General features: G+C 39.7%; 5 protein-coding genes across 17 annotated transcripts; 1 reads left to right on the top strand and 4 right to left on the bottom strand.

The window, feature by feature from the left end:
- Positions 1–23,723: 23,723 nt before the first annotated feature.
- WASF1 (WASP family member 1) lies at positions 23,724–92,121 on the bottom strand. Of its 6 annotated transcripts, none has more exons than XM_070449962.1 (9): positions 91,900–92,121; positions 43,563–43,723; positions 37,148–37,282; positions 32,108–32,261; positions 30,947–31,091; positions 29,318–29,490; positions 27,280–27,459; positions 25,509–26,137; positions 23,724–24,589 (listed from the first exon to the last, which is right to left on the bottom strand). In XM_070449962.1, the coding sequence occupies exons 2-9, from the start codon at positions 43,693–43,695 to the stop codon at positions 24,432–24,434; spliced, it is 1,707 nt and encodes a 568-aa protein (XP_070306063.1). In that variant the 5' UTR covers positions 43,696–43,723; positions 91,900–92,121; the 3' UTR covers positions 23,724–24,431. The 6 variants fall into 6 exon arrangements, with proteins under 6 accessions (XP_070306063.1, XP_070306067.1, XP_020755662.1 ...); XM_070449966.1 differs by having other exon boundaries at positions 29,318–29,487; XM_020900003.2 differs by having other exon boundaries at positions 29,318–29,487; positions 30,974–31,091; positions 91,900–92,120.
- A 785-nt stretch (positions 92,122–92,906) lies between these two features.
- On the top strand, positions 92,907–135,423 carry CDC40 (cell division cycle 40). Its single transcript, XM_020899997.2, has 15 exons — positions 92,907–93,120; positions 104,649–104,735; positions 111,368–111,497; positions 114,619–114,702; positions 116,152–116,291; positions 117,499–117,595; positions 118,906–119,045; positions 119,861–119,935; positions 122,155–122,200; positions 124,248–124,349; positions 125,380–125,495; positions 125,753–125,886; positions 130,858–130,934; positions 133,501–133,645; positions 134,667–135,423. Exons 1-15 carry the CDS (start codon positions 92,932–92,934, stop codon positions 134,842–134,844), a joined length of 1,740 nt encoding a protein of 579 aa, XP_020755656.2. The 5' UTR covers positions 92,907–92,931; the 3' UTR covers positions 134,845–135,423.
- METTL24 (methyltransferase like 24) lies at positions 121,533–259,578 on the bottom strand. Of its 5 annotated transcripts, XM_070449968.1 has the most exons (6): positions 253,159–253,752; positions 217,722–217,820; positions 205,720–205,859; positions 194,797–195,025; positions 145,292–145,420; positions 121,533–122,641 (listed from the first exon to the last, which is right to left on the bottom strand). In XM_070449968.1, exons 1-6 carry the CDS (start codon positions 253,474–253,476, stop codon positions 122,603–122,605), a joined length of 954 nt encoding a protein of 317 aa, XP_070306069.1. In that variant the 5' UTR covers positions 253,477–253,752; the 3' UTR covers positions 121,533–122,602. The 5 variants fall into 5 exon arrangements, with proteins under 5 accessions (XP_070306069.1, XP_070306070.1, XP_020755665.2 ...); XM_070449969.1 differs by lacking the exons at positions 121,533–122,641; positions 253,159–253,752 and adding an exon at positions 259,442–259,575 and having other exon boundaries at positions 135,905–145,420; XM_020900006.2 differs by lacking the exon at positions 121,533–122,641 and having other exon boundaries at positions 135,905–145,420; positions 253,159–253,750.
- Positions 259,579–289,966: 30,388 nt separating this feature from the next.
- DDO (D-aspartate oxidase) lies at positions 289,967–307,554 on the bottom strand. 4 transcript variants are annotated; one of them, XM_070449959.1, is made up of 6 exons: positions 307,453–307,554; positions 306,850–307,053; positions 305,273–305,448; positions 300,402–300,510; positions 298,068–298,244; positions 289,967–291,427 (listed from the first exon to the last, which is right to left on the bottom strand). In XM_070449959.1, the coding sequence occupies exons 3-6, from the start codon at positions 305,442–305,444 to the stop codon at positions 290,860–290,862; spliced, it is 1,026 nt and encodes a 341-aa protein (XP_070306060.1). In that variant the 5' UTR covers positions 305,445–305,448; positions 306,850–307,053; positions 307,453–307,554; the 3' UTR covers positions 289,967–290,859. The 4 variants fall into 4 exon arrangements, with proteins under 4 accessions (XP_070306060.1, XP_070306061.1, XP_070306062.1 ...); XM_070449960.1 differs by having other exon boundaries at positions 306,850–307,049; positions 307,453–307,549; XM_070449961.1 differs by lacking the exon at positions 306,850–307,053 and having other exon boundaries at positions 307,453–307,551.
- Positions 307,555–313,993: 6,439 nt separating this feature from the next.
- Positions 313,994–343,379, bottom strand: SLC22A16 (solute carrier family 22 member 16). The gene is made up of 8 exons (XM_020890367.2): positions 343,213–343,379; positions 339,806–340,285; positions 336,285–336,402; positions 331,314–331,845; positions 327,450–327,577; positions 325,238–325,347; positions 323,793–323,892; positions 313,994–314,671 (listed from the first exon to the last, which is right to left on the bottom strand). Exons 1-8 carry the CDS (start codon positions 343,263–343,265, stop codon positions 314,474–314,476), a joined length of 1,719 nt encoding a protein of 572 aa, XP_020746026.2. The 5' UTR covers positions 343,266–343,379; the 3' UTR covers positions 313,994–314,473.
- Positions 343,380–435,836: the final 92,457 nt, after the last annotated feature.

The following is a 435,836-nucleotide window of genomic DNA, read 5'->3' as shown; positions in this document are numbered from 1 at the left end:
TTTCTGTCAGTCTCCTGGATAAAACCTCACATTTCCACCGAGAGGGGGGACTGGAGTTAACACCAGAACCCCACCACATATCAGATTTTTGTAGTTGCGGTAATTTTTGGGGGGGGATTAACTTTTAGTAAACTGCAGATGGTTGAAGACACAGGGTGAGCTCATTTCTTCTCGTCAAATCCTTTACAGGATTGTCATTAAAAAGCCTGGAGCCAAAGGAGCTCCTCGGATATGGTGAGCCAAAGGTTTCCCCGCTGGGAGCCCCAGTGACCTTTGGCAATCTGGTCTCTGAAGTGGGTAGAAGGGAGGTCTCTCTCACATGGAATGGGCTTGGTGAGCTGAATATTACAGGGACTCAGGCTTGGTTTACCCTCCTCACCGCAGCGCTGGGCACAGTTGATCCCTGCCTGTCCTGAACCATGGCCTCCATTTGACTGGAGAACTCACTCCTGTTCCCCTGCCACTTCACTGGCTGCTCCCGCTCCCTCCTCTCAGCAGGATCTTCCTTCTCTCTCCCAACTCTAGGTGATCTAAGCCTTGGAAGGTCTCCCTCCTCTTACCTTCATTTTTTTATGTGATCTTATTTAGTGTCAGGGTTCTCACTGTATCTGCAACTCAAGACTGACATAGTCAATCACCACCTCAATGTGACCAAGTGGATGTCGATCTAACAGGCACCACACACATGGCATGCCCCAGACTGTCTTCTTGTAGCAGGTGGCTGGTTCTCCCATCAAAGTACACCCCAAAAGGAATGCTCCTCAGCCCATCCTCTGCTCCCTGCCAGCCACCAACATGCCTGCTTGGACTGTGCCAATGGCCTCTTGAGTCCTCTGTTTTTGCCCTTGATCTTTCCTACAGTCTGTTCTCCACATGGCAGCCAGAATCTTTTAAAAACACAGATCAGATCCTATCACTATCTTGCTCAAGACCCTCCAGTGCCTTTTGGCCACAGAATAGAAGCTGGAGCTCCTGCCAGTGGCTTCTGGGCCCATGTGATCGGGTGCATCCCTCTGCTCCAACCGCCTGTCAACCACCTTCCCCTTTGCTCACTCTGCTCCTGACGCACTGGTTTTCTTTGCTTCTTCACGCATGACCTCAGCACCTCACACTTGCTGCCATTACTGTCTAGATTCACTGGAATAGCTCATTCCCTCTCCAAGTTTCCACTCTCTTCTTGGAGACATCTTCCCTATTTTCCATTCTATCCCTTTATCCTGCTTTACTTTTCTTTGCCATGCTAATCATTACCTATATTATCATAGAAATCTGTCTCCCTCAGGAGGATGTGAGATTTATAAAAACAGGGACTTTTTGTTCACTGCTTTTACCCCAGGACTCAAAACAGTGCCCAGCACATGGTGGGCAATCAGCAAATATTTGTAAATGAGTGAATAAACACATGCATAAAGAAACTAACCATACTTTGTGTAACAGGGTGGCTGTGACATGTAGTGGTTCAACAGTTTTTAAATTGCTTTTGATTTTGTTGCTAAATGATTTGGCTCCTGTAACAAATCAGGTGGTAAAATAAGTCATTCTGTTGGAAAATAAACCACATCTGAGGTCAAAAACATGGTGCTCTCTCATGTCTCAGATAAAGAATGGATTTTAAAAATCTAGTTAACAGAAGAGCCCGGATAGAATTAGAATATAGGATTCTGGGTCTAGAAGGGACTTCTCTCCCCAAAGGAGATATATACTCTCCCCCTCCAAGAGCAAATCTCAACGGTTCTTCTCACCCTGTGTCCTGTGAGCTCCCCTAATACGTTTGCTCACCAAGTCATCTTCCCAAAACAAGTGCCTGTCCCAGAAGAACCCCTCTTCTAGCTGCTGAAAAATTCCCTCCATGTCATTACAGAAGTTTTAGTAGTAGCCACAACGTACTGGGTATTAGCTATTTGCCACACACTTGGCATTCACTTGTTTACTCCTCAAAGCAATCTAGTGACTTGGTGATGTTAGTAGCCTCATTTCATAAATGAAGAAACCATAGCACAGTGAGGCTAAAGGACATGTCCAAGGTTACAAAGCTGGTGAGACATGAAGCCAGGATTCAACCTGAGGTTCTGACCTCAGCATCCATGCTCTTGATCACCTGCAGGCTCTCTTCTTAGCAGACTACCTGGCTCAAATTGGGTGACTTGGCTAAGGTCACACATAGCAGGCAATGGACAAATGGGGCGGGGGGAGGGTCCAAGTCTTTGTTCCTTGTTCTCTCCAGTTGGCTTGAAAGATTTCAGTGAGATGTATCTGCCTCTTCAGAGTGGGTAGCAAGGAAGTTTCATGGTGGAACTAGTCTCAATTACTAGCTGCTAAGTTAAGGCCAAGGTGAGAAACTGTCTCACTCACCCCATAAAAGAGGGTCAGATTTAGTGTCTGGAATTTTATCTCTGTATAAGTGGCAAAGTATGCCTTTTGTATTTGAAATCTATTTTCCTTTTTAATCCTTCCTCTACAAGATATTTGGTAGTGACAACTTATTAAAAGTACCTTTAACAAGTTTTTTTTCTGCTGTTCCTACTGGATGATTTTGCTTATTTTAAACCTGGTGCAGACTGTACCTGCTATGTTCCTTAATTCTGCCACATTCAAAGACTGACTACTATGTGTGCCCCTGATGGAGTCTTGGTGCTTAAACAGTATTGCTAGGACTCACCCTCATGTCCCAATCCCTAAGCATATAAGGTGAAATTTATGACCTTGAGCAACTCAGACTCTCTGAGCTAGCTTCCTCCTCTCCAACACAAGTGTGGGCCTGGCTGGTCTCTTACTCGATGGTGCCTTCTGATTCTATATCTAGAATAATGACAGTCATTATTTATTACGAGGCACTGTGTTAAGTGTTTTATGCGCATTTCTCATTAAATCTTCACCAACATCACTATGAAATAGGTACTATTATCTCATTTTTATAGATGAAGAAACTACAGTTTAGAGAGGTTAATAAACTTGGCCAAGGTCACACACTCAGCAGGGGAGTGGCAGAGGTGGGATGCAAAGCTTGGCGATGTGCACAGACCCTACAGTCACTACCAGTAATGGGGTGGCAGAGTGCTCCTCACAGAATCATGGAGAGCTGAGGTGCACAGAACAACTCCCCTCACAGCACAGACGGAGACACTGGGGCCAAGAGAATCTGAGAGACGTCCACTGCCACATTACCAGGCAGTGGCAGAGCTGACACGAACTCTCTTCTTGCCTATTTCCTATGGCTGTTCCATCAGGTAGATTCTGGAGAGTGGACATCTCTCTCATCACAAGCTTTTGTTGGACTCCGGACCTGGCTTACTCACCTTTTGTCCAGAGAGATTTTAAAAACAGTTTGAGGAAGTGGTATGTGTCTATCACGCATTAGATTTGTACATTATTGTGCCAGACTTAAGCCTGAACCTATCTCCTATCTATATATATCTGAACCTACCTATCTCTCTTTTTCTTAACTTTATTTGGAATTTGTATTCAGAATCCAAACTGGGTCTCACAAGGATGCTATCAGTTGTCAATGTGCTGGTCCAGTTCTTCTCCACAGGAACTTTACCCACAAATCCATTGCAAGGTGGGTCTGCAGAAGGCTGAGGCTGAACTTGAAGAGACTGCATCTCCTTCCACATGCTAAGCCTAAAACACTGTTCTCCTTCACATCACCTACTGACTTTCAACTTTTAGGTTACTTTTATATTAGGATGATTCTCAGCTCTGCCTGTACATTAGAATCATCCAAGGAAAAAAGAAAAAAGCTCAATAGTATTTGGGACCCACTCACCATTGAAACCTTTGGAAGCTCCAAAACCACTGAAGGCGTTTGAGTAGGAACATGATGTGGGGAACAGTATGCTTCATCAAAGTTGTGGTCAGGTTGCTATTTCCAAAATTAACTGGAGGGAGCTTTCTACATATTTTTTGGAAAGAGCCAGGTCTTCTGTTGCTTAACCTCCCAATTTGGGGTTAATCTTGAATCACAGATTTCCAACACACCTCATTCTTTCTTTTCAGGGTCCCTTAGGGAGTTTATCTTTCATTCTGCAGTTCTCATTCCACACAGAAGAGCTTTAGGAGGAGCATGTACCTCTATACTGTTTTCTCCTTACTTTATTATTTCAAAAATATGTTTTTGTTAACATGTTACAACATTCAATACAGAGTAAAAAATGAGTCTCCCTACTTTCCTACCTCTCAGCCTTGGTTTTCCTCCCTGGAGCCCAGTTTCCAGCTCTCGGTGTCTCCTTGCAGAAATGGTTTCTGCACATACAGACAAATATTATGCACACAGATTTAGCTAAATGGCAACCTTCTAAATACTGACCAGTAACATGCTTTTACCCTCTTTCTCTTTCATCTTCAAAATTAAGATGCAGGTTCTTCTAGGTATTTTTAAGGGGGAATAAAAAGGGCAACGACAAGGTTTAGAGGATCCAGAACCTTAAGAGCTGTCAAAACCACGTTTCTGAGTTCCTTGCTCAGTAGTACTTAGAGCTTCCTGCTCTCTTCCTTTCTCTTCTGCACTGAGGGTGGAGCTCTCCAAATCTTACAGCTGCTCCCCCAGCCTCTTAGGTCCCTGACCCCATTCAGCATATTTTCCTGTTCTTCCTTCATAAAAGTGCCCTTCACTAGCAAGTGGCCCTGAATTTACAGTTGAAGTGAATGAAACAATGCTTGTGAATAGGAGGCCATTCAGGAGTGCCTAACCTCATTCGGGAATTACACAGTTCAGGGGAATTTATGATCCATGGTCACCCTGAGCAACATTTCACTTAGTAATTTAGGCAAGTGACAAGGGTCTGAGCTATAATGCTATAAGTTGGAATTCAAAGGAACGGGTAGACAAAAGAGACCATGCAAAGAGAAATGTGATGCCACTTGATAACTGACTAGGTTTGGGGAGTGGAAAGAAAGGAGTGAACAACTCTCTACACCTTAGAATCGAAGATTTTAAGCTCAAGCAATCAGAAGAATGATGGGATCACTGTTAAACAGGACATTCTTTGTAAAGGTTTTCAAAAGGCTTGTTTTGTTTTTTGTTTTTCTAGGTTGAATACTGTACTCATCGAATTTCGGAGGCAGACCAGGCATGGGAAGATCTGTGAGGTAATAGTTTGTCTCTGACGCTTCTCTGCACCTTTTCTGTTTCACTCTTCTGCCTGAAGCCATGGGCTATTCTTCCATGCGGCTGCCTGTCATATAACCCTGCCAAAGTGATGAACAGTATCAGGTGTAGGCTGATAAAGGCAAAGCTGTGCCCTCTCTCAGGAGTAGCTACATTTAAAAAGAAGACTCACGAAGAAATAAAGCCTTAAGACAAAGAAAGAGAGCACCTACAAGAGTGAAATTAATGGGTCCTAGGGTGAATTTTTTTCAGATGAACTGGTTAATCACAAGGTTAATTATGATCCATTGGGACTACTTATTTCAAAGCTTTTCATGCCTGAACAGATTTCCTAAAGAGAGAGTTCTCCACAGCCTCAGTTAAGTTGAATGCAACTGAAACAGCTTAGTGAGCGAACCCACTCAGACCAGAGCAGGACCTCAGTAATGAATGCATACAACCAACAGTCACCAATTCCAGTCTAGCTGAGTTCACCAGCGGTCTACCTAAATGAGATACTGCTTCACCTCCAGGCATCTGATGTTGAAAATATTCACTGTATAAAAAGTGAAATGGAATAATGGTGAAAAGCAAAGAGCTCTGGAGCCAGGCTATTTAAGTTCAAGCATTTACTAGCTTTGCCAATTACTGCTTGAGTGACCTCAAGACATTTATTTAACTTGCTGTGACCATACTAATACCCACCCTACAGAATGACTGTGAAGACAAAATGACGTACAACACGTACAGCACTGAGACAATGCATTGCAGATAGCAAATTCCATGAGTGTCAGCAGTTAGTGGTTTTACTTACTAATTGTAACATTTCATATTCTGATTTTGCAAGCATTCAGTTTTGCAATTAATTTTAGTTTGTTAAAATCGGACATAATAAAAGAGCAGTATCTCTGCAGTTTCTTTCTTTAACCATTTCAAGTTTCTCTCTGATGTCCCAGGGGCTAGTAATGGCATCACATATGGCAAGGGACTATAAGAAGTTAGGCTACACTCTAAATGGCAGAGATGTCAGGAGACCCTTCAAAGTCATCTTTAAATTCTCATTGCCCATCAGCATAAGATAAAGCCTTTTTATACCCTTTACTATCTACTGTCCACTGGCAGGAAATTCAGTTTAAATTCAACTCAGCCAACAACTTCTCACTTCTGGCTTCAAGCAAGCATCCCTGACAATGGAGACAAAGCAGTTAAAAAAGAAATATATTCTATATCCATGTCTTTTTTTAAAAAATGTATATGCCAAAGTAATTTTTGAAAGAGGTGGCATGCCAATATTAGTTTCTTCAGTTAAAGGAGATACAAGATCCATCTGAATATATCTCAATGAAAGGCAGGTCTGTGATACCTCAGAGCTTGGCGAAAACCGATACCACCAAGGACCTGGGAACATTAGAAGATACTGAATGAACGGGTCTTTTCATCATGAAGTGTTACTATTCTTAAAGTGTAGAGCTACACAAATATTTGTTGAATATTTATGCTAAGTGTTTTGCCTGTGTATGAAATGCCTGTCACATAAGTGTTAATTAATGTTTATTGGAATGTTGAAAAGTAGTGGTAATCTAAAACATTTAAAGTGGGTGGTTGAAAATACTTCATTTAGAAGTATTATTATTTAGATATCACTTACTCTATATTTTGGCCTTTAATTAACTAGGGTAGCTTCTTCTACAATACCATAGCAGGAAAATTTCCTATTCCATATTGTTTTAAACAATTTCTCTCTCTCTGGAGGTCAGCAGGATTCCAGGAAAGAAATATAGTAAGTTTAGTACTTTTACCTTTTAGCTTAGCTAACAAACACCAAATTAAAGCTGTATATAACCTCCAGACAGTTTGTACTGCTATTGATAGAAAATTCACTTTGATAGCATTATTTCTAGGTATGAAAATGGAGCATAGTTAAAAGAACCCCAGAGATTGCACATTTTCTTTGAGAAGACAAATCATTTCCTGCTGCAAATATAAGGCTGATGTTAGAGGTCTAATAAATCTTGTTGATAAATTACACAGAAGCACATAAAATGTCTAAAAGGTAGCTCATGCTAGGAGAATATATTAAATAAATTTACATGCATAATATATATTTTCTCCCTTCAATCAGCTTTCCAAGGAATTGAATGAAGTACTTTAACTTCAAATCAACCCCAAAATGCTGTTTCATATCCTATTTCATGTTTCCTAAACTTTTATTCTACTTCTAGAAAGTCTATACCTTATACTGGATAATGGGATATCTGGAACAATTTATCCAAAGATCTCAAAAAGCCACACATATAATAATGTGAGTTTTACCAAAGAAAAATAGGGTTCTTCAGGGTCACATTACATGTAATATGAGGGCTGGAAGAGCTCAGCTGGCCACAGTTAGACTAAGCACGATGTTCCTTACTCTGCAGCTGTGTTTGTTGAGATACCACTTACAGGCTCTCTCTCAGAACTGAAACCACAAAATAACTAAAACATCTCAAACCACAAAAATCAATCCACAATATCAGCTCTTGGGTATGAATTAAGAGGCATCCAAACTTTTAAATATTCTATGTGTATGTCAGTCGCTCAGTTGTGTCAGACTCTTTGTGATCCCGTGGACTACAGCCTGCCAGGCTCCTCCATCCATGGGATTTTCCAGTCAAGAATACTGGAGTGGGTTGCCATTTCCTTCTCCAGGGAATCTCCCCAACCCAGGGATTGAACCCAGGTCTCCCACTTTGCAGGCAGACTCTCTACCAACTGAGCCATCAGGGAAGCTCATCAATAGGTAATAAATTATTAGTGATAAACATTTTTTGATTAGCTTGTTAGCTTACTGACAGCATATAATAAGACTGTTGGGGAACGGAAGATGACTAGTTAATTTTTTGGTGACACTGGGGGTAAAGTATTATGGGTGGGACACAGTGACATCAGGGACCTGCAGAATTGCCAGCTCAGTGGACAGAGGTAGCACTGAGGTAGTTATTAGAAAGGAATATGTGGGATGGGATGAGATGAAAAGGACCTTGTGAGTGAGACAGGAAAAATTTACTGTGGGACGGAAGAATGTAAAACACTTTCTGCACATACACACACATGTTTGTGTGTGTGTGTGTGTATGCATGCATGTAGGTGTACACACATCTTTCCTTCTCTCCTACCCTAGGCTGGCCCTAGCTAGTTATTCAACCCATAGTGATCTTTGGTAGATTTTTAAAAAAATTTTATGTAGAAAATGCATATTATCTGTAGAAAATAATAATAATTTTATGATCTAGGGATATTTTGACAAATTTCATCCAAGTGGTCTCTGTGTTTATAAATGCATAATTGGGATAATGCCTATAAGATTTTTAAGAATCTGAATGTATGTTTCAACTATTAAAAAAAGCATTAAATATTAAATATTCCCTTAAGACAGGGAATTATGATTATTTTTTTAACTTTTAAAACTTAGTTATTTTTGACTGTGCTAGGTTTTTGTTGCTGCAACATCTTCTCTCTAATTGCAGTGAGAGGGGGCTACTCTCTAGCTGCGGTGCATGGACTTCTCATTGCAGTGACTTCTCTTATGGCAGAGCCACACTAGGGCATGTGGCTTTTAGTCTCCCAGACTCCAGTGCACAGGCTCAGCAGCTGTGGTGCACGGACTTAGTTATTCCGTGGCATGAAGGATCTTCTGGACCAGAGATCAAACCCACGTGTCTCCTTCCTGGAACGTGGATTCTTTACCACTGAGCTACCAGGGAAGCCCTATGATTATCTTGAATGCTGTTTTTTTCCATGTGATAAAAGCTAGGTCCCATAGCTTCCCCTCTCTTTCTCTTGACTTCTTGCCCTTTGGTCATGGTTTATCATTTGCTTTGCTTTACTTTTAGCTGTCATCCAGAAGTCCTTCTCCCCTCACCTCCCATAAAAAATGGGACGAGGTAATTTAACCTGAACAGCTGCTCCCTTGTGTTCCTGATGTTTTACTCTCTTCTTTCATAGTTGAACCCCTAACTCATCCCCTTTCCCTATAACATAGCATGATTGCTGTTGGTTGGAATCTTTAGTGCAAGGCCAACCTTAGTAACTCAAATGATTGACATGGACTAAACTATCTTGTTTAGCCCACCCTGTAAATCGCTTTCCTAGTTTTTAGCCCTTGGGGGTAGAAGGGGGGAAGGGGTAGGGGGCGCTGCTTGCTTATCCTGAGGGCTTTTTATTTTATTGTGGTAGTGTTGGAGAAGACTCTTGAGAGTCCCGTGGACTGCAAGGAGATTCAACCAGTCCATCCTAAAGAAGATCAGTCCTGACTGTTCATTGGAAGGACTGATGTTGAAGCTGAAACTCCAATACTTTGACCACATGATATGAAGAACTGACTCATTTGAAAAGACCCTGATGCTGCGAAAGATTGAGGGCAAGGGGAAAAGGGGATGACAGAGGATGAGATGGTTGGATGGCATCACCGACTCAATGGAGATAAGTTTGAGTGAACTCCAGGAGTTCGTGATGGACAGGGAGGCCTGGTGTACTGCGGTCCATGGGGTCATGAAGAGTCGGATACAACTGAGCGATTGCACTGAACACTGACTTGTAACATTATATAAATTTCATGTGTTCAACACTGTATTTAGATTTCTATATCCACTATAGCATGTTCACCACCAAAAATTTAGCATCTATCTGTTATCATAGTTGAGCCCCTTTACTCATTTTGCCCAGGGCTTTTTACCCCACACTAGACTTCCAGAAAGACTGCTAGTGTTTCTGGAAAAAAAGAGTATGTCCCTGTCTGGGCCCATCCCTTTGACAGCAAAATTGTTTTATGAGCCTTCTTAGACCAATCTGTCTATTGTCTTCTGGGCTCTACCAGGAAATCATCAACATGCCTTTCACTCCTGGTTCTGGGCTTCCAGCTCCTGGTCCAATCTACCAACCAGAGCCGACCACCTCCACCAGTGATTCCAGGCTCCAAGTTCATTCTGCCCTGCCCTTGCTGTCAGGGTTCTCACAGCAGTGAGCTGAGAGACCCCAGCTTCTCCCACTATTCAGTCACCTCACTCTAGTTTCCAGGAGGGCGTTTCTACTCCTACATCTTCTCTGAAAAGCCTCCTTGTTGCCGCATACCTTGTCCCTGTCCTTGAAATATCTAAGTCACAGTAGGAAGGGTCATTTTTTCATGAATCACACTGTTCATGCACTCATTTTAGCATGTTAGAAAGTTAATCACCTTTTCCTGGAAAAAGAGAAATTTCATATGGTTCAATCTGTTAATAATAAATGTTATCAACAGGAAAATAAATAAATTAGCCATAATCTATTAATACTCTGGCATAATACTCTGGAAGTGAGAATGAATGAGCCAGAGCTGTCATAGATAAAACTCACAAATATATTGTTGAAGAAAATGCTGCAGAGGAATACACATAGTACATCATGAGCACAAAGTCTGAAAGCTAGGCACAGCAATGCTCTATATTTCTTAGGGATTTATACACACACACACAGATGCACACACATTGTTATATGCTATGGTAATATCATTTCTTAAATGGAAAGAATTTCCAGAATAATCTTTTTAAAAAGACGAAAAATGCATAGTAGCTTTCAGTAATATTAGTGAGTAAGGACATGGGCTTTGGAGTCAGACAGACCTGGATTCAAATCTATGCTGTTACTCCTTATCGCTATGAGACATAGGCAAGTCATAATTTCTCTGAACCTTGGCTCCTTCCTCTGCAAAATGGAGATAATGCCAGTTCCTGCTTCATCCTATTGTTAGGAGGATTAAATGAGATGAAGAATGTAACCACTTACGATAGTACCTGGCACAACAACAACAGATGGCTGGTGGGAGGATGGGGTAGAAATGATAGTAATACTTTTTCTAAAATACATAAAATTTTAACACTTAGTTATTTGTAAAGGGGATTTATCTAAATGATTTACTTCTTAAGCAATCTAGATAACTAATATTTTATCTTAATAGACTTATTATACCAAGAACTGGGAGTAGAAAGGTAAGACACAGTGTCTATCCTCCAGCAGAGGTATTGTCAGTGATGCCTGTCAGGGCACCATTTGTGTTTAACAAAGATGCTACAGTCACCAAAAACTTAAAATAGAAGTGGAAGTATAAATAAATGCTTCGAACTCACTCGCCCTGCCTTAAGCAAGAATGCTTCAAAGTAAAGTGCCATTGGGGAATTTTGATTTATGATGTAGTTTTTACAAGTTGCATAACTTCAAATAGCATCCTGTAAGTCCCCGAGCAGTAGATGGGGAGCCATTTGACAGGTTTGTCATTTGCTTTTTCTCATTCTTCAGAAAACTCCATGGATGCACTGTCTTCACTTATATAAGCCTTTGTATCTATGCTTTTGAACACTTGCCTTTGTTAGTTAAAAATAACCCAGATTGTTCACAGTTCTTTTTTTGTTCTGATGTGTCTTTAAATGCAGCTGCATGCAGTTTCACAGCAAACAGTTTAATTGTGAGCTTAAAGAACTCACTTCCAAAGTTAAAATTGGGAAATGGTGCATTTTGTGTAACTCATGTTCAAGATGGAAAAATGCTGGTTATTAATTTTTACTTTTTATTAGTGCAAGAAATGGACTTTATACTAATTTCCTTTTTGTTGATAAAGGAACAAAAAAGGAGAGAGAGAGAGATTAGACCAGCCAATCTCTTCTGGTAAAGTGGTAGGTAATTTGGATCTACCTCCTTGTTGAAGGCAATTAGAAAGTTGGACAAAATATTAATAGTAAAGATATATGCTTGAAACTACTTGGGAGATAAGAAGATAGTACAAGAACTACCAAGTCAAGATCTGGGGAAATTTGATGGCCCAGTTACTTTCTCTTGGATGAGTTTAATGATTCCTGATGGAGTTATTGAGAAAAAGAAGCAGTTCTTCTGATACCCTCATGGTGCTAGGAGGATAGGAACTGGAGTCTAGAACCAGCCACAGAGGAAGGCCAGGTGAACCTTCTCACTTTAGGTTAGGATCCTCAGGGGCTGTGCCCTAGGAATAAGGTCAAATCAATAGACAGTCTCTGTAAGGGCTGCAATTCAACTTTGAAATATCTCCATTCCTAAAACTGGACTGAAGAAATCCTATACTGATTGCTGGACCAGAAAATAGCAAAAGCAAATACTCTCTGAAAGAAGGTATCATTTTTTTAAAAAGTCTCCAAATTATTCCTATAATCACAAATAACTAGGTATATGAGACAACAAATAAAACATAGAAAAAATATATATTATAAATAGGGAATACTTATCCTGATTTATTCCAGATACTGGAATTATCATACACAGACTATAAAAGAACTTTCCTTATTATTTTCAAGGAAACAGAAGACAAGATTAAAAGTTCTGACAGAAAACTGGAAACACTAAAAAAAAAATGGAAATTCTAGAAATGATAAATACATAACAGAAATCAGGAATTTATTCAATGGGTATAACAGCAGATAGACATAGATTAAGTGAATTACAAAGAAGGTCAATGAAAATATCCAAATTAAACACAAGGAATGAAAAATAGGAAACAAAGATTAAGAGACAAAGAGGAGACACTGAGACAATCTAACATGTAGGTAATTGTAGTTCCAAGAGGAAAAGAAAGAGAATAGGCCAGAAGAACCAGGAGAACTTTTTAAAGAAATGATGACTGAGGATGTTCCAAAACTTGATGATAGATATCAAGCCACAGATTCAAGAAGCCCTTCTGGATTCCAAGGAAGATAAATTAAAAAAAAAAACAAAAACAAAAAACCACTCATAATATCACCACAGAGTCTAAAAACATTAAGAGGACAATAAAGACATATTATGAGCAACTTTATGCCAATAAATTAAATAATTTAGATGAAAAGGACACAACTGAAAATCTCAGTATCTATTAAAGAAGTTACAGCTCTTAAAATAAGCCAACCCACAAAGAAAACTCTAAGCACATTTATGGTTTCATTGGTGAAATTTATCAAACATGAAAAAAAGAAATTACCAATCTTAAACAAATTCTTTCAGAAAATAGAGGAAGAAACACTTTCATAGGCCAGCATAACACACACATGAAAATCTGACAAAGGCATTCCAAAAAAAAGAAAACTATTAACCCTCCTGGAGAGAGCCTGCAACAACCTTTAATAAAACACTAACAAATCAAATCTAACAATACCTAAAAAAGAAAATGATCAACCAAAGGCTTATTCTAGTAAGGTTGATTTAATGTTTGGAAATGAATCAGTGCAATGCATCAGGTTAATAAAAGAAAGGAGAAAAATCACCAGTTCAACAAAAAGCATCCAACAAAATGCAACTCCAAATCAAGATAAAAACTCTCAGCAAATTTGGACTGGATAAGAACTTCCCTCAGTCTGATAAAAGGCACCTACAAAAACCCTGTAGTTGTCATACTTAATGGTAGCATCAAACTTAATTGATGCTTTACCACTGAAGATTGGATCAAAGCTAGGATGTCTGCTCTTAGCAGTCCTCTAACACTGTACTGGAAGTCCTAGCCAGGGTAACAGAATGAGAAAAAGAAATGAGAGGCTTACATATAAGAAAAGAAGTACACTATTTCTATTCACAAATAATATGATTGCTTACATAGAAATTTCTATGGATTCTACAAAACTAATAGAACTGGTAAGTGAGTTTGGAGAATCTGAAGGCCACAAAGCAAACAGACAAAAATAACTGTACTTTCATATATTAATATCAAACTATAAAGTAAAATTAAAAAAAAATTAAATACTGTCAAAAATAGGCTACATTTAATACAAATTTAACAGAAAACATGTAAAACCTCTACACTGAAAACTACAAAATAATGCCAAGAATTAAGAGATACTGAGAAGGCTCACTACTGAGCCACAGGAGGAATCAATACTGTTGTCAATTCTGAGCTATAGATTCAAAGCAATTCTAAACTTTCAGGAAAAACTTTTTATACAAACTGACAAGTTTATGCTTAAATTCACACGGGAATATAAAGGACCTAGAATGTATAAAACAATCCTGAAAAAGAACAAATTGGAGGGTTTACAGTACCTGACTCCAAGAATTACAAAAAGTACCAGTAATCAAAGCTGTGTGGCACTGGCAGAGGACACACAATTAAACCAATAAAATAGCACAGAGCCTAGAAACAGAGCCCCCCCACACCCCCACACACATTCAATTTGTTTGACAAAGGCAAGAAAGCAATCTGTGCATAGTTGGCTATGGCCCCAGCTGCTATTCTTCTAGATCTACTATCATGTTCTTGCAAAGGCCAAGCTTACCTATCAGTAACGACCTTTCACTTACCTTTCACCAACGATTCAGCACAGTGTGGTTAGTAACACTGGCCAATTCCTCTAACAATGTCACTTTGGTGTAAGGAATCCCCATAGGCCTGGCCAAAACTTGCTTAGAATAGCACTGCAGTTCAAGATACTTTTCAACCAATCATCCTTTTCCCTCCTTTCCTTTTACCAACCAATGGCTCTCCATGTCCTTTCTCTGGCCTCCCTCCCCTTTCTCCTTCATAGGCAGTCTCCTCAACAAATATCTAGTACATCTACTCCTTTCTTGGCATACATTATCTCAGAGGACCCTAAACTAACATAGGTGATGATGGGACTGAACTAAGAACACAAGTGGCAGGATGGAGTTGTTGACTGGCTTATTCATTACCTGGTAGGCAAAGAGGAATGCCATTCTAGTGGTACATGGGGCATGGATAATCCCTGGCACAGGGTAGTGGCCAAACTGCTAAAGATTTTACCAGTGGTGACCTGAGAAAACCATTGGTGGGTTTTGCTGGGGAGGTGATTGCACTTGCCTGTGTAATGATTCAGGCATCTCAATGAACTGGGGAGAACAACATCTAAAGACAGTGGGATTGGTTGGTTACTGTCAAGCTGCTATGATGTTCTACAGAGGAAGGATGAGAAACTGAGAGCTGTTAATAAGCCATTAAAATCTATGGGTACGATATTAGTTTGGTAGTTTACAAAAAGTCCCTTATTTCTAACTGTGGAAGAGCAGAAACAACTGAGTGGCTGACTGAAGATCTGTTCATTAGAGTCACAGAGTTCTAAAGACATTTAAATGCTCAGATGGAGGTCTGCTACACTAAGGTCAAGAAAATTTGCATGAGGGCATGTGAACAGAATGGCCAAGATGGCAAAAATGAAGCCCATGATACAGGCTTCCACTTACCAAGGCCAATAAAGCCATTTCTGCCTCTGAATGTCCAATGTGTTAGCAGCCAATCTAATTCTAAAATTTACATAGAAATACAAAAGGCCAAGAATAGTAAAGATTATCTTAAATAAAAACAATAAGGTAGAAGGGCTTGATTTCTTGGATATCAACACTTTTTATAATAACCATTAGAAAAAGCTGTGATATTGGTATAAGGATAGACGAGTGGAAAAGAATAAAGTCTATAAATAGACTCAAGTATTTGCATCTATCATTATATATCATCTGTCATTATTATATGGTCATATCATACAATCATATATCAATATAAATACCTGTGTATATTTATTTTTTGTCTGTGTTTATGTATTTTTAATAAATTGTACCTGTAAAGCAATGGGGAGATGACAGTCTTTTCAATAAATGGTGTGCTAAAACTTTATTCCATATTTTTATAAAAACTAAATGATACTTAACCTCCTATGGCTCACAAAGATCAATTTCTAGATGGATTATAGATCTAACTATGAAAGGTAAAATAACAAAGCCTCTAGAAAACAACATAGGAAAATCATACAACCTTGGCATACGGAAGTATTTCTTAACCAGGGCATGAAAAGCACTAACCATAAAGAGATTGATAAAGTGAACTACATTAAATTAGTAACTTATTTTCAAAGAGCACTATTAAATTGAGAAGACAAGCCACAGAGGAGAAGATATGACTAACATGGAAAGATACTTAACTTCACTAATAATCAAGAAAAAGAAAACTTAAACCATTACAAGACACTGCCACAAACCCACTAGAATAGCTAAAATTAAACAGAGTAATACCTGAAGCTGGCAAGGATAAAGAGCAACAGGAATTCTCAGATTGCTGGTAGGAGTATGGATTGGTACAACTTCTTTGGGAAATCGTACGGCATTACTGGGCTTCCCTAATAGCTCAGCTGGTAAAGAATCTGCCTGCAGTGCAGGAGACCCCGATTCGATTTCTGGGTCAGGAAGATCTGCTGGAAAAGGGATAGGTTACCCACTCCAGTATTCATGGGCTTCCCTTGTGACTCAGTGAAGAATCCGCCTGCAATGTAGGAGACCTGGGTTCAATTCCTGGGTTGGGAAGATCCCCTGGAGAAGGGAAAGGCTACCCACTCCAGTATTCTGGCCTGGAGAATTCCATGGACCGTATAGTCCATGGGGTCGCAAAGAGTCAGACACTAATGAGCGACTTTGACTTTCACTTTCGTGGCATTACTACTAAAGCTGAAGATATGCATATCCTATGAATTAGCAATTGCACTCCCAGGTATTTACTTAACAGAAACGCCTGCACACGAACAAGAAGCATATGTAAAAATGTTCACAACAGTATTACTTCTAAAAGCTTCAAAGTGAAAGTCGCTCAGTTGTATCTGACTCTTTGCGACCCCATGGACTACAGCCCACCAGGCTTCTCTGTCCATGGTATTCTTCAAGCAAGAATACTGGAGTGGGTTGCCATTCCCTTCTCCAGGGGATCTTCCTGATCCAGGGATCAAACCCAGCTCTCCTACATTGCAGGCAGCTCTCCCACATTGCAAGCCTAAGACATAAAAGCTTCAAATTGTAAACTAAAATATCCATCAATAGTAGAGTAGATAAATTGTGGTCTATTTATACCATGGATCACCACTAGCAATGAAAATAAATAAAGCAGTTTACATATAGTAAAACAGCTGAATTTCACAAATAAAAATTTAAGTAGGAGAAGCCATACTAAAAAAGCACATACTAAACATTCCATTTATATAGTTTAAAATATAGGCAAAATTAACATCCTTAGGTGGTATAAGTCTATACAGAAGCAAGGAAATGATTACCATAAATTAGGACTGGAGTGGAGGGAAGGGGTGATAATTAGGAAGGTCAAGAGAGAAGCTTTGTGGAGTACCAACAATATTCTGTTTCTTGACCTGGATGGTGGTTACATTGGTATTCACACTGTAGTAAGATTACTGAGCTGAAAATTTTATGCACTTTTCTGTATGCATATTTTGCAATAAAAAAGATCAAACAAACAAACAAAAGGAATGGTCTGGTGTTTGACATCAAGATGAAAGGTTTAGTATTTGCGTAGTATGTCCTTGAGTTATTTTATTGACAACTCTAAGTAATTCAATTGCATTATTCAGATTTTTTTTTTACTGAGACCCTATGCCAGACATTTCTGAGATGGTTGGTTAAGGGTTAAAAAAAAAAAAAAAGTCTATTGCTGAAGAGTTGCAGAAAATTAACCAATCCAGCAATCAAACCTAAAAATATGGCTTCATTTTAATATGCTCCAAAAAACAAAATAGAATCACACATAGTATTATACTTATTTTTTAAGTGAGTGTCTTCAAAAGAAAATGGATTCCTGCCAACAAAGTAAATAATGCAGAAGAGATAACAAGAGACATGAAAGGGATAGATAAAAAAGTCTAATTCCCCAAAGCCTCCCTCCTTGCTGCTGCTGCTTTGTTTTGAATTACAAACCTTCATGGCAGAATTATCTTTGACAGAATCCTGGGAAGAAGATTTCTAGATCTGAAAGATAACAGGGTAGCTGCGCATGTTAAAATGGGACTAGAGCAGAGATTCTGCAGGTGTAACAGGATAGAAAGAAGCAACTGCATAATAAGCTGAGGTAGAAAGAAAATCAAGTATTGCCTTAGTAGTGCCTAGTATTGCCTTAAAGATTCATCTGCATGATCTGACAATCCAGGAGAGCCTACTGGAGGGTACTTAATGAGAAAAGGGGCTCACACTAGCATTATGATGCTCTGGAAGAGAAGAACTTCAACTGGAAGTTTAATCATGGGATTAAGATACAAAGGAGATAGGTCAACCTTCCCTAGAGATATAACTCTTCCATCTCACAATACAGTCAAACCCAACTCTGAATAAATCTAGCTGTCTCTTTCTGACAACTGTCTTCCAATTGCTGGGGGGAAAAATCGCATATTGCAGACTAGAGCCACTGTAAATTCACGGGCACCAATCTCAACCATGTTTTAAACATTATATGACAATTTCCTATTTCCCTGGAAAGTTCTCTCTCCCATTTTTCACAATGACTACGTCAAACCTTCTCTACTTTTCTTAACACTGTTGTCACTTCTGCTCCCCTCTCACCCTGAGCAGTGTTGTCACCTACTTCAAAGAGAAAACAGATGCCATTAGAAGGAAACCAAATTTTTTTGGCAACAGATCTTCAAATCCTTTTACATTCATCCTTTTCTCCTTCCTGCAGGCAAGGTTTCCTTTTAAAATGTAAGATAAATCCTTCCCTCCAACCATGCCAGTAATCCTTTCCCTGTCTTATGTCCCAAACTGCATTACTTATCATCCCAAACATGCTCTTCCTCTTAATGGTCCTTATATCAGTAGGCCAGGACCCTGGAAACTATCCTTGACTCCTTCCTCTCAAATTACCAAATACAGTGTATTCCACATCCTACATGTCTCCTGAATTTATCTCACTATCTGTCTCCTCTGTCACCATCATCCCCAATTATTACCTGTCATCGACTGTACCTGCCTGACTGGTCTCTTGACTTCCAAGTGTATTTCTAACTCATATACCACTTTGCAGTTGCCAATTATCTTTTCAAAATGCTATTTTGATGTCAATCAATTCAGTCGTTCAGTCGTGTCTGACTCTTTGCGACCCCATGGACTGCAGCACACCAGGCTTCCCTGCTCTTGCTAACCTCTCTAATTTATTTCAATTTATTCCACTCCTTCATGTCTTGCAACAAGCATTTCCAGGCAAGCATGCACCCATTTCCTTTGCCTGGGAGACTGTCCACTCTCACCAACATTCACCTGCCTAGGCCACCTCAAACTGTAAATATCAGTTCCTTTTAAAGGCCTTTCCTGAGTTCCCAGACTAGGTTTGGTCTCTGTGCTATGAGCTTCCCTAATATAACATTCATTGTTCTTTGTTAATTCAACTTTATGCTCAGAAAGTAGGGCTCTGTCTATTCACTGTTGTTCCCCAATACTCAGCAGAGTAACTTCAGGCATCAAAAACTTTTGTTGAATAAACAGAAATAGAATAAATGCAAAAAGAAAAATAAAAAGAAAAGCAAACCACCCAGCCGTTAGCGAGAGATGTACTCCTCTATCTGGTTTGGTCTGGATTAAAAGTTGCCACAGATTTTTTTTAGCTTCCCTGGTGGCTCAGATGGCAAAGAATCTGCCCGTAACACAGAAGACCCAGGTTTGATCCCTGGGTCTGCAAGATCTCCTGGAGGATAGCATGGCAATCCACTCCAGTTTTCTTACCTAGAGAATCCCATGGACAGAGGAGCCTCATGGGCTACATTAGTCCACGGGGTTGCAAAGAGTAGTCGGACATGACTGAGTGACTAAGACACACACACAGATTTTTTTTAAGTTAAAAGTGTAACATTCGTGGCTTTCATAGGTAAGAATGAACTAGACACTTTTAAGTAATACTGGAAGCTGTTACAACAGAAGACAGATTGTGATTTGATGACTCCTGTGTCTTTTATATTGTTTCCAGGCCAGAAAGGTATAATTTTATGACTCTGGGAGACATCAATAGCCTTTATCAAAAGAGTAGTATTGAAACAGCTAGCCTAAAGGCAGGATAGATAAATTACAAATTTTTCAAGAAGTCTTTGAGTATTGCACACTTACACAAGAAACACATTTACACAGACTATAACGTATTCAAAATCATTATCACTAAACAAATTTATTATAGGAAAAAGAAGTATAAACATCCCGAGAAAAATGACTTCAATACATGGTCAGTAGGGTTTAAATTTTTTTTCCTAAAGAAGAAGAGTCAGGGCAGCTGGCCTTACAATAATGAGAAAAAGGTATTGATAACTAGTCTGCAAAAAAAAAAAAAGTGCCTGAAATGTTCATTCAAGGCTGGTATTCATTCTTTATTCAGAGCCTGGTTGTCAGGCTTGAAAGGCAACAGAGATTACTGATGCATTCTACAGCCAAGTCATGGAGAACATAAATAAATTTGTTCTTCGTACAGCAATGAATAAAGGGAGGAAAAGACTCATTCTTTGTATCACAAGGGCTCTATGCCTTCTGCTTGGCCTTAGTAAGACGACTTCTGTTAACTACAGTCATATGACACACTTTAGAAATATAGTAATTTGATATTTCATTTTCATTAGTTCAATGCAGCAAAGCCGGCTTTCAATTCTGATATTGCATGATTAACATCTTGCACAGTTTTATTTGCATTGTTTAAAGCAGGTAACACAGTGATCATGATTTCCAAAAGGAATTTATGGAACTATTTAGCAGCATTAAGTAATTTACCCTTGTTTCAGTTTAGAGAGGTTAGTTAAAAAAAATCTGGGGCCAAGATGAAGACAGTAGAGTGAAAAACAAACTTAAAAAAATAAACCCAGTAGCAGTATGTTTACTAAAGTCAAAGTCAAAGCTACATTTTGAAAGTCATTCATGAGAATTCCCATTAAATGAAAACACTTGATCAATTTTGCTCTCTGCCTTAACAAATTACTTCAGGAATATTAATAACTTTCACCTTTTGGCCAGAAGAGTTGATTCTATGCTTTCCATTTCCTAAATTACACATAAACACACACACAGTTTTTATGAAGCTAGGACTAGTTCTATGTCAATTCTGTTACTGAGATTAGTGGGGGAAATTTTTTTATGTAGGCATGTTGCCTAAGAAGATATGATTTTAAGAGCCTCAGTGGACAGAACAAAAAAGGAGAACTTCTTCTTTCCGAACCCATTCAGAACCCATTTGAACCCATTTGTTCAATGGTTCTGAACCCATTTGTAAGAAGAGATACTGTGAGCTGCCTTTTAACACAAGGCCCCTGCTGTCTTGTGAGTAACCTATTTGGCAAGCTTGAATAGTTGATAACTGTGATGCATAACGGCTTAAGAATCACTTGAAGACAGCCTATAAGAGAATTAAGAGAAACTGAAAAGGAATATGAACTGTAGTTATTGAGAGTTCGTGAAAATAGAGATGTGGGATTGCTGTTGAAGAAAGGGTAGGGCTTTTTAAAAGTGGAAATAAAGGGTAGAATTTCAAATTTTACAGAATCGAACTGAAATGAACATTTTTCCTATCTTTGCTATGAGCCCACGACTGCAGCCTATCAGGCTTCTCTGTCCATGAGATTTCCCAAGTAAGAATACTGGAGTGGGTTGCCATTTCTTTCTCCAGGGAATCTTCCCAGCCCAAGGATGGAACCCAGATCAACTGCATCTCCTACTGGGCAGGTGGATTCTTTACCACTGAGCCACACATATTTATAACATGGAAGTGCTTCAGAAGTCATCTCATCTGCCCAAACAGACTATAAATTATGAAAAGTAGTAGTTATAGCTTACAGATCAGCAGCTGACAGATAAATATCCCTTACTTAGAAACAGTTATAGACACACTTCCTTTCTTTCCACAATGACTAAATTTCATTCAAAACTCCACTGCTGCTAAGTATTTTCTTCCTCTTCTTCTGTTCCACCATTATTGGGAAGCGGAAGGAACAGTGTTACCAAAAAAAGCCAGAGGGACTGACAGTTTCAAGGAGGCAGAGTATATGCAGAATATAAAGATCAAATAAATTAAGGACTGAAGAGTGTTTACTGGATTTGGTAATATGGAGGTAAATGCGTGACTTCAACCATAACAAGTGAAGCCACTTATTTCTCCATGATATATTAATTCATTTTTTTTCTAACTCTAAGGTTATGCATGACCTTGTGGAATAGTAACATAATTCAGTAAGAAAAAAAAAGGTCATTATCCAGTAACTTTGATTCTTCTTAGGGTATTAAAATTAACTACTCAATGATTTGCTCCAAAAGTCTCTAGTCTGAAAGGTTATTTTGATTTTAAAGCAAATACTACATGTATGGCCTCTTCAGTCTGTGGGTACTTTCTGATCTTCTAGGAATGTTCTGAAAAACAAAAAAAAAATTATCATAAACTATGACACATACTGCCAGGATTTACAACAGATCTACTTCTATTATTAAGTATGGGATTGACATGTACACACTGCTATATTTAAAACAGATAACCAAAAAGGACCTATTGTATAGCACAGAGAATGCTGCTCAACATTCTGTAATAATCTAAATGGGAAAAGAATTTGAAAAACAATAGGTAACATGTGTATGTATAACTGAATCACTTTGCTGTACACTTGGAACTAACATAACATTGCTGATCAACTATTCTTCAATATAAACTTAAAGAAAAAAATCTTCAACCATTTCCATTTATATCACCCTTAACTTCACCAACACCAGTATCATTTCCTTTTCACTTACCTGGCCACAACTGAGCTTTACAAAAACTATTACTAGCTACTACCTTTTGACTATAGCACATCTGTAAAGACAAACTTTAAACTGTGGCATATTTTCTTGAGTTAAATTCAACACTATCTAGGTTTGTAAGGTTGGAAAGAAACCTCAAATGGCTATGGTCCAGGCAAATCTACTCAACAAAGCAAAGCCAATCTTTTTTTTTTATTAAAGCCATCAAGAATTTTTTTCTATTTCCTTACTGTACTGCTAACAGGAGGACTTAGTTCATCTTTCCTCTTCTACAAGGATTAGAGATCATTAGTTAACTGCCTAGATAACCCTCAAGGTAGCAAGTTACCAACAACCTCATGTATCAGCTACCTATTGCCACAATGCTATGTGAAATAATCCACTTCAAAAAGTAGGTATAAGACAATAAATATTTATCTTTACTCATGAACAGTTCTGGGCTGGGCTAATTTTAGCTATGCTTGCTCATCTGTCTACAGTCAGCCAGCAGGTGAGCTTGCAACTGGCTGGTCTAAGTTGGCCTCACTGGGGATAGCTCTCTGCATGAGGTTTCTGAACTTCTAACAGGCAATGCTGAACTTCTTTCACTACATTTGGCCAAAACAAGCTTCAGGGACACTCAGGGTCAAAGGAGTGGGAACAGAACCCATTTCTTAATGGGAGAAACCGGGTAAGAGGGACCCCTCTACTGATGCGATAGAGGCAAGGATAAAGATTCCAGTCATTTTCACAGTCAAATTACCAAAATGTCACTTAGTCTTTTCTTCATACTAAATAATCTGATATGGATGCTGTTTCTCCTCCATCCCTGAATCTGGACTGTGTAAATATTAACAACTAATTTTATCATTGCAAGGTGTAATTTCAAGAATGCTGTTGAACTGAAGTCAAGATGTGCTAAAATTAAAGAGCAAGTTGAGAGTTTAATTTATGAGCATAAGGAGTTGAAAAATATTGATTTTTTTGACTTTAGGAAAAATGACATAAAAGCTACCTTAAGGAAATTAAACAGCATAAGTAGCTTTTAAATTTTCTATTGACTGTTTAGAGCTTATATTATTTGATAAACTATCAGAAAGTTTTATTCAAAGAGGAAACACCCATGAACCTTTAAAATGAACCATTTATTAAAGCAGACTGTTATTCTTAACAGTTATGTAAGTTACATGGTTTATGTCAGTGTATTTCACATGGAAAATTTTTAAACTCTTATCAGCAAGCAAAATTGTATCACACAATATATAAGTAGGAAGGGGATACTGCTAAACATTCAAATAAGGCAAGTATTTTAAAACAATAAAACAATAATTAAAAAAATTCAAGCATTCCTTTAAGAGAATTCAATACTACAAGCTAAATGTACTTTCTGAGTGTATTCATATAATCAAGGCAGTGTTTCTTCTTTTAAAACACCAGGAAATGGGATAAGGCTCATTAATAGATACAGCTGCCCGCAAGATTTTTAATCTCAGTTGCTTTCTTTAAATTAAAATTCACAAAGTGCACAATTAAGATATATCAAAAAACTGAATCTGCTACTCTAACAACAGCTGTCCATGCTTAATACTTAGTGGTTTATTTGACCAAATGATGTCTTTTCAGGGAAAAATAAAAAAAAATAAGCCACTGTAAAACGTTTAGTTTGAAATGTATGCTAATATTTTTCTTAAAAATCAAAAATTATGGAGGAAAAGGGTTATTTACCTTAAGGAAAAGAAAGCAAAACACTGGAATGACCAAACATTTTCAAAGAACAAGCACCACAAAGGACATTTGCATTCAGTTTTGTAATATTTATCAATGCATTTTTTTCTTACTCCAACCAATCTACTTCATCAAATTCTGAATCATCTTCTGAATCACTGTATTCCACAGCAATACGACGGGACAGGATGGTGGCAACATCATTTTCAATGCGTTCATGTTTAGCTTCCTGTTCACGCTGCTCTTCGACTTTTCGTAGCTGAATACCTGATAGAGTAAATTCAAACATTCATTGTAAACCAAAACACTAGATATTATTATCATTATATATATTATATATTACTATTATTACTAGATATTATATTATTAGACATTATTAATCTAATAATATCAAGTACACATAAGAAATACTAACAGGAAAGTAAAAAGAAAGATCTATTAAAAACAATTTGAATGAATCATATTTAGAGAGACATTAATTCTTTTATTATGTTATCTGTGATAGTATTTGATGAAATTTACTACATATCCCAGAGGATGTCTATGGTTTATTTAGCCATAACAGTCTATTGTGCTTCCCTACTCATCATCATCTGAAGTTAACCAGGTGATACATTTTTTTCATTTGCTACATCTATGGTCAAATAATTAAACATTGTTGAGCATATTCTCCGTGGCTTTATTCTCCCCAGTACTTGAGAGAAAGGCACTATTATTCATTCTATACTGTTAGTGCCTGGCATATAGTATAACAAGTCATTCCTTTGTTACTAAGGTAGGAACCTAAATCCTTTCAAGGTACTAGTAAAGCAAGTGTCACACACCAAATGGACAGCCTTAACATGGAAGAAAATACCATTTTTAAAGTAGTTAATATACATATTAAGTATAATACAAATTTTAACTAAATTTTCCATAACATTTAAGTCTGATATTTTAAATTTCCCATTCATTACATAAACATTTTAAGATTCCCTACTAAGTATGAAGATAAAATAATGTGATAAATTTTCTTGAAAATTACTTAAAATATAAACTGACCATAGCTCTACTTTCTAAAGCCTATTTGTGCAAAAAACATGATCATCTAAAATTTTACAAATGAAGAAAATATTACTGTCTCAAATATTCAGAAAGGTTCTTAATGCTACTATTGCAATGCTTTTAAAGGCTCTTGAGAAAATACCTTTTCGTATTGCTTCCAGAAGTACACTTCTGGCGTCACTGATTACTGGTAGGGTTGATGGATGACGCTTTGGCTCAGAAGCAGGTGTAACTTGTGATGGAGGAGATGGAGGCATTAATGGAACATGGGGACCTGGGGCAGTAGATGGAGTTGGATGTAGCCCAGAGGGAGGATGAGCAAGAGCTGCAACTGTGACAGGTGATGATGGTCGAATGCCAGGTGGAGGCAAAGGAGGCGGTGGTGGGGGTGGAGGCAGCCCTTGGACTTCTCCTTGTGGGAGTGGATGAACTGGTACAGTCTCGCATACTGGGGCAGCTCTAGCTACTGGTGGAGAGGGCTGTACTAGAGGAGGTGCAATTGGAGGAGGAGCTGGATGAAGAACTCCAGGGGCAATCTGAAGAGGAGCTGGAGGTGGTGGTACTGCTGGAGCTTGCAAAGCAGTGGTTGGAGGTGGAGGTGGGGGTGGTACTGGTGGGGGAGGAGTTGAAGTCATCGAAGCTCTTAGTGAAGAAGTTGACAAGGCAGATGGAAGAGGTGGTGGAGGAGGTGGGGGGGTGGGGCTCACAAACACAGGTGTCCTGCCTGTAGCTGGTGACTGAGGACGATTTTCTATCAAACCTGTAGCAGAACTGAAATGAAAAAGAGATCCTAGCAAGTTATTTAAACAGAAAAGACTAACCACACAAAATATAAATGGTGACCAGTAATTATATCAAGGTAGATGCATTAATATGTTCCTATAAAAATTAAAAATTCTTCATCAATATTTAGAATGAAATGAAAACCAAAAGTACATTAATAAGAAAATTAGTATGTGGTGCTGTGATTTCTAATATTCTAAATGGACTGCTCACACAACTTTTATATCTATAAGCATTTTATACTTTGATAAATAAAATGCTCAATTTTATACTGTAATATGAGTCTTCATAATGGTTCAATATCTATCATACTACAACATTTTGTAGTATGCTATATGTATGCTACAAATTTGCAGCAATACCTGTGGCCCAAACAATACTGTATTCATATTGAAGCTATTAAGACTCATCATATGTCATTTCAGTTAAATCAATGACAACTAATTACAAACCACAAAGGAAATTGATGTCCCTCTTCCTTCCTAAGGATGGAACGAACATCAAATGAGTCAGTGATATAAGCTTGACTTTTTTTAACTGAAAATTGTAAAGCTGATTTCTAATTCTCTATTAAAAAATTGTAATGTGGATAACACTGGACAAAATTAAACTTCAAAAAGCTTTACTAAAAGATTATTATGAGCAATTGCTTATTCTCTCTCAAATTCTTAAAGAGTTATTTCCTCAACATCAAATCAACATTTATAATTAAATCTTTGGTTCCCATTTCTTTGTCCTTAACCAAAAAACAAAAATTCTTATTTTTATTAATATATTGCACATCATGTGCTTGAGAACAAAGCCATAATAAAACAAAACACATTTATCTTTAAATGATCATTAGCTAAATTTTCCCAAGAGAATGTGTGAGCTCTTATCAGAGACTGGCAAATTACATCCCATGGGCCAAATCTTAACTAATCCCTGTTTTCGTAAATAAAACTTTGTTGAAACACAAACATTCATTTGTTTATGTATAATCCATGGCTTTTTCCATTCATCAATGTCAGAGTTGAGCAGTTGTGACAGAAGCCATATTTCCTAAGGTCGAAAATATTTACTACAAGGGCCTTAAGGAAAAAGGCTACCGACACCTGTGATAAACACATCATGTGCTTGTTCTGACATACCTGATACAGGTGGGTATGGGTTTCGCATCTCCTGCTCCATGCATTGGTGGAGGTGGAGGAGGTTCATGTGGTCTGACTAAAACCCTTTCCTCAGCTCTAGTCAGGAGCTCACTCATCTGACTAAATGGCAAGGCAGAAAGTGAGTAAGATCCATCCATATGATCCACATATGTCTGAGGTCTAGAAAAAAATAATAAACTAGTGTTATCTTTCTTGAATTGCTGAAGTGTTTTACATGAGATATTTAAGATTTATCCTTTGAATGCCAACATTTTAACTACTTTTAGGAAACTTCTTTCAGAAATTTATCCTGCTTTTAAAACACAGAATTCTGCTCATAATGCAATCTTTCCTTGCTGATTCAAGTTATTATGATGACCTTCAGTTATTTTATTACATTACAATATAATACTAACAGCTCACAAAGGTGAAAAGTGTTACATTCATAATCTGATAAACAAGAAAATAGTTAACTTTTAGGCAAATCGTGTTCAGCTATCTGCCTCTATTTAGTTTTTTTCCTTTACAATAAGATGCTAATGACAAAAATCTAGAATATGAAAATTTTATACACCAGAATATCCTGCTGCTCTTTTAAACCTAAATGACTTCCAAATGTCTTGTGCCCAAGGGAGATAGGTCTCAATGATACTAGTAGCACAGAGATCCCTAACTACATTGTTTTTGTCTTTTTCATGTTTTTAAAGGTGTTAGAGTACTCAGCGAAGAAGGCAATGGCACCCCACTCCAGTACTCTCGCCTGGAAAATCCCATGGATGGAGGAGCCTGGTGGGCTGCAGTCCATGGCGTCACTAAGTTGGACACGACTGAGTGACTTCACTTTCACTTTTCCTTTCATGCACTGGAGAAGGAAATGGCAACCCACTCTAATGTTCTTGCCTGGAGAATCCCAGGGATGGGGGAGCCTGCTGGGCTGCCGTCTATGGGGTCGCACAGAGTCGGACACGACTGAAGAAGCAGTAGAGTACTCAGAAAATAGCTGAGTAACGTAACATGTGACTTAAAACCGATTTAAGCAAAATTTTAGATACTTTGAGCATGTGAAGATTTCTAAATGTTTACTGACTATAGTGCACGCTGTAGACAAAGTTGGATTTAAAAGATGTGTATAAAGCAAGTTAGAAATTATTATATTTACACTATTGGGTCAGCAATATCTCAATTACTTAACAGTGATTAGAAACAGATGTTTGTCTATCATTATTAATTTAAAAAATCAATTCTTTCAGCCTCTTTCTTTCAGTACTGTATATAGACAGTATCATGTATATTACTCCTAAAATAGAACAAGATAATTTATATCTATGACCTAATCATTTACAGGTATTATTCAAAAGAAAGTCTCAAGTGCTTTTCCATTGAAAAAAATCAATAACTATAAGATATATAATAATAACTGAAATCAACTGTACATAAATTTCTTCACAAAGAGATACTAGTATAATGTTTGTTAGGGTTGCATGTTAGTTAGATAGGGCCCCTGGCTACTGAGAAAGGAGAAGGACCTATTGTATATTTCTGCAAAGGGGGATGAGTGATTTTGTTTGAAAGTCCTGATATATCTGAGGTAGAAAATGTGACCCAGAAAGGAAATCAGGGGAAAGAAAAAGAACAAAATATAACCCCTTCTCAACTTCTATTTTATATATAGTGAATCAATAATATGTCAAAAAAAATCCAGACCCCCATTACTCTTGTTATGAAATTTTAACAGACTCAGCCTGAACTACTGAGAAGGACCTGAGACTTCATATGAAAGTTAAAATAAAGCTGAAGATCATCTGCTTCAACCACTTCTTTCTACAGATGACAAAACTGAAATCCAGGTACAAAAATGACCTACCCAAGATCAGACTTCAGTAGGCTCACAATGGTTAGGGTTTCAAAATCATCTCAATACTTATAGAACAGCGTCTATCAATTCAACAGTTCAGGACCTAAGACTTAGACATATAGATACTAGAAATAAAGCCAGTGTTTTATCATAAATTTTGTTAACAAACAAAAGAAAAGAAACCTTGTTTCAAAATGAGAAGCTGGGCCATTAGCAACTTCAATATGCTTATGTAAGAGATTAGCATCATCTTCAGCCAGCTCTGGACCTTGGGCCAGCTTCTGCCATTCTCTCCGCCTGTCATGAGGTGCTCTTGGCACTTTTTCTGGTTCATGAGGACGATCTAGATTTTTCTGCTATAACAGATGTATTGAAACAAAGCCAAATGCTTAAATTCTATGTTTTTAAAAAGAGGTTAAGACAATCAAAATAGAATTCTAACATCAATATTGAAAAAGCAACTCATCATAGTATAGTAAAAATAACAACAGAATAACTCATCATAGTACGGTAAAAACAAGAGAGTTCATTTGTGCATTCAGAGTTAAATGTTAGGAGTTTGCTTTTAATCCCATTTTCTAATGTTTTTTTAACCTCTACTTGGAATTGATGTATCAGATAAAAATAGTATATCTGAGGAATAAAACTTGAGGTCAGAAAGTCCTTTCAGATGAAAAAAAATTCATCAACTCTGCTCCCTCATCTATTAGTTTTTGGTATAATGAGTGAAATTTCTACCATTAATTTTTCCAGCCCAAACTGGAAACTAGTACTAAGGTTATGTGACTTGAGAAGTGACTAATTAGCTAGCCAATACCATTAGAAAAAAAAATCCAATTGCCCAATTAAACCATAATAACCATGTCACTCAACAGAAAATAGGGTATTTGAAAAATAAAACAGAAAGTGACTCAAACTGTGGGAGAACAAGTATAGAAAGGAAAGATACAAAAAAGTCAAATGCTGAAGGGATCAAGCAGGTAACATATTTGAATGGTAAGAGGTATAAGATGAGGCCTGCAGGGAACTAGATGCACATGACCATCTAAGGGATTTCAGTTCAAAAATTTAAAAACCACTGTGTTTGTCAAACAAAACTGCTTGCAAGCGTAGCCTGGGCTACCAGTCACCAGTTTGCAAACTCTGGCTAGAACACTGGTACACTGTCTAGTGCACAAAATAATAACTTGCAGGCATTATGGGGCAGTGCAGGGAAAGCAGAAGTAGCTACAGGAGAAACAGAGGGATGATAGAGACAAACTTCGCCACCTTCATAATTCTGCCTAAATCCAACTGTGCTTCTTTCTTTTATATTTCTAGTTATCATTAATATGGAATAAAACAGATCCAAGTGAATTTCATCAGAAAACAGAAAATGACAATACAGCAGACAGATAACAGGAGTTTAGTGAAAATGTTATAATCTTTTCAGGGCATTTAGGATATGCTCTGTGGTAAGAGAATATTAACTAATCTACTTTACCAATAACTGTACAATGTTCCTTCGTTCTTTTTCAGTAGAATGCCTTTCTCTTCCCTGGTCCACTTAATTCTTATTTGTTCTTTAATATTCATTACAAGCTTTGTTGAAGTGTTAATCAGGCCCATCCTGTCTAGAGCTGGTGCTATTTTGTGCTACTCAAACTCTCCATGCATACCTCTGTTAGGGTACTTATCACACCATATTTGCACCCCAATGGACTGTGATCTTTCTGTGTGGTTACTATATGGACCAAATAAAATAAAACTGTCAAAGTATATAATTAATAAAGTTGCACATATGCAACAAAACACAAATACATGAAAACTAACTTCAATTTTCTGAATTTCTTGTAATACCTTCTGCTTCCTCTTTTCCTTCCTCTTATCCTCTGTATCCTGTAACATTTTTTCTTTCCAAAGATCAAAGAAATATGAAGGATTGGTATAAAACTTCAAACCTTCTTTACCATCATCTCTGAAATATAAAATATCAATGAAAATATACATTAGTAAGACTTAGGCAATCAGAATAGAAATTTTACAAAAATTGTTTCTTCTTACATTAACAAAATAAAGCATGTGTAAAAATACTGGCAAAGTAAATCAGAATATGCACCAATAGAACATTTCTCACAAATCAGACAGGAAACTAAGGAAAATGGAAAACCAGAAGTTTTGCAGAGTTTGTGTTAATAAAGTACAATTGGACAATTTTCATCCCTAACTTCTACTGAATACAAAATTTTCTATAAGTCCTATGGGAAATTTCAATAATTACAAATGATTCTGCCAAAGATCAAAGCCTGAAAGGATAACAGAATAGAGAAATTATACAGGGTTTCTGCCAATACTCTTACTATCATCTTATCAAACAGAAAAAAAATGTCACCAAATAGTTATTCTAATAGTAATAGCTATATCCAATTACTTGCATACTGACATAGTTTCAAATAACTATCTGAATACCATTTCATTTAGGATGTGTTGTGCCTCTTAAATTCCTCATTTAACAATTTATGTGAAAGACTCAAAGAAAGGCTGATTTTTTTAAAATGGCAAAAAAAAAATTAAAAACAGATACTATATATTCATTACACAAAAATATGATGCATACAGATCAAGAGTAGATAAGAACAAGAAAAAATGATATTTATTTTATTAATGTGAGATTTTGAACTCTTTTTGTTCTCTATCAAATTAGAAATTAAAAAGACAGTAACAACTCCTTGTCCCTTTAGAGTAATCTCTGCCATTGGCTTTTCTTAAAAATATTTGTCAAAACAACCCCTTTGATTTGTATGCCAGAATCCTGGGAACTCACCTAGTGAATAAAGCAAAGGTTTTCTAAAGGTGTTGTCTACGGAGGGGTCTCTGCATTGGTCAGGAATCCAGTGAAATAAAAAAGTGTTTCGGGATTTAGCATTTAAAGTTAGACCTCTTTGAACTTGAAGTCCAAGATAAGTAACCAGTCTTATTTATTAGCCTACTGACCTGTAAGGAGTGAGTATATTGAGAGGAGGAGGCTGTTCACAAACATCATATGTCTCTTGTAATGGAATAGGCAAAGTCTTACGGTCGAAAAGCTGCTGATCTTGAATTGTAGAACTTCGGAAGGCTTTTCTCATTGTTATATCTTGCAAAGATACTAAAACAAAAATCCAACATGTATCATTTTATCTTACTAACATGATTTAACATAAGGACAAATTCACACACTGTATTTGTTTAAAAGTCAAAAGGCTGTGACTGTAGTGGCTTATGAATTAAGAACCACATTTTTAAAAATAAATGCTCTTATCATTATATCACAAATCATTTTGTGCTTTATTTTCCCAATTAGATGGACTTTAATGCAACCTCTGATTTCTAAGGCTCAGAAAGCTCTAATGACACCTGAAGCACATTTTACATTTTCCATCAAAACATCTTTTTCTTTTCTCTACTTACCATACTATCCCTCATCAACCTACATTTTCCTCTTTTTTTTCCTATAATCTTTTTTCCATCCTCCTTTATTACTTTTATTTAGCTTATACCAATAACACTAAAGGAACTGCTTCACTATTAGTGGTATTCTGGGCTAAACACAGTATTGCCCTCTATGCTATAAAGATTATAAATATTGTAACATGGACTATAAAGTTAAAATAAATCTACTGTAAAGAAAATGAAATTTTCAAGTACTGGACAATCTGTATTATTGCCTGTTTCACCTTTCTTTTATCTTGTACTATAAAGATCTCCAATTAACTACAAGTTCTTAAAGACTGAAGCTGTCTTATACATTAGTACCTCTAGTAAGTAACACAATTTATTACTTACAGTACCTCTAGTAAGTAATACATATGAGGATTTAAAATAACTTCATTTACTCATCTTCTTTTGGACTGTGCAGCATGTTTAAATAAAAATGTGCCAAAATACTAGATTCTTAACTCTTAGAGTAATTTCTTGATATTAAAAAATTAGGTGACTTTATATTGAAATATACATATTTGCATATGATTTTTAGTATGATAAACGCTTTATGCCATAAAAAGGTCAGTACTAAATAATCATAACGAGTCCTAAATTATCTTCCTCCCTAAAATAGTATCTCTTTCATCCTCACAAATAAAATACACTCAACACAAATGTTTGGATCTATGAAGTAAGTGAAGCAATAAGGCTGGCTGTGCAATAGCCACAATATGACTGCATCCCCAGCAATTCCACTGCTACCTGACTTGTAACACACTTAAAAACAACAAAATAAAATTTGAAGAAGGAAAACAAATTTTTCCACTATCACTAAAAAGTAATATAAGAGATATTTAATGAGTACAAACTATAGTGGTAGATGTTTTCACTAATTTTTACTTAACCTTTATAATAACTTAATGAGATAGGAATTATTATGCCATTTATAAACATATAAAAATAGAAAATATTACATAACTGGACCAAGATAAATTGGTTAATAAACAGTAGAGCTAGAACAGAAAATGCAGATTTGTCTGCCTTTGAGGCTAATCTCTTTGCCACAATACCATATACTGTTCCCCTGGCTCATGTCAGAAGTGGCCTCTGTTTTCTGCAATCAAAATGAACCAATTCTTGCCACTATGCTATCCCACTTATTAACCATTAAATATAAAACCTACTGTTTAATCTCCCAAAACTTTCTTAGTAAAGAATATAAACAACATGTAAAGTAATAAGCATTTCTCATTCTTCAGTTCCTCTTAATTATCATTTCTCCTTTGTTAACAGACCAATGTGACAAAGCCCCTTGCAGCTGCCAACAATGACATATTACTTAGTGTTATATAACACAACAAGTCAGCAAAATGTTTGTAAACATACTGAACTAAATATAATTGTACAGATCTTTGTTTAAAACTCAGTTTTTCACCCATTCTAAATTATTATGATAGTTCTATTACTATTTAATGGTAACTAAAAAACCCAAAATACTGATGTTACATTCTGTAATGTATTATTCTACTCACAATGTTATTTTATTTGAACTGTAATGGAGTTAAAAAATCTAGGTTAAATAACTTTGAAAATTCCTCTATCCAACATCCCCAAGACAATTTCAAATTAAGTAGTTCAACTTTAAGATTCTGAATTCTTCCCCAAAGCTCGATATAATTTTAAAGGAAATCAAATAATTCTGATAGTTGTAGGCACATTAAGAATTTTTTTAAACACTTAAAACTATCTTAAGTTATTTACTAGTATCTATATTTTCATTTTCAATTTTAATGGGAATGCTAAAGTATCTTAAAATTCAACAATATTTTGAAACTTAATGTTAATTTTTATTTCTGTTACATAAAACAGTTGCTTGTGTATATTTTAAATGAAAAGCACTTGTAACTTACATATTTAAATTATTTTATTTTTTTACACATTTAAATTATTTTAAAAAGGAATTTTGAATACAAATTATATATTTGAAAGTATGGCCATAAATTTTTTTTAAATATTAGCAGTGATTTTTACTTCACGAATTTCATGATGTGTAACTGATACACACAAACAAGTTTCAAAGGATACCACCAAGAAAAAAATCACCACAGAATGAAAGAAAATCTTTCCAAATCATAAGATTTGGGACTTGGATGCAGAATATGTATGTATAGAATTTGCATAACTCAACAATAAAAGGAAAAATAATCCAAATTAAAAATAGGAGAAGGATCTGAACCGTTTTCCAAGGAAGATACACAAATGGCCAGTAAATCATTTAAACCCTGTTTTCTTAAAAAATCAGATCACTATTTTTTTATTATTATTTTTTTACATTAAGTTTGAGTAAACTCCGGGAGTTGGTGATGGACAGGGAAGCCTGGGGTGCTGCGATTCATGGGGTCTCAAAGAGTCGGACACGACTGAGTGACTGAACTGAACTGTGAATTACATTTGACTGTAGTTTTACTAAAGGAAAAAGCACATGCTAACTATCTATTGACAATTCTGTCATAAGACTTCTGGTACAATGTAAAGTCCAGATCCAGCCCTTTGCACAAACAGAATCATTTTTGTTTTACTTGTTTTTGATTGAACTAGTTGCAGTTGTTAACATTTAAAAACAAGAGGTATGAGATAGACATCTAGATATCCCGGACAAAAAAAAAAGATCTGGAATGACCAGACTGACTTTCCCTCATTTCATGTCACCCAAATACCAACAATCCACTCCCTGTTTGTACAGTCTCTCAAAATTGTGCACTTGGTCCACTTCACTCAGAGTTAACTAGGATGAAAAACCTGGTTTTAATCCTATCCACCATTTTCTTGCTGGGTGACTTGTCTCTAAATAGCTTGTAAGCCATGAAAAGATGCTCAACATCATTAGTCATCAGGGAAATGCCAATACATTCTACAAAATAAACCAGTATTGAAAACATTATGCTAAGAAATAAAAGAAGCCAGTCACAAAAAATCATATGCTATATAATTCCATTTATATGAAATGTCTAGAACAGGCAAATCCAAAGAGACAGAAAGTAGACAGTGATTGCTAGAGGCCAGGGAGAAGGGGAAATGAGAAATAACTCCATTAGATACAGGGTTTCTTTCTGGGGTGAGGAGAATGTTCTAAAACCGACTGTGGTGACAGTCACGTAACAGAGAAAATAGAAAATACTAAATTCCACTGAATCATACACTTTAACTTTATAAGGGGTAAAACTGTAGGGTATATGAAATATACCTCAATAAAGTTTTCTTTTTTTAAAAAAAAAATACTGTCTTGGTTTTTTCTCATATCTAGACCTGTGAGCTTGTATCTTCGCATGCAAAGGAAATTTGGCATAGGAAGTATTCACCTCTCCTTATTTAGGCATTAAATTAGGTTATGTCAGAAATTGTTGGTTCAATCACTAAAACATCCTTATATTTTATATATTTGCTATATAAAAGGTAGCAAAATGACCTTTTGATTTTTCCAGTGATATCCTTTAGTATTTTTATTGCTCAAGTTGAGATAAATAACTTACAGTTAAAATAAAAATGCTATTCCACAAAAAATATTTAGAACAGAGTATTATAAGAGATTCACATTAAATAATTCTCTAGGGTAGATAGGCAAAAATTATGTTCTTAATAATTTCATTTCTCTTGGTAGAAAAACAAACAAAAAAACAAAGCCATTTGAGAAACAACAACATTCAATATATTCTATCAATGCATGAAATGTTTTACCACTGAAATTTCTACCATTATTTTAGCCTGTAATGTGATTTTTTTAAGCTGATATCCCTAGCTTAATATCTCACTATAGAACATTTTTGTCCTATATATTGGCAATTTGGGGTTTTGTTTTTTTTTTTGGAGGGGAGAGAATGTTCATTAAAAATGGGAAGTAACATTTAAATAACCAGATCAGATTCTGGTGATTCTAGCAATTTGCACATATAAAAGCATATTAAAAGGAATTTTCATTCTTAAAAAAAAAATCAAACCTAAGAGTTTCAGATAATTTTCAAATAATTTTTATTTTTAAGACAAAAGTATACAAATAAATTATAAGGGAGATACTAAGCCCACAGGTCACAACCACTAAAAGCCTGCTTGCCTAAAGCATGTGCTCTGCCACAAGAGAAACTACTGCAATGAGAAGCCTCTACCGCACGCAGGAAGACCCAGCACAGTCATAAATAAATAAATAAAAATTACAAGGGAGAAAGAAAAGAGAAAGAAAATGGAAGAAAAGTCTGGCTTAAAAAAAATTTATGTCAAAAAATGAAGAGCTATTTAATAGACAAGAAGAAGAAAAAAAGAGTAGACAACTCAGGAGAGTCATGCTGATGGCATTTACAGATAAGTCACCAACCTATTACAACATGCACAACAAAGGTCGTGGGTAAAAAATATTTGCAGTAAATTCATGTTTTTTGTGTGTCTCTTTGATTAATGGAAGCACATTTCTCCCAGCTGTTTTTTTTAAATAAATTCATGTATAATATTGTTCTTACATATATATCACTCATCCTACCTAACCAAAAATATACATGTGAAAGAAAATATGCATAAACTTACATTCTTCTTCTTTAGGATCAAGCTGTGTAACACTGACAGATAAACGGTCCACACGTTCTTGTAATGAGTTAACTCTGAAGGAAAAACTATGTGCTTCATTGAATAATTCTCCAAATATATCTTCAGCATATTTACCTAAGCAAAAATGAAGCATACACCATAAAGTTTAAAGTTATCAGAGATAAATATAAACCAATTTAACATTTAAAATGCTGCCCCAATGCATTTGATATTTATTTGAAACTAGTTTAAACTTTAAACCCTCACCTACAGTAATCTAACTGTGATAGAGTTGGAAAAAAACAAACCCTAGGAAATATGGTTTTAAATACTAGATCTACCACTTTCCAGTAGGTGACTTGTGGCTAAAATGGAAATACTCTCCTGCTTTACCCCTATCTATACACCACTTTCACTTCCCTTTATATACCTGTTAAGGGTTAGAAAGGTTATGATGTAAACTAAAAATAAATAATACATCTCTTAATCCCAAATCAGCAATCATAAACAGAGTCTACACTAGAACTGAATTTCAGGCCAAGTGACAGAATGCAAGATTCTTCATAAACCTAATAGATGATCAAATCTCAGGTATGCCCAAAACATAGATTCTGAAAATTTATGAGATATATTTTACATTTTCTCTCATTCTAGTTTCTTAAAAAATCATAAATCTAAAATCACTGTATTCCTCCAGTCATGTAAATTTCCATTATGAAAAGAATAAACCAAAATAATCCCATTCGGAAAGGAGAAATAAAAATTTCTATCTAATATAAAAGTCAGGGAGAAGTTTCAGATGACCTAGAATTTTTAAAATATTCACACGACTGAAGTGACTCAGCAGCAGCAGGATCTTCGGTTGGCAAAGGCCAACCAGTAGTTTTTAACCACTACTGTAATAATCATGGGTTTAGTTACACAAATACATACATATGCATGTATATATAACGCCCTGCCCCTTCTACATCAGCAGGCTCACACTGCATGCTTTTCTTCACTGAGATACTTATTTTGTAGATCTTCCCCACTCATTCTTCCTGGTAATCAATGTTGACAGCTTGGTGTATAGCCTTTCATATCTTTCTCCATAGTTATAAAATTCATATCCAAACTTACATACATATGTAGGAGTTTTTATGATTTTGTTTTATAAAAGAGATCATACTGTGTATGTATTTTTGGCATTTCGCTTTTCTCACCAAAATTATATACATGGGAATGTAAACTAATAATGACCTTTTTAATAGTTGCATAACATTTCATAACTGTAAAACGCAATTTATTAAACTATTTCCTTGCTAGTGGGCATGCAGATTGATTTTACGCTTGTTTTATGCTATTAAAATAATTTTGAAAAAAAAAATTCAACTGTATTTAGAATATATAAACAAATGAATACTCACAATATAAAGATAAGCCAATTACTATCTATACCTTGAATTTAAAAAAAATTGATTGTCTTCCTAAATCAAGACAACTTAGACCCAAGCATAGTGTCTAGGTTAAATGAGGCTCAACAGTAAGCTCTATAACCTATAACAGGGTACTTACATACTTATACTTACATAATGAATTCATTAATCTCACCAGTTTACATTTGAACAATGGCTGTTTTATCCCAAAGTACTTTAGTACATTATCAGTTAAATCAACAAATGTTTACTGAGGGTTCAGTAAACTGTGCCTGGTAGGTGTTATTTTCTACTGAGGACACCAAAAAATAAAACACAGAATTCCTATCCTAGAAGATTTTATAATCTTTAGGCAAAAAAATAAGAATTTTAATTTCTTTATAATTAAGAGAAAAAGGATAATTTTATACATGTTCATTTGCTCACAAATATTTTTTAAACCAAAATGCCAATGTTCTAGATCCTGGAGACACAAAAATGATTGAAGAAGGTCTCTGCAACTGACAAGTTTTGAACAGAGGGAGAAACAGACATTTAAATAAAAATGAAAACCAATTTAATAATTAAGTCCAAATCTTTGTTCCCTTAACTCTGAGGATTTGGTATAAATTTCCTCACCTGTAAAATAGAAATAAAAATATCTCCTTCAAAGAAATTATAAGAAAAAGAAGCAAAAAAAAAAAAAAAAGCCAGGGGGAAGGGCAATGGTAGAGTACAGGACAGGAGCTTAACAACAGGCAGCTCTTACTATAAAACAAGGTCAGAGCCACAGAGCACAGAGAAAGAAGCATCTAAACTTTTGGGTGTGGGATGGCATTAGAGAAACTTCCAGAGACAGTTTCTCTGGCAGATAAGAGAGGCATTACAGGTGGTAGAAAAGGCAAGTATAAAGTTACTCATTTATTCATCAAATGTTAAGAGATACAAAGATGGAAAAGATAATTCTATTCCTGAAAGAACTAAGTTTAATACACGGATCTTTAACTTACAGTCTGTATACCACCTGCAATTATATGCAGATTTCTAATGCATTTGTATATTTTGGGAAGGAGAGCCCACAGGTTTTGGATTTGTTTTTTTTCTTTTTTAAACAGATTTTTTAAATAAAGTCTACACTTCCCCCACTTCAGGTTTAAGTGCCAAAGCACTGACGTACATAAGATAGACATCTCATTTGTTCTATTTTCATGTCCCTTCTTACTTTCTAAATCTACCTCCTCCTTCTATCCCAGAGAAAGGTGAAATGAATAAAGTTCGCAATGGAAAGCTCATTGTCTATGTACCTGAATTTCAACTAAACTTACATTTATTATACTACTGTCTCTACCCAAGAAGCTGTGAGGTCTCATTATCTCTGATGTTAAAATCTAAATCCTCTCATCTAACACTATCCTCTATATCAAGCTCCACCATATATGTCTAATATCATTTGCACCTTTAATCCCTCTCACATGGAACCTCCCTGGCAGTCCAGTGGTTAAGATTGTGCATCCATTGCAGGGATCTCGGGTTGGGGAACTAAGACCCCAACATGCTGTGCAGCCAAAAAAAAAAAAAAAAAAAACTCTCATATATTTATTTTTGCCTCCATTCATTGCTTACTTCTTCAAACAAATCGAAAGGCCTTCCTTCTCCTTCCTCTACATTTTCCAAATTCTTCTGTTCCTTAAAGGCCCAGTTCAACTCACATTCATTCAGTAAGCCTCCTCTTATGACTTCACCTATGGTTACCTCTTTTCTCAGATCATCTAAAACTCATGGTTTTTAATTATATACATGCTCACACTGTTTGAAACTCACAGAATAGTTTCAGCATTCATCATATTAGACTCTTCAACTACATGGGGTGTGTTCTTTCAGGACAAAAAACATGTACCTTCATCACATAGTAAAATATTCAGTGTTATCTGTCCATTATCTACTATCTAATTAGTCTTATAAAGCCAATCTATTTATCTACCCTCTTGCCCATCTACATTGCTACCTGTGAAATTTTCTAATTGAGAACAAGAAGTAGGCTCTATCAGTTCATCTTGGCAGATCAAAGTGGCTATATTCAACAAGAGAAAGGCCCTGGGAAGAGAAAACACTGAAGGATCTCTCACATAAGTAGAGTGCCAATGGCTGTTAAATAAGACACGGGCTTCCCTCGTGGCTCAGATGGTAAGGTCAGGAAGACCCCCTGGAGAAGGAAATGGCAACCTATTCCAGTACTCTTGCCTGGAAAATCCCATGAATGGAGGAGCCTAGTAGGCTACAGCCCATGGGGTCACATAGAGTCAGACAAGACTGAGCAACTACTTAAGTAGTAGTAGTAATAATGGGGAAAATTTTGGAATAGCAGAAGAAATTTAAATAAAGCAAATTCTAGGCTTTCAGTAATTATCTATTATAAAACATAATTGTGTTCTACTAGGAAAAACAACTGAACTGGATGTATATTTTTGTAAGGAAGAGGTCAGAACAATGTCCAACCCCAAGCTACCTGAGCCCTGGAGTCAACCTTCACTACTGTGAAAGTGCTATAGCACTTTTGGTGCTAGGATTAGCATCAAGTGGAAATATGTATTACGTAGAACCATTCTGAATAGCCTAGTTTTATAAGTAGTTCAGAGATTATTTAATGCATTAATTATTATTTTAACTATTTTGGATGGAAACGGAAATAAAATCTACTCTAAGTTTTCCTGTCTTAAATAAAAATTAAACATAACTTAACCTGTTTTTGAGGACTCAAACTGATTATGAGAAACAACAGCATTAAAATGTATAATTTTACATTAAATGCGGTTACATTAAATGGCCTCATTCCAGTTTTTATGTTGCTTTTCCTCTTATGTCCCTTCTTCCTTCGCTATAAACTACACTTTTTGATTGGCTTCAGTAATGCCTACTTCTGTTATTGGCATCCCCCTTCCCCCACATTTCCTCTTTTAATTCTCTGAAGCATGAATGTTTGGAAACCACATCATTAACCTGTCTGAATTATCAAAGTAAAAGCAAACAAACCTGGAGAGGGATCAACTGGCTATTTTATGTACATGGTCTTCAGCCTGGACTTGTTTATTCTGGCTATCTTGAGGTCTTTAAAATTTAATTCCAGGTTCTCAACTATGTCAAGTGGGAAAGTTGCCAGAGAGCTTAATTTTAGGGTGGTAAACTAATGTTATACCTTGCTACAATATTTTATGCTTTTTCTCTTTTTTCTTTTTTGAATCTCTACAAACTACCATGAAAATACCTCTATAGTCTCTGATTCCAAGTCTGAAGCACTCAAAGCCTAATTTAGTTATATTTTACAATGTATTTCTATTTTCGGAGCTTGGTTACAGCATAACCATGTGCTGGCTGACATATGTTGCTTATAATGGACTGTCTATACAGACATGAAAATTCTTTACCTTTATGTTATATGAGAAATGGGTTAATACTGCAAAATTGACACTCTTAATCATTACATTAGTTCTAAATTCTATACTGAAAATACACCTAAAATAAGATGCCTATATTAGATCTAACATTCATTTTGAAGAAATATTTTAACCAAACTTATTAATGTCATTTCTATGCTCTTAACATGCATTTTAATATTAACAAGCTGATGCACCTATTTACATATAGCATATATAAATTTTAAATGAAGCTATGTTATGTTATATTATTAGAATACAACATATAAAACCAGTTAGTACCAGAAAATGACTTTAAACAATATATTAATCATATATTAATACTTTCTTGGACTTTTCTTTTGACTTGTTTCAAAAGTACACTCTATACTGAATTGCTCAAGAAAGAAACAAATAAACAATATGTTAGTGATTCACAGCCAATATCTAACCTGGAAAAAAAAAAAACACACCAAGTGGAACAAAGAATATACTTAAATTCAAATAAACAGTCTTTTAATTTACTCTTACAACTATTTCACAAGCAATGTAGAAATTTAGTGCTCTCACCAAGAACATTAAAGTACAACTTTATGTTGCTCTGGCTACATGAATATGTCCAAATGCTCTCACTTGAAACAAATCAGATTAACAAGCTCATTTTACCTTGTGCTAAGTACTCAATTATAAAAAGACAAAAGTTAATAGGAAAAGAAAAGAGGAGTCAATCCTGGCTATTAAGGACAATCTGTGTAGGTGGGTAAGGCTGACAAATCTAGGACTACTTAGAGATGATATCTAGACCAAAAACATCTTATTTTGTCTTTAAAATAAAATATAAATGTCTAATAAAAAGCAAATCCTTCAATTCAAAAGATAAACTGGGTTAAAAAAAATTTTCTAAGATTACATTTAGAATAAATGGGAAATAATTCCTTAACCTAGCAGTTCTGTAGCTCTGTTATAAACTCTTATAATGGAAACAGACTGACCTTCACCTCCTCCCTTAACCTGTCCCTCCCACTGGCCTGTATTATCTGGCCAGTCTGCTGGCCTTCTGTCTGCCATCAGGCTACAAATCAGACACTTGACTCATATGCTAATGTTCTTCAGACAATCCTCTTGACTAACCTAATCCTCGACTAGTCAGTTACTATCCCACATCTTTCACTTTTAGATATTTGATAATATAAAAATATATCCCTAGGCTAATAAGATATATAGAGATACTAGTATCCCAAAACACAAATAGCTGAAGCCTCTAGAAAAGTAAATAGTGATAACAAGCAAGCAAAAGTACAACTCTACCATCACCTTCTATAGTCCAAATCATATTTTAAAAACAATCTCAGTATAGTTCTTATGCACCATGTGATTCTGTTTCTAAAAGATTCTGTCCTTATTTCCCTTCCCCAGATCCAAGAGAAGAAATGATTCTAAAATGCATTAATTTTATTAAAATGACATTTTTTTCAAAATAATTAGATAATTCTGTACTCTTCTTATTAACTATCCTCCCCCACCCAAATTAGTCACAAGATATTGTTTTAACACCCCAATGTGTAACTCTGGTTTGTGAGTAATATTTTTAATTGATGTAAAAATACTTACTTAGGCTACTTAGTTGTCTAATTATATTTGCCAAGGAAATGTTGGTCACACATTCCAGTTCATTCTTAATTCCTCTAGGCAGTGCTGTGTGACACAAGTGCCTAGGATCAATGTTTCTTTTCACTAATGGCATCTTGAGATCGACCTTTGTGCCAGTTCACCTGTAGGAAATCATACAATAAATTAACACTTTTCAGTCTTAACCAACACAGAGTGAGACCTTATATTTCACATTTCATAATAAAATATTTACTAGTATGAAGACAGTGAAAATGGAGTCACACCTGACTAAATAAAACTGATTTAACATTTTTAATAAAAATGATTTAACATTCTTATCAATTATTAGAATGTCAATATTATATGAAACATTTTTTAAAACTTACTTTCAATGTCAGCTGCTTCATGATCAATTCATAATCATTATGACTATTATTCTCTTGACACCATTGATTTTACTTACTACAACTAGAGGTTTTGTTCTAGAAAGTTAGTATGGAAGGTTCTCTGTAAGGAATTATCTAAGAAGATTAAAGAAGCTACAAGATTAGCATCAAAGTTACTTTTCCACATAAAATGTATTAGTCATTCAATAACTCAAAAATCAAATAGTCCGTGTAATCTTCAATCTCATCAAAACCAAACAAAAATATTTATTTAATTGATCAACCTTCTTTGAATTACAATCAGTCCTTACTTCCCAGGTTTCCCATATGCACAAATTTCAGCTTCCACAGATCAGTTAAATAATACCAGTCCCCCAACAACATGGTTCTAATTTGACTTACTACACTATACTAACTAACTACATAAATACAAATTCCTTTGCAGGCACTTCAATTCACAAGTTACTGTGTTAATAAGAGAGGAATATCATTTCAGTGACCAATCATATCACTTTTTTCAAACTCTGTTGGTGAAAGGTGACTTCTCATCTGTTACTCAGTTTACCTACAGACAGCAAAGAATGTAGTTTATCTTCTTGCCTCCCAATGATAAACTCATGTGAAATTTTACAAAATGATAACTGAAAGAGAGAACTGGCCAATAATGATAAAAATGTGGCAAAGAAAGAAAAAATGATGACATTGGAGTGAAATTCAAATTGATCCAAATAAGTGGATTAACAGAAAAAAATAGCTGATTGTGGGAATGTTGCCACTACCACTATTTGAGAGACACGAGATATGCAGTCAAGAGGAATTTAGTGAAGGTAAAATTACTGAAATGCGGAAAGTAGTTGTCACAAAAATATGTCCCAAAAGAAGTAACAACAACAAAAAAACTTCACAATAAAGGAATTCTTAGTTAAGAAGAGAAGTGAAAAGCAAAAGAGAAAAGGAAAGATATAAGCATCTGAATGCACAGTTAAAAGAATAGCAACGAAAGATAAGAAAGCCTTCCTCAGTGATCAATGCAAAGAAATAGAGGAAAACAATAGAATGGGAAAGACTAGAGATCTCTTCAAGAAAATTAGAGATATCAAGGGAATATTTCATGCAAAGATGGGCTCAATAAAGGGCAGAAATGGTATGGACCTAACAGAAGCAGAAGATATTAAGAAGAGGTGGCAAGAATACACAGAAGAACTGTACAAAAAGATCTTCATGACCCAGATAATCACGATGGTGTGATCACTCACCTAAAGCCAACATCCTGGAATTTGAAGTCAAGTGAGCCTTAGGAAGCATCACTACGAACAAAGCTAGTGGAGGTAATGGAATTCCAGTTGAGCTATTTCAAATACTAAAAGATAATGCTATGAAGGTGCTGCACTCAACATGTCAGCAAATTTGGAAAACTCAGCAGTGGCCACAGGACTGGAAAAGGTCAGTTTTCATTCCAATCCCTAAGAAAGGCAATCCCAAAGAATGCTCAAACTACCACACAATTGCACTCATCTCACATGCTAGTAAAGTAATGCTCAAAATTCTCCAAGCCAGGCTTCAGCAATATGTGAACCGTGAACTTTCAGATGTTCAAGATGGTTTTAGAAAAGGCAGAGGAACCAGAGATCAAGTTGCCAACATCTGCTGGATCATCGAAAAAGCAAGAGAGTTCCAGAAAAACATCTATTTCTGCTTTATTGACTATGCCAAAGTCTTCGACTGTGCGGATCAAAATAAACTGTGGAAAATTCTGAAAGAGATGGGAATACCAGACCACCTGACCTGCCTCTTGAGAAACCTGTATGCAGGTCAGGAAGCAACAGTTAGAACTGGACATGGAACAACAGACTGGTTCCAAATAGGAAAAGGAGTACGTCAAGGCTGTATATTGTTACCCTGCTTATTTAACTTATATGCAGAATACATCATGAGAAAGGCTGGACTGGAGGAAGCACAAGCTGGAATTAAGATTGCTGGGAGAAATATCATTAACCTCAGATATGCAGATGACACCACTCTTATGGCAGAAAATGAAGAAGAACTAAAGGGCCTCTTGATGAAAGTGAAAAAGGAGAGTGAAAAAGTTGGCTTAAAGCTCAACATTCAGAAAACTAAGATCATGGCATCTGGTCCCATCACTTCATGGGAAATAGATGAGGAGACAGTGGAAACAGTGGCTGACTTTATTTTTTGGGACTCCAAAATCACTGCAGATGATGACTACAGCCATGAAATTAAAAGACGCTTACTCCTTGAAAGGAAAGTCATGACCAACCTAGATAGCATTTTAAAAAGCAGAGACATTACTTTGCCAACAAAGGTCCGTCTAGTCAAGGTTATGGTTTTTCCAGTGGTCATATATGGATGTGAGAGTTAGAGTATAAAGAAAGCTGAGCGCTGAAGAATTGATGCTTTTGAACTGTGGTGTTGGAGAAGACTCTTGAAAGTCCCTTGGACTGCAAGGAGATCCAACCAGTCCATCCTAAAGGAGATCAGTCCTAGGTGTTCATTAGAAGGACTGATGTTGAAGCTGAAACTCCAATACTTTGGCCACCTGATGCGGAGAGCTGATTCATATGAAAAGACCATGATGCTGGGAAAGACTGAGGGCATGAGGCGAAGGGGACCACAGAAGATGAGATGGTTGGATGGCATCACCGACTCAACGGACATGAGTTTGGGTGAACTCCGGGAGTTGGTGATGGACAGGGAGGCTTGTCGTGCCTCAGTTCATGGGGTCGCAAAGAGTTGGACATGACTGAGCAACTGAACTGAACTGACTGAGGGATATTTCAGGACACAAAGTGCAAAAGAATAAAATGCTGGAAGCTGATCTAAAATTAGTAGAAAAGAATAAGACAATTTGCAAGGCACAGAAAAGATGCTTATTCCACTGGCTCTGTTATTCTAAGTTATATAAGGAGAAGGCAAAGCACTGTTCAAACTACTCTTGGTAAGTTTTTACCAAGAAATAAAGCACTAGCACTATAATTCAGTTTCTAATACATTTAGAAACATTATACTAAATTATTATACTAAATTATATTAGCTTTACTTTTTTTCATTTCCTTATATGTTTATAACTAAAATAGGAGAATTTTAAATGTTTTGACAAATTTTTTAACGATCACAGAACAGCTGTAATTTTTTCTCACTGATTAATAAGATGATTTTGTATAGTTTTATTATCTTATATGGGCTTTTTTTTTGGTCCTACACTACCATACTAAACGAGGACTGCCTGTACTTACTTATTGGTATACAGTGCTTACTGAAGGAAGGCATTTATTATTTACTGAGCTTTAATAACTACCAAAAGGAAAGTTTTGTATAAATCTAATTGCATTTAAGTGTTACTGATGAACATTCTTTAAAAACAAACTTTTACATGAAATCTGTCTCCTCTGACCACTTTGTCCAGCATTTTCTCTACATTTTTAAACCTTTTTACAATTGTACAATATGAAGTTTGCTTTTAAAAAAGTATACAAAATTGTACAGCTTCAATGATTTAAACAAACATGCACGCTAACATAGGAGCCAAAACATAAGAAAAAACATAAGAAATAAAAAGCCCAGAACAGTCCCACTTTGGTCTCCTCCCCAATCACCCTTACTTCTTTCCTCCCCAAAGGTACCCATTATTCTGACTCTTACAATACACATTTCCTTGTTCTTCTTTACACTTTCACACCTTAAGCAGGTAACTCTAAACACTGTAGTTTTATTTTTATTGCTTCTTGAAGTTTATGTGTCTAGAATCATGTTATGTATTATTACTTTGTGTCTTGTCTTTTACAGTTAACATTATACTTGTAACATTCATCTATGTCACTTTGTGTAACTGTAGGGTGTTCATTTTCAATACTGTAAGATACTCTACTGTATAATTACACCACAATTTATTTACCCATTCTAATGTTGATATTATATATATATGAGTTGTTTCTGCTGCTGCTAAGTCGCTTCAGTCGTGTCCAACTGTGTGCAACCCAATAGACAGCAGCCCACGAGGCCCCCGCGTCCCTGGGATTCTCCAGGCAAGAACACTGGAGTGGGTTGCCATTTCCTTCTCCAATACATGAAAGTGAAAAGTGAAAGTGAAGTCGCTCAGTTGAGTCCAACTCTTAGTGACCCCACGGACTGCAGCCCACCAGGCTCCTCCATCCACGGGATTTTCCAGGCTAGAGTACTGGAGTGAGTGCCATTGCCTTCTCCAGAGTTGTTTCTAGTTTGAGGTTATTATGCACAACACTATGAACATTCACGTACACGTGTCTTGGTGTACACATTTCTGTTGGGAGTATACTTCAGGAAAATAGCTAGGTTAAGGACATGCACAGCTTGAACCTTAGGAGATGATGTGAAACTGTTTCAAGAGCAGCTGTACCAAAGTACACTCCTTTCAGCTGTGTAGGAGGTTGCTGCTGCTCCACATCCTCACAGCACTTGATGCTGTCAGTTTTTTACAAAAATCTAGCAATTCTTGTATGTAAGTTGTGACAGAGTACTGCAGTTTTATGTTGTCCCCAATTACTGAGTTTAAGCACCTTTTCATGTGTTTATCTTTTGGATTTTCCTCATCTGAGAAGTGTCTATCCAATGCTCTTGCCTATCTCCTTTCTGCTATTTGTTGTGTTAGGGCTGATTTGTAAGAGCACTGGCTATGAGCCATCTGAAGGTTATGCATGATGCAAATATCTTCTCTTGTATCATTTGTTATCTCACACCTTTGATGTCTTTTATGAGAAAGTGATGGAATTTATCCATCTTTTTCTTTTAAGTTTACTATAAAAGCACAGGTTTTAAAAAAATCATTTTATACACAAAGATCACAAGTATGAGCTTCTGTTTTATCTCTTAGCTTTGTTGTTTTGCCTTGTACTTTTAATTTACAATTGACATGGAATTAGTTTTTTGTGAATAGTATTAGGAAGCAGTCAAGTTTCTTATATATTATTTCAACACCACTCATTGAAAAGACTATTCTTTCCCCATTGCTCTACTGTGGCACTTTTTTCATAAGCCAAGTTGCTACGTATCCTTAAATCCATTTTGAGGTTCTACGGTGTTTCACGAACCTGCCCACCTAAAGCTAATCTCAGTGGAGCTCTACAAGAAGTCCTGATATCCAACAGGGCAAGTCCTCCTACCTTGCACTAAAGCATTCTGAATGTACTGAATTCATATTAAAATCCCAATGGTATTTTTCAAAGAAATAGAAAAAGCAACCCTAAAAATTCACATGGAAACACCAAAAACCCCAAACTGCCAAAGCAATCTTGAGAAAGAAGAACAAATCTAGAAGCAAACACTTCCTGATTTTATACTAAAAGGGTATAGAAATTAAAAATTATGGTACTAACAGAAAAATAAAATATACAGACTCATGAGAATTAAGAACCCAGAGATAAATGCAAGTGTAAATGGTCAACTAATATTTGACAAAGGAGACAAGAATACTCAGAGTGAAAAAGATATTCTTTTCAATAAATGATATTGGAAAAAGTAGACATTCACATGCAAAAGAATAAAACTAGACCCCTATCTGACACCACTCACAAAAATTAACTTGAAATGAACTAAAGATTTATATATAAGACCTGAAATGTAAAACTCCTAGCAGAAAACAAAGGGGAAAAACTCCTTGACATTGGTCTTAACAATGTTTTTTGAGGGGGGATACAAGAAAAGCACAAAAAAACAAAAGCAAGTAAGAGTGACTACATCAAACTAAAAAGTTTCTGCACAGCAAAGTAAACAATCAACAAAATGAAGAGACAGCCTCCAGAATAGGGAAAAATATTTGCAAACCATTTAATTAATAACAGGTTAATATCCAAAATATATAAGGAACCCATACAACTCAACAGCAAAAAATCCCAAAAAATCCAATTAAAACTCGGTCAGAGGAGTGAACAGACATTTTTCCAAAGACGGACATACAAATGATCAACAAGGACACGAAAAGATGCTCAACATCACGAATCAAGGAAATGCATTTTTTCCTCTTTTTTCAGAAAAACTTATACAATTTTAAAGGTTACAGTTATTACAAAGTACTGGTTATATTCCTTGTGTTGTACAATACATCCTTGAACCTGTCTTACATCCAATAGTTTGTACCTCCCACTTTCCCATTTTTATACTGTTCTTCCCCACTGGTAACCACTAGTTTGCTCTCTACATCTGTGAGTCTGCTTCTTTGTTTTTATTGCATTCACCAGTTTGCTATATTTTTTACATTCCACATATAGGTGTTATCATGCAATTTAAAACCACAATCAGATAACACCTTACAACTGGTAGAATGGCTAGTCTCAAAAAGACAAGAGATAACAAATACTGGTAAGGATGTGGAGAAAGGGGAACTACTGTAGCTGCTGATGGAAATGTAAATTGATACTTTGGAAATAGTTTCAATGAATACTATGGAAATAGAATGTGGAGTCTCCTCAAAAAAATTAAAAACAGAATTATCACATGATCTAGCAATCCTCCTTCAGGGTATACATCTGAAGGAAATGAAATCATTATTTTCGAAGAGATATATATTTGCAACCCCATGTTCACTGCAGCATTAAATACACAAGATGGGAACATCCTAAAAGTCCAGTGATGGATGAAAAGATAAAGAAAATGTGATATAAACAGTATATACCACGAAATAATATTCAGTCATAAAAATGAAGGAGCTCCTGCCATCTGAGACAACCCTGAGGGCATTGGGCTATCTGAAGTGAGTCAGATAGAGATGAACAATATATGATTATCATGTATACGTGGAATCCAAAAAAACTGAACTCAGAAACAGAAAGTAGAATTGTGGTTGCCAGGGATTGGAGACGGAGGGACATGGGGAAATGATGGTCAAAGAGTACAAATCTCAGGTATAATAAATTCTGGGGATCCAATGTATAGCATTCAGTTCAGCTCGGTCGCTCAGTCGTGTCCGACTCTTTGCAACCCCATGAATCGCAGCACGCCAGGCCTCCCTGTCCATCACAAACTCCTGGAGTTTACTCAAACTCGTGCCCATGGAGTCGATGATGCCATCCAGCCATCTCATCCTGTCGTATGGCATAGTGACTGTAATTGACAATATTGTATTATGTACTTAGAAGTTGCTGAGAGTAGATCTCGCTGGTCTCACAATAACAAAAAGAGGTAACTATGTGAAGTGACAGATGAAATAGGCAATAATCTTATGTGGTAATCATTTCACAGTATATATTTGTATCATATCATATTGTACACCTTAAATTTATACAATGTTATATGTCAATTACATTTCAATGAAGCTGGGCAGGGGGGAGACCCTGGCATACAGTAAGTACATAATGACCACTACTTCATTTGAATTTCTCAACAACATTGATTGTTAGAAGATAGACTTGATAGTTAGTACTCTCTGACCCATTTTAAAGGGGAAAAAGTGTATGGAAGCAGTGTTTGAGAGTAAAAAAGATGTTAACCAAATCTTTCCAAACTTTTTATGTGGAATGTATGGAAACAGCACTACCCTCCAAAAGAGATAAATACAAAACTAATTTTAGGAACAGTTACCAGTTAAGACAAAGAGACAGAAGGTTTAAGTTTGAAGAAAAGGATGAAAATGACTATGCACAGAGAAGTCTTCAGGTCAGAGACAGAAGCTCTCTGGAGTATAAAGGAAAGATGTGAGAAAGATGGAGAAACGGGTCAAATAAGGAAACGTTCAAATAAGATGATGTGAGTTCTGAAGATAACAAAAAACAAGGATTGTATATCTGTCAGTTGACATAGATAAACAGTGTCATGAGGCTTAGTGAAATTATTTCTAGGTCTTTTGAAAGAGTATGAGCACACTCTTTGGTTTATGATATGATCTTGAAGGTGTTAAGAGATGATGCTATGGCATGCAGAATTAAATACCAAAGTTTACCACGTGTTGTCACATAGCTAATTATTGCCAACACAGGATAATAATCTCAGTTCTGACTTTCAATTCAGTGTTTCCTTCATTATAACAAGTTGACACTTTCTCCTAAATTTTATTCCTGGACTTCTAACTAATTACTTGGAATACATAATCATTTAAATATAGTTTCATTTTTCCTTAGTTGTATTCAAAGTTTACTACAAAGAAGTTCATTTGCTACATTTTTGTCCACTCATAGTTCCATTAGATCTTCACATAATTTTTCATCTCGGCATTTCACTTTACAGAGGAATGTACTGGCATTTCAACATGTGCTTTCTCTTCCTGAACATTTTCAAAATATAAAACCAGTATCAACATTAATCCTCACTGTTAATAGTTTTCAATTCAAATTAGCAGACCTCTTTCAATACTCCTAAGCTGGACGGCATATTAAAAATCAACTATTTCACCTCTCATTTTTTAGATGAACAAATTTACTTCAGAAAATTAAAAAACTTGTCCAAGTTCACAAAATTAACATCAGAGTTAATACTAAATTTTACACTGCCAGATATTTACTGTTATACTCTTAATCTGTTAGTATTTTTTAATTCCATTTTATGTTCTTGACAAATCAGTGTTCAAATCTCACAATACTCTAGAAGATTTTCAATGGTATTTTGAAGCTCCCCAATTCCTAAGTGACTTTCTTCAACAAACAAAATACTTTCACGACCCAGAAGCTTACAAAGTAAATAAGGAAACAAAGAGAAATGCTAAAAATTTTAAAACAAAAACAATTAACATACGGCTACAGTCTAAAAGTAGGACAAGATAAATTATTAGTTATGCAGAGAGAATGAAATCAAAACAAGCTAAAGAGGTAAAGAAGACAATATTGATACAGACCTGTGGTATATTCATTGTTAGCCCCATGTAGCTAAATGAAAAATAGATAAATAATTTCAAGTTCAGTTTTTCAGTCACACTAAGCCACATTTCAAGTACTCAATAGCCACATGTGGCTTGTGGCTGCAATTACAGAGGACAACACAATTATAAAGCATTATGCCATAACTGTAGAAAGTTGCATCAGACAACACTGATGTCTATGATGGACAAAATGTCAAGGAGACCGCATATTTTAAGTCAAGGATAAGAGAGGAAAAATAAGGAAACATGCCTGAAAGAACACAAGAGTAGAACTAAAAGATAACATACAATCAAATTGAAAAATTGAACTTTGAAATTCAATAAAGAACACACAAGTCTTAAGGAGTAAATGATCACAAACATTCAACTTTAAAGAATTTTAAAGAGTCCTTATCTTTTACTATGAAGTATATGTGAAACAGGAGTACCAGACCACCTTACCTAAATTCCTCAGAAACCTGTATGCGGGTCAAGAAGCAACAGTCAGAAGCAGGCATGGAACAACTGACTGATTCAAAATTGGGAAAGGAGTACAACAAGGCTGTATACTGCCACCCCACTTATTTAATTTATATGCAGAGTACATTATGCAAAATGCCAGACTGGATAAATCACAAGCTGGAATCAAGACTGCCGCAGAAATATCAACAACCTCAGATATGCAGATGAAACCACTCTAATGGCAGACAGTGAAGATGAACTAGAGTCTCTTGATGAGGGTGACAGAGACAAGTGAAAAGGCTGGCTTGAAACTCAACATTGAAAAAACCGAGATCATGGCATCCAGTCCCATCACTTCATGGCAAACAGAAGAGAAAAAAAGTGAAAGCAGTGACAGATTTTGTTTTCTTGGGCTCCAAACCACTGCAGATGGTTACTGCAGCCACAAAATTAAAAGATGCTTGATTTCTTGGAAAGCTATGATAAACCCAGACAGCACATTAAAAAGCAGAGACATCACTTTGTCAACAAAGGACTGTATAGCTAAAGGTATGGTTTTTCCAGTTGCATACATGGATGTGAGAGCTGGACCATAAAGAGTGCAAAAGAATTAATGCTTTTGAATTGTGGTGCTGCAGAAGACTCTTGAAAGTTCTTTGGACTGCAAGGAGATCAAACCAGTTGATCCTAAAGGATATCAACCCTGAATATTCATTGAAAGGATGGTTGCTGAAGCTGAAGCTCCAATACTTTGTTCACCTGATAGGAAGAGCTGACTCATTGGAAAAGGTCCTGATGCTGGGAAAGATGGAAGGCAAAAGGAGAAGGTAACAGCAGAGGATAAGATAGGTAGATAGTATCACTGACTCAATGGACATGAATTTGAGCAAACTCCAGGAAACAGTGAAGAACAGAGGAGCCTGGGTTGCTGCAGTTAATGGGGTTGCAGAGTCGGACACAACTCAGCAAATGAACAATATGTAAAATGACTAAAGGCAGTAAAATTCTGGTGCATAGGGTATATATAAACATACATATGCATCAGTTCAGTCACTCAGTGGTGTCCGACTCTTTGCAACCCCATGGACTGCAGCATGCCAAGATTCTCTGTTCATCATCAACTCCCAGAGCATGCTCAAACTCAAGTCCATCAAGTCGGTCATGCCATCCAACCATCTCATCCTCTGTCATCCCCTTCTTCTGCCTTCAATCTTTTCCAGCATCAAGGTCTTTTTCAGTGCGTCAGTTCTTTGCATCAGGTGACCAAGGGGTTGGAGCTTCAGCTTCAACGTCAGTCCTTCCAATGAATATTCAGGACTGATTTCCTTTAGGATTGACTGATGTGATCTCCTAGAAATCCAAGGGACTCTCGAATCTTCTCCAACACTACAGTACAAAAGCATCAATTCTTCGGTGCTCAGCTTTCTTTATGGTCCAACTTTCACATCCACACATGACTACTGGAAAAATCATACCTTTGACTATATGGACCTTTGTCAGTAATGTCTCTGCTTTTTAATATGCTGTCCGGGTTTGTCATAGCTTTCCTTCCAAGGAGCAAGCATCTTTTAATTTCATGGCTGCAGTCACTATCTGCAGTGAGTTTGGAGCCCAATAAAATAAAGTCTGTCACTGTTTCCATTGTTTCCCCATCTATTTGCCATGAAGTGATGGGACCGGATACCATGATCTTAGTGTTCTGAATGTTGAGCTTTAAGCCAGCTTTTTCACTCTCCTCTTTCACTTTCATCAAGAGGTTCTTTTAGTTCCTCTTTGCTTTCTGTCATAAGGGTGGTGTCATCTGCATATCTGAGGTTATTGATATTTCTCCCGGCAATCTTGATTTCAGCTTGTGTTTCATCCAGCCCGCATTTCCCATGATGTACTCTGCATATAAGTTAAATAAGCAGGGTGACAATATACAGCCTTGACATACTCCTTTCCCAGTTTGGAACCAGACTGTTGTTTCATGTCCAGTTCTAACTGTTGCTTTTTGACCTACATACAGATTTCTCAGGAAGCAGGTATAGTGGTCTGGTATTCCCATCTCTAACAATTTTCTAAAGTTTGTTGTGACCCACACAGTCAAAGGCTTTTTTAGCATAGTCAATGAAGCAAAAGTAGATGTTTTTCTGGAATTCTCTTGCTTTTTCTCTTGCCAATGGATACTGGCAATTTGATCTATGCACACATATGTACAGCTTTAGTAAATATTGCTAAATAACTTTCCTCAGTGCTTGAACCAATTTCCACCCCACCAGTTCTTTATGAGCATTCCAGTTGTTTGATAGCCTTGCTAACTCTGGTATTATACACTAATAAGTTGATGATTCAAGACTAATCACATCTTATTGTAAAGTTTCTTGTCTTTAAAAATTTCTAAATTTTCTAAAATTTTGCCCATTAAATAAGTAATCATAATAAAATATTTAATCTTTAATGCTTTCTAGAAAGTAATGATGAGTAGATAAAACCTCTTCCATGATACATAAACAGTATTCCCTATACTCTGTAATATAAGAATTCTATAAACTCAAGAATTCTAAGACTGGCCTTAATAATAACAGAAGCAACAAAATTCGTAGCTACATTTAATTCATCTACTGTACAAGTTTAAATAATGAATAGGAATTTTATTAAATTTATATTTGTAGACATACAATTAAATTACAATGTTCATTAGTCCACAATTTTAAGTCAAGAACTTGTAAAACTTCCAAAATCACCTTTTTTATTATGTATGATTCATAGTTACATCCTCAACATTTTACAGTTTCCTTTCATTACAGGTGAAAAGAAAAAATACCAATACTGAAAAGGTGCTAGGAATATTATTAACATTTTAATTCTCTTCCCTGACTTGGACATGGAAATTTTTTGCAAATGCTATGTTGAATCAGTGAGAATAATCAATTTACATTTCTTTTGAGTTTCAGATTCATCCCTTTGAAAACATTTATTATTATTACCACTATTATGTCTTTTGTCTTATGTTTAGGGGAAAAAAACACAAACTTTATTGAGGTATAAATAAAGTACAATATACTGCCCTATGTGATAGGCAGAATTCTAAGATGTTCATTCCAGATCTCCCAGCACCTCCTACTACTACTACTTCCATGATTATATTACATGTTACAAGAGATTCTGAAGACATAATCATGTTTGCTAATCAACTGATCTTAATATACAAAGATTATATGTATGGGTTTAATCTAATCACACTAGCCCTTTAAAAGCAGTGTTTTCTCCAGTTGATAGCAGAAAAGGAAGTTAAAGATTCAAATCAGGAGGGACATTCACCATATCATTGCTAGCTTGACCAGCAAGACAAGAGGCCACTTGGAAAGGACCTGAGAGTAGTCTCTAAGACCTAAGAGCACCATTTGGCTGACAGCCAGGAATAAAACAAGAATCTCAGTTCTATAACTGCAAGGAACTGAATCTGCCAATTTGAAATGGGTTTTTTCACCCAAAGCCTCTGGAAATGAATGTAGTGCAGTTAACACCTTGATTTTAGCCTTGTAAGATGCTAAGCAGCAAACTAGCCAAGCCCACTCAAATTGGTGACCTACAAAACTGTGAGATAATTAATACACACTGTTTTAGTCTGCCAAATTTGAATTTGTTAAGCAGCAACAGAAAATTAAGTGTACATACTTATAAGTGTACAATTTTAATTAGTTTTAAAGTAGTTGTAACAGTTAAACACTGTGAAATCACTACAGTCACTCCTTGCATTTTCTTCATGCCCCTTGGCAATCCCTCCCTCCACTCATGCCTGCAATCAACCAGGCACTTGCTTTCTGTCACTATAGATTTATTTGCTTGTTATAGAATTCTATACAAATGGAATCATATTTACTCTTTTTTGCCTGTCTTTCCATTAGCATAATGATTTTTTTAGATTAGTCCATGTTGTTGCATGTATCAATAAACCATTATTACTGTTGAATTTTATTGTTCATAGTATGGATTTACCATAATTTACCATTCATTTGTTGATGGACATTTGGGTTATTTTCAGTTAGGGGCTATTATAAATAAAGTGACCATAAACTTTTTGTACAAGTCTGTGTGTGAACATATGTTTGTTTTTCCTGGATAAATAACATATATAAGTTTGTTTAAAGGGCCTGAGGCAGGGCAGGGAGAGGATAAGTGGCAGGCAAAGAGTTAATGGTACCTTTACTGCAAAAAAGGAAAGGGATTCTTTTGAGTTCCAAAAGTAGTTCTCAGGAGAAGCTGTGAACTCTCCTCTTTTGTACCTGGAAGAAATGGTAGAGGAACTAGGATTCTACAGTTTAAATGGTAACAAGGGTGATGGGTCAGTAGGCAGAGACTTAAGTCTCTTCTAAATTCTATTTTTCCCAATGTATCTTTCTTTTCAATGGTTTTATTCCGTTGCTTATATGCCTAATAAAATACAGTATCATACAGATATACTTAAAGCATTTTTAATGTATTATTACAAAGAAGCTTACATTCCAGTTTTCTCATTTACTATTATGAACAATGTTGCTTTGTCCTCTATGAACAGGCTACCTGACAAGAAAACGGCCCAACCTTAAACTGACCTCTACATAAAGACCACAGTTCGGCAAGAACCGAGCCTATTGTGAGCAGTCTTTCAACAGATAAGTACCACACGCATAAGCAAGTAAAGAGGTCTACAACAAAACACAGAACAGGGGGACCCTGTCACCACTAACAGACATTCATAAATCTAAAGTTTATTAGCTGGGATTCCCTGGTGGCTCAGATGGTAAAGCGTCTACCCGAAATGTGGGAGACCTGGGTTCAATTTGAAAGAGCGCAAGTAATGAAATTCAAATTCTAGCTGTCTCACTGATATATTTGTGTTATTATTGGGCATTTCTGTGAATATATTTTAGAAAATACATTCAGAATTGTTTTTAAAAGTAACTTGAATTATTTACCAGGAGGTGACTCCTGATCCAGCCTCTGAGTCAAATAAGCCACTGTTTGAACCAGAAACCGAGGTCCTGATAAAGACACTGGGATCTTCGAGACAGTTCCTCGAGATAAGTTTGACAAGCTATACAGGCTTGCTTCTGCTGACTCCAAAAGTCCTGAGTCCGCTGCTTGACCCCCAAGACAATGCCTTCCTGTCCTGGGCTCACTGCTATGCTACATTCCACAACTGATCTAATTGCTGGGTCTGCAGAACACTCCCCTCCTCATCAACTGAAGGCTTCACATGCTGCGTTTCTCCACTTTAAGGAAAAGACTTTCTTCAACTCTGTCAATATCTTCACCAACGACAATCATGTGTGATGCCTCTCTTTAATTTGATGACATCTAACAATCCTAAAATGGACTGACATAACACACTGTACCTTAGCTATGGACATAATGTGACTTTTAATTTTGATTATGTTTTAACTGGTTTAATTACTATTTTGGCTTACATCTCTAACTGTAAAATGGGGTTTGTTTCTAACCATCTGAAAGCTTTTAGGTTATAAATGATGGTTCAAGCTCCGACGAGTGCCACAACCTCCTCCAACTGTTACTTGGGGCCCCTGAATCAGAGACCCTCAATATGAGGGTGAGGAGAATATGTACCTCAACAATTTAGGGACGACACCCCTCAACAGCAGGAAGTAGTTATAGAACTAAAATGATGCCCCTTTCCCTTGGCAATATACTCTAAAAGAAAAAAGAGGGGAATGAGTCAATTCCTAGGTAGGTTGATAAGAAGTTCAGGGTCCCTGAGGAGGAGAAAGAGGTCTGGGGCTCTCAAGGAAGAGATAGGGGTCTGGAATTTTCAAGGAGAAAAGGACAAACATTTTTTTCTACATTCCTTAGTCTTAGTCACATATAACCCTGAGCTGATGATGATTACACAACAAAACAACTCAGCTTAAACTCTCTATATAAGGACTATATGAGGATTATATAACAACAATGCATCCTGCTTGAAGACAGTTTCTGCTTCTTGAAAACCTTCTGACTAATCCATTAGTCCATGGGGCCCCAAAGAGTCAGACACCACTGAACTGAACTGAACTGAATCCTGTTATCTTAAAATGTATATTATGGGTGTGGGTCTGGTAAGATCTTTCTGTTGTTAGTTCTAATCCTGTCATCTTAAAATGTAAATTGTGGGAGTGGGTCTAGTTAAGATCTTTACCACCTTGAGACATTCTTTTGATTCATTGTAATAACCAATTAAAAAAAGTATATGGCTCCCTTGCTAAGACTAGTGAGGGGGCCACTATTGTCCTCTGTCTGATGTTTATGTCAGAAACTTTCTCTGTCCTTTTCATACTTTAATAAAACTCTGCTACACACACACACAAAGTAATTTGAATTATTTAAAAGTAATTTGAATTTCTCAAGAATGATTACTTATGAAAAATATTTTCTTTTTGGGGCGACAGGTCCTAGAACGTAGAGATGAATTCTGCTCCAACTTCCCTATTTTTCATGATTCCTATTCTGTGAGTCTATTCTTACCTAATCACATTTTCTCATTATATAGTATTCTCAAAACAGGCAAAATATAAATTAAGATATATCAAGCAGACAGCACATGGCTTGCTTCAAAAGTCATCAAACAAAGATAAAGGAGGGAGGAATACTTCCTAACTCAATGAAGTTGGCCCAATAATACAAAAGCCAGATAAAGGTATACTAATATCAAGAAAAGAAAACTACAAATCAACACCTCTGATGAATACAGATGCAAAAATCCCCCACAAAAATTTAGCAGAATCATTAAGGTATACAAAAATTACACACTACGACAACATGGGATTCATTTGAGTCATGAAGACTGGTTCCACAGTCAAAAATCAATCAAACTGAATCCATCCCATCAACCTGCTATAGAAGAAAAGTCACATGATCATATTAATAATGTAGAAAAAACATTTGACAAGTCCAACACTTTCATGATAAATTCAGAATGGCTAGCAAACCAGGAATTGACGATAACTTCCTCAACTTAATAAAGAGCATCTAATATCTAAAGCTGGAGAAGGAAATGGCAACCCACTCCTGTATTCTTGCTTGGAGAATCCCATGGACAGAGGATCCTGGCAGACTACAGTCCACGGGGTTGCAAGAGTTGGACATGACTTAGTGACTAAATCACCACTACCACTAGTAGCTAAAGCTATTACCTACAGCCAACATCATACTTCATGGTGAAAAACTAGAAGCTTTCCTGCCAAGGTCAGAAACAAGGCAAAAATGTCCCATATCATCACATCTTACTCAAAGTCTTAGCTAGAGCAATATGACAAGAAAAGGAAAAAAATAAACAGATTGAGAAGAAGTAAAACTGCCTTTATTCACAGATAACACCACTATGTATGTTGAAAATCCAAAATAATCAACAAAAAACTCCTGGAACTAATAAATTATTATAACAAGACAACAGGATACAAGGTTAATATATAAAACTCAATTGTTTTTCAATATACTGGCAATAACAACTTTAAATTTAAATTAATATCATATAATTTACATTAATACCTCAAGCCCCAAAATATTTAGGTATAAATTTATATGAGATTTATATGAAGGAAACTATAAAGCTCTGATTTTGAAAAAAGAAAAAGAAGAACTAAATAAATGAAGCAATATTTCACATACATAGGTAGGAAGACTCAATATGGTCATGATGTTAAGTTCTTCACAACTTGATCTAAAGATTCAATGCATTTCAAATCAAAATCCTAGCAATTTATTTTGTAGCTACTGACAAACTGATTCTGAAGTTTATATGGAAAGCCAAAAGACCCAGAACAGCCAATGTAATATTGAAGGTAACAAAAATTAGTTGGAAGACTGACACTACCTGACTTCAAGCCTTAGTATAAAGCTATAGTAAGCAAGACAGTACAATACTGGCAAAAGCACAGGCAAATAGATCAATGGAACAGAACAGAGTGCCCAGAAATAGGCCCAATCAGCCAACTGATTTTAGACAAAAAAAGCAAAATAATAATAGGCATACCTCATTTTATTGTGCTTCACAGATACTGCATTTCTTACAAACTGAAGGTTTGCGGCAACCCTGTGTCATCAGATGACAGCAGTTTTAGCAATAAAGTATTTTTCAATTAATGTGTATATATATATTTTTGCACATAGAGCTATTCCACACATAACAGACTAAAGTATAGCATAAACATAATTTTTATATGCACTAAGAAAGAAAAAAATTCATGTGACTGGCTTAACTGTGATATACACTTTATTGGGGTGGTCTGGAACCAAATCCACAACATATCCAAGGTATGCCTGTACAATGGAGAGAAGAGTCTTTAACAAATGGTGCTGGAAAACTGGACATCTACATGTAAAAAAGTGAATATAAACACAGAACTTACACCTTTCACAAAAATTAACTCAAAATGAATCACAGACCTAAATGTGAAATGAAAATCTATAAAACTTCCAGAAGATAACAAAGGAGAAAATCTAGATGACCTTGTGTTTGGCAGTGACTTTTCAGATCCAGGAAAAAATAATAGATGAGCTGGACTTTATTAAAATTAAAAATTTCTGCTCTACAAAAGACATCAAGAGAATGAGAAGACGTGTCACAAATTGTGAAAAAAAAATCTGCAAAAGACTGAAAAAGAACTGTTGTCCAGAGTATATAAGCAATTGTTAAAAGTTTTTTTTTTTTTTTTAAAGAATAACCTGATTAAAAACTGGGCTAAAGATCTAAACAGACCACCAAAAAAGATACATAGATGGTAAAGAAGCATATAAAAAGATGCTCAACATCATATGTCATTCAGTTCAGTTCAGTTCAGTCACTCAGTCGTGTCTGACTCTTTGTGATCCCATGAATCGCAGCATGCCAGGCCTCCCTGTCCATCACCAACTCCCGGAGTTTACTCAAACTCATGTCCATCGAGTCGGTGATGCCATCCAGCCATTGCATCCTCTGTCATCCCCTTCTCCTCCTGCCCCCAATCCCTCCCAGCATCAGGGTCTTTTCCAATTAGTCAGCTCTTCTCATGAGGTGGCCAAAGTATTGGAGTTTCAGCTTCAGCATCAGTCCTTCCAATGAACACCTAGGACTGATCTCCTTTAGGAAGGACTGGTTGGATCTCCTTGCAATCCATGGGACTCTCAAGAGCTTCTCCAATACCACATTTCAAAAGCATCAATTTTTCAGCACTCAGCTTTCCTTACAGTCCAACTCTCACATCCATACATGACCACTGGAAAAACCACAGCCTTGACCAGATAGACCTTTGTTGGCAAAGTAATGTCTCTGCTTTTAAATATGCTATCTAGGTTGGTCACAACTTTCCTTCCAAGGAGTAAGCGTCTTTTAATTTCATGGCTGCAATCACCATCAGTGATTTTGGAGCCCAAAAAAATAAAGTCTGACACTGTTTCCAGTGTCTCCCCATCTATTTCCCATGAAGTGATGGGACAAGATGCCATGATCTTAGTTTTCTGAATGTTGAGCTTTAAGCCAACTTTTTCACTCTCCTCTTTCACTTTCATCAAGAGACTCTTTAGTTCCTCTTTGTTTTCTGCCATAAGGGTGGTGTCATCTGCATATCTGAGATTATTGATATTTCTTCCGGCAATCTTGATTTCAGCTTGTGCTTCTTCCAGCCCAGCATTTCTCATGATGTACTCTGCATAGAAGTTAAATAAGCAGGGGGACAATATACAGCCCTGGTGTACTCCTTTTCCTATTTGGAACCAGTCTGTTGTTCCATGTCCAGTTCTAACTATTGCTTCCTGACCTGCATACAGGTTTCTCAAGAGGCAGGTCAGGTGGTCTGGTATTCCCATCTCTTTCAGAATTTTCCAGTTTATTGTGGAAAATATTTCTGCTTTATTGACCACACAGTCAAAGGCTTTGGCGTAGTCAATAAAGCAGAAATAGATGTTTTTCTGGAACTCCCTTGCTTTTTTGATGATCCAGTGGATACTGGCAATTTGATCTCTGGTTCCTCTGCCTTTTCTAAAACCAGCTTGAACATCTGGAAGTTCACGGTTCACATATTGCTGAAGCCTGGCTTGGAGAATTTTGAACGTTACCTTATTAGCGTGTGAGATGAGTGCAATTGTGCGGTAGTTTGAGCATTCTTTGGGATTGCCTTTCTTAGGGATTGGAATGAAAACTGACCTTTTCCAGTCCTGTGGCCACTGCTGAGTTTTCCAAATTTGCTGGCATATTGAGTGCAGCACTTTCACAGCATCATCTTTCAGGATTTGAAATAGCTCAACTGGAATTCCATCACATCCACTAGTTTTGTTCGTAGTGATGCTTTCTGAGGCCCACCTGACTTCACATTCCAGGATGTCTGGAGAAGCTCTATATAGTCAGCAAAAACAAGACCGGGAGCTGACTGTGGCTCAGATCATGAACTCCTTATTGCCAAATTCAGACTTGCCAAGTCAAGAAAAGTAGGGAAAGCCACTAGACCATTCAGGTATGACCTAAATCAAATCCCTTATGACTATACAGTGGAAGTGAGAAATAGATTTAAGGGACTAGATCTGATAGACAGAGAGCCTGATGAACTATGGACAGAGGTTCGTGATACTGTACAGGAGACAGGGATCAAGACCATCCCCATGGAAAAGAAATGCAAAAAGGCAAAATGGTTGTCTGAGAAGGCCTTACAAATAGCTGTGGAAAGAAGAGAAGTGAAAAGCAAAGGAGAAAAGGAAAGATATTCCCATTTGAATGCAGAGTTCCAAAGACTAGCCAGGAGAGATAAGAAAGCCTTCCTCAGCGATCAGTGCAAAGAAATAGAGGAAAACAACAGAATGGGAAAGACTAAAGATCTCTTCAAGAAAATTAGAGATACCAAGGGAACATTTCACACAAAGATGGGGTTCGATAAAGGACAGAAATGGTATGGACCTAACAGAAGCAGAAGATATTAAGAGGAGATGGCAAGAATACACAGAAGAACTGTACAAAAAAGATCTTCATGACCCAGATAATCACAATGGTGTGATCACTCACCTAGAGCCAGACATCCTGGAATGTGAAGTCGTATGTCATCAGAGAACTACAAATCAAAACAACGAGAATTCCCTGGCAGTCCAGTGGTTAGGACTTCATGCTTTCCACTGCCAAAGGCCTGGGTTCAACCCCTGGTTAGGGAACTAAAATCCCACAAGTCATGTGGCACAATCAATCAATAAATACAGACACAAATATTTATATAATATATAATGTTTAGGAATACAGAGTCTGACAACAAAGGAGATGGGGTTTGAGTATGGTTCTGCCACTTACAAACTGTGCTAAGGACTTTAACCTCTCTGTGCCTCTGGGATTAATACTACCTACTTCACTTGGTTAGTTTTGTGTGAAATTGTGCTATGTCGCTTCAGCTGTGTCCAACTCATTGCAACCCTATGGACTGTAGCCCACCAGGCTCCTCTGTCCATGGGATCCTCCAGGCAAGAATACTGAATGGGTATTCCATTACTGTCCTCCTCCAGGGCATCATCCCAACGAGTGTATCAAACTCATATCTCTTATGTCTCCTGCATTGGCAGGAGGTTTCTTTACCAATAGCAGCACCTGGGTTGTTTGTAAAGATTTTGTGTAGCTGCTCAGTCATGTCTGACTCTGCAACCCTATGGACTGTAGCTCACCAGGCTCCTCTGTCCATGGGATTCTCCAACTAAGAAAACTGGAGTGGGCTGCCATTTCATTCTCCAAGGTTTCTGCCCAACCTGAGGATTGAACTCAGGTCTTGCACTGCAGACAGATTATTTACTGTCTGAGCCACTAAAATGACTAGGAGAAGGCCCAATACATAGCAAATAAGAACTCAAAGATGTTAATGATTATTTCCATGAAAAAAACTTGGTATTTCTTAAGAATTTTCCAAGGATAAAGGGCTACACTATCTTATAATCAGAACGGCTTTTTTTCATTCTAAAGAACAATATTTGGATGAAAGGGAACAGCAGTTTTCTGAATTTCTGCCTCTTTCCCTTTTGTGAACTACTATTTTGCATGACCACAGAATCCATTATGTGTGTGTGTGCAGAAAAGTGCTTTGTTGAATCTTCAGAAAAACTGTTCTGGTCTTTAACATAATAAATTATCAAATCTGAATGTTAGAGTACTATGCTCTGTTTTTACCCACACCTCATTTCTGACAACAAATGGGTAATTTTTCCATACCAAGCAATTCTCCAGTTCTCTGTGGACATCAACTGAGCATCCTACAAGTCAATTCAGTATGTAGTACGTGCACGGGTGCTCAGCTACTTCAGTTGAGTCTCTTTGCAATCCTATAGACTGTAGCCCACTAGGTTCCTCTGTCCATGGGACTCTCCAGGCAAGGATATGGGAGTGCGTTGCCATGCCCTCCTCCAGGAGATATTCCACACCCAGGGATCAAATCCACATCTGCTTTCATCTCCTGCATTGCATGAGGAATTCTTTATCCACTGAGTCACCTCAGTTCAGTTACTCAGCTGTGTCGGACTCTTTGCGACCCCCACGGACTGCAGCACACCAAGTCCAGAAGCTTACTCAAACTCATGTCCATCGAGTCAGTGATGCCATCCAAAACATCTCATCCTCTATCATCCCCTTCTCCTCCCGCCTTCAATCTCTCCCAGCATCAGGGTCTTTTCCAATGAGTCAGTTCTTCGCATCACGTGGCCAAAGTATTGGGAGTTTCAGCTTCAGCATCAGTCGTTCTAATGAGTATTCAGAACTGATTTCCTTTGGGACTCACTGGTTTGATCTCCTTGCAGTCCAAGGGACTCTCAAGAGTCTTCTCCAACACCACAGTTCAAAAGCATCAATTCTGAGTCACCCAATATGTCCTACAAGTCAATTTAATTCCAATATTAACTACTTGGAGACAGCGCAATGCCACAGGCTGCTCACTCCCACAAGACTGCCCCCAACTTCAGAAGCCAGTTAAAAGTCTTAGGCCTCCCATTTTTCTCCCCAAGAAGTTATAAATCAGGGGTTCCCATGACCCCCTCCTCGGGTTTGCTAATTTGCTAGAACAACTCAAGGGACTCAGGAAAACACTTTACTATTTTAACTGGTTTGTTATCAATGACACAACTCAAAAACAGCCATGTGGTTGCAAAAGAGTTGTACACGACTTAGTGATTAAACAACAAATATGGGCAAGGTATTGGGGAAATTTATGATCTGGAGAAATTCATGCAGAGTTTCCATGTCCTGTCTGGGCACATCACCCTCCCAGCATCTCAGTGTGTTCATCAATCTGGAAGCTTTCCAAATCATGTAGTTTAATAAGTGTTTTTATGGAGGTTTCATTACATAGGCATGGTTGATGAAATCATTTGTTCATTGATGGTTAACACTCTCTAGACCCTCTTCCTTTCTTCGAGGTTAGGGAGTAAGGTTGAAAGCTCTAAGTTTCTTAATCGAGTCTTGGTTTTTATGGTTGCCATTTAAGGGGTATCCAGGGGCTCCCTGTCAGTAGTCATCTTATTTGCATACAAAAAGATACTCAAAAGTTTTAGGAGCCTGTGCCAAGAACTAGTGACAAAGACCAACTAACTACATGTTTCTTATACCAGAAGATTACAAGGAGTAATTTTGCAATTAAAAATGAAGATTGAAAAAGAAAAATACTAGTTTTCAGATTACTAAAAGTCTACCTGCATGTAATTGTCTTCTAAAAAAGATAAAAACTGTGAAATTTTTTTTGTAAGGATCCATTCCTTGCAAATAACATTTCTCTTTGCTATTACATGCCATTTAAGGAAAGCAGAAACCTTAGTCTCCATCTTCTTATCACCTCCCACATTCCCCCAGGGCTATGACTCTCTACATTATTCTACCAAATAACAAAAGTCAAATTTGTGTGGTAATTTTTTAATAATTGTGTGTTATTACCCATAGGTATTATCCAATTCATGCAAACTTAAGTGCCTCAGCACCTATGGTAAATTAGAAATGACTGCAAATTCTTTGTAACTCTTTATTACATTATTTCCATACTCCTTAAATTTGGACTGGTTTTGTGACTTGTTTTTACAGTATCATGTGGTGGAAGTGATACTGTGTGATCTTCAAGTCTAGGCCTTAAGAGACCTCACAGCTCCTATAAATGCTCTCTTTGAACTCTTCCACAGATAAGCTCAGATAGCTATGAAGTTTTGGAGTAGTTTATTATCCTGTGAGAGGTAACAGATACACACACCCCCTACCTCCTTCTAAAGAAACGAAATTATCTTTGTATAGAATAAACTAATGAGTTGTACCACTCTGCTTTCAATTAAACCAAATCTGATAATATGATCACAACCACTGGATTGGTATTTGATCTGGAACAGATCAGGAAGATCCCCTGGAGGAGGGCATGGCAACCCACTCCAGTATTCTTGCCTGGAGAATCCCATGGTCAGAGAAGCCTGGCGGCCTACTGGTCCATAGGGTCACAAAGAGATGGACATGACTGAAGCGACTTAGCAAGCATGCAGCCACATACAAGACATAAGTGAAGTGAAAGTTGCTCAGTTGTGTCTGACTCTTTGTGACACCATGGACTATACAGTCCATGGAATTCTCCAGGCCAGAATACCGGAGTGGGTAGCTTTTTCCTTCTCCAGGGGATCTTCCTGACCCAGGAATTGAACCTGATCTCCTGCATTACATGCAGATTCTTTACCAGCTGAGTTACCAGGAAGTTCATGACAAGACACAGGGAAGGCTTGTCATGTATAAAGTGACATGGCACAAAACTCTGCCTTAGCAGATACTCCATGGAAGGCAGTGACAAATTCAAATCCTTTATTAGGTAACAGGAACATTAACATAAACACTGAAAAACTGATCACTAAAGCTGCTAATAGATCCTGAACAATATAAAATAAATCCTTATTCTGTAAGCACTAGGATCCAGGGGGCCGTGTCTACTCAGCCTCTTCGCAACCCTACTCTGGAGTAAGCTTCCATTGGCTAAGGAAATCTGAATATTTTTCTTTACAATCTGAAAGGACACTATATATGCTATATTAATTTCATCTATCTTAACATTTTATAGTGTCTAAGTTTATAAAACATTTCTAAATAATCTCATTTGAGAGGTAGCATGACTTATTGGACAGGGCACGGACTTTGGGTTAGGGAGACTAAAATTCAATCACACTAATCAAAAGATCACTAAAAGAAGTTTTAAGAACTAGAAATAAGAGAAGTACATGTAAAATTTTTTAAGTGTCTGGCAAATAACAGCACCCCAATAAATTCTATTTTTCTATTAATTTAGTAAGATTTACTAAGGACACTGATTGCATCAACTGGCTTTTGTTACATAACAAAACCACCTCAAAAATTAGTAGCTTAAAATAACCACCAATTCTGAGTCAGCAATTTAGGCTATGCTCAGCTGAACAGCTCTGCTGATCTTGGCCAGGCTCATTCATATGCTGTGGACAGCTGCCAGGTAGACAGGCTGGTCTAAGATAGCTCAGCTGGGATGGTTGTCTCTACTCCAAAGGATCTCTCGTCATCTATCTGGCTAGCCTAAATTTGACTACATATGGAAACATGCAACGCCTCTTAATGCCCAGGCTCAGAACTCACCAAACGTAACCTCCGCTGAGTTTATCAGCCACAGCACATCGCCAGGCAAACCAACACTTAAAAGGATGGAGAAACAAAGTCAAGGAGCTGCTGAGTGTGGTCATTCTGCAATTTATCCAGAGACCTACATACTGGGTGCTGTAAAGGGCTTTTAAATGCTATATACATATGTAGATATGTTTTATGTATTCAATCATTACATTAAATCATTACAAAAAGGTCCTCAAGAGAGATATAGACTATTCCTACTTTCCATGTGGGGAAACTGAAGTGTAGGGAGCTAGTAACTAGCCCGAATTATTATTACGGCTTCCCTGGTGGCTCAAGGGGTAAAGCATCTGCCTGCAATGTGGGAGACCTGGGTTCGATTCCTGGGTCGGGAAGACCCCCTGGAGAAGGAAATGGCAACCCACTCCAGTACTCTTGCCTGGAAAATCCCATGGACAGAGAAGCCTGGTGGGCTACAGTCCATGGGATGGCAAAGAGTCGGACACAACTGAGCGATTTCACTTTCACTTTCACATACATAGCAGAGTCAAAATTGGAAATCAGGTTTCCTAGGTCCTACCTAGTTCAATGTTTTTTCCATTCATCCCATGTTGTCCAGAAATTGATTCCAAGATCCTAGAGGTCCTATAACATCTCCATAAAGTAGCTTCTAAATAATGTCACAGAACAAAATATTTTATGATTTGAGATGTAAGTTTAAATCATATTTGCTTGATTTCTTTGTCACAGTCTACCTAACCTAACAAATCACCTGTGGGCAACTTTAATGAAAAACTGCTTCATGGCACAGGCACCGTTTTGTTTCAGTTTGATTCTGGGAACATTTTCTTTCTAAATGAAGAATTTATTCAATGAATCACTACTGAATGTCTGTTGTCTATGTCAGTCACTGTACTATATACAGAAGATACAACAAGATAATCAGCTTTTATAAACTATATTTAAAAACTTTCTTTTAAGATCCCCCTCTTGAAGAAGTAAGTTTGATAAGGGAAGCATTTATTTTCAGAGAAATTTCTGGGATCTACTATTTTAATGAAAATATATTCCTTTTTACCATTAAACCCTGCAATAGCTAATGGACTACCAAGTTCAACAAATTGCACCACCTGTATGTATGAACAGATATTCACAAATATGCATTTAATTATCATGGTCAGAAGCCTATTAATCCTTCTGACTCCTATCTCTATTCATCCCCCACATCTTGGTTGATTCTACCTTCAAAATATATATCTACTAATTCACTAACACTATGTTGAACCAAGCTACTGCTGTGTCTTGCTCAGAACATAATTTGCACTCATTTCATCTCTCTGCGTCCATTACTGTCTTCTTAGAGAAGCTCAAGATACTTAAAAGATGTGATTACATTATTTCTTCTGCTTAAAACCCTTCCAGCAGCTTCCCTACTCTGAATGTACTCGCTTCCCTGTAGCCTTTAGGACCTTTGCATTCTCACCTTTAACACTTCTCTTTGTTGCTCCAGTCACACCAACCTTTTCCAAGCTCTTTTCCACTGCAGGGCCTTTGTATGCACTGTTCCCTCTTGGCATCACTGGCCTCTTTTCATTTCTTGTGGCTCAAAAGGCCCTTCCAAACTTTTCTTACATAGGTCCCCTTCTTATCCTATTATGGTGTCCTATTTGTTTCCCTCATAGCATGTTTTCAATTTATAAATACATATTTACTTGTTTATCTACTGGTTATACCCTTCCTACCAGCCTGTAAGTTCCATGAGAGTAAAAACTGTTTCATTCATTACTGTACAAATATTTATCATACTGCTTGATACACAGCAAGTGTTCAATAAATATTTTTAAAATAATCAATATCTAATTTTTGCATGGCACCATATTGGTTTATTTGCCAATAACTGCAGATAGTAAAAGAAGTATGGACAAAACTAAATTTACTAGAGTAAATGAAAAGGTTTCCAGGGTCAACACCCAATGTGAAAATAAAATTTATTGCCTAAAATTAGTACTTGTTACCATCATCTTAGATTATTATGGACAGAGGAGCCTGGTGGGCTACAGTCCATTGGGTTGCAAAGAATTGGACATGACTAAGCACATACATATGTAATAAATAAAACCTAGTTTCCATGTGCCTAGAGTATCTAGGTAGGATGAGCAGTTTACCTCTTGCAGACGCAGGAATAACCACAGTACTGCTAGAGTGACTTTTTACAATAGGCTTTCCTCACCTCTTCTATTTCTCTACAGGAACATTTTTCACATTAAATACTAGATTGCTGAAATACAGAGATGGAATTTATATACTAATTTCAAACACAGTACAGTGTATTTCCAAAGACACAATTACACTGTTTCTGGCATAAAAGCAGTAACTAATGCTGAACACATTTTTAAATGATGGTTCTCTGCAAGCAGTTGAAAGAGGGAATTTCTAAGGTCAGTTACTTTAAAGTGAAGTAAGTTTAGATAGCTCGCTAAATTAAAAAACTATACCAAATAGTAGCTAGCATCAAATGTTTTTCCAACTATATTCAGAAAATATATACTTGTCTTTTAATCATGTGAAATGTTTATTGCTGCCAGTTATATAATTGGTATATGTTTCTTGAAAAAAATTTGAAAAATATTCACAAACATGAAAATAAAATTATCCCAAATCCCAGCAACCAGAGACTAAGACTTAACACTTCATTTAACAGAGACCTCTATTTTGGATCAATTACAGTATTATGTAAATAAACTCTTTAAAAGAATCTAGCTTTCTGAACTCATGACCCAACTACTTTCAGACTTCTGTTCATGCCATTCTCTCCTTGAAGGATGAACCAAATCTCAATCCACTCACCTTTAGGACTGAGTTATGTAATATCCCTAAGTATCTGTTTTATCATAAGATTTTTGTGGGGATTTAGTCACGACCATTAAGAACCTAGTACAGCAGATGTTATACAAACGGTAGTCATTGTAACAGCTAAAAAAATCACCTCTTTAGTGGATCTTTCACAGATTACTTCAGTCCTTTTCTGATGCTATTTGTATGTTACTTACATTGTAGTGTCTCATTATGAGCCAATAAAAGCCTTATATCCCTCACTAGGATCTGAAATGATTTGGGACAGGTCTTCCACAACTTTATACTCCCCACGATATTTACAAATACTTAAGGTCAATTCAAAAATATTTTTTTCACACATATTACCTGTAAGTCATCGAACTGGGAGACACAAAGATGAATAATAAGTTTTAATTTCTGCCCTCACATAGTTTATAATCTTTTAGAAGGAAACAGACATTATTAGTATAAATGACATTAGGTCCATAAATTTTTTTTTTTAAACCCATTGGGGGAAAAATATGTTTCAGAATTTACAATTTCTCAGATTTTAGAAAGGTAATATAGTATATATACTGTATTTAAGAAATCACTCAGTAAGGTCCAGGCTGGCGCCCTATGATCCAACATTATTACTTCTATTCATAGTGAAATGTATGAATATTTACTAACTGGTATAAATATAGACAATAAATAGCCTCATATCCATTCAGGTCAAATTTTAATACTACATGAGTTTTCAACTGCTGCTGTAGCAAATTACCATAAATGTAGTGACTTACACAGTACAAATTTATTATCTTTTAGATCTAGAAGTCACAACGGTCCTTGTGCTAAAGCCAAGATGTCTACAAAGCTAGTCTCTTTCCAAAGGATCCACGGGAGAATCTGTTCTTTGCCTTGCCTGACTTCTGGATGCTATTAGCTTTCCTTGGCTCCTCACCTTTCATCTTAATAATTAGCAATCCCATCACTCTAATCCCTGCTTCTGCCATGACATTTCCTTCTGACTCTCTTGCCACCCTCTTCCTCTCATAAGGACTCTTGGGATTACACTGAGCCTATCTGGGTAGTCCAAGCTAATCTCCCCATTGCAAGATCTTTAATTTAATCATCTCTGCAAAGCCCCTTTTACCAAGTAATGTAATATGTTTACAGGTTCCAGGATTAGGATATGGACCTCTTCAGGGGCCATCATTTTGCCCACCAGAGCCATAAAATTAGATTTTGGTTTTTTTTTAAAGAGAAAATTTTAGTTTTCAGAGTCTTTTGAACTTTAGAACTACAGAGAAGGAACTCTGGACCTGTATAAACAAAGGTAGTACAAGGCTAGTGATACAAGACAAGCACAGGAGAATTATAGAAATATAATGAATGGAAAAACCACAAGCAGCTAAGTATCAGGAAAAGCTCAATGAAATAAATAGCATTGGGCTGGCCAAAAAGTTCATTTGGGTTTTTATACAACATCTTACAAAAACCCAAATAAACTTTTTTGCCAACTCAATATCTGATGGGAGCCTTCAAAGATGTAAAGGATTATGCCAGGTGAACACTGGTACAAAAGGTAATTTTCAGACATTCTTGCTCTCAAAATTTTATAGGGACATACAGAACAGCAACAACAAATTCAGAGACAGGAACAATATTTGGAGAAGAAAGAGACTGTAGTTTAACTAAACTATAGACAAAAAGTAAAGCAGTAGTGAAAGAAAAGGAAAGATGAAGACAGATACAATGGGCTATGCTGCTTGTCAGGATGAAGAGTTTGTTCTTAATTCTGGAGGAAGTGAGCAGTCAGGTGGAAATAGTTTTGAGCTGAGAAATGATATGATATGACTGGTGTTATATTGAAGAAAGATTAACTTGGCAAGAGGATTGATTCAAACTGGGAAAGGCAGAAGCCTAGCAGACAAATGACTAATCTAAAGAATAGGTACTTTCACTAGGGTGATGGGAGAAGAAGAATGATGTCAAGGTAGCTGGAATTCATAAGAGATTTTCATCAACATGATTTTTAATAAAAGCAGCTACAAATTATAGGGCTTACTGTAATGTCAGGTACCATTCTATGAAAGAGTTTAACTCCATTTTATAGATAAGAAGACTTTGGTATAGAAAGTGTACCTTCTACACTAAGTATCATGGCTGGGATTTGAATCCAGGTAGATATGACTCCCGGAGAAGGAAATGGCAACCCACTCCAGTGTTCTTGCCTGGAGAATCCCAGCGATGGCAGAGCCTGGTTGGCTGCTGTCTATGGGGTCACACAGGACACGACTGAAGCAACTTAGCAGCAGCAGCAGCGACTCTAAAGTCGAAATGAATACGAACTTGTAGTGACATAATCTGAAAGCTGAACTAACTGATGTTGAAAAATTCACCATTCCACCTAAAAGTAAGCTATGATAAGTTAACAATGTATACTTAAAACTCTAAAACAAATACTAAAATATCACAGGGAGTTATAACTATTAAGCCAACAAAGGAGAAGAAACAGAATTGTTAAAAAAATTACTCGGGCTTCCCGGGTGGCTCAGTGGTAAAGAATCTGCCTGCCAATGCAGGAGACACAGGTTTGATCCCTGGTCTGGGAAGATCCCACATGCCATGGAGCAACAAGGTCTGTGAGTCCAACTACTGAGCCTGCACTCTGGAGCCCAGGAGCCACAACTACTGAGCCTGCTCACTCCAACTACTGACGCCCACGAGCCCTAAAGCATGTGCTCTGCAATAAGAGGCCTGTGCACGACAACTGGACAGCAGCCCCAGCTCACCGCAATTAGGTAAAAATCCACAGAGCAATGAGGACCCAGCACACCATAAATGAATATTTCAAAATTTACTCACGCTGAAAGAAAATAAAAAGGGAAATAAGAGATTTATGAATAGTTACAACAAAAAGAAAATAACAAAATGGTAGATTTAAACTCTGTCATCAATAATCACATTAACCATAAATGATCTGAACATGCCAATTAAAAGGCAGAAATTGTAAGACTGAATTTAAAAAAACAAAACCCACCCACATGCTGCCTATAAGAAACAATTTTAAATATGAATACACAAAGAGGTTAAAAGTAAAAGGATAGAAAAAGATATACCATGCTAAAGAAAAAAAAAAAGCTGGAGTGACTACATTAATATCAGACAAAGTTGATTTTAGAGAAAGGATATTATCAGAGATAAAGGGAATCATTCATACTAACAAAGCTGTCAATTCATCATGTATACATCATAATCTAAAATATTTACTTTACAAATAAATAGATTCAATAAAGTAAAAAGTAACAGAAGTACAAAATAATACAGAAAAGTCCATAGATAAAGCTAAAAATTTCAACATCTTTCAATCACTAATAGACCAAGTAGACAGACAGTAAGCACAGAGGTGTCTAGAAGAATACCATCAGCCAACTTGATAATTGAACTTTATAGAACATCCTATTCCAAAATAATACAAAATGCATTTTTAAGTATTACAAGTATACAAGTAACATTTACCGAGAGACCACTTTAAAATCATAAAATAAGTAAGAATAAATGTAAAAGGATTTAAATCCTACAAGGTATGTTTTCTGACCACAAACTAATTACATTAACAATCACAACAAAATGATACACGGAAAATCCTCAAATAGTTGAAGGCTAGGAAAATATATTTCCAAATAATTCCAATCAAAGACGAAATAAAAAGGGAAAAAATAGTTATTTTGAATTGAATGAAAATGAAAACAAAAGTATCATAATGTCTGAGGGAAGCAGCTAAAGCAGTAGTACATAAAGGGAAAATTACAGTATTAAAATGTCTACATTGAAAAACAAGAAAGGTCTTAAATGAATGGCCACAACTATTTTCACCTCAACAAACTAGAAAAAATAAAGCAAATTAAACTGGAAGTAAGCAAAAGAGAGGAAATAGTGAAGGTGAGAGCAAAAGTCATTGGAACAGAAAAATAATGAGAACATTAATAAAAACGATAACCCACTAGCCAGGCTGATGAGGAAGGGTAGCAGTATTGAAGTATCTGAAGAATGATAGGACTGCTATCACTATAGATTCTACAGATATTAAAAGAATTGTTCAGTTCAGTTCAGTCGCTCAGTCGTGTCTGACTCTTTGTGACCCCATGAATCGCAGCACGCCAGGCCTCCCTGTCCATCACTAATTCCCAGAGTTTACTCAAACTCATGTCCATCGAGTCGGTGATGCCATCCAGCCATCTCATCCTCTGTCGTCTCCTTCTCCTCCTGCCCCCAATCCCTCCCAGCATCAGGGTCTTTTCTAGTGAGTCAACTCTTCACATGAGGTGGCCAGAGTACTGGAGTTTCAGCTTCAGCGTCAGTCCTTCCAATGAACACCCAGGACTGTTAAGAAATACTAAAAACAACTTATACTAATAAGTTCCACATCTTACATGAAATGGAAAAATCCTGAAAAGACACAAGGTTTAGTGAACCTCACAAAAGAAGAAATACATTGTCCTTTGAAAAAAGAAAAGCAATATTAAGGGATTTATACTCCTTGACTTCAATACTTATTATAAAGCCACGCTATTCTAGGTAGTGTGGTATTGGTATGAAGATAGACAAATATCCAATAGAACAGGAAAGAGTCCAGAAATAATCCAACTGATGAATTATTTGGTCAACTCATTTCTTACACAGATGCAAAGTTGACATTCTTTTTAAATTTTTAATGGTGCTACAACAATTGGATATCACTATTAAAAAAAAAACAGATTCTTACCTCTTACCATGTACAAATGAGTCACATACCTAAATGTAGAAAGTAAAAATATAAGACTTTTAGACAAAAGAAAATTTTTACTGCCTTGACTTAGGCATAGATTTCTTTTTTTTTTTTGGCATAGATTTCTTAGATGTAACACCAATAGCACAATCCATAAAAAAAGAAATTTTTGAACTAGAATTCATCAAAATTAAGAACTTTTGCTTTTTCAAAAGAATTTCTGCTTTCTCATTAAGGGAATGAAAAGACAATTCACAGGTTGCAAGAAAATATTTGTAAATCACATATTTGATGTATCTAGAATGAAGAAACCTTTCTTGGTGGCTTAGATGGTAAAGTATCTGCCTGCAAGTCAAAAGACTTGGGTTCAATCTGGGAAGAGCCCCTGGTGAAGGGAATGGCAACCTACCCCACCTGGAAATCCTATGGACAGAGAAGCCTAGTGGGCTACAGTCCATGGGGTCTCAAAGAATCTGACACGACTGAGCGACTAATGCAAATAAAGACAATAAAATTCAATTAGAAAACAACCCAAAGGTAAACATCCAGATATTCAAATAGATACTTCACAAAAGAAAATATACAAATGGCATTTAAAAAGATGATCAACATCATTAGTCTTTGAAAGTGAAAGTCGCTCAGTCATGTCCGACTCTTTGCAACTCCATGGACTATGTCCATGGAATTCTCCAGGACAGAATACTGGAGTTGGGTAGCCTTTCACTTCTCCAGGGGATCCTCCCAACCCAGGGATCAAACCCAGGTCCCCTGCATTGCAGGCAGATTCTTTACCAGCTGAGCCACCTGGGAAGCCCTCATCAGTCTTTAGGAAAACACAAATTAAAGTCACAAGGAGATACCACTACCCATCTATTAGAATGGCTAAAACCAAAATGGCAAGAATGTAGAGCACCTGAACTCCTACCCTGCTTGTAGAAATACTATAAAATGACATAACCACTTTGAAAGACACTTTGGTACTTTCTTATAAAGTTAAACATATACCTACTGTATGACCCAGCCATTTTACTTCTAGATTTACTCAGGAGAAAAGAAAACATATACCCAAATAATGACTTCTACATGAACACTCACAGCAGCTATATTTGTAATAATCAAAACCTGGAAACAACCCAAATGATCACCAACAGACCAATAAAAAACAAATTGTTATCCACTGGAACAACGTTTATAAAACAGGATGCTGCTGCTAAGTCATTTCAGTCGTGTCCGACTCTGTGAGACCCCCTAGATGGCAGCCCACCAGGCTCCCCCGTCCCTGGGATTCTCCAGGCAAGAACACTGGAGTGGGTTGCCATTTTCTTCTCCAGCTCATGAAAGTGAAAAGTGAAGTCGCTCAGTCATGTCAGACTCTTGGCAATCTCATGGACTGCAGACTACCAGGCTCTTCTGTCCATGGGATTTTCCAGGCAACAGTACTGGAGTGGGGTGCCATTGCCTTCTCCAATAAAATGGGACAGTGTTCAGTAAAAAGTGAACTAATGATGGATATGGCAATACAGATAAATTTTAAAGTCATTACACTAAGTGAAAGCAGCCAAACAAAAAAGACTCTACACTGTATGATTCTATTCATATAGTTTCAGAAAATACACACTAACCTATTATGTCAGACAGTAGATTAGTGGTTGCTTAGGGTAGGAATTGGGACTGATGGAAGGGGTAAGGAAAGACAGGACACAGGAATTACAAACGAAGAACAGAAAACTGGTGGGGGGGGCGGGTCATTATCTTGATTGTAATGATGATTTCAAAGCATATCCATAAGTCAAAACTTATCCAATTGTACATCAATTATATTCTGATACAGCTCTCAAAAACTCATTTAATCAAATAGCAATAACCATTTATTCCAATATAGGTAATGCTCATATCCTGCTATAAATGCTTATTTGCTATTACCTATTAACAAGAAAATGATTTAAACTTACAACAGTAACATTATACTACTCAACTTCAATGTGTAAAAGAGTACCTTTTCTTTCTGGAAATGTGCAAGCAAAAAATCTTTAAGACTAATGGATTAAAACAGTGCAAATTCAGACAAGCTCAAGTAGATCAGTGAGATCTATCTTCTATCAGCATATTATTATCTATCCTATTCCTTACTTGAAAATAAATGCAGTTATCACAATAGGAAACTGGTAAGTATGTGGCCTTAACAATTTCCATCTCATCGCTAAAAGTAATCTACAAGTATAAAATAGCAGATGAATTGGGTAACTAGTCATTTGTAATCTGCCTATGTCGAAATGAAAAATTTCTCCACACAAACCATTTCACGTGGTGGCAAAGTTCCAGGCCAGTTCCCAAATCTTATTTAAGCAGTAGGGATTAATTATCCCCTTTTTCTTCTACATCACTGTTTTCCCTCTACTAGATCACTGTCATCAATATAGAGACATGCTATAATTTCATCCATCTTAAAAAAAAAAAGCAACAACAAAAACAAACTTCTCTTGGTCCTATTTCTGCCTTTGGCCATTTAATCCCCCACTTCCTGATTTCTCGGCTCTCCTTTTTGGCAAAATTCTTTGAATCAGTTCTCTGATATCTCTCCTGCAATTCTCACTTAAATCTGTCCTACTCGGGCTTTCATTTCCAGCACTGTATCAACCATCTGACTAAGGTCAATTATCTGCTATATCTGGTGGTTAATTCTGAAGTCTCTTTTCACTAAACCTTTTAACAGTTGTTCATTCCTTGAAATCACTTATTGTGGCTTTCGGGAAACCTCAAGTTCCTGGTTTTCCTCCTGCCTCCTTCATAACTTCTCTACTTCCAAATCTTAAGAGTACTCTAGGACTCAGTCCTCGACCTTTTTTCTTATCTGTATCTATATTCACTCCATTAGCAGTTTCATGTTAAATTTTCTTAAAGTAAGATACATCTATATCTTAACTTAAAAGACTTGACTGCCTCACTATAATCCTCAAATGAGGTCAATTATAGATAATTTTATCATTTGGGGAGGCAGGTGCTGATAAAAAAACAGATTCAAACAGATATAAAAAAAGTTGAAAAGAAAAAGTAGTTACTTAATTTTCAGTAAATCATTACTAGTATTACTGGTATAGGGAGTTTCTTAAAAATAATAAAGCTAAATTGATGAATACCAAAACAAATATTTTTTATTTATTCCATTTATTACATTAGAAACACCTAAATACCATACTAAATATTTCATTAAAAATGTAAATTATGACCTTATCCATGGTCGTAGTCTGAATATGGGCCTATAACAGTAACAACTTACATTAATTTGGACTTGTTTCAGAAGACTTTTTTATAACAATTATCTCATTTTATCCTAAAAAAGACTCCATAAGGATATTACAGTAAATATTATTTAAGCCAGCAGTTTCTGCTCTTAATATGACCTCTCACATAACAGGCAGACTTTTAATGAGCAGATTTAATTAATTTCAAATTAGAGAACTTAGAAATCCATCTCTACTACAAGAAATATATATTAAAATTCATGTTCAACTGATGACAGGTCATTACTGTCATCTTTCTGTACTTAGCATAAAATTACAAAATAGAAATTTAAATATTCTTTTTAATGTCGATGAAACTAAGTCCTTTATAAACATAACCATTAAGAGACAATCTTTACTTCATTTACTTCCATGACTATACTGATGATAAATATTATATTATCACTGATCTCCAACACTTGTTGACTGCCTCTATTACAAAGAAAAAACACTTAATTTTGCAAAGAAGACTATATTTATAATTGATCATTCACAAGTGAAGCATGACCCTTTTCCTCCCTTCAAGATTCCTACCTCAAATGATGTGGCAGTGCACAGCACTGCCTGCTGACCCCAGAGCAATGGTTAGAGGCATCCAGACTTATAGCAAAGCTTCTTAAAATATACCCTATCTCTCTTGAGGGCTCAAACATCAGTGCCTCCAGTCCTGAGGACTGAAGAGTGGCCCCTTCCCTTCTACTACTAAGCACATCAAGTGTCTGTATAGACTCTCAGAGTTCTGCCTCTAAGATCTCCATCTGTGAAATGTTCCTTTCTGACCTAAAAATCCTATTTCACCCTTCCAATTCCTCATTATTATCTTTCTTTGTCCTTATCAAGTCCTTGTGATCCTTTTGTTCTTCTCTGTTTTCAAAATCATCAACATACTTTTGGCTTTGCTTCCCTTCCTACCCCACTAGCATTTCAGATCCCTGTTCCAAAGAGAATTGCCCAGATTACAAGGCCTTACTTTATCCTCTGGTACCAACTGAAGGGTTATACCAGAATGATGTTCTGATATGAATACCATTATATTCATGATGATTACATCTTCTCTGATCACATCATCAGCATCCTCTGCTGTCTTTTAAATTTCCACTCAGTAAATAATGAATCAAGAATCAACAGTTTTGTTATGTCCCAGTTCATTCTACACCTTCTGTTCTTCATAAATCTATGTCCAGGTTTTGAACTATCCCTTTAAAATTAAATTTTATATAATTTAAATTTTAATTATATTAAATTACTGATATAAACAACCCTAACATCCCTGTAAACACTCAGACCTATACTCTCTGTCTGACAGACTGCAACACAATGTCTTGTGTTGGATATATTTTCAATATATCCAAAACCAACTTCGCCATCAGTAACTCCTCATTCCTCAAAGAAAATTTACTCCTCTTTTGGACTTCTCTATTTCTAATAATAACACCAAATCACTTAGCATTTGAGATCACCTTTAAAGCAAAGTACTGGTTTCTCTACAATATTAATTCAGTAAACTTCCGATTGTGTACAAATTGTTGGAAAAATAATTACATTTTCATCAAAAGGATATGTATGATACAGCCATTTTCATTCAACTCTTTTGATGGTACAATAATTTGATACATGGTTTTTACTTCGCAAGTGGCTTGAACCCTGGAACCAATCCCTAACACACACATTCAATTTTGCCACCTACGAACTAAATCAAAATAATCCCATTTTTCCTCTACATCTAGAGGATACCTGAGTCAGGAGTAAGCATGAGAGACCAGGCAGTTAGATTGTGGCTACCACTGTGAAAGACTGTGGTTGCAGACTATGCCCAAACTTTAGTTTTCATCTGATAAGTGAGAATTACGTCTCCTGCCTGGGTTGTTGTGAGAATTACATCATATGCCTAGAACAGTGCCTAGCACATAACAGATGCTCAAAAAATGGTGCTCCTGTGATTACTGGTGTCATCTTTAAGTCAAGAGCAATTTGGCCACATGGGTAACCACTCTGTTCCTTCAGGGGACTGCTAATAACACATCTTTATTTAAATCAATCTATGTCTTAAATTTTAGAATAATTCTAATTTTTATCTATTCCATGCTCTTTTAAACCAGTCAAATATTTCAAAAGTTCCAACATTCTAAATATTTTTTTTAAAAGAACAAATACAATGAATACAAAACATTTACAAATATGGTAGTTATCCAACTATATCAATATTTTAACATGAATGATTCAGATACACTGATTAAAAGAGAATATCAGAATACACTAAGAATACTAAACAACAGAAAAGACTCAGCCAAATGTTGTCTACAAGAAACTCACTTTAACTATAAAGACACAGAATTTCAGAGAATGCAGACTTCTAAGCAGGGGAGTATCTCAAGGATAAAGAAGGGCATTATAGAATGAAAAGGGTATAAACTCTCTGAGACGACATAACAATCCCTCATGTACTGGATTAGCCAAAAGTTTCATTCAGTTTGTCCTGTAAGACAGCCCTAGCAGCCGCTCAGTGGTCTTTAACTTCATTCAAAACAATTTGTTAGCTTATAATTTGACAGGTAGCTGTCATATCAGCATGCATTTTAAAATAATTATCAAAATAAGTGAATTTTTGTGTAGCCATTTTAATACTGAATATGGAAGAAAAGAGCAACCTTCTCAGCATACTATGCTTTATTATTTCAGTCAGTTCAGTTCAGTCGCTCAGTCGTGTCCGACTCTTTGCGACCCCATGGACTGCAGCACGCCAGGCCTCCCTTGTCCATCGCCAACTCCCGGAGTTTACTCAAACTCATGTCCATTGAGTTGGTGATGCCACCCAACTATCTCATCCTCTGTCATCCCCTTCTCCTCCTGCCTTCAATCTTTCCCAGCATCAGGTCTTTTCAAATGAGTCAGTTCTTCACATCAGGTGGCTAAAGTATTGCAGCTTCAGCATCAGTCCTTCCAATGAATATTCAGGACTGACTTCCTTTAGGATTATTATTTCAAGAAAGGTAAAATGAAACTTAAATGGAAAAAATATTTTCACAGGGCATGGGGAAGGTGCTGTGACTGATCAAATGTGTCAAAAGTGATCTACGAAGTTGGTGCTGAGGATCTCTCCCTGGATGATGCTCCATGGTCAGGTAGACCAGTTGAAGCTAATGATCAAACCAAGACACTAACTGAAAACAGTCAACATTATACCATGAAGCAGAAAGCCAACATACTCAAAATATCCGAATCAAGCACTAAAAATCATTTGCATCAGCTTGGTTATATTATTATTTGTTTTGATGTTTGGGTTCCACATAAGTGGAAAAAAAAAACACTGACAGTAGTTCCACATTTCTGCTTAAGTGTAAAAAAAATTTTGATTAAAAAAAAAAATTGTGACAGATGATGAAAAATGAACACTGGACAATAATGTGGGATGGAGAGATCATGCAGCAAACGAAATGAACCATGACCAACCATACCAAAGGCTAGTCTTCATCCAAAGAAGGTGATGTTGTGTTGTGTTTATGGTAGGATTGGAATAGAGTCCTCTACTATGAGCTCTTTCTGAAAACCAAACAATTAATTCCAACAAGTACTGCTCCGAGTCAGAGCAACCAAAAGCAGCAGTTGATGAAAAGCATCCAGAATCATTCAACAGAAAATACACTGTATTCCATTAGGGTAATGAAAGACTGCATGTTTCTTTGATGACCAAGGCAAACACTGTTAACAGTTTGACTGAAGTTCTGATTCATCTGCCATATTCACCAGACATCATACCTTCAGATGTCCATTTTGGTCTTAGTGAAATTCTCTTAAGAGAAATATTTCAACTGCCTGGAAGACTGTTAAAGGCAGCTGGAACAGTTCTTTGCTCAAAAAGATAAAAAAGTTTTGGGAAGATGGAATTATGAGGTTGCCTGGAAAATGGCAGAAGGTAGTGGAACAAAATGGTGAAAATGTTCAATAAAGTTACTGGTGAAAATAGAAAATGTGTCTTCTATTTTTACTTAAAAAACCAAAGAACTTTTTGGCCAATCAACATATATCTAACAACAGAGTACCAAAATATGTGAGGCAAAATTTGATAGAACTTCAAGGAGAAATAGACAAATTCACTATTACAGAGACTTGAACACCTCTCTATCAGTAACTGACAGATCCAACAGGCAGAAAATTAACAAGGATAGGGTTGAATTGAGTGGACGCATCAGTCAACTGGATGTAACTGACATTTACATAGTACTTCACCCAGCAACACAGAACACAGATTTTTCTCAAGCTCACACAGAGCAACCACCAAGACAGACCATATCCTGGTCTGTAAAACACCCTATCCCCCAAAGAACAGACATCATACAACACATACACTCAGACCACAATGGAATTACACTGGAAAGTAATACCATAAAGACAGCTGGAAAATCCCCAAATATTTTAACATCACACTTCTAAATAACATATAGGTCAAAGAAGTCTTAAGATAAATTTTTGAGTATTTTGAAGTAAATGAAAATGAAAATATCACTTGTCAAAATGTGTGGGACCTATCACAAGCAAAGTTTAAAGGGAAATTTATAGCACTGAATGCACATATTAGGAAAGATCTAAAATCAATAACCTCAGCTTCCACCCTAGGAAACTAGAAATAGCAGTATAAACCTAAATTAATTAGAAGAATTAAAAAAAAAAACAGCAGAAATCAATGAAATTGAGAAAGGGAAATCAACAGAGAAAAACCAATGAAACCAAAAGAGGGTTCTTGAAAATGTCAACAAAATTGATAATTTCTAGCCATGTATTATGATATATCACACAAAGCTTCTGTTTTGGTTTTTAAAATAAATGTGTGCCAGTCTTCAACTCGGAGAAGGCAATGGCACCCCACTCCAGTACTCTTGCCTGGAAAATCCCATGGACAGAGGAGCCTGGTGGGCTACAGTCCACGGGGTCGCTAAGAGTCAGACACAACTGAAGCAACTTAGCAGCAGCAGCAGTCTTCAACTGAAATATAAAATGCTCCTCCCATTTTGCTTAACCTTTCTACAATTCTCCAGCTTTATCTCTAGCACATTTATGTTACAAAAATTTATCAAAACAAAACAAAAAACCCGGATACAACACAACATATGTCTTATCAAGGAGTGGAAAATAAAAAAGCTTACTTTTGCAGCATAACATGAAAACATAACAGACTTCATATTTTTCTGTAGAAGAATCAAATTAATCCACTCCTTGACATACAAGGCTTTTCTTTTCTTTTTTAATGAGTTAATCGTTATAGAAAGATTAACTTATTAGAGTAGACCTGAGTAACTTACTCAAGAGAAAATAATGTCAGGAAGCTGTCTCATTAACAAACAAACAAAATAAAGCACTGCTGCCATCATCATCCAACAGATGTCATCACACTCAACACCCACGTCCTTAGAATCCCTTTAGAATCATGAATTTAAGGAGTGGTGGCTCGACAGCATAGGGTAATAGGAAAAAATGGGACTCTGAAATCTCTGTTCAAGTTCCACCTCTACCATTTTTATTAGCATTGTGACCTTGTACAAATTACTAAATCTATGAGGAGATTCAACTGGTTAGTTGCCAGGTACCAAAAATATCATTCTAACTACTTTATGTAAAGAGCACAACTTATTACAGAGATACCACAGTGCCTTTTGTAACCCAATCTCAGGACCATGGACACAGACACTGAACACAGCCAGGACTCTGTGGATTTGTTTCTTATTCTTTCTTCAAGATGCCCCTGCTTATATACTTCATACGGCAAGAAACAAAGCCAGTAACAGTTTCTCAGTTCTGTGTCTTACAGCTTCAGCCACTGGAGAGAAAACAAATTATTCAGTCCTCTGGACACCTGGGACCCAGGAAAACCTGAATACCCTGCTCAATGCACTGTCTAGAACTAGACCAATAAAGCACAAAAATGGGCAGAATTGTGACTGATCTCTGACCCCCTCTAAGCCAGTGATCTTTTTAAAAGTCAGATTTGATTCAGTGATTACCCTGATTAAAATCCTTTATGGCCTTCCCCAATACATGTACAATAAAAATCCATAACTTTCATTGAACCAAAACTTCTGTAGCCTTGCATGATCAGGCTCCTGTTTACCTCCACAACCACCTATCAAGCCACAATCCCTCCTGCTGAGCTTTAACTCTGGCCTTTTTTGGTTCCTTGAACCTACCAAGCTCTTTCCCATCTCAAAATCATTTTCCATGTCTTCTTTACATTCTCTTCCTTTTTCACATAGCTAATGTCCACCAATCTTTCCTCAAAGTTGTCCCTGATTCTCAAGGTAAACTAAGTTACCTGTTCTTGTCCCTTATAGCACTCATCACAATCCAATAATAAACGTGTGCATGTTTTTACTTTCTGACTCTTACCATACTATTAACTCCAAGAGAATCAAGACCTCTGTATTACCCTTTATTCTCTGCATCTAGCACCTAGTTGGCCCCCAACAATTATGTGTGAAATGAATAACTGGCTTTGATGAGATAATCACCCCAAATTGTCAAAATTTAGTGGTGATTTTGACAATCACCAATACCTCATCTAATACTACCTACCACCCTCAGAATTCAGGGAAGTAGGCAGTAGTAGGCAAGCAGAATTACTATTATCAAGCTACTAAAATGGCTGCTTCAGTAGTAACTTACTGGGGAAAGGGAAGAGAGTGGTTTCCAGAGAACCTGTGCTTCTACTGAGCGAATAAACTTTAGTTCAGTTAACCCTCTCCCTCCATAAAATCTTCATAAGACTATATCAAATAAGTAAGATAATATAACTATCTATACAGTAGCTTGCACAAAGAGCAAGCATGCAATGGTACTTCTTTTCCTCTCAGGAGACCATATTACCTGTTACTCTTAAATATTATTAACCTCCGAATAAGAACTTAATTAAAAACCTACAAAATACTCCAGTGTATATGAAAAACAGAGCTGTGTTTCATGACCCCTTTTCTCACAGCATCATGATCTTCCCACCTCCCTAAGAGAATTAGTTACCTGCTCTTCTGTTGCAATTATATCAGCTCAAATATCCATTTAGCTTAAAGAACAAGTACTCGAAACACAGAAATGAAGTAGAGCAAAGCAAAGCAACCAACCAAAAGAACAACAACAAAACTATCTTGTCCTCAGGGAAGACGCCTTTCTCACTCTGCCTCCAAGCACACACGTGCATGCGTGAGTGCTAAGTTGCATCCAACTCTTTGCGACTATGGACTGTAGCCCACCAGGCTCCTCTGTCCATGGGATTCTGCAGGCACGAGTACCAGAGTGGACTGCCAAGCCCTCCTCCGGGGATCTTCCTAACTTAGGGATCAAACCCCCGTCTCTTAGGTTTCCTGCACTGACAGACGGGTTCTTTACCACTAGCGCCACCTGGGAAGACCATACCCGCACTCTTGTTTCACAGAATCCAAGGTAAGGCTGCCACGTTTAGCAAATAAAAATACAGAGTTGTTGTTATTTAATCACTAAGTCGTGTCTAACCCTTTGTAACCCCATGGACTGTAGCCCAACCAGCTCCTCTGTCCATGGAATTCTCCAGACAAGAATACTGGAGTGGGTTGCCATTTCCTTCTCCAGGGGATCTTCCTGATCCAAGGACTGAACCCACGTATCCCTACACATTATCTGTCAACTCTATTCTCAGGCCATATGACATCTCTTTACCTTCATATACCCACTCCACAACCTTCACTACAATACTCTGCCTTCTAAAAAAATTTCTCTGGAGACACACTGGATATGATCTTTCTCCAAAGTATAGTTAAAGTATACCCTGACCTCACTTACAGGCTGTCAGTAAAAAACTCTAAAGAGGAAAGCAAAGAAAACCATCTTAATTCTGTTTCTTGTTGGTGCTGGGAGTTAAAAAAAAAAAAAAAAAAAGAAAACAAATGGAAACAAAACAGCAACCAATAACAACTTCTTTAAAAACCTAAAAAATCTTGCTTCCAAGAATAGGTATGTGAGAAAAAGATTAACAGTATAATCTTTTCAGAACTAGATCCAGAAAGAATAAATTTTCTGACAGAAAGTATATAAGCAGTAACATCTGAAAGGGAAAATGAACTCTCAGAACAAAGGGTTACACTTAGCTTCGAAACACCTTTGAATTTTATTTGTAACCAAAAGGAACCTCAGAGATCATCTAACTCAAACTTCTCAATTTATGAGAAAACCAAAGACCTCAAGAGGTAAAATTACTTATTCAACGTTACAAAGACGATCCTAGCTCCTTCCAGTTTCTCATACTCTGACCTCTTGCCCCAGATGATATAAGGCTGAGGAAGATCTTCCTGTCCAGAGGACAAGTTCCGAGTAATACTGTCACATCTAACACAAGAAAAATGTATTCCTAGCATTTCAAGGTAGATACTGATTTTCCCACAGAAAGATTGTTGTACACAGTATCATAGAGATTTTTCAACATTATTAACACAACTTTACAACTCTCTAATATTATTAGTCCACTCCTATAAGGCAAGTTTATTATGGGTTAAATTTGGTGAGTTGTCTGATAATCTAACCACCAAACATATTGCTTCAGAGAAAGTTAAGTTCCAAGTTCTAAACCATTTTACAAGTTAAAAATAAAATAAATTATATTGGAAGTTAAGAACTACCAATTCAAAATTATAAACTAAGTGTGATAGACTAAAACCACAAGATTCTTCAAAGCTCCACACTAAATGTCTCTTAAAATTAGGTATTGGGCACATTTACCACAGGATACAATCTACATACATCTTTTTATTAATATTTTACTGGAAAAATGAAGTATGTTAAAAAAGAATCATACACATTTCTATACTCATATAATTTAGGAATTAAAAAGAAAACCTTCAGTGTACATTTTCATGAAGTGACCTATAAGAGATAAGAAGAAATTATCATCTCATAAATGAAAGGCTGGCAACGTATACATTATGCAATCTCTAATGCAAGTTCAAAAACTGTGTGGGTAAAGGAATTATACCTGAATAGGTAAGTGAAGTTCAAAGAACTTCCCAATATATTTTTTTTCTTTTCTCTTGAGATAAAGCCGTATGCTTTCTGAATTGAAAATTTATTTGATACATCTTTAAATTTTTTTCTACACGGTACACTAAATCAATGGATATTCTTCATTCTCTCATTTTATTAGTCCAACAAAAATGAAATCTATACTATTTGCTAAAGACTATGCTAGCAATTTCAGTTGTTGTTTAGTCACTCAGTCATGTTCAAATCAACTCTTTGTGATCCCATGGACTGCAGCTCCCCCCCCACCCCAGGCGCCTCTGTCCATGGGATTTCCCAGGCAAGAATACTGCAGTGGATTGCCATTTCCTTCTCCAGGGGATCTTCCCGACCCAGGGATCCAGCCCACATCTCCTGAGTTGGCAGGCAGATTCTTTACCATAGCAATTTCAGATTTATGACAATGAGCATCAGGTCAGTTCCTATCCTCAAGGAGCTTAGAGAAGCCTTGAGTTAACTGTATTTATGAAGTAATAATGGCAACTGAGTTTCAGTTGGTCATTTCAGGATACATTAAAAATGTCATCAAATTAATTCTTAAAAAAGGAAACTATACAGTAGTAACCTTAAAAACATTTGAATAGTCTTATCATTTATATGAAATTTCACCACAAAGTAATTAAAAGTATTGTTTTGGTAAAAGTAATATATTAAGAGCAGTTTTTGCTGTGAAAATTAATTGAATTAACCCTCCAAAAAGGAAATCAAAAGCTACTAGATACTGTAATAATGAAAATCAAGTACTTAGCAATACCTTATTCTGACAATAAAGGAATATGTATAATTAAATATAGTATTATATTGATACACTCTCTGAATATATATATGGTTATTTACAAACCTGAATAAAGTAGCTCCATATCATACCTTACAAATGATCAATGTATTTTCAATGTATTACAGAGTCAATGTATTACATTACACTACAAACATCAATGTATTACAACTTCAAAATGTATTTTGAATTGTGTCTTCTGCAAGTTTTTCAATGAAAAAGGTCTAAACATTTTCCAGAGATTTTCTTTTTCACAAACTTTATTCAACACCCTACTTGTTTATTACCAAATCATGTAACTTTTCATCAATATTAACTAAACCTATACTGAAAACTACATATATGTATTAACTATTACTACTTTTTAAATTTGCAATTATTAAAAATATGGTAGATGAGAAACATTCAATTTAGAGCCATGTCTCCAAAGCAAAATTCAATGTAAATCATCCATTCTAACATGCCACAGAAAATCCTAATGAAAATTTTCACTGTATTTTACACTGAAATATTTTCACCATTTACCAGCTAAAATACGTAAATAAGTATTTTAAAATATTTAAAAGCATCATGAAAACATATTTACTTAATTTATGCATACTAGTTGGTGGCATAAATGGACTTTTCCACTTACATATAAGGAAACCAAGGCAAGGTGTCCATTTTATAAACTGCATGGTCATTTCCTAACAAGCAACTGATTCTACATCATCAAGTTATACACGGGCCACTTCCAAGTGCCATAAAACAATTAGTGTACCTTAAAACAATTGCCTCTGCAGTGCCTATGTGCAAATTCGTTTTACCAAGAGGGTTATGGCAACAATCTAAAACAAGAAAAGCTAGAAAGGGAGGATTACAAAAAAGAAAAATAAAACACTTATTTTTAGTAGCGAATTATTTATTTTTAAATAATGAGATGTAAACAGCTTTTAGCATAATAAATAACCAACAGTTGTTTCTTCCATTTCTAAAAAAATTTCATCTTTCAGGTAGATCATGCAAAATTGTAGCCTACCCATCCTTGTAGACAGAAGTTAAAAAACTGAGAAGAAATCCTCTGACAAGTAATTAAATACATGACATTGCAAGCAAGAGAATAAAATTAGATAAATTTAGGAAATGTATCATTATTTCAGTTAAAACCCCATCTTAAATATTAAATGCTTCCTTTCATTCAACCGAACCCTAGGATTAGCAAATACTCCATTACTGAAAAATAAAGATATACAAAACTTTCCTTTTTCAAAACTTGAGAAATTTGGTATCAAATATTGGACAGTAAAGAAAAACACTTTTCCTAACAGAAACTTAGAGCATAAGGGGGAAAAAAAACAGTTCCTGAGAGTTCGAAAGACTGAAACTGTGTCCATAACTATGATATAGTGCTATCAACAATTAGGAAAATTAAAGTTACCGCCTATACAAATTAAAGAACATTAGACGGGTTGCATAACCAATAAACCAATTACATCAATTCCTGGACAGAAACAAGACTTAGGTAACACGTGGATATAACATAAAAAAAAAAAATATTAAAATATAAACCTAGGCACACTTTGCATAGAAAACGATAGAATCAGACTGAATCGTGTTCAAGTATCTAGTCTAGTTGGGGATTCTTTAATAAATCGGCTATAAGATAGGTTGTGAGTCAGATGTGCTTTCTTTTTGCCATTATTCCAGTTCATCATCCGCAAGTGCAAGAGAAGGCGTCAGAGTACCGAAGCTAGGGGGCATGCTATAGCAAGGGGAAAAGAAAAATGGGAAAAGGTGCAATGGATGCTGCAGAGTTGAATAATTATTCGGGTGGCACAATGGGCGAGTCCCGCCGACGTCGGAGCTGGGTGAGCAGCTCCCTAACTCTGCCCAAGGCCCCCTCTCCCCAGAGCAGGCGTCGGAGACGACAGCCGGCTTCACCTCCTCTTCGAGCGAAGAAAGGGATCTCCGCACTCGCTTTACCGTTATGTTGTGTCTTTACAGACACAGGCTCGCGGCTCAAACACGCAAACGCACCAGCTGGCTTTACGGAGCCTCGGGCACGTAGCTCAAGCCTGGCTTCTCGGGCACCAGGTGCCGCAGGCTCCCCCGGAGCGAGGAGGCACAGGGGCGGGACGCGGGGGCAGGGGCGCTCAGGCGGTGGCACCTCAGGTGAGAACCGCAGTATCCCCGCCTAGAGCAGCCTCGAGGCGGTCCCCGCAACCAAGCGCCAGGCGCGCCCGCCGGCCGCCGGGTCCCTAGCCCCGCTGGCGGGTGGGCGGCCGGAGCTCTGGAAACCCGCGAATGGGGGTGGGGGCCGTCGCGGGGGAGGCGCGCCCATCCCCACAACCTTTGGCTGGCTAGCGCTCCAGGCGCACCTCTCCCCGTTCTTGGCCAGTGGGGAAGAGTTCCTCTCCCGGCACCCTGACCCCCCGAAAAACAATTCCTCAGAGACTCGCGCTCACCGAGAAATCTTGAGGGGCTCTTGCCTTACCCCTTCTTCATGCTTCGGCGGCGGCCGCCTGTCCCCCTCAGCTCCTGGGACTCCACCTAGAGCCTCCAGGAGCGTCAGTCTCCCGGGTGGAACCCGCTGTGGGCAGCGGCCGAGGTACCGGGCCACGGGGAACGCCGCCTGCGACGTCCGCCGGTCACCGGACCCACCGTGTGCTCGACGCGCGAGCGAACAACACCGTGAGTCGCCGCCGCCGCCGCCCCCCACCCGCCCCCTCCTCGTTCGCGACGCTCCACAACCGGACGCGGAGACCCGCGCCTGAAGCAGGGGGGAACCGCTGGACTCTTGCCACCTAATCCCCCATCTTTCCCACCAGGAGCTATTCCCCGCCAGTCAACGTCTTCCCACGTAAGATTCTCACTTTCCTCTTCAGTTCTCAGTGCCCAGGTGCAGCTGTGGTGGGAAACTCAGCCCCCACCCACTCACCCATCAGTGGGGATGAATATCGCTCTTCCCCCCCCTTTCCTGAGGCTTATATGGTATTGCCCAATCCTCAGTTTGGGGGAGGGGGACGGAGAGAACAGTGCTTGGCGGGGGAATGAGGGAAGATGAGAGCCAATTGAATGAACCAACCATTCAGGGGCGGGGTCAAAGAGGGGCCTGCCTGCCCCGCCCCGCCCCTCGGTCCAAACTACAATCCCCATCGTGCTTCTTCCGCTTCCCGCCGCTCTGCACGCCGGGAGTGCAGCATTTGACGGCCTCAAGGTATTTCGGAACTCGTAGTCTTTAATCTAGTCACATAGGTCCCGAAAGTTGTAAGCTATTATAATCGTCTCTGTTTCCCTAGGTAAATATTTCCAAATCCCGAGTTCCATTGTACTTATTCTAATACTAGTTCATCGATTGTGTTGATTGTTTTAAAATATAAATGTTTTCTTAGGAGGGGAACTAAATAATGTCTATTTCTATTACTTCAACCTGTCAGGACCTAAAGCTGCTCCTTCTTCCGCCAGGGCCTGGTCTCCACAGATTATCTGTTGCCGTCATGTCGGCTGCGATTGCAGCTCTCGCTGCTTCTTATGGTTCGGGTTCAGGGTCCGAATCGGACTCGGACAGTGAGGGCGGGCGGTGTTCCCTGCCAGCCGCGGATTCCCTCATGCACTTAACTAAATCGTCTTCGGATAAGCCCTCTCTGGCAGTGGCAGTGGACTCCGCTCCGGAGGTGGCAGTTAAGGTAAGCGCTTTGGCTACTGGTGCGCGGCGGGAATTGTCCATTTCTGCTCCAAAATCCGACAGTCACTTGTTAGACCCCGGGTTACCTGTCCCTCGATCCTGACAGGTGAGTGGCTAACGCTTGGATTCTTCTCCCTCTGTAGGTCTTTCTCGGGAGAAGCTGGGAATTGAAAGTTCAGAACAGCCCTCCACTCCCTGCTCTTGCCTCCCGTCGTCAGGAAAAGGGGATGAAATTTGAGTTTCTGGATTAGGATGTGCCCTGGATAGAGTAGGTGTAACAACATAAACAAACCTAAATCAGAACTTCCCAGACTAGAGTATGTGCCCTCGCTTTAAATGAGCAGCGGCCTGCCTTTGTTTTGTTTTGAAGTCCGAACTAGAATCTGATCCCGGCTCCACCACTTGTTTGAACTTAGGCAAGTTATACAGCCTTCTCTGTCTCCTCACCTGTATAATGGAGGTATAATTTTTAAAGCACCTACACACATGAGAGGATTATTGTGACGAAATAAAGCTTGTAGCCGAAGCTCGGTGTCTAATAAAAGTGCGCATATATAAGGCAAAGCAGTGAGAAAAGACCTTGAATTTAAGAAATAGTGTGCATGATCCCAACTGAGGAAGATGATAGAGGAGGAAATTGGGTTACATAGTTCCTTTAACAAGTGCTTATTGAACACAGGTTACTTCCCAGGAACTGTTCTAAGAGCTGAAGACACAGAGGCCAATAAGCCAGACATCTTTGATAGCTTGATGCGTTCATTTTCGTGGAAAAGGCAGTCAGTAAAATGTGAACAAATGAAGTGGTTACAGAGTGGGTAGAGTACTGTGAAGGAAAAAAACAACTCCATGAAATAGAGTTCTGTAATAGAGAATAAGGTAGGAGCTTGACTTCTCTAGATTGTTTAGGGAAGTCTTCTGGCTTTGAGGAACAGAAAACAGCCAGCCAAGTGCATAATAAGCAAGTGTTTCCCAGCAAAAGGAGGTAGCAGACCTTGAGATGGCAACGAGATGAGTGTCTTTGAAGAACTGAGGAATCATGTCTGTGTCTAGAGCTGGAGGAGAGCATCTACCAGTTGGTGGTACTGGTCCAGTAGAGCCTAATGAAAGTGGATCAGGAGTTCAGGATGTGGTGAGGGGAAGCAGTGTGCAAAAACTCCTTTCTAATTATGATGTTCCCAAATCAGGTGCTATAACTTAAGTCTCTTACAGGTTTTTAGTGAGCTATTTATGGATTTTATTTTTTAAAGGGACATCAAGTATGAAAGAATACTTAGAATCCCTCTATTTGTATAACAAAACAAACTCCTCAAACTTATACTCCTCCAGCAGCTTCCTGAGTCTTCATTCTTTTCACAGCTCAGCTCTTTGGAGCTCTCCCACTTTATCTCACTTTCTCCTCAACTCAATGCAGCCTTGCCCTAGCCTCTTGGGAAACTTACTCTCTCTGAGTAATGTCACTGGGCTTCCAGTTGTCAAATTTTGTCGTCTTGAGTATGTGCATCAATTGACGCTATTAAATAGTTCTTCTTGGAAACTTTCTCTCCCTCTGGCTTCCATGGGTCTATCCTCAGCCTTCTCTTTCCTGTTCTTTTGCCCTCCCTTTCAATGTTGATGTTTCCTGAGACTCTTAGTCCATTTTGCATCCCTCATACTCTCCAGGCCTTCAACCTGTAGTACTTCTGATCACTCACAGGTGAATACTGAAATGGTTCCCACAGACTCTGGTATCAAAACTGCCAGAATGCAAATCCTACCTCCATGAGTTACCCAAATTGTGACCTTGGATAAATTATTTAAGTGCTCTGTGTCTAACTTTTTTCTCATCTGTAAAGTAGGGGATAACATTAGTAACTATCTCATAAATCATGTGCCAGGCACACTATCCTTATCCATTCTAAACTCCTTGCTAGCTTCCGAACTATTAACCTCTCTCCCAGGATAGCTCTCAGTCACCTCCAGTCCAGTGTGTTAAAATATGAGCATTTTCTTTCCCTCAGGATCTGCTTTACCTGTTTCTCCCATTTCGATTAATGATTCCACAACCTATGCATTAGAACAGAGGGGTCTTCCTTTCCCTTCTTCCTCAGCCCCTGAAGCTCATCATTCAAATGGTTCTAACATGTCTGTTTCATTAATTTCTCTCAAATCAATTTCTGTTTCTCTATTTTTACTGATACAGCCTACTTTATATCTTCCTCACTTCTCTCAAGTGTCATTCTTGACTTTTCTTTCTCTCTGAATTTCTACTATTGGGTAGTAGGTCCTGGTAATGAATAGGAACCATTACTCAATAGTGCCTATGTTATTTATCAAATCTCTCTTTCCTTTTCTGCTACCACTGTTCAGATTCTTACAATTTTATAATTTTTCTTCAAGACAATTATAGTAACTTTCTAACTGGACTTTCTACTTCCTTCTTTCTTGTCTCCCAGTTACATACCCCGAGTTTCCCTTCACAGTGCCCTCAGAATGAGTTTCTAAAATCCAGTGTTATCATATCACTTCCTTGCCAAAGACATTCTATTGCCTGCCCAGTAATTTCTAAGTTCCTTATGTATTAATAACATATGAGGCCTGCCATTCTCCCATGATGACCTCTCCACAAAGCCCTCAAAGCCTATTTTCTTTTATCCCCCTCAAGATTTTGCTCACACTGGCCTCTCTGCCCGGAAATCCCTTGCCTCATGCCTCCCTTCTTTCCCACCCCCCAAAACTCTACTCTTGTTCAGTCTCAGCACATGTTTCCTCCTCTGTCTACCTCAACCCCCTTTCCACACTTCAGTTGTATAGCATTTGCCACATTGCTGTGACTTGTTAATTTTTTTCTTTCTTCTGGACCAGACCATAGAGACCTGAGGTAGTTGTGTATATTTGTTTTCATGTTTTCAATGCCTCTTATACAAAATTATGAGAGATAGATACGGTGAGTAAATGAATGAAAGAATAAATGAAAAACAAAGTCTTGAAAAAGTATGTACATTGAGATTCAGTGTATACTGAATGGGTGGGGTGTGGGGACATCTCTAGAACTCAGTTCAGTCACTTCAAGTTACAAGTAAGATAATCCAGGAGAAAAAACTGAATAAAGTATCAGAGGTCCATTAGAAATAGGGCTGGGGCTAAACCCCCCAGTGCTCTAGTGTCTATGATGAGAGAGTAAGGGATATTGATCATCACTTGTTTGTTAATAAGCTTTATTTTAAAAAGCTTATACCTAGTAAATTTAATGATGGGAAAATATCCAGGGGAAAAGATGTGAAGCATACAAATATATTCATCTGTAATTGTCAAGTTGTGACTAATAGTAAACATTTTGGCAAAGTACGAACTTACGCAGTTTTTTAATCTGTATCACTGAACACTAATGAGAGTTCATATATCTTATTAGCGATTTTATTTTTGAAGTTACTATTGGTTGTCTTTTGCTTCTGATGTGTAGGAGATCTTTATATATTCTGGATATTATCCTTTGTCAATTATGTATGTTGCAAATTTGTGTCTTGCTATGGAGAAATAACAAGCCACAGATATTCCTTGTTGGAGAAATTCTTTTACCAAAGCCATAAAAATATGCTCTTATTTTGTCTTTCGAAAGCACTATATATTTGCTTTTACATTTAAGCCATAAATCCATGGAATTAAATTTTGTGTATGGTGTGAATATTTTTAATAATATGGCTTTGATCTTTGTAGGTTGTTCTACCCCCTCACCTCTATCCATTTTTTTTAATTCAAAAATATCTTGGCTCTTCTTGTCCCCTGTAATTCTACATGTGGTTTATAATTAACTTGTAAGTTCTGCTAACATCCAAGTGGGATATTGTTTGGGATTGGATTGAATGATAGATCAGTTTGAAGACAGTGTTCTATCTATTCATTCATTTAGGTCTTCTTTAGATTTTTAATTTCTTTGAAAGTTTATAATTTCCTGCATCAATATCTTGAACAGTTTTGTTGCAGAGATTTCTGTGTGTGTTCTTAGTCACTCAGTGGTGTCCCAACTCTTGGTGACCCCGTGGACTGTAGCCCACCAGGCTCCTCTGTCTGTGGAATAGTGGGTTGCTGTTTCCTACTCTAGGGGATCTTCCTGACCCAGGGATTGAACCTGCATCGCATGCATCTCCTGCATTGGCAGGCGGATTCTTTTATCACTGCACCACCTAGGAATCCCCACAAAGATTTCTAGGTGCATCTTATTTTTATGCTAGTATAATAATAAATTGTGTTTTTTTTTTACATTATTTAATTTTTTGACTGATTTTACTACTTTCATGATGGTATATCAGGCAAATTCCAAGCGAAAGAAAATGGCATTGGTTGTATTAGGGTCAATAAAATAGACTTAAAATGGAAAAAGGATTACTTCATAATGATTCAAGGCTCAATTCACAAAGCGGTAAAAAACAATTTTAACTTTATGTGCATCTAATGGTAGTGCTAGTAAAGAACCCACCTGCCAATGCAGGAGACATAAGAGACATGTGTTCTATTCCTGGATTGGGAAGATCCCCTGGAGGAGGGCATGGCAACCCACTCCAGTATTTTTGCCTGGAGAATCCCATGGACAGAGGGGCCTGGCAGTCTCATAGGGTCTCAGAGAGTCGAACATGACTGAAGCAGTTTAGCACAAAATAATGTAAAAAGCTCAAACTATTTAAGCAAAAATTTTTATAACTATGAGAGAAATTGACAAGTTTACAATTATAGCAGAAGATTTTAATATACCTCTTTCAATAATTGATAGAATAAGCAAAACAATATCAGTGATGATATAGAAAATTCAAACAACAAAATTAGAAACTGTATCTAAAGGGTATAAAGGACATAGCACACAATGTAGAAAATTGTTTTAAGCACTAATAAAACATTTTTTTAAAAACTGACCATATACTAGGCTAAGGATTGGTTAAGGGCCAGATAGTAAATATTTGGGGCTGTGCTGACCACTGAGCTTCCCTATTGGTTCAGATGTTAAAGAACTCGCCTGTGATTCAGGAGACCTAGGTTCAGTCCTTAGGTCGGGAAGATCCCCTGGAGAAGGGAATGGCTACCCACTCCAGTACTCTTGCCTGTAGAATTCCATGGACAGAGGAGCCTGGTGGGTTGTAGTCCATGAGGTTGCAAAGAGTTGGACACGACTGAGTGACTCATATATAACAGGCTAGCCACATACAGTCTTTGTCACATCTTACTGTCTGTCTTTCCATCTTTCTTTTTTAAAATGACCCTTTAAAATGTAAGTATCTTACATTTATTTAGCTTGTTGATACAGAAACAGACTGTGGGCTAGACTTGGCCCAATAATTGTAGTTTGCTACGCCATGTACTAAGCCATAAAATAAATCTCAGTACATTTTAAATCATAATCACATTCTCTGACCACAATGCATCTAAGCTAATCAGACACAAAAAGATAACTATAAAACCCCCAGATTTGAAAATTATGAAATTGCACTCGTAACCCTGGGCCAGATTTTTTAGAAATATTTCTATCTTTTTATCTTTTATTATAGTATTTTTCCTCTGTATTGTTTTAAGGGCAAAACTCAAAAGGTATCTTCATATTAATTTCTATTATTTTATCGCAGCCACTTAAGCTCCCATTTTAGAAGTCTATTCATTTTCACTTTCTAGGGAAAAAAACCTATAACATAAATTGATAGTCTCTAACAATGGTTAATATTTATGTCCTGCTTAATAGTTTACAAAGTGCTTTTATATCCATTTTCTTATTTGCATAACAGCTAAGAAATGTGAAAAGGACTAAAATGTAAATAATATTTAACTTTATTCTCAAATTACTTTGAATCAACAAAAGATAACCTGTTTAAACTTATTTGACCCATAGGGTGCCCTTCACTTACTGCACTTTAATTTTCATGGATAATTGAAGCTGAATAGAAATCCTTTGTAATTCTCTGCTAATTTCAATTGCATGCCTAATTGTTACTGAACTCCTCCTGGGTATTAAAACAAGGTTGTGATGTTGTCCAAGTTTTTCTAATTAAATGTAAAATTAATAACTCTTCAGTTTCTGAAGAGTTGTTCAGTTTGTTCTGTAATTTTATTAGCAGGAACCAGAGACTGGGACCTATTTATATTTTTTATTAGTTGTCACTGTCGCTTCTTAAAAGTAGTTCTTTTAAAATTGTATTTTGTGTTTAAAACTTGATGTTTCATGGTACTCTGTTTAAAGTAATTCAAATTTAGAATATTTAAAATACTCTTAATCAGAAAGATCTGGTAAATCATATTATAAAATGGTTCTAGCAACTGTTTTCTAAAAAAAAAAACACTGGGGAGGTATGAATGTGGCTAAGCTTGTTCTTTTAAGCAGTTTATCATTAAAAGTTGAATATTAAGAGAGAAAAGAATTTAATTTCATTTTTATGCAGCTTAACTTTATGGTATTGTGTTTTGATGCTAAGCCCTATGTACTGTCTCTAGTCAGTGAAGATTTGGGTATGCTTTCTGGGGTAACGTGTATGTATCACGTAAGTAGGTGGCCTGGCTTCGGAGCTCCCTTCCTTTGTTGTTTTAACACCCTTCCCTGCCTCAGAAGCTGAAAACCCAGATTCTCATTCCCCCAGCTCCCTGTTGGCTAAGGCTTAGGGCTGTGTTTTGGGCTGAGACAGACAGATGCACCCACCTAAATTCTAATCTAAAGCTAATCCACGAGGAAGCAAAGAAAGAATATTTTAAGTGGCGACCAGTGGTGACCAGCATAATCTAGTTCCTTCAACCAGAAGTCTCGATAGCAGCATCCAGTGTTTAGTAATCATGTTTGGTAACAATGACCTTTTGTCCTCACTGGACTGGTTTTGAGATATGATTGATTTTGAATTATGATTCCATCTATATATTTACCCTGTCTTGGTGCCTGTTCCCCCAAGCTAATTCTCTACCCTTGAGAATTCGAAGAGAAACTCAAATGGATTCAATATAGTTTAATCAGCCTGTGAGTGATTCACTTGCTTGTAACTAAAAACCCTGACCCATACTCTGCCAGTGATTTTTGTTTGTTTGTTTGCTGCTAATTAGGTATCTTTAACATTGTTCGTTGGAGAAGGCAATGGCACCCCACTCCGGTACTCTTGACTGGAAAAGGAGGAGTCTGGTGGGCTGCGGTCCATGGGGTCGCTAAGAGTCAGACATGACTGAGCTACTTCACTTTCACTTTTCACTGTCATGCATTGGAGAGGGAAATGGCAACCCACTCCAGTGTTCTTGCCTGGAGAATCCCAGTGATGGGGGAGCCTGGTGGGCTGCCGTCTATGGGGTCGCACAGAGTCGGACACGACTGAAGTGACTTAGCAGCAGCAGCAGCAGCAGCATTGTTCATTGTGGCTACTTTAACTTTTTCCTTTTCTTACTTACTCTGTTGATACCTTGGGGTCAGTGACTCAAATTTGCTACTACTTCACAAAAGTGTTGTAAGGATTATGTGACATACTATGTCTACCCTGGTCTTGGCACTGATGATGTTAAATGCTCCTTTTCATAGCACTTAACCTTTTCTAGCAAATTCACTTACTTATTATATCGGTTATTGTCTGTCTTCCTTATTAGAATATAAGCTTTATAAGGACAGGGAGCTTTGTCTGTTTCTACAGGGCCTAGAACAGTGTCTGACACATAGTAGGCACTCAGGCAGTATTTACTGAATGAATACGTGAATCCAGATACTGCCCTTGTTTTTTGAAGATGTGTATGTTCCTAACTACATAAAGAAAATTAAAAGATCATCTGTGACTCCCAAAATCTCCCACCAACTCCAAACATCTGTCACCCATCATTCATTCATTGTTACTGTAGTCTCTCTTTCACCTCCTCTTTTCAGAGGCCAGTCGGCTCTTTCCCAGATTCACTCCTTTCCCACGTCTCTTCCAGAATGACCACAGCTTTTCGATTACTCCCTCATTCTTATCATATGTTTCTCCCTACTTGTGCCTTGCCTGTAGCTTATGGTGACTGAATCTTTGGCTTAGCCTTTTCTTTAAAAAGGAAAGAAACAGAATTTTACCATTAAAATCCTTCAATCTGGCTCCTTGTCTCTTATTTACTGCCAGATGTCTTAAAAGAGCAAAAATTTTACTGTCTTTTTTTTCCTAAATCTTCAGTTATACCTTGGCCCCTTGCAACAGGCTCTCCGTACTTCACCCCATTACCAAAATTGCTCTGGCCAAGGTTTTTTGTGACGTAAATGCAGAATTCAGTGGTCTTTAGTCAGCCTTCATCCTCTACTTTGTCTATGGATTTGACATTTCTTTCCATTTAACTAATATTTATTGAACATGGACTTAATGCCCTGCATTCTACTAGGCAGTAAGGATATAAAATGTAAGTAAAAGTCATGTGCAACAAATAATATATCACAAGGTCTATTAGGAGTTATGAGCAACATCTCTTGGAACTGTGGATGAAAAACATTTTTCCTGGGCCAAGAGAGAAAGTATCAGGGAAAAGAAGATGACATATTATCAGATAATGAAGGGAAATGAACAAGGACCAAAGTAACATTGCCAACAGCACAGAAAACATGAAAGTGCTGAGTATTTTAAAAAATCAGCAATTAGTCTAATAAGCCAAAAATGGGGCACATTAAAGCAGATAAGGATGTATTATAACAGACCAGGCAAGATACGATGCAGTGTGCGTTCAGAGGCAGAGAATGGAGATTGGGAGTAGGGTTGCTGGAGAAGTGTTTTGGGGAGAATCGGTAAGACTCAGCGCCTGCTCTGTTAGTGTGTGACGGCAGCGTGGAGGGGAGAGTACCTTCTGTTTTGGACACGGCGAAGTGTTTGATGCTGTGAAATATCCATATAATGAATCTCAACAGGCCGTCAAGTATGTGGATACAGAGGCCAGGTGTGGTCAAGACGACAGACAAAAATTGGGGGTGGAGATTGAAGTCAAGAGAAAGGATAAGATAAAGAGGTAGACGATTTTGAATCAGAGAGGAAGGATGTTTAAGGGAGTCAGACCGGACTGTATCTTTGTGAAGTCGGGTAACTAAGTTGCCTGCTTCAGTGAAGGGTGTTTTAATAGTGACAAAATTTTGGAACCATAACTGTGCCTATAGTATTATTTTTCCTGTCAGGTTTCTACCTTTGCTCATTAACTAGTTTGACCCTACCAGATCTTCATTTGTCTGTGACACTGCTTCTCCAGCATCACTGTCAACTTCATGGTATCCTACCTGTCCTGCAAAATTTGCCATATTGCTTTGCATTATCTTTGCATTATGTTCACAGATGTATCCTACATCAGCAAGAGGCCAGAATAAAGATGGTGGTATGTTAGGGATAGTTTCAGGGGCTAAGGACACATTTGTGTATACAAAGTCCAACTTCTGTAGCTTATATTTCAATAGAGGGAAGTAGACAGTAAATATGTTAAGTGGTGATAAATATAATGGAGAAAAATAAAGCAGGGTAAAGGGAAAATAGAAAAACCGTACAGAGACCTGAAAGGAGAGAGAATAGTCGTGTGGCTATCCAGAGAAAGAACATTCCAAGAAGAGGGAGGAGGAAGTGTGGAGACCCTGAAATAAGATTGCCTTTTGGTGAATTCCAGGAATAACAAATGAGCAAGAGAGTCTGGAGTTAAGTGAGCACAGGGCTAGGTGAAGACAGAGTTGGTAAGGATAAAGGACAGATCATGGAGTGTAAATTCTCAACCAGTTAGATTCCAACTTTTCAATTTTATGATGGCAATTTTGTAATTTCAGCTTTACTGAAATGTAAATCATATATGATATATAACTTCCTTAAAAATTTCAAAATATAACTTGAATACCCTAATTAAAGGACATTTGTTTATAATGTGTTTGATATGTAAATAAAACATGTAGCGACAGCACATTTTTAATAGTAAATGCTTGAGGCAGGACAATCCAGGAAGACATCAATGCCCTATAAAAACTACCCTTGGGAGCCATACTTTCTGAGAACAACTTGGTAACGAGCCCTGCAGGCCTCCATTCAGCTCTTACCCTAAGCGGAGAAGCTACCAGAGGGTTTAAGGGTGAAAGAGTAACATAATCTGACTAATATTTTAAAAGACTCACACTGGCCTCTTTATGGAGTGAGGTGTGGGTGGACAAGGGCAGAAGCAGGGACTAGTTCAGAGGGTATTACAATAATCCAGGTGCAAGAAGATAAGTTGGACTGAGGTGATAGTGAAAGAGGACTTTGAAAAGTGGGTGAACTCTGGGTGTCCAGAGAAGATAGAGGGTTTGCTGATGGGTTGGATGTACAATGTGGAAGAAAGGAGCCAAGGATAACTCTTGACAATTTTCACCTGAACAGATGTAAGGGCAGAATTACAGTTCATTTAGAAAAGGCTCGGAGACACCCGGAGAAGGCAATGGCAACCCCCTCCAGTACTCTAGCTTGGAAAATCCCATGGATAGAGGAGCCTGGTCGGCTGCACACCATGGGGTCGCTAAGAGTCAGACATGACTGAGCAACTTCACTTTCATGCATTGGAGAAGGAAATGGCAACCCACTCCAGTGTTCTTGCCTGGAGAATCCCAGGGACGGGGGAGCTGGTGGGCTGCCGTCTATGGGGTCGCACAGTCGGACACAACTGAAGCGACTTAGCAGCAGCAGCAGAAGGAGTCACTGGAGAAGGAAATGACAACCCACTCCAGTGTTCTTGCCTGGAGAATCCCAGGGACAAAGGAGCCTGGTGGGCTGCAGTCCATGGGGTCACAGAGTCGGACACGGCTGAAGTGACTGAGCAGCAGCAGCAGGAGTCGCTGAGGAAGGAGAATCCAGAGGTTCCCTTTTTGGATATATTAAGTTTGAAATATCTATTAGACATCCTGGGAGAAAAGATGTTGTATTGAAGCTCAAATATATAAATCCCTAGAGTTCAGGGAAGAGATCCAGGCTAGAAAATTGTAATTTATAATTGTTCATGTGGTGGGGTTACACAGGATAGACTACCAGTGATTCTCTGGTGGAGATGAGATTTTTATGTTCATTAAGTTGGGGGATGAATTTAAGAGTTGACATAGATGATAATAACACATAGATTATTAGACTTAGAAGTTTTGGACACTGTCATCCCCTTCTGTTTCCTCTGCAGTCCCAAACCAAGTCCATCCAGCTACATATCTAAGAAGGTGTGCTGAATGAAGAAGGCGTGCTTCTCTTGAATTTGGAGCCAGAAGATCAGACCTTTTGAGTTAATAAAAAAAGGACTCTCTTTTGGACTCTCTTACTTTAAGGCTTTGAGTGGTGTTGACTTATTTAGAAATTTTAATTTGTTCAGATGAGATAGTCAGTGCTTTGGAAGGAAAAACTTTTTGTTATGCATTCTAACCCCTATAACTGTTTACATTATATACTTTTATTAGCCTTTAATTATTAGAATGATTAATCATAAAGTATCACTAGTATCATAAGTACTAGTGTAATCTTCATAAAATTGGTGTTAAGATGCCTAGTGTGACCTTAATGTAATTTCTAAAATATAGTAATTACTTGTCACATCTTTAATGTTCATTTGGCGTTCTTATAGGAAGATTTGGAGACTGGAGTTCACCTTGACCCTGCTGTCAAAGAGGTTCAGTATAATCCTACCTATGAGACCATGTTTGCTCCTGAGGTAAGAAAATGTATTAGAATAAGAGTGTATTTTGCTGAAGTATTTAAATTGTTGTTGTTTTAGTTGCTAAGCCAACTCTTTTGTGACCCCATGGGCTATATAACCCACTAGACCCTCTGTCCTTTGGTTTTTCCCAGGCAATAATACTAGAGTGAGTTGCCATTTCTTTGTCCAGGGGATCCCTGACCTAGGGATCGAACCCACATCTCCTGCTTAGCAGGTGGATTCTTTACCACTGAGCCACCTGGGAAGCCCATACGTAAGTAGATAAACAGTTGGTGAATTTTTCAAAGTTTTATCATGAAAGTACACCATTTAAACTGTCAGAAAATATCTCCTGTTATATGTTACTTATATCTCAATTAAAAAAAGAAAGGAAAATACATCCTTCTATTCTCCAAAAGTTAAATAGTACACTTTCGTAAGAATATATCTAATTCTTAGATGCAGACTTAGTTAACATCTTCCTCTCAGTGTTGATAAGGGAGTGTTACAAGTTAACCATGAGGGAAAAAATTTTGGTTGATTAGCATCATTAATGCATAGTGTATTATGAAACATCTAGTGACAAATGCTGCTGTGTTAAACAGTAAAAAGAGATGCCATGCTGACGTGGTCATGGCTCAAAAATAGCCACACTGTTGATTGCTTGCTTTGAGTCAGACATCTTATGAATTCTTTTTCTTGATGATAAATGGTGATGGAAGCACTAAAAAAGCTGAAGAAAAAAAAAAAAAAAACAGAAACAGTGAAAATTGTCAGAAACCCTTTGTAGAAAAGATTAGATTTCTAGATATTTAGCCTTTGAAAAGGAGAAAAGAATGCTTGATTGATAAAATACAGATGTCAGAAAAAGATCATTATCAAAAGTAATAATAATACCAGTTCAGTAGCAGGATCTTTCAGAGCACTTTAAAGATGGAGATGAGGAGCTGTATCTTATTGGATCCTGGTGGAGAAAGAAGTACTTTTTTCATTTTTTGGCATATAGTCATTGTCCTTTTTTTTTTTTTTGGATAAGCTATTTCATGTAATTTTTGCCTGCTTAGGTTTCCATAGTCACTTAAAATTTGGCAGTGGCACCGTATGGTGCAGCCAAGGATGTCAATGCTGGTGCTCAGGCTGTTCTCTTAAGTGTCCAAGAAGCAAAAATCTCATTCTCATGCTCTTGAGAGTGGTACAATTTTATTTTATTCCATTATTTGTTAAATCCTTATCACCTGTTAAATCTTAGACTGTTTTCTAGCTCTTGGCATTATTTTAGCTGGTGCTTTAAAGAGAGGTAGTATATATATGTTTTTATTATATACATGTCTTTTTTTTTTTAAAGTATTTCAGTTTAAGCCACTGAATTCAGAAAATGAGAAAATTTGAAAGTGACATGATGTGTGACATTCTTATGTTAGTGTATTTTCTATAAAGCCTGTTTTTCTTAAATTTTTAGATCCTGTGCATAACCTAACATATTGCTATGTGATTATTTTTCAAAACTTTCAAGAAAAATTCAAAAGGTCAAAAAATTTGGGATGCTATTGACAAGATACTAGGTTTATCATTCTTGTTTTGGGGTTATCAGTCCTTTAATTTTTTGTTCTCCCCCACCCCATGTTAGGGAACCTCACATTAGATGTATAAACTGGTTTATGTTAGGAACATTTCAATGTTTATTGTCTACAATTTAAGAAAAGAGTGATGAGGCTGAAAAGTGAAGAAAAATTACAGTTTTCCAAGGAAATTGTCTGTGACATAAATTACTGACTTTGAACTTTTTGACTAGAGTCTGAGTAACTTGCCAAAGTCTGGAAAGTGTTACCAGAGCTTTCCTAGATGAAATTCAAGTTCTCATGATTTGAAAATCCATCGTTAGAAACAAGATTTAATCCCTCTGTTCATGCTAGTGTTTACCAGAGAGGATACGCCACGTGTTTTTTGTTTTGTTTTTAAGAAAAAAAAGAGACCAGACTATTTTCTATAGTGCCTCTAAAGCACTACTTAAGTTTAAGGAGAGTTTGCATCTGGTTGTAAAGACAGAAGTTTCATGAAGGTATTTGTAACTAGCAATTTTTTTTTAATGGGCAATACAGTCCACATTAACAACACGAGACGTGGGGCTACACAGACCACTTATTACCTCTTTTGTGATCTTAAATTACCTTATTTTTTTTCCATAGGTAAAATAAAGATTATTTCTGTTTACTAAATTATAAAGACAAATGAGATAATATATGTTGTGCTTAGGAAACTCTCTGGCACAGAATAATAAGCATTTAATAAATTATAGCCTTTATTATTATTTATGTTAATATTATTGACATTGATGGCTAGGTAGGCCTTTAGAGGAAAGGTTCTAGGCAAAAGGGAACAGCATGAGCCAAATCACAAAATAGAACAGTAGTGTTTTAGTCATTATTAGTAGGGGAGAACAGGCTAAGACTAGAATAGCACTTTGTACAGAAGGTATTACACAGGCTCTGGGGGCCAAGGCAGCGAGTTTGGTCTTGATTTAATAGATGAGTTTTTAGGAAGATTTATTTTAAAGGTTTGCATGATGGAAAAGAGCAGGGATGGAGACTAATGAAATAAAACAACCACTTATTACTCTATGGCAGGTACCACCCTGAAGGATTTGTATGCCTTATCTTCTTTAGCCCTCTCTACGACCCTGTGTATCCCTATTTTAGAGTGAAGAATTTAATTGTGGGATTATACTGCTTGCAGGTGCCATATTTGGGGATTTGTTCATTCTTAACAATCACTCCATGACTATGAGACCATTTAGAAGGCCACAGTGTAGTTTGCAGTTTTGACTATTATAAACTAATGAATTGCTATTTTATTTTGGATCCACTTAGAGAAAAGTGTTATTTGTTAGCTTCTCTAGACTCATATAAAGCCCATAAGCCTCAGAGAGAATGTCATACTCCTTAAAATAACACTACTTTTAAGAATAGAAGAAATATAAAAGTTTAGAAGGGGGAAATGCCAGTTACTATTTAAGATCTGTTTAAGGCTTCTGTTTAAGCCTTTAAGAAGGGCTGCTGTAAATATTAATGTTAGAATGGACTTCAGAAGTCAGACAGATAAGAACTTTTATTTTACAGATGAGGAAACTGAGGTTCAAGGTCACAGAACCACTAATAAAATGTGCTATTGTAATATTTAAACTGTGCTTATGTTTTACAAGATTGAGGTATTCTGCAAATAAAATTCAATTGCGGTGAGCTTTTCCAAAATTGTAGAAAATAATAATATACTCTTCTCATCTTAAAATTGTTTATAAATGTTTTATACATTGATTATTGCAATAAATATTCATGAAAAACTTAACAACAATCTAAGAGTAATTACTTGTTCAATAACTTAGGGTTTTTTCCTCATCTGTGAACTTATGGTTTTATTTCATATAGTCAATTTTTACTTAATGAAATTTCTTAATTCCTGTGATGTTACGATATATTACTAAGGCATGCGTGCTAAGTCGCTTTAGTCATGTCCAACTCTTTGTGACCCTATGGACCATAACCCTCCAGGCTCCTCTGTCCATGAGATTCTCCAGGCAAGAATACTGGAGTGGGTTGCCATGCCCTCCTCCAGGGCATCTTCCCGACCCAAGGATTGAATGTGTGTCTCTTAGTCTTCTGCATTGGCACGTGGGTTCTTCACCTCTAGCACCACCTGGGAAGCCGCATGCTACTAAGGCATCAACCCTCAAGTACTCTGCCTGCTAAAGATGTGAGAACCACTGCCTTATAATACATGGTCTCTTAGATTTATCAACTAATGCCTTAAATTAAAAATGCTTTTCTCCTGAGTTTATAAATAAAGCACTGCTTCACTCAGATGAAAGCTTGCTTACCTCGGAAACATTTTCTTTTTTGGTGCAATGTCTGAATTAATATTTAAATATGAACATTTTGTATGGGAGATTTACAATTGTATTTGACTACCGTGTACTTCTGTACTGATGCTGGGAAAGATTGAGGCCAGGAGGAGAAGGGAGCAACAGAGGATGAGATGGTTGGATGGCATCACTGACTCAATGGACATGAGTTTCAGCAAACTCTGGGAGATAATGAAGGACCGGGAAGCCTGGTGTGCTATATATATAGTCCATGGGGTCACAAAGAGTCGGACACAACTGAACGACTGAACTGAACAGTATACTTCAGTATTATCTGAGCTGAAAACTATTGAATACTCATACCTAATTAACTTGAATATCTATTTTTAAAAATCATTTGAATGTAAATTTACACTTAAACTTAGTTAACTACCAAAAATTGAAAAGAAGCATTTAGAAATCAGTTTTGTGTCTTTTTAAATAGGCATTGTTTTATTTTTTAATGGCTAACCAAGAATTAAAACTTGCACATTCACACAGACCAGGAACCTCTGGGAGAATAATTGGTAAGAACTGAGCCCTGCTGAATAACATTCTCTGCCTTCCTCTGTTGACATTCAATATCTTTGAGGTCAACTCTGATAGCTGCCAGTAACCAGAAAGTTAAGGAGAGCTAGAAGTAGATGAATCCAGGCAGCTGCCTATATTAGTGGAAGATTTTGTCGTTGTTGTTGTCACAGCTTAGATATTTATAAAGTCCAAGCACATTTAAATTTTCAGACTGTGTTAAGAACAGCACCACAGCTTTCAGTGGCTATGAAGTTGGGCATATCCCAGCCAGGAGTAGGACGTCAGATCTCATTGTTCTTCCAGCCTTTCAACCCTCCCTTGAAGCCCCTCAATAAAATGGTTTGATAAAAAAAAAAGAATAGTACACACACCACAAGATATACTTGACTGGAATATATGGATCTATATTCTTATGGAAATCATAGTTCTTAACACTGAGAATTTTTCTGTAAAAGACAGTTTGACATGTATGACCTGTAGAAGAATTATTCTCTTTTTGTAAAATCTTAATAAAATTAGACTATGGAAATGTACTTTGCTTTTTCAAATCAGAAGTTTACAAGCATAATGATTGGTAATTAATTATATGTGATAGGAGTAATGATATGGGCAATGGAGATTTTTATTGTTTTAGAATTTTTTTATCCCCAGAAATATCACATGCTGCTTTGCAGATGTTAACTGACTGTAGCAATTAGATCATCTGGAAAACTTAAGTTGTTTCATAATCTTTAATTTTATGAATGTTCTTATTTTTGTAATAAATTTAATAACTGAATGAAGTTAACTGTAGCTTCCAGCATTCAGCAATCTTGATTTTTTTTTTCCCCTGCATTTCCACCTATCAGCACAGGAAGAAGTAATATGGGCTGCAAAGTCTTGTCCTGTCCTACATTTTAATTTAGAATAAATAGTAATAAAATCTTTATCTATAAATTAGATATCTTAAGATTGAATCATTTTAAACCTAGAAATGGAAGTTGTCAATAGAAAGGAATATTATAGTAATTTGTTTTCTTCTAAAGCAGAAAAAATTATAAAGCAAATCTAACTTTTAAATTCAGACTTGTGTGCATAGTATAATGTTGATACATAGAGAAGACAGCATTCTGGTTCAGAAAAGGCCAGTAGTTTATATTTATGGCTCTGGAAGTGTATAATGGAAAAGGTGGTTTCTAATGATAGTGACCTAAGATGTTTTAACATCAGAATCTTTCTAACATCATGACAATTCTAACATCATAACAGTTGACCTGTATAGTTCTACTGTTTCCAAAGTAGGAAGTTCATTTTATTCTTTATTTTAAAACTGAAAAGAACTGAACTTTCCTAATACCTTTTTTAATAGCATTAAGCAAATTATTGACTCTGAGCAGGTAAGATATGTCATCTTGACTTTTTTTTCATTTCTAACATGAGAAAGAGAATACCTCTCTAACTTTCCAGAATTTGTGTACACATCAAATTAAGTAACATTTGGAAAGCCATTCTGGAACTCAAAACATTGTAAACAAATAGGTAATAATGGCACTATTTTATGTAACTTTCAGACATTCATAGTGTGACTTTTCAGAGTAGAGAAGTTGTATATACATTTGTAATGTCTTTTCCTAGGGACTTTTTCAAGCAGTTTACTTTTATTGTCTATTTGCTGTCTTCTTCCCCCCGTCAGATTCTGATTAATCTTTCCTTCATTAGTGCTTTCTGTATGCCAGGCAGTATGAAAAGTATGAGGGTTCTAAGTCTGCACCTTTGAGAAACTCATAATCAAGTAGCTGAGAAACATGTGTTTTTTTAATTACATCACCACTCCAAAAATCCCCAAATCATGGTTTAGACAAAACTATAGTGAGTCTCAATTATCTGGAGCAACACTGTCAAATAGAACTTCCTGAAATGGTGAAAATGTAGTAATCAATAATTGTATGTGGCTGTTGGGCTCGTGAATATGGCTAGAATGACTGTAGAAATGAATATTTGAATTAATTTAAACTTAAATAGCTGCATATAGAGTGAGCTGATTCCTGTCCTGTGCTATTGGCTGACAAATAGTGCTAACAAGCCGCTGACTGGTTGCCCTGAATCATGTGAGGTGAGCAGGCCCCCAAATAGGTTAACGGCCCCTTATAATTCAGAGTTGAAAATATACTGTGCAATAAATAATTCTACTCATTCTATTGAGAATGTTTTTTATTGTTTTTTTTTCCTCATAACATTGCAGTTTGGACCAGAAAATCCCTTCAGAACCCAGCAAATGGCTGCCCCTAGAAATATGCTTTCTGGATATGCTGAACCAGCCCATATCAATGATTTTATGTTTGAACAGCAAAGAAGAACTTTTGCCACTTATGGTAAGGTGATAAGAGAGTTCAAGTTAAACCTTATTAGAAATGATGTGTGTGTGTGTGTAATAATCATTTTATCTTCTGACTTTTTAAATTTATTAATCTGGATGCCTTAAGAGGGTAGTGTGTTTTCTTATACATATCTGTAAATATAGCAATGGGAAGGTGCACTAGTATTTTTAGCTGTCATTCTAAACCTGCTCTGATTTCTGAATACTAGAAATATTCTGCGGTCTTAAAAAACAGAATGTTTTCTGTTGTACTTTTTGATAGCACTTCATACTGAATGACTGTTATATGCAGATTGCTGTTGAAGTTGGTTAATAACAGGATAGAGTGAAGAGTATTCTTGCCTGGAGGATCCCATGGACAGAGGAGCCTGGCAGGCTGCAGTCCATGGGATCACAAGAGTTGGATATGACTTAGCGACTAAAGAGAGAAAGAGTCTTAAGAGTTATATTTTTATTTTCTTATGTACTGGTTGACTTCACTGTCTTTCTCAAATCTCTCTGAAAAGTTTTCTGTTGATTACTGAGGGATGTCAAGAAATGGAATGGCTACAACTTAATGTGCATACAAAGCTGGGAATCCCCTCTGAAAGAAGATGGTCTTTATAATAATGTCCTTGTTGTTGGTTCCACAGAACAGAAGTCTCGTCACTTATATCAGATTTGTTCATATTTGGTGGCACGTTTTCTATCTCTTCCTATAATCTACATCTGTAGGTTGAGAGATACATTGATTACCTTCTGCTTTGAAGAACTTTTTGGTAGAGTGGTTAAGCAAAGTAACTGAGAATGTTTTTATGCCCATTGTAGTTGTAATCTTTTTCTGTCCTATCTGCCATTAACTTCCATTATTTTAAGGGAGGGCCCCACAAAAGTTAAGAAAGCAGTATTATGTGAAATATTATGTATGCAGTGATGCTTTTTAATAATAGTTATTTTCACTAAAAAATAACAGAAACAAATTTCAAACATTTAGGAAAGAGGGAAAAAAAGGTTACCTATAATCCTATTATACTAATATGTCTACTTTTAGTGAAATTTATTCCTCCAAGTCTTTTTTATTATACATATTTGTATTATAGAGCTATAATCCTTCTAAACTGAAAATTTTGCAGCTTGCTTTTTTAAAATCAATATTCTGTCATAAAAATTTTTCAGTGTTACTTTATAATCTCAAAGCTTATTATTTTTAAGAACTATATAATACCCACTGATTGGTTTTATCTCAGTTTACGTATTTATTCTAATGTTGGAAAGGGTTTTTTTTTTTCCCCCTAGTTTTTAAAGAGTGATGTAAACTGATTCACTGAATTAGTTTAGAGGTTTAGTACAAATAGTCTTAGTTATTTATCCATAATATATTCTTGGAAACTGGTTGTAAAAAGATTGTCATATATTAAATTATATTTCACCATGCCAGGGTTATAATGGACTTAACAGGTGACAAAATTCATAGCAAAAGATTTTATACCTCTAAAATCTCCAAAAAGAGTTCAATGACATTTCCAATCCCACAAAATAAATGCATTGTACCCATTGCTTATATATAAGGGATTCCATGTAAACCTAAAATATATGTGCAGTACATAAAAACCAACCCTGTTGCATCATGAATTTATTATATCCTAGCCTACAATAAAACAAACTTATAAAGATTTTGCATATTTTTTTAAGACTTTAGAAAGAAGGGCCTTAAGCAGTAGGTTAGATAGCTTAAATCTTTAAAACAAAATAAAACAAGTAAAAAGTCAGTGCAGATACCTACAAAGTTTATACTGATACCTACTTTTCTTAAGCTATCCTATAGCAAGAGTAAGCATTTAGAGCAGTTCAGTTGGCTTTAGACCTAGATTCAGAAATAGCTTCTTTGGGGGGAAAAAAATAGCTGGTATTTTTTTGCCTCTTCCATCAAGAGAGTGGGCCAGGACACAGAATGAACTATTTAGTGAGTTAAAGACATAAAAAGTGAATGTGGGATATACCATTTTAGGCAGCCTGGAATAAAAGGAGTGGCCCTTGCAAACCTAAGAAATGTATGCTCTTATGAAAAACCTTAGAACTGAGAACCATTTATTTGAACTTAAATTAGTAAACAGGTTAACCAACCTCAGGTTTAGCGGTCTTTTTTTTTCTCCCCTCCAGGTACTAAGCAAGTATAACTTGTGTTAATTTTAAAGTTTTATCATTTTTTCATGAAAAATTCTTGTCTAGCTCCAGGTAGTAATTCCTATCTACTTGTTTCCTCTCACTCTTGTATATTTAATGTAAAGCTACAGACCTTTCTGTTACCTTCTCTGATTTGCTTAGTACCAGGGGACAAACCTTCCTGACACCTTGTACTAGGGTTACCTATGAGACATGAAGGAGATGGCCCAGGAATTCAGCATTACCTGTGTTACACTTATCACTCTGTAACTCTGCTGGGATATAGAACGAACATTAATCCTACATTTCTTCCCATTTTTAAATGGTTGTAGCAGTGTTATAATCTAAATGTATTATTTTATTTAGTTTATCACAGCCACCTTTATTCCTTATCTGGGAAGGTAGTCTCTTTTATTGTATCATCCCACTCACTTATGCTACTGTTTTGTTTTTAGCTCCCTTTTTTGGTGTTTCTCTGAGTTCTTAGTCTCTCACTGGTTTGTGTGAATTCTTTTGTCCTTTTCTTCCTTTTCCTCTTGGCTTCCTAGCCTGTTCCTTTGGGTTAATGATTCTGAATAGAAGCATGGCTCACAAAGAAGAATTGGTCCTCAGAGTATGAGTGGACAGTTGAATGTGATAAAGTGATAATTCTTTTGGAGATAAGCACAGAAAGATCCAACACAATGAAGACCTTTAAAATTATCTTGAGCAGCTTTGCCTCTCATAGGCAACTTTACAATTGAAAATTTGGTTTGCTTCTGATAGAATTATTGTTATGTACATCTTGATGATAAAAGAAGCTGTGACATTTTCAGAAAATAAGGAAGAAATAAAGTCACAAGAAGACAGACAAAAGAAGCTGTTTTCAACATCTTGGGAAGGAAACTGTAAAATGAGTAAATGTGCATAGAATTAAAATGAATTGTAAATGGAAAAAAAAATGGAGTCAGTAATTTGTACTTTTTTCCTTTCAGGTTATGCATTGGACCCTTCATTAGATAATCATCAAGTGTCTACTAAATATATTGGTTCTGTAGAAGAAGCTGAAAAAAATCAAGGTAATTTATCTGAAATATTTAATATCAAATATACATAACTATACTTACTGTTTGTAAGTTGACTTTGGAGTAAGTAAAGAACTAGTATTTAATTTAGCTCCTGATTTTTTTAAACTTGAGACAGTAGAGTGATCTAGTTTAGAACAATGTATTTATATAGTTAGTTTAGAGCTTGCTTTTGCTCCTTACTAGGTGTGCAGCCTTGTAGGGAAGAAAAGGTAGTCATAACCTATGGCAGGGAGGGTGAGTTCTTGGCATAGTGCCAACACTGTAGAACTCATTTAAGAAATGAAAATGAATGTATACCTAATTTTAGCAATTTATTTCTCAACACTAATGTAAAGCTCCATTTTAACAGAGCAGAAAAAAATATCATTGTGCATATCTGTGGAAATTGCCTTTAAGGGTTGCTTTGAAGCTGAGTTTGAATATGTGTTTTAAAACATATGTTTGTGCCTGTGTTCATTTTGTACTTATTATAAGACAAAGCATCATACTCTAAATGTTAACTTGCCACAAAGCTCATCAGCCCCTTGGAATCTTATCCGTAAAATGTTGGATAGAAAAAGAATATGCTATTTGTATGAAGGCAGTTAGTAACTCTATAGCCTATATGATCAAGCTGCCTTTGGTTTATGAGCTAGATTGTTGTAAAAATAGGATTTTAACAACCTTTTGTTATAACACAGCCTAAAGGAAACTGATTTGAATTAATATAGGTAAGTTTTTCTCTTTGTTAGACCTCTACAAGTTACATCTTTATGTAGTTAGATTCTTAGTGAACAGTGAAATTTTGACCATGGCTCTGGTAAACCTTTCTTTTTCCAATTTAATGACTACACACAGCATGCCACTTTGTACTGATCAAATGAGAATCCCAACTAGAAACATCCTGTTTTCTTCCTGTTAAGATATATGATATCAGAGGTTCAGTTTAGATTGAGTTCACTTGGAAGAAATACAGATTCTTGTGAAACTTTCTTTATATTGTTGCATTATAATATAGCGAAGCAACTAAAGCAAGGAATAGTTATTAATGAAATTTTATCTAATTTGGCTTTAAATGAGAAATTTGTTTATTCTTGCTTTCAGAGGTAAATTTTTCATTACTTAACATTATTAAATTGCTGTTTCTTTCAGAAAATGGTAAAATCTACTGATAAAGGTCTGTGATTAATTAAAAAGATTGTGTACCATGGCAGGATTACATAGCTGACTCTTTTTTTCACATATATTAGAACTTGGAAAATACTGCAGTTGAAGCAGTAGAAAGCTGCTTTGCCCAGAAGATTGAGTCTCTCTATATATAGCATGAGTCCATATGTCTTGATTCATATAGGTTTTATTTTGTTTTAAATAAATCTGTGAAAATGTGTGTGTGTGTGTGTGTGTGTAAATCTCTTTAGAAAATACCCATATTTGTGATCTTTTTTTTTTTTTTTAATGTAGGTTTAACTGTGTTTGAAACTGGTCAGAAGAAAATAGAAAAGAGGAAAAAATTTAAAGAAAATGATGCATCTAATATTGATGGTTTCTTGGGACCGTGGGCAAAATATGTGGACGAAAAAGATGTAGCCAAACCTTCAGAAGTAAGCTTTGATGTTTTTCACTGCCAGTTCAGCTGTATGCTAGATCTCAATGAAGGACATCTGTGTTAATAAATGAGGTTTCCTTAGAGAACTAAATGACTCATCAGAATTTCTTGGCCTTAGTTGACTGAGAAAATACTATAAGATTCCTTTGTTTTTCTTTGGAATAATTTTTGTTTATATTTTTCTGATTTATTTTCTTCCATGATTTTTAGCTAAAATACAGTATTGAACAATTGGTAATAAAAAATCACCTTGATAATACTATTAAGGTGCCATGGTAGTTGCTTTTCTGATACCAGTGTTCAGATAGCCTTTCTATGATTTTAGAATTGGTGGGTTTTATTTAATTTTTTTTAAATTTTAACAAAGTAGTATATCTATATATATGTTTACAGCAAAGAACAAGATTAAGAGAAAATCCTGTCTTCAGGATGCTTACTTTCTAGCTCTATCTCATATCCAATTATGTCAGTAATACACATATGCTGCTCTTCATTTATTTTGACTTCTTATTTACTATAAGAATTTATTACTATCCTATTTTCCTTTTGGGCTTCCCTCATGACAAAGTCTGGTAAAAAAAAAAAAAAATATCTGCGTGCAATGCAAGAGACCCGGGTTTGATCCCTGGGTCGGGGAGATGCCCTAGAGAAGGAAATAGCAACCCACTCCAGGATTCTTGCCTGGGAAGCCCCATGGACAGAGGAGCCTGGTGGGCTACAGTTCATGGGATCACAAGAGTTGGACACTACTTAGCAACTAAACACCACCACCCACTTCCTTTTACTGCTCTTCCCGTAAAAGTTGTGTCACAAATCTATAGTCATTGCTTATGTCCTTATGACTATTAAAAGCTGTTTATGAAGAACATTGTTTACTCAAATTCACTGTATTTCTGGTATGTACTAGATTTTCTAATTACCTCATTTTTTCACTTACATAATTAGTGTTATACATTAAATTACTCCTAGTTGTTCCAGAAGGAGAGGTTTTGTATTAAATGAGTTTAAAAGTTCAAGAACACTATGTGTTTAATGCCATTTTGTAATCTGCCAAAGAGTTGAGATTGTTATCCTAGGAGACATACTTGCAGTTATTGCTTCACCAAAAAAGTGCACTTCCTTGTAAAGAATTTATGATCAGCAGTGGCCAGGATGGGGTTCTAGAACATCCATTTTAAAAATTCACTCCTTAATTTCCTTAGGAAGAACAAAAAGAATTGGATGAGATTACAGCAAAGAGGCAGAAGAAAGGCAAACAGGAAGAAGAGAAACCTGGAGAGGAAAAGACAATCTTACATGGTAATATGTTCTTTATGCCTCTTCTTTTTTATGATAAACTTACAGATATTTACTTTGTTCTCTGTTCATATATTAATTGCCTTTACTAATCAGCTGCTGGGAATCATTATATTAAGAATTATATTGGACAGTTTGCATCCCAAAGAAATTATTGCAAACTCTTCTGTGTTGTAGAATAGCCACAGATTATTTTTTTGAAATACTAATGAACTTTTTTTTTAAGGTAGATAAAAGAGATTATGGTTCACAATCTGTTCTTCCCTAAGATAAAGTTGACTCTGGCATATAACTAGTCCCCCAGTCATTTTAACCTTTTCTTTTTAACCCAAGCCAAATTTTCTCCAGGTATGATCACAGTTCATAACTGTTACTAAATTACACTTTTAAAGAATAAACTTTGTTTTTCGGGTAAGTAGGTTAGAGATCTATATGCTCATACATATTTTGATTTGCAGAAGGAAATGCATATTCACCAAAACAAATTATAAATATTCTAGACTCTACCAGATTTATTACTAACTAGTTATATTGGGGAAATGATGTAGTGGTTACCAGACTATGAAGAATAATCCAATTCAGACAGTATTGATTACTCTAATGTTATACCACTTATCAAATATATAGGTTTCATGAGGTCATATTTAGTTTTAGTTTCTCAAGTTCTCATTTTATCTCTAAGTAGTCTGTTTAGTACTTTGTGCCTACAGCCATAATAACAATAACAGCCAACATTTATTGAGTACTTATTCTGTGCAGCATGCTACTAAATGCTTTGATACATATTATACTATGTCATTTAATTCTCAGATGTGACTTCATTGTAAATCTGATTGAAAGTAGAAAAGAGATTGGAAAAGGAACCTGGAAGGGCATAAAGGAGGAAAATAGGGAAGAGGATAGTTGATATACTTTTGTTTTAACTTCCTTTTAATCCTGTTTTGCTTCTGATTCTTTGCCAGTGACTCATAAGGCCCAAGTGTTATCTTTTCTTCTCTGAATAATTATACTGCAGTGGAGTCTTTTGTACACACTGCTAAAACTGGATAAAGGAAGTAAGAGCTTATTTAAAGGTCTGATATTCTCTGGAAATTTAGGGATTCCAAAATACTACCTCTGATTGAAATAACAGCAGTGATTTCAGGCAGTTAAATTTTCGCTGTCTCTTGGTCTTAACATCATCAAAATAGTATTACCTAAACTTTAATATGCAACGATATCCTTGTGAATTAAGTGTTTGTTATTTTAAGAATATAGATTTTATAACTACAGCTTTTATTTGTTCACTGCTTTCTTTTGCCTTCTTGTTTCAGTTAAAGAAATGTATGACTATCAAGGCAGGTCCTATCTTCACATACCTCAGGATGTTGGTGTTAATCTGCGGTCAACTGTGCCACCTGAGAAATGTTATCTTCCCAAAAAACAAATTCATGTGTGGTCTGGACACACAAAGGTAAACGAATTGGTTGTTTTTATTTGCTGTAATGCATTACTATAACAGAGAAGCCAGCATAAATTTTCAGCTATTGATGTGGGACACTCAGTATTTCTAGTGAAGATGTAGAGAAGACAGAGAGAGCAGGGAAGTCATTAAAGATAAACTGGAGTCACTTTGGAGGTGCCAATACATGTGAGTCACAAGTGAGTACTCGGTCTTCAGGGTCATCTGATTGGGCCATGACATAGGCATTCATGGTTCGGTGTCTTACCCCCTTATGGTAGCCCAGGCCTTCGCTTCCCAGCTCCTGCCGTTATCTGCTTCCTCTTGGGCACCAACTCGGTGAGTAGTAGGCTGATACTAGCACCAAAGTCTCAGTAATTTTGCCTTAGCTCTTGGGGTTATCCCACTTCAAAGATTAGACGCTCCCTGCTTTATACACTATGATAATACTTAAACTAATGCAGAGACAAGGCACTTGAAAACTTTGATGTTAATATTCTTTGTCATATTCACTATTCCAACTGATAATTTCCAACTCTTAGCAAAGAAAGGAACTGAGTAAAAGAAGGAAGAGGAGTGAGGGCATGAGCAACATGCTTGACTAAGAATTTCCCTGGGTGAGGAAGTCACTGATGAAGGTTAGAAAAGCTTAGTGTCAGTACGGGCTGCTCTTAGAATACTTCTGAAGGTTTTTCTAGGGTATGGATTTTAAAATAAAAAAAAAACCAGTAAATTATGTGGTTTAAAAATACACTGTCTTTCCCTTTTGTTGAATTTTAGCGAGATTTTGAATGCTTCTGATTGATAATTGTAATACCTTTTTACAGGGTGTCAGTGCAGTCAGATTGTTTCCTCTCTCTGGCCATTTGTTGCTGTCTTGTTCCATGGACTGTAAAATTAAGGTGAGTTTTCAGTAATAGAGTAGAAACTACAAAGCTAGTGCTACAAAGCTAGTGCTTTGGTTAAATTATTTGCTTAATTATAAATAGATCTGAGTTTGTTAGGCAATTAGAGGCTAATTATTTTCTCTTAAGCCCTGTGAATGCAGCAGTTTATGAACTGCTTCCAAACATGTTGATTCAGATATGGCTTTGTAGTCCAATTGGCTAGGCTCTTTGTAAGCTTAGATAGCTGATTAGAACATAATCACTCACTTTAGCTTTAGGCGCATGAATATTTAATCACCAATAATGCATTTTTATAGAGGTGTTGGATATGTAACTGAGTTCATTTGTTCCTCAGTACCTTAGAGGTAGAAAGGATATGTGATAGAAATCCCATTTTTAGAGAGTAAATAATATAATTCACTCTTTTTTTCTTTCAAATGCTAGTAGCAGAATTGCTCCCAGCCTCTTCTCCCACTTTATATAGTCTTGGGAAGGTCTACCTTTAGTTGATGTTCAGCAATAGTGTGTGGTAGAAAAAAAAACTGAGTTGCCAATGCATGTCAATTTGATATGGGAAAAGCCTTTTAAAAACTTAAAGCTGGTCGAATGGTTTTTATCTTTTGTATGTCTTCTGTGTCCAGATCATTATACTAGTCAATAAATATCAACCCTATAATAGTGGTCTTGGAAAGTTGATTCATGAAAATTTTATCCTTTGTAAATAATTCATGGGTAGTAACAATATATTAATATAAAGGTAGCATTTTTTGATGAGAGCAACAATTTAGGCATTTGTCTTGACTTAGTGGTTTAAAGTGACAGGCCATCAGTTTGGAGTAGCAAGACTCATTTCCTTTAACTTTCAATTTATACAGACTATGTTAATTGAGATTAAAGCCTTCTATTTGCCTAGTTAGAACAGCATAGAATTCAGTTGAGTTCATGTCTGGGTACACTTTATGTACATTTATTAGGCACCTATTATGTACGAGGGCCCGAGGATAAAAAATTACTTTGGCACTGTCCCTGGTCTTAACGGTGATCATTTCATTATGTTGTAAATGATCCTTGTAGAGGAGGTGTTCTGATGTCAGAGAGGAAGCATACCCCAATAGGAAGTGTGAGTAAGAGGTGGGGGGGAGTGTAGAGTATGTCTGAGAGGAGTAAACAGAATGCGTCGGCATCGTGTGTGCTGAAAACTGCAGGTTCTGTGACTGCTCGAGTCTAAATCTGAGCGGCATAGAGTGACTACAGTCATAACAGGGGACCAGGTCCAGACGTGTTTTTCTGGTGTGCTGCGGGAACCAAGGCTTTACCCTGCAAACACTGGGTGGCCAGGAAGTGCTTTCTGTTTCAGATCACTGGCAACACTGTCCAGGACTGGATTTGAGGCAGGCAAGAATAAAGGTAGTTTCAAAACTGTTGTATTAATTCACTTTAGATGTAATGAGATCTATGAGCTTGTTATATTTCAGCCTAGATCTTCATTTTCATAACAGCTTTTAGTATATGTGCTGCCAAAGCAAGCACTCATTACAGCTTCTGTAATAGTTAATACTTCAGAAGAGTTTAAAAAAAAAAACTTTTCAGTACCAAAATGTTATAACATGGCAGTTTTAATAAGATTTAATTCTTTTAAAGCTAGTTTATAGTATTACATAAATAGAAACTTTTCATCACAGAAAATGTCAAATACAGAAGAAGAAAATGAAAAGCACCTGTATAAGCTCCATCTAAGTTCTCTTAATTTCAGAGTTTAAAGTGTGTATGTGTGTGTGTACATGCGCATGAGTATGTGTATAGTCCAGATAGTGTAACACAGACTAATAGCACCAAAAGTGAAAAAAACAAAAAGTGACAGTGTTAGTCACTCAGTGTCGTGTTCGACTCTGTGGCCCCATGGACTGTAACCTGCCAGACTCCTCTGTCATTGGAATTCTCCAGGCAAGACTGTTGGAATGGGTTGCCGTTCCCTTCTTCAGGGGATCTTCCCTACCCAGGGATCGAATCCAGGTCTCCTGCATTGCAGGCAGATTCTTTACCATCTGAGGCAATAGCACCAAACAATGTGTTTAATAATATGTAATGCCTTGGTTAAGTTCCCTGTACACACACAGATATGCACACACACATAGCTGGCATATGACAATTGTTAGTGGTTGAAAGTTGTCATTTTATCAAAGACTTGTATTAAATTTAACGTTTCTATGTGTTTTGTTTTTTTTTTCCTCCAGCTATGGGAGGTTTATGGAGACAGGCGCTGTCTGCGAACATTTATTGGTAATATTTCTTTTCTCTCTGGCTATAAATCTGTTTGGAAAGACTTTTTAAACTACAGTAACATCATCAACAGTAATTTTACTACTACTGATTTTCTCCTGATGTGAAGGAAAGCCTTCACAGACTTGAGTGAGTGTTGAAGGAGGGGTAAGTCTCCCATATAAACAAAGAATCAGGAAGAGAGAGCAACAGAAGCTGTAGCAGAAGTGATATGAGAACTGCATTGAGGGAACCACTTGCACCTCAGCATCATAAGCGCGAGGAATACGGTGAGAGGGGAGATCAGCAGTCGAGGTGGGCAGAGTGTGAGAGACCTTTGGTCTATCTCGGGGGTCTTCGGAAGCCAACAGCTGAACGGCTCTTGCAGGAAAGCATCATGATCAGATTTGAAGTTTTCAAAGATCACAATGGCAGTATAGAGGATGCTTTGATGGGGCAGGCCTAGAGGCAAGAAAATGATTTACAAAGTTATTTCATTAGTCTGGATTAGAGATGATGAGCGCCAGAACTAGAGCAGCAGAGAGAGAGGAAAGGAACAACAAAGAGTTGAAAGCAGTGGCTCTTAGTAACTAGAAGTGAGTGTAAAAAGAGCGAGGTGGAAATCTAGAGCGACTCCCAGGTGGCTGGCTGAATGGTGGTGCCATACATCTTAGGAAGATGATAAGGTTTCAGACTCATGGAATTTGAGCTGCTTTTGAGATATTGAGATGAAAATGTCTTGTAAGCAATTAGATAGCCAGATGTCGAGCTTTGAAGAGAAGCTGGGAATTGGCTGCAAACACAGGTAAAAAGAAGAGGTTAAGAGAACTTGAAGGAAAGAACACCAAAAAGAGGACAGCTTTGTGGCAGACTTTTGGTAGATTGTCAGATTTTGCATGAAGACTGGTTACATTTCCAAATTAACTATACCGAAATGAAACAATATTTGAATTATATTGGCTCTGTTTTTAGATTTAAGAGGAAGTCCATTCTGTATTGCTTTGTTACGATTTTCGGGCCTCACTGCACAAATAAATACTGCCCGAGATGTCAGGGCAGCCCAGAAGACTTTGGGAAGGCTCTCCACAGCATACAGGGAACCGAATGTCTCCTGTGATGTAGGGGATTTGGTCCTCGTTTGTCCCCCCACTCTTGCTGCTTTTCACTGGAAAACTGAAAATTCCTACTTAGAAAGATGATAACAGCTCTGCCCAGGACTCCTGCTGTAGGAAAGGATGCCTGCATGCCATGACTAGAGGTCATCAGCAGTGGTGGTGATTTAGGGCCCCTGTTGACCATCTGTGCCGTGCACATTTTGTACAATTGTCTTGGTCATAGTGGGATAGTAAAAAATAGGAAAGTTTCTGCTTTCATTTAGTAACATTTTATTTACCCCTATAACTTTCAAAAGAGTTGATTGGTCCAGTAAGATTGATTTCTAAGCAAAGCACCTTGAAATTAATTTATTGTCAAATGCCATTTTAAAACTAAATGTAGTTAGTATTTGTTTTTAAAAAGGTTTAGTCCATGAGATGCTGGATCCATTTCTATGAAATTCAGTAATGTAATCCCAGAAATATACAATTATTGAACAGAAGCCACAATTTTCATGAACATTGGCTTTAGGTCACTTTGTTTTCATTTCCAGCTTGGCTAGTAATTTCAGCGTGAATGTTTAAAATGTCACCAGTCATTTCTCTTTCATTGGCAATAATTGGACTGTTGTGTTTCCTTAGATTCTTGACCAGTCATCAGCTTTATGTATTACATTATTAAGAGAGTGCCATGAGAGACTTTTTAAAGCAAAGTTAGATCTTTTCTCTTGATTCTTACCTAAATGTTATGCATCAGAATCACCTAAGGAGCTTTTCAAAGGGAGGGAAAACACCTACATTCTGTAGCCCACACATAACATATTCTGAGTCAGTAAATCAGGAGGTAGAATTCCAGTGATTTTGACTCACAGCGTGGCTCGGAAGACACTGTTTAATGCCGTTTCCCTTATGGTGCTTATATTTTAAATGAAGACACTTCACCTCACCTCCATTTCTGTTGTCTTTGCCTTTAGGTCACAGTAAAGCTGTTAGGGACATCTGCTTTAACACTGCAGGGACACAGTTCCTCAGCGCAGCTTATGACAGGTATCTTAAGCTCTGGGACACTGAGACAGGTAAGAGCTCACTTATACTGACACACATTCACCTTAGAAATTAGGTTTTTTAAATGGAACAATGTGAGTGGTCTTCTGTGCCAAAATGGTACCTTCTCTAACTGCTGATTCTCATATCATTGGCCATCAGCTAATACCACAAAATGTTTATAAAGTTGAAATTGAGTTGTAAAAGTAGCTCCTTCAGTATGAAATTCCTTTCCACGAAATACAGTTTATAAAGTAAACATATTGGTAGATAAGGAAATTTGAAATTTTCCATAGACTATTTAATTGATCTTTAAGTTATCCTCTACATAACCTACCATGCTGCATTGTATAATAATAGAAGCACAATAAATACACGATGAACAGAATTAAATTTAATTGCCCCAGTTTGTTAAAATGTAGGTCTAAACTTCCACGGGCAGATTGGTTTTATATATTCACAGACATATTGATTACATTAGCACATTGTGGCTAGTATAATTTTACATAATCAGAGAACCATCTTTCATCGTACTGAGTTTTAAGGATAAAGAAAATAGCTAATAGTTATTGAACACTGTTTACCAAGCATTATACTAAGCACTTATATGCAGTATCTTGTTCAGCCCTAACAATATCACTCACTATGAATTTAAATACTACTATTGTTATGGATGAGGAAACTGAGGTTTAAGAGATAACTTTTCCAGGGTTACACAGCTAGTAATGGTCAAATTGGATTTAAACCAAGGTCTTTGTAATGCTAAACCCCATACTCTTAACCTCTTTGACAGTGGTCCTCAACTCTTTACTCCATGTTTTAATTACCTGGAGAGTTTCATCTGCTCTACAATTGATGATACAGATTTACTTTTTAAAATATTATTTTTAATCATTAAAAATTCATGAAAAGGAACAATGCAGTTTGCAGTAAAGAACAAACAGGCTGCCATTTCTCCAAATTTATTAGGAAATGATCTCTTATCTCTAGATCTTAATTCCGGGGTTGTCTTTAAATGGTCAAATTTATTTTACCTACTTTAACTTGGGTCTTTGGTTTTAGGACAGTGTATATCAAGGTTTACAAACCGAAAAGTGCCCTATTGTGTCAAATTTAATCCTGATGAAGATAAGCAAAATCTCTTTGTGGCTGGGATGTCTGATAAGAAGATTGTGCAAGTAAGTCTTTTCACAATATTTTTATTAAGATTCCTGAGCTTTACATTGTATCAGGGACTGAAATAAGGAATAGTAACTTGTTTAATGTTTGTTGCTTTTAGGGTCTGCTGATGCTCTAGTCTTAGCAGAAAGCAGTAAATGTATAAAAAGATGATATTGGAGATCTCTTTTCCTTCTCCATTTATCATGATTATCACCTTTGTTTTCATAAATCTGCTCTACGTCTGTCTTTCCCCTTTCCCTTATTTGATATACAGTGGGACATTCGAAGTGGAGAAATTGTGCAGGAATATGATCGGCATTTGGGAGCTGTCAACACCATTGTTTTTGTCGATGAGAATAGGAGATTTGTAAGCACATCTGATGATAAGAGCCTAAGAGTTTGGGAATGGTAAGTTTTTATCAGTAAAAATCTGATTTATATAAAGCAAACAACTTGAAATTTTGTAGCCAAAGAGAAAGTCTGATAATACACAACAATCTGAATATTTTCACAACTGTGATCTCTGGCCTGTCGATCAAACTGGTTTAACTATTCAAGTGTCCAGAAAATGAAAATTAAAGTTAAGGCATGCTGCTTTCCATAGTCTTTAGATAACCTATCTAAAGAATATGTATTTTGAGTCATTTTTCTTATACTAGTTAAAAGCTTATATAGTGCTGTCTTACATTCTGTATTAGGTATTTTATTCATCTTTGCAAAAAGTAGGGATGACAAACATAGAGATTGTATTGCTTATGCTAGGGATTGAGTATAAGATCCTATCATTAGAAAATAAGAAACTATTTTAAAATCTCTTGATTTTTTAAACATCTGCATTTTGATTATTCAAAAAATTGCCCCAGGTCATCATCCTTATGTCCTACTGTTCATAGCCTATAATGGTAGAATACAAATGTTTTACCCGTAGAGTATAACCAGAATATATTGGTTAATTATGCTTTCCTAGAGGGGAAAAAAAAACACTTTTCTGAAGTCAATAAATAATAATGTCACTAAGTGCCTATCATAGATCATGTTTTATAATTGATTTTCAAAGTACTACATAGTAATCTTTTTGTCAGAGTGAATGTTTGGTTGGAACCCAGCTTGTTTTTACAGTTACTTGTAAGACATAGCTGAACTGTGGCTACAGTCTTCAGGGACTAGAAAGTGTCTTTCTACCCCCAGAAGTTGTTCTGCTGTAGGAAGTAAAATGTCTTAAACTACAGGCATCAGTTTCCTCCTGAAACTGAGTCTGTTTGGGGACCTGTGAAAAGTAAAAATTAGTCGCTCAGTTATGTCCGACTCTGCGATCCCATGGACTGTAGCCCACCAGGCTCCTCTGTCCATGGGGATTCTCCAGGCAAGAACACTGGAGTGGGTTGCCATTTCCTTCTCCAGGGGATCAAACCTGGGTCTCCTGCACCGCAGGCAGATTCTTCACCGTCTGAGCCGCCAGAGAAGGACCTGAGAACATCCCTGCATACATCAGGGGACAGTTTGGGTAATTGAAGATTTAATGTAATTTAACTGCAGTTTCTCCCACACTCCCTCCACATTACCTCCAGTTAATGGAGAGTTGACTACTATATACATAGTCTTCGCATTTATTCTTAAAATCTTAGCAATATTCTTAAGGTCCATGATTTGAGACTGTCTTTTAACTAAGATCTTTCCTACTTCAGAAATGATGTTACATGCTGATTAAGACATCATTTCATATGGACCACCTTAGACCATTTGTACAACAAAGTACTTAGTTTAGCTTTATGTACTCTAACAGTTTGATTATACTTAAACTTTCAGGTGTTTGTATCTTCAGATGGTATTTTCAGCTTCATTTGAAAATGTGAAGTAGTAAATTGTTAACTGTTTAAATGATACACACCAGTTACAGGGCTTTTAGAACACTTGTGAGCGTTTCCTAAATTAGAGCATTGGTCAGCAAAATATTGATTAAATTAAATGGTAAGAGGTATTTTTTTCCTTCTCAGAACTTAAGAAATACTCCTAAGAGTCAAAATACTGTTTCATTATGAATGATGACCTCCTGTAGATTTCAGTTCAATTCTCACTTGCTATTAGAACCTTCCTAACCAATCCTCACATGAGATTAGGTGCCTCTTCTCTATCATCCCACACAAAGAACCCTTCGCTTCCCACAGCTTTTTATTAATAGTGCTTGCTTATTTATTCCTCTTCTCTGACAAGCTCCTTTCTTTTTTACAGGGCGTGGGGTAACGTATAGTTGATTTACAATGTTGTATCCTGACGAGTTCTTAACCATGAGAGAAAGAACTGCCTCAACTCTCCATCTGTCTCCAACACCAGCACAATGCCTGGCACACAGACTAGATATCTAAGAAAATCATTATTGTCATAATTATTAATGATGTTACTTTTATTGAGCTCTTTCTGTGTCCCAGGCACACTAATCATTTTGCCTGAACTATTTTATGTAATAGGCAAGTAATCTTATGAGACAGCTGTATTTGCTTTTCCTGTTTTATAGATAAAAAACTGAGATACATTAAGTAGTCTACCCAAGTTCCCATGAAACTTGAAAGGGCCAGAATTTAAATTCAGATCAAGCTAGTTCTAGAGATTTTCTTTTCTGTTTTTCTCACCAGTTTTATTGAGGTATTAATAAAATTATAATGTATTTAAAGTATACAACATAATGATTTGATATACAGTGTGAAAGAATTAATTAGCTCTTTCACACTGAGCTAATTAACATATCCATCACCTCACATATTTACTTTTTGTTTTGTGACAACACTTAGTTTGTACTGTCCTAGCAAATTTCAGTTATGCAGTACAGTATTGTCAACAATAGCCACCATGGTATACATTAGAACATCAGACCTTATTCATCTTACAGCTAAGGGTGTGCACCCTTTTGCTAGCTTTGCCTAATTTCCTACTCACCCCTCCACCCATCCCCTGGCAGCCACCATCCACTGTCTATTTCTATGAGTTTGACTTTATTTTTTTTTAAAGATTGCACAAATAAGTGATACCATATAGTATTTGTCTGTCTCTGTCTGACTTATTTCACTTAGCATAATATCGATCCTCCTGGTTTATCCAAAGGAAAGTTGGTTTTCTTAAACAATATCATACAAACTAAGACTATTACACAGTTTTAAAGGAGAACAGGAGATGTAATTAGATATTGAGCATCCTGTGGTATCCTATTGCATGAGCTATCATAGGCATGTTTTCTAACAAAGGCATTTATTTTTGTTAAAATGTTTTTAAAATTTCAGAGGTTGGCACTATTCTTTTATCTTTAAAATGTCATACATTTTTGTTGGGTTTTTTTTTTTTTTTTTTTTTCTGATAATTTCATTTCCAGGCTGAAAAGTATTTGTAACATGCTGTGCTGTGCTGTGGTTGGTCACTCAGTCGTGTCCGACTCTTTGCAACCCCATGGACTGGAGGCCGCCAGGCTCCTCTGTCCATGGGGTTTCTCCAGGCAAGAATACTGGAGTGGGTTGCCATGCCCTCCTCTAGGGGATGTTCCCAACCCAGGGATTGAACCCAGGTCTCCCACATTGCAGGCGGATTCTTTACCAGCTGAGCTATCAGGGAAGCCCTATTTGTGGCATATTACAAGCTTATTATGCTGATTTATAATTTCTAATTAGAATATAATATTATTAAATAGAACTATACCTAGCATTTTTACTAGTAATTGTGAAGTTCATAGGTGTTCAGATTCTTTATATAGAGAATCTCTTGTTGTAGAGCTCATTGTATCAAGAGTCCTTGAATAAGGGATCTATTTAAATTTTTTTGTTTACTTTTCATAAAACACGGGTTGATAATGAACCTGAAGTATTGTTAACTTAATTTACAAAATACTCTTATTTTTTAAAATCATGTTATAAAATTATCAACTAATAATAAATATGAGAAGGGAAAAGCAGTTGAACCTTTTTAAGATTGAAGCTCGTCTCAATATACTTGGATCATTTTGAAGTCACTTCTCACTGTTATTTAGAGGTATAAAGGGTTTGAGATTTGATAAATCTTACTGTTCCTCAGGTTATACCAGAAAATGTTTTCCTCCAACAAAGACTGTGATTGAAGTTTTTTCTAATTGTTTACTTCTTCTAGGGTGATAGATGGATACAGAAGATCCTTACTTTAAAGGCACATTATTATTATTGTCATTGTTGTTTTCTAATTAATCAGTCTTTGAACTTGAACCATAGTTTGAAATTGAAATGGGTGCTTTATATTCTGTATTATCAGAGAAGGCAATGGCAACCCACTCCAGTACTCTTGCCTGGAAAATCCCATGGATGGAGGAGCCTGGTAGGCTGCAGTCCATGGGGTTGCTAAGAGTTGGACACTAACTGAGCGACTTCACTTTCACTTTTCACTTTCATTCATTGGAGAAGGAAATGGCAACCCACCCAGTGTTCTTGCCTGGAGAATCGCAGGGACGGTGGAGCCTGGTGCGCTGCCATCTGTGAGGTTGCACAGAGTCAGACACGACTGAAGCAACTTAGCAGCAGCAGCAACTTTCTGTATTATTCATCAGATTACATTCCCCACACATTATTCTACAAAAAACCATTTCTGATGTCTCATGAAAAGCAGCAAGATCAAAATCCTTCAGAACCACTGAAATTTTTTTTATTATTATTATCATGGAGAGTATTAAAAATGAAAAGACACTTAGAACTTTGGATGGTTTTTGATATAGGTGACTAGTTTTGAATTTTTGTTGTTTTCATTTTATTCTTTTTTATTTTGTAACTATTCTTTTATTCTCACAAGAAAAAATGTTTAATGTTTTTTCGCCTACACTGTATACATTTGGAATACTTTACATGTAACCTGAAAATAGATGTCCAGGTGCTTAATCTGCCAGAAATTATGAGATTTCTGGATGGGTTTGACCTGCTTGCAGATCCCTGTACAGCTTGCCTGCCATCTACTTGCATTGCTGAAGGCTCTTTAGCACTTGAACCTTGCAGAGTGCTAAGTGATGGTTGATTGGCAGGTAAAAGAATACTTCCCTGCAGGCCTGCCTCAGACATCTTGCTTCTGTCTACCATGGTACATTTTTAGATGAGTTCATTATTAAAGAACTTATAATAACAGATTATTTTTTAACATAAAGGGCAAAGTTAAAATCAAATCATGGTAGAAAACTAAATCATTGACACTTGTAATTATCATGGAAAGTCATTTGTATAAGTAAAAGCTTTATAATAATAGAATGTCATTTTGTGGTTTTCCTTCCTCCAGGAAGTTTCATGAAACTTTATAATTTCAAGAGCATCTCTTTTGTTTCAGAGATTATTCTTCTAAAAGTACTTTTAAAAGTTACTATTCTGATATGTTATTTTTAATTTTTAGGGATATCCCTGTGGATTTCAAGTATATAGCAGAACCCAGTATGCACTCAATGCCTGCAGTGACTTTGTCTCCAAATGGTGAGTTAGTAGATACAGTGTTTTTAAATGAGCTTCTAAGACACTGTGTGATTTCTGTTTTCAAAAGAGCCTTGACCATTCCCTCCTAGGGAAAGTCTGTCACAGTGCCATACTTGTATATTAGAAATAATCACTGATTTTCATTTATGAGTCACCTCACCCATTCTCTTGTTTTTTGTTTTTTTTTAAAAAAAGGTAAAAATAAAAGAAACAATGATTTGCAGCATTACCCGAGCATCTAAGGATTTCCATCTGAGAATCAGGGTTGTTGTTTTTTTTTCACAATTCTTCCAACAGAATCATGTTCAGCAACTCATTTGGCGATTTACTGTGAGCTGTTTTTCTTTTGGGGAATAGGTAATTTTGTTCTGGTTCCTTATATGAGCACACCTTAGCAATTCACCTGAGAAAGATTTTCTCAGGCAAAAATTAAAAAGATAAGTCTGCTTAATACTGTTTTCTATTCAGTAATTCATTGCCTTTTAAGTACAAGTACTACAGATATACTGATATAATTTTACATGAGGATATTAAAGTGGAGGACCCGATGTTTGGGCAGCATGGTCAGCAAAGCCACTGTCAGCTCATGTAGCTGCTATGAAAATAGAGCAAGGACAAGGGAGCAAGAAAGAGTTTGCTCTTCCAGTCGAAGCATCTACCATAGGCAAATCCGTGGACACTTTCCAAGTGTCCTATGATTTTTATGAGAACAACCTCACAGGGTGCCTTTCTGATAATCACCATGTTGTATACAGTCACATTTGTGCACCTACATTTCATACAGTGTATTTTTAAACCATCCGTCACCAATACTGTGCCCATCTTGAACAAAGCCACTTACCTAGTCTGACTGTGAACATTGTTAGGGTCATCCTTTATCATATCTATAATATATAGGATGCAAAGATACTGCAGTTTAGATGCTAGTGGTTTTGGTGAATCCTGGGGAGTTAAAAGCACTGTGGCCCAAATCAAGAAATGGGCAGAAGACCTAAATAGACATTTTTCCAAACAAGGCATACAGATGACCAATAGGCACATTAGAAGATGCTCTTCATCACTAACTCTTTGAGCACTGCAAATCAAAAACTACAGTGGGGTACTACCTCACACCAATCAGAATGGATGTCATTAAATAAGTCTATAAATAAATGCTAGAGAGGGTATGGAGGAAAGGGCACTCTTACACTATTAGTGGGAATGTAAATTGGTGCAGCCACTATGGAAAACAGTATGAAGTTTCCTCAAAAACTAAAAATAGAGTTGCCATATGATTCAGCAACGCCACTCCTGGTCATATACCCAGACAAAAGTGTATTTTGAAAAGATTCATGCACCCCTGTGTTCATGGCTGCACAATTCCCAAGGCATGGAAACAGCCTAAATATCTGTTGACAGATGAATGGATAAAGAAGATGTAGTACTATATACAGTGGAATACTACTCAGCCATAAAAAGAAATGAAATAACGCTATTGCACAGAATGGATGGACCTACATATTATCATGGGCTTCCTTGGTGGCTCAATGCAAGTTCAGACTCTGTCAGAAAGAACCCCTGGAGGAGGAAATAGCAACCCACTCCAGTATTCTTGCCTGGGAAATCCCATGGACAGAGTAGTTTAGTGGGCTACAGTTCATGGGGTCTCAAAAAGAGTCGGACATGACTTAGTGACTAAATAACAACAGAGATTATCATACTAAATGATATAACACATATGTGAAATCTAAAATAGAACACAAATGAATATATATATAAAACAAAAACATATTTTCAGGTATAGGGAACATACTTGTGGTTGCCAAGGGGCATGGGGGGAGGGGGTGGGCGTTTGGGATTAGCAGATACAAGCTATTATATATAGAATGGATAAACAATAAGGTCCTCTGTATAGCACAGGGAACTATATTCAATATCTTTGATAAACCATAATGGAAAAGAATATATGTATATCGGTCAGTTTGCTATATAGCAGAAATTAAATGCTACATTGTAAATCAACTATTACTTCAATAAAACTTTTTAAAAAGCATTGTGTTACTACAGCATTACTAAAATTACTAAAAGTGTTTTACTAAATTTTTTTTTTTACTTAAGTTACTAAAGATTGTTTTGATCATATCTTTGTACAGTTTTATTTAATAATCCTAGGTTTTCTCACCTGGAGTTCATCTTTCCTCTTTCCGTAGTTAACACAAATAGTCTTTTTCTCTCCATGGTTCTATTATTTACTACAAATTCATTTCATTTCATAAAATTTAGTTTTGTTTTATTAAAGTTAAACTGGGAGGTTTTATATATCCTTATTTAAACAGAAGAAAGCTTTTCAAGGAGAAATGCTAAATGATACAAGATTTTATGAGCAAAATCCCTTACTCTGTAAAATACAAATATTTCTCACTTTGAACAAATCTGTAACACTTCACAGGCAGTATGATAAATTTATTTTCCTATTGTTATATAGTAGTTGGGAACGAAATAATATTAATGACTGAACCTACTTAAATAAAAGTATTTTTAAATTTTTCAGTCTTCCTCTAAAATGTCTCATTTATTGAATTTACAGGGAAATGGCTAGCGTGCCAATCAATGGACAACCAAATCTTAATTTTTGGAGCACAGAACAGATTTAGATTGAATAAGAAGAAAATTTTTAAGGGCCATATGGTAGCCGGCTATGCTTGTCAAGTAGACTTTTCACCAGACATGAGGTAAGTTTAAACTTTCTCATTTATTCCCATATTCATATATGATGATATAAACTACTACCATACAAATAGCAACACTATACAAATCACTTTTATATATGTAACTGTATGAGAATTATTCAGATTGTCTAAATGCCAGATAAAAAACAAGAACAAATTAAGACAGTTATATTTGGCGCTTTTTTTTTAAGTTCATCATTATATCTCTCTACATTAGTTAGTTAGTTCTGTGCCCTTTAAGCACATAATGCCCTGTCCATATAGGCAATGTCTTTCCTTCTGCTTTTCTAAGCAAGGCTGTGAGGACTATAAGCACTATATTGCTATGATTTAATGAGCACCAGAGGAATTAATCCTGTATTGTGGGGTTGAAGTTATCAACTTCACTACAGCTTTTCTGTGCTAAAACCTCAAATCCAGCCTCTGAATGTTTCTCAGTCACACTAGATTTTTGAAGCCTAGAGCCTTTCTAAGAGTGAAACTCTGTATTCATTCCACTGTTATTAGCTAAAATATATGGGTATCATTTATTCAGAAATTTCTGTAACCTTGTATGTTTAGCCTGTTAATTGGCACTTAGACTCCTACCTCTGAATGAGTCTTCGACATATTCAGAAGCTTTTGGAGCCAAAAATAATTACAAAGATGGTAGAGTCTACTCCAGTTGAATGGGTCTCCATGTGTTTGCATGGTTTACATGTGTGTGAAGTTGACCCCCGTACTGTTTCTGACTGTCTTAGAGAGTGATTGTGATACTGCATTCACTGTGGCCCATAGGTCTCCCAGTTTTCCAAGTTGAAAGTAATTTTTCTCTCTTAAGACTGGTCACTCAATGGGGAGGTTTTTTGATAGAAGATTAAATTTTAGACTGCTTTATATACTACCTTATTATTCAAGTATTATACAGTCACATTGATTTTTTTTTATGTTAGAGTAAGAAATATAAACTCTTTCTCTGTTCCTCATCTTGTTTACCATTTTAAGGTGCTTGAATTATTTGAATTTATTTTTCTTCTCATTACAGCTATGTGATTTCAGGAGATGGAAATGGAAAGTTAAACATTTGGGACTGGAAGACCACAAAACTCTACAGTAGATTTAAAGCTCACGATAAAGTGTGTATAGGTGCAGTGTGGCATCCTCATGAAACATCTAAAGTCATAACTTGTGGTTGGGATGGTCTCATTAAATTGTGGGATTAATGGGATTAATCCTTAAACTATCTAGGATCATTTTTGATCCAATATTATATTTAACTATATTTAATTATTAAAGGTGTTGGATGACAACTTGATTTACAGGTTATGATTTTCTTACATGGCCTTATGAAATAGTTGAACCATTGTTTAAAAAAAAATGTAAATTTGGCCCATATAATTTCATTAGCAGTTTTGTTTTGTTCTTTATAGATGTTATTATACAGAGAATGACTTTACATTTGACAAGTGGTTATTATTGGCAGGTGGTTTGGGTTTACCCCCGTGATGTACTAAAAGGATCTTTTTGGAGATGAGAAGGAATCCCTAGTGGGTTACCTCTTCAAAAGAAAGGAAAGAACAGGGATGATATGATTTAATGTGAATCTGAAAGAAGGATAAAAACCACCCACAATTACTGTTCCTATTATTTTCCATGGGTCAATTCTAATCTTTTGGATTCAGGAGTTCCATTATTTTTTTATTACTTATGTAGTGTCTGTTTAGTTGTAAGCCAGCAATCTTCTCTGACTTGAGCATCCCTCTAATTGTTAAACAGTGTAAAATAAAAATCAGTCCAGAGTTCTTTCCTTGGCTCTCTTCTTGATCAGTATAGACAGGACTATATATAATCAGAGAATTACATTATTTTTGAAAATGGAACTCAAGAGAATGAGTTGTATTTGTATTTACTGTCCAGTAAGGACCTGGCTATACTTTCAGAAATCAGGGTCTCCTAGGTCACTGTTTCACAAATGTTACTATTGAAATACTCCTCATAGGAGATTGGATGTGAGAACATAGTTCAAAATGTCAGCTTGTCATTTCTTTGAAGCTGTATGTTTTATCTTTAAAACTAATCTGATTTTGCTTATGAATATATTCAAAAGAACTTTTTAAGATTAGAAAAATGTTAAACTTCTTTCCAAATCTTTGGGTAAAATTGACACTCTGGGAAGATGACTAGGGTTCCTAATTTGAGAAGCAGGGACTGTGATTGGTTTAAAAAAAATTTTTTTTAAAACTTCAGATTGTGAAATCAAGATAGCTTCTTAAACATAGTAGCTAATAGCACTTTAGTTTGACAAGCCATTTCTCCTTTTTTTTTTTTCTTTTTTACAAATCTATGTCAGATGTTTGAATGTAGCGTGAAATATTTCAGTGCCATGCTATAAAAGATTGGCTCAAAGCTGCTCAGACTGCTGACCTAGAGACCAGAATCTTGTTGAGTGTTGATATCCTAGGACCATTAGCTCTGAGTCCTACGCTACCAAGAGCAGTTCATGCTCCGTGCCCTTCGAACTTCCATTTTTAAACATTAAAATTTAAAAAGACCTGGTATAGATGACCAGGTGCTATAGCCACATATAAATTTCAAACGAGAAAATAAAGAGAAAAGCGGTAGAAGTATATTTTGGACACAGCACTCAAAGAAATAATACACTGCCTTGCCGCTGCCATTTCTATCTCTTGATCTGCTGGGAAAGGTGACTGCCATTTCCTGAACAGGAAAAAATTCAATCAGAAGCTTTTCTGTAGTCCCAACCACTGGTTTTAACAAATGTGAATTATTGAAATGTGATGGGACAAAGAATTAATCATACATTTGAACTGTCTTGTTCAGGACCAGTATTATGTATGTTACAAATCATAACTTCTAAATCTGAGTTTATTTTATTGTGTTTTTAACTGTTTCTAAACTAAGGAACTGTATATAAAAGTTGTCTTTTTTTAAAAAAAAAGATGGTATTTTTAAATAAAGCATTTTTGTAGAAAGTGTTATCAAAATTTTTGTTTCTCCTTTGAAGTCTCAACTCTGAGACACCAGATTAAACCATTCGCAGATTTTAAATGAGTCCTTTTTCTGGGCTCAGTTGGTAAAGAATCTGCCTGCAATACAAGAGACCCCGGTTCAATTCCTGGGTTGGGAACATCCCCTGGAGAAAGAAAAGGCTACCCTCTCTAGTATTCCTGGGCTTCCCTGGTGGCTCAGCTGGTAAAGAATCCGCCTGCAGTGCGGGAGACCTGGGTTTGATTCCTGGGTTGGGAAGATCCCCTGGAGAAGGGAAAGGCTACCCACTCCAGTATTCTGGCCTGGAGAATTCCCTGGGCTCCTTGGGGTCGTAAAGAGTTGGACACGACCAAGCGACTTTCACTGTCACTTTGATTTTTCTGGGGAGTAATGATGCTTTAAAGGTGAGTATAGTATATTAATGGGCTTATCCTAAATAAGTGACAAAAATACAAGCCAGTGCCCTCAGAGCACAGAGAATAAGTTTTAACATAGTCCATACTTATTCACTTGGTGCCACTGAGTCTTGATTGCACCTATTTTAGAGTACACAAATGTGTGGGCTTCTTTTCCAGCATTAAAAATTTCAAGATCATACTGTGACTGGAAATAAGTGATTACCATCTGGCTCTTTTTCCTCACTGCAACCTTTTCTCACACCCAGGACAGATTTCCTTCCTGAAAGTTAAGGATAGTAATGATGCTTTGGTAGAAAGTTTAATGAATATTTACATAGTGAAGCACAAGCTGGGAATACTTTGTCCTTAATAAGGAGCCAGTTTTAAGATAAGGAACATGGAGTAGTATCAAACAAGCACTTCTCTAAGTATGAAAGTATAGAGTGATTTTTGAGGATGCATTGTGAGGCTGGTTGATGTTCTTAGCTATTAATTACCTGGAAGAAAACATGGACAGTGAAATAACAAACCCTTGAATGGTAGCTGTAAGAATTGCAATACCAGCAACAATTATAGAGACTCTACTTGAAAAACACTGTTTCTCAGAATGTGAAACAGAATGTGGACTGAGAACTACCTGGAGATGGTGCCCCTTACTGAGATACAGAATTCAGAAGAAAGTAGTGGATGATTAGGGAACCATAATGAATTCAGGAATGGAGAGGGAAGTGTGAAGTGCCATCCAGGTCAAAATATCCATCAGCAGTATTAACTTTGGGTCTCAAAGAGATCTAGGGAACACTGATGCTATTCTTCATCAACAGTGCATATTTTTCTCATTTTTGTCATCTCTGAAATAGAGCTATACCTTAATGATGTGTCATAATTTAATTGGCAGCATTTTTTCTTAATGGATCATAAAATTACTGATGAAATACAGTATAGACGAGGCAAATATTAAGGGAACCTAAGAAGAAGAGAAGAGCCAAAGGAAAGAAGATTCCACTATAACACTTGGCTCAAAATTCATGTTATCAAATATTTATTTGATCAGTGGGTAAATAAAATTAATGACCTACCACAAGATCGCTCTGAGGCATCATCCCCTAGAACCAGTTTTTTATCTAAATTTTTCACTTAAGGATTTCCAAACCATGTGATTACAAATTCAGTTTCTTAAACAGACTGAAGGTTTCAAATTCTTAAACTGGTTTTCTCCAGAGCTACAGGAAGGTAGACTTCCTTGTGCTTGGAAGAAGGGGGATAGAGGTCCTTCATTAGAACCCTCTTCCATTGAGACTTTCACCCTCCAAAGGTCCCACTGCTCCAGGTATCGGCTCCAATCCTGTCCCACCAAACAACAAGCCTTATCTCTAATGCTCTAGGCCCCTGGCCCTCACTGGTATACTGAACTCTTAAGACCACTGCAATGTAGGTTCCTGCTACCTCTCAGGTTCTAGGATCCCTCTGAACTTTTTGTGTCTGCAGGTTTTTCTTTCTTGGGCATTCATATATATATATATATATATATATATATATACATAAACGTGTATGGGTATGTGCATGTGTGTATATTCACAGTGTGTGTATATATATTCACACATAATACCTACAGAAAGATCACCATGAAAATACATCCTCAATCTAGTATCTTTGGATGTTGCCACTTTGTTAGAGCATTCTAAAAACACAGAAGTATAAACAAATACAGTCTGAAACATTCTGGTTTTTAGAACCTTGGGAGCTTAAGTGTGTTACCTAAAAAGGTACTTTATCTAAGAGTACTTCACTTGATGACTGGAGAGCCATTATAATGGATTCATCTTTAATCTGGGCCTTTTCTTGTGAATCAACATATCATTTGGATTCTCTTGAATTTATCCTAAGACTTGCCTTTTATAGCACATAAATCAAGAAATTACCTAACCACCATCTAAGCCTTCTCTAATCACAAAAATCTTAGAATAATGAGATTTTTAAACTAGAAGAAACCTTAGAAACCAAATATTCCGACCTAAGATAAGAAAATAGGCCAATAAGGGTGATGAATCCCTTGGTATCACACAGCTAGTTAGCAGCAGTGTCAGAATCTTTCTCCCTTCATCCCACTATCCTGTTTCCTCTACATACTGCCACTTAATTATGTATTTTAAAATTGTCATATTTGTGTTGTGATTTTTGTGGCTTCCAGCTTGCTTTCTCTGAGGTAGTTAATCGACTGTGTTTATTTTGTCCTTTAGTAAAACAGAACCTGTAACTAAAGACATTCTAACAGCCTCTTCCACCAGAGTTAGACCAAATGGTAACTGTGCTGGGAAGGACTTTTCTGACTTCAGTCAAATAGCCTGGAGAACATAATATGCTCTCTCTCCTTTTTACTCTTTGGAAAACTACCTTAATATTTTTTGTCCTAAAAAACCACTGTGGTTTTAATCACTTTTATAGGAATGCCAGCCAGCCCCTGTCCTTGACAGAAGTAGCCTCACATCATCATACCTTCTTTCTCTCATAAACTGAAAAATATTCTCCATGGTACTGTGAGTTGTGATCTAATACACTGACTCTAAAAAGTTGTTTTCTGGGAACTGGTTTAAAAAAAAAAAAAGACAAGAATGAGAAAGGAAGACTGAGGTTTAGTATCCTAGGATAACTTCTAACAATAATTGAGCCTTTAATTATTATTATATTTATTTGATTCAATTATTATATAGCTCTCAAGTCCCCAGGGTCAAGAAAGATCTTCAGGTTAGCATCTTTAATCAGGAATGAGGATTACTGCAAGTAGTGTAACAAACAATCATGTCAAGAAAAGGACTTCTGTCTTAAATTAACCAAAATGAGAGATATTGATTCATCTAAATTCCAAAGATATTTTTAATATCAGAAAAAAGTCAATGAGAGATAATGATGAAATAATTTCACTGAAAAATCCTATGTGAAATAGCTTTCTTTATATTCATATTCAGCAATATTTATGGAGCACATTTGACCTAGCAGGTCCCATGGTAGGCACTGGGGATACAGACATGGCTCTTACCCTCATGGAGGGAAAGTCATCACATCAGGAGACCCATGAAAGTAAAAGGAGTGTGAAGCTGGGGAGAACAGAAGACACGGTGGTGGTGGTAGTGGTTTAGTTGCTAAGTCGTGTCCAACTCTTGAGACCAAATGAACTGTAGCCTGCCAAGCTCCTCTGTCCATGGGATTTCCCAGACAAGAATACTGGCGTGGCAGCACTGTTTATAATAGCGAGGACATGGAAGCAACCTAGATGCCCATCAGCAGACGAATGGATAAGGAAGCTGTGGTACATATACACTATGGAATATTACTCAGCCATTAAAAAGAATACATTTGAATCAGTTCTAATGAGATGGATGAAACTGGAGCCCATTATACACAGTGAAGTAAGCCAGAAAGATAAACAACAATACAGCATACTAACACATATATATGGAATTTAGAAAGATGGTAACGATAACCCTAAATGCAAGACAGAAAAAGAGACACAGATGTATAGAACAGACTTTTGGACTCCATGGAAGAAGGCGAGGGTGGGATGATCTGAGAGAACAGCATCGAAACATGTGTATGATCAAGTGTGAAACAGATCACCAGCCCAGGCTGGATGCATGAGACAAGTGCTTGGGGCTGGTACACTGGGAAGACCCAGAGGGATGGGATGGGGAGGGAGGTGGGAGGGGGGTTCAGGATGGGGAACACATGTAAATCCATGGCTGATTCATGTCAATGTATGGCAAAAACCACTACAATATTGTAAAGTAATTAGCCTCCAACTAATAAAAAAAAAAAAAAATACTGGCGTGGGTTGCCATTTCCTTCTCCAGATCTTCCTGACCCCGGGTTTGAACCCACATCTCCTGCATTGCAGGCAGTCTCTTGCATTGTAGGCGGCTTCTTTACTGCTGAGCCACCAGGGAAGCCCAGAAGACATCGTAGGGAAACATAACCGGGGGCCTTCAATAAGGGGGGGTCCCTGAGGAAACAATGTTTGATTTGACATCAACCCTTAAAAAATATTTTCTTGCACAGATAGCTTATTTTTATTGATACAAAATGGTGGTTTCTCATGAATGTTATAGAACTCACTTGGACTTTTGGATATTATGACACCTACCTAGGGTGAATATCTAATGACCAGAAATGTAGGACATAAAGCAGAATAGAAGCTAAATACAGGGAAGGGGCAGGGTCCTGGAGACTGCCTATTGTGCTATGCATTAATTGCTTGATCTTGGGGCAGTCTAAGGGTCTTGAGGGACGAGCTGCAGTGGAAGAGAACCACTGGGGGACTCAGGACCACAGTCATTGACCAACCTAGCTCCTTGATACATATTAATCGCATATCTGTCATATACATGCTAAGCTTCTCTATTAAAAGTCTAAATTAGAATTCAAACTTAGCAGGGAAAAAAAAAAACCCTTACTATTTCAGACAATCTTATTCCACAAAACCAGTCACTAAGACAAACTTAAAATATTTTATGAGAATATGAAGCTGCAGGTTTAACACAGCATTAGTTTTAACAGGTATTTGTTGAGAACTCGTATTTCCCTGTATCATGCTTAACAAGATATGTGATGATACTTAGTTTGCTTGATATACTTAAGGACAGAAATACAATAAAAAAATTTCTGTAATTTCTAAATTTAGGCAGTTTAAGAATATATAGAATCTTTGGGTTACAATTTCATGTGGTAAGTTCAAATACCTCTCTAAGTGTGAGAAACAGAATCATATTTTAGCATATAATTAAATGTACTGAATTCACAAAGAACCAGCAATTGGCTAGTACAAAAAAGAATTATGTTATTGCTTAAAGGCAAACATAAACTTATCTCTAAAAGAAGAGAATTATGTTATATAATTGAGCTTGTAGGTACCATTGTATGGTCAAGTAGCAAATAGAATTATCTGTTTCAATGAGGCCTTCATTTTTCATCTGGAGAAATATGATGATGAGGCTGGTTCCCTGGTATTAATAGAAGTTCTACAAAATCCAAACATGTAGTATTTAGGAAACACAAATCTTGCATGGTATTTACTATATAATAAATAAAATCTTATAGCCAAAGCAGAAATGCTTACATGAATAACTGATTTGAACTAAACACTGTAAATTCATAAATTTGCTTTTGTTCTAGCCTGATGCAAAGACTACTGGACCTTTAGTCTAACAGAAATTTGTTTACGTCTTCTTGGCTCCCTTTATTTGAACATGTCAAATAGTTACAAATATTTATTGATAACCTATTATAACTACATAAAATACAATCATTCTAAGAAAAAGGAGAACAAGAAAATTGTTTTTCTTTGACTTTAATCTCAGACTGTGACACAGACTTCATGCCTAAAGGTTGACCTCTGACTCTTTTACATCCTCATACGTCTTTTTCTAAAACAGAATCATTTGATAAGAGCATTATTAAATTTGTATTTTCAGATTAATTTATTAACTCTGATAGGAGTTAATTAAGAGATGTGTGTCACAGATATTCACATCTGAGTTCATATATCTGAAAGTCAAAGGCAAATTTGAAGCAAAGGAAATGCAAGCTATACTTCCAAGTGACTAGGCCCTCCTTAAAATCCAGGAGCCATGTGGGACCAGCCAGGGCCAAGAGTCACTTCCAAGCTTTGCAAGATCTTTTTGGCAACCTGAATATATTGTCAGAGAAGCTTTGGGGACCCCATATTTTTTCAGTAAGCTTCCATTTGGTGGACATATTTTAATTGAGTAGATTGTTTAAACCTGCCTGCTACAAAAATGATTCCCACTCTAACAGATCTGCAGGTCTGGTCCTGGTTTATTAGTAGACTTTTCTTCCCATTTACTAACCGGAAGGCAAAAATGTGTCCTTGCATTTGTCAAATGCTACTGAAGCAGCCCTGTGGAGGGATCTGCATGGGCTTTGGGATCTGACAGGCTGAGATGTGAACTCCTGCTCCACCATTAGAATAATCTAAATAACCTCTCAGAGTTTCCTTACCCGTGTAATTGGAAAACTTGGACTTCCTTATAGTGTTTGGAGAACGAGGAATAATCTATGCATAGTATTAGGCACATGGTAAGCTCAGTAAATAGCAGCTCTTGATTCTGACTGTTTGTTTTCTGCATTTTGTTTATCTTGTTTTCGTGGTGTCCCTGGCCTCCAGGGTGAGGGCCAGGGGTGCTGCCCAACATCCTGCAATGCACACAGTGGCCCTCCTTCCCTCCCCCAACAAAGAATATCCAACCCAAATGGAAATAACACTCAGGTTGAAATACCCTGGCCCACACAATAAGCATAATAATTCTAGAGGCAGGGAAACCATAGCAACAGTCAGAATATTCATCACAAATTTCAAACTATCTATGAAGGGAATGAAGGACAATCTTAGAAAAAAGCACAAAATAAGTACAAATAATTATTGAACAGGCTGCCTAAGTAGGTGGGTGTGGGTGGGTGTGTTTGTGATTTATTTTGAGTTTGTCTTTATTTTTTTCTCAACAGTATATCCATTCTTGCTTCAGATGTATATATAGATAGATAGATATAGTGTGATGAAGTCGATGTTCTGTACCACCAATCTGGAATAAATGGTAACTTCAGCTGTACAAAGGGAGCTTTCAGTAATGTTCTTAATCTTCAAGACCATGAATTAGGAACCTCATTTATATTTTTAAAAAATCATCACTACTAATTCAGAAAGTCTTATTCCCTTTTGAAGTCAAGTTAGTAAGATGATATAACTCTATTGTATTTGGCTTCTCACCTGAGGAATATTTTCAAACCACTGCAAAAAGCAAAAAAGCCAACCCAGGGAATGTTTAGAGTATAAGGAGGTAAAACAATGGGGATAAGGAATTAAGGTCTAGTAGTAATCAGTACTCTATTTTCTCCCAAAATTTCTTAAACAGTGTATGTATTACTGTTCTCTTGGGATATAGAAAATGCCAGAAGATGTATTTAATATATCAAAGGTAATAATTTGATTTATTTTTACACTATTTAATTAATTTATTTGAAATAGGATTTTAGAAAATCATTTATAGAAGTAAATGTCTAATTCTTGTAGACAGAAAAAATGGAGATCATTTAAACTATTGAGAATATGCATTCCCTGCTTACTTTTTAAAAATATATAAAATATACACAGTGTGTTTGATATTACCACACTGTATCTATCCCAGGAAAAAGAGAGAATCTGGCCCTCAGGCCACAGGCTTACAATGAATGCCAGTTGGCAGAAAGGAAAATCTCATTTAATCTTGGAGATAATATATTTTAAAAAATTATAATAATGACACCATAGGCAAGTCCGTAGTTGAGAAATCAGGTTTGAAGACACCCAAATTCTGTTTTGGGTTTGGTTTCATGGGAACAGAGGGGATTTAAGGCTGAACATAAAAAGAATCCTGAGTTGAAGAACATGATAGTCTAGTCTTTCTTACTCAGTTACAGAATTTGATGTGTCTGCATTCCCAGAAACTAGAATCAGTGGTTCTTATAAAGTCACAGCATGGCCTCAGCAAAGGTTGAGGAGGAATGATTGAAATCTACAAGGCTGTAAAGAATGTTATTGACACAGTGAACAAGAAAATCCTTGAACGAGGTGAGTGAATAGCAAATGAAAGGCCCTGTTTTAAACAGCAGGCTACATATTTAAGGATCTCATCAACCCAGGAAAAATAGAAATGTTATATAATTTCTTTTTCATGGTGGTAAACTCATGGTTTATAGATACATAATTAATTGTAGGGAAAACTGAGATAAATGGAGGATTATCTTCAAGGTTGAGGTGAGGAAGGACAAGAATTTCCACTCTGAGGCAAAAAGCATAGAGCTTGGGTTTGGGCAGATGGAGGTTGACTCCTGTGTCTGTCCCCTCAACATGTATTAACTGTTCCCCTACCATATGTCAAGCCACATGTACTACAAAGCTAATAACACAACTTCTGCCTCAAGCAAGTCACAGGCTAGTGGGAGCCTAGACAAGTAAACCAATAACTAGAATCATGGACATGTTCCCTGCTGCAAATATTTCCTTGAGTTCTTGATGAGATCCTGTGTCCTATTTCCATCTTGTATTCACCCAACCCAGAGTATAACAGCTACTTGCATTGAAAATATCTTTTTTCAGGAAAAGCTGAGGTTTAGATAAGTCTTTGTAACTGTGAAAAAGCCTGAAATCCTGTAGTTCTAACTCTTTAAGGAGGCTGTACCAGAACCGCACAGCACTGCTGTCACTGCCACTGACCTCAAACCCGGGCCAGTGGAGATGGATCTCAAAGATGAGCTGTCCAATTTGTTCGAGGACATCTTCCAGAATAAGATTTTCCAAAACTTTCCATTCTGCGCTTTCCAGATCCGCTTTGAGAACATCAATCTGTAACAAAATGATGAAATGAGATTAGCAGAGTCAGTAAACATTGTTAAAAATACCATTGCTATCAGGAGCATCACTATATAGCTGCTTCCCAAAAGAGCAGAAATTTTCAAATTTTAGAGTTAGAAGTCTTTTTCTAATGGCTACTTATGACATGATTTTCTAACCTCACTCCACACACAAATAATGAAATACCAGCCAGAAATCATGATGGACCCTCTTACTCTCTGCCCAGTGGGCATGGATGTCCAAGAAGGAAATGCTGGAGCATGTATATCTCCATGTCTGCAGTTTCTCCCCAGCAACCAATATGCTGCTTAGGGGAACTCAGTCCTGGAAGAATGGTGGCCTGTAAGGAAGGACAGGCAGAGGGCCACTGCCTATAGGAACCACCTCAAAAACCTTGACAATCCCTTTTCCTCTACCAGGTTCACCAGACTGAAAGCTAGGGGAAGAGATCTCAGCTCTCTGAATACTAGACTTGAAAAAAAAAAAAAAAGTATTAACAGTATTCCGTGACTTTTTAAAAAAGTATATGCCAATATAGCATTCTAAGAAAAAATTAATAAAACCATTCCCTGTTCATTTAATGAACACAAGTTCACATTCCAGGTGAGATGGGATACAGGATGAAAAGTAGGATGGGAGAGAGTTTGCCATTAGGTTATGAGAAGGATCTCCTTTCTGCTGGCTTTGCACAAAATCCATTAGAATAACAGAATACCAGACTCCTCCAGAAAGCAATGAAAGCTAATTACTTAGCAAATGCTTCTATATCCTGGCACTATGCTAAGTGCTTCACCTTGCAATATTCATTTACTCCTCTCAACAATTCTGCAAGGGTGTATCCCTATTTAAAGTTGAGGAAACCAGACTCAGAGAGCAACCCATCCTTGGTCACACAGTTGGAGAGACAGTGGTGAAACATGAACTGAGTCTGTTTATATGGCCCATGTTCTTAATCATGATATGATATTGAATTCCCATAAACCACAAAAGGGAAAGTGGTAAATCAGAGTTCCTAAAAGGCTTTTGGTTTGGAAAATAAGGTGCTATTGGGGAGGGAATAAGGGTCACTGAGTCCAAGTATTGTTATCAGCATCACCATTTTACATTGGAAAGCAGAGCACTGTCCGTCTTAAAGAATCACTTTCCCACACACGTTATCTCAGCAAAATAGCCCTCTAGGTAGGCAAGGATTTGGTAAAAAAGGACTTTTCTGCTGCCAAGAAATGGGGGAAGGGGTGTATAGGGGATAATTTGACCACACAGAAGAAGGCGGGCACATTCAGACACAAACTGGAATAATTAAGATGGAGGGAATCACTGCAATAGAACAAAGCCCATAGTTCCAAGAGGTGACAACAAAACCCTAAACAGCTCTTCAGGAAGCTGCCAACTGAAGTTGCCAAAGTCCTGCCCACGAAAGCGACTTTTCAGAAGGATAGACAAGAACCAAGACCAGCCCTGCCCCGGCCTCTCCTTTCTCTCACTGAGTGTCTATTTGACGAGCTTCTCATTTGCAGCTGAGACATGAGGCTTCCAGTGGTAAAATTCCTTATGTGATCTCAGAGTCGACTGGAGAAGTTAACATGAAGTTTAGATACAATTGCTCTAAGAAAATGATCTTTGCCCGGCATCCTGAGAACCGTCAGGAAAGGCTTTCACTCTCTTGCCTTGAACAGTACCTCCTGGTCCACAGGGAAATAGTGATGGTAACAACCCCAAGACTATCAAGAGGCCTTAGAAAAGGCTAGATATCCACAAACCAGCTTTTTTTTTTTTTTAATTCAATGGTTCTAAAATCAAAGAGAAAAAGTTTAAAAAAACAAAAACAATCTTCCTTTCTAAAAGGAACTGAGCAAAGGCAGGTTCCATGTGAACATACACAAGGCTGAAATAATTCTCATGACTTGGATACAACAGAGCTAATTCATTCTTTTTTCATTTCTGCTGCCCTGGTGCATCCTTGGCTTTGTTTAATCTGTGAAGTTTTAAGCAGAATATTCCTGAATTAGGATAATTAAGCTGCTGAAAGAAATATTAAATCAAAACTTCACAAAATTTTCTAATTTATACAGAAAATATTCAAAACTCAAACCCAACATTTGTTGGGTCAATTCACACAGTGAAAAACTTCTTAGGTTTCTTTATAGATTCATTTTTCACCATGACTTTCTCTGAGTTTGAATATATTAAATGTGATCTATAAATCAAAGTATTAAAGTGGCAGGATAAAGTTAATCAGCCTAAAATTGACCTAAAAACTATACCAGTGAATTATAGGGGAATATGCCTAAGATATTTTTTCCAAACATATTTTTTAAATAAGCTATCAACATACCTAACATATTCATTCCAAACATATTTTTAAAATAAGCCATTAATCAAAAGTTATAAGCAACTGGGAAAAAATAATTAGGTTAAGTCATAGCAAATATATGCTTTCTTTAGAAATTCAATTTGCATTTACAAAAAGTATTTCAAATATGACCACACTCCCCCGCTCCCTTCTGAATCCAGTGACAGAATTCTCTACTTCAATCAGAATGATATAGGTTGATCTCAATCATGCAACCCAAGGGGAACACAGAACTGAGGAGGACACAGCTCTTTCCTATCTTCCAGCCTCAGAGCACAGATAGCCAAAAGCCGTGAATAAAACATGGTTTTCTCTTCCAGTGTGCTTTTTCTATTTCTTGCCTTTTAGAATGTTCTATTACCACAACAATTTTGCAAGTGTGATTTCCATTATTACTGCATAATGCACCCAATATTATTATTATAAGGTGCTAAACATCTCTGAATAAGATATGCCACTTTTAACATTTTAATATCAGCTTTCAACAATTATGGCACTAAAAATCATGCAAATTATTATATTGGAATAATCAAGTGCCAATCCTAATACAGTTAGGTTAAATCAGGTTTCTTGGAAAAAAACAACAAAATGTTAGCTCTCTGTAAACTCTGGAATAACCAAAGACATATTCTCAAAAAAAGCAGATGAAGCAGCCTACTTAGCATAACTTCAGAGGTCCTATCAAAGTTACCTCCTTTTCTTTGTGCCAGAAATATATAATAAATCACCTTTAATAGAACTTTTTGAGGAAATGAGAATTTTAATTTTAACTGGATTAAGATGTGAGGCTATCTGACAGCTCCCTTTTCATGGGCACACGTTTATCCCGTGTTCATCCACCCAGAACTGCAAAGATGAGAGGAAAGGGGGTTGGTGGTAAAATTCATTGGCAATAACTATTAGCTTGCTAGACCTGCTATAAAAAAGTGCCACAGATTGTGTGACTTCAACAACAGAAATTTACTGTCTCAGAGTTCTGTAGGCTAGACGTCCAAAATCAAGGTGGCCAATAGTGCTGGTTCCTCTGAGAGCTATAGAGGATGCTCTGTTTCATGGCCATCTCATAGCTTCTGGTGGTTTGCTGGAAATCTTTGGCATTCCTTGGCCTCTGCATGGCTCTGATCTGTCTTCACAATGTTATTCTTGTTTCTGTGTCCAAATTTCCCCTTTATAAAGACACCAATCATACTGAATTAGGGCCCCACCCTACACCATTATGACTTCACTTAAACTAATTGACGTCTATCTTGACCCTGACCCTATTTCCAGTTAAGATCACATTTTGAGGAATTAGGAGTTGCGACCTCAGCATATGCATGTGGCGGCGGGTGGGGGGAGTAGGGGCTGTGCTATGGCTATAGAGTTTTGGCAAGGTAGTATGTGCTCCGGAGCCCGTTTCCCGGGGCCAGTGCCTCGGGAAAGTGTCTTGTACCACAGATCTAAGCGCTAGCAACTATCTGAGGGAACTGTGGGTGTTATCCTGTCCGTCCCTACCCCAGCCAACACTGAAAGTTTCAATCTTGCTAAGTGTCAAACCCCAAGCAGATCAATAAGCCTCCAAAGCCAATTAAAACCATCATCATAAAACCCCTATGCTTCAATCCCTGGGTCTTTCTCAGCCACACAACGAGGCCCAGCAGGTGCAGCTTGTCTTTGATACCTTTCTGTTCCCTAACTCATTTCTTTCCCTCCTCTAGAACTCCTTCAAGTAGTCAACTTCCTCATGCCTACACTCCCCACCTGAGTCTTCTCCCCTTCAAAAGGGCCCTCCAGCAGGGTAGGCAAATTTTGTCACATGCCTGTAGACTAGGCAGAGGGCAGAAGCGGAAGCTGCAACATCTTTAAAGGCCTGGGTTTGGAATCACCAGCAGCATTTCTGCTGCATTCTACTGGCCAAAGCAAACCACAAGCCTAATTCAGATTCAAGGGGAGATGAAACAGATGCCCCTTCTGAGAAGAGGAGCAGCATACGCAGAAAGGGTGAGATGGTCATTGTTCGTGGCCCTGTCTGCATATACTTGACCTCAATCATCGAAAAAAATATTATTTTATATACAAATCCATGAATGAACTACAGTATTACCACAGAAGTGAGCCTTAACTGGACACAAGCAATATTCCAGGAAAACTGAATAATAAAGAATGTATTCATCAGAATATTATTAAGGAAAGGACAGCAGGGAATTCCCTGGCAATCCAATGGTTAGGGCTCCACGCTTTCACTGCCGAAGGCCTGAGTTCAAATCCCTGATTCGGGAATGAGGATCCCACAAGCCACTCAGTGTGGCCCCTCCTCCCTCTAAAAAGGGCAGGTTAATTAAAGCACGGCATTTTCTATTAGATCTGGCTTTCTTTGGAATTTGACAGAGAATCTGGGATATCCAATGGATTAAGGATGACTAATAAAGAAAATTCTGAAAAGAACAAGTATATGTATAAGTCCTAGATATTATATCAGTCTACTAGAGCTACTATAACAAAACACCACAGACTGAGTGGGTTAACATCAAAAATTTGTTTTCTCACAGTTCTGGAGGCTGAAAGCCCAGGATCAAAGTGTAAACAGGTTTGATTTCTCGGGAAGCCTCTCTCCGTGACTTGCTGATGGCTGCTTCCTCACTGTCCTCACATGGACAATGAGGACATGGCCCTCTCCTCTGTGTGAGCACTCCTGGTATCTCTTCCTTTTCTTACAAGAACACCAGCCCATTCTAACAACTTCAATTAACCTTAGTTTCCTCCTTAAAGGCTCTGTCACCAAACACAGTCATATTGAAGGTGAGCGCTTCAATTTGTGAACTTTGGTGGGGAAACAATTCAGTCCATAACAGATATAAAACAGGTACTTTTGCTGTACACGATTTAGAGGCAACCAGTATCTCTTCAAAAAGAGTTTTAAAATCCACCCCTGTTATTACTAATGCAGGCTAGCTGCTGGAGAAAACCAGCAGTTCTTCCTCCATCGTTCTTGTTGTTCAATCACTAAGTCATGTCTGATCCTTTGTGACCCCATGGGCTACAGCACGCAGGGCTTCCCTGTCCTTCACCATCTCCCAGAGCTTGCTCAGACTTGCCTATTGAGTTGGTGATGCCATCCAACCATCTCATCCCCTGTCAATCCCTTCTCCTCCTGCCCTCAATCTTTCCCAGCATCAGGGTCTTTTCCAATGAGTCGGTTCTTCGCATCAGGTGGCCAAAGTATTGGAGCTTCAGCATCAGTCCTTCCAATGAATATTCAGGGTTGATTTCCTTTAGGATCGACTGGTTCATTCTCCTTATAGTCCAAGGGACTCTTAGGAGTCTTCAGCACCAGAGTTCGAAAGTATCCGTTCTTCCGCGCTCAGCCTCCGTTATGGTCCAACTCTCACATCTGTGCATGACTACTGGAAAACCATAGCTTTGACTATGTGGACCTTTGTTGGCAAAGTGATGTCTCTGCTTTTTAAAACACTGTCTAGGTTTGTCTTCCTCCATAACTAACAGCTAACCCAGTGCTGGGTGGTAAAAATGTGAGCCACCTCACATTAATTGACGGCGAGTCATAGACACTGTGGCAGCTTTTATTTTCCAAAGATGGTCTCACCATTAAATCCCATCTCACATGCTTTTCTACAATATGGCCTTGACCTTCCTCCCACCAACAGATGAAGTTGATGTTCCCTCCCCAGAGATGGCTTCTTGGGGTTGGCAACCGGCACAGTCACACCAGGCCCCACACTTAGAAGGGCTCAATATTTGGTTTCTTGCTCTGATGTTGCCGACTTGAATTTCTTAATGTGTTTTGAACAAGAGACCCTACACTTTGTACTCAGCCCCACAATTATGTATCCTGTTCTGTGATCCTGCCCTTGAATATTGATGGACTCGTGACCAGTGACTACTAAAGCATGGTAGAAGTGACTCTAGGCGATGATATCCAAGCATAGGCTTTGTTCACTGATACTCTTTCTCTTAAAAATTTTAGCCACAAGGCATGTCCAAGTGCCCTGAGGCCATCATGCTATGAGTTCAAACTAGCCCTTGCAGAGAGACCACACAAAAGAGACTCTGACTCAACATGCAGAGAGTGATGCCTGGCCAACCCCAGTTGCTCCAACCATCATCCAACTGCAACCTGAAGAGAGAACCTGAGCCAGAACCACCTAGAAAAGCCCTCCCCAAACACTGACCCCCAGAAATTGGGAGAGATCAATGATCAATTACTGTTGTTTTAAAAAACTTAAGTTTCGCCGGGTGACTCATAATGTAGCAGGAGATAACTAGAACAGAGACCAAGTACCATTTATGCAAATCTTCTTTTGAAACATTAAAAGTTAATTGCACAGTGTCAAATACTATATATTCCAAAGCTGTGACTTCTAGATTTTAATGTATATTTAACCAAAAATATTTTATTATAAAAAAAAGGAACAACAATACGGGACTTCCCTAGTGGTACAGTGGATAGGAATCCACTTGCCAATGCAAGGGACACGGGTTTGATCCCTGGTCTGGGAAGATCCCTTGGAGAAGGGAATGGCCACCCACTCCAGTATTCTTGCCTGGAGAATTTCATGGACAGAGGAGCCTGGTGAGCGAGATACAGTCATGGGGTTGGAAAGAACTGGGCACTACAGAGCAACTAAGACTTTCACTTTTTCACCGGAAGATCCCACATGCCCTGGAGCAACTAAAGGCCATGCAGCACAACTAATGAACCTGCGCTCTAGAGCCCTCAGGCTGCATCTACTGAAGCCTGGGTGCCTAGAGCCTGTGCTCCACAAGGAAGAGTAGCCCCGCTCAGCACTACTAGAGAAAGCCTGAGCACATCAACGAAGACCCAGCACAACCAAAACTAAACAGATTTTTTAAAAAGGTACAAAGTCATTGTATAAAAATTAAAGCTACAGATAAGCAAAAAGAAAAGGAATTAAGACACCTGTGATCTAGAGTTTAAAAACAGTTAACTTGAACACCTGGTATATTTCTTGCTAAACATTTTTCTTTGCCTTCAACACACACACACACACGCACAAAACACAGTTTACAGCCTACATGGGCATAATTCAGATACACATGCTGTTTATAAAATTAGAATTATACTGTTTCAAATTTGCTTTTTCATGTAACAGACCATGAATATTTTTTCAGGCCAACACATTTTCAATTAAAGTGTTCTCTCAAACAGTGTCCCTGGGAGCTTTCATAAGAACGTGATGCAGGTGAGTGAGGCCCCTGCAGGACTGAGGCAGATGGGGGGAGGAACAGACCCTCCACCTTGGTTCAACAGGAGCAGCTCCCCTTTTCTCTCTTTTATATGCTTGGAATCCTTTGCAAATTTGTGCTTGAGAAAGAGATTTCCTGCTTAAGAAAAAAAATTTTTTTGGAAGACTCCGTCTATAACTTGTGTTTTTAACAACTTTTATTTTGGTTTAATTCACTTAATCAAATCCCTCTTCTGATGGTCATTTAGGTTCTTTCCAATTGGATAATGTTGTCAACTGAGGTGTTCAACAAACTTGCAGCTAAATATTTAAGCATGTTCAATTCTTTCCTTAGAATAAGCACACTTCCAGAAGAGAAGTGGCAGGTTCAAAACATAGGCACAGTTTACACTTTTAATAATTTTACTAACCAGTAGCCCCTTCCAGTCCCTGCTCTCGAGAAACTGAGGGCAAACCAGATTGTGCTAAGACTGGGAATCTGTGCAGACAGACACACCACAAAAAGCTCCTCCACTGTTATTAGTTCAGTCATCACTGGCTTGTTTATATTATCCTAAAGCTACATGATACTCTGGAGCATTCCTAAACAAACCTATGCTTTTATGTCCCAGTGATTCACTAGAGTAGAGAAAAAACTGCACGCCATTTAAAGAAGAGAAAACAAGCAAATCAATTCTAACTAAGTATATGTTAAACTGCCTTTATATAAATTTTTATTTAAAACATTTTAATAAAAATGCTTTATCTATCGTTCTGTGTGTGTGCACGTGCTAAGTCACTTCAGTCATGTTTGCCTCTTTGCAACCCTATGGACTGGAGCCCACCAGGCTCCTCTGTCCATGCGGATTCTCTAGGCAAGAATACTGGAGTGGGTTGCCCTCCTCCAGGGGTCCTTCCCAACCCAGGGATTGAAATCAGGTCTCCTGCATGGGTAGGCAGGTTTTTTACCACTAGCACCACCTGGGAAGTCCCCTATTGTTCCATATTAAACCTTTAAAAGGAGATAGATTCTTTTTTCGTTGTTCAGTTATTCACTCATGTCTGACTCTTTGTGAGCCCATGGTGCAGCATTCCAGGCTTCCCTGTCCTTCACTATCTCCCAGAGTTTGCTCAAACTCATGTTCATTAAGTCAATGATGTCATCAAACCATCCAATCAACCTCATCCTCTGTCACCCCCTTCTCCTCCCACCCTCAATCTCTCCCAGCATCAGGGTCTTTTCCAATGAGTCAGCTCTCTACATCATGTGGCCAAAGTATGAGAGCTTCAGCTTCAGCAACCGTCCTTCCTACGAATATCCTTCAGGACTGACTGGTTTGATCTCCAGCGACTCAAAAAGATAGAAATTAATCTATCTTAAATGAACAAGAGGATTAAAAGTGTCTTTAAGAGCCTTAGACTTTAAACACACTAAATCAGGCCCAGTTATCATCATTGGCTGGCAGAAATGTGGCATTACAGGATATCTGCTACCACTAAGAAATGGGAGATAAGATTGCCCTGAATAGTATGGGAAATATGAAGGGTCACTCTAAGCTAATGTAGGACCATTTCTGAACTAATAATAAAAGAAAATAATTTTATGTAGTAATCAGCTCACAGAAGTGACCTCTACAGGGAGCAATACTCTGTAAATGAATTTTAAAGGAATTAAGGAAAACATTTATAAACAAAGACTTACTTTGTCAAATATCTAGCCTACCTCACAGGGGCTAACCTGAAGCTGCTGGGCGAGAAACTTCTGGGGTGGGCGAGGTCATATAACATGTAGCACCAGAAACAGGTCAGGGACAGAAATAGGTGAGCCAGTGACACGTCAAGAAGTCAGCAGGGATTCATGTTGATATCTGACAGAAAACAACAATATTCTATAAAGCAATTATCCTTCAATTAAAAAATAAATTTAAAAAAAAAGTCAGCAGGGCTACTGGTGACATGCAACAGAAAGGAACCAAGAAGCACAAATTTAGGCAGGATCGAAGTGGCAAAAAGGGACCTAGCCCAGAACAGAGTCAGATAGCAACAAAGACAGCACCAGGCAACTGCTTGAATTTCCATCATCATAAAAAGTTCTATTGGACAGTGCTGTTCAGAGTATCACATGCATCAGATATACCAAGCGATATTTGGAGCATCACATGAATTAGCCAGGGGGCTTGTGAACACACAAGTTCTGATTCAGTGGATCTGGAGTGGGGCCTGAGTGTTTGCATTTTCATCAGGAGCCCAGATATGGTGATGTCACTGATTGAAGGATGACACTTTGAGAACCATCAGACAAACACTTTGAGAATCACTGGACTTGACTGATGACATTGGTTGAGTTTTTATGGTTTTCAAAGGACTTGACCTCAGCTCAACTAAGATCATGTCATCTGGTCCCATCAGTTCATGGCAAATAGATGAAGAAACAACGGAAACAGTGACAGACTTTATTTTCTTGGGCTCCAAAATCACTAGAGATGGTGACTGTAGCCAGGTAATTAAAAGATGCTTGCTCCTTGGAAGAAATGCTATGACAAATCTGGATACCATATTAAAAAGCAGAGACACTACTTTGTGAAAAAAGGTCTGCTTCATCAAAGCTATGGTTTTTCTGGTAGTCATGTATGGATGTGAGAGTTGGACTATAAAGAAAGTTGAGCACCAAAGAACTGATGCTTTTGAACTATGGTGTTGGAGAAGACTCTTGAGAGTCCCTTGGACTGCAAGGAGATCCAACCAGTCCATCCTAAAGGAAATCAGTCCTGAATATTCATTGGAAGGACTGATGCTAAAGCTGAAGTTCCAACCCTTTGGACTCCTGAATGGAAGAACTGACTCATTGGAAAAGACCCTGATGCTGGGAAAGATTGAAGGCAGGAGGAGAAGGGGATGACAGAGAACGAGATGGTTGGATGGCATCACTGACTCGATGGACGTGAGCTTGAGCAAGCTCCGGGAGTTGGTAAAGGACAGGGAAACCTGGCATGCTGCAGTCCCTGGGGTCACAAAGAATCAGACACGACTGAGTGACTGAACTGAACTGACCTCAGCACAGGCTGGGTTCTCCCTCCTCTCATAAGCAGATGCAGAAAGTACCTACACACTGGTAATCTGTGGTCTGGAAAGGTATATGTTGTTTTCCCAATACCAGTTGTTTTCTTAAGTAGCATACAGTTCAGTCAGGGATTCCGAAACATATCATCAAGGTTTTGGTGAGGCTTGTAACTCCTTGAAACTGTGTAAAAAAAAAAAAATGTGTGTTTATGCCCATGAGCACTTTTCTAAGAAAATTGTAGTTCCTGGGACCTTGCCTCTGAGGTCAGTTGCCTTATCACATGGATCAGAGGAAAGCAACAGGACTCCTACTACAGGGTTTTCTTGAGATTAAAGGAGAAATGTACATAACTCACCATGCACAGCACCTAACACAGAGTATGTGCTCCTTTGGTGTGAGCTATTAATTTGATCAATTCTTAGTGTAGTCCATAATCCCTTCACGCCCCTCCCCTCAGTTAACATTATCATGTTTAAACTAACATTAAAATGGGCCTTGTCTGTACCATAGCAGCCAGGTTTGGGGAGATGACTCAGGGGTAGAATTAAAATTTAGTACAGGAAATATACAGAGGTATTTCAAACATGATCATCAAGAATCATCTCTATATAGCACATTAGCAGGTGAAGTTGAAAATAGTTTCAACTACATTTCCACCTGACAATGGGCAAAATAGGTATAATGCTTATGCCCTAGACTGGACACTAAGCTGCATGAAGCCATTAACTTGTTTTTTATAATCTGTAGTTTGTATAATTTTAAAATATTTATTTATTTGGCTGCACTGGGTCTCAGTTGTGGCATTTAGATCTTTGTTGCAACTTATAGGATCTTTAGCTGTGGCATGCAAACTCTTAGTTGTAGCATGTGAGATCTAGTTCCCTGACTAGAGATTGAACCCGGGTCTCCTGTACTGGCAGCACAGAGTCTTAGCCACTGGACCACCAGGGAACTTACTTATTTTCGAACCTCCAGCTTCTAGTCCACTACCAGGCATTATCAAAAATAGATGATAGGTTGATGGCTGAACAAATGAATACATAGACTGGTGGATGAATGGATGAATGGACAGATGGTTAAAGGGACCTCCAAGGATCCAGGTTCTGGAAGATTAGAGCCAATAGGTATATGTGAACATCTGGTCCAACTTTCTCGTTTTCTAGACAAGGAAAACTGAAGCCTAATGATTTGTCCAAGATCATAAATTAATTCATCAGTGGCAGATATTCTACATCTCAAACATCACTCTCTGCTCTGAGTCTTAGATACACCTTCACATTATACATACACACACACACACATACACACACACCCATTAACATTCATCAAACATTAATACAGCTTTGAGACAAGTCTACAGCTCTTAAGCTTTATTTTCCTTGAGACTTAAGGACTAGTGAAGTGTTTTATTTAATGACTGCTACAATATTTGAGAAAGAAGCATGATTCCTTTCTTCTCTCAATCTCTCTCTCTGCCAAGAATCACTCTGTACCAGAAGTACCCGGAAAAGCACAATCTGGTGTTTTCTAAATTTGCTTCTGATCAATACCAGCTCACCACTAAGAACATTAATACAAATTCATATCCTATAAAATGCTTTCCTCTTAGTAGAGAAAAATAGCAACATATACTATTGTTTAATCTAAAGGGAATTATAGCATGGCAGAGATATTACTTGCCCACATAACTATTCATTCTTCTTTCTCAATAACAGAACCATGATCTCTAGTTGATCACATTGCTGCCCAGATAAAAGACTATATTTCCTCGTCTCTTTTTTGGCTGTGTGGCCATGTGACTAAAATCTTACCAACGAGACAAAAGTAAAAGTGTCATGTGAGATTTCCAGTAAGTTCCCTTTAAGGCAAAGGCTGTACTTAGTGTTTCCTCTGCCCCTTTGCCTGGAGTGAGTATGTGATGGCTGGAGCTCCAGCAGCAATACTGTACCATGAGGAGAAGGATTATACCCTAAGAAGAAAGAAGAACTGGATGAAGTTTGGATCCCTGAGGACTATGGAGTCTCTATAACAAGACTTGTACTACCTACCTCTAGAATTCTCTTATGTGAAAGGAAGACAATTTTCCTACTGGTTAAGCCAACATAATTTTTTTCACATGTAAATTAACCTAATTTTAAATACATTCAACCGACTACAGTATTCTTAGCTGCTGTTGCCCCTGTTGGAAATTTTATTTAGAGTTGAAGTCTTCTGTGAAGAAGTAGTTAGTGGCAGTGAAACAGCCTAGCAACCCATGCCTGTTAGAAGTTAATTTATTCATCACTTACTGAGTTAGTAAGCAATTTTCTAATTCTGGAATCGCCACTCTTCCTGTAGATCCCCTACCTATTTCCTTCTTGTTTCCTCCTCCTACACTCCAAACCATGGCAATTCCTCTCCTTCCAGAATTCTCATGACCACTACACTGCAATCTCCCTTCCTCTCTCAGCCCAGAAATTTACAATGCATTAACAAAATGGATCTGAAAAATTACAACTTGTCAGTTCCTTTAGCCTTAAAAACTCTAGGCTTGAGTCGTCATGTTAATGAAGTTAGTACTCTTCTTTATCTATTCTATACATTTGAAATCTAGTATATGCATAAGAAGCCAGATACTGACTTATTTTGACCATTCAATGAATTCTACACATCTGTATATTTTTACTGAAAGGACAGATGATTTTCCTTGAAGAAGGAAAGCAAAACTTAGTCAGGCCTCAAGTGGAGCAAGAAGATAAAGATTTGATGCTTTTGAACTGTGGTGTTGGAGAAGACTCTTGAGACTCTCTTGGACTGCAAGGAGATCAAACCAGTCAGTCCTAAAGGAAATCAGTCCTGAATATTCATTGGAAGGACTGATACTGAAGCTGAAGCTCCAATGTATTGGCCACCTGATACGAAGAACTGATTCACTGGAAAAGACCCTGATGCTGGGAAAGACTGAAGACAGGAGGAGAAGGGGACAACAGAGGATGAGACGGTTGGATGGCATCACCGACTCAATGGACAGGAGTTTGAACAAACTTGAGGAGATGGTGAAGAACAGGGAAACCTGGCATGCTGCAGTTCATGGGCTTACAAAGAGTCAGACATGACTGAGTGACTGAACAAGTGGAACAAGAAAATAAAGATCTTGCATCTTATAATGCTTCCATAATAATATTCAGTCCAGGCAATTTTAAGTTGAATGTGTCAAATCTTTCGTCTGCAAAACAAGTGTAACATAATTAGGGTATATCAGCTTTTATGAAGCTTGAAGCTTGTTTTATTTGAGGACCCTCTTTAAGAAAAAGAATACGAAATTGTAAATACAGAATTAGGTAAAAATCATTTCTGCTTATAATCAAGGTATATGTACACGTTTCAACTCAAGTGAAAAGAGAGGAATAAGTGATAACAAACTATAAATACATGTATAGCAAAAAGCCAGAAAATAAGGCAAAAAAATGAAAAGGGTTTTTTAAAAACTTACAAGAAAAAAATTCAAGCAGTATCAGTGTTGAACTTCTTGACAAATTTATGTAGCAATTGTAATAAGGGGAGAAAAAAACTTTATACATAGAAATATCAGTGCCAACCATCACATATGGAAATTACCCCTAAAACACCCATAGAAATCTGCTAGATATTCAGATATAGATTGCATCTGAAGCTTCATCTTAGGGAAAATGTTAAGACAACAATGTAGAAATAACCATTCATTGGTGCTCACTGGATATGATTTAGAAGTCCATAACACTTGCCTTAGATGTGCCATCCCTCAAAACACAGCTTTCTATCTTATACCTATTGGTAACAAAAAAGTAATAGCCAACTTTAATTAAGCACTTACTATGTGCCCACCCAAGCAGCACACTGAGAACTTTTCATGCAATGCGCCCAACTCATCCCCCACACAAATGAAAGAAGCATTTGATTATCTTCACATTACAGATGGGAAAACTGAGGTGTAGGTAGGTCACACAATTTGTAAGGGGTAAAGCTGAAACTAAATCTAAGCAGTTTCCATAAAATTTGAGTTCCAAGACTCAGAGAAGTTAAACCTAAGGCACACAGCTAGTAAGTGGTGGAATCAGGAATCTAACTGGGTCTCTCATCAAAAACAGGCATTCTTAACACCATGTACTTATACCCTCACAATAGAGGTTAAAGAAACCAAGCACTAAATATGAAACTGTGGAGAAAGCTTGATTGACACTTCCCTTTGCAAAAATGACCTGGAAACAGGCAAGTTTGGCCTTGGAGTATGGAATGAAGCAGAGCAAGGACTAACAGATTTCTGCCAAGAGAACACACCGGTCAGAGCCAACACCCTCTTCCAACAACACAAGAGAAGACTCTACACATGGACATCATCAGATGGTCAACACCAAAATCAGATTGATTATATTCTTTGCAGCCAAAGATGGAGAAGCTCTATACTCAGCAAAAACAAGACCAGGAGCTGACTGTGGCTCAGATCATGAACTCCTTATTGCAAAATTCAGGCTTAAGTTGAAGAAAGTAGGGAAAACTACTAGACCATTCAGGTATGACCTAAATCAAATCCCTTATAATTATACAGTGGAAGTGACAAGCAGATTAAAGGGATTAGATATGAGAGAGTGCCTGAAGAACTATGGACAGAGTTTCATGACATTGTACATGAGGCAGTAATTAAGACCATCCTCAAGGAAAAGAAATGCAAAAAGTCAAAATAGTTGTCTGAGGAGGCCTTTCAAATAGCTGAGAAAAGAAGAGAAGCTAAAGGAAAAAGAGAAAAGGAAATATGTCCATCTGAATGCAGAGTTCCAAAGAATAGCAGGGAGAGATAAGAAAGCCCTCCTCAGTGATCAGTGCAAAGAAATAGAGGAAAACAATAGAATGGGAAAGACTAGGGATCTCTTCAAGAAAATTAGAGATACCAAGGGAACACTTCATGCAAAGATGGTCACAATAAAGGACAGAAACAGTATGGACCTAACAGAAGCAGAGGATATTAAGAAGAGGTGACAAGAATAACAGAAGATCTATACAAAAAAGATCTTAATGACCCAGGTAATCATGATGGTGTGATCACTCGCCTAGAACAAGACACCCTGGACTGTGAAGTCGACTGGGCTTTAGGAAGCATCACTACAAATAAAGCTAGTGGAGGTGATGGAATTCCAGTTGAGCTATTTCAAATCCTAAGAGATGATGCTGTGAAAGTGCTGCACTCAATATGCCAGCAAATTTGGAAAACTCAGCAGTGGCCACAGGACTGGAAAAGGTCAGTTTTCATTCCAGTCCCAAATAATGTTCAAACTACTGCACAATCACATTCATCTCACATGCTAGCAAAGTAATGCTCAAAATTCTCCAAGCCAGGCTTCAACAGTACTTGAACTGAGAACTTCCAGATGTACAAGCTGGATTTAGAAAAGGTAGAGGAACCAGAGATCAAATTGCCAACATTCACTGGATCATTGAAAAAGCAAGAAAATTCCAGAAAAACACCTACTTCAACTTCATTGACTATGCCAAAGCCTTTGACTGTGTGGATCACAACAAACTGGAGAACTGTTAAAGAGATGGGAACACCAGACCACCTTACCTGCTTCCTGAGAAATCTGTATGCAGGTCAAGAAGCAACAGTTAGAACCAGACATGAACAACAGATTAGTTCTAAATAGGGAAAGCAGTACGTCAAGGCTCTATATTGTCACCCTGTTTATTTAGTTTATCTGCAGAGTACACAGAGCAAAATGCCAGACCAGATGAAGCACAAGCTGGAAACAAGATTGTTGGGAGAAATATAAATAACTCCAGATATCCAGATGACACCACCCTTATGAGAGAAAGCAAGGAAGAACTAAAGAGCCTCTTGATGAAAGTGGAAGAGGAGAATGAAAAAGCTGTCTTAAAACTCAACATTCAAAAAATGAAGATCATGGTATCTGGTTCCATCACTTAATGCAAATAGATGGGGAAACAATGGAAACAGTGATAGACTTTATTTTCTTGGGCTCCAAAATCACTGCAGATGGTGACTGCAGCTATGAAATTAAAACATGCTTGCTCCTTGGAAGAAAAGCTATGACCAGGAGAACATAGGCAAAACACTCTCCGACATAAATCACAGCAGGATTCTCTATGACCCACATCCCAGAATATTAGAAACAAAAGCAAAAATAAACAAATGGGACCTAATGAAACTTAAAAGCTTTTGCACAACAAAGGAAACTATAAGCAAGGTGAAAAGACAGCCCTCAGATTGGGAGAAAATAATAGCAAACGAAGCAACAGACAAAGGATTAATCTCAAAAATATACAAGCAACTCCTCCAGCTCAACTCCAGAAAAAAAATGACCCAACCAAAAAATGGACCAAGAACTAAACAGACATTTCTCCAAGGAAGACATACAGATGGCACAAAAACACATGAAAAGATGCTCAACATCACTCATTATCAGAGAAATGCAAATCAAAACCACAATGAGGTACCATTATACGCCAGTCAGGATGGCTGCTATCCAAAAGTCTACAAGCAATAAATGCTGGAGAGGGTGTGGAGAAAAGGGAACCCTGTTACACTGTTGGTGGGAATGCAAATTAGTACAGCCACTATGGAAAACAGTGTGGAGATTTCTTAAAAAAACTGGAAATAGAACTGCCATATGACCCAGCAATCCCACTTCTGGGCATACACACCAAGGAAACCAGACCTGAAAGAGACACGTGCACCCCAATGTTCATCGCAGCACTGTTTATAATAGCCAGGACATGGAAGCAACCCAGATGCCCATCAGCAGACGAATGGATAAGAAAGCTGTGGTACATATACACCATGGAATATTACTCAGCCATTAAAAAGAATTCATTTGAATCAGTTCTAATGAGATGGATGAAACTGGAGCCCATTATACAGAGTGAAGTAATCCAGAAAGATAAAGACCATTACAGTATACTAACACATATATATGGAATTTAGAAAGATGGTAACGATAACCCTATATGCAAAACAGAAAAAGAGACTCAGATGTATAGAACAGACTTGTGGACTCTGTGGGAGAAGGCGAGGGTGGGATGTTTCAAGAGAACAGCATCGAAACATGTATATTATCTAGGGTGAAACAGGTCACCAGCCCAGGTTGGATGCAAGAGACAAGTGCTCGGACCTGGTGCACTGGGAAGACCCAGAGGGATCGGGCGGAGAGGGAGGTGGGAGGGGGGATCGGGATGGGGAACACATGTAAATCCATGGCTGATTCATGTTAATGTATGACAAAACCCACTAAATATTGTAAAGTAATTAGCCTCCAACTAGTAAAAAAATAAATAAATAAAAAGAAAAGCTATGACCAACCTAGACAGCATATTAAAAAGCAGAGACATTACTCTGCCAACAAACGTCCATCTAGTCAAAGCTATGGTTTTTCCAGTAGTCATGTATGGATGTGAGAGTTGGGCCACAAAGAAAGCTGAGCTTTTGAAAGGATTGATGCTTTTGAACTGTGGTGTTGGAGAAGACTCTTGAGAGTCCCTTGGACTGCAAGGAGATCCAACCAGTCCATCCTAAAGGAAATCAGTCCTGAATATTCATTGGAAGGAATGATGCTGAAGCTGAAGCTCCAATCCTTTGGACACCTGAATGGAAGAACTGACTCAATGGAAAAGACCCTGATGCTGGGAAAGAATGAAGGCAGGAGGAGAAGGGGATAAGAGAGGATGAGATGGTTTGATGGCATCACCAACCTGATGGACATGAGTTTGAGCAAGCTCTGGGAGTTGATGGGACAAGGAAGCCTGGCATGCTGCAGTCCATGGGGTCGCAAAGAGTCAGACATGACCGAGCGACTGAACTGAACTTCCCAAAAATGACAGGCAGGAGGAAACCACATATGGAGTGCTTATTAATCTAATCTGTCTTTGTTGAGCTCCCAGCATGTGCATGGCCCTCCTGCTGCCATTCTTGGGGGTGAAGTGAAAGTGTTAGTTGCTCAGTCACATCTGTCCATGGAATTCTCCAGGGAAGAATACTGGAGTGGGTAGTTATTTCTTTCTCTGGGGGATCTTCCCAACCCAGGGATTGAACCCAGGTCTCCTACAGTGTAGGCAGATTCTTTACCATCTGAGCCACCAAAGACAGCAATTAGGCCTGCCTTTAGCCAAAGCACCCACATTTTAGCAGTTGCAGCTTATTTTATCATTAGAACTAGTGCCCTCTCCCCTTTTGTTCCATGTATTTTTCTAGAATAGTAACAGTGTCATTATATTCATTTCATAAGTTTTGCAAGACCAAAAGGCATAACTTAGGGCTAGGGCATTTTCTTTGCCACTTCATGTTTTATAATGTTCTATACAATTTAATATAAATACATAATAAGAAGAAAACCACCATTTGCATCTGTGGAGGTTCAAACAACAGCCACTAGACTGCTGCTCCTGCTGAAGAGGGATTTCCTCCCATTAATTCTTCCCCTCCACACCAAAGATGGGTTGTGAATTCCCTTTAATTCCTAATTTCAGGTTCAGGCCCAATCAAAAGGGCCAGGTCTATAGCCAATACCACGTCACATGTCAAACGGTCCCCCCAAAATTAAATTATTTGAACCCTAATAAGCCAAGAAATAAATATATGATATTCCATCTACCTCAAGTCTCTCCATTGCCTAGAGGACAATAATTTGGGATGCTGTTTGTGTTTATAAAAATAAGACAAGCAATTGTTAAAAACTGGGGAAGTACAGAAAGATATAAAGAAGAAAAAATTGTTCAAAAACCCAATCAGAGGTGGAATTAACTATATACTTTTTGGTTATATTTCTGAGAAAAGAATTGAGATTAAACAGTAAATGTAATTCTGAAATCTGTTTCTAATGGGGAGTTTTTGTTTTTGTTTTGCTTTAAAAGACCATCTGCTTAATCCTGATGTATGAAGCCCCTTTTTTTCAGGCAAAGGCCATTTCAAGAGCTTGATTGGAACATTCTAGAGACATCTGCAAACAGCCCAAACTTTTCTTAGGCATAATTCAGTGGGCTGTCCTGAGACTTTTTGCACCATAGAAGTGAAGATGCCCCATTCAGTTTACCCTTCACAGAGTTATGTGATGAGAGCTGACCTTCCTGAAAAAAAAAAGAACTGTTGTTATCTTTTTGTGCTAATATGAGTTTAGTAAGAAATTTGTATTTTTTCATGTTTTACAAAGTCTACTGATTACATCAGGCAATCTGAATTACACAAGCAGGGAAGATTGCAAATTCAAAAGAAAGGAAGGGACACAGCACATATAGAGGAGTGGAGGAGTCATTTAAACTTTTATCAAGATAAAAGTGTGTAAGAGCTTCACTTATTTGACAAGGAGGAGGTGAAAGAAGAGGGTGTGAAGGAGAAGGAGGGGAGAGAGGAGACTCAGCTTAATCCTCCAGCCGCCATGTGCCTTATAGAGGACTTCTACTTGATATTTCTCCTTTCTAATAGCCCTAAAATCTTTTTTTATTTCTCAGTCACACAAGAAAAACAGTAGAATGGCTGTGCACTAGTTAAAGTGAAAAGATGCCTTTGTACTCTGCTATCAATAGACATGTGGGACATTTGACAGATGATCATCTTTGAAAATCACCCAAATCTACAATACACTTCCAACGGAATCAAAGAGATCAATACACACAATAGATTTTTTTAAGCCTGTGTGTTGACCCAGCATAGAGAGAGTGGAAGTAATCATGAAAGTTTTATGGGCTGTCAATGAGGGACTTCATCATCTTGCCTGAATTTCAGTGGTAGCTGTTTTTATACTTTTCAAAATGAAGTTCCTAGGATTCTCTATCCTCTTATTCATCTTTTTTCAGCCAGGAGGCAATGCAGTTTTATGGGAGCTGGAGGAGCTTTCCAGATGGCATTTTCTCAATAGAAACAAAAGAAAAGATGCCATTTACCTAACGTGTGTACACCACTTGTAGAGCTTGGAGGCTGGTCTGTTGTTAACCTGTAACCATGAACAACCTCCCTAAAATGGATGCTCTATATTTCAGAGAGTGGTGGTTTCAGGCAGACATATTTCAGGCATCAAGGATAGATCTGAATCATGTTAACAGAATGACAGCATACTGGCTACTTCTCTGAATAATGTAGTAATAACATATAAACTTGCTGGAAAACCAAAACTCTTACAAAAACATTTTACTTAGCACGTTCAAATTCCTTCAGTTACTGGTGATCCTCATACCAGCGTTTTCCATAAATGCTTAAGCGGAGACAAATGTAGTCTAATTGTCTCGTTTCTCATAAGAGAGGAAGAGCAGTACCATCTTGGTTCTTTTGAAGTGCATCACCAAATTCAGTTGAATTCCTTAGTGACTGGCTGTTTAATAAATTCATGCTGAAAACAGCTTCTTAAAGTCTTTAGTTAAGAGCACATATCCTTAATTTGTTGTTTTAAAAAACTGAGAATGAACTATTAATATATCAATTGTGAGCTTCTTGATCTATGTGCTAGAAATTGTCAACCAGAAACTTTTGAAATTGAAAAAAAATATTTACAGGGAAGGATCAAGAAAAGCGAGACCATAGTTTATTGTAAAAAAAATCTATATAGTTTATATATTTTTTGAAGTCAGTTCTCAGTTATCTATGGCGTAATTTTAAAACTCACGTTCAAAAGCAGTTATAAGTACACACTTCATAGCTAAATATCAAATATTTATTTTGAGTTATCTATAATCTGGGCTAGTCAGATCCCTGGAGGAAAATAATAAATTGTTGACAATGCAAAACCAGCTTTCATTATTTCTGGGTAATGTGACTTATTTCTCTTTTCTTCATAGACAAAAACCTAGTTCAAATTTGTTTATAGCAAGCCCCAGAGCAACTTTAAAATGTTTTAGTAATGAATATTTCTTTTAAAATCAATTATTAAATAGAGTTTCAAAATGTTTTGTGCTGTAGCTTTATTTTAGTGCAGTGGAATTTGACTTTTTAAAAAAAATTTTGTTTTATTAGAATGGTTGTTAAAAATGCAGCTGGGACAGAAATGTATAAAACAAAAAGTAAAAGTTCCTTATTCCTGCCCACATTTTAAGTTTTGGTAGAGACTGATAGATGTAATAGTTAAAATGCCAAGGCTGACTGATGTCACCCTCACCAACACTGGCTCTTATCAATCTTTTTAATACTTGCTTGCCTAATATTTCTGATTAATTATGGTTGCTCTCAAGAGATCACAGCCTTGCACTGTCCACCTTCCACAATGTTTCCAGAATTATCTGCCTAACTTAAAACCTAATTATTTAGGTCCCCTGTTTTAGGGTCTCTGCTGGCTCCCTACACCTACAAAATGAAAGTCAGCCTTCTTTATAGGGCTCACTAGGTCCCTCACCAGAGAAGGCAATGGCACCCCATTCCAGTGGGTGCCTGGAAAATCCCACGGACGGAGGAGTCTGGTGGGCTGCAGTCCATGGGGTCACTAGGAGTTGGACATGACTGATCGACTGCACTTTCACTTTTCACTTTCATGCACTGGAGAAGGAAATGGCAACCCACCCCAGTGTTCTTGCCTGGAGAATCCCAGGGACGGGGGAGCCTGGTGGGCTGCCGTCTATGGGGTCGCACAAGGTCGGACACAACTGAAGCGACTTAGCAGCAGCAGCAGCAGGTCCCTCACAGCCTGGACCTAACTTCCTTTTTATGCCTCACATCTTCCTTCTCTCCACAAATCACCTTTTGTGCCAGCCATGCTGAATTTTTTACCTTTTTGCAATTCACGATTTTCTTTCTCAAGTCTCCACCCTTGCATATATTATTTCCCCTCCCTCCTACCTCTGACAACTTCCCATTCAACTTCCAAGAGCCAGCTAAAATAGCATCTCTTCTGTGATCTCCCTGCATGTGTGCGTGCTAAGTTGCTTCAGTTGTGTCTGACTCTATGACCCTGTGGACTAGTCTGCCAGGTTCCTCTACTCATGGGATTCTCCAGGCAAGAATACTGGAGTGGGTTGCCATGCCCTCCTCCAAGGGATCTTCCTGACCCAGGAATCAAACCTGAGTCTCTTGTGGCTCCTGCATTGCAGGCAGATTCTTTACTGCTGAGCTACCAGGGAAGCCCTGTATTCCACGTACCTGGAGCTGATATCTCCCTGACCCCCCAACAAAAAGGAGCTTCTCTCTTCTGCTTCTCTTGCATTAGCACTTAGCACATTTCTAGATAATTTTTTGCACAAATGTTCATCTCCCCCTAGAGACAATGAAGGGCAAGGACCCTCATCATTGCTGCCCTTCATTGGTTCATTTTCTGATTTACAAGAAAGCCTCAAAAAGGGTTTAGTGAATACCTAAAAAGTGTTCAATAGTATCCAACAAAAGTAAACTACAACAACAGAAATCCAGGCTTTCTTTGTCTGTGGCATGGAATACGAAATATTTCAGAGTGCTTAGCACAGAACAAGCATTAACAACATATGGCTGGCTTGCACAAGGAAAGCATGCTAAGAAATTGTTGGTGGGCACATCACAGCCTCAATCAAAATGACAAAGAAGGAAATCTATACCTAAGTATTTCTCCTTCCTGCCCTCCTCCTGCTTTCCTCTCTCACCTCCTGTAACTTCACACTCACAGCATTCACTCTCAAATGCCCTCAGGCTGGATAAAGCTCTTTATTACAGAACATTCACCAAACCAGAAACAAAAATTTCCTATTTTTCCATCTGGGCCAACTTCCACTCCCTTGGTCAAGAATTATGAGACACCCACTTGAGAAACAAATAAGATTATGTGATTTAAGAATTTGATGTTTGGACAAGAACAGGCTCAGTCTTACAGAGAGAGATGCCTTTTTAAAAGATTAGCTAATTAACTCAAGTGAATCTAACTAGCAGAATGTACTGAGAGAGATTTTTTTATTGGAAGGCATTCCTGAAGTCCCTTGGACTTTCTGGGTCACTAGACCCCACCAGCCCCAAGACAGAAGAGATGGTGTCAGCAACCAGACCTCCCATTTCTAAAAGGTTGCCCATACCAGGCTCACCTGCAGGGATTTCACAGTGTACCTTCCTATAAGGTTCAGTGCTCAGAAGATCACAATTGCTCAGTATATACACTTTTGGTATGGTGAAAAGCAATCATTAAAAAACAAACTGAATTAGGGCAAGAGAGCAAGGAGGAAAAGGGTTGAGAGAAGAGTGACAGATGAGAAAGGATGTCAACATTGGGAGACTCATATAGAAGATAAAAAGCCCAAATAGACAGCACTGGACACTCACACAAAAAACCTACTGAAAAAACCAGAAATGCACCCAACTCAACATTAAAATGCTTTCTTCCTAAAAAAAGCTGAGTGTCCTATAACATATTAGCTAAAAAAAAAAAAAAAAAGCCATAAAAGATTGCCTGAATCAGAAAACCCCAGAGCACTTTTCTTCCTGAAATTATGAAAGCCTGCCGAATGGCTGGAAATGACTCTGCTCTACCCTCACTTCTCATGGTACGAGTTTCCATCCTCCAATTTGATCTGATTTCCAGGGTGGCCATTCCCCTTATAGCCACACATGCTGAGATCAAAGGATAGACAGGCTGTTATATACAAGCCTAATGTTACAGGGAGAAGAGTTGGAAAGTGCTCAAACTTCATTATATAAAAAAAAAAAAATTTCAAGGCATAAAAGCCATTTTCAGAGGAAGCCAAAACCCAAAATAGTAGCAACTTCAAACTTCATTTCACGAGCATGAGGGATGTTATACCCCTCTATGTGGTTGCCTAGGGAACAGGATTCATTTATTCTTTGCTATTCAATAATTTCTTGGAAATTGCTACCCTATATTATACCTATGATTTTTAAATCCACTCTAAATGGAAAATTCCCTCAAAAAGCCGATTTTAAGTTACAGTTCAGGAATCTTTGTCAGGAAAATGTTATAGAAAACCAAAGTTCCTATAATATATCTTGCTGTTCCGATACATTACATTTTTCTACTTGGATAGGAGCTTTTCTTATCCATAATATCTTACTCTTCATTTTGACTACTGAATGTGGAGTCTTCTTATAAATAAGTGAATTTGCCTTAATTAAATACACTTATCTGAGCAAGTCAAATGACATAAACTGGAATAATCTAGTCTGAACTAAACCATTCAAAATTATTCTGACATTCCCCTAAGCATTAATAAAAGGATATCCTTAATAACAATAATGTGTGAGAAGCAAAAAGAACAATATTTGGTTTCCTATACATGATAAATGGTTCTTCAACTTTTGTCTGTCATAGACCCAACCATGAGAGAGAAAAGCTTGGGTAAACTGCCATGGGAAAGCTTATTGAAAGTGCTATCCATGACATGAGCACATGTTTGTTTTATGTAAAAATCACACTGCTGGCCAAATCCCTGCCCCGCTACTGCCTGTAACTCTATGAGCCCTAAGTAATTATTTCACTGAGTGTGCTGGGCCCTTCATTTCTGGTTCCCTGCCTTTTAAATGAACAAAGGACATTCTGACAGTAGAACCTCCAGGGGGTAGAATATTGCTTCTGTTTGTGTCCTTTGCTCATGTGTTTGGCCTCTCCACATGTCAATTTCTACAAGAAAACTAGATGAGGTTAAACTTTATCTCCTTACTTTCCTCTTTGAAATAGCTTGCATTAAAACCCATATTATAGCTTTCCTGGTATGGTAAAGAATCCACGGGCAATGCAGGAGGCCAGGATTTGATTCCTGGGTTGGGAAGATCCTCTGGAGAAGGGAATGACTATCCACTCCAGTATTTTGGCCTGGAGAATCCCATGGACAGAGGAACTTGGTGGGCTACAGTCCATGGGGTTGCAGAGAGTTGGACACAACTTAGTGACTAATACTTTCACTTTCACTACAAAACCTAGATTAGGTAAGAAACTGAGGCCAATGGCTACAGGAGGGGGTGACTGTGATTCAGGAATTTCAATTTTCTATGCAATTTTAAGATCCTTATTGTCCTGTACCTAAAACCAGAGAGTTTGTACCTCAAACACAGACCTTCTAGAACAACCGTATCTGAAATGATAGCCATTAGCTGAATAGCAAAGTCTCAATTAACCAGAATCTAACCACAGGAAAAAAATTCCTACATGTCAGAAAGTAGGCACTTGGGCACAGTGGGGTTTAAAAATATGCCAAAATAATTTTTTTTTCTGCAGATCAATTTTAAAGGGTTTGATTGATAAGAGAATAAATTCATATAAGAAATCTTGCTTTTAAAAAACAAAAACAATTTCCACGGAGGGTCCTAAGATAAGTGCATACCCAGTTCTATCTTTTAAAACTATTGAATAATTTCAGTGCCACAAGAGTGAAGTTCAGAATGATTTTAGAGAATTGTAAAATACCTCACTATGCTCCCTCAATTTTTTATTATTAACACTATGGCTTTATTAATAACTGTCTCAGTCTCCTGTGGAATGCTGGATGGGGATGTTTGAACACTTAAGGGCTAAAGTGGGTCAAAAAAGTTAATCAACACAATTTTATCAATTTTAAACTTTAAATTAGTAATGTGCATTTGTTGTTTTATTTGAGAATTTCAATTCTGCTACAGAAAATGAGGAATCAAATGGCTTAGGTGAATTTGTAATATGTGCTAAGTACAGGTAAGTAACTTATGAGACACTGTGTGTGCTTAATCACTCAATAGTGTCTGACTCTGTCACTCTATGGACTGTAATCTGACGGGTTCCACTGTCTGTGGAATTTTCCAGGCAAGAATACTGGCGTGGGTTACCATTTCCTTCTCCAGGGGATCTTCCTGACCCAGGGATCATTAGGCATAAATAAAATATACAGATGTGTTGAACATAGGAAGGAATAGAAATGCTGAGTAAACACTAAAATTGTCACTAAACATTAAATATACATGAGGTATTAAAACTGTCACTAAACATTAAATATACATGAGGTATTAAAATTGTCACTAAACATATACATGATGAAAACTAGTCACTCAATATTTATGAAGTTGTAAATTGGTCACCCATTGGTTATACCCATTCTAGCTCCACAGATACTCTGCCAGATAAAATCCATAACTGCTCATAGACTGGCAAATCAAATCCAACAATATATAAAAAGAATTATAAGGACTTCCCTGGTGGTCCAGTGGTTGAGACTATATACCAGCAATGAACAGTGGAATTTGAAATTCAAAACACAATACCACTTATGCTAGCATCTCCCAAAATGAAATAGTTAAATACAAATCCAACAAAATATGCACAAGATCTAAATGAGGAAAGCCATCAAACTCTGGTGAACAAAATCCAGTAAGAACTAAATAAATGGAAAGATATTCCATGTTCTTGTCTTGGAAGACTCGACAGTTTCAAGATGTCAGTTCTTCCCTATTTGATCTATAGATTCAGTGTAATCCTAACCAAAATCCCAGCAATTTATTTTGTCAATAAATTGATCCTCAAGTTTAAGTGGAGAAAAAAACAATCCAGAATCACCAATGCAGCACTGACTGAGAAGAACAAAGTTGGATGCTGAACACTAGCTGACTTTAAGACTTACTATAAAACGATGGGGGCGGGGTGGGGGGGGCTTCCCAGGTGGCCCTAGTTGGTAAAGAACCCATGTATACAATGGAATATTACTCAGCCATTAAAAAGAATTCATTTGAATCAGTTCTAATGAGATGGATGAAACTGGAGCCCATTATACAGAGTGAAGTAAGCCAGAAAGATAAACACCAATACAGTATACTAATGCATATATATGGAATTTAGAAAGATGGTAACAATAACCCTATAAGCAAAACAGAAAAAGAGATACAGATGTACAGAACAGATTTTGGACTCTGTGGGAGAAGGCGAGAGTGGGATGTTCTGAGAGAATAGCATTGAAACATGTATATTATCAAGGGTGAAACAGATCGCCAGCCCAGGTTGGATACATGAGACAGGTGCTCAGGGCTGGTGCACTGGGAAGACCCAGAGGGATGGGGTGGAGAGGGAGGTGGGAGGGGGGATTGGGATGGGGAATACATGTAAATCCATGGCTGATTCATGTCAATGTATGGCAAAAACCACTACGATATTGTAAAGTAATTAGCCTCCAACTAATAAAATAAATGGAAAAAAAAAAACCCACCTGCCAATGCAGGGAGACATTAGAGATGCGAGTTTGATCCCTGGGTCAGGAAGATCCCCTAGAGGAGAGTATGGCAACCCACTCCAGTATTCTTGCCTACACAATCCCATGAACAGAAGAGCCCAGTGGGCTTCAATCCATACGTTTGCACAGAATTGGACATGACTGCAGTGACTTAGCACAGCACAGCACATAAAGCTATGATAATCAAGACAGTGTGGTATTGACAAATGTACAAACAAATAGATAAATGGGACAGAATAACAAGTCTAGAAATAGACCCCCATAAATATAGCCAACTGATCTTTAACAAAGGAGCAAAGGATAGCATTGAGGAAAAACAGTTTTTCCACAAAAGGTGTGAGAACAATTTGACATCTCCTGCAAAAAAAGAAAAAAAAACCTGAATCTAGACCTTACACCCTTGACAAAAATTAATTCAAAATGGATAACAGACCTAAATGTAAAGTAAAAAACTATGAAACTCCTAGGAGGTAATATACAAGAACATCTAGATAACCTTGAATGTAAGAATGACTTCTTAGATAAAACACCAGAGGCATGATTCATGAAAGAAGTAACTGATAAGCTGCACTTCATTAAAACTAAAAACTTCTGTTCTGTGAAAGAAAATGTCAAGAGAAGAGCGATGAGTGACAGACTGGGAAAAATATCTGCAAAGGACACATCCAAAAATAAAGAACTCTTTGAATTCAACAATAGGAAAACAAACAACCAGATTAAAAATGAGACAAAGACCATAATACATACCTCACCAAAGAAGGTTCTCATATGGCAAATGAGCATATGAAAAGATATTGCCCATCATATGTCACTTATCAGGGAAATGAGAAATAAAACAACAATCAGATACCACTATGCACCTATTAGAATGACCAAAATTTGAAACACTTTTGACACCATTGGAAAATTTTGACACCATTAAATGATGTCGAGGGTGTGGAGCAATAGGAATTCTCATTCACTGCTAGTAGGAATATATAATGGTATAGTACAGCCTCTTTATTCTGGCCTGGAGAATTTCATGGACTATAGTCCATGGGGTCGAAAAGAGTCAGGCACGACTGAATGACCTTCACTTTCACAGCCCCTTTAGAAGACAGTTTGCAGTTTCATACAATATTAAACATATTCTTTTTATAAGATCCAAAAGAGTTGAAAACTTGTCTCCACACAAAAGCCAGCAGATGGATACTTATAGCAGCTGCACTTACAATTGCCAAAACTTGGAAGCAATCAAGATATCCTTCAACAGGTGAATAGATAAACTGTGATACACGCAGATGATGGGATATTATTCAACACCAAAAAAGTGAGTTATCAAGGCATGAAAAGACATGAAGGAAACTTAAGTGCATATTACCAAGTGAAAGAAGTCAATCTGAAAAGACTACATACTGTATGATTCCAACTGTGTGACATCTTGGAAAAGGCAACACTATGGAGGTAACAAAAAAATCAGGGATTGCCAGAAGTTAGGAATGAGAGGGCAATGGGAGAGATGAATAGATGGAAACAGAGGATTTTTAGGGTAGTGAAAATACTATGTACGATACCATAATAATGACACATGTCATTATGGGTTTGCCCAACACCAAGACTGAATTACAAACTATGGACCACTCTGGTGGGGGAGGTGGATAATGTGGGAGGTTATGCATGTATGGAGGCAGGGAGCATATTGGAAATCTCTGTACTCTATCCCCAATTTTATTATGAAACTAAAACTGCCCTAAAAAAATAAAGTCAATAATGAAAGAGCAGATTACAAAATAGCATACACAGTGTAATGCCACTTTTTTCCTCATTCATTTTTATATGCTTCATAGGAGGATAATTGCTTTATAGTGTTCCTAGTTTCTGCCGTTCAACAATGTGAATCAGCCATGAGCATACATATATTTCCTCCTCCCTCCCATCTGACCCCCTCCCACTCCTCTGGGTCATCACAGAGCACCAGGTTGAGTTGAGTTCCCTGTATTGTTCGGCAACTTCCCACTTGCTATCTCTTTTACACATGGTAAAGTATGTATTTCAATATTACTCTCTCAATTTGCCCCACTCTCTCCTTCCCCTGCTGGGCCAGATGTTCACTGACAGATGAATGGATAAAGAAGTTGTGGTGTATATACAATGGAATATTACTCAGCCATAAAAAGGAATGACTCTGGGTCACTTGAACTGAGATGGACAAACCTATAGCCTGTTATACAGAGTAAAACAGAAAGAGAAAATAAAATATCATATATTAACACATATATACTGAATCTAGAAAAATGGTACTGATGAATCTATTTTCAAGGCAGGAATAGAGATGCAGACATAGAGTCTGATGCCAGGCTAATTTTATTAAAATACATATACAATAGGGAGGATAATATGAAAAAATGACTAATGTATATATCTTTGAGGTAAAATGAAAGATGATTTTAATTTTCATTCTTTTACTTTCTGTACTCTCTGTAATCTAGATTTTCTACAATGAACATATGTCATCTCCATAATTAAAAAACACTAAAATAAATGGTTTTTAGGAAAGCTTTGGAAATGAGACAGCATTTGAAAGATGAGTGAAAATTTGATTTTTTCAGATACAGAGAAATTATCAGTGAAGGGAATTGTGACTGAAGCTACATGGGATGAGGAAGTTTTGGTAACTTGGAAGGGAAATTGACTAGTTATATTTGAGCATAGAGTATCCATAGAAAAGTGGTGGAAAATGAAGAAGTTGAAAACTGAATTGAGACCTTGCACATCAGATGAAGTGTTTATACTTAATGCAGTATTAAGTATTCCCCTGTGTTCCTAGTACAGCAGAACAGACAGAGGTGGGAAAAAGAACCTCTTTTATTTAGTTAGAAGATTTAGTTATTAAGAATATTCCTTTGAACTTAGTTCACCCAACAAGGTGTTATACTTGATATGTCTCCAAAAAGGAGTCAAAGTTACCTAACAGGGTTTGAGAGAGAGAAAGATCAATTCAGAGGAATATAAATGTCAAAAGGCAAATATAGTTGCAAGTATTAAAGAGTTATTGTTATATAAAATACATTGGAAGACAATACTCACCACCCAAATTATTCCACAACAGTGTACTCAATAGTTTGTGGGGCTTATACCCAAGAGTTGGACATGGGGAAAATGACTGAATTACAAGATTTGTACCAATGGACATGAAGCGGTGAACTATTTAAAATGCACACCAATTATATTTATTGTTATCACCATAGAAAGATCAGTCCCAAGGACACTGAAGGGGTGTCTGGACATCAGATTTACACTGCTGCTGTTCTAAACACTGCCAAAATCCAATCCAGAATATTGACTCTCTAACAATTTCTGGAGTAAATGTTTGGCTTATTGGAAATACCTTCAATATCACTAAGAAAGCACATGAGCAATCAGCTCACTTCAGCCACTTTGTTCTGTCCAACTCTGTGATCCCACGGACTACAGCACACCAAGCTTCCCTGTCCATCACTGACTCCTAGAGTTTGCTCAAACTCATGTCCATTGAGTCAGTGATGCCACCCAACCATCTCATCCTCTGTCATCCCCTTCTCCTCCTGCCTTCAATCTTTCCCAGCATCCGGGTCTTTTCCAATGAGTCAGTTCTTCGCATCAGGTGGCCAAAGTATTGGAGTTTCAGCTTCAGCATCAGTCCTTCTAATGAATATTCAGAACTGATTTCCTTTAGGATTGACTGGTTTGATCTCCTTGCAGTCCAAGGGACTCTCAAGAGTCTTCTCCAACACCACAGTTCAAAAGCATCCATTCTTGGGCACTCAGCTTTCTTCATAGTCCAACTCTCACATCCATACATGACTACTGGAAAAATCATAGCCTTGACAGACCTTTGTTGGCAAAGTAATATCTCTGCTTTTTAATATGCTGTCTAGGTTGGTCATAGCTTTTCTTCCAAGGATCAGCATCTTTTAATTTCATGGCTGCAGTCACCATCTGCAGTGATTTTGGAGTCCAAGAAACTAAAGTCTCTCATTGTTTCCATTGTTTCTCCATCTATTTGCCATGAAGTGATGGGACCAGATGTCATGATCTTAGCTCTTTGAATGTTGAGTTTTAAACCAACTTTTTCACTCTCCTCTTTTGCTTTCATCTCTTTAGTCATTCTTCTCTTTCTGAAAATAGGTGTCATGTCATTTGCATATCTGATGACATGATGATGCGTATTTCTCCCAGCAATCTTGATTCCAGCTTGTGCTTCATCCAGCCCAGCGTTTCTCATGATGTACTCTGCATATAAGTTAAATAAGCTGGATGACAATATACAGCCTTGATGTACTCCTTTCCCAATTTGGAACCAGTCTGTTGTTCCATGTCCAGTTCTAACTGTTTTTTCTTGATGGGCATACAGATTTCTCAGGAGGCAGGTCAGGTGGTCTGGTATTCCCATTACTTGAAGAATTTTCCACAGTTTGTTGTGATCCACCCAGTCAAAGGCTTTGGCATAGTCAATAAAGCAGAAATAGATGTTTTTTTCTGGAACTCTTTTGCTTTTTCGATGATCCAACAGATGTTGGCAATTTAATCTTTGGTTTGTCTGCCTTTTCTAAATCCAGTTTGAACATCTGGAATTTCATGGTTCACATACTGTTGAAGCCTGGCTTAGAGAATTTTGAGCATTACTTTGCTAGTGTATGAAATGAGTGCAATTGAGTGGCAGTTTGAACATTCTTTGACATTGCCTTTCTTTGGGATTGGAAAGAAAACTGATCTTTCCCAGTCCTGTGGCCACTGCTGAGTTTTCCAAATTTGCTGGCATATTGAGTACAGCACTTTCACAGCATCATCTTTTACAAATTGAAATAGCTCAACTGGAATTCCATCACCTCCACTAGCTTTGTTCATAGTGATATTTTCTAAGGCCTACTTGACTTCCCATCCCAGGATGTCTGGCTCTAGGTGAGTGATCACACCATCATGGTTATCTGGGTCATTAAGATCTTTTTTGTATAGTTCTTTTGTGTATTCTTGCCACCTCTTCTTAATATCTTCTGCTTCTGTTAAGTTCATACCATTTCTGTCCTTTATTGAGCCCATCTTTGCATGAAATGTTCCCTTGGTATTTATAAGTTTCTTTAAGAGATCTCTAGTGTTTCCCATTCTATTGTTTTCCTCTATTTCTTTGCATTGGTCACTGAGGAAGGCTTTCTCATCTCCCCTTGCTATTCTTTGGAACTCTGCATTCAAATGGGTATATCTTTCCTTTTCTCCTTTGACTTTAGCTTCTCTTCTTTTCTCACCTATTTGTAAGACCTCCTCAGACAACCATTCAGCCTTTTTGCATTTCTTTTTCTTGGGGATGGTCTTGATCACTGCCTCATGTATAATATCATGAACCTCTGTCCATAGTTCTTCAGGCACTCTATCAGATCTAATCCCTTGAATCTGTTTGTCACTTCCACTGTATAATCATAAAGGATTTGATTTAGGTCATACCTGAATGGTCTAGTAGTTTTCCCTACTTTCTTCAATTTAAGTCTGAATTTAGCAATAAGGAGCTCATGATCTGAGCCACAGTCAGCTCCTGGTCTTGTTTTTGCTGACTGTATAGAGCTTCTCCATCTTTGGCTGCAAAGAATATAATAAATCTGATTTCAGTATTGATCATCTGGTGATATCCATGTGTAGAGTCTTCTCTTGTGTTGTTGGAAGAGGGTGTTTGCTATGACCAGTGAGTTCTCTTGGCAAAACTCTGCTAGCCTTTGCTCTGCTTCATTTTGTACTCCAAGGCCAAATTTGCCTGTTATTCCAGGTACCTTTTAAATTCCTACTTTTGCATTCCAGTCCCCTATGATGAAAAGGACATCTTTTTTGGGTGTTAGTTCTAGAAGGTCTTGTTGGTCTTCATAGAACCGTTAAACATTAACTTCTTCAGTATTACTGGTTAGGGCTTAGACTTGGATTACCGTGATATTGAATGGTTTGCCTTGGAAACGAACAGAGATCATTTTGTCTTTTTTGAGATTGCACCCAAGTACTGCATTTCAGACTCTTGCTGACTATGATGCCTACTCCATTTCTTCTAAGGGATTCTTGCCCACAGTCATAGGTATAATGATCATCTGAGTTAAATGTGCCCATTCTAGTCCATTTTAATTCACTGATTCCTAAAATGTTGATGTTCACTCTTGCCATCTCCTGTTTGGCCACTTCCAATTTACTTTGATTCATGGGCCTAACATTCCAGGTTCCTATGCAATATTGCTCTTTACAGCACCAGACTTTACTTCCATCATCAGTCACATCCACAACTGGGTGTTGTTTCTGCTTTGGCTCTGCCTCTTCATTCTTCCTGGAGTTGTTTCTCCACTCTTCTCCAGTAGCATATTGGGCCCCTACCAACCTGAGGAGTTCATCTTTCAGTGTCACATCTTTTTGCCTTTTCATACTGTTCATGGGGTTCTCAAGACGAGAATAGTGAAGTGGTTTGCCATTCCCTTCTCCAATGGACCATGTTTTCTCAGAATTCTCCACCATGACCTGTCCATCTTGGGTGGCCCTACACGGCATGGCTCATAGTTTCATTGAGTTAGACAAGGCTGTGTTGTCCATGTGGTCAGTTTGATTAGTTTTCTGTGATGGGCTTTTCATTCTGTCTGTTCTCTGATGGAGAAGGATAAGAGGCTTATGGAAGCTTCCTGATGGGAAAGACTGACTGTGAGGGAAACTGGGTCTTGTTCTGATGGGTGGGGTCATGCTCAGTAAATATTTAATCCAATTTTCTCTTGATAGGCAGGGCTGTGTTCCTTCCCTGTTGAATGTACCAAATGATCTATATCATAATCCTCCATTCTAAGTATTTGGAAAAAAAAAAGAAAGTATTTGAATATTGGCCTAAAATAATTCAAATCAATTCAACTCAATAACTATTTAATAAACAGCTTCTAAAAAAGTGTTAGTTGCTCAGTCATGTCTGACTCTTTGCAACCCTATGAACTGTAGCCAGCCATGCTCATCTGCAGGCAAGAATACTGGAATGGGTTGCCATTTCCTTCTCTTCCGGACTCAGGGATCAAACTCAGATCTCCTGCATTGCAGGCAGATTCTTTACAGTCTGAGCCACCAGGAAAGCAACTCCAATCAATTCAACCCAGTAACTATTTAATAAACAGCCCCTATCTGGGGATCAACTGCCCAGACACTGTGAGCTAGGTTCTTCACAGACTTTCTGTCATTAATGTTAACAATCTCACATAAAAGGTGCTATCATCCTCGTTTTACAGAATAAAACATGGCTCAGAGGGCTTAATTTGCTTGTGCCTTTCACACAACCAACAGCAGAAAAGGCTGGTATTAGGGTCCTTTGGTCTGAGAGCCAGTGACCCCTCTACAGGGCAACATGGCCCAAACTTCCACCTGCCCTCAGACAGCATTCAGAAAATATTATCAACATTGTTTTCCATGTAAATACCATGATCAGAGCAACTGGGAGAAACCCCCTGGATACCTAATTGGATCTCTCTAGTACATCAGAATAATGCCATAGCAAACGATAAAACCAATACAAAGTTTCTAAGGAAAGAGCTGTGCCAAGGACTTTTTCTGGCCAGCTTCTTTCTCTTCCTCAATTGCTAGCAAAATTAAAAACTGGACAGAATATTAACCATGTTTTTCATTGGTTTAGGGATAAGATAAACATATTCCTTCTGTAAAACCAAAAAACAGAAGTTTAAGTCTCCAAATAGAAATGCCTATATATGATCTTAAATAGCTGAAATCCCCTTGAAAAATCTCAAGAATGAAATTTCAATTTAAAATATCTATAAATAGCACAAAATTGAGCAAAATATTAGTGGAATGAGAAAATGAGTGAGAGGCCCTTTTGCTATCTTTATAGAATAAAATTCTTTAGGGAATAGAGGCAGTGTTCTAAAGAATAGAAAAAACATTTCTCCCTGAATACCTCATGACTCCCAAACACCACTACATTTTCATCTGACATCCTCAGGCAGCTTTCTTTTTCTCCCCCAAAGAAAAGGCAGGGACATATCTGGTGGCAACATCTCAACATCTCTGAATATTAGATGATGCATAGAATAAGAAAAAGAACATTACTGGGGAAATGTTTTCCATAATCTCACCAAAGAGCAGTAGAGGCAGCCAAGAAAAAGCCAGTAATCTGTTAACAAATGCTCTCACTGACCTCCATTCCCATTCCCAGAACAGAGGGCAGCTGAATAGCAGGAAGGAAACAAAGGAAAAAGGCCTAATCACCAGCGGTCTCCAGGGCCTACTTTCCCGCCCACCAATCACTTATGGAGTTCCCACTGTAGGCAATAAGTGTGTGCATGCATGCACACTCACTAAGTCGCTTCAGTCCTGTCTGACTCTGTGTGACCCTATGGACTGTAGCCCACCAGGCTCCTCTGTCCATGGGATTCTCCAAGCCAGAATACTGCAATGGGTTGCCATGCCCTGCTCCAACTGTAGGCATCAGGAATACAGAAATAAATGGCATATTAGATTGGATTTCTCCATTAAACACTCCCCAGAGAACATGTACTTCTTTTTAGCACTCATTACAGGATCACATTTCTATCTTTTTAGACATGTGTTAAATCTTAAGATACTTGCTTATGGAAATGTAAAATGGTGCAGCCACTATGAAAAACTGTATGGCAGTTTCTCAAAAAAAATTTAAAAATAGAATTACCATAGGATCCAGCAATTCCATTTCTGGGTCTATAGCCAAAAGAACTATAGACACAATTTTGAAAAGATATTTGCACACTCACTGTGAGCATTGTCACAATAGGCAAGAGGTGAAATAAACCCAGTTGTCTGCTGACAGATAAAGGGACAAATAAAATTGTGTATATACATACAAAGGATTATGCAGCTTTAAAAAGAAAGGATTATTCAGCTTTAAAAAGAAAGAAACATGCTACAACATGAATGACGCTTGAGGGCATTATGCTAAGTGAAATAAATCAGTCACAAAAAGAAAATTACTGTATGATTCCATTTATATGAGGCACCTAGCGTAGTTACATTTATTGAAACAGGAAGTGGGATGGTGGTTGCCAAGGGCTGGGGGAAGAGGGAAATCTGTGTTTAATGAGTGTAAAGTTTCAGTTGTGCAAAGTAAAAATGTTGTAGAGATTCACAACAATGTGAACATACTCAGCATTACTTAAAAATAGTTAAGATAGTAAATTTTCTATTGTTGTTGTTCAGTCGCGAAGTCATGTCTGACTCTTTGTGACCCCATAGACTGCAGCATGCCAGGCTTCCCTGTCCTTCACTTTTTCTCAGAGTTTGCCCAAGTTCATGTCCACTGAGTCAGCGATGTTATCTAGCCATCTCATCCTCTGCTGCCCACTTTTCTTTTTGCCTTCAATCTTTTCCAACATCAGGGTTTTTCCAAAGAGCTGGCTCTTCGCATCAGGTGGCCAAAGTATTGGAACTTCAGCTTCAGTATCAGTCCTTACAAAGAATAGTCAGGGTTGACTTCCTTAGAATTGACTGGTTTGATCTCCTTGCAGTCCAAGGGACTCTCAAGAATCTTCTCCAGCACCACAATTCATAAACATCAGTTTTCTTTATGGTACAGCTCTCACATCCATACATGACTACTGGGAAAACCATAGCTTTGACTACACGGACTTCTGTCAGCAAAATGATGTCTCTGCTTTTTAACATGCTGTCAAGGTTTGTCAAAGATTTCTTTTCAAGGAGCAAGTGTCTTTTAATTTCACGGCTGCAGTCACTGTCCACAGTGCTTTTGGACCCCAAGAAAATAAAATCTGTCACTGCTTCCACTTTTCCCTCTTCTATTTGCCATGAAGTAGTGATGGGACCAGATGCCATGATCTTTGTTTTTTGAATGTTGAGTTTCAAGCCAGCTTTTTCATTCTCCTCTTTCATCCTCATCAAAAGGCTCTTTAGTTCCTCTTCACTTTCTGCCACTAGAATGGTATCATCTGCATATCTGAGGTTACTGATATTTCTCCCTGCAATCTTGATTCTAGCTTGTGATTCATCCAGGCCCAGTGCTTAATATGATGTACCCTGCATATAAGTTAATAATCAGGGTGACAATATATAGCCTTTGATGTATTCCTTTCCCATTTTGAACCAGTCTGTTGTTCCATGTTCAATTTTAACTGTTGCTTCTTGACCTGCATACAGGTTTCTCAGAAGACAGGTACCTCAGAAGACAGGTACAGCGGTCTGGTATTCTCATCTTGTCAAGAATTTTCCAGTTTTTTGTGATCCACACAGTTAAAGGCTTTAGCGTAGTCAATGAAACAGATGTTTTTTTCTGGAATTCCCTGGCTTTTTCTATGACCCAGTGAATGTTGACAATCTGATCTCTGGTTCTTCTGCCTTTTCTAAACCCCACTTGTACATCTGGAAGTTCTCAGTTCACAGAAGGCTGAAACCTAGCTTGAAGAATTTTGAGCATAACTTTGCTAGCATGTGAAATGAGCACAATTGTATGGTGGTTTAAACATTCTTTGGCATTGCCCTTCTTTAGGATTGAAATGAAAACTGACCTTTTCCAGTCCTATGGCTCTTGCTGAGTTTTCCAAATGTACTGACATAATGAGTGCAGCACTTTCACAGCATCATCTTGCACTTCACTACAATTTTAAACAATTTTTAATTAACAAAAGACTTGTTTGTCCCTATATTTTTATTATTTAAGCACAAACCCTTGCATATAGAAGATGTTTAATAAATATTTACTAGACAGATAGATGGAGGAATGGATAAATGGATGGATGGACTGGACAGATGGGAATGTGAAGAGAAGTGTAACATATAAGCCAATAATTACTATGCCATGTAAACATTGAGAAATGGGCCCTGGATATATGAAGTGGAGAGTTCCTGCTATGGTTGGTTTTGACATAACATTTTTCACATAGAATTACTTTGTTTTATCAACCAACACCACAAAAGAGATTCACTTCTATTCAGTTGATTAATTCTTATTTTTTTTCTTTTATTTCTCTTCACTACAGTATAATCTGTCTTCTGACCTACATGATATTATAATAGAAAAATCCATTTTCTGTCACCTTTGCTTTTTATAGCTCCTCTCTTAATCCAAAAGGGTAATATGAAATAAAGCTTACACTCAACACTGCAGAAGAGGAAAGCAGGTGATAAGTTGCTTGCCTCTAGGTTATTAATCAGCTGTCCTCTGGGGCATAGTGTTATGAAGCTGTGCCATGTAATAAACAAAGGCAAAAAGAATAATCTCCATTTTCTGACTCTGAAGTGCAGGCATGTGCTATAAAACTAAATTGACATCTGTTAGCAGGCTTGTCACATGAACGGTTTTTTCCTGCAGAATCTGGAATAAATTAGATCTTAAAATAAAACTTGGAACAGAGAGGCTGCTTTACATAATTCCTTCTAATGTTGTGCTGTGAACCTATCGCACTGATTTGAAAGAGAAGTTCTTATAAGAAATGTTTCATTATCATTTTAATTGCAAAAATGTTGAATGCCACTCCATGCTAGGAAATTTGTGTTTTTAAAAAGGTCCTTATGTTTTTAACTAAAAAGTGGCAAATGAAATCTTCCTTTTCTAATATTTCACAGCTGCAAAATAAATCAGCTTTTACCTCCAACTAAAACTGTGACCACCTTTCCCCAAGCACTTGGAGCCCTCTCATGGGTGGTTTATTATGCATGGGCACCTCAGAGGCTGGCATGGCTGTGCTCCTGAGGCAGAAATCGCCGGCCGGGGTGTGACCTCACAGATTTGTTCAGGAATCTCTCCCTCAGAGGATTCATTAATATGATAGCAAGTTCTTGGAGCTCTTACTGTCAAGAGGCATTAAGCATTTTAACACACATAGAGTAAGTTGCCCAGCTGCCTGACCTAGTGAATCTGAGCTGCGCAGTGCTGTAGTGCCAAATGTAGTCACATTCCTCTGTCGACCTACTGTTAGGAAAGGAAGTAATAAAAAAGGCAACCTTTATGGGCACCTGGAGCTTAGAGCCTCCCTCGGCTCACTCAGGATTCACTTAGGTCTCATTGCCCAAAGTTTGTCAAAATGGCAAGATTCTCAGACAAATGCGCCAACTTTGGTACACAGCAACGAAGAAAAACAAATGCCAGCTCTCTGGAGGCTAATTTTCTCCATATGTGAAATTTTCCTTTTTGGTAATAATAACAGGTCCCTCGGAAAGTCTTGAAGGAGCGAGAGGCAGTCACAATGCTCTATGAAATAAAGTCCCAAATCTGGCTCCACGAATACCCTTCATTCATCTCTATCACCAGCATCAGTTTATTTTCTGAACAGTCTTCTCAAATGGCAGAGATCTGTACCGCTCACCCTACAAGAAGGAAAACTAAAACTACAGAGGCTTAGTAAGGAGACAGGGAGTGAGGCCCCAAAAGCTGACAGGCAGGCTCTGGACCCCCTTCCTGTCTAAAACATTCTGTGCACAGCAGGGGATGAGCGATTTGCAAATGGAAGGCTGAGCTTCTGAAGTCCTCTCTATCCACGGAGGCTTCTCAAATGGTGATCTTCATACCACCTGGGGTAGAATGGGGTGGGGTTGGTTAAAAATACAGATCTCCTGAGCTCCATGCCAGACTAGCTAAATCAGAATCTCTGAGCTTGGTCCTGGGTCTGACCTCTGAGTCAATATCCCTTAAGAAGATTGGATTCTCTGGGGCATGTTGCCGTTACTTTTGGTTTGTTTTCTGGAGTTCTGAATTCTAACACCGAAATCTGAGAAACCTGCAGTTACACAGGTGGGAGTTGGTCTCTGGATTCCAGAGCACTGTTCACACACAGTCTCGCCAGTCATGGCTTTTGGCCAAGGGAAACCAAGGGAGAACACATCTAAGGAAACAAAAACTGTAGCTCAATCCAGATTCACTGAGTGGTTTGAAAATCATTAAGAAGAGTCAAGACTTTTTGTTTCACAGCAAATCTGACCATTATAGATGAGTGAATATGGTAAAAAGCCAAAACTCATTTGCTCAATATTGAGTGCACAAGTTCTCAACTCAAGTTCTCAAGACGACTTGTCCTTAGGGTCCACTGCAGATTGATAGAGGAAGAACGATGTCTCTGCATTTCAAATCGCAATTCAGTACCATAAATGACTCATTACTCTTAAATTGCCACTGGCTTATTTCACAGAAACACAGCACCATCATGATTAAATATAATAGCAATTCTGCAAGATGAAGTTGCCTTCAAATACACAGAAAGATACACATCTCTCTTTGAAAAGAAAGGAATATAAACAAGTCTAAGTAGAAGATTCCTCTGGGCCCTAAAAGAATCACCTGGACTTCTACCTTTATCACAGCATATCTTGTTTCCATGCAGTTTTCCACCCAAATGTTCTTTTGAAATATCAGTGACTAAAGCCTCTGGATGCTCATGCTGCTGCTGATTAATTCCATAGTTGGTTGTAGGAAAAGGTAAATTATTTAAACTTTGATATCCTGCACATTTTATTTAGAAAGGTACCGGGGAGAAAGTCAGGTGGACAAATATATATTTCCTGAGCACTTCACTAGGTAGTCAGGATGGCGGTATGTACAATGAAGGGTATCTTGGGTACACAGTTTAGATGGGAGCACACGTCTGAGAAGCAGAGGTCCAGCTGCAGGGTAAAGCCATTTGTCATCTAGGACTCAGGCATGTCTGGGCCTTGCACTGGTATGGCCGATGACCAGGTGACATTTTCATGAAGGAGAAGAAAAAATTTCTCCTAAGAAGAAATTTGTCCCAGAAAAACAGCATGTCTAGTACAGAAAGCTGGTGCAATAGGCTGGCATAGCAAGAAAATGACCTGGAGCATAGCACAGCATCTGTGCCTCACTCCACCCTCAGAAAGGGCTCAGGCTAGAGTGAGAGGACGTCAGAAGAGCACAGAGTGGCTCGGGTTCCAGCAGTGACAATTACTGTTAATATCGTCTGTTCCTGTGTTTCTCAGACTGTGGTACAGACATTGATACTTAATGTATGGTCCCTAATCAGCAGGATCAGCATTATCTGGGAGCTTCCTAGAAATGCAGAGTCTCGGGCCTCACCCCAAACCTCCTAAGTCAACATCTACTTTTTCATTAGATTCTCCAGGTGTTTCACATACATAATAATATATGAGAAATATTGGTATAGGATATGATTGGGGGCAATATAAATAAGCATTTCAAAATCTTTTGTTTTATTAAGGCATTTTAAATGTATATAGGAAAAAAACTGGAACAGTTGACTATTGAGTCCGTGGATACTATTTCTGCAGATGATTCTAAGGAAGAAAGGTGAATTAGTTAAAAAAAAAAAAAATGAAGGCAAGATGCACACCCTCCCCATTGTACCAAACACAAAGCAAAAAAGAGAATGATAAGGGAGGGAGGGGACAGAAAGATCAAAGCGGGCTCAAAATCAAGGTGAACATCTCCAGGGACCAGAACACAGAGCAGTAGGCAGGACTGAAGCCAGGACATGCTGGGCTCTGACATAGAGCAGGTAGCAGAGGTCCTGGGGTGCATCTCCTTCAAAGAACAGGAACTAAAAGTGCTCCCATGACAAAGCAGCTGAGCCACATTTACTGATTTAAAGCCAAGGGCTGAAGCGGAGTTCCCTGGACTCAGAAAGGAGCCCAAAATAAACTGCTGAAAACCACTAACTGGGGCTAAGGCTTAAAACCAGTCATTGGTCTAGGGAGGTAAGAGAAGAGAGGCTCACTCTTGCAAACAGCAAATGAGCCAAATCCAGACAATTCAGTAACTGGATATTCCCATTATCACTGAAGAAACAGAAGCCCCCAGATGCTTATATAAGACCGGGCCCTGAAGGCTATTGTAAAATCACTAGGCAGAGAAAGGTGGAACCAAAAAGGAAACAAAATAGAAAACCAAACCAAAAACCTTCCACTGAAAATGAGCTAACAAACTGAACCTAAAAATACACACAAAATCAAATGATGAAAAACAGTCAACCAAAACCATAACTGGAACATTACTTCATTGGGAGAGTAAATTCATTTTGTTAAACTGTCTGACTAAATTTTAAGTATGTTTAGGGCAAAAGTAGGAAGTCAAGAGATATCTGGGTAACACGCAAGTTTCTCTTCAGAGTACAAAATAAAGCAGGGCAAAGTCTAACAGAGTTTTGTCAAGAGAATACACAGGTCATAGAAAACATCCTCTTCCAACAACACAAGATACAACTCTACACATAAACATCACCAGATGGTCAATACCAAAATCAGACTGATTATATTCCTTGCAGCCAAAATTGAAGAAGCTCTATATAGTCAGCAAAAATGAGACCTGAAGCCGACTGTGGCTCAGATTATCACCTCCTTACTGCAAAATACAGGCTTAAGTTGAAGAAAGTAGGCAAACCACTAGGCCATTCCATTATGACCAAATCAAATCCCTTATGATGATATAGTAGAAGTGACAAATAGATTCAAAGGATTAGATCTGACAGAGTCCCTGAAGAACTATGGATGGAGGTTCATAGCACTGTACAGCAGACAATGACCAAAACCATCCAAAGGAAAAAAAAAATGCAAGAAGGAAAAATGGTTGTCTGAGGAGGCCTTAAAAATAGTTGAGAAAGGAAGAGAAGTGAAAGGCAAAGGAGAAAGGGAAAGATATACCCAAATGAATGCAGAGTTCCAGAGAATAGTAAAGAGAGAAAAGAAAACCTTCTTAAGCAAACAGTCCAAAGAAATAGAAGACAACAATAAAATGTGAAATACTAGAGATCTCTTCAAGAAAACTGGAGATATCAAGGGAAAATTTCATGCAAAGATGGGCATAATAAGAGACAGAAATGGCAAGGACCTAGAAGAAGCAGAAGAGATTAAGAAGAGGTGGCAAGAATACACAGTAGAACTATACAAAAAAGAACTTAACAACCCAGATAATCACAATGGTGTGGTCACTCACCTAGAGACAGGCACCCTGGAGTGTGAAGTCTAGAGGGACTTAGGAAGCATTACTACAAACAAAGCTAGTGGAGGTGATGGAATTTCAGCTGAGCTATTTCAAATCCTAAAGGATGATGCTATCAAAGTGCTGCACTAAATATGCCAGGAAATTTTGAAAACTCAGCAGTTTTGCTGAGCAAATTTGAAAACTCAGCAGATTTTGAAAACTGACCAGAGGACTGGAAAAGGTCAGTTTTCATTCTAATCCCAAAGAAAGACAATGTCAAAGATGTTCAAACTACCACACAATTGTGTTCATTTCATATGCTAGCAAGGTTATGCTCAAAATCCTTCAAGCTAAGCTTCAACACTATGTGAACTGAGAACTTCCAGATGTACAAACTGGGTTTAGAAAAGGCAGAGGAACCAAAGATCAAATTGCCAACATCTGCTGGATCATAGAAGAAGTAAGAGAATTCCAGAAAAACATCTACTTATGCTTCACTGACTATGCTAAAGCCTTTGACTGTGTGGATCACAACAAATTGTGGGAAATTCTTAAAGAGATGGAAATAGCAGACCACCTTATCTGTCTCCTGAGAAACCTGTGTGTGGGTCAAGGAACAATAGTTAGAATCGGACATGGAACAACAGACTAGTTCAGAACTGGGCGGAGTATGACAAGGCTGTATATTGTCCTCCTGCTTATTGTACTTACATGCAGAGTGAAAGTGAAAGTTGTTCAGTCGTGTCCAACTCTTTGCAACCCCATGGACTACACAGTCCATGGAATTCTCCTGGCCAGAATACTGGAGTGAGTAGCCATTCCCTTCTCCAGTGGATCTTCCCAACCCAGGGATTGAACCCAGGTCTCCTGCATTACAGGCAGATTCTTTACCAGCTGAGCTACCAGGGAATCCCAATATACAGAGTACATCATGTGAAGTGCTAGGATGGATGAATCACAAGCTGGAATCAAGATTGCCGAGACAAATAGCAACAACCTCAGATATGCAGATGATACCGCCCTAATGGCAGAAAGTGAAGAGGAACTAAAGAGCTGTTTGATGAGGGTGAAATAGAGTGAAAAAGATGACTTGAAACTCAATATTCAAAAAACTAAGATCATGGCATCTGACTCCATCATTTTATGGCAAATAGAAGGGAAAAAAGTGGAAGCAGTGACAAATTTTATTTTCTTAGGGTCCAAAATCACTGTGGGCAATGACTCGGCCATGAAATTAAAAGATGTTCTTTGGAAGGAAAACTATGACAAATCTAGACAGTGTATTAAAAAACAGAGACATCACTCTGCCAACAAGGGTCCATAGAATCAAAGCTATGATTTTTCCAGTAGTGAGGTGTGGATGTGAGAGCTGGATCATAAAGAAAGCTGAGCACCGAAGAACTGATGCTTTCAAATTATGGTGCTGGGGAAGACTCTTGGAGTACCTTGGACAGCAAGGAGATCCAACCAGTCAATCCTAAAGGAAATCAACCCTAAATATTCATTGGAAGGAGTGAAGCTGAAGCTGAATCTCCAATACTTTGGCCACCTGATGTGAAGAACTGACTCATTGGAAAAGACCCTGATGCTGGGTTTTTTGAGGGCAAGAGGAGAAGGTGAAGGCAGAGGATGAAATGGTTAAATAGCATCACTGACTCAGGGGATAAGAATCTGAGCAAACTCTGAGAGAGAGCGAAGGACAGGGAAGCCTGGCGTGCTGCAGTACAAGGGGTCACAAAGAGTCGGACACGACTTAGTGGCTGGGAAACAATAACAACAGGCTGTACATAAACTAAAACTATATCTAAAAAATATGAAAATAAAGGACTCTATAATAGCATTTCATATAAAACTAACCCCCCTCCCCTAAAAAAGCTGGTATGGCAGAATCAACAGCAGACAAAACAGAACTTAAGGCAAAAGGGATTTCTAGAAATAAAAAAAAAGACAAAATAAATACACATGGTGGAATATTTTTCCTGAAAGTGTCTATCACTTTCCATTTCCGACAGCAAAGCATTTCAGGGTAGGGGAATATCGACATATTGCTTATATGTGCAAACTCGATAAGCAAGAAGTAAAGGGAATATTTTTGTGGTTTAATTTCAAAGTTCGTATTCTCTTAAACACAGCACCAACCACACAACAGAACTCTTGTTTTGTAATTAATGGCAGGCTCTCTGCCCAGGGAAGCAGAAAGCGGCATTCCCTTCAGAGTCCAAGGCGACACACAAGCTGGCGGGCAGTGTCTTGGGTAAGGGAGGACTTAACCCCCAGGGCTGAACAAGCAGGAAGTCCAGCTCCAGCTTCATCACCTGACTGGCATCCCCAGCCGCAAGGTCTACATCTGCATTGTATTACTTCTCAGCAGCTTCTTTCATTTGCATACAATCCAGTATTTACTTTCTATACACTTGCCAGCAAAGCTGTTTGGTACCCTGAGTCAGTTAACAAGAATAGTCTTAAGACCAAGTCTGAAGGACCAATTCCCTTCAATTTCACACAAAGATTTCATTAAAAAAAAAAAAAAAAACTCTTGACTAGCATTAGGTGCAGTTAGCAATTTCCAGAGAAATCACTGGCATATTTTCCCCTAGAACAAAGAAAGGTAAAAAAGCTTCTATAAAATTTAGTAAAAACTTACTGAAATTATTAGAGGGGTGGGATGGGGAGGGAGATGGGAGGGAGGTTCAAAAGGGAGGGGATATATGTATACCTATGGCTGATTCATGTTGAGGTTTGACAGAAAACAGCAAAATTCTGTAAAGCAGTTATCCTTCAATAAAAAATAAGTTAATAAAAAACTTACTGAGATCTTTAATAAATAATTTCAATTTACAATCAAATGACGAATTCACTCCAGGCACGCTGCTGGAAGTTTTCACCCAGTGTACTCTACTCTAATTCCAGAAACAATCCATTTAGGTAGCATCATTGTCCCCATTTTATTGACAATCAAATTGAGGGCCAGAACGGTTAAATGACTTGCCTGAGGACCCATGCCTCAAACCTAGAGTAATGAGCCTTACAAAGGTAAGCTCTAATGTAGTCCTGTTATTCATATTATTATCAGCATGATTATGACTGAAAATAATTTCTCATTAACCAGCCTGGATCATTTAGGGATACTCTGCGTAATAAAGTCTTATGATTAATATAAGCAGAAACCTCAGATTCGATATTTCTAATCACATTCTGGAAAAATTCAGATGCATAGTTACAGCAATAAGCACTCAGCCAAAAGAAGACAGTTAATCATTCCAAATAATGCTGAATCCAGGTGATATTATTCCCTGACAGACAGGGCTTCTCATGCACACACTTTTGCTGATGCAGCTGCTTCTCACTCGATGCTTTAGAAAGGCTTTTTGATTTACGGTTTGAAGTTAAAATTACCAGAGAGTTTTAAAAGCAGTATGAAAGCCATATGCATCTTACTGTCACTATCTTAAGACTGTGCCTTTCATTTTTGCCTACATTTTTGCCTGAGTGACTGGAATCTAGGTATGGGTAAAGATAAGAAAAACAACCACTTAAAATGGAAAACATCACAAAATTATATGAGATATTTTAAACTCATGAAGTGAAAACAAAACAACAAAACCCCTTTGGTGTCTATAGTCACTTTCAGGAAAAATAAGTGAACGAGGCAAGGCAAACACGTTGACATGTTTTAGTGTGTTTTTCCTATTTGTTTTCCTTGTCAGAGATACATCCTATTTATCAAGGTCTGTACACATGTTGAAAAATGAAAACAGACCCTGTCTGCTGCAGGCCAGAACCAAGGTTTCCTTTTATCTGGCACCACGTAGCTCCTAGAAGCATGTCCTAATGGAAGCAATCATTCACCAAAGGCTTTAGATTTTGTTTTAAAGCACTCACCCAAAAAAAATCTTTATGAAAGAATATCAGTATCTTTTAAATTTTCAACAAGGGACTTTTTTTTAAAGGGGAAAATACATACATGGCAATTCTGAGCCAGATCACTTTCATTATTTATGGGGTTTTCTTTCCTCCATTTTTTTTATTGTGGTAAAATGCACATAACATAAAATTACCACCTTAATCATTTTTACATGTCCTTATTAGTGTTTTCAATAAAAATAATGGCCCTAAAGCCTCTAAAACATTTTTCTTTTTTAGGAATCTCTGAAAATATTTCTTCTGTGTGAGAAGCAGTGTTATAAGAGGCATGACATTTTATCTACAGCATAAAGGTTTGCCCACTGCAGCTCCCATGGAGTGAAACAATTCAGGTGTCTACCTGGTAGACATTTTTCATACAATATGTGGCATAGATAAATTATATCCACAGATCACTTTTTGAAGTCTCATTTTATCCTCACATTTACCAAATCTTTGGCTAAAATATTATCAAAAAAAGCGAAATGTCTTTGTGTTTCACCTCTAAATACTCAGTCTTTTCTTTGAAGAATGGGAGTGGAGGAGCAGGGTATAAAAAGCGTGAAGGTGGAGCAGTAAGACTCCGAAATGAATGCAAAGAATGAGTAGTTAGCTCTTTGAATAATCTAGAGTTGACATGTCAAAGGGTCAAGGCAATAATCTTCAGCCACAAAAAAAAAAAAAAAAAGTCTATGAGGTAACAAACAGCAAAAACAAAATAAAATTCTGAAAAATGCTCTCACTTTCTTTGGGTTCTGTTCAAAGACTTTGATCCCCAAACTAATATATGTGTTTCATTAAGGCTCCTAACTATCACATGCTACTTACTCTCAATGGCAAATCAAAATACAAACACAAAATTCAAAACACATGTTAAAAGAACACCAAATTCTTTGAAGTTGTTCTTGAAGAAGCTCCTGCTGTCCAATTAAAGAAAGTTTTGTTTTCTGTTCTTTGGATTTTTTTTAAAAGAGGAAGCTGAAGAAGAGGGGGGAAGGAAAAAGAACAATGCAGAGGAATTTTTTTTTTTATTAAAGATCAAGCTGCCAATTAAGGTTTAAAATTGAATTCTGTATACATACTGTGTCTCAGGAACACCCATTCTGGTATGTCCTAAATTACATGCCATCTCTGGGGATAATAAGCCAAGGGAGGCCAAACCCAAGAAGGGTTGGCAATCAAATGCAAAACAACTACACTCAGGAGAATTTCTCTAGCATCTACCTACAGAATGCAGTTGGTCACATTTATACTAAAAACTGCTTTCAAAAAACACAGTTCAAAGATTAAGTTTCCTTTTGCTGTCCATTCACAATAAAATATTTGTAGAGATTTGACATCTTTTGATATAATTGTATCAGTTGCAATACACATAATGTCCATTCAATTTTACAAAGTACGTTTTAATCAAAGCTACACATATTTTCTGACCTTTAAGAGCCTGGAGACCCAAAATCATTGTTTCAACAGTGAGAAACATGATATACAAGCAATCTCTTATCAAACATAAACCTGGTTCTGATTACTTTTTGTATTTGAAGCCGATACAAGTAGTTTGCTCTGTCTGGATATTTAAAATCGATTGCCAAATGGGAATGGTACTCTCGAGCCCACCATCAGAGTTAGTTTCTTATTCTCCTTACCGAGTCTTGGTCAAAACCTTAAGCACCACTCAACAGCAACTAAAACTGTGAAATCAATTTAAATATCTCTATACTTGCCAAAACTTTATATCTACAGAGCTGACTCTATAAATAATGATGAGGTTAAAACTGAACCTTCAACTATCCAATCCTTGATTTACATTAAAAAAAAAAAAGACAGCTTATGAATTTGTTCACTTTAACTATGAAATCAAATGAAAAATCTGACCTTGTGATGCCCAAATTCATTCAAAATGGTTCCCAGTTTTCTGGTGTTGCTATACGGTTTTTGGGCAGCAAAAGCTGGATGGGGGTCCCGCCAGTCGATGGACAAACGGTGATACCAAAGACGCTCACTTTCCAGAACATGAGCTGATTTAACACTAGGATCAAAACGATGCACCTCACATCCACTGTTGGCCATGCCAGCCTCAAATTGGGTATCATCACTTCCTAGGCTGTAAAGAAAGAGGATAGAAATCAATAACAAAAAAATATAATGGAGAAAAAGTGTTAACTGACAAAAATGATAGTGCCAAGGCCAATTTTCTTAGCCATATCAAGGCTTCTCCTGTTTTAGAACATGGCTGGTTATACACATTCAGTAAACCTTCCTTCACAAAAAGCATTAAAGCTAAAAGCTTCTGGATAAAAGAAAAGAGAGGAATTAGGTGCTAAATGCAGACTAGAGAATCACATATTCAAACATGTAGGAGCATATAAAATTAAATTTTTTAAAAGATATAAGCTATAGTATCAATGAAACAAAGACTATCTAGTAATCTCAGAAGATATTCTCAGAATATGCCAAAAATAAAAAGTCCAAGCATCAGTTCCCTTAGGGAGAGGTGCATTCTGCTAACGAGGTAATTTGTCTTCCTTGTAATGACCATTGTGCTGTGCATGCAGTTTGACTTAAAACAACAGCTGCTTTCTTTAGAAATGGGTTGTATTTTAAATAGCACAGTTAAAGAAAAAAGGCAGATGTATGTGGCTCTACTGAATCTGGTACTCAAGAAGCAAAAGAGGTATATCGCCTCAATTCACATAAGCAAGGGGAAGAAATTAGGAATTAGTTGTACTTCAGCATTGAAACATGTGTATTATCTAGGGTGAAACGGATAACCAGCTCAGGTTGGGTACATGAGACAAGTGCTCGGGCCTGGTGCACTGGGAAGACCCAGAGGGATCGGGTGGAGAGGGAGGTGGGAGGGGGGACTGGGATGGGGAATACATGTAAATCCATGGCTAATTCATATCAATGTATAACAAAAACTACTGTAATGATGTAAAGTAATTAGCCTCCAACTAATAAAAATTAAAAAAAAAAAAAAATGAAAAAAAAAAAAAAAAAAATAAAAATGACATGTACACACTGGTAAAAAAAAAAAAAAAAAAAAAAAGGAATTAGTTGTACTTAAGTACCCAGTTAGGTAACACATTGTGGAATATTTATATACTTACAAATTTCTAATTTACTGAGAAATATTTCTTACATAGTGATGTAAGATTCATAACTTTGATTAAAGCATGATTTTGAATGAAAAACATTAAATTAACCAAGAGAGGATGATTTTTTTTAACAATGAGTTGACTTTTCTGCCCAAATACTATATTTAGATGTGATTAAAGATACCAACTGGACATGGACCAATAGACTGGTTTCAAAGAGGAAAAGGAGTATGTCAAGGCTGTATATTGTCACCCTGCTTGTTTAACTTATATGCAGAGTACATCATGAGAAACGCTGGGCTGGAAGAACCACAAGCTGGAATCAAGATTGCTGGGAGAAATATCAATAACCTCAGATATGCAGATGACACCACCCTTATGGCAGAAAGTGAAGAGGAACTAAAGAGCCTCTTGATGAAAGTGAAAGAGGAGAGTGAAAAAGTTGGCTTAAAACTCAACATTCAGAAAACTAAGATCGTGGCATCTGGTCCCATCACTTCACGGAAAATAGATGGGGAAACAGTGGAAGCAGTGTCAGACTTTATTTTTCTGGGCTCCAAATTCACTGCAGATGGTGACTGCAGCCATGAAATTAAAAGACGCCTACTCCTTGGAAGGAAAGTTATCACCAACCTAGACAGCATATTAAAAAGCAGAGACATTACTTTGCCAACAAAGGTCCATCTAGTCAAGGCTGTGGTTTTTCCAGTGGTCATGTATGGATGTGAGAGTTGGACTGTGAAGAAAGCTGAGCACCAAAGAATTGATGCTTTTGAACTGTGGTATTGGAGAAGACTCTTGAGAGTTCCTTGGACTGCAAGGAGATCCAAACAGTCCATCCTAAAGGAGATCAGTCCTGGGTGTTCATTGGAAGGACTGATGTTGAAGCTGAAACTCCAATACTTTGCCCACCTTATGCGAAGAGTTGACTCACTGGAGAAGACCCTGATTCTGGGAGGGATTGGGGGCAGAAGGAGAAGGGGACAACAGAGGATGAGATGGCTGGATGGCATCACCGACTCGATGGACATGAGTTTGAGTAAACTCCGGGAGTTGGTGATGGACAGGGAGGCCTGGCGTGCTGCGATTCATGGGGTCGCAAAGAGTCGGACACAACTGAGCGACTGAATGAACTGAAGCAATAATTAATAATGGTTTTAAGCTACTGAGTTTTAGAGCGACTTGTTACACAGCAATAGCTAACTGACAAACCTGGCATTAAATGTAAATCCAAGAGTTGCAATAGTAAAAGTGAAAGTCACTCAGTCATGTCCAACTCTTTGACCCCATGGACTATACAGTCGATGAAATTCTCCAGGCCAGAATATTGGAGTGGGCAGCCTTTCCTTTCTCCAGAGGATCTTCCCAACCTGGGGATCAAACCCAGGTCTCCCACATTGCGGGCAGATTCTTTACCAGCTGAGCCACAAGAGAAGCTCAAGAATACTGGAGTGGGTAGCCTATCCCTTCTCCAAGGGATCTTCCTGACCCAGGAATTGAACCAGGGTCTCCTGCATTGCAGGCGGATTCTTTACCAACTGAGATATTAGGGAAGCAATAGATACTGCAAAGCATTTTTTAGTAGTCAGATTTGTTTCTATATAGATCAGAATGTTATAGAAATCACCTGTCCTAAAAGATTTTCCACGTAATTGAATTTATCAACATTTAGATGAGCAAACTTGTGCTTTCATGGAAATATGGAACTCATCAGAAAAATGGAAGTTTGGTAGCCTCACTAAGAGATCAAACACTAGTCAAAAAAGTACTCATTAAATATGATTTGTATATAAATTTTCTAGAGTAAAGAAATGTGAATGATTTATTTCTCTTTGAATTTTCAGAACATCATTTCAAGAAAAGATCTTCTGCTGTAAAACATGTATATATTTTAATCAAGGCCTCAAAAAATTTTAAGAATTAACCATATACAGTTGTATAACTAATTTTTAGTAAGCATTATATTATACCTTGATATGTTTTCAATTTAAACTCATTTCTTATAGTTAAAAAAATAGCAAATGCCCTTTAAAAAGCTCAAGTTGTGTATAAATATACAAAACAAAAAGTAATTTCCTACCACTAGAATTTTAGCCATTAATTTCCAGAGATAAAAACTTAGTAATTTTTTGTGTATCCTTCCAGAAATTTTCTACATATGTGCAAGGATTCTCTATTAGAAATATCATAAGTACCCATACACATATATAAGTTAATTATTAGATGATGAGGAACTATTTTGGGTGATATACTAAATAACATGAAACTACTGAAATTTGCAAATTTTTTGTTATGCTATTTTTACTGAATAAAATTCACTTAATTTAAATATATAATATGCACTGTATTGGAAAGTAATAAACTACATTTATTTAATCAATGCCTGTAATTCTTATTTTCCTTTATTCAAAATGGTACTTCTTCACACTTAGTTTAAATTAGTCAAGTTTGTGGTAGGAGTAAAAAGCAAAAGGAAGAAAAAATTTGATATACATAGGTGTTGCAAAAAGTGGCCCAAAGGGGTAAAGTCAAGACTCAAACTCAATCCAGGCAGTTCCAAAGCATGTGCTGTTTATATTCTACCTCACTGCAAATAAGTGCAGGACACAGAATTATGGAAGGAATATTTGTGAACTTGGAGATCTACAAAATTGTCAGCTACTAGACAATAAAGCTCCATAAAGTAAAGGACTGTGTCAATCTTGCTTATTTCTGAATCCTTAGTGCTGAGGGGGTAGATGAATGATGACAGATAAACTTACAAAATGCTGCGCTAAGTGAAAGAAAACTATTAGGTAGGGCCTGGAATTGCCAGAATATACAGTCCAATATCCAACATGACATGGGATGGGCTATATTTCACTGACAGATAAATTAACCTGGTGCTTGCTCTGAAGAAACTCATAAGTAGTAAAGAAGAAATATTTTTGAGCAAATATCTATAATAAACTAAAATAAAATGATTATTTATACCAAAAGTGTATTTAGTCTATAAGGACACTATTTTCTGCTCTTATTTAACTGAAAAGAGAATTCACTGTGGAAAAATTTTACTTTATAGACATTTTTAAAATATATATTTTATGTATATATTATAAATATAGATCATGATCGCATGGCTTCTACCTCAAGGTTTAAGATAGTTGTTCCAGTTCCTGCCATCATAACTGCATTCCAGCCATCAGGGAAAGTAAAAGGGGAAGTGAAAGTCACATGCTTTCCTCCTCATGGCATGACCTAGAAATTGCACCTATCACTTGCACTTGTATCATATTGCTAAAAGCTAGTTACATGGCCCCTAACAGCTGCAAGAAAGTCTAGAATACACAACCTTTGGCAAGGTGACTGTGAGCCCTGCTAAACTCAGGAGGTCTGTTACCAAAGAAGAATGAAAGAATGAATATTGGTGGACAACTAGAAATTCCTGCTACAAGCCATGTTTGAAACAGGTAAGCTGTCAATACATATATTCAAAGATATAAGCTTTCATGAACACTGTAACCTATCCCTCTATATGGAGGAGAGAACAAATTATATAACTCATGCTTATATTAACAAATATTAATATTATTCCATATATGTTGACATAAAAGTTTGAGATCACAACAAACTCTTCAGCACAGAAGGGTTGTCAAATCTGAGGGATTTGTTGAAGAAATAGGAAAGTAGGAAGGGGCAAATTATAGGGCTAAACACCCAAAGGTAACAGAATAACAGAGTAACCATCTTGGCCCTCCTCTCCTGATGTCTCAGAGAGCAACAACCAGTATCCCTAAGTGTAGTTGTGTGGGTTGTACACTAAACAACTCTAGGGGGCATCACTCCTAATCGTCATAATGATTATCCAACAGATGGTAGTAAAAGTTCTTGAGGGAGGAGATGCCTTTTCCCATATGCGTAAAAGTATCCCTTGGACTAGCTACAGTACTGGCAATTGCATGCCCTTTGATGCTACTGAAGGGTAGAAGGGATGTATGTAGCACTTTAAAATCCTTGATTATTCTTTTAAAAATATTTCTATTAGGGTAACTGTCCTTTATGTTCCCTAAGATGCAAAAACTCAGAGTATAAATACATGAAGAGATACTCAATATCATTAACTAGTAGGGAGAAACAAAATAAAACTATAATGAGATGCCGTTTCACAGCTACTAAGATGGCTATACACAAAAAGACCAATAATAGTAAGTGTTGATGACAATATGGAGAAATTGGAACCCTCATACACTGTTGGTGGGAACATAAAATGGTATATAACCAAGAGATATGAATACATATGTCCACACACAAAAATCCATACATGAACCTTCATAGCAATATCATTCATAGTAGCCAAAAGGTGGAAAAAACCCAAATGTCTATCAGCTGATGAATGAACAAATAAAATATGGCCTATCCATACAGTGCAATATTATTTGGCAGTAAAAAGGAATGAAGTACAGATACATGTAATAACATGGATAAAACTTGAAAGTATTATGCTAAATGAAAAAAATCAGTCAAAACACCACATAGTAAATGCTTCCATTTATATGAAATGTCCAGAGTAGGCGAAACTATAAAGACAGAAAGTAGATTAATGGTTGCCTAGAAGTGGGAGATGAAAAGAAGGAAGTGGGTATGAGGAAACTGGGAGTGACCACTACTGAGTACAGGCCTTTCTTTCTTGGGGTGATGATAATGTTCTAAAATTGACTGCAGTGACTAGAAACCATTGAATCGTACTCTCAATGGATGAATTTTGTGGTATGTGAATTATATCTCAATTCAAAGTTGTTTAAAAAACTAAAAAAATTAAAAAAATCAGACCATATATAGGGAAAGTTTTTAACTCTCATCATTGAAGACAGAAAGGTTGGAAGAAGTAAGACAATTTGTATTTCCCCCAGTATTATCAGTCATCCTTTCCTCATTTCAGCAGGAACCAGAGAATCTGGACAAATAATCACCTAGATCTGTAAACTGCCAACTACTAGAAAGTAAGTGTGTGTGCTCAGTCACTAAGTCGTGTCTGACTCTGCAACCCTATGGACTGTGGCATGCCAGGCTCTTCTGTCCCTGGGTTTCTCCAGGCAAGAATACTGGACTGGGTTGCCATGTACTCCTCCAGGGGGTCTTCCCAACCCAGGGATCAAACCCACATCTCCTGCGTCTCCTGCATTGCAGGAGGATTCTTTTACCACTCTGAGGAGTAATAGGCTTTCCAAAGCACAAATGACAACGAATAGTGGATAAAAATACTTTATAATCATTCATTTTTATTAAATAACATTACATAAAATGCCAAGATTTCATCTAAAACATATATTTTTTAATGGAATGATATCGTCCCTAAGCATGGGAGAAAATTGATTCTTTAAGTATATGTTTAGAGTATAGATAATACATAAGTTATGTAAATAGATATACAGTGTATAGTATTAAAATTTCATGGGGAGGATGATTAGGGGGAAAATTGTCTAAAAAGAGTCCTTGGGACCATGATTTTCTAATTCCTCATTCATATAAAAAATGAGCTCTTACTGTGTTAATTAAACTATTAAAAGATTAAAATTTTGGCTCTGGAGCTCATTCATTTCTCTTGAAAGGCTCAGGGTAACCAGAAGTCCCAGATTTTCTGCCTAAGATATTGGCTTTTGTTGCCTAAACCACATATCAAATTTTCTTGTCTCATGCTGAGAATTTATATCTTAAAACCAAATGGTACATCATGTCAGAAAACTAAACAAGAGGCAAAAAAGATTTATCTACATATTATCCCCTCAAGTTTTCTCCTCCACTCCCACTCCTACCCCTGAAATATAATCTTTGATATAAAGGATTAAAAGGTGATTTTTCCCAATTCACTTTAGCTACCACCTTCATTCCCACCCCATCTCCCTACCATCATCCCTCCACCTCACATACAAGCAGACTTGCAGGGCAGACCCCATCTGAAGTCAAGCAATAGACAATATTATCACATGACCTCACAGCCTCTTCTCACTTAACTTCTCTTTCCCCTTCTCCATAACATAACCTTCCTTTTCAGTGCCTTCCCCTATCTTAATTGGTCTACTCTATTCCTTTTCAAAACTAAAATGGATCTGCTTTAAATTTTCAACTAAACTTGACTCAGAGTACACTCCTAGAAAAACTCTTTTACATTAACTGCAGAATAAAAAGCTTTGATTCCTAGCAAAGAAATTTCAGACATCAGAGAGAATGTAGAGGTGATACCTCCTTCATTTCTTGGAGGTGGAAGAAAGGTAGGACAGAGATCAGAGAAGGGTATTCAGCCTCTGCCTTCTGATCAGTATGTCCTGAGATCCTTTCTTCCTCTCACTCCTAAAAGGTCACCTCCAGCTGCAGCTTCACTCATTACGCTCAGTTAGGATAGGAATGGCTAAGCACAGCAGGGGCTTGGATGGTCTGCTGCTGCAGCCCTGGGGTCTAGAGCTTGGGCCTAGAGCTTGGGCCTGAATGTAGGAGCACCATGACCCACTTGCCTCCTGCCCAGCCTATCTATCTCACAACTCTCCCAACACTCGCAAATGTTTCTGCTTCATTTCAGAACCACCATTTGTGGCCTGGGTCTCTTTCTTCCCTCAGTATCAACTGAGATGTTGTCAGTTGGCTATTACCTTCCCCTGAAGCAAACAATTCACCTGAGAGTATTCTCAATCCTGAGAAATAGTATAATGAAAATAAACACCCATAATCCAAAGCATTCTTTTTTAGGGCATAAGAAATATTTTCTTTAGTTTCCAGTTTTCAATTAAAGCATTGTTAGGTTTTGAATCAAATGTTGGCCCTTGAAACCAATCCATTTCTTTTCCCAGTAGAATTCAACTGTTCCTATCTGCTCTTTACAAAGTTGATTTTGAATAGTGAGCATTTAAATGAAAATAAGAAACTACCTTTTATATGCAATAATCTGAAATCTTACAGCAGAATGACTTTATCTAATGGCTTTGAAGTATAAGAAAAGCAAAAAGGAACTTGAAAAATTTCCCCCAAAACAACTTTCCCAGTTTTGTTTTACTCAGTTATATTCTTTAAATGAAATTATTCCAGGGTGTAAAATATTAAGCAAAACATAAAGGCAGTTTGGAGCAAGAAAATAGGACCAAGCTGAGATCTTTAATTTGCATGTAGAACTATGCAATTATTTTTATGACCTACTTTCATGCATTTTTAATATGATATAAAATAAACTCCACTGTCACAACGTCCCATTCTTTCTCCAATCTTGCAGCATAGCTGGTGGGCTCCAAGAAAAAAGGAGCTCTGTTCTAATCAACTGGCTAAGCAATGCATTTACTAATCTTCAGCCTCCTAGTTTAATTCATGGCAGAACCAGCTTCCCTCTTGAGTCTTCTTACCTCAGGCAATGTTTATGTAGCAAATATATATTGAGTGCCTACTGTGTACCACACTTCACTGATATACACCATGCCTCTTCATTCAACCCATAAAAGAATGTTTCTATTATCCTGAGATTCTTATTTGAAACCTGTTTGCTTGTTTTTTAAATCCACAATGACTACAACTAAGAATTCTTGCTTGGTAAAGTTTGACAGCAATCGTGATCCTCTATGCAATTAGCACCTTTGGGTGAGCCTCTGTATCACCCAAACCTTGGCTCTGAACCCTCATCATCTAGGAATCTGGTTGGCAGTTGTCACTCATGAGCCTGAATGTAAACTACAGAGGAGATGAAACCTATTGGTGAGTAACAAACATGATACTTGGGAGGGTCCCCAGTATTTTGTAAAGGACTCCAGGGATCTTGCCTGAGAAACTAACCACACAGCTTCTAGAGTCAACACAACAGGGTATTCAAACAAAAATAACCCTCTCCTGCCTTTTATTTTTTCTGAGATATATATAATTTGTAAATTTTCAGGACTGTTTATATGAACATTGATGCACTGAGTAAAATGGTCTCATTATTTTATATGTATCCTTTTACAACAAGCCCTCCAAATCTATTTGAACATGTAGGTCATTTTCAGCCTTAATAACTGAATATCAGTGTCTCCCACAGTTTTGACAAAACCTTGTTATTTTCACAGGCACTCCCTCTTTTTATTTATTTATTTTTTTAGTCTAAAAGTATACACATATTTACCATTGGCATAAAACAAAAAAATCCAACAGAGGCCATTTGTCCTGGGTCACTCATCATCAGTTCAGTCAGTCAGTTCAGTCGCTCAGTCGTGTCCAACTCTTTGCGACCCCATGAATCACAGCACGCCAGGCCTCCCTGTCCATCACCAGCTCCTGGAGTTTACCCAAACTCATGTCCATCGAGTCGGTGATGCCATCCAACCATCTCATCCTCTGTCATCCCCTTCTCCTCCTGCCCCCAATCCCTCCCAGAATCAGGGTCTTTTCCAGTGAGTCAACTCTTCGCATAAGGTGGGCAAAGTATTGGAGTTTCAGCTTCAACATCAGTCATTCCAATGAACACCCAGGACTGATCTCCTTTAGGAAGGACTGGTTGGATCTCCTTGCAGTCCAAGGGACTCTCAAGAGTCTTCTCCAACACCACAGTTCAAAAGCATCAATTTTTTGGCGCTCAGCTTTCTTCACAGTCCAACTCTCACATCCATACATGACCACTGGAAAAACCACAGCCTTGACTAGATGGACCTTTGTTGGCAAAGTAATGTCTCTGCTTTTTAATATGTTAACTAGGTTGGTCATGACTTTCCTTCCAAGGAGTAAGCATCTTTTAATTTCATGGCTGCAGTCACCATCTGCAGTGATTTTGAAGCCCAGAAAAATAGTCTGACACTGCTTCCACTGTTTCCCCATCTATTTCCCATGAAATTATGGGACCAGATGCCATGATCTTAGTTTTCTGAATGTTGAGTTTTAAGTCAACTTTTTCACTCTCTTCTTTCACTTTCATCAAGAGGCTCTTTAGTTCCTCTTCACTTTCTGCCATAAGGGTGGTGTCATCTGCATATCTGAGGTTATTGATATTTCTCCCGGCAATCTTGATTCCAGCTTGTGGTTCTTCCAGCCCAGCGTTTCTCATGATGTACTCTGCATAGAAGTTAAATAAGCAGGGTGACAATATATAGCCTTGATGTACTCCTTTTCCTATTTGGAACCAGTCTGTTGTTCCATGTCCAGTTCTAACTGTTGCTTCCTGACCTGCATACAGGTTTCTCAGGAAGCAGGTCAGGTGGTCTGGTATTACCATCTCTTTCAGAATTTTCCAGAGTTTATTGTGATCCACACAATCAAAGGCTTTGGCATAGTCAATAAAGCAGAAATAGATGTTTTTCTGGAACTTTCTTGCTTTTTTGATGATCCAGCGGATATTGGAATTTGATCTGTGTGTATAAGATTTCTAATATACTCACTGTTGCTTTTTTTTTCTAGGGGCATTGTTAATATTTTTCTGTTTCTAATAAGAATGCTCTAATACTAGCTGAGAATCACTGGCTTCACCAAGGAGATCATCATTAGGCTGAAAATGGAAGTTATCAATTTACTACCAACAGAATGGGAGAGAAAGCGGCCCTGGCCATTGAACCTCTGCAAGTGCCTAAGGTTACATAGCAGACAGAAGAGTCTGAAATGATGGCAGGAGAAGCAGCGGAGCACCTGTTAAACCCTGCAACCATTCATCATTTGTCTTGCTGAAAAAACCTTGTCTGCCTACAGGAGCGTTTTTTGTTTTCTGGCTGTAAAATGTACTTACCCTAACGAATAGAGCCGGCACTGCTTGACACGGATTTGATGAACTAACCCAAACCTGTCATCGAGACAGACCGACCAGGGCTTTTTTGTAGGGCTGGAGGCAGTAGCCAGGCTGTCTGTGCTCATGTGATCACACGCAATCTGTAAGGATTGGAAATCAATGTGAATAATTTAAAGTACTGGATGATAGATGGCAGGTAGACTTACTGCTTTCCCGGTCACTGAAAACCATAATGGGAGAGTTATATCCTTCTCCACTGATAACCACGCGCACCCCCCCCTCCCCCAGGGAATCAGAGGATTGCTATAAAAAAGTTTGGAGGAGTCTCAAATACTAGATTATAGGTAATGTAGTGGAGATTAGAGGCAGGTTTGAAGGGAAATTAAGAACTGCTATAAAAAAAAAAAAAACTATAGCCTTTTGCAGAGAGTATACAGAGGACAACAAATCAGGAGCAAGGATGGCAGAGAGGAGAAGCCAGGAAAGGCTCTACAGAGGTGTGTTAGTCTTGGAGAAGGAACAGAAGTTGAATAAGAGGCTGAGACCAAGAAGGGCATTCCAGACATGGAGAACAGTGCTCCCAAACCACAGAGGTCTGTTACTCACAGCATTCCTATTAGAAGTTGTGTGATATGGCTGAGGGCATAGATCTTAGAAGGACACAAGATTATTTACTCCTTATCTCAGGCAGACAAGGTTAGGCCAACATGCTCCAAAAAGGTAGCATGTGTTGATCAAGGTAAACAACTGATCAGAGGTCAAGTGAGAATAACACAAGCCCCGACTAACAAGATAGTACTGTCTGCGATACACTTCCAATAAGCTTCCTCCTGCGGGGGTGGGCAAGAGCCCCAGATGGGAAGGAGGCTCCTCTTGATCTAGCCAAAGCACCTCTCATAACTCATCCATCAAAATTAGATAAGAAAACCAAAAGGAACATGTATCTAAATCAAGCGGAAGGAAGCCAGTTTCTAATTTCAAATGCACATTAAGTAAATATACTTAGCGAGGAATTCTGACTTGTGTTTGAACCTGGCGCAGTATGCATGGCTGAGGCTGTTGGAACCAAAGAAAACAAGTTCTGTGGCCAAGGTATTTATCTTACTGAGCGACAGTGTTTCCCTCTAATCCCTCAAAACTCTCATAGTCATCATGATGCCCCACAGATCATGCAGCAGTTCTTGCTGTCACATCACAGACAACAGACCATACCAGAGGCAAAGGATGTTTTGAGTTTCATCGCTTTAATTCACTGGAAAATATAATAGTAAACGATTTCTTTCTTAAAAAGGTATTCTAGGCTTGGTCAATCCTTTCATTTATTTTCCAGAATGTTAATCTGAAAACAGCATTTCCCTTACTTTGGCTGTAATCTAGGACTGACCTGGCAAAATCATCCTAGCACTATCTATCAATGACTGAGAGAGAGCTTCCTACTAGAATTTGAACCTTTTATAGGAAAGTTTAAAAAGTGAAATCCTAATATTTATTTGTTCTTTCCTTTTGATGAAACAAAAATGCAAATTTTAAGGCAATAAAAATTTAAACATAAAATTTTATGATCCACCACTCGCCTTGTATATGCAGACATCTTTGGTGAACTTTATGTACAATGCTAATATATCATTTTCCTTAAAGAAGCAACTGGTACAGAATAGACTGGGTCAAGTAACCTGGGGAGATTCTGGGCCTCACTTAATGGAAGTTCTTAGCTTACATACGTACGTAGGACTTTATTGATGTTACTAGCTTTATTACTTGTATTCTATTTTACAAGATTATTATTTCTTGTACTAATAAATGTGTGACTGAGCCTCCAATAAAAGTAATGATCATTAGGCAACTTAAAACTATTGACAAAATATATAGTCCTATAAGATCAAAGATTGTAATAGTGTAATTCTAGACAAAACAAGAAGCAAGCATTTCCTAGACCATAATAGACTAGTAAGACACACGGTCCAGAGGTGGATGGCCAAGTCCAGTAATAGCATATTGAGTAGGCTAACAAGGAAATCCTTGACTGACTTGGGAATAAGCATTCCTAGTGCCTTGGGACAAGCTTGCCATGAAATGCCTCCAAAACCTTGGTCAAAATTAAGACCAAAAGGGATGGAACTGTAAAATAAAAGATGTTATTCATTGTGTAGTTCTACAGGAATCAAGTTATTTGCCACTGCAGTCACTGACCTACAAAACACATTGAAAGGAATTCAGAGCAAAAATCAGAATGAGACCTTCTGTGCTCTGGAAAAACTGGCAGAATAGGCCTTCAGATAGTTAGATATTTTCAGGGGAAAATGTTGAATCCAGTTTCCTGCATCTTTCCATACTACGAAATGCACTATAACCATTAAGTAAAATATATGTTTTTCACTATTAATAGTAACTTTCTACCAAGATGTGTGCTTGCAACAGGCACATGCCCTGTTGTCAAAATCATATATCTACCAACCTCCCCACTCAGAACAGTCCTCAGAAGCTGAGAGACTTCTCCAAGTTTATAATTATAATCTCCAAGCTTATAATTCTCAGTTTGGTTTATAAAATTTTCAATTTCTTTCTCAGACTGACTACTGATTAATTTTGTCAACATCCTCAACCCAGTTTTTTTTCTACTTCTCAATCTGCAATCATTGTTCAAAGGAAAAATAATAATAGAAAATGGAATTGAATCTTCTCCCAAGCAACTAGTAAAGAGCACATTTATTAACTGGATCTGTCAACATGTCAATCTGTAGAATTCATTTCCTACTATTCTCCCACAAATAAATGGAAAGTATGCCACTGCCTACCCACTTCATGTTCCCACCCACCCATCCAAAGGAGAGGGTGCTACTCTAATAGTCAAAACTCAGTGTTCATCAAGCTTGTTCTTACTAGTAGGTATGCTGTGATGCCTTAAAACTTCATTGGCACTCGGCTCCATGCCCTGCCTCCTGCAGTCAGTTAGTTAGACCCAGGGCAGTTTGGTGGGTCCCAAAGGCATGCCTGGATCTCCTAAACCTGAACCATTTATTCTAAGGTAGCCTCCTGGGGTATCTTTATTAAAGTGGTATGATGATCCCATTTCCTATTGTTTCTTTTTATGTACCCTCTCTGAGAACCTCCAAAAGACAGGGATGTTCACAGCTGCTTGTTCATCATGTCCTCCCAACACCATTTAAATCTAACTCTAGCCTCTCTTAATCTTCTAGATTAAGAGGTGGCAAGAATACACAGAAGAACTAGACAAGAAAGGTCTTAATGACTCAGATAATCACAATGTTCCAGTCACTCGCCTAGAGTCAGACATCCTGAAGTGTGAAGTCAAGTGGGCCTTAGGAAGCATTACTATGAACAAAGCTAGTGGAGGTGATGGAATTCCAGCTGAGCATTTCAAATCTTAAAAGATAATGCTGTTAAAGTGCTGCACTCAATATACCAGCAAATTTGGAAAACTCAGCAGTGGCCACAGGACTGGAAAAGGTCAGTTTTCATTTCAATCCCAAAGAAGAGAAATACCAAAGACTGTTCAAACTGCCACACAATTGCGTTCATTTCACATGCTAGCAAGGTAATGTTCAAAATCCCTCAAGCAAAGCTTCAGCAGTATGTGAACCAAGAACTTCCTGATATACAAACTGGGTTTCAATGAGGCAGAGGAACCAGAAATCAAATTGCCAAAATTTGTTGGATCATGGAGAAAGCAAGGGAGTTTCAGAAAAACATCTACTTCTCTTTCATTGACTACACTAAAGCCTTAGACTGTGTGGATCACAACAAACTGTGGAAGTCTTAAAGAGATGGGAATACTAGACCATCTTACCTGTCTCCAGAGAAACCTGTGTGCAGGTCAAGAAGCAACAATCAGAACTGGACACAGAACAACTGACTGGTTCAAAACTGGGAAAGGAGTAAGATAAGCCTGTATATTGTCACTCTGCTTATTTAACTTATATGCAAAGGACATCATGCAAAATGCCAGCCTAGATGAATCACAGGCTGGAATCAAGAATGCCAAGACAAATATCAACAACCTCAGATATGCAGATGATACCACTCTAATGACAGAAAGTGAAGAAAAACTAAAGAGCCTCTTGATGAGGGTGAAAGAGCAGAGTGAAAAAGCTGGCTTGAAATTCAACATTCAAAAAACTAAGATTATGGCATCTGGTCCCATCACTTCATGGCAAAATAGAAGGGGGAAAAGTGAAAGAAGTGACAGATTTTATTTTCTTGGGCTCCAAAATCACTCCAGATGATAACTGCACCCATGAGATTAAAAGACACGACTCCTTAGAAGGAAAGCTATTACAAATCTAGATAGTGTATTAAAAAACAGAGACATCACTTTGCCAGCAAAAGTCCAGATAGTTAAAGCCATCTTTTTTCCAGTAGTTAGGTAAGGAAGTAAGAGTTGGATCATAAAGAAGGCTGAGCACCAAAGAATTGATGCTTATGAACTGTGGTGCTGAAGAAGACTCTTGACGATCCCTTGTACAGCAAGGAGAACAAACCAGTCAATGCTAAAAGATATCAGTCCTGAATATTCATCGGAAGGACTAATGCTGAAGTTGAAGTTCCAATACCTTGGCCACCTGATGTGAAGCGCCTACTCATTGGAAAAGACCCTGATGCTGGGAAAGAGTGAAGGCAAAAGGAGAAGGGGGCAGCAGAGGATGAGATGATTAGATAGCATCATTGACTCAATGGACACAAATTTAAGTAAACTCTGGGAGACAGTGAAGGACAGAGGAGCCTGGCAGGCTGCAGGCCAAGAGGTCGAAAAGACTTGGACACAACTTAGCAACTGAACAATATCTAGCCTCTCCCACCATATTTCTCAAGGTGTGGCCACCTGCATCCTGATAGATGAGTGAGTACTTAAAAATTTTTGAGTCCCACTCCATATTTATAAAATCAGACTCCTTGAGTCTTATGCATGTGAACATACATTTTAATAAACTCTCCCAGGTGATTCTTAAGCAGGAGGTCCTGAGAGTTTCCCGGCAGCCTTTTGTAAAGCTCCACTGAAATGTTCCAGATTGGCCTCACCCATGCCTTAGCAAATTAAGGGAAGAGGCTGTGCTTGAGCTAGACCTTTCAACTGAAAACAGCAGCACCTCCAAAACCTCACCCCTAACAGAGGGCCGGAGAGGTGACACTACAGTTATCCAGAGGGCCCCCAAGAGTCAGGTAAATATTTATGGTCAAACTTCAGGACATTGAGGCTCAGCTGCTCCCCCTTTATGACCCTTAGGGAGTGGGATTTTATCCTATTAAAGTTAACACTTTCTTCTTCCACAGATTTCCTCTTGTTCCGCTATCTCTATTGGAAAAACATTCTTTTCCATTCAGTATCTGTTATTGTTCCACTTTTCTTTGCTAGTGCAAACATATAACAGAAGTTTTTCCATTTTCAGTTCATTTCAGTCACTCAGTCATGATGGACTCTTCGTGACCCCCTGGACCGTAGCACGCCAGGCCTCCCTGTCCATCACCAACTCTGAGTTTACTCAAACTCATCTCCATTGAGTCGGTGATGTCATCCAATCATCTCATCCTGTCATCCCCTTCTCCTCCTGCCTTCAATCTTTCCCAGCATCAGGGGCTTTTCTAATGAATCAATTCTTTGCATCAGGTGGCCAAAGTACTGGAATTTCAGCTTCAGCATCAGTCCTTCCAACAAATATTCAGGACTGATTTCCTTTAGGATTGACTGGTTTGATCTCCGTGCAGTCCAATGGACTCTCAAGAGTCTTCTCCAACGCCACAGTTCAAAAGCATCCATTCCTTGGTACTCAACTATCTTTATAGTCCAACTCTCACATCCATATATGACCACTGGAAAAACCATAGCTTTGACTAGACAAACTTTTGTTGGCAAAGTAATGTCTCTGCTTTTTAATATGCTGTCCAGATTGGTCATAGCTTTTCTTCCAAAGAGTAGGCATCTTTTAATTTCATGCCTGCAGTCACTGTCTGCAGTGATTTTGGAGCCCAAAAAATAAAGTCTGTCACTGTTTCCATTGTTTCCCCACCTATTTGCCATGAAGTGATGGGACTGAATGTAAGCCAGCTTTCTCACTCTCCTCTTTCACTTTCACCAAGAAGCTCTTTAGTTCTTCTTCGCTTTCGGCCATAAGGGTGGTGTCATCTGCATATTTGAGGTTATTAATATTTCTCCTAGCACTCTTGATTCCAGCTTGTGCTTCATCCAGTCCAGCATTTCACATGATGTACTTTGCATATAAGTTAAGCAGGGTGACAATATACAGCCTTGATGTACTCCTTTCCCAATTTGGAACCAATCTGTTGTTCCATGTCTGCTTCTAACTATTGCTTCTTGACCTGCATACAGGTTTCTCAGGAGGCAGGTAAGATGATCTAGTATTCCCATATCTTGAAGAATTTTCCACAGTTTGTTCTGGTCCACACAGTCAAAGGCTTTGGCATACTCAATAAAGCAGAAGTAGATGTTTTTCTGGAACTCTCTTGCTTTTTCAATGATCCAACAGATGTTGGCAATTTGATCTCTGGTTCCTCTGACTTTCCGAAATCCAGCTTGAACATCTGGAATTTCATGGTTCACATACTGTTGAAGCCTAGCTTAGAGAATTTCGAGCATTACTTTGCTAGTGTATGAAATGAGTGCAATTGTGTGGCAGTTTGTACATTCTTTGTCATTGCCTTTCTTTGGGACTGGAATGAAAACTGACCTTTTCCAGTCCTGTGACCACTGCTGAGTTTTCCAAAGTTGCTGGCATATTGAGTACAGCACTTTCACAGCATCATCCTTTAGGATTTGAAATAGCTCAACTGGAATTCCATCACCTCCACTAGCTTTGTTCATAGTGATGCTTCCTAAGGCCTACTTGACTTGGCATTCTAGGATGTCTGGCTCTAGGTGAGTGATCACACCATCATGGTTATCTGGGTCATTAAGATTTTTTTTTTGTCTAGTTCTTCTGTGTATTCTTGCCACCTCTTCTTAATATCTTCTGCTTCTGTTAGGTTCATACCATTTCTGTCCTTTATTGAGCCCATCTCTGCATGAAATGTTCCCTTGGTATTTATAAGTTTCTTGAAGAGATCTCTAGTCTTTCCCATTCTATTGTTTTCCTCTATTTCTTTGCATTGATCACTGAGGAAGGCTTTCTCATCTCTCCCTGCTATTCTTTGGAATTCTGCATTCAAATGGGTATACCTTTCCTTTTCTCCTTTGACTTTAGCTTCTCTTCTTTTCTCAGCTATTTGTAAGGCCTCCCCAGAGAACCATTTTGCCTTTTTGCATTTCTTTTTCTTGGGGATAGTCTTGATCACTGCCTCCAGTACAATGTTATGAACCTCCATCTGTAGTTCTTCAGGCACTCTGTCTATCAGATCTAATCCCTTGAATCTGTTTGTCACTTCCACTGTATAATCGTAAGGGATTTGATTTAGGTCATACCAGAATGTTCTAGTGATTTTCCCTACTTTCTTCAATTTAAGCCTGAATTTTGCAATAAGGAGTTCGTGATCTGAGCCACAGTCAGCTCCCAGTCTTGTTTTTGCTGACTGTATAGAGCTTCTCCATCTTTGGCTGCAAAGAATATATTCAATCTGATGTTGGTGTTGATCATCTGGTGATATCCATGTGGAGAGTCCTCTCTTGTGTTGTTGGAAGATGGTGTTTGCTATGCAATGCGTTCTCTTTGCAAAACTCTGTTAGCCTTTGCCCTGCTTCTTTTTATACTCCAAAGCCAAATTTGCCTGTTACTGCATACCTCTTAACTTCCTACTTTTACATTTTAGTCCCCTATGATGAAAAGGACATCTTTTTTGGGTGTTAGTTCTAGAAGGTCTTGTAGGTCTTCATAGAACCATTCAACTTCAGTTTCTTCAGCATTACTGGTTGGGGCTTAGACTTGGATTACTATGATATTGAATGGTTTGCCTTGGAAATGAACAGAGATCATTCTGTATTTTTTGAGATTGCACCCAAGTACTGCATTTTGGACTCTTTTGTTGACTATGAGGGCTACTCCATTTCTTCTAAGGGATTCTTGCCCACAGTAGTAGAATAATGGTCATCTGAATTAAATTCACTCATTCCTGTCCATTTTAGTTCACTGATTCCTAAAATGTCGATGTTCACTCTTGCCATCTCCTGTTTGACCACTTCTAATTTACCTTGATTCAGGGACCTAACATTCCAGGTTCCTATGCACTATTGTTCTTTATAGCATCGGACTTTACTTCCATCACCAGTCACATCCACAACTGGGCATTGTTTTTGCTTTCATTGTTTTTTTCCACTTTAACCATTTATTAATCATCTCATTTATAGACATTAGCTTTTGAAAACAACTAGGAGTACTCAGTAAAATTCAGCTCCTAAAAACTAATTAAATATTGATTTTTCAAACTTTCCTGTTGAGATTTATGGCCAGGGCTTCAATGAAGTCGCTTGCAAGCAAAACCAATGAGGGCAGTAACTCCTAGCTAAGCTCTAATTTAGGTAAATATGGGTTTTTTTTCCTCCCTCCAATTCCCCTTGTAATTTTAGCCAAATAAGAGAATCAAACCTGGACAAAGGAAAACAGATTGCAAGAAAAAAAAAGTGTTTCCTGAAATGCCTTTTAGTTAATTTAAGTTGAGGAGATCTAATTTATTTTCATTTCATTTTGTATCCCAAAAGCCTGAATAGCATTTCTGCCAACCCATAACCAGAATCTGGCAAAAGGAACCCTTAAATTTTGGGTACGTTGGCAAGAATCACTTCAATAATCAAATTGCATGTTAAAGTAATACATTATTTTGAAAGGTAAAATATCAAGGAAAGAGTTGTATTTTTGTTGCTCTTATCCAAATTTGTGTGAGTGTGAATGTGTGTGTATGTGTGTGCAGCAGTAAATATAATAGAAACTATTCTTCTATTAATAAATGTGCAAAATCTGAATGTCCAGAGCCGTAGGTTCTTATGTCATTCTTAGAAACAGTTGGATGAGTAGATGATTAGATAGATAGATAGGCTGACTTTAAAACGTATTTTTTCTTTTTAAAACAGCAACTGTTGCTTATATTAATTTTGTACTGCAAGCCATGCTTCCTGAAGGCATATGGTTTGGGGGTTGCCATAAAAAGCTGAATCTGGAGCTTTCCTTTAGAACAGAGCACTGGGTTTATGATTTAACCATTTCTTGTTAGCAGCAGATCATCTATGCCAGAACTCAGAGATGCAATCACAGCCTTTCACACTAGAAAACAATACCTACTAAAACTGAACTTGATATTCTGCCCACTCGAACCAAATACCATATCCTTTGGTGTTTCATTAAAAAATGCAGGTCCCCAACCACACCTTTAAGGTCACCACAATCACAAGTCCACGGGCACCTTCCCCCCAACAGTCTAATGTCACACTGTCCCATGCTCTGTGCTCCTGTTCCCAAGCTCCCTGGGCCTGGGGAAGCTTACCTACCTATCTGTCCACTCTGCTAAAGAACAACAGCTCTCTTGCTCCCTAGCCGTTTGCCAGTGTGTGGGGGTATTTAATTCAAGTTTGACATCCCAGCCAGTGCCTAACACCATATCTTCCTCAGAGCAAGTACTCAACAAATGTCTGCTGAATTGATGAATGAATAAATCAATGATAAACATATCAAATGCTAGGTTTTGCTGTACAAGCCTGAATATGGATTTGAGGGAAATATATATATATATATATATATAAATATAAATATATATATATAAAAAACCAGCATAAGAGGATGGAAGTGGAATTTGCTCAAGTATCTACAGAGGTTTTTTTGGTTTATTGTTTTTTGGGGTTTTTTTTTGCTTGCCCATATGACTCATTACTGCTAACTGTGAAAATTTTAGGTAATAGGGATTCTAATATTCTGCCAGTTTTGTAGGCTTTCATTGTCGAGATGAGTTCTAAAAGAGGCACAAGCTTCCAACACAGCTGAAAAGCTCTGCAGAACAGAGAAAAGGGGAGGGAGCACTGGTTAGTAGGATTCCAATTACACCAGTTAGTGTCATCTCTGATGAGCTCCCAGCTCTTGGGCTAGTGATTCAGAAGTACACAAAAGCACGGGACTTTAGCTGGTAAAATGACCTCTGATTACAAAACCATTGTGAGGTCTGGAACTTTATCCAGTGCCTTCTAGAGGATGCAAAACCTTCTAGTGAGCTTCAACAACAAAATCTCTATTACTATACTCCTCAAGGTGAATAATAATTATATGTCCATTTATCTACCTTCCCAACTAGTTTGTTAGCCACTTGAATGCAGAGACTATCCCCAAGGCCTACATTTCTGGCACAGAGTAGGTGTTCAGTAATACTTGGTTAATAACAATTCTATACCAGTCTTATGGTAAAAGCTCACGGAGCTGGGAGGGACCTTAGAATTTGATACAATCTCTTCCTTTCCAAGATCAGAACAGTCAGACCAGACAAGCAAAATAAATTGCCCAGGATCACAACATCAGACCACATCACAGGATGCTTTTTTTTAAAGAATTTTTCCCTCTCAGTCCATAACTCATGGGAAAACTTGAAGAGGGACTTGAAATGATGCTTTCATGCCTCAAGAGCTTCTTTTAAGTTAATATGCCTTTTATAAGTTACAGAACATTAACCTGAAATACATATAAAATGGAATTTCGAGGCTTTCACATGGTCAATTTTTGTGGGGGGAGGGGCAGGGGGTTAAGCCCACCATTCTCAAATTCAACTCATACTTTTAACACCTTTCTCTGGGGCTTTTAAGGGCTTCTTCAAGTCACAGTTAAGAGGTTTAGTTTCTTATTCTTTATGTAAAACCAAACTATAAAATTAAAACTTCAGTATTTTAATTAAGTCAGTGTAAGTCCACCAAATTAATTTGCAGCAGCAAAATAAGATGAAATTATGTAAAGCGCAGGGACCAATTTATCATCCCATTACTCATGATGAATTCAACAAGCTTTTACTTCCATGTCTAGGTGACAAGTATTGAAATCTCTGGTTGTCTGACTGCATCATATGAGAAATGAAGGTTTTTTTTTATCCCTAAATTAGCCTTCTAAAATTCCAGAAATATATGTTCCTCCATGGATGAAAAATAGGCTTGGCCGCCAGTGAGACTGGGCAGAGAGAGTGGGATGTCAAGAGCCAGTGGGCTGAAGGGAGCTCAAAAGGCCTGGGGACCCCTCAGTACCATACCAGCTCTACAATGCAGCTTCTGGGGCTGAAGCTTCACAGGCGGTCTGAGTTCTTAATTTACTAGCACTCTCAGTCCAGGGTGAAGTTTCCCTAAGGCCTTGATTTCCTTTTCCATCTCTCTTTCCTCAGGATCAGGCTACTTGAGAATGGAACCTCCTGATTAATGTGTCAAGAGTCATAGACTCTCCTTAATGAAGGGTCTCTGCCCACTCGGGGCGCCGGGCAGGAGCTGCCACAATGCGTTAAGTCACTAATGAAGGCGGTGCTCAGTAATGATTTAAAGGGCCTTAGGAACAGAGAGCCTTCGGATTCATTAGCTTCTCTTCTGACTGCCTGCAAAGTCTCCTTGGCTCTCAGGCCTAACGCGTCTCTGTCTGCCAACCTTCTGTGGCAGAAAAGTAAGAAGGCAGATTTCTCCAAATTGGGACTTGAATCTCCAGATGATGGTTTTGTGAGACACTGGACTGCCTACTCAAGGGCAAGAACCTGTCACTTCAAATGGTTTCCCAAAGCAATTTTCTAAAGTGGATCTTTAAAACACATTGCGATGAATCATTAAAACATCTCGGGGTGACGATACTCCTGGAAGGGATAAGATGCCAAAGCAGATGGAAGGCACCTATTATCTGCCTCTAGGTGAGCAGATAGATTTAAGCAGTAAGGCCTCAGAAACTGTCCCTATCAAGCATCTATCAGGAGGCACTGAGAAACTTCCCAGCATCTATCAGGAGGCACTGAGAAACTTCCCAGACCCTTATTGCCAAATCCTTTAAAGGGGGCAACTGGCAACTTTTAGTTTCCAAACCCACTTGTGCTTGAAACACAACCTGAATGGTGCTGATGTATCTCAGGAACCGCAAGGCTTCTTCATCCAGGGAGTGAGCAGGGCCTGCCCAAGGCTGGAGGTCTATTTGCCACCGGGGACCCTGAGAGGACAAAACATAGGTTAGTGTGAAAAGGATCAGGAGGCTGGGGTGGGGGGTGGGGAGGGTTGCAGAGTATCAGGGAGGTAAGACTGTTTGCCTCCTGCAAAACAAACACTGCTGCTCTTGAGCAGCAGGGAGGTGGTTTGGGGCTGCTATCACGAAGGCCTCATGAGTCACAGGGAGACAAACGAGGCCTGAGAAAGCCCAGCTACCAGCTTAAACAGGAGACTGCAAAAGCCAGATGGGATGTCTGTCTCAAGCTTCTGATCAAAGGCAAACTCCACTTGACCCCATCAAGCTCTCTCAACTGCAGCTTTGTATTACCCGGAGCTTCTCCCCATTGTGGAAAAAACCTCCACAGTCTATGGGTTACAGCTTCAGAAATAGGTGCCTCCTAAGGCCCAGTTTTGTTGTCATGACACCATAATGCCTGAATCCTCAGGGTGCTTGGGTACCCCCCGCTCCTAGCAGAGGAAATGCAGGGGAGGAGAAGGGGGACCACTGGGTATTCCAGACATCAGTACCCCTGTCATCTGCACCATGCACCTGCCAACAGACCTTGGAGCTTGTACCACCAGGGTTGGCAATGGTGGCTTTCTAGCACTGCAAGACAAGCTCTAGCTTTCAGCAGAAGATGCAAGGAGCTCCCAGGAGCAGAGTGATCAGAATCCTAAGCCTCCTTTTGTGGCAAGGGTAGAGTAGATGAAGGGTTGGAGGAAAGTAGTGGTGATCTAGAAGAATCAAAACTGGGGATACCTCCAGTCAAAAGGAAGCTCTAGTCATGAAATCCTTTCTAGAGCTCAAGTTCCCCACCTGTAGTGGTCACCACCTGGAAACCTCCAGGAGACTCACTGTGATCCCAAGGGCAGAGTACGGTGCAGGGTGTAGGATGAGGAAGGTCAGGAGCCTGGGCAAGGAGAAGCCCCAGCAGTTGGCAGGGTGAACATCTCGTGTGAGGAAAGACTTTGGGAGTCTTGGCACAGAGCTTCCTGCAAAGTGGTTCGGATGGGCTCCCAAACCCCATTTTATGGTGAGGAAGGGGGTAGGGGAGGGTTCTGGGGATCATTCATGTACACAACCCTCCCCTGCCCCCTTCCTCACCATAAAGTGTGGTTCAGGAGCCCATTTTAACAGCTTTGCAGGAAGGGTTCTGGGGACAAAACAAGGATCATGTACACACATTGTTCTCCAGTCAGATATTGCAATGGTCTGAATGTGTGTCCCTGCCCCCCAAATTCCTATGTTGAAATCCTAATGCCCAATATGATGATATTAGGAGGTGGGACTTTGGGAGGTGCTTATATCATGAGGGTGGGGCCTTCATGAATAGGATTAGTGCTCTAGCTCCTGGGGCCCTACCAGCATGTGAGGACACAGCAAGAAGGCAGCCATCTGCAGCCCGGAAGAGGACCTTCACCAGGATCCAACCATGCTGGCACACTAATCTTGAACATCCAGCCTCCAGAACTATGAGCAATAAATTTCTGTTGCTTATAAGCCACCCAGTCTGTAGTATTTTGTGACTGCAGCCAGAGGAGACTAAGACAGGTATTATGGCAAGAACCATCTGTCACCCACTCCTTGTCCTGGCTATTATAAACAGTGCTGCGATGAACATTGGGGTGCACGTGTCTCTTTCAGATCTGGTTTCCTCGGTGTGTATGCCCAGAAGTGGGATTGCTGGGTCATATGGTAGTTCTATTTCTAGCTTTTTAAGAAATCTCCACAGTGTTTTCCATAGTGGCTGTACTAATTTGCTGAATGCTGAGTTTTAAGCCAACTTTTTCACTCTCCTCTTGCACTTTCATCAAGAAGCTCTTTAGTTCTTCTTTGCTTTCTGCCATAAGGGTGGAATCATCTGCATATCTGAGGTTATTGATATTTCTCCTGGTAATCTTGATTCCAGCTTGTGGTTCTTCCAGCCCAGCGTTTCTCATGATGTTTCAGATTTCTCAGAAGGCAGGTCAAGTGGTCTGATATTCCCATTACTTGAAGAATTTTCCATAGTTTGTTGTGATCCATACAGTCAAAGGCTTTGGCATAGTCAATAAAACAGAAATAGATGTTTTTCTGGAATTTTCTTGCCTTTTCAATGATCCAGCGGATGTTGGCAATTTGATCTCTGATTCCTCTGTCTTTCCTGAATCCAGCTTGAACCTCTGGAAGTTCACAGTTTATGTACTGTTGAAGCCTGGCTTGGAGAATTTTGAGCACTACTTTGCTAGTGTGTGAGATGAGTGCAATTGTGCAGTAGTTTGTACATTCTTTGGCATCGCCTTGGTAATGGGGCACTTTAGTACATATATATATATTTGCCCTTAAATGGGATGGCCTAGGTGACTTGGGATTAAACAGAAAGCAAGAAGAATGAAGGGCAAGCTGGTTAGTCAACATCAAGCCAAGTGTGTGGGCATGGGGAAGCACAGTACACTCTGGCATGTGGGTCTGAGATAAATGCAGACACTATGTAAGTGATAAAGCATTATTCCAGGTTAGGCATTACAAGACTCATATCACTGTACCAAGTCCCGAGAGTCCACAGTCTCAGCAGCCAGACAGATAGTGGCAGAGCACCCTGCAGTCCTCCGGATGGAAAGAACACTCACTGATCACCCACAGGCTGACTCTTCCTCAGGAGTCCTTAGCACAGGGCCAGTTTCATAGGCACACAAGTTGTACATTCTTAGATGGGCTTGTGTTTGTCTCAGTGCTGACACTGTCTTGAAACTCTTAATTTTTAAATAAGAGGCTCAACATTTTTATTCTGTGCTGAGCCCTGCAAATCATATATAGTCAGTCTGCCATGAGGGGCACCTTTTCTTGGGGAATAGGCTTCCCATATAGCTGTTCTTGTTTATGAAGGCTGAGGAGGCAGAGACTCTAGCCAGGGAGAGTCTGAGAACATTAAGTAATAAATCTTCCCAGTTAATGACTCCCACCCCCCATTTCTTTTTTTCATCTTTAAATTAGTTGTTGATTACCATTTGGTCAAACAATATTTATTGAGCATCAGCCACTCTGTGCCAGCCACTAGTTGGCACCCATATGAACAAAACCCGGAACTTCCTGAGAGGCACTCACAGTCTGGTGGGTGAGACAGATATATACAAAATAAGCTTGATAGAGAAATGCTGAAACATTGGGGAAAGCCATTCTTTTCAGGAAATTATTAACTACAAAATCATAAGTTACAGACACATTTAAGTACAAATGCCTCTTAGCTTTGCTTGGTTACACTCCTTTTGCATCTAAGGTTGCTGCTGCTATCAGCACAGCAACACAAAGCTGCCTGCAAGTTTGTCCAGGCCTGGGGTTTCAAACTCCCCACATCAGTCTCATGGGATCCTGACAAGTACCCCAGTGCCTGACCCAGGAGACTTTTTATGAAAACAATAAAGTTTTCATGTTATAGTTTTCCTCTAAATCAGGAATCTGTAAATTTTTTCTATAAGAGGTCAAACAGCAAATATTTTAGTCTTTGCAGGCCATACAGTTTCTGCTGCAATTCCTCACCGCCTGTTGTAGCTCAAAAGCAGCCAAAGACAGTAAATAAACAAATGGTCAGGACTGTGCTCTAATAAAATTGCATTTACAAAAACAGATGGCAGGCTGGATTTGGCCTGCAAGGCTGGAGCTTGCTGACCCCTGCTCTATCTGACTCTGATTTGGTTGTAGGCCATCCTAGAAGAGAGTGTTTACTTGAAATAATGCAAGAGACACAGATTATGATATCTAGGTTACAAAGAACTTTGTCATCTGGGTGAATTGGGATATGTCGGTCAGGTCCCAGCAGGATACGATGGGAAGAATTTAGTAGAGAGACTATTTATAAAGGTGCAGGCAGAGTTTCAGTTCAGTTCAGTTTAGTCTCTCAGTCGTGTCCAACTCTTTGCGACCGCATGGACTGCAGCACGCCAGGCCTCCCTGTCCATCACCAACTCCCAGAGTTTACTCAAACTCACGTCCATTGAGTCGATGATGCCATCCAACCATCTCATCCTCTGTGGTCCCCTTCTCCTCCTGCCTTCAATCTTTCCCAGCATCAGGGTCTTTTCCAATGAGTCAGCTCTTTACATCAGGTGGCCAAAGTATTTGAGTTTCAGCTTCAACATCAGTCCTTCCAATGAATATTCAGGGCTGATTTTATCTAGTATGGACTGGTTGGATCTCCTTGCAGTCCACGGGACTCTCAAGAGTCTTCTCCAATTCCACAGTTCAAAAGCATCAATTCTTTGGTGCTCAGCTTTCTTTATAGTCCAACTCTCACATCCATACATGACTACCAGAAAAATCATAGCCTTGACTAAATGGACATTTGTTGGCAAAGTAATGTCTCCGCTTTTTAATATGCTATCTAGGTTGGTCATAACTTTTCTTTCAAGAAGTGTCTTTTTATTTCATGGCTGCAGTCACCATCTGCAGTGATTCTGGAGCCCCCAAAAATAAAGTCTGTCACTGTTTCCACTGTTTCTCCACCTATTTGCCATGAAGTGATGGGACTGGATGCCATGATCTTTGTTTTCTGAATGTTGAGCTTTAAGCCAACTTTTCCACTCTCCACTTTCACTTTCATCAAGAGGCTCTTTAGTTCTTCTTCACTTTCTGCCATAAGGGTGGTGTCATCTGCATATCTGAGGTTATTGATATTGCGCCCAGCAATCTTGATTCCAGCTTGTGCTTCATCCAGCCCAGCAGTTTTCATGAAGGCAGAGCTTAGGAAACCAATAAGGAGTAATGCAATAACTGTGGCTTGTAGCACCAGGGAGCCCTTCCAAATCCTGAGCAGGAAGGAGCAGGGAGAGGGGGGGAATTTGTGGAACCCAAAGAGGGAAACTGCATGGAGAAGGTGTTTAATAGAAATACAGCCAATCCGATCACATACAGTCCTATTAAAATACACACTCACCCTAACTGTCAAATGGAAAGAGAAGCTAAAGAAGCGGGAGGCTGTGGTTGGTCCATAGGTCAGCCTACTGGGGTGAGGAGTAGGGGATCAAGATGGAGAGTGGACCTGGAGAGGCAAGTGAAAGGCCTCCCACACAGCATCCTTTGGAAAGAGGCATTGAGACTTAACCAGGGAATCATTCACTCATTCAGTGGTCATTTGTGCCTTGTGCCAGGATCTGGGTTACAATTTAATATAGGACACAGCTGTGTAAACCAATAAATGCAACAAAGTTCTGCAAGAGCTTTGACTGAAATCTCTATAGGCACAATGGTGTTACAAGAGAGATGAAGGATCCAAGTGCCAATCCAAAAATATGCCAGAAAATACAAATATAGATTATGGGAAGCAGTCTCCAATGTGAGAAGCCCCGAATTCTCATTAAAGAGACACTTTAAACATAGAAGCACATAACCTGGGCTAACACACAAAGGTAACATTCTGGATCAATAATAGTGGATCTATAGGGGGAGGTGACTCAATATGATAAAACTATACAATTATCTTAAGAATCCACAAGCTGTATCCATCTTGCTATCTGATATTTCTCAGTTCCACTGAGTTCAGCATGAAAAAGCTAAACACAACAGCTGGGACAGTGAATAAGTTGAGGGTTCTCAGGTGGGGATATAATAGAAATATACAGCAGAGAGATGCCCTCAAAAGTGCTCTGGCTTAATGCTTTGGTTGAGCTGTTTAAAAAACATTTCACATAAAGTAATGTTCTCATTGGAATCAGCCTGACAGCAGTTTGTGATTATTTCCCCAAGGAAACCACTAGCTTTTATCATCTCTTTCAATTATCATTTGTCTTAATTCTCTAGTGCACACATCAATATTTGTCCTTCAGAAATCCCACAAACAAAGAAAACAACAACAACACCAAAAAAAATCCCACAGAATTCCCGGAGCACCTTAAAACACTGAAGGCTGGTGTTTACTACAACAGGGCAAAAAAAAAAAAAAAAAAAAAAAAACTTTTTCTTTTAAAAAGAAACAACTCCCCAAACAACTCCCTAAATGCCAAAGTACACTGTTATCCATGTGCTCCAAATATCAAGTGACCAGACAAGGTTACCCCCATCACTCCCAGGGGGTGGGAAGGTAGATTCCTGGTCCCATCTGTTGCCTCCACTTCCTCCTCAGGTCAGTAAAGGAGCAGCTTAAGCAGAAGGTGGTGGAGGTATTGTCACTGGGGATTGGGGCAGATCCATCTGTCCCCAACAGGCTTGAACCGAAGTGTCAAATGGAGCCTACACAATGTGTTGCCACAGAGAAGTGGTCAGGCTCCTAAACCCTTGCAGGGGTGGGGCCAGGGGTTGCTCAATTCCTTTGCAATCTGTGGTCCTGCCCCAAACATAAATCAAGAGGCCACTCAGACAAAGGAGCACCTCCTCCAACAGAGATAAGCATCCCAGGAAAGGCAGGGACCCAGATCTCTGAGGAAAGGAAGCAGCCTCCACCTACTTTTGTCTGTGAAGGATTTATCTGGCTCTTCCTCCAGAAAACATGCATTGCAAAGTGAACTGGCTTCTTCTAAAGAGGGGAAATTGTTTGATTATATAGAAAAAATTTTCAAAAAATTCACATTAAGCAAAGGATTCTATACACAGCTAACTCATGTTGTTTGGGGGCTATTTTGCAGACATCTGAGAATCTCTTCCCAAAGGGTAAAAAGCGATTGCTGAGTCAGCCCAAGTCAGTGCACAGAGATAATGTATCTGGCTCTAAAAACTGCAACAAGCACAACTGTGAGGCTTTCACATATTTTTATAATTTATGACTTCAGCATCAAATTTGTTTCTGGAAAAAGGAAAATGATTCTTTCAAGCCAAAGAAACTAAATTCCAAGGTTTCACTATTAAAAGATAATGCAAAAAATAAAGCAATCTTTTAAAATACTCTTTTGCCTACCAGCCTACACATACGCACATAATAGAAATATATTAATTCAAGACCATAAGCCTCAAGCAAAACTGGTTGCATTAAAATGTATATATACATATAAAAGCAGACCCACCCATGACCTGAAAAGAGAATCATCAATTCTGTCTTGTGCAAAAGCTTTCTTTGCCTTGAAATTTGGCATAACAGCTTCCTTCTTCACAAGTCATTTCTCCCACACCCATGAATGACCTCACATAGGCCACACAGAAAGTGTCAAACTAGCAACAGTGCCACCACCAGTTGTACAAGCAGGTTTTAGACAAGCACACATATATATTTTTTACTTTCTTTTAAACTAAAAACCAAAGAAAGAGTCTAATAGTCCATTCCTCTGTGTTTCAATGCTACAGCTCTTTGGGGATGAAACTGTATGATCAGTGATTTAAATGATCAGTTTCTTTATTGTGACTGATAATTGGTAGAGTGGGGTATTTTTACCAAGTTTCAGTATTCTCAGATTCACATTCCCACAGCTAATAAGCTCTTGAAAGGTTTTAGAAACAGCAATTTTCTGTTGTGAGAGATAGCTAACAATTGATTTTCTGCGTTATGGTTGTGCCTGTGGAAAAGAACAAGGCTGTGAGTCCTTGACTCAAACTAAACAAATACGCTGAGCGCGTGCAATGAGTTAATGTTGGAAAGCCTAAGCTTTCTGGAAAAAAACAAACTCAAAACAAGCAAAATCTATTTATTTAGCAATTTTGCTGCAATTTTGTGCTAATTAACAGCATCTGTTAGTGGGCAGGAAACAAAGATCGAAGGAAATTGTTCTTTTTTAAAAGGAGAAGGGGAGTTGGGGGAGTTGTTGGGAGAGGGGGAGGCACAGAATGGGACCTGGGCAGAGCAGTCATCCAGACACAACAGGGAGCGTGTGAGCACCAGCCACTGCCTTTCTGGGATGCCCTGGGATAATCATAGTTTCTAGGACTTCACTCAAGTGTGATTTTCAGAGCCTCTGGGGTAGCAGCTCACATGTCCCTCCCCCCAGCTTCATGTAACTGATCTTTCTCTCAGAATCGGCCCTGCTTCAGAAAGAGTAAGGGTCAGTTACACGCATTTAAAATTCAGGTCCCCATGCAAAAATTTTGTTTTTTTAAAAAAAAAATCTCAGTTTCAGTTCTGGATAACATGGGTAAGCACACCCCCACCCTGTGTCTGGCAGTGAATACAGCAATAAAACCTGGACATAACGCACTAAAGCAGCTATTTGAGAAATCTGAAAAGTAAATACTGGCAGGCAGGCTGGGAAAGACCAGAATTCAAAGTACCAGGAAGCAGCAGTGAAGGCATCACTGTTTTTCTTCTGGCATCCCCCTCGTGCCCCCAGTCAAGGTGGTCTCGCACTGGAGGTGCACAGACCAAGAGCTCCAGAGAAGCCCTCTAGCGCAGGCTTAAGGGGGGAAGGGTCTCCTAATGCTCAGAGAAAGTAGGAGGATTCCCTATTTCCCCCTCGCATTGTATTTCCGTTCCTCCATTCTAGCGCCCCAACTCCTAGGCCATCCCACTGTAGTGGAAGCCACAGCAGGAGTCTGCAAGAACCTAAAACTCTTAGGAAAGGGAAATTTCTTCTCTGATCTGAGGCTGTGGTCCCAAGAGGGCAGGGGAAAACCCAGTTGAGTATTTTCTCTCTTCTCAAACAGCTTGGCTTTGGACTTGCGCATAGTCATAGGAAGGGTGTTATAACTAAAGTCTAACCTTTCTAGCCAGAGGTTCAGAAACACAGGGAACTAGATAATACAGTCAGCCCTTAATATCTGTGGGGATTCCTTGATAGCTCAGTTGGTAAAGAATCCACCTGCAATGCAGGAGACCCCATCTGATTCCTGGATTAGGAAGATCTGCTGGAGAAGGTACGCTACCCACTACAGTATTCTTGGGTTTCCCTTGTGGCTCAGCTGGTAAAGAACCCGCCTGCAATGTGGGAGACCTGGGTTCAAACCCTGGGTTGGGAAGATCCTCTGGAGAAGGGAAAGGCTACCCACTCCAGTATTCTGGCCTGGAGAATTCCATGGACTTATAGTCACAAAGAGTTGGACACCACTGAGATACTTTCACTTTCACTTCAATATCTGTGGATGCAGAATCCTGGGGATACTGGGGGCCAGCAGCAGTATATCACTGTATGACACTTGAGCATCCACAGATTTTGATTTATCTGCAGGTGTACTAGAACCAATTCCCCTCCCCCCATCCCTAGACACCTAGATATGTGCATGCGCATGTGCATCTGTTAGCATATCAAAGACTTGGAGAACCAGGCTAACAGACAGACCGCCACCAGGACTGAGTCTGGCCACTGGGTGTCATGCATGTGGGACAGATCTGAAGACCACTGCACAATTTTTAAAACAGAACTGACAACTGAGAGTGAAATCACAATCCATAAAAGGCTGGCTGGAAATTGAGACCTCAACCCAACCGGCTCAACTACCAGGAAAAACAAATATTGATATATGGACATTATCTATAGCATTTAAACACAACTCAGAGACTCAGGAGGAGAAGGGGACAACAGAAGACAAGATGGTTGGATGACATCATCAACTCAATGGACATGAGTTTGAGCAAACTCTGGGAGATGGTAAAAGACAGGGAAGCCGTAGTCCATGGGGTTGCAAAGAGTTGGACATGACTGAGCAACTGTACAACAACAGAGCCTCCATGATATTATACACACAAAAGGATATAACTCAAAACTACTCAGCATATGAAGAATCAGGAAAATCGCAATTGGTGTGGAGAAAAGACAGTTGACAAAAGCCAATGACATGACACAGATCCTGAAATTATTTGACAAAAACTTAAAAGCAACTATTACAGAAACATTCCAAGAAGTAAGTGTGTGTACACTCTTGAAACCAATGGAAAGAAAGTCTCAGCAAAGAAACAGGATATATAAAGAGCCTAAAGGACATTTGAGACCTGAAAAATACAATAACCAAAATAAAAATCTCAGTGGATGGGCTCAATAGCAGAATGAATATATCACAAGAAAGAGTCAGTGAACTTGAACACAGATAAATACAGAGTATCCAATCTGAACAACAAAGAGAAAAATGATTTGAAAAAGACATGAAAAGAACCTCAGGGACCAGTGGGGCAATATCAAGAGGTCTAACACTCAGTTATTGGGATCCCAGAGGAGGAAGAGAAAGAATGCAGTGCAGAAACAAATATTTAAACGCACAATGGCTAAAAGATCCCCAAATTTGACAACAGACATAAACCTAAAGATTCAAGCAGCTCAGCAAACCCCTAACAGAAAGGCACAAGGAAATCCACACCCATACCCATCATAATCAAACTGCTGAAAATGAAAGACAGTGACAACAAAAAGCTGAGTCTCTTTAACCTTGTGATAGACTTCAGAGTGGGCCAGGGTCTAAATAGCTAAATGGAAAAGGTAGAGCCAGCCCAGCTCATGAAGGGCTTCTTACCCTGAGGCCCCCTCCCCGGCCAGGCCCAGGCCCATCTCCCCAAGTCCATCTGCTAAATGTCTCTGGCAGCAGACAGCACACATACTGAAACCCAAATCCAGAGCACATTCTGAATCCTCTCCCCATCAATCTGCCGCCTCCGCAACATTACACAGTGTAGGCTGGGAAGCAAGGGAACCAGAAATGAAATCAACTCTGACAAGAAAAAAATGCACTATCACTCAAGCAGGCCCTGGTAACTTTTAGGAAGAAATTTTTCTAAATAAAATAAAAAGACAAGGAGGAATAAATTCTCAGCTCTAGATTTATTCTCTAAGTTATCCTGGTAAGTTAGAAAGAAACACCAAACCAATTTGAGCTGGGTTTTGTTCTTAAACTGACACCTTTAAATTCACTATGTTATCTGTGTGTGGCAAAATAGTTCAAGTCTGGGTGAGACTGATACAGAGAAAGGGGCAGTGAAGAGAAGAAAACATATAATGTATTTTAGGTTTTTATCATAGGACAATAGAAAGAGAAGCCAAACTTCTGGAGTAGATTCAGTGAAATGCAGAGGTTTTTATTTGTTTTCATGATGGAGAAACTATATAGCATCTGCGTACACAGTAGGCACTCAAACATCAATCGTGGATCTTACCAGGGTTACGTATCAACCATGTAAACAAGGAAGAGTTTCATTTGTCTTACAAAGGTAAAAGTATAGAAGACTGTTTGCCTACGAAAGCAAGTAGGAATGTAGAAACAGCATTTATCACATTTTTAAGAATTCTCCCTCTCTCCCTTGTACGTGTGCATGCGCATGCACACACACACTTACACACACTGTATTAAAAACATATAAGTTACCGAGACCTCTTGAGATTCAAAGTCCTAGAAGCTTAACATCATCTGAATCAACATCAATCTGTTATGAGGTCATGGATTCACTTTTGTTTGAAAACTCCAGCCAGTTCATATCCCCCAAATATTTACCAGTTTCAAAAACATTAGCATCTCAGGATGGAAGGTCTGCAAGACCCCTACAAGCCCATTTCAAGGATCCTTGGATCCTGAGTAGCTGCCAAAGCCAAAGGAGATATGGAGTTAGCAGAGGGTGGGGAGAAGAACGGAGAAGGGAAACTAGAAAAGGGGGGCATGAGAGGAAAAGCATTCTCCCCTCACACCTGCACAGTGATCTCCATACTCCCCACACATTTACCTAGGTCCCAGGGTTGTCCATAAAGTGGTACCCAGGACTCTTCAGCGGCTCTCAGCGCACATGAGTCCCCAGCCTCGTGCCAAACCACAAGTCTCCCCACAGGTTCCCTCAATCTGATCCTGCCACTGACAGTCACAGACAAGCAGATGCCCCTTAGCCAATCAGCCTTGGAGCCTCTTACAAGGTTCTGTGCCACAATGTTGACCAGAGAGCCTGTCAGTGGTAAAACTCACTGCTGCTGAGCAGTTTCACAGGGAAGGTATTTCAGTTCCAGAGCCTAAACAAGACATGATTCTTATTACCACAAAGAATGAAAATGCATCACCCAGCTTCACCAAGGGCAGTGGGATGGGATGCATGGCAAAAAGAATGCATTCCAGAGGCCCCATCTGAGGCTCAGACCTGCAGCATCCGTTAGCCACCCTGCAGGCTGATGCGGGGAAGAGCAGCTGCATGTGGCACAACACACGGATGGGACATAAAGCCATCCCTGAAAGCCAAACAGGGACACTGGATGATGCTTGGGTGTCATCCAGTCTTCTTTGAAAAAGGATGGAGCCAGCAAGACAAGGTGCTCTGCCATGAGTAGGACAGCCAGGGTGAATGTGAGGGGAAAAGAAAGTGGGTTCAGGGCACTAGAAAAATCACACACCATGGTCCAAGGGTATCATCAGTTTCCTGATGAGGCTGTCACATCCCACTGTATATAAGCCATCGGTTGCACACAACGTATGTATGTGTGTTTGTATGTGTGTTATGTGTACATATATGCATTTCTCAGTTTTAAGTGTTCGTTCATTCATTAACTAACTTGTCATCTTCATATTGTCTGTGTTGCATATTGTCCATATTGCCATTCTCTGGCCTTGGTGTTTTTGATTACAATATAATATCTGGTAGCCTGAGTGAATCCTGCTGGCAATTAGAGATAAGACTCTGGTTCTGGGACATTCCTCACATGATTCTATATTTATAGAACATTTTTCTGTCTGAGTGCACTGTAAGTTATAGTGCCTGACAAGTAGAACCAGCCCAATAAATGTTTCTTTTTCATCTGTGGAAGGCTGCCAGCAGTATAAAACAAGGCAGAGAGGGAGCTGGCTGGACAACTCTGGAACCAAAAGCACTTTAAGCTTCAAACCTAAATGGAAGGAAAGATCTACAGTCTTTATCATTAAGTGGCCCTTTTCGGGAACATGAAGAATTGCTGAAGGAAGCAGACCTCTTCAGAGGTCAATTATTGCCGGGTTTGTGACTCTGAACTGAGAATTCTTTGGCAAACAAGACTGGGACTCTCCAAGATTAGAAGTGAAGCTGCCAAAGGGTTATGTGACATCGGCCCTGTCCCCTTTCCCCATATCAGACTGAATAACAAGACTAAAGGGGACAAATTGTGCAAATAAGTACAGCTGATCTAAGCTGATGAGAAATTCTGACTATATTTCTCAAATGTAAGGGCAAGGAGGACTAACACCTCCTTGCATCAAAGAAGAACAAACTTCCACCAACAAGGAGGAGTTTTAAAAAACAAACAGGTTATAGACTTCAGAGGACAGAAACTATCTCTAGCCTTGAATTTTATTTGTTTCATACTAGCAGAGAATCATTGTATTCAAAGAGAACTTAAGGGTGATCTAGACCAACTCCTTTATATTAAAAAGGAAAGAAAATGAAGCTCAGAGAACTGGAGTGACACATAAGCCACACAGGTAGGAGGCAGCAGGGCCCTGGGCTGCTACTTCCATCCTTGTTCTGCTAGACAATGCTGCTTCCATCCCAGGTTCAAGTGTTTCATCTTCGCCATGTCTAGTTTCCCTATTAAGATAGACATTGTATGTCCAATAGCAATTTAGAAGGGATGCCCAGGTAAAAACCACAATGGGTGTCTTGCACTAACACACTCACTGATGCAATGGGTAACAAACTCAGGAAATTCTTTATCCATAAGATGTGGAATACATTAAAAAAATTCTCCAGTGGCTCTGCAAATGTCATACATGACAAATAATCAGTGAGTTAAACAGAAGGATTAGAAAAGATTTAGGCCTTTCTGATGAATGGCAATGGTATTCATCAGAAATACCAAATGGGAAGTTGAGACAAGGGCAGTCTAAGTCTCTGAATGATAGCAAAAAGATGAGATCTTGCCTCTCATCCCCACCAACCCACACTGAAAACACTGCATGAGTGATTAATATTTTTTCTTTTAACCTACCGAAATTTTGAGGATGTTCGTTACTGCATAACCTAGCCTATCCTGACTGATACAGGTCCCTAAAAGACACTGGGTAAAAGATGGCTATCATAATTCTAAGTGTATCCCCACACCCTTTCCAGTGCCATGGCATCAGGGATTGGCTGATAGGCTAGAATAGACCATTGGTCTTATAAAGATTCTCCCATAAGGAAAGAAAAGAAGTGTAACCAAAGACAATCCATTGCCAGGACAAGATTCAAGGAAGTTAGGAAATGCTCAGATAAAGACCAGAAGGACACAAACAGATCCTACTCTTTAGTCTGTTTCCTGAGAACATCTTGTCCCTAAAGTGTCAGGCCAGGCCTCCTTCCTCCTAACCAGAATTCTCTCTGTTATTCCCTCATCAGTTCAAATTCCACTTACTCTCAGGATCCAGTTTTAGTCCCACATACTTCTCCCAAATTTCTTAACCACTCAAGCCTCTACTATACACGAAATAAACTGCAAAGCAGCTGCTTCAGCAACTATTGCTTATACTTCTCATTTTATAACTAATCAGATGTTTGTTTGTCATAGGTTTGTCTGTGACAAACCTAGACAGCATTTTACAAAGCAGAGACATCATTTTGCCAACAAAGGTCCACATAGTCAAAGCAGTGGCTTTTCCTGTAGTCTTGTATGGATGTAAGAGCTGGATCATAAAGAAGGCTGAGCACCGAAGAATTGATGTTTTCAAACTGTGGTGCTGGAGAATACTCTTGAGAGTCCCTTGAACAGCAAGGGGATCAAACGAAATCAACCTTGAATATTCACTTTAGCTGAAACTCCAATACTTTAGCTATCTGACGTGAAAAGCACCGACCCAATGGAAAAGCCCCTAGTGCTAGAAAAGACTGAAGGTGGGAGAAGAAGGGGGTGATAAAGGATGAGATAGTTGGACGGCGTCACTGTCAATGGACATGAGTTTGAGCAAACTCTGGGAGACAGTGAAGGACAGGGAAGCCTGACAGTTCATGGGGTCGCAAAGAGTCTGACCTGACTTAGCCACTGAATAATAACAGATATTTGTTATAATTTGTTTCGAACGTGTCGATCTTGTTTCTAGAACCAGATTACAGGCCTTGTGAGGACACAATGTGTTTTATTTCTTTTGCAGTCCCCCACAGAAATGATTCCAAGAGACATTTTTACACTGATTTAAATACCAGCAAGGAAAGAATATAATAGAATTCTTAGGATTAAGGATTTTTTCTTTTTACTACTTTGGAAGAAAGTAGGGAAATTTACTAGCAGGGATTTATAGTAATATCTTAATCTAGCTAAATATAAATACTATTTATTTATTTCGGTGGAAATAAATTGTTATTAAACTTAAATGGTCTTTGATTCAAATTAAAGTTAAAGAGATGACAAGTTGCTTAGCAGGAATTCTGAGAGAAACTTTAAGAAACACTGGGGAGTTTTTTGTTTTTGTTATTTTTTTTTATCATTGCTGTGGGTTTGTTTGTTATTTGGCCACACCACTGGGCATGCAGGATCTTAGTTTCCCGACCAACTATTGAACTCATGCCCCCTGAATTGGGAGCACAGAGCCTTAACCACTGGACCACCGGGGAAGTTTCCAAGAAAGCATTTTGAAAGAAAGAAAACAAGCATTGTTGAGAATTTAAGATATTTCATTCAAAATTAACATTTGTTTTGCTACTTATATACAATGAAATATTACTTAGCCATTAAGAAAGTGAAATAATGCCATCTGTAGCAACATGCATGGACCTAGAGATTATCATAGCTCAGTGAAGTAATTCAGAGAAAGACAAATATATATCACTTATATGTGGAATCTAAAAAAAAAAAAAAGATAACAATGAACTTATTTACAAAACAGAAAAACAGACAGAGATGTAAAAAAAAAAAAAAAAAAAACATGGTTACCAAGGGAAAAAGTGGGGAAGGGATAAATTGGGAGATTGGGATTGACATGTACATACTACTATATATAAAGTAAATAACTAATAAGGACCTACTGTAAAGCCCAGGAAACTCTACTCAATACCCTATGTAATGACCCATATGGGAAAAGAATCTAAAAAAGAGTGGAAATACATATATATATATAACTGATTCACTTTGCTATACAGCAGAAATTAATACAACATTGTAAATCAACTATATTCCAGTAAAAATATTTAGAGATTATGAAGGTAAAAAAAAAAAAATCAACATCTGTTTTAATATATTAAAAGGCTAATAAATATCTACATATTGGTTATAAAATTTAAGCTAAATCTGCACATCTTCTATATCTTGAAATCGTAAAGTCAGGTTTTATCCAAATCTATTGGTTAAAAAGAGCACAGAATTTTTCTATAAAATGGAAAGTTTGTTTTCATAATTCTAAAGATTGTTGACATGCAGCCTTGAAACTATAAATATTTGTTACTGTAAATTTTGTTAAATGCAGAAAAATTAATGCTTTAATAAAAGTGAAAACAGGCTTCCCTGGTGATTCAGACAGTAAAGAATCTACCTTCAATGCAGGAGACCTGGGTGCGATCCCTGGGTTGAGAAGATCCCCTGGAGGAGGGCATGGCAACCCACTCCAGTATTCTTGCCTGGAGAATCCCCATGGACAGAGAAGCCTGGCAGGCCACAGTCCACGGGGTTGCAGAGTCAGACACCACTCAGCAACTAACGAAGCACAGCACAAAGGTGAAAACTATGTTTGCCACGGGGTTTGATCCCACAAAGCCTTGCAGAGACTGACCTTCTGCTCACAACTGACCTGATCTGGTTCTACTCACTCAGTCTACACAGCAATGCTGTGTAGATCCTCTTAAAAGTAAGCTGATTCCTCATCGTAGGAATTCACTTTATAAATAAACTCCAACATACTTTAGAACACAGTGCACAGTTTTCGTTTTCTTCAACATACATTACAGCAGAAGCACTCTTAATCTGTCTATATAACACCAGCTCGTCAGATGATTTTCTCTACCTGTGCACTCCTGATGCTACCACTTTAGTCATATTTTTACCAGGAGTCATTTGGGATTTGTTCCCAAACCAGTTTATGTCAGTTGTACAAGCTACTGAAATTACATACTTTCATTAAAATTTAGGCAAAATGATGGAATCTGTACACAGAAAGAAAATGGGTTCTCTTTTCTATAGAAACCAAGTCGAGAAAAAGCTAGGTGCTATTTTTAAATACTGTTGCGTTAAGCATGGGTGAAGTAACTGTAAAAAAGAATAACAGAATCACTAAAATCTAGAGGTGTTCTGCACTCAGATTGCTTCAGAAGTGTCAAATTCTTGCTCTACTTAAGAAACCAAAGCTGGAAATGGTTGGTGATACAGTTCAAATGGGGTTTTGCAAGAATTCCAGCAAGAGGACATACTCACAGCAAAAGACTGGCCAACAAATGCACTTGCATATGTTTTAAGTTCAAATGGGCTGTGTGTATACTATTTGTGATTCTCTATTTTAACCACCTTCTATATAACTGACCGATTACTGTGAATTGATGACTATATATATGGGTCCACCTGCTAATTATATGCTTGTAGAGATTCCATAAGTGCGTAGTTAGAGAGTGCAACATTACCAATTAACTTAGATGCTGGGCTAATGTTGGTGCATAGCTGAGGAAATGTAAACATAAAGCAGGACTGTGGATAAGGCAGGAGACTGGAAGAGATGACCTTTAACATAATAAACATAGCTTCTCAAGAAGCTATGGATTCTTTTTTTCTAAATGCTAAAATTTTTTAGCATTTAGCATAGAACAAGCACTTTACCAATGAAATGACATAAAAATCAATAACAGGGAGGAACCATTGGCTACAATTCTGAAAACAAACCATGAGGCTCTTCTTTAAGATATAACTTGAGACCCAGGAGAGCTGAATAGGCCATCAGCAGGGTTCACCTCTCATAACATATCTCAACACCAAGCCAGGCCTGGGCTGGTCCCAATTCCACAGGCTGTTAACCAGGACTCTGAGCTCCACCTCCTGAGGACTCAGCCCAGTTGAGATGATTACAGCAGACAAAAGCCCAACGCACAGGCACATCTCTCAGTTAGAGACCAACACTAGTTATTAAAATACCTACTCCCAACTTCAGGAATCAACCATTCAAATCATAACTGAACCTGTCTTAACCCAGCACTCATGCCTCCCAAGGGAGGGAATGGTCCTTCACAAGAGGCCTGAGGGGTCAGGGGCGGGGCTTGCATCCGTATTCTGAAAACCCCTATGAGTGATTCTGATCCACTCTCAAATTTAAGAATTTTTCTGAGGTCTGTGAACCCCTTGAAATCAACTGTAAACAAATGTGTATGCAAACAGATGTTCAGTATTCTGGAACACTTATCCATAGTTTTCATCTAATTGTTTTAATCAAATTTTCATAATTCAAAGAATGTGAAGATTCATTGTTCTGAACTCAGTTTAAGTCTTCACCAGTCTGGTTGTCTACATTAACCAAAGGAATCTGAGAAGCTGAACACAAGCATTCCCTGTACAGAGACTTCCTGTTATATTTCTCTTTTTTGCTTTAGTTTTTTTCCCTCCAAACTCCAATCTGTTCCTATTTCTTCACTTCTATTTTTAAACTGAAATTTTTTGGTTTCAAAATAACTATAATCTAAAAACTCCTCTGATAAAAGACAGGGAAAATTAAGTTTCCAATTTCCCCTTCCTATATGACTTTGTTATTAAAAATTTTTTTTAAACCTTACAAGCACTTTTGCTCTGCTTTTCATATTAGGCTAATAACTTGACCAAACATATGTGTCTTTATTTTAACTAACAGCATCCTGGCTTGCCTATATTTTTAAAATAACAAATTATACATAGAGATAGTACTTTTTTTTTTTCCTGTTCCTTGTCTTGACACATCACTATAACAAGGAATGATACTATATTGTATGTGTTAAATAGGCTCAAATCTGTGCTGGTGGTTTGGTTTTATAAATAAGAACATTTTTTGTCCAAGAGGAAGGCCTAGGCACTCAGATTTTCCAAAACAATTCTCTGTATCCAGGGTACCCAAATAAATTCAAGCACTTCAGTATCAAAACTGATGTAGTTGTCTGCTCCTGATTGAGATTATGTCCTCTAAGTGCACATTAGTTAAAAAGCCATTTTTTTACTATTTCTGTGCAAAATGAATATTCACTATTCAAAAGAACATTCCCTATCATAATTATATAATCAGTTCAAATTTGTTCTTAAGTAATGCAAGGCATGCTTGAAATTCCAACCTGACAAAATGGCTAAAAGTAAGCTTTAAAATATATTATTTGACTTGGGAAATATCTAAGAAGACTTTGTATCAAACTTAACATCTACAGTAGTCAATAGATTTTCCTGAGATACAGATTTCAGCACGGAGGTAGTCACAGCATATGGTAGACACTATACTAAATATGACCTCAGTCAACCTGGGTTATAATCTCTATTTACCTGAAACCAATTATTTAAGCAGATTTCTACTTGATGGAATGGAAATAACAGCCACCTCACTCATAAAGATACTATGAGAACCAGTAGGATAACATCAGAGCAAGCCTGTGGAAGCTGGGGAGAGTTATGAAAGTAAGATATTAGCATAACTGCTGCTCTCTTTAAAACAAATGCCCTCCAAAACGTATAGGATGCATCCTGCACACAAGTCATCATAAATGAGGTGACAAGTGTCCTATGGGTGAAAACAGAGGCAAGAAAAAGGAAGAGTTAAGGGAGCTGAAGTCCTTACGCAGAAGCACTCACTCATAGAAGAGGTGCAGTGGGCTGACCAGTGCCTGACCATTTCTTTTGACAAACACCTGGTGGTCTGAGTCAGAGCTCTATGCAAAAAACAGATGCATTAAGAGGCCAGCAAGCTCACAGTGATGGCAGTGGGGGCATCCCCTTTATCTGGCAAACAGCCAGGTCCTGCATTCCTAATGTAGGGCTGTACGTGCCTGATACTACAAGGCATCTTCCAGGCTTGGGGCACTGATGAGAGCCCCACCCAATTCACCAGTCGCCAAGTAACCGCACCGAGACACCAAGCCAGGTGCCTCCTAGGAAAGCAAGCGTGTGGACTCCGCCTTTCTACTGAGCGTGCCATGCCCAGGAGTGAACACCTTCAGACTGGGCTCCCAGGGTTCTTGCGCAGTTAGTTTATCTTTATCTGGACACAGCAAAGCATGTGGTTTCACACCTGCCATTCATTCCATGGGCTTCTGAGAATATTTTTTAACTGACATATAATTAACACACCATAAAATTTACCATTTTTAGAGTAAACTATTAAGTGGTGCTTGATATATACACAGATTAAGCAACCATCACCACTAAGTCCGGATTATTTTAATCACCTTGGAAAAAAAAAAAAAAACCATTTCCAGTAGCAGCCATTCCCCGTTCCCCTCTTTCCCTCCCCTCTCTCCAGCCCCTAAGCAACCACTAATCCATTCCCTGCATATTCTGGTTATTTCATTAAAATAGAGTGATGCAATGTGTGGCCTTCTGGGACTCTTTTCTCTCACTTATCACAATATTTTCAAGGTTCATCCACACTGTAGCATGGATCAGGACATGTACAAGATTTGTACAAACATGTTTTTAATTCTCTTGGGTATATACCTAGCTGGGTAATTTCCAGGCGCTCTTGAACCCTAAAGTTCATGTTAGCACTCTCCGTGTAAACTATCTTCCATGGCAGACAGAAGGAAATACAGTTCACCAGGGTTCCCAAAAGCCAAAGGAAGTAATGAAGATGCATAAGAAGGGAAAAGGAGGATATGCATGAAGCAATATATTACTGTTCCCAAAATGTCACTAGTAATATATTTCCCCTATATCACAAAACAGCAGTAGCCATAGCCAGGATGAGAGGAATAGCCCTGGACCTACATGGGCACAGTCAACACGTAATGAGTGCTAACTATGTACATCCAAGGCACTATGCTGAGCACATTATATGGCTTGTCTAATCATAGACAGCATGCTGGAAACTTGACTTTTGAAAATAAACACTGATTGCAACCAATTCTGCCTTCCTGCCAGAGTGGCTTAATTCATCCCGATGCTGGGCCTCGATGCAGAAGAGAAAACTAAATTGCCTAAGTAAGAAAATGACATACATTTAGGATTTGTTTGCTGTTAGCTCAAGAGAATTGGATGGGGAGTGATGCTTTGAAGGCTTGAAAAATGGAAGAAAGGGACTGATGTGTAAATAAGAGAAGGCAAGATCAATGGTATAGGAGCCTAAGAAGAAAAGACATCATAAGAAATTCCCAATGGGCAAGAAATCCTTAATCAATTTTATGTTGATTTTTGTTTTGAACTTCATTGACATCCCCCTCTCTTACCCTGAGACTAACAGTAATGCCTAGATCATTCTAGGGGATAAAAGAAGTGGTCAGTGCAAAAGAGAGAGGAGATGGCAGTGGCCAGAGGTGAAATATTTAACTAGGAGAATGATCAGAAAATTTAAATGCTAGATATTACCAGAAAATTGAGTGGAAGAAAGATACTGGATCTCTCACAGCACACAGCTCAAACCATTTTAAGTATTAAACAGAGTGAACTCAGAGCTGGAAAAAAATGGGTTCATCTGACTGTCATAATAAAATCTAAACAATTCTATATGTGTGTTAGAAAAGGTGGGTAACAGAAAAACACCAGGGTTTAAATCATTTTAACATTCACTGCCTGGAAATGGCCTCAAAACAGAGACCTTGGATGACATGATGACATTCCCATGAGTAATTAGAGAAGACTAAAGCATGTCTTCAGTATCCCTGTGGAAAGCCTAGGCCCATTCTTCTCATGCTGCAGATGGCAAAACTCTAGCAAAGGGTCTCCAGGACTAGATTGGGGCCACTGTAGGTCACTGGTCTCCCCCACAGTCACTATCATAGTTAGGTGGCCCTGAGGCTACTTCCAGAGCAGGGGTAGGCAAATGTCTTCTGTAAAGAGTCAGATAGTAACTATTTTAGACTTTGTGAGCCAAGAGGCAAAATCGTGGATATTAAGTAGATTCTTACATAATGAGTAGACAAATTTCTACATTTCTATTGATGAAATTCAAAATATAATAAAAACTGTACAATTTTTTTGTAACATAGATATATTATATTTAGATAGCATTTTGCTTCATTGGGGTTCAAAGTTAGTGTCTCCTAACATCATATCAATTGCAAATATTCATCTATAAAAACCATTCTTCACTCATGGGCCATTAAAAAACAGGTACAGGCTGGATATGGCTCCAAATCTCTGTAGCATAGTCACCATTGTTTGAAGCAGTCAATGCTGGGAGCTCTCTTCCAAGAGTCTGGTTGTAAAGCCCTGATCCAGAAACTGGAGATCTGGAGGGGGTTTTGGAATAGCTCTTGAAGGATCCAAATGTTCCTCAAACACATTGATTGAAATAACCATTTTTTAGCCCTATTTACTAAGCACCTGCTTTGTGCTGGTTCTATCATAGTCTCTGGGGATAGAGTGGTGACCAGGACACATGAGGCCCCCACCTTTATAGGGGATGCGATTGCAAACAAGAATTAGAGAAAGAAAAAATGTCAGAGAGTGGGAATGCCATAGAGAATATAAGAGGAGGTAGCAGAAGGGCAACTGGGATAGGGAGCTACTTTGGATAATAGTTTAGTAAGGAGTTCCTTTTCCTCAATATTCTTCATTCTTCATTTTATCAGACATTGTACACTGTTTCCAATATGACTTGAGGGAGGGTAAAATATAATCCCATTGTGCTTTAATTTGCTTCCTCTGCTTATTGGTAGGATTTATCATCTCTCTGTACTCACCTCTCTCTTTCCATATTATAACTGTATTATAATATATTATCTAGTAATTATATATGCTGTACGTGTAATCTACATAATATATATTTATATGTTAGTCTTTCAGATTTCCTCTTCTATTAATTCCTGGTCAAGGCTGTTTGTTTTTCTGTTCAGTTGTTTATCTTTTCTTCTTATTGTTTTGTTTTTCAAAAATCTTTAGGGTATTAACCCTTTATTCATGGTGTGTGTGCAGTCACTCAGTCACGTCCGACACTCTGCAACCCTTTAGACTGTAGCCCGCCAGGCTTCTTTTGTCTCCAGGCAAGAATACTGGACTGGGTTGCCATGCTCATCTCCAGGGGATCTTCCCAACCCAGGAATCAACCCCCTCCCGCATCTCCTGTGTTTCCTGCATTGCACGCGGATTCTTTACCCACTCAGCCGCTGTGGAAGCCATTATTCATGATATGCATTGCAAATACTCTCTCCCAGTCTATGATTTGCCTTTTAACTTTGTGTCTTTTGTTTAAAAGAAGATTTTAATTTTCAGGTGGTAAATGATCCACCTTACATGAGATTTGGTTGTCTGCTGTTCTTTTCAGTGGGCAAATGGAGGGTCATGGATATTGAGTTTACACCTACTTTCATCTCATCGTTTTTAGCTATGTCTTACCCACATTTATTAATGTCTCTGAGCCTCAGCTTCCTCATCTGAAAAATGAGGACAATTCCTACCTCACCAATTTTTTGTGAAAATTAAATGAAAGGATACTAGCACAGTGGCCCCCTAACACCTCACTTTAATTGTAAGCATTTTGAAGTCCTTATAGTATGCAAAATACTATGTGCAGGGTCAGCACCTAGATTTAGTTTATCATGTTGGTTGAATTTGCTTTTAAATGAATATAAAGTGCCAAGTATAATAATATGCACTTAATTATTAGACCAAAATGTGGAAAACAGAACCAGAAAAATAGAGCAATTATTAGCTCCTTAACCCACAATTACTCCAGTGCACTCCCCTAAACTAAAGTAGCAGCAGAGTTATAGTAAGTGGCAGTATTAAACAGGCGATTTGTAAGCATCCTTTTAAGTGAAAATTGTATTCCAAAAGCTTGGAAACACATTTCACACTGTCTATCCTAACACAGGCCAAAATTATTTAACAGAAATATTGTAAATGATATTTATAATTGGTTTTGAGGGAAAACGATCACAAACTGATATGAACAGGTAAGCCCTAGCAATTTTATAATAAATGAGTTACATGAGGAATAAGCTTACAATTACAATGCTAACAAAAAGTTAATATTTACTTCCAGCTTTTACTTATGATTTTTTTAAAAAATTTCAGCACTGGAAATATTGACAGTTGAGCATATTATATATGCCATAAATTTCAAGAATAAAAAGAGGAATATTAAAAATTTCAATGGATATTGTGCTTCATACTACCCAGTCACATGGGCCTACATGTGTTTGATGTTCAGGAGCCAGCATGACAGCAATACAAGGTTGAACAGAGACAACTTAATTTACAGAACTATTTCTACAGGCCAGGCATTTTCACCTACACACTCTCCTTTAGTCTTCATGAGTTAAGTACTACTAATTTTTTACAGAGGAGGAAACTAAAGTTCAGATAGGGTATGTCACTTGTCCACATTCAATAAGTAGGGGAGCAGAATTTAAACTTCTGACATCAAGTGTAAAATTATGAGCCCATCTTATAGGTGAGGATGCGTCATAATAAAAAGTTTTCATGACATTTGCAAATCCATGTAAATAAGTCCCCTAGGATCTCAGGTGTCACTTGCCTTCTCCATATTCAACCCGCAAAATTGCTGAATGAAGAGGCCTCCTTGCATACGTAACTAAATCATCCTGCACTCAACGGGTATGTGTTTTTGCTAATTAGGATTTTTAATTGATTTGTTATGCTCTACTGTGGTGCTGAAGAAGACTCTTGAGAGTCCCTTGGACAGCAGGCAGATCAAACCAGTCAATCCTAAAGGAAATCAACTCTGAATATTCATTGGAAGGACTGTTGCTGAAGCTGAAGCTCCAATACTTTAGCCACCTGATGCGAAGAGCCAATTCATTGGAAAAGACCCTGATGCTGGGAAAGACTGAAGGCAGAAGGAGAAGGGGATGACTGAGGATGAGATGGTTAGATAGCATCACTGCCTCAATGGACAGGAACTTGAGCAAACTCCAGGAGATAGTGAAGGACAGGGGAGCCTGGCATGCTACAGTCCGTGGGGTCAAATAGTCAGACATGACTTAGCAACTGAACAGCAATAACCACAACTCAAAGTAGATGAACAATAAACTAAAATACTTGTTGTCTTATTGTGTGCAATAACAAACACTATACAACATGAATACTGTCTCTGATTTGTGACCAGACTCTGAAAACATGCTTGGAAGTCTTTTGGCTTGCTCTGACTAAAAATAAGTAAATGATTGCCATGAAGATGCATTTTAAACATGAAGTTTGATTCACCTCACCAGAGGCCTTTGTTTGATTTGGACTTATGGTTTTATTTATTCAAATAACTTGCCTTTTCTCCCCCAGGAGAAAAGACCTACAGATCATCACCCCATCACTGCTCTACACAAAGAATAAACAACGTCAACGAGAATCACTGTACTTAACAAACTCCAGGACACGCTACAGCACTGTTTATAAGATGTAAATCGCGTCTTGTTTTATTTCACTGTTCTGCTAAATTCAGACGTCTGCTTCATTTTAGATCTATGTCCCCTGAAAAGAGCCTTCCATGCTTTATTCAATGCTGCCAAACGTGCAAATTCAGGGAGGCACTGCAAACAGCGAGCATGAGACATGACCTGACGATGTCCACTTAGATAGGGATGATTGAAGGGTTACCATAGTGTGGTGGCCATAAGTGCTACTCACCAAACAGTCCCTGCTCTCTGATTTCTGAGCACACAGCAGACCTCTGGCCCCCTGCATGAGTAGGGCCCAGCAACCAGCTCTAGTCATTGGAATGTGAGCAAAAGTGCTAAGTCTGGCTTCTGGCCAGGACCATTAATAATGCCACACAAGAGCCTCCAGAGCAGTTATCCCTCTGCCGAGGTGACAGGCAATGTTCCAGTCTGGGGTCTAGAGAGAGGATGAAGACAGGACAGAGCAGCACCCCACCCCTGCCAACCCGCAACGGATACAGAGCATAAGCAAGAAGCAAACCCTTGTCAGTAAGAGCCCCGAGATTCAAGGGTTGTTTGTGATCACAGCATAAACTGGTCTCTCCTGCCAGATGCCCCAGACAAAGAATGCCGGGAAAAAGAACTTGGTGTCTCTAGTGACAAGTTAGCAGATTTGTATGATTTAGTATCTGGCACTAAATGTTATTATCTTGTCAGGGGAAGGTCCATTAGCCCATAGTTATTCGGACCCCAATCATCATGTTCCAAAATCTGAATTAAATAGAGCAAGCAAAATTGAAGAGAGAAAGCTACAGTTGTAACCTTCCAAACTGCCAACTCTAATTTATTGATCTGCCAGGGTTCTTGGTTGTAAACAATAGAAACCACTCTGGCTAGTTAAGTAGAAAAGGAATTGACTAAAGATTTATTAGCTTACAGAATCTCAAGGGCAGGAGGAATACCACCAAGGGCACCCGTGTAGCCTGCGCTGCCCCACCACCGCTGTTCATTTCACCACCCTCGGCACTGGATGCGTCCACTAGAACCAGAGGCTCTGTGGTCCTTGTGCCGAAACTTGCTTCTTCAAGTCTCTAAAGCCTCCAGACTTTCATGAAGGTGTATGTGAATGGTGCAGCCTAGGTCACAAGAAGGCGCCTTAGAGCCAAGGAAACGTATTCTTTACCTTTTTTCTTAGAAAGGTAGAGAATTCCTTAACCACAGGAAGGGACTTCACAGGTCTGGCCTAGAAGAATGATAAATACCCATTGGTTGTGGTGGTTTTAGTCACTAAGTCATGCCCAACTCTTGCAACCCCATGGACTGCAGTCTGCCAGGTTTCTCCATCCCTGGGATTCTCTAGGCAAGAACACTGGAGTGGGTTGCCATTTCCTTCTCCAGGGAATCTTCCCAACCCAGGAATCAAACCCAGGTCTCCTGCATTGCAGGCAGATTCTTTACCAACTGAGCTATGAGGGACACCCATATACTCATTATATATTTGATAATAGGTAATATCTGGAGAGAAGGGAATGGCAACCCACTCCAGTATTCTTGCCTAGAGAATTCCATGTACAGAGGACTCTGGTGGGCTACAATTCATGGTGTCACAAGAGTCAGACAAGACTTAGCAACTAAACCACCACTACAAGTGGGTAACATGGATAACCAACGTCCTCAATACTCATTTTAGTCCATAATCAAGTTCTGAGAGCTGTTCTGGTTTCTGCAGGTCTTTCTCCAATTCTACCCAGTGGCCTTCCAGTGAATCCCTGTTTTTACTAGCTTCAGTTGGATTCAGTCATTTGTAATCTGTATCAGAGTCTTGATACAGATATAATCATATGTTGAAGAATCCCAAACTAATTGCAAAGAGGACTGTAAACATTCAGATGCTCTTAAGAATTTTTCAGATCTTTTTTTGCAAAGTAACTCTCTGAACTGACAGACAAAAGAATCAAACAAAGAACATAAAACCCTAACTTTGGTTTGAGAACCCTAGTGGGGATCATCAGTTGAATACTGATTATATTTGTCTTCTCCACAAAAGTCCTCACAAATAATGTCTTACTTAAAAAGAAAAGAAAAAGAAAAATATTGCATAGATATAGATCTTGTGTATATATGCCAAACTGAATAAAAAATCACAAGTTATGAACAATAACAGTATGCACAAGTTACCAACTTATTGATGAGTGCTACCTGGAAATAAGTTTATTTCTAACAGTTCTAGATAGAGAAACTGTTAACCAATAAAGAAATACACAAAGGGAAAGGCACAGAGGCTAAGCTCTGAGATTATTATATATAAAAAAAGACCTATGCTCTATTTCCAGGTACTCAGAAAATTTCCTCTTTCTCTAAGAATGGCTCCCTGGATAGAGGAGGAGGAGGTGCAGTTTGGATATTGGGCTAGGTTTGTGGTCTGTGGCTAGCACTGGCTGACCCAGGGTGAGTAATGGACCCAGCCCAGGAGTCGAGGGAGGTGAGTCTCACTATGGTAGCATCAGAGGGAGAAGGCCAAGGAAAGCTGCGATTTCCAGAGTAACCTTATTCCTTCTCTCCTCAACATCATGATCATTTACCTCTTCCCACAATTCAGTGATAAATTCCCAAATTTTCTCAATAAATTTAATTTTTTTTTTGCTTAAGCTAGGCCAAAGTCTTTTTTTTTTTTAATAACCAAAAGAATATTGTATTAACTAAACTAAGTACACTTCCCTAAACCTTACTCTCCCCGGTAGCCAACTCCAGCCTTAGGTTACTGAACTTTCTTGACTAGGAATGACATAAAAGGATCCTTAGCTTCTGTGTATTCAGTATTTATGTACCGAGTGGCCCCTGAGCTTAGCAGCATTAACCTGGTTTGTTACTTTTTAGGAAAAGTAATTGCAAATTTTGACACCTGGCTCAGGGGTTGAAACTTCAAATGCCTTTACAGATCAGACAGATAATATAAAGGCAGACAGTGCTGAACTGGACTCCACTGGACACTATATGCTGCATCTGAAGATGTTTATGTTTAGTTACTTGAAACACTGTGTGGCTCAAACAAAATTCTTCACAGGCCTCCTAGTCATAAACTAACAGGCCACTTTGCTATTAGTTTAAATTACATATGGTCATAGACTAGAAAGCTCATAAAAGTCAATTTTGTTTCAATCATTTGACCAGGATAAAAATGCTCCTTGAACAGCAAACTTTCCCACCCTGTTTTAGTAGAAAATTCTACAGGCCATTAATACGATTGATGTGCGGTATCTAAAAGAACTCAAGGGCTGCTTTTAAGAGAAGCTTATCAACGCTGGTAGATAATATGCCTTAGTGTGAGTCTCATGGTAATGAAGCAGGCACCTGTTACTGCCAACAAATCACAGAATAAAGAGTCAAACTACTTATAAGCACAAGGACTCCGAAGGTGTCATAACACAGATGGAAAGAAACCAAATGTCTACCATTCTTAACAGTCTCCAGTTGAACGACACAGTTCTGATTCTTTTTACAGACCAAAAATGAAATCCAATTCGAGAAAACTGATAAGGCTTCCTGTTTCTTGGAGAAAATGTACTGGACGAATTGCACATAGAAAACCTAAAATCTCCACCACCAATTGTTGAAAAACAGTGGGGCCTCCTCCATTCACAGCACTTTTGCCCACAGAATGCTCTCAGAGGAGCTGTGAGGTTTGGAAGGAGTGCAGAAGCCTACTCTCCATCAAAGTTTTCATCAGAATCTGCTTTTCTTTTTTCTTTTTTTTTTTGGCGAAACTAAGCAACTGCTATTTCACACCCACATATTGCTGGAATCCATTCAATTACCCTCAACGACTGTTTAAAATGAAAATGCTGTGCCTCCTGAGGACAATGTGAGAGGATTAATGAATGTTACTCCTGAGGGGTAGACATGTAGAGAAACAGCAGAAACCTAAAGAAGCTGGAAACTACTGCTGGGCCTTCTTTTACAAGCAATTCAAACCTACCTTCAAGTATCTTGTAAAGAATAATAATGTTGAAGGTAGCTGGATATATCAAGGGGCCTACTATGCCATTTTTCCTCATTCTTCTCGATGATAATCATGGAATGAGAAAACTAAGAGGACGACAAGGAGTGATGAAGAAAAGACAGAATTTTGCCATATGGTTTTTCAGGAGAAGAGGAAACAGCATTTTTTCCCCTGACACACTGTTCCAAAGGATCTGTAACTAACAAACCAAGCCAGCACTTTGCTGGGTTCTGCAGCTCTGTGACTCAGAAGTCACTTTTCTATCCAACATATTAAATGTCAAGCAAAATACCTCTGATAAGACAGAAGAAATTTCTTCAGGAAGCTTTGCTCCTGTATGAGTTCTGATGAAATAAAATTCATATTTTAAGGCAAGACAAGAAAAATTTAAATAAACTTTTTTCTCTGCCTGCCTGGACCTCCTCCCTCCCTACTAGTCTGCATTGTGCACCTGCATTATGCATTAACCAGACGATCCCAATGGCAAAAATATCAGCTTAACCATAAAGATCAATTTTTTTTCTTCTGGAGCAAGCCACGTAATTTCTTAGAAGGCAACCTTCCTATCTCAATCCTGTAAAATGCCATGATGACCCACCACTCATCTTATACACACAGACTTTTTGGTAACTTTATGTACAATGCCAATTTAGTACTTCCCTAAAGTTGGCTTAAAGCTCAACATTCAGAAAACTAAGATCATGGCATCTGGGCCCATCACTTCTTGGCAAATAGATGGGGAAACAGTGGAAACAGTGGCTGACTTTATTTTTTTGGGCTCCAAAATCACTGCAGATGGTAATTGCAGCCATGAAATTAAAAGATGCTTACTCCTTGGAAGGGAAGTTATGACCAATCTAGATAGCATATTAAAAAGTAGAGACATTACTTTGTCTACAAAGGTCCATCTAGTCAAGGCTATGGTTTTTCCACTAGTCATGTATGGACGTGAGAGTTGGACTATAAAGAAAGCTGAGTGCAGAAGAATTGATGCTTTTGAACTGTGGTGTTGGAGAAGACTCAAGAGTCCCTTGGACTGCAAGGAGATCCAACCAGTCCATCCTAAAGGAGATCAGTCCTGGGTGTTCATTGGAAGGACTGATGTTGAAGCTGAAACTCCAATACTTTGGCTACCTGATGCAAAGAGCTGACTCATTTGAAAAGACCCTGATGCTGGGATAGAGGGCAGGAGAAGGGGATGACAGAGGATGAGGTAGTTGGATGGCATCACCGACTCAATGGACGTGAGTTTGAGTTTGGGTAGACTCCAGGAGTTGGTGATGGACAGGGAGGCCTGGCGTGCTGCGGTTCATGGGGTTGCAAAGTGTTGGACACGACTGAGCGACTGAACTGAACTAAACTGAAAGGAGAGCAACTGCTACAGAACAGAGCGGGTCAGGTCACCTGGGGAGATACTGGGCCTCACTTAATGGAAATTCTTACCTTAAATACTCAGGACTGTATTAATGTCACTAGCTATATTATTTGCATTCTACCTATTTCACAAGATTATTATTTCTTGTACTACCAGATGTGTGATGGAGCCTCCAGTAAAATTAATGATGATTAGGCAAGCTTAAACAACTGACCAAACATATTGTCCTGTAAGATCAAAGATTATAGCAGTGTAACTTTAGATATAAGAAGACGCAACAAGAGACATCTCCTAGACCATAACTGACTAGTAAAACAGATGGTCCAGAGGCTTTTGACTATTGTTAACAGGGCCAAATCCAGTAATAGGGCACTGAGCAGCCTATCAATGAAATCCTTGACTTACCTGGGAATGAGCACTCCTAGGGCCTTGGGACAAGTTGGTCATGAAATGACTCTCAAACCTTGATCAAAGTAAGACCAAAAGGGAGGAGATTGTAAAACAGAGACTGTTGCCTACTATCTAGTTCTATAAGAATCAAGTCATTGGCCACTACATTCATTGACCTACAATACCCTGGAATTCAGGACAAAATCAGGACAAGGCATTCTGTGCTCTGAGAAAAGATAGGCCTTCAGATAGTTAGATATTTTCAGGAGAAAATTCATAAACCCATACTTAGAAAAGCACTAAAACCTGTAAAGATATATGTTACTTATGAATAATAGTAACTCTTCATCAAGCTGAGTGCTTGACTGCACTACCCTGTCGAGAGAATCACTTATACTGGCATCCCCCTTTACCTCTTTAAAGCAGTTCTCAAAGTTCTCTGAGAGATTGTCTCCTGGGTTATAATATTCAGTTTGGTTCAAGTAAAATTTTCCATTTCCTTCTTAGACTGACTACTGATTAATTTTTTTGTCAAAAGTACTTCTCCTGGGCATAAGAGCCATATATTTTGCTGCTTTTAGGTAGATTGCCAACTTGTAAAAGAAACATCTACCCAAGATTATAGAAAAAAGTATAATCAAGGACACCATCATTAGTCCTCTATTTATGTCCCCCAGAAGAACTTTAGCCATGTAATCATAGTAAATGTCTAAGAAAGAAAAACCAGAAAGAAACACAGACAGAAAACAGAGAGAAAGTAAAAGAATAAAAAAGAATTACAGTGATATTTGTATGCTTAAAGTTTCTGTAATATGCAAAAATGTATGGATTCTAGGGGAGTCCTAATCCCACAGGGCAGTGTTTATCTACCATGTATCATTTGCCCTCATTTCATAATGCTATAAGATTAGAACCTCTGATGGGAAAGAGGATTTAATATTTAGAGCTATTTCTTGTATAGCTTGTTGAAAGAAGAGGATAAGAAAAGAGGAAAAAAATTACATGAGGACTACACATCATTTCTCTTTTTTATAACAGATTATTTGCTTTAAGAGAAGCATAAGCTATGATTAAAGTGGCAATATAATTGCTGAATTTTTGTGCCTCTAACACCTGCAAAGGAAGCACATTGACAAGAAACACTTGGCAACCCAATTATTTTATGCAGGTTTTCATCCACCCAGAAAGCCATCCTCAAAATAGAATGGAACTTTTCCTCCTTCACCAATCTGGTAGGTGCCGACGGCAAAGTATCCAAGAACCTAAATAATATTGTTTATCATTATCCTCAACAAACAAAATTTAAATAAAATAGAATCCAAGGAATTTAACACATTACTTCCAAACTTATTACATTAATTAACTGCACATTCAGTTTATATTTCACCTTGTCTCGATGGGAGGCTAAAAAGGAACAAGACTTACCCCTGGAGAGATACGGGACATTACACTCTGTTCCCTAAACTGGGAGAACAGACTAGATAGCTGCTTTTTCCAGTTTGGAGGAACATTTTGACTGTGAAATAATGGAAAAATTAAACAAATTCAAGATTCCCACTATCTAGGAATTTGGGAAAGTCAGACTGTATACCCTGAAAATAAGAAAATAACTAACTAGCTAGGGGGAAGAAAATCCACGGAAATTTTTTTAAGAGGCTAAAACCTAAAACAATACTTTAAAAATAGTTATTTCAATTACTATGTTCACTCAATTATTTCTTATATATTTTTAACCAAAGACATTTACAGTTACACATAATAGGTTGAAATAATAAGATTCTTATTTTTTACTTATTGGTGTCTTGGGAATAAACATTTACTAAGGGTCACTTGGAAATGTGATCCTTTCCATCATGAACAACTGTGCAGACAAAACATTCAATCTAAAATAGATTATTAGGTCACAACACGTACAAGGCAATTCACAAATCAGGACGCATTTCTGTGGTCTCCCAAACTGGTGAAAGATTAGCAAGGAAGTAGGAATGATGAAAAAAGGTTTTTGGGCCACAATCCTGGACCTGAATGTTCAATGATGGAAGGGGCATGAATTATAGGATGGGGGCAAAAGAATCAGCATAAACGAAAGGAGTGGAAAGAAATTATAACAAATGATATTTAGGGAACGGCTGAGGCTAAAGACTTGGGACAGATTAGCGAAAATTAAAGCGACCATTATTGAGCCATGCTTACCACATGCAAGGTTCTATGCAAATATTTCTTTTTTTAAAATTTACTTTTAAAACTGAGTCCCAGGGCTCAGACTTGCATCTCTGTCTTTGTTAGCAACCCTCACTGCCCAGATGATCTCCTACAGTCTCACAGCTTTAAAAGAGCCGCTTGTACACGGAGGAGTCCCACATCTCTATCTTCAGCCTGGACATTTCCTCCAGTTTTAGACTCCTATGTCCAACTGCCTATGTGACATTTCCGAATCCTAGCCACTAGCCCACCAGGGAGCTCTATGTGACATTTCCAAATGGATGTCCAAAGGATAACTCAAACTCAAGATGTTTAAAACAAAACTCCTGATTTCCATCCACTCCCCCGAAAACACAAAACTAAACAACAAAAACTACTCCTTTCTCATCTTCCTGCAAACTATATCCAATGTTGGACCACACCTCCACTTAAACCACTCTAAGTCACCACTGTCTCCAGCAGGAATCACTACAGCAGGCTCCTAAAGAAAGCAGATGTGAACTTGCCCTCCAGGGGCCCTTTGAGTCTATGCATTCCAAACCTTTCCATTTGCCGGCCCCAGTTATCACTTCTGTTGTCTGAAGTGGAGGCTAAGATTTAAGAATGATTCTTCAACAGGTAAAAGAGAAACAATGCAGCTGAGAGCAGATGTGAAAAGGCAAGTGCAAGGTTTCATTAAGGGTGCCCAGGATGGAACATTTGAGAACACCCAGAGGGACAAAAGAACCTGAACTCCTAAGCAATATCAAGTCCTGAGTCGAATGTCCCCTCCAAGTTAGCCTTTCTTGACTCCTCAAGCTGAGTTCAAGACCTTAATTATAGCTCTGTGCCTCCCCTACTAGACTCTGAGCTCATGTTGTGCCCCCAGCACCTGATGCAGCATGGTCATCAGGATTGTCCTGGTAAGCCCTTGGCAAAAGTGTGTTTAAAAGCCTTTGGCAAAACATAGTATCATGGGAAGTGCATTAGAAGAATGAAGGAAGTGACTACATTCTTCAGGAAGAGCAAATTAATACTTAACAGAGGAAATGAGGTTTCAGATATAGATGTCTGAATTTATCCAGGAAGATAACACTGATGGATTAGACAGGGACAGCAGCGGTAAGGAAAGACAGAGGTCAAGGCTTGAAGAGGAAGTGAGAGAAAGGAAAACAGAAGAAGAAATTGGCAGACATGCCATTGAAAAGTAGCTTAGAAGTTAAGAAAGCCACAGAATCCAAGGAAGAGTTTTTCTCTCTCCCCAACAGGTGGGGATGTTTAAAATAAAAGAGGAAAAGCAAGGCAACAGAAAGAAGCTGCCCCAAAGTATGTGGTTAGGGTTGATGGGTATAAAGACCAGGCAAGCTCAGACCTTCAGTTCTTAATCTTTTCATTCTCAAGTACCAAGTAAATTACTGAGCTCCAAGAGGTGGATAGGAGGCCAGAGGCTTAAAACTCAGAGGTCAAAATTGAATAAAATAACTACTCAATGCATGAGCCAAGAAGTTAATGAGGTAGGGAGACCAACACTGTTTGTGTTGTAAGACAAATCCGGGTTATTACTTCAGTCCTCCAGGTCCAATTAATTTTCCATTAAGCGGTACTGGGGGCTGGACTTCTCACCCAGAGCTCACCACCCTGCCGACGACGTCTGCGGTGGAATTTAAGGAAAATTTGACTGAGTGGGATCTTCATCACCGCCATGAAGGTCGAGTGGAAAAGCAATTCACAGTGGCTACCCACTCAGCTTTGTGCAGGCCTCACAGAGAAAACCAGGAGGAGCACAAAATACAAACAAAACCACAACTCCTTTCTTTCCCTTGCCTTGTCCACTGCTCACACCCTTCCCCTCCTCCCCCCAAAAAGTAAGCTCCTTGAGAGCAGGGCTTGGTGCTTCGCTGCAGGATGCCCGCGTAAGAGTGGGCCTGGCACCCAGTGAACGCTCAGCAAATACTGGTTGATTATTGAATGAACCCAGCTCCCACTTAATCGTATCTGGGCATTGAAGGATGCCACCAACGGTGCTGATTTAGACAGCGCAGAGATAAGAAAGGAAGCAGAAGATTTTTTTTTTTTTTTTTTTTTGGAAGGTCGCAATTTGGGCAGTCCGCGGAGGCCTGGAGTTGAGGGCTCTGCGCGAGGCCGGGAGGGGGATTCCGGTCTAAAGACCAAGATTGCATCTTTTGCAACTGACCTTCCGGCGGGGACGCCCGCGCAGGGCGCAGCAGCCAGGCTCCGGCGTCCCACTCCTGCCGCCCCCCGCCGGCGCTCGGCGCCCACTGCGCACGTAGGTCACCTGCCTCCGGCTGGCGCCGCGCCGCTGGCCGGGCGCGGGCTGCAGGTGCGACCCGGGCGGTCGGGGGGCCTGGCCTGGCGGGGAGCTGGGGGCTGGGGGCTGGGGCCCGGCGCGCCGCAGCTCCGCGCAGAGCCGCAGGCCGAGCAGCAGAGCGGCGGCGAGCAGACAGCGGCGCAGGGCACAGCAGCCCCTCCCGGGCAGCCTCTCCCGCGCCATGGCGGGCTGGGCCCGGCCCGGCGCTCCGCTCCGCCGCCCGCACGCGCCCACCGCAGCAGGGATGTGGCCCCGCGGGTCCGAGCTGCCAGCTGTGGGAACTCCCCCGCGGGCCGGGGCGCGGGCTCGGACCCGCCTCTCTTCCTCTGTTCAAGGAAGCCTAGGCGTAACCTTATCCAGCCCGGCTGGCAAGGGCGCGCGGGACGGCGGGCCAGGCGGGGTCCCAGGGACGCAGGCGGCTCAGCTGAGCCAGACTCCCGGCCCAGCCTCACCTCGATCCCCGAGGAGGCGCCCTCCAGCCCAGGCTCCGGAGCCTGAAAACTACAGGGCCAGAAAAAGCACAATCCTAACGGGATCCTGGGCCATAACTTCATTTTCTAGCACTAGTGTTGTTGAGAAACACAGGAGGAGGATAGGTGAGCTGCCAGGTTTTGCTGCAAGGAACAAATTCCGATTGTCAAGCAGCTTGTGCCGTGAAGCACATTGTAAAAATACATCACACCTTTGTGCTCAGGTTTACAACTTCTCTCCCTCAAGAAAGAAGGGAAAGGGGGAGGAGAGAATAGCGCTGGATGCAAAATAATCAAATTAAAGTTATTCCATTTCTAAATTCTGCCTGAAGCCAACCCGTGCTTTCTCCTCGTGTTATGAAATGTGTGGGGGTGAAGGAGGAGGGGGAAAAAGCAAGCTAAGACATCTGACAGCGGGGAGAAAGAACAGAAGTTACCATGGCATGATGTAAATCAAATTAATTTAGCTCCACACACACACCTCCCTGCTGTCTTGCAGAGATACAGAGGAACAAATTTATCTTTCAGCAAAATGCTCCCCAGCTGGTATTTCCATCACCACCTTGACCTTAATTAATCAGGCTGAATGCTCACAGCCTGAAGTCCAGGGTTGACTGTTCCTTTTCAATTGTGAGTAGGCCTCTTTCTCACAACCCAGTTGAGGTTTGGGTTTGAGTTTGTGTTCCTTAGCTGTGGCATATTTTTTCATACTCTGTGCTTGCATTTTCCATGCTTTTTTGTCAGACTGCCCTCACTGACCTGCCCTCTGCCTTTGACAGCCTATTTGCTGTTGTTAGTCTCTCAGTTGTGTCTGACTCTCTGCGACCCCATGGACAGCCATAGCATGAACAACAGAGAACAAATATGGAACCCCCCAGCCCCTAGGTGGAGAAGGCAACGGCGCCCCACTCCAGTGCTCTTGCCTGGAAGATCCCATGGACGGAGGAGCCTGGTGGGCTACAGTCCATGGGGTCGCTAAGAGTCAGACACGACTGAGCGACTTCACTTTCACTTTTCACTTTCACGCATTGGAGAAGGAAATGGCAACCCACTCCAGCGTTCTTGCCTGGAGAATCCCAGGGACGGGGGAGCCTGGTGGGCTGCCGTCTATGGGGTCGCACACAGTCGGACACGACTGAAGTGACTTAGCAGCAGCAGCAGCCTCTAGGTGGGAAATTACACTCTCCTTTTCAATTTCAGGAATTTTCCATAAGGAGCCCTCCTTTCTAAAATCCTCCTGGCTTAAGAAAGACCCAATTGAATCTTTGTCACTGCACAAAGCACTTGGGCTATTTCTCTGTATGTAACAAAGCTTCTCAACCTGATATAGTCCACTCTCTGAGCACTCTAGGTCCTCAGGCTTCTGTGGGTTTCATTATGGTTGAATTTTGTTTTTTTCTAGATGTAACTCTCTGGCTATTACAGATAGGCTCTGTTTTAAAGATACCAAACAAGTTCATTTTTCCTGACACAAACTCTCAGACAAAACATCACATCCCTTGACTACTTAAACAACATGAGCTGTGGTGTTACACTTGAACTGAATCAGGTGCGCCAATCAGGACCCTGCCTTTCAGAAACTGTGAGACTTTGGGCAAAATAACTTCTGTGAGGCTCAGTTTTCTCATGTGTAAATAGACATATATCTCATAGGATTACAAAGACTGCATAAAAATTAAATGTTCAAAAAAAATTAAATGTTCAGTACCTAAATAATGCATGGATATAGAAGTTATTCAATTAATAGTTATTATTTTTATTAATTACCATTAAAGAAAACCCTGGATGTTATGAAAAACAAGCTTTAAGCATTGATTCCAAAGGAAGGAGTAATTTTGCCTCCTAGAAGACAATTGGCAATTTCTGAAGACATTTTGTTACAAGCAGTGAGAGTCAGGGGAGGATGCCACTGGCATCTAATGGGTAGAGGCCAGAGATGCCTCAAAATATAAGAAAATAAAAGAATATTTGCTTAAGATCTTTATCTTACACAGTATTCTCTGAATTAGAAGTACCTAATAGCGGACAGGGAGGCCTGGCGTGCTGAGATTCATGGGGTTGCAAAGAATAGGACACGACTGAGCGACTAAATTGGTGAACTGAACTGAACCGAACAGTGCATTGGAGAAGGAAATGGCAACCCACTCCATTGTTCTTGCCTGGAGAATCCCAGGGATGGCGGAGCCTGGTGGGCTGCCATCTATGGGGTGGCACAGTCGGACTGAAGCAACGCAGCAGCAACAGTTGCTAGAAGCCCCTAAAACTCAAGATCCCTCGATTGCATTCTTAAATTATATAATTGTGTGAAGCTATTTAAGACGTGATTTGTCTTATGCTTGTAGTGATTGTGGATCACCAATGTCTGGTACAGACTCCTAGAAGTTTTCATTTCTATGCTGCCAACATAGTGCCACTAACAAAAGAAGTCATCTTTTGAAGCTTATGATACCACTGACTCATACCCTCTGCTTACCTGTTGAGTTCTTCTTCAAGAGGAAACATGAAGAGTATCCTATAATGTTAAAATGGGGATATTTAATGAGACTCTGAGCTAGGCGTGGAGGAGGGGAACACAGAACACTGTGGCTCTTGAAGAGAATGGGCAAAATGACCTCATCTTTTCCCTTATCTCATGTCTGTGGCTCTCTAATAATGTTCCATTATAGGGGGAACACATTTACTATCCAAATAAAACATACTATGTAAAGGCCCTTTTCTCATCTTTTACAGCTGTCTCTATGTGTTTATTATTAATAAAAAGTAACAGTTTATATGGATGTAGCATCATTAATTTTCTAGGAAGGAATCTCCTATTTTAAACTTCTATACAGTATTTCCATGTGTTGTTTATGGTAATGAATCAGGAAATGCATCAGTTGGTAGGCTGGAGAGATGGATCTAAATGATCACTCACAGAGCGGACAAGCAATTTTTCACCTTTGCTTTTCTTATAGACTTGAGCTCGTCTTAGTCATTTCTGGATATGTTTCCAAAATGCAGATAATCATTAACCACTGACTCGTAGGTTGGTTAATCGGTAAACCACAAAAGCAGGTTTCATCATATCATAAATTACATCCTCCTTGAGGTTTCAGCCAACAAAAATGGGTGAAACAGAACATTTTTACTGCTAATCTCCTAGACATCATACATTTCAATTCACACACATGCTGCTTGCAGTGCAGTGGTTCTCAACCAGGGGTAATTTTGCCTCCTAGAGGACAATTGACAATTTCTGAAGACTTTTTGTTACAACTGGTGAGAGTCAGGGGAGGATGATACTGGTTTCTAATGGGTAGAGACAAGGGATACCTCAAAACACCCTTCAGTGAAAAGAATAGCTTTCCACAACAAAAAATTATGCACTCCAGAATGTCAATAGAGCTGAAGCTGAGAATCCCAACTGTAGCCATTGCAAATAGAAAAAGTAGAAGCAGTGACAGATTTAATTTTGGGGGCTCCAGAATCATTGTGGACGGTGCCCGCAGCCATGAAAAGACACTTGCTCCTTGGAAGGAAAGCTATGATAAACCTAAACAGCATATTAAAAAGCAGAGACATCACTTTGCCGACAAAGGTCCGTATAGTCAAAGTTATGGTTTTCCAATAGTCATGTACAGATGTGAGAGATGGACCATAAAGAAGGCTGAGTGCCCAAGAATTGATGCTTTCAAATTGTGGTGCTGGAGAAGATTCTTGAGAGTCCCCTGGACAGGAAGGGGACCAAATCAGTCAACCCTAAAGGAAATCAACCCTAACTATTCATTGGAAGGACTAATACTGAAGCTCCAATACTCTGGCCATCTGATGCGAAGATCCAACTCATTCGAAAAGACCCCAGTGCTGGCAAAGATAGATGGCAAAAGGAGAAGAGGGCAGCAGATGATGAGATGGCTAGATAGCATCACTAACTCAATGGATATGAATTTGAGCAAAGTTCAGGTGCTAGTGAAGGACACGGGAGCCTGGCGCGCTGCTGTCCAAGGGGTCGCAAAGATTCGGACACAACTTGGCAACTGAACAACAACTGTAGCCATGGATATTAATGTAGCAACATTTGATTAGAGGCTGTCCAGAGAGAACACAGAAGCTGACTAACTAGGATCCTTACCTCCACTAGGTGGTTATTTCTGTTTCACGATGTGAAGTAGCCAACCTGAATTAATCAAATTTAGAAAGATATGGAGCTATCATTAACATCTTCCCCCCAAACCCCATTCTCTTTTCTCCATGTAATACCTGTTCACTGTGGAGAATATACACAAGCAAAAGAAGATGTCAACAATCATTCAAATATCACAATTCAGATATAGCTAGCCTGTCAGATTTTTTCCTATTCATATATACTATAATATATGAAAATGAAAGTGAAGTCGCTCAGTCATGTCCAACTCTTTGTGACCCCATGGACTGTAGCCTACCATGCTCCTCCGTCTATGGGATTTTCCAGGCAAGGGTACTGGAGTGGGTTGCCATTTCCTTCTCCAGGGATCTTCCCAACCTAGGGATTGAACCCGGGTCTCCTGCACTGCAGGCAGACTCTACCATCTGAGCCACCAGGGAAGCCCCAATACTATATATTTTTATATATATGTATTTATATATATATATTCCATATGTGCGTGCATGTATGCCAAGTCACTTCAGTCATGTCCAACTCTGTGCAACCTTGTAAACTGTATCCTGCCAGGCCCCTCTGTCCATGGGATTCTCCAGGCAAGAATACTGGACTGGTTGCCATGCCCTCCTCCAGGGGATCTTCCTGATCCATGGATCAAACCCTCATTTCTTATGTCTCCTGCATTGGCAGATGGGTTCTTTACCACTAGCGACACCTGGGAAGCTATGTATATAGTATGTAATATATGGGCTCCCCAGGTGGCTTAGTGTTAAAGAATCTTCCTGCCAATATGGGTTTGACCCCAGGGTCAGGAAGATCCCCTGGAGAAGGAAGTGGCAACCCACTCTAGTACTCTTGCCTGGGAAATCCTATAGACAGAGGAGCCTGATGGGCTACAGTCTATAGAATGGCGAGAGAGTTGGACATAACTTAGCAACTAAGCAACAACAATGTATACATATACATATAAAACAAAAGTGAACTTGTACTTCTTTATAATCTGTTTTTGTAACATAATGTTAATATTTACATATGTTAAATAATAAAATATATTATTATTTAATATATAATTATATAATACTTAAATCATTTCACTTTAAATTACAATGATATTTTACTTTAGTCACAACATTTGACACTTCAAAACAAGATACCACTAATAAATAACAAAAGTGGAAATATTTATCAAAGTTACAACAGACATGTTTAGCTGAGAATCACTTCAACAGAGTAAAGCTCTAAAAATACCAGACAAACCAATACTTGTTTGGAATAAGATGTACAACTTTCTTACTGTACAGGTGAGGCCCTGTTTCCATGTGGTCAGGGTTATAGTAAATCATATTTAAATATGTAATTTATCATATAATGCATAAGATGATGTCTAGGATTGGCTTAAAAACAATCCAATGGAGAGGTGAGAGATAAGCAGGTATGTAAATGAAGCAAGAATGACTGTGGGCTGATGATTGTTGCAGCTGGGTGATGGGGATTCTCAGCTCTCTATTATTGAGTATGTTTGAAATGTTCCATAATTGAAACATCACTAAACATTTACCTGTTAACCTACAGCATCCTCTTTAATGGCTGCATGTACCATAATTTAGCCAATCTCACTATTGAATGATTAGATCACTGTCAGGCGTTCATTTTATAAGCAATGCTGTGATGGACCTCTTTGTAGCTAGATCTGATGGGTCAGAGGTAGACTGTGAGAAAAAGAAAGAAGTTAAGGATAATTTCAAGGTTTTACCTGAGTAATTAGAAAAAATGAATTGCCATTAACTAAGAAGGGAAGGGCTCAAGTAAGAGTCACGTGGGGTGAAAAATCAAGGGTTTGATTTTTGCGGTCATGTTATATTTGGGAAGCCATCCAAATGGAGATGTCAAGTAGGCAGTTGGATTTGAAAGACTGGAATTCAGAGGTGCAGTGAAGCCTGGGAATATAAACTTGGATCATCTGTATATTGATGTTGAGAGATGGAGGGAAGAAATATTTGAAGGCTTAGCTCTGGGGTTGACCAATTTAAGGTCAGGAAGATGAGAAGAATCCATCAAAGGATTTGGAGAGAGATAGGCAGTGAAGTAAGAATGTAGTGTCCCAGAAACCAAGTGAAAAAAAACTATTTCTAGAAGAAAAACACTGAGCAGTCCAATAAAATGTGGGCTGAAAACTGTCAATGAGATTTGGTAACACCATGCTTATTACCTGTCTCTTCCAACTAGAACATAAACTCCATGAGGTCAGGGACGTTTTTTGCTTTGATTATTGCTATAACCTCAGTTTTCAGAACTGTACCTGGCAATGTAGTATGTGCTCAATAAATAATTGTTGAATTAAAGAGTGAATAATAAACCAAATCTGTGTGTATTAATAATTATTTTATCATGTTAAATTTTTAAGAGTAGAATTGCTAAGTAAAAGCAAAATTGAAAGTCTTTCAATGTGAAAGGCTGTTATTAATTTTTTCAGTCCATCAAAAAAGACTGCATTAATCCCATTTAAAGCCGTCAAATACTCCTTTGTTATCAGTGGGAAACCTCAAAGGATAGCTTGAGCCAGCTTCTAAGATGAACTAATCAGTTTATTTTTAGTTCCCTCCTATTTCTATCACTATACTTGAAACACACTTTATTTCCCTTTCAATGCCCATCTCAAGCTGCAGCTTAGATAGGATTTTCTACACTGAACTGTCAATTAGATTGCTCCTCCCCACCCTAAGGATGTAGCTAAATATCAAGATATTAGTTCAGCATGACTTAGGCCTCATGAGAAGTATCCGCATTAAAGAAAAGTCATCAAGATGAAAACTTTCAAGACCTAGAAGAACATAGTATAATAGAATGACAGACATTGGAATCACTCTTTGGGGCTGGGAGCTCTGTCTAAAAATCACACTACGGACTAGTCTACAGCCTAATAAAGTCGGATCTGGGCTAGTCTTATGGAAAATGCCCAGAGGATGTCTCTGTGCCCTGGCCTTCTTGGGAAAGAACTCTTTCCTGCCTCTTTTGAATCCTATAATGTTGTGTTCTCTCATTCTTGGTGTTTGTCTTACTCAAGCAGTTTGGACTTGCTTTATCCTTCCTCCACACTGGAGGTGTGGTGCTGGAGGAGACTCTTGAGAGTTCCTTGGACTGCAAGAAGATCAGAAGAGTCAATCCTAAAGGAAATCCACTCTGAATATTCATTGGAAGGATTGTTGCGAAAGCTGAAGCTCCAGTACTTTGGCCACCTGATGCAAAGAGCTGGCTTGTTAGAAAAGACCCTGATGCTGAGAAAGATTGAAGGCAAAATGAGAAGGGGACAGCAGAGGATGAGATGGTTAGATAGCATCGTTGACTCAGTGGCATGAATTTGAGCAAACTCTGGGAGATAGTGGAAGATAGAGGATCCTGGAATGCTACAGTCCATGGGTTCACAAACAGTTGGACACAACTTAGCGACTGAACAGCACATTAGCAAGCTAAGTGACGTCCACCAGCAATATTTCAGTCCTGAGGCCGACTGTTCAAAATAAAAAAGTGAGAGGTGCCCCAGCTCCTGGAAATCCCTACTCCCCTCCCCAAAATAGTTAGAATAATCCTCCCATTCGTTGTTTCTTTTAGTTGCTAAGTCACGTTAGATTCTTTTGCAACCCCATGGACCGTAGCCTGCCAAGCTCCTCTGTCCATGGGATTTCCCAGGCAAGAATACTGGAGTGGGCTGCATTTCCTTCTCCACAGGATCTTCCTGACCCAGGGACGGAACCCATGTCTCTTGCGTTTGTAGGCAGATTCTTTACCACTGAGCCACCAGGGAAACCCTTATATTGGTCTACAAAATTACCCAGCCCATAAAAATTAACCTGGCCATATTTAGGGGCCACTCTTACCTTCTGAGATGGCCCATACTCTGTCTTTAGAGTGTGTTTCTCTCTAAATAAATTCACTTCTCACCTATCACTTTGTCTCCCACTGAATTGTTTTTTGTGATAAGACATCAAGAACCTGAGTTTCGTTATGTCCTAAAACCAAATGTGATCTCAGTTAAAAGAACATAGGTTCAAGTCCAAAGCTTGGTTTTGGATGGGTTCGAGTCCCAGCCATGTGGGTTCAGTTCCAGCCAGAGTTACAGTTTCAGAATGGTCCTCAATCAGACTGCATGGACCTAGAATGGGCCTAGAACTGCTGACAAACAACAGACACCATAACCAACCCTGCTGAAATCAGACCCAAGAAGATACGTCTTCCAGCAAATCCTGGTGCTTATCCACCCTAACCAATAAAGTTGTTGTTGTTGTTGTTGCTCAGTTGCTAAGTCATGTCTGACTCTTTGCAACCCTGAAGACTGCAGTATACCAGGCTCCCCTGTCCTTCACTGTCTCCCAAAATTTATCATACTCAAATCCATGTTGGATGACTCACAGGTAATATTTCCAACCTGGTTCCTTTCCCCATCAAGGAACTTGGGAAGGATCAGGGAATGCTTCACACAAGTCATTGGTAAAAAAAGAAACATGTGTTGGGTGAAAGAAGTATATGCACAGGGTGAAAACTATGAGGGCTGATAGCTCTAGGCCTGGACAGGAAGTTCATAAAAGACTTCATACACACACACAGACACTTTCCTGGATTCTGAAAACACAGGTTTATTTATGGACATCAACTCTCATGATGAGACATTCCTGGATTTTGTGACAATAAAGCAGCTTAAGTTAAGAATGATCAAAACACTGCCTGTTTCACAGGACTAGGACCACCTGGGAGCATTTCCCCTCCCTCACTCTCAGCTCATCTTATCATTATGACACATGCCAGAAATAATCTCCCTGCTACAGATCACTTTGAAGTCAAAAACATTCCTGGTTGAAACTTTCCTAAAGTCAAGGGCTTAAAAAGCCTTTTAAGGTCAGAAAAGATCACCAGGGAACTGACAGGATAAAGTGAAGCACAGCATGCCCAAAGGCAAACATATCAGGGCTCTGTCATTTCAACTTAGCTTGTGAATATATTAAAATTCCTGAGGTCAAAAGTCATTTTGCTTTTTCATCACATCACTGCTCTAGCCCCAGAGAGAGCAGAACTATACTGCATTCAGATCACAATGCAGAGGCTCTCAAACTTAAGTGTGCGTGAGAACCACCTGGGAGTTATTTAAAATGCAGGTTCACAAGCCCCACCTCCAGAGATTAAGTCAGAGATGAGTTCTTAAAGTCTTTCTTTTAACAAGTTTTAGGTAGTCTGTGATAAAATCTTTAGAAGCCTTGATATGGAGATTCCTCAGCCATAGTGATGGTTAAGGGGGATGGAGGGCTTGCAGAAGGTTGGATGCAGTTATTACAAGGTGTCCATAAACACACGGACATCACCAGATGGCCAACACTGAAATCAGATTCATTATATTCTTTGTAGCCAAAGATGGAGAAGCTCTATACAGTCAGGAAAAACAAGACCAGGAGCTAACTGTGGCTCAGATCATGAAATCGTTATTGCCAAATTCAAATTTAAATTGAAGAAAGTAGGGAAAACCACTAGACCATTCAGGTATGACCTAAATCAAATCCCTTGCGATTATACAGTGGAAGTGAGAAATAGATTTAAGGGACTAGATCTGATAGACAGAGTGCCTGATGAACTATGGACGGAGGTTCGTGACATTGTACAAAAACAGGGATCAAGACCATCCCCAAGAAAAAGAAATGCAATAAAGCAAAATGGCTGTGTGAGGAGGCCTTACAAATAGCTGTGAAAAGAAGAGAAGTGAAAAGCAAAGGAGAAAAAGAAAGATATACCCATTTGAATCCAGAGTTCCAAAGAATAGCAAGGAGAGATAAAAAAGCCTTTCTCAGTGATCAGTGCAAAGAAATAGAGGAAAACAATAGAATCAGAAAGACTAGAAAGCTCTTCAAGAAAATTAGAGATACCAAGGGAATATTTCATGCAAAGATGGGCTCAATAAAGGGCAGAAATGGTATGGACCTAACAGAAGCAGAAGATATTAAGAAGAGGTGGCAAGAATACACAGAAGAATTGTACAAAAAAGATCTTCACAACTCAGATAATCGTGATGGTATGATCACTCACCTAGAGCCAGACATCCTGGAATGGTAATTCAAGTGGGCCTTAGGAAACATCACTAAGAACAAAGCTAGTGGATGTGATGGAATTCCATTTGAGCTATTTCAAATCCTAAAAGATGATGTTGTGAAAGTGTGGCACTCAATATGCCAACAAATTTGGAAAACTCAGCAGTGGCCACAGGACTGGAAAAGGTCAGTTTTCATTCCAATCCCAAAGAAAGGCAATCCTAAAGAATGCTCAAACTACCACGCAATTGCACTCATCTCACACTCTAGTAAAGTAATGCTCAAAATTCTCCAAGCGAGGCTTCAGCAATACATGAACCATGAACATCCAGGTGTTCAAGCTCTTTTAGAAAACACAGAGGAACCAGAGATCAAATTGCAAACATCCACTGGATCATTAAAAAAGCAAGAGAGTTCCAGAAAAACATCTATTTCTGCTTTATTGACTATGCCAAAGCCTTTGACTGTGTGTATCACAATAAACTGTGGAAAATTCTGAGAGATGGGAATACCAGACCACCTGACCTGCCTCTTGAGAAACCTATATGCAGGTCAGGAAGCAACAGTTAGAACTGGACATGGAACAACAGACTGGTTCCAAATAGGAAAAGGAGTACGTCAAGGCTGTATATTGTCACCCTGCTTGTTTAACTTCTATGCAGAGTACATCATGAGAAACGCTGGGCTGGAAGAACCACAAGCTGGAATCAAGATTGCTGGGAGAAATATCAATAACCTCAGATATGCAGATGACACCACCCTTATGGCAGAAAGTGAAGAAGAACTAAAGAGCCTCTTGATGAAAGTGCAAGAGGAGAGTGAAAAAGTTGGCTTAAAGCTCAACATTCAGAAAACTAAGATCATGGCATCTGGTCCCATCACTTCATGGCAAATAGTGGGGAAACAGTGGCTGACTTTATTTCGGGGGGCTCTAAAATCACTGCAGATGGTGACTGCAGCCATGAAATTAAAAGACACTTACTCCTTGGAAGGAAAGTTATGACCAACCTAGATAGCATATTAAAAAGCAGAGACACTGCTTTGCCAACAAAGGTCCATCTAGTCAAAGCTATGGTTTTTCCAGTAGTCATGTATGAATGTGAGAGTTGGACTATAAAGAAAGCAGAGCGCCAAAGAATTGATGCTTTTGAACTGTGGTGTTGAAGACCCTTGAGAGTCCCTTGAACTGCAAGGAGATCCCACCAGTCCATCCTAAAGCAGATCAGTCCTGGGTGTTCATTGGAAGGACTGATGTTGAAGCTGAAACTCCAATACTTTGGCCACCTGATGTAAAGAGCTGACTCATTTGAAAAGACCCTGATTCTGGGAAAGATTGAAGGCAGGAGGAGAAGGAGACGACAGAGGATGAGATTGTTGGATGGCATCACTGACTCAATGGACATGAGTTTGGGTAAACTCCAGGAGTTGGTGATGGATAGGAAGGCCTGGTGTGCTGTGATCCATGGGGTTGCAAAGAGTTGGACAGGACTGAGCAACCAAACTGAATTGAACTGAACGAACACATGGGTGCAAATGTTCTCCCTCAATCCTCTAAATACAGTTACTAACAAACTTTTAGGCATTGACAAAGGGCCTTCATACTCAAAACTCAGAAATTCCCTTGGCTGCTGTTCTTTTCTTCCCCGTGCCACCTGATGGGAAGGTGTAGGGAGTACAAGAAGATAATTTTCTTCCCCTATCTGCTCTGGGAATTTCTCAGAACTCTGGAATGAAAGGGAAAGGAGCTGGAGTCACCCACAGGAATATTGTACGGGCAGAGTTGCTTCTTGCTTTCTCTAACTAAGCCACAGCACCTAGAAATTGCAAAGCCCTTACTGGGACACAATGCCCTTCAGCTCACTGAAGGATTCCAGAGAGTTAAAGAGAGATGGATTCAGGAAGACAGATAAAGGAAACAAAGCCAGAAGATCAGGTGAAGATCAAAAGACCAGGTGAAGCAGAAGACCCTAATCTAAGAGTTCAGTTCAGTTCAGTCACTCAATTATATCTGACTCTTTGTGACCCTATGGATTCCAGTATGCCATTCCCTGTCTATCACCAACTCCCAGAGCTTACTCAAACTCATGTCCATTGAGTCAGTGATGCCATCCAACCATCTCATCCTCTGTCGTCCCCTTCTCCTACCACCTTCAATCATTCCCAGCATCAGGGTCTTTTCAAATGAGTCAACTCCTCACATCAGATGGCCAAAGGATTGGAGTTTCAGCTTCAGCATCAGTTCTTCCAATGAATACTCAGGACTCATCTCCTTTAGGATGGACTGGTTCAGTCCCCTTGCAGTCCACGGGACTCTCAGGAGTCTTCTCCAACACCACATTTCAAAAGCATCAATTCTTCAGCGCTCAGCTTTCTTCATAGCCACTCACTACCAATGTCACCCTGTGCAAGTTACTTTACTTCTCTGCACCTCAGTCTCTTCATCTATAAAACAGAGATACTACTAGTAGCTTCCTCATAGGGTTGTTGGGATGATTAAATGAGTTAATGTATTTAAAGAACGTAGTGTTCCTGGCCACGGTGATTCCTGTCATATGTAATGTGTTACTGTCATTCACAGTGAGTCAGAAAGGACTTTTGTTTTAGTTTTGCACTAGTTTATATTCTTTTTGCCTTTAGGTTGGATTGTTCGTTTGGGGCTTGAACTTATTGAGTCTTTACTGGGATAAGAGGGGAAGCAAGAACCACACTTTTGCTTCTGGTGTTACCACCCAGCCCATTGTGTTTTTCTCTCACAATCACCACAGCCAGGGTGTATCTTCCTAAGGTTTCCTTTGTTTCTGGGAAAGCACATTGATGCAATTTAACTAGTGGGTCTTTTCCTTCCCACTTCGACCTGCAATATTGTAAGCTGTGTCCATTCTTCTTTCATTTCTACCTTCTATGGGTTTGGTGTGCCATGGACACACACCACTCTTTCCCCCTTAACTCTCACCGTGTTCGCTTGCTCACTTTTACACTTTCTCTTTAAAGCATGCTCTTCATATTGCACCAGCTCAGTCACCTCTGACTCCTTTTCACCAGCCCCTCAGAAAAGCCACAGCCCTGGTCCCCAAACACTTGCCTATAGTTTGCACCATCAAGCAGATACCAACCCAACTGCAAAGCACACCTCTCCCCACACCTCCTGCAGAAATGTTCACAGTGCAGAAGCCTCCTAAGCATTTCCAGAGAGCAGCTCTCTCCCAGGAGGGAGCAGAAGGCCGGGAGCTACCCACCCCCTCCCACCTACCCCCCTTCCCCAGTGACTTAGAAGGTTGCTCAGAGAGGGAGACAAATGCTGTCTGAAAGAATGTTGCTGTTGCTAGGAGAGAATGCAGGAGGAATAGTTCCCGTCACAAAGGGCAGCCGGCAGAAAAGAAAAGAACAGGACTACAAACAGTGGGGACAGTTTCTGTGTCTTGCTAATACTTGTGGGTGTGTAGCTACCATTAGCTGCTTCAACCACAAAGTATGAGGTCACTGGAATGGGTTTTTAATAGCTGCAGCTTTTATTTTGATGTCTTTGTGGGTTTTTAATTCAGCCTTTAATGTGGGGAAATAGTATGTAAAAACCAGGAAACAAACTCCCATTATTGCTATAACTTTGGCCCATCAGGTATCACAGCACTTAACTGTCTCTGCAGTGCTTCTGTACCAGTCTAAGTCCTACAGTAGAGGCAAGAATGGCGACATGGATGATGAATTATTCATTTTTGCCTCCCTGCTCTAACCAGCCTCTGGCACGAAAAGGAGTTCAGTAAAATGAGTATATCATAGGGTTTGAAGAACCCTTTGATACCAGACTTGGTAAAAATGGACCCAACCTCCAGGTACCCCACATTCCAGCCAGGAGCCCCATTGGCTATACCCCAAACATCCACTCTGCTTTCCTGTCTCTGGACCTTTCCTCATGCTAATTTACCATGTTCTAGAGATAGGAAGGTCCTGGGAAGATTTGGAAAGAGGCAGGCTGAACAGTTGGGATTTTATTAATTGGAAATGGGGATTTGTTGATGGTTTTTGAGCAGAAGACACTGGTATAGGTTTATGGTAGAGCCTGATTAAGACTTTCATAAACCTCAAGAATGCTGATTGTGGATCCCAAACCCCCATCTGTATACTTCAAAATTAAAACAGTACCAAACAGTAAAACACAAAACATCAGATACATTGATGATGAAAAAGTTTTGTTCTACATCTTCAGAACATAAAATACTGAGTACAATAACAGAACCCTTTTCTAGGTCTTTCTCTACTTCTCCTTATCACCCAAGACTGGAATGGACCTCTTTCTTTACTATAGATCACACACTTATAAATGTATAGAATTTTATAAGGTTTGAACCCAGATATCTAAGAAAATAAAGTGTTCACTGTCCAACTATACATTTTCTTCACATGAAATTAAATAATGGCATAGCATAATTATTTTAGAACAAATCCTCTCACTTTTTCAGCCTCACAGAATGCACTGAGAGTGGCCCCATAGTACATCTCATGTGTCTTTCTTGAAGCTCTTAAAAGCAACACTGGTGAAGTTTCAAGTGATTCTTGATTTTGTATATTTATTACGTTAGAACCTTCCTAAATTTTGTGAACGATAATGAAAATAGTTTTCAAGTCATGCAATCGTATTCCAGCATTCAATTTAAACATAAAGGAAACAAGTCAGCATTAGGCATCTATGTGACCAATCAAATCCTTCCTTCAATTTGCCTAATTCTGCTTTAAAAGCAAAAGGGTGTTGTTTCACAAGGGTCTTTCAGCCCTAAGCTTTTCTTAACAGTGAAATTAAATATGAAAAGAAAATATCTTAAGGTTTCATTGATAGGAAATAAAAATCAAAACTAAATCCACAATCTGTCTTTAAAACAAGAGAAACTTCCCTTTAACACAAAGGTCTCTATCTTGTTGACCACCAAGCTCTAATGAAATACAGCTATTTTTATGTAACCTGTTTCTAATCCTATTTTAAACAAAGAGGAGAGGTTTCATTATCTTTCAGGCTTTAACATCCCAGGATAAATTGGCTGTTCGTCTATTATTCATCCGCTGTTGTTAGAAATTAAGTCTTTGTTACTGATGGGGTAAAACTTAGCAGAGCAGATCAATAGAATTATTTCTACCATAATAGAAGGTAGGAAGATAATGATTAGCCATGTCTTTTCTTTTAATTCTGCCTTTCATTAGTAGTTCATGCTTCAGGAAAGGCTTTTTGAGTTGCTGAATAAAAGCTCCTAAGGTTCAACAGCTTCATGTACCAGAGAATTTTTCTGTAGCTCTGAAACCTCTCTAAGAACCCAGCAAAAAATTAAAAAGAAAAAGAAAAGCATATTCTATGCACAGTCTACTCTCAGAACCAGAGGAAAGTCTTCATAATTAACGCTTATGAACCCATTATAGGCTGATGCTAATCCCTGCATCACTTCATGGCAAATAGATGGGGAAACAGTGGAAACAGTGGCTGACTTTATTTTTGGGGGCTCCAAAATCACTGCAGATGGTGATTGCAGCCATGAAATTAAAAGACACTTACTCCTTGGAACAAAAGTTATGACCAACCTAAACAGCATATTAAAAAGTGGAGACATTACTTTGTCCACAAAGGTCCATCTAGTCAAGGCTATGGTTTTTCCAGTAGTCATGTATGGATGTGAGAGTTGGACTATAAAGAAAGCTGAGTGCCAAAGAACTGATGCTTTTGAACTGTGGTGTTGGAGAAGACTCTTGAGAGCCCCTTGGACTGCAAGGAGATCCAACCAGTCCATCCTAAAGCAGATCAGTCCTGGGTGTTTATTGGAAGGACTGATGTTGAAGCTGAAACTCCAATACTTTGGCCTCCTGATGTGAAGGGCTGACTCATTTGAAAAGACCCTGATGCTGGGAAAGTTTGAGGGCTGGAGGAGAAGGTGACGACAGAGGATGAGATGGTGGGATGGCATCACTGACTCAATGGACATGGGTTTGGGTAGCCTCCAGCAGTTGGTGATGGACAGGGAGGCCTGGTGTGCTGTGGTTTACCGGGTCGCAAAGATTCGGACATGACTGAGCGACTGAACTGAACTGAACTGAATCCCTGCGTTGAGCTTCCCAAGTGGCTTAGTGGTAAAGAATCTGCCTGCCAAGCAGGAGGTGTGGGTTTGATCCTTGGGTCAGGGAGATCCCTTGAAGTAGGAAATGGCAACCCACTCTAGTATTCTGGCCTGGGAAATACTATGGACAGAGCAGCCTGGCAGGCTACAGTTCATGGGGTCGCAAAGAGTCAGGCATGATTTAGCAACTAAATGATAACAAAAGCCCTGCATGACGACGCTGAAGGCCATGAGATCAGAACAGAGATAAGAAAGGACAATCATCTTGTTTATCTTGCTGAACAAGAGGCTTCAGCAACAGGAAAGACAGCCCTGCTCTCAGAAGACTGACTCTTCGGACTGGCTTCACACTTTGGCCCCACACTTTGGCCCCACGTGGTTTCTTTGGAAACTACTTGTCATGAAATTTTATCATCTGTTAAAAAAAAAAAAAGTGTAAAAATATTTCTTACCTACCTCACAAGGATGTTGGAAAGATTAAAATTAGATAGTTGTGAAAGTGTTTCTAATTCTCCTAGGAGAGACTGGAGAAATGCTTTGTGGATAAACTTGTTCATTGAAACTTTGAAATAGTCATAATGATCCCATTTCACCGTCTTCTGCCATTAAAAGCCGTAGAGTCTGCTGACCAAGCAGTGAGTTACCTTGCCTCTAAATACTTCCTTAAAATCATTCCACCTGAAGCTCAAAAGTGTTTAATATGTGACTGACCAAAAAAAAAAAAGAATTGTACTACCCACTCCAAACCCTTCTTGGATTAGTCAGAAGAGAAATTCTACAGCTCTACCTTGTTTCAGAGTAGGAACACTCCCATTACCCACTCCCTTCCTTTCCTCTAAACACATGTTCCTTTGTCTGCTTCCAAGTATGTGTGTGTGTTCAGTCACTCAGTCATGTCTGACTCTTTGCGACCCTCTGGACTGTAGCCTGCCAGGTGCCTCTGTCCATGGGATTCTCCAGGCAAAAATACAGGAATAGGTTGCTGTGCCCTCCTTCAGGCGATCTTCCAGACCCAGGGATCAAACTTGCAATGCAGGAGACCACCTGCAACGTAGGAAACCTGGGTTGGATACCTGGGTTGGGAAGATCTCCTAGAAAAGGAAATGGCAACCCAGTCCAGTATTCTTGTCTGGGAAATCCCATGGGCGGAGGAGCCTGGTGGGGTATAGTCCATAGTGTTGCAAGAATCCAACATGGCTTAGCAACTAAACTGCCCACCATGGAAGACCTACTTCCAAGTATGTGTGCATGCTAAGTCATGACACTTCAGTCGTGTCAGACTCTGCCACCCTAGGGACTGTAGCCCGGCCAGACTCCTCTGTCCATGGGATTCTCTGGGTAAGAATACTGGAGAGGGTTACCATGCCCTATTCCAGGGGATCTTCCCAACCCAGGGATCAAACCCATGTCTCTTATGTCTCCTGCATTGGCAGGTGGGTTCCTTACCACTAGCACCACTTGGGAAGCCCACTTCCAAGTATAAGAACTAGCAAATGCGTTGCCCACTGTTTACATACCCTCTTCACATCTGTCCATATCAGCATATACTATTTTTTCACTTAAGCTCTAATGGATAAAGGCATGACCACTCTCAGCAAATGTATCTTCAATATCCCCATGCTCTGCACACCAACCCCCTAGGTAGCAAACACTTCCAACTCCAGAAGAGACCTGAGAAATGTGGATTTCCCAAGCATTTTCACGTTTTACTCCGTGACTCTCCCCAGCTCCAGCTCTACATAATCAAAACCAGATCTCAACTGAGACCAATAACTCATGCACATTAAGGTGAAAATCAATAACATCTGCTTAAGGAGCTACACCTTCCCAAATAATTTTACTTTGTTAGCATCTCCTTTTGACTCTGATATTCTTCCCTGCCCATCCTTCATGGATATTTACTCCCACAACCTATCACTAGTGAATACAGAGGAGAAATTTCATTAATGTTAAAAATCACTGTAGACAATAAGACAAAGTCCAACATGGGTGTGATGTACATCGGAATAGCTTAGAGGAGGGGGGGAAAAGGCTTTAAACTAAAGAAATGAAATCCTAAGAGTGGAATTTCAGGTGAAATCTGAGGTCAGTAACTCAGGGAACAGAAGGCATCCCCTTAAGTCACTTGACTTGGGGGCTACCTATTCTATCTACAGGCTAACCTAACCCTGGTTACTGGACTGCATGGTTCTATGCACTGAGAACTGGGTGGTGAAGAATATAGCTTCTCAGGCACCTGGCATGGTTGGTATATAGCTTGAAGACAACAGATGCTACACTTTAATGTAAGCAGAAAACGTAAAGGCAGAGAAATGGGTACTAACTGAGCTTCTAAGAACAACACCCAACTACCTCTGCCAATTTTGCAAAAGCATCTGCCATTGCTGTTGGATGCGGCAGAACCAGAAAGTGGCCAAGTAGAACCAAAATGCCTCTGCCACGTCTACTCCAGCAGAACTGGTTGTTTCTGGCCCTACCTCTTTCCACCCTTAACTCAGTTTCAAATCCAAGCTTCATGCAAATACACAAATTCAAAAGAATCTAAACCACATATGGCACCCTAGCTGTAAGACAGTCTAGGAAATGTAGTTCCACCCTTCCCCCACCCCCACTGTACCAAGCCGCTTGTGGGATCATAGTTCTCTGACCAGGGATCCAACTCCCGCCCTGGCAGTGAAAGCACCGCATCCTAACTGGACCACCAGAGAATTCCCAAGGAAATGTAGCTTGTTTGTGTTTTTTTTTTTTTAACTTACTTATTTTTTAATTGAAGGATAATTGCTTTATAGAATTTTGTTGTTTTGAACCTCCCTCCCATCTCCCTCCCCATCCCATCCCTCTAGGTTGATACAGAGCCCCTCTTTGGGTTTCCTTTTTTAAAAAATTTATCTATTTATTTTAATTGGAGGCTAATTACTTTACGATATTGTAGTGGGTTTTGTCATACATTGACATGAATCAGCCATGGGTGTACATGTTTCCTGGGACATACAACATATTCCCGTTGGCTATCTATTTCACATATGGTAATGTAAGTTTCCGTGTTACTCTCTCCATACATCTCACCCTCTCCTCCCCTCTCTCCATGTCCATAAGTCTATTCTCTATGTCTGTTTCTCCATTGCTGCCCTGCAAATAAATTCTTCAGTACCACTTTTCTAGATTCCATATATATGCATTAGTATATGATATTTATCTTTCTCTTTCTGACTTACTTCACTCTGTATAATAGGCTCTAGGTTCATCCACCTCATTAGAACTGACTCAAATGTGTTCCTTTTTATGGCTGAGTAATATTTCATTGTGTACATGTACCACTACTTCTTTATCCATTCATCTGTCGATGGACATCTAGGTTGCTTCCATGTTCTAGCTATTGCAAATAGTGCTGCAATGAATCATGGAATACATGTGTCTTTTTCAATTTTGGTTTCCTCAGGGTATATGCCTAAGAGTGGGATTGCTGGGTCATATGGTGCTTTTATTTCTAGTGTTTTAAGGAATCTCCATACCATCTCCCATAGTGGCTGTATCAATTTACATTCCCACCAACAGTGCAAGGGTGCTCCCTTTTCTCCACACCCTCTCCAGCATTTATTGTTTGTAGACTTTGATGATGGCCATTCTGACTGGTGTGAGGTGATACCTCCTTGTAGTTTTGATTTGCATTTCTCTAGTAATGAATGATGGAGAAGGAAATGGCAACCTGCTCCAGTATTCTTGCCTGGAGAATCCCAGGAACAGAGGAGCCTGGTGGGCTGCCGTCTATGGGGTTGCACAGAGTCGGACACGACTGAAACGACTTAGCAGCAGCAACAGCAGCAGTAATGAATGATGTTGAGCATCTTTTCATGTGTTTGTTAGCCATCTGTATGTCTTCTTTGGAGAAATGTTTGTTTAGATATTTTTCCCACTTTTTGATTGGGTTGTTTGTGTTTCTGGTATTGAGTTATATCAGCTGCTTATATATTGTGAAAATTAATCCTTTGTCAGTTGTTTCATTTGCTATTATTTTCTCCCATTCTGAGGGGTGTCCTTTCACTTTGTTTATAGTTTCCTTTGCTGTGCAAAAGCTTTTAAGTTTAATCAGATCACACTTGTTTACTTGTGTTTTTATTTCCATTACTCATAGAGGATCTTGCTTAGATTTACATCATCGAGTGTTCTGCCAATGTTTTCCTCTAAGAGTTTTATAGTTTCTGGTCTTACATTTAGGTCTTTAATCTATTTTGAGTTTATCTTTGTGTATGGTATTAAGAAGTGTTCTAATTTCTTTCTTCTACATGCAGCTGTCCAGTTTTCCCAGCACCATTTATTGAAAAGGCTCTCTTTGCCCCATTGTATATTCTTATATCCTTTGTCAAAAATAAGGTACCCATCAGTGCATGGGCTTAGTTCTGGGCTTTCTATCTTGTTTCATTGGTCTATATTTCTGTTTTTGTGCCAGTACCATACTGTCTTGATGAGTGTAACTTTGTAGTATAATCTGGAGTCAGGAAGGTTGATTCCTCCAGCTCCATTCTTCTTTATCAGGACTGCTTTGGCTATTCGTGGTCTTTGTGTTTCCATACAAATTGTGAAATTTTTTGTTCTAGTTCTGTGAAAACTGCCATTGGTAGTTTGATAGGGATCACATTGAATCTATAGATTGCATTTGGTAGTATAGTCATTTTCACAATATTGATTCCTCCTACCCAGGAACATGGAATATCTCTCTGTTTATGTCATCTTTGATTTCTTTCATTAGTGTCTTACAATTTTATATGTACAGTTCTTTTATCTCCTTAGGTAAGTTTATTTCTAGATATTTTATTCTTTTTGTTGCAATGGTGAGTGGGGTTGATTCCTTAATTTCTCTTTCTGATTTTTCATTGTTAGTATATAGAAATGCAAATGATTTCTGTGTATTGATTTTGTATCCTGCAACTAGAGTATCAGCTCTAGTAATTTTCTGATACTATCTTTAGGGTTTTCCAGGTACAGTATCATGTCATCTGCAAACAGTGAGAGCTTTATTTCTTCTTTTCAGAAGAAGATTTTGTTTTTCTTCTCTGATTGCTGTAGCTAGGACTTCCAGAACTATGTTGAATAATAGTGGTGAAAGAGGACACCCTTGTCTTGTTACTGATCTTAGGGGGAATGCTTTCAGTTTTTCACTATTGAGAATGTTTGCTGTAGGCTTATCATATATGGCCTTTACTTTGTTGAGGTAGGTTCTTTCTATGCCCATTTTTTGAAGAGTTTTAATCATAAATGGGTGCTGAATTTTGTCAAAGGCTTTTTCTGCATCTATTGAGATTTTCATATGATTTTTATCTTTCAATTTGTTAATATGGTGTATCACATTGATTGGTGTATATCAAAGAATCCTTGCATCCCTGGAATAAACCCAACTTGATCATGGTGTATGAGCTTTTTAATGAGTTGTTGAATTCCATTTGCTAAAATTTTGTTAAGGATTTTGGCATCTATGTTCATCAGTGATATTGGCCTGTAGTTTTCTTTTTTTGTGTTGTCTTTGTCTGGTTTTGTCTGGTATCAGGGTGATGGTGGCCTCATAGAATGAGTTTGGAAGTGTTCGTCCCTTTGCAATTTTTTGAAAGAGTTTTAGAATGATAGGCATTAGCTCTTGGTCCTGGGCTTTTGTTTTTCAGGGGATTTTTGATCACAGCTTCAATTTCAGTGCTTGTAATTGGGTTGTTCATAATTTATATTTCTTCCTGGTTCAGTCTTGGAAGATTGAACTTTTCTAAGAATCTGTCCACTTCTTCCAGGTTATCCATTTTATTGCCATGTAGTTGTTCATAATAGTCTCTTATAATCCTTTGTATTTCTGCATTGTCTGTTGTACTTCTCCTTTTTCATTTCAAATTTTGTTGGTTCAATTCTCTCTTTTTTCTTGATGAGTCTGGCTAAAGGTTTGTCAATGTTGTTTACCTTCTCAAAGAACCACTTTTAGTTTTATTAATCTTTACTATTGTTTCTTTCGCTTCTTTTGCATTTATTTCTGCTCAGATCTTTAAGATTTCTTTCCTTCTGCTAATTTGGGGGGGGTTGTTCTTCTTTTTCCAGTTGTTTTAGTTGTAAAGTTAGGTTGTCTATTCAATGTTTTTCTTGTTTCTTGAGGTAGAATTGTATTGCTATAAACATCCCTCTTAGAACTGCTTTTGCTGCATCCCATAGGTTTTGAGCTGTTGTGTTTTCATTGTCATTTGTTTATAGAATTTTTTTTATTTCCCTTTTGATTTCTTCAGTAACCTGTTGGTTATTCAGAAACGTATTGTTTAATCTCCATGTGTTTGTGTTTTCTATGCTTTTTTTCCTTATAACTGATATCTAGTCTCATGGCACTGTGGTCAGAAAAGGTGCTTGATATGATTTCAATTTTCTTAAATTTACTGAGGTTTGATTTGTGACCCAAGATGTGGTCTATCCTGGAGAACATTCTATGTGCACTTGAGAAAAAGCTATATTCTTCTGCATGTGGGTGGAATGTCCGGAAGATACCAATGGGATCCATCTCATCTAATGTATCATTTAAGACTTATGTTTCCTTATTAATTTTCTGTTTTGATGATCTGTCCATTGGCATGAGTGGGGTGTTAAAGTTTCCTACCTATTGTGTTACTGTCAATTCCTCCTTTTATGTCTGTTAGTGTTTGTCTTATGTATTGAGGTGCTCCTATGTTGGGTGCATAGATATTTACATTTGTTATGTCTTCCTCTTGGATTGATCCCTTGATCATTATGTAGTGTCCTTCCTTATCTTTTGTAATATTCTTTACTTTAAGGTCTATTTTGTCTGATATCAGGATTGCTATTCTAGCTTTCTTTTGCTTTCCATTTGCATGGAATATATTTTTCCATCCTCTCATTTTCAGTCTATATGTGTCTTTAGATCTGAAGTGGGTTTCTTATAGACAGCAAACATATGGGTCTTATTTTTGTATCCATTCAGCCAGTCTGTGTTTTTTGGTTGAAGCATTTAATCCATTAACATTTAAAGTAATTATAGATGTATACATTCCTATTGCCATTTTCTTAATTGTTTAGGGTTTGATTTTTGTAGATCTCTTTCTTCTCTTGTATTTCTTGACTATATAAGCCCCTTTAACATTTGTTGTAAATCCACTTTGGTGGTACTGAATTCTCTTAACTTTTGCTTGTCTGAAAAGCTTTTGATTTCTCCATCAATTTTGAATGAGATCCTTACCAGCTAGAGTAATCTTGCTTGTAGATTTTTCCCTTTCAGTACTTTAAATGTATCCTGCCATTCCCTTCAGGCCTGCAGAGTTTCTGCTAAAAGATCAGCTGTTAAATGTACAGGGTTTCCCTTACACTGTATGTTACTTGTTGCTTTTCCCTTGCTGCTCTTAATATTCTTTCTATGTGTTTAATCTTTTTTAATACTTTAATTAGTATGTATCTCCTTGGGTTTATCATGTATGGGATTCTTTGCACCTCTTGGACTTGATTGCCTATTTCCTTTTCCATGCTGGGGAAATTTTCAACTATAATCTCTTCAAAAATTTTCTCATACCCTTTCTTTTTCTCTTCTTCTGGGACCCCTATAATTTGAATGTTGGCATGTTTGATATTGTCCCAGAGGTCTCTGAGACTATCCTCACTTCTTTTCACTCTATTTACTTTATTATTCTCTTCAGAAGTTATTTCCACCATTTTATCTTCCAGCTGTCTGATTCATTCTTCTGCTTCAGATATTCTGCTATTGATTCCCTCTAGAGTATTTTTAATTTCAGTAATTGTGTTGTTTGTCTCTGTATGTTTATCCTTTAATTTTTCTAGGTCTTCGTTAATTGATTCATGCATTTTCTCCCTTCTGTTCCTAGGTTTTTGATCATCTTTATTATCATTATTCCGAATTCTTTTTCAGGTAGTTTGCCTGTTTCCTTTCCATTTATTTGGACTTCTGTGTTTCTAGTTTGTTCCTTCTTTTGTGTAGTATTTCTCTGCCTTTTCATTATTTTTTTTTAATTTATTGTGTTTGAGGTCTCCTTTTTGCAGTCTTCAGGGTTGAATTCTTTCTTCCTTTTGGTTTCTGCCTCCCTAAGCTTTGTGCAGTGGTTTGTTTAAGCTTCATATAGGGTAAGATTTATGCTGAATTTTTTGTTTGTTTGTTTGTGTTTCCTCTGATGGGCAAGGCTGAATGAGGTGGTAATCCTGTCTGCTGGTGGTTGGGTTTGGACTTTTGTTTTGTTTGCTGTTTGGATGAAGCATCCTGCATAGGGTACTACTGGTGATTGGGTGATGCTGGATCTTGTATTTAAGCGGTTTCCTTTGTGGGAGTGCTCACTATTTGATATTCCCCAGGGTCAGTTTCCTGGTTAGTCTACGGTTTTGGAGTCAGTGCTCCCACTCCCAAGGCTCAGGGTTTGACCTCTGGTCAGGAACAAAGATTCCACAAGTGGTTTGTTACGGCATTAAGTGAGATTAAAATACATACCCCAAAACGAGAAACCAAAGATGAACCCAGACAGATGGCAGTTTAAAAATCAGGCAAATAAGAATTAAAATAATGGAATATATACATATACATCCTTAGCAAAACCAAAACAGTCCAACAAAAATAAAGTACAGTAGATTGATCCAGTGAACAAAGGAAACCAAAAGTTATATCTACCAGTTAAGAACAAAACTAACTAAAGCACAAACTGGAAAACAAAACTAAAGCAAGGTGCCAATTGGGGAATAAAGCAATGAAAACAAAACTAACAAATATGTTGAGAGGAAAGGAAAGAAAGAAAAGAAAGAAAGAATAGATATGCAAAGTTAAATAGAGGTAGATAAAGAAGATTTATATACATTAAAGATTAACTGCAAGGGGAAAAGAACAGTAGGAAAGGCAAACAAAGGAATAAATGTAGAAACAATAATAATAGGTTTAAAAAAATTTTTTTAAGGGTAAAAAAAGGAAAGGGAAAGAAAGAGAGAGAGAGAGAGAAAAAGGAAAACTCCCCAGAACTGCAAAAACCCAACACAGAGGCAGAGGTTTGTAACAACAATAAAAAGTGTGATTAAAAAAAGAACTCAAAAGCTGAATTAGATTTCATAGTGCCAATAAAATGGACAACTACAATGGTGGTGGGGAAGAGGGGGGGGAAGAAGAAAGAGAAAGGAAAAAACAAAACCCCCAAAGAAACTGCAGAACAAGTCAAAACATACGAATAATAAATGTTTTTCTTGAGTCACTGCTGTCAGGATGCTTTCCCTCACTGGGAGTCACAGTCCACCTCACCTCCCCAGGATGCCCTCCAGCACTGCGCTGGTCTCTGGACCTGCTGTGGGGGCAGCTCAGATTCTAATCTGGTCCAACTCTTGCCTCCAATGTCCACATCTATCAGAAGTAGTGCGTTTTCTTTTGTAGGAGCTCTCAATATCCTTATATATGTTCCATAGACACAGAGTCTGCCTAGTTGATCGTGTGGATTTAATCTGCAGCTTGTACAGCTGGTGGGAAGGTTTTGGGTCTTCTTTCTTAGCTGCACTGCCCCTGGGTTTCAGTTGTGGTTTTATTTCCACCTCTGCATGTGGGAGAAGGAAATGGCAACCCACTCTGGTACTCTTGCCTGGAAAATCCCATGGACAGAGAAGCCTGATGCAGGCTACTGTCCGTGGGATTGCAAAGAGTCAGACATTACTGAGCGACTTCACTTTCACTGCATGTGGGTCGTCCACTGGGGTTTGCTCCTGAGGCTGCCGTGGAGGACTTGGGTCTGCCCCAGTGAGGGCCGGGTGCAGAGTGGTACAGCTGCTTGGGTCACAGGGGTTCTGGCAGCACCAGGTACTCAGGGGAGTTGGCAGCTAGAGCAGCAGGAAATATAGTGCTCTAGAAGGGTATGGCAACAAGTATTGGCCAATACACTCCAGTATTCTTGCCTAGAGAACACCCCTGACAGAGAAGACTGGCAGGCCACAGGCCACAGGGTCACAAAGAGTTGGACACAACCAAAACGACCCCACATACACAGATGCAAGACTTTTGTTTGTTTGTTTGCCTGTGGCAGCTCTGCCCCAATGAGGGTTAAGTGTGACGGTGGCACAGATGCTTGGGTCACGGGGAGCAAATGTTCAGGTACACGGACTGCCTCAGCTGCAGGAGTTATGGCCCTATCAGTCTTTTTGCGAGCTTCTGGTAGCTGGCGATCAGAAGGCCTCTTTGGCTAGTCTTTCTCTGTAGCTCCGCCCATTCAGGCACTTAGAGGGCTCCCTTGCCTGGGGTCCTTCTCTGTTGCTCAACACGTCAGGCAGGTAGAGGGGCACCCCTGGCTGGGGTCCTACTTTGTAGATGCAGGTCAGCCACTTAAAGGGGCACCCTGGGTGGGGTCCTACTCTGTAATTCCCTGCCTCAGGCACTTGATGGGCCAGCCTCTCTACCGTTCAGCTGCTGATGCTGGCGTGTGGGGAGAGAGAGGCTATGGTGATAGCTCCACCCCCTATGCATGACTCAGCAGTATTGCCTTGCTTCCCTGGCTGCCTGGCTTTCCTCCACAGGCATTTCCCACCTCAATCTCCTCCATCATGTCCCCTCGGTCCGTCTCTCCACAGTCAACAGCAGCCTTTGCCCTGGGATTGCTCCACAATCCCTACACTCCAGCCCCCAGCTGCTTTACTTTGTAGGGTACCTGCATCCCTGTCCCAGGTATGTACGGCTGCGGCAAGGACCGTCTGATTCTCATTCCAGTTAGGCTGCCACAGGTTAGCTGTTTCATTCTCAGCCTTAAATGTTTCTCCTCTGACTCAGACAATTACCCCAATGTGGGGATTGCACCCCTGCTTCAGTTCCCCCACCCGCCAAGGGCAGGTCCAGTCCTAGTAACACTCCTGTTTTTTCCCATAGTTCCTTTGTCCTACCGAGTTTTGCATGGTTCTATATATTCTTTCCTGCTGGTTAGGTACTCCTGTCCACGCTCAGCTGGTGTTCTGCATGCACTTTTGTGCCTGAAGATGTATTCCTGATGTATCCGAGGAGAGAGCTATACTCCACGTCCACCTACTCCTCCGCCATCTTGTTCTCCCCGGAAATGTAGTTTTTAACTTTCAAGACTCTATTGCACAGAAAAGCACATTAGAAGGACATAGAATGAGTTTTGACCAATTCACGGAATCTGTGAAAGCCCGATAACAATTCCCAAAAGATAAAATAGAATATTGGTAATAAAGTCTCAGCTTTCTCCCTCCCGATTTGTGCTTTGTCTAGTTTCATTTGCTCATTGAGTATGGTGTGCAGAGACTTCACCTCTGTCACTTCAGAATCAAGTTCCTAGTGTAAAATGTCTGCCTCAAACACCTCAGCTAGGCGGCTGCACACACCACCTGAATCCAAGAGGGCAGTGGCTGCCGGAGTGCAGAGAGACACGGTGCCACCGTGCAGCTCTGGGGATGACCTGGAGCTGCACCCTCCCGGGAGAACTCTGCCCCTTCCCCTCCCCACAGCCCCGCCCATGGCTCACGGCCTCATGGCGGGAGCTTGTGCTTCAGTACAGGTTTGCATCTCTGTTGGGAGCTTCCCTTTACTTCTGAACAGAACTCTGTCCCATTCTATTGGCTCCAGTGACAGTGGGCAGGAGGACTCATGTTGGGGCCTGGCTCAAAAGGGCCTTAACGAGTCTACCTCATTGTATTCCTGACTAGTGAACTTCCAATTAAACTGAAGGCCAATCTTGAAGTATTAAAACACATTTCTCTTAACTATTCTCTGTGAAACATTTTTTTCCACTTTTCCCAGCCTCAAAAAAATAAAAGACTAAATGAAATTTATTTTTTATCAATGACCCCCCAAAATAACCATCAACATTAATTCCTGTGCTGCAGATAGCACACACACATACACACAAACATATTCATAACAAAATAAAGAGGAATACTGATGATAATTACAGTCCTTTTTTTCTATTAACTGGTCACATGGAATCTATAACTACCTTCTTTGGCTAACCATTCTGTACTCCTTTTTCCTCCAGCAGCATCTCAGCTGGTTGTGGTTCTTCACCTGCTGGCAAGACCCAAACCTTCATTCCTGAAGTATCTAGGCCATTAATAGTCCTGCCTTGATTGGGTTGTTGAATTAATAGTTTTCCATTGACTTTAATCTCAGGGTATAGTGATATTGATACTAAGACCTGCCCTCCATTGTGAAGTCCAATTTCCCCATAGTAGTCAGGCTCAGTCACCTCAGTCCGCACCGAAACTCCCTTATTTGCCTTGTTGATTCAGAGGCTTGAGGGGCCCAAAGCAGGTGGTACTTCCAAGCGACGTACACCACCAGGTGCACTGCCCAAGCCTGTGCCCACTGGGAGGGTTTCACTTCACTGCTGTCCTTCAGGGCTGTCCCAAGAATGTGCTCTAGTGCTGCAACCGTCCCTTTTGGATGGTGCCTGCATATTGTCCTGAACCACCCGTAAACCACACCTGAGTCTTCTCTTCCACTGATCATACAGAACTCCATCTGAGATCACAGGTGCAGCCTGGGAGAGAGAAGGCAGTGTAGCAGGAGTGGAGACCACGGGCACCTGGGCCACTTCTTCATGTAGCTTGCTGAAGGCTAAGTCACTTCAATCGTGTCCAACTCTGCATCCCTATGGACTGTAGCCCCACCAGGCTCCTCTGTCCATGGGATTCTCCTGGCAAAAATACTGGAATGGGTTGCCGTGCCCTCCTCCAGGGGATCTTCCCAACCCAGGAATTGAACTTCTGTCTCTTACATCTACCTGCACTGGCATGTGGGTTTCTTGCGTGTTTAGGGTCTGCTTGGATTCAACTATATACATTCCACTCCCAATTGAATGTAAGCTCCATAATGACAAGACCTTTATCCAGTAGAATGGCACCAGTGATTGACTTGATTAGGGGCACATATACAGACTTGATTAGGGGCACAAACATTATGGCTTTGCTCCTAAGAAAATTTTCTTCATCCTAGTCTTTATAGCTGATTACATAATTCAGCCACCTGAGAATCCAGGCCATGAATGTATTCTCTGTGATATTCTCAAACTGTGAGATTTTAATAGTACATAGATTTTCACAGTTTTTAAGGAAAATCAGTCAGAAAGCCAACAGGAGAGACTGTTTTGTTTGTTTGTGTTTGTTTTTCAAATTTAAGATGGAATAATCTGTCCTTTGTTGTCACATTGATAGTTTACTCATCAAGTCAAATGTTTACCAAGTAACAGACCTGGTATTTGGAGCTGGGTATAAACTGTTAAACAAATCAGCTATGTCCCTGCCCAAATGGGGTTTATAGTTTAGTGCAGAGCAAACTACAGCCTTTAGGTCAAATCTGGCCCTCTACCTGTTTTTGTAGATAGCGCTTTATGGGAACATAGTCATGACCATTGCTTACACATGATCTGACTGGTCCAAGGTCATAGTGGCAAAGTTGAGGAAGCTGCAAGATAGACTGCATGGCCAGCAAAGCCTAGAATATTTACTATTGAACCCTTTACCAAAGCATTTTGCCACCCCTGGTCTAGTGGCTAGTAGAAATCTGTTTTCTTGTGCCAGAGATCCACTCATTTTTTTTTTATAAGCAGACTTAGATAAAAGTTTTTGGTTGAAAGGAAAGAATCTACTTAATGGCTTCCAGGAGAAAGGCGGATTATGGTAAACCACATCCCCACAGAATCCATGGACAGGAAATGAAATACAGGTATTACTCCTACAGTCATACAAATTGGCCTGAATTCAATTATATTAACTAAAGGAAAAAATAAGCATCACTAAGAGCTCCAGTATTCTTGCCTGGAGAATCCCCGTGGACAGAGGAGCCTGGCAGCCTACAGTCTATGGGGTCACAAAGAGTTGGGCATGACTAAGCAACTAAGCATAGTACAGCAAGAAAGAACACCATTGGTTTCAACATGATCCTCACCAGGGACTGATAATATATTCAGGAGGTAGGATAGCACCAATGTAAGAACACAAGAGCTTTGTTTGAGTAGTTTCGACTTTGTCTATCCTAACAATGGGTGATGACAACTATCAAGGAGATAAGGATATAAGGATATGTAAAATGTCCTTCTTTGGGAAAAGAAGACAAAATTTTTAAGTAAGAGAGAGATTTCAGCAAATGCTGGGTTTGCTTCATTATATTAAGATCTTACTGTTATAGCTATAAAATGTATCCTTAATTGCTCCAGAGAAATAACTTCTTTTGGGAGGAATCTGAAACCCTCCAGCTTCCATCGCTTCTCTCATCTTTGTTTCTTTTTGGCTTTGCTGCAGGGCACGTGGGACCTTAATTCCCTAACCAGTGATCAATCCGGTGCCCCCTGTGATGGAAGCATGGTGTCTTAACCCCTGGACCTCCAGGGAAGTCCCCACTTTCTCTTCTGAATAAATAATGTTTGAAAAGCAGTTTTTTAAAACGTGAGGTTTCTGAGGAGTGCAGAACTGACCATCCAGTCAGACTTCATGAGAAACGGAACTGGGTCAGGACCTGGGTCATTCCTGATGCTTCCCCAGAAGCACATGTCCCGTTAGGCTTCCTTCTCACCTTTTCTGCTTGTATCTGCCTCCTCTCTCTTGCCTGGCTTCCACTACATAAACCTGATCAATCTGCACTGTTGGTCCAAGTCTACACGTCTCCAGAGCCTGCCATTATCAGGATTTAGAATCCCTCGGTACAAATTCTTAAGAATCTGACTAGCTTAATCCAATTTATAGTTTGATATTTTTCAAAGAGCCTGCTGAAACCTTGACTTTTACATTGCTCACCAAATCAAAAGACTACACCCCCAGCTTCTCTTGAATCTAGTGTAGGGTTATGCAATAAGATACAAGCAAAACTTTTGTGTGAGTCTTCTGGAAAGTTTCCTTGGGGGTGGATGTGATGATGGGATAACTGGAGCTCCAACTGACATCTTGGAGCCACACCCTGGAAACAGCAGAGTGTGAGCAGGAAGAGCCTGGATCACTGATGAAGTTCCCACAGCAGCCCAGGACTGCGTAAATCCAGGCTTCTACCAAATGAGAGAGAAATGCATGCCCATCTTATTTAAGATGGGAGAGTTTCTGTTACTTGCAGCTGAACCTAAACACAATAAAAAATTTCCTCTGATCCATTAACTATAACCAGAGAGACAGGGTAACAGGGATTCTGCGCAGATAGTGAACTCTCAGGTTTGAGCAGATTTCCCAGAAAAAGGGACCTGGGTAGAGCAGGCAAACCACTTAGAATATTCATCACAATATTCCATTAGCTTAGTTCCATTGTCAGACCACTTGGCTTTGTATGGGAGAGAATACTAGGATGCATGAGAAGTTTTAGGGTAGACTGATTGGTATCAGATTGGTGTCTGTGTTGTGACAACATCAGAGTAAAAACTGTAATTCAAGGGAAATTTAGGCTCTGAGCGGTGGAATTGTGGGTAACATGACTGCAAGCCAGGTCTTCAGGTGCCCTGCCCAGGCAGAAGTCAGTTGTTCTGCTAATATTGAAGAAACACTGGTTACATTTTTTCAGAGCTCTGGTTAACTCATTCCCTTTAGCTACTTAGGGCGGTGATTTGTAGATGGCAAAGTCACTCAGGATAATAAAGCCCCCAGGCCTGGTGGCAAACTGCAGAGATTTTTCAGGAAGAAAGAGACCACTCAAACATCTCCACTGGGTTTTCATAAGTGAATGATACCCAGAGGAAACAGGTTTCAAATTTGTCTCCATCATTTACATCCTCAAGAAGAAAGATGAGAGGAATCAAGAAAAATAGTGTAAGCGTGGCTACATTCATTTCAACTATCTGACAACTTATGAGGCTCCTGAAACAGGTTTCCCAGAACTACAACTCCCAGAGGACACAGGTCCCACCATCATTTTCTTCCTTTTCGCTAAAAACTCTGAATGGATTGAGAAAAAAATGGTTCGACTATCAGTTTGTTTGAATGCATAAACAGGGATGTAGCTCAGTGGTAGAGCACATGAGGCCCCAGGTTCAATCCCTGGCATCTCCAGGCCAAGAGGGTGTGTTTATTTGTGGCTTCCCTGGTGGCTCAAGAAGGAAATGGCAAGAGTACTCCAGTACTCTTGCCTGGAAAATCCCATGGACGGAGGAGCCTGGTAGGCTACAGTCCATGGGGTCTCAAAGAGTTGGACACAACTGAGCAACTTCACTTTCCCTTTCCCAGGTGGCTCAGATGCTAAACAATCTGCCTGCAATGCAGGAAACGCGAGTTCAATCCCTGGGTCAGGAAGATCCCCTGGAGGAGAAAATGGCAATCCATTCCAGTATTCTTGCCTGGAGAATTCCAAGGACAGAGGAGCCTGGTGGGCCCCAGTCCCTGCAGTCCCAAAGAGTCGACACGACTGAGTGACTCACACTTTAACATTCAATAAAAGGAACGACCTATATCGTTTTTTAAAATAGCCTTTCTTCTGTATAACCATGTCCTATTGGACTATGGCCTTTATGTTTACCTTCCTTTCTTTCAAAGCAAATAAAATCCTCAAAGTCTGTACATAACCTCTGTCTGCTGAAGAAGCATCTTACCTGCATGCTAGTGCCCTCAAAGCTGCTGTATCCCTCGGGGTCACAGGCACAGCAGGTCCTGGCTCAGCTGAAAATGTCAGACACTTGAAGAAAGGAATTTGAGAGGGAAATCTGTTGTTCTCTATGTTCAGAAAAAGTTTTAAATGGACTGTAATAGAAAATGGGGGCCCATTCTTGGCCTTAGCATAGTGATCTAAGACTTCAACTTACAAAACAGGAAATCTTTGTGGAAACAAGCAATAAAAAAAGGCCAGCCAAAAGAGAAAAACGATGACTATTTATTCAGAGCTTGCTATAGCAAGGGAGTCAGTCACCGTCTCTCCAAGGAAGGCAGAAGTGTGGGAAAGCCTTTTAGTGACCAAAGAGAGGACTCCAGGTATGGCCTGAACGGAGGCTCTGGGCGTGGGGAAGCTGTTGGCAGGCTATTAAGAAGTGGGGCATCCTCAGGTCCTGCCTGGTGACTCAGTAGTAAAAAATTCACCTGCCAATGCAGGAGAAATGGGTTTGATCTCTGATCCAGGAAGATCTGACATTCCACAGGGCAGATAACCCCAGGCACCACAACTTCTGAGCCTGTGCTCTAGAGCCCTGGAATCGCAACTACTGAGCTTGCAACCGCTGACCTGGAGCCCATACTACACAAGAGAAGTCAGCACAGGGAGGAGCCTGTGCACCGAAACTCCAGCATTATGATGCTCCTGCTCACTGCAACTAGAGAAAAGCCTGCACAGCAAGGAAAAAAATAAAAGCATTAGAAAGAATGAAATAATGCCATTGATAGCAACACAGATGGACCTAGATAGAGAGTGTCATACTGAGTGAAGTAAGTCAGACAGAGGAGAAATAGCATATGACATCCCTTACCTGTGGGATCTAAAAAGAAATGATACAAATGAACCTACTCGCAAAGCAGAAAGAGACTCACAAGCTTAGAGAAGAACTTATGGTTGCTATGGGGAAGAATACGGGGGAGGGATAGTTGGGGAGTTTGGAATAGACACGTACACACTACCATATTTAAAATGGATAACCAACAAGGACCTACTGTATAACACATGGAATGCTGCTCAATATTAAGTGGCAGCCTGGATGGGAGGGGAGTTTGGGGGTGAATGGATATACGTATATGTATGGCTGAATCCCTTCCTTGTTCGCCTGGAACTATCAACATTGTTAATTGGCTATTCCCCAATACAAAGTAAAAAGGGTTTAAACATATGCCTTTCTCCAAAAAAGTGGGGCATCCTGCATGATTGGATAGAGGTGTATTTGACTTTCTCTGGTTGGTCTTAAGTTGGAAACAGGACAAATTTTAGGGAAATTGTCAGTTATTATCCAAGTACTGACCATTTGGGGCCAATCGTTCCGATAATGATTGTTAAGCTTTCTGGATCATTACTAGAGACAGCAATTTAGCATCTTACAAATCTGACCTGTAGCAGACTGGCTCCCTTGCTGGCGATTATAAAGAAGAGGGTGGCTTCCTGGGCCAGCTACTGCAGGATCAGAGTGCCTTTATATATAGTCTGGCCATTGTTCATTTGTATACTCAGTCTCTCATTCAGACAGGTGGCTGTCTCTGAGCAGCTGAGCTACAGTGAGCAAGGTGGTTCCCAGAATTTCTAGAGAGCCACTTTCGGAAACAGATAATTCCTATTACCTTGCCCAGGAGTGTCTAAGGACACACCTGCTTATGTGAGCACATCACTCTTAGCTCAGTGCCCCAAGGTGCCGAGGAAGAAAGGAGAGAAGAGTGGTTTCAGTAGTGTCAAAGCCCAGTGAGGAGAGGAATGAAGCAGGGCTCATAACCCTCAGTCCCAGCTATTGGACAGAACTCTGTGGGTTACGAGTAAATTCTGTTGCCAGGGCTCCACCCAACCCCAACGATGCTAATTTATTAGAGAAGGGCTTGAATGATTAGTTTTTCAAAACATCCCAGGTGACTATAACATGCAACCTGGCAACTGATCAAAATAAACAAACATTTAAGAGAATAATCACATATTTAACAGTCAGTAAAAATGAAATCAGGGCATGTAGCCATGACCACTGTCTCCAGAAGCCTCTAATTTTTCAGTCTTATAATGTTAGGCTTTAGGAATATAAAATGAAGAGTTAAATTAGAGTAATTGTTTAGACTTGCAAATAGGCAATAGTCATAGAGTATGAACCTACCTACAGGAAATGAAAATGCTGCAGGATCTAAACTGTGGGCTTAAGGAACGACTGAGTATGCTTGACTGCTGTAAAAATGAGCAAATCCCCCTGTTCCGAGCATTTTCATTTTTAAAGAATATTTCAATTTATTTATTTATTTGGCTGCATCAGTTCTTGGTTGTGGCATGGGAACTCTTAGTTGCAGCATGTAGGATCTAGTTCCCTGACCAGGGATCAAACCTGAGCCCCCTGCATTGGGAGCATGGAGTCTTAGTCACTGTCCCACCAAAGAAGCCCCATCATTTTTATTTTTAACCACTAAAAAATTGTTAAATGCCCTCTTCAAAATGCCATTTTATCATAACATATTATTTCTCACAGATCACGTGTAGTGAGTGCATGTTTGTATGGATGGGTGTGTGTCTATGTGTGTATTTTCAGTCTATCTGAGCTTGTACATTTCTCAAATACTCTAAACACAATTTTTAAAAATTGAAGTTTGGTCATATAAACTCTAAAACCTCAGAAGAATCACCCACATATGCCACACACCTCCATATCCAATTTTTATTTCTAACCATTTCTAAATTTTCAAATGTAGCAGTATTATCTGAACTTGATACAACAACGCCCCCTGATGGAAATGCAAGGAAAAGAATCCACTTTTGATTTAACTTGGGAATTTCATTACTGCAAGGGTGATCAAGAGCACGGCGTGCATGCTCTCTGTCTCCATCTTTGTCTCTTCCAGCACAGGTTGTTTTTTTTTTTTTCCCCCACACACAAAATCACATACAAAAGTTCAATGAACAAAACAACAAGAATGGAGCTGTACCAGAGGCTCTTTCCCATTCTGTTTGCCAACTCCACACTCCCCCCAAGATGTCTAAAATAGAACTTAGTTACTAAACATGAGACATATACTCCCAAAATTAAAATTAGACTTACATATATTTTTTTGATCTTCATGTATACACTTTTCATACACCTTTTTGACAATAACTATAGCATAAACACCATACACATTACATCTTATTACAACTATTTAGGCCCTATATTTAAATTAGATATAGTCAAACTTAGAGATTCTCCAATATTAAAAAACAAATAAAACAGACTATTCTCACTAAAAAAAAAATTTCATATATTTCTCCTAAGCTTCCTTATCTTAATGAATAGCATCTCCTTTATTATTCACTCAGCCAAAAACCCTCATGAGTATTCACAACACACCTGAACAGATTAAAGACCAAGCCAAGAATCCAGACTAGATTTATTAATTCAGTAATTCCAAAATCATTGTGTCATGAGACATACTCCCACTCCTTCCCAGTACTTTTTAACAACTTGCAGAAAACTCTTTGGTTATATTTCACTCAGAGTGATTGTTCCATCTTAATTAGCAAATTAGCTCTTTGGCCGTACATGAAATTCAATCTTCAAAAATGCTTAGGCAAAGTCAACCAGCCAACGAGCCACCTCTCAATCATTTGTGGTAATGGAAAGTACGCCCCTTAGGTGGCTGACCCCAGACAGCAATTGAGTTGATGCCACACCTGTAAGCAACACATCATCTCTATCTTCTACCATCTGCCAGCTGAGGGGAAGTAGAGGTTGCCATTAATACTAGCAGGAATCATCCTTTGTCTTCCACTAAATGGAATGAGCCTGAATTGTATATTGCCATGTAATTTTAAAGGATTATAGTGTTCACTTGACTACAACCTATGAGCATCACAGGCAGCTCTGCAACTGACAGTGAGTTAAGTGTTTTCCATACATTATCTCCTCCTGTGGATTTATAAGCCAAAATAATATATCAAAATTCTTGCATCCATGTGAATTAGCATAGATCCTTGGATCTAAGATCTAAAAGAAATGTTTCTAGCAAGTATTTTTTTTTTTAACAAAAATAGAGCTTAATGCCCTATGTCATTAGGGCATTATGTCATTAGGGCTAGTACAACTAGTACTAAGTTAGATCAGTAGTAGGTTTAAGTCTACTGATACCTATTGCATCAATTCTAATTTTGAAAACAAAATCAAGTCCAATTAAACTTTCATTCAACAGAAAAGTTGCTTGAATCTCTTCTGGTACTTAAGTTACATTTTGATTAATAGATTCTGGGGCCATTTGCTATCATTTCGGGTCACCTACAGCTTTGATTTGGGAGCAGGAGTCCTAAGAACTTGGACACACTCATTCACCAGCCTGGTGGCCTCCAGAGCAGTGCCCCAGTGCATGGCGATGCCCCCACTTCCATGGCCATAGTGATGGACCACAGGTAGCCTCCTGCTGCCCTGGGCTAATAGCTCTTTCTCCAGCCGTACACCTGGCCTAGAGGGCCTCAAACCCACTTTCTCTCTTAGGTCATAGGCTCCACGGAGAGAGGGCTCGAGGGCACAGCATCGGGAAAGAATCTCTTTGCTAATTTCTGCATCTGGGGACAAATTCCAGTCTCCTTTTTGCCTAGTGCCACCCAGGGTTACATTGGATACACCAGGGTAAATATATGTCAGCCCACTGCTATCTCGGATAAAGTGCTTCACCCAGGGAGCCTGCACTTTGAGTACTTGGCCCCTCACTGGGAAAATCTTTGAGTCTCCTGCAAGCTGCCTGCTTCCAAGGCCTGAACAGTTGACCACGATGTCGAAGGACGGGTGAAGCTCCCACAGGTCTTCTATTCGTTGGGTGAGTATCAGACCCCGGCTTCCTTTTACCCTAAGGAGAACAAGAAACCATGAGGTGAGCCTTACCAGCATCCTGCTCAACAGAACTTCAGCAGAAGTGACAGACAGGAATTCAGAAACAAAACGGAGATGACCGTCCAATGAGCAAATACTTCCAGCGCTTCCAGGGCCCGAGCAGGTCAAATTCTACCTGAGTGCCTCACATCCTTGCAAACCAGAGATGCCTAAAGTTGAACCTAAATAAAAACCTATTTCAGAAACTCAAAGCAAACTAGATGCTTCATCCTTTTTATGTTTAATGGAGTTCCTATATCATTCTCATGCTCGTGTGCACTCACTCATGTTCTACTCTGAGACCCCATGGACTGTAGCCCGCCAGGCTCCTCTGTCCAAGGAATTTTCCAGGCAGGAATACAGAAGTGGGTTGCCGTTTCCTACCCTAGGGGATCTTCCTGACCCAGGGATCCAACTCGTGTTTCTTGCATGGGCAGGCAGGTTCTTACCACTGCACCATCTGGGAAGCCCAATATTATTCTAGATGCTAAATAAATATCAGGTTAACCTGATGTATTTTTTTAAAAACTCAAGCACTTTTGGTTTATGGCACTTATTTAGCTCTTAGATTTACTGCCTCCAACATTTTTGTCTCATACTGTTAACTCTTGCATGTTCCTTTGTGATACCCTCATCTCCCTAACAAGATGGTTAGGCTCACATACACCATCCCCCACTTACATCTCCCACAGGGGTCCCAGCATGAGAGGAACACAAGATATTTGCAACTGATGGACTAAGTAACAGCTGTGGTTGGTAATGATTTTTCAGACCAAGTCGTCAATAATGAAAAGAAATAGTTTATCTAGGTTCCACAATCTTTTTTAATAGTAGTAAAATACACATAACACAAAATTCTCCATTTTGACCATTTTGAAGTGTACAATTCAATGGTGTTAAGTTTAATACATTCACGTTGTTGTGCAACCGCCACCATCATCCAACTTCAGAACTTTTTTCATCTTGCAAAACTAAAACTATGTACCTATGAAACAATAACAATCTTATTCATAAGTCACTTGTAGAATATAGAAGATGTAATATGAGAGGAAGACTGTCAGCAGCTCTGTACAACAGATGCAGGCTGAATGCCTGTGTGCAAGGTACTGCTTAGAGGCAAAGTGCCCTTCCTCAAGATTGACGAAGGAGCTGGGAGACAGAAGTGTAAGTGCTTGGCAGAATGAAGTTCTACATGAGAGGTGATGTAGAATCAGACCAGGGGATTTAGGTCCCAGTTGCCTCACATTAGCTTAGCTTTAAGGTCTTGGCCAACTCATCTCACTTCTCTGACCCTCAGTTTCTTTATCTGTGTTATAGGTGTGACACCTCCCTTGCCTGCTTCAGAGGTGGTTGTGAAGTTCAGATGAAATAATGGGCATGACATTATATAATAATGGGCTTTCCCTGGTGGCTTAGCTGGTAAAGAATCAGCTTTGCCTGCTGATGCAGGGAACACAAGAGACTCAGGTTTGACCCCTAATTTGGGAAGATCCCCTGGAGAAGGAAATGGCAGTTGGCTCCGGTATTCTTGCCTAGAGAATCCCATGGACAGAGGAGCCAGGTGGGCTACAATGCATGGGGTCACAGAGAGTCAGACACGACTGAGCAACCGAGCACGCACATGCTTCACAAGATATAAACACGACAAATTCTAGGAGACCCACACCAATAAACTAAAAATTTCTCAAGAGGAAGACAATGTCTTACGCTTCTCACTACACCTATGACCCAGCTCAGTACCCAATATCTAGTGAACTTGACACGAATGTCGGGTGATACTGAAGACAGTATGAAATCCTGGTTTGGGTATATGACGATTAATGCTATGGTTTGGCTTGCCTGCACTATGGAGGTACCCAGATAGTTAGCCAAACATTCTTTTGGGTGTTTCTATGATTATATTTTAGATATAATTAACATTTACATTGGTAGGCCGAGTAGAGTAGATTGCCCTCCTTCACATGGGTTTCAACCAACCGGTGAAAGGCTTGAACAGAACGAAAAGGCTGACCTTTCTTCTGCTGGACTGCATTCAGGCTGGAATGCCAGCTTTTTCCTGTCTTCAGACTCAGGCTAAAACATTGGCTTTTCCTGGGTCTGGTGTTTGCCAACCTTCAGACTGGAACCATACGGCCTTGGCTCTCCTGGGTCTCCAGCTTGCCAACTCACCCTGTAGATCTTAGGATTTGTCAGCCTCCATAACTGTGTGAACCAATTCCTTATAATAAATCTCTTTATATACATATATATATATATATATGTATATATATATAGTCTATTGGTTCTGCTTCTTTGAAGAATCCTAACAGATTGAGAGTGGTACCACATTGGCATCCTTGCTTCAAGCCTGAAACAGGATACTTTATTAACAGCAATCAGACAATTAACTATTTCAGTCCATTTGTATGAAGACGAGGAGAAAAAAAACTAATGGAAAATCTCAGTTGCCAAATAATGCTATGCATATAGATTCATGGGGAAAATCCACTGTTTGTTCTTAGAAATGCAATGTAGCTATTAATATATTTATAATATACATTACATATTATGTTTATAATATATAATATATATTATACACTATATATATGATATGATACATAATATATATATTCTGGTGTCAGGAATATAAATATATTATTTATATTTAATATATTATAAATATATTTAATATATTTAAAATAACTTATCACAGTTAGAATTTTTTAAATGCATTTTAGGTTTACAAAGCAATTAAATATATAGCATATAACTCTCTCTCCATATATACTCTAATTTTAACCTGAAAGTTTTAACCTCATCCAATGACCATCCCTACTGCTCACTCATTCTGTGGCAATGCATATTCTAATAAAATAAACTGCAATAAGTGAGAAATAAATTCTATCTCCCATTTCTCAGAAGACCAATCTCTACCTTGTGCATGCCACGAACTTGTCTGTTTTAATTGACCTAAGCCCTGTTCGGGCACAGAGCAGCTTCTGGTCCCTTTGGGGAGGAGACAAGGCTTCTGTGGGCAGAGTGGTCTGGAGGGGAGCATCCCTGCACCCTCACCCTTAGTCAGTCCAGCAGGGGGGTTTCCTCCTGCAACTGTCTCAGGGCAGCGACTGGAGGCCAGTGGAAGCCCCCAAGGCCAGTGCAGCACACCTCTTCCCTATTAACCTTGTTGCCATCATAAGAAAAAATACACACCATCATTTCCCACTTTCCTGGCCGGTGCCCTCCCGCCTCATCTTTGCATAACCAGGGAGAGAGCCTGGTGGGGGGGGGGTGAAAAGTGCTCACATTAGACCTATATCTGAGGCCAATTTTTGCCCATGGCTTGTCTGGTTTAGGGGCCAGCGGCCAATGCTGGGAGAAGCAGGAATTCTCTAGGGCCCTGGAAAAGGAAGACTGCGCTCTACCGGGCACAGGGTTTGTTGGATGTGGGGAAGCAGGTGTCCGGTGTGCACAGGAAGGGACCTCTGCAAGTTGGACATTTGTAAGGCAGAGACGACCTGTCTCCTGCCTGACGCACAACCCACGTTTCTGTCCATCTGCCGAGGGAGTGGTGTGGGCTATGCTGTCAGTCAGGCCAGGCAGGAGAACAGAAGCTGTAGGAGACGCCGGACTGGAAAGTAAGAGAGAAGACGCCAGAGAGGAGAGAGAAGGAAGCAGCTCAGTGTAGTTAATGCTGAGCTCAGCGCCGGGCCATGGAATTAAGACACGGCCCCCTGGAAAGAAGGCAATGCACCAGAACTACAGGGCCCCCAGCACTGAAGTGGGGCACCCACTTTCTGAATGCCGCCCAAGGCAGGACCACACTGCTCCAGCTGGGATGATTTATTTAAGTAGGATGCCTGGAGAAGAAACAGGTTCAGTTGACGCACTGCCTCTATGATTCATTTCCTGGAAGGGCAAGTACAAAGCAGCAGAATATGACTCCACTGGCCAACGATATAAAACATGATCTGCATGACTGATTAACCTTCAGGGGGTTTTGTTTGTTTTTTTGTTCTGGGTATTACCGGGTATACTTCTTTTGTTTTTGAGGAGACGATTTCTTCTGTTCTTTGAAAAACACCAAAGATCTAATTTGTGGTTACAAACAATTTTTTCTTTCCTAGAAATTAATATTGTTTCAGAAGGCTAGAGCTTAGATTGAAGGCACTGTTGTGTGGCTTGCTGAGTGAAATGCCCATTTTTGAGTCAGAATGCTTTAGGCTGAACACTCGCATTGTGTGGCAGGGGTGTAGGAGGCAACAGAACAGACCCTGGGTGTGAGGAACAAGCAGGGATTGTGTGGCTCCCCAGCTGGGTCATCCCCATGGTGGAGAGAGAGTGGCAGCCCCCAGAGCAAGCCCCAGGATCCCACGCCCTCACCACAACACGGCCCGGCCTCCGTCTTGGCCGGAGGTCCTTGATCTGAGAGGCTTGCCTTGGGCTTAGAGGGGTCCCAGCCCTACAAAGTCTTCCTCAGGTATGACCCTCCTCGTCCTCTACACCGGCCTTCCGGTCAGATGCCAGGGCCTGAGGGAAGGGGGGACAACTAATCGTGCAGAGAGGAGGCCCCTGCATGCCCCCTCACTGGGGTGGGGGCGGGGTACGAGGAAGCCTGAGGTATTACAGGCCATGGAATTAAGTCAAAGTGGGGGTGGGTGGACGGCCAGGACAAGGGTCTCCTCGTGGCTTCCCTGCAGTGTGTACTGTCTGCCTGAGGCACTCATGTTCCCACCCACTGTCATGGTCGAGGTGCGTATCAAACACATAGACCTTAAGAGGACTGCCCAGGACTCTCTGGGGCAAGAGCAGCCCCTCGGGCCTCTTCTCCTTGACTCTGTCACCTAAAACCAGACAGGAAGCAGTGTGCTCCAAAGCACGAACCCCAGCTGGCTGGTCACCAGGCCTGAGGGTGTTGCAGTCAGGAGGTGGCTCCCTCTGGCACAAAGTACCACTTTTATTTTAAGTAAAGCAAAATGCTGACAGCAGGCTTTCAACTAACAAGAGGGTATCAGGATTTTCCCCAGGCCTTCAGGCTATAATGGAAATAAGCGGTCAGTTTTCTAGAAGGTGATACTTCAGAAGCAGGCAGAACAAACTGCTCAGGTAATATACGTTCTCATGTGCAACTAGTTGAGGGTGGCCCAAAATAAATATGCATATATTGACAGTAAAGCTCTGTAACTTCTGGCTTGCCTAATAATTTCCCCTTAATTTTATTAAGATAAATGATACCTTAACTAGGTATCAATAGCATTGGCACTTCCAATGTTCTTTTTCTAGGCATTCCTATAAAGACAAAAGTGCAACACTATATAACCTTGCCACTCAGAAAAGATGGTGATGCCCTGAAAACTGGCTTGTTGGCTAATGGGTAACTCCATCACATGATGGCTCAAATATTCATTTATCAGCTGATATACAGTGGTTTAAATTTCACATATAAACAGAGGTTTATGGGCCAGCAAACAAGGCACAAAAGTGTAGGTTTTATGAAACTGGAACTTAAAAAAAAAAATAAAGTCCCATGTAAATTGCTAAGAGGTAAAAATGAGACGAGCACTTACAAAGCTACAAAAATATATCATGATGTTCCCAACATGTGCCTAACAGACTTAGGATCCCTCCTCTGTGCTCCCAATCCACCCTCATAAATTTGTATTTAACACTCATCATACATGTTACTGTAATTGTTAATTAACATGTATATCAATACACATACACACACATACACCATCACCCTCAGTAGAACTGACTAGCTTCTAGTCCAGTGCTAGGTATACACAGAAGCTCAACAAAGAATTGTGGAACTAATTATTCCATTTAATTATCCTATATCCTATATCAGGGACTAAGTCATTGTTGCCACTGCTTACCTCAAGTCACTTTTCCGACTTTTATATAACAATTTGCATTATTCCTATGCATCTACCAAATATACAGTTTCAGGCACTAAAAAGGCCAAAGTTTCACAACTGTCAACATGCTTGCAATTTCCAGATGAAACAAAAGAGATTTATTAATGTGTCTTAAATAATGACACCCTTGATGTGTTTCCTAACCAACTGGAACAGGAAGTCCTGAAAACCAAGACAAAATACAGGTTCTTGGAATTTGGGCTGAACTTGGTAAGGAAGTAATTACCTAATTTAGATAAGCCCTCAGTTTTAAAGTCCTTGTTGATAACAAAATAAAATAATGGAGTTATTGTCTTTTTCATTAATGAGAAAAATAATTCAAAAATAATGTATAATAAGCCTCCGAGTCTCTAAAGAGCGAGAGTAAATCCTATCATTTTATAGCTGGAAGCATACTCTCCAAACATCTCACTTTATAGATGAGGAAACTAAGATTCTGTTCCAGTGAGGGTGTCTTAGTGGCGGGGGGAGAGGGACCAACCCCTGCGTCAGGGTGTCCAGGGAAGCAGAAAATGGACGTGTTACTAACTTGGGTGTGACTCACTGCTTGTGACATAGTGTCTCACAGACTGTTTACTAAGCCCTAGCCGTTAATGCACAAGGAACGGTGCGCAGAAGCTCTGAGGGACAGCAGAGAATTTTCAGTCTCTGTGTTATGAGAAGGTATGAAGGTATTTATGGGTAGGGCAGACAAAGGAAGCAGTAAAGTGCACATCGACCAACCTTTTCTGCAGCCACGGGAGGTAGGCAGGGCCTTCACATTTGAGTGTGGTAAAAGCATGACCAAACACATGTTGGGGGAATTTCTTCAGCTCATCCTTGGTCATCTTTCGAAATCCTAGCACCACGTCAGCCCAGTATGGCACTTCTTCAGTAGGAATACTCCGAAATATCTGCCAACTCAAACACATTAAGTGGAAAAATTTCCTGAAGTTTTATGAGATTTCTAGTAAAATCCATGTGACATTCTCTAAAGCATTTTAAAAACACACTTCTTATGCCCATACAGAGAAAAAAAAAAAATCTATTCTTCTGTTCACTTAGGTTCACATAATTCAGTAGCTAAATTTAAAATGTTCAGGGGAGGGGGAGGGCAGGCATTGGAATACAACATTTAAAAAGCTGTGTGTCTTTTAAAGATTGAATTTAACTTTCTTTTTCTAAAAAGCTCTTGCCCAGATTTTCTTTCTTTCTTTATGATGATGCATCTGGGGGGAAAGATTTTTCTGTTTTGCATAATGCAAACATAAATGTAAACATAAACATAAACTATAAACAAATCATCAAATAATCAAAAGTTTAAATGTCGGCCTCAATTTCAAACAAAATATATCAGTTAGAATAAGCAATGGGGGGGGAGTGCAGGAGATAGGGGTGTGAATTATGAGTGAAGTTGTAGATGGTCACATTAAGTCCATGATAAGAGAGGCCAGGATTTGTCAGGTGAAGCCCTGTATCCTTTTTTTTTTTTAATGGAGGCTAATTACTTTACAATATTGTGGTGGTTTTTGCCATACATTGACATGAGTCATCCACAGGTGTACATGTGTCCCCCATCCTGAGCCCCATCCCACCTCCCTCCCCATCCCATCCCTCTGGGTTGTCCCAGTGCATTAGCTTTGAACACCCTGTTTCGTGCATCGAACTTGGACTGGTCATCTATTTCATATATGGTAATATACATTTTCAATGCTATTCTCTCAAATCATCCCACCCTCGCCCTCTCCCACAGAATCCAAAAGTCTGTTCTTTATATCTGTGCTTTATTGTCTCATGTGTAGGGTCATCCTTACCATCTTTCTTAATTCCATACATATGCGTTAATATACTGCATTGGTAATTTTCTTTCTGACTTACTTCATTCTGTATAATAGACTCCAGTTTCATCTACCTCATTAGAACTGATTAAAATGCATTCTTTTTAATAGCTGAGTAATATTCCATTTTTCTTTCTTATTCATTCATCTGCGGATGGACATCTAGGTTGTTTCCATGTCCTAGCTATTGTAAACAATGCTGCAATGAACACTGGGGTATATGTGTCTCTTTCAATTCTGGTTTTCTACAGAAAAAGACACAGATGTACAGAACAGACTTTGGGACTCAGTGGGAGAAGGCGAGGGTGGGATGATCTGAGAGAACAGCATTGAAACATGCATATTATCAAGGGTGAAACAGACCACCAGCCCAGGTTGGATGCATGAGACAAGTGCTCAGGGCTGGTGCACTAGGAAGACCCAGAGGGATGGGATGGGGAGGGAGGTGGGAGGGGGGTTCAGGATGGGGAACACATGTAAATCCATGGCTGATTCATGTCAATGTACGGCAAAAACCACTACAATATTGTAAAGTAATTAGCCTCCAACTAATAAAAATAAATGAAAAAAAAAAGTTAAAAAACAAATTCTGGTTTTCTCTGTGTGAATGCCCAGCAGTGGGATTGCTGGGTCATACCCTGTATCTTTAAGTCATGGTTGGGGCTGATGAGGCTGGAATGATATCAGCTGTTAATAAGAAGCCTGTAATCACGCTACCAATAGCTGCTAGGCATATCTTTGGATTTATAAGTATTGGGTTCTTTACATCAATAGGAATAAACTTATAAAGCATGGCTGCTCTAAAATAGCAAGGAAAATCATTTGAGTGCTGTACATGGTTGCTAATGGTGTGCTCATTAAGGTACTGGAATTTATATCTCTAAGTGATTCATTCAACACAGGTCCTGTGGAAGATGGAAAGATTGTTTGCTGCAGGTCTAAATACCAGGCTTTCTCTCTGTCTCATTCTGCACACTCTCCTGGACTAGATCACCCACTTCCCTCTTTTCATCTACAGGCCAAACATGCAGAAGGCTACATCTCCAGCTCTCTTCTCTCCCCTGAACTCCAAAACCAGATCCAGACCCATGTTGCCTACTCCCTGTCAGATAAGTCTACCTCTATGTCTCAGATATTTACCCCATGCTCATAGCAGGTACTCAGTAATATCTTCTGTTAAACTCTAAAGTATGTTAAGATCATTCTAAATTCTAAAATAATTTCAGATTTCCTCTCTTACCCAGACACCATAATAACACCAGCATCTTCAGCTTCTGCAGAATTGACTATTGCAAACAGGTGATCAAAGGTGTCTTTGAACCACTGCTTCTGCTTCTGAATGGGTGTGTCTGCGATGGTGGAGAAAAGCAAAGCAGCAGAAAAAGGGAAATTATGACAATGACTGTGCTTCAGAGAAGCTTATTCCTACAAACTGGCAAAAACTAAAAAGGCAGGGAGAAACATTTAGACAGAGTACCACATCATGGTGTATGATGACTGAAGTTTTGAATGTTGACATGCTCTATCAGAGTCAGTTCATATGATCACTAATCAACAGAGGTGAAATCAACCAATGATGGCAAAATCTAATACACAGGCCACCTGCAAAGGGGTCTTTGGCACTCAGTGTATTCCAGAGACCCTAGAAATGTCCACAACCAACCTGAGCCAAGTTAGCTGATATGGCTGAGGCAAGCAGCTGGCTACACAGTTGAGATGATGAGAGAAATAACCCAGGGCCTCTTTCCTAGAAGCTGAAAACACAGAAGGAGACAAGGGGAGATCTTTGGGGCCCAGATCAACCAGGTCGAAGAACAGACTGCATATGAGTGGGAAACACAGGCTGCTCACCCTCCTGATACAAGGAAAGGAGGCCTGCATTGTGAAACTGTCTCCCTACAGCCCCATCCAAGGCTGCCTTTACTTCCATCCCCCTCCATCCATGGAATCACAGACCAGCTTGGAGCAGCATTCCTGGGGTCACCAGGGGTGTCCAGGGACCACGCCAGGAACCCCCTCTCTGTCAGAGCCCTGTGGACCAGTGTCCCCTACCCCCCAGGCATCCTTGCCACTGCACAAGGGATTGGACCTGGACACAGCTTCCAGAAGGATTCCAGGCCTGCCAGGGAGGAAACCAGGATCAGGGTCCAAGCCCCCAAAGAATAGTGCCCAGTGTAGGCACAGAGAGCAAGCCTGACCCAGAAGCGTAGACAAATCTATGGATGGAGTATTTGGCCATCTGATCCCTGAGGGAGGGTCATGAAAGAGAGTCCAGGGTCAGGACAGGGTCAGAGTCCAGGTTGCAGGGACTGAGGAACAGTAATCCCGAGGGGCTGAAATGTGGGGGAGCCACAGAGCAGACAGGGGCAGCAGAGCAAAGAGGATCCTGGGTCAGTTTTGCTTGGAGAGATGTCCCTAGAGCTCACTGGAAGTAGAGATGAAAAGCCCCTGGAGGCACCCTGCTTCCAAGTGAATGGGGGCATTTCCCTAGTAGGCTTTAAAGCAATTCACTTGTTCAGGAGCCAGAAAATGTTTCTTTACTAGTGGATCTCTGCTATTGTCTTTAAACAAGTGCCCATGTGAATGCATTCTCAAAACTGCAGACTGGATCAACTGGTTCAGAAATAAGGAGGAAATAAAAAAAATAAGCCACAAAGAACTGAATTAGACCTCATATGGATTACACCCCAACAATCTAAGCCAGTGCCTGAGGATATATAGAAATGTACCCTCCTTTCCCACTCCAAACTTGAAGACACAAAATAGTGACTGCTACTCACACACTGCAAAAGTCATCTCAAAAAACAGACAATCCCAGTTCAACAGTGAGTGAAACAAATCTGGTGACCTAATTGATGTTCAAGTGCTGGTAAAAGAAAACTGTAGCCAGACTAGCAGTAGTAACAGTAGAAAATGTCAACATACAGAATGGCTGCCATCAAAAAGTCTACAGACAATAAATGCTGGAGAGGGTGCAGAGAAAAGGGAACCCTCTTACACTGTTGGTGGGAATGCAAACTAGTGCAGCCACTATGGAGAACAGCATGGAGTTTCCTTAAAAAACTGGAAATAGAACTGCCATATGACCCAGCAATCCCACTGCTGGGCATACACACTGAGGAAACCAGAATTGAAAGAGACACGTGCACCCCAATGTTCATTGCAGCACTGTTTACAATAGCTAGGACATGGAAGCAACCTAGATATCCCTCGGCAAATGAATGGATAAGAAAGTTGTGGTAGATATACACAATGGAATATTACTCAGCTATTAAGAAGAATGCATTTGAGTCAGTTCTAATGAGGTGAATGAAATTGGAGCCTATTATACAGAGTGAAGTAAGTCAGAAAGAAAATCACTGATACAGTATATTAATGCATATGTATGGAATTTGGAAAGATGGTAATGATGACCCTATATGCAAGACAGCAAAAGAGACACAGATGTAAAGAACAGAATTTTGGACTCTGTGGGAGAAGGCAAGGGTGGGATGATTTGAGAGAACAGCATTGAGACATGTATCACCATATGTAAAATAGATGACCAGTGCAAACTCGGATGCCTGAAGCAGGGCACTCAAAGCCGGTGGTCTGGGACAACCAGAGGGGTGGGGTGGGGAGGGGGAGGGAAGTGGGGGGAGGGAAGAGGGAGGTGGGTTGAGGATGAGGGGGACACATGCGCCCCCACGACTGATTCGTGTCAATGTATGGCAAAAACCACCACAATATTGTAAAGTAACTAGCCTCCAATTAAAATAAATAAATTAATTTTAAAAAAGAAAATGTTAACATAGCACTTACTGTGTCCCAGCACAGTTCTAAAATGCTTTACAAGTATTAACTCATTTAATCTTTATAAAAAACCCTATGGAACAGGATGGACCCCATATGGTATTGACATCACTGGGGCTAGTCCAAAAGAAGCTCAGGGAGAAAAACAAAGTCTATCGGCAGCACTAGAGAGAAAGACCCTGATCCAGGGGCCCTGACCACCCAGTCAAAGGGCAAGCTGGGCCTCCAGGACTGAATGAACTCCCAAGTGAGCCTCCTTCTTTGAAGATGATTTCATGATTATTGGGCAGCCTTCTCACCACTCACCTGGGCCTGATGCAGCAAGGAAATGCCTGGAAAATGGACACCAGGACTCTGGTCACAAGAAAGGTGTCCAGAGTGAACTAGCATTCTGTACACACACCAGGCTCCTATGCTCGTTTCCTGCCAGGCAGCTCCGAGGAGGTGCACCAGCCCCTGCTGCTGACAAAGCCAAGTTCCTGGACGGCAGTGCTGAGGCCACAGCCATTCCTACCCTGGCCGAAGATGGGTTTATTCTGTTAGGTGAAACAGGGGGATCTTGGTGGTAGGACACCCCAAGCACAGTCAAAGGTCGGGATACCATAGTAAAACCAAGCATGTTAAGGGAACACATGCAAACTGGATGCTAAGACCCCGGGCCACTTCTCCTCTTCCTTCTAGAATGCTGCCAGCCAGGCCTTCACCCACCCCAGCTAGGGGACAGAAAGCCTCTTCTCTAGAGAACATGATCTACCCAAGAATAAAGACTAAATACAATGACATCACAGGTTCCCCAACCAAACAGCTCCCCCAACTCAATGCAATGAGTCTCAAGATAACAAGCGCTACACAAGGCTCAGAAACTCCTGTCAGGACCCTGCTCCTAAATGTCAACAGACAGGTAAAGATGACCACAAAGCCAAGGAAAACCTGTAATATGAAAAATGAGTTCATCAAGTAAAAAACACAACTTGGAGACCACAGAAACTGTGCAGGGAGAAGAAACTTTTGAAACCATTACTAGTGTCTTCAGAAAGATAAGATGGCAAGCATACAACATAAACAGTATGTTAGAACACAGGGAAATTTAGAGACTAAAAAAGAGCTTTGGAATATTAAAAGGCAATAGGAGAAATCATAAATCCAACAGCACGGGAAAAGAAAAAATTGAGAAAAATCTCCCAGAAAGTAAATAAAAAGAGAAAGAGAAATGGGAAGAGGAAAAAAAGCTAAGAGTATGGGAGGATCTAACCAGGAGGGCCCAGCATAACAGCAATTCCAGAGAGAGGCAGAGACAGCAGGAGGGAGGTAACTCAGAGATTGTACCTTGAACTGGAGACACGAGTTTCTGGATTAAATGGACATGGCAATTCATAGTCCAGACTGCTGGGGCAGTTGGGGGGACAGTGGTGGTAATAATTTATAACCATTTGACTACTTAGAATATGTTCTTGTATAACTTTGATGCAAAAACAAAAACTAAAATTAAAGGGGAGAAAAGAGAGTGGAAATGAGGAAATGGAGACAGTGGGTATAAACTTCATTAGTTGCAAAGTGATTTTGTTTCCTATTAAATTCTGTTTCCTCCTCTTCCCATTTCTTACGAAGAATACAAAATAGAAAAGATGCATGGACATGTTTTTAAAAATTAATGCATTTTTAGTCTTGAATACACATCAGCCAATTTTTGTTATACTGGCTTAGAATTGAGGATAATGATAGTCCCATTAAAGTATTTTCTGACTTGATGGTCATTACTGTGGAAAGATTAAGAGTTACCAACTGTGGTAGCCATTAGTGCTCTTCATTAAATACTTCTGTCTGTCTGCCTTCTAGGAGCCTTGTAGAATTGTACTTCCTAGCTTCTTTCTGAAGAGTGGAAGCATGTGACTAGCACTGGCCAATGAGCTGTCATCATAAGTGATGAATGTTGCTTCCTGATCAGAGCCTTTAATTGCTAAGGCAGGTGCCCCAGAGCTCTCATCCACCCAGCTACAGGCATTAACCATATTTAAGACTGTGGCTGCTTCATCAACTTAGGCCCCTGGGTGCTGAACAAAACCCTTGCTGATATCCAATCCACATATAGTATGAGTGAAAAATAAACCTTTGCTTTTTAAGCTGCTAAGATTTGGAGGTTCTTTCTGTCCTGCAACATAACTGAATCTTTCCTAACAGATGAACCAACAAGATGTCAAAGGCACACATTACATTTACACACACATCCAGCTGTCTTTGTCAACGGCAGTCCACCAACATCAACACCATTCTATCTCACATCTATCATATCTGACAGAGGAGCAAAAATCCCTCTCTCACCTGGATAAGTAGGAGGAATAAGCATTCCAGCTGCCACATCACTCGTGGTCTCAGGAGTGAATTTGTCTGAAATGACTGTAATGGAGCATCCTGGGACCATGTTGGAAATGCACACAGCAGTAGAAAGCCCCATCACGCCAGCCCCCACAACTGCAATCCGTACTGTATCCATGGGCCTGTGAGGAGGCAAAGTATGAGCTGCAAAACCTTGTTTTAAGAATTAGTCCATCCTTGGGAATTCTCTGATTGTCCAGTGGTTAGGACTCCACATTTTCCCTGCTGAGGATGTGGGTTCAATTCCTGGTTATGGAGCTAAGATGCTGCAAGCCATGTAGCATGGCCAAAAAAGGGGCCGAGGGGGGAAGAATTATTCTATCCAGAACAAAGTTTGGCCCTGAGCATTCTTTCCCTAGGTCCACAGCCTCTTCAAATCTGACCTTTCCTGCCAGCATTTCTCACGGGATAAAGAAAGCTCCTGTGAGCTCTCTTCCCGTTAAAAGTGAGGGCAAGAAGGTCTCCACTGGAGTTTAGACATTAGCTTCAAACCAGCCTGGAGTTGTCTTGAGAACACAGGACAGGCAAGTAGGTCTGCATTTGGGAGGAGATTTCTACTGATTTCTAAAGCACCTGCCCTGTGGGCACGGCCAAGGGAAGGTGGGTGAAGTCAGCGAGGTGGACTAGAGCAGCAGGAGTGCTGCGTCTGCTCCCAGAGACCTCCTGAGGAGCAGCCACTGAAAGGGCATGGCTCAAGGCAATTTAGAACTCAGCTCTTACTGTTTACAAACTGCTTTTTAATCGTAACGATGGGACACAAGGTCTGAACCACTGAACCCAGCATCTCTTCTCCTGCTCTTCACTCTTAACTGGAAACCAACTCCCCTCACCCACACCCCAACCCTCAACTCTCCGCAATATTCCAGTCCTCAGACCTCACCCTCTAAGAGCAGGCTTTCCAGATAAAGAGCCTGGATTCCTTCACAGATTTGAGTTCTGATTCTATAACCTGGGGCGCAACCATGAGCTCCTCGCCTCAACTTCCTCATCTCTAAGCCAGGCCACGTGAGTTCTTTATTAGCTCTTGCAGGTGGTAAATAAGGGATGCACTGAGGTTGTCTCATAAAGGAGACTTCTTCTGAGAGTTCATATGGAAATGCAGGAGACAGACGTCCAGGGCCTGGGCTGGGCATCCTGAAACTCTTTTTCCGGGGTAGAAACCAGAGGATTGATGAGGGCTCAAAGCCCTCCCATCCCTCACCTCAGCAGCAGGAGTCCACTGAGCCCTGCCCACTGTCAGCTCCCGAGTCCCCCTACGCCTCCCTTCTTATGTTTCCACTTCTGGTTCCTGCTAACTTCCCCTAATAGGTCTCAGGTGGAACCTCCAGAGAGAAAAAAATGCAATTAGTCCAGTTGGTCGTCATCATCCCTGTTAAACAAAGCTCTAGCCCCAGCCCAGCTTATCGGGCTGAGAGAGCCTCTAAATTTGTCCTTGGCACGATTGCCTGTTCTTATCCAATCAGCAATAGCCAGGGCATCAGGTCACGTGGTACAAATCATGGCCACCTGCACATAAAGTTCACCTTTCTCAGGAGGGGCGAGGGCAGCTCCTTCACTGTGAGCAGGGCAAAGGCAGTCAGGGCTCGCTTCTCTCTCTGAAGGTCTCTGGCACTGAGGTATTTCAGAGTCTTCCAATGTGGTTTAGTGCATGTTATTTCGGTTTCTCAGGCACTATGCGGTTTCCTCAGCCATACATTTATCTGATTGCTCCCCAGTGGGCTGGCTAGCTGAGAAAAACAGGATTGCCAGGGCAGAGGGAAGAGACGGGAAGGGTCCCAGGGAAGCGGCAGACCAAGGTGCAAGGGGCAAGCTTTTGGAGCGTGGCCCCGTGCATGTCCCCCAGAGGCAGAAGGCAGACACCTGTCCCCTTACCAGCTTTCTTATTTCACAATGGCCTCCCCTTCCCAGAAACTTTCTTAAAATAGCACAAATAAATTGAGAGGGAAAGTAACCCGTGGCTGAGAATATCCAGCTACCAGGAAAGAAAAAATGACCCAGCAAAGGTAGGTACTTTCTGGCCCAGTGACTTGTGAATCACTGTCACCTGACCCCACGGAGACATACCCGAAACTCATGGAGTAGGTCCAGAACCACCCCTGAGCTGAAAGCAGGGAGGATTCAAGTACCTGTCTCTGCAAAAGCAGCCTTGGAACCCACAGAAGACTCTGGCAGCAGCACTTGTTTTCCCAGCTAGTGGCTGGTCTAGCGCCCTGAGGGCCAGGAAAAGCAAAACTGCTTCCCATTGGGGAGCTTATTAAGGACATTCCCTCTACGCTTAACCTCCATTGGCCCATTTGCCTCTGTCTCTGTCACTTATTCTCCAGAGAAATGAGCGATTGACCTCCTCTCGCCCGTGGAACTGCAGTTCTGCCGGTCCCCTGGAAGCCGGTCCACGCTTGGCAGCCCTTCTCTTTCTAGTTTACAAACCCTCTGTCTTGCCACAAATCTGGTAATTCTCCCAGCTGATTTGTAAGCATGGTAAATAAGGGGCGAGCCTGTCCAAATTCCAGCAAGCCCCGACCAGAAGCAGACCCTGTTTTCCCCGTTTGCTGCCCAGTGTTGGCTGCCCTCTCCCACTGGTGCCTGGCTCTGCTGAGTCAGCTGGTGCAGCGGGGAGTTGGGGGAGGGGGGTGCGTGAGGGCAGAATAATATTTGTTGATCATTAAGTTGATGACCTGATTGCAGCTGGAAAAATGATTCAGAAGGTAATCTAGGATAAGCGTCAAATGATTCTTTTTGCCCGTGTATTCAAATATTTGCTGAGTGTCCATGTGCAGTAGACATTTTACAGTCAACAGGTTTGTTTACAGGGAAGCAATTTGAAGTATCGAAACAGTGATAATAATGTTGTAACTAATATGTATTTAGCACTAACCCTCTGCCAGACACATGCATGCCACCATATAACACAATCAGCCTATGAGGTAGGTACTATTATTATTAATATTACGCCCATCCTATAGATGAGCAAATAGAGGCTTCAAAAGACTAAGGACAGGCCCAAAGTCTCTTTAGTGGCAAAATTTCATATGCGTGTTAGATTCCAAGGCTCAAATTCTTAACAAAAGCACGTACTTTGGCATCAGGAGACCTGTCTGTTTTACCTTGAACAGCCACCTTACTTCTGAAATACTACTTATTTCAGTTTCCCCACCTGAAATCAGGAATGAAATAAATGTTTTGAGTACCTGCTGAATTAAGATGTGTAAAATTCCTTCTACAAATAACAAATGCTGGAGAGGGTGTGGGAAAAGGGGAACCCTCCTACACTATTGACGAGAATGTAAATTGGTGCAGCCACTAGGGAGAACAGTATGGAAGTGCCTCTAAACACTAAGAGTAGAGTTGCCTTATGATCCAGCATTCCCAGTCCTGGGCATATATCCAGACAAACTATAATTTAAAGAGATACATTCACCCCTGTATTCATAGCAGCACTATTTTCAATAGCCAAGACATGGAAGCAACCTAAACGTCCAGTGACAGAGGAATGAATAAAGAAGATGCGGTACATATATACAATAGAATACCACTCAGCCAAAAAAAGACTGAAATAACACCATTTGCAGCAACATGGATTGACCTAGAGATTATCATAGTACACAAAGTCAGAATAAGACAAACATCATACAAAATAACTTATGTGTGGAATCTAAAGCATGACACAGATGAACTTATCTACAGAACAGAAATAGACTCACAGACATAGAGAACAGACCTATGGATGCCAAGGGGCTGAGGTCCAGGAGTTTATGTGATCTCCCTGAGACTGTAGGTGAGGTCAGATTCACGTTCCTCTCCAACAGTTTTACAGCCCAAATTTACTTTGGGCTCTGGAGGTTCCCAGAGCTTCATCTGTGCACTGTGTTGGGGCCTCCCTGCCCACCAGCTCCTCCTGCACTGCTCGAGGCATGTTAGCCTTTCTGGTGTGTTAGTTTGCCAGGAAATTAAGGCCTTTAAGCCAAGAGAACTTGAATTCTTTGGAGGCTATTGAGGAAGTGAGGATCATGGGACCAGGGATTCAGCCTTGTATGGCTGCAGATTAGGGCAAGAAGGCATGGAAGGGATGAGTTTAGGGAGATTCAAGCCTCTGATACATTGGCTTAGCTCTGACTTGGACACAGAAGGAAAGCAGGGTCTATGATTGAACTCTTTCTTCCTTATAAATAAAATTTTTAAGACTTAACTGTACATCCAAGAAAATCTCTGGCATTTGGTCCCTAATGGGGTAGGTGGGCCCAGGGAGAGGCAGGGAATGAGTGAAGAGGATGGAGTTACTTTAGGGAACTAGAAACTGTCATTATATACTGGTGCAGTGTGGACTTCAGAGATAAAATGAGCAGCAGTTACTGACTTCCGGCAAATTCAGATAAGACATGGACACCTACAACTCCCAGGCACTCAGTTGGAGGAGTAACCATCGTTAGCCATAGTTACCATGGCTTCTAAGTCAGCATTCACAATCTTAAATAAGCAAAGTTCCTCTTAACCACCCACAAGAATCTAAGTACCCCCCCTTTGCAATATGCCATTTTACAGAATAAACTCTTTGCATTGAGTATGTGGTAAGTAAATACTTGATAAGAGTGATCAAAAGGGGACAAGTCAGTCCCTCAGAACCGACCATTCAATTAAATACATTCAGAGTTTATTTTTAATATGAACTTACACCTAACAACATAGCTTTTAACAGAGATTGGAGGGGTGGGGGAGGAGGACAGATTCAGCTTTTGAGGGGTCTGGAGTTCTACAGTTTTAGAAGCTCTCTTTTATGTCTATACACAAAATCATTAAAGAAAAAAATGTCTGTGACCACTTTGATGCCATCTGATAGAGGTGACCTTTTACAGAAGGAAAAGAGTAGAAAGAGATAGCAGTCTTCACTGATTGCAGTGACTATTTATTACTTTTGCAAAATTTATAAAATTTACCAAGATTTACGACCAAATGATTGCTAAGGTCTTTCTCAAGAGCCTGTGCAAGCGACAGAAGTAAGTCTGAAATTTGCGCTTTATTAGCCTCACAGCAAATCTTCCCTGCGGGCTTTAAAGCTTAGTGGGTAAAGAACCTGTCTGCAATGCAGGAGATGCAGGTTCAATCCCTTGGTCGGAAAGATCTCCTGGAGAAGGAAATGGCAACCCACTCCAGTATTCTTGGAAAATCCCATGGACAGAGGAGCTTGGTGGGCTAAAGTCCACAGGGTCGCAAAGAGGTGGACACAACTGAAGTGACTGAGCACACAAGTCTTCACTGCAGCTATTATGGGCTGAAACTACCACCAGAACCATCTAAACTGCAGCATCCTCAAGGGAGAAATGTATATTGTAGAACACAATTGATTCAGAACAGGGACAGCATGACAGGCTCCAAATGCTAACTGGCCAAGGCGGGACAGGATGCCCACCACGCTCTACTTGACAGCATGGTGGGATCACACAAAGCGCATGGAGCAACGGCACAATACAGTGTCTGGGCTGTGCAGTGCGGCATTAAATGATGTAGCTATAGTATCTCTGGTGACCTTATTACCAGTTCAGCGTAACTGGGGTCCATGCATCGACTTGACCTCAATAGGCAACGAAGTGTAAGGGGCAGTGGAGATATGTGGATAAAGAAGTGACGTTTTAATATGATCCTGAATTTTCAAATGAAAATACTGAAGCAGAGAGAAATTGATTTGCCCAAGTGAGAAGGCTGATGGCCAGGTTAACTTTGTGTTTTATCCACATGCCTCCACTGGTAACAAGGTCACCTGCCTGAAGTTTACCTATGTGTATGTGGGCTATTCTCTGAGCTTTCCAATTCTGTGGTAAAGTGCTCCTTGAAATGTTTACAACCAGAGACAGATCTGATGTGCTACATACATGACCAGGTTCCAACGATTATAAATATCTAGAGTAGGAAATGGCAACCCACTCCAGTATTCTTGCCTGGAAAATTCCATGGACAGAGGAGCCTGGCGGGCTACAGTCCATGGGGTCACAAAGAGTTGGACACATGTTATTACAGATATACAACATTACTCTTTTTCAAGTATAAAATCAGAAAGCTGTACATATTAAGAGATGCTAGAGGAACAAAGTGTGTTTTGCTTTCTCTATGACTAACATTTGTGAATTGTTATGCTGTGTTTTTCTTTTCCTTTGGAGTTAATAACACTTTTTATGAAGGCTGAGACAGTAACATACAAAAAGCAAGCACCTTCCTTTATGTTAGCAATAAGCAGTGGAAAATAATTAGAAACTTCATAGGAAAACAGAAAACTCTGAGATATTTCAAGTAAGGAGAAATTTAATATAGGGCATGAGTTACAAAAGTATAGGAAGGATTGGTAGAATAAATGGAGGAGAAATTACCCAGAGATCAGGAAGTCACTGCCATCACTGGGCTGGGAGCCCCAAGCCTATATTTCCTGCTTCCACTGCCAGTGCAAAATGTAATTTTTTTTTTTTTTTTTTTTTTTGGACTGGACATTGTTTGGCTCAAAGGTAAAGAATCTGCCTGCAATGCAGGGGGCACAGGAGCCACAGGTTCAATCCCCAGGTGTGGAAGATCCCCTGGAGGAGGGCATGGCTACCCACTCCAGTATTCTTGCCTGAAGAATCCCATGGACAGAGGAGCCTGGTGGCTACAGTCCATGGGGACGCAGAGTCGGACACGACTGAAGCGACTTCGCATGCACACACCAAACACACACATGAGTATTATGGACTAAGTGTAGAATTCAATGAGGTAATGAGAGTGGGGATGAGTACCCTTATAAGAAGGGGTAACAAAACAGCTGCTCTCTCTATCTCCGCCCCCCCCCCCCCCCCACCGCTGTCTCTCTTCCCTGCATGAACAGAAGAGGCCATAGGAGCACACACCTAGATGGCGGCTGCCTACAAGCCAAGGGAAGACGCCTCAGAGCGAAATCTGCTTCGCCAACACCTTAACCTTGGAGCTCCAACCTCTGAAACTGTGAGAGAATAAGTTTCCATTGTTTAAATCACCTTGTCTGTGTACTTTACCTAGCAAACTAACCCAGAACATAAAAAGAAAGTCAAGAAAATGTCAAATATTAACTAAAATGAAAAATCTAAATGACAGTAGAACAGGCTGAGTTTGAAGGAATAAAAGACAGGGAGACAAAATAAGATGACAGAAAGCATTTTAAAATATGTCTTCCTCCTTCTCATATCCTATTTGTTTTTTCTTTTCTTTTTACAAAAGGAAAAAATCTTTTGGTTTTATTTTTTATTTTACAAGCAGAAAGGCCAAGTGAAGAATTGATTATCCAGGGAACTGAATTAATATAAAAAGTCTAAATGACTCAAGTCAAAATCCCTTGCTTAAACTACAGTATCTCTACAATTGTCTTCATCTTTCTTTCACTTGCCTCTACAGATAACACTAATGCTTCCTTAATTTTATTTTTAATTTTTTTTTTTTCATTTATTTTTATTAGTTGGAGGCTAATTACTTTACAATATTGTAGTGGGTTTTGTCATACATTGACATGAATCAGCCATGGAGTGACATGTATTCCCCTTCCTTAATTTTATTTTATTATTATTATTTTTTTTACTTTTATTTTTTTTTCCATTTATTTTTATTAGTTGGAGGCTAATTACTTTACATCATTACAGTAGTTTTTGTCATATATTGAAATGAATTAGCCATGGATTTACATGTATTCCCCATCCCGGTCCCCCCTCCCACCTCCCTCTCCACCCGATCCCTCTGGGTCTTCCCAGTGCACCAGGCCCGAGCACTTGTCTCATGCACCCCACTTGGGCTGGTGATCTGTTTCACCCTAGATAATATACATGTTTCAATGCTGTTCTCTTGAAACATCCCACCCTCGCCTTCTCCCAGAGTCCACAAGTCTGTTCTATACATCTGAGTCTCTTTTTCTGTTTTGCATATAGGGTTATCGTTACCATCTTTCTAAATTCCATATATATGTGTTAGTATACTGTAATGGTCTTTATCTTTCTGGCTTACTTCGCTCTGTATAATGGGCTCCAGTTTCATCCATCTCATTAGAACTGATTCAAATGAATTCTTTTTAATGGCTGAGTAATATTCCATATATACCCTTCCTTAATTTTAATATACTAGACATAAGATGTATCCAACAGCTAAATTTCAAGAGCAAAGAAAAAAAAATAATGAACTTCTGATGAAACCCAAGTAAAGAAAATACCCAAAACCTATGTGCAACTTATATGGAATGCATACTCCTATAACAGATAATACCATATGCCATATTTCTGCAGTCTAAGTGTTTAGGATCTTAAACTGTTTTTGCAAAATATAAGTGAAGCTGAGGAAACAAAATTTGTTACTTTAAAAGAAAGTAAAACCTTTCTATAAATTATTTTTAAATGGTAACAATACTTAAAATTATTTTATATTGGGAACACATCCAGATGTCAATTTCCTAGATGATCTCCAAAGTTAAAAAATTTGCAATACTTTTGCAACACCAAAATGCCACAGCTTCTGTCCATAAGAAATTAGATGTATGGAGAGAATTTGGTAAATTTAGGAAAAACAGGAAATTCAGAAAAGAAAACTCACTCCTGGCCCCTACCAAGTGTGAGTCCCTTAAGTAGACCAAACATAAGTACATTTGTCTGTACATTCAAGCCCTTGGGGTGCTAGAAAGCAAGATAACTATAGTTTTTATACAAGTGTTTTTTGATGGAGCATTTTTTAAAATAAGACTTGAATTTAGAGCTATGATTCTCCTAAGAGAGGAAGGAATATCACAAATAGAATCGGCAAGTGGCTTTGTCAAAAGAAACACACTCTCACATGCCCCCTCCTCCCAGTCAACAGTCCAGGTGTTGGGGGGAGGGGGCCCCAATACTGAAGGGAGCTATGTAGCAGCAGTCCCTCAGTCCTGCAAGAATTAGTGACACAGAAGAACAAACACAGAAAAATATTTTGTGGCAATAAGAAAGCAGTATTTAAAAAAAGAGAGAATTTTCATCGTCTTGCGTTTTATTTCTTCTACTTTTACAAAACAACTGTTTTAAAACTTTCTTACAAAGACTTTAAAAAGACACATATGCATGACATGCAGGAGATGAGAATAATGTTCCTCTAATACAAAAGCATTAAACAATATTTTGGATGCTGGACAGCACTTCTGCACGTTTATGTATTAAGACTAGAATCCTCAGAGCTCCTCACTGCGGTATTTTCTAACACAGTATTACTGGTCGTGGAAAGTAATTTTCCTGAACTGCTCTCTTTTTCAGTCTCCTCCCAAGTAACTGTCAGAGGCCTCCTGAGGGTTTCCGGAAGCAAGAATGTTAGACCTCCACTCATTAAGGCCAAAGTCCCAACAAGCAACTAGAAGGAAGCAAAAAAAAAAGTGAGACATCGAGAAAGAAATGTACCCTTCAGAGAATAATCATTTCTGAACCTTGTTCAGAGGACTATAGAATTGAAATTGACATAACAGCTGGCATTTTTCTCAGTAAGACCTTTTTTGTTACTTTTAATTCATTGACTAAGCTTAATCTGATCATTCATCAACCACCGTGTAGCACCTATTCAATAAATCCCAGTTACTGCCTGCATTATTACTCTTGTCGGCACAGTCCTAGGAGTTACACTGAGGAAAAAAAAAAAAACTCCTTGCCCTGTCTTGTCAGCCTCCAGAGTCTTGGATTTGGACTTGATGGTCAGGGACTGTCTTAGTCAATCCTGCTTCTGCCCCCAGTAATGCACATGCTATCAGCATTCAGCAAATGGTGGGGACTGAATAAATGCATGCATGCAGGAATGAACAGTTCTATGAATCAAAATCTGTAGCATTTAGGGGGAAACAGAGGCAATGGAAACTAGCTGCTACTTTGTGTGGGGGGAACGACAGTTTCCAAGTGATTTCCTATAAAAATTCAGTATTTCTTTACCTTCCAGGTTTTGACACATGAAAGGCAACCTTTTAGACTACCACCAAGGTGTTTGCTTTCAAAAATGCAAATCACATTGAAAACTAATGCATATCTCTTCTCTGTTGATCATTATGAAGATATGGGTGGGTTTTAGAACTAAATCTGGATATAGTCTGTAAAAACTTTGTCTTTACATAATTTAAACTCCTTTAGCAATAAGTACCGAGAAGAGCCCATAAAAATAAATTAAGGCATGGGCTTTCTGATAAATCTGCATATTTGGTGCTTTTATAGTCTCTGAGATACAGTACAAACTGAGACATGACGTGAGGCCACATCAGTTACAGATGTGACCTAGGAAGACAGTTCTTGACTCGTTTTGCAAAATACTAATAACCTAATTCCAGAAATGCATGAGTAAGCCAAGAAACAGTAACAGAATTTAAAGTGATATTGCAAAGGACATAGAAATCCCAAGAGAGACCTCTGTCAGGGTCTGAAAAACACTGAACAAGTCTAAACAAGAAAAAGAATCAAATGGACAATTCAAGACAAGACTGGATTTTCTTTTTTAACTTGGTAGTGAGAATCAGTTCAGTTCAGTCGCTCAGTTGTGTCTGACTCTTTGTGACCCCATGCTGCAGCATGCCAGGCCTCCCTGTCCATCACCAACTCCCAGAGTTTACTCAAACTCATGTCCATTGAGTTGGTGATGCCATCCAACCATCTCATCCTCTGTCGTCCCCTTCTTTTCCTGCCCTCAATCTTTCCCAGCATCAGGGTCTTTTCCAATGAGTCAGTTCTTCGCATCAGGTGGCCAAACTATTGGAGTTTCAGCTTCAACATCAGTCCTTCCAATGAATATTCAGGACTGATCTCCTTTAGGATGGACTGGTTGGATCTCCTGCAGTCCAAGGGACTCTCAAGAGTCTTCTCCAACACCATAGTTCAAAAGCATCAATTCTTCAGCGCTCAGCTTTCTTTATAGTCCAACTCTCACATCCATACGTGACCACTGGAAAAACCATAGCCTTGACTAGACGGACCTTTGTTGACAAAGTAATGTCTCTGCTTTTCAATATGCTGTCTAGGTGGGTCCTAACTTTTCTTCCAAGGAGCAAGCGTAGTAGTGAGTAGTGAGAATAGTCAGGCACTGAACAAACTCAGAACCTTGCATCTCTCCTTTCACTCCAAGCAGGTCCCCCACCCCTATGGCCAGCCCTTGATACCCCACACAAACACCCCAACAACCCCCTCCATCCCACCTCTCCCTGCCCCTGGCCAGGAGGAGTCTTTGATCCCTCTCACCTTCTCACTAGGGGTGGGTGGTGGAGGGGTGTGGGTGGGGGTGGGGTCTCCCCCCATCAATAGATCTCCCTTCTTTCTCACAGACTTCTGATCTTTTCCTTTCCACTGGCTAGTTTCCCTCGGTAAAAATAAGTTTCTTGAGCCTCTTACAACCTCTGTACCCACTCTGCCTGGGAACTTGTACTTGCTACATGTGTGGCCCTGGGCAGGTGACTGAATTTTTCTGCTCCTCAGTTTCCTTATGTAAAATGGAAATAATAATACTACCTGCCCCCAAAGGACTAGTGAAAGGATTAAATTAAATAACACATTTAGGGCACTTAAAACAGTAACAGTTGAGGAGCCAACAAACAGTAGCTGTCATTATTACTATCTTTTGAAACACGCGAAAGAGACTCTCCACCTCAGCCCACATCCATTGCAGCCCCCACCCATCTTCTCCACAGCAGTCCCTGCTTCTCCTTCCATCCTGCCCACCTCCGCCTCCCCCGCCCCAGCAGCATGGCCCTCACCCAATACCCACGGACGCTGCTCTTCCCAGGCCGCAGATTCCTAGGTGCCCAACCTGACAGCCATGCGCCCATTCGGCCTTTCTGAGCCGCTGTCCTGTTCTGCCTTCCTCGCCTCCCCTCCTCCTTTGGGGTCCTGGTCACCTCCCCACCTCCCCTGCTGCTGCCCCTCCGTTTCCACCCTGAACCCCTCTTCCCATCAGGCGCTGAATGCCACTGTGTCCAGGGTTTTGCTCTGAAGTCTCCCTCCCTTTGCCCCGACCCTTCATAAGCTGACTCTCAAGTCCGTACCACGACCCCCACCGTGGGGGCTGTCCTCGGAGTTCCAGACCTGTAAAGGCACCAGCCTCCCCCCTACCCCCTACCCCACTGCACCCTCCCCAGCCATCAGGCAGGCACCTCCCGCTCCTCACCCACAATTCAAGGGCACTGTTCCTCCCCACCTCAGCCTTGTTCCTCCTCCTAGAGTCCCTACAGCCATGAGAACAACCTTCCACCCCTCCAGCTGCCCCCCTCCACCATACCCAACTTGTCACGGGTCCAGGGGGTAACACTTTTCCATCCTGTCTTCTCCAACCTGCCTTTAGTCTGATATGCTGACCTCCTTTGAGATCCCTGCATCCTGTCACCCTTACCTCCTGACAGCCACAACCCACCCTGGGTGTTAGCAGCAATGCTTGCACCCAGACCCAAACTGGCCATGTTTCTTTTCCCCTCTACGTTTTTGCCTTTCTGTTGCTTCTGCATGGAGTTCCCTTATCTCCTTTTCTACACGGCTGACTCACACTGGCCCCTCTAGACACAGATGAAAGGACCCCTCCTGCAGGAAACTTCTCCTCTGGCCCTAGTTGGGGTTGGTAGCCCTCTCCTGCAACCTCATAACCCCAGCATTTCCCTACCCCAGCCCTCTTTTCTGGGACCTCTGCCTTCCACACCAGTCTGGACATCTTTCAGGACAAACGCTGTCTCTTTCATCCTGCTCCTTATCACCTAGCGGGAAGCCTAATTCAAAATCAACACTCAACCTCTGCTAAATGAGTTCATGAATACAAAGATTATGTGAATTAGATGTCCACTTTTTCCCTTAGATTACTAAAAAATAATGGTTGAAAATAAAAGCAACAGAAGGAATAATGCTCATGTGCTTCTTTTGGAAAGAAAAAATATAAATGTATTTTCTAGATGATCATGTCTGTTCCTCAGAAGGAAAATACTGGCTCCCTGGGCAGTTTGACATCCATAAATAAGCTTAATGAGAAATTTAATAATTTATTATTTTTTTTACTCATTAAAAATAACAAGCAACATCTGCAACATCCAAAGGAAGCACAGTCACAGAATATTTTTGCAAATACACACAAGACCCTGATGACAGAGATGGTCCTGGGGAAGGGGGAAAGAGAGTCAAGGTGGAAGAACTTGTTTCTCTGCATCCCCTTTAGGACTGTTTGTTTAACCTACGAAAAAGGCATGGTATTTGGATTTAAACCCAAGTATGTCATTTAAAGGCTTCCCTGGTAGCTCAGATAGTAAAGAATCTACCTGCAATGTGAGACATGGGTTCGATCCCTGGGCTGGGAAGATCACCTGGAGGAGGGCATGGCAACCCACTCCAGTATTCTTGCCTGGAGAATTCCCATAGACAGAGGAGCCTGGCATGCTACAGTTCATGGGGTCACAAAGAGTCAGACATGACTAAGCAACTAAGCACAGCACAGAACATGTCATTTAAATAGTAATAGCAAAAACAGCACCTACATTTTATGACTGGAAAAGACCCTGATGCTGGGAAAGCTTGAGGGCAGGAGAAGTGGGCTATGGAGGATAAGATGGTTGGATGGTATCACTGACTCAGTGGACATGAGTTTGCGCGAACTCCGGGAGGTAGTGAAGGACAGGGAATCCTGGTGTACTACAGTCCACGAGGTCCCAAGGAGTCGGACACGACTGAGCAACTGAACAAAAACAACATTCTATGAAGACTGCTTTTCGTAAAGCAAGTAAAATAGAGCTTGTCATATAATAAGCACTATTAGAGTAGCTGGTAAATAAAATTAAAAATCCCTTTTAACTTTATAGTCCGTAATGGATCTTTATGGATGTCCTTAAAAAAAATCTTTATTTGGTTTTAGTGACTTTTATAGCAGTTTGCTTTTATTGATTTATCTATCTTCGTCTATGTGTCTTGGCTTATTTTTTAAAAACATCTTTTCCTCTTTCATCTTCTATTAATGAGGAACATAAAGAAGAGAAGTGAAAAGCAAAGGAGAAAAGGAAAGATATAAGCATCTGAATGCAGAATTCCAAAGAATAGCAAGGAGAGATAAGAAAGCCTTCCTCAATGCAAAGAAATAGAGGAAAACAATAGACTGAGAAAGACTAGAGATCTTGTCAAGAAAATTAGAGATACCAAGGGAACATTTCATGCAAAGATGGGCTCAATAAAGGGCAGAAATGGTATGGACCTAATAGAAGTAGAAGATATTAAGAAGAGGTAGCAAGAAAACACAGATGAACTATACAAAAAAGATCTTCACGACCCAGATAATCATGATGGTGTGATCACTCACCTAGAGCCAGACATCCTGGAATGTGAAGTCAAGTGAGCCTTAGGAAGCATTACTACGGACAAAGCGAGTGGAGGTGATGGAATTCCAGTTAAGCTATTTCAAATCCTAAAAGATGATGCTGTGAAAGTGCTGCACTCAATATGACAGCAAAGTTGGAAAACTCAGCAGTGGCCACAGGACTGGAAAAGGTCAGTTTTCATTCCAATCCCAAAAAAGGCAACGCCAAAGAATGCTCAAACTACCGCACAATTGTACTCATCTCACACGCTAGTAAAGCAATGCTCAAAATTCTCCAAGCCAGGCTTCAGCAATATGTGAACTGTGAACTTCCAGATAGTCAAGCTGGTTTTAGAAAAGGCAGAGGAACCAGAGATCAAATTGCCAACATCTGCTGGATCATCAAAAAAGCAAGAGAGTTCCAGAAAAACATCTATTTCTGCTTTATTGACTATGCCAAAGCCTTTGACTGTGTGGATCACAATAAACTCTGGAAAATTCTGAAAGAGATGGGAATACCAGACCACCTGACCTGCCCCTTGGGAAACCTGTATGCAGGTCGAGAAGCAACAATTAAAACTGGACATGGAACAACAGGCTGGTTCCAAATAGGAAAAGGAGTATGTCAAGGCTGTATATTGTCACCCTGCTTATTTAACTTCTATGCAGAGTACATCATGAGAAACGCTGGGCTGGAGGAAGCACAAGCTGGAATCAAGATTGCTGGGAGAAATATCAATAACCTCAGATATGCAGATGACACCACCCTTATGGTAAAAAGTGAAGAAGAACTATAGAGCCTCTTGATGAAAGTGAAAGAGGAGAGTGAAAAAGTTGACTTAAAGCTCAACATTCAGAAAACTACGATCATGGCATCCGGTCCCATCACTTCATGGCAAATAGATGGGGAAACAGTGGAAACAGTGGCTGACTTTACTTTGGGGGACTCCAAAATCACTGCAGATGGTGATTGCAGCCATGAAATTAAAAGACGCTTACTCCTTGGAAGGAGAGTTATGACCAACCTAGACAGCATATTAAAAAGCAGAGACATTAGTTTGTCAACAAAGGTCCATCTAGTCAAGGCTATGGTTTTTCCAATGGTCATATATGGATGTGAGAGTTGGACTATACAGAAAGCTGAGTGCCGAAAAATTGATGCTTTTCAATTGTGGTGTTGGAGGAGACTCTTGAGAGTCCCTCAGACTGCAAGGAGATCCAACCAGTCCATCTTAAAGGTCAGTCCTGGGTGTTCATTGGAAGGACTGATGCTGAAGCTGAAACCCCAATACTTTGGCCACCTCATGCGAAGAGTTGACTCATTGGAAAAGACCCTGATGCTGGGAGAGATTGGGGCCAGGAGGAGAAGGGGACAACAGAGGGTGAGATGGCTGGATGGCATCACTGACTCAATGGGCATGAGTTTGAGTAAGCTCCAGGAGTTGGTGGTAGACAGGGAGACCTGGCATGCTGCGATTCATGGGGTCACAGAGTTGGACACGACTGAGCGACTGAACTGAACTGATAGTACACATTGCTATATTTAAAATGGATAACCAGCAAGGACCTATTGTACAGCACATGGAGCTCTGCTCAATGTTATGAGGCAGCCTGGATGGTAGGGGGTTTTGGGGGAGAATGGATACACCTATATGTACGGCTGAGTCCCTTCGCCGTTCACCTGAAACTAGCACAACATAGTAAATAGGCTATACCCTAACACAAAAGCCATGAAATTAAAAGACGCTTACTCCTTGGAAGGAAAGTCATGACCAACCTAGATAGCATATTAAAAAGCAGAGACATTACTTTGCCAACAAAGGTCCAATCTGGTCGAGGCTATGGTTTTTCCATTGGTCATGTATGGATGTGAGAGTTGGACTGTGAAGAAAGCTGAGCGCTGAAAAATTGATGCTTTTGAACTGTGGTGTTGGAGAAGACTCTTGAGAGTCCCTTGGACTGCAAGGAGATCCAACCAGTCCATCCTAAAGGAGATCAGTCCTGGGTGTTCATTGGACGGACTAATGTTAAAGCTGAAACTCCAATACTTTGGCCACCTGATGCGAAGAGTTGACTCATTGGAAAAGACCCTGATGCTGGGAGGGATTGGGGGCAGGAGGAGAAGGGGATGACAGAGGATGAGATGGCTGGATGGCATCACCGGCTCGATGGGCATTAGTTTGAGTAAACTCCGGAAGTTGGTGATGGACGGGGAGGCCTGGCATGCTGCGATTCATGGGGTCGCAAAGAGTCGGACACGACTGAGCGACTGAACTGAACTGAACACAAAAGTTTAAAGTTTGAAAAGAAAAGAAATGATTATAAAGCAAACATATCATGGTTTTGATCAGTCACCCAGAAGCCTGTCCTTCCCTCCTCCCACAGCAGGGGGTCCTGGTTTAGTCAATTAGCCCCATCAGTTTTCCTGGTTTTAACTTGTATGGTTATAGAAAGTCTGTGGAAAAGGGGTCTCTTTCTCTTAAGGAAAAAAAAAGGTACATGAAAGCTTGGGGGAGGTGGGCAAGAAGCATTCTCTGCAGAGGGGATGTCCCAGCAGAGGAAGTGGGGCAGGGTGTCAAGGAGAGCAGGGTGGGGGTGGGGAGGCGCAGGAAGTGTGTGGAGAAACAAAATAGGGAAGATGGGGAGGGGTCAATCTGGAAAGGACAGGAGGATCAGGCCAAGCTGGGGCTTGTTCTGAAGGTGGGGGCAGCTGGATTGGAGCTGTGGGTTCAGCAAACTACTCTGATGGGCTGGGGTAGGTGTAAAGTGAGGGGAGGGAACCTGGGAGGCAGGCAGTGATGAGGGGCTGGACCGGAAGCAGGCGAATAGGGAGGTTTTGAGCGAGGAGGATTTGGTGCTGTGGATTGGGAGGAGTCGGGGGCGGGGGGTGGGGGGGCGGATAAAAGCTGGCACTCTAGTGTCATGTGGGAGACCAAGGACTCCCACCCCATGGTGGAGACAGAAGGAGGAGGGAACATAAGCCAGCTGGGTTTGGGAAATGGTGAAGTTATAAGATGCCCAGGGAGGATATCCACAGGGCTAGTGAGTCTGCAGCTTGGAAGCGAAGGCAGCACTCAGGAGCAGTTACCCATACAGCGATTGGGAAAGAGCCAGGATGGCTCTTGGAGAGTGAGGCAATCAGAAAAAGAAAGAGGAGACAGCGAACAGCCTAGAGAGAGCTCCAAGCAGGAAGTTCCAGAAAGGGAGCCTGGAGGAGGAGGAAGAGGACCAGCACGGCCCACGCCCGGGGCTTGCCCGTGAGTCACTGCAGCCCCACCATCCCCACCTCCCATCACCCATCCTCCTCCTGCCCCAGTTGTGTAACAGTGCTCTGTGTGCCTTCCCAAACTCAGCCGGGCCAGGAGGAAATCTGCAAACTGCGCAGAAGCGCCCTCAGGCTTCATCAGCAGGTGAAGAGCTCACACTGCCAACGCCAGGAGGAGGCACGCAGGCAGCCCCGCCCATGAAGAGCCCTTCAAGTTTCAGAGATGCTGCAAACCACAGACCCCTACACCTCTCCCCCAGACACCACCAGATTCTTCCAGGAACAGCAGCCTCCAGAACTGGCCTTGATCAGACACCACAAAGGCTGGGGGTGGGAGGCAGCCAGCAGATCCCGACAGACAAGTATAGGCTCAGAGCCCATGGACCAGAGCTCCTGGCTTCGTGATGTATTGAGGAGAGGCCCTACTTGAGCTGACCAAGCTGCAATTAACAGCTGACAGTGGGGAGAGGGGGGAAGGCAATCGACAAACAATAGGAACAGCAACCACCATCGAGTTAACAACTGATGAGCTGTTAACAAGGACGCTGCTGCTGCTAACTCGCATCAGTCGTGTCTGACTCTGTGCGACCCTATAGATGGGAGCCCGCCAGGCTCCCCTGTCCCTGGGATTATCCAGGCAAAACACTGGGGTAGGTTGCCATTTCCTTCTCCAATGCATGAAAGTGAAAAGTGAAAGTGAAGTCGCTCAGTCGTGTCCGACTCTTCGCGACCCCATGGACTATAATAGCCTACCAGGCTCCTCTAGGCGAGAGTACTGGAGTGGGTTGCCATTGCCTTCTCCGAACGAGGATGCTAGAAAGCCCCAAACCAAATTATAAGTTGGAGCCTAATAAATAATATAGAAGGCAGTCAGCTGCTCTGCCTCACCGCTATCTCAGTCAAGTTCTATAAATTGATGAACACCTGTGGCATGAAGATCCAAACGCTGGAGAGATAAATGCACAACGGGGCCACGATGCTTCCCACACGGCCCACGGTGCTGCCACTCCCCACGGCCAGCGACCTGGAAACACAGAGAGAATTAAGACAGCAGCAGGAATAGAAGACTAGGGACATGTGATACAGACAGTGAGGGAACAGCTGCCCAGATCCCCGTCCACCCTCCCCACAGAGAATAAATAATTAGACTTAAGTCAGCTTAATATACTTGGAAACTAACTTTAATTTTTCAAGAATTGTTCATGATTTCCCCTGGAGGATGAAATGGCAATCTACTCCAGTATCCTTGCCTGGAAAATCCCATGGACAAAGGAGCCTGGCAGGCTACAGCCCATGAGGTCACAAAGAGTCGGACACAACTGAGCGACTGAGCACACATGTTCATGATTTCTGTTCACATTCTGTGAAATATCAGTGTTTACAAACACATAGATAATTCAAGACAAAAGAAAGGTAAAGCAGTCTTCATCAGCTATGCAGATGAAGCTCTTACTATACTCATTCAGTCTAACATTGAGGAGAACATCAGTCTTCTACAGCTGAAGTTTATTTAGAATATGGAGGGGGGATTTGGGAAACCAGAAGATTTATATCTATGGATCATTCTATTTCAATTTTTTTAAAGTCAAACAATATCTTAATATACTTTCCTTTAAAACTTGTTTATAGAAACCTTATAGAATCTCTAGCAGGAAGCAAAGAATGTGCTTCCCACATGAGTGTGCTGTGCTGACTCAGTCATATGCGACTCTTTGCGACCCTATGGACTGTAGCTCACCAGGCACCTCTGTCCATGGGGATTCTCCAGGCAAGAACACTGGCGTGAGTTGCCAGGCCCTCCTCCAGGGGATCTTCCCAACCCAGGGATCAAACCTAGGTCTCCTGTATTGCAGGCAGATTCTTTATCATCTGAGCCACCAGGGAAGCCCTTCAACATGAGTAAGTACCTCTTATTAAGCCTCGGAGAGAGGCCCCAGGAGAAACCAAACATGCCAAACTCCTTGATCTCAGATTTCTAATCTTCACAACCAGGAGAAAACACACCCCTGTTATTTGAAGCCCTCAATCTGCGGTGTTTTGTTACGGCAGCCCTAACACAACTGACATCAGGACATCAAGAGACACATCCTTAGAACATTAGCCCTGAGTCGGTGTAAGTCAATTGTGTTTGAGATTTAAAATGGTTTTAGGACAGTACAGCATTATTTCAAAACAAATTCTCTAATATCCTTGCTAATGACATATAGACAAAGCCTCTGATTCAGAATTAGCATCATCATGTAATCTTCCCACATCTCGGAGTTCCCATACTTCTACAAAAAGAAGGCATTTATACTCAGAGACTAAATGTAAGGAAATGACACATAAGTGAAAGATAAGAAAACAACACAAAAATAAGTAACTCTTACCTTACAATGGTTGGATACAGCTCCGCTGTATAGAGGTATATAAGGCCAAACGCTGCCCCTATGAAAAATTTTCCAGCCATAGTTGCCACCACTAACCAAAAATGGTATTCCTGAAAATGTATATATTGGCAAAATAGACCATCATTTTGTCATCAAGTAACATTTTTAAAAGAAAAAACAGAAAATCCTTAAAATTATTACTTAAAACTTACTAATCCTCCAGTGTCTTTCAGAACAGTAAGTTTCATTTTTGTTTGAATCTATTTTGCAAATTCTGCTCATGGTCTGCAAAAGCTTTCCCTCTTCATGAAATTTAGAGAAAAGTTTTACTGTGCCTCCTCTGCCTTGGAGATTTCAAATTACCAATTAAGAAAAGCCATTGGGAAGGGAAAATGTGGAATAAGACCCTCCCAGATAGTTTCTGCTGTCACCCTGGACGTATTCCACTTCCTGAAGTGGTTCTCAGAGACTTCTCACAGTCCGTCCTTTCTCTCCTCCCCGTCCACCAGCTGGGTGTTGAGACCCAGGTGACCTTGGAGCTGATGCATTAGGGGAGCAGCACCTCTGTCAACCTGCGTCCCTCAGTGACCCCAGGGAGCCAAACACCCCCTCACCACCCCTACCCCCACCAGCGAGGAGTCACATCAGACTTCCTGTGAGCAAAAAATAAATGTCTATGATGCGAAGTCACTGAGATTGGGGGTGCCTGTATCAAGGCAGCCAGCCTCACCTATCACCTGCATTACTTTGCATTCAGTGTTCGTTGAATGAATTAACGGAACTTAAAAAAATTGTATTGTGTTGACATTACCATTTGCAGAGAAGTTTTATTAGAGGGGAAATTTTTGTGATTAAGGGTTAGTACTCTATCTCCAGAAATGCCATCAGCCACTTTACAGTCTTCCACATTACCGCTGGGGCCTAACCACTGTAGAGATGAAAGGTTCTAGGGCTCCCCTAAATCCTCACTGGCTCAAAGACCGTTGCCATCAACTCAACTTAAAAATGCATACAAAAAAGGTGTGGATGAAGCTCCCTCAAAGTGGCAGAGACCTCCAAGTCTTAAGTAATTTTAACTAATGTGAATCAGTTACATGTATCAATCACCTGGAAATTTCAATCCACAATACATTTGATTCACCAATTATTCACTGATAATTAAGTGAAGCATAAAAGGAGGTCACTGGTTAGCTTAAATTAGATTTCAAACAATACACAAAACTTAAAATGCCTTGATCTAAATGTTGACATACTATGGCTTTATAATAATATAATCACTATAATTATATATATATAATATAAATTATTTTAAAGAATTGTTATAGTGACCATATTTTCTATATTGAGAATGAAAATACAGGTTCTAGTAACATTTGGGGTGAAAAAAGGAAGAGTTCTTCTGGGTGCAAGAGGTATTCTAGGCCAAAGAGTTTGCCAAAATACAGGAATGAGGAAGTCATTTCAGTAGTTTATGTCACTATTTCTAAGAAATTTCATTCTTAGAAACAAGATCCTTGGGAAATACATGCACACTAAGAACTGGAAACTACTAACCTACCACAGTGAAAAACAAGACTGTTTAAACTGGAACAATTCTGAACGTAAGACTCACAGTATCTTTCATCTGTCCCCATGACACCCTTGCGCCTTCAGATTTCTGATCAAATGTCACATTCTCTGAGAAGCGCATCATCCTCGACCACCTTAGATGAAATAACAGTACATATGTGTGTTCCCCCTCCAAACACAGTCATTCTCCATCCCTCATTCAATTTTGTTTTTCTTCATTTTACTCAGAGAAACGTGACTTACTGCACGTCTTCAGTACCTAGAAAAGAACCTGGCACATACTAGATGCTGGATAGAACTTTCATGAGTGAATAAAAGTTTAAGATGATGATGCTCACTGGAGAGTGCAATCTACTCTCCTCACTCAAGATTACCGTGTTTACACAGTACAACACTGACCAACTCTAAGAAGTGGGATTTTGGGCTTTGCCCCCACCTCCCACATTTCTTTTTCCCTTAAATTTTCTACTACTTATTATAACAGAGAAGGAATGGGTTTTTTTTTAAGAAAACATTCAAAATATTATATATATAATCTACCCCTATGTCTTATTTCATCTTCGTATTCATAAGCTGAAAATGTCCCCATCAAACTGTCACAGCATAACTAACCACTCCCTAAGCAAAACATAAAAGAACTCACCTTGGGGATCACCATAATCACACCATTGGTCACTGCGCTTGACAGAAGGGAGAAAATCAGAATGTTTCTTCTCCCCACACGGTCCATCCCCAAGCACACAAAGACATAGGCAGGAATGTCCACTACACCTGTCATGGAGCAAAAGACACAACTCCATAAGCCACAGCATCCCACTGAACGGGGGACCCTGCCTTCTAACCCAAAGGCATGGTCAGCCTTCTCTCTGATCTCAGGGACTTCTAAGAGCTATCTAACCACGGCCTGAGAGGCAGCAAGGCCCACGACTTTTAAACTCACTGGAGTGGGGAGGATGTTTGCTCTGATGTGCACTAATGCTCACATAATCTACTTAGCACTTATCATCTCTCCTCAGAATCTTATCCCCAGCGAGGCTGGAAGCTCCCGGGACACAGCACAGTGCCTGGAGGGCAGGCCGGTGGAATGAACAAATATGTAAATTAATAAACAACACTGATCTTTTCTGATCTTTGGCTTCTTCTGCTTGACAGAACTACAGGGAAATGTTTGTATCAGTAACTTTGAACTTAGAAATTAAGGTAGAAAATTCAGTGCAGCTAGGTACATAAAGTAATGATAACTGTTTGATGGGTTTTAAAGCTAAAAATAAAGCTAATATGAATCCCCCACTGAGCAAGGATCTTGTCTTGGATCTCCTTTTACGCCCCCTCAACAAAAAACAAAGTCTTGAACTGACTTAAAAGCCCTTCCATTGAAGAACCGAAGTTTGAATCTCAGATCCAGAACCAAAAAGCTTTACATCTATCAGCCAGAAAGCAACAGGGAGCAAGCAAGATTTCTCAGCAAAACTGAGCAAACCCAGTAACCTCTGAGAAACCGTCACTGCTTACCAGCCTAGATTGCCCACGTAATTCAAAGGTCTCTTCTTTCAACCCTCTGCAGCTTGCCTAACCTCAGGAGGCTACCCACCACTGCCTTTGAGGACGGATGTGCACTTGCCTGTTTAACTACAGAATGCTATTAGCGCCTGGACTGGCACATCTGGGTCTACATGTCTTCTGTGGCTTTGGGACCATATCACTGCAGGTGGGTACATATTTCCTGAGTTAACATTCTTAGCAGTACATCAGAAATTAAGGTCTGCTGCGGCTGCTCAGAAAAAAAATATAAAAAGGCTGGGCAAAGACAAAAAATAACATTCTGAGCCCTGCTGGAGAGACGTGTCCCTTCTCTTCATTAACATGAAAAATAAACAACTCCAGAGACAATGCCTCCCCTTCACAGACCCTGCTGTGAGGTCTGGTGCCTCCGGACCAAAACAGTAGGTTCATCTATTACTCTACTCCTTTTTTTTAAAAGGACTTTTCAAGATCAAATAAAACAATGATTCTCAAAAGAACCTCCTGGGAATAGGCCTGGATTATCACCTCCACTTTCCAACTAACACTAAATGAGTCAGTTTAGTTCAGTCGCTCAGTAGTGTCTGACTCTTTGTGATCCCATGGACTGCAGCATGCCAGGCTTCCCTGTCCATCACGAACTCCCGGAGCTTACTCCAACTCATGTCCATTGAGTCGGTGATGCCGTGCAACCATCTCATCCTTGGTCGTCCCCTTCTCCTCCCTCCTTCAATCTTTCCCAAGACTAAATGACTTGAGCCAAATGAGTAAGGGACAGCTCAGGGACTGGTCTTTGGGAGCCAAGCCTTTCCTGCCACCTCCCCCCCTCATGTCTGACTCAGGGCTGTCCTCTCTCCAGCACCGTGTGCAAGGCCACCAGCCGAATTCCTGGAGCCCAGCAAAGCTGCACAGCCACTGGGAAAGCTGGAGAGACCTTTTCAAGTATATTCCACCTTGATTCTTCTTGAGTTGTTGTAGAGATGCCACATCTAAATTTTTGACTTGACTATGTCTGGGTTAGAAATGGTGCAACCAACGAACGTTTCTGGGATTAGGCCAATGTGCCATTATTGTCTTCACTTTTATAATGTATAATCTCTCTAATCACTCAGACCCCATTCTGATCCCATCTCCACACAACCCCAAAGGTATGTCCTGAGGCTACTGTAGCATTCATCACCTGCAAGTAGCACAAAACCTAAGCTGAAATCCCCACCAACCTCAGATCATCTCAGGAGTTGAAAACTCGTTCAAAATTTGCACAGCACAGAAGTCCTGACTAGAAGCGCTTGACAAGCAGAGGGCTACTGGCAAGGGTCATGACATGAAAAAACCAAAGGCAGTAGAGACTAGGAGTGTGCTCAGTCACTTCAGTCCTGTCTGACTCTTTGCAACCCCATAGACTGTAGCCCACCAGGCTCCTCTGTCCATGGGATTCTCCAGGCAAGAATACTGGAGTGGGCTGCCATGCTCTCCTCCAGGGGATCTTCCGGACCAGGGATCGAACCCCTGTCTCCTGCATTGCTGGCAGGTTTTTACTGCTGAGCCATCGGGAAAGCCCAGTGGCTATAAAACAATGCTGTTTGTCTTGGAAACATTCTTATATTTATGAGATTGCCTGTTTTCTTGAGAATTGATATATCTCCATCAAATTTAACAGACTATATCATAAAGATCTAAAACCCTAGCATTCCTAAACTTCCCGATGTCACACCCCACCCCACTTGATTCTGCTACCATTTGCTGCTCTGTTCTAGAAATACTGGGCTCCCCCGGGGGCTCAGATGGTAAAGTGTCTGCCTACAATGCGGGAGACCCGGGTTCAATCCCTGTTTCTCACACTGACACATAGAATGCGTTCACTAGTTTTGTTTATAAAATGTGCTTGAAGTCAAGATGGGCTCTTTTTATAAACTTGTTGGTCCGTCCCCCCTAAAAAAAGAGTAGTTCTTTTTTTCTTAAAATGACTTATAATTCCTTTGTGCTATAATCAACATAAACAGGTGTCTCATCAGAGCACTTTAATGAGAAAGGATGAAATTTATCTATAACAATTTTAAAGCAAACTTTTCTGGGGATAATATCAAATGCAAGTAGCCTACACAGAAATAACCAGCTGCACAAATGCATTTCTGATCATTCTCTCATGTCTGGTGTGAATTTGGTTAGGAGTCACACCTCAGGCTATCACAGCTTCAGAGCTATTTTAACTTGCCACTGAATTAAAAGAAGCATGACATCATAAACTACAGTTGCATGTGTTTAAATTATTTTACTGACTAAAATTCCTAAATTAGAAGGTAGAAAGATGCCAGAAGATATCCAAGACATGTTAAATTTTAAAAGGAATGCAACTTGCAAAGAACAATATGTAGTGAACAATCTCATTTATGTTAAAATATAAAACATTTATCTGTACAAATGTATGGAGATGCATAAAAAGAAATCTGAAAGTACAGGCCAAAGGTTGTAGATGTTACCTCTGAACTACAGTCCTGAGATGGCAATGGGCTTAAAGGGAGGAAGCAAGCAAGGAGAAGAGGCAGGAAAGGAAGGAGGGTCTCAAGTCTTCTATTTTGCATTCTTTTAAAGAAAATAAATACCTGTGTAACACTAAAGGGGTTTTTCCTGGTGTCTCAGATGGTAAAGAATTTGTCTGCAAGGCAGGAGACCCAGGTTCAATCCCTGGGTCAGGAAGATCCCCTGGAGAAGGAATGGCTACCCACACCAGTATTCTTGCCTGGAGATTTCTAGACAGAGGTATCTGGAGGGCTACAGTCCATGGGGTTGCAAAGAGTCATACATGACTGAGCTACTCACACACACACACACACACACACACACACACACACACAATACTAAAAAAGACCATAAAGACATAGCTGGCAGTGTTGTTCCCAGTATAAATAAAAGACAATAGAAACACTCTCAAAACTTGGTAGAAATTTCACTTTGCAGCTACACTTAATATAGTTTAACCACTTACCCATAAGGAAGAGATTTAAATATTCACTGCCTCCCAAATGAACAGAATTCAAGGAGAAGGTGTAGAACCCCAAACACCCCGTGAACCAAATCAGCCAAAGAATAAGTGTCCTTGTTCCAATACTCCAGTCATAAAACAGTTCTGACAGGGTGTGCTTCTCAGCTTGAGAGGGCTTATTACCAGCAGAACCGTCGTGATCCAGTGATAAAAGTTCTGACAGCTTACAGGATCTCGTCCTATTCCACTTGGCCATCATATCAATCACTTTTTGTGCTTCTTCATATTTTCCCCCTGAGATAAGCCAAAAAGGTGTCTCTGGGAGCATCCAACAGCACAGGATAAAGGGGACAGTCACGGAGGAGAGGACTATCTGATAGATCCACCAGGTCCTGACGAAGTAGCCCGTCAAAGCCACCACCATGGTTCCAAAAGCAAAAAAGGAATGTAAGTGGATGGACGCCCACGTCCGAGACTTCATGCCGACAAATTCTGTCACATAGACAAACACCACCACGAGATAGCCACTTGCAGACTGCAAAAAAAAGCAGGGAGGGTGGGCCAGATTTGAGGTCACACACATAACTACTAAGGAGTCTGACCCTCTGCAAATCACACCAGAAAGAAAAGAAAGCTTTGTTTTCTGCAACCCATATCACATTCATACAATGGAATTTAATCCAATCCATCCTTCTTCTTTAAATGTGTCCTCTCATCTTCCCACACCCTCTCTACCTCAAAAGGCAAAGCTTGAGTGGTTTTGCATGATATAAATGTTAGACACTGCCTTTTGCTTCATTTAAATATTCCTTTACAGTGTGAATTTATGTCTCAGTTCCTTGCAAATATGTGTATTAATTTATCCATATAGAGAAGAGCCTTTTTTATTAAATCCTAAATTCTAAATGGGAACAAACCATTTATAATAATTAGTGAGAAGAAAAAAGATTTGATTAAAATTTCATTTTGACATGCAACAACAACAACAACAAAAAAAACAGATCAAATTGGACTTCAGGGAAATTCAAAATGTCTGTGCATCAAAAGACACTATCATTAGAGTGAAAAGGCAACTTATGGAACAAGAGATATGCAAATCATATATCTGATATGAGACTAATATCCAGAATACACAGAGAACTTCTAAAACTCAACAATAAAACAAAACCTTACACGATATTTGGTCCTGTCAGAAACATCCATAAAACATTCAGTCCACACCAAAAGGTCCTGGAAATTTGGTCCTATCTAAAAGAACTACAAGCATATTTGGTCCAAGCCAAATGGTTTTGGATAAGACCAGGTATCAACTACCTTTGGGCATGGACCAAATGGTCTTATGGATTTGGATCGAACCAAACATCTGCTAACCAAACAAACAAATTCAAAATTGGGCTTGGATTCCTCCAAAGAAAATACAGGAATAGCACATGAAAAGATGCTCAGCATCACTAATCATCAGGGAAATGCAAATCAAAATCATGATTTGATTTGCCACCTCATGGACATTAGGATGGCTAGTATAAAATAAAGTAAGTGTTCGTGAGGATGCGGAGAAATCAGAACCCTATGCACTGTTGGTGGAAATGTAAAATGGTACAGCCACTATGGAAAACAGTATGGGGAGTCCTCAAAAAACTAAAAAAATAATTGCCTTATGATCCAGCAATCCCATTTTGGGAATATACCCAAAAGAATTTAAAGTGAGATCTCAAAGAAATATTTTTATACTTATGTTCATAACAGCATTATTCACAGTAGCTAAAACATGGAAGCAATCCAAGTGTCCATCAACAGCAATCCATCAACAGATGAATAGATAATACACAATGGAGTATTATTTAGCCTTAAGAAAACAATATTCTGACATATGCCCCAACATGAATTAACTTTGAGGACATTACACTAAGTGAAATAAGCTAATCACAAAAAGACAAATATTGTATGATTCCAGTTATATCAGGCATAGTATCTAGAGTAGTCAAATTCAGAGAGACAGAAAGTAGAATTGTAGTTGCTAGGGGTTGGGGGGAAAGGAGTATGGGGAGCTACTGTTTAATGAATATAGACTTTCAGATTTGCAAGACAAAAAGAATTCTGGAGGTGGATGGTGGGAACGGTTGTACAACAGTATGAATGTACTTAATATTACTGAACTGTAGATACTTAAAAATAGTTATGATGGTAAATAATGTAATGTGCATTTTAGCACAATAAAAAGAATGGAGGAAAAACTTTATTTTAAAAGCAGGTCTATATTAAATTTAATAAAATTCAGATTATAACAACAATATGTGACTACTCCTGGAATAAACAAAGAATGAAACAAATGGATTTTTTTGTGGAGGAGGGTGGTGGTGAAAGGACTAGAAGTTCTACAAAATTATTTCACATTTGACTTGTATTAATATAAATCAAATTGTAAAATTAATTTTTGAAAAATTATTCTAGGGCACCACTGACTTCCCCAAAGGCCTCTCTTAATCCTTCGATATTCAAATCATATACTTTTGAAGGCTTGTCTCGTCATTATCTTTATGGATATTCATTTCTTCAAAAGTTAAGTGGTCTGTCTCTGCCAGGTCCCAGTTGATCAAGGGATCTGTGTAGCATTCAGGCAGTTTTCTCCCACTGTTTTCAAAGACTCTTTGCAGTTTAGCATATTTTGTAAGATCTTCAGTTTCATTTTGCATCAGAGTTGGAAAGAGGTTAGCCCAGTAGCAGTAAGCAGAGAGGTGCTTGATAGGGATGACTGTATGAATGGTCGGTTTCACATTTTGTGACAACAGCTTGTATTTCCCCATGCAACCTTATAATTGCAAGACTCAGATAATGAAGCCTGATAATGAGGCCTCCCATATTGAAGAATCCAGTGGTCTGGTAAATCTAAACCTTCAAATACTATAAATTTCCCCTTTAATTCCCCATTAAGGTAAGCTATAACATCAGTCCTCAAGATGTTTTTTTCAAGGCCAGTTCTTTCAGAGTTCCCTCCCACTTCCTACCAATTACTTCTGTCACTGGGTTCAAACAATCCATGCACAACTGCCTGAATAATTCCAAAAGCCTCTCTGATCCCATTCACACTTGTCACCTCCACTAATAATACTCAATCCCTCACATCCACCCTGACCCCACCCCTGACACAGCAGTCAGAACGACCACTTCACCCCTGAATTCACTGAACCTACTACAGAAGTATTCTATGGGTGGCTGTCTGATTTTCTTGGCTCTGGAAATCAACTCAAGGTATTTCACAAGACCAAAAAGGATATTTTTAGAACTATTCTCTTAATTATTCCAAAAGAGGATTCCACACTCTCTCAAGACCTATCTTTGCTTCTGTTGTACAATCATTCCCACCAGAAGGTCTATTATCAAGCCTTACCCTGGAGCTACAGAGTCATTTCCTCTTATTCTGTCCTCAGTGGAGACAGAACTTCTGGTTGTTATCTTTTGTGTTAAAAACTCTCTGCATTCGTAAAATTATTACACTTTTTAAAGATATAACACCTTCTATTCTCCTAAATTGCTTTTAATGCATCCTTCTATCCTTGACCATCTAAGAGTGGCTTCTTAGGGACCCTTCCTAGCTGTTGATGAAGACTCCAAAAGAGAATATACCACCTTGCCCTTGGAGGGGGCACAGTGACCTCTTCTTCTGAGGTTGAAGTCCTTGGCTTCTCCCTAGACCCTTAGGTCATCTGTTCTGGTGAGAGGGGATGCACGCCCTGCGCTGTGTTCAGCAAGATCACAAGTTCCTCCCGAAGAGAAAACTTCACTCTGTTATCCTTGAACAGTGACCTCCAAAGAGAATTACTGTCGCTGCTGTGAGGTAGTGTGGAACCTGTCCGGAAGCCTCACTGAGTGTGGAAACTCCCTGGTCCACTTCCAGCAACAGTCAGCTTTGTAAGAAGTGCCTACTCCATGCCAGGTACTGAACTGTGGACATTTCCCTGAATCTCAAGTGAGTCCTGGTAACAACCCAGTGAAGCAGGTATTCTTTTCTACAGTTTACAGATCAGAAATTAAGGTTCGAAGAGGATAAGGCATTTGCCCAAGGTCACACAGCTGAGAAGCCAATATATGACAATGCTGGGATTCAAACACATGCCCTTTCCACTATCCTCCCCTGTTCTCCAGAACAAAAAGTCTGAAGTTTTGTTTTCACCCTTCCTGCACATTATATAAATGACATTCTTAACAATATGCCTTAACTGTCTGTGGTTCATGCATACAGAGTCTATCTAGACCAACATAATTGCTCAGAAGTAAAATAATTGGTAGCTATTATCTGTAATGGGTATAAACAGTGACTTTTTTTTCTTTCTGCCCCCGTTTGCCTTCCTCTCTCCCTCTTGTTCTCCCTGTCTCTTCTCTGTCTGCCTTACAGTATTGGTGAGAATGGGCTTCCCTGGTGGCTCAGAGGTAAAGAATATGCCTGCCAATGCAGGAGACAAGTGTCCGATCCCTAGGTTAGGAAGATCCCCTGGAGGGGGACACTGCAATCCACTCCAGTATTCTTGCCTGGAGAATCCATGGGATTCTCATGGACAGAGGAGCCTGGCGGGCTACAGTTCATGGAGTCGCAAAAGAGTCATACACAACTAAGCAACTAAACAGCAACAATTGGCCAGAATCCCCAGTAAAATGCCAACTGGAAGGGATGTCTCACAGATCCCTGCTGCTAGTCATGGTGGAATGTGGATCACAGGTCAGGCACAGAGTCAAATGAAAAGTTTCAGCCTACTGAGCAACAATTTTTCATGTAACAGCTTCCATTCTAAGCATAGGGCACTAATATTCTACAGAAAGACGTGGGCAGTGAACAAAGATTAGTCCTTGATCTCTATCTCACTAGATCCTAAATGAGCACAATTAAGAGAGTTAAGGTTTAATATAAAAACACTGCAGTGGAATTAAAGAGGCAAAAACAAACAAACAAACAGAAATCCCAACAACAGCCCAACTCACGATAGCAAGAAGAAAGCGTGCGACTATGAAGCTGTAATAATCAAATGTGAATGCCGCCGCTATGCCAAACAAAAATACACCGGTGTTTGTGGCCCACAAGACGAGTCGTCTTCCTGCCCTGAAAAATAAGAATCACACAGTGGAAGGAGCAAGGTGTGGCTGCAACAGTTGAAAACATCAACTCTAATTCAAGAAAGACAAATGTCACCTATATTTTTAGTAGCTTATGTATCTGACTTATTTATTTTGGGTAAATCATGGGTTAATACACAATTTTTTCAAAAGGCCAGCTTTTCAGTGGCCAAGTCTCTACCTGAGCTGCTAATATACACACACGGTCATTCTGGGTGCTCCCCAGAGGACCTCCTAACCTGGGACTAGGAGGAAGGAGAGGGAGGATCTGTTCTTTCCCTGTCAGGACCTGCTCTGTCACCTGTTGGATTATCTTCCCTGTTGGGCTGGCTCTGCCCACCAAGGGGGAGGCGACTCTTAATAAGCCCCTCTAAAAACAGAAGTCTAGACATTCTGCTAGTAAAATAAGTTGCCTACTTGCCCTATATTTTCATAATTGGGAAGGGCATTTTCTTCTTTAAAAAGCAAACAAATAACAATTACATGCTTGCAAATTTAAAAAATGAGATGTAATTCACACGATATAAAATTCAATCTTTTAAAGCAGGGGTCCCCAACCTCCAAGCCACAGACCTGTACCTCCTGTCAAATCAGATCAGCAGCAGCATTAGAATAGAAATAAACTGCACAATAAGCGTAAAGCGCTTGAGTCATCCTGAAGCCATCCCCCACCTGCCCCGGTCCATGGAAAAGTTGTCTTCCATGAAACCAGTCCCTGATGTCAGAAAGGCTGGGGACCACAGAGTTAAAGTATACAGTTCAGTGGCTTTTTAGTGGATTCACAGAGTTGTGCAACTCATCACTATCTGGTTCCAAGACATTTTCATCCCTCCAAAAAGAAACTCTGCACCCAGGAATCATCATTTCTTATTCTCTGTTCCCTCTGTCCCCGGACAGCCACAATCTACTTTCTGTCTTTATAGAGTTGCCTCTTCTGGACATTCTACATAAATGGAGTTGCACATTATAAGACTTGGCTTATTCTACTATGTTTTCAAGGTTCATCCATGTTACTGTACTTCATTCCTTTTAATGACTAAATAACATTTCATTGGAGAAGGGAATGGCAACCCATTCCTGTATTCTTGCCTAGAGAATTCCGTGGACTGAGAAACCTGGTGGTCTACAGTCCACAGAGTCACAGAAGAGTCAGACGTGACTGAGTGATTAACACACATGGCTATACCACGTTTTGTTCACCCATTCATCCCTAGATGGACATTTGGACATTGTTTCCACTTTTTTGGCTATAATGAATAATGCTGCCATGAACATTTGTGAACAAGATTTTATGTCAAGTTATATTTTCAATTCTCTTGGATATGTACCTAGGGGTGGAATTGCTGGGTCATATGCTAACTTTATGCTTAATTTTTGAGGAGCTGCCAAACTGTTTCCCAGGCTGGTTGACCCAATTCTACCATCCCACCAATTTCTCCACATCCACACTTGTTATTGACAACTTATTGTCTGTCTTTTTGATTACAGCCATTCTACTGACCAGGGGTATCTCACTATAGTATTGATTTACATTTCCCTAATGATTATTGATGTTGAACATTTCTATATGTGCTTATTGGCCATTTGTATATATTCTTTAGCAAAACATCCACCCAAATAATTTGTCCATTTTTGAATTGGGTTATTTGTCTTTTTAAGGTTGAGTTATAAGAGTTTTTTATGTATTCTAGATACTAGACTGTCATTAGATATATGATTTGCAAATATTTTCTCCCTGTGAGATGTCCCTGGCAGATCATTTTAAGGCAAAAGAATACAGTCCTGAGATTCCAAGCAACAGGTTTGCCCATCGCAGCAGAGAGTATGTAAGCAAATTGGAAACGTTCACAGCCTCGAGCTGCTTTGCTCCCATGGGCACTAGTAGGGATTGTTGGCCCTACAATATAAAGGTTTCCCAATCTCATTTGAGCCCTGAAAGTCATTTTAAACTATTTTCATCCATCCCTCTTCTACCCACAGCGTTTTCATCCTCTATAACAGGTGAGCAGCTCTCTTGATGATGAGCAGAGAACAGAGAACATCAAAGAGAAAGCTCTGCAATTTCCTGCTCTGCCCAGCTGCCAACATGACCTGCATCTGTCTGCAGCCTTTTTTCTTCCCTCCTGTCCAAAGACACACACCCTTTTCTCTTCAAATACCACTTTGCAATCTTTGTATTGGATCATGTATGTCTCTTCCCATCTCCTCTGAGGCCTTATTCTACCAATTACTTCTTTTCCCTCTATCCCTCCCACTCCTCTGACTCCTCCCTTTCAGTTGAAGTCTCTTCCGGGCCAAAGACAAGAACCTTCTCTGGATCCCCATCACTCCTGTGGCCACCTTGCATCTGATGGACTTTCCAAAAGGGAGTATCTACTTCCTCAACTCCTGTTTTGCTCCTCTCCCCACTGACAACCCAACTTCCATCCTTCCCAGGAAGTTTATGAAGCAGAAGATTCTTAACACTGAAATGGTAACTTCAGTCACCAAATAATAACTATTTTACTAATAGACTCCACTTTCGTTGCAATTTCATTATTCAAACCCCACATCCTGGAGGGGATGTGGGAGGTGGGGAGAAAGACCTAGGTCCTTCTCCCTTTAGGCTTCCATAGTCTTTGTCTCCATGGCCTTCACTTCTAATATGGCCCCAGACACAACAAAGCCCTATAATTTTTCTTTCAATGTGTTTGTTGGTCCCATGTGACTAGCACACACTGAGGGCAGGGATTTCTGACCTAAGCAGTTGTCTTTAGGCTCCCAGTACCCAGGACATGCCTGTAAAATTCACAACTGTGGGGCCAAATAAATAAGTTTATCTCTGTGCTCTGGGACAGGCACTAAAAGTGTGGTCCATGTCCATACACAGATGAACTCTACCTTATTTTAAGAGTTATATGTTCATTTTAAAGTATATATTTTTAAAATTTGGTTGGCACATCACACAATTTCATAGATATCACTGCATAGAGCCAGACTATCCTCCTAAAAAGCAAGTCTATTTAAAGAAAAAAAATTCAAAGTAATAACCAATAGCTACTGAGTGGTTATATGTCCAAAGTACTTTTTTGGTGTTATTTTGCAATAATCCTCTGAGATGAGTGTTGTTATTTTCATTGCCAGCTTACAAGATTCTGAAATGCAGGTCAGGCAATGTGCCAAGGTCCACAGCTAATAAATGGCAGAACACAGGTGCACTGTCTGCAGAACCCATCTCCTTAATGTTATTTTGTGTCCCTAAATAACAGATCAGCAAAGAAGTACATATTTAGATAGGAAGTATGAAAATGACTAAAGTTTTGAACATAATTCCCAGTTCCCTAAAACAACGAGACAGGAAAATGAACCCTACACTGATGGATGAAACAATACAAAAAACTTCATGTTACCTGTCGGAGAGGTAGCCAAAGATCACTGCTCCCAGAAGGACTCCAAACATAAACGTGGGCTGGATCAGCCTTCCGAACCACTCTCGGTTACACACCAGATCCCACTGGGTCACCACAGTGCTGAGCCACTTGCTCCTGTCGTAGATATAGCCGTCCAAGCAAGGGAAGCTGCTCTTCTGGCCGCTGTACTCATAGTCCAGGCTCGACTGGCCATCCCTCCGGAACCTCTGACAGCTGGTCAGCTCCCAGATCTCCCCGTTCTGCAGCTGCACGAGGATGTAATCCTCACGGCCGACGGAGAACTGGGTCCAGATGTCCTCCAACTGCCAAGCAGAGAGGTCCTGGAAAAGAGCCTGACTCACGTTGCCTGGGGGCCTGCAGGTGTGCTGAGGGGACACTGACAAGAACACGGAAGCCAAGTAGTGGATTCCACAAGAGATGTTCTGGAAGGCACATATAAAATAGAGGAATATTTGGTATCTGCAATGAGAGAGGAAAAGAAACAGGTTATTATAGCTGACCTACGGGCTTAAAAAAAAAAAAAAAGACATAGGCAAACATGAAGGGTCTCCATTATGCTTAGCTTGAATAAAGGGACAAACACAACCAAATCCTGTTAGGAACCTAAGAGACATCCCATAATGACAACCCTATGATATGACTGAGAAGGTAACATACATCATATACGACATACATTTTTATACTTCGACTCCTCCCTACTCCACAAATTCCAGTGCTCAAACTCGACACAGTCTCCACAAAGAGCAGACAGATTTTGTTAGTGTGAAGTTTACCTGCCTGCCCCTGGAGGTGTTTGGGTTTGGTACCTAAGTAGTCTCATCACCTGGAGAGGCTCCACTGCTGCAAAACTCACATTCTCTGACCACAGCTTCCCATCCTCCCAGTTCCCCCCGTCCCTCCCACTGATCCCATCTCCTGCACTGTTCGGGGCTCCAGCCTTTGGCTCCCACCAGGTTCTCTAGTTTACTGCCAGCTTCCTGGCCTCACTCCTTCCCCAGCCAGCCTGAACCCCACGGTTGTCACTAGTTTTTTCCATAGAGTCGCACAAGTTCTCTATTCACATTCTCCATTCACACCCAGTCCCCCCAACAGAGCACCTCCCCTGGCAGGCCTCTGAAGCTAGGATCTGTCTTCCCTGCCCCGCCCACAGGTGCTGAGAAGGTCTTAAGCACACTTTCAGTTCAGATTTCCCTTTTCCTCACAAGGATGTGCTGGGCTTAATCTCTCAGTCATGTCTGACTCTTTGCGACTCCATGGACTGTATTCCAAAAGGCTCCTCTGTCCATGGAATTTTCCAGGCAAGAATACTGGAGTGGGTTGCCATTCCCTTCTCCAGGGGATCTTCCCAACCCAGGGATCGAGCCCAGGCCTCCCGCATTGCAGGACGATTCTTTACCAGCTGAGCCACCAGGGAAGTCACAAAGACAACTTCCTCAAAAAAACAAAATCCTACTTCCTTAGGTGTCGAGCATTCTAACAAATCATTTTCTCCCTTATAAAGATTGCTGTCCACCAAGTGTCTACCCAGCCCAAGGCTCCTTCAGAACAACAGACTTAGACACAACATATCACTATGCCCACAGCCAAGAGAAACACTAATGAAAAAAGAATTGACAGGAAAACCAGAGGTAAGTAAAAGAAAAGATGACCAGAACCTCTAGGAAACAGACTTATGCTATCTGGGTGACAGGTAAAGAAAATTACATTCAGTCCTAGATTGATATCATTCTATATAATAAAACATGCTTGCGTGTGTGCTAAATCGCTCAGCTGTGTCTAACTCTTTGTGACCCCATGGACTGTAGCCTGCCAGGCTCCTCTGTCCATGGGGATTCTCTAGGCAAGAATACTGGAGTGGACTGCCATGCCCTCCTTCAGTATCTTCCCCACCTAGGGATTGAACCTGTGTCTCTTATGCCTCCTACATTGGCAGGCAGGTTCTTTACCACTAGCACTATCTGGGTAGCCCATAACAAAACATAACTAATATTATACCACTGTGGTTAAGAGCATGGACTCCAGAACCAGACTACCAAGGTCTGAAGCTTGTCTCTGGTTGCTTATCACCTGGGTCTTTTGGACAAGATCCTTACCCTTTATGTAAGGATCTTTTCTCATCTGAAAAATGAGTTGTTACGGGAATGTAGAGTTACTACATGTAAAGCACTATGGCATCCTGTAGGTACATATAAGTGTTAGGTACTATGATGTTCATAAGGTGAAGTCAAAAAAAGAGCCTAAAAGGGTCATATACTGACAGACAAAAAAAAAAAAAAAAAAACACCACCACCTATACCCATACATCTAAGTCAGCCACAAGGCTTACCGTTCCAGCTCGGAAATTTTAAACTCTATCTTTATTCCAAAATAACTCAGAGACCCAGGCTCTCAGTTCCCCCAATTCCCTCTGACATTGGGCTTAAACCGTGAAGTTTTTGTAACTTCAATACAAACTTGTATTTTGTATTGAACAACACCTAATTCTTCTTAGGCGTCCTGATTTGGACAGTGTTTCCTCACCTTAGAAATGACCAATGAGAAATGAGAGACAATTAGGCCTTTCTACTTAACACTGTCACTAGGTTTCCTTAAGACTAGATAACAATACACAATAACCTCCCTCTCTATTTACAGACAAAAAATAGAACAATGAGAGTGAATGCCAGAGAAAATATGGGCCACTATGATATGGTCACACTATATTCACCTTCTGCTGTAAGCATGGACATGTTACCCTTTTCAGCCTCAGTTTCCCAATCATTAAAATAAGGATTCACCCCCACCCCTTTGTAAGATTCCGCACTGTGTAGTTGGCACATATTGGGTTTCCATAAACCGAAAACACACACACACACAGAAAAAAAAGGAACAAACTTTAAACAGTTGTTCCTAGAGCAATTCAATACCTGCCAGGTACTGAAGGAGACTCTACCACGGGTTGGGGCGGGACAGCAGTCGTCTGGGGAAGTGAAAGAGGAGCCCATTTGTCAGATTAGAGAAACGAGCTGCCAAGAACAAGCGTTCCTCCTGACCCGGCCTCTGCAGTTGGGGCTTCGGACTCCCGCACCGGCAGAGGGCGCGCCGGGGGATCCCGCACTCACCACTCCCGAAGCGAGCCCGAAGCGAGCCCCCAGCGCCCCCTGCTCGCTCTGGGGGCGTCCGGCCGCCAGAATTCGAGAGGATCCGTCCAGGGCCAGGAGTCAGGACCCAGGCCTCCGGACTTTTCCCGGAAAGGAGGGGTGGGGAGATGTGTTCGGATCGCGAGCTCTGCGCGCGCAAGAACCCCACCGCAACGGAAAGAAACAGATCCCACCGGCGCCTCCACCCACGTGGCTCCGGCTCCCCCGGCACCGTCCTCCCTCCTCACCCCTACCCCACCTCCCGACCTGCCGAAGTGCCCCACGCTGTCAAAAATCGGCTCCAAGTTGCTGGACCCCATGGTGCCGCCGTGCACCACGCTCCGAAGCGGGACGCGCGAAGCTCGCCCAGTGCCAGGGACTGAGGGCACAGCGGTGCCCTGCCCCGCCCCGCCCCGCCCGGCCCGCCTTTGGCGTCTCCAGCGCGTCAAAGGGCTCTCGAGCCGCGCACGGGGCCAGGCTCTGTTCCTCTCTCTTCCCCTCTAGTTGAGTCCCTTGCGCGGCGCGCCGTGCTCCCGGAGCCCGCGGTGGCACTTTGTGCCCATCCCCAGCCCCGCCACTTCCCGCGCCCTCCCCGCCGCCCCATCAGACCCTCGACACTGCGTCTGTCTCGGTCGCCGCTCTCGAGGGGCGCGCCGGTGCCTAAGAAGGGTGGTCCACCCGGCAGCCCGAGGTGGGGAACGCAGACTCCACTCTTGGGCACAAACAGCGTTTTCTCAGAGAAGTCCACCCGTTTGGGGGCTACAAGAGCCGAGCACAAAGAATGGATTCTGATGACCCTGAGAAGTGGCAGGATCTTGCAGAGCTGTGTGAAACATCTTGTACTAACCGAAGGGCAAAGGCAACTCCCGGGTAGAAACAAGCAGAATAGTGAAAACAGCAAACTTACACCAGAAGAGGATTTGAAAGAGAGGAAAGCCCATCACCCAAAGGACTATCCTCACCGACTTGCCACAGAGCCGGAAATAACACCATTAAAGATTTATTTTTGCTATGAATAATTCTATTTTCTTTTGAAATGCAAACACTACTGGAATGATTAATCCATTAAATAGTAAGCAATTTGGAATGGATTTTTTATAATTAGGTAGATTCTTGCTAACTAGAAAGTCTTATGGCTGGAAAGGTTGCTGGGGAGATTCAACTGGTGGGGAGAGGGGGAGAGAGTGCGAGGGAGAAGTTTGGGCAAAAGCTGACCCTAGGAGGGAAAGACGGGAACCACAGGGCCCAGTCAAGACCCTATATTGTTTCAAAGCACCGAAAGGAGATTTACCTGGAAAAGTTATGGGGGGTTGGGGACGGGGAGAGCTATGGGAAAATAGCTCTGCTGTTCTGATTACAGCAGCTAGAAATAGCACAACATATATAAAAAGGACAAATTCCTAGAAAGACACAAACTTCAAACACCCACTCAAGAAAGAAAAAAAAAAAAGACAACCAAAACAGCTCTGTGTTTACTAGAGAAATTGTATGTGAAGTTGAAAACCTTCTTTCAGGGACTTCTCTGGTGGTCCAGTGGTTGAGAATGTGCCTTCCAATGCAGGAAACATGAGGCAATGGCACCCACTCCAGAACTCTTGCCTGGAAAATTCCATGGACAGAGGAGCCTGGTGGGCTGCAGTCCATGGGGTCTGGAAGAATCGGGCACGACTGAGCGACTTCACTTTCACTTTTCACTTTCATGCATGGGAGAAGGAAATGGCAACCCACTCCAGTGTTCTTGCCTGGAGAATCCCAGGGACGGCGGAGCCTGGTGGGCTGCCATTTATGGGGTCGCACAGAGTCAGACACGACTGAAGTGACTTAGCAGCAGCAGCAGCAGGAGACATGGGTTCAGGCCCCTGGTAGGGGAACTAAGATCCCACATGCCGTGGGGCTAAGCCACAGCTAAGACTCGGCTGCTGAGCCCTCGCGTTCTGGAGACCTTGAACTGCAACTAGGGAAAGCCCATGCGCTGCAGTCAAGACCCAGCACAGGCAAAAATGAATAAATAAATAAATCATTTAAAACTCCCCACAAAGAAAACCCCAGGCCCAAACATTTAAGAAAAAAACAATACTTATTCTGCACACACATACTCTTGAAGAAAACTGAAGAGTAGGGAATACCTCCCAGCTCATTCTATAAGCCAGTATTACCCTGATACCAGAACCAGGCAAAGACATAAGAAAATTACAGACCAGTACACCTCATGAGCATAGATATAAAACATTCTTAACAAAATTTTAGCAAATTGAATGCATCTTTATATAAAAAGGACAATACATCATGATCAAGTAAGGTTTATCCCAAAAAAGCAAGAGTCATTTAACACCTGAAAAAGCAAACAATAAAATTCACCAAACTAACAAACTAAAAAGAAAAAACCATATAATCATCTCAATAGATACAAAAAAAAAAAAAAATTCAGCAAAAACCCCAACACCCTTTCATAATAAAAACACTCAACAAACTAGGAATAGAAGGTATTATGATCTGTTTCCGCCCATAGAACACTTATCTTTTTAAAATTAATTTATTTTAATTGGAGGCTAATTACTTCACAATATTTTGGTGGTTTTTGCCACACATCAACATGAATCAGCCACGGGTGTGCATGTATTCCCCTGTCCCTAACTCTCCTCTCACCTCCCTCCCCATTCCATCCCTCTGGGTTGTCCCAGTGCACTGGCTTTGAGTGCCCTATTTCATGCATCAAACTTGGACTGGTCATCTATTTTACATATGGTGATATACATGTTTCAATGCTATTCTCTCAAATCATCCCACGCTTGCATTCTCCCACAGAGTCCAAAAGTCTGTTTTTTACACTTTTGTCTCTTTTGCTGTCTTGCATATAGGGTCATCATTACCATCTTTCTAAATTTCACATACATGCGTTAATATACTGTATTGGTGTTTTCCTTTCCAACTTACTTCACTCTGTATAATGGGCTCCAGTTTCATCTACCTCATTAGAACTGACTCAAATGCATTCTTTTTAATAGTTGAGTAATATTCCATTGTGTATATCTATCACAATTTTCTTATCCACTCATCTGTCAATGGACATCTAGGTTGCTTCCATATCCTAGCTATTGTCAACAGTGCTGCAATGAACATTGGGGTGCACGTGACTCTTTCAGATCTGGTTTCCTCGGTGTGTATGTCCAGCAGTGGGATTGCTGGGTCATATGGAAGTTCTATTTCCAGTTTTTTAAGGAATCTCTGCCGGGAGCCAACACATGAGACCCTACCCATGACAAGGTCATGAGGGAGAAAACCTGACAGGCAAGGCAGATCGGGCTTTCAGGGATTCGGAAAAGCTGCCCCCGGCATTCACCTTAAAGATGATATCTGTCTTTCTGATGCTTGCTTCAATAGCCTACTCCCTAGTTTTTGTGACACAAGCAGAAGGCCTTCCTCGATCTCTTCCCAAATAAGAATCAATTTAGAACTTTAATCAATAAGTTTCCCAGGTGGTGGTATTTTATGAGCTTATCCAGGGTGAAAGAAGTGTTTTAATTTAAACTCCTTTGCTGATATTTTAGTTTGTTTGGCAAATGTGTTTATGTCCTTGGTACTAATATGCATGATTGCTTACAATACCCTAATCATAGAATAGCATAAAAACCTGACCATATAAAGGCCTAATAGACATAGAGCCTTTTTGGGGGTGAAGGAGTCCTATTAGAAAACATAAGAAAAACTATTCTAAAGGTGGTTATTGGGTTGACGTTTGCTTGCTGTGTTTTGCTTGCTGTGTTTTTGCTTTTAATGTGCTAAGTTTGTGCTGTGGAAACCATTGTTAAGATAGTTATAGATCTAGAAAAATAAGAGCTTAGCCCTAGTGTGGTAACAATGAAATGGCTGTTAATTATTAGCTAGGAGTGCTAGGCAGGGGCTGCCTCACCAAAGTCGCAGAGTCAGTGTGGGGTAAACTTCTTAGAAAAACTCAACTGACAACTTCTGCAGAAGGATTAATTTTTGTGTTAACAAGGTTATACTTCTACTCTGTACTGTTGCCCTATGAGACTGCTACCTTTCAGTTAAGGTCACCACGGAAACGGAAAATAGGTTTACATTCACCTGACTTGCATAAAATGTTAATGGGCCCCAAGGCCAGAAGATAATGTGCTAAGATTTACTATAGAATTAGAAAGCAGAAAACATCCTGCTCTTCCTAAAAAACAAACTGATGTAATACTAATCCTGTGTAAGCATGAGTAAGCATCTTGTACCTTGGAAACGTTCTGAGTGAGGGTATAAGAACTGTTGTCAAAAAGTAAAACACAGACTTGGCCCTATCGAGGCTGGTCTCTCGTGTCTTCTCTCGCTGACGCCGTTCATCCCGAACGTACCCCCTGGATCCTGCTGTGGCTGGACCCCGGCAAATCTCCACACTGTTCTCCATAGTGGCTGTAGGAGTTTGCCTTCCCACCAACAGTGTAAGAGGGTTCCCTTTTCTCCACATTCTCTCCAGCATTTCTTGCTTGTAGACTTTTTGATGGCAGACATTCTGACTGGCATGAGATGATACCTCATTGGGGTTTTGATTTACGTTCTCTGGTAATGAGTGATGTTGAGCATCTTTTCATTTGCTTGTTAGCCATCTTTATGTTTTCTTTGGAGAAATGTCTGTTTAGTTCTTTGGCCCATTTTTTGATTGGGTCATTTATTTTTCTGGAATTGAGCTGCATGAGCTGCTTGTATATTTTTGAGATTAATTCTTTGTCAGTTGTTTCGTTTGCTATTATTTTCTCCCATTCTGAAGGCTGTCTTTTTCACCTTGCTTAGAGTTTCCTTCATTGTGTAAAAGCTTTTAAGTTTAATTAGGTCTCATTTGCTTATTTTTGCTTTTATTTCCATTACTCTGGGAGGTGGGTCATAGAGGATCTTGCTGTGATTTATGTCAGAGAGTGTTCTGCCTATGTTTTCCTCTAGAAGTTTTATAGTTTCTGGTCTTACATTTAGATCTATAATCCATTTTGAGTTTATTTTTGTGCATGGTGTTAGAAAGTGTTCCAGTTTCATTCTTTTACAGGTAGTTGACCAGCACCACCTGCTAAAGAGATTGTCTATTCTCCATTGTATATTTTTGCCACCTTTGTCAAAGATAAGGTGTCCATAGGTGCTTGGATTCATCTCTGGGCTTTTTGTTTTGCTTTATTAATCTATATTTCTATCTTTGTGCCACTACCATACTGTCTTGATGACTGTAGCTTTGTAGTATTGTCTGAAGTCAGGCAGATTGATTCCTCCCATTCCATTCTTCTTTCTCAAGATTGCTTTGGCTATTCAAGTTTTTTTTTTTATGTTTCCACACAAATTATGGAAATTATTTGTTCTAGTTCTGTGAAAAATACCATTGGTATCTTGATAGGGATTGCATTGAATCTATAGATTGCTTTGGGTATTTTCACCATATTGACTCTTCCAATCCATAAACATGGAATTTTCTCAATCTATTTGTGTCATCTTTGATTTCTTTCATCAGTGTTTTATAGTTTCTATATCTCATAGAACACTTCTGACATGAAATGTGTGGGTGTTTTTCTCATACCAACATCTAATTTTCCAACTCTCCAAATACCAACTCGGTTACCTAAATGTGGGCTTCTCTGGTGTCTCAGTGATAAAGAATCCACCTGCCAATGCAGAAAACTCAGGTTAGATCCCTGGGTCAGGAAGATCCCCTGAAGAAGGAAATGGCAACCCACTCCAGTATTCTTGCCTGGAAAATCCCATGGACAGAGAAACCTGGTGGGCTACAGTCCATGGGGTTGCAAAAGAGTCAAACACAACTTCATGACTAAACAACAACTAGTTCATTTCTTTTTCATTGCTATTTAGTACTCCATTGTTCCAATGGATCACAATTTACTTAACAATTTTCTAATTGATAGACTTGCAGGTTGTATTCTGATTTTTACTACAGCAATGCTGCTGTAAAGAGTCCCTATGTGCACATACTGGAGTTTTTCCAAAGTATATTCTTAGGAATGGAGTTGTGTAGTGAAGCATGCATCAACTAACTATTGCCAAATTGCTCTCCAAAGTGGTTTCACCAACTTGACTTCCAATCAGAAGGGTATTAAGGTTCTAATTTCCCTGTACCTTTACCAATACTTGGCTCATCAGACTCTTAAATATTAATCAGTTTCAGAGATGTGAAATGGTATTGCACTGCAGTTTTAATCTGCATTTCCTCTATTAGTACTGAGGTTGTACATCTTTTCATATGTTCATTGATCATTTGGATTTTCTTTCCTGAGAATTGCCTATTCATATTTTTGCACATTTTTCTACCAGATTCATTTTATTTATTTTGATTTGTAAGAGTTCTTTGCATAGTCCAGATACCTTTGTCAGTTAAGCACTGGAAATAATTGTATTTTTGACCTTTTTATGGTTTTTCGGTGATCAGAAGTGGTATTTTTTATTTTAATAAAGTCAAATTCATAAATATTTTCCTTTATAGCTTGTGATTTTGCACCTTGTTTTAAATTTTTGGTTTTACCATGAAATCAAAAAATATTCTGTTATATTTTCTTCTAAAAGTTTTAGCCTTTGGCTTTTCTTATGTAAGTCTTAAGGCCACTAGAATGGATTATTTGATTTGAGGTAAAGAGTCAGTTTTCCCATGTACAGAGGAGCCTAGTGGGCTATGGTCTATAGGGTTGCAAAGAGTTGGACACAACTAGAGCCACTTAGCACACACACAAAGTTTCAATATTGGCTTCTCCATACTGGTAAAATATTGTCCCAGCACCATTTATTGAATATATTCCATCCTTTTCACTACATTTCCACCTCTGTAATCTATAAAGTTTCTATCCACCTGTGGGTTTATTCTGTAATCTCTAAGTCTGTTCCATTGGTGTATATATTTTCCCTGTGCCTATGTCTTTATTTTTACAGTTTTATGCAATCTACTCCAATCTTTCACTACTACTTCCTCCAAAGTAACTTATTAAAGTCACCATGACTTGTGTTGCCAAATTCAATGGTCAATTTTAAATCCTTATTTTACCCAATCTCCACTGCTAAAAAATAATTATTAAAACCATGGCTCACATACAAATATACAATGAACACTTGTCAATGATTTTATTTTACTCATTATTTACTAAGGAAATGAATAAGATATTACAATCAGTTCAAAGAAGAATTCAATCAAGTTCATTTTTAAAGCAATAAGGAATGCTATAACAAATTTACAAATAGATGCAGAAATGGTCTATCCAAAGAGTAATTGCATTTCACCATTACCATCAACACAATCAATGCATTCCACAGGAAACAATTCATTTCTATGGACAAGGATTATTGCATTATTATTAGTTTTTGACAACTTACAAAGTTATAAAATATCTCAAAGACTATGAAATATGAAGGTAACCCTAAGAAAGGGTATTAAACAGATAGTCTTTTTTTTTTTTAAGAGGGCATTTCAAAATCTTTCAGAATGTTTACTAGCACCACAGTATCATATTGTCCTTCTTGAAACATCTTCCTTTGCTTCTATGCCATCCTAACCTCTTGATTTTCCTCTTCTAATTTTCTCTAAGTGTTGGAGAACCCCAGGACTCTGAGCTCTCTTGTCTCTTTTTACACTTTCCCTAGTAGCATCATGTTGTCCAAGAGCTGGTAAGCTACAGTCCACAGGCCAAATCTGGCCTGCCACCTGCTTCTACAAATGAAGTTTTATTGGAACATAGTCACGTTCATTCATTCAGATTGTCTATAACTGCTTTCAAACTACAGTGGCCAACCTAAGTAATTGTGACAGACTGGCCCACAAAACCTAAAATATTTACTATCTGGCCCTTTATAGAAAAAAGTTTGCATGGGTTTGCAAGCCAATGATCTAATCTTCTGGCTTTCAAAACTTAATATTAATGACTCCCAAATGTATATGTCCAAGCTGACCTCACCCCAGCACCCCACTTTCTGGCCAAATCAATGAATTCTTCAGGACACAGCTCAGCTGCTGCTCGATGTTGGATTCTTGATGACAATAAAATGAAGCTCCAAGTCCTTTCTTTAGTATCCAGCCATTGGTGACCATTTATCTATATATCATAATTTTATAAACATATTTTAAAATAAACTTTAAGTTGACTAACATTTAAAACTAATTTTAATATGCTTGTTTTAAATATATTACATGTATTCAGCAGAAGTTAGTGCTGGAAACAGAAACCTCTCTAGGTAGTTCAAGAAGAGAGGGATACAATAAAAGGGACAGTATACTTTCAATATTGTTGGAAGGGCTGGAGGAGAAGTCAGGGGCCACGACCTGAATATTTGTTTCAAGGTCACACTACCATAGTTGCAGCCCAGAGATCAGGAAGTTGCTGCAGCTGCAAGCACTGTAAGCTGTACCCACTGCAGCACAACTGCCTTGTGCCCACTCACAAGAGGAGGACGGAAGGGGGAATGGTGCACAATTTCAAAAGGCACTAGAGCCTATGGCACTGGCTATCTCACCTGCTGTCCACTGAGAGAAGACAAGTAAGAGATGGCAGGGGTTAGTCTAAGGAACAAAAATAATTCTGGTTTTTGCTCACCCTGATTACCTTCACTGCTCTTAGGATACTCTTTCTTAGAAGGGGCTTTTATTTCCTGACCACCATTTCCCTCTTCCTTCCCCCCACCTCTATCCCAGCTTGCTTCTTCCAATTCTCTTTTATTTCCTCAAGCAGCTGCTATTGGTCATTTTCGGTAGAAGCCTGGGAGAAGTTTTAAGGGAGCGGCTATTTGTAAGACTGATCCTTCATTTAGTAAATATGTGTTTTACTTGTCTCTCCTCTGTGTGTGGAGGCAACATGAGTAGAAGGTATGATCCCTTACATAAAAATTTGATAGATAGATATAGAAATAGATATATATGCTATATGCCAGACACTATGCTAAGAACTTAATGCTGGTTATCTCATTTGCTTCTCATAACTAAGATCAAAGTTGTTCTCATCCTCATACTCAGGTAAGAAAAATGTGACTCCCAGAGAATAAGCAATCTGTTTAAGGTTGCCCAAGCTTGAGAGTTGCAGAGCCAGGTTCCAACATAGCCCAGTTCTTACTCTAAAACTACTGCTCATGACCACAACACTGGCACTACTTGTTTAAAAAAAAAAAACAAAAACTGTGGCTTTTGCAGAGTTACGGTTGAAATGACTGGAGTGGAAATCTGGTGACTTCAAACCACCAGTCCTTGAATCTCCATAAGAAATGCTCACAAGTTACTAGGCAGTAAGCTCCAGAAGACACCCATTTGCCCCCTGTTAAAGTCTTTAAAACTCAAAGGAGGAAGTAATTTCTTCTGAGCGGGGTAACCTCAAAGGCTTCCAGAAGGATCTGACATCTGATTTCAAATTTGAAGGATAAGTAAATATAGCCAGGCAGAGTTGGACCAGGCTCGGTTCAGTTCAGTTCAGTCACTCAGTCGTGTCCGACTCTTGGCAACCCCATGAACCACAGCACGCCAGGCCTCCCTGTCCATCACCAACCCCTGGAGTTTACCCAAACTCATGTCCATTGAGTCGGTGATGCCATCCAACCATCTCTTCCTCTGTCGTCCCCTTCTCTTCCTGCCCTCAACCTTTCCCAGCATCAGGGTCTTTTCCAATGAGTCAGCTGTTCGCATCAGATGACCAAAGTATTAGAGTTTCAGCTTCAACATCAATCCTTCCAATGAACACCCAGGACTGATCTCCTTTAGGATGGACTGGTTGGATCTCCTTGCAGTCCGCGGGACTCTCAAGAGTCTTCTCCAACACCACAGTTCAAAAGCAACAATTTTTTGGTGCCAGCTTTCTTTATAGTCCAACTCTCACATCCAAACATGACTACTGGAAAAACCATAGCCTTGACTAGACTGACCTTTATTGACAAAGTAATGTCTCTGCTTTTTAATATGCTGTCTAGGTTGGTCATAACTCTCCTTCCGAGGAGTAAGCGTCTTTTAATTTCACAGCTGCAATCACCATCTGCAGTGATTTTGGAGCCCAGAAAAATAAAGTCTAACACTGTTTCCACTGTTTCCCCATCTATTTGCCATGCAGTGACAGGACCAGATGCCATGATCTTAGTTTTCTGAATGCTGAGCTTTAAGCCAACTTTTTCACTCCCCTCTTTCACTTTCATCAAGAGGCTCTTTAGTTCTTCTTCACTTTCTGTCATAAGGGTGGTGTCATCTGCATATCTGAAGTGGAGAAAATAGCCTGAGGTGTAAAGATCCAGGTGTAAAAGTTAAGACCTGTGTTAGGTCTGCACAGCAGCAGATGGGATGGCAGAAGTGTATTATGCTCAGCCTGGTGCCTGGCACACAGAAACACTGTGCATGCCTTCCTGAAGGGTTTTAGAAGACACCATTAAAGGCCTGGTTGAAGATCTCTCCACATTAAAAACTGTGAGACCTCCAGTAAGTCGTATCTCTCTGGTGTCACTGCCCTCATCAAATTGCTTGAAAGTGACAGGGCTGTGGTGAGGGTTAAATGGGTTAAGGGTTAAACTAGAGCTCTGTAAAGGGCTCTAATCAACATTTCAGTTGCAAATAACAGCAAACCTAACTCAAACAAGCTTAAGTAAGGAAGGGACTTTTTGACTCCTTATGGAAAAAGTCCGGATATAGAACTAGCTGCCAGTGTGGTGGGATCCAGAGGGACAAACAATATCATCAGGCCTCCCCCCGCCTCTCTCATTCTTTATCTCTTCTTCTCTTTTCTGCTTTTCTGTGTAGATTTAACCCCAGAAGAAAGAAACCCACTCTCTCCCACACCTAAAAGTCAAATTTCCTACAGCTGGGCTTGGGGGGGGGGCAGGGGGGGGGGGGGGAAACGGGCAGCAAGTAGAATGCTCTGATTGGTTGGCCTGTTAGGGGCAGGGAATGCTCTGATTGGCTGACCTATGGTGGAAGAATACTCTGATTGGCTGGACTGCATCACATGTTCAGCCCCCTCAATGGCTACCCGACAGGATCTCACAAATAATGGGGTCATAACGCCTTACCTGGAAAGGGATTCCAACAGGACAAATAACATTTAGAAGCTTTTAACAGAGCGCCTGCCCCTTGGTAAGTGTTTACTAAAAGCTAATGCTATGAAGATAGGCCAAAAAGGACAAGTTAGAGGGCTACACGCCTGAGGCCTTGAATTCTAGGCTAAAACTTTTGAGCTTTAGTTAAAGGGCAGTGGTGAGCCACTGAAGGCTGTGTCCAGTGTGGTGAACAAAATGTTTTAGGAAGATTGGTCTGATAGTGGGAGTGTGACAGAGGGTAGAGAATTTAGTGGTAGGAAGGTCAGCCGGGAAGCTGATATATTCTGAGTTCAGTGTTGAGGATCCAGGTTAAAGATATGATAGTAGGAACAGAATGAAGGGAATTCCCACTTAAACGGCAGAGAAGGAAGAATGGCAGGTTTTGACTGCCTGCGGAGGGCACATCAATGTCAGGAGGTGAGCAGTCCCTGAAGTTATAAGCCTGGGTGACAGGGAAGATGGTAGCCTGACCACTCAGATTCCTCTCTTTTCCTCCTTCCTCTTTTTTGCCTTCACCCTCCCTGCCCTCTCTCTTTCCGAAGCTATGTAATTTTCTCTTATCCTAGACAGCACAGTCTTTCTTGGGTGCGTTTCACTTGCACACCCACCAAGGACCCTTTCTGGAGTAGCTTTAAAAGTACTGATTTATAAACAATCACAACGTGTTAAAGATTCAGGTGAAGGCAATGTTCCCCTCTTACCATAAAAGCAAGCAAGCAAACAGGGCATTTGTAGAGCTTGCAGAAGATTTGGAATAACCTTTGTCTCTTTTAAGAGCATGAAATGAATTTGAGTTTTGACCAGGAACCCTGAGTATTTTATCTGTGTTAGAAATGTAAAGAATGTAGCAGAAGATGGATTTCACTCAAGGAGGTGCAAGAGGTCTCTGCGTGTGTTTGTGTTTCCAGGTCTGTAAGTGAGCTGGAGAACCACTGCCACCTTGGAGGCAGTTGTATGTCAGCGTGATACTAACCAAAGTGGTCAAAACTTGTTTTTTGAAGCAAGTGTGAGGAAGGGAAGAAAGATACTTCTTAGTTCTGCTTCTAAAGTATGTTTCTTATGAGACTGGGATGTTAAGGGGAGGGTTGCACAATGAGGTGTCTCAAAACCATCAAGTAGCAACCTGTTCCAGAAGCCCTCACCCACAGCTCCAGCTGGTCCAGGCAGTAGGCATGATGGATTTCTTTTTTGATCAATGATGAAAACTGGTTCTTGTCTTTCACTTGTTATCTGGGTGTGTTCCTGAGTCTTGTGAGAATGTCAAGAGGGCTTCCAATCCCCTACACCATAATCTGGAAAGTAAAACTAAGTATAAAGCCACTGAAAAAGTTATGGCATGGCCTGTTACTTATCGGTCACTTTCCATCTTCTTTCATAATATAGCCCTTTAAAGAAAGGACCACATAGGGATGGAAGAGGGGGCTTCCCTGGTGGCTCAGATGGTAAAGAATCTGCCTGCAATGTGGGAGATCTGGGTTTGATCCTTGTGTTTGGAAGATCACCTGGAGAAGGGAATGGCAACCCACTCCAGTATTCTTGCCTGGAGAATCCACATGGACAGAGGAGCCTGGCGGACTACAGCCCATGGGGTAACAAAGAGTCGGACATGACTGAGCGACTAAGCACAGTGATGGCAGAGGAGCCAGTTAGAAGGAGCCTGTGGCCCTCAACAATCTGGCACAGACCTGAACAAGGGGATGACAAATGATGTCATCCAAAAGAGGTTGAAAGGCCCTTCTGCCCCACAGTTTCTCTCTGCAGCAGAAAACTGACAGAGAACCTTGTGTTCCACTTTAAGTGGAAGTCTTTTCACCTGAGGGCACTGGCGCAACCTTTCTTTATACCAAACACCTGCTCATCCTTCCTAGTTCAGCTTCAGTGATATACCTCTTCTGTGACGCTTTTGCTGATCCCCGCTCCCAACTCTTCATCCTCCTCTCCCTCTCCTTTTCTCTCTCTCTCCCCCTTTTCTCCTTCTCCCTCTCTCTTTCTCTAGCAAGGAGCTGATGATGTAGCTAAGTATTTGTCTTCTCTAATGGCTGAAGACCCCAACAGGCAGGAGCCTCATCTTTCAGTTTTGAATCCCAGCATCATACCGTGTAATATGACTCAAAAGATGGAGGAATAAGTATGATACAGTGGAAAGGTCACTGAACCTGGGGTTAAATGATCATGTGAAACAGAATCCTTGGCTGGTGATCTTGGACAAGAGATTCACCTCTTTCGAGCCTCAGTTTCATTATCTGACAAGTGAGAAAAGCAACCCCCCTCCCCTTTCCCACATATCCCAGTTTTTCCATGGAATAAATGAAATAAGGTATTTAGCAGAGCCCTGTAGGAAGAAAGTCCGATGACACACTGGTCCAGCTCACTCATTTTACAGATGATTAAACTGATCCTTAAAAGTTTCTTTTTTACTAAAATTTATTATCCTTAGTCCCATTCCTGTAGGAACTTGCTCTTGAAATCTGACCTGGAGGTGGGAACCTAATACATTCATTTTTTTAGGAGTTAGTAATGGTTATTCAGAATGTAGACGTACCTCCCTTAGAAATATTTGCATTGCTCTTAAGAGATTTACAGTAGTAGAATTTATTTCAGGTCTTTGAACAGAGTAGTAAAGAGGTATTTTGGATGGGACAGTTTCCAAGTCTTTTCCAATCTGCATGATATAAATAGCTGTCTCTGTATACTATGTCTTGCACAGATCATTGGAAAAAACTACATGAATGTTGATCTCCCTCAAGTGTCCCATTCCCCAAAGTCTGGAGAATTCATCTTTTTAAAACACGAAAACTAGAAATGTCAGATCCTTGAAGTCGCAAAAGCAGTAAACATCTTCAAAGAGATTAAAAATAATCATGACGTATTGTAAAGAATCTTTAAATAGAAGTAAGGAAATCTGAGGCCCAGGTCTAGCCCTCACAAGTTATGTGAACTTGGTTAACTCAGGCTTCTTGAGCATTCCCCCCTCTCCAATATTTTAAGACTATTTAGTGTGTATGTGCCTGTGTATACATAGATCAAAATTCAAAAGGTATTATGATACTATAGGAAATATATGTTTGGTCTTTGTGCCCTTCTCCACGCCCCCTTGGCGCAGAGCTCCTAAAACCCTTGGAATTTTCTGTATGACAGAGAGTGTCTTTTGTTATTCAACCATAATCGAGTTTGTGCTCATTAGGTGATCATGGACCTCTGGATAGCTTCAGGATCAGGAGTGGCCTCCAAAAAGACCAAGCCTTGATTAGAGGGTTGGAACTTCACTCCCACCCCACCCCCTCAGCCTCTGCAGAGGGTTGAGGAGATGGGCTAGAGATGAAGTTCAATCATCAATGGCCAGTGATTTGATCAATCATACCCTTGCAATGAAATCACCATAAAAATCCCTAAACAGGGCTTGGAGAGCTTCCAGGTTGGTGAACACATCCACGTGCTGGGAGGATGTGTTGTGTGCTCAGTTGTGTCTGACTCTTTGGGACCCCATGGACTGTAGCCCACCAGGCTCCCTATCCACTGAATTTTTCAGGCAAGAATACTGGAGTGAGTTGCCATTTCCTCCTCCAGAGGATCTTCCCGATTCAGGGATTGAAACCGTGTCTCCTACATCTCCTGCATTGCAGGAGGGTTCTTTACCACTGAGCCACCTAGCACCCGGAGCTTCCCAGGTGGCACTAGTGGTAAAGAACCTGCCTGCCACTGCAGGAGATGTAAGAACTGTGAGTTCGATCCCTGGGTCAGAAAGATCTCCTGGAGGAGAGCATGGCAACCCACTCCAGTACCCTTGCCTGGAGAATCCCATGGATAGAGGAGCCTGGCAGGCTACAGTCCGTAGAGTCACAAAGAGTTGGATGTGACTGAAGTGACTAAGCGTGCACACAAGCACCTAGCACCCCAGCTCGATGGGGATAGATGCTCTCAGGACCTTTCTGGACCTCGCCTGTGTGCCTCTTCATTAGGCTGTTCATTTGCATTTTTTATACTAAGCTAGTAAATGTTTGCCTGAGTTCTATGAGCCATTTTAGCGAATTATTGTACCCACAGAGGGGGTCATTCAAACCCCTGATTTATAGCTGGTTGGCCAGAAGTACTAAGTGGCCTGGGACTTATGATTGGCATCCGTAAGTCAGGGCAACTTTGTGGAACTGAGCCCTTGAACTTGTGGGATCTGATGCTAACTCCAGGTAAATATTAATAGTATCAGAATTGAATGGAATTGTTGGACACCCAGGTGGTGTTGGAGAATTACAGAGGTATAAAGAACAAACAGTGAAAAATCACCTTTATAGTCCTATTCTGTAGCTCTTGTTTCCCTCTTGGGGCCCAGAGACAACTATTATCAATTACTTAATTGTAATTATTATCAATACTGAATTGTATCCCCCCCAAAATCATATGTTGAAGCCTTAATTACCTCCATCTCAATGTAGCAGTATTTACAGATAGAGCCCTTGGGAGATAATTAGGTTTTGATGAGATCAGGAAAGTAGAGGCCCCCGTATTGGGATTAGTGCCCTTATAAGAAGACACACCAGAGAGCTTCCCCTCTCTCAGCCTTGTGAGCCTGCAGGGAGAAGAGAGCCATCTATAGTCAGGAAGAGAGTCTCTCCAGAACCTGGCTACCAACACCCTGATCCCCACACTTTCAGCCTCCAGAACAGTGAGAAAATTCATTTCTCTTTTTTAAGCCATCTAGACTACGGTATTGGAGAAGGCAGTGGCACCCCACTCCAGTACTCTTGCCTGGAAAATCCATGGATGGAGGAGCCTGGTGGGCTGCAGTCCTTGGGGTCCCTAAGAGTTGGGCACAACTGAGCAACTTCACTTTCATTTTTCACTTTCATGCATTGGAGAAGGAAATGGCAACCCACTCCAGTGTTCTTGCCTGGAGAATCCCAGGGACGGGTGGGCTGCCGTCTGTGGGGTCACACAGAGTCGGACACGACTGAAGCAACTTAGTAGCAGCAGCAGCAGCAGGCTATTGCATCTAGTCTAGTCATAAGATACTGAGAATCCACTCAAATATTTTATGCATAAGAAATCAACAGTAAATATATTTCTATTAGTTTCCTTACTTTTTTCACACAAATGGTTCTGTACTTTGCCATGCTGTATCTTGAAGAATAATCCAAGTCACTACATCTCTTTTTTCAATAGTTGCTTGACATTTTTTTCTGTTACATGACTATGCCATAATTCATTTAACCAAACTTCTCTTGCTGAACAGTTAAATTGTTTCCTGTCTTTCATAATTACAAATTATGCCACAGTGAATCATTTGCACATATGAGAGCTATTTGTTGGCTAAATTCCTAGAAATGATTACGAGGTGGAAGTATATTCATGTCTATAATCTTGATAGACATTGCCACATTGCCCTTCATAGTCACTGTGCCAATTTACACTCCATTCAGTATGTGTAATAGTGCTTATTACACAGTATGTTAGCAAATTTACGACACTGGCCAAATTGACCTATAAAATTTTAGTTATTTACAGGTTTTCTTCTTTTTTTGAATTTTCTTATGCGCGAAATTGAGTAACTTTTCATATATTTAAGAATCTTTGATGTTTTCCTTCAACAATTCACATTCTTTTTTAGGTATTTAGGTAGGTAGTTTTCTTATTGTTTTGTAGGAGCTCTTTATTACAACAGGAAAATGAAACCTTTATGTGTGATAAGAACTGCAAACCCTGCCTCCCCCTACCCGGTTGATTTGTATTTTGACTTATGGTGAATTTTGTCATACTGAACTTTTTGATTTTTATATAGTCCAATTTATCAAATGTTTTTCAAACCTTCTAGGTTTCATATCATACTTAGAAAATTCCCCTACTCCAAGATGAAAATATCTCCATACTTTTTTCTACTTCTCTTTACTTCTTATAGTTAAGTCTTTGACATACTTGAATTTTATTTGGTGTAAGACATGAAGTATGGATCCAACTTAGTGTATTTCCAGAGAGTTACTGAATTTATCCCAATGCCATTGACTGAATAATTTATGTTTTTCTCCTCTTATTTGAACTGCACCTTTATCCTATACCAGAACAATAGTAAATGTCATATGCAAAGTCATACATGAGCTGTGAGGTCGATTCTGGGACTTTAGACTGTTCCACTGGGCTGCCTATCATATGCCAACAATGCACTGTGTAAATTATTATTACTTTATAATATTTTAATAACGGAGTTGGTTTTCCTCTTCTTTTTTTACAGTTATCTTGGCTCTTCTTGTCCATTTATTTTTCATGTTAACTTGAGAAGCATCTTAATTGGTCTCAAAAAAATTCCTTAAAGGTATTTTTACTGAGATTGCTACAAAGTAAGGAAAGTTGACATGACCCCAGTGTTGACCTTTTTTACTCAAAAGCAGAACATGCCTTTTCATTTGTCCACATTCTCTTTTGTATCCCTCAGTGGTGTGCTGTTTTTCTTTAATTAGAAAGAAAAAAAATTTTATTTTACTTTTTCAGTTACAGTACAAATAAGGTCTCCTGTTATATCCTTTAATTGATTATTGTTATTTAAAAGGTTTCGTTCTGTTGGGTGTTTTTGTTTTTTATCAAGCCAAATTACTTCCCATATTGTTTGACATCATTTTTCATGTGACTTTCTTAAACTTTCTTGGTATAAAATTACCTCATCTGCAGGAAGTGAATGTTAGCTCTTCTATTTAAAAATAGATGTACCTCTAGTTTCTCTCTTTTATCTGATTGAATTAGTACCTGAAAAATAAATAATTGCAGTGTCGCTAGACATCCTTGCTTTGTTTCTGATATTAATGGAAATGTGTATTCTTTCTCTATTAAGCTCACTACTGGCTTTTAGACTGACAGATATATTAAGCCATTTTAAGAAAATGTCCACCTATTGCTAGTTTATGGTATCTTTGAAATTTTTGGTTGCACTGGGTCTTCATTGCTGCTCTCAGGCTTTCTCTAGTTGCGGCAAGCAGGGACTCTCTGTTGCGGTGCAGGTGCTTCTCATTGTGGCCGCTTCTCTTGTTGCAGAGCACAGGCTCTAGGCGCGCAGACTTCAGTAGTTGCGGCGTGTGGGCTCAGTAGTTGTGGCATGCGGGCTTAGTTGCCCCGAGGGATGTGGAATCTTCCCTGACCAGGGATGGAATCGTGTGTCCCCTGCCTTGGCAGGTGGATTCTAATCCAGTGTACCACCAGGGAGGTCCTAGTTTACTATATCTTTATCAAGAACGGATATTGAATTTTCTCAAATGCCTTCTCGGTACCTGTTGAAAAGATAATATTAATTTTCTTTCATAATAATAGATTCCCAAATATTGAATAATCTTTGCACTCCTGGAATTCTTAAGTGTTAATGTTATTAATCTTTTAATGTGCTACTGAAATACATTTGCTAATACTCATTGGTATTGTTGTATTGATATTCATAAGTGAGATTGATCTGTAGTTACCCTGTGCAGTAATTTTTGCATATTTTTATCAATGTTATCTTAGCTTAATTTAAATAGTTTGGATACTTTATTTCCTTTCTATAATCTGCAACAGTTTAAATAGCATTAGATTCATCTGAAAGATTCATATGAATTTTTCATAAAATTCCTCTCTTTTTGCTTTAATTCCTTGCTTTATCAACTTTTTCAGTTAATTAACCATCTCTTGGTCATAATTGCCTCAGATAAAAAATGCTTTTATTATTTCTAAGTTTTGTATATATACGTTACTCTCATAAACACAAGGATATTAAAATTAAAATGAGGAAATAACCATAGAAATGTACAATTATCTATAGGCAAAATTTTTCAATATAGTGTTACTTATAGAGGCAAAAGAGGAAGCAACTTAAAGGCCAAACATTCACAGGGAACTAGTTAAATTATGGTGTTTTCTGTATAATAAAATACTTTGCAGCTAGTTGATTTGCAATGTTTTATTAGTTTCAGATGTACAGCCTAGTGATTCAGTAGGGGTCTTTTGCAGATTATATTCGAGGTGGTGCTAGTGGTAAAGAACCCACTTGCCAGTGCAGGAGACCTAAGAGACGCCGGTTCAATCCCTAGGTCAGAAAGATCCCCTGGAGGAGGAAATGGCAACCCACTCCAGTATTCTTGCCTGGAGAATCCCATGGACAGAGGGGCCTGGCGGGCTAAAATCCGTAGGGTTGCAAAGAGTTGGACATGACTGAAATGACTTACCATGCACACACATAGGTTATTACAAGATATTGAGTATAATTCTCTGTGCTATACAGTAAATCCTTATTGCTTGTCTATTTTATGTATGCTAGTTTGTATCTGTTAACCCCATGCTCCTAATTTATCCCCCCCCCCCCACCTTTGGTAACCATAAGTTTATTCTCCCCATCTCTGAGTCTGTTTCTGTTTATATAGATTCATTTGTATTATTTGTATATGCTGCATATAAGTGATATCTTATGATATTTGTCTTTCTCTGACTTCCTTCACTTTGCATGATAATCTCTAGGTTCATACATGTTGCTGCAAATGGCAATATTTCATTGTTTTTTTATGGCTGAGTAATATTCCACTGTACATTAATACTGCATTTATTAAGCCTTCTGTCTATTGATAGGCACTTGGGTTGTTTCCATGTTTTGGCTGCTGTGAACATTGGGGTGCATGTATCTTTTTGAATTAGTGTTTTTGTTCTTCCCAGATATATACCCAGGAGTGTAATTGCCAGATCATATGGTAGCTCTATTTTTATATTTTTAAGGAACCTCCATATTACTTTCCATAGTGACTGTACCAATCTACATCCCCACCAACAGTATAGGATGCCTTCCTTTTCTCTGCACCCTCTACAGCATTTATTGTTTGTAGACTTTTTGATGATGGCAATTCTGACAGAAGTGAGGTGATAACTCATTGTGGTTTTGATTTGCATTTCTCTAATAATTGGTGATGTTGAACACGTTTTCATGTGCCTGTTGACCATCTGTATGTTTTCTTTTGAGAAATGTCTATTTAAGTCTTGTGCCCATTTTTTTGTTTTAAGTCTTCTGCCCATTTTTTGATAGAGTTGTTTGTTTTTGTTGTTGAGTTGTATGAGCTGTTTATATATTTTGGAAATTAAGCTCTTGTTGGTCTCATCATTCGTAAATATTTTCTCCCATTCTGTAGGTTGTCTTTTCATTTTGTTTATGGTTTCCTTTGCTGTATAAAAGCTTGTAAGTTTGGTTGGGTCCTGTTTGTTTCTTTTTCTTTTATCTCTCTTGCCTTGGGAAACTGATCAAGGAAAATGTTGCTATGGTTTATGTCTGAGAATGTTCTATGTTCTCTTTTAGGATTTTTATGGTGTTATGTCTTATATGTAAGTTTTTAAGCTATTTTGTGTTTATTTTTGTATGATGTGAGGAGGTGTTCTAATTTCATCGATTTACATGAAGTTTTTTAGATTTTCCACTTGTTGAAGAGATTGTCTTTTCTCCATTGTATATTCTTGCATCCTTTGTTATAGATTAATTGACCATAGGTTCATGGATTTATTTCTGGGCTCCCTCTTCTGTTCCATTGATCTATATTTCTGTTTTTGTGCCAATACCATGCTGTTTTGGTTACTATAGCCTTGTAGTGTAGTCTGAAGTTCAGCTTTGTTCTTTTTTCTCAGGATAAGACTCTTTTTTTCATATGTTCCTGATTGTCAGAATCTTTTACACTAGGAAATCATTACTTATATACTGTATATTAATACTATGTAATATTAGTATATCATCTTAAAATTAAAGTGATGATGTAATTATGTATTTATTAATATGGAAAGATGTTCACAGCAGATGGTGATGCATGTTTCAGAGCAGTATGATCACATTTTTGTAATCTGTGTTTCTGAAGTAGTGGATTTGGAAGTGGTTTTCTTGGGCTAATTTTGGATGTTTTCAACTTTTTGTTTACATTTATTTTTCCAATTTTTCTAGGATACTTAGGGATTATTTAGGTGAATGACTGGGAAGATAAATAGATGGATGAAAAACCATTTTAGGGGATTATACAAGAATCTTTTTATAATTAACTGGATGGAAGGTCAGGAATGCTACTTGGCTCCAGTCCACTAAAATTAGAAATCTCCCAATATAAACCACTGGTGAAAACAAAGTATTGTCTAGTCCCCAATCCATACTTAAGGCAAATGAGTGGAAATGTGCATCTGCCATCTGGCTGGGCTGCCTAGTACTACAGCTTTCCCTCTGGCGTGGGTCAGTGGGGGGCACAGTGCAGGGAGAGAGGAGGTGTTCTTATCGAGACAAGAATATGTAGACCTCATTCTGCTTAATGGCCAGAGACCTTAAATTTTCTCTGCCCTTCAGAGGAAGGGTCAACTAAATGGGTGAATGCTATATACCATTGGTTCTCTAAGTTTGGTCCCAGTCCAGCAGCATCAGCATTACCTAGAAACCTGTGAGATATTCACATTCTTAGGCCCTATACTAGCTGAACAATAAGCGTGGGAGTGGGAACCAGTGGTCTGTGTTTAGTAAACCCCCAAGTGGTTCTGAGGCCTTTCAACCACTTCTAGAAATATTCCCAACCAAAATGACTTCTGAGGCAAGGCATTGTAACTGCTGGGAGGAAAGAAAAGTCTCCTCCTTTCTAAGAATCTTGAAAAACATTACCTCCTCCCAGAAAATTCCCAGAAATGTTTAAAGTCAGAAACTTCACAATAAGTTGAAGAAGATTCCTCAGTTTCAGGAAACTATTTCCCATTTAGTCAAGACTTTAACATTTGTCTGAAAATTTAGAGAGTTGGATCCTAGAATAACAATGTCACAACTGCTTAGACCTCAGAGATCATTCTGGAACAACACTCTTGTTTTCACCAATGAAGATGCTATGCTGAGAAAGGTGACTTGGCAAATAGGAAAGTACAAAAGATAAAGGCAGGTTTGTTTGCGTTTGTCCCCATAGACCCCAAGAAGCCTAAAACTGTGTTATTTAATAATGTATCAAAGTGTCGCTTTTGAGCTGTGGTGTTGAAGACTCTTTAAGAGTCCCTTGGACACCAAGGAGATACAACCAGTCCATCCTAAAGGAAATCAGTCCTAAATATTCATTGAAAGGACTGATGCTAAAGCTAAAACTCCAATACTTTGGCCACCTGATGCGAAGAACTGACTCATCTGAAAAGACCCTGACACTGGGAAAGATTGAAGGTGGGAGGAGAAGGGGATGACAGAGGATGAGATGGTTGGATGGCATCACCGACTCAATGGACATGAGTTTGAGTAAACTGTAGGAGTTGGTGATGGACAGGGAGGCCTGGTGTGCTGCAGTCCATGGAGTCACAGACTCGGACACGACTGAGCGACTGAACTGAACTAAAAGTGTCACTCATAAATGAAAAATGAAGTTCTAGAAGAAGCCACAGAGGCCACAGGATCTTCTCTCCTCAGAGCAGTGATGATGATCTCTAGACAAAGCTGGCCAGATTCATCTTCACAGGCTTTCTCACTGAGGATGAATTTCAGTTAGTGACGAAGCAACATGAATTCCAAACCTCTCCTGGAAAGGCCAGTGTAAACAGTATAATTCAAGTATTTGCTTCCTGAGTAATTTCACATGAACTCTTTCCTAAAATGCATTTTTTTCTAGAGCAACCTCTAAAATAAACATACACTCTTAAGGATGTAGAAAACATGGTTACATTTAACACTTCTTACATTACTAAGAATCTTACCTCAGGCAAAGTTTCTCACTTTATTTAAAGCTCTGTTTCAACAAATAGATAATAATTATTCAAAATAAGTAAGTCCATGGATAAGGCTTAGGTCATTGTGTTGTGTTATAAACATACTGTATGTCTATATAGTTTAACTATAAACATAGACATACTATAAACATAGTATGTCTATATAGTTTAACTCCTCCAGCTTGGACTTCTGTGTTTGTTCAAATAAAAGTATAATTATTTTGGAATCAGAGTACTGGAAAGAAACATTAGCAAGTCAATATGTTTTTGTTGTTGTTCAGTCATTCGGTCGTATCTAACTCTTTGCAACCCCATGGACTGCAGCATGCCAGGCTTCCCTGTCCTTCACCTTCTCCTGGACCTTGCTCAAACTCCATTGAAATGTCCATTGAGTCAGTGATGCCATCCAACCATCTTATCCTCCGTCGTCCCCTTCTCCTCCTGCCCTCAGTCTTTCCTAGCATCAAGGTCTTTTCTAATGTGTCAGCTTTTCTCATCAGGTGACCAAAGTATTGAAGTTTCAGCTTCAGCATCAGTTCTTTCAGTGAATATTCAGGATTGATTTCCTTTTGGATTGACAAGTTTGATCTCCCTGCAGTCCAAGGGACTCTCAAGGGTCTTTCCCAACACCACAGTCCAAAAGCATCAATTTTTTGGCACTCAGATGACAGGATGAAAACCACAATCACTGAAAACTAACCAAACTGATCACATGGATCAAAGCCTTGTCTAACTCAAAAAACCATGAGCTATGCCTTGTAGGGTCACCCAAGACGACAGGTCATAGTGGAGAGTTCTGACAAAGCCTGGTCACTGGCGAAGGGAATGGCAAACCAATGTTTTTACATACAGATTACTTCGCTGATCACTGGAGGCACAGCCAGACAAGGTCTTAAAACATAGTCCCTGCTTTTAAATAGCTTCATTACCAGTAAAAACATTTATCAGACTCATACAGGCAGAACTGAAAGCTAAGTAAGTTGAAAACAAGGACTTGCCTGGTGACCCAGTGGTTAAGACTCCACCTTCCACTTCAGGGTGTGCAGTTCCATCCCTGGTCAGGGAACTAAGATCCCACATGCTGCTCAGTGCAGCCAGAAATTTTTTTTTAAAGAAGAAGAAAAGAAAGTTGAAAACAGATTTAAAACTTCAGTGGTCATGTTTTTGTCATTAAATGTCCTTTCACCTTCATTTTAGTAAAGTTTTTTCTTCTGAAAGCAATCTTCTGCCCTCTTTCAGCAAGGACAGTTTCAAGTTTTGTGAAGCTTGAGTTTATACAATTTGCAGAAACCACTTTAGAAGACAAAGGTTAAAATACAAAATTATAATATTCAGAGTAAGAAAAGAAGTCACAATACCTTATAATTTTCAAAAAGCTGACTAATTTTAAAAAAAAGCTCATGAAATCTGCAAACTAAACTACTTTTCTTTCCCCTGAATGTTCTGACACCCTCTAAAATCCTTTTCTCCTCATGACATTGTTTATGGGACCGAACCTTATCTGAAGCCAACTATCTCTGGAGTCTTCTGTTATATAACATGATATTTCTCTTTATTGTTTAAGCTACTTTGAATTATTTGGGACATAGAATCCTAATTTATACAGAGATATAAGAAAGGCTTATAATGAGCTTTAGGGATAGGTAGACCTCAGCTGAGGATGAAAATCACTCAAGGGTTTTCCCAGCTTGCAAAATATAGAGTGGTTTGTGTGGTCACACAGACATTCCCTCTGTCCACTGGAAAAAAAAAAAAAATTGCCCAGCCTAAAATATGAGAATTGTATTTTATGAGACAGACTTTCTGAGGACTTCAAGCCCAGGAGGTAACCTCTGAAGATAGCTCTGAGGGACTGCTCCAAAGAGGTAAGGGAGGAGCCAGGGTATATAGGAGTTTTTGGAACAAAGACCAAGTAGTCAGTACATCAAAATATTACCGTTAATTAAAGAAAACCAAGATAGCTCAAGTTAATGAATTTAGTATTTTTTTATGTATGGAAAGATGCAAGAGTCTGGGTTCACTGAAATCATTGCTTTGATTGACCCTTTAGCTTTCTAGGCCAGTATCCTGTTCTTTCCCATCCTGAGTGCCACACAGTGCACCGCTGGGCTGGCTGCAGCGGCTGCGGGCTTGGCAGCAGACAGCAGATTTGTCTCCATCTTCAGTTCCCTCACGGCTCACTGTCAGAGCCGCAGCAGCTGCCTGCGGGCTGCAACACCCCTTGTTTACTGATACGGCTGGTAACATTTTTACACCTCCATTAGCAGAAGGAACTTAGAGTCACTACTTAATTTCCAGCACTGTGTGGTAAATATAATTGAGCCATAGAAAGATTCGGGAAAATAAAAACATTTGTTACGTCAGAATACAACAAAAAGATTGTTACTGCTTTTAACAAGTGTTTAATAATTAGCCCTTAGTGGGAAAAGGTTTCATGGCCCCTTTGATGTGGTTGCCTAAAATTAATCATTACCTAGTACCGCTTTGTTTACAGTGGAATCAAGAAATAATCTGTGTAAAAATGAAAAAATGGTAGGGAAAAGCTTAATTAACTAAAAGCTGTGTTTACGTAAAATCCATTAAGAAAGGGCATTTCAAAGAAGTAAACAGAAACTGTAGCACGCGATAAGCATTCGGTAATGTAGCTTTGAGTCGTAAATGTGCCATGGGAAAACAATAATAGATCTGAGATAGAAAATTCTATATGGCTTTCTGTATTGTAGAGAAACAGATGGTCATTTTCAAAGTGTGTGAGGTCAGTGTGGTTCTGTTGGGAATGATGACAGAAGGAAGCCCCCGAAATAGCTGCATTTGGAATGGAATTGCGTTGGAGCAGAATCCAATGCATTGTTTTGTTTTTGCCACCTAAAAAGCCTAAAAGGCCAAGCCCACTAAGCTTTAGTGTATCTTTTACAATTGTGGTTCATTCAGTGATAACCTTCTAGAATTTACCTGGAACCGTAAAAGAGGAAGGATGCAGGATGACTTTGATCTTGGGGGTGGGTACTGTGTGTAGCAGTTTGAAACAGGTCTCAGCTCTCTGAGTGGGAAGCAGACCCAGACCGTGATGGTGAGAATGCCAAATTCTAGCTGCTGGTGTCTAGAAGCAGAGCCCTTTCTCTTAAAAAAAATTTTTTTTTAGCAAAGAGATGGAACACAGAAACAGATAAAGTGTTTATTAAGAGAAAGATGCTTGTGGATAGGCACCTGGGTGGTCTCAGAGAGTCGCACCTTTGGGGTGACTTAAATCACTTAGATGGAGACAGTTTTACGGGGTTCCTCCAGCCAATCATCTTGCTCTGTCTGGCTCCGGGTCCATATTTGTTCTGGCTAAGGGCCTCCCCTGTGTGCATGTTCATCTTTTAGCCAAGATGGATTCCAGTGTAAGGGTGTCTGGGAGGTTGACAAAGCATGTGATGGCCTAGTGTCGCTTCCCCTGAGGAACCCTCCTGTACATATCTAGTCTGGGAGGTCTCCCTGACCCCGAGAGGGAGAAATAGGTGGCCTCTTTATCTGTTCCCTGTACAGGGCTTACCCCTCTGTTCCTGCTAGTTTTGTTATCTTGAAGCGTCCACAGGCGACAAAGTCAAGCTGCTTGTCATGTTCCTGTTATAACCTTTGTCTCAAAGCATAAACAGGAGGCAAATTGGCTAACCTGGAGCTCCTTTGTCTCCTTCCTGAAGTTGAGATGCTTACAAAAACAGGTAATGTTTGGGGTGGGTTTTCATTTCAGCAGTTTCTCAAAACACTTTCCCTGGTTGTTGCTGATGATGGAAAAATAGGTTCCGTGGCAGAATCATGACACTGTTGTCGGGGCCTCAGAGAGCACCTCATCCAGGATGCACTTTGCCCATAAATTAAGCACCTGTTGAAGACCACACCAGCAAGGTGATGGCTGCGTAACTTAGGTGGAAAGGAGAGTGGCGCCCAAGGTGGAAGTCTGTTCCAGGTTTCCCCCTGCACATGGACTCGCCAGTTCTCACAACCTCGCTTCCCTCCACCTGCCCTCACTAGGTACCTGAGACTAGCCCTCTATCCCCCTTCTGACAAGGACAGAAGTGAGACCTAGTCTTACAGAAAAGTGTACCTCATAGGCTGTGTGATCCGTTAGGGGTCTGTCTTGACCTCCTGGTCTGGTGCGGGCGCTCCGTCGGTGTTTGTTGAGGAAATGCGTGCCACAGGAGGTAACTGAGTCGCTCAGCAAAGCCACCCCAACCCCTTCCCACTCAGCTGGCCTTAAATTTCTTTCATTTCTAAGACGCTATACCAGCCTGCCTGGCCTGGCTGGTAAGCATGATGGTCTTGACTTGCAAATTCCCTTATCTTCATTGGCACAGTTTGACCAGCTGGCCTCCATTGCAGGCAACACTTCTCACTCACCTCTTGGGTGACTGTCTTCAAGCAACCAGCCTCAGTCTCAGCTGACTTTATATTCTTATTGCACTGAGAACATAACAGAGAAAAATTAATAGAGAATTTTCACTCCCTGCACCACATATAATCTCTCTCCTTTTATTCCCTTATCCCTAAATACTCTGCTTTTCCACCATGTGAAGGACAAACTTTTCTAACTTAGGCAGCCCAGCAATGTGTGTGGGAGGTACCCATCTCCTCTCACCTGCTTAGGAACATCAGTCATACAGTTACTTTTTCTCTCTTCTGCATTCCCTTCTCTACTTGGGATCTCCTGTCTGCTTTTTATAAAACGTTGTGATATCTTGATTTTAGCATCCTCACTTGGTCTCACATCCCTTCAGGCTAATGTCCCATTTCTCCCCTGCTCCCTTTCAAGGAAAAATTCCTCTAGGAGTCTTCAGTTCTTCTCTTCCCTTTCTCTCTTGATACCAACCCTGTCAAGTTTTTGCCCACATCAGTGAGGTCCACATTGTCAATCCTGTAGTCAGTTATAAGTCTTGATGTTACTGGATCTTTCGTGGCAGCATTTATCAAACTGGAAACCAGGTCACCTCCCATCTTGATGACTATTCCTTCTTGATACCCTTCTCTAGATCTTGTTTGTCTTTCCAGTTTCTGATACTGGAATGCTCTAAGAAGAGCCATGAGCCTCTTCTGTCTCTGCACTCACTCTGTCTTGGTATCTTGATTTTAGATGTCATCCTTATGCATCGCATCCATACACTGATGACTCACAAGTCAGTATCTCTTGTGCCAAGCTTTTATCTGAACTCCAACTTCTTGACATCTCCACTGGGAAGTCTGATGGACAATCAACCTTAATATTTCCATAACAGATTTTGTGATATTGATCTTCTCCCTAAAGCTGCTCATCCCCCAGTGATCAGTATCTTAGTGAATGATACCTTTAATCTCTTAGTTGTTTAGGCCCCAAATTTTGGGTTCTTCTTTGACTTTTATTTTCCTCTCATATTTTATGTCTAAACATCAGCAGGTCATGTTACCTTTACTTCCAAAGTGTACCTCATTCCGAACACTTGTCAGCACCATTCACCATTCTTGGTGCCACTAAGCCACTTAACCACTCATCTGGGCTATTACAGTGACCTCCCAACCAGTCTCCCTGCTTTTAGACCCAAGTCTGTTCTCAGCACAATAGCCAGTGTGATCTTTTGAAAATACGAGGGCTGTTGCCCTCGAGAAACTCTCACACGAGGACATGGACTAGAAATTATATTGTTTGTTACAGAGAAAAATTGGAAACAACCTGTCAGTGGGTAAATTGTGTCATATTCCTACTGTGGGATACTATGCAATCGGAGGGAAGTGAGTTAGATTAATGTGGGAGATACGGAGAGACCGTGAAAACATTTTGCTATGAGAAAAAAGCAATTTAGGAAAGTACTTAAATAAGTTATGGTGCATCTATTCAAGGGAATATTAGGCAGTCATTAATAATGAATAAGTAGAACAATATGTACTAAATAGAAGTTCAAGATATAATGTGAAAAAGTGAATATGATTCTTTTTGTCTAATATGAATATCTTTTAATAAAAGGTATACATGTATGTGCTCAGTCATATCTGACTCTTTGAGGTCCTTTTCGACTGTAGTCTGCTAGACTCCTCTGTCCATGGGATGTTTCAGGCAAGAATACAGGAGTGGGTTGCCATTTCCTCCTCTAGGGGATCTTCCCAACCCAGGGATGAAACCCGCATCTCCTGTGTTTCCTGCATTGCAGGCAGATACTTTACCATTGAGCCATCAGGGAAGCCCTAATACATATGCTTAAATATATACAGAATATCCACACAAGAAACTGATAAATTGGTTTCTCCTGAGAAATAGAACATGGGGTTTAGGTCGGGAAGGAGACATTTATTTTTTGCCTAACATTCTTGGGTGCTGCAAAATTTTGATCATGATTATATGTATGTGTGCATGCACAAACACACACACATACTTACATATATATGTTTTCTTCTGGCATTTTAAGCTTTGCTGGTTGGTTTGTGTTTTTACTCTTATATATAAAACTTCACTGGAAATTTTTATTGGTATGAAGAGTGAGGTTAGGATACTACATTCTTCCAAATGATTGCCAATTGTCTCAAGCCCATCTACCAATTAATCCATTTTTTTCTCCACGGATCAAATGCTACCTTTACTATATACATTTCTATTGATACTATTTTCATTATTTCCCCCATCAGCAAGTTTTTAAAACTCAAGTAAATTACTAGTTCAGAATTTTTTCCTTGGATTTGTGCTACATGCTTATATAAAAAAAATGCCCAAACCAGGGTACACATGTATATATGCTACATCTTTGGTGTATTAATTTGTTTTAATAAAAATGTGCCCCAATCTGTGAAGAAATTTCAGCATAAATATTGGTCTTTTTTCTTAAAAAAGACAAGAGGAGAGATCCTCTGTTTCTTTGATAGTCATCTTATTAATCCTAAGAAACCATGCTTGTCTTGCTTCCTCCTGCCTACATGTGTTCAGCCCAGCTCCGTGGGTGTGTAATTGTGTGTTTAACAAGCACTCACCTGGATTTATGTAGTCATTTTGTATGAAACTGCCTCAGAACCAGCATGTGGTTAGGATTGCTCATCTCTCATTTAAATGCTGCTGCATAACATTGCCCAGCTGGGAGCTGGGGCTTAGCGTTAACAGGAGCTGCCTTTAAGGGTTGAAAAGGACTTGGGAAAATTCAGGTTTATTGGGTTCTGAGCACTTATTTCTCTTCCTTCCAATATATTCAGAAGGCAGAGTCCTCCTCTATTTCTCCTACTTCTCCAAGTAAGAAAGTACTCCAAGTAAGAATTCCATGGACAGAGGAGCCTGGCGGGCTACAGTCCATGGGGTCACAAAGAGTCAGACACAACTAACACTTTCACTTTTCTGTTTCTGGCAGTATTGCACACTTGATTCCCTGGATGACTCTCTTCCTATAAAACAGCAAAAAATGCTAGATGAAATTATTTAAATGTTTTATAGTTTATCTAAGGTGTATAACAAAACGTTAAATTGGGGGTTTGAGTAAGATGTAAAGATATGATAACTGTCAGGCACACAAAAGTTTTGGGACAGACCAGGATGAAGATGTTCAACCCAGGGGGCCAGGAATCCATCCCACCCTGGAGACATAAAGCAGTCCAGTGACTCTGCACCTGGAACTCCACTGAGTGGGCTGGTAGAAAGGCTGTCTTGGCAAGAATGGCTACTATCTTCTGAAGGTAATGCCACCTTCTCACCACCCTAATGAGATGAACTTCCAGGAAACCTCTCAAAGAGCTTGATATGTGTCCCCTGAAATCATGAGACATAGGTAAGTCATTTAGGGCTGAGGAAGCTGAAGGCAGAGGCTGTGGTACTTGATGTGGGGCAACAGGGCACGAAAAGGAGATGCTCTTGCATTGTGGTGAACCTGCTTTCTAAAGTTTACATGGAAATGCAAAGCACTTAGAATAGCCAAAAGTCTTTGAAAGAAAAGGTTGAAGGAGTTTAAGAATTATTTATACAAATACAAGAATTTAAAAATTATTATATAGCTACAGGAATTAAGACAGTGTACACTGGTGTAAAGGTAACTAGAGCAACTGAACAGAAAGTTCAGAGATAGATTCTCATAAGTACGGTCAGGTGTCTTTTGACAGAGATCCCAGGGCAATTCAGTGGGCAAAGGATAGTATTTTTAACAGTTGATGATAGAATAGTTGGATTAGTTATAAGAAAAAAAGAAATTGAAAGAAAAAAAGAGAAAGATCCTTACCATGCACCATCTATAAAAATTAGCGTCAAATAGATTGAAGACCTAACCCTAAGAGTTAAAATTATAAAACTTCTAAAAGATAATTGTACTAGTTATCTATTGCAAAGCAACAATATTAACACCAACTGAGTGTTAACATACACTTAAAATAACATACATTTTGTTACCTCACTATTTCTGTGGGTCAGGAGTCCTGGTAGCTCAGTAAAGAATCCATTTGCAATGCAGGAGACCTGGGTTCGGTTCCTGGGTTGGGAAGATCCCCTGGAGAAAACAGTGGTTACGCACTCCAGTATTCTTGCCTGGAGAATTCCATGGGCAGAGGAGTCTAGCAGGCTACAGTCCACGAAGTCACAAAGAGTTGGCCATGACTGAATGACCAACACAGGAGTCCAGGAATGGGTAGGTGACACCTCAGCTGAGAGTCTCACAAGGCTGCAGTCAAGATGTCCTCCAGACTGTGACCTCGTTCATAGCTCCTCTGGGGACAGTTATTGACAGAATTCATTTTCTGGTAGGACTGAGGATTTCATATCTTGCTTGCTGTTGGCCAGAGGCCACCCTCTGCTGCTAAATGATGCCCATAGTTTGTTACTCACCACATGGGGTTTCACAGCATAATCACTTGCTTCCTCAAAGCCAGAAAGAGACTGTGGCAAAGTGGTTGCTAAAATCTGAAGTAACATAGACATATGATCACACAGACTCATGTGCGTCCCATCAACTTTGCCATATTCTGTTGGTCAGAAGTGAGCCACAGGTCATGCTCACACTCAAGGCCAAAAGCAATAGCAAAAGCTATTGAAGTTGATGGAGAAAATGTACATGACCATACAGATCCTTTGTTTAAAAAATAGTTCTACATAGATGGTCCTTGTACACTGCATTGTATGGTAGCTTCTTTTTCATGTATGTTTTTAATCCCCTATTTAGGCCATAAATTCCTGAAGAATGGGGAGTATCTTACACTCTGTAAGTCCCAGGGCACCCAGCAGCAGTGTCTCACATGTATTAAGTACTCAAGAAATATTTGGTTGGAGAGTCAAGTCAGCACAGGTGGAAAATGTGCAGGCTTATGGAATCAGGGGAAGATTCATTCAAATCCCAGCTCTGCTATTTACTAACTGGGTAAACACACAACAATTACTTCCTATCTCCAAGCCTCAGTTTCCCTATATAACCTCATACTTTTTAAGACGAAATGAGGTAATGTGTACAAACTACCTGTCACATTTACTACATGGATGCAATTATTGTTATTTATAGATGGGGATAGCTGTAAAATGTTAAAATGGTTAAGCTTTAATATCAAACAGAAAATTAAAACTCAGTTTTCTGTGATGAGTTTTTCTTTGCATCTGTGAAAACATTGGGATTCCTTTCAACTGCAGCTCCCCTGGTGTAAGAACAGGCCCACTCAGATGTCCGTGCTCTCAGGTGCCCCAGCAGTGACTCTTCTGTCAACCACCTTCTGCAAACTGTCTTTTCCCTTGAACAGTTTCCCAGATAAATCTGGTCATTGACAGTGTAAAATACAGCTGGGTGTGTCTTCTATATTCTGGTTGTAATCATTTTTCTACCACAAGAGGGCGCAGTGTGGCTGTGTATATTGCAGAAAAAAACTTGCAGTCCTAAAAGTTAATATTACAAGGCAGGATAAACTGTGCTCCATTCATTGTTTTCATTTGAAGATAGTTTTTTTTATATTTGAATTAATTTTGTTCTTTAAAGCAAGAATAATTGAAAGCAGGAAGCTTCCACCATTTGTTTCTGGAAGGTCTTTTCCCAGGCTATAACTGGTTAAGCACAAACTTAGCATCATTCTTCTCTGTTTAAAATACTGTGATTCATCTCCTTTCTGGGAGTCATTTCCTGTAGGACCTTAAGAGGCCTTCTAGCTCCAAATTATTGTACATTCCCAGTTCTTGTTATGTTTCCTGCAGGCCATCAAGTTCATGGGTTTTATTATAGTCTTGCAAATTAGTAGAAAAAAATTTACTAGCCCATAAACATTTTATCAGCCTTACTTGCTCCTGGGGGCAGATTGGTAACAAAATAGCTGAAAGCACTATTGTGTATAGCTTAGCTATGAAACTAATTATTGTTATGCAAACAGTTTCTAGCTTTTCATTTTCTCCTGGCATGTACACTGGATGTGGGCATGAGGGTAACTAAATAAACCTGTTGCCCAACACTGCAGGCAACCTGTGGCACGCATGCATGGCAAGCATGATACAGGCAGATTTCATTGACAGATGAAAGTCACTCTCCTGTGTGAAGTCACAGTGGCATATGAGAATGTGCTTATTCCCTCCTCTTCCATCTTGCCCCTCCGCTCCCCCTAACCTGCCCCTGGATGCCCAGTGGGAGAGTGGGCAGAACCTTGGCACTTGATTTTACAAAGGTTTCTGATGTCTGGACTGAAATGGATGCCTCCACACTCAGGAAGTTGGCACCTGTGGGGGTGTAATGCAGTGTTCCAAGTCACTGTCTACTCTTCCCTCTTTGCAAAGTCACATGTGTTTCTTTGTGGTTGCCAGGCCCGTTTCAATCTAGAATTCATGTTCCATGCCAGCCTTAATGTGGTTCAGGGTACATGCCCATACTCCTGTATTTTGGAAATACCTGTCCCTTTCTGTAAGGGTCCTGTGGTTCATCCTTCTCTTTCAAACCAATTGTGGCTCTATCCGCCACCTAGGACAGGGCGGCAGGTAAACCATACAGTGGTTAATGATGGAAGCAGATGTGCTGCACTAGAGAAGCAGCCCCCAGTAAGGAAGAGGGCAGTGAAGACAGCCGTGGAGAAGGGGCCGATTCTTCGTTAGCCGTGGGCACTTCTGTCCTCTTAGTTCAAGCCTCTGAGGAAGTCAGCGGGAGTCTGACTGATACTGTTACTGGGCGTTGGCTCCTGATCTGAATCTGCCCCATAAGCAGAGGGAGTTGATGAGGTTCGTGGACAGCTGTCAGCAGTAGAATAGGGTGACTGAGACCAGGATTCCCAGGGGCTCCTAGGCCTGAGCTGCCAAGCAGAATGTGAGGATGCCGACAATATGAACTTCAAGACAGACTTCACAACCCATTCTTCCCAGTGGATGTCCTGAGAGAGGTTAAGAAAACATGAAAACAGTTTCATGAAGTTTCTTTGCTACAGGACTTCTCAAAGTCTTTAATATATCAAAAACTTATATCTCCCAAAGGGGGATATTATTTATCACAAATCCTGTTTTGAAATAATAATTTACAAGCCTAGTATTTGGTGTTGTATACATGGGGACTGTTTTTTCTAATATCTAATTTTGGAACACTTATTTTAAGAGAAAAAGATCATAATGTGTTATTCCTTATTTAATAAGAGCAAATATTGTTTAATTATATGTGACAGAAAGTAAGATTGAGGAGTAACTTTAGGGGATTTTTAAGGGATTGGAGGTGGCAGTATCATTACAGATTTGCAAATACCTAGTGTCCTAATGAAGAGTACAAAGACTGTCTTTCATCCATGGGCATCTTTATTTCAACAAGCTTGCAGTGCTTCTTGGATGACACTTTGTAAGAATTTCCCAGTTCTGGAAACTGGGTTAGGTGTAGCCTGGCCCATGGTGTGATGCTTAGCTCTGGACAGAGGGGGTGATGATGAAGGGTGGTATCCCTAGAAAATGGAGGTTGGCAGGAATCATCTTCTGAATTACAAACAGAGGAAACCATTCAGCAATATTTAGGACTCAAGAATAGATGATCATCACTAAGTCCGTGTCTAATTCTGCTCATGTGATCTATGCACAAACACTCTGAAACTAAAGAAATTTTTTCTAGAGTGTCTGCTGTTAGTACCTGTGTCAAGTTGACCCCAAAAGTGACCTGCATCATTCTGACCTGATAACCAAACTCAGCCATCTATCCTGAGAAACCCAAGTCAGACTTCAAAACAAAAAAAACAGAAACTGAAGGGAAAAAAAAGAAAAGAAAAACACGTAAAAGCTTAATCTTCTCCAGAAACCTAGGGAGAGGGTGGAGGTGCATACCAATACTTGTGACCACAGGGAGAGAAGACTTAAATGGCCCGAGAAAAAAAAATGTGCCATTCTAAGTGGAGAAGAAAACAGCTATTGTCTAACACTTAAATAAAAAATACTGTATAAACAGCTAACAGCTGTTTTTCAGCCTTTGCTTTTTAGAGCAAAAGCCAGTAAAAGAAAAGACACACTCTTTTAAATGTGGTTTTTGTTCAGAGCCCAGATTTTCTTCAACTAATTCCCAACCCAGAAGCATGCCTTATTTCAGATCATTCTGCTAGGAAGACTAGAGAAGACTGCAGAGTTCAGTAGGGAGCTGCGGAGCTGGGTAGAGGCAGAGCCAGGCAGACTCTGCTGGACCAGGGGGAGGGTCGATACACATCAGGGGGATTTTAATTAATTTTTTATTTGTACTGGAATATGGCTGATGAACAATGTTGTGATAGTTTCCAGTGGACAGCAAAGGAATTCAGCCATACATATACAAGTATTCATGTGCCCCCAAACAGAGGAGACGTTAGTGATAAAAGCAGAAACCAGTCCTCTCAAAACCTTCTGAGAAAGTGCCTGTTGAAAGGGAAAAACATTAATTTTGCATGCAGAAGTAGGAAGCAAGGTGCATCTCTTTAAGCTGTTGTTTGAGTTCAGCATCCTTCACTACAAGATCATTGAGCAGAGAAAATGACATGGTCCATCCGTTTGTTGTCTATGGATAAAAGTCACCCAATAGAGCCAGGAGGACTCTAATGAGCACCTATATTGTAAATAAGGAAATTATAGGGGACTTTCAAAAGGGATATTCGTATGAAAATTACTAGCTAAGTCTTATAATTATGAAGCCAAAGGGATAAAATACCAGTAAGGCAAGATCTGGTTTATAAATAGAGACTCAAAGATAAGGTCTTACTGATTCCCTCTTGCGGCCTCTATTTACCCCACTCTGAACACTAATTTCAGCTCCGTAAAGGAAGTCAAATACTTCAGGTATCAGCTCTTCACCCACCTCTTTTTCATTATATATACTAAAGTATATGTGTGTGTCATACATATATGCATGCATACACATACGTACGTAGATATGAAGAGGCACAGAGAGCTTTGAGATTTTCTTTTATATCTTTTGTAGTATCTTAAAATTTTGAAGTGCAAACCAGGTCTCCTCCTGCCTCCTTCTGCCTGTGTGCTGCTGTGTCTGAATGCCCTGAATATAATGAAGACCCTCCTGCCACAATACAACTAGATCCTGAATACAGTGTGGTTTTAATGTGTGCTGCTGGGCATGCAGATAGCAGAGAAACCCTTTAGAGACCACAAAGAAGTGAGCCATGAGCTGTGATCATGCTTAAGCAGGAGGTGGGAAGCACATGACAAAATAGAACACTAAGCCTTAGGCCCATCGCGAGAGTCAAAGGCCAAACTAAGTCTCCTGCTTTATTTACTTATTTATTTTTATTTTTTTATTTTTTCATTTATTTTTATTAGTTGGAGGCTAATTACTTTACAATATTTTACTTTACAATATTGTAGTGGTTTTTGCCATCCACTGACATGAATCAGCCATTGATTTACATGTGTTCCCCATCCCGATCGCCCCTCCCAAGTCTCCTGCTTTAAGCCCTGACCCTTGAAGAGGGCTGCTTGGCCTTCTGGGTCCTGGAGGAAGCAAAGGGAGACCTCTGCTGGAGTCAGCTCCTCCAAGGGAGGCTCTCAGGAGGCCCACGGTGGAGCGAGGTGAGCTTCAAGTCAAAGATGGCCAAACAGCAAGGGAAAAAGCCACCATAGGAAAGAGAAAGCAGAAGCAGCAAGCAATGCATTTACACTCCTAGGATTTGGGTATTGGAATTATTAAATGCAAAGTTTAAAACACTGCATATGAGTTAAAGAAATCCAGGATGGAATCATTAAGTGTGTGGAAGTACAGAGAGACTGTGGAATATGTCTCTCCCAAGCAGATTTGGAAAAGAGCCAAATAAAACATTTATAAATGAAAAATATAATTGTAGAAATTAGGAACTCGGTGGCTGGATTAAACAGTAGACAACCCACTCCAGTATTCTTGCCTGGGAAATCCCTTGGACGGAGGAGCCTGGCAGGCTACAGTCCATGGGGTTGCAAAAGAGCCTAACTAAACAGCAACAAGGACACAGTTGAAAAGAGAAATCAGTTAACCAGCGTGTCTGAAGAAATTGCTCAGAATATAGTATAGAGAGACGGGAAGATAGAAGATATGAAAGAGGGGTTCAGACTCTTGGAGACTGAGTGTCTCTCAGACTCTCAGAGAGACTGATATTTAATATATTGATTATGGGAGTCCCAGAAAAGACTAGAGAGAATAGGTGACAAGGCAGTATCCAAAGGGATAAAGGACAAGAAGCTCCATTGGTGGGCAATATCAATCCACAGATACAGAAAGTATCATGTATACCTTGCAGGATCAGTTTTTTAAAATCTATACCCAGGGACATTGTAGTAAAATTGCAGCATGCTAAGCTCAAAAAGGAAGATCTTAAAGGCAAGAAACAGAAAAAAGAGGCAAATCATCTACAAAGATATAATTTGGTTGTCAGCCAACACCTTTGTACAGCAACAAAACCCAAAAAACTAGAACAGTATCTTCAAAGTGATAAGAGAATATAACTGAGAAATGCATGTTCAGCAAAAGTATCTTTTAATAATGGTGTGAAATAATCTTCAGATAAGCATTATATATGAACCTCATAATGAACAATATGGTGAGCACTTATGCCTAAGCTCCTTTGGGGGCACCCTTCCAGGAATGCTTTTTTGTGAGGAAAGAAAAAGATTTAAGTATGAGGTTAACATTTACTCAGCTGACTGACAAAGAGGGTTTTTCGTGTTCCTTGACTCTCTGGGAATTCAGGAAACAATTGAGTTATTGGTGGTTTAAAATGTCAGAGAGCAGTAATTGCAATGTGCTTCCCACTCTCAATTGCTTCAAGTATTGTCTGATTTTGAGGCTATTCTTGAGAACTAAAATGTTTTTCTAGTATATATTGTGTAGTTTTCACATGTTCAGTATGACTAATGCATTAGTCACAAGTTACAATATGAGAGACCCTAGAAAAAGGCAGTCTTGGTCTTTGGAATGACCTTCTTCCCAGTGTTTCCCACTCCAACCAGTTATTGCCCCTTGTCACTGAGACCCACTTCTCTTGCTGACAGGAGTTGCTCCCTGAGTAAGTCAAGCATCTGTGGCTTCCTGAAGCCTTTACTTCAGTAGAAGCTCCATCCTCCTTCACGAGCAGATATTCCCCCGTATTTCTCTCCCCTGTTCCTGTAATCTGTTGTCTACTAGTGGGAAAATGTGTGAGCCCAGCTGTTAGAGAAATGAGAAAGGGAGAGACAGGATAACATTGATGCAGCTTGCACAGAGATATTTCAAGCTGTACTCTTTGTAACGTGGAGAAGCAGGAACCAACCCAAGGGTCCAATGATCAGGAACTAGCTGAACAAATTTTAGCATATAAAAAGATGGAATATTATATTCCCATGACTGATGATAAGCACGAGAGTATGTGGACAGTGGCTACATGGGACTACACCAGACTGTTTAATGTCAAACTGGTAAACATAGATATACACAGACTCGGTTGTGTTCAAGGATTACAGATATGTAAGAATCATGCAGAGATAGAACTAAGAGTTGGAAGAGGATACAGAGCTTTGTGACTTAGTAGTAAATATCTTGCTTAAGCATTAGTATTTACTCTGCAAGTTTTTTTTATGTTTTTGTTTCTTCCATGCTTCTTAAAGGAGGCTACATTTTTATTTTAAAGGGTTGACTAAAAAATAGAGTGAATGTGTTAATATTAGAGTCTAAACAGGAGACAGAAATCACACAGTGACCTCTACAAAGAAAGTTAACCATAAAGAATTACTGAAAGGGAATTGGAGTAACCATGAGTTTGGCTCAGCATTGAAAGAGGTAAAGATAGCACTAAAGAAAAACAGGAATAGAAACACAGGGAGCAGCTATCATCCCTAGGGCCGAGATAGAACATTCAGGAAGAAGGCATCTCCTCTCAGGGTTGAGATCTATACCTCCTTGTTGGAGAGGGTATGCCTACCGTTCCCTGGATGGTAGGAAAATTCATCAGGGGCCATACTGGTGAGGCATTGCAGAACCTGTTCTCTGGAGTGCTGAGGAAGCCACCCACAGAATGGGGTACCGGGCCCCAGACTCACTGCAAAGTTACCCAGTGGGGTGCCCATTTGGGCATTCTGTTATGAAGCTTCCTGTGAAGGTTCCAGCAGAAGTCATTCATGGGGTGGTGCCCAGAGAAGCTGCCCACAGGAAGACACTACTGCTGTGGCTACCTGGCACTGCAGGGAAAGCTATGCCCGCTGCATGGTCTCAGCGACCCCGTGCACTAGAACCTGGAAGAAGAGCCACTTCTCACTGTGTCCCTTCAAGACCCTCTGCCGACAAAACTTAACACCACGTTAGCTGTCAAAGAGAACTGCTTTTCCATTATTGCCAAGCAAGTAATGAAGAGTAAATTTGGAACCAAGAGGCAACAAAATGATACCAGTCATAATGAACTAAGCTGATGGGTGGAATCTTGAACTGTACCCGTGTCCATTCCCGGTCAGAAGTCCCAGATTTTCCTATCAGAGAGCCAAGTTCATGCAGGAAACTTGAGCTGCTGATCAGACAGCTGAGTGATTGGTCTTCACCTCCTTTGGGTGCAGTATCTTCTTATGAAAGCTCACTGGCTTTCCATAATAATCATTTCTTCTCTGCCCCAAGGCAGGGTGGGCCACATGGGTCTCCTGGGTCTTATGATTTAAAATGTACATATAGCAATGCAAAATACCTTTGGGTGTATTGAAGTAAAGAATGAATTAAGAATGCTGCATATGTGCTTAGTAGCTAAATAAATACCAATGATGGTTTTTAAATTTCTGCAACTTCCTCTTTGATAATGTAGTGATCAAGAGTCTGGGCTCTGAGCCATTTACTGTGTAACCTTGGGAAAATCATGTCACCTCTCTGTGCCTCGATTTCCCCATCTGTAAAGTGCAGATAATGATAGTACTTCAGAGGTTTGTTGGGAGGATTGAGTGAGTTACTGTATGTAAAGCTCTTAGGAGGGAGTAGCACATAGCAAACATTCTATATGTTAGGTATTATTAATATTAATATTTGAGAACAGTAGCACTCAGACTCCTTTCCGCTAGACCCCTATAGGTCCCCTACAATCTCCCCCACACTCCTTCCTTAGAATTTCGGCCTCCCTCACAAGTGCTGCACCTAAGGGCACGTGGACACGGTGTAAGCCCTGCGCCCTGCTGGGTAGCCCATCAGTTCCACTGGTCAACAAGGTCACAAGCTTGCTCTTCTATCTCCCACACTGGACAGAAAGGCTGAAAGCCAAAACAAGTAAACTTGCCCCCACATAACTGATCCAAACAGCATGGGGCCTGGCAGTACCAGCGAAAGAGCTTGAAAAGAAAAACAACCAAAAACAACGCACAGGCTTGTCTTTGTCATGGCTGAGCCCGCTCGCAGCCAGGCACGGAAACAGAGCGGCTTTATGAGAAAATGCCTTTCTTTCCACGCGGTAATTGGATCCAGTTGTGGATTGAGGTTGTACATTAGTGGGGTTTAAGAAAGGTTTGCCTCTTAGATACATCTTCTTCAGCTGAATGACCGTTTATTTCTGTTAAATTCTTGTTAAGCAGGGTAGCACCCACAGACAATATAACCCTCTGGAATCTGGCTCTCACACTCATCCTCAAGATATGCTGGGAATCTTTTTGGCTCTTCAAAAACTAAATCTCTTGGGTGGAGTCCAAGACACCCCTCTGGATACTGCATTCTGCTTTTAGAAAACAGTGCTGGGGGCAGTTTTAGGGCAACAGAATGTTCAGATCACTTTAGATTGTCTTCTACGTAATTCCTCTTCGAGGGGGCTCTCCTGGTCTGATTCTCGTCTTTCTCCTGGAGAACCCATAAAGGGGAGGAGTTTGCCTGTGGCTAGAGCAGGATGGATCAGAGTCAGATTTGGTTGCATCTTTTACTGTGGCTGTTGCTGCCTGCTGACAGCATGCTTCACTCTGTTAATGAAATGAAACAGTCCCTGTTCTAACAACTGCCACCCACGTCAGGACAGTTAAGTCTTACACCACCCCGCTGGAGTCCTGCCCTGGAGCCCCTCGAGGGCACAGATTCAAAGGTCTTAGCCAGAAGCTCTTCAGTAAAGCCTTCTTTTTTAAATAAAAAATTGTTAAATTTACTTTGGTAGTTTTGTAATGATGAAATATTCCATGTGGGAAGTAGAGTGGAATATGGCTTATGTTTAAAAGAGTGAAATTTCTTGTATAGATGTAAAAACAAAAGACGTTGCTGGGCATCTGTTTTGTGTGTGGGGCTCCAGCGTGCAAGGCTCACGTGTGTGGCACAGTCTCTCCTGTCCTCAGGTAACTTAGAAGCTTCTGTCTTCTAGCTTCTCCCTGGGAAAAGCTTTTCCACCATACCCATCAGCTTTTGCTGGGCTAGGAATAAACGGCTCATTCAAAGCTGACTAAAGGGACAGTCAGCTCTCTCTGGTTGTTAAGTGCCTCAATGAGGCCCTCTCTGTCACTGGAGTTTGGAAGGATTGGGATGGTCTAAGTCAGCAGCTAATATACACAGCAGTTATGAGGGGAAGGCTTGTCTCCAGGCCTCCCAAGAGCTCTCGCCTTCACCACCTGCCGTCCGGCTTGATCACAAGCCCCCACATCACTTGGTCTGTGCAGAGGAGCATGAGCTGTAAGCTCCCAGAAAAGGTTTCCCCCAGAAACCCACGGGGCCATGCTGGGTCCACTGTCACAGCTGAAAAGATGGAAGGTGCAGGAGAAAGACTTCAGTACTGTGAAATCTTTGTTGATTTTTCCTAAGATTGAATGGGAAAGAGAGAAGAAAATGTGAAGACAAAGGAAAATTATTTCTGCAACTGAAATCCTGTGCTGTTTATATGAGCCCAAAGTTTCTTTACTAATCACCAAGCACCAACTGCGCTGCCCCCAGGCTGGGCACAAAACACTCCGTGCCTGAGACCTAGCCCAGGTCTGCCTCAGGACCTGAGACTGTGGCCAAAGGCCCTCCCTACCCCTATTTTACTGTTCTAGGCTGTGTAACAAATAATCACAAACATGATGGCTGAACGCAATAGATATGTATTCTCTCATAGTTCCAGAGGGCAGAAGTCTGATATCAAACTGTGGGCAGGGCCATGCTGCCTCCAGGAGTTTTGGGAGACTCCTTCCCTGCCTCTAGCTTCTGGTGACACTAGGCACTCCTTGGCAGTCACTGCATCGCCGCCATCTCTGCCTTTGTCTTCACCTGGCCTCTCCTATTCTCTCTGTGTCTTCTCTTCTGTCTCTCATAAAGGCACTTGTCATTGGATTAGGTTGCATTGGGATAATCCAGATTAAATTTAAGATCCTCTATAATTACATCTGCAAAGACCCTCTTTCCAAATAAGGTCACATTCATAGTTTCAAGAGTTGGGACATAGACATATCTTTTGGAGTATCACCACTCAACCCACTCCATGCCTCTCCCTCACCCCCATCTTCATTCTCTCCCTGCCTCTGAATCCTCATACTCAATCTAGAAACATGTCCAAGTTGCCTCATCAAAAGAAAAATTCTTTTTATCCCATTATGCTTGTCAAGCTCTATCATCCATCCTTCACTCAGCTCTCAAACTCCTCTAGAGAGTACTCTGTATTTGCTACATCCATTTCTGACTTACCACTTACTTTTTAAAGCAATTTATTATGATATATTTCAAGCATAGGAAAAGTGTAGAGAATAATACTTTTGAAATGTTTAGATTTTTCTCCTATTTTTTTTGTGGTAAAATATGACATAAAATTTGCCGTATAAGCCATATTTAAATGTACTATTACATTTAAATTTAATTTTAATTTCTGATTGGTGTAGGAAACACTTTGGCTTCCCAGATGGCTCAGTGGTAAAGGATCCGCCTGCTAATGCAGGAGACACAGGAGATGCAGGTTCAGTCCCTGGGATGGGAAGATCCCTTGGAGGAGAAGCCGGCAGCCCACTCCAGCATTCTTGCCTGGAGAATTCTGTGGACAGAAGAGCCTGGCAGGCTACAGTTCACAGGGTCACACAGAGTCAGGCACAGCTTAGTGGCTCTGCATGCACACATGCATAGTAAATACTTAGAAATCATTTATCTTATCAATTTAAGCGTTATATTTCAGTTGCATTACACTGCTGCAGCGACATTAATTGCACCCAGTGTAATTTTCCGTGTGTCTTTTGTGCTTTGACCCACACTGCTGTTCCTAATTGTCCTTTCAAAGATCACCAGCTTCCACCCTCCACCTTCTCAGCCCCTTCGCCAAAGTGGACAGTACTGACCACCTCCTTCCTAAACCTCTTTCCTCAGCTTCCCAGGCTCCTGCTCTCTTCCTGTTCAGCCATTTCTCTAAGCCCTTCTCCTACTGCTCCCTAAGGTAGGTTCTTCAAGGACCTGCCTGGTACCCCTTAGTTCCGGCTGTTCGATTGGTTGCTTCTATGTTCTCATCCAGTGTTACTGCTTCAACCAACTCCTTAATTCAGATCGCTCATTTAAGCTGAAGCCTGGACCAAAAGCTTAGCTAATAGCTTAAGCCTCCAAGGCCTTGTCATCTTCTGATCTCCACCTGCAGGTCCCATTAACACCTCAAATTCAGTGTGTCCCAAAGGGGACTCATTATCTTTTCTTTCAAACCTATGCTCCCCCTGCCGTATACTCTCTCCACATCTCTCCACGTCACCACCATCTTCCCACTCACCCAGTGCAGAAATACTGGCATCATCTTTGCCCTCCATGTACATTCTGACTCTCATTTTTATCTCTGCTGTAGCTCTGCCACCTCACCCTACCCCCATGACATCTTTTTCATTCCCTGCTTCCCTTCTTTAGCCTGGGAGACGATAGTGGACCTCTCTTGGGTTTCCCCATGTCTACTATCTATCTTCCACTCCATTTCACACATGGTTAATACACTGCTGCTGCTGCTAAGTCGCTTCAGTCGTGTCTGACTCTGTGCATCCCCATAGACGGCAGCCCACGAGGCTCCCCCATCCCTGGGATTCTCCAGGCAAGAACACTGGAGTGGGTTGCCACTTCCTTCTCCAATGCATGAAAGGGTTAATACACTAGTCTCCCCAAAATACAGTTCTCATCAGAAATCCTCAGTAGCTCCCTCTGTTTTGAGAATAAACCCTAACCTCCTCAGCCGAGCCTTGAAGGTCCTCTCTGAACTGGTGCTGACTCTCCTGACCATCACATACCCTTTGCTCCAGCCAAAGACACGAGCTGTCTGACCTCTGGACACATCCCACACTTCCTTCCTTACCTATCTCCATTCAAAATATGGGTTTCATAGTCTTTTAAAAGACCTCTTTTCTTTTCGTTAAAATATGAGTAACAAAATAAGAGATACTGACCAAAGAGAAGATTGCCAAATTCCACAAAGTGGAATCACCCACCTCCTATTTCCTGTACCAAACAGAAAACACACTGCAGATTATTCTTTTCTGATAGGGTTACAAACAGAGCTTTGTTTGCTCATGAAATTCACCAGCTTGGAGTAGAACCATTACCTTTTGAGAACTCAAACATTTTCTTAGTGACTCACCTGTTGGGGAAAGCATCAACTTTCCTGCTCCGAATTTCTGGTAACAGAAAAAGGACTCTGGTAGCAGATAAGATAGTAACAAAAGCTATCACTTCAAACCTGAAATCTGGTGACTGAGAGTTCTAAGAAGTCAAACTGTACTAAAGATGTGATGCAGAAATTAAAAGGAAACTTCAGCCTGTAGAAAACACTGGAGGAACAGGGGAGAGAGAGACTGTAGGGTGCTTCAATGGGTACTTATTTCTCCTGTATTTCAGTACCCAGGCCCTTGACCGTACCAGGAGATGGCATCAGAATGCTTCTAAGAATCTCACACACACATTTCATCGGTCCAGGCACACCAAAAGAAAATAGCCCTTTTGGAAAACGTAGGTGTGGCATCCTTTAATCCATTTGAGAAGACCCAAGTGGTATATCTTTTGGGCTTTCTTGGTGGCTGAGACAGTAAAGAATGTGCCGGCAATGCAGGAGACCTGGGTTCAATCCCTGGGTTGGGAAGATCCCCTGCAGGAGGACATGACAACCCACTCCAGTATTCTTGCCTGGAGAATCCCCATGGACAGAGGAGCCTGGTGGGCTACAGTCTGTGGGGTCACAAAGAGTCAGACACAACTGAGTGACTAAGCACAATATATCTTTCTGTATATACAGTATCTGAAATTTTAGACTCTTCTTTTGGATTACTTCTCCACTTAGTGCTATTTCTGCCCCTGTGGCCTTTGGGATGTTCAAAAGCAAACTGAGGCTGCAACTTCTGAGGCTCAAAAGCCCTTTGAGCACTAAAAGCCCTCAAAAATTCAACTAAACACAAGTTTAGTAAACTTTTATGTTTTCTTGTCTGAGAAAGATATTCTAGTATTTACAACCTAGGCTTGAATCCTTTGGTGAGAGCTACTAGTTATGTCACCTGGGAGAGGTATTTAACCTCCTTCAGCCTCAGGATATTCTTCTATAAAATGGGATTATTAAGATTACTTTGCAAAATTGTTCTAAAGATTAAAAATAATAATAATATATTGTAAAAATCAAAGCTCAAGACCTGGCATTGGAAAAGCTCTCATTATAGTAGAATTATTTTTAACACTGTAAATGTGGGTGAAGAGGAAGACTAGCTGGTTCAAGTAAAATCCTTTTTGTGTTTACAAGACACGCGAGAGATTTTTCTTTAAAGGCAAAAAAAAAACAAACTGTAGTATTAGATAAGCTACTGTGTGCCCTTCCGATCTGTTTCCATTTAATATTCTTATTTATTTAGTATTCTTTTGATCACTCCTTTTTAAAAGCAAAATAAAATGCAAGGAGCATTTCACTATTTCCTGTGCTAGATCTTCCCATCATGGACTTTGATTCCCAGAACAGAGCTTGATTTTCATCTAAGGGTCCCGCTCCCCCACTTTTAGCTCCTGTGGACTGGCGGAGGCTTCACCCCCAACTCCAGGACTGGAGCATGTGGCCCAGATATAGCCAATCAAAATACCATATTCTCTAACCACAGTCATTGATTCAGAGCATGCGACCTATGTCAATCCAATGAGAGTGTCACAAAGGAACTTGAGGAGCCCCTGGGAAGACACTCTTTCCAGCAGTGGACAGACGGAAGAGGGTATGAGGCTGAGGCTGCTGCGGCCATGTTGTCTCCACACGGCAGTTGGTCAGGAAGCCAGCGCAAAGGAAGGCAGGCTGAGCAATGGAGAGAGCTCAAAGCCCAGAACAGTATGTAATTTGAGCACAGGAGAGGGGAAAGTCCAGACTGAAATGGCAGAAGGGGCAAAGCATGAAGGAATTAAAAAGTGAACGAGGAGAGAGAGAGGAGGGGAACCTGGAGAGGGAAAGGGTGGATACGATACATTAACGGGGGGAAAGGACAGAGCAGCTTCTCTATTTGTTGAGGTCCAGCTCTTCCTGTCCTCTACCTTCTTCTCAAGGTCCTCCTCTATCACAGAAGTTCAGTTACTTGTGTAGGGGAGGAAAAATATTTTTCCCCCACCCTTCTAGTTTCTTGTTTAAGAACCCTTGTAATAAGAGAGAGATTAATAAGAGGAAAACAAATTTAGTTGCATACATATATATTAACAGTAGCCCCACAAAGATATGAGACTCAAAGACATGACGAAAAACTTTGATAACTTTTAGACAAAGACACAGTAAATTTGTGGCAAATTAACAAAGGGATTTGAGTTTGGAATAGTAAATTGGTGATGATGTAACAAGGTTTATTTATATAGCCTTTGCAGTCCTAAATTCCCGATCTCAGATGATAAGGATGTTTTCTGCATTCCTGGTCAGAGAAGGTTACCTTTCACATGGAAGACTTGTCTCCTGCCTTCAGGAGGGCACAAGAGGGTCAGAGTGTCATCCTGTGTCCTGTTGTTTCTAAAATTCCTTTAATTCAAAATAGTCAATTCCAAAGTGGTATATTTTGGGGTATATTTCAGACATATTCTGAACTGCTATACTAGCTATTAAAATGTACAACTTCCTTGGTACAGCTTTCTTCTTGGAATTTATTCAAAGGATATTATAAAGAGCATGCACAAAAATTTGTGTGCAAGGGCATTCACTGGATGTTATTTGAGAGAACAAAAAGTTGTAAATAATATAAATGTCCCATAATATGTGTGCATAATATTTATCCATTTTGTGTTTGTGTGCATATGTATATATATGTATATGTACATATGTAATATATACATATGTTCTATATATAATATATATTTTATACACTCACCCAGTCTGAGAGGAGATACACAAAAATGTTATCAACAGTAATTGTCTGGTGGTGATTATGGGAGGTATTTAAGTTGTCCATTTGCTTACCTCTGTGTTCTAATTTATTCTACTAAAAACATGTATTACTTGAGGCGTGAAAGAAAAAATAACCAAGTGTCAAGGTTTCAACCAGGGTAGAGCTCAGCTACTGCTGATTTGTTACCAGGAGCTGTTCCCAAGAGCCAGGTAGGGGGCCTCCAGCCCATCCCCAGGCAGAGGCACCATCTGTGGCCCTCCTCTGGGACTAACTTGGACGGCAGGTGCAAAGCTGAGCTTGGCCCCAGAAGCCTTCCCTCTGCTGAAAAGGGGTACATAGCACATGAAGATGTCACTCACTGGGCCCCAGTCATCACCCTCTCCTGTTTTCCTTCCAGGCAAACAGACCGCGGCCCAGCACCAGGTGTGCTGGGAGTGAGCTCACCAGGGGCAGGTGGTGACAGTGGAAGGCTCTCCTGAGTGCCTGCCTGGCCTCTCTAGCACCTCACTCACTGCTGGGGACCAGAGCACTAAGATGAAGAAGCACCTTCACAGAGGTAATTACACCTGTGGGGGAAAGACAGCTTGCTTTTTTTTTTTTTAATTGAAATATAGTTGATTTACAATATTGTGCTAGTTTCAGGTACACCAAATAGTGATTTAGTATTTTTGCCGATTATACTCCATTATAGGTTATTATAAGATAAGGGTATAATTCCTTGCACTGTATCCTTGTTGCTTATCTATTTTATATATGGTACTTTGAATCTGTTAATCCTGTATCCCTAAGTTGTCCCTCCCCGCTTCCTTCTCCCCTTTGGTAACCATTGTTTTTCTGTATCTGTGAGTCTGTTTTACATATACATTTGTTTGTATTATTTTTTTTTAGATTCCACATATAGTGATATCATCCAGCATTTGTTTTTCTCTGACATTTCTCTAAGCATAATATTCTCTAGGTCCATCCACATTGCTGCAGATGGCAGCATTTTATTCTTTTTATGGCTGAGTGAGTGAGATTCCACACATACACATATACATATACCACATCTTCTTAATCTGGTAGTCTGTTGATTGGGCACTTGGGTTGCTTCCAGGTCCTGGCTATTACAAGTAGTGCTTCTATGAACACTGGGGGCATGTATCTTTTAAAATTAGTGTTTTTGTTTTTTCTGGCTATATACCCAAGAGTAGAATTGCAGGGCCATATGGTAGTTCTATTTTTAGTTTTCTAAGGAACTTCCATACTTAGTTTCCATAGTGGCTGCAATTCCTGTTTGTCCATGTTCTCTCCAGCATTTTTTATTTGCAGATTTTTTTATGATAGCCATTCTGATGGGTGTAAATTGATACCTCATTGTGGTTTTGATTTACATTTCTCTATATACAGTGATACTGAACATTTTTTCACGTGCCTGTTAGCCATCTGTATGTCTTTGGGAAAATGTCTATTTAGGTTTCCTGCTCATTTTTTGACTGGGTTGTTTTGCCTTTTTTTTTTTAATATTGAGTTGTATGGGCTGTTTTTGTATCTTTTATATTAACCCATTGTCAGTCACATCATTTGCAAATATTTTCTTCCATTCTGTAGGTTGTCATTTTGTTTTGTTGATGGTTTTCTTTGCTGTGCAAAAGCTTTTAAGTTTGATTACATCTCTCCTTTTTTTTTTTTTTTTTTTTTGTTTTGCTTTTACCTCTTTTGCCTTAGGAGACTGATCCAAGAAAATACTGCTATGATTTATGTCAAACTGAAGGACTTTCTCTAACATTTCTTATAGTACAGGTCTACTGGGGATCAATAATTTCAGTTTTTGTATGTCTTAAAAAGTCTTTCTTTTGCATGCATTGTTTTGAAAGATATTTTTTCTGGGTATAGAATTCTAGGTTGACAATATTTTTCTTTCTGTACTTCAGGATTATTGTTCTTCCTGTCTTGTTACTTGCTTTGTTTCTGACAAGAATTCTCATATCATCCTTATCTTTGTTCCTCTTTTTATGTCATAAAATTTTCCTCCGTTTTTAGATTCTCTTTTTGTCACTGGTTTTGAGAGATTTTATTATGATGTACCTTGGTTTAATTTTTTTCACTTTTCTCTTGTTTGAATTTTACCTTGTTCAATATTTTTAAAATATTCTTTTTATTTTATTTTTGGCTATGCTGGGTTTTTGTTGCTTTGCGTGGGCTACTCTCTAGTTGCAATGCAAGGGCTTATTGTAGTGGCTTCTCTTGTGGTAAAGCATAGGTTCTAGGCACACATGCTTCAATAGTTTCAGCACACATGCTCAGTAGCTGTGGCACATAGGCTTAGTTGCCCACATGCACACAGGCATGTGGAATCCTCCCAGACCAGATATTGAACCCATGTTTTCTGCATTGACAGGTGAATTCTTATCCACTGTGCCACCTGGGAAGTCCAATATTTTAAAATATTCTTGAGTGTTGTTCTGGCACATCGTAAGCTACTTGGAAATAGTTTGATCATTTCAAGGCTTTCTTTTAAACTTAAAAGGACCAGAACAGGTTTTAGTCGAAGGCCCCACAGCTGAGACGATACCTCTGAGCAGTCTACTCAGTGCCCCGCTAATTATAAGATTTTCAGCTCTGGTTGGTGCGAAAGGGCTCCATTCCCTGTCCTTTGTGATCTCTAGGAATTGTTCCCTCTAATCCTTTCAGATAATTCTTGCCCTGGCCTCATGTAGTTCCCTCATATGCATCCACTGATCAGTATACATCTGAAGACGCAAAGGAGTTCTATAGAACTCCAGCATTCTCTGTGTAGCTCTCTTCTCCAGTATTCCACTCTGTGGATTCTAGCTTCACTAGTCTCTTTGGGATCCCAAGACCATCTTTTCTATTAAGGAATACTGCTGGGGTCCACCAGTATTCCCTTTCCCAATGCTATGGCCTGAAATTCTCTCCAGGCAGTAAGCTAGGGGCAATTCTCATTGCCCTGCCAACCCCCTCCCCTTTCACAAATCACTATCATGCACTGCCTACTGCCCAGTGTCTGAAAATCATTTGGTTCAAACACTCGGTCAAGTTTTTCACTTGATTTCAAACCCCGATTTTAGTGTGCAATTTCTGGAATTCCTGGAATCATGGATGTTAACTCTTAGGTGGGCTTTTTAGAAATCATCTAAGTCCATACCTCCCGTTTACCAGGGAAGGAGCTGAAGTGGGAGAAAGGAGCCGCCCAAGTCTGTGGTGGTCTCCTGACTTCTGATGGAAGTTGTTTTCAAAGAAGTGAGCTCGTGGGAGGAAAGGGAAAAAACTAACTTCAAATAAAGGCTCCCTTGTATCAAAGAGAAGGTAGAGTCGCGTTGCTCAGTGCCTCACCAGCCGCCTCATTCCAGCATCTGCTGTTTTTTGTGCCTTCCGTGTTGGCCCTTTACCTCGGTTTCTACATCGATAATGTAGAGGCTTCAATTCCCTCCAGTCAATCTCCTAGAATAATTGAAGGATATTATTATGGAATCTCAGAACCAGGAAGAGGCAGAGAGCGGAGAGCTCATACCCCAAAGACTTCCCAAGAGAGACTGAAGATCATCTGAGCCAAAATATCATCTTGTAAAATAAGAAACGGGAACAGACAGGTTCACTGGTTCACCCAGACACGGCTAAGGTCTTGGTTTTGCACTCAGGATGCCCACCTCTGAAAAATGATGTGCTTCAGTGTGAAATAGTCAGCTCTTAATGATGTTAAATTTGAATATGCATTCAGCTCACTACATCATTTACCCCCAAGAACTACTCCAAACCCTGCTGGAATTTTGTATCATAAACTTTTCCAAGTCTTTTTGTCCATGTTTTCAGAGCTCTTATAGTAATGAACAGGTTTTACTTGTTCATCCATGCAGCAGAGTAAAATTCCCAACAGGGACCTGAGTTCACTGTGAGAGGAAGTTTTTGGAAAGGCAGACAAGTGTCAGAGAGAAAGAGGAGGAAGAAGGAAGGAAACAATGAAAGCAATAGCCTATTTTTCAGGTCACTTAAAAAGCCTCCAATTGGACACTGAGCAGATTAGTAGCTGTTTTTCTTTGCTTTTAGTACTTTCAAAGGAAATGCCCCCTCCCCATTTACTTGAACACAATACTAAGCACACACTTCTCCGCACGTAAATAGTCAGGCCGTTCCAGGTTTTGATACAGGAGGCAACCTTGGCTTTGCCTTGTTGATTAGTTATCACAATGGGACCTTTCACTGAAGGACCACATGGTTCCGGGCAACGTGACCTAAGATCTGGCAAAGGCTCCAGGCAGCACAAAGGAACGGAACTTGTCTTTGTGCTGTGAGTGCAGCATCAGTGTTTGGAGTTACTTACAATTGCTACTTGGTTCAAAGCTCGAGCATCGATCTGAGCCACTCAGCTGTACTTTTTCACCTCTCTCCTAGCAGTTCCTCGGTGGCCAGAGCTAAGCCAGGCTCCTGGGCAAAGGAGGAGATGGGGCCAGAGCAAAGTCCTGGGGAAACATACAATATGTGCATATAAAGATATGTTACAATGGTCAATAAACCATCCCTCTGCACCGTACCTTGGTAATTATTTTAACTTCTTTTGTAAACTCGTAAATTTTCAGAAATTGTTGAATTAAGCAGAGTCTGAAAGTGGAACATTTTCCACGTAAATAAAACCGTGGGAAAATGAAATTGTTTCCTCCAGAAGAACCTCATGGCAAAGTACACCTTGTATCCAACTAAAGGAAGAACTATTTCAACTACTGTCTTTAAGGCAGATTCACTGGATGTTATTTAATACTCCCACACTGCCTGTACAGCCTGAGGTGGTACCTCTCAAGACTTTTTATCCAGCCTGTAGGAAAAGGCTTCAGTTTTGGCTGGAAGGAGGGAACAGGGTACAGCGGGGCTGGGGTGCTTTCTCCATTGATTGGTCTTTGCCTCTTCATGAGGAGAGTAGAATGCTCCCCAGACCTTTTAAGACAGCAACCCCAGAATACGGGAAGGGCCTGATGTGCTTTCTAAACCATAAACAGATCCTTACGTTCAGCACAGTTTGGGGGGCTAATTAAAAATCGTACTCATCATGTGTAGTCTAATGAACTGTGTGTACTCTGGACACACTGTTATTCTCCATTATCAGTTTTGCTGAGGACCAGCTTCCAAGAAAATCTAGGCTATGAGAATATAAATGATAAGATAAACAATATTTATCAAATCCTTCCTTTAGTCTCAGCTCTTTACACGTGCAGTATCTCATTTAATGCTGAAAACAATGCCTTGAGGAGGGGACCAGTATATCCCCTACCTTACAGAGGAGGAAATGGGCTCAGAGAGGTTAAGGAAGTGGCCCAAGATCACAGGACCAAGAGCCAAGATTCAAACGCAGGCAACGCAGACCCACAGACCATGCACTTAGGCACCAGCTATTGTGGGTATAGTCAGGGAACAGGAGCAGGAGACAGAAAAAGAAGAAGCATGGGGCATGGGGTTGTACTGAAGGTGAGACTTGGATAACATTCCCTGTGAATCTCCCAAAGCCAGAAGGGAGAATTCCACTCCACTTCTACAGACTGAAATAATGCAGAGAAAATTAAAAGGCAAAAACCCGCTCAGAAGGAGGGGAGAGAAGAGTGTTGATGGCAACATATCAGTGAGATAGATGCTGTGGTTTATGCTCTTTGTCTTTTCTCTCTGGCTCCCCTAGCAACAGTGAAGTAATATCAATGTTAACGCAAGTAACGTGCTGACTTAACTGTTTCTCCAGGCAGCATCACTGCTAAACAGAAACGCTTGCTGATTTCTGCTCCGTTAAGCACGGGAAACATCATCAGAGTCTGCCCAGTGGGAAAAAAGACAAAAAGCAGACAGAAAAATGTTTAAATTTCAAGGTTATGTAAGAAGAGAGAAGAAAGAACAGGTTGTGAAATTTCTTTTTTTTTTTTTTAATACTAAGCTACTGACAAAATCCTAAGACTCACCAACACAGCAAAGGAAGGAAAGGTGGGGCACTGAGCCTGTTTTGCCACAGCATATTGCTGCTGCTGCATTTTTCTAGAGTGTCTGAAAATATCAGGCTTTAAAATACATATGCATTATTTTTTGAGATGTGTGTGTCTATAGCCTCAGGGTTAAGAAACAACTCTGTTGCCAGGAGCTCATACTATAGTCGGTGTAAATTGTTTCCCCTCCTTATGTATAACGTTTCTAATTAGGACTATTATGGAGGATGAGTTTGGGGGCTGTTGAATTGGCTCTTTGTGCTAATTGCAAACAGAGGGCTCTGTACTGGCCTGTGCTCGCTGACCTGCTTCTTCGAGACCTCACTCTATGGGAAGGGTGACCCCGAGCCCGCTCCGGATGTCCCATATTGAGAAACACCCGAGGGGGCGTGCTTTCACCCTCTCACCACACCTGTCATTAAAAACATCTTTCCAAGATACATGAACAGACAATGATGGGTTTCTAGTCTGCCGTTTTACTCTAGTAAGACCTTTATGTTATGATGTGATTTCTTTTGTGTTATGACTCCTACTCATTTTGTGCAAAACATAGGATTTAAGCTATGTTAAGTAGTTCAAAATGAAGTCACAATGGCCAGTGTGAGCTTGCATGTTAGTTGTTTTGAAATGTCTGCTGCAGGACTGCAAGCATCTTAGAGTGATAAACTAAGAGCATTGCTTTAGATAAAGAATTTATTTGGTAGCATTTGCAGAAAGATTTCACTGGATGGAAGGATAGTGTCAAGACCCTAGGGTGTAACTTTTACACCGATGGCAGACTCCTTAAAAAGAGACCACTGGACTCTGTGGGAGAAGGCGAGGGTGGGATGTTTCGAGAGAACAGCATTAAAACATGTATATTATCTAGGGTGAAACAGATCACCAGCCCAGGTTGGATGCATGAGACAAGTGCTCAGGCCTAGTGCACTGGGAAGACCCAGAGGGATCGGGTAGAGAGGGAAGTGGGAGGGGGGATCGGGATGGGGAATACATGTAATTCCATGGCTGATTCATGTCAATGTATGACAAAAACCACTACAATATTGTAAAGTAATTAGCCTCCAACTAATAAAAATAAATGGAAAAAAAAAAAAAGAGAAACCACTAGCCTGTAGATTCGAAGCCTCTTCACTGGAGGGCCCGATTCTACAATGCTGAGAGCCTTGTGGGGCCAGCTACCCGAGGCTCTGTCGGAGCTGAGGGTTACTTCTTCCCACTCCCACTTATGGACCTGCTCCCGGGCAGGGGACCACTGCTCCTGCTGAAATGCTTCCTTCCAGGACTTCTCCTTTGAATGACTGTTACCCCCTTTTCTGTTTTCCTTCCTTTGACAAACCCGTGTTATGGGTTAATTGTGTACAAGAAACCGAGTGACTTGTGAATTGAATGTTGGCTATGTTTCTTATATCTGCAGTCCTGAGATTCTCACCTGGCCTCACTGCTGAGCACTTCAACAAACACTTTAATTGCAAGAGTCCAACCTGAGTTCACTTCTCTAAGAGGGAACTGTGTACCTAAAAGGAGTAAGGTGAGCCGTAAACACTGGCTCCTCACTCTGCATTGAGAGCTATGGGAATGTCCTACTTTGCTGTTTGTGGAGTGAGAGTGAGCCAGGCTTCCACTCCCCGTGGCGCTGAGGCCTTGGAGAGAGGCTCTGACACAGAGGGTATGGCTATCCCTGCTCCCTGTGTCTCTGTGCAGGTCTGAGACACTGGAGAAATCAGTCCTCAGCCACCTGAGGAGCAGGTTGTGAGCAAGTGATTTCCTTCCATAGGTCAACCTCCCTCATCCTTTTAAGAACTACTTCAGTGATGCTAGGCCCTGTGCCCTTCCTGGGTCTGGCTGTGGTGGGAGAGGCAGAAACACAGTGTTGACTTGTCTCAGAGATCGCCACAACCTTGCCCTCGGAAGACCAAGTAAAGATTCATTGTTGATCTAAAAAAAATTTTCAAAATTTTCCTCTGTGAAACCTGGAGTCACCACGGTACCCAGGAGATGTCAGGGTTTCACAGAGGGCAAGGCTGGTCCTGAAAATCTTCCCCCAGGGGATTCTGATCAACTCAGATGAGGTGAAGTTAGCGGTCTTAGGCCGGCTTCCCATGCCCCAAGCCACTTGTATCACTGCCTTGTCCAGGCTGCGGAGTCAGAAGAGCCCAGCCCCCAGAGCCAAAGCCACCCTGGAAGGAGCCCAAGAGGGGGCCTGCGAGTCTGATACTGCCAGAGAAAAGCCCTGTTATGGAGGCCCCGAGGCAAACCTCAGCAACAGGCAGATCCCTCTGCCCACTTGTCCATGGGCAGCTCCCTGGGGACTGGAAATGGAACAGGGCAGTAGGGCCCCGGAGCCAGCAGGACATGGGGTTGTGGCTAGTCTGGCTGCAGACCAGGCCGAGGAGGCGGTAGTGGATTTCTGCTCTGAACCACAGAGGCCCTCGTGCCTTACGCCTGGTGGTTTCCCAAGGACCATCTGGCTGCCCTACCCGTGACCTAGTTTTCTACCTAAGCTGAAATGTGAAAAACAAGTATAGCATAGAGATTTCTCTAAGCAAACTTGCTCAGTTTTAAAGAGCTGCCATTTTTCTGGTACCATGTCCTTCCTATATTTTTGGTAGAAGAAAGATATTTTCTTTTAAGAAACAGATTGGGGCCTTCCCTGGTGGTCCAATGGTTAAGAATCTGCCTTGCAATGCAAGGGACACAGGTTCCATCCCTGGTCTGGGAAGATCCCACCTGCCACGGAGCAATTAAGCCCGTGTGCCATAACTACTGAAGCCCGAGCGTGCGCGAGCCTGTGCTCTGCAACACGAGAAGCCACTGCAGTGAGAAGCCTGTGCACCACCCCTGGAGGGCAGCTCCCCTTTCTGCAACTAGAGAAAGCCTGTGCGCAGCATCAAAGACCCAGTGTAGCCAATAAGTAAATAAATAAATTCTTTTTTTAAAAAAGAGATTGGATAATACACTAGAGGATAACATTTTTGGTTTTGCTTTTTCATATTCCTATTTATCAAAATAAAATATGGCAATACTATATTTTTCCTCCACTTTGTGTGTGTATGTAGTAGATTAAAGATGCTCACAAATTCTTTGGCACTTCTCCCACTAAGAGATGTATCCAATTTGCTTCCCTTGGGATGTAGGAGGGCCTTAGTGACTTGCTCGGCTAAAAATGTATATGAAGTAATAAACTTAGTTTATTAAAAATACAGTCAATGTGACATTCAAGAACTTCTGAAGCAAAGTCATAGGAAGCCTTGTAGCTTCTTCCTGAGCCTCTTGGTACCCAACTGCCGTGCTGTTAGGAACCCCAAGCAGCCGTAAGAAAAGGCCCAGAGAGAGAGGAATCAGCGCCTCGGCCAATAGCACTGGGTGAGCTCATAGCTGACAGCCAGCACCAACTTGCCTGGAATTGAGTGAACCCTTCTGGAAGTGGACCCCACGGCTCCAGTGGAACTGCTACAGGTGATACCACATGGAGTGAAGATGAGTCCCCACCAAGCCCTGCCCAAATTACAGGTTTGTGAGGGAAATAAATGATTTTTGTTATTTTAAGCCACTGAGTTTGAGAATGAGTCTGTTACACAGAAACAGATAACCAGAACAGCTTGTTTGTTTAAATGGTTTGTGAAATTCAACAGTCAGATACCCACATTGTTTACCTAACATCTGTATTAGGCAAAATAATACCTTCCCCCAAAGATATCCAAGTCAGACTCTGCAACCCCATGGACTGTAGCTCACCAGGCTCCTCTGTCCATGGGATTCTCCAGGCAAGAGTACTGGAGTGGGTTTCCATTTCCTTCTTTAGAGCATCTTCCCAACCTTGTGATCGAACCCAAGTTTCCTGTGTCTTCTGCATTGGCAGGTGGATTCTTTACCCCTGGGCCACCTGGGAAGCCCTCAGATAACTAGGCCTGGCTCTTTCGCTTTTTTGATTAGGGATGTACTACGTGTGGTGCTTCTGGCACTTTATATGCCCGAAATGAGAGCTGCAATTTGGTAATTATTTATATGAAGTCAGCCGTGTTGCATCATAGAATTCTTGGGTGTTTGTTATTTAGCCCAGAACCCCCAAGGACCCAAAGCTGAATATATAAGCAGTTTTTAGATCTGGTGGAGGGTTGGCTTCCAGGTGTGGGCAGAAATCCTGTAGGAAACCTCATTTCCTCCTCTGTGGGACCCAGAATTCTCAGTAGTTTGCTGTTTGAAACACCTCTGTATCAGTTGCTTGAGTTCTAGTTTGAATACCAGCCCAACTTGTCCTTTCCTACAGTTATTAGCATTTTGGACCTTCTGTCTCTAGTGTAAGTGGTTGCTTTTTGTTAAGAGAATTTGGGACACAGGTAGAGAGGGATCCCACACGTCACAGGCCCAAGCGTGGAATCCTGCTGCTCACCAGCACCACCAGCTCAGTGGGTGTGCTTCAGCTGTCTCAAGATTTATTCTCCAAACAAGTCCGCTCTGGTCCAGACTCAGGGAGAAGAAATGGTGTCATAGAGCTGTGAGCCAGAGCTTCGTGGGGGAGAAGATCAGTAAGGAGAGAAATTGCTCTGTTTATCAACCACCATTTCTTTCTGCAAACTGCAGGACAAGATATAAGTGACAAAAAATTACTTTTTACATCTCTAGCAGTGCTTTCAGAGGTAGGCCAGTTCTGGTCTCTTGTCAGCAGAGACCGCCCTTCTCAAATGCGCAATGACCTTATTCAGTATTTAGTGCTGGAGCAACTTTTTACTCATAAAAATGTTCAAGGTCTCTGCTAAGAACAGGGAATGAATTAGTACTCAGGAATTTCTCTGCACATGCCAGGCCATTTAAAAAAATTGCCACTTTGATGATTTCATCATCACATTTCCTTCAAAGAGGAACTAAGTACCATGCAAATTATAAAACTTGATTCTTGTTTACATGCAAAAGCATTTCCATGCAGGGAAAGGCTGGGGGTGTTGAGAGGCCCTGGTTTTCACTGAGAACTCTGCTTAACTCCTTCTTGGTTGTTTGTGGGAAGAAGGAGGGAGTGTCATAGAGTAAACATCTATCTACTATTTACTTTTTTGTTGTTTCATGCTTTTATTTCATCTTTTACTTTGTAGAAGTGAGAAACGTTTTTATTTCATGACTCTTTCACCCAAATCAGTGTTTCTTCCCCTCCCTATCTACACAGGCAATACTGGAGGAAAATTCTTTGTATTTTCTTTAAAATAAGAATATCTAAATTCTTATTGAAGAATTAAGCTGTGTTCATTATTGAAATTTAAGAGGAAAATAAACTACCCATCATTCCAGGATCCAGACACAATTATTCTTCATAATGTAGATTACTTAGGTAAAATCCACTAGGTTGTGATATATTATCCTTTTGTTTATACTGTTGGATTTGATTTGCTAATATTTTGTTAAGGATTGTTGCACATATCTTCATGTGGAACTTGGGTCTGTAGTTTGATTTTATGAAATATCTTTTTCTAGCTTTTATACCAGCCCTCTCAGATCAGTCTCCAACAGGGGTTCTTCTGCCCTGTGTCCTTCATGCCAATAGAACAAGACTGAATTTGGTTCAGAAGCAAAGGAAAGTTATTCTTCAATCAAAGAAGTTGTTCAGTTGCTATGTTATGTTCGACTGTCTGTGACCCCATGGACGGCAATATGACAGGCTTCCCTGTCCCTCACCATCCCCCAGAGTTTGCTCATATTCATGTCCATTGCGTCAGTGATGCTATCTAACCATCTCATCCTCTGCCGCCCTCTTCTCTTTTTGCCTTCAGTCTTTCCCAGCTTCAGGGTCTTTTCCAGTAAGTCAGCTCTTTCCATCAGGTGGCCAGAATATTGGAGCTATAGCTTCAGCATCAGTCCTTCCAATGACTATTCAGTGTTGATTTTTGTTAGGATTGACTGGTTTCAGCCCCTTGCAGTCCAAGGGACTCTCAAGAATCTTCTCCCACACCACAATTCAAAAGCATCAATTCCTGGGTGCTCAGTTTTCTTTTTGGTCCAGTTCTCACACATTTTTGGTCCAACACCTCACTACTGGAAAAACCATAGCTTTGATTCTACAGACATTTGTTGGTAAAGTGATGTCTTTGCTTTTTAATATGCTGTCTAGGTTGATCATAGCTTTCCTTCCAAGGAGCAAGTGTCTTTTATTTATTATTTTTATTTTTTTTCATTTATTTTTATTAGTTGGAGGCTAATTACTTTACAATATTGTAGTGGTTTTTGCCATACATTGACATGAATCAGCCATGGATTTACATGTGTTCCCCATCCTGATCCCCCCTCCCACCTCCCTCCCCATCCCATCCCTCTGGGTCTTCCCAGTGCACCAGCCCTGAGCACTTGTCTCATGCATCCAACCTGGGCTGGTGGTCTGTTTCGACCCTTGATAGTATACTTGTTTCAATGCTATTCTCTCAGAATATCCCACCCTCGCCTTCACCCACAGAGTCCAAAAGTCTGTTCTGTACATCTGTGTCTCTCTTTCTGTTTTGCATATAGGGTTATCGTTACCATCTTTTAAAATTTCATATATATGCATTAGTATACTGTATTGGTCTTTATCTTTCTGGCTTACTTCACTCTGTATAATGGGCTCCAGTTTCATCCATCTCATTAGAACTGATTCAAATGAATTCTTTTTAATGGCTGAGTAATATTCCATTGTGTACATGTACCACAGCTTCCTTATCCATTTGTCTGCTGATGGGCATCTAGGTTGCTTCCATGTCCTGGCAGTTATAAACAGTGCTGTGATGAACACTGGGGTACATGTGTCTGTTTCAGATCTGGTTTCCTCAGTGTGTATGCCCAGGAGTGGGATTGCTGGGTCATATGGCAGTTCTATTTCCAGTTTTTTAAGGAATCTCCACACTGTTCTCCATAGTGGCTGTACTAGTTTGCATTCCCACCAACAGTGTAAGAGGGTTCCCTTTTCTCCACACCCTCTCCAGCATTTATTGCTTGTAGACTTTTGGATAGCAGCCATCCTGCTATCCAAGTGTCTTTTAATTTCATGGCTGCAATCACCATCCCCAGTGATTTTAGAGCCCAAGAAAATAAAATCTGTCACTGCTTCTATTTTTTTTCCCATCTACTTGCCATGAAGTGAGGGGACTGGATGCCATGATCTTAGTTTTTTCAATGTTGAGTTTTAAACCAGCTTTTTCACTCTCCTCTTTCACCTTCATCAAGAGGCTCTTTAGTTCTCTTCACTTTCTGCCATAAGGGTGGTGTCATCTGCATATCTGAGGTTGTTGATACTTCTCCCGGCAATCTTGATTCCAGCTTGTGCTTTATGCAGCCCAGCATTTCTCATGATGTACTCTGCATAGAAGTTAAATAAACAGGGTGGCAATATACAGCCTTGGTGTACTCCTTCCCCAGTTTTGAACCAGTCCGTGTTCCATGTCTGGTTCTAACTGTTGCTTCTTGAACTACATACAGGTTTCTTAGGAGACAGGTCATATGGTCTGGTATTCCCACCTCTTTAAGAATTTTTCACACACACACAGAAAAAGAATTTTCCACAGTTTGTTGTGATCCATACAGTCAAAGGCTTTAGTATAGATAATGAAACAGAAGTAGATGTTTTTCTGGAATTCCTCTGCTTTCTCTATGATCCAGTGAATGTTGGCAATTTGATCTCTGCTTCAGTCCAAGCTTGCACTCAGGAGCACAGGCTCTGCCCCATAGACTGTGGGCCAGTCTGCTTAATAGGCTTCTCCTTTACTGGGGAGGGGCAGAGTTCTCTTGGAGCCTGCGCTCCAGATTGCAGCGCGCAGATGAAGTGTCTGCACACAGCCCGCGGAGCTGAGCTGTCTGCTGCAGGTATTTCACACTAGGAACCCTGGTCTGAAGTTCTGGGTGGAAGGCCTCTCTGCACTGTGCACCCTGTGAGCAAGTGAAACCAGAAAAAATAAAAAGGAAAAAAAAAAGTTAGACTTTGTTACCCAGATTTTATTTTTATTTCCTTGTAATTGTTAGTTGGCTTTGCTGGTTAGAGTTTTGGTGTCAGGGTTTGTTGTTGTTCAGTGCCTGAGTTCAGTTCCCTGTCCTTCACTGTCTCTGGGAGTTTGCTCAAATTCATGTCCATGGAGTTGGTGATGCCATCCAACCATCTTATCATCAGGGTAATGCTGCCCTAAAATATTGAGTTTGGGATGTGTTTCCTTCTCTATTCTGGAAAAGATTGTGTAGAACTGGTATTATTTCTTCCTTAAATGTGAGTAGAATTTATCACTGAAATTGTTTGTTTGTTTATGTAATTTAAAACTCCTTTATTAACTCCCAATTCTATTTGAGAAACTTCTGGGCATGGTGTGACTGGGTTCTGTGTTCTGGTTCTTATGAGGCCAAAAACTATGAGGTGTCCTCCTCGGATCCTGAGGTTGTCTGCTGCGCTGAACTGATGAGTCAGAATTCAATTCCTTGCAGCTGTAGGACTGAGCGCCCTGTTTCCTTGATGGCTATAAGCTGGAGGCTGCTTTCCATACTCCTGGTCACATGACCCTCTCAGTCTTCGAAACATGCAGTGGAGAATCTTTCTGTAGTAGTTTTCTAGGGCTGCCACAACAAAACACCACAGAACGGGTTGCTTAAAACAAGGAAATTTGTATTTTCTTGCAGTTCTGAAGTCTACATGTCCAAAATCAAGGTGCCTTCTGGGTTGGTTTCTGGTGCGAATCTCTCTTCCTGGCTTGTAGAAGTCTGCTTTATTGCTGTGGCCTGACAGCGCCCTTTCTCTGTGAGCGTGCAGAGAGGGGCATTGCTGGTGTTTCTTCCTCTTATAAGGACACTAACTATGTTATATTAAGGCCCACACTTGTGATCCCATTTAACCTTTATTACCTTATTGTAAGCCCGGTCTCCAAATGCAGTCATATTGGGGTTGGGGTTTCAGCATAGAAAATTTGGGAGAGACACAGTTCAGTCTGTACTGTTTCCTCGTGTGAAATTCCTCTCAGGCTTCAAAGCTTGCTCACCAGGGAAAGGCTACCATCTTTTAACGGCCCATACGATTCCATCAGACCCACTGAGAGTATCTCCCTGTCTTAGAGTTAATTGGTTTGGGGCCTTAATTACACCCGGAAAGCCTCCTCAGAGCAGTACCTAGACGAGGTTGTTTTGTTTTTGTTTTTCAGTTGAAGTATAGTTGATTTAAAATATTATTATGTAAGTTATAGGTATACAATATGGTGGTTCACAATTTTTAAAGGTTATATGCCATTTATAGTAATACTAGTGAAATAATTTAGACCTAGAGTTTACTGAAAGTTTTAAACTACAAATTCAGTTATTTTATTGTTATAGCTTTATACAGAATTTCTATTTCTGCCTGAGCCTTTTATGATATTCCCTTAAGATTCTCTCCATTTTTATCAGATTGGTAGTGATGTCCTCTCTTTTCATTGTTGATTTTGATAATTTCTGTCTTCTCACTTTCTTTTTCTTAATCACTCTAGCTAAAGGTTTGTCTTTTTTTTTTTCTTAAGTCTTCAAGTTACATACTTTTGGTTTAATTGAACTGATTTTCTGTGTTGGGTTTTTTGCTTGTTTTACTGATTTCTACACTAATCTTTGTTATTTCCTTTATTCTGCTTAAAGTTTAATTTGTTATTTTCTAATTTTGTAATGTGAATATTGATATAGTTGACTTATAATATTCCTTCTTTTTTTGATATAGCTTCAGTGTGATGAGTTCCCCCAACCACCGATCTAGCTGTGTTTTGTTTATTTTAAATTCATGTTTTAAAATTTCCTTTATGATTTCTTTTTCTGTCCATGGGTTATTTAGACATGCATTGTTTAAGCTTCCAAATATTTGGAGATTTTCCGAGTTTCTGCCTGTTGTGATCTCTAACAGTCATTTAAAATTTATTTAGATTTATTTTTTGGTCTAGCATATGACCCGTCCTGGAGAATGTTTCATGTGCATTTTAAAAGAATGTGTATTCTGCTCAGTTTAAGTGTTCTCTGCTGTTTTTCTATCCAGTTATTCTGTCACTTATCAAAAGCTGGGTATTAGAATCTCTATAATTATAGAATTGTCTGTTTTTTCTTTCAGTTCTGTCAATTTTTCCTTCATATATTTGAAGACTCTATTGTTAGGTATATATACACGCTTGTTGTATCTTCTGGATGTATTGATATTTTTATCATTATGAAATACCTCTTTGTCTCCAGTTTATTTCTTATTTTAAAGTCCGTATGTCTAACATTAATATAGACATTTCAGCTCTCCTATGGTTACTGCTTACATGGTAAATATTTTTCTATTCTTTTACTGTCCTTCTATTTTTTATCTTTGAGTTGTGTTTTACGGCCAATGTGAGAATTTCTGCCTTTTCATTGAATGATTAATAATATTATATAATCATTGATAGCTTTGGATTGTGTCTTTCATTTTGCCTATTTAATTCCTATATATTGCAGGAGTTTTTCTTGTTCTATTGTCCTTTCCCTGGATTTTGTGTTACACAAATATTTTAAGTGTAACATCTTTATTTCTGATTTTTTAACTATTTTTAAAATATATATTTTTAGTAATTGCTCTAGGGATTAAAATATACCTCTTACTTGACACAATCTAGTTTGTGTTAATACTGACTTAATTCCGGTAAAATATAGCAACCTTGCTCTAATATAACTCCATTTCAAACCCTTCCTTTATGCTACTGTTATTTATGTATTATACATATATGTATAATAAGCTTAAAACTTGTGTTATAATTATAGCTTTTTAAAATGTTATGACATTTACATAAATTAAGACAAGAAATATATTTATAAGTACTTTATATTTACTGATGTATTTTCCATTTCCTGTGCTGTTGTCTTTGGATTCAAGCTGCCATCTGGTGCCACTTCCTCTCAGCCTGAGGAACTGCCTCTAGTGTTTCTTGTAAAGCCGGTCAGCCAGCAGCAAATTCTCTCAGTCTTCACCTGGAAATGTCTTTATTTCATTTTAATTATGAAAGAATAGTTTTATTAAATATAGAGCTCTTGATTGACAAGTTTGTTTCAGCAGTTTGAATATATGATTCTACCCTCTTTTTGTCTTTGTGGTTTAGGACAGGAAGTTGATCATTAATCATATTGTTCTCTTGCACATGGTGAGTCATCTTCTCTAACTGGTTTCAATATTTTCTCTTGTCTTTGGTTTCCAGTAACTTGACTGTGATGTTTCTAGGTGGGGATCTCTTATTTATTCTCTTTGGGGTGTATTGAGTTTCTATGGGCTGTAGATTACTATTTTCACCAAATCTGAGAAGTTTTCACCATATGTCATTGAATATTTTTCTGCCATTTTTTCTCTTAGCCTTCAGGGACTCCAATGACATGTATGTTGATGTGCTCATTGTTATCCCACCAGTCTCTGAGGCTCAATTTATTTTTCCTTAATCTTTTTCCTCTCTGTTCTTAAGACTGAGTAATTTCTAATGATCTTTGTTCATCCCCACTGATTTTTCTTCCATGACCTCCTCTCATATATTATTAAACTTTGACTATATATATTTCAACTCAATTTCCATTAGATTCTTTTTTATAATGTCTGTTTCTTTGTTGAGATTCTCTATTTGTTGAATCTTTGCCACTACACTGTCCTTTAATTCTTAAGCAAGGTTTCCTTTAGTTCCTTGAACATATTTATAATAGCTACTTTAAATCTAATTTCTAGGCCCGCTCAGAGTTAGTTTTTTTTTTGTTTTTTTTCCTTAATTGGTATTGGGGTATGTATGGATGTGAGAGTTGGACTGTGAAGAAAGCTGAGTGCCGAAAAAATTGATGCTTTTGAACTGTGGTGTTGGAGAAGACTCTTGAGAGTCCCTTGGACTGCAAGGAGATCCAACCAGTCCATCCTAAAGGAGATCAGTCCTGGGTGTTCACTGGAAGGACTGATGCTAAAGCTGAAACTCCAATACTTTGGCCACCTGATGAGAAGAACTGACTCAGTTGAAAAGACCCTGATGCTGGGAGGGATTGGGGGCAGGAGGAGAAGAGGACGACAAAGGCTGAGATGGCTGGATGGCATCACTAATTTGATGGACATGAGTTTGAGTAAACTCCGCGAGTTGGTGATGGATGGGGAGGCCTGGCGTGCTGTGATTCATGGGGTCGCAAAGAGTCGGACACGACTGAGCAACGGAACTGAACTGAACTGATAGTTAATTTACAGTGTTGTGCTAGTTTCTGCGGTACAGAAAAGTGAATCAGCTGAACATACACATATATCCCCTCTTTTTTGGATTTCCTTCCCATTTAGGTCACCATAGAGCATTGAGAAGAGTTCCCTGTGCTATACAGTAGACTCTCATTAGTAATCTATTTTATACATAGTACCAATAGTGTGTATATGGCAATCCCAATTCCCAGTTCCTCTCACCACCCCTTTGTCCCTCTTGGTATCCAAATGTTTGTCCTCTATGTCTGTGTGTCTATTTCTCCTTTGTAAATAAGATCATCAATACCATTTCTCTAGGTTCCACATATCTGTGTGGAATATGACATTTGTTTTTCTCTTTCTTACTTCACTCTATATGACAGTCTCTGGGTCCGTACATGTCTATACAAATGATCCAATTTCATTCCTTTTTATGGCTGAATAATATTGCATTATATATATGTACCACATCCTCTTTATCCATTCTTTGTTTGATGGACATTAGATTGTTTCTATGACCTGGCTATTGTAAATAGTGCTGCAATGAACATTGGGGTGCATGTGTCTTTTTGAATTATGGTTTTTTTCGGGGTATGTGCCTAGTAGTGGAATGGCTGGGTCACATGATAGTTCTATTTTTAGTTTTTTTAAGGAACCTCCATAATGGCTATATAAATTTACATTCCCACCAACAGTGCAAGGGGGTTCTCTTTTCTCCATACCCTCTCCAGCATTTGTTGTGTACAGATTTTGTGATGATGACCATTCTGACTGGTATGACATGATACCTCATTGTAGTTTTGATTTGCATTTCTCTAGTCATTAGTGGTGCTGAGCATCTTTTCATGTGTTTGTTGGCCATCTATATGTCTTCTTTGGAGCAATGTCCATTTAGGTCTTGCACTCATGTTTTGGTTGGGGTGGTTTTTTTTTTATATTAAGCTGAATGAGCTGTTTGTTTATTTTAGAAATTACTCCTTTTTCAGTTGCTTTGTTTGCAAATATTTTCTCTCATTCTGAGGGTTGTCTTTTTGTCTTATTTTTTGTTTCCTTTGCTGTGAAAAACCTTTTAAGCTTAATTAGGTTCTGTTTGTTATTATTTTTCTATTCTCATGACTCCAGATTAGTCAAAAAATATTTTGCTGTGATTTATGTTAAAGGGTGTTTGTTCTGCCTATGTTTTCCTTTTTAAGAGTTTTATAGGGGCTGGCCTTACGTTTAGGTCTTTAATCCATTTTGAATTTATTTTTGTGTATGGTGTTAGACAGTATTCTAATTCCATTCTTTTACATGTAGCTGTCCAGTTTTCCCAGCACCACTTTTTGAAGAGGGTCCTTGTTTCATTGTATATGCTGGCCTCTTTTATCATAGAGTAAGTGACCGTAGGTGCATGGGTTTATCTCTGGGCTTTCCGTCCTGTTACACTGATCCATATTTCTGTTTTTGTGTCAGTACCATATTGACTCAATTACTGTAACCTTGTAGTATAATATGAAGTCAGATTCCTCCAGCTCTGTTTTTTTGGTTGTTTTTTATTTTTTTTCCTCAAGATTGCTTTTGCTATTCGAGGTCTTTTACAAAAAATTGTAAAATTTTTTGTTCTAGTTCTGTGGAAAATGCCATTGGTGATTTGATAGGGATTGCTTTGAATCGTAGATTGCTTTGGGTAGTGTAATCATTTTCACAGTGTTGATTCTTCCAGTGCAAGAACATGATATATATTTCCATCTGTTTGTGTTGTCTTTGATTTCTTTCATCAGTATCTTACAGTTTTCTGTGTACAGGTCTTTTGCCTCCTTAGGTAGTTTTATTCCTAGGTATTTTATTCTATTTGTTGCAATGGTACATGGGATTGTTTCTTTAATTTCTCTTTCTGCTCTTTTGTTTTTAGTGTATAAGAATGCAAGAAAGTTCTGTGTATTAATTTTATATCCTGTGACTTTACTAAATTCATTGATTAGCTCTAGTTGTTTGCTGGTGATATCTTTAGGATTTTCTATGTAAGTATCGTGTCATCTGCAAACAGTGACAGTTTAATTTCTTTTCCAATTTATATTCCTTTTATTTCTTTTTCTTCTCTGGTTGCTGTGTCCAGGACTTTCAAAACCATTTTGGGTAATAGTGGTGAGAGTGGGCAACCTTGTCTTGTTCCTGATTTTAGAGGAAGTTCTTTTTTCTCACGAATGAGAATAATGTTTGCTGTGGGTTTATCATATATGGCCTTTATTATATTCAAGTCCATGATATTCTATGTCCATTTTCTGTAGAGTTTTTTTAATCATAAATGGGTATTGAAGTTTGTCAGTAGCTTTTTCTGCATCTATTGAGATGATAATATGGTTTTTATTTTTCAGTTTATTAATATGGTATATCATATTGATTGATTTGCATATATTGAAGAATCCCTGCATCCCTGGGATGAATCCCACTTGATCATGGAGTATGGTCCGTTTAATGTGCTGTTGGATTTGGATTGCTCGTGTTTTGTTGAGGATTTTTGTGTCTGTGTTCATTAGTGATATTGACCTGTAATTTTCTTTTTGTGTGATATCGTTGTTTTTGGTATCAGGGTGATGGTGGCCTTACAGAATAAGTTTGGGAGTGTTCCTTCCTCTGCAGTTTTTTGGAAGAGTTTAAGAAGTTTAGCCCTTCTCTAAATGTCTGATAGAATTTTATGGTGAAGCCATCATGTCTGGACTTTTGTTTGTTGGAAGATTTTTAATCACTGTTTCCATTTTACCACTTGTAATTGTTCTGTTCATATTTTGTATTTCTTCCTAGTTCAGTCTTGGAAGGTCGTACCTTTCTAAGAATTGTTCATTTTGCCCAGGTTGTCCATTTTATTGGCATATAGTTGCTTGTAGTAGTCTCTTATGACCCTTTGTGTTTCTGCAGTGTCAGTTGTAACTTCTCCTTTTACGTTTCTCATTATATTGATTTGAGTCCTCTCCCTTTTTTTCTTAATAAGTTTGGCTAAAGGTTTATTAATTTTGTTTATCTTCTCAAAGAAACAGCTTTTAGTTTTGTTGATCTTTGCTAATTTTTTTTTTCATTTCTATCTTATTTATTTCTTCTCTGATATTTCCTTTTACTAACTTTGGGTTTTGTTCTTTTATCTCTAATTGCTTTAGGTGTAAGGTTAGGTTATTTATTTGAGATTTTTCTTATTTCTCAAGGTAAGATTGTATTGTTGTAAACTTCCCTCTTAGAACTGCTTTTTCTGCGTTTCAAAGGTTTGGGGTCAATGTGTTTTCATTGTCATTTTTTCCAGGTATTTTTTAATTTCCTCTGATTTCTTCAGCGATCTCTTGGTTATTTAGTAGCACAGAATTAGCTTCTATTTGCTTTTTTCCCCTGAGTATGGATCATTCATTTTGGAGTATGAATCAGATTTTCTGTTTCTTCACATGTCTTATAATTTTTGTTGAAATATTGACATTTTAGATAATATATTGGTGCAACTCTGGACTCTGGACCTAATGAAGCTCAGGTTTTTGATGATTCATCACGGAAAGAATTTAGTGAGAGACAGAGTGATAGGTAAAAAGTGATTTATTCAGAACTAAAAAGTCTCTTGATGAAAGTGAAAGAGGAGAGTGAAAAGGCTAGCTTAAAGTTCAACATTCAGAAAACCAAGATCGTGGCATACAGTCCCATCACTTCATGGCAAATAGATGCGGAAACAATAGAAACAGTGAGAGCCTTTATTTTCTTGGGGGCTCCAAAATCACTGCAGATGGTGACTGCTGCCATGAAATTAAAAAGATGCTTGCTCTTTGGAAGAAAAGCTATGACCAACCTAGACAACATATTAAAAAGCAGAGGCATTACTTTACCAACAAAGGTCCATCTAATCAGGGCTATGGTTTTTCCAGTGGTCATGTGTGGACGTGAGAGTTGCACCATAAAGAAAGTTGAGCACCAAAGAATTGATGCTTTTGAACTGTGGTGTTGGAGAAGACTCTTGAGAGTCCCTTGGACTGCAAGGAGATCAAACCAGTCAGTCCTAAATATTCATTGAAAGGACCAATGTTGAAGCTGAAGCTCCAATCCTTTGTCCACTTGATGCAAAGAACTGACTCACTGGAAAAGACCCTGATGCTGGGAAGGATTGAAGGCAGGAGGAGAAAGGGATGACAGAGGATGAGATGGTTGGATGGCATCACCGACGATGGACTTGAGTTTGAACAAGCTCTGGGAGTTGATAATTGACAAGGAATCCTGGTGTGCTGCAGTCCATGGGGTCACAAAGAGTTGGACACAACTGAGACTGAACTGAACTGAACTGGGACTGTCCTGACACCTGTGGGTGTGTCATTTAGCTGCTGATTGAGGATCAAGGTCTAATAGAAGTCGACTTTCTGCCTTCTTGGACCCATTTGATTCTAACAGGTTTGTGTTGTGTCCTTGGTCTGTCATTCTTTCAAAAGTTGTGCCTGCCCCCTTTCCTTCCTGTCACAATTGGGCAGAGATTGTGCTCAAACACCTTAAGTTTATAAAATCCGTTTTCTGCTGGTGGATCTGTGTGTGGGTTGAAGAATTCACTCAAAAGTTCAGTCAGGCTGCCCACCTTTTACTTATTTCCCGGCTCCCTTGACTCTCCCCTGTACATATGGGTAGTTTCCTGGACAATCAAGGGTGCGTGGAAGATGATACAGTTTTTCTACGGCTCTCTCTCTTCCAGGATTTCCGCTTTACATTTCTGGCTGGTCAGCTGCTCACCACAACCACAACTGCAATTTCAGGCTAGCAGAGCTATGACTTTTACATTTCAATTCCTACTGAGTTTGCTGCCTTTGTTAACAACACTGCTGGCTGTGGGTTTTCACCTTCCATCCAAGACAAATTCACCCCACCTCTGATAGTGAGGCTGCTGGTTTTTACAACCAGTATTGCCCTGATAAAATTTCCAGGCTATTTGTGTGAGGGACACAGGGGAAAGAGCAGTTCCAGCCATGAAGGTCACAGACTCTCAAGATTCTTTCATAAGACTTTAGCAGCTTTTCATGACAAAATGTATCTCGACTTATTTCCCTTTGGCTGATTTCCAAAGCCTTGAAATTGTTTCTTTGGGCATGAGAATTTGCCATCCTACAGCCAGAAGTCTTGCCCAATATATATTTTAAAAATGTAATCACACTGTACATCTTGTTCCCTACACTGAGAAGACAAACTATTCCAGGTTTTTAGTTTGATTCGTGCATTTGATAATTTGGCTTCTTTTTATTGATTTTCTAAATTCCCAAATTGAACTTTTGGAATAATTCCCTCCTTTGACCCAGAAGCTCTTTGAAAATTTAGAGAAATATTAAGTGATCATGTAGTCAGAAGACTCCTGACTTAAGCACCTGAAAGCCCTAAGAGTGGGAGAAGGTACCAACAGAAACAGGACTGTGCTTAGTCACTCTGTCATGTCCGACCTTTTGCAACCCCACGGACTGTAGCCCACAAGGCTCCCCTGTCCATGGGGATTCTCCAGGCAAGAATACTGGAGTGGATTGCCATGCCCTCCTCCAGGGGATCTTCCCAACACAGGTCTCCTGCATTGCAGGTGCGTCTTTTACCGTCTGAGCCACCAAAGAAACCCAACAGAAACAGGGAGGAGCGTCATACGTTATTTTCAAAGTTTAAAAAACTGCTCAGGGAAGTTGTACAGTGATCAGAGATAAGGCTAATCTAACCACCATGTCCCATTATCTAACTTTTGGACTGGAATTGCTTCAACTCAGAATAAGAATTCTGGTAATCTTATGCTGATCAGAGGTTTTTGTTGGTAGTTATAAATAGCACTGGTTAACAAAAGTGGGAGGGTAAGCCGATTATTATCTAATAGAGAAGTTTATTTTAAACCTGGGTGTGGGTGCAAGGAAACAAAATAACAATCAAAGGGATCCTTGGAGATAAAATGGGTGGAAATCTCTGATGTGTCCCAGATCTCCCTGGTACAGATGAGGGAACCCGAAACCAGTCTAGTTGGCAAGTTAATAGCAGGACCCAAACCTACATCTATGGACAGCTCAGCTTACCCTTTAAGCCTACAAACATATTGTGGCATACAGTGCATGGCCACTGTCAATTAATATAAACCACAGACCAGCGCTAGTAGAACTTTCTGCAGTGATGGAAATGTTCATATTGTACTGCCCAAAACAGTAGCCACTAGTCACATATAGCTATTAAGTACTTGAAATGTGGCTGGTAAAACTAAGGAACTAAATTGACTTTTTCAATTTAATTTGATTATAGTGACTAATGTCTTGGAGAATAAAGATACAGACATTTGTGTCATTTGTAAAACTAAATTCCTCCTCTAAGTTATTCAAAGTATAAGGCAATTATGTTCAAGCTTTAAACCACAAAATCCTTTCGTTAAAAAAAAAAAAAGTGTGTGCCAAGAGTTGGACATGACTGAGCACAGCACATGTGTATATACACACGCGCACACGCACACACATACACACATATATAGTTTCCAAATCAGTTTAACGTGTCAACTGGCAGAACTAACGTGGGAGTGGTCCTGGAGCCCCACACTCCCTCCTTACTTTTTACCCTGATCAGTTCTCACATGTCCTGACCCACCTGGGCTCTTGGGCACCTCTTCAGAACCCCCAAGACTGCACTGAGCACAGTGTGAAAATCACCAACCAAAAAACACAGGAAAACAGGAGCAGCAGGTAATTTCCCTAACAAATATTTAGTGGGCAGCAGCTGGCATCAGCAACTGGCAACACTCGTCGAGAGGTTGTAGGAGTTACACAGAAAATATGCCCCCTGCCATGAAGAGAGCAGAGAGACAACAGTGTTTATCAGTAACATCTCAGCCAGATGCTGGCAATACCTTAACTCATTTGGTCATTGTATTAGCCCTATGAAGTAAGTACTATGATCCTCATTTCACAGTTTAGTCCGCAAGGCTCTGAGAGAGAAACTGTTCACCTAAGGGCACACACACACAACTGGTCGGGAGGAGCTGGAACCCATGTCCGCCTGACCCAGATCTGTGCTGTGCACCCTCCGAGGCTCATCATACATGTGGGGAGGTTGTCTGTGCCTAGAGGCTCAAGTGAGCTTCCTTGGGAACTAGAAATGTGAGAAATAGTATTTTTCTATGAGGTTAAGTTGTCAGTGGATCAAGAAGGAGATGTTTACAAATAGCTCCCAGGCCCAGAAGTTTCTAGGGAATATATTCAGTGTCTAAATAAATTTTAAATGCCAGATGGAATATATTCAGTATCCAATAAATAGTTGTGAGATGGGGCTTGGGGTGGGTCAGCCATGAAAGAACAGAAAAGGAGAGGCTAATAAGACAGATTAAAAACAAGACAGACCCAGGCACAGTCAGGAACCAGAACTCAGCCAAGGAGTTGAGTATTTTTAACCCATACACAGGTTCCCTGAGCATCCAACTGTAAGGTGAATACATCAGTGTGATAGTGTGATGTAATAGATGTATGTATATTTGGTCTTTATTCCCAGGTCCTGGCACAGAGCTCCTAAACCCTCATATTGGTATTTTTCTGAGTGATAGGGGCAGTTGTAGCATCTTTTGTTCTCATGCTTGGTCTTAGTCCCTGGTTCCTGACTCAAGAGCTTCTAAGATTCTTGGAATCTTGAGGGTAATGAGTGTCTTTTTGTATACTATGAGGTGACGGATGGCTGAGGGCACCGAGATAGTTTCACGATAAGGGCTCGTCACCAGAACAACCAAGGCATGATTTCAGCCCTACTCTCCAACCTCTGGGGAAGGGAGAGAGCCTGGAAAGTGAGTTAACCACCAATTGCCAATGGTTTAAACAATTGTGTCTATGTAACAGAACCTTCATAAAACTTCTGAACAGAGTTTGGAGAATTTCTGGGTTGGGGAATGCATCAAGGTGCTGGGACGGCGAGGTGCCCAGAGAGGGCACAGAAGCATCACAGCTACCACCCTTCCTTCCCTCCAATATACCTTGCTCAGTGCATCTTTTCTGTTCGGCTGTTCCTGCATTGTATCCTTTATAATAAACTGATAATAGTAAATAACAGTTCTGTGGACTGTCCTAGCACGTTATCAAACCCGATCCCAGACACAAAACTGACTCTGAAGTGGGGACAGTCTTGTGCAACTGAGCCCTCAAACTGTGGGGATTTCACCAACTCTAGGTGGTTACTGTCAGAATTGAATTGTAGAACACCCAGGTTATGTCTGCAGAAAACTGAAGAATTGCTTGGTCTCAAAAACCTAGTGTCAGAAGTATTATGAATAGAAATGGATCATAACTTGCAGCCTGTTGAGCTTGAAATCAGGGAATCTTTGTGTCCAGGCTCACTGTGCCCTCCTCATGGGCCGCCTGCAGCAGGAAGGTGTGCCAACTAGGGAGCAGTTTCTCCTCCTAAGGGATAGATGTCTGTCATTGCAGTTCTTCCGAAAGACCCTGACCACTGACACAGGCTACTCAGCCATTGTTCATACGTCTTCCTCCCTCTAGAGAAAGCCATTCCAACCCCAGAGGAAAGTAGGAGTTGTTATGTAAAGCCTTAGCCTTAGAGATTTTTGACCTTGGACAGGGATTTCTCGTGGTGGATTTTAAAGGTAACTGATTACAATGACATAAAAAAGTTTGCTTTTTGTGGGTTTTTAAAAAAAATGTTTATTTATTTGGCTCTGCTGAGTCTCAGTTGCAGCATGTGGAATCTAGTTTCCTGACCAGGATCCGACCTGGCCTCCCTGTATTGTGAGCGCAGAGTCTTAGCCATTGGACCACCGGGGAAGTCCCTCCCATGAAGTTTTGGGAGCAAATGTGCTGATGAGACATTGAGGTGTGAGATTCAGATTTGAATCAGTGGCAGAACTCATTGACTCTGAGTGGGCTCAGAAGTTAGCAAAGACTTCACAGCAGCCATTATGAATAAGTTCAGAGAATTAAAGGAAACTCTGATAGCAGTGACTGAACATATAGTGAGTCTCAATAAGGAAAGTAGAAATTGTTAAAAAAAAAAACCATCAAGTGGGACATTCACTTACAGCATGAAGTGAGGAGGTCAACACATCTTCTCTCAGAAATTATAGGTCTGGAGAAAACTATCAAAACATACATAACATTTATCTCCTAAAACTGAGGAACGCTTCATTCAAACAGAATACCTGGAATTCACCAGGTAAATGGGGAAAATGGAAAACACTTGAGAAAGAAGCGGACAGCCCGCCTCTTGCTGCCCTTCTCCCCACCTGACTTGCTGCCTCCTCTGATGGGTCTGTAACACCCCCTAGAGAACCATGGCAGTGAACCACAACTGGCAATGTAGGGTAAACTCAAGGCTCTCGAGGCCTTTAAAGCCCAGGGTGAAATTCTGGATTACCTAATAATAATCCCGTCTTTAGCTGGCCTTGGTTTAGCTCAGCAGACCTCACTAGAACCAATAACTCCCAGAGAGCTTTTTAGAAATTTGTAGGGATTTTGTGGTGGTTGTTCAGTCACTCATTTGTGTCCAGCTTTTCACGATCTTATGGACTGCAGCACTCCAGGCTTCCCTGTCCTTCACCATCTCCCAAAGTTTACTATGACTCATGTCCATCGAGTTGGTGATGCCATCCAACCATCTCATCCTCTCTCATCCCCTTCTCTTCCTGCCCTCAATCTTTCCCAGCATCAGGGCCTTTTCCAGTGAGTCACCTCTTCACATCAGATGGCCAAAGTATTGGAACTTCAGCATCAATCCTTCCATTGAATATTCAAGGTTGATTTCCTTTAGGACTGATTGGTTTAATCTGCTTGCTGTCCAAGGGACCCTCAAGAGTCTTCTCCAGCACAATTTGAAAGCATCAAGTCTTCAGTGCTCAGCCTTCTTTATGGTCCAACTCTCACATCCATATATGGCTACTGGAAAAACCATAGCTTTGACTATATAGACCTTTGTCAACAAAGTGATATCTCTGCTTTTTAATACACTGTCTAGGTTTTCATAGCTTTTCTTCCAAGGAACAAGCATCTTTTAATTTCATGGCTGCAGTTACCATCTGCTGTGATTTTGGAACCCAAGAAAATAAAGTCTATCACTGTTTCCATTTTTTCCCCATTTATTTGCCATGAAGTGATGGGACTGGATGCCATGATTTTAGTTTTTTGAATGTTGATTTATAAGCCAGCCTTTTCACTCTCCTCTTTCATTTTCATCAAGAGGCTCATTAGTTCCTCTTCACTTTCTGTCGTTAGGGTGGTGTCATCTGAATATCTGAGGTTACTGATATTTCTCCCAGCAATCTCGATTCCAGATTGAGCTTCATCCAGCCCAGAATTTCTCACAATGTACTCTGCATAGAAGTTAAATAAGACAATATACAACCTTGATGTACTCCTTTACCAATTTTGAGCCAGTCCATTGTTCCATGTCCAATTCTAATTGTTGCTTCTTGACCTGCATACAGGTTTTGCAGGAGGCAGATAAGGTGGTCTGGTATTCCCATCTCTTTAAGAATTGTCCATTGTTTGTTATGATTCACATAGTCAAAAGCTTTAGTGTAGTCAATGAATCAGAAGTAGATGTTTTTCTGGAATTCCCATGCTTTTTCTGTGATCCAATAGATGTTGGCAATTTGATCTCTGGTTCCTCTGCCTTTTCTAAATTCAGCTTGAACATCTGGAAACTCTCGGTTGACTTGCTATTGAAGCCTAGCTTGCAGAATTTTGAGCATTACTTTGCTAGCATAAGAAATGAGTGCAGCTGTGCCATAGTTTGAACATTCTTTGACATTACCCTTCTTCGGGGTTGGAATGAAAACTGACCTTTCCCAGTCTTGTGGCACCCACTGAGTTTTCCAGATTTGTTGGGTTGTTGAGTGCAGCACTTTCACAGCATCACATTTTATGATTTGAAATAGCTCGTCTGGAATTCCATCACTTCCACTAGCTTTGTTTATAGTAATTCTTCCTAAGGCCCACTTGACTTCAGAATATCTGACTCTAGGTGAGTGATCACACCATTGTAGTTATCTGGGTCATTAAGACCTATTTTGTACCGTTCTTCTGTGTATTTTGGGCTTTCCTTGTAGCTCAGTTGGTAAAGAATCTGCAGTGCAGGAGACCCGGATTTGATCCCTAGTTGGGAAGATCCCCTGGAGAAGGAAATGGCAACCCACTCCAGTATTCTTGCCTGGAAAATCTCATGGACAGAGGAGCCTGGTGGGCTGCCGTCCATGGGGTCACAAAGAGTCGGGCACGACCGAGTGACTAACACTTACTTTTACTTACTTACTCTGTGTATTCTTGCCACCTCTTCCTAATATCTTCTGCTTCTGTTAGGTCCATACCATTTCTGTCCTTTATTATGCCCATCATTGCATGAAATGTTCTCTTGGTATCTCTAATTTTCTTGAAGAAATCTCTAGTCTTTCCCATTCTATTGTTTTCCTCTATTTCTTTGCTTTGTTCACTTAAGAAAGCTTTCTTATGTCTCTTTGCTCTTTTCTGGAACTCTGAATTCAGATGGATATATCTTTCCTTTTCTCCTTTGTCTTTTGCTTCTCTTGTTTTCTTAGCTATTTGTAAGGTCTCCTCAGACAACCATGTTGCCTCTTTGCATTTCTTTTTCTTGGGGATGGTTTTGAACTCCACCTCCTGTACAGTGTTACAAACCTCCATCCATAGTTCTTCAGGCACTCTGTCTATCAAATCTAATCCCTTGAATCTATTTGTGGGGATTTTAGGAGCTACCTAATGATTGGGGCATATTTCTGGCCTGCAGTGGATAAAGGCCAGAGTTGCTGGACCTGCTAGAATGTGCAGGACTGTGCCCCACAATGATTGTCCTGTATCCCTTGCAACTTTTGAATATCCTTTCAGTCACTCATTAGGTGAAAAACCTGTTGATACTTATTTGAACATAGAACCAGACTCACTTTACATATTAAACAACATGTACTTTACATATAAACAGAAAGTATTTTTTCCATAGTTTTAATATATGCTAAATTGCTGCACTCAATATGCCAGCAAATTTGGAAAATGCAGTAGTGGCCACGGGACTGGAAAAAGTCAGTTTTCATTCCAATACCAAAAAAGGACAATGCCAAAGAATGCTCAAACTACTGCACAATTGCACTCATTTCACATTCTAGTAAAGTAATGCTCAAAATTCTCCAAGCCAGGCTTCAACAATACGTGAACCATGAACTTCCAGAGGTTCAAGCTGGTTTTAGAAAAAGCAGAGGAACCAGAGATCAAATTGCCAACATCTTGTTGGATCATCAAAAAAGCAAGAGAGTTCCAGAAAAACATCTATTTCTGCTTTTTTGACTATGCCAAAGCCTTTGACTGTGTGGATCACAACAAACTGTGAAAAATTCTGAAAGAGATGGGAATACCAGACCATTTGATCTGCCTCTTGAGAAATCTGTATGCAGGTCAAGAAGCAACAGTTAGAACTAGACATGGAACAACAGACTGGTTCCAAATAGGCAAAGAAGTATGTCAAGGCCGTATATTGTCACCCTGCTTATTTAACTTTTATGTAGAGTGCATCAGGAGAAAGGCTGGGCTGGAGGAAGCACGAGCTGGAATCAAGATTGCTGGGAGAAATATCAATAACCTCAGATATGCAGATGACACCATCCTATGGCAGAAAGTGAAGAAGAGCTATAGAGCCTCTTGATGAAAATGAAAGAGGAGAGTGAAAAATTTGGCTTAAAGCTCAATATTCAGAAGACTAAGATCTGGTCCCATCACTTTATGGGCAAATAGATGGGAAAACGGTGGCAGACTTTATTTTTTGGGGCTCTGAAATCACTGCAGATTGTGACTGCAGCCATGAAATAAAAAGACGCTTACTCCTTGGAAGGAAAGTTATGACCAACCTATACAACATATTAAAAAGCAGAGATATTACTTTGCCAACAGAGATCCATCTGGTCAAAGTTATGGTTTTTCCAGTGGTCATGTATGGATTTGAGAGTTGGACTGTACCGAAAGCTGAGCACCAAAGAATTGATACTTTTGAACTGTGGTGTTGGAGAAGACACTTGAGAGTCCCTTGGACTGCAGGGAGATCCAACCAGTCCATTTTAAAGGAAATCAGTCCTGAATATTCATTGGAAGGACTGATGTTGAAGCTGAAACTCCAATACTTTTGCCACCTGATGTGAAGAACTGACTCATTTGAAAAGACCCTGATGCTGGGAAAGATTGAGGGCAGGAGGAGAAGGTGATGACAGAGGATGAGATGGTTGGATGGCGTCACCGACTCGGTGGACATGAGTTTGAGTAAGCTCCAGGAATTGGTGATGGACAGAGTGGCCTGGCGTGCTGCAGTCTATGGGGTCGCAAAGAGTCAGACATGACTGAACAACTGTAACTGAAGAAAATTCTAGAAATGAGCCTACCACATAAATCAAAATAAGTTCTTTTTTGGCTTTTCTTTTTTTTTCGCTTTTCTTTTTTCAGCAAATATTGTTCATCCTTTCATAAAGTCACATCACTCATACCATGGTGTGTGGTGTTTGAGTTGTAAAACAGCATCTTCTGTCAGTCTGCATTTTCTCCGTAATTCACTGTGGCTTCTAATGCAGCATAATCATGTCGGTCATTTACATATTGAGATAGATATTACTTTATCATAAGTTACTGTCCTATTCTCTTTTAAACTATGTCTAGAGCATTGTATTGATATATTTTGAAATTATATATGTAGGTCAGTTACCTTATCTATGAATTTCATAATAGGTAAATGGCATTACAAAAATATTTCATATAAAAGGGTGTGTTGGGTCTGACAGACCTAAGAACCATCAACTTAGACAGTATTCTTATCACTTGCACCTTCTCTCTACTACTTTCATTCCACAGGGGGGCCCAGATAGAACACTGATTTGAGAAAATACCAGGTGAGTACAATTAAATGCCAAAGGAAGTGGTTCAGACTAGGTATCTGGGAAGAATTCTTTTGAAAGGTTGCTTAGTGGAAGCTACAGGAATTAGGGAGGTTTCACAGCAATGAGATGCAAATAGGACTTTCAGAGGGGAGGAGGGCATGGAGGACAGGGAAAGGGAATCTTGCCCAGAGTTTTGCACACAGGGAGGACTACACAAATGTGTTGAATGCAAAGGGGAGAACAGTCTTAGCCCACACATGGTGCAGCCCGTGCCAGGCAGCTGGAGAGAGACACGGGCTTCTGTGCACGTTCTGCTTACTGAGAGGCTCAGAGGGGTTTCATTGGTTAGTTACGGATTTCACTGTTGCAGTGCTCTGATAATGGTTTATCATCATAGCCTGCCGCCGCTGCTAAGGAATAAATGTTTAATTTTCTAATTTAGTGACACTGAAAATGCTGATAGTAGAGTCATTAATTTAAATATAAAGATTGAAAATCCCAGTAATCATGGTGAAAGTGAAAGTGAAGTTGATCAGTCGTGTCCGACTCTTTCGGACCCCATGGACTGTAGCCTACTAGGCTCCTCTGTCCATGGGATTCTCCAGGTAAGAATACTGGAGTGGGTTGCCATTTCCTTCTCCAGGGGACCTTTCCAATCCAGGGATTGAACCTGGGTCTCCTGCATTGCAGGCACACGCTTTAACCTCTGAGCCACCAGGGAAGCCCAGTAATCATGGTAGGAAATACTTAATTTGAAGTAAGCTACTGCCTTTTAACAATTAACATTGCCTAACATATTTTACAGAGAAGGCAATGGCAACCCACTCCAGTACTCTTGCCTGGAAAATCCCATGGGCAGAGGAGCCTGGTAGGCTGCGGTCTATGGGGTCACAAAGAGTCGGACATGACTGAGCGACTTCACTTTCACTTTTCACTTTCATGCATTGGAGAAGGAAATGGCAACCCACTCCAGTGTTCTTGCCTGGAGAATCCCAGGGACAGTGGAGCCTGGCGGGCTGCTGTCTGTGGGTTCGCACAGAGTCGGACACGACTGAAGCGACTTAGCAGCAGCAGCAACACGTATTTTAAGTGTTCCGTATTTGTACCAGTGGCATTAAAGCTCTGACTAGTTAGCCCCCATATCTGGATGCTTTTGACTGCAAACACTTTTTAAGAAAACAGAACAACTAAAGCTGACTTTTAAGATAAGGACTTCTGTAATGTCCCAGAAGAGAATTCCAAAGACAGGACAATTCCTGGGCTGGTAAAATCAGTGATTCAGTGCCCTCAAGGATCCTGGCTGTCTCCCTCTTTCTTCTCAGGGATCCTGGGCAATTCAGCATAGCCTCTGAAGTTGGCTCCCTCTGTGACCCTGAGATGCGTATGAGTTGCCAGCTCACACACAGAAACCCAGACACAGAAAAAGAAATGTGACTCTCTTGGCTTTTTCTTTTTTTTTTAAGTTTGAGAGAAATCCCCCAAGAAAACTCCTCAGAAGATTTTCCCTCAGATTTTATCAGCCAGATTTGCATGACATGTTCATGCTTGAACCAAGGGGATGAAATCAAATGTGTTGGGTGTGGTCTAATCACTCTCCATCCTCTGGAGCTGAGGGAAGGGTCTCAGGTTGGAATGAACCAGTCAGGCTGCTGACAGCAAGGAGAAGCAGAGCAGAGCTGTGGAGGAAGCAACGACACTGTCCATCACTAGGGGTTTCCAAATTGTTTTCTGTTGAGCAGTCTTTGGAGGTGCAGGGGAAAAAGGAGTTCTTTGGTCAATAAACACGGAAAAGGGTGCATTATATCACTTGCTAGAAATTCACAATGTCATCAGCGTATTAAAGGCTCTGAGAAAGCCTGTACTTTGAGTTTATCCCAGAATTTTTCAGACATGTTTCACCATGTAAGCTTCTGTTTTTTAAAATCTGTGAAGTGGTGTTCCGTAAAACGTCTGTTCGTGAGACACTGGGTTGCATACTGGATATTCATTTGGTTTTTGTAACAATATTTTAAGTTAGCTGTCAATAAGTTTTTGTGCAGGTACATGGGAAGAATTTTAGATGGTTTTAATTTGGAGTATTTTCCTACTTTTTTAAAGAGCATAAAAACGTTTCAGAATTCATTTGTTCTCTTCTGAATTAGAGAGGGTGCGGTGGCTGGGCTGGGCTTGAGACTGACTTATTTGCTGAAACTAGATCTGTGAAAAGATCTAGATTTGAGATCCGTTGTTTTCATTCTTCAGTCTTTGGAGCAAACAAAAGTTAATTCTGTTGGCTAGGGTGAGTTCCAGATAAGATGTCCAGCCTTTTTATTATTGTGTGTTCCTGCCGAACACAGGGACAAGAACAATGCAAAGAGACTACCCAAGTCACATGGATTAAGCCACCCAAGGGTAACATAATGGTTAATAATGTCCAACAATAAGAATAGGTGGCCTCACTTAGGCCACTAACCAATTTTAGAACTTTCAACTTAGAAAGTTTTTCCCTGTGCCCAACCTGCTCACTTAACAATATACTTGGACATTCTTTATATGTACAAGGCCCTGGGAGATTCAAAGGTGAACAAAATCAGAAGCATGATTATTGCTTTAACAAGTGCACTACCTAATTGGTGTCAAGATACAAGACCAAATGTTAAAAATGATAGGATAGCTAAATGACATAGGGCAGTCTCAGAAGAAAGACACCAGATATTATTAAGGCTACATGAGACCCACCTTGAATTTCTGCTTAAAAAGTTATTTTCCTATTTCTGGTCCTCACTAGAAACAAAGATCATTTTACAAACCATCGTACAAGAACTGTTAACATAATTTAGTTGGCAGGGGCCCCTGCTTAACCTGTGTTTCTCTTTTGGATTATCTTCTTCCTATGAAAGTTCCTATGAATTACAAATAAGTAATTATACACACATATATATTACAGTCAATGCTAAGCTTTTTGTTCACACCAAAAGAGCTTTTATATACATAGTGTGAGTAGAGAAGCAAATATAAATCTGTTTCTTATTTATACAGAAAAAATGTGGAACTTTAAACCATTGGTACATCAAGAAAGTGGGGGTTTTTAGAAAAGATTTTTAGATATGTTTTAGTTTCTATTAGGGGAGAAAATTACTTTGGATTTTCTGGAACCACCTCTTCTGCTCCCTCCCCTGTTTTCATTTGGACCTGTTCTTCCCTTTGGCTTCATCGCTCATGCCTTGCTCAACTTGGGTGATGCTTCCAGCAGTTCCTCCTAAGTGCAGGACCTTTTGGAAGGGAACTTTGTTTTATTGGATTGGAGTTTGGGCTCAAACCACTTCAGCTCCATCAGGCCTTTCTGCCAAAACACTGACCAGCAGGCTAGGGTCCTGGAACAGCCAGGCTCACTCACTACAGGCTGCTCTTCTCAGAACGACTCCTTGTACTATCATAGAAAGAGCATCTCTTCCTCTTCATCTCTTTCTGCCTAGCCTCTTAGTGGGCCAGACCTTCCATCTAGCATACAGGGACTAAAAGGCAAAACTCAGGAGCTTTTTTTGTTCCCGGCAGTCTTTCACACGTGAATGGTACAAGAGTATTCACACGTGAATGGTACAAGAGTATTGATAGCTGAGGAGTTTAACGTATCTCTGGACCATGTCTTTTTGAGACCTGATCACTCAGATCAGGAGCTAGAAGTGCACAGGAACTGGTTACTCAGGAGCTGGAAGTGATTCATGAGGGCTGCACTGGAGAAACGGAGGAGTGATGCACTCTTTGGATCCAGACTGGGTGGGTGGCTTCTGCTTCATGCTGCAATTGCTTGTCCAGAAATGACAGTTGCTCTCATTGGTAGAGCTTTAGGTATAAGTGGTATGGAAACACAGTTTGTTGAACTTCTTGTTGAGGTAGATAAAAAGAGATGATGGGTGAAGCTACCAAAACATAGTGAAGTAGTGCCTCATTTTTTAGTAGAATTTCATTAAAGAAGCTGAACCCTGATGCCTGTTACACAACCCTCTGCGTGTAAGAGTGCTCCCTGGCATGAAGGGTGGTGTCCTTCTTGACCTGCAAGTGACTAACCTAGTAGTCTATATAGATGAAGACATCATCATCATTGTGGTTGTTGTTCAGTTGCTCAGTCATGTCCAACTCTTTGTAACCCCATGGACTGCAGCCTGCCAGGCTTCCTGTCCCTCACCATCTCCTGGAGTTTGCCCAAGTTCACGTCCATTTAATCGGTGATGCCATGCAACCATCTCATCCTCTGTCATCCTCTTCTCCTCCTACTTTCAGTCTTTCCCAGAGTCAGGGTCTTTTCCAATGAGTCAGCTCTTCCCATCAGGTGACCAGAGTATTGGAGCTTCAGCTTCAGCATCAGTCCTTCTAATGAATATTCAGGATTGATTTCCTTTAGGATGAACCAGTTTGACCTTCTTGCTTTCCAAAGGGCTCTCAAGAGTCTTCTCCAACATCACAATTCAGAAGCATCAATTCTTCATCATTCAGCCTTCTTTATGGTCCAACTCTCACATCCATACATGACTACTGGAAAAACCATAGCTTTGCCTAGACAGACCTTTGTTGGCAAAGTAATGCCTCTGCTTTTTAATACACCACCTAGGTTTGTCATAGCTATTCTTCCAAGGAGCAAGCATCTTTTAATTTTGTGGCTGTAGTCACCATCTGCTGTGATTTTGGAGCCCCCCAAAATAAAGTCCGCCACTGTTTTCCATTGTTTCTCCATCTATTTGCCATGAAGTGCCGGATCCAGATGTCATGGTCTTAATTTTCTGAATGTTGAGTTTTAAGCCAGCTTTTTCATTCTCTTCTTTCACTTTCATCAAGAGGCTCTTTAGTTCCCCTTCACTTTCTGCCATAAAAGTGGTGTCATCTGCATATCTGACATTGATATTTCTCCCAGAAATCTTGATTTAGCTTGTGCTTCCTCCAGCCCAGGATTTCATATGATGTATTCTGAATATAAGTTAAATAAACAGGGTTACAGTGTACAGCCTTGATGTACTCCTTTCCCAATTTGGAACCAGTGTGTTCAATGCCCGGTTCTAATTGTTGCTTCTTAACCTTCATACAGGTTTTGCAGGAGGCAGGTAAGGTGGTCTGGTATTCCCATCTCTCTAAGAATTTTCCACAATTTGTTATGATCCATACAATCAAAGGCTTTAGCATAGTCACTGAAGCAGAAGTAGATGTTTTTCTGGAATTCTCTTGCTTTTTCTTTGATCCAATGGATGTTGGCAATTTATTCTCTGGTTGCTCTGCCTTTTCTAAATCCAACGTGAACATCTGGAAATTCTCAGTTCACATACTGTTCAAGCCTGACTCGGAGAATTTTGAGCATTACTTTGCTAACACGTGAAATGAGTACAATTGTGCAGTAGCTTGAACATTCTTTGGCGTTGCCTTTCTTTGGGATTGGAATAAAAACTGACCTTTTCCAGTCCTGTGGCCACTGCTGAGTTTTCCAAATTTGTTAGCATATTGAGTGCAGCACTTTCACAGCATCACCTTTTATGATTTGAAATAGCTTAGCTGAAATTCCATCACCTCCGCTAGCTTTGTTTGTAGTGATGCTTCTTAAGGCCCACTTGACTTCACACTCCAAGATGTCTGGCTCTAGGTGAGTCATCACACCATCATGGTTATCTGGGTCAGTAAGATCTATTTCTTCTGTGTATTCTTGCCACTTCTTCTTAATATCTTGTTTCTGTTAGGTCCGTACCATTTCTGTCCTTTATTGTGCACACACCATCTTTGCATGAAATGTTCCCTTGGAATCTCTAATTTTCTTGAAGAGATCTCTAGTTTTTCCCATTCTTTGTTTTCCTCTATTTCTTTGCATTTTTCACTTAGGAAGACTTTCTACTCTCTCTTTGATATTCTTCGAAACTCTGCATTTAGACGGGTATATCTTTCCTTTTCTCCTTTGCGTTTTGCTTCTCTTCTTTTCTCAGCAGCTTGTAAAGCCTCTTCAGACAGCCATTTTGCCTTTTTGAATTCCTTTTTCTTGGGGATACTTTTGATCACCACCTCCCGTACAATGTCACGAACTTCCATCCATAGTTCTTCAGGCACTCTGTCAGGTTTAATCCCTTGAATCTATTTGTCAGTCCCACTGTATAAGGGATTTGATTTAGGTCATAGCTTAATGGCCTAGTGGTTTTCCCTACTTTCTTCAATTAAGTCTGAATTTTGAAAGACCATAGCCTTGACTATACAGACCTTTGTCAGCAAAGTGATGCCTTTGCTTTTTAACACAGTCTAAGTTTGCCATAGCTTTCCTGCAAAGAGGCAATGATCTTCTAATTTCATGGCTGCAGTCACCATCCGCAGTGATTTTAGAGCCCAAGAAAAGGAGATCGGTAGATGTCATCTTCTGTCTTAAGAGAGACCATCGAATGAAATAAAGGGTATTAAACATATTATTTACACTAGAAACACACATTTAAGCACATAGAAATTGCGGAGGAAAGAGAAAAACAATAGAATGCATATTTATTGAGAGTCTACTATGGGCCAGCCACTCTGCTGGGCACAACACATATTTCTTATTTAATCCTTAAGCTCTGAGATAGATGCTATTTTTGGCATTTTATAGATAATAAAACAAGATAATATAATAAAATAAGTTTCAGTAACTTATCCAAGGCTGCACAGTTCAAAGGCAGTTGCTGTTGTTCAGTCACTAAGTCGTGTCCAACTCTTTGTGGCCCCATGAACTGCAGCAAAGGCAGAAGGGCTGGATTTCAAGCCTAAGTCTGTCTCCAAAATTCGTGTTCCTTCTGTTGCACCTTGTTGATGTGGCTGATGTGAAGGTGAATGTTAGAACTCAATTATTAGGGATCAAAGTGGCATTAGTCTTGTGAAATTTAACCAGCTCAATGTCTATGTTCTTTTCTGCAATGTGATGAGAATATAATAGGAAACATCATGGAATCAACTCATGGGGACCCTTATTTTGTGTTGTTTTTAGAATATCAGTTGTCTTTTTACTTATTTGGCCACACTGGGTCTTAGTTGCAGCACGCATGATCTTCGATCTTTAGTTGCAGCATGTAAGGTCTTTAGTTGCAACTTGTAGGATCTGGTTCCCTGACCTGGGATCAAGCCTGGCCCCCCTGCATTGGGAGCATGGAGTCTTAGCCAATGGACCACCAAAGAAGTCCCAGGGGGACCCTTGTTAATCAAGCCTTTTCTGTTCCTGGACATTAGGAAGGTTTTTTGTGCTGTCATGTCCATCTCTTTGTGACCCCATGGACTGTAGCCCAACAGACTCCCTGTCCGTGGGATTTCCCAGGCAAGAATACAGGAGTGGGTTGCCGTTTCCTCTTCCAGGAGATCTTCCTGACCTAGAGACAGGACCTGCCTCTCCTGAGTCTCCTGCATTGGCAGGTGGATTCTTTACCACTGGGCTACTTGGGAAGCCCTTTTCTTCTCTTGGACATTAGAAAGGTATCCTCTCTTAAACAATGTTGAGGTTGGGGACTAGGTTCCCCCACACACTTTTTCTTTTCTTTTAAGATTGATTTATTTGTGGCTGTGTTGAGTCTGTTGCTGCACACAGGCAAGCGGAGGCTACTCCCTAGTTGCAGTGTGTGGGCTTCTCATTGCAGTGGCATCTCTCGTTGGGGAGCATGGACTCCAGGCACACAGCCTTTAGTAGCTGCAGCGCATGGGCTCAGTAGTTGCTCTTCAAGGGCTCTAGAGTGCTGGCTCTGTAGTTGTGGTCCATGAGCTTAGTTGCCCTGAGGCATGTGGGATCTTCCTGGACCAGGGATCAAACCAGGGTCCCCTGCCTTGCAAGGTGGATTCTTAAACACTAGGCCCCCAGGGAGCCCCCTTCAAATGCTTTTGAAGCTACCCCTTGGGGTGACTACAAATCTCCACTGCTCCTGTACGTATCATCCTCACTGATGGCCAGCACACTGGTACCGTGATGAACTGTATTAATTTACTTCCTATTGCTTCTCCCTACTCCTAGATATTTGTATAAGAAAAAAAGATCCTTGACCTCCACCTGACATCTTACACAAAAATTATTTTGGAGTGGATCATAGAAAAAAGCTAAAACTAAAATCTATTAGAAGAAAATAAAGGTGACTATCATCACACCTTGGGGTAGTCAAGGGTTTCTTAGGATATATATATCCTAGTATATATTTAGTATATATACACATACTAAAAATGGAAAAATTGGACCTCATCAAAATTAAAAAATATTTGTGATGCATATATATGACAAAGGACTTATATTGAGAATATATAAAGAATGCATAAAACACCTTAAAAGTAGGAAGAAGTCTTAGATACTACACAGAAAAAAGATGATACTAATGATCTTTCATGTACTAATAAGCACCTGAAAAAGTGTTCAACATCATTGGTCAGCTTGGAAATGCAAATTAGAGCCATATTGAGATACCAGTACATTTGTATTAGAATTGCTAAAATTTTTAAAAAGATTGATGATATTTTTAATATATTTTATTGAAGTATAGTTTATTTACAATGTTGTGTTAATTACTGCTGTACAACAAAGTGATACAGTTACAGATATATTGATACATTCATTTTTATATATTCTTTTCCATTATGGTTTCTGTCATATTTTAGATTCCAAATATAAGTGATATCATATGGTATTTGTCCTTCTCTGACTTAACTTCATTTGGTATGAATCTCTAGTTGCATATAATCTCTAGTTGTATCCATGTTGCTGCGAATGGCATTTCCTTTTTATGGTGGAGTAGTATTCCTTTATATATTTGTACCACATCTTCTTTATCCATTCATCTGTCAATTGACATTTAGATTGTTTCCATATCTTGGCTGTTGTGAATAGTGCTGTTATGAACATAGCGGGTGGAGGGTGCATATATCTTTTTGAATTATGGTTTTGTCTGTATATATTCCCAGGAATGGGATTGCTGGATCATATGGTAATTCTATTTTCAGTTTTCTGAGGAACTGCCATACTGTTAGTAGCTACACCAACATTCCTGCCAACGGTGTAAGAGAGTTTCCTTTTTCCACATCCTCTCCAGCTTTTGTTATTTGTCAGCTGTTTAGTGATGGCCATTCTGACTGGTGTGAGGTGGTACCTCATTGTAGCTCTTATTTGCATTTCTCTAATAATTAGTGATGTTGAGCATCTTTTCATATGCCTGTTGGCCATCTGTATGTCTTCTTTGGAGAAATGTCTATTTAGATCTTCAGCCCAGTTTTTTTAGCTAGTTAAGATTCATGTAAGCATATCATGAGTAAAACAAATCTTATTAATCATACCTTGAGAAGAGAGCATGGTTTTTGTTTTTTGAGTTTTTATTAGAATATAGTTGGTTTACAATGTTGTACTAGTTCCAAGTGTACAGCAAAGTGAGTCGGTTACACATACACATACAACCACTCTTTTTAGATTCTTTTCCCACAAATCATTGCAGAGTAGAGTTCCCAGTGCTATACATTCTGTCCTTATTAGTTATCTATTTTATATATACATATAGTGCTGTGTATACGTCAGTCCAAACCTCCCAATTTATTCCTCCCCTCCTTGCCCCTTAGAAACATAAGGTTGCTTTTGTTTTCTGAAACTCTATTTCTGTTTTGTAGACAAGTTCATTTGTACCCTTTTTTTTAGATTTCAATGTATAAGCAATATCATATGATATCTGTCTTTCTCTGACTTCATTCATTATGACAATCTCTAGGTTTATGTGTGTTGCTGAAAATGGCACTATTTTGTTATTTTTTATGGCTTAATAATAATCATGTGTGTGTATATATATGTGTGTGTGTGTGTATATATATATATACACACTACATCTTCTTTATCCATTTCTCTATTGATGGACATTTAAGTTGCCTTCATGTCTTGGCTATTATAAATAGTACCAAAGTGAACATTGGGGTGCCTGTATCTTTCTGAGGTATGGTTTTCTCCAGATACATTCCCAGGAGTGGGATTGCTAGGTCATATGGTAGCTCTATTTTTAGTTTTTTAAGGAGCCTCCATACTTTTGTCTGTAGTGGCTGTACCAATTTACATCCCTCCCAGTAGCGTCAGAGTGTTTCCTTTCCTCCACGTCCACTCGAGCATTTATTATTTGCAGACTTTTTGATGATGGCCATTCTGACTGGTGTGAAGTGACACCTTGCTGTAGTTTTGCTTTCATTTCTCTAATAATTAGTGATGTTGAGTATCTTTTCATGCACCTATTGACCATACGTCTTCCTTCTTTGGAGAAATGTCTATTTAGGTCTCCTACCCATTTTTTTTTCCATTTATTTTTATTAGTTGGAGGCTAATTACTTTACAATATTGTAGTGGTTTTTGCCTTACATTGACATGAATCAGCCATGGATTTACATGTGTTCCCCATCCCGATCCCCCCTCCCACCTCCCTCCCCATCCCATCCCTCTGGGTCTTCCCAGTGCACCAGCCCTGAGCACTTGTCTCATGCATCCAACCTGGGCTGGTGGTCTGTTTCGACCCTTGATAGTATACTTGTTTCAATGCTATTCTCTCAGAATATCCCACCCTCGCCTTCTCCCACAGAGTCCAAAAGTCTGTTCTGTACATCTGTGTCTCTTTTTCTGTTTTGCATATAGGGTTATTGTTACCATCTTTTAAAATTCCATATATATGCATTAGTATACTGTATTGGTCTTTATCTTTCTGGCTTACTTCACTCTGTATAATGGGCTCCAGTTTCATCCATCTCATTAGAACTGATTCAAATGAATTCTTTTTAATGGCTGAGTAATATTCCATTGTGTACATGTACCACAGCTTCCTTATCCATTTGTCTGCTGATGGGCATCTAGGTTGCTTCCATGTCCTGGCAGTTATAAACAGTGCTGTGATGAACACTGGGGTACATGTGTCTGTTTCAGATCTAGTTTCCTCGGTGTGTATGCCCAGGAGTGGGATTGCTGGGTCATATGGCAGTTCTATTTCCAGTTTTTTAAGGAATCTCCACACTGTTCTCCATAGTGGCTGTACTAGTTTGCATTCCCACCAACAGTGTAAGAGGGTTCCCTTTTCTCCACACCCTCTCCAGCATTTATTGCTTATAGACTTTTGGATAGCAGCCATTCTGACTGGCGTGTAATTTTACCTCATTGTGGTTTTGATTTGCATTTCTCTGATAATGAGTGATGTTGAGCATCTTTTCATGTGTTTGTTAGCCATCTGTATGTCTTCTTTGGAGAAATGTCTGTTTAGATCTTTGGCCCATTTTTTGATTGGTCCTACCCATTTTTTAATAGGGTTGTTTGTTTTTTATTGTTGAGTTGTGTGAGCTGTTTGTATATTTTGGAAGTTAATCCCTTGTTGGGCTCATCATTTGCAGATATTTTCTCCATACTGTAGGCTGTCTTTTCATTTTGTTTATGGTTTGCCTTGCTGTGTAAAAGCTTGTAAGTTTGATTAGGTCCCAGTTGTTAATTTTTGTTCTTATTTCTGTTGATTTGGGAGACTGACATAAGAAAGCATTGGTACAACTTACAAGAAGATCGACAATATTAAATGTTACTGAATTTCAAAGCAACTGGATTCTCATGAACTACTCAGAGTAGAAAATGATATAAAATTAGAAAACTCTTAGGCAATTTCTTTTAAAGAGAAAATATCTTATGATGTAACAATTCCATTTCTAACTATTCTTTCTACAAAAGAAATGAAAATATATGTCCTCAACAAAACTTACACAAAAATGTTTATAGTAGCATGATTCATAGTAGCCCCAAACAGAAAGAACCCCAAATGTCCATCAACAGACAAATGACTAAATAGTGGTATAGTTGTACAATGTAATATTGTTCAGAAATAAAAAGAAACAAACTGATATATCCAATATGGATGACTCTTAAAACATTATGTTGTGCCAAAGAATCCAGACACAAAAAGTACAAACTGCATGATTCTATTTAAATGAAATTCTAAAAGGACAAAACTAATATTTGGTGATAGAAAACAGAACAGTGGTTGCCTTTGTGAGTGTGGGGGTATTAACTAGAAAGGAGAATGAGGAAATTTTGTGGAGTGATGAATTTGTCCTGTTTCTTGATTTGGGCTTTGTTATAAGGATATATGGGCTTCCCAGGTAGCTCAGTGCTAAGAATCTGCCTGCCAGTTCAGGAGACACAGGTTTGATCCCTGGGTTGGGAAGAGCCCCTGGAGTAGGAAATGGCAACCCACCCTATATTCTTACTGGGAAAATTCCGTGGACAGAGGAGCCTGGCAGGCTACAGTCCATGGGGTTGCAAAGAGTTGGACACAACTGCGCATACACACATGTACCTGGCAAGTTTTCAAAGTCCTTTGAACTGTATAGTTGTCTTCATACTGCTGCTTATGAGTTATGCCAATAGATATTTAATCATACATTTACAACTAAAATATGGCACCTGCAGCTGAATTCAGTCAAATCTTGAACATCTTGTTTATAATTTAAGGTCTGTAGGTTTCAATTAATTTAGGTTGATCTTACAACCAAAAGAAAAGCTTGTTACATGTTTGCATTTTCTTGAAGGACCAGACCTTTCAAAGAGGGACTCCCAGGACCAACCAATGCATACAAGAGAATGAATGCAGGACAAGACCTGAGGAAGGCAAAAGTCTAAAATGCTTAAAGTGTGTCTTCTTCCTCCTCAGTGTTCCTTCTACCATACTCTCTGTGTGTTGGACCTACCCAGTCCATCTTCCCCACCACCACAAGAGAGATCTTTTAAGAGCAATTCCGTAGCTCGAAAGTTCTGCTTTTCATAAACACTGGAGCACAGTTAGCCAAGTCTTCACCACTCTGTAACAGGGACTGCTGCTGCTGCACTTCCCAATTTCCGTTCTCCTGTTTCTCATTTCCGTCTGAAACTCACCAGAATGGTCTTTAATGTTCATATTCCTACCAGAATTCTGTTCATGATTACTTACACTCTTTATTCTAAGATGGAAGCTTTCCCTCAGCTCTCTTTTCCTTCTGAGCCCTCACTAGAATTGCCCTTAACCTTTTATGTTTCTAGCACACACATCTTCCAGCCTCTACTCACTACCCAGTTCCGAAGCCCCTTCTATATTTTTAGGTGTTTGTTACTGCCACAGCCCACTTCTTGGTCCAAAGTATGTATTAGTTTGCTCAGGTTTCTGTAACAAAATACCATAGACTGGGTGGCTTAAATCACAGAAATTTATTTTCTCAGAGTCCTAGAGGCTGTGAAGTCCAAGATCAGTCTGGCAGAGTCAAGTTTTCTGTAAACACTCCTTGGCTTGCAGATGATCACCTTCTTGCTGTGTCCTCACATGGTGGGAAGAGGGGTTGTGGGGGAGAGAGAGAAAGGAGGGAAGAAAAAGAGGGAGGATAAAGAGGAGGCAGCAGGGAGCGGGAGACAGAAGGGAGAGCCTGCACGTGCGCTCTAGCACCTCTCCTTACTGGGACACGGATGTTACTGGATCAGGGCCCACCCGTATGACCTCATTTAACCTTGGTTACGTCCACAAACACACCATCTCCAATACTGCCACACTGGGGATAAGGTCTTCAACATAAGAATCAGGGGAGGACACAAACATCCAGTCCTTAATAGCTTCTTTATGTGAAAACAATTCTGTAAGT

The sequence above is a fragment of the Odocoileus virginianus genome, chromosome 19 (genome assembly GCF_023699985.2).
Source record: "Odocoileus virginianus isolate 20LAN1187 ecotype Illinois chromosome 19, Ovbor_1.2, whole genome shotgun sequence".
Lineage (NCBI taxonomy): Eukaryota > Metazoa > Chordata > Mammalia > Artiodactyla > Cervidae > Odocoileus > Odocoileus virginianus.
This window is presented reverse-complemented; position numbering and strand designations above follow the sequence as displayed.

What these genes read in the sequence shown, in the direction of transcription:
- WASF1 (XM_070449962.1), bottom strand. Translation starts at nt 43,695, where the DNA reads ATGCCATTAGTGAAAAGAAACATTGATCCTAGGCACTTGTGTCACACA. An exon ending in TAGACAACTAAGTAGCCTAA is followed by an intron (nt 37,283 to 43,562) that starts GTAAGTATTTTT and finishes ATTTTTGCTTAG; the next exon opens with GTAAATATGCTGAAGATATA. An exon ending in TCTGGAAGCAATACGAAAAG is followed by an intron (nt 24,590 to 25,508) that starts GTATTTTCTCAA and finishes TTACTCTATCAG; the next exon opens with GTATTCAGCTACGAAAAGTC.
- CDC40 (XM_020899997.2), top strand. Translation starts at nt 92,932, where the DNA reads ATGTCGGCTGCGATTGCAGCTCTCGCTGCTTCTTATGGTTCGGGTTCA. An exon ending in GGAAAAGACAATCTTACATG is followed by an intron (nt 117,596 to 118,905) that starts GTAATATGTTCT and finishes TTCTTGTTTCAG; the next exon opens with TTAAAGAAATGTATGACTAT. An exon ending in CCATGGACTGTAAAATTAAG is followed by an intron (nt 119,936 to 122,154) that starts GTGAGTTTTCAG and finishes TTTTTCCTCCAG; the next exon opens with CTATGGGAGGTTTATGGAGA.
- METTL24 (XM_020900006.2), bottom strand. Translation starts at nt 253,476, where the DNA reads ATGGCGCGGGAGAGGCTGCCCGGGAGGGGCTGCTGTGCCCTGCGCCGC. An exon ending in GATACATCAGCACCATTCAG is followed by an intron (nt 205,860 to 217,721) that starts GTTGTGTTTCAA and finishes CAATCCTTACAG; the next exon opens with ATTGCGTGTGATCACATGAG. An exon ending in ATGAATTTGGGCATCACAAG is followed by an intron (nt 145,421 to 194,796) that starts GTCAGATTTTTC and finishes ATTTTGTTACAG; the next exon opens with ATTGATGTTCTCAAAGCGGA.
- DDO (XM_070449958.1), bottom strand. An exon ending in TATTCCTCCTACTTATCCAG is followed by an intron (nt 300,511 to 305,272) that starts GTGAGAGAGGGA and finishes CCACCATCGCAG; the next exon opens with ACACACCCATTCAGAAGCAG. An exon ending in CTCCCGTGGCTGCAGAAAAG is followed by an intron (nt 291,428 to 298,067) that starts GTTGGTCGATGT and finishes TGTTCTCCTTAG; the next exon opens with GGTAAAAGGAAGCCGGGGTC.
- SLC22A16 (XM_020890367.2), bottom strand. Translation starts at nt 343,265, where the DNA reads ATGGGGTCCAGCAACTTGGAGCCGATTTTTGACAGCGTGGGGCACTTC. An exon ending in TTTGGCTACCTCTCCGACAG is followed by an intron (nt 336,403 to 339,805) that starts GTAACATGAAGT and finishes CTTATTTTTCAG; the next exon opens with GGCAGGAAGACGACTCGTCT. An exon ending in CTGTATCCAACCATTGTAAG is followed by an intron (nt 323,893 to 325,237) that starts GTAAGAGTTACT and finishes CTGTGTTTCCAG; the next exon opens with GTCGCTGGCCGTGGGGAGTG.